The sequence below is a fragment of the Gavia stellata genome, chromosome 36 (assembly GCF_030936135.1).
Source record: "Gavia stellata isolate bGavSte3 chromosome 36, bGavSte3.hap2, whole genome shotgun sequence".
NCBI classification, from domain to species: Eukaryota; Metazoa; Chordata; class Aves; order Gaviiformes; family Gaviidae; genus Gavia; species Gavia stellata.
In genome coordinates, this window is record NC_082629.1 from 1730187 (window position 1) to 2157157 (window position 426971).

At 64.4% G+C, this 426971-nt stretch overlaps 40 protein-coding genes, 1 long non-coding RNA gene and 3 other non-coding genes across 51 annotated transcripts; 20 read left to right on the forward strand and 24 right to left on the reverse strand.

Annotated features, from left to right (window-relative positions):
* The first annotated feature begins 3376 nt into the window (after window positions 1-3376).
* On the forward strand, window positions 3377-4477 carry RPS26 (ribosomal protein S26). Its single transcript, XM_059832764.1, is given in 5 exon segments — window positions 3377-3433; window positions 3903-3956; window positions 3958-4081; window positions 4186-4313; window positions 4397-4477. Coding segments are annotated over 5 exon segments (390 nt in total). The 5' UTR covers window positions 3377-3430.
* Window positions 4478-5598: 1121 nt separating this feature from the next.
* ERBB3 (erb-b2 receptor tyrosine kinase 3) lies at window positions 5599-18619 on the forward strand. Its single transcript, XM_059832697.1, has 28 exons — window positions 5599-5633; window positions 8433-8584; window positions 8678-8864; window positions 9823-9948; window positions 10043-10108; window positions 10182-10300; window positions 10722-10863; window positions 10956-11069; window positions 11143-11263; window positions 11342-11415; window positions 11515-11605; window positions 12175-12374; window positions 12452-12584; window positions 12996-13086; window positions 13162-13316; window positions 13420-13473; window positions 14110-14251; window positions 14541-14660; window positions 14736-14834; window positions 14932-15117; window positions 15188-15343; window positions 15523-15598; window positions 15674-15820; window positions 16422-16519; window positions 16599-16760; window positions 17050-17121; window positions 17336-17600; window positions 18087-18619. The coding sequence occupies exons 2-28, from the start codon at window positions 8504-8506 to the stop codon at window positions 18617-18619; spliced, it is 3810 nt and encodes a 1269-aa protein (XP_059688680.1). The 5' UTR covers window positions 5599-5633; window positions 8433-8503.
* A 1405-nt stretch (window positions 18620-20024) lies between these two features.
* Window positions 20025-32661, forward strand: PA2G4 (proliferation-associated 2G4). Its single transcript, XM_059832708.1, has 13 exons — window positions 20025-20114; window positions 22979-23107; window positions 23741-23846; window positions 24070-24139; window positions 25242-25334; window positions 26106-26169; window positions 27772-27850; window positions 28896-28974; window positions 29299-29432; window positions 30071-30165; window positions 30658-30785; window positions 31232-31285; window positions 31568-32661. Exons 1-13 carry the CDS (start codon window positions 20027-20029, stop codon window positions 31631-31633), a joined length of 1185 nt encoding a protein of 394 aa, XP_059688691.1. The 5' UTR covers window positions 20025-20026; the 3' UTR covers window positions 31634-32661.
* Window positions 32662-33798: 1137 nt separating this feature from the next.
* On the forward strand, window positions 33799-34777 carry LOC132320415 (uncharacterized). Its single transcript, XR_009484560.1, has 3 exons — window positions 33799-33849; window positions 34409-34431; window positions 34563-34777. It is a non-coding gene; the product is annotated as an uncharacterized LOC132320415 (long non-coding RNA).
* A 972-nt stretch (window positions 34778-35749) lies between these two features.
* On the forward strand, window positions 35750-36949 carry ZC3H10 (zinc finger CCCH-type containing 10). The gene has a single exon (XM_059832717.1). The coding sequence runs from the start codon at window positions 35765-35767 to the stop codon at window positions 36947-36949; it is 1185 nt and encodes a 394-aa protein (XP_059688700.1). The 5' UTR covers window positions 35750-35764.
* Window positions 36950-37648: 699 nt separating this feature from the next.
* On the forward strand, window positions 37649-46669 carry ESYT1 (extended synaptotagmin 1). The gene is given in 33 exon segments (XM_059832765.1): window positions 37649-37918; window positions 38610-38651; window positions 39610-39744; window positions 39819-39892; window positions 40069-40141; window positions 40270-40359; window positions 40452-40507; window positions 40595-40718; window positions 40801-40977; window positions 41203-41285; window positions 41380-41428; window positions 41495-41584; window positions 41692-41784; window positions 41865-41936; window positions 42047-42133; window positions 42474-42623; window positions 42698-42829; window positions 43200-43376; window positions 43530-43612; window positions 43694-43742; window positions 43837-43926; window positions 44150-44245; window positions 44374-44445; window positions 44521-44607; window positions 45351-45461; window positions 45463-45498; window positions 45571-45588; window positions 45644-45714; window positions 45893-45991; window positions 46066-46197; window positions 46268-46373; window positions 46453-46502; window positions 46636-46669. Coding segments are annotated over 33 exon segments (3108 nt in total).
* A 1128-nt stretch (window positions 46670-47797) lies between these two features.
* MYL6 (myosin light chain 6) lies at window positions 47798-50308 on the forward strand. 2 transcript variants are annotated; one of them, XM_059832730.1, is made up of 7 exons: window positions 47798-47843; window positions 48041-48068; window positions 49030-49173; window positions 49247-49420; window positions 49658-49735; window positions 49832-49870; window positions 50269-50296. In XM_059832730.1, exons 1-6 carry the CDS (start codon window positions 47841-47843, stop codon window positions 49858-49860), a joined length of 456 nt encoding a protein of 151 aa, XP_059688713.1. In that variant the 5' UTR covers window positions 47798-47840; the 3' UTR covers window positions 49861-49870; window positions 50269-50296. The 2 variants fall into 2 exon arrangements, with proteins under 2 accessions (XP_059688713.1, XP_059688712.1); XM_059832729.1 differs by lacking the exon at window positions 49832-49870 and having other exon boundaries at window positions 50269-50308.
* A 389-nt stretch (window positions 50309-50697) lies between these two features.
* On the reverse strand, window positions 50698-59379 carry SMARCC2 (SWI/SNF related, matrix associated, actin dependent regulator of chromatin subfamily c member 2). The gene is given in 31 exon segments (XM_059832767.1): window positions 50698-50750; window positions 50824-50981; window positions 51193-51313; window positions 51316-51564; window positions 51655-51973; window positions 52050-52184; window positions 52259-52425; window positions 52516-52645; window positions 52736-52800; window positions 52881-53042; window positions 53589-53847; window positions 53920-53982; window positions 54051-54170; window positions 54403-54495; window positions 54626-54779; window positions 54875-54988; window positions 55078-55149; window positions 55247-55377; window positions 55671-55708; window positions 55805-55864; window positions 55975-56099; window positions 56198-56313; window positions 56429-56560; window positions 56649-56724; window positions 56829-56898; window positions 57056-57125; window positions 57222-57314; window positions 57398-57479; window positions 57810-57895; window positions 58990-59109; window positions 59263-59379. Coding segments are annotated over 31 exon segments (3744 nt in total). The 5' UTR covers window positions 59374-59379.
* A 504-nt stretch (window positions 59380-59883) lies between these two features.
* On the forward strand, window positions 59884-59965 carry TRNAS-CGA (transfer RNA serine (anticodon CGA)). The gene has a single exon. It is a non-coding gene; the product is annotated as a tRNA-Ser (tRNA).
* A 1129-nt stretch (window positions 59966-61094) lies between these two features.
* Window positions 61095-82376, reverse strand: RNF41 (ring finger protein 41). Of its 3 annotated transcripts, XM_059832710.1 has the most exons (7): window positions 82336-82376; window positions 79903-80083; window positions 67216-67328; window positions 64007-64278; window positions 63044-63179; window positions 62626-62729; window positions 61095-62073 (listed from the first exon to the last, which is right to left on the reverse strand). In XM_059832710.1, the coding sequence occupies exons 3-7, from the start codon at window positions 67303-67305 to the stop codon at window positions 61722-61724; spliced, it is 954 nt and encodes a 317-aa protein (XP_059688693.1). In that variant the 5' UTR covers window positions 67306-67328; window positions 79903-80083; window positions 82336-82376; the 3' UTR covers window positions 61095-61721. The 3 variants fall into 3 exon arrangements, with proteins under 3 accessions (XP_059688693.1, XP_059688694.1, XP_059688695.1); XM_059832711.1 differs by lacking the exons at window positions 79903-80083; window positions 82336-82376 and adding an exon at window positions 76948-76973; XM_059832712.1 differs by lacking the exons at window positions 79903-80083; window positions 82336-82376 and adding an exon at window positions 67968-67989.
* A 334-nt stretch (window positions 82377-82710) lies between these two features.
* Window positions 82711-84210, forward strand: NABP2 (nucleic acid binding protein 2). Its single transcript, XM_059832829.1, has 7 exons — window positions 82711-82721; window positions 83119-83212; window positions 83275-83413; window positions 83500-83571; window positions 83665-83746; window positions 83854-83920; window positions 84038-84210. Exons 2-7 carry the CDS (start codon window positions 83134-83136, stop codon window positions 84208-84210), a joined length of 612 nt encoding a protein of 203 aa, XP_059688812.1. The 5' UTR covers window positions 82711-82721; window positions 83119-83133.
* Window positions 84211-85742: 1532 nt separating this feature from the next.
* On the forward strand, window positions 85743-88739 carry SLC39A5 (solute carrier family 39 member 5). Its single transcript, XM_059832768.1, has 10 exons — window positions 85743-86101; window positions 86191-86371; window positions 86515-86689; window positions 87180-87349; window positions 87448-87585; window positions 87666-87726; window positions 87801-87989; window positions 88170-88250; window positions 88325-88515; window positions 88590-88739. The coding sequence occupies exons 1-10, from the start codon at window positions 85743-85745 to the stop codon at window positions 88737-88739; spliced, it is 1695 nt and encodes a 564-aa protein (XP_059688751.1).
* Window positions 88740-99172: 10433 nt separating this feature from the next.
* On the reverse strand, window positions 99173-120199 carry ANKRD52 (ankyrin repeat domain 52). The gene is made up of 28 exons (XM_059832736.1): window positions 120173-120199; window positions 116102-116185; window positions 113579-113657; window positions 112248-112318; window positions 110344-110544; window positions 110114-110201; window positions 109815-109957; window positions 109440-109652; window positions 109244-109322; window positions 108561-108675; window positions 108390-108472; window positions 108184-108301; window positions 107171-107239; window positions 106694-106834; window positions 106421-106498; window positions 105981-106092; window positions 105273-105344; window positions 104611-104812; window positions 104083-104170; window positions 103816-103933; window positions 103350-103569; window positions 102618-102705; window positions 101651-101734; window positions 101307-101452; window positions 101012-101094; window positions 100444-100526; window positions 100098-100189; window positions 99173-99440 (listed from the first exon to the last, which is right to left on the reverse strand). The coding sequence occupies exons 1-28, from the start codon at window positions 120197-120199 to the stop codon at window positions 99196-99198; spliced, it is 3222 nt and encodes a 1073-aa protein (XP_059688719.1). The 3' UTR covers window positions 99173-99195.
* A 1814-nt stretch (window positions 120200-122013) lies between these two features.
* Window positions 122014-125208, forward strand: COQ10A (coenzyme Q10A). The gene is made up of 5 exons (XM_059832800.1): window positions 122014-122093; window positions 124245-124388; window positions 124466-124658; window positions 124744-124845; window positions 124980-125208. Exons 1-5 carry the CDS (start codon window positions 122014-122016, stop codon window positions 125145-125147), a joined length of 687 nt encoding a protein of 228 aa, XP_059688783.1. The 3' UTR covers window positions 125148-125208.
* A 327-nt stretch (window positions 125209-125535) lies between these two features.
* Window positions 125536-132139, reverse strand: CS (citrate synthase). Its single transcript, XM_059832799.1, has 11 exons — window positions 132086-132139; window positions 129494-129541; window positions 129279-129386; window positions 129131-129196; window positions 128916-129047; window positions 128651-128839; window positions 128313-128512; window positions 127893-128022; window positions 127710-127811; window positions 127427-127636; window positions 125536-127313 (listed from the first exon to the last, which is right to left on the reverse strand). The coding sequence occupies exons 1-11, from the start codon at window positions 132137-132139 to the stop codon at window positions 127143-127145; spliced, it is 1410 nt and encodes a 469-aa protein (XP_059688782.1). The 3' UTR covers window positions 125536-127142.
* Window positions 132140-133197: 1058 nt separating this feature from the next.
* Window positions 133198-136015, reverse strand: CNPY2 (canopy FGF signaling regulator 2). The gene is made up of 5 exons (XM_059832769.1): window positions 135916-136015; window positions 135453-135568; window positions 134896-135093; window positions 134515-134611; window positions 133198-133623 (listed from the first exon to the last, which is right to left on the reverse strand). Exons 1-5 carry the CDS (start codon window positions 136013-136015, stop codon window positions 133580-133582), a joined length of 555 nt encoding a protein of 184 aa, XP_059688752.1. The 3' UTR covers window positions 133198-133579.
* A 1313-nt stretch (window positions 136016-137328) lies between these two features.
* On the reverse strand, window positions 137329-147700 carry PAN2 (poly(A) specific ribonuclease subunit PAN2). The gene is made up of 25 exons (XM_059832789.1): window positions 147419-147700; window positions 146727-146896; window positions 146405-146525; window positions 146235-146312; window positions 145809-146076; window positions 145226-145568; window positions 144595-144691; window positions 143900-144019; window positions 143585-143704; window positions 143383-143511; window positions 143006-143205; window positions 142442-142584; window positions 141991-142097; window positions 141401-141499; window positions 140832-140908; window positions 140174-140315; window positions 139768-139905; window positions 139029-139088; window positions 138848-138938; window positions 138612-138769; window positions 138361-138504; window positions 137975-138154; window positions 137740-137833; window positions 137439-137636; window positions 137329-137363 (listed from the first exon to the last, which is right to left on the reverse strand). Exons 1-25 carry the CDS (start codon window positions 147698-147700, stop codon window positions 137329-137331), a joined length of 3594 nt encoding a protein of 1197 aa, XP_059688772.1.
* Window positions 147701-150154: 2454 nt separating this feature from the next.
* Window positions 150155-151473, forward strand: IL23A (interleukin 23 subunit alpha). The gene is made up of 4 exons (XM_059832734.1): window positions 150155-150325; window positions 150490-150588; window positions 151075-151200; window positions 151327-151473. Exons 1-4 carry the CDS (start codon window positions 150155-150157, stop codon window positions 151471-151473), a joined length of 543 nt encoding a protein of 180 aa, XP_059688717.1.
* A 225-nt stretch (window positions 151474-151698) lies between these two features.
* Window positions 151699-157217, reverse strand: STAT2 (signal transducer and activator of transcription 2). Its single transcript, XM_059832698.1, has 24 exons — window positions 157207-157217; window positions 156962-157093; window positions 156732-156882; window positions 156563-156661; window positions 156397-156489; window positions 156249-156327; window positions 156076-156161; window positions 155848-155996; window positions 155621-155779; window positions 155400-155552; window positions 155294-155314; window positions 155108-155201; window positions 154935-154991; window positions 154778-154861; window positions 154608-154706; window positions 154108-154243; window positions 153959-154008; window positions 153772-153860; window positions 153570-153706; window positions 153290-153478; window positions 153156-153213; window positions 152806-153001; window positions 151905-152667; window positions 151699-151835 (listed from the first exon to the last, which is right to left on the reverse strand). Exons 2-24 carry the CDS (start codon window positions 157090-157092, stop codon window positions 151699-151701), a joined length of 3210 nt encoding a protein of 1069 aa, XP_059688681.1. The 5' UTR covers window position 157093; window positions 157207-157217.
* A 1176-nt stretch (window positions 157218-158393) lies between these two features.
* On the reverse strand, window positions 158394-159557 carry APOF (apolipoprotein F). Its single transcript, XM_059832770.1, has 3 exons — window positions 159553-159557; window positions 159459-159481; window positions 158394-159376 (listed from the first exon to the last, which is right to left on the reverse strand). The coding sequence occupies exons 1-3, from the start codon at window positions 159555-159557 to the stop codon at window positions 158394-158396; spliced, it is 1011 nt and encodes a 336-aa protein (XP_059688753.1).
* A 982-nt stretch (window positions 159558-160539) lies between these two features.
* Window positions 160540-166074, reverse strand: TIMELESS (timeless circadian regulator). The gene is made up of 27 exons (XM_059832772.1): window positions 165978-166074; window positions 165757-165910; window positions 165550-165664; window positions 165411-165473; window positions 165197-165298; window positions 164925-165080; window positions 164715-164848; window positions 164544-164631; window positions 164286-164462; window positions 163992-164209; window positions 163811-163914; window positions 163566-163735; window positions 163364-163489; window positions 163136-163287; window positions 162960-163057; window positions 162761-162878; window positions 162477-162678; window positions 162225-162376; window positions 162068-162153; window positions 161860-161983; window positions 161704-161786; window positions 161480-161622; window positions 161234-161396; window positions 161088-161156; window positions 160901-161019; window positions 160672-160816; window positions 160540-160583 (listed from the first exon to the last, which is right to left on the reverse strand). Exons 1-27 carry the CDS (start codon window positions 166072-166074, stop codon window positions 160540-160542), a joined length of 3402 nt encoding a protein of 1133 aa, XP_059688755.1.
* Window positions 166075-167206: 1132 nt separating this feature from the next.
* MIP (major intrinsic protein of lens fiber) lies at window positions 167207-168888 on the reverse strand. The gene is made up of 4 exons (XM_059832814.1): window positions 168529-168888; window positions 167932-168096; window positions 167724-167804; window positions 167207-167389 (listed from the first exon to the last, which is right to left on the reverse strand). The coding sequence occupies exons 1-4, from the start codon at window positions 168886-168888 to the stop codon at window positions 167207-167209; spliced, it is 789 nt and encodes a 262-aa protein (XP_059688797.1).
* A 1089-nt stretch (window positions 168889-169977) lies between these two features.
* On the reverse strand, window positions 169978-171953 carry LOC132320442 (aquaporin-2-like). Its single transcript, XM_059832773.1, has 5 exons — window positions 171939-171953; window positions 171073-171393; window positions 170850-171002; window positions 170693-170773; window positions 169978-170187 (listed from the first exon to the last, which is right to left on the reverse strand). The coding sequence occupies exons 1-5, from the start codon at window positions 171951-171953 to the stop codon at window positions 169978-169980; spliced, it is 780 nt and encodes a 259-aa protein (XP_059688756.1).
* Window positions 171954-174100: 2147 nt separating this feature from the next.
* On the forward strand, window positions 174101-178395 carry RBMS2 (RNA binding motif single stranded interacting protein 2). Its single transcript, XM_059832796.1, is given in 13 exon segments — window positions 174101-174166; window positions 175667-175815; window positions 175932-175990; window positions 176068-176159; window positions 176197-176420; window positions 176584-176663; window positions 176736-176845; window positions 176961-177007; window positions 177083-177188; window positions 177300-177347; window positions 177972-178079; window positions 178158-178235; window positions 178315-178395. Coding segments are annotated over 13 exon segments (1248 nt in total).
* Window positions 178396-182076: 3681 nt separating this feature from the next.
* On the reverse strand, window positions 182077-195749 carry BAZ2A (bromodomain adjacent to zinc finger domain 2A). Its single transcript, XM_059832794.1, has 29 exons — window positions 195737-195749; window positions 192186-192323; window positions 191046-191639; window positions 190403-190588; window positions 189599-189802; window positions 189000-189209; window positions 188861-188921; window positions 188674-188782; window positions 188399-188500; window positions 188111-188321; window positions 187935-187996; window positions 187754-187819; window positions 187481-187672; window positions 187137-187391; window positions 186489-186703; window positions 186260-186334; window positions 185824-185986; window positions 185650-185709; window positions 185432-185567; window positions 184773-185347; window positions 184223-184448; window positions 183978-184133; window positions 183740-183903; window positions 183365-183648; window positions 183157-183289; window positions 182896-183042; window positions 182587-182813; window positions 182362-182505; window positions 182077-182275 (listed from the first exon to the last, which is right to left on the reverse strand). Exons 2-29 carry the CDS (start codon window positions 192319-192321, stop codon window positions 182107-182109), a joined length of 5262 nt encoding a protein of 1753 aa, XP_059688777.1. The 5' UTR covers window positions 192322-192323; window positions 195737-195749; the 3' UTR covers window positions 182077-182106.
* Window positions 195750-197517: 1768 nt separating this feature from the next.
* On the reverse strand, window positions 197518-200962 carry ATP5F1B (ATP synthase F1 subunit beta). The gene is made up of 10 exons (XM_059832815.1): window positions 200821-200962; window positions 200231-200413; window positions 199723-199897; window positions 199379-199500; window positions 198921-199105; window positions 198662-198820; window positions 198405-198527; window positions 198112-198324; window positions 197820-198021; window positions 197518-197705 (listed from the first exon to the last, which is right to left on the reverse strand). The coding sequence occupies exons 1-10, from the start codon at window positions 200960-200962 to the stop codon at window positions 197608-197610; spliced, it is 1602 nt and encodes a 533-aa protein (XP_059688798.1). The 3' UTR covers window positions 197518-197607.
* Window positions 199178-199251, reverse strand: LOC132320492 (small nucleolar RNA SNORD59). The gene has a single exon (XR_009484561.1). It is a non-coding gene; the product is annotated as a small nucleolar RNA SNORD59 (small nucleolar RNA).
* On the reverse strand, window positions 200115-200189 carry LOC132320493 (small nucleolar RNA SNORD59). The gene has a single exon (XR_009484562.1). It is a non-coding gene; the product is annotated as a small nucleolar RNA SNORD59 (small nucleolar RNA).
* A 497-nt stretch (window positions 200963-201459) lies between the features above and the next one.
* On the reverse strand, window positions 201460-210253 carry PTGES3 (prostaglandin E synthase 3). The gene is made up of 8 exons (XM_059832803.1): window positions 210201-210253; window positions 204754-204867; window positions 204516-204585; window positions 204164-204262; window positions 203855-203944; window positions 203292-203354; window positions 202824-202848; window positions 201460-202278 (listed from the first exon to the last, which is right to left on the reverse strand). Coding segments are annotated over exons 1-8 (483 nt in total). The 5' UTR covers window positions 210203-210253; the 3' UTR covers window positions 201460-202258.
* A 2116-nt stretch (window positions 210254-212369) lies between these two features.
* Window positions 212370-223118, reverse strand: NACA (nascent polypeptide associated complex subunit alpha). 2 transcript variants are annotated; one of them, XM_059832801.1, is made up of 10 exons: window positions 223071-223118; window positions 222449-222520; window positions 219358-219414; window positions 216105-218690; window positions 214537-214622; window positions 214343-214420; window positions 213671-213817; window positions 213223-213351; window positions 212745-212867; window positions 212370-212500 (listed from the first exon to the last, which is right to left on the reverse strand). In XM_059832801.1, exons 2-10 carry the CDS (start codon window positions 222516-222518, stop codon window positions 212486-212488), a joined length of 3291 nt encoding a protein of 1096 aa, XP_059688784.1. In that variant the 5' UTR covers window positions 222519-222520; window positions 223071-223118; the 3' UTR covers window positions 212370-212485. The 2 variants fall into 2 exon arrangements, with proteins under 2 accessions (XP_059688784.1, XP_059688785.1); XM_059832802.1 differs by lacking the exons at window positions 216105-218690; window positions 219358-219414.
* A 654-nt stretch (window positions 223119-223772) lies between these two features.
* PRIM1 (DNA primase subunit 1) lies at window positions 223773-226445 on the reverse strand. Its single transcript, XM_059832820.1, has 13 exons — window positions 226343-226445; window positions 225932-226089; window positions 225730-225836; window positions 225561-225634; window positions 225173-225309; window positions 225048-225106; window positions 224861-224971; window positions 224651-224741; window positions 224423-224567; window positions 224269-224338; window positions 224105-224190; window positions 223922-224020; window positions 223773-223808 (listed from the first exon to the last, which is right to left on the reverse strand). The coding sequence occupies exons 1-13, from the start codon at window positions 226443-226445 to the stop codon at window positions 223789-223791; spliced, it is 1260 nt and encodes a 419-aa protein (XP_059688803.1). The 3' UTR covers window positions 223773-223788.
* Window positions 226446-226957: 512 nt separating this feature from the next.
* On the forward strand, window positions 226958-229116 carry LOC104262117 (retinol dehydrogenase 16-like). 2 transcript variants are annotated; one of them, XM_059832787.1, is made up of 4 exons: window positions 226958-227273; window positions 227424-227682; window positions 228413-228576; window positions 228745-229116. In XM_059832787.1, the coding sequence occupies exons 1-4, from the start codon at window positions 226958-226960 to the stop codon at window positions 228960-228962; spliced, it is 957 nt and encodes a 318-aa protein (XP_059688770.1). In that variant the 3' UTR covers window positions 228963-229116. The 2 variants fall into 2 exon arrangements, with proteins under 2 accessions (XP_059688770.1, XP_059688771.1); XM_059832788.1 differs by having other exon boundaries at window positions 228757-229116.
* A 91-nt stretch (window positions 229117-229207) lies between these two features.
* LOC132320443 (retinol dehydrogenase 16-like) lies at window positions 229208-231342 on the forward strand. Its single transcript, XM_059832774.1, has 4 exons — window positions 229208-229310; window positions 230148-230406; window positions 230858-231021; window positions 231113-231342. The coding sequence occupies exons 1-4, from the start codon at window positions 229208-229210 to the stop codon at window positions 231340-231342; spliced, it is 756 nt and encodes a 251-aa protein (XP_059688757.1).
* Window positions 231343-236019: 4677 nt separating this feature from the next.
* Window positions 236020-237114, forward strand: GPR182 (G protein-coupled receptor 182). The gene has a single exon (XM_059832842.1). It carries the CDS (start codon window positions 236020-236022, stop codon window positions 237112-237114), a length of 1095 nt encoding a protein of 364 aa, XP_059688825.1.
* Window positions 237115-244645: 7531 nt separating this feature from the next.
* Window positions 244646-246784, reverse strand: ZBTB39 (zinc finger and BTB domain containing 39). The gene has a single exon (XM_009807190.2). The coding sequence runs from the start codon at window positions 246782-246784 to the stop codon at window positions 244646-244648; it is 2139 nt and encodes a 712-aa protein (XP_009805492.2).
* Window positions 246785-249180: 2396 nt separating this feature from the next.
* Window positions 249181-249828, reverse strand: LOC132320444 (tachykinin-3-like). The gene is made up of 4 exons (XM_059832775.1): window positions 249724-249828; window positions 249542-249638; window positions 249417-249440; window positions 249181-249326 (listed from the first exon to the last, which is right to left on the reverse strand). Exons 1-4 carry the CDS (start codon window positions 249826-249828, stop codon window positions 249181-249183), a joined length of 372 nt encoding a protein of 123 aa, XP_059688758.1.
* Window positions 249829-253203: 3375 nt separating this feature from the next.
* On the reverse strand, window positions 253204-261552 carry MYO1A (myosin IA). Its single transcript, XM_059832841.1, has 29 exons — window positions 261529-261552; window positions 260135-260278; window positions 259886-260001; window positions 259591-259685; window positions 259387-259491; window positions 259251-259297; window positions 259018-259081; window positions 258849-258947; window positions 258660-258763; window positions 258401-258548; window positions 258196-258314; window positions 258006-258112; window positions 257851-257896; window positions 257626-257730; window positions 257247-257309; window positions 256882-257082; window positions 256435-256661; window positions 256157-256357; window positions 255969-256062; window positions 255585-255734; window positions 255406-255474; window positions 255085-255171; window positions 254765-254839; window positions 254529-254663; window positions 254306-254412; window positions 254097-254229; window positions 253875-254027; window positions 253677-253804; window positions 253204-253347 (listed from the first exon to the last, which is right to left on the reverse strand). Exons 2-29 carry the CDS (start codon window positions 260255-260257, stop codon window positions 253224-253226), a joined length of 3225 nt encoding a protein of 1074 aa, XP_059688824.1. The 5' UTR covers window positions 260258-260278; window positions 261529-261552; the 3' UTR covers window positions 253204-253223.
* A 675-nt stretch (window positions 261553-262227) lies between these two features.
* NEMP1 (nuclear envelope integral membrane protein 1) lies at window positions 262228-267983 on the reverse strand. Its single transcript, XM_059832805.1, has 10 exons — window positions 267872-267983; window positions 266523-266644; window positions 266218-266428; window positions 265820-265892; window positions 265558-265651; window positions 265228-265342; window positions 264751-264976; window positions 264228-264401; window positions 263768-263949; window positions 262228-263125 (listed from the first exon to the last, which is right to left on the reverse strand). Exons 1-9 carry the CDS (start codon window positions 267981-267983, stop codon window positions 263769-263771), a joined length of 1308 nt encoding a protein of 435 aa, XP_059688788.1. The 3' UTR covers window positions 262228-263125; window position 263768.
* Window positions 267984-270849: 2866 nt separating this feature from the next.
* NAB2 (NGFI-A binding protein 2) lies at window positions 270850-273539 on the forward strand. Its single transcript, XM_059832798.1, has 6 exons — window positions 270850-271650; window positions 271914-272047; window positions 272567-272618; window positions 272908-273040; window positions 273120-273314; window positions 273445-273539. Exons 1-6 carry the CDS (start codon window positions 270853-270855, stop codon window positions 273537-273539), a joined length of 1407 nt encoding a protein of 468 aa, XP_059688781.1. The 5' UTR covers window positions 270850-270852.
* A 1368-nt stretch (window positions 273540-274907) lies between these two features.
* STAT6 (signal transducer and activator of transcription 6) lies at window positions 274908-283565 on the reverse strand. Its single transcript, XM_059832795.1, has 21 exons — window positions 283432-283565; window positions 282157-282295; window positions 280156-280239; window positions 279952-280069; window positions 279741-279802; window positions 279398-279546; window positions 279105-279236; window positions 278804-278992; window positions 278637-278724; window positions 278353-278475; window positions 278083-278175; window positions 277694-277900; window positions 277523-277617; window positions 277269-277405; window positions 277003-277149; window positions 276710-276779; window positions 276264-276389; window positions 276026-276130; window positions 275839-275919; window positions 275419-275565; window positions 274908-275348 (listed from the first exon to the last, which is right to left on the reverse strand). The coding sequence occupies exons 1-21, from the start codon at window positions 283545-283547 to the stop codon at window positions 275153-275155; spliced, it is 2604 nt and encodes an 867-aa protein (XP_059688778.1). The 5' UTR covers window positions 283548-283565; the 3' UTR covers window positions 274908-275152.
* Window positions 283566-291898: 8333 nt separating this feature from the next.
* Window positions 291899-381440, forward strand: LRP1 (LDL receptor related protein 1). Its single transcript, XM_059832776.1, has 90 exons — window positions 291899-291971; window positions 310192-310314; window positions 317340-317477; window positions 320038-320157; window positions 321057-321185; window positions 321451-321714; window positions 335504-335666; window positions 336629-336851; window positions 337175-337364; window positions 338744-338887; window positions 339263-339499; window positions 340064-340244; window positions 340717-340939; window positions 341192-341381; window positions 341847-341972; window positions 342629-342769; window positions 343090-343215; window positions 343478-343594; window positions 343750-343830; window positions 344877-344927; window positions 345986-346153; window positions 346500-346682; window positions 346878-347078; window positions 347166-347411; window positions 347715-347912; window positions 348428-348632; window positions 348790-348954; window positions 349354-349598; window positions 349919-350050; window positions 350163-350390; window positions 350567-350741; window positions 351331-351425; window positions 351677-351826; window positions 352085-352225; window positions 352542-352670; window positions 354344-354475; window positions 354728-354862; window positions 354949-355078; window positions 355620-355746; window positions 356033-356184; window positions 356354-356478; window positions 356754-357125; window positions 358382-358571; window positions 358992-359196; window positions 359401-359593; window positions 360050-360175; window positions 360276-360404; window positions 360889-361008; window positions 361711-361824; window positions 362300-362449; window positions 362734-362868; window positions 363418-363534; window positions 363780-363908; window positions 364382-364504; window positions 364935-365075; window positions 365161-365348; window positions 365618-365801; window positions 366026-366111; window positions 366483-366602; window positions 367003-367190; window positions 367442-367647; window positions 367888-368076; window positions 368290-368438; window positions 368941-369034; window positions 369472-369588; window positions 369700-369819; window positions 370361-370483; window positions 370866-370991; window positions 371271-371387; window positions 373320-373426; window positions 373656-373788; window positions 374054-374173; window positions 374716-374838; window positions 375108-375251; window positions 375342-375476; window positions 375768-375887; window positions 376184-376455; window positions 376549-376727; window positions 377008-377114; window positions 377338-377454; window positions 377827-378003; window positions 378393-378533; window positions 378613-378786; window positions 378875-379036; window positions 379314-379488; window positions 379857-379961; window positions 380163-380227; window positions 380499-380586; window positions 380768-380912; window positions 381278-381440. The coding sequence occupies exons 1-90, from the start codon at window positions 291899-291901 to the stop codon at window positions 381416-381418; spliced, it is 13683 nt and encodes a 4560-aa protein (XP_059688759.1). The 3' UTR covers window positions 381419-381440.
* A 5109-nt stretch (window positions 381441-386549) lies between these two features.
* NXPH4 (neurexophilin 4) lies at window positions 386550-401169 on the forward strand. The gene is made up of 2 exons (XM_059832777.1): window positions 386550-386597; window positions 400402-401169. The coding sequence occupies exons 1-2, from the start codon at window positions 386550-386552 to the stop codon at window positions 401167-401169; spliced, it is 816 nt and encodes a 271-aa protein (XP_059688760.1).
* A 1235-nt stretch (window positions 401170-402404) lies between these two features.
* On the forward strand, window positions 402405-406965 carry SHMT2 (serine hydroxymethyltransferase 2). Its single transcript, XM_059832790.1, has 12 exons — window positions 402405-402428; window positions 403294-403491; window positions 403595-403674; window positions 403902-404102; window positions 404186-404267; window positions 404528-404650; window positions 404782-404921; window positions 405150-405315; window positions 405390-405489; window positions 405770-405925; window positions 406205-406312; window positions 406549-406965. Exons 1-12 carry the CDS (start codon window positions 402405-402407, stop codon window positions 406674-406676), a joined length of 1506 nt encoding a protein of 501 aa, XP_059688773.1. The 3' UTR covers window positions 406677-406965.
* Window positions 406966-407963: 998 nt separating this feature from the next.
* Window positions 407964-414641, reverse strand: NDUFA4L2 (NDUFA4 mitochondrial complex associated like 2). Of its 3 annotated transcripts, XM_059832824.1 has the most exons (5): window positions 414548-414641; window positions 410363-410451; window positions 409631-409696; window positions 408466-408526; window positions 407964-408213 (listed from the first exon to the last, which is right to left on the reverse strand). In XM_059832824.1, exons 1-5 carry the CDS (start codon window positions 414602-414604, stop codon window positions 408157-408159), a joined length of 330 nt encoding a protein of 109 aa, XP_059688807.1. In that variant the 5' UTR covers window positions 414605-414641; the 3' UTR covers window positions 407964-408156. The 3 variants fall into 3 exon arrangements, with proteins under 3 accessions (XP_059688807.1, XP_059688809.1, XP_059688808.1); XM_059832826.1 differs by lacking the exon at window positions 409631-409696; XM_059832825.1 differs by lacking the exon at window positions 409631-409696 and having other exon boundaries at window positions 410357-410451.
* Window positions 414642-426971: the final 12330 nt, after the last annotated feature.

The window sequence follows — 426971 nt, forward strand, 5'->3', positions numbered from 1 at the left end:
ATTTGCCTTTTTATAAATGGAGTTATTTAAATATTAATGGACTTTTTTGTGCTTTCCCCCCCCACCTCTCTCACCTCCCTCCGTTATTTATTAAGCTTCTTAGTTTCTCTTTTTATAACTCTTTTTGTTTTTTTTTTTCTCCCCCTAAAGTCTCACTTGAATTTTTGAGACTCCTTCTCCTCCCTCTCCCGCCCCGGTCCCGGTCGGCTCTCCGGCACGGCACTGGAGCTCCGAGCCCTTTCCTTGGTGCGAGCCCGGCATTGCCCGTCCCCGCTCTCGGGCGAAGCGAACCTCAGATTAGGTGCTAAAAACCCCCGGGACTCCCCGCTCCGTCAGCCACGAGCCCCCCCTGCCTGGCGGGGGGCCGCTGCGCCCCGAGCTTTAATGAGTTTAAATACACGGAGCGTAAAGCAGGGACCCCCCTGCCTCCCCGCGGGGCCGGTGGTGCCGGCGGCGGTGCCGGCAGGGCCAGGTCGGCGAAGCTGGGTTTTGCCCCGCTCCTCCTTCCCGCGGTGCTTGAAGCCCCCCGTACGCCTGGCCCCGGGCGGGGGGCGATGGGGGTCCCCAGCGCTCCGCTTAAATGAAGGAAACGTAAGCCAGGAAGATGGCGGGCGTCCGGGTGGCGGCTCCGCTCCGCTGCCTGGGATCTCCTCCTCTTCCTCGGCGCAGGCCAGTATCTCCAGCCCGCTCTGCTGCAGGGGTTCTCCCCGCACGCTGCCCGCCGGCGGTGGGGACGCCGGACCCCCGCCCTGGACCCCCCCTCGCTCCCTCTGCCCCCAAAGCCTTCGCGGGACAGTTGCTCCCTCTGGCATTCCCGGGGGATCGGCGGGCTCTCCCCGTGGTCCGGTGTCATTTCTGTTCCCGCTCTCGCTCGCACGGAGGAGTCGGGGCGGCGGCACCCTGAACCCCAGAGCTTTGCCCCCCCGGGCCCCCCTGTCTTCGGAGGGTCCGAAAGAGGGGTGGGAGGTTGGGGGTGTCACCCGCTGCATCCAGCAAGCGTCTGCTGAGCCCCTTTCCCCGGGGACGGGCTCCCAGCGGCTCCGGGGGCAGATTGCCGGGAGCCGGCCGGTTTTCACGGGCGACACGCCGAGGGAAGGGGCTCCCGGTCCCGTGGGGGGTCCGGAGCCGGGGACCCCCCGGGACGGGGGTTCCCCTGGCGAAAGGGATTTAGCGGGGCCGGGGAGGCAGCCGATATAACCAAAAATAAAGCGCGAGCCGGGCGCCGATCCCTGGCGGGGGCCGCGGCAGAGCCGGCCGCCTCCTCGGTGCTCGCGGCTCCCGCGGCAGCCGGGACCCCCGGCCGCAGCCCCCCGCCCGGGGGGGCCCCGCTTCCTACCCAGGCCCAGGATGCATAAAACGCCCCTCAGCAGCAGCCGCTCCCCGGGGCTCTCCTGAGGTTGAAACCAAAGGCTGTTCCTTTTTCTACGGACACAAACACAACCACCTCACGCGGCGGCAACTCCCGTTGCCCCTATTTCCCACTTTCTTTTATTATGATGATGATCTTTTTCTTTTTTTCCTCCTTTTTTGCTTTTCTGTTGACGGTGTCTGCGTGGCGAGAGGGGACGGCTGAGCCGGGGCTCGGTGTGGGACGCGGCTCGCCCCTTCCCGCCCGCTGACCCAAGCCAGAGCCCCCCGCACCCCCCCACAGCGCCGAAACAACCCCAAAAAGGGGTTTTTACAAACCGAAATGGAAGCTCTGCAGTTTCTGACCGCTCTTGGGTTTTTGCTTTTTTTTTTTTTTCCCTTTCCGTCTCTTTTCTTTTTCCTGTAAAAGAGTCTAAAACAAAAATGTAGGAATTTTGTAAAACTCCAGGTCGCTTTACTCGTGTAAATATCTATATTTTTTAATCAGATGTATGAAGAACAAACGATGATGTGCAATACCCCGGCCCCCCCGCCCCCGCCGGCTACGGCCCCTCCTTCCTTTCTAACGAGTTTTCATTTGTATATCGTTAATGGATTTGCTGTCGTCTTTGTTTTTCCCTTTTTTGTGAGGTTAGACTCGCTTTTGGACAAAAACACCCCCCCGCCCCCCCCCCCCGTGACCGCAGGAGCTTTTGTATCTGTAAGATATTGTAATTACCTATTTGTGTAACGAGATCTACTACTGTAAGTTTTGTACTGTACTGGCTGAAGGTCTGTTATAAATAAACCGGAGTAATTTAACGCCCCCCCCCCTCCCGCCTCCCTTCTGTGGGGTGGGGGGCTCGGGGGGGCAGGACCCCTGGGTTCCCATTGCAGGGGCTGGGCAGTGGGGGGTCCCCCCCAGAGCTGGGGGAGGCAGGATGCTGGGGACCCCCCCCGGGGCTGGGGGGACACTGGGGGTCCCCTCCAGGGGTTTGGGGGGGGGGGGATGGGACAGTTGGGCCCCCCCCATAAGGGGTGGAACACTCGGGGTCCCCCCCCCGTGAGCACTGGAGGGGCGGCAGGATGATGGTGGGGGGCCCCCCCCCAGAGTTGGGAGGGGGCTTGGGGGGGGGGGGCAGGACGCTGGGGGCCCCCCAGGGGTGGGGGGGGAGGACACTGGGGGTCCCCTCTGGGGGTTTTGGGGGGGGATGGGACACTTGGGCCCCCCCATAAGGGGTGGAAGAGTTGGGGTCCCCCCCGTGAGCACTGGAGGGGCGGCAGGATGATGGTGGGGGGGCCCCCCCCCCAGAGTTGGGGGGGGGGCAGGACGCTGGGGGCCCCCCAGGGGTGGGGGGGAGGACGCTGGGGGTCCCCTCCAGGGGTTTGGGGGGGGGACGGGACAGTTGGGCCCCCCCCATAAGGGGTGGAACACTCGGGGTCCCCCCCGTGAGCACTGGAGGGGCGGCAGGATGATGGGGGGGGGGCCCCCCCCCCAGAGTTGGGGGGGGGGCAGGACGCTGGGGGCCCCCCCGGGGTGGGGGGGGAGGACACTGGGGGCCCCCCTCTGGGGGTTTGGGGACGGACACACACTCAGGGACCCCCAAAAGTGGGTGGGACACCCCCCCGTGGTTCACGGGACGCGCGGGGCCCCGCCGTGAGCACGGGGACAGGGCAGGACCCCTGGGTCCCTCCCGGGGGGGCAGGGACACGCCCCCGAGCCCCCCCTTCCCCCGGACTACATCCCCCAGCGGCCCCCCGCGGCGCGTCGGGGGGGGGATGACGACACACGCAGCACGCGGCGCGCGGGGAGCCACCTCACACCGCGCGGACACCTCCGCCGCGGCGAGGAGAAGTAGTCCCCCCCCCCCCACCGGTACCAGCGGGCCCAGCGCCGCCCCCGCCCGCCCCCGCCCCCCCCCCCCGGACCCGCCGGCGGAGCCGCTGCGAGGCGGCCGGAGGGGCCCAGCGGGGCCGGGGAGGCCGCGGGGCGGCGGCGGGGGCGCTTCCGGGCGGAGGGGCGGGGTATATAAGGGCGGCGCGGCGCGGCGGCCGGGCCCTCTTTCGCCGCCCCGGTAGCGAGATGGTGAGGGCGGCGCGGCTGGGGGGGCCCCGGGGGGGCCCGGGGGGGGCGCGTGTGGGGCCCGGGTGGGGCCCGGGGGCCCGTGTGGGGCAGTGGGAGGCCGTGTGGGGCGGGACTGGGGGGCGCGGGGAGGCCATAGGGCCCGTATGGGGCAGGGGGATGCTGGGGGGGGGGGGGGGGCTTGGACAGGCCCCAGCGGCCTTGTGGAGCCCGGGGATGGCTGTGGGGCAGAGGGGGGGATGGCTGTGGGGAGAAGGGGGGGGGCTGTGGGGAAGGGGGGGTTGGGGGGGCTGTGGGGGCGGCGCTCGGGCGCGGGGGGGCCCCGTAGGCGCTGCCGGGGCCCGTGGACACCGGGGGGGGCAGCGGGGCCTCTGAGGGCGCGGGTCGGGGGGGCGGCCGGAGGTGCCATCCGCAGCGGTGTGCGGGGAGGGGCGGGGGGGTCCCGGGTTCATCCTCTCTCCCCCCCCCCCAGACGAAGAAGAGGAGGAACAACGGCCGCGCCAAGAAGGGCCGCGGCCATGTCCAGGCCCATCCGCTGCACCAACTGCGCCCGCTGCGTCCCCAAGGACAAGGCCATCAAGAAGTTTGTCATCAGGAACATCGTGGAGGCCGCGGCCGTCAGGGACATCTCGGAGGCCAGCGTCTTCGACTGTAAGGGGCGCGGGGGGCCCCCCGGCTGGGGGACGGGGAGGGGAGGCCTCTGCCCTCGGGGCGTTCCGGGGTGCCTGACCCCCCCCCTCGCCCCCCCCCTGCAGCCTACGTCCTGCCCAAGCTGTACGTGAAGCTGCATTACTGCGTCAGCTGCGCCATCCACAGCAAGGTGGTGCGGAACCGCTCGCGGGAGGCGCGCAAGGACCGGACCCCCCCGCCGCGCTTCAGACCGGTCCGTACGTATGGGGGGGGTGGGGGGGGCGGGGGGGGCCGCACCCCCCCCGGATCTGACTGACGCTCTCCTTCCCCCCGCAGGGTGCTGCCCCCCGGCCCCCCCCCCCAAGCCCATGTGAGGAGACTCCGTCCGGATGCGTCCCCCCAGCGCGGGCTGAATAAAGGACTCTGCACCGAGCCCGACTCCGCGCCTGTGGGGCTGGGGGGGGGGCTGCGTCGCTCTGGGGGGGTGGGGGTGGGGGGGTGTTTGGGGGTGACCAGGGGGGGCTCCCAGCCCCCTTCGTGTGAGGGGGGGACTGGAGTGTGGGGGGGCCCCCAGGCTCACCCCGGGGCAGCTGTGTGGAGGTGGGGGGGCTGCTGCCCACCCCATGGGGGGGGAGCCCTGTCCTGGGGGGGCTCTTTGCCCCCGGGTGCTGTCCAGGCGGGGGAGTGGGACGTGTTTTGGGGGGACGGATGGACACACACCTGGAGCGTGTCCCAGCTGGGGGGGGGGGCAGCACCCCCTGCCTACATGAGGCAGCTGGGGGAGGGGGCTGGCCCTGTGCCCCCCGACCCCCCCGAAGTCCTGGGGCTGCCCCTGGACCCCTCCCATGGCCCCCAGACCTGGCACTGCTGGGGGGCGGCTGCCCCGAATCCTCCCGGGGCCCGGACCTGCCCTGAGCTGGTGGGGGGCACCACTCTGACACACACACACACACACACCGGGGGGGCTGCTGCGGGGCCTGGCCTCTGCCCTGGGGGGGCTGGACAGAGCCGGGGGCTGCAGCGGGGCTGGGCTTCACCCTGGGGGGGCTGTCGTGGGGCCAGGCACACACTTGGCGTCGTCCTCCCCCCCCCCCCCCCCCCCGTGGCGGTTTTGGGGGGCTGTACCGGGGTCAGGCTTTGCCTGGGGGGGGCTGAACGGGGCTGGGGGGCCGCAGAGGGGTCAGACCTTCGCCCTGGGGGGCTGCGGTGGGGTCAGGCTTTGCCTCGGGGGGGGGGTCGCAGGGGCGAGGCCGCCCCTGGAGGGGTTTGGGGGGCGGCCCTTTGCCCGGGGCGGGGGGAGCGCTCCCGGTGCCACCGCCCCGGGGCGCGGCGGGCGGGTCCCGGGCCGGGCTGCCCGGGGGGGGCCCCGCCACCGCCCCGCCCCGGCCCCGTCCCGCCCCGGCGGCCCCGCGCCAGGTGCATTCCCCCCGCCGCGCCCGGGCACGCCGCAGCCGCCGGGCCCTGCGAGCCGCCCCGCGGAGGGGAGCCGCGATGGACCGGGACCGGCCCCGGCCCTGGGAGCTGCTGCTGCTGCTGCTGCTCCGCGCCCCGGCGCCGGGCTCCGCGCAGGCAGGTGAGCACCGGCACCGGCACCGGCGGGGACCGCGGCGGCACCGGCAGCGCGCGGGGCACCGGAGGCGCGCGGCCATCCCGGCGGGACCGGGGGAACCGGGGCTGCGCGGCGGGGACGGGCACCGGGGGCGCGCGGGGCTCGCGGGGGTCCCGGGACAGGCGGCGGGACCGGGAGCGCTCGGTGGTCCCGGTGGTCCCGGCGGTCCCGATCCCCCGGGGCGGGATCCCGACCTCGGCGGCTCCGGCGTCCCCTTCCCCCGGGGGGGCGTCCCGGGACCCCCCGCCCCGATCCGCAGCGCTGCGACCGGGGAGACCCCCACGGCCCCGGGGGGACCGGGACCGGCAAAGCCCCCCCCGGCTGCGGCTCGGCCGGTGCCGGCGGCGGGGCCGGGGCTCGGTTCCCCCCCTCCCGGGCTCGGTTCCCCCCTCCCGGGATCGGTTCCCCCCTCCCGGGCTTTGTTCCCCCCCTCCCGGGGCTTTGTTCCCCCCCTCCCGGGCTCGGTTCCCCCCTCCCGGGATCGGTTCCCCCTTCCCGGGCTCGGTTCCCCCTTCCCGGGATCGGTTCCCCCTTCCCGGGATCGGTTCCCCCCCTCCCGGGATCGGTTCCCCCCCGGTGGAGGCACCTGCGCCCCCGCAGCTGCCAGGGATAATTTTAGGCTGCGGGGCCGGGACCCACCGGTGCCGCCAGGATCCGGCCGGGGCAGGGGGGGACCCCCGGGGGACCCCTCCGAGGGGACCCCGTCCCCGCCCGCCCCGGGACCCCCCCGCGCCCCGGCCCGGGGGGAGCGGGGGGACGCTCCCGGAAGGGCCGCGTTCGCCCGGGAGTTGTTTTTCAGTCCCGAAAGGAAAACACCGAGGGCTGGACGCGAAGGTGGGGCCCGCGTCACCCGCCGCCGTGCCGGGGCACCCAGGTGTGGGGCCACGCCGACGGCACGCGGGGGGCGCGCCCGGCCCCTCGGCGCCTTCGCTGTGCCATGTGCTGCCGGCGACGCCCCGGGCTGCCGCGCGCGCGGGGGTCCGGCTCACACGGGTGTCCGGCCGGCTCCCACCCCGGCACCCGCAGGTGCCCGGTGCCGGCATCAGGGTGAGCGGGACCAGCTCCGCTGCCCCCCAAACCCCCGTCCCCGGCTCAGAGCCCCCTTTGTTTGGGGACGGGATCCCGCCCCGCGGCAGCGGCCGCCCCGCGCACACAGACCCCCTTTGTGCCGCCCGCGGGGCCAAGGGCAGGAGGTCGGGACTGCGTCCCCCCCCGGCTCCCCAGGCCCCCGCCCGCGTCCCCCGGTGCTATTCCTGGCGGCGGGGGCCGGGGGGCCGCGGTGGCACGCGGCAGATAGCGGGCGACGTGCCGGAGCTGCCAGCGGGGCCCCGCGCTGATAACGCCCGGCCGCGACGCCGCGATGGCGCCCAGGGGGGCCCGGCCCTCACCCCCCCCGCGGGCAGGTGCACCCCGAGGGCCGGACGCCCGCAGCCCCCCGTGCCTCGGTTTGCCGGGAGCCGGTGCCGAGGGGAGTCCTGGGGTCCCGTCGGGACCCTTTGAGCAGCCGTTAAGGATTCACCAGCATCGCTTTGGTCCGGGGGGGCCGGATCCTGCCCCCCAAGCAGGTTCCAGCTGCCCCCTGCACCCCCTGTTGTTTCTCGGGGGTCCCAGCCCCCCTCTCTTTGGGCCCCGCTGTGCCCATCCCCGGGGCGTCGGGGCTGGGGGCCGTGCCCCGGCGCAGCTGGGACCTTTTTATAGCCCCTTCCCTATTAAAATAGCTCCGGCCCAGGGCGGGGGGAGCGCAGGCTGTGGCTGCTGGAGGGGGGGGCGGTGCTGGCCCCTTCCCATGCGTGCACTGAGCTGCCCGTTCTCTGTGGCCGCCCCCGGGAGGGGGCTCGGGCCCTTCTCTGCCCCCGCAGCGGGGCTGGACAAAGCTGCCATTTACCCGCCCGCGGCCCCCCCCCGCGCCGGGGCCTGAGTCACGTCTGCGCTGGGCCGGGGGGGGCCGCACCCCGCTCTGCCCCCGGGGGTGCTGGCTCTCCCGCCGCTTTCGGGGGGCTCGGCCTCCCCCCGTCCCGCTCGCCACAATCGCCCCTTTGTGCGGCTGCGGGGAGGGGGCCGCATCCTGCCCCGCGCACAAAGGGGCCCTGTCCGCCCTGGCGCGGGGGGGCCGGGCAATCATTAACCCCGGGGCCCCCTTGGCGCCCACCGCCCCCCCCAGCTCTGGGGGTCCCAGGCGTCCGGGTCCCCCTGGCCCCCACCCGGGCGTCGAGGCGGGACGGGCCACGCCAGCGGCTGGGTCCGAAGTCCGGGCGTCGCGGGCGTGCCGTGCGGGGGCCATGCCCGCAGCACCCGCCTTGTGCAACCCTTGCCCGGCCGGTTCGGGCGCTGTGCAGGGGAGGGGAGGGGAGGGCGGGGGAGCACCCGTCACCCCCTCCCGGGCACCGCCACCCCCACAGCGGTGACAATGTGGGGGGCACCGCCATGGGGGGGGGCAGGGACACTATGGGGACACCACCGTGGCCAGCGTGGGGGGGACACACACCATGGGGGGGTCAGGGACACTGCAGAGGGCATGGGGGGACGTGGCCAGCACGGGAGGGACAGTGACAGGGCTGTCGAGGAGGGGACATGGCGATTGAGGAGGGGACATGGTCACCCTGGGGGGACATGGCCGTGGCCATGAAGAGGGGGACGTGGCCAATATGGGGGGCACAGGGACATGGCCACCGCAGAGGGACACGGTCACCGTGGGGAGGGGACACGGCTGCCGTGGGGAGCGGTGCCGTGGCCATGGTGGGGGACAGGGTGCTGTGCCCGCAGTGTGCGCGGGGACGCTGAACGGGCTGAGCGTGACGGGGGACGCGCAGCACCAGTACCAGACACTGCACAAGATGTACAACAACTGCGAGATTGTGATGGGCAACCTGGAGATCGTCCTCATCGACCACACGCAGGACCTCTCCTTCCTGCAGGTGCCTGGGGGGGACACGGGGGGACACGGGGGGACACGCAGGGGGACGCAGGGCTCCGTCCGCTCCGGGCTGACACCTGCCACTGCCCCGCAGACCATCCGGGAGGTGACGGGCTACATCCTGATCGCCATGAACGTCTTCGCCTCGCTGCCGCTGCAGAACCTGCGCGTCATCCGCGGGACCCAGTTCTACGAGGAGAAGTACGCGCTCTTCGTCCTGCTCAACTACAACCCCAACACCACCCACGCCCTGCGCCAGCTCGGCCTCAACCAGCTCACAGGTGGGACCCCCGGCTGCGGCACCGCTGAGGCGCCCCTGTGTCCCGGGACCCATCCCGGAGCGGTGCTGTCCCCCAGTGCATCCCGTGGTCCCCGTCCCAGAGCGGTGCCATCCCCCCTGGTCCCCACGCTGGAGCAGCACTGTCCCCTCCTACCTCCCCGTCCCCATCCAGGGTGGTGCCACCCCCCTGTGCATCCCAGGGTCCCCATCCCAGAGCGGTGCCATCCCCCCGTGGTCCCCATCCCGCAGCAGTACTGTCCCCATCATGTCCTGGTCCAAATCCCGGAGCAGCGCCATTCCCGTGGTCCCCATCCTGCAGCGGTAGTGTCCCCATCGTGTCCTGGTCCCCATCCCGGAGCATTGCCATCCCCCTGTGGTCCCCGTCCCGCAGCAGTACTGTCCCCATCGTGTCCTGGTCCCCATCCCGGAGCAGCGCCATTCCTGTGGTCCCCATCCCGCAGCAGTACTGTCCCCATCGTGTCCTGATCCCCATCCCGGAGCGGTGCCATCCCCCCGTGGTCCCCATCCCGCAGCGGTACTGTCCCCATCGTGTCCTGGTCCAAATCCCGGAGCAGCGCCATTCCCGTGGTCCCCATCCTGCAGCGGTAGTGTCCCCATCGTGTCCTGGTCCCCATCCCGGAGCATTGCCATCCCCCTGTGGTCCCCGTCCCGCAGCAGTACTGTCCCCATCGTGTCCTGGTCCCCATCCCGGAGCAGCGCCATTCCTGTGGTCCCCGTCCCGCAGCGGTACTGTCCCCATCGTGTCCTGATCCCCATCCCGGAGCATTGCCATCCCCCCGTGGTCCCCATCCCGCAGCGGTACTGTCCCCATCGTGTCCTGATCCCCATCCCGGAGCGGTGCCATCCCCCCGTCGATCCCCATCCCGGAGCAGTGCCGTCCCCTCCCCGCGGTCCCGGGGGGGCCGCAGCCCCCGTCACCCCCCGGCCGCCCCCCGCAGAGATTCTGGCCGGTGGCGTCTACATCGAGAAGAACGCGCAGCTCTGCCACGTGGAGACGGTGGAGTGGCGGGACATCATGCGGGACCCCCGCCTGGAGCCCGTCGTGGGGGACAACGGCAAGGCCTGTGCGTGGGGGGGTGCGGGGGGCCCCAGGCGGCGGTGGCTGGGGGGGGTGACACCCCCCAGCTTGGGGGGTGACCCCGCTGCACTTCTCCGCAGGCGCCCCGTGCCACGAGAGCTGCGGCGGGCACTGCTGGGGGCCCGGCCCCGAGGACTGCCAGAAACGTGGGTACTGGGGGGGCCCGGGGGGGGCCGGGGCCGGGTGTCCCCCCCCCGGCTCATCCCCACCTCCCTGCAGTGACGAAGACCATCTGTGCCCCCCAGTGCAACGGGCGCTGCTTCGGGCGGGCGCCCAATGAGTGCTGCCACGAGGAGTGCGCGGGGGGCTGCACCGGCCCCCTCCAGACACACTGCTTCGTACGTGTCCCCCCGCCCGCTGCCCCGGGGGGGCTCATCCCTGCACCCCCAGGGCGGGCGGGGGGCGAGGCTGAGCAGCGTTCCTGTGTCTGTCTGTCCGTGCGTCCCCCTGTCTGCCCACCCACCCGTGCATCCTCCATCCATCCCTGTGTCCGGGAGGGAGCTCGTCCGTGTCCCCCCAGGGCAGGCGTGGGGGGGTGCTGTCCCTGCGGGGTGCGGGAGGCGTCTGCCTGTCTGTGTGTCCGTCCATCCATCCACACGTCCATCCGCCTGCCCCCCGTGGGAGGGATCTCAACCCCGGGGTGGGTGCGATGCTCTCCGTGCAGGGCGAGAGGCATCTGTGCATCCCTGTGTCCGTCCGTCCATCCGTGTCGCCATGCCTCCCCCCACCCACCCGTCCGTCTGTCCGTCCGTCCCGCAGGCCTGCCGGCACTTCAACGACAGCGGGGCGTGCGTGCCGCTCTGCCCCCAGCCCCTCATCTACAACAAACTGACCTTCCAGCTGGAGCCCAACCCCGACACCAAGTACCAGTACGGGGGCATCTGCGTCCGGAGCTGCCCGCGTGAGCCGGGGCGCAGGGGGGCACGGGGCGGGGGCACGGGGGTCTGGGGGTGCCGGCGGCGCCGGGCTCTAACCGCGAGGGTCTCCCGGCAGACAACTTCGTGGTGGACCAGAGCTCCTGCGTCCGCGCCTGCCCCAACGACAAGATGGAGGTGGAGAAGAACGGGCTGAAGATGTGCGAGCCCTGCGCGGGGCTGTGCCCCAAGGGTAGGGGGCTGCGGGCGGGGGGCCGGGGGGGCCGGGGGCCGGGGGCCGAGCCCTCACCGTCCCCGTCCCGCAGCCTGCGAGGGCACCGGCGCCGGCAGCAAGTACCAGACTGTGGACTCCAGCAACATCGACACCTTTGTGAACTGCACCAAGATCTTGGGCAACCTGGACTTCCTCATCACCGGCCTGGAGGGGTGAGGGCTGGGGGGGCCGGGGGGTCTGCGGGTGGGGGCTGCACCCCTCCGCCCCGGCTGACGGCTCCGGCTCCGCAGGGATCCCTGGCGCAACATCTCGGCGCTGGACCCTGAGAAGCTGAATGTCTTCCGGACAGTGCGGGAGATCACGGGTGAGCAATGGGGCTGGGGGCTGCCAGGACCCCCTGGGACCCCCCGGGACCCCCCAGGGCCACCCTGACCCCGGCCCTGACACCCCCACCCCCCCGCAGGGTACCTGAACATCCAATCCTGGCCCAAGCACATGCACAACTTCAGCGTCTTCTCCAACCTCGTCACCATCGGGGGACGGAGCCTGTACAAGTGAGTTCCCGTCCCCGCAGCCCCCGAACCGGCACCTCATGGTCCCCTTCCGTGTGTCCTGCATCCCCGCATCGTCCCCCGTCCCTGCATCCCCCCATCGTCCCCTATCCCTGCATCATCCCCGCACCGTCCCCTATCCCTGCATCCCCCCATCGTCCCCTATCCTTGCATCCCCCCATCGTCCCCCGTCCCTGCATCCCCCCATCGTCCCCCGTCCCTGCATCCACTCATCGTCCCCTGTCCCTGCATCCCCCCATCATCCCCCGTATCATCCTGTCATCCCCTGTCCCTGCATCATTCCCCCATCGTCCCCTATCCCTGCATCCACTCATCGTCCCCTGTCCCTGCATCATCCCCCCATCGTCCCCCGTCCCTGCATCCACTCATCGTCCCCCGTATCATCCTGTCATCCCCTGTCCCTGCATCCCCCGACCCTGCACGTCCCTGCATCCCGCAGCCCCACGTTCCCATCCCTGCCCGTCCCCACGTCCCCTCGGGGTTGGCAGGTGCCTCCCGGCTCTCGGAGCAGCCGCCCCCCCGGGCCCCCCGCCCTGACGCCCTCCCCGCAGCCGGGGTTTCTCCCTGCTGATCATGAAGAACGAGAACGTGACGTCGCTGGGGCTGCGCTCGCTGCGGGAGGTGAGCGCGGGCAGGGTCTACATCACCGAGAACCGCCAGCTCTGCTACCTCCACACCGTCCAGTGGGCAGCCCTGAGCCGCCGCCGCGCCGACCTCGACATCCGCAACAACAAACCCCGCAGCAAGTGCCGTGAGTGGGGCCGGGGCTGGGGCCGGGGGGCTGGGGACCCCGGGACCCCCCCGCTGAGCCCCCCGCCCTCCCTGCAGAGCAAGAGGGGAAGGTGTGCGACCCGCTGTGCTCCGCCGAGGGCTGCTGGGGCCCCGGCCCCGCGCAGTGCCTGTCCTGCCGCCACTACAGCCGCCGCGGCGTCTGCGTGCCCACCTGCCGCTTCGCCCAGGGGTGAGGGGGTCTGGGGGTGTCGGGTCTGGGGGGGGCACCGGGGTGGGGTCGGCTCCATGGAGGGCACAGGGGTGGGCGTCGGGGTGGGGTGGACCCCGCGGAGGGCGTCGGGGTGGGCGTCGGGGTGGGGTCCTGGGTGGGCACTGGAGGGAGATCAGCTCCAGGGTGGGCACAGGGAGCAGGACTGACCCCGGGGCGGGCAGCGGGGTCAGCACCAGGGTGGGGTGGACCCTGGGGGGGACCAGTCCTGGGGTGGGATGGACGCTGGGGAGAGCATCAGGGTGGGGTGGACGCTGGGGTGGGACCGAGCCTGTGGTGGGTGGGCGCTGGGGTGGACCCCAGGGTGGGCGCTGGGGTGGGCTGGGACACCGGACGGCGGGGTGGGCGGGTGACCCTGTCTTGTCCCCGCAGGGAGACGCGGGAGTTCGCCCACGGGGGCGAGTGCTTCGAGTGCCACCCCGAGTGCGAGCGCATAGAGGGCAACGTCACCTGCAACGGCTCGGTACAGCCTGGCCGGGGACCCGCGGCGGCGGTGGTGACGTCCCCGCGGGTCCTCACGCACCCTCCCGCCCCGCAGGGCGCCGACACCTGCACCCGCTGCGCCCACTACCGCGACGGCCCCCACTGCGTGGAGAGCTGCCCCGAGGGCATCCTGGGCGAGCGCGGCCCCATCTACAAGTACCCCGACGCCAGCCGCGAGTGCCGGCCCTGCCACGAGAACTGCACCCGCGGGTGCGCCGGGGCGGGGGGGCAGGGGGCTCCGGGACCCGGCACCCGGCCGGAGGAGGGGGCCCCGTGCCCCGGCTCACCCCCGGCTCCGTCTCTGTCTCCGCAGGTGCCTGGGGCCGCTGCTGCGGGACTGCCTGGGGGAGGCTCTGCCCGTCTCCAGGTACCGCGGGGCGGGGGCTGCGGGGGCCCCAGGGCGCTGCCGTGCCGGGCTGTGCCATGCCATGCCATGCCCTGGTGCACTGTGCCATGCCACGTGCTGCTGCACGGTGCCGTGCCGTGCCCTGGTGTGCCGTGCCCGGGCGCACCGTGCTGTGCCATGTCATGCTGCATGGTGCCAAGCTGTGCCATGCTGCGCCGTGCCATGGCACGCCTCGGTGTGCCTCGCTGTGCCGTGCCCTGGTGCGCTGTGCCACGCTGTGCCATGCTTCGCCATGCCAGGCTGCACCGTGCTGTGCCATGCCCTGGTGTGCTGTGCCGTGCCGTGCCATGCTGTGCCGCACCATACTACGTTGCCCCGTGCCGTGCCGCACTGTGCCGTGCCGCCCTGCTCCAGGGCCTTTCCCTGCCCATGTGGGCGCGGGGGGACCCCCTGCCTGGGCTGTGCCACCCCCCTGCCATGTGCGCCCCGGGGTGCCGAGCCCTGCCCTGCCCGCGCCCCCCCGCCAGCCCCAGGGGTTGGGGCGCGTGCCGCCTCCGCGGCAGGCAGGGCCGTGGGAAGCGCGTGGGGAGCGGCGGTGGCAGCGGGCTGGGACCTGCCGGCACCGGGAGCTCAGCCCCAGCCTCCGCCCGCACGTAGGAAAACGCCGACGGTGATCGCGGTGATGGTGGTCGGGGGGCTCTTCCTCTCCTGCTCCTGCGTCCTCCTCGCCCTGCTCTACTGGCGGGGCAAGAAGATCCAGAAGAAGCGGGCGATGCGGCGCTACCTGGAGAGGGGGGAGGTGAGGCAGGGTGGCTGTGCCCGGGGGGTCCCGGTGCCGGGGGGAGCCAGGCTGGAGCAGGGGGGAGCGCCGTGGCCGCGGGGAGGGGGTTCGATAGGCAGGAGGGGTGTGGGACCTGTCCCTGTCCGTCCCCAGTCCCCATCCCTGCCTGTAGCCATCCCCATCCCTATCTGTCCCCATCCACCTCCGTCCCAGGACTCCATCCCCATCCCTGTCCCTCCCCTCCCTGCTCTGTCCCCGTCCCCGTCCCTGTCCGTCCCCGTCCCCATCTCCCTCTCGTGCCCGGCAGAGCCTGGAGCCGCTGGACCCCAGTGAAAAAGCCAACAAGGTGCTGGCCCGCATCTTCAAGGAGACGGAGCTGAAGCGGCTGAAGGTGCTGGGCTCCGGCGTCTTCGGGACCGTGCACAAGGTGAGCGGGGGGCTCGATGGGGGGGGCTCAGCCGGGGACGGGCACAGCGCTCACCGGGGTGTCCCGTCCCCCCAGGGCATCTGGATCCCCGACGGGGACTCCATCAAGATCCCGGTGAGCATCAAGGTGATCCAGGACTGGAGCGGGCAGCAGTCTTTCCACGCCGTCACCGACGTAAGTCCGGGGCGGGGGCGCGGGCCGGATCCTGCTCCCCGGGGGCCCCTGCGGGCGGCGGGGGGGGGCTCGGCCGCAGCTGACGCTGCCCCCGCAGCACATGCTGGCCATCGGCAGCCTGGACCATGCCTACATCGTGCGGCTGCTGGGCATCTGCCCCGGCCCCCAGCTGCAGCTGGTGACGCAGCTCCTGCCGCTGGGCTCCCTCCTCGACTACGTCCGCAAGAACCGCGACAGCATCAGCCCCCAGCTCCTGCTCAACTGGTGCGTCCAGGTGGCCAAGGTGAGTCCCCGGGGCGGGGGGGGTCCCCACGGCCCCCACGGCCCCGCTGACACCCCCGTGTCCCCCCCAGGGCATGTACTACCTGGAGGAGCACCGCATGGTGCACCGCAACCTGGCCGCCCGCAACGTGCTGCTCAAGTCGCCCAGCCAGGCTCAGGTGGCCGATTTCGGCATCGCCGACCTCCTCTACCCCGACGACAAGAAGTATTTCTACAACGAGGTCAAGGTGGGCACCCGGCGGGGACCCCCCTGTGCCATGGGGCGCCCCCTCCCTGCCCCCGGTACCCCCTGCGTCCCCTCCTCTCCGTGTCCCCAGTACCCCCAGCTCCCAGGGATGTCCCATCCCCTCCATGCCCCCCGCCCCATCCCCATATCCACCCATCCACACCCCACCTTTCCTCACAGACGCCCATCAAGTGGATGGCGCTGGAGAGCATCCACTTTGGGAAGTACACGCACCAGAGCGACGTCTGGAGCTACGGTGAGTGCCGGCCCCCGCCCCCCCTGCCCCCCCTGCCCCCCAGCCCCGCGGGGCTCACGGGGACTGTCCCCGCAGGCGTGACGCTCTGGGAGATGATGACCTTCGGGGCCGAGCCCTATGCCGGGATCCGGCTGGCCGAGGTGCCCGACCTGCTGGAGAAGGGCGAGCGGCTCTCGCAGCCCCAGATCTGCACCATCGACGTCTACATGGTGATGGTGAAGTGTGAGTGCCCCGACCCCGGGGAGGGTCCCGCTCCTGTCCCCAGCCCTGCAGCAGGGTCCTGCTCCTGTCGTCCCCAGCCCTGGGGCAAGGTCCTGGTCCTGTCCCCATCCTTGTCCCCATCCCTGGGCAGGGTCCTGGCCATGTCCCCATCCTTGTCCCCATCCCCAGGGCAGGGTCCTGGCTGTGTCCCCATCCCCGGGGCAAGGTCCTGGCCGGTCCCCATCCCTGGGCAGGGTCCTGGCCATGTCCCCATCCTTGTCCCCATCCCTGGGCAGGGTCCTGGCCGTGTCCCCATCCTTGTCCCCATCGCCGGGGCAGGGTCCTGGTCCTGTCCCCATCCCTGGGCAGGGTCCTGGCCATGTCCCCATCCTTGTCCCCAACCCTGGGGCAGGGTCCTGGCTGTGTCCCCATCCCCACGGCAAGGTCCTGGTCCCCTCCCCATCCCTGTCCCCATCCCTGGGCAGTGTCCTGGCCATGTCCCCATCCTTGTCCCCATCCCTGGGGCAAGGTCCTGGCCATGTCCCCATCCCTGGGCAGGGTTCTGGCCGTGTCCCCATCCCCGGGGCCAGGTCCCGGCTCTCAGCCCCCTCTGTCCCCCCAGGCTGGATGATCGATGAGAACATCCGTCCCACCTTCAAGGAGCTGGCAAACGAGTTCACCCGCATGGCCCGTGACCCCCCGCGCTACCTGGTGATCAAGGTGAGCACCAACCCTCACCCCACGGCTCCTGACCCCACGGCTCCTGACCCCACGGCTCCTGACGCGGCCGTCCCCACAGCAGGAGAGTGGGTCTGTGCCGCCCGCCGAGCCCCCCACCCTCAGCGACAAGGAGCTGGATGACATGGAGACGCTGGAGCTGGAGGAGGAGGAGGAGCTGGATGCTTCCTTCGGCCTCACCACCGGGCTCTACCCGCAGCGGCCGAGGGGCAGCTGCGCCCGGGTGAGACCCCTCTGCCCCGCTGGGTCTGGGGGCTGTGGGGCTGGGTCCTGGGACACGGCACAAAGCAGGGTGGGGGCGCGGGGTCCTGGGACCTGGCGCGGGGTCTCCCAGCCCCAAGCCCCCCCATGCATGTGGGACACGGGGCCAACCCATGGGACCCCCTTCCCCACTGCCCCACCATCGCCTCTGAGCCCCAGCGGGACCCACGCCCCGTTCCCGCAGTGGGGTGGGGGGGTCCCAGCCCCTGCGTCCCCCCTGATGGGTGTCAACCCTCCCTGTCCCCCCGCAGAGCCCCAGCCTGCTCAGCCCCCCGGCCGGCTACATCCCCATGAACCAGCCCGGCCTCGGCAGCGGCCGCCAGGTACCCGTGGGGCTGGGGGGGGCCAAGGGGTGCTGGGGTGGGGGGCCAAGGGGTGCTGGGGGGCTACGGGGGTTGACCATGGGGTGCCAGGGGGGCAAAGGGGTGGCCGTGGGATGCTGGGGCGGTGGGAGGCGAAGCGGTGGCCGTGGGGTGGCAGGGCAGGGGGCGGGGGTCCATAGGGGTGCCCCCCCCTCCTCAGCCCCGTGTCCCCCAGGCCGGGGGGTGCCGGCCACCGCGGCGCAGCCGCCAGGAGTCCCTGGGACGGACGGTGTCGGAGTCGTCGGAGGGCCGGGGCACGGCCTCGGAGCTGGACCTGGCTGAGGGGGGGTCGCTGTCGGGGAGCCTCTGCCGCAGCCTGCGCTCGCGGGGGGACAGCGCATACCTGTCCCAGCGGGAGAGCTTCCCCCCGCCGCCCCCCAGCACCGAGGGCAGCGAGGAGGACGCCAACGGCTACGTCACCCCCAACTGCGCCGGACGGGGTGAGGGGCGCAGCCTTGGGGGGGGGCCCCGTCCAGGCAGGGGCTGGGGGTCCCATCCTTAGTGGGTGGGGGTCCCATCCGTGCAGAGGGGGGGTCCCATGCTGTAGGACCGGATCTGGGGGCTCCCCCCGCCATGGGGTTGCAGGGAGCCCGTCCTCGGGGGGTGGTGGGTCCCGTCCCCACAGGGTTTGGGGTTAAGGCGGTGGGGGCGCATCCTTGTAGGGTTGGGGGGCTCCTGTGTCTGTGGGGCGGGGGCAGCCTGCCCCCAGGGGTGGTGGGGGCCCATCCCCAGCATTAGGGGTAGGGGGACCCGCTTGTTCAGCGTTGGGGTTCGGACTGGAGGGGGATCATCTTTTAGGGGGAGAGGGTTGTGGGGTGGCATGAACCCATCCGCGGCCCAGCTGGGACCCCCCCAAACTTGGGACAGAGAGGGGGACCCCGGGGGGGCCGGGGAGTGCCCGGCCAGCATCTCACCCCCACCCGCAGAGCCGGACCCCGCCGGGGGCTCGGTGCCGGAGCCGGAGGAGGAGTACGAGTACATGAACCGCCGGCCTGGGGGTCCCCCGGGAGCCCCCCCACCCCGGCCGGCCTCGCTGGAGGAGCTGGGCTACGAGTACATGGAGGTGGGCTCGGAGCTGGGGGCCCCCCCGGGAGCCCCCCAGGGCCGGGGGCAGGAGGAGGAGGACTATGAGTACATGAACAAGCAGCCGCGGCTGAGCCGCTCGCTGGGCAGCGTGGCCGGGGGGCCGGGACCCCGGCAGGAGGGCGGCCCCCCCCGGCACGACGGCTACACCGACATGCGCCCCGGGGAGGCCGCCCCGGCCCCCGAGGAGGAGCAGGGCTACGAGGAGATGGAGGCGGTGCTGGCCCCCCGCTGCCCTGGCTGCCGGGGCCCCCCCGGGCCCCCCACCCCCTGCATGAAGCCCCTGCGGAGTCTGGAGGCTTCGGACTGCGCCTTCGACAACCCCGACTACTGGCACAGCCGCCTCTTCGCCAAGGCGGACGCCCAGCGGACGTAGGGGACGCCCTGGTCCCCCCCCGGGCCCTGCCGGCACCCCGCGGCCTTCCCGGCCCCCCCGGGGCTGTTTACACTGGATATGAAGGATCCCCCCCCTCGGGGGCATGAGCCAAAGCTGCAAGGGGGACTGAAGCAGGGGGCTGAGGGGTCACAGCCTGGCCCGGGGGGGCCGCGGGCCCTCGGGGTGCACCCGCTCCCGCTGCCCTTTCCGAAGCCTTTCCCGGGGTGCGGGGCTGGCGGGGCTAATCCTGAGCACCCCGAGCTGGGGGGGGGCACAGCCCAGGCGCCCTGCGGAGGGGGGTGGGGGGGCTGCGGGCCCCTGGGTCCTCCTCCCACTGTGCCTGGCGGGTGCCCCCCAGCCGCTCCCCCCAGCCAAAGGGTGCGGGGACGCGGGGTCGGTCCCTGTCTGCGGCTGCCTTGGGGCGGCGTTTCTGGGCAGAAGGACCCCAGACTCCTTTTCAGGTTTGCCCATTCCCTGCGGGAACCGGAGTGAAGGTGTGGGGGTGCCCCCCCCCCGGGGCATTCGGTCGGGGCGGGGGCAGCGGTGCCCCTTACGGCGTGGGGGCCCTGAGCCGGGTGGCGGGGCTGGGGCGAGGGGGGGGTCTGTACAGCCGCCCCCCGCCCGGCCCGGGGGCGCGGACCCCGGAATCCCTTTTCTGTGGTGTTTTCACGGGGGTGCCGGGGGGGGGGGGGCCCAGCCCGGACCCCCAGCTCGGGGCGTCGCCCCACGCCCCCCCCGGCCTGGCGGGGCGCCTGGGCCGGGGTTGGAGATGCTGAATAAAGACAAAGGGAATTTGACCCGAAGTGATGGTGCTGCTGCCGGGGGGGGGGGGGGGGGGCACCGGGGCGGGGGGGGCCGTGACTGGGACCGGGGGCTGCGGTGGGGCTGGGGGCTGCTGTGGGGCTGGGGGCTGTGATGGGGCTGGGGCTGCGGTGGGGCTGGGTCTGCGGTGGGGCAGAGGCACCGACAGCCCCAGGGCGGTGACCGCCGCCCCCCACCGCGCCCCGGGGCCCCGGTGGCGGCGCGGGGCCGGTGCCCCCCCCCAGCCCTGAGCGGGCCCCTTCCTGGAGACTACACTTCCCAGCAGCCCCCGCGCGCCACTTCCGGCCGCGTATTCCCGCCCCCGCGCCGTCTCTCGCGAGAGCCGCAGCGCCCGCCGGGAGCTGTAGTCCGCGGTGGGCGCCGGGCCGGGCCTTGCGCGCGGCGCCGCGGGGGCTGCCGGGAGCTGTAGTCCGGGGGGCGGGGACTCGCCTTCCCAGTGTGCCCCGCGCGGAGCCCGCGCTCCTGCCCTGCTCGCGCTCTCTCGCTCGCGCTCCCCGGGGTCTCCTCAGCGCGGCGGCGGCGGCGGCGGCGGCGGGGGGGGGGGGCGGCGGCAGCGGCGGCGGCCGGGCGTAGGCGGCTCCGACCATGTCGGGCGAGGAGGAGGCGGCCGAGCTCACCATCGCCGAGGACCTGGTGGTGACCAAGTACAAGATGGGGGGGGACATCGCCAACCGTGAGTGCGGGCCGCGGCCGGGCGGGGGGCGGCGGGGAGGGGGCGCCGGGCCTGGGCTCGGGGCTGGGCCCGGGGGGGATGTCGGGGGTGCCCGGGGAGGCGGTGGGGGGAGGCGAGGGGCGCGGCGGGCGGCGGTGGGCCTGGGGCGGGCGGCGAGGCCTGGCCGCTCCCCCCCGCCGCCCCCCTCCGAGAGCCGTCTCCGGGGCGGGGTGGGGGCGGCCGTGCGTTCCCCCCGGGCGGCGGGGGCTCCCCGGTTCCCTCAGGCCCCGGCCCCGCACGGCGGCCGCTGCCCGCACGTGGCCTCCGCGCCCCACGTGCACCGGCGGCGCGGGGGGGGGCGGGTAGGGCCTGCTACCCCCGGCCGCCCCCCCCCCCCGCCCCGGCCGCCCGCCTTCCTGCGGGGGGAGCCGGGAGCGGGGCCCGGCCAGGCGGGGCCGGTCCCGAGCCGGGGCTGCCCACATCCTGCCCCGGGGCTGCCCCGCTCCGCTCTTTTGTTCGGGGCTTTAACCCCCCCGTCCCCGCCGGGCAGGGCAGCCGCACCCCCGGCTCCCGGGGGCCGAGCCCCGCGGCGCGGTGGGTGGCGGGGACGGGAGCGGGGCGAGCCCCCGGCCGGCCCGGGAGGAGAGGGGCGCCGGGCGCGGCCCTGGGAGCGCCTTTCCTCGGCGGGGAGCGGCGGCCGGCCCGGGGGAGGCTGTCCCGGGTGGGGGCTGCTGCCCGGCACGGGCTTGGGACGCGCGTTGTTCACCCTTAAAACTTTGTGTCCGTCCCCCCCCCCCCCCCCGTGTTATTTCCTTTTTGCTGTTGTTTTTTTCAAACGTTTATTTTTGCTGTATCATTAATGGTGGTTAGCTGCCCCTCGAGAGGGGTGACAGCTGTTTAAAGAGCTAACTGGACCGGTTCTATGAGGTCTTCCCGGCGTTATGAACAGCCTCGGTAGTGGTGTGTCCCACACTAATTCTTGCTGACTTCGACGCTTCTTTTTAAGTCATCGCTCCTGACGGTAACTCGGGATGCGGCTCAGGAGGGAGACGTGGGGCTCAGAGCCGCAATGATGTGGGTTCCCCTTTGGGAAGGGAGGTCGCCGCTTTGGCTTCTCTGTCTGCTGGGCAAACTGGATTTAATGGCGTGCCCTGAGCTTGGCTGCATGGAGGGGCCACCTCCCTTCCCACGGGGGAAAGGCAGCTCCATCACGGCATTTCTTCTCCCTCACGGGTGGTGTGAGCGTGTTTGGGAAGAGCAAACACAGAACTGTGGCAAAAAGTTCAGAATGCCTTGGGTTCTGGTCAGAGCAAGGTGCCTTTAATGATATAAAGTGCTTTTAATTCCCTAGACGAAGCACCGTGGAAGGCCAGAGTACAATTAGTAGGTGTTCCTTGGTCAGTGCTATCACGCTGTCTGCTTCTTGGTTTCATTTGAACGCTCTGATGAGCACAGCTTATCTTTGCACTGTGTTTGTTTTAACATTTCCTATTCTCGCCTCTCTCTGTCCTGCCGCCCACCGAATGTCTCTTTATCAGAGTTTTATCTGTCCTTAAAAATATTCCCAATTCGTCATTATTTCTGGCGCACGGAAAGGTGACTGAAGGGATTTGAGATTTAATTCATCACGCAGGTGAAAGACTTCAGGTTTTTACTCGGTGTCAAAGAAATTATGAAAACCCGCCTGCTTGTAAACATCCCCTTCAGCGCTTCCAAAATATTTATTGCTGTCGTACCTAGAACACACGCCATCGGTCACAGAAACTCCCACCCAACAGAGGCACTTCACAAAACAGCCTCTCGTAAAAACAGTGTGCTCACAGAGCGAGGAGAAACTGTGAGGATACCTTTTATCCCAGGATCAAAAAACGTTTCAGGGTAAGCTTTATGACTCCCTGTAAACTGTCCCAGCTGGAGAGAGGGGGAAATAGCGGCATAGAGGCCCACCGGTGACAGCCGGAGCACCTCAGCCCCCAGGCTGGTGGGGAGGCTGTTGAGATGTGGCTCTTCCTGCAGCCACCAGGCCCCTGCTCCTGTAACGCCATCGATATGTGTCTGTGAATGTCACTCTGCAGTGTTTCAACCAAAGCTGCCACTTTTACGCTCCTTTCCCCGCTTATCCTATAAAGCATGAGGCACTCCGTCATCTACGGCGGAGCCAAAACGCTGCTGGGACTCGCAGGCACTAGAATATGTCCAAAAGTGGGTGCGGGCAGCTAAATTTCCTCTGACCTGCAGCGTGGAGCAAGGCGTGTGGAGTTCCTTGTGTCAGGCAGTGCGCTGGCAGCTGCCTGCACTGCTGGGCCGGAGCAGGAGCACGTGGGTTACCTTTAAAACACGTTTCTGCAGAGTAAGGGACTAACGTAACTGGCTCTGCTGCGTCGGTCCTGCGCCACTGCCAGCTCTTGTGCCCGGCAAAGTCTTTCAACTGCTCCGTACCTCTGGTCCCACACGTCCGCAGCACTGGCCCCTGCTCTTTTGATGTGCTGCACGTCCCGTCTCCCGAGTAATTTTCAAACCTGTTTCTGTAGCTCTGACTTCTCCAGAAGGAATGTGGGAGAGCGGTGTTTCTGCTTGGCTGCTTTGTTTGACAGACCTCGGTCTGCACAGGCAGGTATCTGAAGCTGCAGCGCTTCACCTGCGCAAACCCCAGCGTAGGTTCGTTTCCTCACGCTCTCTGTGAAAATGTTCTCGAAAATGAAATAAAAATTAAAGTGGGATTTCTGCCTGTCTACAGTCCTTTTGGTGAAGAGCTGACTCTTGTTCCCTCTTAGAAAACAAACGGATCTTTCCTCCGCAGTGCCGTGTGATGAGGGTTGGTCGTAGATTTAAGGCTGTTTAATGTTAACGTGCTTCAACAGCTCCGTGTCTGTGTTTGAATCAAGGGGTCCTGCGTGCGGTGGTCGAAGCGGCAAACTCCGGAGCGTCAGTTCTCTGCCTGTGCGAGAAGGGAGATGCCATGATCATGGAAGAGACCGGCAAGATTTTCAAGAAGGAAAAAGAAATGAAAAAAGGTGAGCCCTGCTCCAAAGATTTTTTTTTTTTTCAGTGTGGCCGTGGTGTTTGGTCCCGTTGGGTGGCTGGTGTGAATGGGCAAGAGCACAGAAAGCGCTACTCTGTGCTAATTAGTTTAAGAAATAGTTTGCTCTTCCCAGAAAGCCAATTTTAACCCAAATCCTCCTGCCTGCCCTGGTGATAACCATCACTGATGAGCCTCAGCTTCCCGTTTTGATGCTCCCAATCATCCACATTGTTGTCCAAAGTAACTCTTGTTTCGGTGCCCTCCCTTCAGGAAGACCTGCAGTACGGTTATCACTGGTCTGTAGTTGCTGTGAAAATTGTGTGACGCTCGAGTGTGTCACCCAGAGCCCCCCATTTCTGTTCTGGAGACTTGAGGTCCCTTCTGCAGGTGTCTCACTGCCGTGGATGTATTTCTGTGTCAGTTGCCTGGGCAAAAGGAGAGCCGGTGTGGGAGCAGGCCATGTGCTGCGTTCCTCGTGGCTCTTTGGCTAGAGACTTGTGCAATGGGGCATTTTACAGCGCTTCAGAAACCAAAATCCTGAGTGACAGTCCACACTGGTGGGGCTGCTGCCTGTGCCAGGTGTAAGGCTGCACGATTTCATGGAATATTTTTTTTCCCTCTATAGGTATTGCCTTCCCAACAAGTATATCGGTAAATAACTGTGTCTGCCACTTCTCCCCCCTGAAGAGTGACCAAGACTACATCCTCAAAGACGGAGACTTGGTCAAAATGTAAGCGTCTTGGTTATACTTCTTGTGAGTTTACTGTTGGCACCTGGGCTTTGCTTTCTAATCCTGCTTGGGGTGCTAAATACTTCCTCGGCGTGGCTAATTAAAGAATCTAATAGTCAAGTGAAGCGCTTGAAACACGCTTGAGTCTTCTGATACTTCTAGAAGTCACCAAGTTTCCTGAGCTGTGATGCTCCACCTGTAATTAACTCTCTTTGTGTTGCAGTGACTTGGGAGTCCATGTCGACGGCTTCATAGCGAATGTAGCACACAGTTTTGTCATAGACGCCTCAAAGGTAGGTTTGTAATCGAGTGGTGTCTCTTGCTGCTGCTGTTTTACGTGCAGAGATTCAAAAGCTGACGTCTGGGTGCAGCTGGTGCCAAAGGCACCTCGGAGAGGCGTCCGCTTCGTTCGCGAAGGCGCCGCGGGGCTGGTGTCGCAGCAGGGACAGGCTGAAAACAGTCCCTTTCCTAAAAATTATTCGGTCCTCTGGAAAATGAGGGCTGACACACTGTTTCAACACGTACAATTTTGCAAGGTTACAAATAATTTCAGGCAAACCATGCGTGAGTGGCGCTGCAGTGAGTTATTTGCATGTGGAGTGTCTGGGGCTGTGGGGCGGACTGGGCAGACTGGTTTTGCTGCCCCCTCTACTGGCCGAGGCACAGGGAGCTGAGCGCCACACTGCTGGGAGTCGCTGCCTTCGTCTTGGCAAACTGAGCTCAGGGGTGACCCCAAAACTAGTCCCCACTGCCCGCTTCTCCTGCCTGAACACGCCAGCACGGACTTTTCTGACCCGGGGCCAACTGCAGCGTACAGCCCCGGCATGTGTTGGCGAGGACACTGCCGTGGCACGCGTGCTTCGGTCAGGCGTTTTGGCAGCGACGCTAAGCCACGCTTGTGTGGTGGGAATTAGTGTTGTGCGCGTAAAGTTGTCACACAACACGTTGAGCTGTAGTCTTGGGAGGAGGATGGCGGCATGGGTCTTGGGGATGGCTTTTCTCCCGTGGCTGTGTCTGAACAACTTGATGGGGAGAAGACAAAAAATAAAGTATCTTTTGATGTGTATTGAAATCTTTCTCTGTCTGTCGACACAAGAGTCTTTTTCTGTTTTCAGCCTTTGACAGTGATGCGCTTGTAGTAGGGTGTCTCTGTTGAAACTCATGAGAGCCAGTTTGGTTGTTGCCGATAGCCATCTGCTCTCTTAATGGAGGAGAGACTAACAATCGAGCTGTGGAGCCAGAAGCCCTTCCACCTCTGAGCTAGATTTCCCCATTCGCGCAGGGGGAGAGTGTCCATTTAGATGGAGAATCTCCATCTCTAGACAGAACGGCGTTCTTGCTAATGAGAGGGAAGGGAACATACCTTAAAAAGCCTTTATTTTTCTGTTCCTCCAGGAAAACCCTGTGTCAGGCCGTAAAGCCGATGTCATCAAGGCGGCTCATCTCTGTGCTGAAGCTGCACTGCGCTTGGTAAAGCCTGGAAACCAGGTGAGTGACTGGTGTGGGGGAAAGTATGTCCGGGCACGGGGCGAGGAACTCAAGTACAGACACTGCCTGTGCAACGCTTCGTGCGTAGAAATAAACCCGTGACCTTGCCTGGGAAGAATTGCCCAGCGATGTGGGGAATCTGGAAGCAGCTGCCTGCAGACAGCTGAGCCGCTGCTGGGGTGAGCACCGGCCCGCTGGGGTGGGTGGCAGTGACTCTTCTGTCAGCAGCTCTGGCTTCCCTGCGGGACCCGAGCTCTCACTTGTGCGATGGTGGCTTCGCAGAGAAGCCTTGGTGCTCCCACTCGCTGGTCCTTTCCTCGCTGAAGACAGCTAGGCACGCACGGCAACTCCGCTGAACTGTGCTCCCTTAAATCTCCCACTTGCACCTCTCCCTCGCCTGGTGCTCAGGCGCCTCAGCAGTCGTAGGCGACCTCCTTTGTCGCTGAGTTACTATTCCAACGGTACTCGTGTCGCTTTTAGTTCCTACTGTAATCCCCTAAAGAGGGATGGCTTGTGGGAAGGCACTGGGTGCAGCGCGGGAGGCTGAGCTGACCTCATGTTACGTGTTGTTTCTGTTGATACAGGATTAAAAATGGAAGCCTGACACTGTTTCTCCTATTTTTTTTTTTTGGAGGTGTTAGAGCACCAGTCAGTTAGAAAACCTGCTGGTTTTATGACAGAACACTGTCAAGTTAAAAAAAAAAAAAAAACTGTCAGGTTTGTGGCTTGAATTTTATATCCTTAATGTGTTTTCGTGTGTTCTTCATCCAGAACACACAAGTGACAGACGCGTGGAACAAAATAGCCCACTCGTTTCACTGCACGCCGATTGAAGGTAAGGACGGGGGTGAACAGCTGGTCGGAGGTAGCGACGTTTTAGCTGCACACTAAATCCTGAGCTGCCCTATTCAAATTCTGGGAAAAATTTAATGACTACGAGTCCTAGACACACCATCTTTAAATGAAGCAGCCTTTGCTAAAAAAGTCCCTTGAAAACTCTAGATTCTTCTTCTTCCTTTATTTTCTTTATTTTTAAAGATGCATTAATCTAGGAACAATAGACAGGGCCTTCCACGGCTGGTAGGTAGTGTCCTGGCTCGTGGACTTCCTGCTGACCTTGGGCAAATTGCGTGGCCCTTTGCTTTCATACTTGACCGCTCGTAGTTAAAAACCCCTTCAGTGAATACGTAACAGAGCTTGTTTGTAATGCAAGGGCCACTGCAGGAGAAGCCCATAGATGTGCAGGGTATGTAATTTCCTTCCTTACGGCTCTAAACTGATTCATGTTCTCTTTGCAGCGTTGATAACGGGCGAGTGGGAAGGGGCTGGGATAGCTTCTGGTAGAAATGACACCGCCGGCTTCTTGTCTGAAAGGTGGCGAGAGAGCTTAGCCTGACATTTGGCGCATGCAGATGCTTTTCTCCTAGTTGGTGACATCACTGTCAAATGGTTCTTTCAGCCACAATTAAATCGGTCCATTATTAGTTAAATTTCCTGAAATACTGTAAAGCTGGCTTGTTCGTTTCGCTCTCCTTAGCCCAGTCTCGGAACATCGGTTCCCTGTTCCTTGTGTGGGATGGCTTTGTGGGTCTCCTCAATGCTTTGCTCCTTTTCTCTGTGAAAAAACATGGCATCAGCTGCAGTGAGGAGGCGGCCGCTCGCACTGTCAAGGGAGTTTAAGCAGCCACTGTTTTGGAAACAGTCAAGTGGCGTAATTATCTAGGCACTGGCAGCAGCATAAGGCCCCAGTTGATGAAAACAAATGGAGCTGTTGGCTGCTGGGGCTGTGCTTTCCCTTCCCGCCAGCGGCAGCCGTCCTTCCTGAGTGGAGACGTGCAACTGTCCCTGCTGGCTGGTGGCTTGGGCAGCGGAGCAGGAATGGCCGCAAGTGCCTCTTCCTAGACTTCAATTTGAAGGTGAACCGTAGGACAGAAGGGAAAAGTGAAGCAAGCCCCCCCACAATAAATACCTTTGGAGTGCTGTACAGCCGAGGTACTGGGGAAAGGACTGAAAGCTTCCATTAATTTGACATTTGGCATCTTTAAAAACACCCGAGGGTGCGTCACACATGCCTGCGGATTCACCTCCGGTCCGTTACAGCCCACTGGTGTAGTGCACGTGCCTTATCGAGAAGCGGCAGTACTTGAAAGGGTTCAGCGGCTGGCTGTGCCTCTCACGGGAGCTTGCCACTCCTCCTCGCTGGTGAGGAAGTGTTGCTGAAGTCAGAGTGGGCTTTGGGGAGCTCCGTGTCTCTGCTAACGCACTTGACGGTCCACAACTGAGGGAAGCTGAGGAAGTGCTAACGCCGACGATGGTTTGCTTTACTGCTCGCTCTAGCTGAGGGCTGCAGTCCCGGGCCCTGGAGTGTTAATAATGCAAGTCACTGTGTCGCTGGTTTGCAGCTCAGAGGTGTTAATGGATTCTCTTATCGCGGCAGGGATGCTGTCGCACCAGCTGAAACAGCATGTGATCGATGGAGAGAAAACAATCATCCAGAACCCTACAGACCAGCAAAAGTGAGCATCACCTCTGGGGCTGCTGCTTCCAGCAGCATTTGGGAGGGGGGGTGACTAGGTCCAGAACGGTGACCCTGTTTCTCGCTACGGTATCAAGTGGGGGATGGAGCGGGTATGTTTGATTTAACTGGGGTATAGACTGCTCCCCATACGGCCTCTTTCTTGAAGTCTGGCCCAGTATGGCAAATTAATAGCTTGTTAGCCCCATATCTTCTTGTCCGTTCTGCGTGAACGTGGCTCTGTTTTAGGGTTGTTCTGAGAAAGAAAGGCTGGAAGTCGCTGACATGAGGCTCCTCGCTGGCACCTACAAGTGTTCTTGGTTTCTGTCCAGTTTTTTGAAGGAGTCTGCTGGAGGTTGCCAGCAAAATAACCAACTGTTGCTAGTTGTAGCGGTGGATGCTAATTCACCAGGAGCTGTGCCAAGACCTATCGTTTGTCTCGCAGAAGCTGCCAGGAGCCCACTGGATGGTGATCGCTGTCAATAGCATCTCAGGATGGTTTTGAACTAATCAGCTGGATATGTCATTCCGTTCTGTTACAGCAGCGCCTCTCCCTCAGGGATCCCTCGGGGTTGGGTCTCACGTTGAGTATTTAGAGCTCAGTGGCTTTAAATCCAGCACTTGGCCTGTACGTTCTCAGGCACGGTGATGTACCAGGCGTGGTGGGGCTCTTGGCCTGCCGAGGACGTGACCACGAGTTCAAAGAGCTGGTGCTGAATGTCTGAGAGACCTCCCACCCCTTACCGGGGATGGAGCTACTTGTCATGGGCAGGAGGAGCACTGGCTTGTCATGGTTTTTCTCTGCCAGCCTGTCACTGATCAGCTCTGCTGCCTGGCATGTTAATCTTCAACTTCTGCATCTTCTACGCCAGCTTTTGCTCTTCCAGTCAGGGAACTGGTTGCTGTAGCACAGTAGCACTGCTTTGTGCTTGTAGACCTTCTCTGGCTAAGCCCAGTGTGGTCTTGTTCGAGGTACTGTGACTGTGTAGGAGGTTTTGTCTTCTCTGTTTACCATTCTTTGACTCACCAAACTTTTTTTCATCCAGGAAGGACCACGAAAAAGCAGAATTTGAGGTCCACGAAGTTTACGCTGTTGATGTTCTCGTCAGCAGTGGGGAGGGAAAGGTGAGTCTGGTGCTTCTTGGCCTGCTCTTCCTCTGTGCACGTGGTCGAAGTGGCCATTTTTCGGGATAGTCATCACTATCACGTGGTGCTAACAGCCACATCCTTGTGGGTGCCAGTTCCAGCTGGGGAATGCTTGTTGCCTGGGTATCAGTGTGTCTTTTTAGGTGGAGCTTTCTCCATCCAAAAAGTTAAAGTGCACTTTTACAGTGTCGGAGTACGGACGGTGCTTGTCTGATGTCAACGTCCCAGGACGTGCAGGCAGTTGGCTAATGTGGCTGAGGAAGCGCTGCTTTCCTGGTCTCTCAGCTCTGTTTGCATTTTCAGGCAAAGGATGCTGGACAGAGAACTACAATTTACAAAAGGGACCCCTCTAAACAGTATGGCTTGAAGATGAAAACCTCCCGTGCCTTTTTCAGTGAGGTGGAGAGGCGCTTTGATACTATGCCATTTACTCTCAGGTATTTGCTCTTAGTCGTGGCCTCCCCATGTGTTCAGAGTCGGATGCTTTGCATGAGCTTACACACCATGCTGACAGCAAAACCGACTTGCTTTCACCGTCCTGTTACAGAGGAGGAGGCAGCCTTTGCTGTTTTATGTTGGGGTTTGCTGTATTTGAGCCTAGGAGTGGGTGGAGGAAGGATGTCACAGGCTTAAGCAGGAATCCCAGGCAGAGCCTGAGGATTTGAGAATCTCCTGTGCCTCGCGTGGCAGGTGGGGAGCTGGGAATCGCGTTTAAAATGAAACGGAGAGGGGTGAAAGCAGTGTCAGGGTGCAGCACGCAGAGGCGAGGCAGTTCCAATCAATTTTTGGTAAGTGATGTACTCTCAAACTAAGGAAATGAGCTTCACTTGGCAGGCTCTTGTCATCCTTAAATCCACTTGCCTTTTCCGCTCTCGGGAGGTAACAGTTCACCTGGCAGTTGCCTGCTCTGGCAGTCTGCTTTGTCACGGCACCCTGATGCTGCCAGGGCGAGGGGGACGCAAGTGAATAAAGTCTCCAGCCTGACCGGGGGGGGGGGCAATTCCGAAACCTGCGGGGTGGAATCTGGCTTCTAGGAAAAGGCCTCAGCTCAGGTGTGGCTCTGTCTCCTCCGCAGGGCATTTGAGGATGAGAAGAAGGCCAGGATGGGGGTGGTGGAATGCGCCAAACACGAGCTGCTCCAGCCTTTCAACGTCCTCTATGAAAAGGAAGGTGAGTGCTGGCGGTGGGAGGACTGGGAGCCGGGTGTGGACGGGCACTCAGCAGACAACTGTCGGTTGCTTCCGGAGTCTGGTGAGACCGGTGCTGACTCTGTCGCTGTATAAATACCAGAGATGCACTTCAAGGGCCCTGGGATTTATCCTCCAGGAAACTCGCTACCCGTTGGCTTCTGGATCTTGTTTTGGAGTTGTTCCACTGATGAGATGAATTTTTTTTTTGTGGAGTAATTTCCTGGGCAGGAGGAGAGATTGATGGCTGAGGCTCTCTGGTTTGCTTATAGAGCAGGCTTGGGGGGATGTGCTGAAGGAATTGCTTTGCCCTGGCCAGGGTAGGTTTAAGAAGTTCCTGCAAGATGGTTTTTAGCGGTGACAGTGTGGAAATGGCATAGGAATCGAAACATCTGGTTGGAAACATCTGCCGAGATACTGAGTGGATCGGATACACGGGGGCTGAGGCGTAGTAACACCCGTTTCTGTCTCACAGGAGAGTTTGTTGCACAGTTCAAATTCACAGTGCTTTTAATGCCCAACGGTCCTATGAGGATAACCAGTGGCCCCTTCGAACCGGAACTCTACAAGTCGGAGTTTGAGGTGCAAGATGGAGAACTGAAGGTTGGTTTAAAAATAATAATAAATAGATGTAGCACAACGCATGGGTTACCCTGTCTTTGCATCCCTCGGGGTGAAGGTGGGAAGTAAAATCCAGAGGACTCTGCAGGGGAGGGACTGAGGCGTGAGCTTAGAGAGGAAAAGGTTTACTTTAAGACCAGGTTGGGCCCCTGTTTCCTGCATCAAGCACCAGCTCTAGTAGCTTGATAACGACACCCAGCCCTTTCCTAGGAGTGGCTGAGGCGTCTCAACAGCTGGCTCCAAGGCCTCATACCTCGGCAGGGTGTGAGGCTGTGGCATTCCCCATCCGTCACTGTGCCCATTAGGACTTAACCACCATTCCTTCGGTGGCTGGCAGTGCTTGTTCTGCTTTCAAGGCGTTTCCCTTTATCTGCCATCAAAAAAAGGAGTCGGCTTTCTAGCTGCTTATGTTTCCTTCCTGTCTCCAGGCCCTTCTACAAAGTTCTGCAAGCCGGAAGACCCAGAAAAAGAAGAAAAAGAAGGTAATTTGGCCACGTTTTGTGGGGATTAGTGGCATGTTATCTCTTGCAACAGCCAGCGCCCAGATGCTACCCAGGTCCTGCGTGGTCGCGTTCCGGGCTCGCCTCCCAGTCCGCCTTAAAGAACACCCCGGTGTTCTCCTGGCTTGGGAAGCAGCCGTGTGGGAAGGGGCTTCCCCTGCTTCCCTCGGGTGGGCTGCGTCGTACCCGCTGCCAGCGCTGTGGCTGCGCGCGGTCCCCGAGCGAGCCCCGGTTCTGACCGCTGCCATGGGTTTGTTTCCGCAGGCCTCCAAGAACGCAGAGAACGCCACCACGGGAGAGACAGCGGAAGAGAACGAGACTGGCGACTGAGCAGCTCCCGCTCCCTCCATGTAGCACCCAATTCACACACACTCGCCCCTTTTCCCCCCAAAAAAACAGAAGCAAAATAATCTAGCACTGTTTGTCTCTTACGACCAAACGACAAGCAGTCTGGACTTCCCACTGACTACAACCAGCTCCTATTGACTTTGCCAATGAGGGAGGATTCTCTCAGCCACTTCAGACTACTTAAAGAAAGCAGAAAAATAAAATCAGGAGTAAAAGCTAGTCTATATCCACTCTTTCTAACCTTTTATACTACCCATACTTGTTGAAGAGGTGAGCAACCAAGCTGATCCCAGTGAGAGAGGGAGTGTAGAGAGCTGCCTCCTTTCTTCTTCCTCTCTCCCCCCCCCCCCTTTTTTTTAATTTCTCCCTTTACAGATTTTCTTGGATGAAAAAAACAAAACCAAACAAACAGCCGATTACGCCTGAGAAAAAGTGCCCTGTGTTTAGCGATATGGTACGCATGGACGGTGTAAGGTGATCTGCCTCGCTGCGCATCTCGGCTCCTCCCAGCCGCGTAGGCATTCCTCTCCGTTACCTTGGGGCAGATGATTTCTTGCTCTTCTCTTTTAGCCTCTAGATTGTACATTTGTAATTGGGAAAAAGATCAAATTTTCTGTCCCCCGTGAAACCGTAGACTGTTCTGTCTACTCTGTTCTGTCTCTGCCTTGATTTACTTATAAACGCTCTATTTTTTACTAAGCCGCTGTGGCGAGCTCGTTTTTAAATTGACTGTCCAACTTGCTCGGAAGCAGATGACATTGCCCACCTGACAGTGCTGCGGAGGGGCAGGAGGCAGGTGAGCTGCCCGCCGCCCGGCAGTGGTTTTTAATTCCCTGGTGTCCCGGGGAGTTTCACTCTTCCCCATGACCCTTTTCCACAGCCTGTGAGTACGCTCTGCTCTTTCACGTGCGCTGGCGGCTCTCAGAAGGGTCTCCTGTCGCATGCGCTCCTCTGGCGATAGGCAAGGGAAATGCTACAGTTGTTGACTCAGGCTAGAGTCCGGCCAGGGGTATCGCTCTTTTATAGTATGTCTTTTTTTTTTTAAAAAAAAAAAAAGGAAAAAAAAAAGAAAAAAGCCGACTGAATTACATGTAGTTGAATGTGAGGTTTTTTTCTTTGCCGATACCTGCTGACCGTCTCTCTGGTTATTCCCTTGCCGTAGCTGAATTTGGGAAAAACTCTCGCTTTTAAAAATGTTCCCGGGCATCTCCGCAGACACCGTGCTTCCTTGCCAAGATCTGGGTTTTCCACCCCAAACTCCACATGTGCAAATATTACCAAAGTCAATAAAAGAGAATAAACCATGCGCTATTTTTTTTTCTGAATTTTTCCATCTCTCTCTGCTCCTGTTCTCGAACTCCCCCAGCTCCGGCCTGGCCCCGGGGCCGCTGCGGGACGGACGTGGGGTCCTCACCCGGTGCTGGCCGGAGCAGGAGGGCTGGGACCGCTGGTGGTCCGGGCAGTTCCCATGTCTTAACCATGACCTTGAGCGAAAAAAGAAACCTCGTTCCCCGGGAGGAACGTTTTAGCATTTTTAAGCAATATTCTGCCCTCTGTGAAGAAGGGCAGAGCGAACCTTTCTCATAGTCCCCAATACAGATTTATAAACCATGGAGACTTGCTGGAGGTTTATTTAATTTTCTATTTTTACTTTAAAGGAAAAAAAAAATACTGTACCTCTTGATACGAGAAACAAAAATCCAGTTGTTAAAAACATTTTGAGAAGCGGAAACTCCCGAGAAGAACTCTGTAACTGACTCTTTTTTTTTTCCAAATAAACTTGACTAGTGGCATCTCTCTGGCCAGAGGAACGGCTCTGCTCTTTGGGGCTGGGGGGCGCGGGGGGGGCCCGGGGCGACCCCTTCCCTCCACCGGGCCCGGTGCTGTCCGGGCCTGCGGGGCGCGGGGCCTCCGCCCCGGGGCTGCGCAAAATGGCTGCCGGCGGGCGGACTACAGCTCCCGTGAGCACCCGGGGGCGGGGACTACAGCTCCCGTCGTGCCCCGCGCCGCAGTGGGCGGGGACATGAGCGCTACCCTATAAATAGGCCCCGGCGGGCGGCGAAGGCCTCTCTCGGCCGCTACTGCCGCCATCTTGTGGGCCGCCGCCGGCCGCCTCCATCCGTTTCCATCCGCCGCCCGCGCCGCCGCCCGCCCGCCGGGACTGAGCGCGGCGCCTCCGCACCGCCATGAGGGCCAAGGTGAGCGGCGGGGGGCGGCGCGGGGGCGGCCGATGGCGCATAACCGCTCCCGGGGGGTCCCGCAGCAACAACCGGGCCCGGCCGGGAGGGCGCGCTGTGGCCTGGAGAGCCCCGGGGGGTGGGGGGGGCGGCTCCGGGTGGGGTCTCCCTGGGGGCAGCGGGCGGGGGTCTCCGTTGCACCGGAATGCGGAGCGGGGCCGGGGCCTGTCGGTGCTGGGGGCGGGGGGCGTCGGTGCGCCGGGGGTTCCTCTGGGGGGACCCGGGGGTGTTGGGGTGGGGGCCGGAGCCTGTGGGTGCGTGGGGCCGGGGGGGGCCCCGCTGGGGGGGGTCTCAGTGCTGGCGGCGAGGCGGGGGGTCCCTATCGCGGGGGGGTCCGGGTGCCTTGGGGGAAGGCGGGGGGTCTGTTGGGGGCACCGGGACGGGGTCTGGGCCCCCGCGGCCGTGCGGGGTGGGGGGGGGGTCTGGGCCGGGCACACGGGGGGGTGGGGTGGGGGGGGGCAGTGGCCACAGCACTCCCGGTACCGGCACTAACGCAGCCCCTCTCCTCTCTCCCCCCCAGTGGCGCAAGAAGCGCATGCGCAGGTACGTGGGGCTCCCCCGGGGCCGCTGCCCGCCGGTCCTGCCCCGCCGGGGAGCGGGGGGGGGCCCCGGCCGCTGCCCTGTCCCGCTGTGCGGGGCCGGCCCCGGGGCCTGAGCGCCGCTCTCTCCCCTAGGCTGAAGCGCAAGAGGAGGAAGATGAGGCAGAGGTCCAAGTAGGCCCCGCCGCGGAGCCGAGCAGGGCCGGGGCGCGGGGCCGCCACCGCGGGGAAGACGTCCCGGTGCTCTGCGGGGGGGAGCCCGGTGCTGCGGGGTGGGCCCCGCTGCGCCGGGCCGGTTCTGTTCTCTGTGGCGGCCATGGTGCCGCGAATAAAGCTGGTGTTGTTTGGGACACGGTGTGGTTCCTCCGGGAGCGGCGGGTACCGCGGGCTGGGACCGGGGCGGGGGGGTTCCTCCGGTAACGGAGCAGTCGGGCGGGACCGGGGGCGTCCAGCGGGACCGGGGTCAGCGGGCGGTGCTGGGGCGGGACCGAGGGCCGCGGCCGGGCCCGCCCGGGGGTCCCGGCGCGGTCGAGGGAGCCCACGGGGAGCGCTGAGATGGCGGCGCACACGCATGACGTCACAGTGACGGGAGAGCGGAGCACGCCGGGAGGAAAAGCACGGCTCCTTCCGGGTCGCCCCGGAAGCACCATAGAGCACTTCCTGCCCGGCGCAGAGCGGCGGCCGGAAGGGGCCGCTCATTGTTGGCGCTGGAGGACCCGCGAGGAGGCCGCGAGCGGGTGAGTGCGGGGACGCGCCGCGTCGGGGGCGGGACGGGCCGCGCCGCGACCGGGAAAGGCCCCGCTCCGCCGCCCCGGGGCCCCCGCGGCGGCCGCCCCCGCCCCGCCCCGCGCCGAGCCGCCTCCAGGCCCGGCCGCCGGGCCTGCCCCGCGCCCGCGGGGCGGTTGCTATGGAGACCCGGCGGGGGGGCCGCGCCCCCTGCGTCCTCCCGGTGCGCCCCCGCGGGGCTGTTACGGGGCGGAGGTCCCTCAGGCCGGGACCCGGCAGCACCCGGGGCCCTCCAGCCGTCCCGGGCCGCTCCCGGTGACGCCGGCACCGGCAGCCCCGGGGAGCGGCCGTGAAGGGCTGCCCGCCCCCCCCCCCCCCCGCCCCGCGGCTCGGGGGGGCGCAGTCGCGCTGGCACCGGGCAGGGACACCCGCCGCTGCCTGGGGCCGCCGGGCCGTGCAGCCCCCGGGCCGACTCCCTGGTGGCTCCGGTGCCGGTGCCCTGGGGCAGGTGCTTCCCCCCGGCGCCCGGGGGCTGCTCCCGGTCCCCTCCCTCACCCCCCTCCCTCCCTTCCTCCCGCAGTGCGCGGAGCCCCGCGGCGGCGGCGGCAAAGATGCCCGACCGCGACAGCTACAACAACGGCAGCAGCGGCGATGAGGTGGGTGCCAACGCCGACGATATCTGCCGCGATTTCCTGCGCAACGTCTGCAAGCGAGGCAAGCGCTGCCGCTTCCGGCACCCCGACATCAGCGAGGTCACCAACCTGGGCGTGCGCAAGAACGAGTTCATCTTCTGCCACGACTTCCAGAACAAGGAGTGTGTCCGCCTCAACTGCCGCTTCATCCACGGCACCAAGGAGGATGAGGACTGCTACAAGAAGACGGGGGAGCTGCCCCCGCGCCTGCGGCAGAAGGTGGCCGCCGGGCTGGGCCTCTCGCCCGCCGACCTGCCCAACAGCAAGGAGGAGGTGCCCATCTGCAGGGACTTCTTGAAGGGCGACTGCCAGCGAGGCGCCAAGTGCAAGTTCCAGCACCTGCAGCGGGACTACGAGTACGAGGCACGAGGCATGGCCGCCCGCGAGCAGGGCATCGTCCCCGCCGTCCGCCGCTACGACCCCTACGACGCCATCTACGACCCCGACCGCTACGACGACCATGACCCCGTGCTGAAGCGGCGGCGGGTGGACGGGCTGCACTTTGAGACCTACGAGTACAGCTTCGCCAGCCCGCGGACGGTGGAGTACCGGCTGCTGGAGGAGGAGAACATCATGCTGCGCAAGCGCGTGGAGGATCTCAAGAAGCAGGTGAACAACCTGCTGGCCACCAACGAGGTGCTGCTGGAGCAGAACGCCCAGTTCCGCAACCAGGCCAAGGTGATGACGCTGAGCTCCACCGCCACCGCCACCGAGCAGACTCTGGCCCCCACCGTGGGCACCGTCACCAACTACAACCACAGCATCGCCCAGACCCACACCACGCTCAGCAGCCAGGCCCTCCAGCCCCGGCCCGTTTCCCAACAGGATTTGGTAGCTCCCGCCGGAGCCCAGGCGGCTCCCCCCGCCAACGCCGCTCCCCCCATGAACCCCGAAATCACCCCGCTTTCGGCCGCCTTGGCCCAGACCATCGCGCAGGGCATGGCCCCCCCTGTCTCCATGGCGCCGGTGGCCGTCTCGGTGGCGCCGGTGGCCGTCTCCATGGCGCAGCCGCTGGGGGGGATCACCATGAGCCACGCCACCACCCCCATGGTGACGTACCCCATCGCCTCCCAGAGCATGAGGATAACGGCCATGCCCCACTGACCCCCCCGCCATGGGGGCCGCGCCGCCGGCCCGGGGCAGCCGGGACCGCGACCCCCGGGGGCGACTGAGCCGCTGGGGGAAGCGGGAGGAGGAGGAGGAGGAGGAGGAGGAAGGACAGACCCCCCGCAGCCGGTGGACAGTGGGGACGGCTCTCGTGGGGGCTCTGTCCTGGCGGGGGGGTGGCGGTGCGGGGGGTGCGGTAACTCCCGCCCCTGCGGCTTCGCGCCTCGGTCCGGCACCCGCCGCCGCACGGGGGGTTGTCGGTAAAACCTCCCGGGGGGGTTGGGGCTGCCCCCCCCCCCGCGGAGCCCCGTGGACGGACACGGCCCCCCCCCACCCCCGTGCCGGGTGTGTGTCCCGGTGGGGGGGGGCGGCACCGGGGCCGCGGCTCCCCGGGGGCCTGTAACGTTTTCAACTATTAAAAAAAACCCAAAAAACCCAACGGCGATCGCTCTCCCGTGACTCTGCCCGGGGGGGGGCGGCGCGGGGCCGGGGCGGCGGGTCACGGGGGCCCTGGCCCCGCCCACACTCTCTCTCCGCCCCGCCCCTTCGCTTCGGCTCCGCCCACCGGCGCCTAGCGCAGAGCCGCGGGGCGGGGCCGGCGCTGCCCCGCCCAGTGGGGCGGGGCCGGCGCTGCCCCGCCCAGTGGGGCGGGGCGCGGAGCGGCGGCGGCGGAGCGGCGGCGGCGGCGGCGGCGGGATGGAGCGGCGGGGCGCGGGGCTGGCGGCGCTGGGCGCGCTGGGCCGGCGGCTGCTCTGGGCGCTGCCCGCCTACGCCGCGGGGCTGCTGGGGCTGGGCGCGGGCGCGCTGGTGCTGGCGCTGGCGCTCTACGCGGGCTGGCGGCGGCGGCGGCGCGCCCGGGAGCGCGGTTTGCGGTTGGCCGCCCGCCTGCAGCGCGACGAGGAGGCCGCCGTGCGCGCCGCCGCCGCCGCCGGGCTGGGCGCGGCCCGCGGGGAGCTGCCGGCATGGGTAAGCGGGTGCCCGCCCGCCGCGACGCGCCGTTAGCCCCGGCGGCGGCACCGGGACCGGACCCCCCCGCACCCCCCGCACCGGCTGCGCCGCATCTCCCCGGGCCCCGTTGCCGGGTCACCCCCCCCCCCGCCGCTGCACCGAGCCCCCCCGCTTGAGCTTCCCGCCGGGCCGGGCCCCCCCGCGCCGGCTGCACCGCATCCCCCGCCGCCCCCCCGCTCCGCCGCGGTCCCCCCGTCACCGCCAAACGCTGCATCGCCCCCCCGCTGCCCCCGAGTGGGGTCCCCCTGCTCGACCCCCCGCAACGGGGTGACCCCCCCCGGGTACCGCCCGGAGCCTTCCGGCAGCGCCGGGGCCGGGCCGTGACTCATCGGGCCCGGGGGGGCCGTTTCCTGCCCGGCCGCGGGCTGCGGGGGGGGCGAGAACCCCCTCCCCGGGGGGCCCGGGACCCCCTTTCTCGGCCCCCCCCACCCCCACCCCGGGAACGGCCACGACGGGGCCGGAGCTGCCGCCAGATGTTGGTCACTCCCGCGGGGGTCCCACCGGCCCGGGGGGGGACACCGAGGCACGGGGCTGGGGGGGGGCCGTGCCATCGCGCGGGAGCGAAACCCGCGGCCGGGCTTTTTCCCGGGACCCCCCCGGCCCCACGACACCCTCGGCCCCACGACACCCCCGGCCCGTCTGCCCGCAGGTGAGCTTCCCGGATGTGGAGAGGGCGGAATGGCTGAACAAGGTGAGGTGTCCCTCTGTCCCTCCATCCCTGCATCCCTCTGTCCATCCCTCTGTGCACCCCTGCATCCCTCCATCCCTCTGTCCCACCATCCCTGCATCCCTCTGTCCATCCCTCTGTGCACCCCTGCATCCCTCCATCCCTCTGTCCCACCATCCCTGCATCCCTCCATCCATCTCTGTCCCTCCATCCTGCCGTCCCTCTGTCCCTCCATCCCTGCATCCCTCTGTCCCACCATCCCTGCATCCCTCCATCCATCTCTGTCCCTCCATCCTGCCATCCCTCTGTCCCTCCATCCCTGCATCCCTCTGTCCCACCATCCCTGCATCCCTACATCCATCTCTGTCCCTCCATCCTGCTGTCCCTCCATCCCTGCATCCCTCTGTCCCTCCATCCCTGCATCCCTCTGTCCCACCATCCCTGCATCCCTCCATCCCTCTGTCCCACCATCCCTGCATCCCTCCATCCATCCATCCCTCTGTGCACCCCTGCATCCCTCCATCCATCTCTGTCCCTCCATCCTGCTGTCCCTCTGTCCCTCCATCCCTCCATCCCTGCATCCCACCATCCCTGCATCCCTCCATCCATCTCTGTCCCTCCATCCTGCCGTCCCTCTGTCCCTCTGCCCCTCCATCCCTCTGTCCCACCATCCCTGCATCCCTCCATCCATCTCTGTCCCTCCATCCATCCCTCCATCCCACCATCCCTCCATCCCACCATCCCTCCATCTATCTCTGCCTCCATCCTGCCATCCCACTGTCCCTCTGTCCCTCCATCCCTGCATCCCTCTGTCCATCCCTCCGTGCACCCCTGCATCCCTCCGTCCATCTCTGCCTCCATCCCTCTGTCCCTCCATCCCACCATCCCTCCATCCATCTCTGCTGCCGTCCCGCCGTCCCTCCATCCCGCTGTCCCTCTGCCCCGCCATCCATCCGTCCATCCATCCCTCCGGCTGCCGCAGGTCCTGGCCCAGGCCTGGCCCTTCTTCGGGCAGTACATGGAGAAGCTGCTGGTGGAGAACGTCGCCCCGTCCATCCGGGCCTCCAACAGCCACCTCCAGACCTTCGCCTTCACCAAGGTGGACATGGGCGAGAAGGTAGGGCTCCCCTCGGGCCGGGGGTGCCCCCATGGCCCCCCGTCCCCCCCCGCTCACCGCTGCCCCCCCCGCAGCCCCTCCGCGTCCTGGGGGTCAGGGCTCACCCCGGCGCCCACAAGAAGCAGATCCTGCTGGACCTCAACATCAGGTGAGCGGCCGGAGCCACCCATGTGGCGAAGGCGCCGGGTCTCAGTCCCCTGCGTGTCCCCCCACCCCTCGCTGGGGTCTCCCTCTGCACAGCAGCTGCTGGAACCCCCCCTCGCTGGGGGGGGCAGGGGGGTGTTGTGGCAAAGCCCCCCCCGTCCCTATGTCCCGACTCCGCAGTTACGTGGGTGACGTCCAGATCGACGTGGAGGTGAAGAAATTTTTCTGCAAGGCGGGGGTGAAGGGCATGCAGGTGAGGGGGGGTCTTCGCCCCGCCTGGGGGGCTTGGGGGGGGCAGTGGGGTTGGGGGCATGGGGAGCTGGCGGGGTGGGGGGGCTGTGGCCGCGGGGGGGGGGTCACATCTCAGAGCTGCCCCCCCAGCTCCACGGAATGCTGCGGATCATCCTGGAGCCCCTCCTCGGGGACGTGCCCATCGTGGGGGCCCTCACCATGTTCTTCATCCGGCGCCCGGTGAGTGCCCCCCCCGGGGGACCGGCAGCCGTGCCCCCCCCCCCCCGAGCCGGCTGGGGACCGCCCCCCCGTCTGACCCCGTTCCCCCCCAGACCTTGGACATCAACTGGACGGGGATGACCAACCTGCTCGACATCCCGGGGCTCAGGTGAGCCCAGTTCGGCCGCGGGGGCTTCCCGGCCCCCCGGGGCCGTGGCGTCCATGGCCCCCCCCCCGTGACCGTGCCCCCCCCCAGCTCCATGTCGGACACGATGATCATGGACGCCATCTCCTCCTACCTCGTCCTGCCCAACCGCCTCCTGGTCCCGCTGGTGCCCGACCTGCACGAGGCCGCCCAGCTCCGCTGCCCCCTGCCCCGGGTAAGGGTGGGCCGGGGGGGTCGCGGGGCGGTGGGGGGCACCCTGCGCCAGGCCCCCCCCCGCATTGAGCTCCGCTCCGCAGGGCGTGGTGCGGGTGCACCTCCGCGCCGCCCGGGACCTGCGCTCGAAGGATCGGTTCATGGGGGGGCTGGTGGAGGGTAAGTCGGACCCCTACGCCGTCCTGCGCGTCGGCACCCAGGTCGTCACCAGCCGCGTCATCGACAACAACCTCAACCCCACCTGGGACGAGGTGTACGAGGTGAGACCCCCCCGGGACCCCCGGACCCTCCTCGTAGCCCCCCCCAGACCAGCTGGGGGTTTGGGGGGGGGCACGGGGGCTCTCCAAGCATCCCCAGCCAGGCCGTGGGGGCGGGAGCCCCCCAATGCCGCCGGGCTGGACGCGGGGACCCCCGCGAGGTCCCCAGCCTGGCCGTGCCGGGCGAGGGGACCCCCTGCGCCCCCCCCCGCTGACCCTGTCCCCCAGTTCGTGGTGCACGAGGTACCGGGGCAGGAGATGGAGGTGGAGCTGTTCGACAAGGACCCCGACCAGGACGACCTCCTGGGCAGGTGCGGGGGGGGGCCCGGACCCCCGGGCTGGTGGCTGGGGGGGGGGCCGCTGCCCCCCAACCCCACAGCTCACGGCCTCTCCCCCCACCACCAGGATGAAGCTGGATTTCGGGGAGGTGCTGAAGGCTCGGGTGCTGGAGGAGGTGGGTGCTGGGGCGGGGGGGCCGGGGGGGCCGGGGGGGCCGTGCTGACCCCTCTGCCCCCCGCAGTGGTTCCCGCTGCAGGAGGGGGGCCGGGGGCGGCTCCACCTGCGCCTGGAGTGGCTCTCCCTCATGTCCGACGCCTCCAAACTGGACCAGGTGAGGGGGGGCACAGCCCAGAGATGAGTTTGCTGGGTCTCAGCCCAGCTGGGGGGGTCCGGGGGGGCATCTGCCCTGGCCGACCCCACCTCGAGCGCGTCCCCCAGGTTTTGGAGAGGAACCGGACAATCGTGGCCAAACCCGACCCCCCGTCAGCCGCCATCCTCGTTGTGTACCTGGACCGCGCCGAGGAGCTGCCCGTGAGTGGGGGGGCCAGTTCCCTGCCCCGGGGGGGGTCAGGGATGTGTGGGGCCCCCCCCGACCCCCCATTTCTGTGCAGATGAAGAAGCCGGGCAAGGAGCCCAACCCCATGGTGCAGGTCTCGGTGCAGGACGTCACGCGGGAGAGCAAGGTGGGCTGGGGGGGCCGGGGGGGCCCGGCCGTGCCGGCGCGGCCCCGCAGAGGTGGGGTTGGGGCGCAGGGGCCCGACCGGCCGGTGGGGTCTCACTCCGCTCCCCCCAGGTCATCTATAACACGTCTGCTCCCGTCTGGGAAGACGCTTTCCGCTTCTTCCTGCACGACCCCGTGAACCAGGACGTGGACATCCAGGCGAGACCCCAGACCCGGCCCCGCGTCCCCCCGCACCCCCCGACATCCCGCCAAATCCCCAGCCCCATTTCTCTCCAAAGCCCCCCACATTCCTGTCCCCCTTTCCCCCCCCCAAATCCGCCAGCTCCCATTTCTCCCCCAAGCCCCCCGTGCCCCCACTCCCTCCCGGATGCCCGTGACCCCCCGTGCCCCCACTCCCCCCCGGATGCCCGTGACCCCCCGTGCCCCCGCTCCCCCCCGGATGCCCGTGACCCCCCGTGCCCCCACTCCCCCCCGGATGCCCGTGACCCCCCGTGCCCCCACTCCCCCCCGGATGCCCGTGACCCCCCGTGCCCCCCAGGTGAAGGACGACCCCCGCCAGAGCAGCCTGGGCTCCCTCTCGCTGCCCCTCGCCCGCCTGCTCGACGCCCCGGAGCTGACGCTGGACCAGCCCTTCCAGCTCCAGCGCTCGGGGCCCGGCAGCCGCCTCTACATGAAGCTGGTCCTGCGGGTGAGGCGGGGTCGGGGGGGGCCGGGGGGGGGCCCTGCCCCTGCCCACCCCCCTGCTGACCCCCGGCCCTGCAGGTGCTCTTCTTCGACGCCCCTGAGAATGGGGGCCCCCCACCCACCCCGCCAGGGCAGCCGGACCCCCCGGCCAGCACCGGAGGCACCCACCGGCCCCCCCACGCCAGCCCTGACCCCCAGTTTGGCTCCGAGGTGGGAATGGGAGGGGGGGCCCGGGGGGGGCGTCACCGGGGGGGCTGGATGGGCCTCGGGGGTGGGGGGACCCGCAGAGGGGGGCTGGGGGGGCCGGAGGGGAGCTGGGAGGGGGCGGTGTGGGATGGGGTGGGGGGGTCCTGGGGGGCAGGATGGGGGTCCTGGAGGGCAGGAAGGGGCTCTGGGGGACCTGGAGAGCAGGACGGGGGGGTCCTGGGGGCAGGAGAGAGCTCAGGGGCTGGGGAGGTCCTGGGGGGCACAGAACGGGGGGTCCTGGGTGGGAAGGGGGGTCAGGGCCAGGGGGGAGCTTGGGGGCGGACGTGGCCGGCAGCCCCCCGTGCCAGCGCCCGGCGCGTCCCCGTGTCCCCAGCACGTGCTGCGGATCCATCTCCTGGAGGCCGAGAACCTGATCGCCAAAGACAACTTCTTCAAGGGGGTGGTGCGGGGCCGGTCGGACCCCTACGCCAAGGTGCGGGTGGCCGGGAGGGTCTTCCGCAGCCGCGTGGTCAAGGAGGACCTCAACCCCCGCTGGAACGAGGTCTACGAGGTACCGGGGGGGTCCCCGCGCCCTGTCCGCCCCGGGCATCGTCCCCGCGGGCACGGCTGTGCGGCATGGGGGGCTCCTGTTCCCCCCGCCCAGGAGGGGAAACTGAGGCAGAGGGGCTGGGAGGGGACGCGGGTGACGCCTCTCCCCGCGCAGGTGATCGTGGACAACGTGCCGGGGCAGGACGTGGAGTTCGACCTCTTCGACAAGGACATCGACAAGGACGACTTCCTGGGCCGGTGGGTGCTGGGGGGCACGGGGGGGGGCTGCGGGGCTGCGGGGTGGTCCCCCCCAGCCCTCACCAACCTCACCCACCCCAGGTGCAAGGTGCCGCTGAGGCGGGTGCTGAGCAGCCGCATCGTGGATGAGGTGAGAGTGGCCGAGGGGAGCTGCACCGGTGGGGGGGCTGCGCTGGTGGGGGGGCTGCGCCGGGGGGTCTCACCCGCCCTCCCTGTCCCGCCAGTGGCTGCCCCTGGAGGAGGTGAAGTCGGGGCGGCTGCACGTGCGGCTGGAGAACCTGACCCCCAGCCCCAGCGCCGCCCTCCTGGAGCAGGTAACGGCCCCGGCTCGGGGACGGGGGGGCACAGCTGGCCCCGAGCCTCGGCCCCCTCCCCGTCCCTCTGCACCCCCACGTCTCCCCATCCCCGACCTCATCCCTGTCCCCATTCCTATCCAGACCCATCCCTGTCCCCATCCCCGTCCCCGCGCATCCCCACCCCTCCCCGCGCGCCCCCACGCCGCGGTGGGACCCCCGGCCCACCCCCTGCCCCCCCCAGGTCCTGCACACCAACAGCCTCCTGCAGCCCGCCCGGGGCGAGGAGCTCTCGGCCGCTCTCCTCTCCGTCTTTGTGGACCGAGCCGCCGACCTCCCGGTGAGTGGCTGCCCCACGCCTGGGGTCCCCCTGGCCCTGCCCCGGGCCCCCCATCCAGCCCCGGCCCCCCCCATCCAGCCCCGGCCCCCCCCATCCATGCCCACCCTCCCCGACCCGCTGTCCCCCAGCTCCGGAAGGGCTCCAAGCCGCCCGCCGCCTTCGCCAGCCTGGCCGTGCGCGACGTCTCCGTCAAGACCAAGGTAAGAGGTGGTGGGGGCCAGGGAGGGGCTGGGGGGGGACGAGGGGGGGTCTCTCACCCGCTCTCCTGCCCGCAGACCTGCACCCCGACCGCCGAGCCCGTGTGGGACGAAGGCTTCTCCTTCCTCATCAAGCGGCCACACGTGGAGTCACTGGAGCTGCAGGTCTCTGCCCCGTCCCCGCGCTGGGGGTCCCATCCCCGTGGCGGGGGTCCTGTCCCCTGGCCGGGGGTCCCGTCCCTGCGCTGGGGGTCCCGTTCCCTTGCCAGGGGTCCCATCCCCGTGGCGGGGGTCCCGTCCCCTGGCCGGGGGTCCCGTTCCCTTGTTGGGGGTCCTGCTCCTGTGGTGGGGGTCCCATCCCCATGGTGGGGGTCCCATCCCCATGGCGGGGGTCCCGTTCCCTTGCCAGGGCTCCCGTCCCCGTGGCGGGGGTCCTGTCCCCTGGCCGGGGGTCCCGTCCCTGCGCTGGGGGTCCCATCCCCGTGGCGGGGGTCCCGTTCCCTTGCCAGGGGTCCCGTCCCCGTGGTGGGGGTCCTGCCCCTGTGCCGGGGGTCCTGTTCCCGTGGTGGGGGTCCTGCTCCTGTGGTGGGGGTCCCGTCCCCATCGCAGGGGTCCCGTCCCCTGGCCGGGGGTCCCGTCCCTGCGCTGGGGGTCCCGTCCCCTAGCCGGGGGTCCCATCCCCGCGCTGGGGGTCCCGTCCCCTGGCCGGGGGTCCTGTTCCCTTGCTGGGGGTCCTGCTCCTGTGGTGGGGGTCCCGTCCCCATGGCGGGGGTCCCGTTCCCTTGCCAGGGGTCCCGTCCCTGTGGTGGGGGTCCTGCCCCTGTGCCGGGGGTCCCGTCCCCATGGCGGGGGTCCCGTCCCCGTGGTGGGACCCCCGCCTGGGGGTGCTGAGCCGCCTGTGCCCGCAGGTGAAGGAGGAGGGGGGGCAGCCCCTGGGCGCCCTCAGCCTGCCCCTGCCCCAGCTCCTGGCCTCCGAGGGGCTGGCGCTGGACGGCTGGTTCCCGCTGGCCGGGGGGGGGCCCCGGCAGCCAGGTCCTGCTGCGGGCGCAGCTGGGGGTGAGTGCGGGGCCGGGGCGGGGGGGGGGGAGCCGGGCCGGGGCCCCCCCTCACCCCCTGCTCGCTCCCCAGGTCCTGGTGTCGCAGCAGGCGGAGGGGGGGGGCCAGCAGCCTGTCCCCGGCCGGGGGGGACGCTGCCCCCCAGCCCGCGGAGGCGCCGGGGGAGGAGGAGTGCGGGGCGGGGGGGCTGCGCCAGCGCCTGCTCCCGGCTGACAGGTAGGGCTGGGGGGCGCGAGCCCCCCCGGGGCAGCATCCAGCCCCCGGCCCCGTGTCCGCTCCGGCTGCAAACCCCCAGCCAGAGCGGGGTGTCCGGGCACGACCCCCCCGGGGAGCCCAGTGCTGAGCCCCCCCCGTGGCGGGGGCCCGGGGGGGCACTGACCCTCTGCCCCCGCAGCCCCCCGGAGCCGGCGGAGGGTCCCCGGGGACGGCTGCAGCTCACGCTCTGGTACCACGGGGACGAGCACAAGCTGGTGGCCATCGTCCACGCCTGCAGGTGAGGCCGCCCGTGGGGGGCCGGGTGGGGGGCTCGGGGCTGGGCCCCCCCCCGCTGAGCCCTGTCCCCCCCAGGAAGCTGAGGCCGGTGTCGAAGGAGCTGCCCGACCCCTACGTGTCCCTGGTGCTGCTGCCCGACCGCAGCCGCGGCACCAAGAGGAAGACCAGCGTGCAGAAGAAGACCCTCAACCCCGACTTCAACGAGAGGTGGGGGGCGACGGGGGGGGCGCCTGCCCGGCGCTGCCCAGTACGGCCCAGTACAGCCCAGTCTCCCCAGGTTCGAGTGGGACATGTCCCTCGAGGAAGCCTCGCGGCGCAAGCTGGAAGCTCACGTCAAGTCCACCCTGTCCTTCATGTCGCGGGAGAAGGAGGCGCTGGGGAAGGTGGGGGGGGTCTGGGGGGGTCGGGGGGGGGGGGCCGGGGGGGCCCGGGGAGCCCCTCTGAGCCTTTGCTCTCCCCCAGCTCCATCTGGACCTGGCGCAGGTGGATCTGTCCGAGGGGGGAACCCACTGGTGAGTGGGGCTGGGGGGCACTGTCCCGGGGGGGGCACTGTCCCAGGGGGGTGTCTCGGGGGGCTCCCAGGGGGTCTCTCTGGGGTGAAGGGCTGTCCCCCCCCCGTGCCCCCTCACCTCTCTCCCCCCACAGGTACGAGCTGCGGGATGAGCGGAGCAGCCCCTAGAGCTGGGCCCCCCCGGGCCCCCCAGTCCCGTGCCTGGGGCAGCGGGAAGGGGGGGGGGGGTCGGGCCCCCGGCTGCTCCTGCTGCCCCCCCCGCCCCCCGCCTCGCCACTGACCAAAGACGCACCGGGCGGGGCCCGGGCTGGGCCCCCCCCGCGCCCCCCCAGACTGTTACGTACCTCGTGCCTTCTGCCCACCGAGGAGCCTCCCGGCGCGGGGGGGCCCGGCCTGGGCTTGTGCCCCCGGCCCCCCCCGGGGAGACGCTTTCGTTAGAGCTGCCGCCACCGCCGCCACCATGCCACCGCCGTGCCACCACCGGGATGCCACCGCCGCCGCCGTGCCACCCCCGCGCCGACCCGCTCGCTGCCTTCCCGGGGCTGCGTCCCCCCCACGTCCCCCCCCACTAATAAAGGAGGGAGGAGAAGGCCGTCTGCTCCTGGGGGGTCCCGGGGGGGGGGGGCTTTGGGCGCTGCGGTGTCCCCCCGTGTGACGTACTCCCACGGCCTCCCCCGTGGGTGTCCCCATCCTCACGTCCCCGCTGGGATGCTGCCCGTGGGGCGTGGTCCGTGGGGTGTCCCCCACCGAGGTGTCCCCCCCATGGTGTCCCCCGTGGGCCACGGTCATTGGGATGTCCCCCCCCCAGCGGTGTCCCCGGGGGATGCCACCCACAGGGTGTGGTCACTGGGGGGGTGCTGTTCATGGGGTGTGGTCACTGGGGTGGGTCCCTCTGGGGATGCTGTCCGTGGGGTGTCCCCCCGTGGGGTGTCCCCATCACGGTGTCCCCATCACGGTGTCCCCCATGGGGTGCTCCCCGCTGGGGTGTCCCCCACGCGGTATGGGCGCTGGGGTGTCTCCCCGTGGGGTGCCCCCCCCGTGGGGTGCCCCATGGGATGCCGTCACTGGTGCCCGTGGGGATGTCACCCGTGGGGTGCCCCCCATGGCGGTGCCCCCCCGGCCCCGCTCGGTGCCCATCTATAGACAAAAAATCCCCCCCCGAGGAAGGGGCGTAGCCTCGCCTCTCCCCGCCCCCGCATGCATAATGCATCGCCTAATGAGCGCGCCGTGACGCAGCCGGCGCGCGGCCAATGGGCGGGCGGTGACGCCGGTCGGTAGAAAGGGCCCTCCCGCCGCCCGCGGCCCAGAGCGCGGAGCAGCGACGGGAGCGGCCGCCGCCATGGTGGGGCACCGGCACCGGCACCGGCACCGGCTGCGGGGGGGGGGGACCGGGGGGCAGCGGGGCGGGGGTCGCGCCGGGGGGCGGCGGAGGGGCGCGGGGGGGCACCGGGCGCGGCCGGTGGCGCCATCCCCGAGGGCGCGGCCGGGAGGTGCCGCCGCCGGTGCCGGTGCCCGCTGACCGCCGCGCTCTCCCCGCAGTGCGACTTCTCGGAGGAGCAGACTGCGGGTGAGTGACCGGCACCGGGACCGCCCCCCCCCCCGGCACCGGGACCGGACCCCCCCCCCGGCACCGGGACCGCCCCCCCCCCCCCGGCACCGGGACCGCCCCCCCCCCCCCGGCACCGGGACCGGACCCCCCCCCGGCACCGGGACCGGACCCCCCCCGGCACCGGGACCGGACCCCCCCCCCGGCACCGGGACCGCCCCCCCCCCCCCGGCACCGGGACCGGCCCCGCCGCCCGCAGCGCTTCCTGCGCGGGCGGGGCCTCTCCCGGGGCAAAGTCTCCCCCGGGCGGGGCCGTTCGTGGCGGGGGGGTGCGGGCCCGGGGGGGGTGCGGGCCCGGGGGGGGCGGGGCCCCTCTTGCGCCATTTGCCCTTATATGGGCACAGCGCGGGGCCGCGCCGCGCATTCCTGCGGGTGGGGCTGCCCGCACGGTTTGTCCCCCCCGGGGGGGCGGGAGCGGCCCGGGCGCCTGTGTCCGCTTGGGGCGGGGGGCGCCGGCAGCATCCCCGGGGGGGGCCGCGGCCTCCATCCCGGCCGGCGTCGGGTTCCACCGGGAAACCGGATCCCGGTCGGGAGCGGAACTCGACGCGGGGGTGGGGCGGGGTCCCGGGGGTGGGGGGGGGGTGCGGGGTCCCGGGGTCGGGGGGGGTCCCGGGGGTGCGGGGTCCCCGGGGTCGGGGGGGGTCCCGGGGGGTGCGGGGTCCCGGGGGTGGGGGAGGTCCTGGGGGGTCCGGGGGTCGGGGGTCCTGGGGGTGGGGGGGTGGGGTCCCGGGGGTCGGGGGGGGGTCCCGGGGGTGCGGGGTCCCGGGGGTGCGTGGTCCCCGGGGGGGTCCCGGGGGTGCGGGCTGCGGGGCGCCGTCAGCGTGGGGTCCGGGGGTGCAGCGTCCCCCGGGACGGGAGCCCTGGCGAGGGGCTCCGGGTGCGCCGGGGGTCCCGGGGCGCTGACGCGGGGGGGCCCCGGCAGAGTTCAAGGAGGCGTTCCAGCTCTTCGACCGCACGGGCGACGGGAAGATCCTGTACAGCCAGTGCGGGGACGTGATGCGGGCGCTGGGCCAGAACCCCACCAACGCCGAGGTCATGAAGGTGCTGGGCAACCCCAAGAGCGATGGTGAGTGGGGGACCCCCCCGGCCGCGACTCCCCAGGACCCCCCCGGCCCCCACCCACCGCCTCTCTCCCGCAGAGATGAACCTGAAGACGCTGAACTTCGAGCAGTTCCTGCCCATGATGCAGACCATCGCCAAGAACAAGGACCAGGGCTGCTTCGAGGACTACGTGGAGGGGCTGCGGGTCTTCGACAAGGAGGGCAACGGCACCGTCATGGGGGCCGAGATCCGCCACGTCCTCGTCACCCTGGGTGAGCATCGCCCCCCCGCCCCGGGTCCCCAAATCCGTCAGCCCTCAGGGACCCCGCGGCCATCCCTCAGGACCCCCAAAGCCCAGCCCGCCCCAGGCACCCCACGAGCTCCCGGCCGGTCCTGGGGTCCCTGCAAGCGCCCAGACACCTCCAGGGACCCCCCGAAGGCCCGCAAGCCCCGGGGACCCCCGGTGTGCCCCCCGCCACCACCCCGGGGTGACGCGGGCTGTCCCGCAGGCGAGAAGATGACGGAGGAGGAGGTGGAGCAGCTGGTGGCCGGGCACGAGGACAGCAACGGCTGCATCAACTACGAAGGTGAGGGCCGGGGGTCCCGGGGGGCTCGGGGTCCCGGGGGGCTCGGCCGCGGCCCCGCTCCCTCCCTGACCAACATGTCTCCTTCCTTCCTCCCAGCGTTTGTGAGACACATCTTGTCAGGGTGACGCCGCAGGGGTACGCCTCCCCCCGCTCCCCTCAGTTTACTTACAGTTTTTTTTTTCCTTCCTATTTTTTTCCGTGGTGTCTTTTTTTTTTTTAAAAAAAAGCAAAAAAAAAAAAAAAGGCCGCCTGGTTTGCGCTCTCGCCCTTGGTGCAGCCCCCCCGCATGCCTCTCTGCATGGAGCCCCCCTGCGTGCCGGGGCTGGGACGCGGGTGCTGGTGTGGGGGGGGCCGGTGGAGCCCCCCCCGGCAGCGAGTGCCGCGGCGTTGGGCCGGGGCTGCAGCGACGCCGGTTCTTCCCTGCGCTCTTCAGCCGTTTGACTTCTTTGGTTTTCCTGCCTCTCTCTGGGACGAGGGCTGGGGGGGGCACACCAGCCCCCCCCTCACCCCGCTCTCCCCCCTTCTCTCTGCAGAGCTGGTCCGGATGGTGCTGAGCGGCTGAAGACCCCTCGTGTCGTGTGTGTCCCCCCCTCCCCGACTCTGGGTTTTGTGCCTTTTCCCTCATTTTCCTGCCACCGCCACCACCCACCTCCCCCCCCCCACAGCCCCCCCCAGCCCCACCGGCTAAATTATTGCTCCACGGCATCAAATAAAGTGTCGAAAGGTGACGCTGAGTCTGTGAACCTCTGTCCCCCCCTCTGTCCGTCCCCCCCTCTGTCCGTCCCCCCCCCCAGGCATACCCTGCACCACGAGGCTGTTTCTTCCCGCCCCGGGGACTTGGAATTTTATTTTTGTTGGTTTTTTTAAAAAAAAAAAAAAAACAAAAGGGGGGGGAATGACAACTGAGAAGGAGCTCGGGGTGGGGGGGGAATGCCCATGTGCCAGGTGGGGTTGGAGCTGTCTCATAAATAGCCGGGGGGGAGCAGGGTCCCCGGCCCGCCCGGGGAGGCCAACGCTTAAATAAAATCCGGGACAATCATAAAAAAAATACCAAAGCTGGGGGGGGGTCGGGGCTTCCTCTGGGGCGCCTTGCGGGGGCGGGAGGGGCCGGTCTCCCCGGGCCGGTGGTGGGGTGGGGGGGCTGCGGCATCCTCGGGCCCGGCGGGGGCTCACTGCGTGGGGGGGACGGGGGTGGCCGTGCTGGGGCTGGGCGCGATGGGGTCCGTCTGCAGGGGGGGGCCTTGGTCTGCAGGGAGAGAAAAGAAAGGAGGGGGGGTCACATCTGGGGGGGCAAGGGGGTGCACGAGCCCCTCTTGCCCCACAGCTCCCGGGAAGGGTTGAGCCCCCCCCCCTACAGCCCCATGCCCGCGAGTGTGTCCCCCCCCTCCCTGAGCCACTCCCGGGGGGGTCCCCCCTCCCTGTCCCCGGTGGCCCCCCACGCCCCCCCCATGTCTCACCTGCGAGGAGGCCGGGGTTGGGAAGGAGGCTTCCCTGCACGGCGGCCACGATGGCGGGGCTGTGCGCGGCGGCCGAGCCCCCCGCGAGGTGCGGCAGGGCCAGGCCGGGTGGGTGGGTGGTGGGGGGCAGCCCCCCGGACGGCATGCTGCTGGCGAGGGCCCCATGCAGCGGGAGGGCGGGCGGGTTAGCGGGGAAGGTGGCGCCGAGGGGCTCGGCGGGGGGGTTAGCCATGCTAAATGGGATGGCGGATGGAGGCAATCCGAAGGGCAGGGCCGCGGGCGCATTACCGGGCACGGCGGGGTGGCCGCTGCCACCGAGGCTCCCAGCCAGGCTCTGGGATGGCGGCTGCTGCCCGGGGAATGGCGCCGGGGCTGCGGGGAGAGCCGGGGGGGGCGTCAGTGCCGAGCCTCCAGCGTTGAGGCCCCCCCACCCAGCCGCCCACCCTTGGCACCCCGACTCACCGTGCGGGACGGCCGGGGCGCCCGGCGGCGGTGGCGGCTGCGGCGGGGGAGCCCCGGGCAGCGGCTGCCCCACGGGCTCGGCGGGGGCCACCATGGCGGGGGCGGGCGGTGCACCCAGCGGGTGGGCGGCGGGGGCCAGGGGTGCTCCGGCGGCGGCGGGCAGGGGCTGGGCGCCCGGTGGCAGGGGGGGCGGCTGCTGCTGCTGCTGCTGCTGGAGGTGCTGGAAGTGCTGCTGGCGGGCGCGCATCTCCGCGTACTTCAGCTGCTCCATGTGGAAGGCCTGACGGTCCGCCAGCAGCTGCTGCCGCTGGTACTCCAGCTGGGGGGACACGGGGGGGTCAGCTGGAGTGGGGGCAAGCACCTGGCTCCCCCCCGTCGCCACCACCATCACTCACGGCCTCGCGCTCCCGGTCCATGATGGTCTCCAGCTCCTCGAAGTGCCGCAGCTTGATCTCCAGCTTCTTCATCTGCGTCTCCACCAGCAGCGCCACCAGCGACTTGATCTTACGCTCCTCCACTGCCGCCAAGTGCTGGGGGGGGGGACCGGGGGGGTCAGCACCCACACCCAGGCTGCACCCCTCCAGCCCTGACCCCAGCCCCTCACCTTGGCCTTCACGGCGGCGGCAGCCAGGGCGGCAGCGGCGGCGGTGGAGAGGTTTCCCTCGCCGATGTCCCGCTCCACCTTGGCCTTGCGCTCGGCCTCGGGCTCCGGTGGCTCCTTGGGCGCCTCGTCCGGCCCTTCCTTCGCCTCCTTCTCCTTCTCCGGCTCCCCTGCGGCAGGGCAGGGGCCGTGTCGGCGGGGCAGGACCATGGGGGGGTGGTCAGCGCCTCCCCCCGCCCCCAGCCGGGCCCCCCACTCACCTGCGCCATCGCCATCACCCTTGTCGGGCTCCTTCTCGCCCTCCGCCTCCTTCCCCTTCTCCTCCTCCTTCTTGGGTGCCTCCCCGGGCTTCTCCTTCGCCTCCTCCTCGGCGGCGCCGTCCCGGGGCTCCTGGGGAGGGACCAGCCCCGCGGCCGCTCGAGTCCCTGCACCAGCCGCCCTCCCCAGGCCCCCGCGCCCCCTCCCCGGGGCAGCCGCTACCTTCGCCTCCTTCTTCTCCTCTGCTGGCTGCGCCTCTGCCCGTGCCTCCTCCGCACCGCTCTCCTCTGGGGACGCAAGCGCAGGGTCAGGCCTCGCTGCTGCCCGCCCCAGGCCTGGCAAACTCATCACGCTGACCCCGCCTCACCTATCCGCTCCGGCTCGTCGGAGGTGGTGCCGGCGATGCCGCTGCTCTCCAGCCCGAATGCGGGGTCGGCCTTGCCCGTCACCTTGGCCGCCTCCTCCACCTTGCGGACGTGGGCCTCCACCAAGGCCGTGGGCACCTCCTCCTTCATCTTGGAGAACTCCTCTGTGGGGCAGCGCCGCGGGCCCTCAGCGGGGCCCCCCGCGCCCCTCGGAGCCAGCCCCGGTCCTCGGCATGGTGTATCCCTCGGGGGGGGCTGTCCCATCCCCTCTTAAGTCTCCCCACAGGACTTGTCCTGCTGCTCTATAGGATGCCCTATAGGACTCAGCCCGTCGCCTCACAAGAGTCTTCCCGTCTCGCTAGGGAAAGACTTATAGGACTCAATCGTCTCCCCTTAGGACTCATCCCATTTACCTATAGGACGCATCCCATCGCCCCGTAAGGCTCGTCCTATCTCCCCGTAGGAATCCCTATAGGACTCATTCCCATCTTCCTACAGGACTCGTCTCCCTATCGGACCTGTCCTGTCTCCCCATAAGATTTGTCCTGTCTCCCTGTAGCGCTCCCTATAGGATTCATCCCGTCCCCCTATAGGACTCCCCACAGGACTCATCCCTCTCCCCACAGGCCCTGTCCCCCCAGGACTCGGCCAGGCCCCCCCCAGGCTGGCCCCCCGCCCATGCCATGCCCTGCCAGGGTGGGCCGCGTTACCCAGAGCCGACTTGGCGGCGGCGGAGGCGACGCGGGGGTCGACGACGGAGGCCAGGAAGGCGACGGTGCTCATGACGGGGTTGCCGGACTGGCTGAAGGGGATGGGCTGGTAGGCCAGCGGCCCCAGGGACGCCTCCGAGTCCTCCAGGTAGGGGTCCTCGATGGGCAGCCGCAGGAAGTGCAGGATGCACTCGTCCTGCGTCCGGCTGCCCACGTGCTCCGACACCTTGTTCCAGTCGTCCTTGTACATCTCCAGGGCCTGTGGGAAGGAGGGGGGGGCATCAGCGGGGTCCGGCAGCCCCGTTCGCCCCCCCCATGGACCCTCGCTCACCTCCAGCAGCAGCAGCGTCTCCTGCTCTGTCCACTCCCGCGTGGCGCTGGCGGCGGCTTTGCTCTGTGGGGGGAGAGAGGCGTGAGCGGCGGCAGGCAACGGGACAGGGACGGGGACGGGGGGGTGCCCACCTTGGAGGGGACGTTCTTCTTGGTGTACATGTCGGTGCGGAGGCCGAAGTTCTGCATGTCAGCCGGCTTCTCCTTGCTCTTGTCGGGGAAGTTCAGCATCTGCTGCGAGGCCGAGGTCTGCTGCCGGGGGAGGAGAGAGGACGCTGGGGACACGGCCACAGGGGACAAGCCGCGAGGACGCCGGTTCCCCCTCCCAACCCATCCCAGAGAAGCCTTCGTGCCCCATCTCGTCACAGTGTCCCCCCCGCGTCCCTGCTCCCCGGGGCAGGGCGGCATGCGGGGCGCGAGGGGGAGGAGGGAAGGAGCCTTCCTCGGCCAGCGGCGGGGGGACGGACCCCAAGGAGCCGCCTACCAGCTCCGGCTTCCCCTTCACCGTCTCGGTGACGAGGTCTTCGATCTCTTTGCTCTTGCGGCCCGTCTTGGCGTCGCCGTCGCTCTGCCGGCCCTGAGGCACGGATCGAAGCTGTGCGATCCCCCCGCGCCCCCACCCCACCCCGCGCCCGGCCCCCGCGGGGACCGGGGGAAGGCAGAGGGGGGACGCGGCTGGGCGAGGAGCGGCCGCCCCGCGCACCCACCTGGGGCGTCTTGGGCTGCAGCGGCACCAGCCCCGAGGGCGTATCGGCCAGGACGTGGAAGTGGGAGGTCGGCGGGGGGCCCATGGGCGTGGGCCGGCTCTCGGCGTCCACCTGGTAGTTGATGAGGCCCCACTGCTCCAGGAAGGCGTGGACCCTGCGGAGAGCTGGGGCTCAGACCCCGCTGGTGCCTCTGCCAGCGCCAGGGTGCCAAACCGACCCCCTCCCTGGCGCCACCGGCGCTGGACCCACCGCATGATAGCACAGACATCCCCGGCCAGGTTGCGGCGGCACGCCGTGGAGGTCAGGTACTCCTGCGGGTTCAGCCGGTATGTGTCGATCATGAAGTTGCGGTAAGCCAGGTATCTGGGGGAGAGTGGCGAGGTGTCGGAGCCGGCTGCGGCCCCACCGGCACTGGTAGTGACGGGGAAGTGTTGGGGGGGCTTCAGCCTCACATTTCAGGGGTCTTGGATTTATTCTTGCCGTTGAAGAACTCGGGCAGGGCTCGGCGCTCGATGGCGTGGACACTGCAAGACGAGACGCTCGGGGAGGGCCCGGCCCGGCAGCCCCGCACCATCCAGCTGGTGCCCCGGGGCACCGTCCTCATCCTCGGCTGTCCTGTACCTGTTGTAGTCGAACCAGGCGGCGTAGCTGGGGATGATGATGTGGTGGGTCTGCTCCGTCACGTTGTCCTCGTGCAGGTCGGGGTTCTTGGCCTGCTCCCCCTTACTCCCAGTGCCGTTCTCTTCCTCGTCCTGCCAGAGACCAGCGCCACGTGGGCAAGGGGGTCCTGAGCCCCCCCCGGCCCTTTGCACCCTTCCTCATCCTCACCGAGAGCAGGATGAGGCCAGCGGCCCAGGGTAAAGCCGCCTGCAGCCCCAGGGGCAAGGGAAAGGGCAGAAAGGGGCCTTTTTGTACCCAAAAAGAGGGACAAGGAAAGAGGGACAAAGAGGCGACCGCCCAGCCATGGTGACCCCTGTGCTGGGGTGGGAACGTCTTCCCTGGAGGAGTGCTGGGCCGGGGCGGCGGGGACGGCCCCGGGCCTCACCTTGCCGGCCGTCTCCATGCTCTCGTCCTCCTGCTCATCTGGAAGAGAGGAGAGCAGGGGCGGTTCTGGGCACTGCCAGGTCTGTGGTGCCGGGGGACCTGCCGCGGCACTCGGCCCCGGCGGCTCGGACTCACCCAGGTCTGTCATGGTGCCCCCCTTGACAGGCGCAGACTCCGAGTCCTTCTTGGTGTTGACTGCAGCGGAGGGAAGCAACGCTGAGCACCCCGAGGACGGGTCCCTGTCCCAGCCCACGCTCGTGGTGGGGGGAACCCCGCGGGGGGGCCTGTCGGCCCCCCACCCTGACCTGTCTTGGGCAGGGTGACCTCCTCCACGTTGGGGACAGGCGAGGGCTCATCCATGTCCTTCGTCAGATCCTCCTGCTCCTCCTCGCGGTGCCCGCGCTTGGATTTGTTGTAGGGGGTGGAGGGTCTGCGAAGGGAGAGACCCCCGTGTCCCCGTCACCACCCCTCAGCCCCTGCCCCAGGGCTGGATCCGACCCTGCCGCCCCCCCCCGAGCCCGGGCTCACCCCTTCTTCGCGTTCTTCTTCTTGGCTTCTGGGGTGGGCGAGGGGGAGGGCGAGCGCTTTCTCTTCTTGTAGTTGCCCCCCTTCTTGTCCCGCCGGTCCGAGTCGGGGCTGTTCACCTGGGGGGGACAGGGGGGTCGCTGGGTGCAACCGAGAAGGATGGCCAAGCAGAGACCCCCCATCGTGCCCCCCCCCCCCCCCCCCCCCCCCCCAGCTTTGCTGTCCCGCTCTGACCTCGTCCGTCAGCGTCTTGGCTGAGATCTTCTTCCTGCGGGTGACAGGGTTCTTCTCGTCTGTCACCTCGTAGTCCTCCTCGTTCATCCACTCGTTGAAGGTGTCCGTGTCCAGGATCCACTTGGCATGGACCTGCCGGGCAGGGGTGCAGGCGTGTCAGGCAGCCAGCGGGCAGGGGAGGGGGCTGCAGCCGCCGTCCCAGCCTGGGGGACCCCATTACCTTCCGGGGCTTCTCCGGTGTCGGGGCATCCTCCACGGAGGCCTCGATCTCGCTGGCGGGGATCCAGGTGTCATAGCTGTGGGCGCAGAGGGACGGGGTGAGAGCAGCACCCACAGCAGTGTGGGTGCCCCGTGGGCAGGGGGGGCTCCGTCCCCGCAGCCCCCGCCCGGGACCCCTCACCTGTCGGGGTAGTAGCCCCAGTGCAGCAGGACCTGCTTGTCGCGCTTCATGACCGGCCGGACCCACTCCTCTGTGGGAGACATGGAGCGGGGCCGGCACTGAGCAGGGACCCGCCGTCCCACCGAGAGCCGCCCGTGATGCCGAGCACGGCTCTGGCCCCCAAACACCCCCCTCCGCCCCGGCATTTTGTGGTGAGCTCAGAGCAGGGAGCTCCCCTTTGCACCCACCTTCCTCCAGGTTCCCGGGGACAGGGCAGACGATGTGGGAGGCGTTGCTTTTGTCCTCGGTCACCGTGCCCTGCGAGGAGAGCAGGGGAGTGGGTCCAGGGCTGAGTGCCAGGACACGGCGTCGGATGGGCCCCCCTGTGCCCCCCGCCCCGGTGCTGCCACTGACCTGGTGCCTCTTGACGATGTCTTTCAGCTTGCTCAGCAGCTTGGGCTCGATCTCCTGGTGCAGGAAGATGTTGGGCCGGGCCAGACAGTTGTTCTGGGGAAGGAGAGCAGAGCGGTGAGCGGGTGGGGGACAGGGGGGGACCCAGGGGCGGGGGGGGCAGGGGCAGCGCCTCTTACCTGCACCAGGGATTTCTCAATAGTCATGAACATCTCCACGTTGCGGTCCATCCGCGAGGGATTCTGGAAATCGAAACGCCGCCTTATTGGAAGAAAAGAGCGACTCTCATGAAAGCCACAGCTCAGGTCTCCTCGTCAGCATCCAAAGCCTTGGGGGGGCCGGGGAGGGGGGGACACACGTGCGCCTGAACCCCATCAGGGGTCCATGGTGGGGGGACACATGCCCTGGCACCTGCTTGCTATGGAGGTGGGTGCCCTACAACCAGCCCACCCCCATGCAGCCCCCGGCCGAGGCCACCCCAGGGTGTTCCCATGGAGGGGACCCCCCCACCCCTGGCCCCGTGACTCCCACCCCAGCCCCCTCCCGCTCCCAGGACCCCCCCAGCCCCGACGGGCGCAGGCGGGTGCTCACCATCCTTGGTCGCTCTTGAATTTATAGGCCGCTGCCAGGATGTGGCACAGGGCTCCTCCCGCCTTGAAATCCAAGAAGCATTTTATCTGTAACGGGAGGAAAGGGGTCGGGGGGGCGGCCGCAAGGGGTGGGCTGTGTCCCCGGTGCGGCGCGGCGCTGGGCAGGGTGCCATCCCCTCGTCAGGGCGCCATCCCCTCGTCGGGGCGCCATTCCCTCGTTGGGGTGCCATCCCCACGTCGGGCTCTGTCCCTGCGTTGGGCTGCAGTCCCTGCGGTGTTGGGGCACTGTCCCCAGTTGGGGACCACTCCCTGTACCGGGACACTGTCCCCAGGTCCACGGGGCATTGTCCTGAGGTCCCCAGGGCAGTGTCCCCAGGTCCATAAGGTGTCGTCCCCGGGTCCTTGGGGCGCTGTCCGTGGTCAGGGCCCTCTCCCAGTGTCGGGGTGCTGTCCCTGGTGGGATGCTGTCCCTGGTGGGACACTGTCCCCTGGTCGTTGGGGCACAGACCCTGCTTGGGGGGGGCAGTTGCCAGCAGGACAGTGCCCAAGTGTGGCACCGTCCCCAGGACACTGGGGCACCGGGGCACCGTCCCTGACCTGCGCTGTCCCGCACTGGGGCACTGTCCCGGGTCACCGGGTGCTGTCCGTGGTCGGGTGCTGTCCCCAGGCTGGAGCGCTGTCCCTGGGTCACTGGGGCCTTGTCCCCAGGTCTTTGGGGCCTTGTCCCCGGGTCATTAAGGTGTTGTCCCCAGGTCTTTGGGGTGCTGTCCCTGCTCAGGGCCTTGTCCCTGGGTCATCAGGGCCTTATCCCCAGCTCACTGGGGCTCTGTCCCCGCGTCATCGGGGTGCTGTCCCCGCGTCTTTGGGCGCTGTCCTTGCTCAGGGCCCTGTCCCCAGGTCTCCGGGGCCTTTTCCCTGGGTCTTCAGGGCCCCGTCCCGGCTCAGCCTTGTCCCCAGGTCTTTGGGGCCCTGTCTCCGGGTCACCGGGGCCTTGTCCCCGGGTCATCGGGGCGCTGCACCCGCATCTTTGGGGCACTGTCCCTGCGCAGGGCCTTGTCCCCAGGTCCCCGGGTGTCACTGGGCCGCGTCCCCCGCCGGGGCGCAGCCCCCGGCCCACCGTGCCCCCGTCCGTGCCGCCGCCGGCTGCCCGCGCCCCGCTGCCCGCCGCGGCGGGGGCTCACCGGCAGCTTGGTGAGGGGCGCGTTGCTGACGTGCTTGCCGAAGACCTCCTCCTGGAACTGCAGCAGCTGCACCACCAGGCTCGACAGCGACTTGTTGGTGGGGGGCTCGGCCTGGATGTACTGCGGGGGGGGGGTCAGCGCCGCCGCCGGGGCCGGGCCCGCGGGGGGGGGGGGGGGGGGGGGGGCGGCGATGGCGGCGGCGGGGCCGTGACAGGCCGGGCCCGGCGGGGCGGGGGCCGGTGCCGGCGCCCCCCGCCCGCCGCCGCGGCCTACCTTCTTGTAGTTCTTGCCGAGCCAGAGGCGGACGTTGTCGAACTGGCTGACGGTGTCCGAGGCCTCGTAGTACTTGACGTTGGGGCCGCCGTCCTTCTTCCGCACCGCCATCTTCGAGCGGGCCGGGCCGCCTCCCGCCGCCTCCCGCCGCGCCGCGCCGCGCCCGCTCTACCGCCCCCTGCCGGCCCCGCCCCGCGCCGGGCGCGCTCTACCGCCCCCTGCCGGCCCCGCCTCGCCCCGCGCGCCCTCTACCGCCCCCTGCCGGCCCCGCCTCGCCCCGCGCGCCCTCTACCGCCCCCCGCCGGCCCCGGGGCGCGCCGCGTTCTCCCCCGCCCGCGCTGCGCGAGCGCTGCCCGCTCGGTACCGGCGCGGCCGGGCCGCGGCGGCCCCTGCCGGGTCGGGCGCTCGGCGACGCGCCCCCCCCCCCCCGTCGCCCCCCCGCGGGCGAGGCGGCCCGGTCCGGTGGCCCCGGGGCGGGGGCTGGTCCGGAGCGGCGGCGGGGCAGCGGGAGGGGCGGGGAGCCCCGGTGTGAGCCCGGGCGCACCGGGCGGGGCGGGGCGGGGCGGGGCGGGCGGCGGCCGGGCCCGCTCTAGGCGGAGCGCGGCGGAGGGTGGCGCGGGAGTCACGGTGGCCGAGTGGTTAAGGCGTTGGACTCGAAATCCAATGGGGTTTCCCCGCACAGGTTCGAATCCTGTCCGTGACGCCAGTCCCGTTTTTGCGGGGGCTCCCGGGGCCGCTTCGAACGGGGCTGCTGCGGGGCGGGGGTCACACGTGGGGGTTCTCCCACCCCGTACCCGCTCTTTTAACGGCGGGAGCAGCGGGGCTCTGACCGGGGGGGGGATAGCACTTTTGGGGAACCAGGCCCCGGGAGGGAGGCTGCAGAGACCCGTATCGGGGACAACCCCCCCCTGCAGCCGGAGCCCCCCGGGACCCTCAGCCGGTCCCCCGGGAGCCCCGTGGTGGGGGTCCGTCCCTCCCGCGGAGGGTCCCCGGCCCGAGGGAGCCGCAGCAGCAGCGCTCAGGAAAGGCCTCGATTGATCCGAGCGACACAAAGAGACGGGGAGGGAGGACCCCCCCGAACCACCCATTTTTCACGTGGGACGGACCCCCTTGGTCAAACACCCCCGCGTCCTCCCTGGCAGGGGATTTCGGGGAGCGGACGCGGACCCCCAACGCGCCGAGACGCCGATAAAGCAACCAGAACGCTGTTTATTGATCACTTAAATCCCTGCCTCCCGCCAGGCCAGCCGGGCACCGGACCGCGGCCGCTCCGAGCAGTACAGACACCGGCGGAGAAAGTACTGTAAAAAACAACAAAACAAATGCAAATAAATTAAGTTCCCAACAAGTAAACGTAACCAGGTTCTGAGGTGCCTGTCCACGGTACTTCAAAAATAAAATAAAGGGAGGGTGTGTGAAAAACAAGAAAAGGCCAAAAAAAGTACAAAAAAAAAACCAGGACCACAATCACAAGTGTCTGGAAAAGTAACACCAGCAACAGCAGAGGAAGCAGAGCCAAACACCGGCACACACAGGGCAGGACGGCGTCTTGGGGCAATGTGGGAGACACCCGGGGGGCTGCGAGGTGGTGGGGGGCGAGCGTGGGGATCCGTCCTCGCCCGGGGAGGAGAGGGGCTGGGGCATGCACGGAGAGAGGGGGGCCCGCGGGTTGCACGACGCCGTGCCGGGGGAAAGGCTGGTCCCCAACGCCGAGCCCCACCGCGCGGTGGAAGGCCCAAGCCCGTGCCGGGGTTTCGCCCGCGGCTGGTTTGGCTCCAGGCGGCTGCAGGGTCAAGCAGGGCTTGGGCAGGGCCCCGGGGGCGACGCTGATGTTCAGGGACCCCCCCGGCCAAGCCCCCTCCCCAGCCCGCAGGAGCGGGGAGCGCACCCCGCTGCTGCCGTACTGCGCGGTCGGAGGCAAGGCTTGGAGAGATGGCGGCAGAGAGACGCCGGAGAGCGAGGCGGAAGATCCAGAGAGGGAGAGAAAGGCCAGGGAGGATTCGGCCATGGGACAAGCGAGAGCTGCCAGCGGCCGCGGGGGTCAGTCCACAGCAAGAGCTGAGCTGGGCCTTTGCCTTTGGGCTGGACCCGGAGCCGGGCTCTGGCAGAGGCACCAGCACCCAAAACGCAGGCTGGGTCTGAGGAGTCTGGCGGTACGTGTGGAGCGGTGGCTCCTTCTCTCCTTGAAAGACATCGAACGGGGAAGCTGAGCTGCAAGGGGCGAACATGGAGGGGCTGCAGCGTGTGCTCACCGCTGGGCCAAGGGTTTGAGTAGTATTTACCAGAGGCATTTAATCATTTTAGCTAGGAAGCAAGAGGTGCGAGGGAACAGTGCCCTAAGAAAACCATGTCGGCGACTAGGGAACACCAGCAGTTTTGACCGGCTACCCCCGGTCTCCACCTCTGCACCTTCCCCCTCCTCTCCCTCGTCAGCACGAAGCGTTTCTCTTCGAAAGTCCTTAGATTTCCTCCACTCCGTGTGCAAATATCATCACCAGTCCCGGCTCTAGCACCATGTCCTCGCCCATGTGCTGGTTTTCGCAGGCCATCACCACCACGGCCTGCTTGCCGGGGATGCGCTTGGCCACATAGTTCTCGTAGTACCGCCGGTTCATCTGGCGGGTCTCCAGCGTGGCCAGGCCCTGCGGCCAGTTCCGCTCGTGGGCGTTCTCGATCAGCTCGTTGATGATGGACGTGGGGCAGCCGCTCTCCACCAGCGAGCGCTTGATGACGGCCTGCAGCACCGCGTCCGGCGTGGAGATCATTCCGCCCCACCGCGTCACCCGGGCTGGCTGCAGGGAGTTCACCCACCTGGTGACAGACACGGGGACGAGCGGTCAGTGCTGTGCATTTTCAGTGGCTCCCACCAAAACCGGGGAACTGCTCGGCCTCTGGTCTGCTCCACGCTCGGGAGCGAGGCCGGACAGGGAATGCCTCCATTTCCTCACCTACCCATCCCTTGTTTTCACCCCCAAATGGGACCCGGCTGCGGCATTCAGCTCTGCTACTCCCTCCCCAGAGGGAGGGGAAGAAAGGACGAGATAAGAAGCTGCTTCCTTCAGCCTTTCTCACAAGGAGGAAGGAATCTGGCAGCTTCCTGCTCATGGGCAGGATGCAGGTGGAAGAATAAAAATGGTCTGAACCCATTGTGCAAGCAGCTCATGTGCCGATCCCCGGCAAAAACACCCCACAACTGCCCCCTTGTTTTTGTGAAGCATTTTCTTCTCAAACCGCGCTTTTGCCTCGGAAGGCACTTCACCCCCTCTCAAATCCGTCAGCAAAGCTGGCAGACTCCCTGCTCCACTCGCGCCCCGACGCAGGGCTCCCCAGCTCCTCCCAACCGGCACGAGAACCAGCACTTACTCCAGGATTTCATTGTATTCGATGGTCTCCTCCAGGTTCTGCAGGTTGGGGTTGACGCTGCGGATGGCGCGCATGTAGGCCTTCAGCAACTGAATGTCCCGTTTCTACAACAGGCAGGACACAGCGGCATTTGCAAAAAGGAGTCAGCGCCGCAGCTACGCATCAGGAGCCCAGACCCCAGCGCAGCAGCAGGGAGTAACACGTCCCTGCCTGTTGGCTCAGCTACCGTCCCAGCGGCTGGACGAGAGAGGTGTGGAACAGCAGCAGAGCCCCGGCTGCGCTCAGCTTGGGCTGCTCTGCAGCCGCTTTCTTTGCCCACACAGCTTTTTTGGTGTTTTTTAGTGTCTGAGCAGGCGAATCTGACCCTTCCCATGAGAGACCCCGCTGCGAGACAGCCCCCTCGCACACACGGACCTACCTGCTCAGCCAGCTGATGCTTGTGCTCTGCTGAGGTCTTCTCCAGCTCAGCGATTCTCGTCTGCTGCTGCTGCACCACGGATCTTAAATGCTTGATGCAGTTGTGGTTTGGCAGCTCATCTTTGGGCATTTCCAAGCTGCAGAGTGTTACAAAAAAAGGTAGAGGCCCTACATTAGGGAAAGTTACACACCAGAGCACTTGGCATAAGCATACAGTCTCCAGAACAAATCCAGTCTTGGAGGACTTGACAAGAGGCGGAGGAAGCCCAGCGCCGTAACCTCCAATAGGCATAGGAAGGCCTGTTCCCTGCCGTGTCTCGGGGCCAAGCCAAATGGTCTGGGGAGAGCTATGGGAACAAACCACCACCGGGTCAGCAGGCGATGGGGATTTTCCTCCTCCAAAGTTCTCAGGGTTCGGAACCAGGTCCCACACTAGGCAGCCCACGGGCCTGATCCAGTCTCTGACTTCATCCGAGGAGATCTGATCGTCTCCAAGCCAACAGTCAGTCACCGTCCGACTGGATGCTTACAACACATGAGTGGGAAGGATATTGGCACCAAGAGCACAGGTGCCAAGGCCAGACCGGCCACCCACCGCTCCTGGCTTTTGGCGACACGTAGGAGGGAGCAGAGCTCACGCTGGAACTTGTCCCGGGCTGGAATGGCTCTGGGTGGATTCACAAAGGCCTCAGTACCCCATTTCCAGCAGCCAACCGACACCCAAGCTCCAGTAACAAACTGAAGAGCCAGGGGTTTTGAAGCAAATTCAAAAAGAAATGTGTTTGACTAAAAATCCTTCCCAACCCTTTCTGCAGCCCCATGGCCTTCAAAGCCCTGCTACCCCTGGAGCTTTGCACCCAGGGGGCAAAGGGGTGCCAGGCACCGAACCCCAGTTTCCCTCCCCGAGCCTGTGCTCCCCGCTCTGCCCACCCTCTGTGGCAGAGCCCCCCAAGGCCATCCTCACCCGCATCCCTGCTCGCAAGTGACCGGGCGCTTTGGATTGTGCTCGCAGTCATTGAGGTGAGACATCAGGTTGTCGAGTCGCACAACTGCTGTACAGCCGAAAACAGCGTTGTCACAAGTGATCTGCAGCTTCGAGAGCATATTACGCATGATCCGTGGGACGGGGCGGAGGTGGGCAACCGTCACGACGCTGCGGTCCACGGGGCACGTCTGCTGCTGGGAGAACCACTGGGTGATGCAGGCATTGCAGAAGGCGTGCTCGCAGTGAGGAGCCTGCGGAGGGGCAGAGAACAGCCAGGTGTTACTCAGACCCGGCAGGGAAGCGTTTGCTGGCTCGAGTGAGGAGGACAACCTTGACCAGAGAAAGGCTCTCAGTCTTTGAGGGGTGCACAGCAGCTACGTGCTGCCTTGGGGGAGGAAAGCAAAGGGAAGAGGCGCCCCCATTACACAAGCAGGCACGATGTCCACACAGCGGAATGAGACACCAAAAGCCAGACCTGCGAAGAGCAGAGCCACGCACAGTACCTTCCACTACAATGCAAGGGGCACTGCTGCAGAGCCCTCCTCCCTTCCCCTGGAAAAGCAGGTGCCCACCTTCATCCACCCCTGGTTTTAATTTGTGTGCCCAGCCCCACCAAGGTACTCTCTTGCCCCCAGACACGTGGTGTCTTGCAAGCAGATCAGCTCCCTGGGACAAGGCACGGACCCCTCAGAGCAGCGCTCCTGCTCTACTCCGTCCCAGGTAATGCTGCCTCCTGAAAGGGCAAGACAGATCGGGATGCTAAATTTAACCATTTTTCCAGGGCAGATTAGAACATTACCTCACTGTATTTACACAGCTGGGCTCTGCTCTTGCGCTCGAGCTGCAGTTGAAAGAGTATTAAGATTGGGGAGGGGGACAGACGTCAGCTCTTCGGACAACACTGAGCTTTCTTGAACAGAGCAGAAACCCAGAGCTACAGGAAGGTTAGAGGCATTCAGGGCTGTCTCATTTACAAGCTGTTCCCCCAGCACACAGTGCCTTGCAGGCTGCCTTGTACCAGCCGACAAAGGCAGATGATGATGGCAGGACGTATGCTGAACTGGGATTCACCCATTCAAGCTACAGGACCACCTTGGGAGTTTTAGTGCAGCCCCCGTGGCAGCGCAGCTCAAGCCAACCAGCCCAGCACAGCATCGCCGAGCCAGCGGGCAGCTGAGCCTGCGTCAGACGAGGCAGCACATGCCGGGCTCTGGCAGAGGGACAGCCACTCCTCTCCCTCACATTTTCCTGAAGTCCCACTCTCCGAGGCTTCGGCTTTCCGCTGTCCTCCACAAAGCCGGCCTCTCTGCTCCCCTTGCGGCGTTTCATCCTCTCAAGCCCACGCCCACTGAAGTTTAGCAGTCAGGGTGCCCCAGTGTCACCAAGTGCAGACTGGAGATGCAACAGATAAATCACACCATAACACAGGGACAAGCCCTGGGAAATCTCTATCCTTGGAGATACTGAAATCTTGGGGCTGGATACGGCCCTGAGCCCTCTGAGATATCACTGGAGGTGGCCCTGCTTTGACCAGGCAGAGGCACATCGCTGGAAGGGAGGAACAAGGAGAGTCCTCAGGAATTTGCTCCCTTCAAACCAAGGCTTGTGCCCAGCTACAAACTCAGCCTCATCACAGCCCCCGTTACTGCAGTGCTGGCGGGAGCAGGAGGGCTGGTATCCAACAGACAGGCTGTTAAACATGCTTGAGAAAAGCCTGGGAACAAGGGAGTTTGTGATATCACATTCTCAAAAGGAGATTTAAATAAACCTGCTTAAGAAAGCTGCGACTTTCCCTCGGTTTTATGTGATGGCCTGTGATCGCAGTCACATGTGGACAGACTTTTTAAAAATCAAAGCTTGTTTGACAAAGCACTTTCCCGCTACACTAATCTGTTAACACACGATTTTAACTACAATAGATTGCAGTTCCACACACCCCCAGCCCACTGGCACAGGGGGGGCTGCAGCACACAGCCCCAGCCTCTCTGGGATCCCCGTCAGGCAGCTTACCAGCACAGCACAAATCACAGCTTTTGTGATGCAGTTCATTACTAAGCGATGAAACTGCAATAATTACGCACACGTTTCAGATTAGCTCAGTTTTATTTTAATCCATTTTGTTTCAAATGAAGCTGGATTTACGCAGAGGGTACTGAGCTACCCAGGACATAGCCACAGCTCGGCCGGTGTAGGAACGCCTCCGGTGGCATACAGACCCTGAAGGGAAGGGTAGGGACCAGGGGGGACAGAGTCCCACGTAGAAGCCAGCTCTGCTCAGCCGTGGTCAGGGGTCTTTAAAAACCCCCACTAACCTCTCCCCAAGTAACAGGGCTTCGCGGGACCCTGTGACAAATACAGCCCTTCCAGCACCGAGAGGCACAGGAGGGCTGGAGACCACGCAGTGCTCCCAGCGCAGCGTCCCTCCGAAGAGCTCATAATAACAGAGCTCACAGGAAAACCCCGTCCAACAGCCCTTCTGCTTCGCAGGAAGCAGAGGGAGGAGAGGAAGCAGCAGCTCCCTGTGCGTGCCTTCCGAGCAGCTGCACAAGCTGCAGAGTGAGCCGGAGGATCCACCAAACCACCCGGCTGTGCCAGGCCTGGGCAGAGCCGTGTGCTGGTACCAGGGCTGCAGTCTGTCCATTCTCTGAGCTACGTTTGGTAGCAGGAGAGCCGAGCCAGGCTCCCAACAGTAAACCAGATCAGCTCTGCAGCATGGAGGAAGCATGTGTGCAGGGAAGCAGAGAGGGTCAATCAAGCATGAAGACATAAGCAAGGGACAGATTTAAGCATAGCTGCTGCTGTCTCTGCCTTGGGACACCATCACTGCTATGCTGCTGCATTGAGCTTTGGTAGAGTTAAGAAGGGAGTAAGGGAAGAGTAAGGGAAACCTGTCCCAACACAAGCTTATCCCTTCCTCCCACCTCCTTGCTGACCCCAGAACATCCCCCAAACCCAGAACTTTAGTTCATTTCCACCAAAACTCACACAACCACAGACTTTTATCCCTGGTGCTGCTTCCTTACCCATGCTGTTGCCTTAAACCATAAGTAGGAAAGTTAAGAATCCATTGAGCTCACCTAATGCACACGCTGTGTGCGGCGCCCATCATCTGATCAAGACATCTAGAAGCCTGGAGCTGCAATCGGAGGCTTTCAGTAGCCACAGTCAGTGCTCAGACGGAAACCTACCTGAACCGGCTCCTCCAGGACCCCGCTGCAGATGGGGCATATAAGGTCTTCATCAACATCCCCCTGAAAACGTGCTACATCATACCCCATTGCTCATCACCGATGCCAGAACCCTGTGGAGGGAAAAAGAAGAGTGGTTAGGAGCAGTTGAGCATCCCGTGATGTCTGTACAGAGCAGGTCCTAGCCCTCACAATGTCCTGGTTCCCAAATTTCTGCTCTCTCCTCCCAACATGGCCAGCTGGGGTAGCCCTGGGCGCAGCCGGAGCTCAGAGCCAAGCACCGTAGAGAGGAGCGTGCAGGGGGAAGCAGTCTCAGCCCCCTCTGTGTGTGCTGAACTGCTCCTCCGTTTTGACGTGCTGCTGGCATTGCTTCTCTCCCACATATGTTATTACTAATCCTGCTGCAATTTTTATACTTGCTGGTTGTCGGGGTTGTTTTTGCACAGTTCTCTTTAGTTTGTAGAGGACAGGACAGCACAGGGGCACCACTAACAAGTGCACCCAGTCCTGTGGGCTGAGGAGCGGGATGCATGCCAAGGACCGTTCCTGGGTGCAGCCAGACACCTGCCAGCCTTGCCACATCGGCTGCGGAGGAACCAGCTCCTTCCCTGGGGACAGCAGCCCCGCTGGCTCCCGGCAGCCCACCTGCCTGCTGCAGGTATTGGGAAAGCTGTTGGAGACGGCAGCAGAGGACACTCGGCCGAGCAGACGCAGAGTGAAAATGCCCAACACCCTCTGCAGCAGAGCGTGACCTCAGTTGGGTGCTCCAGCGCCTGGACAAGAAGTCCCCATGACTCGCCAGAGCTATCGGGGCTCCTGCTCCCAGCACAGAGGGTGTGCAGCCCCGAGAGCAGCCCCTCACGCACCAAGTCCCCATCCCTCCCCGCCTAGGACAGCATTCCCAGCTAACACCATTCACCAGCTTCTTACACTGTCTGCCAGAGGCCGACCTTGAGCTCTGCCCCGGCAGTTACCGGTTCCTCTGTGGCTTGTCCCTAAAGAGCCAGCTCCTCCCCTCCCATTCTCACCAACATCAAAGTCGGTGACAAACCGCCACAGCCATACAGATTCACGCTGCACTTGACTCCAGATAAAGCAGTCTCCACCCCAAACACAAGCAGGAGCCAAGAGGGGACAGGATGTGTGCGAGGGCATGCGGACACCGCATGAGGCTCTGAAGCCACCATCCAAGCAGTGAGGAGACTGCGGCATGGCAGCACTTCCAGATGTGGAAACACCAGGAGCATCTACCTGCTCTGGAGGGCAGGTAGGAACTCGCCCTGCTGCCACTCCGCAGCTAGATGTGGCCACCCAGCCACGGCCAGCAGCGCCGAGCTTCTGCACCTCGGCCGAGTTGCTTGCACAACACCACGGATCTCCCCAGCCAGCTCGTCACAGCTGAAAGAGCTTTGGCTCCAGACACAGCAAGCAGAGCTGGTTGTGGAAATCACCGCGTCTGCTCAGCTAGAGCAGCAAGGGAGGGGAGAAAGTGATGGATCGACAGAAAGGGAGGCTGTAGGTAATGCAGTCGCTTCATGGTCGGCCCTTGGGACCCTCCCCAAGTCAAAGGGCAGCAGGGAGGGACTTTAATCAACTCACTGGACACTGTGAAAGTCAGACAATAAATCAGCCCCACGCGCAGACAGATTCTTTGCTTCCACAGAGCAGGCACAGACAAAAGACTCCTCTGATGGAGGCTGGGGTGGGGAAAGTCCCTGTGTCAGTTTGCAATTCAGATAACAAGATTAACGGCTGCAGGGAGAACGGATCTCCAAGCAACTAGGATCAGTTGCTCTTAAACCTTCCCACGCCTTTGGACAGATGCTGCTCTCCCCCACTGGGAAGGAACCCAAATTCCTTCCCATCCCTTTATGAGCCACTCGCAATGCAAGTCTCAGCACCTCCAACACATTTACATTGGGTTCAAATCAACTGGAAGGGCAAACACAGATGTGGAAGACCCAGCACAACAGCTCCTGGCTGCCAGCCGAGCCACAGCACCCATGCGGCCTGCTAGCCCCCACCATAGTTGTGCTTCACTTTGCAGCTGGGACCACTCTGACCATCTCTGTTGCTCAGCGCTCAGGCACTGGTTCGTGCCCTGGTGTCTTAACATGTCTCTGAATCCACGAGCAGCTCCACGAACAGCCTGCCCTCTCCTTCTGCTCAGGAGACACAGCACCTGCTCCTGCACGGACACTCGGGTACCGAAGTGGAACCGCACCGGGCACCACTTCTTCAGAACTACACTCCACAGCAACTCGGCTTTCTTCCTCTTTTGCTTCCAAATTCCAACATCATCCTTCAACAAACAGCTGGGCAAGACACTAAATGTCTTCGCATCCACTCAGGAAAGAGCCAAGCAGAGGGCAAAACACGAGCACTGAAAGCCAGTCTTGCCACCTGCCAAACAGAAGCTACATCAAAACTTCCTCCAGAAAAATTTCAGCACCTGCACGAGTCTAAGCGCCTCTGAATTCTTCTCGCTCCTCGACCCAGCTGTTCCCCCTTCTGCCAGAGATCTTCCGTGGGGCTCTGCCAGCACGCTGAAGCCAGAAGCGCTCTGCTGCTATCGCGAAGCAGAAACAGGAGAGGTGAAAGCATCTGCAAATGCCTGAGTGAGATGGAGCTGGCAAGCCAATCTCCCTCCTCCTAGATCCAGAGGTGAATTAATGGCCTGGCCCTGCAGGATACTGGATACACTCATTCTTCCCTGGGCTCAGCAACCTGCAGGATGGCCCCAAAGAAGGTATCGTATACCTAATATGAGCAAGCCCTACTTGCGCAGTGCTTCTCAGCAAGAGCGATGATTCACAGGCTGCAGGGATCCATCATGTGCTGAACCGAAGCACAAATTGCTTAGAAAATACCTTTCCTGGAAGGGCTTGCAGAGGCACTCGACACCAGGGTGAAGTCGAGCCAAACCATCTGCAACACGGGCAAGACATGATACAGGGGAGCGAAGGCTGAGCAGGAACCCAGACAAACCCACTGTTACAGGAAATTGCTTCTGCAGTAAACAGCAACTGCCGCCTATGATTATACTTGATTTAAGCGAATGAGCTTCCCAATCCTGCCCTCTCCAAATATGCACGGCTTCTTGACCCCAGCACCATCAGCCTCCCTAGGGCTAGGCAGGGGGAGGGGATAGCTCGCACAGATCAGAGGCCAGTCACAGAACTGGACTTTAGCCCAAATTACAGAGAAAAGCTGGGATAAGTCACTTTTCACCCCCCTTCCCTTGGCTTCCCTTGTCACACGCTCCTGCCTTGTCTTTGTAGATTGTCATCTTCTTGGCCTGGGGACTTCGAGTGCCTGCACGCTGCTCAACACAGAAGAGATCTACATAGCAACAAGGGCTTGATGGTATCAGAGAGGATCAGTAATTAACAAGTCAAAAGCACTTTGACATTCCTACCCTTACCCAAAGCCTCCTCTGTATCCACCAACCCAGACAAAGGTTCCTAATAAGCCCTTGGGGAAGTAGAGGAGAGGAAAGAGGAAGCCAACAACTCACTCCCCAGCTGGTTAGAGCAGTGCTGCACCGAGGACAGCCCCAAGCCTGTCGCATCCCCACAGCAGGGAACCCCCAGCTCCCCGATTGCTACAGAGGGGCCAGTTTCTCATCTCAAGCCCTGACTTGTGCTGCTCTTCCATCCTCCCCACAAACCCGCCATTTAAATAGGCAAATATGACATCTAAAAGTTAAAGCCGTCAACTCCCCCTAGTCTAGTCACAGGACATTTAATCCTACATACCCAACACATTGCAGTTTTGCTCCAAATCTTGGGCAAAAGGGAGCTTCATTTGGTTGCCTGGCATGAGCTTACCTCTGCCCTTCAAATGGCAGCACAGGATCACAGCAAGCAAGGCTGGGGCTCCTCTGACCCAAAGCATATCTGCCCGTCTTTCATGTTAGCAGCAACCATACAAATAAGATTTCCGTGGCAATATTGTGCTGTCTTCCCACACGATAACTAACTGCTCCTGCCCTCAGAGGAAAATTCAGTTGCTGAGAATATTTTTTTCTGTTAAAAAAAGGAAAAATAATGGTTTAAAAAAGCTCTCCCTGCCTTGGAAAAAAAAAGTCTGCATGGGAGCCCGTGAATTTGTTCCACAGCCCCCAAAGCACATGTTCACATGTTCCCTCCTTTTTGCCACAATATGTTCGAGCCACTGGATCCCAGACACTCCGGCTGAGCCAAGCTTTCTGCTTGGTCGACTGCTCCAGGCCCAGCCTGTGGAGCAAGCCAGCATCTACCGGCTCCGGAGGAGCTCTCCACTCTGCCGGCACAGGGAGGCTGACTCATCTGGAACTCGCAGGGTTGTAGTTCCACGCTCCTGCTCACCCACACAACCAGCTCCCCTCGGTCAACAGCTGTTTCAGGCTACAAGCACACCTGGGCAAGGATCCAGAGCAACCTGGAAAGGGTCTGGCCCTAGACAGCTTTGCTGGGAAAGCAGCATCTTCCACGAGATCCTACTAGTGTGCTGTTGGCTTTGGGTCCTGGGGCAGGAGCAGACACCTCCACCTGCACCATACGAACAGCGTGCCAGGCTGTTGGGAGACACTGACTCACTCCCAGGAGCTGACGAGTACGAGCGTGAGCAACACGAGCTAGGACCAGCGCAGAGGCAGACAACAGCAGTGGCAGGGAAGCGAGTTTCACCCAGGTAAACGATGTGCTGGCTACAGAACTCCCCAGGACCCCGTAGCCTGAGAAGGCCAGTGTTTGAAAGAGGCACCGACCCACCTCGACCCGCACAGCTGGGCCAAGCAGAACAGGCAACAGGGATGACTCTGCACTCACACTAGAGCTCACCGAGATAAACGAACTTGGTCCAAGGCAAACGATAGATGACAACAGCAAGAACCATGTGCTCATGGGAGCCGAGCCAGCACCTACCTACTAAAACGTGGCAAAAAATATGCCTGGAAAAATCAGAGCACAATGGTCAGTAAAGCCAACAACTGGATGAGGAGCAGCGACCACCCCAGGGCCTTGTGTTCAAACACAGAGGTGTCCAGCTCCTCCCAGGAGACACCAGCCGCTGGCAGCATCTGCCAGCGTCGCTGCCTGCCCTCCGTTTAGCAGCAGATCCACACAGCCAGCCCCTCTTCTAAGCCAGTATCTGGTGCCAGTTCACTAAGGAAGCCCATCCCTTCTTTGGAAATACAGAAGACCAGACAGAATCCCTTAAAAAATTTAAAACCAAACAAACAAAACAAATCAAGCTTAATTAGCCTGTGCTAGAAGTCTCCAACATCAGGCTTTGCCTGGTTCTCAGGAAAAAAAGACACCATTTTCTCATTATTTCCAATGTAAGTGTTGCCAACAGATACCAGAGCCGCTTTGCAGCTGGGATAGCTCGGAAGAAACCTGTTCTGTGAGCAATGGTGTTTTTAATAATCTTTCCTAATTTCATCAACTTTGTGAGCCAAAAGAAATAGAATTAAAACCAGAAAGCAAGGGGGAGGGGAGGGAAGGAAGAGAAAACAACATATGGATGCAAGAGGGGCTGTTCTGTAGCAGTTAAAGCCCAGCATGGGAGCCAGGACACCAGCAATCTTCTCACTGGTTTGCACTGTGTGTGTTCTGGGGCACCACGCTTTGTTGCCTCTGTTTCCCTGCTGTGGGTAAACACGTAACATCCCGGGGGGGCTGCATGGTTTCTGAAGCAGTCTTGCTGCTGCTGGAAAGTTTCCAGGGGGAAAAAAGTGACCCAGAAGCTTCAAGAAGTCAAAGTTTTGCAGCAACTGGCTCCCAGCCCCCAGGATCTGCATCCATTTAAGATGGCCTCTGCTCCCAGGACTCCGGGTCACACCAAGGAAAGAGGCTGCTGGCACCGCCAGTGGGACAGCAGAAGACCAGGCACAGCCAGTCGCCAGGACAGAGCTACACAGCAGAAGCTGCCCCGTCGGTACCTGGGAGGGAACGCAGGGGCTCTGCAGAGGGGCTGATGTTTGGCTGAAGCACTTTACTGAAGGCATCTGCTGGGCTCCATCACCCAGCCCAGGTGAGGAGGCTGCTCGGATAGGATCAGGGCTGGCGCCAGGACACAGGCAAAAGGGCTCTGCTCAGCCGGATCTCTGGTCTGACAACCAGACTGAAGGCGGAAGAGTCATCAGTGTTGAAGCTGTGCCCATGTCTGTGCCTTGCAGCTTTAAAGCAGCTCCTGACCTGACACAATAGAAGTTTCACAGAAAACCCTCACGTCAGCAGCCAGCGCTGGCTCCGGTGACAGCAGCCTGTTCCTGCACAACGGGAGAGGATTCACCAGCCCAACGACAGTCAGCGTGCAGAGAGCCATGACGGTCTGCTGCTCTCCTGCAAGCGGCCCGGTTAGCGCAGCCCAGCTGGCCCGGGGCAGCATGCCAAGCCCGGGTGATTACTTGCCTGCTCTCCCGCCAGCACTGCTCACTGCGGCTCATGACGTCCCTCAGCATCTGAAGTCTGTGCATTTTAGAGCACAATGCAGTCAGCAGCTGCTATGAACTTGCTGGGCCCCTACAAGCCACATATTTGAGATGAGTGCCCAGCGCACGGCCACCCTGCTCCAGGTTAAAGCCACCCGGCAGTTGTGGGGTACTGGGGACCCATCAGCCAGTGCTAGCAACAGCCCCCAACCTCACACAAGAAAGGAAGAGCACTCTGAAACCGAAGATTAACAAAACCAATATTGAATCCGAACGTGCAGCATAATCTAAAGCTGGCTAAAAGTCCCTCCGCCTGACCTAGTTGCCCAGCGACCCAGTTTCTAAACCACGCAGTACAGCTGGACAGAAACAAGCCCAGTGCATGTCCTGCATTCCTGGCCAGAGCCGCTTCCCTGCACTGCCGGGCCTGGCACGGAACGAAGCGGGCGCTTGCTGGCACGCAGGCTGAGCACAGATGCAAACTTTGCCCTAATCTGGAACTACGAGCTCCCTGCTCAGATACAAGCCCCATTAGGATTTAACAGCAAGGAAGAGCTGGCTCAATGTACATCCCAGAGCTTCTTTGGAAATGAAACACCACAGCACTGCAGGTCCAGCTGCCGTATCCCCCATGGCTCCTCCGCCCGGGGCTGTGCACCCAGCACCCACAAGGATGGGAGTCGCACAGCTGTGCGTTACGGAAAAGTGAAGGCAGCAAGGAGAACATTTGGTTTCATGAGATAGAGGTTGGGGGCCAGCCACCTTCCCCACTGCGCTCTCCTCGCTGCACGGGGGCTTTGGCAGCTCTGTCGAGCCCCACAGACCTGGCCAGACTGTTCCAGGCAACTGCATTTACAGCCTTGACCTTCCTGGTCTTTCTGACCAGTACCTTGACTTTTCTGGTACAAAATTATACCCCACGCTCACCCGTGTTACATGCTGCTGGACAGACTGGATCTGATTTCAAAAGCCAGCACCAAAACCAAGTGGGGTCCAGAGTCCACCCCACACAGGCGATCCCCAGGCTCAGCCACATACTGTCTCACACTCAGCGCTACCGTCGAGGTCTGGAGAGGCAGCGCAGCGGCCACAGGATCAGATTCGTGGCATGGCTCTGCCTGTTCCTTTGCTTCTTCCCATTTTGTTGGCATCTGGCTTGCCTGCATGTGTGGAATGAGCCTGCATGGTTTAGTGGTTTTCCCCAGGAATTTCTGCATGCATTTCAGACATCTACAGGCCACGAGTTTAAAAACTGCTGGCACAGAGGAGAGTGGTGGTCTGCAGGCCAGGACAGTGGCTTCACCTGCCTGACTTTAGTTTCTCCATCAAGAGTAACTGGTGAAGAGCAGCAGATACAACAAACCAGTTCTGCCTGCACGCACACCACCAGTAACCACCAGATGCTTGGCATGTGCATAATTAACCACCCCACTAATGACACCACAGAGCAGCAGCACTCCCTCCCCACCAAAAAAATTGATCAGACACTCAAACAGCCTCAGCTGAAACGTGACTTGTTCACTCCTCTCCAGCTTTAATACACAGGGCCTCTAATTGCTGTTGCACATACCCAGGAAGCAGACAGCAATTTAAAGTAATTTACCCTCCACTCGCAGGAAAAGCCAGCGAAGCAATCTGCACAGCAACGCCAGTTTCAGGGAAGAGCCCGGCAAGCCTCCGTGCTCTGCGATACAGCAGCATTCAAGCAGCGCTGCTCTGCAGCACGACCTGTTAAACTCTGCATACAGACTGGTACCACAGCAGAGCTGCACTCCAGGCTCAAAGGGAACAGCTACACTAAGGAGTTGGGTTTGATAGATTTACTCGATGCTAACTAGTATCTTGATTTTTGCTTACTAATCCTTTGAATGGTTACCACCCGCTTCAACATAGTTGTTGAGCTAATGTGCTTGTTTTGGAACAGTGGTGACATGAGTTAATTCATTCCTTCCCCAAATGGTGTTTCCTTCATCAGGAACAAAACCCAATGGATTCAGCATGCTCACTGCAGTCCCTCCCACACCTGAAATAATCGATATCCCCCAAGCCTAAAACTTCTCTTGGCTGAAGGTGTTTCTTCAAAGTGTTTTAACCAGTTAGCAGAGACTTCAAGAATGGCTGACTGTAATCCACAAAGTTTTAGTACATATATTTTGATTCAAGAGGCCCCAGGCAAAACACAAAAATATTACTCATTATTTGCTAATTAAAAGCCAAAAGCATAGAGCATTGAGAGTACAAATCTCACAGCTCTTTCCATAAAGATTTTTCCTCCACTGCTGATCTTCTGTTTAACTTTTGCTCACATCCAGAGAGCAAAACTTCCCAAAAGAAAAAAAAAATAAATCCCTTTTTCTAAAAAGCCTTTCACAAGTCAAAGGAAGCTTTTGCCCAAGTACACAAAGGCAAACAAGATCAAAAGGAAAGCAGGGTTAAACAATCATTGTATAATAGGAGGAAAACACATCAACTGTGAGGCCCTACCCATGTTCAAGATCCCATTTCAGTAGCTAGTGGAAGGACAAACAATGTGTTGAAGAGCTCCTGTTGCTTAACCCCTGCAGAATCGGGCTAGAGGGCTTTGCGAGCCAGCAAGGCCCTTCCTTATTCTGGGAAGCTCTTCAGGATCACTAAAGCCCAGCTGATAGTCCTGGGAACACCTACAGGCCTCATGCCTAACACTGGCAGCGTCTCAAGATCCCACGACATGAAACAACGCTACCAATACCAAAACAGCACAGCCAGCCTGCAGCCTCTCCCAGCTGGGACCCAACAAACTCATCCTGTTTTCCGTACTTTTAATGCGTTGAAAGGATTTCAGTGAAGGAGGCTCGAGGCAGAATAGCTTGCCGGGGAAATGAGCCACCTCAAGAAAGGAAAGCAAAAAAAAAATCTTTGGGAAGTTCCTCAAGGCAGCTGCTGAAAGCAGAGCGGCTCTCAGCACACCAAGCTCACATCATGCCATGCAGACAGTGTCACCTCTGCACCTACAAAAGCAAAGTGTTATCTGACAGAGAGGTGGACATCCCTGTGTGCAGCCGTGAGGTAAGGGCGTTATCCCCTCGGACTGGGCAAGGCTCATCTGAAAAAGCAAGCCAAGCAGCCAATGTGAGACTCCGCGGTGCCCCATCCCTCCTGCCTCCAGCACAGGCTGCTCGCTGGTGCGCACTCGGCACAAGACAGCTTTTATCCATCTGGTCCCTAATTCCATGGCCAGAAAACTAAAACAGCAGCTCTCTTCCAGAGCTGTGGGATGAGCAGAAGCAACATCCCCAGACCAGATCAAACCCCTGTTCCGCTCCAGCCACCCTTACCTTCAGCCTGCGAGGAACATGACAAGATCTCCCGGGTTGCCAACTCCTTGGCACTGCATCAAGTCCTACAGCCTTATGAAATGCATAGTCAAGAATCGCAACTGACTGCGAGCCTCTGCTTTGCAGCTGAAAGCAGCTCAGGGAACGCAGTTTGTTGCTGCAGGTTGCTAAGCCATGGCAACGACTTCTGGGGGAAAAAAATAAAAATCACACATTGTTTCAGGAACAACAAGGTCCTGTTCTTGATTAAGACATTCTGACAGGGTGGCCTGACCTGGCGCTGCTGAGCTGCCCACCCAATTCCTGCCACTTCCCTTCTGTACTTTTTTCAGATCGAGCCCTTCTAAGCTCAGGAATTTGATCTACAGCACCATGAAGGGGCTTTGACACCTTAGACAGGACTGCCAAAGGGGCAGAAATAATACACCAAACCCCACAGATAAGCAACAACACAGGGACGACTGGAAGAGCACTCAAAGGTCAGCACCACTTTCTTGTCAGGGAAGGAAACCTTGTGGCAGATTTCCACAAGACAGCATTGTATTCCTCCAAAAAAATATTTCAACAGGAGGGGGATACGCTCCTTTACAGGGCTACACCCAACGCTTCGTCTCCTGCCCTGGCCGAGCACTCGCCTGCCTTGCAGAGGCTGCAGCGCCGGGGCGAGATCCTGCCCGTGACCCTCCCAGCGTACAGGGGCTGTCACCAATCATCCTCGGGAACGGGGGACACACTCGGTCCAGGTATCGCAAAGAGAACGTCAGCCTGCCAAGCCACAGGTTGCTATACCCCAGGTTTGTCAAAAGGGAAATGTTCAAGATCCAGGCAGAAACACACATTTCGGGTTTTGTTCTTTCTGCTACGGGCTTAGAATATTCTTCCCACTTGCTGCATTTCAACACTGCAAAGTCTCTTTATTTTGCTTGAGCTCTGTCTGCAACAGCTCCTGCCTACCAGGAACACAGGCAGGAACTAAACAAGTCTTGTGACTTGGGGTACAAGCTCCCATTAAAACCTGCTCAAGCCACCAGCTGCCGTGGCACTGGCTGCCCTCCCCGGCTGTTGCCTGAGCTCTGACACATCCCACAAACCCCAGAGGTCACGGAGGAATGCGGCACAGCACGCTGCCGCAGCCTGCGGCCTCTCTACAGACAGATGCAGCAAGACCAGAGGACGACATTGTCACTGACAGCCCAGAGGCAGGATCCCGGCCCCAGCCTCATGTTCCGCATCCGCGATGGCAAAGACACCGGCAGGCTCTGACTGGGATGAGGCCTCATGCGCATGCCAGGCCCTGCACCCAGAAGTGGTTTGTCTGGAGAGCGTTCATGGCTACAGACAAGGCAGAGAGGGATGCGAAGGTCTGCGAGGCGGGTTTCCTTCGTTAGATAAGTGGAACAAGCCACTTGCTAACAGCTGGGGCCACGCTGGAGTTACACAGCGCAGCGTTACCCTGCTCTGCCAAGCCTTTTATTTGCTGGTCCGTTTCTTATGATGTCAAACCACCAAGAAAACGCAAAGCCTATATCTGAAGTTAAACTACTTTATGTTTGGGTCTTCCCCCCTCCCACCAGAAACAGCAGATGTAAATCACAGCCAGCAAAATGTCTGAATACACACACTCAGTTATAAAAAGCACCCCGCATCGCTGCTCCATCAGCAGCCTGTCCCCTCCCAACTCTAACTGTTCCGCCAGAAGTGGAAGCGATGCTTTGTCCCAAAGGAAACCAGGGCAGGCAGTTTGTTTAAAAGAGGGCTGAGGTGCTGCTCCGGTACCTGCCATGGAAAGGCAGACCTGGCAGGCAGGAGGATGCCCGGGAGCCGCTGCCTCCACCAGCTGCACCCCAAGAAGTCCCAGCTCCTCAAACAGGAGGAGAGGATTCCCAGGAGCCCAGGGCAGAATCTGGGCCCCTCGCCGAGACAGCTCAGCAGCCCAGAGCAGCTGCCACAGAGAAATCGTAAGGTGAGAAGACTAAAGAGCTTTTTGCCTTCAGTCTAAAGCATTTGGATGCGAGGGATCTCTTTAGACTTGGTGAATAATCCCATCCTTGCAGCAGAACAGCACGGATCCTATTCAGTAAGGAGTGTTTCCTGTTTTCTGCTGCGAGGAGCCCACACAAGCTGCGAAGCCCCAGCAGTTGGCCAGACACCAAGCTGACTGATCAGCGAGCTAACACAGGCAGAGACCACTGAGCAGCGCAACTCAGGGCTCACTTTTACCTTCAGCTCTGTTTGAAGTTGGCTTTGCATTGCCTCCAGCTGTCTCTGCAGCCTTTTGGAATGCCTTTCCAGAACTCCAGTGGGTTTCGTTAACGAAGCACTTTCCCTGCAAGTCACAGGGAACCTCGCTCTTTCGAGAGCCCTCTGGGAATTCCAGTGTCTGCCCTTCTTCTAGAGCACCAAGTGAAATAAGAGATACAGAAATCAGGCAGGGGCAGTTTTTAAGCCAGTTTGGCAGGACTTATTTTAAACCTCTGAGATTTAAGGAAGATCTTGCTATTTCCCTGTAGACATTAATTTACAACAAAGGTTCTTTAACAGCTTTAGAGCAAGAGCTGAGTCCTTCACCGTGAACCTGCACAGACCCATGAACAGCAGGCTGTGATCCCTAAACGGTGACACAGGTAACTCTGCCAGGGCAGAGATCAGGCAGCCACAAGCTGCGAGAACAGCTGTACATGTTGCACTGTCAGCTGCAACGGGGCGGACTGTCAAGACATACAGAGGTCAGTCTTGTTAAGAGAGCAAAACCAAAGTTTTCAGGTAAATATGACTTCAAAGTTATCGGCAGCAGCCAACCGACAGCCCTGAAAGAGTATATAAAGCAACACCCCGTAAAACTGCTGATGTAACTCTAACCGTTCACGTTTCCGAGGCTCCATGTGTGTGGAGGAAGGCCTTAAAACTCATCCCCCGTGCACAGATGGAGAAAGTTTTGAGAGGTACTTGATTTACCTTCCGTGGCAGAATTCCTCCCTAAGTAGCAAAGAGGCAGGGCTGGGCTGGGTTTACTCTTTTCAGGGAGACGCTCCCAATGGCCCATCTTTTCCCCTTCCTCTTCTACAGTTTAAAATGTCGTTCTTCGAGGGCCAAGAGCCGCTGCCACGCAGGAGTCATAAGGTCAGACAGGACAGGTCTAGTCACAGGGGAAAAAAAAAGGAAGTAAAGATAAGCACGGTAAAAACAGAGATGACGGCTGCGCCCGGCCCTTCACCCCCTCTCAGGGCCCAGATGAAGACACCTCTCTTCCTCCACACACGAACCCAGGCCTTCAGCCCCACAGAAGAGAAACCTGCATTTCCCAAAGAGCCCTTGCGACTCTCCTAAGAGGCTGAACAGCCTGCGCAGAAACCATCGAGCACCTGCAACACTAGTCCCACACGCCTTCGACACGGATACATGTTCCCTGGGGACGAGGGTCCGAGATCAATCGTGAGAACAGAGAACCACCACCGCATCTCAGACCGCTTCTTACTTTCTCTTCCAACCACATAAAAATTACTCTGCCTTGCCTTTTTTTTTTTTTTTTTAATTTAAATGGCAATAAAAAGGGTCTCTCCAGAGCCCCCAGCCAGTCTTAGAGAGCTCTCATGCATCCCAGCCTCCCTGATAGGCCAAACACGACCGAGCCGGTGATCTAAACATCAGTTGCCTGCCCGTGGCACTTCGCTTTGGAAATTCCAGCCCTCGGCCAGAACTCCGCTCGCCTCAAAGCCCCACCTCACTCGGCCAGGAGAAAAGCCGGGACAAGAAGCATTTCCAGCAGGATCGCTGCACTGCAGGCGCGTACAGTGTGCAGGGAAAGAAACATTTGCCCAGTAGGTAAAGTCTCAGCTTTTAAGTTACGCAATCCTGCTAAAAATAGCTTCCCCAAATGCCACCTTAAGATCTTCTGACACAAATCCAAGTTTTTCTTGCAACTCCTCTGCTCGCTCTAGCACTGCAAAAATTGACAGAAGGGAAGCCTGAATCGGAAAAACTGCTTTGGTTTTCTCTGCTGGTCTCGGCAACAAGGATAAAACCAGCTCAGAAACGCCCCTGGATGTTACCACTGCGCTGAACCAGGCACGACGACACCCGGCCCCCAAAGCAGCTTGATTATTATTATAACAAAAAAGTTTATCGATGCTGTTGCGTTTTTGGACATTTTTACATTTATCACTTAAAACTGTATTAAAAAAGACTACGGCCCTTCCTGTAAGATGAGATACCGACACGCTCAGGTGCTTACAGTCGAGACGAGCAGCAGTACATAGCCTGCTTTGTGAAACCTCGTTGCAAATAAAGCCTTATCCCATTTAATTACCAGCTTCCCTCTACCTCCTACCCTCCCCAAATAGACAGGCTTTGTGCTGTGCTCTGAAGGTCAGGCCGCCAAGACCAGGGAAGCTGCGTGCGTTCCCCACGTTCCTTTGTGGTGAGCGACGGGCGCTCTCCTTCCAGGGCTGAGGTGCAGGGGATTCCCCGCTCCCCACCCAGGAGCACCCCGGCCCCGCTGGGGACCGGGACGGCCCGAATCCTCGCTGCACTACAGCAGCACCCAGAGGCTGCAAATAATTTGTCATCAGAGCAACTTTCAGCCCAATTAAAGTCTTTCCTTCAAAAGCTACTAGAAGAGGAATTGCCGGGGGAGTCCACGGGTATTCTCGACGCTGCATCGTCAGGTGGAACCAGCAACTTCGCAGCCCACGGTGGCTTCTTTCCCATCCACCTTTTTGGCCACCATCGAGCACCGAGCAGGCCCTGCAAGCCGAGCCCACCCGGGCTCCAGCAGCCACGGACCCGCGGAGGGCAGGACCCGGCCCCGGAGCCCCCAGCCCGGGACTCTCCTCTAGGCCGAGGCTGGGCCGGGCTGCCCCAGACGGGCTCCAACGCCGCCCGCCCGCCCGCACAAAGAGCCCGCAGCGCCGGGGGCCGCACCCCGCTCTCGGGGCTCCTTCCTCCCCATCGCTTCCCCCCACGGCCTCGGTGGGGTCTCACGCCCACCCCCAGCAGCCCCCCCCGGCCCCCGCAGCCCCCCCCGGCCGGGCCCGGCCTCCACCCGCGCAGACCCCGGGCGCGCCGGGCTCCCGCCAGCTCGGACGCCGCTCCAGGAGCCGCCCGCAGCGGCCCTCAAGGCCCCTCCCCGGGCCCCGGCCCCCCCCGAGCGCTCCCCACGGCAGCCACCTCCCCGCTCCCACCCCACCGCTCCCGGTGCTGCCGGGGCCGCACCGCACCCCCCCCGGAGAGCCCCTAACGCCGCCCCCGGGCGGCTGCGGCCCCACAGGGCCTCCCCCCGCCGGCACCATCCCGCTCCCCCCGCAGAGCTCCCCCGGCCGCCCCTCGCCGCCACGGCCCCACCGTCCCCCCCACCCCGCGGCCCCCCAGCGCGGCCCCGGCCTCACCTACCGCCTGCCGCCCGGGCCGGCTGCGGGACGCCGCGGGGCTCAGGGGCGGCCGCGGCCTCCACCGCCTCCCCCCGCCCGGCCCCGCCGCGCTGCTACGCAACCCCCGCCCCGCCGGAAGCTCCCGCCCCGCCGCGGGCCGGAAGCGGCGCTCTGGCCAGCGAGAGGCGCCGCGGGGGCCAGGACTCGCTGGTCGGGGCGGGCTCTATGACCCGCGCGGGGCGGGGCGGGGGCGGGGCTTACTACTTATGTCGCCGCCTGAGGCCCGCCTCCTCTGCACTGCCATTGGCAGGCGGCGCGGGACGTCTTCCGCTCTCCGCGCGCTGATTGGCTACCCGGAGTGGCGGCCGGCGACTTCCGGGAGTGCCCGCGGCGGCGGCGCTCCAGCAGGTCAGCGCGCGCAGCGGAGGGGGACAGCGCCGGCGGCGGTGAGGGGGGAGGTGCGAGCGCCCCCTGGTGGAGGGGCAGGAGGGCGGGGCGTCGAGCGGGCCCGGGATCGGGCCCGGCCCCGGCCTAGTGCTGGCCCCGGCCCCACGCTCCCGTGCCCGGTGGCCCCGCTGCCCGGTTGGCCCCGGAGCCCCGTCCCCGGAGGTGCTGTCCCGTCCCCGGTGTCCCCACGGCCCAGCAGTCCCGTCCCCACCAGAGCTGCCCCCCCCCCCCAGCCGGTTGCGCCCCATCCCCGTGGGCCCGTCCCGGGGGTGCCGTGGCCGGTGTGCCCCCCCCATCCCCGGTCCCCCCCATCCCCGGTCCCCCCGTGCTGGGCCGGGGGTGACGGCTGCGTCCGCAGGGCCCCGCCGACGCCATGAGCACTGAGACGCTGGTGAAGGACGTCAAACCGGGGCTGAAGAACCTCAACCTCATCTTCATCGTGCTGGAGACGGGTGGGTGCAGCGGCGGGGGGGGCCGGGGTCCCTGTGCCCCCCTGACCCCCTCCCGCCCCCAGGCCGGGTGACGAAGACGAAGGACGGGCACGAGGTGCGGACGTGCAAGGTGGCCGACAAGACGGGCAGCATCAACATCTCGGTGTGGGACGATGTGGGGAACCTCATCCAGCCCGGGGACATCATCCGCCTCACCAAGGGGTAGGCGGGGGGCCGGGGGGGGCACCCCGGGACCCCCGTCCCCTCGGGGCTCCCCCCGGCCTGACGCGCCGTCCCTCCCCGTCCAGGTACGCGTCCGTCTTCAAGGGCTGCCTGACCCTCTACACGGGGCGCGGAGGCGACCTGCAGAAGATCGGCGAGTAAGGCGGGGGCCGGGGGGCCCGCCGGAGCCGGGGGGCGGGGGGGGGGCCGGGGCGCAGCGGGGGGACCCCATCGCCCCCCTCTGCCGGCAGGTTCTGCATGGTCTACTCCGAGGTGCCCAACTTCAGCGAGCCCAACCCCGAGTACGTGGCGCAGCAGTCGCAGAGCAAAGGGGTGAGTTGGGGGGGGCCGGGGGGGGGCCAGGCTGGGACGCCGGGGCCCCCCCTGAGCGTGGCCGCCCCGGCTCTCCGGCACACGGGGTGTCTCCATCTCCTCCGCAGGCCCAGAACGAGAGCGCGAGTCCGGCCGCTTCGCAGACCAGCCAGGGCCCCCCCGCGGCGTCCCCAGGTAGGGTGCGCAGCCCCCTCCCCACCGCGGGGGCGCGGGACCCCCCGGCACCGCCTCCCCCCGGCTCAGGGGTGCCTCCAGCCTCCCCTTCCTCTCGGTGCTCTGCTCTGCTTCCAGCCCCCGACAGCCAGAACGGGAACGGGCTGAGCCCGGGGGGCCCCGCGCACCCCCCCAGTGCCCCCGCGCACCCCCCCAGCGGCCGCATCACCCGCAGCCAGCCCGGCCACCCCGGCCCCGCCGCCGGCCCCGTCAGCAACGGCAAGGAGACACGGAGGAGCAGCAAGAGATAACGGGCCGGGACCCCCCCGCGGCCCCTCTCCTGCCGGCCCCCGGTACGGTCTGGGGGGGCTGTCCCCGGCCCCCCAGCTCCTGCCCCTGGGACGAGGAGGGGGCCGGCCGGGCCCCGCTGCCCCCGCTCAGGTGCCGCTGGGGAGGGCGGGGGTGGCCCAGGCCCCCCGTCTTGGGCCGGCCGGGCTCGGGGGTCCCGGGCCGGACAGGGCTGAGCCGCGCGGCCGCTGCCCCACTGCCCCCGCGGCCGGGGGGGCCGCAGCCCCCAGCCCGTGACCCCGCACCCAGCCACCGCCTGCCCTCGTCCGTGCCAAGGCAGGCGGCCAGGACCTGTCGGGGCGGGTGTTAATAAATGTTGACCTCCTGCCTGCGCCTTGCCTGCTCCCTGCCTGCGGCCCTGGCCCTGTCGCGGGGGGCCCGGACCCCCCTCGCTCTTTAAGGCCCTCCCCGCGCGGCCCCTCCCGGCACCGGGGCTGGCTGGGAGCAGCGCCTGGGTGACCCTTGGCCCCCCCAGTTCGGGCGCAGCAGACGGCGCGGCCGCGGCACGGGGACGGGGGCCAGTCAGTGGCGTGTCCCCCGGCCCCCGCGATCGGCACAGCGCGGCCCCAGGTGAGCCCCTGGGGGGGGCACAGGAGGGGTCCTGGGGGGGCACGGGCTGTGCCGGCACTGCACCCGGCAGGATGGCGCCCCACGAATGGGATGAGGCCGGGGACCGCGAGACCCACCTCGTCGGGAGGGGGTCAGCTCTGGCCAAGGTGGGGCACCCGCGGGACCTCACACCGTGGTGGGGATGACAGTGGGGCGCCAGCTCCCGGAGTCATGGGATTTTCCCAGCCCCACAGCATCGGCAAGTCCCACGTGGAGGGGGAGGACAGGCCCCACGGCCATCCCGCCATCCCACCCGCGTTTTGGTGTTTCCCATCACCGTGCAGGGCTGTTCCTGCATCCCTGGCAGCGGGGTGGGAGCTGGTGTGGGGGGCCACGGCGGTGCCAGGCAGGGGTGCGGGCGGGTGGGGTGGGGGTGCGAGCGGCCTGCCGGGGGGTGCTGCTGGCGTTATCTCTCCGCCCGGTGAAACATTAACTCCAACACAAAAGCTGCCCCAGTTGCAAAACCTCCCCTCAAGGACAAGTGTCACCGTGTCCCCCGAGCGTTGTCCCCCCCGTCCCCCCCCATTGCCCACCCTAGGGAGCCCAGCCCCGTGGGGGGCACAGGGACAGCAGCGGGCCCTGCCCGGCCCCCCAGCCCCGCTCCCCGGTGGGTGTCCCTGAGCCCCGGTGCAGGGACACGTGTCCCTGGGCCGTGACCCTGATGCCGCCTGTGGCTTTCCAGCCGTCCCTGTGGACGGACGGACGGGCGGCAGGAGGGTGCGTACCCGGGGCTGCTGGGAGGGACCCACGGGCACCGGGGTCTGTGCCCCACGGGGCCGGGGCGGGGGGCCAGGGACACCGCAGCTCCCGCCGCCCTCGCGCCAGCATCCCCCTCTCCCCCAGCTCCGCCGGGGACCCCCCTCCGCCGCCTGCGGGATCCGGCCCCATGGGCCCCCGGGGGCTCCTCCTGGGCGTCCTGGGGCTGCTGGCTCTGGGGGCCGGGGGGCAGCCGGGGCCGCTGCCCGAGGACGCGGCGCAGGAGCACGGCTACTACCTGCAGCAGCTCTTCGGGCAGTACGGGGCCAACGGGACGCTGCCCTTCGAGGGGCTGGCGCGGCTGCTGGGCAGCCTGGGGCTGGGCCGGGTGCAGGTGGTGCAGATCCAGCACGAGGAGCTGGGCCACGGCCACGTCAGCCACCTCGACCTGCTGGAGGTGCAGGAGGAGAAGCACCGGCACCGGCACCCTGTCTGGGAGCACGGCGGGGACCCGGCACCCAGCGCCCCGCCACCCACCCGCCCGCCCAGGTACCCGGCTGCCCCCTCGCCCGCTGCCGGGGGGCTGCCCCCCAACACTGGCACGATGGTGGGGGCTCACCCGCGCTCGCCTCCCCCAGCCCCCGGCCCTCCCGGACAAAAAGCTGGACGAAGCCGGCGCCCGCCGAGCCCCCGGGTGCTGGGGCCACCCCCGGGAGCCACGGGGCCCCCCCGCCGCCGCGGCGGGACCAGCCCGGCCTGAGCCTGCTGGGGAGGGTGCTGGGCTTGGAGCACTCCAGCGCCGACCACCCGCACGACGATGTGAGCGGGGCCGGGGGGGTTCGCGCCGTCCCGCTCCGCTCTCACACGCTGGGAGCCCCCGGGGAGCCCCGGCTGCTCCTCGTCCCCCGGCGGGACCCGGGAGCCCCGGTCCCCCCACGCCGCTCACCGCCGCCCCCCCACAGTGCCTCAATGTCACCCAGCTGCTGGTGAATTTTGGGCTGGACTCGGTGTCCCAGCTGACGCCGGAGCAGTTCACCCTCCTCTGCCCGGCCCTGCTCTACCAGATCGACAGCCGCGTCTGCATCCAGCACAGCGATGAGGTGACGCTGCCTCCCCCGGGGGGGGCCCTGTGGCCAGGTAACCCCAACCTGGGGCACCTCCCTGGCTCCCAGCCCCAGGTCATCTGTCCCTGGGTCCCCTGTCCCTGCAGCCCCATCCCCAGGTCCCCATCAGCTGGTCCCCAGGTCTCACATGGCTGCGTCCCCAGGTACCCCAGCGTCTGCTCCCCATGGCCACTCTCGCTGCACCCTGAGCCCCGGGTCCCCCATCAGCTGGTCCCTGTGGACCCTGTCCCGGCATCCTCATCCCTGGCTCCTCCGTCATCAGATCCTCAGGTCCCCTGTCCCTTCATCGCCATCGCTGGATTCCTGCAGCGTCTGGTCCCCATTCCCCGCCGCCCATCCCTGCATTGCCCATTCCTGCATCCCTGAGTGCCCCCCTCCCACATCCCCCATCCCCAGGTTCCCATCACCCCACAGTCCCGGTCCCACGGTCCCCATCCCTGCTTCCCCATCCCTGGGTCCTGCACCCTCCTGCCCCGGCCGTGCCCGTCTCACCCGCCCCGCAGCGCTGGGCTGGGGGCTCCTGGCCGTCACCTTCGTCAGCCTGCCTTCCGCCCTGGCCGTCGTCCTCATCCCGCTGCTGAGCCGCGGTTTCTTCCGCTCGCTGCTGGCCTTCTTGGTGGCACTGGCTGTGGGGACGCTCTGCGGGGACGCCCTGCTCCACCTCTGGCCCCACGTAGGTACCCCCACCCCGGCGGGCTGGAGGTGGCAGAAGGCACCCGGGGGGGACCGGGGGGACCGGGTCCTCTGAGCCACCGGGTCACCCATGTCCAGGCCCAGGGGAGGCACCAGGAGACACCGGCGGAGCCGGGGGCCGCGGTGCTGCAGGGGCTGGCGGTGCTGGGGGGCATCTACCTGCTCTTCCTGGTGGAGCTGCTCCTGGGGATGCTGCGGCGGAGCCGGGAGGCCACGGTGAGAGCTGCGGGCACCGGGGAGGGTGCGGGGCTGCCACCAGGTCCAGCTTTGCACCCAATGCCTCTGTGTCTTCCCAGGGACGCCCCCCCGGAGAGACCCCCGATGTGGCCGCGGGGGTCCTGGCACCGTCACGAGGAGGTAAGACCCCCTTGCACCCTGCAGTGCTCGCGGTCCCTGGCCCTGGCACCCATCCTGCATCTCTGCCACTGCAGGGGCTGAGCTGCGACACCTGACGGCACCGGAGCCAGAGCTGGAGCTTAAGCCCCACGGACACCCCCACGGACACTCCCACGGACACTCCCACGGCCCCGCGCTGCCCCCCAGCCCCGGGGCCACTGACATTGTCTGGATGGTGGTGCTGGGGGACGGGATCCACAACCTGACAGACGGGCTGGCCATCGGTGCGGGGATGGGGAGATGGAGACGGGGAAAAAGGGGTGCACAGGGGCAGGGGCTGCATGGTACATTGGGGCACGGGGGCAGGGGGTGCACAGGGACGGGGGTGAACGGGGACGGGGGTGCACGGTGCATCGGGGCACAGGGTCCGTGCAGGTCCGGGGCGAGGGACCCTCTTCCCGCAGGTGCCGCCTTCTCCCACAGCCTCTCCAGCGGCCTCAGCACGGCGCTGGCCGTGCTCTGCCATGAGCTGCCCCATGAGCTGGGTAGGTGCCCGTCCCCCCGCCCCAGCCATGCTGCCCCCCGCAGCCCCCCGCCACCCACCCTCCTCTTGCCGCAGGCGACCTGGCGGTGCTGCTGCGGGCGGGCACGGCCCCCCGCACCATCCTGCTCCTCAACCTGCTCTCGGCACTGCTCTCCTGCCTGGGGGCGGCGGCGGGGGCGGCCGTGGGGCAGAGCGCGTCCCACCTCACCCCCTGGATCCTCACCGCCACCGCCGGCGTCTTCCTCTACGTGGCCCTGGCCGACATGGTAAGGGGGTGGCCGGGGGGGGCCTGGGGCTGGGTCTCACCCCAGCCCTGCTGAGCCCCCTCGCTCTGCCCCAGCTCCCCGAGGCGCTGCGGGGCGCAGAGGGCCCCGGTGAGGGCACCTGGGGCCGCTTCCTCCTGCAGAACGTGGGGTTCCTGCTGGGCAGCGCCATCATGTTGGGCATCGCCCTCGCCGAGGGGCACGTCCGCGCCTGGCTGCAGCCCTGAGCGGCCCCAGGGCTCGGCCCTGCTCGCCCCTGCCGCTGACCGGAGCGGGGAACCGCGGCCGGAGCCAGCGGCGGCCGAGCTGGAAGGATGGCAGGACGGCGGGAGCCCCAAATGTGCCCCCAGGACTGGACTTTCTCCCGGCCTCGCAAGACCCCCAGGGGCATCCGCCGTCCCCGGGAGTCTCCGTGGCTCAGCTCTGCGCAGCCCCTCCGTCCCTGTGGGGAGGGGACGTGGGGTCCCCTCGCTGCCCCATGTCCTCTCCCGGGGGATCGGGGCACCCAGCACTCCCTGGGGCGGGACGGCAGCGGGGTGCTCGCAGACCCAGCTCTGGGGGCGAGGTTGAGCATGTTTCCCCTTCCTGCTCCGCCTGGACCACCCGTTAGCGGAAGAAGGACGACCGGACATAGAAGCAATAGCATTTTAATAAACATAATTGATTCAAAGCCACAATATGAATAACAGGACTTGGTCGCAGCTTACATTGTATAAAATAGATCAAGTCTGAATGCTTTTTTCTTTTTTTTTTTTCCTTTTTATTTTTTTAATTTCTTTTTAGTTCCTTTTCCCCCCTCCCTCCCCAAAGGTGATGCAGGATTTCTGAAAATACATATATGGAACATCCGAGACAAAAGTAACCGCTCACTAGGCTCAGGCAGGGGTAAGGAGGAGGCCGACAGGATAGCGTCTGCGCTGCGGGGACGGATGGCTTGTTGGGCTGATTTCCTTCTTCTCCTACTTATCGCCTCGTATTCGCTCCCTAGAACCGCGAGGGGCTTGAACGGCTTTGTGCCTCCCTTGCACGACACGAAGGGATGTTGCTCGCTCCAATTTCCTCTACCCAGAGACAAGTGCTTCGCTGGTCAGGACTGATTTCGGGGCTCTCTGGGGCGCCTGCTCTCAGGAGAAGGGCGAGAAACCAGCAAGCTCAGGGGGACATGGCTCAGTTTGCCCACCAAGGCACCCGGCACCTCGAGGCCGCCGCGACGGCCCCAGGGGGATTTCATACACTTTTTTTTTTCTTTTACTCTATTTTTAAATTGCACATCAAAACTCTACCCTACTTGCGGCGGGTCTCCGTGGGGCAGGCGTGCGGGGGGCGAGGGGCCGGGAGCCCCTGCAACCCCGGGAGCGGAGCCCTCCTCGCCCCACCAGGCCCCGCGCTTGTGCTTTGAACCAGTGGTTGAAGGAAGAAGCACCTACAGAGGGGAAGGAGATGCCTGAACCGCCGACACGGCGGCACCGGATTTTGCACTGCGGGCGCCGCGGGACGGAGCGCAGACCCTGCCTCTGCCGGGTCTCGGACGGGGACGGTGCCGATGGCGCTCGCTGCGGAGACGCTCGGCACCGACCCCTCGAGCTGACGCGCTCACCTCTCTCTCCCTGCCCGAGTACAAAGGCATCCATGCTAAAGGTCCCCAGCAAGAACGACTGCCAATTAAGGCCCTGCCGCTGACGAACAACAGCATGGCCGCACGCTGGTTTTTGCTCAGCAGGTTCCACATTTCAGTGCACTGGAGGGGAACGAAGCCGGGGAGTTAAAGTAAAAATACCTTCAGAGGAGACGAAGCAGCTGCTACACACGGACACGCGCGCAGACGCCGAGCGCGCGGCGCCGGCACGTAAGGGGCTCGCTCGGGGCCGCTCTCCCCCTCGACCCACCCCTTGCGGGGAGAGGGGCGCTTGCCCATTGCAGGCAGATCCGGGCAGAGCCCGGCCGGTCTGCCCTCGCTACGCGCGCCGCCGCCTTGGTCCGGCGCTGAGGCTGCGGGTCCGAGAGGCGCGAAAGCGTTTCCCCAGGTCTGCGCCCCAGCTGGGTTATTGCCAGAGGTAGGTGTGAACAGTGCAGAGAAGACACAAATTAAAGCAGCTCTTGGTTATCTAACCACCCCAAACACAAGCCTACGGAGACTCGCCCATCCCGCGCTGGCTCTTCCCATGGCGTGGAAAGCTCCTGCCCCGGCGCAGCCGGCCCAGCCCGCCACGGGGCAAACGGGGGGATCAGGGCACCCCGTGCCCGGGCTGGTCTTGCACCGGGGCACCCCTGAAGCGTGGCGGCTCAGAGTGCCCGGAGCAGATGGAGCTGGGAAAGGAACCGGCTCAGGCCCTTTCCCCAGGGAATGTCGCTCTCCGCTCCCTGCAAAGGTCTGAAAACAGCCAAAAAACCACTGCCAGGGACTGGGGCGTCTGAGTCCCCGGGGGTGTCCAAGGCTCCGGGGTCCGGCCAGCCCCGGGGCAGCCGAGGGGACGGTCACGCCGCAGGCAGGCGAATGTCCCTGCAGCGGCCCCGGCCCCAGCCCTGCGGGGAGCGAGGGTGGGCTTCAGTCCCCGCGAGGGGGGCCGGGTGCCGATTGCTTTGGGGACACCCAGGGAACGGCTCTGCCGAGCCCCAGCACCTGCTGCCCCGTGTCTGGCACATCTGAGCCGGACAAGGAGACGCCTGAGACAGTCCCACTGACGTCCCCTGCGCCAGACACCCGCAAAGGGACGAGTGACGGGCACAGGAGCCACCACTGCCTCCCGGGACAGCGCCGGTGTGGCAGGAGAGCAGCGAAATACAGTCCGAGAGACGTTAACAGATGTCCAACCCGGACCGGCCGGCGGGATGGTCTGAAAGGCTGCGGGTTGCCCAGGATGAGACCCGGCTGCAGCGGGGAGGGGGGCTGAGCCCTTCATTACCAACCTGTGCCTCCCTGAGGCAGGACAGGTGAGAAATGAAGGAAATCTCCGTAAACTCCCTTCCAAGTGTATCGAGGAGGAAAAGAGAAGGGAAGAACCTACTGAATTACTTTAAAAGGGCTTTGAAAGGGCTCTTAGAGGACTTGGAAATCTTTAAAGCTAAAGAGAGCGCCTGCTGAGACAGAGCACGTGCGTACCCGCAGACATACAGACCTGCACGCCTAACATCCACGCTCCCAACCCCAGAGAGGGCGAGGAACGCCAGGCACTGCGAGCCGGGAGGTCTCCAACCATCAGCACTGCATCCTCCCTGCAGACAGACACTATTTAACGCCCAGTCCTGCCCAAACACCAGCTCGCAGCTTGCTGCTCCGAGCTCACACTAAATCCCAGTCCGTGACAGAATGCAGCCCGACGCCTGCAGCGTTTAACAAGATTTCCTGGACACCAACAGGTTTGGAAAGAGCAGGGAAACATCGCGAAGCCCAGCCATACCCTCTGCCACGGATCTGGCAGCTCCCTGCCCAGTCTCTGCTCTGCCACGCTGGGATGGAGTTGGAGATCCGCAGGGAGAGTCTCCGGCCTGAAGCCGGCTCTCGTGGCTCTCGCTGCTGGGGACGGGAGCCTCGGCGGGTTTGGGATGTGCAGGAGAGGGAACAAACACAGGCTGACGGGAAAAACTGAGGGATCAAAAGAAATTCAGATCTTTTGGAGGAGGAGGAGGAACTGGCACGTAACGATTTCAGTGCAATTTTCAAGCCCACGCTGCTGAACGTGGCAGCTGTAGCAGGTCGCTTCAGGACACGTGTGTCCACAGCTGTGGGGCACCGGCTGCGGCGACAGAGAAGGATGTGACCCTGGGCAAGGACCTGCCTGCTGGAGGGGTGAAATTCAGGCTCAATCCTCTTGCAAAACCCGCTGGGCTGCAGGTTTTGCTCTCAGCCTTCCTCTGCCCACCCACCTCTCGTCCCCGCAGCCGGAGCCGGACGCCAGTAGGGCAAAACGGCATGTGGCAGGGGACACGAGAGCTTTTTGGGGCACAGAAGGACAAGGACCGGCTCCAAGCACCGTTCCCCTGACAGCCGCAGCCAGCCCCTGCACAGCACCCCCCCCACCTCGGCACGCGGGGGGGACGTTGAAGAAAGCAGCCGTTTTGGTTAGTACCTTCAAGTAGGAAAAACGTTCTCAAGTCCAGCGCTCAGGACAAGGCTCTGGGTTTGTCTTAATGCCCTCCGAGCTCCCCGCACCGCAGCTCCCAGCGCCTCAGGACCCCTCACCCACAACCTGCCTACGTCATCTTTGATTTTCCTTTCGGTCAAACCCCCCAATCTCTCGCAGGCAGGAGCCGGGCAGCGCACCCCCTCCACACACAACCCCAAACTGGCCACGTTTCACATAGTGCAAAATTCAGGAACGGAACAACGCTGCCGACATTGAGGCGCCCGAACGCTGCCCGAACGCTGGGAGCCCTCGTCCCATCCTGCAGCGGGGCTGGGACCCCCCGGGGGGGGCCGGGACCCCTCACGCCTCCGGCCCCTCTCCCTGTCCTCTCCTCCCAGGGCAGGCAGCCACCGTGTTTTATCCGACTCAGACCAACTTTACCGGCGACTCCGTCCATGTCCTTCGCCGGAGGCAGAGCTCGGAAGGGCTCACTCCCGGGGCGAGGAAGCTGGCAACCGGTCTGCGGACAGACGGGCAGCGCCAGCCGCGGCAGGCAGAGCAGCACGGCCGGGACACGCAGCACGCCGGGGCTCCGATGACGAGCCCTGGAAACTAAGTGCAGAGCACCAAAGAAACGGCAGTTTTGGTCAAGCCATGAGGAAATCACTCCCTACGGCCTCAGGAAAAAAAGAAAAAGAAAGGACAGGAGGAAGGACCAGGCGCACGAGGCAGAAGCCGCCCACCCTCCGCAGCTAAAGAAAAACCCCGGCGGGACCGACAGCTTCGGGATGCACAGCACGAGACACTCAGCACCCTGGATCTCCGAAACATCACACCCACGGTCACACACCGTGGCTCAGCTAGAGGTTTCCATGCATTTACTTTATTATTTTCAAGTTGACGAACAATATCGATACGACTGGGTCGAGTAAGGCTATTTTCCTCTTTTTTCCCTCCTTCCCTGCACGGGAAGCTCAGACAACGCCCAGACACACGGACCCGCACACGAACCGCTTGCACGCACACGCACGCCAGAACACCGAGACACAGAAGAGGAAGAGTCGTTTATACCTGACTGGTGATGAGGTCTGTCCTATCTTATTCAAAGAAATGTTTATGTGCATAATATACAGAGGTGCAGCATTTACACATAGGATATTGTAAAGACACAGAGCTTGCTACAGATGCCTTCGAGTCCTTAGAGACGCATCCCCCTTCCCCGCGCCCCTCGGGGGCTCAGACCCCATCCCATTCCAGCCTCGCGCCGTGACTCCGAGGATTTTAGTTTAACTAAAGAGCCGCGATGCAGAGAGCCACTGCTCCCCCTCCGCGAGCTCCCGGCAGGTCCCTCGCCTCGTGCATACGTTACCCTCCGCCTCCCAGCTCCGAAGCTCCCGCCGATGCTTCGGCCGAGTCTCGGCTTTGTTGGGTTTTTTCTCCTTTCAAACGCACCCAGCACTGCTGAGCCCAGAAAAATTCAGCCAGGAGAAGAGGTTTGAACAGCTCCTCGCGTCCTTGGAGAAAAACAAAGAAACAAAGAAAAGGAGGAAAAAAAGGAAAGAAAAAAAGGAAACCCGAACCAAAGAACCCGCGTGTCCGTGCCAGTATCTTGAATGGAAGGGGTTGGTTTTTCCTTTGGTTTCTTACTGAAGGCAAAGGTGAGCGTGGGCTGACAGTCTGCATGGGTCCGACCCCGTCATTCACGCCTGGGGGGACCCCGAGGTCCCCCCGGCTGTGGTCCCTGTGGCAGGCGGTGGGACGCGGGGACCCTCGGGGTGGAGCTGGGAGGGAGCAGGGGCAGCTCCCCGGGCCCGTCCCCCCACCCCACCAAAGAACAGAATAAAGTCAAAGAAAAAGATTGTTTCTTGGGTCTTTGCGGTTTGTTCTTTGTTTTGGTTTTTCACTTGTTTCTCACTAACACCTCACCCCGCAGCTGGGGGACCCGGCGGGGCCGCGGTATCTGCAGAATCACTACCACACTCAGTGTTCAAAACAAACAAACAGGAAAAAAAAACACCTTGTTCCATTTTTGGGGAGTTTTTGCTTTGTTTTTAGTGCTACTTCTATATCTGCCGGATTCCAGCCCCGGGATGCGGTCGACGGGGCTGGTGACTACTCATCTGCATCTCGCTTTTGGTCGAGGGAGCTCCTCGCTCCGTCCGGGGCTGGGATGGGGCGGAGGGGGAGAGGGGACGGGAAGGGGGTGGTGGAGGGGGAGAAACATTTTCCTAAAGAAAGAACAGTTTCAAATTGCCTGCAGCTCGGGAACAGCAACAACAAAGAAACACCAACCAGATTCTCATCATCGTTAGGTTATTTTTGAATTTCATTGAAGTGCCCGTCGAGAATAAAGCCAATCCCAGCCTCCCTGGGCTGCCCTCTGCAAGGACGTTACATTCAGTGTTTGTCAGCAGTTTATATGGCTCAGCGGGGCCGCAGGGCTGGCAGCCCCTTTCTCTAGCAATGGCAGTGCAAATACACCTTTCGAGTTGAAATGTATTTGTGCTGTTTTTTTTTTTCTCTCTCTCAAAACACAACTTCCCTTTGTTCATTCATTCCCTAGAAACAAACTTTTTTTTTAAAAAATTAAAAATGAAAAAATAAAACCAAAGACACTCTCTTATCCCTTCCGCTCTTGCTGCTCTCTATCCCGTGGGATGCTAAAGGGAATCCAGACTCATGCTTTAACAAAAGTGCTTATTACTTGAAGCAAGTGCTTTGGACCAAGGGGGCGGAGAGAAACTTCCTTTTTTTCGGAGGTGGGGGCAGCGGAGGGGAGGGGTGATCTGGTGCCTGCGTATTCGAAATCAAGAGATTGGAGTAGCGTTGAGGGGGGAAGCCGAAAAAGTCGCTGCTTGGTGAGAGCTACACCAAACGGATGCCGGGCGCCGGCAGAACGCTAAGCAGGAATGGTCCAACTTTGGCTTAAAGGTCCGTGGGAAGGAAGATTCGGGGGAGCCCCCATCCGCCGCCCCATGAGGGGCTGGGGGGGGAGCGGGCAGGGCAGCGGAAGTTTCCCTCCATCCCTCTTTACAATGCACTAGGGAAACCATCACAAATCTCGTTTAGCAAAATAATGCATTATTACCAAACACTTTGATTATTACTTAAATTGTCAAGCTGTGCTGTCAAATGTATACAATACAGCGTTAAAGGAGAACAAGACTGGTACCCGCAAGGAAACTGGCCGCACGTCCCCCTTCCCACCCCACCCCATCTTTCCTCCCATGTGCTCCCAGACCACGGATGTGCTGCTGAAACCTCATTTCCCTCCATCATTATTATTATTATTATTATTTTTAATAAGACACAAGGGGAGGGGAGAAAAAGATCCTCGCTAAGAGCAAAGAACACACCTATATATATAAAGCATGGTGCTGCAGAGAAGAAATGGAGAAGCCCTTACAGAGATCACATTGATTGTCTCGTCATAGTTTTAGTCGTCATGTTGAGTGGAAGGTAACACGTCGTAGCACAGAAACAAGGCCAAAAGAGAGATCGGTTTTCTTCTCTGAACAAACTGAAAACCACAATAATACTCCAAAAAATAAGGGGGGGTGAAGGAAAAGCAGCATTCTCTGTGTGCTCTAAGGAACGCTCTCACCCTGGCTACAGGAAAAAGCTGTGTTCAAGTGAAATGGTGCTGGAGTCCTGTCCTCTGTCAGCGACGCTAAAGCCACACGGCATCGAGGACCAGGGCACGAGGGGCACGGCCACGTCCCTCCCGCGGCGGGGGCACGGGACGGCCCGGCTTTGCTGGTGCCTCCGGGCTTCCCTCAACTGACTTGGGGAGAGCCGGAGCACCGCTCAAGAGGACGGAGCCATCATGGCCCCAAGAACTGCCCCGCTCCGAACCTATCTCCGTCCCTGGGAATCGCTGCCCACGCCGGGGACGGGAGCCAAGGCCAGGGGCGGCTCGGCCCTCCGTGAGCCTGAAAAAGTACTTTAGCCCTTGAAGACGACTGCTCAGGACTTTGGACCCATTTTCCTGCCCCATGGGGAGGGCGAGGGCCAGCAGCGAGAAGAAAAAGAGATAAAGTGATGCCTAAATTCCTCCCAGAAAGGGAAAGAGCTGCAAGAGGCAAGTGCGGACTCGACAGCAATGTAAACAAGTCTCTTTTTCCAGTTCTCCTCTGTAGAATACTGAAAAGGATCTTCAAAAAGGATCTTTTTATTCAAGTTTTGTGAGTTTATTCTGGTTCCGAACTGAGGTATTCGGTGCAGAAAGGTTAACACTTTCTTTCAAGCTAGAGGGTTGGGAGGGAGCAGGGAGGGGGAGACGCGATCGGCCGGGGACACGATCCTACGCCGGCACCGAAGGAGGGGACCCACCGGCCCATCAAGCCGCTGCCGCCGCGCCGAGAGCGGGGTGGAGGGGGCTCGCGGTCCGAAAAGGGAAGATCCCTCCGGAGCAGCCAGAGGAGCACTGCCCGTCAGAAGCACCCGGCCCCCACCGCCCAGGGACCGGAGCCCTCCGGGGATCAGGCTGACCACTGCTCCTGCTCCGAGATCGCGCCAAGGGCAAATTTCTCGAGTGCTTCGCTGAATGAAGTGCGGGTTGGTAACGGGACGGGGAGACCGAGCTCTGCCTGCGAGCTGGTGCCGAGCAAGAGCAACGGCAGGTTCCCAACCCTGCTCCCCTCCGGGAAAAACTCCTACGTGAAACATGAAGAAAATGTGCTTATCACCCAAAGGCCAAGACTGAAACTTCATATTTGGTTCTAAGAGTTTGGCTTTGGTAAAAGAAAGAAACAGTGCGAGGGGACCCTCCCCGCGGGCTGCCAGCAGCACCCTCGCCCGCCGGGAGCCTCCCCCGGGAACGGCCGGCTCCAAAGCCCACTCCACACCACAACCTAAACCCGACAAACACCACCCTAACAGGAGCCACCTTCATTTAGAAACTATTTTAAAAGAAGAAGAAATAAGACGTAATACCTTATTTTGGTTACAGAAATGCTTTTTCTCTCTGAAACGCTGGGCAGAAGAGCCGCAGCGCAAGGCTGGCGCCGTCCCGTCGCAGTCTTACCGGCAAAGAGGAGGCGAGCAGCCACCAAGGACTCGGTGGGAGAGAGGGATCCTTTAACGGCATCTTCTCCCCGCTCCCATCCTGGAGGGATCACACTGGGACACCCCCAGGGCGGCCACGGGCAGGAGCCTCGGCCCCAGCCCCACGCTCCCCACTTTCGGCAAGGCTGCGGAGGGAAAGGAGGTCGGGGGAGAAGATGGTTCCCGAAATGCTTGTTGCCCTGTCAGCCCGTTCTCGTTCTCTGCATCCCAGTCTTTGGCTTTGAACAAACTCGTGATATGGAGAAAGAGTATTGTTTTTTGCACATGATACTGTTACAGTAATTCAGAAGGAAAAAAAAAAAACAAAACCAACGGAAAAAAACAGTGCAACATTCTTGAATGCTTCAAACCTGCATTATAAATATGATTTCTAAAATTAAAAAAAGAAAACCCAAAACAAAAAACAATGATCCCACATACACGCACGCTAATAAACCTGCCAAGATGCTGCATTAGAAAAATAAACACAGACTTACTTAGGATTGTGAATAAGGACTTTGAAGTGCATTTTTTTCCTTATTAAAAGGCTAAAACTTTCAGATTTTTTTTATGGTTTTTGTTGTTTTTTTAAAGGTAAATGCTCGTTTCTTTATAAATAACTTTTTTCTTTTTTAAAAAAAAAAGCAACACTGACTCTTGCATGGAAACGGCCACGCAAAACAGAGAACGAAAATTCCAAAAAGAATCGTTTCTTAGGATCTGACATTTTGCCAAGAAAAAAAAAAAAACAACCAACCAACAGAATCCCTAAAGTGCCTGGTGTGGGGAGGGAGGCTCCAGCAGCGCATCCGCAGCCAGCCGACCGCGGGGTTGGGCAGCAGCACCCGTTTTTGCATATAAATGACAGCTGCCAAAAGGATATTTTAGCGTCCCAGGTACAGTAGATCTTGATTCAAGTGTTTGTATTGGAATCGAAGGATGAGCGTGAGAAAAAAAGTGATTGCGAGAGAGGAGCAGTTACAGTGGCACTTGGCCAGGAGCTAACACCCACCCCAGCGCTTGCAAGACCAGCCAATTCCCAAAGACTCCCACCCCCCCCATCCCACCAAGAGTTCAGGCTTCCCCATCCCGGCCGGAGGGCGCGAGGGCTCGGGGCAGCCCCAGGGGCGTCCCGGAGGCGAGGCAGGGCGGGAGGCTGGCGTGGGGCACTGGGAAACACCAGAACTGATTTCAACCCACCCCAAAAGCTGGGGGACAAACGCCCTTCCCGTCTGCGGGCCAGCGGATGTGGCACCTGCCTCGTCTCGGCTGGACGAAGCCCTAATCCCGCAGCATCCATCTCCGGCCCTGCCGTCGCAGGGGTGCGAGCACACCCTGATGGGCAGAGGATTGAGAAAGGGCCCAGGATGGGAACGGCACTGCCAGCTGCTCGTTAAACCAATGAACAGCTTTGGCACCGTGCTGGCAATCCAGCGAGAAGAGGAAGCTCTGAACTCTTGTCCTATCCGGCCACGCCAGAAGGCCTGCCCAGTCTTGTTCTCCTTTAAAGTGCCCTATATTTATAGAATTTCTAAATAAATATAATAAGATATTAGGTCACCCATAGTTTAAGCTACTCCGAGTAACAGCCGTCCAAGCCGATGGCGTTGTGCCGGTCCTTGCTGTATGGGCAGGTGCTGCCGTTGGGCAGGGCCCCGCAGGCGGCGGTTTTGGCTGCAATGCCGCAGTTCTTGAGGAGGTTGAAGCTGAAAGAGCTGATGGCGTCTTTAGGTGGGAAAGGCTTCATGGTGGAGAGGATAAGTGCCAGGCAGTCGGCAACGTCCTTGTTGGGGGCGCATGCCAAGGCTGGGGTATGACCTAGAACAAAGCCGGGGGTGAAGAACTGCCCCAGACAGGTGCCCTCCCCGGAGAACGCGTCGACTGGGGCAGTTTTCCCCCCTGCGTTTTGGGGGCAGGACATCTATTTGTCTTTATCTCAAAAGACCCTGCTTCTGGGCACCAGCAATCCCTGCGATTGCAGCAATCGCTTTGAAGTGTGCCAGGATCAGCAGGAGACGAATAAAAAGCCTCAGAAGCCCTGGCAGCACGGCAGACGCAATGATATTTTTCACAACTTAAAGCTACTCCAGCAGAGCAAGATCTCTGCTGGGAGAAAAAGCTTCTGGCCACAACCAGTTTCTGCCAACTTGCAAGTGAGTCAACAGCTTATTGCTGGCTCAAGCTGGGCTGGTTTTGTGCCTGGCAGGAGAGCCAGACAGCCGCCAGAAGATGCATGGGGGGTAAAAGACATATTTCAAACACCTGTGGGACCTGGAAATGCTTTTACAGGGGATCACAGGGTGCTGATGTCCTCACCCAGGCTGTTCCTGCGATGCCATGGGCTGAGAATGTGCTGCTCAGCCACGGAAAGGATGCGGAAATCCTTTCGATCCTGGCTGAGTGCTTCCCCAGGCAGCCCCCGTCCCCCAGGGACACCACGCTGAACCCCCCCGGGCACCCACGAGGAACACGCACCTTCTTCATCCACAGCCAGCACAGTGGCACCTCTGCTGAGCAGGGCCTGGACGACGGAGGCCAGCCCGTTCCGAGCTGCGATGTGGAGCGGCCTGGGGGGAGAGGGAAAGGCAGCGTTAACCCGGCAGCGGAGCCACCTGCCCTTAACACCTCGTGCTAAAACCAGGAGCCCCTGCGAGCGGCTTTGAGGGCAGACGCTTGGCTGCCCCTGAGCTTACCTGCTTGCACGCTCGCTGCGCACAACAAGCAGGAGCAGAGCTCCCGCCACCGCCCTTTCGCCGATGCATCACCCCCACCCAGCAAAGCCCTGTTTTTCCCCACTGGCGCCAGCTGTCCAAATACTCACATTTGCAGAGCACTGTTACTTGCATTGATAAGGCCAAGGTCTTGGGTTTCCCCCAGGATCAACAAGGCACACTTTTCATGACCCTGGAAAGGAGACCAGACTGTTTATATTGCACGAGCAGGAAGGCAGGGGCAGTGGAGGGGACCTGGTGCTGTCCGAGGGGAACGTGATTCCCTGGGATACGGAAACGTTCCCTAAACCCGACCTTCTACAACAGTTCACCACTTTGGCTGCTGTCCCCTCCATCTCCTCTGCAGCATCTCCTTCTTTGCATGGACGTGCTGATCACAAGCCTCCTGCTCCCACCACACCCCAGGAAGCACACCGAGCTCAGAGAGGGGGTCCCCAGGAAAAATACAGTCGGGTCTGTGCTACAACCTAAGCTGCTCAAAACTGAATCAGGAGCGTCTGTACAGGTCAAGACAGGTAAGCAGGCAGGCAGAGCAAGCCCAGGGTCCTCGACTCTGCTCTGGTGGGGCAGGAGTAGGCGGACAACCCCCCCCATTAAGGTGGCAAGGCTGAAGGTGACGGTGACTACAATCACGGCTGTGAGCGGCCATCTCCCTACCTTGCTGCAGGCCAGGTGAAGAGCTGTGTTCTTGTTGACATCCAGCACAGTTATATTTGCTTTTGCTTGGTACAGCAGGAACTCTGAAATGGGAGGGACAGCTGCTGTTGAGAAGCAGCAGCACAGAGCCCGCCAATGTGGGGCAGTGGCCACGTGCTGAGGGGGCAGGAGTGGGGCAGCTGTCCCAGCGTGCCTACGAGGAGAGGGACTGCCCGGCTCCCATGGGACCCGGTGACGGAGGACGCACAGGGAGGTTCGCACCCCATCCTGGGGAAAGCGGCTGCCAGTCACGTACCGACTGCTGCAGTGTGCCCGTTCTCAGAAGCCATCATGAGGGGAGTCCTCCCCAGCTTGTCAGTCATGTCCACCTCGGCTTGGTGGCGCAGAAGCAGCTGTAAACCATGGATGTTGTCTGCAAAGGCAGCAGCGTGAAGGGGTGTCCTGGGGAGACAAGAGAGCGGGTAAAGAGGAGGGCACAGCATCCACCCCAGCAAGACTGCCCAGGCCTACAGACATCTTTGGGGATGTCAGAGTCCCTCTGTGCCATGGGAAGTCATGTGGAAATCACTGCGGGAGTCACAGCCACCACCCAGCAGCACCAGGGAGTGGGTGACAAGAGAGGGGCAGGTCTGCGCTCACCTTCCTTTGGCATCTCTGCTATTAACAATCTTGGCACCTAATGCTTCCACCAGCATTTCAGCAGTGCCGTCCTGGTTGTTAATTCTGCGGTGGGGACGAGAAAGAAAGTTAGAACAAAACTAAACAGCATTAGCACATCTGCAGTGGGAGTGAGCAGCGCATTCCTGGGGCTCGGATGCAAACAGCAGCTGGTCTGGAGTTGTTTAGGATAAAACACCCCTTTACCCTCCTCGGTATTATTCAAGGAAACCCAGCACCATGCCAGACCACAGCCTTGCCCATCCCTTTGCTGCTACGGGTCCCAAGGATGCACCAGGCCCACCCCAGGCAGAACGTGGCAATGCCTCCACCTTCCTCATCCCTCCACAGCAGCCCAGGACAGCACACTCCTTCCTCGGCCAGCTGCAGAGCCCAGGAATCACCATCAGCCCCAAAGCCCTCTGAGACCAGTGGGACCCCAGGGATCATGCTCACACTGCCCCAGACACCTCTGAGGAAGGCGGCTTGGGACAATGTGGAGCCCTTCTCCCACCCGAGCTCATCTCCAGAGCCTCAGGGGAAGCCTGGAGATTTCCTGAGATGCTCCATAAGTAAAGAGCAGAGATGAGCCATCCGAGAGGGCCGGCAAGGGCTGAACCACCAGCCCTTGGCAGCTCTGTTAGCTCCCTCGTGCTGAAAGCCTGCTGGCATGGGAGTCTGGTACAAGACAGCCCTGGCTGCACTGCGCGCAGCCCGTGAGACTGCTGCTTTACAGCTCCCTGAGAACCTCCAGCAGTCCAGCAACCGCCTCCCTGCCACAAGGGAGCTGGGATGAGCAGGTGGTACCACCCTGAGGGGCTGCTGCTGCCCAGGAAAGAGCCCTTGGCAAGAAGGGCAGGGTTTGGAGCTCCTCCACTCAGACTGCATATCCCCTCTCCCACATCAACCGGCTGGGAAGAACCCAGGGCAGGTCCCAGTCGCCACTTACACTGCACAGTGCAATGGAGTAAAGGGGTTTCCTTCTAAGTATGCAAACGGATTGTGTTCAAGTAACAATTCAAGACAATCTTCATGCCCTGTGAGGAGAGAGGGACAGAAATACATCAGTACCCAGACTGCGGTTCCTCACCTGTTACAGAGCAAGAAGGGACTGAAGGCCTCTCTGGCTCTCCCCACATCCAAAGAGCCGGAGGCCCCAGAGGCTGCACAGGACCAGCGACACCAAAGTGCCCAAACCAACCCGCTCCCTAGCACAGAGGCAGAGGTTTTGTTTCCTCGCTGGCAGCAAAGCTGCAGCACTTCAGGAGGTTTCTAATTCCACACCATCTCCTGAAGGACTTTACAGCCACATTGCTAGCTTCCCTTTGAAACGCTGAGCCATCCCTTCCTGTTGCCGTATCAGTCCCATCACTCCCTGCAGGCAGGGTGATGGCCAAGTAATCCTATAAATCCAGCAGTCCTGGAGGAAGCAGCCTCAGCTGTTCTATAATAGCTGTTTCCATATTTCATTCCTTTTTTAAGGAGCTTGGCAGGGAGAGAAAAACTCCCTGCCTCCCTCCCAGATCTGTGCCGTCCTTTCCAGCAGGCTGAACTCACTGCTGGGCTGACGGCTCCCAAAGCAGTGCGGGACAGAGGGATAACCTGGCTCTTCCTGGCTCCCTTCTCCCCACCAATAGCCAGAGCAGAGCAGAGGTGGGCAGGGGCCAGCCCAGGTCCTTACCACTGTATGAAGCCCAGTGCATCGGTGAGTAACCGCTGTAGTCCACCACAGAGTCCAGAGGGTCAGTAGAGAGGGCTGCCTGCAGCAGGGTCCTCAGGATTTCTAAGTGCCCGCACGCCGACGCAAAGTGGATCGGGGTCCGGCCTTTGAAATCCCGACACAGAACGAAGGCATCGTGGTCCAGCAGAGCAGCCAGGCAGTCCTCACAGCCCGTCACAGCCTGTGGCCAGGGAAGAGGACCAGGAGGTCAGATTTCACCCTTCAATCATTTAACAACAGAACTACCCCCTTCTTCCACAGCTTCCTTTTCAAATGCTGCACCTCAGGAAGGGAAAATGGGCTCTTTCAACGGAGGACTCTTGCAACCAAAGAAACCACCCGCTTGTTCTCCAAGCAGCCTCGGCTCAGGAGGACGAGCGGAAGCTGCAGGGCTCCAGGCCCGCCCCGGTCCCAGGGATGCACTCACCCCTCGGTGCAGGGCGGTCCTTCCCCTCTTGTCCGCTGCGTCGGCTGTGGATCCCTTCTCCAGCAGGAGGTGGACACAGTCGACGTGGCCATTCATGATCGCCAGCATCAGGGGGGTTCTGCAGGGGGGCAGAGGCAGCGGGGAGGAGAGTGGGCTTGGAAATCAGCTGCGTTCCAGCACTGCCCTCTCTCCCCTGTCCCAGCCACCCGGCAAGGGGCCTGACCCTGTGCCACACAGATCCCAAGAGAAACATCCAGACAAACTCACTGGCCGTGGATGTCCATGACGTCGGTGATGTCTGCCCGCTCGCCGCTGTCTATCAGGAGGTGCAGGGAATCAGTGTTCCCGTTGGCAGCTGGAGACAACGCAGGAGGAAAGGAGGAGTCACACACATGTACAGACGGGTCCCCTCCTTCCAGCCACTGCCGCAAACCAAAGGAAGGTGCTCGTGCCCAGCAGCCAGGCACACGTGGCTGAGTAAATTCGTTATGTGGTTGCTAGGCTACAGGATTGATTAGCACGTGCACAGGCTGAGCTGAAGACACGTGTCTGCAGAAGCTGCTGGCGTCTTCTCTCCTACCCGCTGCTGAGCCACTTGGACCCTCAGCTTCTGCTGGCACATCACAGCTGCACTGGCCCCATCCTGCCTCTAAGCATCATCCTAAACCACAGCCCCTTCCCTCTCTCTGAACAGCAGCCGGGTGAATGGGCTTCCTCGGCAGCAGTGGCACCAATGGCTGGAAGGGCTCTGGACAGGCTCCCCCACCACCCCCAGCCCCGTCTGCCCTCCGCCACCTGCAGCGTGGAGAGGGGTCCACTTCCTCTTCCTCTCCTTCACCAGAGCGGACGCGCCGTGGCTGGTGAGCACCTCCACGCACTCCGTGGAGCCTCTCTCCGTGGCGAGGTACAGCGCTGTCCGCCCCTTGTGGTCCCGCACGTCGAGGTTCACGAGGGTTTCGGCAAGTGTCTTTAGGGCTTCACAGTGACCATTATAGGCCTGAGGACAAAGCAGACCACGTTAAAGTGGTGCCTGGGGAGGCTGCACCCAGAAGTACCCCCCCAGCATACCAATTCCTGCTCCCTGGGTCCCTCCAGCTGGATGAGCTCCTGCCTGGCCGTTGCCTCCCATTTGCACCCCGGTCCCATGCAAAGCCCTTGCCCATTCCCACCCCTGACCACGCTTAGACGAGGGAGCTGGCTCCGAACAGCAGCAACCAGAAAGCCCTGGGGAGAGCAAGGGGTTTAACACACAAATCAAAGGGACTTTGACCGACGGCCTATAGGGAAAGCTGCTCCCCAGCCACCGGCACCTTTCCTCCTTTGCCCCGCTCAGCACCGACAGCTGCAGGGACCCAGCCTGTGCTGCCCGGGAACGGGCACCTCTCCAGGACTCAGCATGAACCCCGCACGGAGCCAAGTGCCCTCCACAACCCTGGGGCTGGGCCAGCCGTACTTACAGCTAAGTGCAAAGGGCTGACTGGAATGGTGCTTTCCACATCCTCCAGGCAGTTAAAAGACATTTCCAGGAGCTGCAACAGGAACAACACAAAACCATAACTGATCCTGGACTCACGGAGGCTTTGACAGACACCCTGTCCACCAGCAGGCTGTAGAGGGGTTAGAAAACCTGCCCATCTGCTTCAGAATGATCTGAATTTCAGCAAGGGACCTTCCTTAACCTGGCTTTGGGCCCTGCATAGACACTACTCATAGGATTCCCTATACCCACATGGCTGCAAGCTTACCCTGTGACAACGCAGGCATTTCAGACAGTTACAAGGCATTTTCTGTGCTGTAAGAGCTCTTCCTTGGCACAGGTCTCCAGGCTTTCTTTTACAAGCCCAACCTTGCTCTATTGCCAGGGGTTTAAGCAAGACATCCATACATCAGCCTGTGTTGGGTAACAAAGCTCCTTTCTCTCAGGCATCTCACTCAGGCCCAGGTCTTTCCTCCGTGTTATTTCCCAGCACGACAGCTCCCCAAGAGCCCCTGTGCTTTTTAATCAAACCCATCTCCCCTCCTCCTGGGCACACCCTGACACCATAGTGCCTACAACACACACAGTCCTTTAGCCACACCTGGACACCATAGGGCTTGACACGTTCCTTAGCGGGAACTTCCCCCCCTCTCCTGGCAGCACAGAGGGTCTTCTCCGGCTCACTCACCAGTTCGAGGTTCTGCCTGTTGCCGTACGCAGCTGCATAGTGGACAGCAGTATATCCCTGCTTGTCCCGGAGGGATGGGTCAGCACCATTATCCAGCAAGAACTCTAAACAACTGCAATGAGCAAGAGAAAGGGGAGATCAAGAAAAAGGGGAGATTGGAGAGGCAGAGCTTTGCAGCAACCCCCCCTGCTTTGATCCCATGGCAGATGCTGTACTAATCCCCTCAAGACACAGAGTGCATGCAAAGCCCACTGGAAGTGAGGACCAAGAAGCGATGGCCGGGTTTGCCTCGAGAATCAAATCAGCAGATGTTTCCTCCAAGGCATCACTGCTCACTGCAGCGTAAGCAGAAGCAAGGTATTTCTAGCGACTGCATGCAGGGGTCCGGGGAAGGGGTAAACAACAAACAGCTGCCAGATGGGGCTGCGGTGTGGACTCACAAGAATGCCTCCTTCAGCCTGGACTCCTTCAGTGGCTCCTCATCAGTGTCATGGCTGTTTCCTGAATGAGTCTCTGCTCTGGAAGGTCAGAGACCTGCATCAGTTTGCTGATTACCCCCTCCTACCCACGCTCCTCAAAGCACTCCCCTCTTCACAAACCACTGAGCACCAGCTGCAGGGAGGTGGCCAGGGAACAGCAGAGCGTCACTGCCCAGCAGCGTGCCATCGTCTCCAGCCCCGGCAGCGAGGAGCGCGCGCCCCCGAGACACTCACCTCCTGTACGTGTCCGAAGCAGCAGCATAGTGTAAGGGGGTACAGCCTTTACAGTCAGCCTCGTTAATACTGGCTCCTGCCGTGACCAGTGTCACCGTACACTGATAGCTGCCGTTGGCAGCTGCGTAGTGCAGTGGAGTCCTGGGAAGGGGGAAAAGAAGAAGGGGGCTTAGCAGCACGGCCTGGCACACAGATGGAGAAACTCGCCTGGCAGCAAGGCAGGATCCAGGGAGCCAGCCACCCCCCTGCTGCTGAGCTGCGCCCTGCTCTGGCTCAAGGGTTTGGGTCAGCAGCTCCTTCTGAAGAGCCAGAGCTGGACCCCCTGGGGTGCGAGGGGGTGAAGGAAGGCGCTTTAGACACCAAACGCAGCAAAAGTCTTAGGAATGTCCCAACCCAAACCCAGGCTCAGTGCGCTCCAGCTGTTCTAGGGCTGGAGGAATCACCCTTGCTCCCTTGCAAGGCCCACAGCACACTTACCTTCCAAATTTATCTCTCCTCCTCAAGTCAGCACCGCTGCTCAACAGCAAATTAAGACATTCAACGTTCCTACAGGAGGTAGGGACGTGAGTTAGACACAGATCACAAGGGACCACAGCAGAAATGCAAACTCCTCCTAGTTGCAGACAAGACAGCTACACTTCTCACCCGCACGGCCCGGACGTGCCAAAGCTCAATTCAGTTTGTCATCTTTGGGTAGCATAAGAGCGGCAGCCGTGGCTGGATGCTGCACACGCAAAGCTCTTCCCTGCTCTCCAGTGAAATAACCCTTCATGCTTCCTGCCTCACCAGCGCTATCCTGCACTGCATGGAACTCTCAAACAACCAGGCAATTATAGAGAGACATTAGCCATGGCATTAGTGCAGCTGACGCACTGGATTTTATGCTACAAAAAAGATCTAGGATTTCTGGCTTCTGCGTCAGTGCTTTGTTCCCGCCGCTCAGGCAGGGCAACAGCGCTGCGATGCCGAAGGACGGCTCCGTGTCTGGCTCTCAAGTATTGAACAGACATAACAGAAACGAGGTCCTCAACGGGATTCTACACCTCTATCGCTGCAGCCGCATTCGCTCTCGACACACCGCGTGAAATCAAACTCCCTGGCAAACAATACAAGGCATTTACACAGCCAGCTAAATCCCTGCTGCTTTTCAGGTATCAGCTTGTGAGCCCTTTACGAACCCGCAGCCAAGGAAGCATTTTAGCCCCATTTTAAAGAAGGCTAAACAGCCACGGAGGGGAGCGACCAGGATGAGTCAGTCAGCGGCAGAGCAGGGCCAAAAGGTTTCCATTTTCATTCCTGCTCTAAATACAGGTCTCCGCTCTCTCTCAGAGCCGGAAACAGCACCCAGGGGTCCGACTCCCAACCCCAGCACTGCACTGGGCTACCCGTGCTGTAGCTCACAGGCGGAGAGGAGGGTAATGGTTTGGGCTGGGGGCAGCCAGAGACCTTCCTGCACGCAGTGTGGGACCAGCGCCCCATGCACAGCTCACCCTCCAGAAGCAGCAGCGTGGAGGCAAGTCCTCCCGAGGTTGTCAGGCGTGTTGATATCGAAGCCTGCAGACAGCACGTGCTCATTGCTCAGCGAGGAGACGATACTGTACAACTGACCTGGATGGCAGGAGGGGCAGGGAGTCAGGGGGAAGCTCAAGGGTCCCCTGGGTGCCCCCACCGCAGGAGGGGCGTCCGAGCCACTCACCTGAGGAAAGTAGCTTACGACAACAGTCTGAAAATCCAAAGAGAACAGCTAAGTGCAGAGGGAACATGTCGTGGATCCCACGCCTGCCAGGAGAGAAGAAGGGAGTCAGGATGGATCATTTCTGCATCCTCCAGCCCAGGACAGGGAAAGGGAGGAAGAGTCCTTCCTTACCTTGCAGTGTCAGCACCATTCGTCATCAAAGTACTAATTAGCAGCTCGTGGCCATATCTAGCAGCAACGTGGAGGGGGGTATTGCCGTATTTGTCAGCACAGTCAATCTCACTGCCTAGAAAGGAAAAGCCAAGTGCTTGGCCAGTGAGCCTCTGTGTCCTAGTCCCGAGAAGCCCAGGCTGTTCCGACGGCCGCGTCCCCATCTCAGGGACACAGCTAATAACTCGAGTCCATTCAGCATTGTGCAGAAGGAGAACTATAAACTGCTCTCTGAGCTGAGAGCCCACTTGTATCCTACAAAGCCAGGGCATTAGATCTCTGCCCCTTGCCCCAGGAGGGGATGCGTTCAGCCCCGGAGGTGAACCCCTGGGGTGTCTGCCAAGCCTGCAGCCCTCTTACAAGAATATTGTCTTTCAGGTTGGACGTGGCAGTGGGAATGTTCTTTGGCCGCAGCAGCTCTGACCTGGCTGGAATTTCAGTTCCCTGGTCTGCACTTTGCTGCCCTTGAGAGCATGCATGCTCCCTGCTACCCCCGAGCAGCACACCGGCAACAGCCCCAAGAGCACAGAGTGAATTTGAGTGATAATTGTAAAGCTCCTAAACCCTCTGAGCAAACAGGCAGGGAAGTCCTGGAGGCAGGTGCTGAGAAGCACAAGAAAAGGCCGGAGGAAGAAGCCACTCACCGTTCTGAATGAGGATCTGCGAACGCGTGAACCGTCCGTGAATGGCAGCCATGTGCAAAGGGCTCTTCCCTTCCTTACTCTGTGGAGAGCAGAAGCGACATTGCATCAGGCTTCCCACCACCCTCCCCGAGCCCTCCCCTTGGGCAGCGGGTCCCGGCTCCCCCCATCCCCAAGCTCAACCCCTCAGGTGTCAGACCTGAAAGTTGACATCGGCCCCGTTGTTCACAAGGAGCTCTAGGCACAGGGCCCCATTTGTGGAGACGGCAGCAAAGTGCAGAGGGGTGAAGCCCTTCTCGTTAGGCTGATTGACGTTGGCGCCGTAATTGACCAGCTCGTTGGCCACGGCATCTTGGCCCATGTAACAGGCAATGTGAAGTGCAGTGTTACCGAAGGAATTTGGTTCATCGATCTGTGGAAGCAACAAACCCCAGAAGATTTGGGGATTCAGGAAGAAAAAAAGGCAGCTGAGAACCAGCCAGGGCTCCTGCTACCACCCAGCACCCTCTCCTACTCCTGTCTCCAGACTGGCCTGCACCCGAGCCCACCCTGCTCGCAGCTGCGGGGGTCTTACCTCGACTCCCAGCCTAAGCAGGTGACGCACAACTTCAATCTGGCCGCTGGCTGCCGCAGTGTGCAGCAGGGTGTAGCCCTTCTTGTCCTTACACATCACATCAGCTCCCCGGGCCACCAGCAGCTTCAGAACTTCCAAATGCCCTGTCCGGGAGACAGCGGTAAGAGCCAGGGGACCCCGGAAAACAGAGACCTGCGCACAGAGGCCTCTGGGGAGCCCCACCACCCTGAAAGGGGAATCCATAGGCAGCAAGCAACATGGGAGAAGAAACAGGACTGATGCCCATGGGGAAAACCTACCTAGGAAAGCTGCCCAGTGGATGGGCTGGCGGTCCTTCTTGTCGCAAGTACTCAGGCTGGCCCCTTTGTTCAACAGCAGGTTCACCATCTAAATGGGGAGAAGCAGTGAGAGGTAAGGCTGCCGTTCCTCCCCGCTTGTGCAGGCAGAGGTGCCTTCGCCACCTGCAAAGCCCAGACCCAGGAAGGGGGATATGCGCGGGCCCCCCTGCGCCCAAACCCGCCTCGCCTACCTCAAGGTGGCCGCTGTGCACGGCGTGGTGCAGCGCCGTGCGGCCCGTGCGGTCTGCGACATTGACAGTGCTCAGCAGGGGGATGATGGCCTCCACACACTTGGTGGCCCGGTTGGCAGCGGCGACGTGCAGAGGCGTTTGCCAGTACTTGTCGCGGGCATTGACGTCTGCCGAGTGCTTCAGGAGGAGGTGAAGTGCCTTCTAGCAGGAGCAGAGGAAAGCAGAGCTCTAACCCAACCTGCTGGAGCCCACAGAATCCCTCCAGCCAGGTGGGGGAAGCTGCAGCTCGGACTACCTCATGCTTTCAACACACATAGGGCTGCCCAGATCCACACCAGCCTACAGCCCCGAGAGCCAGACCTGCCCTTGTGGGGCTCAGCTGAAACTCAGGATGGCTTCTCCCTACTCTGCAAAGGAAAGGACTTGTTTTCTTTCGTGTCGCCTATGACATTTTGAAGCCCACGTATGGCTGCATTTCAGGATGTTATCACAGAGGAAGGGTGAGAGAGGTAAGGACAACGTGAAAGAGGTTCCAAGAATGAGCAGGGAGAAGGAATCTTCCCTACACGACTCCTCCAGCCCTCACCTGGGCTGCTCCAGCTCCTCCCAGGCTGGAGTTCGGTGTGTGGGACCTGACTGAGCCGGGCGCATCCCACCTGAGTGCAGCCGCAAAGGGGTGCCGGTATGGGAGAAATACCTCCGAGCCACTCAATTTAACTGTGAGTGTTCATCCATGACTCATGAGGTGCAAAGTGCCCGGGGGATGACAAATGTGACCCACTGACCTACATTTGATAATTATTTCCCCCTTCTGCTGGTAGAGGCTGTTTGCTGCAACCCCACACTTTCCTTGCTATGGTTTACAGGCTGCCCACTTCCACGCAGCGCTGGGGCAGTGCTTCCCACGATCCCAGCCCCACGGCTCACTGCTCTGCTCTTTTCTCCCAGGGCTAGCTGATACCGCTCCCGGCTGGGAGAAGCACATGAAACGGTCGGGCAGCACCTCAGCCCAGCAATCCCAGAGAGCAGGCTCTAGGCTGGAAAAGCCGTGAAGCACACAGGCACTTCGGGAAGGCTCCTCTCAGGAGCTGGGTGTGCACAGCACTGGCAGAGCCCTGTGCCAAGCACCCTGGGGAAGGACAGAGCAAGGGAGGTGGCTCTCGAGCACATCCGAGCCGAGGCAGAGAAGCAAATGAGTGTGCTCAAATTCACAGACAGGCAGCACTTCAGACCTGACAGCAAAACAGTCTCGGCTTGCTGAGCTCCCGTATTTTAGCGACCCACAGTAACTGTCCACACACGTTCACAGCAAATGCCTTCAGTAGAGGTTTATGCTAATGTGTTTCATCCTGTGTCTGCTGCCGATTAAGAGAATTCATGCAACCAGTTGATGTGTGGTAACTTGCCCTGCATGTCAGAGTCAGGGCTTCGGATCCCCTGGCTCCAACCAACATGACCACAGAGTTTCTTGCTCTCCAGTAACTCAAAACAGGACAAAGTTAAGTGGGATGAAGGTAAGCCCACAAAAGCTAAACGTCGGGAAATCTTTCCAACAAGATCCGTTGGAATCAGATCCCGAGAGAAAGGGTAAGAGCCCCATCATCCCTCAAAGAAATGTAAAGCTGGATTAGACAAAGCCCTGGGGAAAGGCGGGGAGGAGGATGTTGTGGGGAAAACCCACGTGCTAACTCCTGAAGGATGGAGGGAAGGGAACCAAGGAGATTTTTTTCCAGCTCTCATTTTCAGCCTCTGAATTATGCGTTTGTCCGTCTCCACTCTAATGAGAACACCCATCTCAGCCAAAACCGGGCAAGGTGGAAAAGGGAAGGAGAAGCATGGTCCCCCCCTCCCATCAGTGCCCACCATGCCCATGCAAGGAACGGACAGAGCCAGAGGGAACCTACCTCGTTACGAGAAGCCGCAGCGCGGTGTAACGGAGTGAGCCAAACAGTATCCTTTGCGTTAACATTAGCACCTGAGGAAGAACAAAAGAAGGGGTCAGGGGACAGAGAGGTGACCGGCTGCCCTCGCTCCAGAGTCCCAGGGCAGGTCTGCAGACACCTCTGAGGCACGGGAGGGCAAGAGGGCCAGTTCTGCTACAAGAGGGGACCTTGCACTGAGCTTGAGGTGAGGACAGACTCTGAACCGCAAGAAGAACAAGCTACACCCCTTGGGAGACCGTGCCGGTGCACTGCAAAGGACACAGCAAGGCAGAGACCGAAGAGACTACACCTCCCAGAGTGCCAGCTTCCCCACTGAGCCAAAAAACCACAACAGAGACCCAGCAAGCAGTTCTGCTCCTTAGTTTAAAACAAGGCCACCTGAGTCAAAAAACAGCATTTCATGTTGTGAGCTGTGGTCGCTGTGAGCTGCATCTCCCTATTAGAAAGGAAAGATGACAGATTACTGCCATCCCAGCTCCAGATCTGTGCTAGGCACTTAGGCCCCATGACCCCTGAAGCCCCTGCCTTTCTTTGCTGCTGAGAACTCAACACACAGGCATGAAAAATCAACATGGGGCACGTAAGGGCATCCCGTGCTCTGCAGACAGAGCTGAACATCCCCAATCCTGTTTAACAAGCCCTCAGCAAAGGATTTCCCCAAGTCTCTCCATGTCAGGGTCACGTAGGATCATGCCAGCCTCGGGGTTCCCCCATACCACCAGCAAGCAGCTGCGAAGCCCACAGTGCCCCGAGGCGCTGCGCTGGTGCACAGCGGACAAGGAGATTCCCCTGTCTACACCACATGGGCACAGGACCCAAGCACAGGGCTGAGTGTCTCTGGAGGGAAACGAAGGGCAGCTTTACGCCAGGTAACACAAGCCAAAACTGAGCAAAATCCCCTGTTTTTTAGCTGACCCCTCCTCATGAGCAAGTGAAACTCTGCTCCCCTGAGCATCCTGCCATTCAAGGAGTCTCCGAGGCGTGCATTCCCACTGCACCCTCCTCCAGTACTTCCTTCTAACACCTTGCACACATCCCCCTCCTGGCTTGGTTTCCATCTCTGCTATTTCAGTTCCAAGACGCTTCTCTGTCTGAACAAACCTCTTAGGATTATGGCAACATTTCCTAATCTTCCCCTGGCTGCAACCCCACTGGCTTAAGTATGAGCACACGGTTGCTTGGAGGGTGACCAAAAACTATTGCTCTGCACCCCTAAGGCCAGAGGAGATCAGAAAGACACCTTAAAAGCAGCGCCAGCACTCGAGCCAAGTGCCCTGAGTCTTGGCCCTTACCTGACAGTATTAGGAGCTCGAGGATTGCAACATCTCCTATGTAGGCAGCAGCATGCAGCGGTGTTCGTCTTTCTTGGTCCTGAGCACGAATGTAAGAAACAAAAACCATCCGTGAGCTTTGAGCGCAGGGAGATCCCCCCTCCACTCCAGTCTGCCCCAACACCCCATAAATGTGTGCAGCATCGCGAGACATGGGACAGGGAGAAAACTGCTTAAACCCAGGACCATCCTGCGGCACTGCAGGGGTGCGCAGTCCTTCCGGAGCTCCATGGGTGCTGGGGTGTAGCTGGTGGCCAGAGGAAAGGGTACCTGGGCCATAAGCCCAGCACGAAACAGGGACACCGTGAGATCCCCGGCCACTCATTTCATCCCCCTGCTAACTCCCTGGAGACTGACCCGACCTGGCTCCGGTGCTACTGGACTTAATGAACGTCTGCAAAGCACACTGCGATCCGAGATGAAAGCCTGGCCGCGCTCTGACAGTGCACAGGCTGTCCCATTCTGTACACTTTTATCCTCTCGACCACCAACAAAAACCACTCAGAATTACAGACAGCTCTGAAACCAGACTCAGACCTGCTGGCTGCTGAAGGCCAAGAAGGTGCAGAAGCCCCTCTCTGATCTTAGATTGGATTAGCCGAAGAAAAAATACCTTTCCCTTCTGTTTACTCAGGGCCGGGCCCTGGGTAACCTCTGCCTCCAGGCGTTTGGTGCAGCTTTCCTCAGGGAACATGCCACGTACTAAAGCCAGGAAGCAAACAAGTAGAAAGCGAGAGGAGCACAACTCGTTTCAAGCCCCAGATTTTGTGTTTGGGGGGAAAAAAATGTAATTGCTTTTCAGCAGGTTAAAAACTGTTTGGAAAATGGTGGTGTTTTTATTTTTTTGGTAACAACTTGTGCTGGCACAACCAGGCAGGAGGATGTGAAAGTGAAACCCAGCTGGCAGGTCACTGAACAAGCAACAACATTTCTAAACCTGCACACAAAAAGGAAATTAAGTGTTAACAATTGTGGTTTTATTCCTTCAGCAGCTGCGCAAGAGCTCAGCAAAACAATCCCAACCCTCTCTCCTGACAAGAGAGGACGAAGAGCTGCTTGGGTCACCAACTGAACCAGTCATGGAAAAAAATCCCCACGCTATCTCTGTCTAATAAGCTAAGATACGATCGAATCGTTAGTCCTGCTGGCACACGGGCACCAGTGCCAGGCCGCCCTCACCTTCCCGGGACGCCGGCCAGCGTCCGCAGCACCCGCCCTTGACTTCAGGGTTTAACACCACGAGGATCGGGTGTGCACCGGCCCCGGCTCCGCAGGCTGGGTCGGGCGACCGCCCTGACCAAGTGCTCAGCGAAACAAACAGGAGCGTGCCAAAAAGCCGGCAGCTGCCTGCAGCACAGCTGGGAGCGGCACAGACCGGAGCCCCAGTTAATGCCACAGCTCAGAGGAGAGCAAGACAGTGAACCAGACGGGCTGCTCTTGCCTAGAGCTCACAACTTAGCCCAGCTTTTGGGCTGAGAGCACAGTAACTGCTGACCCGGCACCAGTCCAACTGTGCCACCATGTCAGGCGGACCTGGGCCGGTGCAGTCAGTGCCGGCCAACCTGCCAGCCTGCGTCGCAGCAGGCTGCGTCTCTTATCTGCACATCTGCCGCTGATTTGTTAGCGGGAAGCTCATAAACCAGATCAAGGGAAGGCATGCTGACAAGTCAGACGGGAACCCTCGCAGGCAGGTTTCACGCCTTTTCCTCGCCGGAGCCCGGTGCCCACGCTCCACGTGAGGACAGACCACACTCGTCACCACCAGACTGGGGCTACCAAGGGCTGCTCCACCAGGAGCCAGCCTGGCCACTCGCGGGACCCGGAGGGATGCGTCCAAACGGCGGCCGCCTCTCCTGGCCTTCCCGCTTGCTCTGGAACAAGCATCAAAACCCTCCACCCATCAGGCTTTAGACGAGCGCAGTGCAAACCCCTCCTAACACTTGTAAGGGGAACCCGGCTTTGCTGAGCAGCTCAAATCCTCCTTCCCCCCCGGGGAACAAGCTCATCACAAGGCAGACCTGCTGCGTTCACACCAAACTATTTTGGGTCACCATCCCAAAGGAGAAAAAGGTAAACTGGCAAGGCAGCAAAGCTGAGCTTCCGTGAAAAGCCCTCCCACACACCGCAAAGCCTCTCAGCAATGCTCTGCACAGCCAAGAGCTTTATGGGGCTCTTGCTGTCTCCTGGGGAGGGGTGGGAGTCCTGGTCTTCCATGCGCCCCATTTTACAGACGGCAAGATCGAGGCAACGGGACAAAGCTGAGCAGCAAATGGCAGCCGAGCCGGGAGCAGAATCCAGAAATCTTTGTTTCAAAACCCCAACTCTGACCATCCTCGTTGAAAAGAGCCCCCCCTTGACGGCACCCACATCTCACCCACTGAGCCTCTGCCCTCTCCTCTGCTAAAGAACCACACTGCAGGGAAGGAAACGGGGGAGAGCTGGGTGAAGGAAGGGGGGGAGCGAGCACGGCCGGGCAGCACTCACCAATACATTAATGTTCTCCTTCTGATTCAGCAATGACCGCACCTCCTCTATATCACGGTTGAAGATGGCTTGGACCAGAGGAGGCTACAAAAGAAAAGAGAAGCAAGTCGTGAAGGTGGCACCACGTGGAGGACGTGAGAGGGAGGAGAACCGGCAGCGTCACAGCATGTCCGAGACTTTACACCAGCCTGATTTAGGCGGGACCTCGCTCCACGAATGAGCCCCCCCATGCCTGCTGCTGCCAGAGCCTGGCCCACCGGCAGCACCTGACAGCTTCCTCGCGTCCGTGGCTCAGCCAGCACCAGGGACCAATTTTCAAGCCAGCAAAGGTACTTTTCTTGGTTGTTCATTGGTGAACAGACCAAGGAATCATCGGAAAAGCCTCCCCACTTCCCGAGTCCAAGGAGCAGTGCTGATCACAGCCCCGGCAGACCACCTGCAGAGCCTCCAGAAGTGCGCCCATGGCATGGCTTGGCTCGCCACGCGCAGCACCTGAGCACGGGAAGGCAGGCCCAGCTCCCGCTATCCAAAGCTTTAGCCACAGCCAGAAAATCCTCCCTCCGAGCTGGCTGAAGCCTCCTGGTACAAGACAGGTCTTTGCAGACGGTGAATCAGGCTTCCCAAGGCACAACTAGGTGACGCCTCATGCTCTCCTGCAGAAGACCTTGTACTTACTGCTGCTCTCCCGTCTTTGAGAAACACCTACGACGCTACGCCGGCTCTGATGGTGCAAAGAGCCTGGCAAAGCCCAGCCTGGAGCTCCTCCTGTTTCCTGCTGCCCACATCTCAAAGAAGTTGCCTAGTAGACCCCGGTAAAAACCAGGAGCAGAGCCCTAGCCCAGGTCACAGAGCCAGCCGGTGCCATGGGCTGCAGAACCAGCGGCCTGAGCTGCCAGAGCCATTCGTGCAGCACGGCAGGTCGGTGGGTTAGGTGCTGCCCAACCTCCAGGCACCGCCGGAGAACCTGCACCCCATTTCTTGTTTCACAGGCCTAAAACCGCCATTTTCATGCAGCAGGTTCTTCGGGGCAGAGGCTGTGGTGCTCTGGGTCCATTCAGCACTTGCACCCCGCGGTCGCTTCCAAACCTGACGCTTCCCTGCTCCGGCCGGCTGAGCCGCTGTTGCTTTTTGCACGGCAAGTCCAGGATGCTACGACCCCGAGCGAGCCGCGGCAGCCCCAGCACACCCCCTCCAGCTCTGCCCACACGCCTAAGGCTGGATCTAACGGTCAAAACCGGCGAGCCCCGCTTATCTTGACCTCTCGGAGGAACAGCAGAGCTTCATTTTCAAGGCAATCCTCTCTCGTCCCTACTGCCCAACCAACCTCACGCTCATCTGCTCACCCCACCATCAAAGTAAAAGCAGTTAAACATGGGGAACACATCCCGGGTCAGAGGGAACGCGTGAGTCATTCCCCTGGAATGCAGCAGACTCAGCATCACTCGTTAGACATTAAAAAAAAGGTTTAAAAAAAAAAGGGGAATGGGGGGAAGAATCGCAGACGATAATTATGCCCTGAGCAGTCTTCAGTGGCGCGCGGTTTGCAGCAGTGCTGGGTCTGACACACCCACCCACCATTCACAGGGAAAGCTAAATGTTTTGGTTACCAAAAAAAAAAAAGTTCTATTTAAATCACAGATCAATCCCTCGTCCTCACCCCTCCCCTCCTTCATCCACCCTGCCAGGCTTTAAACACTCGCTATATTAACGATGCCACAGGAGCGGGGGACGAGAGGCAGGTGTAAATATTTGGTTTCGAGGGGCCAGCAGCCCCTCGAATCGAGGTGGATAAAGGCGGTTTATGTAAAACGTGTGGGGAAGAGCGGAGGTCCAAGCCGAGGCGACGCCGGGGGTCACCGCTCTGGTGACGGGGGTACGGACGTGGAGCCCAAGGAAGCAGGGCCACGAGCGGCAGCGTCCGTGCCGCGGCAGGAGCTCCCAGCCGGGGGAAGGTGGTGGGGCTGCTCAGGGAAAGGGGGTCCCAGGTGAGACCCCACGACAGGCAGGCCAGGAGCTGGGTGAGGGCTGCCCTGAAACCCAGTATGGGGGACACCCTGCACCCCAAGGCCTCCCCAAAACAGCGCTGGGGACACCCTGCACCCCAGGAGAGTCCCCAAAACCCGCTGGGGACACCCTGCACCCCAGGAGCGTCCCCAAAACAGCACTGGGGACACCCTGCACCCCAGGAGAGTCCCCAAAACCTGCTGGGGACACCCTGCACCCCAGGAGCGTCCCCAAAACAGCACTGGGGACACCCTGCACCCCAGGAGAGTCCCCAAAACCTGCTGGGGACACCCTGCACCCCAGGAGCGTCCCCAAAACAGCACTGGGGACACCCTATACCCCAGGAGAGTCCCCAAAACCCGCTGGGGACACCCTGCACCCCAGGGCCCTCCCCAAAACAGCACTGGGGACACCCTGCACCCCAGGAGAGTCCCCAAAACAGCGCTGGGGACACCCTGCACCCCAGGAGAGTCCCCAAAACAGCGCTGGGGACACCCTGCACCCCAGGAGCGTCCCCAAAACAGCACTGGGGACACACTGCACCCCAGGAGCATCCCCAAAACAGCGCTGGGGACACCCTGCACCCCAGGAGAGTCCCCAAAACCCGCTGGGGACACCCTGCACCCCAGGGTCCCCCCCCAAAACCCGCTGGGGAGACCCTGCACCCCAGGAGAGTCCCCCAAAACAGCGCTGGGGACACCCTGCACCCCAGGAACGTCCCCAAAACAGCGCTGGGGACACCCTGCACCCCAAGGCCCCCCCAAAACAGCGCTGGGGACACGCTGCACCCCAGGAGCGTCCCCAAAACAGCGCTGGGGACACCCTGCACCCCAGGAGAGTCCCCAAAACAGCACTGGGGACACTCTGCACCCCAGGCCCCCCCCAAAACCCGCTGGGGACACCCTGCACCCCAGGAACGTCCCCAAAACAGCGCTGGGGACACCCTGCACCCCAGGCCCCCCCCAAAACCCGCTGGGGACACGCTGCACCCCAGGAACGTCCCCAAAACAGCGCTGGGGACACCCTGCACCCCAGGAGAGTCCCCAAAACAGCGCTGGGGACACCCTGCACCCCAGGAACGTCCCCAAAACAGCGCTGGGGACACCCTGCACCCCAGGAGAGTCCCCAAAACAGCGCTGGGGACACCCTGCACCCCAGGAGAGTCCCCAAAACAGCGCTGGGGACACCCTGCACCCCAGGAGAGTCCCCAAAACCCGCTGGGGACACCCTGCACCCCAGGAACGTCCCCAAAACAGCGCTGGGGACACCCTGCACCCCAGGAGAGTCCCCAAAACAGCGCTGGGGACACCCTGCACCCCAGGAGAGTCCCCAAAACCCGCTGGGGACACCCTGCACCCCAGGAGAGTCCCCAAAACAGCGCTGGGGACACCCTGCACCCCAGGAGAGTCCCCAAAACCCGCTGGGGACACCCTGCACCCCAGGAACGTCCCCAAAACAGCGCTGGGGACACCCTGCACCCCAGGAACGTCCCCAAAACCCGCTGGGGACACCCTGCACCCCAGGAACGTCCCCAAAACAGCGCTGGGGACACCCTATACCCCAGGGCCCCCCCAAAACCCGCTGGGGACACGACAGGGGCAGCAGCGGGAGGCGCAGCCACCCCGGGGCGGGCCGGGGTCCCGTCCCGGGGCGAGGATTCCCTCTCGGGGGTCCGCGCTCCCCGGGGCGGGGTTCCCGTCCCCGGGGTCCGGCCCTTACCGGGCCGGGGGTCCCGCCCGCGCCGGGCCCAGCGGCCGAGCCCGGCTCCCGGCGGCCGCGGGCGGAGCGGGGCGGAGCGGAGCGGAGCGGAGCGCGGCGAGCCCCGCGCCGGGCCGGGCTGCGGCGGGGCGGCGCGGGAGGCCCGGCGGGCCCGAGCGGCAGGTGGGAGCGGGCCGGGCGGCCCCGCGCGGCGGCGGGCCGGGGGCCGCGGCCTGGGGCGGCGGCCGGGCCGGGCCCGGCGGCGGGCGGGAGGCGGCGGCGGCGCGCACTAGGCCGCGCATCCCCGGGCCGGCGTGGCGGCGCGGCCGGGCGCGGCGCGGGGGCGGCGGGCGGGCGCGGCGGCCGTACCTGGTCCGTGATGCTGAGAATCCCCATCTCGGGGCCGCCCTCAGCGCCCAGCTCCCGGCATCGGGCTCCGGCCGCGGCGGCTCCGCTCGGGCGGCTGGCGGGGCGGGGAGCGGCTGGGCCCGCCCACCGCCCGGGGAGCGGCCGCCGCCGCCGCCGGGCCGCAGCGCCGCCGCCGGCCGCCATCGCCGGGGCCCGCGGAGCCGCGGGGCGGGGCCCGGGCCACCGGGAGCCCCTGCGGGAGCGCGGCCCGGGGCCCCTAGTCCTCAGGGAGGGCAGCCGGGCCCCCGCGGGAGCCCCTCGCCCGGGCCCGGGGGACCCCCGGGGGACCCCCGGGGGACCCCCGGGTCTCCCCGCCTCCACCGGGCCACCCCGAGGAGCAGCTTCCCCGTGGACGCTGCCGCTTCCCCTGGCCAAAATCCAGCCCGCGGCCTCCAGGCCAGGCGGGAGGGAGGCTGGGGCGGCGGGCGAGCATCCCATCACGCCGCCACGGTGCGGGGGCAAGTCACCGCCGAGGGAAGCCTGGCAGGAGCCGTGCCGGCTCTGCCCCGGTCTGTGGGGTCTGGCCGGCTGGAACCGTCCCGCCAGGAGCGGTAGCTGGTACTGGGGCGTCAATCGCACCGACGTGCGCAGGCATTGCCCTGCAACCCCTTCCCTCCGCCGTGCCGACTGCTGAGCCATGCTGCTGCTCCGGGCTGGCAGGGCGGCTCGGTATCGGGGCAGGAGCTGTGCCGGGCCAGGCCGGAGCGGGGGGCAGCTCTGCCCACTCGCTGCCCCGCTGCCTGCTCCCCCAGCAGTGCTGCCTGCGTCCCTGCCACTGCCACGTCCGTGCCGGCTCTCACAAGCACCCGGGATGCGGTAAAGTGCTTTCCGCTCGCTGGGCTGTTTGCGGGATTGAGCCATCACTTCACCCGCTCCCCGATTGCTTCTGGCCCCACAGTCCCCTCCAGCCCCCTGCTGCGAGCGGGCAAGCTCAAAGCATTGCCTGCCCGGCCGCATCCATCCCGCTTGGAAATAGCGTTAAATCAGGGAACCCGGGGTGCCTCCTGCGGCACTGGGCTGCGCGGTTCCTGCAGGCAGGGGGAATTCCTGGTTTATTGCCTCCTCTGCTCTGCCCGGAGCGGAGTAGGTGACGGGGCGTGGCTCCCCGTCCCTCGAAATACCGACCGGGGACGCACGTGGGCTGGGGGGCCGGGTCGCGTGGCTGGCGTGGCAGCGTGCTCCGGCCCGGCCGAGCCGCGGTCAGAGGAGGAGGCGCTGGGGACGGCGCTGCCGGGGCTATTTTTGATCCTCTGTTCGTCCTTAGCTGGCTGTTACCTAACCGGGAAACCGAGGTGGAACGACGGAACCCGCGAGCAGCTGCTGACATTCCTGCCCAGGAGAAGGGGGCCGCGGCACCGGGTGCTGCTTGGAGAGGCAGGCGGCCAGCGGGGCCGCGGGCCGGTGCGCCCCACCGGGGCCGGTCTGCCTGCCGGGGCCCCGGGCCCCTCCGGGCACCGCTGGGCCTTGCGCCCGAGTCCAGCCCCCGGCTGCCCCTGGCCGGGAGGGACGCGGGGACCCCCGGGCCCGGCCCGGAGGGACGCGGGGGTCCCGGTCCGGAGGGACGGGGGGACCCGCGGCGGCCGCAGGGCCGCAGGCCGGGCCGGGACTACACTTCCCGTCGTCCTCCGCGCGGTCCGGACTACAGCTCCCGTCGTGCCCCGCGCGGGGGGCGTTGCCTCGCCCCGCCCCCGGGCCGTGACGCGAGCGGGCTCTATGGCGACGCGGTGACGTCGCGGGCGGGGTGAGAGGTCACGGCGGTGGCGCCGGTGCGAGGGCAGCGGAGCCGCGTCCCGGCCCCGGTCATGGCGGCCCGGCGGCTCCGCGGCGCCCTCCAGCTCGGGGCGCGGCAGCGGCTGCGGGCCGCGACGGCCCCGCCCGGCAGGTGAGCGCCCGCGCCCCGACGGGGCGGCCCGGGCGGCGGCACCGGGCGGCGGCACCGGGCAGGGCCGCGGGGCCCGGGCGGGGGGCGGAGGGGCCGGGCCGGGCCGGGGCGGAGCGGGGCCGAGGCCCGGAGCCCGAGGGGCTGGAGGTCATACAGGGCCCGGGGGCACCGGCGAGGGCCGCGGGGCAGGGACGGGGCGTCCGCCGGCACGGGGCGGGCCCCGGGGCACGATCGGGGCCGGGGGCGCCGGGTAGGCCTGGGGGAGACCCCCCGCGGGGCGAGCGGCCCGCGGTCCGGGGGGTGGCCCGGGGGAGGACCCTGGGGACACCGAGGGGACGCGGACGGGAAGGGGGGCCCGGGGCCACGGGGGGGGCGGTCAGTGGCCCCGGCAGAGCCCCCGGCCCGGGGGCGGCCCGCAAAGGGCCCTGGGCGGGAGGGGGGTCCCGCTGCCTGCGGGGGAGCCCGGGGCGTCGGCTGGGGCCTGACCTTGGGGCGAACTGTGTGTGGGGCGAGTGCCCCCCCCCGGGTGGGGCCGGCGGGGGCCGTGTCCCGGGACCGGGGCCGTGTCCTGGGAACAGGCGCGAGGGCCGCGCAGGTGCCAACACCTTCTTCTTGGGTCAGGAGCGACGCCAGTCACATCGGTGGGTCGGGCGCTGGCGTCACGGTTTGCTCGGGCGAGCGGAGAGTCCAGGAGACCTCAGGCCACCCCGCCGTGTCCCCCGCCGGCACTGACCTCTGCGCCCGGCCGCGCTGGGCGTGGGCAGAGCTGGTGGCCGTGCTGCCAGCGCCGCTGTGACTCTTGCCAGCTCGGGGCCGGCACCAGGCGCTCGGGGACAGGGTGGCTCTTGCGAGCCCCAGGCAGCCAGCTTCGCCGCCAGCCAGGTCAGCGGCGCAGGAGTGGCCGCAGCGTCGTGCCGTGGCGTTGGTTTAGGAGCCGGCTCTGCTGAGCCCTGTCACAGTGCACATGTGGCACGGAGCGCTGCCGGGCAGAGCTGCGGTGTGAGTGAGGAGGGGAGCGCTCGCCTCGGGGGGCCGGCGGCACGGCTGCAGGGTCCCCGCTCTCCTGGGGACCCCCTGGCTCTGCACAGCCAAGGGCCACAACCGGGGCTCGCACAGCTCGACCACACCGGCCTGTCCCCCGGGCTGCCGGCTATTCTGGGAGCTCGGGGGCTGCCAAGCGCCCCGGGTGACTCCTCTTGGCACAGGAACGTCCCGTGGCTCCTGGGAGAAGCAGGACCTTTCTCCTTCGGCCACCAGTCCTGGAGGAGAGCCGGTGTGACCTGCGTGTAGGCACATCTAAAAATACCCGCCCTGTGCCGCAGGCACCGAGTGCTGCCAGTTACGGCTGTTGCGGGAGGGAGCCCGCTGGGGCCAGCCCTAACCCGGAGCCCCGCCGGCCCCAGGGTGGTCAGGGTTACAGCCCGCCACCGCGATGCTTAAGCCATCACCTTCCCGGGGCTTGGCCAGGCGGAACGAAGCCGAAGTAGCCAATGGCAGCACCATGGGAAGACCCTGCTGCCATGCCCACAGCTCCGGGGCTGGGTGACATGCCACCTGGGACCCTGCTGTGCCTTTGGGACTCAGCCGCTCCTCGAGGAGGTGGCAGGCGTTGTCCCTTCCCAGCGGCAGCAACGGCACTGTCTGTGCCACACCTGAGGGATGACACAGGGCCGGGGTGGGACGTGGAGGAGGGAGAAGGTCTGGTCGAGCAGGGCTCTCTGCTACCGCTGCAGCCCAGCGCGGGGCTGGAGTAGAGCTGGGGAGGGGCAGTGGGGGGGTAACAGGCAGTTGTCCCCACTCTGCTGGTCTGGATTAGGTGTCCCCAAGGTCAGGTTTCCCTGGCCTTCCTCCTCTTGCACAACAGCAGTGCTGGCAGCAGCCCTGGGACGAGCGCTCGGACTTCCCTGGCCTCTCCTCACCACCTGCGGCCCCAGGCAGGAAGGCTGAGGCTGGCCAGGGGTGCCTGCTTCATCCCTGAACCCCCCAACATCCTGGGGCCGGTTCCCATCCCGGGAGGGACGTGGGCAGGTCTGGAAGGAGCCCAACATCGTGGCTGTCATTGGGGGGCAGGGGGGGCTGCCCCACTCAGCCCAGCGGCTTCCCAGCGGCTCCGCTGCCCAGTTCCTCCGTTAACGCCTGTCTCCCGCCCAGGCACACGGCCCTGTGTGGCCTCCGGCTCAGCCGGCTCAGCCGGCCGGCGAGCGGCGCCGAGTGGGATCTCCAAACCCAGCCCAGCCGGTCCTTCCTCAACCTCACCAACAAGCGGAAGGAGTACTCGGAGCGGCGCATCATCGGGTAGGTGCGGCGGCTTCCCCACCGGCCAGGCAGTGAGGGCCCCGCGGCCCCGGCTGCAACGCCCGCTCTGTCCCCAGGTACTCCATGCAGGAGATGTACGACGTGGTCTCCAACGTGGAGGACTACAAGAACTTCGTGCCCTGGTGCAAGAAGTCGGTGGTGGTCTCCAAGCGGACGGGCCACGTCAAGGCCCAGCTGGAGGTGGGCTTCCCGCCCGTGGTGGAGCGCTACACCTCCATCGTCACCCTCGTCCGCCCCCACCTCGTCAAGGTGAGCGTGGCCCCGGCGCGGCGGGCGGCCGGACCGTCCTGGCCAGCTCCTCGGGCCCCCCCGACCGGCTGCTCCCCCTCCCCAGGCCGTCTGCACCGACGGGCGCCTCTTCAACCACCTGGAGACGAACTGGCGCTTCAGCCCCGGCATCCCCGGCTACCCCCGTACCAGCACCGTGGATTTCTCGGTAAGACCCTGCTCCGGGCGGGTCCCGGGCGCAAAGCCCCTGGGGAGCACGGGAGAGACGGTTCCTGTTTCGGAGACCTGCCCGCCCACCGCCGTTCCCGCCGGGGGCTCACGCCACCCCCCTCTCCTCCCCAGATCTCCTTTGAGTTCCGCTCCCTGCTGCACTCCCAGCTGGCCACCGTCTTCTTCGACGAGGTGGTCAAGCAGATGGTAGCAGCCTTTGAGCGCCGGGCAGCCAAGAACTTCGGTCCCGAAACCCGCATCCCCAGGGAGCTCATGTTCCACGAGGTCCACCAGACGTGAGGGCGGCCTGGCCACCGCGGACTGTGCCAGGGCCCCGGGGCTGCCTGCCCTGCGCCCACCCTCCTAAATATTTATTTGAGTGCACCTCTGCTGCCGTTGCCTCAACTTCCCTCCCGGCCCCGGGGGGCGAGAGGTGACGCTCCTGCAAGCGCGGGGGCTGCTGTGAGCCCCCGGCCCCACTGCAATGCCGTGGGAGCTGCGTCCCAGCGCTGGACTCCCTGGTTTTGTAGCTGATTTTGGTTTTAAGTTTTGTTTTAGTTCTCGGGAGTTTGGTTTTGGTTTTTTCCCCCTTTTGTTCCATTTTAACTCCTCGGCAAGGCCAGAGGCTCCTGGCGGCGGGGCAGCTCCTGGACCGGCCGTACCTGGGCCCTGCCGCCTCGCTCCGGGAGAGCGGGAGGAAGGTGAGTGTTCGCTGGCAGGGGAGCCTGCCCGGATCCTGCTGGGGAACACAAGAGGGGGAGAGGCAACAAATGGCCAGGGAAGGATGGGGCTCCGGCTGCCGGGGCCCCCTCCTCCCCTGGCTCTGTCCAGGAACAGAAGGAAGGAGAACGGCGCAGGGAGGAAACCCTGGCAGGAGCAGAGCTGCCACCTGGCCCGCAACCGGGCACCAGAGCCGAGGGACCCCCGGCAGCGCCCGCTCCGCCGCCAGACCCGACGTCGCACAGTTTGCACAAGTCACACGCACAGGGCAGGGGACGGGGCAGCTCGTGCCCCCCCCTCGCCACCCCCAGCCCCCGCTACAGGCCAAGGCGCTGGCACCGCAGGGACCGGGACGGCCCCGGCCCACGGCAACCCCCCCACCGCCCCCATCGTTCCTTGGGTTCCAGCTCGCCCTGCCTTACTTTGGCGGGGGAACGTGGGGGTCTCCGGCCCCCCCAGGCCAAAACGCCCACCTGGGGGAGCAGGGGGTCCCTGAACCACCAGTCCCCCCAGACCCCCCAGCTCCCCCTGCCCGGCCCACCCCGTTCCATCCCTGTCACCGAGGGCACCGTGGCCTTGCTGCCCGAGGAAGGGCAATAAAGAGCGTTTTCCAAGGGTGAGCAGCCTCCTGGTCCTCATTCGGCAGCCACGGGAGAGGGCAGCTGGGGCGGGGGCTGCGCGCTGAGACCCCCCCAGACCCCAAACAGACAGGTACCTGCAGACATCACCGAGCCTGGCACTGCCGGCTTGCCGAGTGCCGCCACGCCGGCAACAGCAGGGACAAACCGGGGCCTCTGGGCAGCTCCCCGGGGTGGGGGCACAATCCCCTGACCCCCCCTTAAATCCTACAGGGGCACAGCAGAGCCCAGGGGCTGGGGGTCCCGCCCCGTGGGGACCCTGTGCCCAGAGGGAGGGAGGGAGGCTCTGGGTTTGTTAATAAAAACATTTATTTTGCATTTTGTCGTTGTTTGTACAGAAATGCCCAATACCTGCGAGGGGCCGGGGCTGGGGCGCAGGGGGGGCCCAGCTCCGGCGGCCGGGGGCATCGGACACGGGGATTCACACAAACACGGGGGCGTGGGCCGGGGAGGAGTGTATCGAGTCCCTGCTTGGGGGGGGCTGAGACATTCGTTCTTCACCTGCTGCCCTGTGGGGGGGCCTGGACACGAGTCTGGACTGAACCCCTCTCGGGGAGGGGGGGCCTGCGGCCGGTGCGCCCCATGGCCTCGCCGGTGCCGCCGCCCCCAGCCCAGCAGCAGGGGAGCCGGGGGGCTCCCAGTGTGCGCAGTGCAGCTGGGGTGGGGTGGGGGCACAGGAGCCCCCCACCTGGCCGGGGCAGAGCCGGGGAGGGGGCTCCAGGGTGGGGACAGGGATCGGGGGGCCCCAGGGCTGCCTCTGACCCCTCCCGGGGCAGAGGGAGGGGAGAGGAGCGGCGGGGGGGGGCTCCGCTCGCGCCACAGGAGACCCACGGCCGGTGCCCGAGGGGGGTTCAGTGCCGAGTCCGTCCGGGGCCCGGCACGGCAGCGCAGCGTTCCCTGGGGAGCAGCGAGCCACGGCCCTGTCCCCGTCCCTTCTTCACCCAGATTTGTAGCCCACGAGCTGCATGAGGCCCTTCGTGCTCATGGACTTGGGTCTCTCCAGGGGGAAGCCCAGCGCCCGGCTCCAGATGAGCTGCGAGAGGACGCCCAGGGCCCGGGAGACCCCGAAGAGCACCGTGTAGTAGTTCATCTCCTTCATCCCGTAATACTGCGGGGGGAGAGGGGCGTTAGGGCAGGGCAGCCCCGCGGGAGGGGGCAGCCAGGAGCCCTCCGCCCCCCCGGGGAGCGGTTCTGGGGCAGGGCCGGGACCCCCGGGCTCACCTGCAGCAGCACCCCGCTGTGGGCGTCCACGTTGGGCCAGGGGTTCTTGGCCTTGCCCTGCTCCAGCAGCACGTTGGGGACGATCTTGTAGAGCTGAGCCACCAGCTTGAACATGGGGTCCTTGGGCAGGTGCTTGAGGGCGAACTCCCGCTGGCAGGTGTAGCGGGGGTCCGTCTTCCGCAGCACTGCGTGCCCGTACCCCGGCACCACCTGCAAGGACAGAGGGTCAGAGCCCGGCCCCGGCACGGTCCCGGCCCCTCGCCGCGGGCAGAGCCGGACTCACCCTGCCCGAGTTGAGAGTGTTCCAGATGAAATCCCGCAGCTTCTCGTCTGACACCTCCTGGCCCAGCTCCTTCTGCAGGTTGGTCAGCCAGAGCAGCACCTCCTGCGGGCACGGCAAGCGGAAGAGGGGGTGAGAACAGCGGTTTATGGACAGACAGACAGACGGACGCAGGGAGGTGCCCACCTGGTTGGCGAGACCGTGCAGGGGCCCAGCCAGCCCGTTCATGGCGGCGGCGAAGGCGAGGTACGGGTCGGAGAGGGCGCTGCCGACCAGGTGGCTGGTGTGGGCGCTCACGTTTCCCCCCTCGTGGTCGCTGCAGGGGCGAAGGGGCGCGTCAGGTCTCCCCCATCCCGACCGAGGGCCCCCACAGCCACAGGGACACCCCCACGGCATTTTGGGGGGCCATGGTGTTCCCAGCCTGGTGGGGCCATGGTGTTCCCAGCCTGGTATGGCCCTGCCCGTGGCCCCACGCCGTGTGCCCGGTGACGCCCCTGGAGCAGCCTGGGCACGTCCCAGGACCCTGCCCCGTCCCTGGCCCCAGGGCTGGGAGCGGGGCCGAGTCCCCGCCTGCTCCGGCGCCAGCTGCTCCTGCCGTCCCCGTACCTGTGGATGGTGAGGTAGAGCCGCATCAGCTCGATGAACTGGGGGTCGGTGTAGCCCAGCATGTTGGTGAAGTTGTGGGACCAGTCGAGGTTGGGGTCGATGGCCCCGATGCTGCTGCCCTCGCGGTACAGGTTGCGGTAGATCTTTGCGGCGACGCAAGGCAGCTTGGCGATCAGGTCCATGGCGTCCTCGTAGACAAACTGGGACAGACAGGGTAAGACAGAGCGGCTGCCCTCCCTGGGGGGCACCCCAACCTGCGCCCACGCCCCAGCCCAAGCTCAGAGCTGGGGTGGCTGAGCCCCCCCGTGCCACACCGGGGCACCTGGCCCCCCCCGTACCTCCCAGTACTTGACGCGGTGGATGCCCTCAGCATAGGCGCGAGCGAACTTGCTCTCGCTGTTGAGGGCGGTGATGGCGGCGCTCAGCTGGGACATGGGGTGCAGGTTGGTGGGGAAGTTGTCCAGCATGGTCACCACGTGGGAGGGCAGTGCGGCACGCCGGGCCCACTCACGGGACAGCCAGCTCACCTGCGGAGGGGCACCGGGGGCTGAGCCGTGGGGCAGGGGGCCGGCAGCCCCCCCCGCCAGACCCCCTGCACGTTACCTGCTCCTGGGTGGGCACCTCTCCTGTCACCAGCAGCCAGAAGAGTCCCTCGGGCAGTGGCTCCTCACCCCCCGCGGCTTTAGGCAGCAGCTTCTGGCACTCGGGGATGCTGTACCCGCGGAAGCGGATGCCCTAAAGAGCCCGGCAAAAGCGTCAGCCGCTGCGGCGCTGCCCACGTGAGGTGGGTGCCCGAGCAGGGCAGGATCAGGCCCTACCTCATCAGGATCCAGCACGGAAGTCTCATATATCAGCCCTTTCATGCCTCTCATCCCGCCGTACACCTGGAGAAGGGTGGAAAGAGGCGGTTACCGGCTGCGGCACAGCCCGTCGGCCCGGGCGCAGCCGTGGCAGCCCCCCACTCACCATGTCCACCGTGATCTGCCCGATGGCCGTGTTGCCATGCTGCTGCCTGAAGCTCTTGATTTTCGCCTGCTCCTTGGGGATCATGCTGGCGAGGACATCTTTCAGGTTCTGGGAAGAGGGGAGGGGGCCGTGAGCCCTGGCACCCGCGGGGGGGCCGAGCACACGCTCCCCCCACCAGCACCGAGAGGGGTGACAGCAGCAGGGGCTCCTCTTACCGTGGCGGCACTGGCGTGACGGGCAGCGAAGAGGACGCACGGGGCGTTCTGCGGAAGAGCAGACACAGGGACTCGCGGTTACCCAGGGAGAGCCCCGCCACGCACCCTGGCTACCCCATTTTGGGGGAGTGCAGCCATACAAGCGGCCCCCAGCCCCAGAGTACATCCCGGCCCCAGAGCATCCCCGGCCCCTCGGCGCACAGCACAGCCCCCCAGCGCATCCCCGGGCCCCCGGCACACAGCACAGCCCCCCAGCGCATCCCCGGGCCCCCGGCGCAGCCCCCCAGCGCATCCCTGGACCCCAGCGCACGGCACAGCCCCCCGGCACATCCCCAGCCCCCCGGCGCACGGCACAGCTCCTGCAGCAGGAGCCGCCCGGTGACTCTGGCGAGATCCCATCTCACAAGGACGCTGTGCCCGGCAGCTGCGGTAGCTTCCCTCGCCCACGCGTGCCGGAGATCAGAGCCAGGCAGGTTCAGCCGGGCTGGGCGACGCAGGAAGGCGGCACAGGGTCGCCCCGCGCTGCATCGTGCTCATTCACACAACACACGACGCCGGCCACGGCTGGACCCAGACCTGCTGCAGAGCCGAACGCTGCACCGAGCGAACGCGGCAGTGGCAAACGCGGCCACATTTCGCTTCCTGCTCTGCAGAGCACGGAAGCGGCCGGCACGAGTGAGCCGGTGCCACTGGTAGAGCCCTGCCAGGCCGGCACCACTGCGGTTTTCCTGCACGGGGGCTCGGCAGGCGCTGGGGAAACCAATCTTTGTTCCTTGCCCACGCGTGGCAGCCGTGGGGACTCCCGCCGGTGGGAACACCCTGACGCAGCCGGGAAGCCTGGCCCTGGCAGCACCCCTCGTCCCTGCCCGTGGAGGGGACACGGGGCTCAGCCGTGCCCGAACCCACTCACAAACACCCGGGTGGGCAGCGGGGGGAGCAGAGGGGGCCGGGAGACGCCTGCGCAGCAACGGGGCCACCGCCGTGCCGGGAGGCCCCATCCACACCCGGCACCCTGCGCCTTCCCCCAGCAGAGACCCCGGGGCCGGAGCCACCCCCCCGGCACGGAGCTGCGGCAGCGCCTGCGGCGCAGGCAGAACATGACTCGCTTTTTCCACTGGCTGCCAGGTGACGCGGGGGGAGCAGCGCCGCAGCGAGCACCCAGCCCTGCACCCAGCCGGCCAGCACCCCCTGAGCCCCCAGCCCAGCTGGGGGGACCCCGACACCCCAAGCGCGGCTGGAGCCGGCCGCTCGCTCCGGGCGACTGCGCCGTGTCCCCCGCAACAGGCGGCACCCGAGAAGGGAAAATGCCGGCGGGAACAATGGAGGCGGCAGCAGGAAGCCCAAGGTCAAGGCGGCCGCTGCTGCCGCCATCGCCGCAGGGCCCCCGCCGCACCCCGTGTCGCCCCATTTCGCCGAGCGCCCGCACGGCTCAACCCGGCTGGGCCCGGGTGTCACGGAGGCTCAAGGTCACACGTGTTGGCGGTGACACCGAGCGCCGGCTGTCGGGGCCGGGGCAGACCCAGCCGCTGCGGGACCCTCCCGGGTGCCCTCACCGCAGTCTGGGGGTGCGGGAGCCCCCCCGGCAGCGCCGGCTGAGGGTCAGCGGAGCAGCGGCCGCAGCGCATCAGCTCAGGCCGCAGGGAGGAGGAGGAGGAGGAGGAGGAGGAGGAGGAGGAGGAGGGTGGCGGCAGGTGGGGATTAGGGCGCAGTCGGCGGGGTGGCCCTGGCTGCGGGGGCAGCGGCCCCCCCCGGGCGAGTGGGGCCAAGTGGGGCACCACAACACGCCGGGCCGGGCCCGGGCTCCCAAAATAACGCCCGGTCAATAGAAACGCCGCAGCAGCCGTTACGAAACGCCGGGGCCGCGGCCAAGGCAAACGGGCCGGGGGGGGCCGGGGCCGCCCCAGCCCTGCACCGCTGCTCGGCCCCCCCGGACCCTCCAGCACCGCCGGGCCGGGCGGGGGCTCCCCCCCGCTGTGACCCCGTTGCCCTCCACAGCAGCAGGCCGCCGGGGAAGGGCGGGGGTGGGGGGGCGGCGGAGGGGACCCCCCCCCCCGCCCCCCATCCCTCACTGCCGGTGCCGCCAGGCGGGAGCCCCCGGGGCTGGCGTGGGGCCCCCCCCCGGGCCCAGCGCTGCAGCACAGCCCCGCAACGGGGGGGCAGCGGGGCGGGGAGCCCCCCACGGGGGGCTGTGAGAGGGCGGGGACCCCCAGACCGGGGCTGCGGCCCCGGCAGAGCCCCCCGGGGCGCAGGCGGGCACGGACCCCCCCGGTGTCCCAACGGGGCGGGGGCACCCCGGCTCCGAGAGAGCAGCGGCGGGGACGCGCCCCGCCCCGCCGCTCGTTACGGGCGCTCCCGGCGGAGGCGGAGGCGGCGCCGGCGCCCGCGCCCACCACGTGCTGCCGCTGCGGCGCGCGCGCGCGACCGCGCGCCCCCCCCAACCCCCGCCCCCCCGCGCGGCCCCTTCAAGGCAGCGCCCCCCCCCCCCCCCCCCCCCGCGTCGCCCCTTTAAGAACCGGTGTCGTGTCCCCCCCCCCCCCCCTGCGGCGGCGTCGCCCCTTTAAGGCGCGGCGGGGCCGGGGCGGGCGCCCTCACCTTGGGCCCGCGGAGGCGCGCGGCCGCCCGGCTGCCGGCGGCGAGGAGCGTCATGGCGGCACCGGGGACGGGACGGAGCGGGGCCGGGCGGGAGCGGGGCCGGGGCCGGGCGGGAGCGGGCGCGGGGCCGGAGCGAGCGGCGGCGGCGGCGGCCGGGGGTCCTCAGCGCGGCGGGCGGGGCGGGGCGCGGCGCCGCGCTGGTTATTAGCATAGCACCGCCCCCACCCGCCCTCTCGGGGACGAGCTGCTCGCCATTGGCCGCGCCGCGCCCCGCGGGGCGGGGATAGGCAAATTAAGCGGCGGGGGGGGGGGGGGCGGGCTATAGGTGGCCGCCGCGTTCGCCTGATCATGGCTTGGGGTGGAGTGAGGCGGCGCCCCGCCCCCTCTGGTGACGTCACCGGCCGCAGTGCGTGACGTCACGCCGCTCCGTCAGCCGCCCGGGCGCGCCGGTGCCTCGGTGTCACCCGGCTGTGGTGCAGGCAAACCCTGTGACGTCAGCAGGCACACGGCCATGTGCTATGAGGTCACCGGGGCCCATGATGTCATCCCACACTCAGCCGCAGCTGCTCGAGGTCACCCTGTGACTTTGCCCTGGCTCTGGGGTGACGTCACGGGCCTGGGACAGGGGGCGGGGCATGGCCGCGGGTGACCGTCCCCGCTGACCCGAGGGCATTGCCCCGCTGGCCCCGGGGCGGCGGCGCCGGGGGACCGGTGACGGCCCCGGCACACGGGCTGCGCGGCACCCGAGGGGACGGGACCCCCACGCGACAGGGCCGCCAGCGGATCGGGAGCTGCGGGGACGCGTCCCCGTCCCAAGGCCGAGCCGCGGCCGGTGGACGCCGGACACGAGGGCGCTGGGGTCACTGGAGGCACCACGGGGACGCGTGGGGACGCACGAGGCTGCCGCCAGCGTCCCCAGCCCTGCCTGGGGTCCCGCCCCCCCTTCCCCACGCTCGGCCCCACGCGCACAGGAGCGAGACCGGCCCTCAGGTGGGCCCGCGGCACGGCCGCCGCGTGGCCCCTTTATTGCCTGCAGCAGGGAGGGGGGGTCCCAAAACCGGCCCTGGACGTCCAACCACCCCGCCCCGGCGGGGGCAGCCGAGTCCCTGCGCACCCCACCGCATCCCCCGGCAGCGGCGGAGGAAGGTCCCTGGATGGCTGCCTGCTGAAACGTCCCGGCAGGAGCAAGGACGCAGCCCTGGCCCCCACAGCTGCCCCGTGGGGAAGCAAGGCCAGCGTCCCGGTTGCACCGCGGCTGCAGTGGATGGACCGTGAATAAATAGGACAAGAGCACCAGACTGGGTGAGACGGCGTCTGCACCAGCTCCAGAGCCGCGTCTTCCCCAGTACGTCTGCCCGTCCCGGCGGGGTCAGCGGGGACGAGGTGAACCAAGAGGTAGGGGATGTCCGGACAAGAGCCCGGCGCCGTCCTGGTCCCGTGAGGCTGCCGGGACAGGTTGGCATCGTCCTCCGGAGGCAGCCGGGGCCGTCTGCGTCACAGCTCGTCGTGCGGGATGTGGAGCGCGTGGTCACACAGGTCTGCAGTGACAAAGGTGGGCGCTCTCAGGACACGGCAGAGCCCCGTGGGACCCCTCCCCGGCAACCGCCTGCCCACAGCGCAGGAACAAGCCGTGCATGGAGCACCTGGGCTGGGTGCAGCCGTGACCCGCACCAGGGGACACCTGTGCTTCCCCTTCACTTTGTTCTGTGGTTAATGAGAAACGCAGCTGTTTGGACAGAGCTGCCGGCCCGGCATTTCCCCGCGTCCGGCACCTGCAGCCACCCGGCACACCCACACCAGTCCGGGACAGGCGGGGTGCAGGCAGCGGGTGCCCAGCCGGGGCCTGGCTGAGCCACAGGAGCCGCCGGCAGCACCGCGAGACCCCGGGACCTCCCTGGGGAAGGAGTGTTTCCCCAACACGTGTGCCAGGTACAGAAGGGACCCGCCCTGGCCTGGCCCTGCGGCACAGGTAACAAACACGGGCCACGTTCATTAATAGGGAAGCACAAAGGTCGCGGCATGCCCTGACCCCGGTGTTTGCGAGCTGGAAATAGCCCTGCGGGAAGGGAGATGCCACGGGGCGGGCGCCCGGCCATTGGCTGCACGAGGAGCCCTGCGCCAGAGCAGCCAATGGAGCCGGCACGGCAGCTGCCCTGGCTCAGCCCCAGGCAGCGCGCGCCTGGCCAGGCAGAGCATCCAAAAAAAGCTGCAGGCAGCTCCAGCAGGCAGCGGGGTCCAGGCACTGGGCTGCCAGAGAGGGGCTGCTCCACAGGGCTAAGGGATGTTGGGATTTTGGGGAGCGCCTGCGGCTCCTCTGTGTCCTCCCTGCTCTGAGCCAGCAGCTCCTCCCATCTCAGCGCTGTCTGAGCAGCTACAACTCCCCGGGCAGCAGGAGAGACCCATCCACGCGACAGCCCAGCCCAGCTCACCCGTCCGCTTGCTGCAGAGCCGGTCCTTGACGTTGTCAGCCTCGTGGGAGAGGAATTCGATGAGTTCGTCCTCATACTCCTCGGCGATGCTCTCACACTGCAACGGGAGCCGCCCGTGGGTCAGCCGGCGACTGCATGGAGCCAGATGATGCCGACAGCACCCGGTGGAGCCCAGAGCTGGGCCACGTGCCCACCCACCCCAGCCCAGGAGCAGCCTCCTGCCCTCCAGCCCCAGTAAGGACCAAGGAAAGCAGCCGGGAGCTGCCAGTGGGACCAGCTCAGCCCTAGAAGGGCCGCAGCTGCCCAACACAGTGAGTCCCAACACCCAAAACCTCCACGGAGCCCCGACACCCATCACAAGGACCCAGTCCCTGCACACACCGCGAACTTCAGGCTAGAAGCCACGTCTCCATCAATTTTGACCCCGGAGAGGTCCATCTTGGTCCCGTCATGGGAGATCACCCGGATGTAACTCTTACGGTGTGTGGACGGATCCACTTTTTCACCGTATTCCTTCATCTTCTCGCACACCCGCTCCAGCAGCTCTGTCAGATGTGCCTCTGAGCGGGCGTAGGGCACCTGCGGCATGAGTGAGAGATCAGTGGGGTCAGGCCTTGGAGCGTGACAGCGGAATGGGAATGCCACACCAGCGCCTTTCCCTGGGAACTGGGGAGCGCTGAGAAAGGGTCAGATGTCTCCACAGATGCCGGGGGAATGCTGTGGAGCTGCGCTGGCAATAGGCAGCAGAGGAAGCTAAGGAATGGGAGAGGGTGCTTACCCAGCACACGCAGAGCACCCAACGCGGGTCTGAACCCTCCCTCGTCTCCCCCAGTCTTCGACATGCGGCTGCTGGCCCCGGTCAGGCCGGCCCCGCTGTGCCGCAGCCTCCACCCGACCTCCCGGTGCCGCAGGCAGGTCCCTGCAGGGAATCGGCTCACCTCCACGACCGACTGGCTGCCGTCGGGGTTGATCCGGAAGGAGCCCATCTGGATGGTTTTCCTGGGGTCGACCTGGGCGATCTCCCACTCCAGCTCATCCACCAGTGCCCGACAGGCTGCAGGGGACGCAGGTGTCAACGACCCGGAGCTATCGGCATTGCCTGACCCCACACCTCAGCCCCTTGGCACTGACAGACCTGCGGCTGCCCAGAGCCGCTGGGAGGAACTGGTGTAACTGGTGCTGTGGGCAGATGAGGATGGCAGGTCTGCGGGGAGCAGGTCCCCGAGGCGCCCTGTGGCCCTTCAGGAACGTTCGCCTGTCCCCGAGCAGTGTGAGCGTGGACGGGCGGCAGTGGCCACAGGGCAAGCGGGTCCCAACAGCCACTGCAGCCCTGCACCACCATCCCGTGCTGTCCCGTCCCGTCCCTCCCCGGCCCCGCCGTCCTGTCCCATCCCGCCACACCTCCGCAGTGCAGGTCCTGGCTCCGGCGGGCGCAGGCCGCGGGCAGCAGCGCAGCCAGGGCCACGGCCAGGCAGAGCGCGGGCGGGATCCGGCCCCTCATCCTCACGGCTCCGCTGCAGGGCGACCTGCGGGCACGGGCAGCTCTGGCGCTGGCAGCCCCTGTGTCCCCGCACCCCGTCCCCCCCGGGGCCCCCCGTCCCCTACAGACCCCGCTGTCTGTAGGGCTTCGTCCACGGCCTTCCCCCCCCGTCCCCACCGAACCCCAACATCCCCTGCAGGGCCCGTCCGTGCCCCTGGACACCTCAGGGTCCCCTCCCCGACAAGGCCGAGTCCAGTGGCCCCTATGGCGCCCCCTCCCCTACAGGGTCGAGCCCAGAGGCCCCTATAGAGCCCCTCCCCTGCAGGACCACGTCCACAGCCCCCTACGGAGCCCCCTGCCCTGCCGGGCCTTGCCCAGAGCCCCCTCCCCTAGAGGGCAGCGCTCACAGCCCCCGCGGAGCCCCCTGCCCTGCCGGGCCGAGCCCCGAGCCCCGCACCGGGCCGGCCCGGCCGAGCCCCCAGTACCGCGCCGCTCTCCCGTCCCGCTCCGCCGCCCCGGCCGGCTGCCCCGGGGCTGCCCGCGGCGCCGCCTGGCCCGGCGCGCCTCTCCGCACCACCCGCCGCGGGGGAAGGCCCCCTCGAAGAGGGCGGCGGCCGAGCCGGTCGGAGCGACGGAGCCGGTCGGACCGGCCGGGGCGGCTCCTCGGGCCCCGGCGGGGCCGTCCCGTGCGCAGGCAGCGCCGCGGGCAGCCCGGCGCGAGCGACGAGGTCCCCGGCGCTGCCAGGGCCCGGGCCGCGTGGCGCTCGGCCCCCGCGGAGGCGGGGCCTGCGGTGACCCCGCCCCCACGACCGCCCCGGCCCCGCCCTCCGTCCGCGCCGTGTCCCCGTTCCCGGTCTCGCAGCGGGTCCTTCCCGCCGTGTCCCCGCTCCCGGCCCCGGTCGGGGCCCGGGTCCTTCCCGCCGCGCCCCTGGTCCTGGTCCCGCACCGGGTCCTTCCCGCCGTGTCCCCGCTCCCGCCCGGGCTCCTCCGCGCTGTGGCCCCGGTGCCAGCCCCGGTCGGGGCCCGGGTCCCTCCTGCCGCGCCCCCGGTGCCGGTCCCTAACCCCGCGGCCCCGGAGCCAAGGAGGAGACGGCGGCGCGGGTGTCCGAGGCTGCTTTATGAGGGCGCCCGGGCCGGCGGGCGAGTGGTGTGGGGGCGGCGATTCCCGGTACCGGCAGGGAGAGGGAGTCCCGGGGCGCCGGGCCCCGGGGGAGGCCCGGGGGGCCGGGCAGGGTCGGGGTCAGCCCCGTCCCCGCTGCTGGTTCCAGTTCCACGTGTGTCCGCCTCCCTCGGGGGGTCCCGGGGCTGCTCCTGGCTGGGGGACGCGGGGCCGGTCACAGGGCCAGCACCGGGGGGTACACGGCCCCATCTGCCAGAGACAAAGCGGGGTCAGGGGGCGGCGGCGGGCGCCGGGGGGGCGCGGGGGGCTGCGGCGGAGCCTTACGCTTGGGGCTGCTCTGGCTGTCGGGCTCGGGCACCTTCCAGTCCATCTTGCGTCCCTTCTCGTAGAGGCCCTTGAGCACCTTGCGGAAGTCCTCGGGCTCGGCGCCCTGCGGGCTCAGCTCCAGGTACTTGCGGTAGAGCTGCAGCGCCGTGCGCGCGTCCTCGATGCTGTCGTGGGTCTCCCCCTGGATCTTCAGGTCTGGGGGGAGAGCCCCGGTCAGGGAGGGGGCTGGTGGAGACCCCCCCGGGGGGAATCTGCCCCCACTCCTGGCCCGCCTGGATCCCAGGGTTCGGTCACTGACCCAGGAAGTACCAGGCGAGGAAGCGCAGGGAAATCATCCTCTTCCTCGGGATGTGGAACAAGTAGACGGTGTCGATCACCTGGTCCTTGGGCACCTGGAAAGAGAGAGGGTCCTGCTGCTGCCAGGGCAGGGGGGCTGCCGCGGTGGGGGTGAGCCCCAGCGCTGCCACCAGCCTCCCAGCCCCACCCCGAGACCCCCGTGCCCAGGCTGAGGGAGGGGGGCTTGGCCCTGTCACCATCAGGTTGATGACACGGAAGTCCTTCTGCAGCCCGTGGCCCACGAACTTGACTCCCACGTCGATGAGGAAGCGCAGCTTCAGGTAGGTGGATTTGAGAGTGGTGAGGTGCTTGGAGGAGATCTTGGCGTCCAGGTCTCCCGGCTTGATCCCTGAGTACTGGGTCAGGTAATCCACCACCTGCGGAGACCAGGGCCCGTGGAGGTGGGCTGGGAGGGCCGAGGGGCAGCCATGGGGATCTGCCCCCTCCCCAAGTCCCCTGCCAGCATCCCGGGGAGGGTGCAGTCATTATTACGTGTGCCCCTCCATGGAGCGGGAGGCAGAGTGGGTCTGTGTTCTCCCTGCGGGGCTGGGGAGCTGCGTGAGGTCGGGCAGAGACCCCGTACCTGCTCTTGGGTGGAGATATAGTCGTCAATGAAGGGGACGCCCTCGTTAGGGCCCTGCCCACGCACGCACGTGATCCTGGCCACCGACATCTGGCTGGGCTTGATGGTGGACTTGGTCCCATCGCTGCGCAGCTCGGCCTCCTCCTGCAACGGGCGAGAGGAGAGCTCGGTGCCCGACAGCTCCTGCAGTCCCCAGGGACCGGGCGCACCCAGAGGGGCTGCCCCTGCACCCCCGTCCCTTGAGGCCTGACCTCATTCAGCGTGACAAATTCGGCGTCCAGCCCCACCAGGTCACCCGCCTGCGGCATTTCGCTCAACATGAGGGGGATGAAGGTGGCGTGGCACTTGCGCTGCTTGCGAGCCAGGGAGGCCTCCGCCAGCAGCACGCTGGCTTCGATGGGGTTCTTGACTGCAGGAAAAGGGGAAGGGAGATGAGCCGCGAGCCGGCGTCACTGGCCACATGGCCACTTCCACCCCAGACACTCACTGACGAGGTTGTACTTGGCATTGAGGTTCCTCCGGGCGTAGTACAGGATAGCCGGCACCTTCCAGCTCATGTCGAACTGCACCGCCTCACACTGCAGGGGAGGGGGGGACGGAGTAGGGGCGGCCCGGCAGCCACGGTCTGGCCTCGACACACAGCCGGCGGCAGTGCCCCGAGCACTCACCTTATCCACGGGCTCGATGAGGAAGTCGTTGAAGAGGTACCACTGCTGGTGTGTGACTCCCTGGGGGGAGAGGCACAGGCACTGCCTTAGGGGCCCCCCCAGGCAAGTTCAATGACTCCTCTACCCAGTTACCAGGGAAAGAGGGGTGTGACGATGCCATGTGGGAACTCCCGCCCTTCCTGGGACACAGTGGGGAAATCCCTGCTGGCCTGGGTGGTGATGATGCATACGTGAAGCACTCGGGCTGGACAGGCACGGTCTCTGCCCGACTCCTAACCAAAACTCCACGGAGATGCAACAGATAAGAGAGAAGGATGCAGCTTTGACACACTCTGGGAACTCCTGGCTTGGGCATCTCTATGAGACAACCAGACTGCCCAGACCAGCCCCCTTTCCTCAGGAAGGGAGATGACGTCCCAGCCCTTACCTGGAAGCATAAGGACAAGCTGGCAACGTGCCTGTGACCCAAGAGGAACCAGCCTGAGTAAGTGTGGGAAGAGTGCTTCTTCAGCCCTTCCCTCCCTGTAAGGTGCCCAAGCAGCACTTGGCTGTTCAGCCAAACACTCAACACTTGACTACGAGACCCAGGAACTGGTCTGTTAAACGACCCGACCCCAGAGCAAGCCGTGGGCAAGAACCCCTCGGCAAGGCAGGACTCCCGGGGAGCAGGGCTGCTCTCGGCAGCCTGTGGGTATGGCAGCTGTGGGCAGGAGAGCACCTGTCCCGCAGGGTTTCTCACCTCCTTCCTTTGGTGGTAGGTCTCTCCCACTTTGATGTGCCCCACCAGGCTGCCCCCCGTGCGGGAATCCAGGATGTGGACGACGGTGGCCATTAGGTCGTAGACATAGACGGACTCCGGGTCGTCAGTCGGGCCCAGCTGCAAGAGGTAACAGCCCCCAGGGAAATGCCTGAGCCCCGCCTGTCTGCCAGGAAGCTCCCAGGCCTCCAACCCAAACCCCAGAGCTCGGACATACGATCTCACCACCAGCCCAGAGGTTTCCATGCTCACCTGAGGCATCTCCGAGACAGCCTCGTTATCTCTTGCCCACACACACTCAGCAGAAAGAGGTTCTGAAGCAGTTCTGTTCCCACAGCCCCACGTGCACAGAACCACGTAGCCCCAGAGGGTTCTCATCAGCCTTTACCTCATCGGTCTCACTCCAGTTGCAGACATCTAGCTCCTTGCTCTTGGTCAGCCTCATCTTGATGGCGTGAGGGATCCAAATGTTCTTCAGTTCCTCCACGGAAGGATATGAATGCCCCGTGTCAGGGTTCCCCAGCTCCTTCCTGCATGGAGAATCACAGAAGGCAAAGTCAGAGGGAGTCACGAGATTTTGTCCAGGCCAACTTCTCCGGGGCAGGATCCCCGCCGCCTCACCCACCAACCTATTCCTAAACCTTCCACAGGACAGACAGGGAATCCAGAGCTGCACCATTTCCCTGCAGCTGCCTAGAGCAGGACCCTGGGAAAGGTGGTCAGCTAACGTCAGCCAGAAAGGGCCAACACACGGTCCTGGGTCTTGTGTCAGTCTGAAAAGCGAAGGGGAATGAGGGCTGGGGGCTCAAAAGTGGATCACAGGGTGGATCACAAGGGTGTCTGAAGGGGATGCTGCGCAGAGCGCCCATACAGGCTCACGAGCAGCAATGAGACTGTTCCAGTTCAGAGACCAAGAGGAGCTACAGACAGGTAGATTATTAAATTATCATTATCAGATGAGAAATGGCCCCGAGCTCCCCAAGGCCCAGAGAACAACCCAGAAGGTGTCACTGCTCAGAGTCGCCAACCCAGGAATGGTCACCTACCACTCTCCAAGAGAGATTTCTTTGCCTTTGGTGATCTCAAAGCCTCCTCTCTTCATCATGGCTCTCTGAAAGGCATACTGGCAACGAAACACAGGCAAGCGTCAGCGCAGAGTGACAGGCTGGGCTTGGGAACACGTGGGTGACAGCCAGGCCAGAAGTGGGGAAAAGACAGGGACTTTAAAGTCGGTGACAGGGAAAAAGACAGCAAGGGAAACCCAACTGTCCGCCTGCTCTCTGCTGGGCTTGTGCTCTGGAAAGCAGGCACTGCCTTGCTGCTTCTAGGTCTTGGGGGCCTGGGGGAATGAAAGAGTGACTCTACTGCAGTCCCGTCAGCTTTGTCACGGCAGGAGATCTTGTCTTTTCCAACTCCAAACGCACGGCTCATGCTACAAGCATGACCAAATACCAACATGTCCTCTGCAAACAAAGTTGGGTGACGCTCGGGTGGAGAGCAAGAGACTTAGAGACAGCGAGATCAGAGTGAAAACACCTCCGCAGAACTGGACACGCAGCAAACCCCGTGCGCCAGGGAGAACAAGCCTGCTTCTGCCCCAAAGTGTCTCCCCCACCTCAGCCTGTGTCTTCCAGAAATCTGCCTCCTTGGAGCTGTTCACCTCACAGTTAATGACCAGGACGTCCGGCAGGCAGCGGATGTTCCGGGTCTGGACCTGCGGAGAGAGCAGAAGATGGAAGCCGGGCAGCACCAAGAGCCCTGGAGAGGCTCAAAACTGGATTTGGCACATGCTACCCTCCTCCAATGCCTTTGCCTGCAGATCTTCCCCACTGCCTCGCGAGGCTCCTGGTAGCTGGGGGTACTGCAAGAGCAACTGAGGCAGGGAGAAGGCTGCTGCCTTAGAGCGGGTGTGCTTGCCTCATGGGGGGGCCTACCTCTGCCCCTACACCGGGGGGGATTCAGCTGGGATCCGCGTGATGTGCGAGACGCATTCCAGCGCTCGCACAGCCCAGGAAATACCCCAAGCCATGCCGGCCTGCCATCCAGGCCAGGAACCGAATCTCCAGCATCCGCCCAGGAGGTTCCCCACTGACTAATGGAGAAACTGCCCCCGCTCAGCCGGCGGCACGGGGCGCTCACACCCTTCTCCCACATCCCTCGTAGCCCGTGAAGTGTGACATGCTCACACCGCACTCCTGGGCTCACCGTGGGCTGGTACTTCTCACAGTTCTCGCACCAGGCTTGTGTGTTCTGCTCCAAGCAGATGCTTCGCTTTAAAATTTGGGCAAACTCATAATCTTTGACCGGCTTTTCTGAAGGGAGAAAGGAGAATAACGTCACCTTCCAACACACAAATCTTTACCAATTTAGCTCAGCCAAACCTCTGGGGTTTTCCTCACAACCACCAGCGAGAAGGTCAACCCCCAAATCTGCCTTTCTGTAGCCAAAAGCTCGGCTGGTTGGAAACCCACCACTAGACCTCGGCTGCCGGGTCTGCCGCAGCCGGGGCCAGACCACTGCAGAAGCTCCTTACTGCAGGTGCCTATCACCTGGAAAAGTCACGACTCATCCCTACGGATAACAAACCCTGCCCGGCCATGGAAATGCAGCAGCGTTAAACGTGCCAGGCCCTGCCCTGCCCGCCCCTGCCCGTTACCAGTGCTCTCGGGGTAGGAGAGGGTGAAGAGCAGCGTGGAGGACACGCGGACCGTTTCCTTGCCGCAGCGACACATGCTGCAGTTCTCCATCTCGCAGCTGAACAGCTGCCCGATAACCGAGTCCCCTGAGGACCCAAAGCTGCTGGAGAAAAAGAGCACCAGGGTTAGCAGGATCCCAGCAATCCCTGCGGAGCGGGGCTGGCTGGTACGGTGGGCTGAGCACTGGGGACCCACACATCTCGGGCTGTACAAGGGCCATTTGAGGCCAGCACCCAGATTCCAGCAGCTCTTGGGGAACCAGACATTGGGCTTCCAGAGCCGGTGCCCTCTGCGCAGCCCCAACCCACCAAGCGGGGGGCTAGACCTAGGAGGGACAGAGGTTCGGCACAGGGTTCGAACCCGGCTGTAGGAGCAGCCTGCAGCTTCGCATGTTCCCTTGCAGCCCTCAGGGCAGATGTGGGTGGCAAGGAAGCTCCTTCCTGAGGGACAGATGGGGCCTCTGGGAGCCAGACACCCTCCCTGGTTCGGTTACTCCCTGTCCTGTCCCCAGGCTGGGGATTTACCTGCTGCCAGCCCCCCGATATGCCTGTGGTCCCTCCTGCTCCTGGGTTTCCTGGTGCAGCTGAGTAAGGATGAAACGGTTCCAGCTCTGAATCAGCCGCCCCAGGTTCACCTTTCCTGTGGCTTCGTCCGAGTCAGCCAGGATCAGCCCCAGTGCCGAAGCCTCTGGGATTGTGCGGAAAGCCCGCAAAAAGTTGCTTCCCTGGGGATGGGGCAAGAGCGGCATGTCACCAAGGTCAAGTGATAGGAGTTTCCACACTGTCTGATGCCATCACCCAAGGACCCGGCACCACCCAGCTCCTGCTCCTCTGCGATCTCTCTGACCCTCCCAAGCAGCCCAGCCCGCTGGCCTCACGTCACGCCTGGGCTCACCACGGACCTGGCAGGGGTCTCCTCGGGACAGGTCCAGCATGTGGAAGAGCAAGCCCAGCTCACAGCCCAGGCAGAACTCCTTCTGGCACAGGTGGTTCTGGACCAGGCAGCGGACCGGCTCCAAGAAATACAGCACCTGGCAGAGACAGGGCAGTCAGGGGAGGTCCTGGGGGCCATGGTGGCCTGCGCAGGGCTGGGGCGTCTCCCACCTGGATCATGCAGTTGCAGTAGGCGTTCGGGATATGGGGCTCCAGGCCCGCAAACAGTGTCTTGTTGTAATGCTTGAAGTCAAAGTCTTCCAGCCCCAGCTTGGAGTATTTGATCGTGACCTGAGCAGAGATGCAACGTGTTAAACAGACGCCTTCCCACATCACGGGACACTGGTGCCAACGCCTACGTGCTCCCCACAGAGACGTGGGCAGGTGCTTGGGCCCAGGCGGGTCCTTCGCCCCAGACAAGCCCAGCCTGGGGCCTCCCAGCCAGCCCCCCCGCCATGCCCCAGAGCGGCATCAGAAGGCCACTACCTTCCTGTACTTCTTGGCCACCATGTAGAGGTGTGGCTCCTCTTCCCGCCCAATCGGGGACTCGGGGACTTGGCTGAAGCTGTCAAACTCATTGTCCGTCTCTTTTAATCGATAGGGAATCTGCGAGGGGGAAGAGAAGGGAAGAGCGGCTAACCCTGACACGGGGCAAAGCACCACGTAATGAAACAAGTAACTCCTGGGCTTTCCTGCCTCCCCAAATTAGCAAAGGAATAAACCAGAAAGGAGCGGGGCCCTCCCTTAACCTGCACGAGGCCTCCACACCTTCCTTCTTACAAGGGACTTATCACTGTGGGAAACTACAGCGGCGCTGCGGGCGAGGGCGAAACACAGCAGTGTTTTCCCAAGGGCGAGGGACGTGCCATAAACCTCCAAACCGGAGAGCTCAAACCTTTCCTACCACAGAGCGAGTTATCGATAGAACTGGGATTCTGACCCAAGGGGGAGGCTCACCCGCTGACACTGCTCAAGAAAAGCTGTCGCCTCCAAACTATACACCTGCCTCCTGTAACACCCCAAGCCAGAGAATTTCATCTCTCACCCCTGTCCCGAGCCCTGCAGAAAGCTCTGAGATCGTTCAGCATGCAGCGAGAGCTCCATCCTTCCCCGAACTGCAGACCTCCGCTGCTGGCAGAAATACCCCACGCCCCACACAATCCCCTCCTGAGAGCAGGTACCTGGTTGCGGAGTTTGGTCCTTGGGTTTGGGGCGTAGCCAATGAACCCCACTTTCTTCATGGTGCGCAAAATCTCGGGATCTACCGGAGGGGCTCGCCTGCAAAACACACCACGACTCAGAGGCTGCTCTCTTTGGCAGCATCATTTAACCAAGGGCCTCGTCTGGGTGTGCTCAGGGACCCACCAGCGGGTCACGAGGGTTGCCCCCATTCAGTCCTTCCCCCAGATTCATTTTGTGTCACAACAAAACACCCGAGTTACACCAGAACACGGCAGCAGCGCTGAGCGCAGGTGTGTTTGGGACAGGGCTCAGGCAGAGGAAAAACAAGAGTTTCCACACAGGCAGAACACAGCCAGGATCCCACTGGGATCTCCCCATCGGGAAGACAGAGGTTTGACCATACCCTACTGTCTTCAGACCTGCCCAGTCACTGCACCTCAGCAGTTAAGCTCCGCCACAGGGAACTTATCTTGCATTTCACAGGGCACGTGAGGAGGAAGGGCAGTGCCAGCCACGAGATGAGGGAGCAACAGAGCTGCTCTGTGGATTCCAAGACCAGGGGAAAGAGAGGATCCCTGTCGGAGCCAGCTTTGCCGTGCTGGTTTTCGCTGGGAGAGACTGGCAAATTACCGGGGTGCTGGGGCAGAGTTGGCAGCGGGCCAGTCAGAGAGCAGGGTGTCGCTGGTCAGCGGCACGGGGATGAGCGAGAGTGGCACGAGGTCCTGGTTCCAGTCCAAGTGGGGCAGCGTGTCCACGATGCAGGGCAAGGCAAAGTCGGTCTCCCTGGAGTAGGCGTTGAAGGTGACCTCCGGGGAGTCGGCCCAGAGGTGGACGCACCCCTCTGAGTCGCCGAAGGCCAGGGCCTGCTTGCTGGCCGAGACATCGAAGGTCATGATCAGGGGCCCGACGGTATTCACGTGGAAGATGTCAGCAGGGTTGGCAAGGCCGGTGGGCTCGCAGAACTGGCACTGACCTGCGCGAGAGGGAAGCGCAGAGTACATGGCACCAGGGAGCACGCAGGCAGCCAGCACACGGTAACCCAGCACGCCTCTCGCTTATGGCGCCATTTGAACTGGCTGGACACAGGTCCAGAGTGTTCGGCCAACTCTATCCCACTGGGATTTGACCGTGAGCCTGGGGGATGCCGGGACCGTCGCCCCGCTCTCGCCAGGGGAGCAGAGCCTGGCCGGGCAGGGGATGCAGCTTCACCCACCTGTCTGGGAGATGATGGCCAGGCGGGAGGTGTAGGTGGGGATGAAGCGGAGGAAGAAGGGGTCGATGTGGACCTGCAGCGGGGTGGTGGCCCGCATCATGCGCAGGTCGTACACCTTCAGGAAGCGGTCGCAGGCAAGGCCATTCATTCGGCTGGAGAAGCCGCAGGTCACCAGCAGGTTCCCATGGACATCAAAATCAGACAAGCTGCCCGAGTATGCGTCAAATTCATGCTCCACCACAAATGTGCGCAGATCACGCAGGGAGACCTGGGAGGGTAAGGCGGGGGCGCTGGGTGCCGTGCAGGCAGCTGCTGGCTGCTCAGGAGCCCCGTGAGCTCTGGGAAAAGCTGGACACCAACTCCAGGGTATCCCAGAGGGAAGCCGAGCATCAGCAGGACTGGCAGGTAGGATGGGGCTGGTGTTACCTTCCCTGAGGTGTGCCCACAGAAAAAGAAGCGGTTTGATTGCCTCATGATGGTGATGCCGGGAACCTCCACAGTGTACTGGGAAGGAGGCAGAAGAGGGGGGTGAGCGGGGCTCAGCCCCAGAAGAAAGCACCTCCCTGCAGCAGGGAGCAGCCCCCAGCCCAGTGTACCTTCTGCGTCTCCTGGACTGTGTTGAGGTCTATCTCAATGACGTGGTTCTGCAGCCCGCCAACGAGCAGCGTGCTGCTGTCCGTCAGCAGGAGACTGTGCATGTCCTCAGACTCGTCCATGCTGCGGGAGAGGGGAGAGGACAGCCCTCACGCTCCTGCCCAGCTCAGGGAGGCAGCGGGGAAGGGGGCGGAGGATCTGCCCTCGCCGTCTCCCAGATCCATCTTTTACGCTGCCGGCAGAGGAGCTGGGACCATCTCCCCCGGCACAGGGGCAGCTCATGAGGCCAGCACGGCTCGCCTGCTGCCAGGGGAAGGCACTCACAGGTAGTCAAAAATGATGAGGCCCCCTCGTGACATGTACTTCAGGTTGGTTTTGGTCAGGAAAAGGACACCATTCTCCAGGCTCTGGATCTGGCGGATGTCGTCACTGCTGTTCACTTGGAAGGAGGAGTATCGCTCCAGCGTCGGGCCAAAGAAAGAGGTGGCGTGGCCCTAAAACCAGCCGGACACAGGCTCGTCAAGTCCCGCCCCAGCTTCACTTGGATGCGACGCAGAGAAATGCCACTTTGCCCTGTGCCAGCTCCCGGGTGGAGCAGGCTATCGGCTGCCTTACGGCCTCAGCAGCCTACAGGGGGGCTTCCTGCCCCCCGTGCGTCCCGAACCGTGCACGACTGCTCAGACTTTTCCCTTTCAGGCAGATACATGCAGACACAAGTAAAGGACCAAAAGCTCCAACAGCCCCACGCATCAGGGCAATAAAGTTACTTGGGAAACACCAAGAGGCTCACGCTCCGACACGCATCAACCACCGCCGGGCAGAAGCTCTGCACCGGTGCAGCACAGCCCCGGTTTGAGCAGGACTCTCCGTCTCGGCCCCGCGCTGAACCGCTCTCCACCCACAGCCAGCTTGCCCTCAGCTGGTCGCAGCAGGCAGGCGTCGGGCAGCGAGAACGGCACAGACAGCCTGGCTGGGGCAGCGACCCTCCCTGCCCCGCTGCCGGAGCGGGCACCTACCCCGTGGTTCCCAACCCACAGCATCTCTTCGTGCAGGTCGAAATGGGAGACAGAGACGGGCACCCCCACTTCGGAGACGGCGGTGTGCAGCTCGCTGTACATGCCCTCCATGAGGTGCACCGACTCCGGCACCGCGATACCCTCTAACGGTACCCCCTCGGGATCCAGCTCCACGTTCTGCAGCAAGCTGGGGTTGAGGTGGGGGTCCAGGACGGGGTCCAGCGCGGGGTGGAGGGGGGGAGCATACTCGGCAAGGGAGGGGTCAAGACCTTCAAAATTCATGGTGAAAACCAGCGTCTCCCTTTGAAACAGAAAAGGAACTAAGTTGGTCAGTCAGAAACACCAGGGCCCTCCGATTCTTAGAATCATCGGCAGAGGCCCGGTGACTCCGAGGGATGGAAAAGGCGGCTGGAATCTCCAGTGAGTGTAAGGTGCAGCGCTCCTGCCGGGGACACCGGCAGCACCGAGCCCACGCAGGCAGTGGGGCCTGTGAAGTCCCTTCCCCGGGACACACTCAGTGCCCCGCCACGGCCGCGAGCCGCCGGGGGAAGGAGCCCGCAGCAGCCCCGGTGCACCGGGCAGCCTCCTCAGGGAGCCGGACCCCCCCCCCCGGGGCCGGCCACTCTCGGGGCACCGGCCGGGCTCCCGCTGACCCCCTCCGAGCCCCGCCGCCCCGGGAGGCGCCGGGCCAACTCCGCCCCCGCCTCCTTTATCTCCGCAGGCCGACACCGAACCCACCGGCGGTATCGGCTGCCGCAGACCCGCAGCCGTTGGTGGCGGGGCCGGGCGGGGCGGGGCAGGGCAGGGCACGGGGGGCCCAGGCCCGGCCCGAGCCGGAGGCGCTGCGGGGCCCCCGCTCTCAGCGCCGCGCTCCGAGCCCGGGGCCGCTACCCACAATCCCCCGCGCTCCGGCCAAGCATCCCACAGTGCCCCGCGCCCCGGGGCGACGGCGGCCGTTACCCACAGCGCCCCGCGCCCGCCGTTACCGAGCAGCCGCGGGCAGAGCCCCGCCAGGGCCGCACTCCCGGGCTCGTCCCGCTGCGCCGCCCCGGCCGGGCCGGGGCCGCCACCGCCCCTCCCGCCGTCGCTATGGCAACCGCGCCCCCCGCGCGCCCGCCCGGCAGCCCGCCCCCGGAGCCGACGGACCAATGGCAGCGCGGAGTCGCGGGCGCCGGCCAATCAGCGCCCGAGCGAGGCGGGACTAAGCGGCGCAGGGGGGTGGCGTGCCGGACGGCGCGGCGGAGGGGACAGAAAAGCTGAAATCGGCCGGTTCGGGGCGGGGGCGCGGCTCCCGGGGGGAGGCCGGGAGAGCCCGGGGGGGACCCCCCGGCCCCGCCGCGCCCCAGCACCGCACAGAGCCCCGGGCGCTGCCGGCCGGCTGCGGCACCCGCGGCCCCGCGCCGTCCCGGCGCCTCCCGCTGCGTCCCAGCGGGCCCACGGGTGTCACGCAGCGTCCCCTGGCACCCTGCGGGATCCCGCCGTGCCCACGGCGCCCCCGGCATCCCGCGGGGGCCCCCCGTGTCCTCTGGCATCCCGCGGGGTCGCGGAGTGCCCCACAGGGCCTACGGGCTCTCGCCGTGCCCGCTGCTGTCACAGCGCATCCCGCCGCATCCCGCCGTGCCCGAGGGCGCCACGCGTGGGAGCCCAGCATGTCCCACGGGGTCCCACCGTGTCCGACAGGGCCTCTCGGCGCCCACTGGTGTCACGCGGCGCCCCCCCCGTGGGCTCCCAAAGCGTCCCCAAGCGCCCCACGCTGTCCCACGCTGTCCCCGGGCATCCCACCGCGTCCCACGGTACCCACGGGGTCCCTCAGTGTCCCGCGGGGTCCCCAGGGCAGCACACGCACAGGACCGTGGTGCTGCGCCCCACCGGCCTCGGCCTCTCCCGGGACCCCCGCCCCGGCCGCCCCCTCCCAAACCCACCGGGGACACGAGGCCACGGGCAGGGAGGGAGCGGGGGGAGGGCGGCCGCCCTCGCCCCCCCGGGGCGGGCTCGGCCCCGGGCCGCTGTCCGAGGCGCGGCCGGTGCGCGCCCGCGGGCCCGGGGAAGGCCGGGGGCAGCCCCGCCGGGCGGGAGCGGGAAGCGCCGGAGCCGCCTCGCCGGGGCCGCCGCGATTGCGGCGCCGCGGGCAGCACGGCCCGGCCCGGCGGGGACCGGGGCTGCCGGGGCCGGCGGGGGTGCCGGGGGCGCGGGCAGGGGAAGCCCCGCAGGGGCACCGCGGCCCCGGGAGCCGCCAGCCGCCGCGCCGGGGCCGCCCCGGCCGGTTTCCCGGTGCGGCCGCGGGGCAGCGGGGGGCACACCGAGGAGACACCGAGGGGGCACCGGGGGGGGGCACCGCCGGGCGCCGGGGGTCCCGCCCCGCCCGGGCTCCCGGTGCGCTCGGCGGGGCGGGCGGGCGGGGCGGCTCAGGTGCGCCGGGCGGCGACCCCCGGGGCGGCCGCGGTGTCCCGGTCCCGCCCGTGCCGCTGCCGCCGCGGTGCCCCCGGGCGTGGAGCCGCCAGGAACTGCCCCGGGTTTTCCTGCCCGTCCCGTCCCGTCCCGTCCCGTCCCGGCGCGGCGCGGGGCTAGGCGCGGCGGGGCGCAGCCCGGGGACCCCGGCCCGGTATCGGTTCTGCTTTCGAGGGAGGCGGCGATTTCGCAGTAACGGGGGGCGGGTGCCACCTGCCCCGGGGATTCCCCACCTGCCACGGCCCCATAAGAGCCCGGTGGCGGCGCCGGTGGCGGCACCGACCGGCCATGGCCCCGCTCCTCCGCCTCTGCCTCTGCCTCTGCCTCCCGCTGCTGCTGCCGCCGCCCGCGGCCCCGGCCCCGGCCCCGGCCCCCCGCACCGACTGGGCCGCCTGCAAGAGCCTCTCCCGGGAGCTGTCGCGGCTGGTGGCGACCCTCAAGGAGCCGCACCGGGTCCTGGTGAGCGCGGGGGGCTCGGCCGGGGGGAGCCGGGAGGGCGCGGGCGTCTGCGGGTGCCAGAAGGTGCGGGGCATCCCGGCAGGATGGGTGCCCCGAGAGCGCGGGGTGCCGGGAGGGGCGGGTGTGCGGGGGACGTGGGGACCCCACTGACCCCCCGCTGCCAGGAGGAGATGGACCTGAGCGAGGAGGACCCCAATAACTGGCCCCCCCGGATCCGCTGCAGCGACGCCTGCGACCCCTCCACGCTGGACACCAACAACACGGTACCGGGGAACACGGGGTGGTCGGGGGCCGCGGCGGGGCGGCCAGGGAGCCTGAGGGTGCCCGGGGGGGGGCGTGAGCCCGGGGGTGCTCTGGGGGATGTGCCTGGGGGTCCCAGGAGGCGCCGGGGGGCCCAGGGATGCGGAGGGATGCATCTGGGGTTCCCAGGGGTGCCTGGTGGTCCCAAGGGATGCTGAGGGATGTGCCTGCTGGTCCCAGGGGTGCGGGAGGTACCCAGGGGTATCCAGGGGTCCCAGGGGTATCCAGGGTTCCCAGGGGTGCTGAGGGATGTGCCCGGTGGTCTCAGGGGTGCAGGGGGTACCCAGGGGTATCCAGGGTTCCCAGGTGTACTGGGGGTTCCCAGGGGTGCCTGGTGGTCCCAAGGGATGCTGAGGGATGTGCCTGGGGTTCCTCAGGGGTGCCGGGGGCACTCAGGGGTGCCGGGGAATGTGCCCGGGGGTCCCCAGCTCACACCCCGCTCCCCGCAGCGCTGCCTGCAGCGCATCCTCCAGGGGCTGCAGCACTACCGGGACCTGCTGGGCTCCGACATCTTCACCGCCCGCCGCCTGCCGCGGCTGGAGGCTGCACTGGACCAGCTGCTGGGCCTCGTCCAGGTGAGGGGCCGGGGGGGCTGGGGGGCCGGAGGGGGTGGCAGCCCCAGGCCTGTTCCCCCCATGGCCGGGGAAGCAGGCGCCCATCAGCCGCGGCCTCAGGACCCCCTAACCCCGCTCTCCCCGCAGCAGGAGCACGGCCGCCCCCCCCGGCACCCCATGGCCCCCAGCAAGGCCTGGGCCCACCCGCTACTGCAGCGCCTGGCGCTCCAGCGTCTCCAGTCCTTCACCACCATCATGAGCCGCGTCTTCACCCACAGTGCCAGCCCCCGCTGAGGCTGGCCCGGCCGTGGCTCTCCCCACTATTTATTCCCCTCCGCCCCGAGGGGCTATTTATGTGCAATGCTCCCTATTTATCTCGGGTATTTATGGGTTTCTAATAAAGGTCTGGAGATGAGCGGCTCCACGTGTACGGCGCAACCCAGGTCTGCCCGCAGGCAGCACAGGCAGCACAGGCAGCTGGGGCGGGAAGAGGTTTATTTACAGGGGGGACGGGGAGGGTCACTGGAAGTCGTTGGCGTCGATGTGGAGCAGGGGGAAGTCAGCGGCGGCGGCAAAGAGGGAGCTGGCGGCGGGCAGGGCTGCATCCTCGGGCTGCGGCAGGAACGGGTCGCTGGCGTCCAGGAGAGCGGCGCTGCCTGCGGGACGGGGAGAGGTCAGTGCCGAGGAGACCCCCTTGTCCCCCCCACCCCGGCCCTGACACTCACCCGCCAGCTCAGGGCCCAGCCCCTCGTCCGTGGCCTCCAGCGCGTCAGGCATCAGCTCCGCTGGCTCCAGCCCCTCCAGCATCCCCGAGCCCGGCTCCAGCTCCTCCACCAGCGACTGCAGGAGGTCCCGCATGTCTGCGCTCCCAGGCAGCGGCTCCAGGCCCCTCAGCTCTGGTGGCAGCGTCTCCTGCCCCTCGGGGACCAGCAGCGGCTCCACAGTCTCCAGCACCAGCGGCAGCAGCCCCGCGTCCCCAGCTCCCACTTGCTGCAGGATCCCTGTGTCCCCGGCCACCGGCTGCAGCGTCCCCAGTCCCCCAGGCAGCACCTGCAGTGTCCCCGAGCCCCCAGGTCCCACCTGCAGCGTCCCCTGGCCCTCAGGCACCAGCTGCAACACCAGCTGCGGCTCCACGGCCCCAGGTCCCGCTTGCTGTGTCCCCTGGTCCTCAGGTCCCACTTGCTGCAGCACCCCCAGCCCCCCAGGCAGCACCTGCAGCGTCCCCACACCCCCCGGTCCCACCTGCAGCGTCCCCTGGCCCTCGGGGACCAGCTGCAGCACCAGCTGTGGCTCCAGGTCCCCAATCCCTGACTGCAGCATCTCTGAGACCCCCGATCCCACCTGCAGCGGCCGTGGTGGCTCCAGGCCTTGGGGCCCTGGCTGCAGCATCCCCGGGCTTGTGACCATCACCTGCAGCATCCCTGGGCTTGAGGGCTGCAGCACCGCTGGGCTCCCGGGCTGCAGCGTCCCCGGGCTCCTGGCCATCACCTGCAGCACCTCCAGGTTCCCAGAGGTGACCTGCAGTGTCCCTGAGCCCGTGGGCTGCAGCATCTCCGGGCTCACAGCCGTCACCTGCACTGTCCCTTGGTTCAAGGGCTGCAGCGTCCCCAGGTTCCCAGATGTGACCTGCAGCGTCCCTGGGCCCCTGGGCTGCAGCGTCCCTGAGCTCCCGGGCGGCAGCGGTGACGGACCACCGGGCTGCTGTGTCCCCAGGCCACCGGGCTGCAGTGTCCCCAGGCCACCGGGCTGCAGCTGCAGCGTCTCCAGGTTTTCCGTAGCAGCCACCAATTCCTCTTCTGTCTGCCAGGACTCATTAGCCTGCCTGCAGAGAGAGACGGCAGGTCAGGATCAGGATCAGGGTCAGGATCAGGGTCAGGGTCAGGGTCAGGGTCAGGGTATGGGGACGCGAGGCTGCGGGCGAGAGGGTCCCCCTTCCCATGGGGCCACGGAGGGACCGAGGCGTTCCCCTGCCTCACCTGGACGACACGCGGATGAGGCGCTGGTTCAGGTATTTCTTCTGCTCTGTCAGGTTCCCTGAGGACAGACAGAAGAGGTCGGAGGGAGGGGTGGGCGCTCCCCCGACACCGCGCCGCACCGCGCCATGCCGTACCCTCCTGCCGATGGCTGTAGTAGGGCCCAAAGGCCTCGTCGCGAGCGGTGTCGGGGTACAGGAACAGGAGGGGATTCTCGGGGATGTTCTCCTCCACCAGCAGCTGGTAGTCGCGGATGATGTCGGGCAGCGCCAGGGACGCCAGCTCGGCCGCGGTGTAGGGAACCACCGCCCGGAAAGCGGGGGGCCCTGCGGGGCAGGGGGCAGCTGGAGTCAGCGCCCAGGGCAGGCCTGAGGCCAGGGTGAGGGGCTGGACTCCTGGGGGCAGGCGTGCACCCACCGCTCTCGGGGTGCTCCACCCAGGTGCAGGTGACACCCCCGAGGATGCTCTCACTGAACCGGATCAGGAACGTCCCCGTCCGCTTCCCCTTCAGCAACTTCTTCTCTTGCTTCCGGCTCACGAAGCCCAGGATGAGCCTGGGGGAGGCACCATCAGCCCCTGCGGCCCCCAGCCCCCCCTGGACCCTCGGCCCCGCTCCTACCCGTCCTTCCAGAGCTGCTTGAGGTGCTCCTGGAGCAGCCCCAGGATCGCGTCCAGCCAGGCCCAGAAGGAGAAGCCGGAGGCACCGTCCTGCGGGAGAGGGTGGGTGAGTGGGGATGGGGGCGACGGGGCCATGGGGGGGCGGGGGGACAGCGGTACAGGGCCACCGGGGGACGGGCACCGCTCACCTTGGAGAACTTAGACCAGGCCAGGGTGCTCTCCAGAGACGGCTTCGAGCCTCGGAGGCAAGAGCAGGGTGAGGGGGCAGCACGGCCCCCGTCCTGGCCCCGGGGGGCTCAGGGGGGAGCAGGGCCCTGGGGCTGGCGCCCGGCCTTACCGAAAAGCTTCTCGGCCAGCATGAGGAGGTGCTCCTTGCTCAGGCCCCGCTCGGCCACGCTCTCGAACTGCCAGCTCAGCACCTCGGCCAGCCGGGGCCAGGGCGCCGGGGGCGGCACAGAGAAGAAGTGCTGGTCCTGCGGGAGATGGGGTGAGCGGGGCCGGGGGTGCGCGGCAGGGGCTGGGGACGTGCACCGGGGCAGGGGACGGCGATGGGACAGGGACCTGGGGTCAGGGATCTGCACTGGGGCAGGGGATGGGACAGGGATGGAGCAGGGACCAGGATGGGGCAGGGACTGGGGACAGGAGAAGGGGCAAGGCATGGGGGAGGACCAGGGACAGGGACCAGGAACCTGGGACAGGAGCTTGGACTTGGACAGAGACCAGGTGAGGAGCAGGAATGTGGACGGGACACCAGGACCAGGACCAGGGCAGGGGGAGATGGGGCGGGGGCAGCAGGGTGGGGGGCGGCACAGGGCTGGGGAGGGGGGTCCCACTTGCCTTAGGGTCGCCGCTGAGCATGTTGAACCAGAGGATGGAGGCCCAGGCACTGGAGAACTGGTTGTTGTTGGAGATGATGACGAAGGGCAGAGTGGAGGTCTGTGGGGGAAGCGAGGGTCAGGCTGGCAGCCCCCCCGGCCTCCCCCAGCCCCCCAGCCTCCAGTGCTCACCTCCAGCTCCAGCTCCAGCCCGCAGTAGGCGTACGCCAGCGTGAAGGTGATGAGGTGCAGCTCCTCCGTCACGACCAGGGGACCCTGCACAGAGGAGGCACCGTGGGGCACCATGGGGCTGCCCCCTGCACCCTGTGCCCCCCAGCCCCGCACCCACCTCGCCGGCGCCTTTGCTGCCCTTGCCCGACCTGCTGTCCTTCTGCTCCTTCAGCGTCTGCAGGGCAGGAGAGAGTCAGCCCGGGCTGGGGGCTGGGGGACAGGGCTGGGCCAAGTCCTCAGCCCGCTCCCCCGCCCCGCAGAGGACCCGGGGGTCTGGGCAGGGGCCCCTACGAGGTACTGGAAGTCGCAGACCAGCCCGTCCTGGGGACTGTCCCCTGCCAGAAGGGTTTTGCTGCTCGATGTCAGGATGTTGAACTTGCGAAACCTGCGGGGCAAGGAGAGGATGCGGGTGGGGGGCCAGGACCCCTGGGGGGGCACAGCCCTGCCCGCCGCAGCCGGCGCTCGCTTGGCTCTCACCCTTTTATCTTGGGGGGGTCCCTACAAGAGACAACAGGGTGTCAGTGGGAGTGGGGTGCCAGGACCCCCGTGGCCGGGCAGGGGGGCCCACCCCGGGGGTCCCGACCTGTCGATGTGGATCTTGGCCTCCATGCGGTGGTTGCGGTCGTGGAGGCGGACGAGCAGGCGGGCGCGGGCCGAGAACTTGCTGGCCGTGCGCAGCACCAGCGGACGCTTGCAGGTGTTGGGCATGCTGGGCTGCTGCTCCACCACGAAGGCCCTGGGGGCACCGGGAGGGTCAGGGCTGCCCCAGACCCGGCCCCCCCGGCCCCCCCGCCCCACCCTCACCTCTGCAGCAGGTAGCTGAGCAGCTCCCGCAGCCGCTGCTCCAGGAGGGGGGTCTCTGCCTTCAGCGGGTCCCTCTCGTAGGTCACCTTCTGCCGCAGGTCCCCCAACGCCCGCAGCAGCTGCAGCAGCTGGAAAAGCCCCTGGCCAAGCTCCGTGAACCTGCGGGCGCCACGGGGCTCAGTGGGAGCCGGCTGCAGCCCCCCATCTGCCCCCGGTCCCGGCCCTACCAGGTCTCCAGCAGGCACAGGCGCGTGTCGGCGGGGGCCCCCAGGCAGGCGCGCTGCTGCCGCTCCTGCCAGGCCCCCAGCTCCTGCTGCAGGAAGTCCCGCAGGGTCTCGCTGCGCCCCAGAAGCTGCTGCATCTGAGCCAGCACCTCCTGAGGGGAGACACGTGCCTGAGCGGGGGGCGTGGGGCGGCCACGGCCCCCCCCCAGCCCAGCCCTAGCACCCTCTCACCCGCCGCTGCCGGTCCAGGATCTGCAGCTTGGCCTGGAGGGCTTGGATCTGCTGGGTGTACTGGGGGTCGCTGGCCCTGTCCTCGCCTGCGGGCAGGGGGTGAGGGGGTTCGGGGGGGCGCAGGGCAGCGCCGCCCCGCGTCTACCCCCGGCGCAGGCAGGACTGGGCCTTACCCGGCAGGTAGTGCACCTTGAAGCAGAAGTCAAAGGTGTCCTGCAGGTCCTCCAGGTGCCGGAAGGTGCGTTCGGCCTCCTGGGGGCAGAGGGCGGTGAGGGGCCGGGCAGCCCCCAGGGGCCCGGGGGGGGCCGGGGGGGCCTTTACCTGCAGGGCCGCGTGGAACTCGGCCAGGCGTCGCTGGATCTGCTGCTCCCGGTCGCTCCCCGGGGGTGCGCTGGGCGCCGGGGCGGCCCCACCCTGCAGAGACACACGGGGTGTCGGGCGATGGCCGGCAGGGTCCCGCGGGGCCGGGGGGGGGGTCCTGCCCTACCTGCCCCCCCGCCTGCCCCAGGCGCAGGATCCGCCGCTCCTCCTGCAGCAGGTTGGCCACCAGGTTGGCAAACTTCTCTGGGCACTCCTCGAACTCGGCCTGCGCAGGGGCCGGGGGGTCAGCGGGGTGCGGAGACCCCCGGCCCCCCCGCCCCGGCCCCGCTGCCCACCTGGAGGTCGCGGCGGGCCTTGCGCAGGTTGTGCTTCAGCATGAAGTCCTCGTCGCCCAGCCCTGGGCTGCCCAGGCGCTCACCCAGCAGCGCCAGCAAGGAGTGGAAGAGCATCCGGGCATGGGAAGAGAGCGGCTCGGCCGCCTGGCGCCTGCGGCACGGCGGGCTCAGCACCGGCCCGGCACACACAGGCCAGCACGGCCCCCAGCCCCAGCCCCCCGCCCCGTTACCAGTTCTGGTCTTCAATCCAGGCGGCCAGGCACTGCCGCACCGCCATGGGCAGCGCCGCCCCTGCGTACAGCTGGTGGACCTGCTCCAGGTAGGCGTTGGCCAAGCTCTGCACCTCCTGCCACTGCGCCATGCTGGGGGGCGTGGGGCGTCAGGGCGGCCCCACCGACCCCCGGGTCACGGCGTGGCTGGAGGATCCGAAGCCAGCGCCCGCGCGTCCCGCTGGGCACCCCTGCGCCCCACGTACCTGCCTGCAGCACGGTGGTCCCGCGGTGCCTCCGCTCCGGCTCGGGCTGGGCGGCGGGAGCACCACGGGCTGGCAGCCCCGTCCTGGGGCGGGAGGAAGGGGTGAGCGGCCGCAGCGGTTCCCGCCGGGGGCCGAGCTGTCCTGAGCTGCAGGGGCCCGGGGCGCAGGCACCCCCCCCGCCCCGAGGGGCCCCTGCACCCCCTGCGCAGCACCCCAGGCACCCTCCCCAGAGGCACCCCTGCACTGGTCCCCCCTTGCACCCCCGCGGGCACCCCCCAGATAAGTTTCCTGCACCTCAAGCGCCCCCCTGTATGGATCCCGGGGGGGGTGTGCGCCTAAGCGCCCCCCGCCCCAGGGGGACACCCCCATGGGACCCCCCGAGGCAGATCCCTCCGTGCCCCAACCGGGACCCTCTATCCGCGCCGCCCCCCGGCCCCGGCAGGGCTCCCCGCCCCCGGAGCGGCGCCGTGCAGAGGGGACCCCGGGCCCCCCGGGCCCCCCGGACCCCCCGGGACCCCCGGGACCGCCGGGACCCCCGGGACCCCCCGCAGCACCCCGCTCCGCGCTCCCACCTCGGCGCCCTCAGCGGCTGCCGGGGCAGGAAGGCGCGGAGGCCACGCCCCCTGGCGCTGTGCGCGGCGATTGGCGGAGTGCGGCGGCGAGGCCACGCCTCCCCAGGCGGGGGACAGGGCTTCCAGCGGGGTTGCCCGCTTCCCCGAAATGACGTCAGGGTGGAGAGCAGAAGGGGCGGGGCCAGCGAGGGACCCGGCGGGAGGAAAGGGCAGCGCCGGTCCGGGACGGGCCGCGGGGACGGGGAGAGGCCGCGGGGACGGGGAGAGGCCGCGGGGACGGGCTGTGCGGCCGCTGGGGTGAGGACAGGGCGTAGGGACAGGGCCGGGGCCGTAGGGCCGGGGCCGTAGGGCCGGGCAGGCCTTGGGTACGGGGACAGAGCCACGGGGACCGGGACAGGCCGTGGGGACAGGGCCGGGGCCACGGGTACGGGCCGGGGCCACGTAGGGGCAGGCGGGGCTGGGCACGCCGGGTGGGACCGGGCCCAGGCGAGGCCTCCCCGCGGGGCCAAGGTCCCCGTGCCCCAGGGCGGGGCGGCCCCGCATCGATCGACGCCAGCCCCGGCGACGAGGGGGACACGGCGCCAACTGCCGCCAACTGCCGCGAGGGGCCTTTATTCAGATGATGAGGACGGGGCCGCTGTGGGCTGTGGGCGCTGGCGGGGGGTCCCCGTCCGAGGTGAAGTAGCTGATGAGCGCCCGAACCCCGGCCTTGAGTCCTGGCTGCAGGCCCAGCTGCAGCCCCAGGGCCACGGGGCCGCCGGCGGCGGCGGTGAGGGCGGCCAGGCCGGCGTAGCCCAGGTCCTCGGCGACCTCCAGGGCCCGCGTGGAGGCCAGGGCCTCGCAGCCCTGGAAGGCGTAGTAGAGGCTGGTGCCCAGGTTGTAGAAGGTGCTGACGCCCGGCACCCACTCCAGCACGCTGTGGGCCTCCCACTCCCCCGGCGGGTTGCAGGCGTCCTCGTTCTCCCGCCGGCGCCGGGACTGGTGCCGGGCGGCATGGCGGCACACACGCAGCCAGGCATGGGCCCTGGCCCCTGGGAGCACCCGGACCCCCTCGCCCAAGGGCCCCTTGACTGGCACCCTGGGCGGGGTGGGGTGGGTGCCGGCCACAGGGCCCTGGAGCCGGGTGGGTGCCGCGCAGGGCCATGCCAAGGAAGACCCCCCCGGCTGCACCAGGCTGAGGAGGAGAGGCAGGGCCTCGGGGGCCGGGGAGCCCTGCAGACGCACCAGCCCCCACAGCAGCGCCGCAGCCATGGGGGGACCCAGCTCCCGGGACAGCCCCAGCACCTCCGCCTCGGCCTGGGGCCCGCAGGCAACCCCACTCAGCGCCAGGGCCATGGCGGCACGGGCCAGGGCACGGGGCAGCAGCGGGAGCTGGGCGAAGCCGGGCAGGGCCTCAGGGCGCAGGTCCTGGCATGAGACCCCGCGCACCGGCAGGGCTTGCGGCGGGATGTGCTCTGCCAGCTGCGCCAGCAGTGCCTGCGCCACAGCCTGGTCATCGTCACCCGGCCCGGGGGGGACGGCAGCGAGGGCGCTGCCCCCCAGGCCGAGGAGCAGGAGGAAGAGCAGAGCCTGGGCCATGGCGGCAGCTCCAGGAGGGCCTGTGGAGGCAGAAGGGGCAGAGCCCCGTCAGCCCCCCGTGGCCACAGCCCCCCCGCAGCCCCCCGCAGCCCCCCAGCTCACCCGCGTGGCGACACCGGCGTCCCCTTCCCAGTCCAGCCGCTGGTGCTACCGCCACTGCGGCCCCTTTATAGCCGCCGTTATCAGGAGGTGTTGCGACATGCGGGGCTTGGCCCTGTCCCCCAGCACGGGGACAGGGTACCTCCCTGGGGACAGGGCAGCTCGCAGCCCCAGGGACCCGGCCCACCCTGGCCCCCCAGACCCACACGCCAGGCAAGGCCGAGAGCTGCGGTTTTTTATTTGGTCTCTTTCCAGATTTAAAAGGTGTTAGGAAAAAAAACCAGCCGAGGTTAAAAGAGGGAGTTTGGGGTAAAACAGGGAAAGGGAGATACCAGAACAAGACACCAGGGAAGGGGACAGGGCAGAGAGCCACCGCCTGCTTTTGCAGCACCCTTAAAAACAGCTTTAAAACCTGAAGAAAACCCGGAAAAGAGCCCAGGGCCCAGGCGCGGGCAGGGCAGGGGGAGCCCCTCAATCCTCCTCCTCTTCCTCCACGCAGCGGACACGCTTCCGCCTCCCCCGGGGCTGCGGGTCCTCGTCCTCGTCCTCCTGGGATCGGGGGGCTGCAGGGGCCGGCTCTGCGCCTGCGGGTGGAGGGAGCAGGGAGGAGGCTGAGCCCCCCAGCCAGGGGGGGTGGGGGGTACACCCCTGCCCCCCCCCCTCTCCCCAGCACCAGGGATGTGGCAAAGGGTCTGGGGACAGGTCGACTAGGAGCCAGCAGCGTCCCGTGTCCAGCTCCCAGTGACACCCAAAGCACCACAGGGGAAGAGACCCCCGCAGCCCCCCAGGAGAGGCTGGAGGAGATGGGGCTGGAGGGGCTGAACCCACCTGAGCTCCCGTTATCCTCATCGTCGCTGTCGAGCTCCCGTTGCCTCTTGGTGCCCAGCTGCACTGGGCTGGGGACAGGGACGGGGACAGGGATGGGGCCAGGCTCCTCGCTGCAGCAGTGGGGACAAGGGTTGGCACCACTCAGTCCCGCATTGGGAGAACCCAGGGGTCCGGATCCCGCCCCCAGTCGGGGAGAGGACCCCCCCCAGAGTCAGGGAGAGGACCCAGCTGGGGGCCGGTGCACAGGAGCCCATCCTCACCTCTCCGAGTCCGATCCCAGCCCTGCCGGCAGCTGCTCTGCTGATGGGCACAAGAAGAGGGGTTCAGGGCTGGCCCCATGGCTGGGGGACCCCAGCCCAGCTCCCGCACCCCCAGCCCAGCCCCTCACCTGGATTGGGGTCCTGGGGGCACCTGGGTGGCTCCAGCAGCCCCTGGGGGGACCCCGGGGGGTCGGGGCTGTAATGGGCGATGGAGGCGGCCGCACGGCGGAGCTGCTGTGGGCTGAGGGCAGCCGGAATGCGCCAGAAGGATTCCTGGGCAGAGAAGGGAAAGGCTGCAGGGCCACGCCGGGAGTGAGGGGACAGGGAGGGGGACAGGGAGGGGGACAGGGACCTCACCTGCTCGCTGGCGGGAGGCCGGAGCCCCAGCTGCCGCAGCAGGGCCTGGAAGCGACGGTCCTCCATGGCGTCCTCATTCTCCTCCGAGAGCGGCACCAGCGGCACTGGGTGGGACACGCCTGGGCCAAGAGCACCATCAGCCCAGCCCCGGCCCCCCGCCCCAGCCACCGGCCCCCCGCCCGCTCACCATCCTCCTCGCGGTCCCCGGCCGTCCTCCTCAGGCAGTTCTCCAGCCACCGCAGGGGCCCGGCCAGGCCTGGGGACAGGGGAGGGTGAGACAGGATATGGCCCCGGAGCCAAGCCCGACCGGGGGGCTCAGAGCCCCTTGCCCACCTTCCTGATGCAGACGATGTGCCAGGCCCTGCCCAGCCCCTTCCTCGGGCTCCCAGTGTTCCTCCATGGGACCTTCCTCCACTTCATCCTCCTCCTCTTCCTCACTGTCCCCATCCTCTGCCGAGCTGTCCTGAGCCGGCACTGCGGGGGCACCCGCCGCACCCTGCAGGGACCAGCAGTGTGTGGGTGCCCGTGGTGGGGCAGCACCCACTGGGCACAGCCCAGGCCCCCCTCAGCCCCCTGTACCGGCCCGGGGCCATGGCCCTTCCTCCGGCGCTTTTTGTACAGCTCCTTGCGCTCCGTCACCAGCCCCAGCCCCAGCAGCTTGTCCACCACACGAGCCCGCGACCGCCGCGCCGTCAGGTGCTTCATGATGTTCCCCAGGACGTCTGTGGGAAAGGGGGTCAGGGTGGGGGGCTTCGGGGGGCTACAGGGGGCTGCCCCCCCCAGCCAACCCCGGCCTCACTCACCCTCCGAGCCCCGGAACTCCTCGAAGAGCCGCGTCAGCTCCTCCTCCTGCTCCTGCGTCCACAGCACGAGGCAGGTGCCCTTCCTGGGGGGGGCATGGCCGTTGGACCCTGCCCCAGGGCGAGGCGGCTGCCCCGGCCCGGGGGTCCCCAACCCACCTCTCCCGCGGGAAGTCCTTGGCGCTGCCGGCCAGCCCCAGCCGCACCAGCTGCTTCACCACCTGCCTCCGCGTCCGCCCCGGCGCCGGGAGATGGGCCAGGATGGCAGCGATGACGTCCTCGCCTGCAGAAGCAGGAGGCTGCAGGGAGGGAGCCCCCGCCGCCCCCCGGGGGTCCCGCTGCCCCCCGCCCTGGGGAGCCCCAGTACCTTCCACCTCCTTGTACTTCCAGTACAGGTCCCGCAGCTCCTGCTCCTCCTGGGGGGTCCAGGGGGGGACCCGGCTCCTGCCAGCCCTGGGCAGAGGTGGAGGGGAGGTGAGGGGAGGCAAGGGGAGGGCGGCAGCCCCCTCCCCGGCCCCACTCACCCCTCTCCCTCCCGCAGGGAGCCGTAGCCCTCGGTCATCTCGCGGACAGCCGCCGGGCTCTTCCAGAAGAGCAGCTCCACGAAGGCCTTCTTGTTGGTGGCCGCCAGCGCAAAGAACTTGCCCAGGATGAACTTGGCCAACGCCACCAGTTCCTGCGGGCAGAGGGAGAGCGGGGCTGGGAAACAGCGGGGCTGGGAGACACCGGGGGGGACCCCTCCCTGGGGGCTCGGGGGGAGCCAGGCCCCGGCTCACCTGGTGTGCGCCGGCGGCAGGGTCGCTGAGGAGGCGGTGGAAGAGGGCGAAGAGGGAGAGCTGGAAGAGCAGGGCCTCCATGTGTAGGTCGCGGGCCAGGCGGTGCAGCAGGCGAGCGGCACAGTGGTTGGTGCGGGGGCTGTTGCGGGCGTACCCCCGCAGCAGCAGCACGAGCGCCCGGACCACGGGGGCGCAGGCGAACCTGCCCCGGCAGCCCCGGTGAGTGGGACCGCCCCGGCAAGCGGTGCCACCCTGGACCCTGGGGCTCCCCCATCCCCTCTCACCGTTTCAGGTAGTCGAGGAAGTTGAACTCCTTCTCTGACACCTGCACGGTCTCTTCCTCCTCTTCCTCTTCCTCATCCTCCTCTTCCTCTGGCTCCTCGGCCTCGGGGGGCGCGTGCCCTGAGGTGGGACAGTGCTGAGGGCCTGGAGCTCCACAGCCCAGAGCCCACCACTCCCAGTGCCGCCGGCTGGGGAACTCACGGGGCAGGGGAGCGAAGAGGATCTCCCGCAGCAGCTGGGTCTCCTCGGGCGGCCCCGCGTCAGGGGGTCCGAACACATCCCCTTCAGGCCAGACATCCCTGGGGAGAGGGGGACAGGCTGGCACCGTATCCCCGCACCCCTGCCCGGCTGCAGGATGGGAATTGCGGTGCCGGTACCTGGCAGAGCGGAGCAGCCGCAGGGCCTGGGGGGCCTGGGCGTCCCGCAGGCACCCCTGGATCCGTAGCAGAGCCTCTGCGCGCTGCTCCTCCACCGGCGTCTCCGAGGCGGCATCAAAGGGCACCACATCCTCGGGGAGGGGCACCTCGCCCTGAGGCAGGACACAGTCACCCTGCGCCCCACCAAGACACCCGGTGCCCCCCGTGGAGCCGGATCCTTCCCCCTACCTGCAGGCAGGCCTGGAGCTGCGGGGCCAATCCTGCCCACAGCTCCTCCAGCTCCATGGCGCTGGGTGGCTGCGGGGCGAGGGCTGCAGCTGCCCGCGGCTTCTTCCTCCTCCGCACGCGCTTGTTCTGGGGGGCAAGGACGGGGTCAGGAGGGGCTGCCTGACTCTCCAGGGACCTCCCCGGTGGGGCAGCCGCATCCCACCTGCACCACAAGGCCGGCGCGGCCCCGGCAGAAGCGCTCCAGCATGCGGAGAAAGAGATGGGCCGTCTCCACCAGGTCCTGCAAGAAGCTGCGCGGCTGCTTGGTCTCATCAAACTTGCGGAAGAGGGCGAGGAAGAGCTCCCGGTACTCCATCAGGTAGAAGATGTTGCCTGGGGAGGAGGGGGTCAGCTGAGGGGGCCAGGGTGGGCCCCCCCAGAAATGGGCAGAAGGACAGACGGACTCACTCTTGATGACCTGGCTGCTGTCCCGCACTGCCTGCTCAGGGGACCGGTCCATCTCCTGCACCGTCCGCAGCAGCTCCTGGTACGCCTTCAGGGCCAGGTGCATCCTGGGGATGGGCAGCGTCAGTGCAGGGCCCCACAGCCGGGGGGGCCCCGGGCACCCGGGGGGGTCCCAGGCACCCACCTGCGGGCCCAGGTCGCTGCGTCCTTCTTGTCCATCAGTGCCATCTCGTAGTAGGTGGTGAGGTTCTGCTCGATAAAGTGGAAGGCGCGGACACCCACCGTCTCCGACACCAGCTCGGGGCGGAAGCCCCGGCAGCGGTTGAAGGCCATGAAGAAGGCGGTGGCCCACAGGTAGTAGGTCTCATCGTGCTGCTGAGCCTTCTCCCGCACCAGCTGGTCCTGGGGGTGGCGGGGGGGGGGCTCAGTGGCAGTCCCGCAGCGCGGGGAGGGGATCACAGCCCCCCCGGCCCCTCACCTTGACCAGCAGCATCAGGCGGTTGTAGCAGCCCTCCAGGAAATCCTGGCAGAAGCGGCACAGGAAGAGCCGGACGTTGCGGGCAGAGCGGCGGGGGGGCTCGGCCTCCGGGGCAGCCTGGCGCCGCCGCGGCACCCGCCGCGTCTCCTTGCCCAGGTCATGGCTGTAGCTCTTCAGCTGCGGGGGACAAGCATGGAGCAGCAGGACTTACATCCATGTCATTGTCCCCATGCCCCCCCGCCATGTCCCCGCGCTCACGTTGTGCAGCCCCTTGTGAAACACGACGTCCCGGTCCCCGATCGCCTTCAGACCCTGCAGGACGTAGGAGCCACCGAAGCGGGAGTGCCTGGAGCAGGAGGACATGGGCTGAGCGGTGTCGGTCCTGCCACAGCGGTCCCAGCCCTGCCACGGGGGTCCCCCTCCCCTCACCTGGATGGGCGCTGCAGTGCTCGGGCTCTCCTCTCCGCCAGCTCGCGCTGCCGCAGGGCCTCCAGCTCCCGCGTGTCCTCCCCGTGCTCGGCGGCCGACTGCCCCTGCCCCAGCACTGCCAGCTCCTCCGGGCTCTGCGGGCAGCGCCGTCAGCGCTGCGGGGGTGCTGCAGGGGCGTCCCCTGCCCCATCACCCCCTGCCCCAGCTCACCTGGTCACGGAACATGAGGGAGATGATCTCCAGGACATGCAGGGCCCATTGCTGCTCCGCCTGGGCGCTGGCCAGGAACTTGAGCAGGTCATCCATCCCGGTGATGTGCAGCGCCCACAGCACCCGGTCATGCACACTGGCATCGCCGTCCACGCCCTGGGGGGGGGGGGACATGGGGTGGGGGGCTCAGCGGGCAGAATGTTGGGGGTCCCTGGGGAGCCACCATGGCCCCAGACCTGCCAGGTACCTGGGGAAGGGCCCCATCCCGGTACCTGCTCCTCCGTGGGGTCCGGGGGGACGTGCAGCACATTGCGCACCAGCAGCAAGATCCTCTCGATTAGCAGCGTGTCCTCCTCCTGCCGCTGCTCCCAGTCCTGGGGCGATGGAGCTGTGAGGACTCCCCGCGGCACCCATGGGGACCCCGGCCCCGCTTGGCAGGGCGGGACCTCGCAGTCCCCGGGAGCCACGCAGGGACACGGGCCTCACCAGCTGCAGCAGGTCGTAGAGCTTCTCACTGAGCACCCCAAAAACTTTCTCACTGGCGAAAGCCTGCAGAAACCCCTGTGTGAGTCTGGGGGGGCCCAGGCAGAGCACCCCACCCAGGGCCCCCTCCCCGGGCACTCACCTCTTTGTAGGCCTGGAGGTAGGACAGCACCTGGAGAAAGTGGTGCCGGGAGGTGGCATCCGGCGGCACTTTGCCGAAGCAGAGCAGAGCCGGCTGCGTCAGGTTCACCATCAGCCTGCGAGAGGGCGGGGGGGGCGCGTGTGGGACCGCCGCTCCGCGGGGAGCCCCCGGGGGGCCACCCCGGCCCCCCACCCTGCCCCCCGGTACCTGACGACGGCATCGAAGAGCACCTTATCCTGCGGGTACTGGACCAGGATGGGCAGGAGGTCGTTCTGCAGGATCTGGGCCGCCCCCAGCTGCTGCCGGACGTCCCGGGTCTCGTCCTCGTGGCGCAGGTACCGGATCAGGTCCTTGACGCTCTCTGGGGGGGCCGGGGCCGTGAGCCCCCGCCGCCCGCCGCCCCCGCCGCCCGCCGCCGCCCCACCTACCCAGGCAGTCGGGCTCCCGGTGGTAGACGTCCCCTTCCAGGTAGCCCAGGGCGCTGCAGGTGGCCAGCAGCTCGCAGTTCATCATGTACCAGTCCATGCAGCGCGCCGGGGCGCTGCGCACCGGGCACCGGGGGCCTTCTGCGAGACGGCCGTCAGCAGCGCCGCCGAGTGCCCCCCCCCCGTTCGGGGTGTCCCCGGGCCCCCCAGCGCCGGTACCGGGGCACCAGCCGGCCCCGGTGCCGCGGTTCCCGAGATCGGGGCACCAGCGGGGATCCCGCTTCCCGTGGCACCAGCCGGCCCCGGCCCGCGCCCGATACCGGAGCGTCGGCCGGTCCCGGCCCCGGTCCCGGCCCCGGCGCCGCCCCCCGCTCCCTGGGCACCAGCCCGTCCCGGTCTCCCCCGATACCGGAGCACCCGCCGGCCCCGGTCCCCGGTCCCCGGCCCCCCGCGCTCACCGCCGGCCCCGCCTCCGCCGCCCTCGCGGCCGAGCGCACCGGGAACCGGCGCGGGGGCGGCGTTACACAACCGCCCCAGTTCCCGCGGCGGGAGGCCCCGCCCCGCCCCGCCCGCCGACTTCAAGCGGTAACTCCCTCCCGAGAGGATCCGGTGGGGCCTTGTCCCCCCTCCCGTCACCCGCCACGGGCGTGGACCGGCGGCGCGGGGCCCCGCAGCCCCCTTCCCTCCGGCACCGCACCGGCGTCGCCCCGCTCCGCCCGCCGTGGAGCTGCGGGGACTGCCCCCGCCAGGCGTCCTGCGGGGAGGCGGTGCGCATGCGCGCCATTGCCCTTTTAACTGCGGCCCTGTTCGGGGCGCAGCCCCTCCCCCGGGGCGGGGCGGGGCCTCCCCTGCCTGCGCGGGAACGGGCGGCTGCGGCGGGCGCCTCCCGTCAGCCCCCGCGCGGTTGCCGGGGCGACACGGGCCCGGCGCGGCCTCGGGGCCCCGGTACCGCCCCCCCCGCCCGGTCCCGCCCGGTCCCCCGGCGCCGGGCACGGCCGCGACCGGTTACCAAAATAAAAGAGCAGGTTTAATTCACCGAACACAGAACTCCCGCCGCGTCGGGGCGGGGCGGCCCCGGCCCGGTACGGGCGGCCCCGGCCCGGCTGGGTCCCGGCAGCGGGGCCCCGCCGCCGCCCGCCGCGCCGCGCCGCGCCGCACACACACGCACCACACGCCCCGCGGCGGCCCCGTCACAGCAAAGCAGCGGGCGGGCGCGGGGGGCCGGGCCCGGCCTACAGGCCCTGCATCTTCAGCTCCAGCGGCTCGGCCGGCGGCTCGGGCGGCGCCTCGGCGGCGGGGGGCTCTCCCTTGAGCGCGGCCAGGCGCTCGGCCAGGCTGCGCGGCCGCGGGCACAGCGCGAACTCGTACAGCACCGCGCCCACCGCCGCGCCCAGCAGCGGGCCCGCCCAGTACACCTGCGGGGGGGCGGCGTGGGCACCGGCACCGGCGCCCCCCCGCCCCCCGGGGGACAGCACCCCCCACCCCCATCCCTGGTGCCGTGGGGCACCCACCCCCCAGTGCAGCGGGGCAGCGGGAGCGAGGGGCGGCCACGTCCCCCCAGATATTGGGGGGGGGCAGCAGGGCTGGGGGGGCTCCTTGCCCCCTGTCTGCACAGCCCCCAGCACCCTGGGGTGCCGCTGTCACCGGGGGGGCTCCGGCCGCCCTTGGCAGGGACACGGCGGCTGGGGCAGGACTGGGACAAGCGGGAAGGGCCCGGGGCGGCGTGGGGGGTCCCCGCGCCCCACTTACCCAGTGGTTGGTGAAGTTGCGGGTGATGACGGCGGGGGCGAAGCAGCGTGCGGGGTTCATGCCGGCGCCCGTGTAGTGGATCTGCAGGGAGGACGGGGCGGTGGAGGGGGACACGGGGCAGTGGGGTGCCGGCCGGCTGCCCCCCTGGCCCCAGGCCCCATCCCAGCCCCTGGGGTCACGCCAGGAGGGGCCCCGTGGCTGCCCTTACCCCGAAGAGGTGGCCGAGGGCAAGGGAGAAGCCGACGGGCAGCGCGGCCGAGCCCGGGCGCCCGTCGTAGCGGTTGTCGAAGCTGGCCAAGACGCAGAGGACGAACTGGGCCGTCAGGAGCAGCTCCACCACCGTGCCCTGGCCCAGGCCCACGCTGGGGTGCAGCTGCACGGGGAGAGGCCTCAGCACCCCGCCTGCGCTCAGCCAGCACCCCACGGAGCTGGTCCTCCATTCCCCCAGCACCCCAAACGCCCGCTGCCCTGGCCATCGCCGCCCCTTGCTCCCCAGCCCCAATTCCCTGTTGACCCCCTTGTCTTCCCCAGCCCCACCGTACCCCAAACCCCTGCTCACCCCCAAATGCCTCCCAGACACCCAGCCCCCATTACTGCCCCCAAAGACTCAAGCACCTCCTGGACACCCTAATCCTCCGTTAGCTCCCCCATCCCCTCAGTACCCCAACCCCCCCCCGCAATCCCCCCTCACAGCAAACCCCAAAACACCTCCTGGAGAGCCCCACTCCCCCCTCCCCGCCCCACAGTACCCCAACCCCTCAAGCACGCCCACTCCCCCAAGCACCCCCAGCCCCCCCCCGCTCACCGCGCTGACGCCGAGGGTGCCGCGGACGGGGGCCGGCGTCACCCCGTAGAGCACGCCGGCCCCGGCCAGGGCGCCCAGCAGCTGGGCCAGGAGGTAGCCCAGGGCGCGGAGCACGGAGAGCTGCGAGGCCAGCAGGAAGGCCAGGGTGATGGCCGGGTTGACGTGGCCCCCGCTGACATGGCCCAGCATCTGCACCAGGGTGGCCTGGGCCAGCCCGAAGGCCAGGGCGGCCCCCAGCACGCTGGGGGGGCCCGGGGCCCAGCGCAGGGAGGCCCCCAGCCCCAGCAAAGCATAGAGGAAGCTGCCCAGGAACTCGGCCAGGATGGCCCTCCAGAAGGAGGACGAGCGCAGCTCCCGCATGGCCTGGCCCCGCTGCCCTCCGTGGCCCCGCTCCCCTCCCCGGGGCCACCCGTGCCCACCTTTATAAGGCCCCCCCGGCCGGCCCCGGGGGTGGGATCCCACCACCGCCACCGCCCGTTAACTGCTTCGCTGCCCGGGGCGGGGTACGGGTGACGTGTGGCAAGGGACCCCCCCACCCCCCCCCCGGACTCCCCCGGGGCAGCCCTGCACCCCCAGGATGGTGGGGACACCCCAGACCTGCACACCCCCCCCCCTCCCTGGGGCTGCCTTGCCGGGGGGGGGGCTCTGACCCATAGGTGCACTCTGTGGGGTTTGCGGGACATCACCATGCTCAGGGGCTGGGGGCAGTGCTGAGAGCCCCCCCTCATGTTTTCGGGGACACTTTGGGGCGACCTTGCTGGGAGCCAGCCTCTCCCAGCCCCACACAGAGGGGGCCCTGGGTGCCCCCCCCCGGGCCAGCCCCGCTGGGGGCCACGGGGGCTCTCCCCACCCCGGCCCTGTTGTCTGCGGGAGGGTTATTCAGCCCGGCTTAGCGGGCGCTAATTCCCCGGCTGGGGGGATTAGGGCCGGGCCCGGCCATTGGCGCCCGCAGAAATCTGCCGGGGCTGCAGAGGCCGCGACAAAGCGCTTTGCTGCGCTCAGCGCCCCGGCACGGGACGGGGGGTCCTGGCCCTCACCCTCGCCACGGGGCCCCAGAGAGGGGGCACCCGCCTGGGGGAGCCGGGGAGGGGGCACGGCCCTGAGGGGGGCACAGGGGAGGACCCCGGTGTCGGGGTGCCCCTGCACCCCAAGGGCACAGGTCCGGGGGCTCGCAGCCACCAAGACCCCCAATCCCCCACAGCAACACTCTGCACCCACGTCCGACCCAAAGCCATCTTTAATCCCCCCGAGGGGAGAGCGCGGCTGGAGGGAGAGGGGGGGCTGGAGCCACCTGTGCATGGCCCCTCCAGCTCCCCCCATCCTGCCGGAGGGGCACCGTGCCCTGGGTGCCCCATGGAGGGTGCTGGGCTGGGGGGCTGGCAGGGACCCCGTCTTGGGGCCCGCATGCCACCTCCCGCGGGCTGGGTCAGAGCAGGGGGCCGGGGGCGCTCAGTCCGTGCCCTGGCCCTGCTCGGCCGGGGGGGCCGGGGGGCCGCGGGCAGAGGGCGAGGAGGGGGACGGGCTGGTGGTCTCCACCAGCGCCACGTCCCGGCAGGCGAGGCAGGCGCCCAGCTTCTCCCGGGAGGCACCGGGGGCGAAGACGAACTCGTAGGAGAGCCCAGCCAGCACCGCGCCCAACACCGGCCCCAGCCAGTACACCTGGGGGGGATGCGTGTCAGGTGTGCCCCGGGGGGAGACACACAAGGTCAGGGATGCCCTCGGGGGGGACATGTCAGGGGTGCCCCGGGGACAGGCGATGTGGGGTCAGGGGCTGCTGGGGGAATGCTGAGCACTGCCCCAGGGATGGGGGGACTGGGGACCCCACACCAGTGATGGGGACTAACTAGAGGAACCTGCTCCAGGCATGAAGAGCCGCGGGGGGGGATCACATGTTTGGGGTGGGGGCACCAGGAGGAGCCCATGCCGAGGATGGGGACTGGGGGGATCCGTGCTGTGATGGAGGGACCAGGAGGACCCAAACTGGGGATGCAGCCAAGGGTTACCTGTCCCGGGGGGACTGGGGGGATCTGTCCAAATGAAGGGAAGAGCCAGGGACCCCTGTCCTGAGGTGGGGATGGGACCTGGGGGGTCACACACTGCAGCTGGGGGCACCCATCCCCACATTGGGGTCTCTAGGGGGGACCTGGGGGTGCTGCCAACTCACCCAGTGGTCGTCCCAGATGCCGGTGACGATGGCCGGCCCCAGCGAGCGTGCCGGGTTCATGCTGCCCCCCGAGAACGGCCCCTGCAGGAGATGGGGTTCAGGGCTGGCCAAGGCGGCAGCCATCAGCCCCGGGGTGGGGGCGAGCGGGGGTCCTTACCGCGGCCAGGGCGCCGGCAGCCACGGCACTGCCGAGGGCCAGCCCGCCCTGGGGAGCCGCCTGGTCGATGGTGGCAAAGGTGGCCAGTGTTAGCTGGAAGGTGGCAAAGGTCTCCCAGGCCAGGGCCTGCCCCGCCGTCCCTGCTGTGCTCACCTGCAGCGACAGGCCAGCTTCAGCGCCCCGCCGCCGGGACAGGGACAGGGACGGGGACGGGGACACTCACCCGGGTGACGAGGCCGATGTCGCCCGGCAGCGCCAGACGAGCAGCAGCGGAGGCCAGCACGGCCCCGGCACACTGGGCCAGGAGCCCGGCGGCCCCACGCAGGGCACCCAGCTTGCGGGTGCAGAGTAGGGCCAGGGTGAGTGCTGGGTTGGCCTGGGGCCCCCCGAGGGTGCAGGCCAAGGCCCCGGCCACCAGCCCCCCGGCCAGCGCTGGTGCCAGGGGCCCGGGGGCTGCCGAGGCGCCCAGCACCACCCCCACGAAGATGAGTGTCGCCAGCGCCTCCACCAGCACCCTCCGCCAGAAGCACCCGCTCCGCAGCTCCTGGGGGCACAGGGCGGCCGGGTGTCATCCTGGCAGGCACCGTGGAAACTGGGTGCCGCGGGGATGGGGTGCCATGGCAACAGAGCGCCTTGGTGATGGGGTGTAGTGGCAATGGGGGATCTCAGTGATGGGGCGCCATGGCAACAGGATGCCTCAGCGACCGGGTACCATGGTGATGGGGGTGTCTTGGCAATGGGGCACCTTGGCAACAGGGTCACCATGGCAACAGGAGCACCCCGGCAATGGGGCCACCATGGCAACAGAGAGGGGTGCCATGGCTTACAGGGGTTATGGTCACAGAGGTGGGAGCAGGAGCCGTAGCAGGGCTGGGGGCCACAGTGGGGGGCACACAGGGACTCCTGTGCCGGGGCTATGGGCTGGGGTGCTGGGGTTGGGTGCTGAGATGACAGACTGGGAGGGTCCTCATGAGTCGGGGGCTCCCCACCCACCCCCCTGGCAGGGAGGGACCCCAGGGCCATGGCTCTGGGGGCGAGTGGGGGGCTGAGGGGGAAGGGGCCAGGGCAGCGCAGCTCGCAGGGCCTTACCTCCCCGATGGCCATGGCGCAGCTGCGGGGCCAAGGCAAGTGCGGAGGATGCCCAGGGAGGGGGTACCTCCCACCCCCCCGGCCCTGCCACCCCCGCGGCACTGCCAACCCCCGGCACGGGGAGGGAAGGCCCCACGCTTGGCACAAGGCACTCCTGGGGTGCAGGAGGGGGCTGAGGATGGGGCAGGGCCCTGGGGGGCTGCAGGGGTCCTGGGATTGGGTTCAGAGCATCTCTGGGTGCCATGGCAACAAGCTGGGACACTTTGGGGTGTTGCCACGACGACCAGCACTCCCTCCCCGGGTGAGAGATGAAAGGCAGGGATGAAAGGCTGGGGGGGGAACGGAGGGGGGAAGGTGCCTGCCCGCGGGGGGGGGGCACCCCGGTAGCCAGCCCTGCTCGCACACCAGTGAGGAGAGACGGGGGCCAGGGCCGTCCCTGCTGTGCTGGTCCCCAGGGGGGCAGCGGGAGCGGGCAGGGGGTGCCTCTCTGCCCCTGCCCGCACGGAGCAGGGCACCGGCATCCCTGCCAGCTCAGCAGCCCAGCCTCGCACGTGGCGTGAGTCAGCGCGGTGGGTGCCGAAGGGCCTGGCTCAGCACGGGGCACGCGGGGGCCCCAGCCCTGCTGACGCCCTGCAAAGAGCCAGAACAATCCGCGCCAAGGGCTGCCACAAAGGGGCCAGGCCGGCGCTGCGGGGACACGCGGACGGACGCACGGACACCGAGCGGGGCCACGTGGTCCCTGTGCCCTGGCAGACGGGGCCGGCTGGGGGGTAGGACGTGGGGGCAAAGTGGGGCAGCGGCAGCCCCCCCAGCCCCTTCGCTCCCCGCACCATCCCGGCGCCCCGGCTGAGCTCATGCCAGGCCAGGCACTGCTAGGCCGGGACCCCGGGTCCTGTCCCCAGACGGGCTGGGGGGGGACCCCTGTCCTGCCACACAAACCCCTGTGGGACCCTGCGTCCTGCCCCTGACAGAACACCCCGGGGATGCTAGATCCCCCCCACAGACCCTGCGGGGACCCCCAGGTCTGCCCCTGCCCCACAGGGCCCTCATCCTGCCCCACAGACTCCGCCAGGAGCCCCCAGGATCCCCCATTCTGCCCCACACCCCCCCCAGGTGCCCCCAGGCCCCCTAGGATCCCCCATTCTGCCCCACAGACCCCCTCAGGAGGCCCAGGTGCCCTGCAGGTCCCCCTTTCCTGAGCCCCCCGCCCCGTCCTGCTCCCCTTTCACATCACCCCACCGTGTGTGTGAGGGGGGGGGAACGCGAGGCGCCAAGATGGCGGCCCCCTGCCCGCCTTCAGCCGCGGGGCGGAGACAGCCGGAGTCACGCGGCGGGGGAGGGAGGTGCCAAGATGGCGGCCCCGCCCGACGGGCAGGCGGCGGCGGGTGGGTGGGCACGTGACCGGCTGCTCCAAAATGGCCGCGCCCATGGTGCGGGCGGCGCGGGGCGGGGCGGTCGCCCCGCCGAGGGGTAATGGCGGCGGGGGCGGGGCTTCGCGGCCTTAAAGGAGCCGCGCGCCACGGGCCCGCGCTTAAAGAGGCCGCGCGTTACGGCCCGGGGCGCTCCGGCCGCCGCGGTGCTGAGCCGTCCCGTCCCGTCCCGTCCCGTCCCGTCCCGTCCCGTCCCGTCCCCGGGCGGGCAGTGACACCCCCGTGGCGGGGGCCCCTGCGCGGCTCCCAGCCCCCGGTGTGCAGCCCCCGCGGCGCCATCGCTGTCCCGGGCGCTCGAGGCCGAGCGAACCCGCGGTTGAGGCCGGGTGCGGCGGGGGCGCAGGCCCCGGCACGGCGGACGGGCCCGGCGGGAGCCAGGGGCAGGAGGGTCCCCCGGTGCCACCCCCCCCCCCACGGCCGGGGCGCTAGCGTCCAGCGGGGACCGGGGCCACGGGGCGGGGGGGTGTCCCTCCCTGCAGCGGGGCGAGGGGCAGCGCCGGGGGGGGGCCCACCCGCGGGTGCGGGGCGCGCCGCGCCCCCCCGTGCCCGGGGAGCCGCCGGCCCCACGGCCAGGCCCCTCGCGGGGCGCCCCACGGGGCGCTCGGGGCCGCCCCCGGCGTTAGGGCCCGGCCCGCGCGGTGCCAGCCCAGATTCCAGGCTGGCTCCCGGGCGTGACGTCAGGCGCGGGCCCGCCTGGCTCCCGGCCCGCCCCGGCCCCTCGCGCTCGGGAAAATGCTGCTCTCGGTGCCGCCGCGCTCCGGCCTCCCCGCCTTCGCCTACAACAAGAGCAGCAAGAAGGTAGGGGGGCCCCCGCCCGCCCCCCGGGCCCCCCCCGGGCCGCCCGCCCGCCCCCCGGGCCCCCCCCGGGCCGCCCGCCCGCCGCCGGGCCCGGCCCTTGGCTGCGGCGGGGCCGCGGGCAGCGGGACCCCCGGCCCGGGGCGCTCCCCCCCCCCCCGTCCCCGGTACCCGCCGCGGCGGGGGCCGCGCCACGGGGCGAGCGCTGGCGGGGGCGGGGGGGGCCCCGCCGTGGCGGCCGCCGAGCGCTCCCCGGGGTCGGGGGGGGCACAGGCATGGCGGGGCCGTGCTCCCCCCCCCGGGTGGGGGCAGGCCCGGAGCTGGGGGGGGGCTGGCGCAGAGACGGGGGGAGAGCAGGGCGGGGGGGGACGGGGGCCTCAGCAGGCCTGGGGGGTGGGGGGGGGGGCCGCGGGACACCTGGGGGCAGCCCCCGCCGGGGCGGGGGTCGGGGAGGGACGCCCCGGTGAGCCACGGCCCCCCCCGCCCTGGCCTGGGGGGGGGCCGCCTGCGCACCCACCCCGTGCCTCAGTTTCCCTCCCTGGGGGGGCTGCAGTCGCCCCACGCGTTGGCCACAGACACAGCAGAGAGCCCGGGGCGGGGGGGTCGGCCCAGCCGGGGGCTACGTGGCCCCACCCGGGGCGGGACGGCCCCCACAGACACCTGTCCACGCTTGCACACGCGTGTGCAAGACGCACACGCCTGCCCTGCACCAGCAGGGACCGTGCCCCCGCCACGGGGTGAGAGCCCCGCAGGGCCTGGGCAGCCTTTCACACGTGTGCTCCCTCCGCACACACGCATCAGCCCCGGGACACGCTTGCACACGCATGGGGGGCACCGCGCACACACGTGAACCGTGCCCGCTTGTGTGCAGACCCACACGCGTGTGCGTTTACATGCGTGTGCACCCCCACACACATGTGCACCTACATGCGTGTGCACGGCCGTGCTCACTTGTGCTGGGGGGTCCCCAGGGGTGTCTGTGGGTCCCGCCCCGAGGACCCCATGCAGACCCCCAGCCCCGTCCCTGGGGTGCGGGGGGGTGTTGGGGTCACCCCCGTCCCCAGCACCCCCTGGCCGGGACCCAGGGGTGGACACCAGAGCCTGGACCTGCGGGGCCACGGGGCTGGGGAGCCGGGGGGACGTGGGGCCGCCCTGGGGACGGGGGGACCCGAGGAGGGGGACAGGGACCTGGGGGGGCTGGGGCACGGGGGCGGCCGCGGGCGATTCATTTTTTCACGTTGACATCAGGCCCGGAGGTTTCCCAGCCGGCGCCGCCTCCGGCCACCGGCCAGGGGGCCCCGGGGATGGGCGCTGGCCCCGGGGCCGTGTCGGGCCGGGGGGGTCCCGTGGCCGGGGGTCCCCCCGGGACGGGCAGGATCCGGCTCTGGGTCCTGCCGGGGGCTTCGGCTGCCCTCGCTGCACCCGCAGGCGGGTCCCCTGGGGGACCGGGATCTGGGGGGGCTGCAGCAAAAGCCGCGGTGGGCGCTGACCCCTGCCCCCCAGCAGCCCTATGTGCCGCCGGCGCAGCCGCTGGGCCCCCCCAGCCCCAGCCCTGCCGGGGGGGGCACGGACCAGCTCAGCAAGACCAACCTCTACATCCGGGGGCTGCACCCCGGCACCACGGACCAGGACCTCGTCAAGCTCTGCCAGCCGTGAGTGGGGCCGGGACCCCCCCGGGGGCTGGGGTCCCCGCTGCCCCCAGCCCAGGGCCCCCCCGCGGTGGGTGCTGGGGGCCCTGCCGGGCACTGACCCCCTCTCTTCCCCCCAGGTACGGGAAGATCGTCTCCACCAAAGCCATCCTGGACAAGACGACCAACAAGTGCAAAGGTTGGGGGGCGGCTGCGGGGCCGGGTGGGGGGGCCGGGGACTCTGGGGGCCCCTCTCACCGCTGCCCACCCCCCCAGGCTACGGCTTCGTTGACTTCGACAGCCCCACAGCGGCCCAGAAGGCCGTGACAGCGCTCAAGGCCAGCGGGGTGCAGGCGCAGATGGCCAAGGTACGACACGGCCCCTCGGGGCCCCCCCGACACCCAGAGCCCCCCCCCCCCGACCCCCGCCGGGTGCCGCAGGGCCCATCCGGCCCCCTGACCCCCCCCACAGCAACAGGAGCAGGACCCCACCAACCTCTACATCTCGAACCTGCCGCTGGGGGTGGACGAGCAGGAGCTGGAGGCGCTGCTGAAGCCCTTCGGGCAGGTGGTCTCCACCCGCATCCTGCGGGACCCCCACGGGGCCAGCCGCGGCGTGGGCTTCGCACGGTACGGGGGGGCGGGGGGCAACGCATGGGGCTGGGGGGGGGCCCAGGAGGACAGGGGGGTGCTTGGAGCTGCACAGAGCTGGGGGGGGGGGGGGGCTGCATGGGGCTGGGGCCGGCCGGGAGGGGCCCGTGCGTGGCCCCCGCCCCAGCCCTGCTCCCCCCAGGATGGAGTCCACGGAGAAGTGCGAGGCCGTCATCACCCACTTCAACGGGAAGTACATCAAGATGCCCCCGGGGGTGCCAGGTGGGCTGGGGGGGCCGGAGGGGCTGGGGGGGCCGGGGCACGGCTGACAGCACTGACGGCCCCTCTCTGCAGCCCCCCCAGACCCGCTGCTCTGCAAGTTTGCGGACGGGGGGCAGAAGAAGCGGCAGAGCCAGAGCAAGTTCGTGCCCAACGGGAGAGCCTGGGCCCGGGACAGCGATGCGGTGAGAGGGGGCCGGGGGGGCGGAGGGGGGGCATGGGGAGGGGGTCCTGCTGGGGGGGCAGACCCCACAGCTGCTGGGGGGCCACGGGGCCGCGCTGACCCTTTTGTCCCCCCAGGGCACTGTGACCTTGGCCTACGACCCTGCGACAGCGCTGCAGAACGGGTGGGTGCCCCGGGGCCCCCCAGGCCCTGCCAGGGCGGGGGCTGCCGGCGGTGGCGTCCCCCCGCCCCTGACCCCCCCACCCCACAGGTTCTACCCGGCGCCCTACGGGCTGGCCCCCAGCCGGATGATCGCCCCCACGGCCCTGGCCCCCTACCTGCCCTCCCCCGTCTCCTCCTACCAGGTATGGGGGTGTGGGGCTGGGGGGTCCCGGGGGCGGGGGGGGGGGGTCCCCGTGGGGTGGGGGCGGTGCTCGGGGGAGCCCCCACCCGTGCCCACCCGTCCGCTGCCGCAGGTCCACGGCCCCGCCTGGATGCACCAGTCCTACCTCGTGCAGCCCACGGTGAGCAGCGGCGGAGGGGGTGCGGGAGCCCCACCCACTGCCCCGCCCACACCTGCCACGCCCTGACAGCATCCCTGGCCCCACCCCACCCTCCTTAGCCATGCTGCGCCCACTCTGGGCATGCCCCGCCCATTGTTGCCATGGCCCCACCCGATTTTGGCATGCCCCGCCCACTGTGGCCACAGCCCCTCCCACTTTGGGCGTGCTCTGCCCGCTGTGGCCATGGCTCCACCTCTTTCAGGCATGACCCGCCCATTGTGGCCACAGCCCCGCCCATTGTGGCCACAGCCCCGCCCATTGTGGCCACAGCCCCGCCCCATGGCCCCACCCTGCCCCACCCCCTGGGTCTCCCTGGGCCCTGACCCACGACCCCACCCCACGGCCCCACAGCCCCGTGGCCCCAGTGCCCCGTGCCCTGCATGTCCCCCCTGTCCCCCCCTGCCACGGAGCCCTTGTCCCTGCGTGTCCCCTCCGCCCCCCCCAGACCTGGGTCCCCACAGCCCTGGGGGCCCAGTGTCCCCGTGTGTCCCCATGTGTCCCCTGTCCCCCCCTGTCCCGGCCCCCTGTTCCCCCCATCCCTGTGCGTCCCCACATCCCCGTCCCCGGGCTGACGGAGCCACGCAGGGCGCGGTGCTGGCCCCCGCTGTGGACCACGCCGTCCCCCTCCAGCCCTCCGTGGTGGCTCCCCTGGCCCAGCAGCTCGGCCACCTCTCGCTGGGCAGCGCCGGCACGGTAAGACCCCCCCCCGCCCCTCTCCCGGCACCCCCTGACACCTTCCACCCCCCCCACTGATGCCACCGCTCTCCCCAGTACGTGCCCGCTGCCACCGCTGTCCCCGGAGCCTTCATCCCGCCGTACCCGCCGGTGCCACCCGCCCTCCCGCTGGAGGTGAGTGCTGGGGGCCGGGGGGGTGCAGGGGGGGTGCAGGGGGTTTGGGGGCCCAGGCTCCGCTAACGCCTCCCCGCAGGACGGCAGCGCCGCCCCGAGCCACGGCCCCATCGAGTCGCCGTCCGAGCCCGGCGCCTTCCCCTACCCCTACCCCAAGTAGCGGCGGGGGGGGCCGGCCCGAGGGACCCTGCACCCGCCGGCTGCCGGGAGGGGCTGGGCCGGGACCCCCGCCCGGCGCTGCCCCCCAGCCCTGCTGCTGCCGCCACCTCGGGAAGGACCTGCGCCCCGGCTGGGGGTCCCGGAGCCCGGGGGGGACCAGTGCTGGGGGTCCCGCTGCTCCCGCGGCCTCTCACTGCCCCCCGGCCGGGCAGCCCCCCCTCGGAGGGCTTTTCTTCCTCCCGCATTTTCTAAAAAACTAAAAGAAAAAAAAAAAAAAGGAAAAGACAACGAACGCCGCCCCGGGGGGGCCGGGGGTCCCCAGCTGCCCCCTCGTGCTTCCAGGGCCCGCGGCCCCGCCAGCCCCCCCCAGCCGCGGTGCCCCCCGTGCCTTCTGCTGCCCGGTCCGGCCGGTGGCCCCGGCTCAGGGACCGGGGTGGGGGGTGATGGTGGACACCCCCCCCCCCCCGCAATGGGGTCCAGTCTCTGGGCACCAGCCCCCCCGCAGGGCCGGGGGTGCTGCCCCCCCCCCCACCGCAGCCATTCCTGCCCCCGTGGGCACGGGCCGGGGCTCTGCATGCTGCCCCCGCCCCAGCCCGGGGGGGCAGGACAAGTGCAATAACCCCCCCACCCCGCTTCCACGGGCGACGGGCGCCCCGAGGGTCAACCAGGCACTTTAGAGTCCCCGCACCCGGGGGTGCCGCGGCCCCCCCCTGCGCTGCCCCCCCCGCGCAGCGACAATCAGGGGGTCCCGCGGGGGCGGCTCTTGCAACCAAAGATTGAGGGAGTTGCAGGGGGGGCTGAGCTGCCCCGGCCCCCCCCCCCCCCCCCCCCCGGCTTCGCAACCCCACGCCGTGGGTCTGTCCGTCCATCCTTCTGTCCCTCCCCGCGGAGGGGGGGGGCAGTCTCCCCACTTGCTTCCAGCTCTGGGGCCGGCCATGGCCCCCCCACGCCAGCTCTGCCCAGGGCCTCCCGGTTCTTCCAGCCCCCCCAGCACAGCGGAGTCCCCAGCCCCCCCGGGGCAGCGGGGCCCCTCGGTTTCCCCACAGGGCCGAGGGCCCCCCCCGGGGCAGCGGGGACCCCCTGCCACACATCTACCTCACCCCACAGCTCGGTGCGTGCTCAGCCCAGGCCTGGGGGGGGGCAGGGGGCTGCGGCCCTTCGCCCCCCCCGCCTGGGGTGACGCCACCCCCCAGGTTTCCAGCCATCACCCACCTGTCCCGTTGCTGCTACTGCCCGGCCCCCCCCCCGGGCACAGCCCCTTTGGTCGGGGGGCATGGGCCCCCCCCAAGGAAGGAACCAAAGAGGGAGACCCGCAGACAGCCCCCGCGGGGGCTGGGGGGTGCTGGGACCCCCACACCAAGCCCCTGCCCCACTGCTGGGGGGGGGCTGGGTGTTGGGGTCCCGCCAACCCTGGGGGGCCTGAGCTGCAGAGGAGAAGCCGAGGCCCCCCCGGCCCCCTCCTGCCCCCCCTTTAATTTATACGTAGCGCATTTTGTACAGGTTTTTAAGTTGCTTTTTTTTAAAATCTCGAGAGGTTTCTAGTTTTGTATTTCTTCCTCCTGCTTCCGCGCTCGGCCCCCCCCGACAGCTCCCCCCTTCGAGGTTTTTTTGGTTTTGTTTTTAAATAAAAAGGCAAGAAAAGCAAATGCCTCTGTCGTGTGGGGGAGAGGGAGGGTGGGGGGATCCTCACAGCCCCCCCGCAGCTCAGGGGCCCCCGGAGCATCCCCCCTCAGCTCAGGGGCCCCTGCAGCCCCCCATCGCCTGGGCGCCCCCGCAGCCCCCCCACAGCCCCCCGCTCCCACAGAGCGCTCAGACCAACGTGTGTCTATCAAACGTGAGTTGTTTATTCTCGAACGCGACACGCGGGGTCCTACAGCTCGTGGGGACATCAACAGGCAACGGAGAGGAGGGCCAGAGGCTGCCTTTCCTCCTTTAAACCTTATTAAAAATGAGATTGGTCCTAAAAATATAGAAAGAAATAAATTTAAATTCACAAAACCTGTACATTATCAAAAAGTCACTAAAACGACACGGCTGGTTATAGAAAAGGCGGCCGGCGGGCTGGAAGGAGCCGCAGCCGGGGGGGACTCAATGCTCCCGGCGACGCCGCAGCCCCCAGCCGGGGGGCACTGAGGCTGGGGGGGGCCAAAGAGAAACAGGCCCGGACCCCCCCGCCCCGGACCCGGCGGGGGCTGCGGGGGGCGGGCGCCGGCCGTGGTGGTGGGGGGGGCGTTTGGGGGTGCAGGGGTAGAGGGGTGTCAAACCAGGGGGGGCTGGGGGGGAAACTTCAACTGAACGAACACGAGAACGATACGGAGACTCCCGAAAACTTTCCCACGACGGAAAAAAACCTGACGGATCTGAAACATTACTAAAAAACAAACCACAAAAAAAGTTTGTTACAGCGCAGTTATTTAGATAAAATATAAATATTTATGCGTAATATAAAGTCAGTTCAAATAGACTTCAAATCCACCTCTTATTTCAAAGCAAAAAAATAAAATAAAATAAAAAGTTTCTGAGGTTATCTGATAGAAAAAAGGCTACTTTGAGAGACGGGGGGGGCGGGGGGCGCGGCCGGGGCCCCTCCTGCCCAGGTAGGTGAGTTGTTTTCAGTGCTCTGTGGGACCGGGGGGGGACGCGCCCGGGCCCCCCCACAGCCCCGCCGGCCGCCGAACCCCCAGAGCGAGTACCCGTAATATCCTGGCCGGGGGGGCTGGGGGGGCCCTGGCCCCCTCCGCGGCCACCCACTGCGTGGGGGAGACCCAGGGGCGGGGGGGGACCCCCGCCCCAGCTCGGGCCCCGCCGGCTGGAGGGGCCCCCTCCCCACCCAGTGCAACCCCCCCCACCCCTGCAGGGGTCTTGGGGGGCAAACACCCGCCCGAGGCTTCAAGTCCATGTTGGGGGGGCGGCGGGGGGCCGGGCCCCCCCCGGGCCTGCAATAGCATCCCTGAGGGATCCCAGTCGGGGGCGTGGGGGCGGCCGGGACCCCGAACCGGCCCCGGGGGTCCTCGTGCCGGGGAGGGGGGGCGGACTCTTCCTGAGACATGGAGGCAGGGAAAGGGGCGCCGGGGCCCCCCCGCCCTCCCCAGTTTGGTCCCTGGAGCCAGGTGGGGAGGGGCCGGCGCCCACCCCGGCCGTGGGCAGGGGGTCCGAGGGCAGCGGGGGCTGCACCGGGGGCCCCCCATCCCCGTAAAGTGTCTGCGCGGGCGGGGGGTCCCGGCCGGGGCGGGGGGGGCTAAGTCCACTTTACTGGCCGTTAATGCATGTAGACGCTGCACAGGAGTGCTCGGACACATTCACTACGAACTATTGCTATTATTAAATATTCCCAGCGGGGAGGATTCGCTTCCCTCGTTTGTCGGGGGGGGCGGGGGGGAGGTGGTCGGGGGGGCTGCTTCTGTTCTTAATCAGAAAATAAAATTAAAAGAAAGAAAGAAAAAAACACCTCTTTTTTTTTTCTTTTTGGCTTACACAGTCTGTGAGTTTGTGGTGCTGAGGGGGGGGGAAAGGGCGGTCGGGGCAGGGGGGGTGTCCGGGCAGCGGGAAGGGGCCGCGGGCACCCGCCGTGGGGCGGGAGCCCGTTCGCGCCGGCCGGGGGGGCCCCCCGCGCGGGATCAGCAGGCAGCGAGATCAGCTCCAGAGGAGTCAGTTCTTGGGGGGCGCGGGGGGGGACCCCAGCCCCGGCCGGGCGTGCACCGGCCCGCCCCGCTCACGGGTTAGTAGCGTGTTTTCCCTGATAAAACTCCTCCCACCGGCTCTCGAAGAACTTGCGCATGGCGTGCCCGGCCTTGCCCACGTCCGAGTCGTCCTCGTTGAAGGTCTGGCAGTTGTCGAACACCAGCATGGCGTCGGCCGCAAACTCCTCCGAGCTCGAGTACCTGCGGGCAGGAGGGGGGGTCGGTGCTGACCGGGGACCCCCGTCCCCAGGAGGAACCCCCCCATCCCGACCGGGACGCCCGCTCACCCGCCCTGCAGCAGCCGCGTGCGCATGGTGGCGAAGTCCATAGGGTTCTTGATGATCTTGCGGTAGCCGGGGACCAGGCGGGGGTTGACGGGCTCCAGGAAGGGCCAGGCGTCCTCGTGCGACTCCATCTCCATCAGGATTATCCTGGGGGGGAGCAGCGGGGTCAAGGGGAGCCCCTGGGGATGCAGCCCCGGCCCCCCCACTACGTCCCCCGGCTCCACTCACTCGCAGAACGTCAGGTCGCTGGGCTGGCCCCGCAGCGTTGCGCCCCTCCGCTTGGCGGGGGACAGCCCCTCGCCTGCGTAGCGGGGCATGGGCAGCCCCTCGCGGCGGCGCGAGGCCGGCCGGCGCCGCGGGCTCTCCTCCTCCTCCGTGAGGTTCCCCCCGAAGAGACGCCCCCTTTTCCGCTTCTTGCCTCGCCGGGGTGAGACGGGATCCCGGTACTCCCCTGCCTGCAGGGAGGGGATGGGGGTCACTGCCGGAGCCCAGGGTCAGCACCGGCCCCGGTGGGTGGGGGGCTGCCCCACGACCTACCCGGGAGACGCAGACAGAGCAGAACCAGTCGCCCTCAGGCACCTCCGTCATCTTGGGCCGGTGGCAGTAGAGGTGGCAGCCGCGGTCGCAGCCGTCACACAGCAGCAGGTGCTCGTCGTCATCCCCGCGCCGGCACACCAGGCAGGTCTGTGGGGAGGGGGGCTCAGCTGCGCCGGCGTGGGGACCCCCACCACCCCAGGGTGCCCGGCCCTGGCAGGCGGCTCTGGCCCTCCCACCCAGCGGCGCGGCGCGGGCTCTCACCACTCTGTTGACCGACTTCTCCCAGGCGATGGACTTCTCCAGCTGGTAGATGCAGAGGGAGACCTGGGCTGCGCTGCGGCACCGCTCCAGCGTCTGCCGCCACGTCCGGACCCGGGGCGTGATCTCGTAGGCTCTGCGGCAGGGAGATAGTGCTCAGCTGGCGCCGCTCGCGTCCCGGCGGCGCAGCCAGGGGGGGCGGGGGGCTCACATCTCGGTGGGGCCCAGGCTCAGCTCCTCGGGGCTGCTCAGCACGGCCTTCTCCACCACCACCTCGTGCAGGGGCCAGAGCGGCTCCTTCAGGTAGCGCCGCTCCACGTTCTGCTCCAGCGCCGCCAGCCGCAGCACCGCCAGGTCCAGGGGGTTGGTGCGCTCCCGGCACAGCGGCAGCCCGTCCCGCCGGCTCCGGACGGTGATGTCTTCCAGGGGCTCCACCTTGTGCTCACAGTACTGCAGGTCGTCCCGCGTGGAGTCGGGGCTGGGGCACGTCCAGCCCTGCGGGAGAGATGGGCTCAGGGCGGGCACCCCCAGCTGAAGCCACAGCACCGCAGCGCCCGGCCACCACAGCGCTTGGCCCAGCACCTACCCGGATCTGCAGGTCTGCCATCAGCACACGCTGCTCCAGCTCCTCCACCCACTGCAGGACGGAGAGGTCGGTCTCGTAGGCTCTCTCCATCACCGACCACTGGGCCAGGGCTTCCTGAGAGATGGCGGCGCCGGCTGCCTCGGGACGCAGGTGGAAGATGGGGTCTGAGGGTGGAAAGCGGGCTCAGCGGGGGAACGGGCAGCAGCCCCCCACCCCGGCACACGCGAGCAGCCCTCACCCGTGGTGGCGCGCAGGCAGACCTCCCGCAGGAACTCCTTGTGCTTGGTGAGGTGCTTGTGCAGCGCCTTCTCTCGGATGCCCCGCGGGTGCAGCGCTCGAGCCACCGCCTCCAGCTCCTCGGGGTCCTGCAGCCACCACCAGCCGCTCTGCATCTCTGCAAGGCAGCACCGCCGTGCTCAGCACCCTGCCGGGGGCACCGGCACCCCCTGCCCCAGGGGTCCCGGGGCTGGGCTGGGCTCTCACCAGCGGGAACAGGTTGCTCCGTCAGCTGGGTCAAGTACTTCTGTTCAATCTGCTTGAAGAATTTGGTAGGGGGCCGTCCTCGGCGCTTGGGCTGCCCCGGCAGGTCCTGGAGCTTCTCCAGGCTGCCCCGGTTCCTGGGGCAGGCGCCGTGGGCCCTGGCGCCGGCGTGCACCGGCGTGGAAGCGAGCAGGGGAGCTGTGGGGTCGTCCACGGGGAGGCCGTTCAGCTAGTGGGGAGGGAGTGCGTCAGGAGGGCCAGGCCTGCACCTACTCCTTGGCCTCCGACCCTCGGGCCCCCGATCCCGCAGCCCTGTGGCTGTTTCGCTTCTCACGGGCTCAGCCTGGAGGGCTGGGGGCAGCAGAACCGAGCTCCCGGCATGCTGCCACGAGGACAGCATCCCCCAGCCCTGGGGTGGCCAGTGCCCCGGCAGAGGGTCCCACCCCGCTCCCCCCAGCCGCCCAGGTAGGTTTCCCCCCCCAGGTCCCTGCAGGCTGGGGTAGAAGTGTTACACGTAGGCCCCCGCCACTCCAGCCAGGCCCCGAGCACCTACCTGCCTGGCCGAGCCCTTGGGCAGCTCGCCGCGGGGCTGGCCACGGGGCTGCGCGGTGGCTCGCAGCGAGGGCTCGGCGGAGGAGGTAGCGAGGGGGGCTCGGTCGTCGCAGGGCATCCGGGGCAGCAGGTTGAACCAGGGCCCCCGTTTTTCCGCAGCCTCTGGGGCACTCTCCTCCTCTTGCTCCTCCTCTTCTTCCTCCATGAGGTCCGATGGGGCCTCGAGCGGCGGAAGCCCCGTGTCCCCCTTGCCGGGGCTGCTGTCCGGGGTGAGAACGGAGTCCTTGAGCAGGGACGACTGCGTCTGGCTCAGCCAGGAGAGGAAGGCGGACTGGCTGAGGTCATGCTGGCTCTGCCCCAGGGGCACCGACTCCTCCAGAACCCCATTGACAGGGGGGGGTCTGGGCCCACAGTGCTGTGTCAGCTCCTCTTTGCTCTTCCGGGGCCGGCCACGGGAGCGTGAGGCCGTGCAGGTTGTCCGGCTGGGAATGGGCACATCCACCGGCTCCTCCTTCACTGGGGAGATGTGGGGGGATGCCTTCTGCTCCGGAGACTCCTGGGGTGCCGGCTCAGACACTGCAAGCGCACGAGGAGGTGAGACTCAGGGTCCTCTCCCTACCAGGAGATTTCCGCCCCCCCAGGAGCCCCTTCCCAGCTCACCCTCTGCGCCCTCCACGAAGATGCCGCCCAGGTGGGGCAGGACCCAGTACCGCCGCCGGTACCGGTCCTGGCCCAGAGAAGCCGCCCGCAGCGTCTGCGAGGAATGAAGCAGCTTCTTGCGGAAGAACATCTGCCTCTATGGGGAGAACGCAGGGCGGTGACGGGCTCTGCAGACTTGCAGTGTGGGCTGAGCCCTCAGCTCTCCACCGCCAGCTCACCTTGGCCAGTTTCTCGATCTGCCTCTCGAGCTCAGGGACGCTGGACGCAGACGTGTCGGCCTGGGAAAGGGATGGGATCTGTCAGGGAAGTGCAGGCGGGTGGGGAAGAGACCCCCGAGGGTGGCGTCCCCACCTCTGCCCCCCCTCGAGCGGCAGACCCCGCGGCCACCCCACCTCCTCCTCCCTGCGGGATTTCCGTCCGCGGCTCTCCTCCTCCTCCTCCATCTCCAGGCCCGTCTCCTCCGTCAGGCGGGAGCTGCGCCGGCGCCGGCCGTCCTCCAGGCCCGTGATCTCCGACTCCGGACGGCCCGTCTTCTTGGCCAGGGCGACCTTCAACCTGCCGAGACACAGCAGAGACGTCCGCTGCCTGCCCCACTGCCTGCCCCCACGCGCACCCTGGCTCCCCGGCAGGCCAAGGCATGCGGTTGCACCGCAGCACCGGAAAAGTCACCCCGAGACCCCCCAGCCCCGAGGCGCAGAGGGGAAGGACGCCAGAAGCGGGACCCAGCTGCGTCTGGCGGGGCAGCCCCCTCCCAGCCATCAGGCACGCGGTGCTGCCTGCCAAGCGGGCGCAGGCAGCGGGAGCCGCAGGCAGCCCCCACCCACCCACCTGCGCAGCCGACCCTCGATGATCCACTTGTTCTTCCTGTAGTTGGACATGTTCTCCAGGGTCTTGTCGATCTCGCTGCAAGGAGACGGGGGCTGGCTGCGGCGGGCGGCTCCGCACAGCTCTCCCGGGAAGGAGAGGGGCCCACGCTGGGTGCCAACATGCCCACGCTGTGCCCGCAGGCGGGAGGGGCCGGGATCAGAGGACGCACTTGCCCCCCACCCACGCTCACTTGATGATGAGGGCGCTGCTGTTCAGCTCGTTCACCAGGAAGGCCAGGATGGCGGCTTTCTTCTCCGGCGGCAGTGCCTGGAAGGGCTTGGTCCGCAGCCCGTCGCACAGGTCCTCACCCGCCCCGTACGCCATCAGGAAGCAGCGCAGGATCTCGGAGACGGTGTCACGGTTCAGGCTGATCTCCGACACCTTTTCCCCCAGGATCTTCAGGGACTGGACAGAGGAGAGCAGAGGTTGGGGGGACCCCTCCTGCCCCACGGGGGTTTGCCAGGAGGGGAAAAAACAAGAAGGGGAGAATGCCAGCACCCCACAGATGGAAAAACCAGGACCAGGAACTTGAGGCCGAGTGGGTCTCAAGCTCAGGGGCAGCTGGGCAGAGCCAGGCAGGGCCAGGCAGGGCTGCCTGCCCACTGCGCTCCAGGCTCCCGCAGCGGGACAGATGCGGGGGCACCCCAAGGGCTGCCAGGGGCCGGGAGCCAGCTGGGCGCAGGGAGAGGGTGCAGGAGGCTGCAGCAAGAGCAGCGGCTCCCAATTCTGGGCTCCCCTGTCCCGAGCCTGCAGCAGCCAGGGCCTCGCGGGCACTGACACCCCCAACCCGGCTGGGAAAGGGGCCGGGGCAGGAGAAGGGGCCGGGGCGCAGGCTCACCTGGCAGTAGGGTGGCAGTCCGGGGTCATAGAGCGCAGCCTGCAGCAGCCGCACCAGCAGGTCCTGCACCTCGCCCGCGCTGTCGCCCACCCCCAGCAGCCCCTCCTGCAGCGCGCACAGGCTGGGCACGTCCTTGGCCGGGTCGAAGCCCAAGACCTTGCCGTAGCTCTGGAGGAACTCCACGACCGTCAGGCAGTTGGAGAAGGCGCGGCTGGGCAGGATGAGGCCCGGGATGCGGGAGAATGCTGGCAGGGGCTGCGGGGGAGGAGAAGGGGTGGTGAGGCACCGGGCAGGCCGCCAGCTCACCGGCTCAGCCCAGCCGAGTCCCCCGTGCCCCAGCCTACCTGGTGGTCCCCCAGACACATGTCCTCCGTGGGCTTCTTCATCTCCTCCAGGATGAGCTGCTGCCGCCGCCGCTCCTCCAGGCGTCGCTGGGCCAACAGGCCCTTGTCTGCTTTCCGAGCCCCCTTGCCCTTCTTCTCCTTGGGCCGCGCTTTGTCCTTGCCCTTCTCCGGTTTGCCCTTCTTCTCCTTGGCCTGAGGACAGACGCCGGGACGCGTGGGGAGAGCGGCTCCATCTCCTCCCTCTTCTCGGCCCCTTCGTACCTGCGGACTCACCTTGGACTTCTTCTTGGCCTCCTTTGCTCTAGGGGCTTTGGCCTCCTGCTTCTGCTTGCTCTTGGCCTGGAAGGGACAAGACCAGCTCAAGGACTCGGTGGCTTTCCCGCACCAGGGAAGCCCCTACCCCAGACCCAGAGGGGCCCCGGAGCCATCCCGAGCTCCACGCAGCCGCTCGTACCTTCCGCCTCATTTTCTTCTTGATCTTGCTCATTTTCAGCTTGTCCTCATCGCTGAGCACCTCTGCGAGAGCAGAGAGGGAGGATGGCGAAAGGCCGGCCGTTGGGGTCCCACCCGAGCCAGGCTGCGAGGGGCTGCACCAGCCACCCTGAGCTGGTGGGGCTGGGGAGGGGGTACCTTGGGCTTCCAGCCTCTTCAGCAGCCGTGCGTCCGTCTTGCTCAGCAAGTCGACCATCTTGACCTTGGGAGGCCGGCCCCGGCCACGCTTCGCAGCCGGCGGCTCCTTGGGCTTGGCCTTCTCGGCGTTGCGTGGTCGCCCGCGCTTGCCCGTGATGGCCTGGATGCGCGAGGGGATCTCCTCGGGGCTCAGCTTCACCCACTGCAGACCCTGCAGCACAAATCCACGTCACCTCCCGCAGCACAGCATGGTGGGGGACAGGGCGGCTCTGCTGCCCCCAGACCCACCTCCGGTGTGTCCCGCTCCTCATAGAAGTCTCCCACCGGCATGCGGGGGCTGAAGCTGAAGTGCTCGCGCCGGACGTCCTGCACCACGTTCCTGCTCAGGTACTGGGGGGAGGAGGAGCAGGAGGAGGAAGGCCGTGAGGGGGGCTCAGCGCTCTGGGCCCCGTAGCTCCCAGCAGCGTCTGTCTGCTGCAGTCGGGGGCTCTGGCAGAGCTGGGGGGCCTGCGGCGGACCAGGACCCCGGGTCATCCCCCACCCGCTCTCCCCGGGGACCATACCTTTATCACCTCTGGGAACTGCTTCATCCTCTTCCCGCAGGGCCCGTAGTACCAGGTCTCGCCCTGCCAGCGGTGGTTCCCCTTCTTGATCCGCACCTCCCGCCTCCACCTGGGCACAAGGAGCTTCAGCCCAGTGCCGTGGGGCAGCTGTGGGGCAGGACGGAGGGAGGGGGAAGGCGCCACATACCCGTGCTGCAGCGGAAAGCGCACCTCCTCCTGTGTGGCGATGCGCCGGCGGGGGACATCACCTGCGAGAGAGGGGAGGGGACGCTGGGCTTGGGGCGCGCTGGCCGGAGAGGGGCACCCGCGGGGGCTCTCAGCCTTACCTGCTGCCGAGGCGCTCAGCGGGGCGGCTTCCTCGCTCTCTCCTTCTGGCACGGCCGAAGTCTCCGGACAGCTGTCGGCAGCCACCGCCTCCTCCTCCTCCTCCTCCGCGGATGGGGCTGGGGACTCAGGCTCCAGCGGAGGGTTGAGCTCCAGGGACCCCGACTCCTCAGGCCCCTCGTGGCTGCTGCTGTTCAGGTCGACGCTGCCGTCTGCAGAGCCAAGGTCAGGGACGTCACCACCGAGCGCAGCCGCCCTCCTGCTCCGCCCATGACACCAGACAGCCCCCGCCTGTCCCGGGGGGGGACGTGGCTGCGCATCCCCTCCCCGAGCTGGCCAGGGGCACCCGCAGCATGGAGGAGCCCCCCCGCAGGGGCTCATGGCCAGAGGCAGGCGCCCGCACCGGCGCACCGTTCATCCCCCGTGGGGTCCCCGCCAGCACCCCACAGGCACGGGGTCACTGCTGTGCCTGGACACAAAGGTGCTGCGGCAGCTGCGGAGGCAGAAGGAGGGCGGCCGCCCCCCGCCAGCCGGGGGGCCAGCTGGCGGAGGGGCAAGCGGCCAGCCGGGGGGCTCCGGCTCGTCCTGGCGTGGCACATACCGTGCAGGGCAGGCGGCGAGCCGGGGCCGGCGAGCAGCGGTGCGGGCGGGGGGCCGGCGGGCAGCAGGCTGAAGGGGCCGGCGGCGTGGAGCGGGGGGCTGGTGGCACAGCGCAGGCCGGGCAGGTCGGGGGGCTCCTCCAGGGGGGACTTGTCGCTCACCAGCTGCGAGTCGTCCATCGCGTAGAGGTCCCCGGTGCCGGGGTCTGGGGGGGGGGTGAGCACCAGGACCTGGGCTGGGGGCACGCAGACCCACATCTCCTCTCCCAAGGGGCGGCCGAGCACGGTGGGTACGGGGGGGGCAGCCGGGTCCCCCCCGGCCGAAAAGGAGCCGGCAGGAGAGGGGTTAAGGGGTTTCAGCGCCCCCAGCCACGCCCCCTCCTCTGGGAAGCGGAGGAGCCCAAAATGGCCGTGGCGGTGATGTTCACCAGCGCGGAAGTTCAGGCGCTGAGTAACAGCCTCGTCACGGAGCTGGGAAGGAAGGGAGCGCGGAGGAGGCTGGCGCGGGAGGGACGCGGCAGGGACGCGGGCCCGCCCCTGCCCGCCAGTGCCTGCCCAGGGCTGCCTGCCCGCCGAGGCAGCCGGAGAAGGCCTCCACCACCACCATCACCACCGCCAGCGCCAGCGCCACCGCCCGCTGCCCGGAGGGGACCGAGAGGGGCTGGCGCTACGTCCCCGGGCACCGGCAGCAGCCAGGCCAGGGCAGCGTAGGGGATGGCCATGCCAACAGGGTGCAGGCAGCTGCCCATCCTGCCTGCCGTGGCCCCGATGCCCCCCCCAGCCCAGCGGGACAGCAGTCTCCCTACCTCTGGCCAGGGACTCGAAGGGCTCCAGGGGGTCTTCGCTGAGGATGTGAGCGTCCTCCAGCCGAGGGGCGATGGGCGACGCGTCCCCCAGGCAGCCGCTGCCTGTGCCGGGGGCCAGGATAGGCCCCTCCTGCCCGAGCGGCACCGCGCCGGGGGCAGACCCGTTGTAGCTGCAGATCTTCAGCTCTAAAGGGAACAACCGACCGAAAACAGACTCTGTGGCAGCGGGACGTGATGGTGGCCCGGCTACCCCCGCCCCGGGTATCACCCGGCATGAGCCGCCGCCATTCCCCGCACCGGCGTGGTTGGCTGCTGGGCCTCTCCACGGCACCCAGTCCTCCACCCCAACCAACCACCACCCCAGGGCTCGCGCACATGCCCACACGGGGCACCACTCTGCCGGCGGTCACGCCGTGGGCTGCGCCCGGCCCGGTTTAACGAGATCCCAACAACCAACTCCAAGTTGCAACAGGCCAAACCCCGACCGGGACACGGGGCAGGCGGGTCAGAGGGACCGGGCCTCCCCGGGGAGCACAACGCCCAACTACACCATCCCGGCTCGGGATCCAGCACCTGCCTGCCAGGGCCACGGTGCCGCAGTCCGGAGTTCTGCCCACCTGCACCAGCAGCGCCGGGATCCTACCTGGCTGCGCCTCCTCCAGCTCCATGCTGCCCACCAGCCCGCCCCCATTCTCCACGATGGTGGGGGGGATCTCTTTGGCTGTGGCGTCGGCATCTGCCTCGCCGATGCCCGGCTCCTCTGGCGGGCCCGGTGGTAGCGAGAACGGCTCTGTGCCGGAGCCCAGCATGGGGGAGGGCTGGGCGGACGTGTAGAAGCCGGCCGGCCCGTTCTGCATCAGCTCGAAGCTCTGGTCGTGGAAGGAGTCGTACAGCTCCTGCGAGTCGAAGTTCAGCCCCATGGAGCTGGGGGTGCCATTGCCCCAGAACTCCTGCCCGGCCCCCCGCAGGTTAGTGCCGTGCCCCGGGGACGCCGGCCGGGACCCCCCGGCGACACCGTTGAGCGGGAACTGTCCGAGGCCAGAGAGCTGGGGGGCGGCGGGGCTGCCGTCCTTGAGGCCACCGGCGCCAGCGGGTGGGTACGGCGTGTAGTCCCAGAGGCAGTCGTAGGCGCGGAGGGGCGGTGTGCCGGCGGGCGGCGAGCTGGGGGCGAAGGTCCCTGAAGTACTGGGGTGAGATACAGTAGAGAAGCCATTGACATTCATGCCCCCGTTCAGACCTGCGAGGGAGCCAGAGGAGAGACAGCCGGGTCAGCGGCGCTGCGGGGGCATTTCTCGACACCCTCCCTCGCGCGGAGCCAGCCAGGCCCCGCCAGCAGCAGACGAGAGGGTTTGAGGACAGAGGGACAACCTGCCCCAGCAGTCGTTGAGCCCCCTGCCCCGCCGGTGCCTGCCCACCCCAGTGCGACTGCTGCATGAGCCTGGGCAGAGCTGGGTGGTTGCAGCCCTGAGACCCCCCCGGCGCAGCTCCCCGCTCAGGGAAACCGGCCCCGCCACAGGGCTTTGCCGGTGTCGGGCTGAGCGCCGCAGGATGCCGGGGATTAGCCGAGCGCTTGGCAGGGCTGCGCTGGATCAGCTGACCGGCCAAATCCACGCAGAGACCCTGTTCCGGCATGGCCGCTTTTCTAGGCCAAGGCGATGGCGGGCATGCGACAGACCCCTGGCCCCAGCCCCACGTGTGGGGAGCTGCTGCCGGCCGTGCCGCCACGTCCCCTCTGTCCCCACGACCCCGGGCTGGGCTGTGCCGGCCTCGCGGGGGGACTTACTTTTCCCTTGAGGGGGGAAGCTGAGCGGAGAGCCGTGGGCGAAGGGGCTGTCCCCTGAGGCAGGCGTGGGTTTCGGTCCTGAGGCAGCGGGTGCGGAGGAAAGGCCAGTGAAGTTAAAATGGTTGTTTGTTTCCATTTCTGCAGAGGAGAGAAGAGGCACCAGGGTCAACGGCCGGCGGGGACTGGGGCTGCCAGCGTGGTAAGAGCCCGGCCCCGCCACCCGCCACCGGGGCCCGCAGGGAGGGTGGGGACCCACCGCTCCCACGCCGGGGCAGAGCTGCTGCCTGCGACAGGGAGCCTGGGGAAGCGCCGGGTCCCCAGGGCACGGTGAGCTCCCGACCCAGAGCTCAAGAGAAACGTGGCGGGGCTGGGGAGGGCGAGGAGCGATGGCGAAAGCCCCCCGGGACCACAGTGCCCCTCGCTGGGCCCCCAGCGCAGCAGAGACGCCGCTGCCTCTGCCGCGAGCCAGCCCAGGCCCAGCAGCCCCAGCAGGACAAGCCGCCACCTGCATGAGCACAGCTCATCACCGCGCTCCGGCATCCCCAGGGACGGCCGTCACCGAGAAACCCCACTTGCCGCACGCCCGCGCTTCTTCCCGCATTAAACTCAAGCACTCGGCTCCCTGGTGCCGCCATCCCAGGGCCTCAGCACGCTGCGAGACCGCGGGAGCTCCGGCAGGCTCCCAGCCAGCAGAGCCGTAGGGGCCGCTTCCCAGTGAAGCACTGGCCCCCCAGAGCAGCTCTGTGACCCCGCAGGGCCCCGGCACAGCCCGGCACTCCCTGGGGAACGCTGCGCTCCCGGCACAGAAACGCCTCTGCCGCGACAGCCGGTGCCCCCGCCGCAGCCGCGATCCACCCCAGCCAGAGGGGACCTGAGCAACCCCCCCCGCCAGGCACAGCTCCAGGGACGCCTCCGCGGCAGCCACCCGAGGCAGGATCCGGGCCGGCCTCGTGTCACAGCCAGGAACGAGCAGGAGCCGGAGCCGCGGAGCTGGCTCAGCACGGCCTGGGGATGGCAAGGAGCCGGCGGTGACCTTCACTGCCCAGGAGGAGCAGACGCTCCCTCCAAACCAGAGAGCCGCGAGAAGGGCTCCCAGTGGGGACTAGCCGCAGGACAGGACCCCACTGTGCCGCCGGCATGGCCGGCATCCACCCGGGGGGGTCCCGGCGCGTGGGGCGGGGGAGCAGACGGTGTGGGGGAGCCGAGGCCCTGCAAGCCCAGCAGACGAGATGGGAACCCCGGTGCTGGCAGGGACCCGCAGGGACACCCCATGGGTCTGCCGTAGCCAGCATCTCCCTGTCCTGCCATGCACGCTGAACCTGCCATCGGCAGAGGTGGCACCGGCTTCACCGACCTCTCTGGAAGGGCCAATGCCACCACACACTCAGTAGACGCAGCACTTCAGCAGCAGCTTGTGGCACAGCCCGTGTCGAAACCCAGGCGAGGATTTCATCACACCCTTGCCCATGTCAGCCCGTGCCACGGTGAGGGCCGGAGGGGCCAGGGCTGCCGAGCACTCTCCCGGCTGGCCGGGGACACTGGTGATTCATCCGCCAGAGAAACCCGTATGGGCAGTGACGCAGCTGCCACATGCACGTCGCTCCTGGACATCCCGGGGTGGCCCCGTAGCCACCCCCACCCCCAACCCGTGTGCCAGGGGCTGGTGCAGCCTGGCCCCTGCCCCGACCACAGCCGGGAGCTCCCGGACGGCACGGGAAACCGGCCGCAGGGTGACTGAAAAAAAGAAAAAGCCTTTCCGGTCCCACCCCGCGTGTGATGCGCTGGCCAGGAACGCCGCTGCCGGCTTTTGGAGGTCAGAGCAGGCGGCAAAGGGACGTGCCAGAACCGGACAGGTGGCGGCCGCAGGTCAGCGCCGCAGACTGGGATGGACTGGGCACGCGCCAGGTGCGGGGAGGGGGCCGGAGCAGAGGCGGCCATGGGGAGCGGGGCCGGGAGAGGAGCACCGCGACCGAGAGGGGAAAATAAAAACCGGGAAGGTGGGAATTAACTACAGCAAGGGCAGAGGGGCTGGGAGAGGGGAGACCAGCCGGGCGGGAGCGGCTCAACCACAGGGCCAGGCTCCGGCTGCGGCAGCACCGTCCGTGCGGCTGCAGGGAGCGGCTGCCCCAGGACAGGGACCGGGGCTGCGGCAGTGCCACACATGCCAGCTCCCCCTTGCTCTGGGGACAAACGGGGCCCAGCCCTGGTGTGGGGACACCCTGAGCCCTGCGGGTGCCGGAGCCGCCCTGGCATTGCCGGGAGCCCAGCCAGCACTGGGTGCGGTGCGGGCAGAGGCCGTCGCCTCCTGCCCAGGGCTGGGGCTCCTGCCCGTCGCGGCCCCGCTCCCCCCGCCAGGCAGCACGTGACCAAGCGCGGAGCCGCAAACTGGGCCACGGCACGTAACCGGAGCCAGCCGCGAGCGGGCGAGGCGAGGCGGGCGAGGGCCAGGGCCCCGGCCAGCCCTGGGGATGCACCGGCGGTGGGACGGGAGCCTCGGGCCTGGTGGCACCGCCGGGGTCTCACCGGCAGCGCGAAGGCGGGTGCACGGGAGCTGCTCCCCAGGGCTGATCCCCAGGCTCCCACGGGAGTGGGCAGAGCCGACGTGGCAGCGCCCGCTCGCCCCGGCGTTAAAGCCCGAACTCGGCGGTGGCAGCAGCACCCACCGGCACCCGGCCCGGCCTCACCGCACGCCCGACGGCTGCGGGTGCCAGGCGGGGACACGGGGCGCTCACAGCGGGGACTGTCCCCCGGCACCGGGGGGGGCCCGGAGCTGCGGCCCGGGGGGGGCCGTCGGTGACGTTGAGCCGGTGCCGTTCCCCGGGCAGGGAGCTGGGCCCCCCCCGGCCCGGCAGCACCGGGAGGCCCCGGGAGCGAGACGCGACCTGATTAAAAAGGACGTTTCAAAAACAACGAGACGCAACAACCGGCTGCCATTTCCCGGCCACTTCCTGCGGGGGGATGGACACGGACACGGACACGGAGGGACGCGGCCCCGGGACCGGCCCCCCGCGCCGCACCCGGCGGGGACCCCCCCGGCCCCTGCGGCAAGGACACCCCCCCCCCGCCCGCGCAGCCCCCCCCGCCGGGTCCCGCGGGGATGGGGGGGCGCCCCGCCCCCACCCGCCGCCGCAGGGGGGTCCCGGGCCGGGAAGGGGCGGGGGGACCCGAACGGGGGGGGGGGGGGGGGACCGGCCCGTGCGGGGGGCGGGCTCCGTGCTGCGTCCGGGACGGGAAAGCGGGGGGAAGCGCACCGGCCACCGGGGACGGGGGCCCGGGCTCCCCGCGGCTCCAGGCCGGGGCGGGCCCGCACGCCTCACCGGGAGGGGAGCGGGGGTCTCGCCGGGGGCCGGTAAGGGGCGGGGGGGGGCGGTGTTGCACCGGGATGCGCTGGGGGGGGGGGGGGGGGTGGGCGCCTCACCGAGGCCGGGAAAGGGGGGGAGGTCTCGCCGGGGCCGCCCCCGTCCCCCGCGCCGGGCCCCAACCGCCGCCCCCCCCCGGCCGTTAACGGCCGCCGCGGACCGCTTCCCCCGCCCCCCGCCCCGACCCCGCACCTGGCAGGCGGCGGCGCGGGCCCGGCGGGCGCCCTGGGCCCGGCTCAGGCGGCGCGGGGCGGGACGCGGCTCCGCATGGCGCGGCCCCTCCGCGCGGACCGGACCGGGCCGGGCCGGGCCGGGCCGCAGCGCACCGGGCCCGCCGCGCCGAGCGGAGCCGAGCCAGCGGCGCAGGGCAGGAAGCGCCTCGCGCCGCCGGGCGGTCCCAGCCCCGCCCCCCCGCGCGCACGTCACCGCGCCGCGGTGGCGTCACCGGGAGCGGCGCCGCGCGTCACCGGGGGCGGGCCGCGCGCCCACGTGGGAGGGGATCCCCGCCCCCGGCGGGGTCAGGGCGGGGGGAATCCCCACGCGGGGCCGCCCCCCCCCCCCCCCCCCCGCCCCGGGTCCCCCCGCTCCCCCCGGCACCGCCCCCCCGCTCCCCCTCGGCCCCCGCAGCCCCGTCCGACCCCGGAGAACGGCGGCGGCGGCGGCGCGCGCGGTAGGGGAGGCCGCGGGCCGGGACCCCGCCGGACCCGGGCGCTCCCGGTGCTCAGCGCGGCCACCGGCGCGCTCCCCCGCGGCCCCACGGGCTGCCGCGACCCCCGGCATCCCCGGTGACGTCACGCGGCAGCGGCCCGGCCGCGCTGCGCAGGGGCCGGGGGCGCCCGCGGGTACCCGGGCGAGAGGGGCTCCCGCTGCGGGGGGGCCTGTCCCGGTGCGGCCCCGGGGGAGGGGGGGGATCCCCGCCCGGTGCGGGGGCAGGGGCGGCCGGTCCGGGGCTTCCCTGCCCGGTGGAGGCTCCCGGTCCGGTGGGCAGTCCCGGTGCGGAGCCAGGGCTCCCGGTGCAGCCGGCCCGGCCCCGCGGGGGTCCCGCTGCGGCTCGCGGGGAAGGGGGGGGGATGTCCCTGTCCCCGGGGCCCGTCCCGGGCGGTGCGTACCTGGGGGCGGCGGCGGTGCCAGCCCCGGTGCCCGCCCGGCCCGGTGCGGTGCGGCGCCGGTGGCGGAGCCGGAGCCGGGCGGCGGCGGCGCAGGTGCTCCCGGCCCCGCGTGATGTCAGCGGCCGCCACCGCCCCCTCCGCCGCGCGGGACGCGCCGCCATTTAAAGGGACCGCGGCCCTTCGCGGCGGGGGGGGGGGGGGGGGGGAGGCGCCGGGGGCACCCCTGCACCGGGGCCGCGCCACGGCCCCCGCGGCTGCAGCCCTTGCGGGGACCCCCGCTATCTCCGCCCTCCCCCCGGTGGAAGGGCCCGGCCCGGCCCCACGGGTGTGTGCGGGGGTCTCGGTGCCCCCGGGGCGGGGCACGGCCGGGGCCGGTGCTGGAGCCCCGCGCGGGGAGGGCCGGGCTTGCGCGGCCCCCCGGGACCCGGCGGACAAAGCCGCAGCCGGCGGGGCCGGGGCGGCTCTTTGTGCCGCAAGATGGTGGAGCCGTAACCGGGGGGAGATGGACGGCGCACGGACTCGGGGCCGGGGCCGGACAACGGGAGCCGCCCCTGCCACCACCCCCCAGCAGCCTCCGGCACCGGCCCCTGCCCCACGGCCCCACGCGAGGGGGGGAACCTCTCCCAGCTCCTGGGGACCCCCCAGGGCCGAGGGTCCCTGCGCTGCTGGCGGCGCCCGAGCCCAGGCTCCAGCACAGCCCACTGCCCTGCCCGTCCTGCTGCCCCCCCCCCAGCGGCAGGGAGCCCTGCAGGGGGGCCAGGGGAGCCCCCCAGGGCCAGCCCGGCCTCGCTGTGCCACGGGCGGGGGGCTCCCAGGGCCACTGTCCCCTCAGGACCGGGAGCTGCAGCACGCAGGGCCCCGGGCTGTTTTCACCGATGTTTTATTGGAAACGTTAAATACTGGGGGTCTGGCCCCAGGCGGAGCCGGGGGGGACGGGGGGAGCAGTGACCCTCCTCACGCGTGCTCTTCGGCCAGCTTCTCTGCCTTGGCCACCGCCTCCTCGATGGGCCCCACCATGTAGAAGGCCTGCTCCGGGAGGTGGTCGTATTCACCTGGGGGGAGATGCCACGTCAGCGAGGCGAGCAGGGTGCCGAGCCCAGCCAGGGCCCCCCTGGGCCCCCAGCTCCCCCCTGCCCAGCCCGGAGCCCCCCCCGGGGCCATCTCACCTGCCAGGATCTGCTTGAAGCCCTTGATGGTCTCCTTCAGCGGCACCAGCTTGCCCATGTGTCCGGTGAAGACCTCGGCCACCTGGAAAGGCTGTGACAAGAAGCGCTGGATCTTGCGAGCCCGGGCCACCGTCAGCTTGTCCTCTTCAGAGAGCTCGTCCATGCCCAGGATGGCGATGATGTCCTGCAGGGACTTGTAGTCCTGGGGGCAGAGGGGGGGTGAGCGGCCAGTGCTGACCTTCGCACCCCCCGCCTCCAGCACCCCGTGGGGGGGTGGCCCCGGCCCCCTCACCTGTAGGATCTTCTGCACCCCACGGGCCACGTCGTAGTGCTCGGGGCCCACGATGTTGGGGTCCATGATGCGGGAGGTGGAGTCCAGCGGGTCCACGGCCGGGTAGATGCCGAGCTCGGCAATGGCGCGGGACAGCACCGTGGTGGCATCCAAGTGGGCGAAGGTGGTGGCGGGAGCAGGGTCGGTCAAGTCATCGGCCGGCACGTAGATGGCCTGGGGAGGCGGGAGGGGACGGTGGGCCCAAGGCAGGCGCTGCGGCTTCCCCGGTGCGGCAGGGCCGGGCCTGCCCTCACCTGCACTGAAGTGATGGAGCCCTTGCGGGTGGTGGTGATCCTCTCCTGCATGGTGCCCATGTCAGTGGCCAGCGTGGGCTGGTAGCCCACGGCGGAGGGGATTCTCCCCAGTAGGGCTGACACCTAGGAGGGAACAGAGCCCGTGAGAGGTCCACACAAGATGGGGGGACCGGGCGTCCCCTGCAGAGCACAGCCCAGCCACCACCACGCTCAGTGCCAGGAGCCAGCACACCGATGGCCCTGCGCCCAGCACAGACCTCTGAGCCAGCCTGGGTGAAGCGGAAGATGTTGTCGATGAAGAGCAGCACGTCCTGTCCCTCCTGGTCCCTGAAGTATTCTGCCACCGTCAGCCCTGTCAGAGCCACTCTGGCGCGAGCGCCCGGGGGCTCGTTCATCTGCCCATAGACCAGGGCGACCTGCGGACAGGACCCAGATGTCGGCACGGCACCGCTCTGCCGCCAACGCACCCAGCGCTGCCGGGACCCCACCCGGCCCCCTCAGGAGACCCACACACACCTTGGAAGTGGCATCTTTCAGGTTGATGACCCCAGACTCAATCATCTCATGGTACAAGTCGTTACCCTCGCGGGTTCGCTCCCCCACGCCAGCGAACACCGAATAACCGCCATGGGCTTTCGCCACGTTGTTGATCAGCTCCATGATCAGCACTGTCTTGCCAACGCCAGCACCTCCAAACAAACCTGGGAGAGAACAGAAATCCTGCTCAACCCCAAGGTGATCCAGCTGCCCCCAGTGTCTCCCTTCACTCCTTTCCTCCTCAGATCAGTAAGCGTTGCTTCAGCAAGCTCAGAAGAACGAAAGTCAAATGGTTACTCATCAGCGAAGGAAACTACTGCAGAGGGATCAGTCCTGAGCCTTGGTGGGGTACAGTGTGAGCCCGCAGAAACTGCTCAGTGGGGCTGGCAGGGTGCCCCCCTCCCCAGACACCCCCCGTTCCTCTGAGGGCAACGTACCGATCTTGCCGCCTTTGGCATAGGGAGCCAGCAGGTCCACCACCTTGATCCCTGTCACCAGGATCTCCTGTTCAACGCTCATCTCCACGAACTCGGGGGCTTCGGCGTGGATAGCAGCAAACCTGCAGCAAGAGATGGAGAGGAGCTGAGCAGCCGAACCAAGCCCCTTGGCCCGGGTGCTGGCAGGAGACCGTGCGAGCGCAGTCCCTGCTCACGACCCAGAACACCAGTGCAGCAGGGATGTATCGCATCCCTGTTCACACATGTGTCTGCTACTCCAGAACCTGCGCCCCCACCTCCAAACCCCGCACAACGCTTGTCTCCCGGCTCGAGGCACCACTCACTGTTTCGTCGTGATGGGGCCCCTCTCGTCGATGGGTTCCCCAATGACATTCATGATCCTGCCCAGGGTCTCGGGGCCGACAGGGATGCGGATGGGTGCACCGGAGTCCAGCACCTTCTGTCCTCTCACCAGGCCTTCTGTCCCGTCCATGGCGATTGTGCGCACAGTGTTCTCCCCTGCCGAGGCCGAAGGACAGTGTCACAGCAGCGCCCTCGAGCTGACCCTGGGGACAGCTGCCCATGGCTTCCCCAGGCCCTGCCAAGGCAACAGTCTGCTGGGAGGAGGACCAAGAGGCACAAGACCCAGGAACAAAATATCACAGAGGAAAACCAAGCCCAGACCACACTCAAACTGCAGCCCTGCAGGCCAGAGCCTTCCGGCAGCCATTTTCCTCCTCCTCAGATTGAAATCCGTGGCTTCAGCAAGCTCAGGAGAACGAAAGTCATCAAGACACATCATCACAGGAGGACACCCCCCCCCCCCGCAGTCCTTCTGTGGCAGATGCTCACCCAAGTGCTGAGCCACCTCCAGCACCAGCCGGGTCTCCCTGCCCTGCACCTCAAGGGCGTTGAGGATGGGGGGCAGCCCCTCGTCGAACTGCACATCCACCACGGCCCCGATGACGGCCACGATGCGTCCGGTGGTCGAGCCGGCCTTGGCGGCGGGGGCCGGCTGGGCTGCATAGTCTCGTCCTGGGGGGAAGGAGAGGGACGAATCAAGGTCGGCTGGGGAAAGGACAGCTCCAGGTTCCCACGTGCCTCGGGGGTGCGGAGCCAGGGTTCCCCTGCACCCTCCTCGGTGCACCCAGGGGCCCCAGCACCCTCCTAGGTGCACCTAGGGCCCCCTGCACCCCCCTCGATGCACCCAGGGTCCCCTGCAGTCCTCGATACGCCCAGGGCCCCCTGCAGCCCTCGAACCGCCCAGGGCCCATGCACCTCCTCTTCGGCGCAACCCGGGATCCCCGGCTCCTCCGCGATGCCCCTAAGAACCGCTGCTCCCCGCCCGCCCCAGTGGCACAGCCCGTCCCACCCCGATAACGGCCCCCGCGCCCCCCACCCACACAGGCCCCAAGGTGACCCCGCGGCCGCCCCGCACTCACGCGCCCCGGCGGCGGCGGCTGGGCCGGCCCCGCGGCTGAGGAGCAGCGGCAGGAGGTCGCGGCCCGGCCCGGCCCGGCGGCGCAGCAGCGGCCGGGCGGCGGCGGCGGCGGCGGCCGAGCAACGACCCGCAAGCCCCAACATGGCGGCGCCGACTGAGCCCCGCGCCCCGCCCGCTCCACACGGCCCCCACGGGGCGGGCCCGCAGTGCGCGTCACCAGCCGTCGCGCGCGCCCATTGGGCGCCGCGCTGAGCCGCACCGTCCGCACTCGCTCTCCCATTGGCCGGACCTGCCTCGGCGCTCGCTTTCCGCCTCCTCGCGATTGGGCCGCAGCTCTATCCGTTAAGGAACGCCACGAACGGATAGGGCAGGTTTGGCTGGAAGGGGCGGGCCCCGGCCGAAGGGCGCCGGAAGCAGCGGCGCACGTGCCCCGCGCTTGTCCTTGAGGCGGGCGCCGTGACCGCGGGCCCAGGCCGCGCCCTCCCCCCTCGGTGCCCGAGCGCGGCCCCGGGCCCACAGCACCGCTCCCAGGGGCCGCCCCCCACCCCCCGCGGCCACAGCTGCCGCCCCCGCGCTAGGAGCCCCCCCAGCCGCGCGGAGGAAGGCACGGGGCCCAGGCGGAAGGAGAGCCAGGGAGTCTTCAACAGTTTATTAGAAAGAATGTAGACATTAAAAAAATCCCCGCTGCTCTGAACATAAATTGAGGTTTTTCAGCCCGGTTCGAAGCCGCCCCACGGTCTGTCACTCGCTTCCATACCCACAGTGCAAATACGATTTGGTCTAAACGTACAGATCAACAAGCAACAATGTACAGCCACGCGCACCCCGGGGGAGATGTCAAGCTTTAGGGGCGAAGGGGACAGGCTCCTGCCACCCGCGACTCGCGATTAAACACCAAAGGAGGAGAAATTTGTTTCCTTTTCAATACAAACTTTAGTGGAACAGACCTGAAGACACCACAGAGGTATTTGCGCATCGCCTGCTGAATTTCGTGAGCCAATGACAACATTCTTGTTTCAGCCAGTTTTGTTCCCTGATACAAATGTACAATTTCAGGCCGCAGAGAGGGGAAAAAAAAAAATGCTCATTTACCACTTGGTGTAAATTCAGGATTCTCCCATTGTAATTACATCTGCTACGAGGCAAGGAGGCTCTGTAAACTTTATTGCAACTGTTCTGTATCGATTGCCTACACCTCAATTGGGTTTTTTTGGAAGTCTGGAAAACGGTTCATGCATAACGTTATTGCCTCTCGTGGCTTAAGACCGCCCCGTACAATGGTACACACCTACCATCAGTGAAGCCATTTAAAAATGGACTGAAAATGGGTTAAAGGATGCAGGATCTCCCTTTAGGGCTATCAACTCAGGAATTCTTATCTCAATTATGAAATGTTGTGATGAAGTTCTTTCCCCAAACCCTGAAGACAACAGTTTTCCTTACTCCAGATCTGGCATTTCTAGAGAGAAAAAGAACAGCATTAGTGGGTGGGTTTTGTCATTTGTTTAAAGAAAAAAAAAGCTACCAGGAGCCCCATTATCTCACAAGGGACACAAGCAAGATCTGGCCCTCAACCAAGAAGGGCACAGGGCAGTTTAAGGTCTCTGAGCACACCCCTGAAGCACAGAGCTGGTTCTTCACAAGGAAGATCCACGCACAGCCACTGCTGCAAACACAGACATTACTCGAGTAGGGCCAGCACCACACACACTGACAGCCTGTGCACGTGCCTGCTGCTCTTAGAAGCCAAAGCCTCCCCAGGACTACAGCTGGCTGGGAAGGTCAAACTGGTATTTCATGCTTGTGTGGAAAGGCTTTCACTAGATTATATCATCTCGCACTGCTCAGGCAAGGCACTGGTATTAGCTCGCAGCCAGGACTTAGCAAGACTGACAGGACAGAACATCTGCTGGCTCTACTCAAGGCTCTTGCTCAACCAGAAGCACTCAGCAAGCACTCACACTGCCGCACAGCGTGCAGAAACAAATGAGAATGTCAACTTACTTTCATCATCACTGTCTGGTGAGTCCTGGAAAGAAGAAGAAACATTAACTGGAACAGACTGCTCTTGAAGGCACTCTTCCCCCTACCACCACTAACCCAGCAAACCACCTGCAGTTCCCAAAAATCTAGTGGCAAGTGTGCTTTCTGTCAGAGCCCGTTATGTTGAGGAACTCCAGGTTCCACAGGACATGCTCAGTTTGGCCTCACTGGCCAGAGCCTACAGACCTGCAATAACCAGCGGTCACTGCAGAGGCAGCTGACACCATGCTGTCTGGGCACTGCTAGCATTGACACCGCCACCCTCAGCACCGCTGCTGCAGGGGAGGAAGGTAACTTTCATCAGATGGTATCATTTGTCCAGACAAGGTTTGGTGCAGAGGGAATGCAAGTCTGACATCAGCAAGCAGCAATGAATGTGCAGGGCGCTGTGCCAACCCTGCACGTATTTACTGCAAACAAAGTACTTACATCATCTGCTCCATCTACTTCTGGCAAGTCTACGTCATCGTCTCCACCCATGTTGTTCATCATCTGTTCCAGAGAGATAATAGCCATGTTACAGGGTGAAGCCAACTGCGCTCTCTACGTGAACTAGGGGAGCACTGTAAAAATCTAAAAAAAAAGCTTAAAACTGTTATAACCAACAGCCACCAGTTGTTTTGACAAATCAGCTGCACCTATGCAGAAACTACAAGGTGAGTACGCAAAAAAAATTTGAGTTAATTACCTCACAAACCAACCAGTGCGCTGAGTTACTGCCGGCATCTACAACGGGACATATGCTCATTTCATATTGATAGCAAGCACAAACCAGTCATTTCACTGCCGTGCCAACAGCCCGCAGCACGGGTTAAAGCTGGCAGCGGCCATGCCTCAGCAAACCAGCGGAGCCTGCACCAAGACCACCGGCCAAGAAAGCACCAGGAAGAGGAATGCCAAGGAAGACGACTCTTCCTACAGCTGTCAGTGCCTGCTTGCCTACACATGGCCCAGAAGGAAACCCAAACCTTCAGGTACTCATCTTCCCATACCTCAGAAAAGCGATCAAAATTGGACATGTCTTCATCTGAATCATCTTCCCAGTCTTTCCAGTTGTTGAAGTCCACACTGAGCCAGTTGAGCTGCACATCAACACAAGAAGTTATTTAAGGACAAGTGAGTAACAAGCTGCTACTGTTCAGAAAAGGAAGGTTAATAAGAACCGTCGTTCTGATCAGAAGCACGCTAAGTGACCCATTAACTGCTACATAATTTAAACATGACCCAAATATTAAACAAAATTAAAATCCAGGGGAGGCAACAGGTACTACTACCCTGGCCATCAAGGAGCCCAAACCCACCTTTGCCCTCTCTTTTGTTAACCTTGGCCATGCCTGACCAGATTCTCCTTTTCGTAAACAACACAAGATAGATCTGTCTGTTCTTTTATGCTTTGATTCCTGAAAAAGAAAAGAGCAAGTATCTGTTAGTATAATCATCAGGAACTGCTTATATTAGACTCATTTATCTTAAGCTATCAACTTAATTCTTTGTCCCAAAAAATCCAGAGATGCTTTCGTGGATCTGAGTTTAAGCACGCTCTTACAGTCTAAGGAAGAATTTGCCCACAATACTGGAAGCAGCTTAAAGAACGGATAGTATTTTTCAGGATGCAGCACTAAGAACACAGAGGAGAGTCAAGAGGATACTTACATTTGGATCAATATTATTAAAAAGGTCAATTTCATTTAAATGTTTAAAGTTATCACTTCCTCCAAGACAACTGTTAAGAGAAAAAAATGCTTGTGTTTAGCACAAAACATCTTATAGAGCAAATACACTTCATTAACAGAACTTGCTACTTTAAGAAAAATGTCATCTAATCAGGATCAGCATAGCCTTTAGGTTTTCCCCCATGCTTTCCAGCTCTGTCAAGGCCCAAGGTACTCACCTGAATGTAAGTTTGGATTTTTCAAAATTTACATTAACATCTTTACTGTCTTCAACGCAAAATTCAATAAAGACATAGTCCCTTCGGTCGTACCACTTCGCAGAAGCAGGCTGCCTGTGAACAGACCATTTAAGAGAAGTTCAGATCAAGTTTCGTATCTTAATTTTTTTGATATTGATAACTCATCCTTCCATGCTGCCAGTAAACTTAACACTGCCTTTCCTTATGCTTCTCCTGATACATAACTTGAGGAATTTGATTATTTTATTGCATTTAGAGAAGTTCAACTAAGACACTTCTTCCTGTTCTTAAAAGCTGCATTACTAGATTATTAATAATCTTTAAAAGGCGCTTAAGGGCAAAAAAAAGATGCGAAGAATAAAAAAAGAGATACAGCACATTTGGTGCATAACGCCCCAAAAACGCTCATGCTGATGCGCCGTGAAAAAGCTATCAAAACCTATGAGACTGAAATAAATGTTAGAGCAAATAAAAATTATGACAAACTTTTCAAGACGAGCTACTATGGATGATGGCAAAATTTCAGTCACCTCTAACAGCTACATAGGCAAACTTAATTATGCCTTTTGTCACCCAAAGAGTTAAAACCCCAAAGCACAACCACTGAAAAGCCCAATTTTTTGGACATAGATACTATTAAAAAATAGACTGTTCAACAAATTTGCTGTGAGATCCAGCTGAAGTCAGTACAGTAAGAGAGCTGAAGAATCACTGTTCTGACTTCTTGCTACAACCTTCTCCGTACACAGGCTTTAGCTCCCATACTCTTTGGTATCCTTCTGGTTTTCCACAAACACCACAACAAGCAACAGCCTGTCCAGGGCACCAGAAAACGCTGCGGGACTATTGTGCATTTGCAATTCTGCAGTGAGAACTCACCTGCAACGCTCAAGTGCAGCCATACTCTATGGGCTGGCAAAAGCGACCCCAGCTCGGCACACCTCGGCCGTGGACTCCCCACTGCTTTCGGTTATTCTCCTGGCAACTCACACCAAGCCCACAACTGCAAGTCTGCATTCCAGGAGAAAGCAAACAGCCACCCAGTGCGAGCTGCTGTTGCTAAGGCAGAGAAGACCACGGCTATCTGCCAGAGGCACACTTCAGCTACCTGCCAGAGGTGCAAGATCAAAGCTGGGATTTCGTAGCTCATGCCCCTGCAGAGAAGAGCTGAAAGACCTACCTGCAAGTCAGACTGAAGTTAAACGCTCTGAGCTGAATGGTCACTTACCCTGGTATTTACTGCAACTACACTGACTACAGGAAGCTAAAGCACAAGAGGGCACAAAGAAAGCCAATGTTCCTATCTGTACATGACAAGAGTGGCTTCTGCTTCACACTCCGAGGAGCGGAGGTTTGGTCTCTGTATTGCACTCTAAGCATTACAGCACAATAACCTGACAAGAGAGTAATTAACTTTACAGAACATTTATTAAGGTGACCATTGCTAAAATTTCAGAACAGATTTTCACTCACCTGAACATCAATTCTTGACATGGAACAGTGACACATTTAGTAAAATTACTTACCGAGCGCTGCACCACTTCCCAAAAGAAACCCTGGTCCCTCGCCCCACAGCTTGTTCCTATCCTGCTCCCAGCACAACTGTCTGCGTATGTGGGGGCTGAACTGAATCAGGACCCAGCCCGGACCTGGTTGAAACCCAGAGCAGCTAGCTTTGAGCTCCATCAGTGCTACAAGTACTTTACAATTCAGCTGCACAAACACTGCTGCCAGCTCAAGGAAAGGCCGGTACAGCGGCAGAAGTGGCCACGACTGCCTCTTTCAGCATGAACACCCATCATAAGTGCAGAAAACGCCTGATCAGAGGCCAGTAACAGAGCATTTAACTTTTGAGATCATAAAAACCAAGTGGTTTCTGAATGCAACCTTCAGTTTCAAGCAAGATACTGTCCCACTGAGTGAAAACCTAACGCTTTCCCTTTTAGCAGCATTTTTAGGAAATGCTATCTACTTATTCAGGTAAAGTACAACAATAGCAGCGTAGCAATTTTCTTACTATGGTGTTTTAAATTCCTTATTGGACACAAGTTTCCTCTTCTAATAGGGATTAAAGACTGCCAGAGGAAAAAAGAGGATGAGAAACAACCTGCTCTATTCCCTCTGCGTTTGGGCACTGCGCAGCAGCCATTTCTCATGCTACTGGAGGACAAAATCCCACTGCGTGGAACTTGGTACATCACTCAAACGCACTGTTATCAGAACAGAAATCTCAGTGTCCCTGCTCACAATGATGCAGGGGCTCCTGCTGAATAGCATTAACACTTCGCAAACGTTTTCAATGTCAATGGAGATATCTCCGGCTTTCCCAGGGAGCTGCACACATTCCTCAGTCTTGTAGCTTTGGTTTGGCCATGACCTCAGTATCTTTGCCAAGATCAGGCGTTTGAGGCACCAATAGCCTGTTCACACACTTCCAAATATCTTACTGAACTGTCCTAGAGCTGAAGGAAATCTCGCATGTGACCAAGCTACAGAGGAATTAAAGAAACCGAAGAAAATTTACTGAACACAATTAATGTTTCTAACACTAAACATATGCTGCCTCCCCAGATATTTAGTACTCGCCACCCTGAATGTGCCTACTGTAATTAAAGCTATGCTGGAGTTGCCTCTCATGCTTTTTATCTGTTTTTCAAATCTCTTCTCCTCCCCCAGGGAGAACGGAAACCTTCCTTTTGCCATCTGTGAAGTGCTTTAGTCAGGACTTACCATTCAAACCAGTAACGCAGGATACGTTAGAACTGCTAACCAAAGTCACAGATGAGACGGAAGTTGCAGCTAATTTGCGTTGCCTGCCCACATGGAGATTCCTAGGAGGCAACTACACACACGGAAGCCAATGGTGAAGCATGCACGTGCTCAGAGCCCTTCAGAGAGATGGCTCCCCTACACCCACAGAAAGTCTTCTATTTTCTTACAGGCAATGAGAAACACTGTCAGGACTTCTAAGCATAGTCACTTGTTACACGGAGAACCTAACGTTTCCTCCTTCTTGCTCAACCAAACTAATCCCAGGGGACCTCAGTCTTATGCCAACAGTGTCAACCTGAGTATGTGCTTTGGTTATGTATCATCCCCACATCCTCATGGGATTTAGATTTCTTTGAAACAGAGAAGTTAAACATGCTATATCCCATGTAGAAACCAACTATAGCAGACTTAGAGCAGGGAACAAGTCACCCGTGTTCCACATTCAGCAAGGATTTCTTCTGTCAAATCTGTGTTTGCTGCCACCCACGTGTTTTGATGACTTCCTAAACAGGCACGGCCACCACGCATCTGCGTCTGACTGTCTCTTCTAGTCATCACATTCAGAAGACAACCGTGACAACAGTATCGTAAAACAGGTTCTAGAAGCTTCACAGCAGCAGTTTCCCACTGATGGGCGACGTGCAGGCCCAGCTTCACCCAAAAGACCTCACTGCTCCATCTAACTGGCGGGGGCTCTGCAGTTGGTTGCCCACAACACCAGGAGCCGCAGCTCTGATGCGGATGCCCCAGTCTCCTGCTTAACCACAGGCGCAGAAGCAGCTTCTTACACGCTGTACTCACAAGCTGAATCTCAAGCCTTATTGTTGGTAGCTCAGTGCGATTCAAGAAGTTTCCAAACCTGTCCTCATGCTTTCTTGTCCACTCCGTAGATTGCACCTACTGGAAGCCCATCTTTGTTTCCTGGGAAGTATCCTGACAATTCCTGCAGTTTGAGGACACTGCAAAAGTCGTCTACTGAAAAAGATTTTTCACCCCCAGACAGCAGTAAGGAATCTGTTTTACATTACTAGTTTTGCTTTCATTTATATGCCCCCTGAAAGGCTTTTTTTAATTAAGAAAAACTAGTTTCAGACTATAGACAGTTTTAAGTGGGATGTAGTAGCACTGTAGTTTCAAGATGATGTATTCTATTAAACAAAAAACTCCCCAACTTTATTACATCCTTCTCACTTTCAGTCACATCAAGATGAAGCAGCTCCACAATTCAGAGTTTCAGAACAGCAGCGCTGAAGTAAATGCCTCACAGAGGACAAGGGGGCAAAAAGCAACTCGTCACATTGGCTGTTTCATCGGGTGGTAACGCTTTCCTCAGTCCCTGTGGCACACCAACCTTCCTAACAAAAACCTCAGAAAAGTGCTACCACCTTCAGTCATTTAAGCCAAACACATGGAAATCCAGACCGTCAGTGGGTAATGCTGCAATCAGCTTCAGGGGCAGCACACCTCTTCCTTAACAGCCAGATTTCACTCTTAAAAGCATCACACTGCACACACTGCGAAGTTCGGCTCCTCTTCGTTTGCATTGCTAGAGAACATTCACGTTGACCGGAGCTCTGTTACGAACAGAATATGCTGGTTTTGGGTCACTGAAGCAGCCTCAATAGAATTACAATGAAGCCAGCTAATTAGGACTCCCCAGCATAACACGAGTGCTCCCGTAGCATCAAGGCACTTTGGAGCGCGGGTTTCCGCTCAGGATACGCAGGAGGCCATGCGAGCCATGCTCGGAGAAGAAATCCAGCCGCTGGGCTCCTCTCCCCTTCCCACAGCGGCTCACCTCCACGGGGCAGCGCGGCCGAGGGCAGGGTCAGCACCCGGCTCTGCCCGATCCCCCCCAGCAGCCCGAGGTCGGCGGCAGCAGGGAAGTTCTCCAGACAGGCTCCTGCGCCTGCACGTGCTTCAAAGAGGCGCCTTTTCACTATTATGCGTTTTTTATGTGGAGAGGTGAAAGCTTAGAAACAGATGAATAAATCACTGCCACGTCCGCTCGTTACGGGCGGTAGAATGCATTACTTACCGGGAATTCTTCGCAATTTTAGCCACTACCGTTCAGTGGATGTCAGCGCCGTGCAAACCACCGAGCCACGCTCAACACCCCCGCTGCGGGCGCCCCCCACACCGGTCGCAAGCTCGGCCCTACCCGCCGAGGGAAGGGCCCCCGGCAGGGCCGCTCCGCCTCAGCCCCATTCATTTCACATACCCGCGACCCACGGCCCGGAGCGGGGGCGGGGATCGAAGCCCGGTTTGCGTTGGACCGGGGCAGAAACGGGAGAACGCGGCGCGACTTCACCCGCCGAGCTGGGGCGCTCCGCGGCCGCCCGGCCCGCCGCGAGCGCTGCCCCCGCCCGAGCCAACGGGCGGGCCGCAAGCGGGCCGGGCCCGGCCGAGAACGCCCGAACGTGCGAAGTTACCCCGGGCCGCGGCCCCGCGGGGACACGCCGGGCCGCCGCGGCGGGGCCGGCCAAGGTCACCACGCGGGCCGGCCCCGCTTCGCGTTCCCTCGGCCCGCCTCCCGCCGCCGAGCGCGGGCTCCCGGCCGGGCCGCGGGACAGCGTCCTCCGGCGGCCGGGGCCCAGCGGGGCCGGGCCGGGCCGCGCCGCGCACCCCCGCCGCTCCCCACTCCCGGGCCTCACATGGCGAATGGCGGCGGCTCCGGCTGGCGCTCCTGGGGGGGCCCGGCTCCGGGTCCGGCTCTGGGCGGCGGCGCGAGCGGGCGGTGGCGCAGGCGCGGGCGGGCAGGGCCGTGGCTCCGGCGGCGGCGCTGCGGCGGGCTCGGGGCTCGGCGCGGCCTCGCTCCCACAATGCCCCGCGCGCTCGGGAGCGGCGGCGCCCAGCGCTGGTGACGCAGCAAAATACCCGCCGCGCCGCCTCCCGCCGCCGCCGCTGCGCATGCGCGCCCTCCCCGTGCGGCCTCTGGCGCGCGGAGCCGCCCGCCCCGCCCGCGCAGGCGCCGCCCGCGCCCCGCCCCCCCGCGCGCGCGCCCGCTCCCTCCTCCCTTCTAGCAGCTTCTCGCCGCGCAGGCGCGCTGCAACCGCCCGCCCCGGGGCGTGGCCGGCGGTTGCCGTGGCGACGGGGCAGCCCAGCGCCGGTGGGGCGGGCCCGGGCTTCGGCCGGGCACGGTCCCCCGCGGGGCGGGCAGCGGGCGGCTCCTCGCCGGCACGGCCGGAGCGCAGCCCCTCGGGCTCCCGCGGCCCCGGGCGGGCCCGTCCCGGGGCCTTGTCCTCGCACGGACCCCATCCCCGGGCCTGTTCCCAGCTGGGCCTCATCGCCGGGCCTGGCCCGGGCCCGCGGGCCGCAGGGCCCTGGCTGCACCCCCCGACTCTGGGCCCGGCAGAGCCCACCTCCGACCCGCCCCGGGACCGTTTTTACCCTCTCGGGCTCGCCCAGAGCTGCCTGCACCGGGGGGAGGTTTCGGGCCCACACCCCACCGCACCTGGCAGGGCAGAGCCCGGCCGGGGCCATGGCGGCCTTCATCCAGCGGCTGCTGCAGAGCCTGCGCTGTGCCGCCATACCGGCCCCGAGCCCCCGGCACTGCCGCAGAGCGGGACGCTGGTGCTGGGCCTTCCCTGGAGCACGCGTCTCACCAAAAAAAGAGGTGGCTTCGCCTGGGAGACGCAGCGTGATTCACACCAAAGGCATCTCAGCTCATCGCCCTGGGCCGAATCAAAGGTTAAGTCCTGCTCGTGCGGGCAGTCAGGAAACGGCACGGAGGAATCGAGCACGGTACTGATGAAAACTCCACACCAAGCAGATGGGGACTCTCCGGGCCTCGCTCCCGCCTGCAGCCTCTCAGTTCGACCTCTCGGAGCTGGAACTGCTCTGAAATCCCATTGCTGCTCCCTGGGCCAGCAGCTCTCCCATTTCTTAATTAAAACTATCAGATGCCACTGCGCAAGCCTCCCACTCAATCCCCCCAACTTGGGCTTGGCCGCGGCCCCCTTCCTGGCAGGCGGGAGCTCTGCCTGCCGACGCTGGCACAGGCAGGCGGCAGGGTAACCAGGGGCTCCCAGCCGGCATCGTCCGCTTATTTCCTCTTCGGCTTCTCACTGGCTGCTTGCGCTGCCGTGTCGCTGATCAGCTTTAACGAGCTGTTCCAAAACCCAGCTTTTATGGCATAGGGGAGAAAAAATGCTGCTGAACGGCAGCAAGGTGCCCATTTTCACAGCTGCAGCCTCTGCATTTCGTGACACTCGGGGCTGTGGGTGGGTAGATGCCAGCTCGCTCCCCTGTGCATGGGGGCAGACCCCCTCCGTGCGCAAACAGCAGCTTTCCGGGTAAGCACAGGCTTTCTGCAGGCCCGACTAAGCGCAGACCCTTCTGCTGCTCGGCCCTGCCGCGCCGCATGAATCCAGCAACGCAGCAGGTTGAAGAGGCAGGACTGGACCCGGATGAGGTTCAGCCTCCCTTCGGATCAGGCTGGATGGGGCATGATGCCCTGATCCATCCCTGTCCTACAGCTGCAGGGAAGCAAGGGAGAAACCCAGTCACGGAAGGGAACCCTCCGGGGGGATGAAGGAGGTGACAGTCCGCAACGGACTCCTTGCCTCCCTTCTGGGATCTCTGGCCACCTATGGAGGGAGACGGCCTAGGCTGAGCCCAGCGTCCCAGGCACAGTGACGACTCTGGAGCTCGTGGCCAGACGACCTTCAGGACAGGAAGGAAATGAGGGAACGGGCAGGTGTTCTTCCGCTGGGGCGGGACGGGACAGGGTATCAGGGCTGAGATCTTCCCAGGAGGAAGGCTCCACCCTGGGACCTCGGCTTCCAGGGAGGGGAGGGCAGCAAAGCCAACACAGCAGAAAGTGTTTCACCAACAATAAGCCACAACTTTTATTAATTGATAGAAATAGTACAAATTTTAAATTTAGTTGCATTTTACTCTTCTCTGAAACACCAAAAAAGGCTCCTCCCTCTGGCAGCTACATCGTCAACTCCTGCAGAGAAGAAAGATGCGTTAGGAGCCAGCCTTGCCGGCGGCACGGAGCCCCACTGCCCGGCCTCCGATCCACGGAGGGATCCAGTACCACGGCTGCAAGCAGGAGGAACGTCCCACCGCTCGCGGCCCCGAGCTCACACCCTGCTAGCAGCAGCGGGGAAGCACGCGCTGCACATCTGCCCCCCAGGGACATCCCACCGCAAACCGTTCCCTCTCCTCCCCAGCGCCAGGCAGACACTCACCATTATAGCATTTACAATATCGTTACTGTTGTTCTTCAGGGCACGGACTGCCTTCGCTCGGGACACGTTCGCCTGGGACATCACCAGCTCAATGTCTTTCACCTCGACGCCGGTTTCGTCAACCTAAAGGAGACAGAGCCCGGGATTCATGCCAGCCCGACGCACAGTTTGCTCCGTTTGTGGCGGCTCCCACTCAGGCCACACAGATGGAAGCTGAGAGGCAAGACTGGGCACTGCCCAGCCCTGGGGACAGTCCCCTGGCAGTGCCCAGGACCAGATCCTCCAGGAGAAGGACCCTGCACTCTCCCTTTGCCATCATGGCAAAGACATGGATGAGGGAAAGAAAAACATGGGTCTTAATACAAAATCTGGACACTTCACAGGACGCAGGTTAACGCAGTGGGCCTGCAGCCCAACAGCTGGCTCAGGTCTGCAGTGAAGCGCCCAGGCCCGCAGAGACAGGCCAGGGAAGGCGTACCTCTTCTTCCTCACTCTCCTCCTGCACGGTGGGGGTCTGTGTGTTTTCTTGGATGTTTGAAACAGCTTCTCCTTGAACTTTGAACTTTTCGGCAGCTGCCAGCTGGGCCTGCTGGGACAGGTCTTCGATCTGGAGGAGGGAAGAAGTGTAAGTGACGCCAGCCCTGTGCAGCGCGGGACGTCAGCACACAGGCTCAGAGAGCCACAGCTGTGCTCCTCGTGTTGCAGCAGTGCCAGCACATTGAACGGCTCTGCTGCACAACCCAGCCGTCAAGCCAGCCCTTGGCGTGGACCCCGGGCCTGCCCACATCCCTCAGGGAGGCACATGGCAGTGCCGGCGGCAGCTACGGCACACAGGTGGCAAGGAGCAACCCCAGCTAAGTGGCCTGCCACCCTACTGCTGCGAGCACGGATTAACGCGTCTGCCAGACACTATGCAGTCAGCTCACCTTTGCTTCGCCAAAGACTATGTAGGTGTCTGACGCTGGGCTCTTATACACGTCTGGCTTTGTGATGACGAAGAGGATGTTCTTAGATTTCCGGATGGTGACTCTGGTTACTCCTGTCACCTGGCGAAGGCCCAGTTTAGACATTGCCTGAAAAGCATGAGAAAGGTAAGTGAGGGAAAGAAGAGTTACTGAGACAGCCCAGCCCGTGAAAAGTTGCATCCACTCATCTGCTCTCCAGAGACCCAGGTCCAATGATCGGTGCACTCACGCAAATGAAAATGCGCATTTTACTGCTGCAGAGAAGCATTCCCGGGCTTTTCGCCTGATACTGTGCTGGGAGCCTGGGAGGGAACTCTCTAGTCCCAGGACTGGTGGGATCCATAGCACGACCTCAAGCCCCTCCAGACACAAGGATTTTGCCCGTGAAGGGGACATCCCCCTGTCTGGGGGCCTAACGAGGGCAGAAAGTCACACAAATCTCTCTCAGCTCCCGAACGACTGGCTGCTACCGTACAGGGGCGGGAGGTGGGGAGCTGCAGACCTGAACAGGGTTCATGGGGCAAAGACCTCAGCACTTGGGGATATCATGCCAGACCCTGAGGCAAAGCTCAGCTGTCCACGGGCAGGCTGTTGGCTGCACACAGGTCTGGTCCATCCACCATCCCACCTCACCTTCCGTGCTTTCTTTTCGCTCCGGCTCTGTTTTGCTTTGCTAACGGGTTCTTCATCTATTTCAGCTGCTGCTGCAAGCTGCAAGGAGAGAAAACAAGAGGAACACATGACAATCCTGAGGCGGTGGTGGACAGCACCAGCAGGGATCCTGCTCCGCTGCTGCTGGGCACGCTGGTGCACGCCGCCTACCCTACCTGTGCCTGCTGTGTTGTGGCCTGTGTGGAGTCTTGCTCTTCAAGCTCTGGTACGGATTCATCACTGTCAGACTCTGTTCCGGACCCTACAGAAACAAACGCACGTCACTCTTTTTCAGCTCAGGTAGGTCCAGGGGACACAGCAAGATCAAAGAACCACACTGCTTCGGTGAGGCCTTTGCTGCCAGGGGCTTTGGGTGCTGATACAGTTTCCAGTCAGCGTGGTTAAGCAGTATCTGGTGGAAGGAGCTCTTCTTGCAACCTCCAACGCCATCAGCAGCGGGTGGCACAAGAGCCTCTTCCGAGCAGCCTCACCATAGTGAAAGCTCCCCTATGGCAGCAGGGAGAACCTGCACCAGGAGCTGGTCCGGGCTGGGCCAGAACATCGCAGGTGCCTCCCCAAGAGGCAGCCCAGGCCTGAGCTGCTCCCCCAGCGTGAGGAACGGCGCTGGCCAGTGTGGCAGCCCAGCTCGAGGAGCGCAGGGCGGCACTCCCTAGACGGTGAGTCAGCAGCAGCCTGGCACTGACAGGGACTCCCTCCGTTCCCCTCGAACCTGTTCAGGCAGCAGTGAAGCTGAGGTTGCAGGAGCTCAGACACACAGCACGGAAACGAGACCCTATTCACCGAGTCCTCGCGGCTGCTGCACCTTCCGTGACTTCACTACAGGGGATGATTTGCATTACCTTGAAAACCCCCACCAGGGAATGGCATCTTTGGCACCTCAGGTTGGCCTCTGCGCCAGGTCCTGAAAGCTGCTGGAGCCGGGGAGGCTCAGAGGGCTGCCAGCTCCTGCGCCACTGCTGCAGTGCCATGATTAGCTTGCGAACCGTGGCACAGCTGTGTCTGACCATGCGGGAGTGAACGAAGCAGAGCCAGGCGTCTCCAGCCTTTGAGGAGGCCCGAGGGTGACCACGATGCCCTCTCACGCAGCCATTACCTGAACTCAGTCCTGTTTCCTTGTGCCCACGGCTACACAGCACACAGGAGCCATCGGCAAAGCTCTCTGCAGGCTGCTGGTGCACACCCAGGGAACCCAACAGTTCAGGCAGGCAAGGGAGTTTCCCCACAGTGCAGGACAGGCCTGTTTTGGCACCAGCACTGCCCGCAGCTCCCCTCCACTGACAGACGGAGACGGAGAAAACCATGGTGGACGCCAGACACACACAACAGGGTACAGGCACGTGGCACCTCTTCCCAGAGCCTCAGTGTGAAGCCAGGTCAGGCAACAGTCGCAGCACCCACGCCACAAGCCACACCGTGCTCCGTGCCCGAGAACACGCGTTAGTGACACCGACCTGCCAGCACTGGACCATGCTGAGCCCTGACCTGCCCGATCCCGTGGCTGCGGGGCGTCTCCCCTCCCCGTTCCCTGGCTCACCGGCTGCTCGGGCAGGTTCAGCTCAGTCTGGCATGGTTCAGGCCTGCCTCCGCCGTGGCACTTCCACAGACTACTTGTCTACACCAACACACCAAGCGACGTAGGGGCGCCCAGGCCACGTCTACAGGTTAGTATCCAGTGGGCAGCCAGTGACACTCCATGCACACGGCAAACCGAGGCGGCAAATACCCTTGTCATTCTTCAGGACAGGCTGCTTAGCTGGAGGAGCAGGGGCCTCAGCGGGGGCCACGGCTGCTCGGGGAGAGAGGTCCACCAGGATGGGCTGCACCGGCGGCTCGGCAGCGGGCAGCTCTGGGGGGATCAGAGGTGGCAAGTCGTCGTCGTCGATGGTGGCGCTGACGAGGGCCGGAGCCTTCGAGGTGGGTTTGGATGGGGGTGGGCGCGGGGCCAGTTTGGAGACCTTACTGGGAGGGGTCTGCTTCTTCGCGGGGGGAACGCTTGGCGCAGAAGAGGCAGGCGGGGGGAGGTTACCCGCCAGGGCAGAGCCAGGAAGGCTGGCTTCTGGTTTCTGGGGAGCAGGGGTGGCACGATTGGCCAACGGCTTCAGGGGGGCACCAGGAACCCCCGCGGCTGGGGCAGCCGTGCCTGGAGCGGGAGCTGGCATGCCAGGTGCTGGGGCTGCCGGGGGGGCAGCTGGAGCTGGCAGAGCTGCAGGAGCTGGTGTGGCTGCAACAGGGCTCTTGGGAGGTGCTTTGGCTGCAGGAGGAACGGCTGGAGCTGGCGGAGCTGCCGGCACTGGAGCAGCAGGGGCAGCCGGAGCAGACGGGGCAGCGACAGGGCTGCTCTTCGGAGGCTTTTTGGCTGCAGTGGGGGCAACTGGAGCTGGTGTGGCTGGGGCAGAGGGAGCAGCAACAGGGCTCTTGGGAGCCGCTTTGGCTGCAGGAGGGGCAGCCGGAGCTGCTATTGCTGGCACGGCAGGGGCAGAGGGAGCAGATGGGGCAGTGACCAGGCTCACGGGAGCTGCTTTGGCCACAGGAGGGGTGGCTGGAGCTGCCAAAGCTGCCATCGCTGGTGTGACAGGCAGGGAGCTGGCGGGGGCAGAGGGGGCAATGACGGGACTCACGGGAGGCGATTTGGCTGCAGGAGGGGCAGCTGGAGCTGGCGGAGCTGCAGGAGCTGATGTGGCAGGGGCAGAGGCAGCAGATGGGGCAGCGCTCAGGCTCACGGGAGCCACTTTGGCCGCAGGAGGGGCAGCCAGAGCCGCCACTGCTGGTGTGACAGGCGGGGAGCTGCCAGGGGCCGAGGGGGCAGAGATGGAGCTCACAGGAGCCACTTTGGCTGCAGGAGGGGCAGCTGGAGCTGGTGGAGCTGCAGGAGCTGGTGTGGCAGAGGGAGAAGTTGGGGCAGTGACTGGGCTCACAGGTGCCGCTTTGGCAGCAGGAGGGGCAGCTGGAGCTGCCACCGCTGATGTGACAGGCGGGGAGCTGGCAAGGGCTGTTTGGGCAGCAGGCACAGGAGCTGCCGGTGGGGGGACGGGGCTCACTGGAGCTGTTTTGGCCACAGCAGCCATGGCCACTGCTGGTGCAGCACTGGGAGCTTCTGCTGTCGGTGGTCCTTGGGGAGACGGGGCAGCTCCCGGAGAGGGTTTGGACAGGGCAGGAGTGATGGGAGCTGCCACAGCGGCAGGCACTGCCCGAGGGTTGGGGCTCCTGGGAGGTGTCTTGGCCATGGAGGGAGGGACAGGGTCTCCCACAGCTGGAGCCACAGGGGTAGCAGCCGGGGCTATCGGGGCAGGGCCTATGGGACAGGTCCTCGGAACAGAAGGAGCAACTGGAACCAGTGGAGAGACTGGAGCACCAGGGGCTGGGCCCTGTGGGGCAGCAGCAGGACTCCCAGGAGACATCCCAGCTGGCACCAGAGAGGCAGGGGGTGACAACGGGGCCAGGGCCATGGGGGCAGTCAGGAAGACAGAGGGAGAGATGGCACTGGCCAGGGCTGGGCATTGGGGAGGAGCAAGGGGGGGCAGGGGAGAGTCAGGGGCTGGGGCTCTGGCAGAGGCTGAAGCAGAAGCCAGTGGGGCAGAGGCAGGGCTACCAGGAGATACCGGTACTGCTGGGGCAGCCGCTTCTGGTGCCATGGCAGGACAGAGAGGGGCTGCCGCTGGAAGAGGGGGAGAGCCTGGGCTCTGGGGACAAGCTGTGGCCTTGGGAAGTGCAGTGGGAGCAGGCAGTAGAGTGGGGACCACCGGTGGGGGAGATGCCACAAGGGGAAAGGAAGGGGTCAGTGGGAGAGCAGCTGGGGCTGCCCCAGGGCTGTGGGAAGCAGGGGCTGCTGAGGCTGCCACGGAGGCAGGGAAGGGGGCCTGGGCTGCAGCTCCCGCAGGGCTCAAAGGGGCGGCAGAGGGGGCAGCTTTCACAGGAGAGGTGAGAGCTGCGGGGGGAGAACCAGGGCTCACAGTGGGGGAGAGGGGGGCCACTGTCACTGCAGCAGGAGCAGCAGCCAGAGCAGGAGACACTGGGGGCGGGAGTCCCAGAGACACCGGGCTAACTGGGGCAGGCCCTGGAGATCCTGGGGCTGCAAAACCCATTGGGGACTGCGGAGCTGGAGGAGGCGAAGTGGTAACTGGGACCTGCAGGGCTGGGGCAGGGAGCTGGGGGGGAACAGAAAACACGGGGATTGCTGCAGCTGGGACCACAGGGGGGGAAACAGGGGCCGGGGGGCCAGCAGGGGCAGGCAGAGCCACGGCAGGGCTGGGTGGCTCTGCTGGGCCTAGAGATGGAGTCAGAGGTGGGGAATGAGCAGCATGAAGAACAGCTAAAGGAGAGAAACAGAGTGAATCGATGAGAGAAGGGAGAGAGGGAGGGGAGGCCAGGACAAGGCACCCTGCCCAGCACAGCCGGCCCCATCCTGGCCCTGGCCTTCCCCTTCCCCCCCAGCCCTCGTGCCCAGGAACCCAACAGGGCCAGCGCAGGAGCCAGGCTTTGCCACCAGCTCTGCACCCGGCTCTTCCCTACAAAGGGGTTGCCAAAACCTTCATGGAGCTCTGGAGGCCTGGCAGGACCCCCAGCGCTGCTCTCAGGCCTGGGAAATCACATCCCAGGCTGGTGGGAGCAGGGGGGTGACGAGGACCCACCCGAGAATAGGAAGGAAAAGTCTAATTTAACACATTGGCATGCGTGACTGTTCCAGGAGCGCTCTGGCAGTCGTGCTCTGGCAGAGGGCAGCCCCCTCCCTCCAGCCCCAGTGTGACACAGGCAGACCCTCCCGGCAGGCAGGCGCCCTTCAGGGACGAGGACACCGAGGCATGGGTGGTGATGTGGCTCACTCACACCGAGGGGACAGGACCCCGAGTCCTGGCTCCCATGCAGTGTCCTGTGCTCCCCTGTGCAAGCTGTTAGGGTTAATGTAACTGCAACCATCCAGAACAGCAAACTCTGGTTAATGTGGCACACGAGGTGTTAACGAGGAGGGTCCGGAGTACCTGGCACTGGGACAGGAGGAGCAGTAACAGGGGCTGCGGGAGGAAGGGCAGCTGGAGCTGAACGGGTGAGAACAACAGTTTATTAAGACAAGTCCCGCTGACCTAGAGCACTTGCCATCCAGCTCCCCCGGTGCACTCCTGCCTCCAGCCAGCACCGAGAGAGCCCAGCTATTCCGAACGCCATTCTGAACGTCAACTGGCAATCAAAGGGAAGCGCTCAGGGAAGAGACTGTGAGAGCCAGGGAGGGCAGCGCTGGTCTGACTGGTATAACCGGCACCGCTGCCGGTTGGGAGAGCAGAACCAGCCCAGCCACACACCCGACCCTTGGCAGCTCCAGCCCCATGCATGGGATCAGCCCTGAACCCAGAGGCAGCACGTCCCAGCACGTCTGCCGGGAGGGACAGTGAGGGGAGCGCAGTCAGGCCGGCTACTGAGGAGAAACCACCGACAGCCCGGTTTGCAGAGACCCCATCACGTCAAGGGAGCAACAGATCTCCTTCCACTTCTGCACAGGGCTCTGGCTCTCACCACTGCAGCCACATCCAGTTCTGCACAGGTCACTCACTGACCCACGACAGGGTTGGCCCTGCCTGCGTGTCCCTCCCCAACCTCTCCCACACTGCGGTCAGGGCTAGGTCACAGGCTCAAGTCCTCGCCACGCTACCGTTCACAGCAGTAACACGTGTGTGGAACTCACAGCAGCCTCCTCTGTGGGTGACGTCCCTTTCTCTGCCCCAAGAACAGTGGCCCAGAAGATTCTTCTAACACCGCATTTCCCCAACCTACCCCAAAATGCAGGGTGGTGGGAGGAGACAGACACCAGCCTGGAGCTGAGCAGCCGCTCAACAGGCACCGGTCATCAGTGCCTTGTGCCAACGGGCCAGCACATGCCAGGACACTTCCTGCTCCAAGGAACCTACTGGCACCTCAAGCAGGAGCAACAACCCCTGCCAAGAGCTGAGCTTGTCCCGAGCCCTTCACAGAACAGGCTGCACAGACAACAGCCTTCTCTGGAAGGCTCGTTTACCCCTGCCAGCTCTCCCTGTTCCTTCTCATCTCCACCAACACCTCACCAGCACCATTTGAGGACATTCCTGCGATAAGCACGGTATTTCCAATTCACCACTTCTCCACTGACAGCCCTGCCTCTCCTGCGGCCGCCTCTGCAAACGAAGGCAAGGTGCAGGACTCTCGAAGAGCACATATAATTTTTAAGGGATGCTTAAACCAACTGGGCCGCAGAGCCTCCTGCGGCCTGGCTGCACACACCTGAAAGCTGAAGCCCTGTCCTGCTGGGTTAGTGTCCACTCTGCCCAACCTCACAAGCTTTCCATGGACCAGCCAACCTCTGAAGAATAAGACGAACGTCAAAGGAAACCGCCTGACAACTCCCACCCACCGGGCGATTGCTAACCCTGCACCAGCACCCCCAGCTCCTCTTGTGCTGCCGGATCTCAGAACAGCCGGCTCAGCAGAGAGGGGATAAACATGACAGCCCTCACTGGCACACACCCTTCGCCTCCACCCTCTCCTGCAGACCCACCTGACAGCTCCCGCAACTGCTCTGGCCTCTGCAGCTGCCCATGTCGCTCCCTTGGGAGCCCCCCGTGCTCCCCAGAGCCAGGGGAGCAGGTACTGTAACAGCATTTGCTGCTCAGCACACGCTGCCCGGGGTCAACTTCTACTGACCTACATGTGCTCCACGAAGTCATTAGAGACTGAAGAGCAGCAGAGCTCTGGAGGAGAAAAGGCATGAGACCAAGAGAAAAGCCATGCTGGGAAGAGGGGGGGATGCTGGGAAGAGGCCCCACTGCAGGAATCCCAGCTATGCCTGGAGAGAGACCAAAAGTACAGCAGCTCCCCGGGACCTGACAGCACAGCTGTCGCACCAACAGCCGTCACTCAGTTCCACCAGGCATGGGGGTCACTTCCTCCTCAGGGAAGCCTTCTGCCAGCACCTCCCGACCGTCAGGAAGCCCCAACTTCCCTTGTGGTCCCCAAACCCAACGCGCCCTTCAGAGAGACCCCCATTCACTGCCGTGCACCTCATGGCTCCCCCAGGCCAGGTGACAACACCTGATCATGTATTCCTGCAGCGCGTCCCTGCGCCTCAGGGCAGGGACGCAGCAAACCCGGGCAGAGCATTTGCCAACTGGACTGCAGCACCTGGGACACCTTCAAAGGAATCAGGCAGCGCAACAGGCAGCGCAACAGGCAGCAGGTCCCAGCGCAGGCTGGAGACCGGCCCCTGCCCCACGGTGGGCAAAGGAGCCCACACTCGCTTGCCTGGGCCTTTTTGAGCTGCCCCAAGTCCCGGTGCTCGCCCCCTTGGATGGCGTGAGGCTGGTGCAGCAAAGCTCCCTGGCCCCACTGGGACTTTCTGACACAGAGCCACGCGCCGTCTTCCCAAACCCAACCAGTTCCAGAGTGCAAAGGGATTACTAATGCTTGTACGTGTCCCTGACCATTCCAGTCGCCACATGGCCGTACCCCGACCTGGCTACAGCCATTTTCCTCCCACTCCTGCTGCTCCAATGCCCAAATCCATAACGGCAATGTACAAAAAAGGTACAGAGTTTGGCTGACACAATGCTCTCCCCAATAGTTTTGGACACAAGAAGCTACAAACCACATGACTTTAGTCACATTTCCTACAGAGATAACTGCTACGTTCTCGGGTGGGAAACTACAAAACAAATACAGATTTCTTTCAGCCACAGCGAACAGCACAACGACACAGAGGCAGAGGAGAAGGGTGCTCGTGCCACGGAGCAGACACCCCACGTGCCCCCAGGGTGAGATCAGGCTGGTGTCATGAAACAGCCACCGCCATCGGGTCTTTGCCCACCGAGTGACCCCAGCGCCCCGCGGGGCAGCGGCGCTCCCCTCTCCCGGCCCTGGCACCACCGCTCCCGTTTCACCCGCCTGAACTCACCCGTTGGGCAGGTGAAACGGGGTCCTTCACCAACATCCAACCTTCCCCCTTGAAAACGACCGAGCGCCCAGAGGCAGCGGGGACGGGCACGTTCCCCCCCGCCGGCCCGGTCTCCCCACGCCAGCCCCCAAAGCCGCGACCCCCCCCGGCCTCACCTGTCTCAGCCTGCGGCTGCGGCAGCTCCTGCTCCGTGGCCGGAACGGTTTCTGTAGCTTCACCGGGCATTTCTGCGGAAAGGGAGAAGCCAACAGGCCCGGGCTCGCCGGGGCTCCGGACGGCCCGAGGGCGGCCACCGAGCGCCGGTAACTCGCCCTTCCCAAAGCCACCCGCGAGTCCACTGCCCACAGACACCGACCGCCGCCCGGTACCGACCGGTCTGCGAAGACAGCTCAGCCACCCGGTCGGTACCGGACAGCCCGGGTCCAGCGGGCCCCGAGAGCCGCACGGCACGGCCCGATCCCCGTCCCTCCCCGTGCTGCCAACGAGACTCCCCGCGCCGGGCTGCGGACCTGGCTTCCGCCGGCGGCCCAGACCGGGGCCTCAGCCGCCTCTCCCCCCTCGGAGCGCGCGGCACCTTCCCGGTGCGGGGGGCCGTCCTCGCCGGCCTTCCCGGCCCTGCCTGGCGCCCCCACGGCCCCAGCGGCGGCTTCGGCTGGGCCGCCGCCCTCCCGCCCTCCCTCCCGGCCCAGCCACAGCCCGCGAGCGGCGGGCAGCCCCCGCGGCGGCCCCGAGCCCCCGCGGCGGCGGATGGCGGCGGATGGCGGCGGCGGGACTCACTGTGCGGGGAGCAGGGCCCAAGATGGCGGCGGAAAGAGACCGAGCGGCTGGAGGCGCGACTTCCGGGAAGACGAGCACTTCCGGGGCAGGGGGCAGCGCCCCGCGGCCCGCCCCGCCCGCCCGCCGCAACGGCCGCGCTCCGCCGTTCCGGGCCCCGTCCGGCCCGGGCACAGGGACCCGGGCGGCGCCGGGACCCCCCGTGGGCGTGGGGCCGGGACCCCAAGGTGTGGGGCAGGGACCTCCGTGAAAACGGAGCTAGCGCCCCTTGGGGTGTGGGGCTGAGATGCCACCAATGTGGGGCCTGGCCCCGGCTGTGGGGCAGGGACCCCCCCCGGGTGCCAGCGGGGACCCCGCGGACAGCGGTATGGGGTACGGCAGGACCCCCGGCTCCTCCCGGCGGGGACGGGACGCAGACTCGGCCCTGGCCCCCTCCCGCCTCGGCACGTCCCAGGGCGCGGGCACGCGGGTGACCAGAGACATTTAATGGTCTTTGTGTAGAAAAGGTACAAAATGCGGGAAGGGCCCGTGGGGAGCGGGGCAGGGAGCCGGCGCGGTTCGGCCGCCAGCCGTCGGGCTCCCTGCCCCGAGGCACCAAGACCTCCCTGGCCGGCAGAGGCGGCCAAGGTGACGTTGGCGGAGGCGGCGATGGCAGAGTCGGTCCCTCGGCGACCCCGCGGTGAGGAGCGGGGCTGCTGCTGCAGCCTCTGGCAGTGAGGCCTCAGAAGTCTCCTTGCAGGTCTGCAAAGGGGAGAAATGGGAAGTTTTACAGAAAAAGAAGAGCAGTTTCTCAGAGCCAGAGGGTCCCCCCCTTCGCTGTCCCCCAGCCGGCTGCATCCCCGCCCAGCTCTTACCGCTTCTCCGGAGCAGCTCTCCCCTCCGGGTGCGCTCCATCTCCTCCACGAACTGCTCAAAGACCCGCACGTAGGGTGCCAGGCTTGTCTTCTTGTAGTCTGGAGGATTCGGGGAGCTGAGCAGGAGAGGGAGCAAGTGGTGGGGGCCCCCCATGCCCCGGCCCCAGCCCCAGCCCCACTCACCCCGTGCACGGCGCTTTGGCTCCACCTCCCCACTGTCCTCCTGCTCCCCGTCATCCCCGGCGGCATCCAGCTCGTGGCACAGGGAGCTGCAGGAGATGGTGGGACGTTGTGGGGGGCTGCCGGCACAGCCGGGACCCCCTGTGCCGCCAGCCCCGCTCACATACCTGATGGTGGGGACAGCAAATGGGTCAAACTGGTCCAGCCTCTGCAGATCCAGCGGCACTGAAATGCGACCTGCAAGAGAGGGGAGTCACTGCCAGGGATGCCCAGGCCCCGGGGTCCCCATGGGGTGCCGCCCCCACAGGCCGCCAGACCCACCTGTTTTGGGGTGGACGCTGAAGGGGCTCTTCAGCAGGTGCCCAACGCCTTTGCTGACGTTGATGTCGAGGCGGGGGAAGCAGTACTGCAGCATGATCTCCCAGTCCGCGTAGCATGGCGCGCTCTTCCCGGTTCCTGCCGCCCGCTGCGGGGACAGGCGGGTCAGAAGGCAGCAGGGTGGGCGGCAGCCCCTGGCCCCCTGCCCGGGGCAGCTCCACGGCCACTCACCCGTGTCCGCTCCATCCTGCCCTTCAGCAGCTCCCAGCGCTGCACTGAGTCCCGCTTCTTGGGGAACTCGCCCTGCAACGGCTCACGGTGCTGTGGCTGGCGGTCAAGGCTGATCGCAGACACTGCCGACCCCACTCCCCACCACGTGGACCCTCCCTCCGGACCTGGCACAGTGCCGAGCGGCACGGTGGGACCGCTCCAGCAAGGATATCCTCCGGGACGAGGGCCAGCACCTTGTCCCAGCTCTCCGGGCCGCCCAGGATGTCCTGGCCCACCAGCGCGTATGCCTCAAAGTACTTCTCCACCACGCTGACCGACCGCCTGCGGAGCAGCGGGGAGAAGCTCAGCGCCCTGCAGCCAGCGGCTGCAGGGGCCGGGCAGGGGTGTCCCCACCGACCTGATGAAGGGGTGTATGGGCTCGGAGAGGTTCACCTTCTTCACTGTCTCCGCTCCGCCCTGGGGGGACAGCAGCAGTCAGCCTGGGGGGGTGAGCAGGGGGTGCCCAGCGCCCCGTGCACCCACCTTCACCAGGGTGAGGTACTCCACCGTGGCCGCCCGCAGCGCTGGGGACCACTTCCGCACCGCGTCATCGCACACCCAGCAGTGGACACCCCTCCGGCCCGAGTACACCCACAGGCGATGCCTCATGCCCAGGTCCTCTGTGGGGAGAACAGCTGGGCTGCAGGAGCGCGTTGGGACAGGCTGTGGCGCCTGCCCAAGCCTGGCAGCGCTGCAAACCTGCTGGGCAAACTCTGCTGGGCACCAGCGCATCCTGTGCTCCCCCCCAGCCCATGAGAGCGCTGCCCCAGCCACCCTTTTGGGGCCTGGGCATTGCTGCAGGGCACAGCGTGGTCTGGACACGTCCCCAGTGCACGAAAACAGGGGCCGCGTGGGTTCCCAAGACCCTCACCCACGAGTGCGCGGTCGATGATGCGGACGGCGATGGTCATCAGGGTCCAGCACTTGGAGCAGATCTCGGCTGAGCTGGAGGCAGAGCACGGCAGGTCAGGCTGCTGCCCCATGCCCCCGCATCCCCCTCCCAGCCCTCGCCAGCTATTCGGGCTTGTGCCCCCGGGAACCTGCAGCACGTCCGGACGTCGTCGTAGTCTGTCATGTCGATGTCGAAGACCAGCTCCTTCTCCTGCGGCTGGAAGGCCCCCAGGTGCACCGTGTTGTGCTGGTTGGGCTGTGGGACAGGATGGGCTCAGCCCGGGCCCGGGACGCCGTGAGCCAGGGGCCGCATCGCCCCGGCTGGGGTGCCCGGGTGGGAGCAGGACTCACCCGGTGGGAGTAGACGGCCCCGATGTCGATCTTGTAGGGGTTGGTCCTCTGCAGCTCCCGCTCCAGCTCCTGGGGGCTGCCGAAGGACTGGAACCGCACGTAGATGTCGTCCCGGAGCGTGAAGGAGAACTCCCGCAGCTGGAAGTAGTTCTTCACCACTGCGGGGGCGCGGGCGGGTTGGGGGGTGCGGACCGGGGGCAGCCCCGACACCGCCCCGAGGGCCCGGACCCCTCCCGCCCGTTTCCCCCAGGCCCCCTCGCTGCACTCCTGAGCCCCCCCATCACAGCCGCCCCCCGGACTCCCCGGTCCCCCGGTCAGCGCGGGCACCCACCCCCGCCCCAGCGCCCCCGGGCCCCCCACGTGCCCCGGCGCGCGCTCCCGGCCCCCGCCGGTGCCCCCCGTCCCGCTCACCGCCGCCGTAGCCGAGCCAGCGGCCGTAGGCACCGTGCGGGAAGAGCCGCCGGTAGAAGACCGGGAGCAGCTCGGGCAGCGCCGCGGGCTCGAACCGCGCCATGGCGGGCGGGAGGCGGCGGGAAGCGGCGCGGACGGCGCCCGGGGGCCGCCGGGAGCTGTAGTCCGGCCCCGGGGCGCGGTGGGGGGGAGCGGGGTGGGGGCAGCGCGCCGTTCGGGACACGCGGGGCGGGGGGGAGCGAGGGGCGGGGAGGGTCCGGGGTGCCCGGGGCGGCAGCGCAGGGGTGCGGGAACCCCCGGGCGGGTTAACGATTCCCCGGCGGCCGCATGGCCGCGACCGGACCCGACGCGGCCGCTGCCGGAGCGGAGCCCGCAGCCCCGCAGCCGGACGCCCGGCGGGGGGAGGCGGCAGCACCGCGGCGGCCCCGGGGGGGCGGCCCCGGGGGGGCGGGCGGCCCCGCGGCCCCTCCACGGTGGTTGCGCCGGCGCTGGTCCCGAGCCCGCGCTAATTAATCATTGACAGCGGCCGCAGCCGCTCCGCCGCCGCGCCCGCAGCGGCCCCGGTACCGCCCCCGGGCCCCGTCCCGCTCCCGGTGCCGGTGCCGGTGCCCGAGGATGTGGCTGTACCTGGCGGCAGTGCTGGCGGGGCTGTACCTGCTGCGGCGCTGGTACCGGGAGCGGCAGACGGTGCCGAGGCTCTCGGAGAAGTACGTGCTGATCACGGGCTGCGACAGCGGCTTCGGGAACCTGCTGGCACGGCAGCTGGACACGCGGGGCCTGCGGGTGCTGGCCGCCTGCCTGAGCGACAGAGGGGCCGCGCAGCTGCGGGCGGCCGCCTCGCCACGGCTGCAGACCGTCCTGCTGGACGTCACCTCCAGCCGGAGCATCGCCGCCGCCGCCGCCTGGGTCCGGGAGCGCGTGGGTGACCGAGGTAGGACGGGGCAGCCGCCCCCATCGTCGTCCCCATCATCGCCCCCGCCAGCCCTCCCACCACTCCGCCGACCTGTGCCGGCACAGCCGGTGCCAGAGCGGGGCCACGGGCAGGGGAACAGCCCCAGCTCACCCCGTCCCACTTCCCCAGGTCTCTGGGGGCTGGTGAACAATGCGGGGACCGCTGTCCCCACCGCCCCTAACGAGTGGCTGACCAAGGATGACTTCGTCAAGGTGCTGGACGTCAACCTGGTCGGCCTCATTGAGGTGACGTTGAGCCTCCTGCCCCTGGTGAAGCGGGCGCGGGGCCGGGTGGTCAACGTGGCCAGCGTGATGGGCCGCGTCTCCTTTTTCGGTGGGGGGTACTGCATCTCCAAGTTTGGTGTGGAGGCCTTCTCCGACAGTCTCCGGTAAGTCCGGCGTGGCAGACACCACCCCTGTTTTCCCAGTTTGCTTTTCTGGGCTTTGGCAGGCAGACCCTCCGTCTGTCAAACCCCTTCCTCATGCAACTGTGAGCGAGTGCAGGCAAGTTCAGTTTAGCTGCCACCGAAGCGCGAGAGAAGGGGCTGTGGGGGTGCTTAACGTGTGGACCAGACGTCAGGACACCTTGTGCCACAGCTGCGGGACTTGAATCCCACAGGAGCGATCTCCTGCCTGGGGGGAGCCTTGCCTGCCACTGGCAGTCTCCGCTCCACTGTCAGCCAAGCTCAGGCACAGGCAGCCTGGGGGAAGCGAAGGCAAAAGGCTTGGCAGAGCTTTGATTTCATTCCCCTGCCTGATGACTTCCCAGCGGCAGGGAGGCTGTGGCCACGCTGGCTGGTACTGCCTGCCCCAGCACTGAGCCTCCCCCATCGGACCTCGCCCCCATGCCGGATCCTGCGGGCAATGGCCCTGTGGTCCCGAGGTTTGCTTTGGCCCCATTCCAGCCAGACTCGGCAGATGTTTGCTCACACGTCGCCTCAGACATGTGCCTGGGCTGGCACGGGGTCTGCTGGTGTGGTCAGGCTCCCTACCGTACCTCCAGCATGAGGCTGCTGTGCATCCCGCACCAGAGCCAGCGCCCACGCGCAGCCCGCGCCGGTGGGTGGCGGACGCGCTCGCGTGCTGCTCCTGCGTCCCATGGGGCTCAATGCCTTCTAGGCTTGAGATGCGCAACTTCGGGGTGAAGGTCAGCGTGATCGAGCCAGGCTACTTCAAGACGATGATCACCAACGCCGAGAACCTGGAGAAGAATTTTCTTTCCATCTGGGAGAAGCTCCCGGAGGAAACCAAAGCGAGTTACGGGGAGAGTTACGTGAAGCAGTGTAAGTACCTCACCTAAAGGTTAAGCAATGCTGTTTCTCTCCTGACACAAGGCACGTCCCTGGGGCCACGGGGTGTCCCACCGCCCTGTCATCCCACCAAGCCATTCGGCTGTGTTCGAATTGAGGGTCTAAGCCCGGCAGCCTGACTGGCGCTTTTTGCCTCTGCAGTTTTGGTAACAGTCAGGAAGATGCAGCAGAAATGCAACTCCAACACGACACTGGTCACAGACTGCATGGCGCATGCGCTGACCAGCTGCTTCCCACGCACCCGCTACTCTGCGGGCTGGGATGCCAAGCTGTTCTACATCCCCCTCAGCTACCTGCCGTCAGCCCTCACGGATGTCCTATTCACCTGGTCCTACCCCAAACCTGCCCAGAAAGCCTAAGGCAGGGATCTGGCGTAGGCAGCCGACAGGCAGCAGCAGCCAGGGCCCAGCAGCGCAGGATGGGATACAGCATCGCCCCCACCCAAGGCCATGACCATAGGTTCCTGAATTTCTAACTTGATGTACGTCTCACAACCCCCTGTGCCCTGCTAGCAGACCGGTTTGCTTCTGAATAAAGACAACTCCTCCTCCCTGCCTGGCAAGGCTTGGTTTTCAGCCTCAGATGGGGCTGCGGCACCGAGGCCATGTCCCTGCTCCTCCAACAGCACCAGCACTGCCCCAGCCACGCCGTGCAGCGGGAGCTCTTGGTGTCTCTGGCCATTCCCCCGAGCGCCTGCTCCGTGCAGAGTCCAGACCCTGCCGGGGTGCGAGAGCTGCACTCACCTGAGCCGGCTCTCCAGGAGTTAACACACGTGGATAAAAACCAGACCCCTACAAACCTGGGCAGATTTCCCTCTGGGCACAGGGATGGGCAGCCTCTGGTCAAGTCCTCGGGGCCCCTCGAGCATCCGGAGCAGCACCTGCTTCTCTGCACGGCTCTGCAGACCCACAGCGCCTGGTCAGTGACGGCTGCCCCACTCCAGCAAACCATGCGCGGGCATCACTGTGGCTGGGGACACCCCTTTGCCTGTGTCCAGGCTCGCCCCAGCAGCTTTGCTGCCTCCTCGTGCGCGGCCCATCCTGGGGTGAGGGGACAAAGCCGCCTTTCCCCACTGGACCAAAGCCGGGTGAGCGCAGCGCGGCTGGTGAGAGAGAGGAGTCTGGAGCCGGGTGCTGCTGACCATGTCTGGAGAGTTCAGCCAAATCCGGGTCCATGGGGCGGCTGGGTCCACCCTGCCAGCACAAACAGCCATTAAAGGCCAAAGCAGAGCTCTAGGCACACGGATCTGTGGGAGACGAGGCCGTGAATTGCAATCGAGAGATGCAAAACTCTCCAGGTGCTGCTGCAATCCTGCCTGCCCTCCAGCGTGTCCCAGAGCAACCCCCCAGCACCTGGCTCTCCCACTAGTGTTGCCTAGTGCACGGGCTGGGGCTGGTCCTCCATGCAGCCGCCCCCATCGTCGTCCCCATCATCACCCCCGCCAGTCCTCCCACCACTCCGCCGACCTGTGCCGGCACAGCCGGTGCCAGAGCGGGGCCATGGGCAGGGGAACAGCCCCAGCTCACCCCATCCCACTTCCCCAGGTCTCTGGGGGCTGGTGAACAATGCGGGGACCGCTGTCCCCAGCGCCCCTAACGAGTGGCTGACCAAGGATGACTTCGTCAAGGTGCTGGACGTCAACCTGGTCGGCCTCATTGAGGTGACGTTGAGCCTCCTGCCCCTGGTGAAGCGGGCGCGGGGCCGGGTGGTCAACGTGGCCAGTGTGATGGGCCAACTCGCCTCCTTCAGTGGGGGGTACTGCATCTCCAAGCACAACGTGGACGCTTTCTCCGACACCCTCAGGTACTGCAGTGGTGGCCACCGGCGGCCCCCGATGCTCCCCTGTGCTGGGGCTTGTCCGGCAGCTGGGCATGCTTTGGCGGGTGCAGGCATGCCGGGTGGCTCTGCCCCACTTTCCTCACGCAGGGTTTTACGTTGCACCCAGTTACATCCTTCCCCATAGAGGAGAGCAGCAGCAAGCCAAGGCAAGGCAGGGTCTTGTGCAATACTGGCACTGCTTCCCACTGGTTGGGAAACGATGGCACGGCTGGAGCAGCAGCTGTTCAACCAGAGGAAGGGTTTCGTGAAACCCTTGAGCAAAGAGAGGGCTACCCTGCACCCACCCAGGGGACGACGGGGTGCCCAGGGAGGGTCACGGGCTCCCCCTCGCCCTGCGTTGCTCAGTCCCCCCCAGACCCTGCTCAGCTTGGGACAGCGGCTCCGTCCACAGGACTGACAGGTCCTCCCCAGCCAGGCGTGAGATGCGCTCCTTCGGGGTGCAGGTCTCCATCATGGAACCTGGTGGCTTCCAGACGGGCATGACCAACCCCGCAATGGTGGTGAAGGGCTTCAAGTACGTCTGGGAGCGGCTCCCGGCAGAGACCCAGGCAGCCTATGGCCACCATTACCTAGAGACCTGTGAGTACGTCCCTGTGTGGCCCCGGCACTCCCCGGTGACACCACCACCACCAGCGTGCCGGGCCAGGCTGACACCCCTCTGCCCACCCAGACGCCAAGAGCACTGTCCTGCTGCACCGCCTGAGCAGTTCCCACCTGTCCCACATCACCGGCGTCATGGCGCATGCGCTGCTTGCCCGCTTCCCCCGCAGCCGCTACACGGCCGGTTGGGATGCCCGGCTCACCTTCCTGCCACTCAGCTACTGCCCAGCATGGCTCATTGATGCCACCATCGGGCTCTTCCTGCCCGTCCCAGCCGGAGGGACACCCACACACCCCTGAAGACGGCCGCCGGACCGGGGATGCGGACACAGTGCCCACAGGCACCCGCTCACCTCGGGCCCCTGTTAACACGCTCAATAAAGCTGGTGCAAAGCGAGGGGTTGCCCGCGGTGAACCCCAGCCTTGGTGGTGTCCAAGAGTCACCTGGCCACGGTGACCTGCTCCGCCAGGGCGGCTGTGACCCTGGCAGGCTCCCTGCCAGCCCGCATCAGGACCCTGGCTGCCACCTGTGCCCAGAGCAACCGCATGCCTGGGGACGTCCGAGCTGCGGCACAGGATCGTCTCTGCCTCCGCAGCCCTTTGAGGTGCCGGTGGCCACGCCGGGGGGGTCCAGCTCATCCTCGTGGTCAGAGGCAGGGGCCAATCCACACCTACCAGCATGGCCAATTGTGGCTGCGGGGCCATCGCAGGCGCTGGCAGTGCTCTGGCTCCCCGTCACTGCCTCGTGCTGGAGGGACGTTGCTGCCCCAGGACCTGGTTAAAGATGTTTTTCCCTTCAACCCTGCTGCTTTCTGCAGCATCAGCATTTGGGCCCTCCGGGTTCACAGCTCCCTCTCCAAGGAAAGGTGGGAGCAATCGCGCTTTGCAAAGATCCCCAAAGCTGGTTGTGCTTCGCTCCAGCTCTGCCAGGAGCTGCCGGGACCCCGACTCTGCCCCATCCCGGCTCTTCCCCACGTTTGTCCAGCTCAGGCTGCAGGGGCTTTGCTCCTCCACTCCCCATCTCCTCCCTCGCTGCCGCACAGGTAAGCCCAAGAGCCGGCTGGAAATGGCTCCGTTCTCCCTTGCCGCTCGAGGGTCCTTCAGCGCCAGTGCAGCCTCCCTTCCCCTGCAGCCTCCCAGCTCCTCCATGGGTGACCGCGGGCTCAGCGCTGGCAGCCGGCGTTCCCTTCCTGGTACAACGCCGGCAATCACGCAGCCTATTGTCTGCAGTCTCCTCTGGCAGCGGGTGGTCAGGTCCGGCACAGAGAAAGCCGTAGCTGGTGGGGACGAGCTCTTGGCGTGGCCGGGGCAGGCTTGGCTCTCAGCTCTGCTGCCACAGGATGGGCTGGAAAAGGCGCCATCGTTAACCAGCCCATGATATTGCTGGCACAGGGAGCAGGGCATGTGGGCAGCTACTCATGCATCGTTCATACCTCTAATTAAGGGCTGATTAGTGATGACTAGCTGGGGGTTAGGTCCCTGAAGTCGTGCACTTGCCTGCAGGACAAGAGCAGCATTAGCAGCAGCCCTGCTCCCACCAGTGCCGTACCGCTCCCCTGCGGGCAGGGGCTGAGCCCACGCGAGACCACGACACCCCCCGGGCAGCGATGGAGCTCGGGGGGACGAGGAGCTACAGCAGGATGGGAGGCAGCACGTAGGGCCCTTGTGCAAGCTGCATTCCAGCTCACTGAGCTGTTTCCCCAGCCAAGAAAGCTTTCCTAAACACCTTACTCGGCTTAGCAAACCAGTAAGACGTCCCCAGCAGCCCCCACGCATCACGTTTCAGGCCCGCGTGAACCCGAGGGGCCGGGCTGCGTCATGCTGAGCTGCCGAGAGGCAACACTGCGGCCTCGGCTGCACCTGCCCGGGGACCCCTGCGCCCGCATCCCTCCAGCAGCATCCCGGGCTGCCGCCAGCTTCCTGGGGAGGGGAGGGCAGGAGAATGGCAGATCCCTGGCGCTGCTGTCGCCTGGAGCCCACCTCATCTCGGGTCTGTGCTGCTCCCCGCTTCGTGGGGCCGGGCTGGAGGCGGCTGGGAGGGACCCAGCACCCGTATTTCGCCCCAGAGCGAAGCGCTGGCAGGTGGAGGACGGGCTGGCCAGTCCCGCAGGGTGCCATTATCAGCCTCTCCTCCTCGCCTTCCTGCGCACCGTCCATCCGACCCCTCATCCATTGGGCTCCAAAGGACCTGCTCAGATCGCAGTGGCCGCTTTCTGGAGAGGAAACGGCCTTTTCCCACTTATCTCCAGACAAAGGGGAGAACTGGACCCTTAGGGAGGCTGGGGGCTCCTGGGTACACATTTGGGTGCCAACCGCCTCGGGGCACCCTGAGCGTGGTGGCAGGGACAGGGAGAAGGGGCTGAGCCGCCTGCCCCACTTCCCACGGCTCAGCCAGCTTGGAAATACAACCGACTGCCAGACCTCACTGTCCCCGCCGGGATCGGCAGCCCCCGCGCAAACCCCGACGGCAAAGGTTTGCAACACCCAGGTTGTTCTGAGAGTTCGGTGTGGAAATTTCCTGACCTGTTAAATGGAAACAGAATGGCATCCCTGCCTCCGAGGGGAGGCAAAGCCCCCGCAGCCATCGGGCAGCAAAGCAGCCCTTCACGACGCCCCGCAACCCCCGTCCCACGGCTGAGCCGAAACGCGCCCTGTCACACTGGGGGTAAGCACAAAGCCGCCGAGTTCCTGTTTGCAACCCGGGGCCTTGGTCCCGCTGGGGCTGGGTACCTGTGCGGGGTCACCGGCGCCGGGCTTGTTGTTGTGAGACCCGACTTATCAGTGCCCTCGTGCTTCCCCGCTCCGGCCGTGCCTTCCTTCCGAGCCGATTGTTGATCACGAAGTCTTGTCTGCACTCGAAAAGGAGATTTCCTGCAATTGTTTTGCAGGACTTGCAGCTTGATGCAAAATTTTCTGCCTATCAGCCCCCTCCCCAGTGCCAGGGCAAGGCTCAAGCCCCCTCCCTTCCCCTGCAAAACCACCAGGCAATCACGGCTCAATGATTAATTGCGGTCCGGCCAGAGGTGTTTCTGCGGCAATAGCCATCTGCCATCAACTCCTGCGACAGCTCAGAGCGACGGGCAGCGCTGACCTGGCAGAGACGTTCAGCTTTCGGCCCTTTTTCCCCCAAAGGAAACCCTGACCTCGCCCGACATCGCGTGAGCATCAGGGACAGTCGATGGCACGTTCGCCTTAGCCCACCCTAACCCCATGGGACTCCCAGCGCCAAGGGAGGACCTGGCTCAGCTGGCTCCATCCCAAAGGATACATTTTCCCCTCCTACCCACAGTTGCAGTGGGTCCTGGGCAGGATCCAGCCCCTGAGACCAGTGGGACTGCCGCAGCCCGGTCCTGTGGGGGTGACAGTGGAGGGGACCTGCCTGGGGGAGCCTTGGGGAGCCCCACTCCATTCCCAGGCACTTGCGGCTTCCACATAAACACCTGCCCAGGGCCTCCCTGCGCCCGTGCCCAGCCCTGCGGCAAAATCAAACGGGAGCCGAGCCGCGGGGCTGGAAATTGAGTCAAATGTCACCCGCGCTGGGCTGTCTCAGGATGTCGGACCACGACGGTCATTTCCTGCTGGGAAGCAGCCAACAAGCCCACCCTGAGCTCCGCGCCACTGCGGCTCTGCTCTCCCAGAGGCGCGCGAGCCACCGAGCCGAGAGGATCGCCGCGCTCCCCGAGCAGCCCCTCCACACAGCCTTCAGCTCTGCCGCTGGTGAGCCAACGCCTCTCCCTCCCTGCTCGCGTCCGTCTGTCCCCTCTCCCACTGCCCTCTCTGGGGACCTGCAGCTTGGGGAGGGCAGGAGGTTGAGGAGCCTCAAGGATGGGGGGGCTCCAGCCCCGGGGGCTCACTCTCCTCTCCCCCATGGTTTCGGGAGCAGGCGGGTGACAGCCGTTTGCTGCAGGGCTGATGCTCTTGCGGGGGATGCCCGGCTGCGGTGCTCCCCGGTTCGCTGGGCTCCGAGTGCCACGGAAATGCCCCAGCAGCACTGCCCGCTCCTCTGGCTTTCCCAGGGGAACGGATGGTCTTGTGAGCTCTTCCAGTGGCACGAGGCTGAACAGGGTCCGCGGCGCCTTCGCCGTGCGGATGCAGCTGTGCTGGGATCGGAGCTTTCACACTTGGGGCAATAAAAGGATGTTAAGGTCAACTGCATTTCCCTTAAGCTTATAATTTTGTCACCTACCTGGAAGTCTCGACAGCTCCCAGCAATGGAGCTGAGGGACGGGCAGAGCAAGGGCAGGCAGGCGGCCAGCCGGGTTTATGAGGTGGCCGTGCACCAAGGGCTCGGGTGGGGAACGGAGGCTTTCCTGCTGGCGCAGAGTTGAGCAGACACGGTCGCTGGTACATTTAACGGTCTGGGTGCCTGCCCGCGCCCCAGATGCCTCACAGCCCTTTGCTGCATGCAAGAGCAGAGTGGCAGAGCTGGGGGTCGGGATTCCCACAGGCTCCGTGGCAGCAGGACCTCAGCTCCAGAGCTGTCGGGGGGACAACACAAGCCTCGTCGGGGGGGGGGGGCTCCTGGGTTGTGAGCTCCGTTTCTGCAGTGACTGATGTTGCTGAGCCTTGGGGCTTGCGGGCACTCTCACCTGTCCTTCGTCCCTCCCCTCCATCGGTCCCCAGCACTGCTTGTCCCCAGTCCCCGGCCCCGGCTGACCAGGCTGTGGGATGGGACAGCCACCGCCTGGGAGCACATGTGGTGAACAGGCAGCTGGTGTTTGTGGCTTGCATTTTGCCTGGGACGTGAGGTTATCATCCGATGTAGATACAGCATCTTCTGAGGGCTGATGTAGGAATTCACCATAGGAATAAAAACCGGAGTAAAAAAAAAAAAATACAGATGGGTACTTCCAGAGCCCTGCGAGGACTGAGCTCTGACAGGAGAGATTGGCTGTTTCTCTGGATTTTCAAGCTGTCCAGCTCAGTGCAGCTGCTGAGCCACAACTCAGTGCTTTCCCTTTCCTTGCAGCTACCAGGATGGCTGAGGTGACCACTGCCCCCACTGAGACGCACACTCTCCTGAATGAGTACGGGGACTACCACAACTGGTCCGAGCTGTTCCACCTCCTGAACTACACCTACACCTTCTGCGAGTTCAGCCTGGATGAGAACGTCAAGCGGGTGATCCTTTTCATCCTTTACCTGGTCATCTTCGTGGTGGGCTTGGTGGAGAACCTTCTTGTCATCTGGGTCAACTGGCAGACACGGGGCAACAAGAGCTTGGTCAACCTCTACATCATCAACATGGCCATTGCTGACCTTGGAGTGCTGCTCTCGTTGCCCATCTGGATGCTGGAGGTGATGCTGGATTACACCTGGCTCTGGGGCAGCTTCCTCTGCCGCTTCACACACTACTTCTACTTTGCCAACATGTACGCCAGCATCTTCTTCCTCACCTGCCTGAGTGTGGATCGCTATGTGTCCCTGACCAGCTCCTCTCTCTTCTGGCGTAAGCACCAGCACCGTGCACGCCACATCATCTGCGCCTGCAGTTGGGTCTTGGCAGCAGCGATTCCATTCCTGGAGGTTGCTCACATGCAGCTGGTCAATACCGGAGAGCCCATCTGCATCTTCATGGCCCCCTTTGAGACCTATGACGAGTGGGCGCTGGCGGTCAGCTTGGCCACCACCACCATTGGGTTCCTCATCCCCTTCCCCATCATCACCGTTTTCAACATCCTGACGGCCAGGTTCATCAAGCGCACCAAGCCGGAGAGCAGGAAGCACTGTCTGCTCATCTACGCCTATATCGTCGTGTTCCTCATCAGCTGGCTGCCCTTCCACATCATGCTCACGCTGCTCACCCTCGACGGCAACCACATCATCCTCCACTGCACCTTCGCCCACTTCCTCTACTTCTTCTACGACATCATAGACTGCTTCACCCTGCTCCACTGCGTGATTAACCCAATCCTCTACAACTTCCTCAGCAAAAACTTCCGCAGCAAGCTCATCTCCGCCGTGGTTAAGTACATCCCCAAAGACCAAGGCAGCCAGAAGGGTGCAGACAATTCCTCCTCCACCACGCAGCACTCCATAGTCATCACAAAGGACAACAACCCTCCCAATTAAGGGGGATCGGACTCTCCCACTCATCACTGGCAAGTGGTTGTGGGGAGGGGCAGCTCCTTGCACTCACTGAGGTCAGTAAGATTGTTTTTCCTGGTGATAAGCAGACACTTTGCTTTTAAACGACACTTCTTGGCCGGCCACCTCCTGTGTTCTGAAGGCAGGGCAGGGTGCCAAATGTGAAATGAGATGGTGTGGGGAGCTACAGACATCTTGCCTCTGATGTGCTGCTGTATCAAATCTATTTAGCTAAAGAAAGAATACAAGAAAGAGATATTTCCTGTTTTCCAAACGAAACACTTGCAGTAATAAAGTCCATTACTCCACCTGCTCGGAAGTCTGAACACAAATCCGACCCCTGGCACCCGACCCCCATACTCTCCCCGAGCCGCAGGGCTGGGGGCACACGATCCTTTCCCTTCAGCACGAGTTCTTCTGCAGCCCCCAACTTTAACTTAGACACGTGCTCCGGATACATCGCGCTGCAGAGGCGTCCGGAGAATTCTGCCCCTCTGCCGTGATGCCATCCCGAGCAGGAGAGAGGAAATTCATTCCTTTGAAACACAAACCTCTCCTCCCCATGCCCGGCAAATGGCTGAAAGCCTGATTTTACAGAAATGAAGGCGACGCGACCCTGAGGGGCTGAGCACGACACAGACCTGAGCTTTAACGAGGGGAGGAACAATTCTAGATCAGCAACTCTTTGAGAGCAATTTTGCAAACCCAGCAGTAAATTAGCGCTGGTTAAAACTGGGTTTGACTCGGCACAGCTGCTTTCAAACGTGACCGGTGGCAGCAGAGGTGGGGTTCCCGGTTTGTGTTTTGCAGCGGGAGACCCATCCCATTATACCCAGCCTCCGTTAGAGCATCTCCTGGCAGGTTTCTAAGGCGTTTCTGGGCGCGTTTCTAAACACTGGCAGACACCAGCAGCCCTTCACACGTGCTCCCTTTCAGAGTCACACTGGAGCACACCCGGTGGGAATGCATACGCATGCAGAAACCCTCGGAGCTGGAGCATGGGCTGGGCTTTGGCTGTGTAAGAAACTGGAGCATCCGGAGAAAGTTCATCATTATCCAGATTCTGCTAAGTCACGTGCTGCGGGTCAAGCCCTCGGCAGGGGAAGGTGAAAGAGCGACAGTCACTGGAAGGGAGTTCATAAATCTACCAAAGGCCTTGAGCTGCTCAAGAAACACATTTTAAAAAAGCAAAGCATAAGCAAATCTAGGGACAGGATGCTCGCACACAGAGCGGTGGGTGGGGAGCAGGATGTCCCGGGCTGCAGGAGAAGCCCACGACCAGGGGTTAACACGGATGCTCGGTTGTCACGGGACTGGCTGGGAATGGCTCTGCTATTTACAGGGGTCCTGTGACAGAGTAAATCTCTAAATACTTCAGGACTCCTTGTGCACAGAGATGTTCCTTCTTACTACCGGGGATACTAGCGTTGACAGAAAAAGCCAAATCTGTCTCTTACACAGAAGAAGTCAGTCCCCTCAGACACAACAGCACCCTGTTGAGCGAAGCAGCTCACTGCCATTCCTCTTCCTTAATTACGTTACTTACACACAGTTTCACAACTTCAGAGTGTAGAGCCACTTAGACTGTAAGCCCTCCGGGGCAGAGGCTGTCCTTCGGGATCCGCGCTGACACAGGACATCGCTGCCTTTGTCCCCGTGACCCTCCTGGGCACCATGTGCACAGCAAAGCCGAGCAGCCCCAAAACTGGCTGGTGGATGTGAAGGCAGCTTCACACTGACACAACCCACAGCTCTGATCCTGAATCTTCCCTAAGGCTTCCTTTTGCTAATATCCTGCCATTTTCAATGAAGACGTGGAAGATCAAGTACAGAATAACAAGACACTCGAGGTGTGACAACCAGGACAGCAACATACGCAATTTTAAGTTACTTAAACATGTAAAACTTGGTATTTGACCTATTAAACTTGTGGTTTTTTAACTCTCCTAATGCATCTGCAACTTTGTTCATAGATCTCAGGGCCAGAGTGGCCTCAAATACACCCTCATACAACCCCACGCAGTGATCGGGGCTTGAAACCCAGCCCGTCCTCTAGCCGGGTGCCTCAGTCTCCCTTTAAAGCCTTCGCCACCCCTTAGGGGGAACAGGCCCAGCCACAGGCTCCTTTAGCAATTAGTGGCTATATATACCCGGACCACCCTCCCAGCTTGAATTTCCAGTGCCCACTGCGGGTCACCAGGTTGGTAATGGGGAACTGGTCCTGTCCCACCAGGTAAGCTCTCCCCAGAGCCGCTCTGCCCGAGCGGCTTCAGTGGCGACTGAGACCGGCAGCCCCGGCTGACGGCAGTGCCCAGCAGGCAGGTCACCCAACCCCGCACGGAGAAGGAAGCCTTGCTGCTGGAGAAAAGCTAAAGCAGCTCTTGAAAACGGCAGCAGCGTTTTCCCGCTGGTCCGCCTAGCCAGGCAACAGCTCTGAGCCTGCGAAGGTCCAGGTCTCAGTGAAACACAGCGCTGGCAGCACAGAAAGGGCTTATCAAGGAACACAAACCCTGAGAATTTCCTAAATGGTTTCTAACGAGGGCTCTGCTCCCAACCTGCTGCGGAAACAGCCTGCAGAAACACCAGTCCATTCGCCTTGCGCTGCTCCGGGTGCCGAAGGAGGCGACGAGGAAGAGGCCCCGGCTGCCTGGACCCGTGCCACAAATCCTGCAGAGCACAGCACAGGAGCAGGATACCAGGAACGGCTCACGTGCTTTCCCAGGCACCCCTGAAGAGACAGAAATGCCAATCTGCACATTTAAAGAAAGAAGTTTTATAAAGAAGCGAGGTACAAGAGGTCAACATTTTCCATTTTATTATTCTAAATAAAAACCACACTTTGTGCTGAACAATGGAGTATAAAAGAACCCGATGTACAACGATTTTAGACATCTACTATTTGGGGGGAAAGTTTACAAAATATACAAAACTTTACAGCAAATAGATAGTAAACACTTAAATATCAGGAGGTCAGTACCTACTATTAACTTAACAAAAAGGTTAGACAGCAATTCAACTCTTTTTCTTCTGCTTAATTATTCTGTTAAGAGACCTGGATCCTTTGAGAAAGGGGAGAACAAAACTCAACTTTGCGGTTTAGAAGTCAGAGTAAGACCAGTCTCGAAGCACTGCCTTTTGGAGGGGGATTTTGTGTCAGCGTTTCCCGCAAGGACCCGCGACCCGGCTGCTCTCTGCAAACGCTGCCGGCACAGCTCACGGCGAAGCATTTCCCCTCCGCATTCCCCTCCTGCACCCCAAGGATCCCAAAGCACTTTGCAAACAGGAGTTAAACCTCACAGCCGCCCCAGGCGAGGTAGGTAAGTGTCTCCCCCATGTTCACGGGGGGAAGCGAGGCCAGGAGACGAGCAGGCGTGCTGAAGGCCACACCACGAGTCAGCGGTGGAGTGAGGAATGGACCCAGGTGCAGGGTTCCCAGCCCGGCTCCCCCACCACTGCGAACGGCGCTTGGGCTCTGACGTGGAGCCGTGCACGGCTGCACCGCGGGCACACACACAGCCCCACGCCGCTGGCTGGGAGCCCCTGCCATCACCAAGTGCCTCCACCGCAACGCAGCCAGGTTGGAGCTATGGCTCCTCCGGGCAACGCAGCCTGTGGGGGACTCGGGATGACCCTCATTGCTCCATCCACCCAGCTTTCGGGAGGAAGGCTGGCGCTCCCAGTCAGCTCACACTGCTGAGGGGACGGGGACGACAGAGCTCTGACGCTGGCCACAAGCTTGGAGGGGCACAGGACCCTGCCAGGGGAAGGAGAGCGCAGGTCTCTGACCCCTCTTGGGACAATCCCTCCGAGGCCGGCCCAGCGCGGGAGCGCTGCAGGTCCAGAGATGTCCCTGCATCCCCTCTGCAGACGAGACTCGCTGCTGATCTCAGGATGTTTCATGTGGGAGTAATTCTTTGTAACACAGGAAAGAATCCAAGACACAGAAACGCCAGGGGCCCAACTGCTCCCACACACACCCCAAAACGACCAGCAGAAAATGAGGTGGGCTTTTGCTTTCCCGTCCCTGTGCTCAGAAGGGTGGGCTTGCTTTGCCCATTAGTGTTTCAGTGTAAAAGCTTCTCTTTTTGGTTTATGTGCACAAAAGGCTTTTGCTTCACAGCTTAGCTAGATATGGGGCTGCAGACACTACCGCGTGGCAGCACCCCAACCCATCCTAAAGCTCATCACAGCTTCTGGGACATTTTAGGAGGGTCTCGAGGCTTTAAGGACTCAGCTCTCTCAAGCCTCGTCTGCCTCCCTCACATCCTTCATAGCAATCTCCAGAGCAGAGCAGGTCGCATCCGTTCCTGTCTACCAGCCCATCTTGCCACCACCAGGACAACGAAGAAACCCCGTAACTCAAAGAGCTCCTCAGAGGAGCCTCCAGCGAACCACCGTCAACTCCCGCGCTTTCCTAGAGCACCATGCGTTCTCAAAATTTATTTATTTATTTTTTAAACTTAACAACACTCGGCTAAACATGGCTCCGCAGACCAGCTAGAGATCACAGACCAGGGCCTAGCACCTGACCGGCACCGTGAGACTGGAGTTTGGAAACCACAGCTAGTGCCAGATGCGGCACAGGCTGCACAGCCCCAGGGTCAGCAATCGCTTCGGTACCTCTCCTCCTCTGAAAACAGACTCCAGGCACCAAAACCAGGACAAATCCAGTTTAACACTCCCCAGGGCGATGCCAGCTGGCCCCAAACCCAGCCAATATTACCGGGATTGGGGAAAGGACACAAACTTCCAACAGCCTCATCCTCAGCCTTGTCCTCTCGTTCCGCCTCAGCAAGGTCCATTCCTCCCACCCCGCCTCCGTACAGCAGGATCGGACTCGGGTACTGCAGGTCCACGGGGTGACTGAGGACGACCCACGCTCAGGATGAAGGAGCTGCCTGGGAAGAGCCATTAGGTCCAGCCAAGGCTCACCACTGCTGGCGGAGACACTGCTCAACACCGACTCTTGCCTCTTTACCCATCACAGCGAAGCTGGACCTGGAGCTGCCGCGGGGGAAACGGAGCTTTACAGGCAAACCACAGGGATCGAAGGATGGATGGAGCTGGAGGGCAGGGGCTTCCACCAGCTGCACACCTCTGCACCCTCCAACCCCTCTCTCCCCATGATGCAAACTCCTCCCACTCCCAACAGCAATGCGCCCAGTCGATGGGGAGATGTGCTCCGCAAACCCCAGGGGACATAACAGCGCTGCCACCCCTCAGCACACACACTGCCGCTTCCCCCAGCCCCTCCGCAGACACAGCGGCACTGAGCCGTCCCCCACCTCTTATATTGCTACAGAGCTTGTTTCACAGGACTGCAACAGGGACAGGGCTAAAGGGAAGTCTGCTTTCGACAGGGAAGGCTGTAACAAGAGTAAATAAACCGACCCGGCCAGGTCCAGGAACTGGTACAGAACAGGAAAGGATGGAGGCTGCCATTTCCCTAGGACGCTACACATCAATACTCAATAAGCGTTTTGCATCTCCCACACGCTTTGCAGGTACGAGCCAGCAATCTTCACCGCACTCCCAGGAGGTAGGTAGGTACCACAAGTGTTACCACCCTCATTTTACAGATGAGGAAACTGAGGCAAAGAGGTGAAGTGACTTGCCCAAGGCCACAGCGGAGCGGGGGGAGCGAACCCCAGGAATTTGTAGCTCACCAACCATGCATCCAGCCCACGCTGCTCCTCTGCTGTGGGTTGTCCCTTCAAGAGGAGGGGAAAGCGGGATGAGTTTACAGGGTTTGCAAATCACTAGTTTTGTTTTGTAACAGCATATCTTTACAGAAGCGCAGGAGCCAATTTACTACAACTGTGGCTTGAAAGCCCTGAGCGCTTCCTGTTTGTGAGGTAGAATGAGTTACCTAAGGGCAGTCATAACTCATGCTGCGGCATCGGAAATATTTGTTTCTCTCCACCTCTGCCCCACAGCAGGATAACATGGGAAAAAGCCGATCCCACCCTTCCTGATGTAAACACTGCCGGCACAGGGCTGACCTCGCCAGCGCAGCCGGGAGAGCCCACCGTGCTGAGGAGTCCCGCGCCCGCGCCCGACGCGCGTCCAGGAGAGGCTGAGCCGAGGTTCACATCAGCTGCTATTGCTGCCGGCTCCCGGAGCTGCTCTGCTGCAGCCCCCAGCCGGCACCTGCTGAAGTTACAGCACGATTCGACAAAAGATGAACAAACTCACATCGCACCAACAACATCCTGCAACACACATTTGCCACGAGACACGTCTGGGATGCGGTGATCCATGGCGGCAGCCACGGGAGGGGGCTATCCCTTCAGCAGAGAGAAGAGTCCTCAAAGGTACCTTCCTGGGAGTTAAGGCAACAGCTTCATCACGTCTTGTCTGCTGGGATCCGCGCAGCCACAGCGATGCCGCTCTCCGGCATCCAGCACTTCCTGCAACCGGTAGCCCTGGGACACACCGTGCCGGCAGAGCATGGCTGCCGTCAGCAGAGGAGAGCCGAGGAGATGTCAGCATGCTCTCGATGGCCAGCTGCAGGCCAGCAGAAGTTAGGCGTGATCATGCCCTCACAAAATATCTCCCGAGGAGCAGTCGACCCCACGACACGAACCTGCTTCCTCTGCCCTCTCCAGTCCAGCGACTCCTCCGAGAGCTCCCTCTGCTCGTGCATCTGCCTCTTTCCTTCCATGCAGCCGCCCCGCTGCTCGGGCTCTTCAGAGAGGTGGTGTCACTCCTTCATCTCCTCCTTCAGAGACGGGGTCTCGGGGCACGAGCAAGCGGCGTGTCAGGGGCACAGCAGAGAAACTGCCAGCCACGCTCCCTGCTCGGGCAGGGCTCCCGGAGACCAGCGGCACTGCCTGGGAACTGCCCTTGTGAGCAACAATCACCTTCCTACTCATTTACCGCCAGGTATCCCTCCTCATTTGCATGTGCACACTCACACGCTGCTTGCTCACCTCCCCTGCAACGGAGCAACGACTTCAAGGCTGATTCTGTGACACAGACTTTGCTTATCTCCTCACAATAGCAGCAGAACCCCAGTGATGCCCAGAACGAGTCTTTTTTTCCTTTTTTCTTTCTTTTTTTTTTTTCCTTTTCTTCGAGTCCAGCACCATCCTGCTCTGGCTCTGTCCCTTTCTACTGAGGTCAGGTGTGAAAAATCTTAGCAGCATCAGTTTGTGGACAAGCTCAAACTGAGGGTTAGCCTAGTCAAGTGGGCTAAAAGGTTAAAAAAAAAAAATCTAGATTCAAAACCTAGTGAGAAATGCTAAAAACACAGAACTCGATGGCGTCTAACAGGACCAGAGGTAAGTAAACACGACAGACTTCTTGGAAACAGTGATGTAGCTTACGTGCTGTTAATTTGTACAATGCCACCAATCTAAAAAGCCCTAGCAAGGCCAAAAAAAATTAAAAAACAAAATAGAAAAGGACGATTCCATCCATGATGCCTGACCATTAAATAAAATAAACGACATTTTTTCCACAGCTTCTGTAATTAGCATTTCCTCCTTTGCTGGCCCTGCCCTGCCTCACCCCATCAGCTGTCCGTGTTTTTCTCAGCATCTTTGGAATGGATGATATACATGAAAGTCTGTTCGATGGTGAAGTCCGGGGGGAGGCTGCCTTTGTGCACGCCTATGTGCTTGCTCATGAGGTTGAGCGTGGAGCTGTAATGCCCGCACACAGTACAGCGGTACATGAGGGCTCCCGAGTGCGTCCGCAGGTGGCACTTGATGGTGGAGCGGCCGCGGAAGAACTTGTGGCACACCTTGCACTGGTAGGGCTTTTCCCCGGTGTGGATCCTCCGGTGGTAGTTGAATTCACTGGTGTGGGCAAACCTCTTCCCGCAGACCTTGCAGCTGTACTTGCTGTTGCCTGGCTGGTTCTGCAGCGCCAAGTCTTCGCTCAGGAACTCCTCCGGCAGCTTCCTCTTCTGCAGGCCCTGCTGCTGGAGACGGTCTCCAAAGCTGGGTCGGATGTCCAGGCTGCCCCCGCACTTGTGCTGGCTGATGTGGTAACGATACGCTGCTTCCAGCTTGAAGCTCTGGCCACAGAAGTGGCACCGGAAAAGAGCCTCCTCCACGTTCTGGTGAACAGCCAAGTGCTTCTCCAGGAGGTGCCGATCCACGAAGCTGTTGGCACAAACAGAGCAGGAGAAGACCGAGATCCCCAAGTGAGACAGGGTGTGCCACATCAGGCTGCAGAGATTGAGGTGCCTCTGGTAACACACGCCGCACGTCTGGCTTTTCAAGTTCACGTGGTCCAGGATGTGGTTGCGGACAGTGTGGAAATCTTTGGCCAAAGGCTTCCCGCAGACAGTGCAGGCCAGCTCTGAGCCAGGCCCTCCCCCAAACATGGTGATCTTCCCTGGCAGCGTGTCGCTGGGATGGACGATGATGTTGTTGTCGAAGACCCCTTCTCGTCGGTGGAGGGTCAGCTGCCACTGGGTGAAGAATTTGGTCTCGCACATGTCACAGGAGAAGAGAAAGATGCCGATGTGGGACAAAACATGAGTGACCCTGGAGTTCCGGTCCTGGAAGTGGGTTTCACAGACCTTGCAGTTTCCGGTGAGCAGATCAACGTGATCTCTTGCGTGCTGGCGGATCAGCTGGATGTTGGGCTCCAGGACCTTCTTGCACACCTGGCAGGGCATGGCCTTGCTATCCCGGCTGTCGTTCTCAAAGGCCAGCTCTTCTTCACTGTCGTCACTCAGCTCAATAACTTCTTCCGATGGGCCCAGCTCTTCACTGGCATCTTCGAAATGCAGTTCGTCCTCGCCCAAATCCTCCAGCTGAAGCTCATCCATCTGCCCAAAACCTTGCTCTTTGGAGTGGTCACTGTTGCTGGGACAGGAGTTGCTCCCCGTGGAGATGTCCAGGGAAGGATCAGTGGTAAAGAAGCCGCCCTTGCCGTAGTCGCCATTGCTCTGGACCTTATACTGCTGGCAGGAGCTTGTAGTGGTTTGAACAACGATATTCACACTGCCCAGGCTGGGCTGGGTTGCCATACTCACGGCAGGAACAAACTGCCCCTGATCCGATTCCTGTTCTGTCTTGGGAGGCTGCTGCGGATGCATCAGGGGAAGAGTCTGGCTGGCTTCACTCACGGTATTCCTGTCGTCCTCTTTGTAGCTGCCTACCACCTCCCCGTGCAAGATGTAATTCCGTTCAGGGCCAAAATGTTCCCCGCCGCTCCGGATTTCACCCAAAGAATGGCTCTGCTCTGAGGAGGTGCTGCTCAGAGGACCTGACCGGCCTTCGCTCATGGCCAGGGAGGGTTGCTTCGTGATGGCTGAGCTCTCCAAGTCAGGGAAGGTCGAATGGCAGGCCTTCAGCAGATCTTCCATGCCCAGCCGCTCTGCCACCTCGTAAATGACACCCACGTTGATTAGGTCTGTGAAGAGCTCCGAGGTGTACACAAAGCTGAGGATCTTCTCAAAGTTTGCTGGCGTGATGAAGTCCACTACGTAGGTCCTAGCAGCATCCAGCCCCGTGTTCAGAAAGAGGTTCTGGAAGTAGCCTGCGGCACAGGCCAGAACAGCCTTATGTGCAGCAAAGGAGCGGGTGCCCACCAAAATGGTGACGTCGCACATTGTCTCAGAGAGCCTGCACTTGTTGAGTTCCTTCAGCAGGTTGTTGGGGTGATTGGTGCTGTGCAGCTTGATCCTCATGCCCATCTTAGCAGCTGCTTAAGAGTCCCTCTCCTGGTCAGCTGCTTCTTCACGCATTCATCAGCTGCGCGAGCAGGAGGTGCTTGGCATCCAGAAAATGGCAGGGCAAGGGGCTCTAGTGAGAGAAAGATACAAAAAATGTTAATACCTTAACAACCAAAGAGACATCGCTCTCGCCATACCTCAAATTTTCCACCTTCCTGACAAGCAACTGAGAAGCAGCAGCACAGCTGCTTAGATGGAGATTGACTAAAACCTATCTTGTACCTGCAAAGGCTGACTCTGGGAAGCGAAGGGAAAGGTGCAAACAGACAAAATAAAAAGCCGTTTACTCTGCCAGTGACAGCCTGAAGTTCCCGCTTCTATTTGGGCCCTCTGCCTGGCAGCTCCGCTCAGTTCTGAACCTGAGCCCCAAACGGTGCCTGCTACACAGATGTCCCCCCTCTCCCCAAGCCAGGGATAACGCTCCTGCCTGGAGGGCTGAGATTCAGGCTCTACACACCAGTCGGCTTCGCCTCCGGGTCTCCTCCAGCCACCACTGCTTCATACCTTCGCTTCAGATTTCTCCCGTGCCCACACGGTAACTTTTGGTTTCCAGGTGGGATCTCATTTCGGATTCTCCCTGGCACGCCAGCTTCTCTGGTTCCCCTGGGATTTCTCCTCTGCTACACCGGTACTTACAGCAACTTTCAGCGCTCTTTTAACCAGGCAGTTTTTACAGTATTCCCAGGCTGCCACTAGACACCTGGCCCATGGCACCGGCAATTCCCACCTGAGCTCATCCTTCCAGCTTGTCCCACTGCCTTTGTCACCCTGTCCCATCGAGGAGTGCTCCGGCAGCTCGAGCGAACTTACCCTGGGAGCTCTACCCCCATCCCCTACCTTCTTCTCCCCGTCATAGAGAGCAACAACCCGAGAAGGCAGCAGAGAGAGCGGGAGTTGGCAGGAGACGGAAGGGGACTGGGCTGCCTCCTGCCCCAGCTCCAGGGAAGGGCAAAAAAGGAGCTGAGGACAGGCCATCCTCCCCCAGGACGCCGAGGGATGGAGGCAGGGATGGCCCCTGCCCGAGGAGGCAGCGGGGAAGCACCGCTCACAGCTGGGGAGGACGAGGAGGATGAGGATGGCGGGAGAAGGCTCTGGAGGGGAAACGCTCACCAGCACACAGAAAACGCTCGGCCCTGGGCAATTCCTGCAGCGTGGGGATCCCTGGGGGGGGGCGGCCAGGGGCCGGGGGGGCGGGGGGCAGGAGGAGGCCCCGGAGGGCGGGGGGGCGGGCAGGCCCCGCTGCCGGCGGGCGGGCGGGGGTCCCCTCCCTGCGGGGGGACGGGGAACCCCGAGGCTGCCCCAGGAGAAAAGGGAGCAACGGGGGGGGGGGGGGGGGGCGGCAGGGACCCCCGGGGCGGCGCAGGAGCCACGCGGGGCAGCGGGCGGCTGGGGAGGCCCACGGGCGGGGGGGGCGCAACGAGGGGCCCACGGGGTCGCGGTGAGCGGAGCCACGGGGGGGCTCTGGGGAGAGCCGCGGCGGGGTGCAGGAGGGGCCCCCGGGGGGCCACGGGGGACGGCGCGAGGGCCCGGGGGGCTCCGCGGGGGCAGCGGGAGGCCCGGGGGGGGCCGCGTGGGGCCCATGGCGGGGGGCTCCGCGGGGCCCCCGGGGCTCCGAGCGGGGCCCCGCGGGGGGCAGCCAGAGGCCGGGGGGGGCTGCGGGCCGGCGGCGCTCCTTACCCGCCCGGCGCCCCGCACCATCCCGGCTCGGCTCACACAAAGGCGCCGACCCGCCCTCCGTCCGCCCCGGCCGCCGCCGGAGCCGCCTTCCGCCCGCCCGCCCGCGCGGCGCCGCCACAGCGCCCCCCGCGGCCCGGAGGGCAGCTGCGTGGGGGGCACGCGGGCACCGGCACCGGCACCGGCACCGCTTCGTTAGCGGGGCACGGGCGGGTCGCCGCAGCCCAAGAGCACACGGGCCCCCGCCCCAGCCCCGCCGTCCCCGCGGACCCATCCCCGTGGGCCGTCCCAGCGCGGCGCAGCCAAGACACAGAGACGGGCCGGGCGCGTGTCCCGCACAGGCACGGGTGGATGTATACAGGTGTGCACACGGGTACAGGTGTATGTACACGGGGGTACGGACAGGCACAGCTGTCGGTGCGGGTGTGGGGCGCGTGCAGGGACACGCGTGCCTGGGCCGGTGCAGCTGCCAGCACGGTAGCGCGGCTCCAGCCCCGGCGGGTCCCACGACGGCTCCGCGGTCCGTGGGCAGCGGCGCGGCCGGGACGCCCCCGCAGCCGGTACCGCCGCCGCAGCGCGGTGCCGGTGCCTCGTCCCGGGGCACAGGGCACGGCCCGGGCCGGCCCCCGCGGGTGGGGGCCGCGGGGTGCGCTCCGTCCAGCCCCGCCGGCCCGGTCCGCGGCTCACAGCGCCCGCAGCGGGGCCCCGCCGGCCGCGGGGGGGCCCGGGGAGCACCGAGGGGACGGGCCGCCGCTCCCCCGCCCCGCCGGCCGCCCGGACTCCGCCGCCCGCTTCCCCATGAGCCCCACGAAGAAGTCGTGCATGTCCCCTGCGGAGACACCCGTGGTCAGCGCCGCGGGGCCCGGCTGCGGGACCGGGACCGGGACCGGGAGCGGGAGCGGGACCGGGCGGGACTTACGCTTCTGCGGAGCCGCGGGGGGACCTGGAAGAGAGCGAAGCGGGTGAGCGGCGCCGGCGGGGCGGGGGCCGGACCGACCGACCCTCCGCAGCCCCCCCCTGCCCTCGCCCACCCGCGGCCCTCACCGGCGTCCTCCCCCCGCAGCAGCTGCAGCAGCGCGGCGTAGGCGGCCCCGGGGCTGCCGCGGGCTCTCCAGGGCAGCGGCTCCGGGACGGGCATCCCCTGCGGGAAGCGAAGCGGGTGAGCGGCGGGGGGGGGGGCGGGGTCCGCCCGCCGCTCCCCCCCGGCGGCGCCCCGACGGCCCTACCTGTGCGGGGGGCGCGGGGCCCGGCGGGGCGGCGCGGGGGCGGCGGGCGAGGGCGAGCGGCAGCGCCAGGACGAGCAGCGCAGCCAGCGCCGGGCGGCTCCTCATCCTCGGGGGGGGCCTGGGGGCGGCGGTCAGCGGCGGAGTGGCGGGGCCCGGGGCCGCCCCGAGCCGGCGACCCGTCCGCGGGGCGGCCCGGGGCGAGCCCGGGACCGGGCCAAGCGCTGGGGGGGGAAAGCAGCGACACGGGAGACGGGGGGGCCGGGGGCGGCGGGACCCCCACCCGTGTCTGCGGCTGGAGGAGCCGCGCCGCTTCCCGGGGGCGGCAGGGAATTGGGGGGGGGGCAGTAAATACCTCCCCCCCCCCCCCGAGCTGCGGGTGGCAGCACCCTGCCAGCGTCCTGGTGAGGGGGCTGCACCGGGGGCTGCAGCCCAGGGGCTGCCTTACAGGGGTGCAGGGGGGAGCACGTTATGGGGGACGCATTGCAGAGGTGCAGGGGGGTGCAGGTGGACATGGCTCCACTGCGGACCCGGGGGTCCTGTGCCACTGCTCAGGCCCGTGGTGCTGCGCTTGTGCAGTCACGCACCAGCCGGACTGTGCAAACACGCACACGAGACCAAGCGCTGGCACACAGCGGTCACAAACGCTGGCTCAGGCTCAGTCCTGCACGTTGACCTGTGTTAGCACACACACGTGTCCCCTGACATACGCACCGGCGCGCACACGTGTTCCCCTGACACACACACGCTTGCTGACAGCCCGCTCCCAGCCCCAGCCTTGCTTGCAGAGCCCCCCCCAGCCCTCCCTGAGTTTAAGCGGCATCTTCGCCCCATCTCTCCTCCAGGCCCATGCCCTCCCCAGCGCTTTCACCGACTTCCCCCTCCTCCCTTCCTCCTTCCCCCAGCCCGAGCCGGGCAAGGACAGGATGCAGCAGCCCCCCAGGAAGCCCCCAGGGCCGGGTGCTGCAGGGACACAGACCTGCTGAGCCCTCAGGTGTTGCCTGGCGTGGAGCTGGGGGCAGAGCGTCCCTCACCACTGGTGGCTGCGGAGCGGGAGACGTGGCCAGGCGAGGTGAGCAGCGGCCGCAGGCTGTGCTGATGGCTCTCCCAGCGCGGGCTCAGTCGGGAGGCGAAGTACCGGGGTGCTGGCTGCTGTGCGGAGTTAAATAAGGGGCTCTGCCCATGGCACGGTGTGGGTGGGCGAGAGGAGAGCCGCCAATGGGGGCCGGGGGGGGTGGTACCCCCACCCTGCAGCTTCACGCCCACGCAGGCACCATGTCACCGACAGACACCCGTTACACACGCAGAGTCACACCACGACACAAGCGCGCCCACGCAGGCACGCCAGTTCCCCACCGCACTGCAGCGCCCCGTAGTAGTGGGCCACCACACGGGTGCTGTGCCCACACAGCCCCCGGCCCCTCCTCGCGCCGTAGGCATGGGGGGGACACATGCACCCGAGCACGATGCAGCCGGCTGCACGTGCGGGCACACGCGCGGTGGGAGCGGTCCTGTCCCTGCTGCGCTGGCGCAGCTGCCGGTGGTTGCTCTGCAGCCGGGCTTTGGGAGGTCTCACACCATAGCGGGGATCAGCCGGGCTCCCACCACACACATGATGCACACGCATGCACACGTGCGTTCGTCTGCATGCACATACGATGACTCAACTGCATATACAAGCACACGCATGCATATACATACACACACTCTCTCTCTGTACTGCACACCGGGCCCGTCTCCCCCAGCCCTGCTCCGGGGCTCCTGGCCTCTCCGGTCCCGTGCTGCCCGTGGGGAGCACTCCCGGTTCTGACGGGCCCCAGCAGCCCCAGGTCCGGCCACACATGGGGCTGCCTTTCCCCAGACCCCTCTGTGACCCAGAGAGTGCCAGCATCACCAGCACCAGGACCCCTCTGCCCATCTCGGCCTCCTGGGAGCCCGGGCTTGATCCTGCATCCTGAGCCCTCCATCCCCAGCCAGCCCGAGTGCCCCCACACACTCACCCCGGCCAGGGGGCTGGGGTGTGCGGAGATGGAAGATGGGGAGGAAAAGTCAGGGGGAACCGGAGGGACGCGAGGGAAGGGGGGACAAGGCCAACAAGTGAGAGCCACCGACTTCAGCCCGAGCAACAGGCGGCTGCGCCAGCCCCACGGGAAGGCGGCCCGGCAGCGGTCGCTCACGTGGCAGCGCAGCCCCGGGTAGGGCAGCATCTGCAGTGCCGGGGACGTTAATTAAATCGGAGCCTGGCCAGAGACGGCCTAATTAATTAATAACACCTACTTGTGTGGTGCCAAGTGCAACGCAGCCGCGAAGAGCCGTGGTGCCCGGGGCTGCGGCAGGCTTGTTTATGGCTTTCGCCCCTTGCCGCGCACGGGCAGGAAGGTCCCTGTGCTGGGACGTGACACAGCCCGCAGCGGGAAGGCGGGGGGAGCCCTTGGAGCCAGGGCATGTCTGTGCCATCAAGTGCCCCCGCGCACACACACGTGCCCCCGCCACGTGTACATGCTGCCCAAGTGCCCTGGCATGCATGCCTGCACATGCCCCCCGTGCATGACAAACCGCATGGATGCTCCAGGGCCCACCTGGGAACTGGTGCTGATGCTGACGTGACAGGGAGTTGTCAGCTCCCGAAGGTGATGGTGACGTGTGGGGACAGGAAAAAAACCCTCTCCAAGAGGTTGATGAGCACAAGAGAGAAAAGGCAGCGGGGAGGGGGGGGTGCTGCTATGAGCGCTGTGCGGGAACCCCAGCTCCTGGGGGCTGCAGGACTGGCAGAGGTTCCACGGGACGTGGGCTGCAGTGGTGGCACCGGGGACGTGTGGTGGCTCCTCTCTGTCTCCCTACTCCGCTCTGGGTCGCAGCCCCAGTCCCCGAATGCAGCTCCAGCACCACCCCGGGAGGTGCGGGTACCAGCCCGGGGATGGCTGCTGGCGTGGGGGCGCAGCTGGGCGAGGGGCGGCGCAGCGGGGAGCACCCTGCACAGGGCGTCCTGCAGTAGGGTGGGGGACCCTGGGCAGGGGGAGATGGGGACAGGCAGCAAAGGCAGGCGGGTGCCAAGGACCTCACGTGCCAGCCACCTGCGGCCGCCCAGAAATTGCCTCTGCAGCAGAGCGAGCTGCTTTCCCACTTAATGGGAAAAGTGGCCGCAATTTGGGGCCTTTCCAATCACTGCGGAGCCGAGCGCTGGCCGCAATCAGGCAGCAGAAAGTCGGGGGGGACGGGGTGGGGGGCTCCATCCCCAGGGCTGGGATCTGCCCTCTCCCAGCTCCAGCGCCGCAGTGCTGTGTCCTGGGGCTCGGGCACGACTGGGTCCCCCTGCCCCACCCGTAACAGGGGCACCCACTGCGACACCGCCCAGGTACCGACACCGGAGCATCTGTTTAATGGGTTGGCAGCAATTCCTGGGTGGTGCAAGGACCCGTTGGGACAGGGGGACAACACGAGGGGGGTGGGCGGGGGTGCTGGTGCTGGTGGGTGAGGGTCCTGGCGGTGGGGTGGGGGTCCCGTCAGTGGACCAGGACCTCCATCTTGTGGCTGCCCCGCTTCTTGCAGATGGGGACGTCGCTGCCTGCCTTGGCCGACTCCACCACGGTGACGGCCATGTCGCCCTTCTGGAAGCGGGTGGAGAACCTGGGGGGGGCCAGGGCGGAGGGGTGGGAGGGGGACAGGCCCAGCCCCGCCCCACCTCCTGCCCAATGAGCTGCCTTCCTTACACCCACCTCTCAGGGGCTGTCTGACGCAGCCAATCAGGACCCTCCAGCTGATGCACCACCCTGTGAACCCCACCTTTGCAAGCTCCGCCCCCACAAGCCTCACCCCGCCCTACCCCGCCCTTGTGAGCTCCGCCCCAGACACCGCCCTGCCCTGCAAGCTCCACCCCCCAAGTCTCACCCCACCCTTGGTGGCCCCGCCCTTGGTGGCCCCGCCCTTGGTGGCCCCGCCCGCCACCCCACTCGTACTGGTCGGTGATGTGCAGGGGCAGGGCCTGGGCGGTGGCGTCCATGAGGGTCTGGTGCAGGCGGGTGATGAGCTCGATGAGGTGGTCGCTGACGAGCAAGAAGTCGCCTTTGGCCCCCCCCGTGGAGGTCTGCAGGGAGACGGGGGGGTCAGCCCTGCTGGGGATCACCCAAGCCCCCCGGGACCCCCTCCCCGGGTACCTCCTTGAGGTGCAGGGCCAGGAAGCCATCGGAGAAGCGGGTGACGGAGACGCTGCGGATGTCGCCCAGGCTGAGCACAGTCTTGGGCTGGGCAGCCTTGGGGTCGGCCAGGACCAGGTGCTCGGTGGTGAGCAGCAGCAGGCGCGGGACCGTCTGCGGGCGGGGGGTGTCAGCACAGCCCCGCACCCCTCCTGGCGCAGCGGGGACGGGGATGGGGCTCACCTTGCCGCTGGCTCTGTTCACCTTCCTCACGGTGTCGGCCATCACCAGCTTGTCCTTGGCCACGGCGTGGAGCTTCTGGTACTTGGGGTTCTGCGTCAGCCCCAGGTACTCGCCCTGGAAGGGCTGCTGCAGGCTGGGGATGGGAGATGGGGCCATCAGCCAGCGCCACCTCGCGTGCCCCCCCCCCCCCCAGCCCCCAGCCCCGGCACCTTTTGGAGTAGAGCGTCTTCTTGTCTTTGAAGAGCTCGCTGGCACAGAGCTTGGCCTGCAGCAGGGCCCTGCGCTGCGGCGTCAGCTGCTCCCGGTACTTCTTGCACTGCCAAGGGATGGGGCGATTCGGTGCCGCCAAAGACCCCTGGCAGGGGCTGGCATGGAGGGACGCAAGGTTCCAAGCGGAGCCGCCCCGCCTCCCCGTCCCCCCCCTGCTCCCACCTTCCAGCGGTAGAAGATGCCTCTCAGCTCCTGGTTGGCATCGGCCAGGAACTTGTATGGCGCGGGGGTCCAGGTCCGGTCCATCACCGACAGTGGCGGGAGGTTCCTCTTCAGCCCCACCAGGAACTTCTGCACCTGGGGGCAGCGCGGCAGGGGGTCGGGAAGGTCCCCGGTCCAGCCCCAGGGGCAGGGGGCTGGGAAGGTGTCGTGCCGCCTCTCCCCCCGGCCCCACTCACCAGCCGCCGGTAGATGAAGTTGGCCAGGCGGGCACTGGCCTCGGAGCGGAAATACCTCCTGTATGCCCTGCGGACCTGCCAGCGATGGCCATCAGCAGCGGTGGGGACGCGGGACCTCGCCGCCCTCCCGCTGCCAGTTCCCGTGGGACATGGGTGTCCCTCCCCCCGTCCCTGTTCGGCCCCAGCGGAGAGGACAGCCCGACAGGGTGGGCAGGAGCCAGGGTGGGCAGACAGACAGACAGCCCTGGACACAGCGGCACGGACAGGAGGACAGAGGCAGCGGGCAGCGGGCAGCCCCGCAGCAGGGCTGGCCCCGTTACCTGGTACCCTCTCCAGTAAGCGGCGATGGTGGCGGCGGCTGCGCAACGGTGGCGCTGGCACTTCAGCTCCCGGAGGAGCCGGCGAGACTGCGGGGGGTGAGAGCCCGGGGAGCCCAAGGCGGGGAGACACCGACACAGATAGTGAGCGAGAAGGAGAGAGGCAGGAGAGAAGGACGGAAGATGGGGAGAGGAGATGAGTCCGGTCCTACCATGGGGCAAGCGAAACCCTCGGCCCCTCCCTGCTGCGCGCCCCCCACCCCGCTGCCTGCGCTGGGAGCCCTGTGGGCCCCAGCCAGCGGCCCTGGGGTGCCCAGCCCTCACCTTCCAGCCCCGCGCATACGCCTGGATGATCAGCGCCGACCGCTTCATCTGCTTGTACTTGTTCTTTTGCTGCAGCGGAGAGAGGCGGGCTGAGCCCAGGGGCTTGAGAGAGCTGGGGGGGCCCTGCCCAGGGGGTGAGGGATGGGCAGGGGAAGCGTGGCCGGGACCCCCCTCCTCACCGCGTGGCCCCGGAACCAGGCGGAGATGATGATCTGGCTCTTGCGCATGAGCTGGTACTGGGTCCGGCACCGCCAGCCCCGAAACATCTTCTGGATGAGGGTGGCGAGCTCGGCCACGCGCTCCTGGCGCCGCCTCTCCAGGTCGAAGAGCTGGGGACAGCCAGGGCAAGCGCTGGGGTGCCGAGCGGGGACAGGGACCCCCAGCCGGGAGCCGCCTCCGGAGGCTGCCGCATCACCCAGGCGACCCCGGGACAGACTCGGGTCCGCCAGCGGGGCGAGGGGACCTGTGGGGCTGGCACCCACTCTGGGTCAGGCCCTGCCCCCCCCCAGCAGCCCGACTGCCCCATAGCGGGGTGCCCCCGGCTCCCCCATCCCTGGACTCACGGTACGTGGCGAGCGGATGAAGATCTTGGTGTGGCCGAACGCCAGCTCCTCGGGGGGGAACGCCAGGTCTGCCAGCAGCACCTCGGCTCCCTCCCTGTGCCGCCGTGGGGGACAGGGCTGGTCAGAACCCCGCAGCCCCCAGGCCAGGGGACCGCCAGAAGCACTCGCGGTCTGGCCCAAGCCCGTACCTGTCTCTGCCGGCCCAGCGGGGCCAAGTCCGGGGGCTGAGCATCTTGTAGCGCTCCAGGAAGGGGCCGTAGAGCTGGCGGAAGGCGTAGCCTGCCCGCCGCACCCGCACGTTCTCCATCAGCCCCAGGTACCGGATCTGCGCCAGCACCAGCTCCGGCGTGAAGAGCATTGCTGTTTTGGTCTCGTTGGGCTTGATGCACCTGGGGAGGGCAGCGGTGGGCTGGGGGGGTCCTGCTGGCGCCAGGGCTGGGGTTGGGGCTCCCCCCGGGGCCGGTACCTGATGTAGTTGGGGTTCTTGGAGTAGAGATTCTTCATCAGCGTTGCTACTGAGCCCTTGAACTGGAAGCCTGCAGTGGGGGGCAGCTTGAGGGAGACCTTCTGGGGGTCTCCCTCGGGGAAGAGGGAGCGTAGCAGCGCATGCTGGGTGGCCCACATGGCCTGCGAGAGGTCGCGGAAGAGCAGGTCGTTGTTCTTCTCGATGAAGCCCGTCACATTGTAGGTCACCTGGGCGCAGGAGCAGGGTCAGCGCTCAGCAGGGTGTATGGGGGGCCGTGCTCGGGGAGGGAGGAGGGCACGAGCGGGTTATGGTTCAGTGTCTCTGTGCCCATTCCCAGTCCAGCCCCACAGCTCCCATGCAAAACTGGGAAAAGGACCCAGGGGTCCCACTGCCCCTGGCAGGGTCGGGACTGTGGGTGCCGGTGGGTGCCCATGGCTGCTGGCAGACCTTGCCGGCATAGTGGTGGATGCGGAAGCATTGCGGCTGCAGGCTGGCATCCATGACATGCCGGGCGTTCTGGGTCTCCTTGCTCTCATAGTGCTTGTGGGTGGCGAAGAGCTGGTTCAGCTTGGTGAGGAAGGTGTCCTCATTGACTACTCCGGGCCGGAGGCACTCCTCATCCAGCATGGCCAGGATCCCACACTTGCTCTGCGCCGTGATGGACAGCGTCACCCCAAACCGGCCTCAGCCCCGAGCAGCGGCTCCATTGAACCGGGACTGCTCCAGACTCTGCTCAGCCCAAACTCATGCCGGGTGCAATGGGGGGAAACTGGGACCCCAACCCAGGACCCCAGCACTGGGGGCCAACTCACATTCTCGATCAAGTTGCAGATGATGCTGTTGTCGAAAAACTCCACCGGGGTCCACTGGATGCCCTGGGAGCAGATGGGGGTCAGACGCACGGACCCCCGGACACGTGGCGCATGGACCACCCGGACCCTGCCCCACAGACATCCCCCAGCTGATGTGAGGCAGGAACCGGACGTCCGGCCATAGGGATGGGGATCCCGAATCCCTCCCTGCCTTCCTGTTATTGAATCTGCTCCCGGCAGGGAGCGGGGCGAGGGAGGGACGGCCCGCGGAGCCGTCTCCGGCACTTCCCTGTCCCCAAGGGGCCAAGGCTGCTTGGGGCGATGCTCCGGCACAGGCAGAGGGGCCGCATCCAGCCCAACCAGCACAGGCTGGGGGTACCTCTCGGACGTATTCCTCCTGCTCCTCCTTCAGAGTCATCAGGATGAAGATCTGCTGCAGCTTCTCATTGCAATAGTTGATGATGAACTGCTCAAAGCTGTTGTCCTGCGAGAGAAGGGTCCTGCATGTCAGCTCGTGCTGAGCCCCTGGCCCTGCCCCATGTCCCATTCACCATCCCCGGCGCCGCCCAGCAGCAGGATGGGGCTGGGTGGACCCTACACTCACCTGGAAGATCTCAAAGCCGTAGATGTCCAGGACGCCCATCACCTTCCTCTGCTTGCCCGGCTTCACCTGAGGAGACAGCGGGGTGCTGAGCTGTGTCCTGGCCCCGTGTGGGGTGGGGGTCCAGGGCCCCGTCCAGGATGGGGAGGGGCTGGTACCTGTTTCCCCGAGCGCTCACCTGGATGCTGGTGTTGATGCGGTTCACCAGCCAGTCGAAGAGGCGGCTGTAGATGTTCTTAGCCAGCGCATCCCGGCCATAGTAGCCCTGGGGAGAGGGGCGAGGGGCTCATGCCGGCTCCCCGGGAGCTGCCGGGCAACACCCCCGCAGCAGGGGATGGTCCTGCTCACCTGGGGGACGCTGAGGGCGGTGAGCACCGTCTCGTCCCGTGCCTTCACGGTGCGGGAGCACAGCGCCCGCTCCAGCGTGCCGGGGTCCAGCCCGATCAGCTTGCAGATCTCCTGCAGCTCTGCGCGGGGAGGCAGCGGTGCCGGGGCCAAGCAGGGGACTAAGGGGGGCCCCCCCTGCCCGCCCCCGGCCCAGCCCTGTCCCTACCCTGTGGCTCAGCGATGCTGCAGGCCTCCATCCCGCTGGCCTGGTAGCTGCTGCTCAGCTGCACGTTGCCCAGCTTGAGCACCACGGCCGTCACCTCCAGCAGCGCTGTCACCTCGGCGGGCGAGAAGCCGATGACCCTCATGGCATCCTGGGGATGGACGCAGGCAGCTCAGGAGGACGGGGACAGCCCCAGGGTGGTTTTTTGGGGGGGTGGGGGGTGTCACAGCTTCCCAGCCTCCCAGGCTCTGGCCTGCGGTACCTGCATGGCACGGAAGTTGGCTGCGTCATCCACGCCGGACAGAGCAGAGCTCTCCCGGTTCAGGTAGCTGTAGTGTCGGCAGTCCTGGCGGAGCTTCAGCTGCTCTGGAGGGGGGAAGGCAGCTCAGCCATGCCCCCCCGCAAGCGTCCAGACCCCCCCAACCCCTCATGCTGGGGGGCCTGGACCTACGGAGCAGTTGCGCCGAGCCCCCGGCCAAGAGCTGGTAAAAAATGTGGAAGTTCCTCTCGCCCTTCACGTGCCGGACGACGCGGGATTTCTCCAGCAGGTCTGCGGGCAGGGGTCAGTGTCACCAGGGCATACGGGGTGGGATCCCCCAGGACGGGCGATCGGTACTCACAGTTGCTAATGACCCCTCCCAGGGGCTCCCCCTTGAAGTCGAACTCCACGTCCATGTACTTGCCCTGAGGGACGGGGCTGGGGTCAGGGCAGGGGGACCCCGTGAAGGGCAGCAGCTCCGCTCCCCATGTCCACATCCCCATCCCCTGCCGTGCCTCCAGCCCCATCAGGGTCTGCGTGGCCCTGGCAGGGTCCGGCCCCACAGGATGCGGCTCCAGCGCCCCAGTCACTCACAAATCTGGAGGAGTTGTCGTTGCGGACAGTCTTGGCGTTTCCAAAGGCTGTGAGGGGAGGACGGGGTTACAGCGCGGTCTGCGGGGGCTGTGCTGAGCCCTGGGACTGGTGAAGGGCTCCAGGCGCAGGCTCTTACCCTCCAGCACGGGGTTGGACTGCAGGAGCTGCTCCTTCACCCTGTCCACCTCCTCCCCTTTGCTGCACACGGCCGCCACGTAGGACATCACCAGCTTGCTGGCCTCTGTGAGCGAGGGGCTGTGGGTGCCGGGGCTGCCCGCGCGCGCCTGCCCCACAAGCGTCTTGCAGCCCTGTGAGCACCCGGCAGCAGCCCTGGCTCTACCTGTCTTGCCGGCCCCGCTCTCGCCAGTGATGAGGATGCACTGGTCCCTGTCCCGGTCCCGCAGCGAGCGGTAGGCATCGTCAGCGATAGCATAGCTGGGGGCAAGGAGGGATTAGAAAGGGGCTGGAGGGGTCTGGGGGCTTCAGGACACACCAAGAGCCCCCGTTGTGGCTGTGAGGCCGCCCTGAGTGGGCTCCCCAGACCCCGAAGCCTCAGGCTTGCCCGTGGGTGAAGCCCTTAGCAGGATCCAGGGGGACCGAGGGCACCCCGGGGCTGCTGGGCTCCCCATGCTCACATGTGGGGCTTCACAGCGAAGAAGTTGCAGTTGTGGTACTCCTGCATCTTCTCGGGGGTGTAGATTGGCAGGGACCGGTAGGGGTTCACCGAGATCACCACGTTCCCGATGTACGTCTACGGGCAAGCACGACGGTGTGGGTGCAGGGCCGGGAGGACCCAGCCCAGATCCTGTGCTCTCCCCTGCTCCCCATCCCAGACTCTGTGCCCCCCCTGCTCCCCATCCCAACCCCCCCGGCCCAGTGCCCACGTAGATGTCGCTGCGGCGGAAGCGCTCCTGCAGGGTGTGGAGCAGCGACTCCTCGGTGAGCGGATCCAGCAGCACCAGGTCCCCAACCGCTGCGGCATCCAGCAGCGAGGTGGTGGCTTCCATGGCCAGGCAGCTCTGGGGTAGCTGGGGCAGAGTGGAGGGGGGGGGGGGGGCTGCAGTCCGCAGACATGCAGCCCCTTCCCCAAAACACCCCCCCTGGTCCTCAGCAGCCCCTGCATCCCCAAGGCCCCAGCTGTCCCCCGCCCTTAGAGGCTCAGAAGGGCCCCAGGGAGAGCAGGGTGCCCCAGCACCCAGGGGGCACGGACCCACTGAGATGCACGGCAAGCCTCGAAGCACCGGCTGAGCCCGTCGTGGGGTAGGGCAGGATGCGGCCCTTGGCCAGCAGGATGCAGCTGGGACCTCGGGTGCTCCCTGCCCCTGCCATGCCCAGCTCCCCCAGGCACCGTGCTGGGGCTGGCAGCCCCTGGGTACAGGGGACAAGGCAGCCACACACCCACGCTGGCACAGAGGGCTCCTTCCTGGCGCATACTGATGCCCAGGACCCCGTGGTGGGGATGGGGGCTCGGGGGGGGGCTGGTGGGCAGGATGGCTCCTGTCCACTGCTGTGGGGGAAGTGGGGCCTGGCCAGGAAACATGGACACCTGGATCCTATTCTTGGGGCAGGGACAAATTCAGCCTCCGCTTCCTCCCTCCTTCCTGGCAGGGGGAAGCCGGGGCGGGGAAAGGACAGGCTCAGGGCCAGGGGCCCAGGCCCCCCCAACAGCCCTGCAGCCAGCAGCACCCAAGGGCTCCCACAACAGAGAGTGGTGCTTTCCCCCCATGCTCCACCCATCCCTCACCTGTCTGTTATGGAGCGGCCGTGTTCCCCGGGGTGACCTTCACCCGCGCTTTACAGCCCGAGCACAGGCTGGGCACGCAGGGCTGTAAACCCAGCCCCACTTATCGGTGCCCGGGGAAAGTTCATGAGCGAGGAGGTGGGGAAGGATAGGGCGAACGGGGTGATGGAGATGGCTCCATCAGGAGCTGCCCCACTGGCAGCAGCCTCTGGAGAGGATGGCAGAGCCTCCCACAGGTCCCTGCAGCCTTCCCCTGCGCAGGGCACCGGCACTGAGACCCCCATGCTGCTGGGTGTGGGACCCCAGGGTAAGCATGGGTGGGAACCAGAGCAAGAGCCCCCCATGCAGCTCCAGGGCAGCCCTGGGCTTGCCCCAGTCTTCCCCACAGTGCCGGGTCTCAGAGCTCCCCAGACCCTGTGGGGTGGAGGTCCCCCGGGGTGGGGGCTGTGGGGACAGGGTACCCCCAGCCAGCCCTGGGGTGTTGGGGGCTCAAGTGCTTCAGGCTGGTGGCTGGGAGCTGAGGGGTCCGCAACTCACCTCCCAGTCGCAGAGCAGCGGCTCCTGGAGCGGCTTCAGCTGGGGCTGCCTGGGAGATGGCGGGGCTCAGCCCAGCCCAGCACCCGATGCTGGCCCAGTCCGGCCCACGGAGGGGCGGGGGGCAGGACGGACCTCCCTCAGAGCACCGCGCCCACTCGCAGACAGGGAAACTGAGGCACGAAGCACACCAGCCAGCTGGGAAGCAACGCCGTCTGCCCACCAGCTCCCAGCCCTGTGGGGTCCCAGCCTGTCTGGGCTGCGGCTGCCCCGCTCCCCTCCCCGCCTCAGCAGCTCGTAGCAGGAACAGGCAGAGAAAGTCACTTGCAGCCAAGCAAACAAAGGGAGCTTCCTCCCAGTGCTGTGGGAACCGGGGCAAGGTACAGGGGCTGGCAGAGCCCAGGGCTGCTCCCGGGAGAAGATATGGCCACAACACAGCCGGGGGGAGAGACCTGTGGCCATAGTCAGTCCCGCCTTTGCTCTGTTCCCTGCCTTTCTGCAGGGAACCCATCACCCAGGGGCCTGTTCTTTGTCCCCCAAGCACCATGCAGCATCCTTGGCAGAGCAAGCTCCCATGGGTGGATGAGCCAGAGCCAAGGACAGGCCAGAGCCGAGGACGAGCGCTGGGGTCATTGCGGGATGGATAAACGAGGCTCGTTACCTACAAAATACATCTTTATTAAAAATATAATCAGTCATTAACCACGCAGAGGGGATGGGGACAAACAGTAGCAGAGGCTGCTCACACCAGAGCAGGGAAGAAAGCGCAGCAAGGCCAGGGGAGTAAACCTGGGACAGAAACAAACCAAACGGCAAAAGCTCTGGCAGTGGCACGGGCGAGGTATGGCCAGGCTGCGGGAGCCCAGGCCCCAGGCAGCAGAGGAGCCGCAGGGCAGTAAGGCTGCCAGAGGGCAGCTTTATTGCTTAGGAAGTTGCATAGATTGGGGCGTCCCCTCCAGCTTTGTGCTTCAGCAAGGCCGAGGACCGGCAGCGCTGAGCTGGCTGTCAGGGAGCAGAGCCCCCTCCCCAGCACGGGGAGTGGGAACACAGGGAGGGCCACCCCCAGCCCCTGCCCGCACCAGCCAGGAGAGGAGCACAGGTTAAGGGCGGAGGGCTTCAGGAGGACAGGGAGCTGCCAGCACCTAACTGCCAGCGAGGCAGGGAGGAGGAAGCACATCCACACTCATCCTCAGCCCACGGACCACCTGGCAGACAGAGGCGTGGGGAGAAGGAGGCTGAGCACGGCCTCCTCCACATCACAGCAGCCGGGGGGAGCGGAGCGAGCGCGTGGGGCACCGAGCAGACTTTAAGGCTGCCTTCTCCCGAGCTCTGCGACATGCACGCAGAGGGGCCGGCCAAGCTGTGTCTCAGCCAGGGAGGCCCTGGGGTTTTTGGTATCCACGCGGGATTTAAGCCAAGGCAGAGGCACAGCCCAACCAGCTGGAGCCCTCTGGCATCTTTGGTAACAGCAGGAGGAGGAGCGGATCACCCACTGCCCGCTCCCTCCCCACAGCAGCCTGGCAGCAGGCAGATGCTGAGCACGCAGGTACCAGTGGGACAGGTCCAAAGTTCCTCTCATGCACGTCACCCTCACAGGCACCTGCACGCAAGACAGACCTTTTGCTCCATCTCCACCCTGGCAGGCAGAGCGCTCCCAGCAGAGCCAGGGTGCCGGGCAGCCCAGAGGCAGCAGGGAGGGGAAGAGGGGCTCCTGTCTGCCAGCCACAGCAGCAGTGCTGAGGGATGGGGCTCAGGGTGCTTGCAGAAGCCAGATCAGCACCCAGGCCTGGGGGGGAGGTCCCTGTCCCTACAGTTCATGCACTGGGAGCTCACAAGCACCCACACCAAGACTCAGGGTGGCTCCAGTCCACCCTCAGACAGGACCAGCATCCCACATTTTGTCAGCAGTGCAGACCTTGCCTGCCCTGCAGTTCCCAGCTGGGACCAACTCCCTGCATCTTCCCTGCCAACACCCAGGGCTATGCTGACAAAAGCTTTCGTGCCTTAGCCTGACAGGAGCTGCCTGGGGAAGATGAGGGCATCAGCCCACCTTGTCCTCCCATCAGGTTCTGCTGCAGAGCTCACAGCAGCCCAGCTCAGGGTGGGATCAGGGGTGGTGGGATCAGGGGTGCTGGGAGCAGATGTGCCAGCTCTCCCTGGCAAACAGGGCTTTGTGCTCCACAGGTGTCGGGGCAGCAGGGAAGCAGCAGCAGTTCTGCCCCATGGGTCCAGAGCAGCTGACCTCAATCAGCATCCAGGTGGTTGTGGGAGTAACTTGTGTGATTCCCATTAAAGAAGTCATCATCCTCTTCCTCCTCGAAGAGCTGGTCCTCAAGGAAGACACCACCCAGGCCGTACTCCTGCTCATGGACAGAGACCTCGTTGGGGGTGACGTGACAGGAGCCACCCACAAAGTCAGCAAACCTGGAAAGAAGCCACGAAGAAGCGTGTTGTGCACACGTGCCTGGCAGCCTCCTGTGAGGCCCTGGCACACAAGGAGCCGGGTGAAGTGTTCCGGTGCCGGAACTGGGCGTTATCTGTTTTTCCCCCATGGCACGCCCTGCTTCCACACACCACAGACCTTCTGTGCCTCCATCTCCCTATCTCTAAAGCAGAGGTGACAGCACAGAGTGATCCCAGGCTTTCAGAAGCACATGGAGACATAGGTTGGCCGTGCTGAGCACACTACCAGGGAACATTACCTCTTGGGAGACTGGATACGGGAGACCACAGTCCAGGCAGAGAAATCTGGGCTTCTGCAGTAGCTTCGAAGCTCCTCAAGGGCGTTGCGCGTCTCCACCTCGCCCTGGACCCGGTACTCCTCCTCCGTCAGCAGACGAGGGGGGCTCGGCCCGAGCCTGGCACTCTGCACTCTCCTGCAGCAGAGCAGCACCAGTTACAGCCCGCCCAGCCCGGGCAGGACCCCCAGCACAAGCCCAGCTCCCAGGGCAGCTGGGTCGGAGCTGGTGGTGGAAGGAACGGAACATGTCCCTCTGGCCTCCGCTCCTTGCTCCGAAGAGAGGCTCCCAGCCACGAGGAGAAGCAGGGCACTCTCCCACACCAACCTCAGGGGAGAAGGGACACAACCCTCCGACTATACTCACCCCAGCCCCAAAACCCAGTGAAAACGTCCTGGTTCTGTGACACAGGCTCCCATCTAGCAGCTCACCCAGGCCTGGCAATGGATCGGAATCAGGAGCAAGCCAAGGTGCTTGCAGCCCTCACCTGTAGGCAGCGAAGGCCCACTGCATGGGGTAGTCCAGGTTCTTGGTGCAGATGGCGATGACCACCAAGGCCAAGGCGATGGGATGGATCTGGATGCCTGAGTACATCAGCAACAGGCCCAGGAGCTGCAGGGCCCAGGAGAGGAGGTTGATGCTGCGCTCATTCTCCAGCGGGCCATACCTGTAGCACACGCCGAAGCTCACGAAGCCCACGAGCAGCAGGTAGCCTGCGGAGAGCAGAGGGATCGGGCAGGCATGAACCGGAGGACTCAACCTGGCTGACAGAAGCTGGTTGAACAGCATCTGCCAGGGCTGCAGTTAAACCTGACGCCAGAGCCTGCCTCTCTCAGGAGCATGAGGGCAGCGTCTGCAGCAACAAGGCGGGCATGAAGCCTCAGCATTTTCCACAAGCACGTTACAGCTCCAGTAGGAGACACGCAGACTGGTGAACTGGTGAGTCCAAAGGGCTCACACCTACCCAGGAGGTACTGCCAGTAGGACTTGCAGATCTCCCGTAGATTCTTGAAGATCAGCTGAAGCAGGTACAGGGAAAAGGACCAGCCTCCTACCAGCAGGAAGTAAACAGGACTTTTCTAGGAGAGGAGATGGGAAATTCAAGACAGGCAGTGGGGCAGCAGGCAGCCGTGGCTACCTCCCAGCAGCTGCCGAGCCTTGCTCGATGCAAAGCAAGACCCACAACCCAGCACCCCAAGGCCACGTACTCCAGCACTCTCACCAGAAGAACCGTACAGGTGTAGAAAGGGCTACTGCTGCGAGGTGTCTTGCCCCCAGACAGCCTGGCACTCACCTTGGGCATGACCTTGGACATCATGTAGACAAGGATGAGCAGTGAGGCCAGCAAGCCAAAACTAATCCCAGCCGAGTAGTAGAAGAGTTGGCTCCTGCAGAGATCATACACATGCACAAGGCGTTTTACAGCTCATGGATGCCTGTGCACAAACACACCTGCTGGGAGCAACCCCCTGAGAGCCTGCAGGCTGCAGAGCCAACCAGACACTGCCCACCCAATCATCCTCGTCCCCACCTCAAGGGGAAAGGAGGTGACTCACCTGCTCAGCATGTCCCCACAGAAAAACAACAACAGGCCCAGGAAGAAAACCAGGAACAGTTTAGGGTCAAAGCCTGGGAAGAGAGTGAGTCCAGGCTGAGAAGATACCCTTGCACGGTGCCCTCTGGGTAGAGCTCCAGCCTGCCACGTGGTCACGAGGACAGTGAAGGGGCACCATCCCAGGCGAACCTCCAAGTGCCATAAATTCCCCCACTTGAATATCCCATGGACGAAGACACACTTCCCTCTGCAGGCCCATTTTCCTTCCCAAGGAAGGACAAGCCCTGCTGCCCCTCAGACCATGAGCTCGTCTGGAAAGTCCTCGTTGCCCCCTCGAGAGCGCCGGTGTAGCCAGACCCACCTCCCACCCCAGGAGCTCCCGCCACAGAGCAGACGTACGTCGGAAGAGGATGACGCAGTACGTGGTGTCAGCCTCCAGCAGCTCAACCTTCAGGCAGGTTTTGTTGCTGTAGAGATCCACATCGATGCTGGTGTCGTTCAGCTTCTCCTTCAGGAAGGAGAAAATGACGTTCCACACGTTGAACTCCTCCAGCTCCTCCTCGCTGCCCACCTGGGTGACTCGGATCATCTGGCTGCTGTTGACCCGGATCTGCGCAGCGGAGGGAGGCAAACAGGGGCATGGCCGCAGCTGCCAGAGGGGCTTGGCCCAGCCAGACCCGGCAGGACCCGCCTTCTCCTCTCACCTGCATCCTGGTCCATATGTCGTGCCATTGCGGGACGCGTGTGTTGGTGTAGCAGAAGTGGTGAGAAGCTGAGCGATGGTACGCGTGGCCCTCGTGGAGTGGGATTACCGACTCCCTGGTATCTGTGCAACACAGAGCAGAGGAAAGGGATTCAGCAATGCAGACCAAAAGCAAGGCCCCTGTTCCCGTCTGCTTCACCAACCAACACACGGGGCCACTTTTCCTTCCCAGAGTTCCCCCAGTTAAGCATACTCCGGGCGGATAAAGATAAAAGTCCTTCCTCTGTTTTCCTCAGAATATGCTGTCTGGTTCTTTTCTGGGATAACCTCATTCCTGAGACTGTCAGAAACAGCACAGACTCATCCCCTGCTCCCCTTTCCAGCTTGACTCCTCGTTCTAGACCCATCCCCATCTCAGGGAAAACTAAACTTGAGTGCACCTCCTGCACGATCTTGCTCCCCCCGCCCCGAGGTGAAGGAGGCTCCCGAATCCCAACGAGGTCCCAGCTGCACCGGCAGATCCAGGCAGCAAGACGCCGAAAGCCCAGTCCTCCAGCAGCCTCTGCAAAAGCACTGGGCCGAGGCTGGAGGCCCTGGGGAGCGCTCTGCGAGCAGGTGGGCCATGCTCTGGGGCTCCGCAGGGGCACAGCGTGCTCCCCCAGGCCGACGGGCAGGCTGTGGTGGGTGTTGAGAAACGTGCTGTGGCTGCTCGCCCCCAGCACCGGCTGGCAGAGAAACGTCACGAAGCAGAAGGGGCACCAGGGCGGCTTCCCGAGAAGAGCCGGGCAGGGGACTGGGGGCTGCGCTCGCCTCGGCCCCTCCTGCTCCGCTCAGAGCCGGGGCTGCGCGGGGCAGGGGGGGCCCTCGGCAGGCACAGGGCAGCGAGCCCTGCGCGACCCCCTGCTCCCCGCAGCACAGCCGGGGCCCGGCCGCGGCAGAGCGCGCTTCGCCCTGCCCGGAAGCAGCTGCCTGCGCCGGAGGGCCCGACCCCCGGAGGGGCCGACGGAGCCGGGAGGGACGGAAGCGGCAGCAGGGCTCGGCCCCCTCCAGCCACTGCCCGAGGCCGGGCGGGGTCGGTGCCGCCGCTTGCAGCCCGCTGTCCCGCTCCGCCCACGGCCGCCAGCCCGCCCTCCGCTCCGGGCCGACCGGATGCAGCCGCGGGGCCGCCGGCACCTCCTCGGTCTGCGGGAGCTGCTCCGCTCGCGACCGGAGCTGGCCCTCCACCGACCCGGGAACGGCGCGGGCAGCGGCAGCGACCCCGGGCTGGAGGCCCCCGCTCCGGCCGTCGCGTGACCCCTGATGCTCCCGCCCCGCTCCCCCGGGGGCCGCCACCGCCCCCGTCCCGCGCACCTGCGCCCCGCAGCGGCGGCGGTAAGAGCAGCAGCAGCGGCGGCGGTAGGAGCAGGAGCAGCAGCACCAGCGCCCCCAGGAAGCGCCGCCGCCGCCCCGGAGCCGGTTTCATCCCTCCCGCCGCGGCCGCGCCGCCGACTTCCGCTTCCGCCGCCGCCCGCCTGGCAACGGCCACTGAGGGGCAGGCGGCAGCCAACGAGAGCGGGGGGCTCGCGTGGCGTCATCGCCGAGTGACGGCTGAGCCGACCTATCGGAAGGCCGCTGCGGCCTCCCTCGCACCCCCTCCACTACCTGTCGCCCTGACTGATACAGCCTATCAGCGTAGCCCAGGCAGGAACCAACCATGGTCCCGGCCTCGGTTACCACGGTGACCGCCATTCAATCCAGAGGCACGCCCAGCCCGTAGCAACGGCGAGCCCCGCCTTAGTAATGCCTCTGACAGGCACGCCCCTCAGCCTATCAGAGCACAGGCCCGTCCCGTCCCGCCCTCCCGCCCCCGCGAATCCCGCCTGATTGACAAGCGCCTCCTCCTATCAGGAAGCGGTCTCACGTTGTTTTGCGAGGGCTTCACGCGTGAGGGAGCTGCAGGTCCCGCCCCTCAGCGGCTGCCCCGGTCCCGCTCCCTCGGCCCCGTCGCGCCGCGCCCGGGCTCCGGGGTGGGCTGGGCCGTGGGCCCGGGAGAAGGAGCCTTTCTCCGGCCGGGCCGCGGAGCCCCGCCTGCCCCCGCTGGGGACGGGCGGGCCCCGGGGGGAAGCGGGGCTCCCGGGGGGGGCCGGGGCGACCCCGGCGACCCCGGCGGCGGGGGGGGTCCTGCGTCCCACGGGTGAAGGCTCGGCTCGGTCGGGGGGCTCCGTGCCCCCCCGGCGCGGCGTGCGTCCCTTCGCCCGGCGCGGGGGCAGCGGGGAGGTGCGGGGCTCCCCCCGCCCCGGGAAGGGGGGGCCCCCCGCCGCGTGGGCCCCTCCCCGTGGGGCGCCAGGACGCCGGGGGCGCTGGCCGCCCGCGGGCGGGGAGCGGGCTCGGGCGCCCCCCCCCGCCCAGGCCGTGGGCGGCGGAGCCGGGAAGCGGCGGGGCCGTGGGCGGAGGATGTGCGTCAGCCGGGGGCAGCGCCGGGCCTGGGAACGGCCCCGCCGCCCCGGGGGCCTGGTCGCGCGGGGCGTGGGAGGGGGGCGGCCGGCCGGAGGGGGGGGGGGAAACGGGGAGGGCTCGGGCAGGACCCCCGCGCCGAGGACTGAGCCCCTGGGGGAGCCCTGGCTGCCCCCCGCCAGCCCCGGGGACGTGCCCCGGGCCGCGCCGCCGCCCCCCCGGGCAGGAGCGCGCGGGGGCGGCTGGACCCCCGCCAGGCGCCCAGCCGCGGTATAAATAGCGCCGAGCCACGCAGGGCCGGAGACGGGGTGGGGGCCGTGACCCTCCCGCGGGGCCCCCCCTCCCTGCAGGCGGGGGGCTTCGGCGTGCCCCCACCCGAGAAACCACCTCCCTCCGCTCCCTGGGCGAGGAGCAAGGCCAGGCCTGCGCCGTCGGGGTGTTCACCCTGAAGCCTATCGATGGCAGCCTGTGTCTGCCGGTGACCGGAGGGCTGAGACACACGGTGCCAGCCCTCGCAGGGGGCTCTGGCACCCCGGCACCCGGGGGGGCCGGGAGAACGCCGGGGTAACGGGGCCGGCGGCGCCCTGCAGCACCGTCGCGCCTGCCGCGTTGCTACAGGAACCGGAGATGCTGCGAGCGCAGCCTCCCCTCGCTGCCGCCCGCGGGACCCCGGCCGGGGCGGGGAGGGGGGTGGTGAAGGTCTCTGCACCCGCTGGGGACCGCGAGGGTCCCGCGGACACGGCCCCGGGTGCTACCGCCCCGGGGTGCTGGGTGCCCCCGTGAGCACTGCCCCTCGGGGACCTGTGGGTCCAGCCCGGGGCGCGGCCCCCCCCCGTCCCCTCCGCCCGGCGCCGCCTCCGGAGGGTCCTGCCTCCCCCCACGGACCCCCGGCGCCTCGCGTGTCCGCCCCGGTCTCCCGCCCGGGACACCGGCCCGGCTCCCCGCTGCTCCCCGCGGCAGAGGCTGCCCGGGCTGCGGGACCCCCGGTGCCGCCGTGCAGGGCGCCCGTTCCCCGGTCGCCTCCCGCCGGGGGAGCCAGTGCCGCCGCCCCCGCCCGCTGCCCCCCCCACCGCGGCCGCCCGCGCTGCGCTCGGCGGGGGCGGCAGCCGCGGGATCCGCCCCCGGGGCCTCCCACGCCGCGGCGCAGCCGGGGCCGCTGCTATTTCACGGTACCGCCCGTGTGGGCGGCGCGCAGAAGCGGCGCGGCGCGGCGGAGCGAGCGTGCCCGGCCCGGCCGCGGGACCCCCGAACCCCGGGACCCCCCGGACCCCCAGCCCCAGCGCCCGGCCCGCCGCGGAGCGCCTGCCCGGAGCCCCCGCCGCCCCCCCGGGGCGCACGGCGGCGGCGCACGGGGCGGACGTAGCGGCCGGCGGCGGCTCCAGCCGGCGGTGAGCGACCGGGGGGCGGCGGGAGGGGACGGGGGCCCGGGGTGGCCGCGGCGGGGAGCCGGGTGGGTCCGGGGCGCTGGGGGGGCGCAGAGCAGGGCGGGGGACCCGGGGGCGGGTGGCCCCGGCGGGACCGGGCACCGGCACATCACCGGCCCCGCGCCGTCGGGGGTGGGGAGGGCTGGGGCAGCCCCGGGCGCGGGGGCCCTGGGGGGCGGGGGCCGGGCACGGCCCGGAGAGGGGAGGGGGAAGGGAGGGGGGCCCCACTTGCGTCGGTGCCGCGTGCGGGGGAGCTGCGGCCGTGGGCTCCGTCCCAGGCTGGGGAGCACGGGTGGGCCTGGGCGCCCTGTGGGGCTGAGGACCCTGAAACACCCCATGTCGCCCCGTCCCCCTGGGGTGCTCCCCCCCACCCTGTACCCCTGGGTGCCCGGGCCAAAGGGTGGGGAGGGGGCTTCTCCTGCGTGTCCGTCTGTCCGTCCCCCGTTGTGACGCCGTCCGTCCCGCAGGCTCGCCATGGCCCTGCCCCGCACGCTGGGGGAGCTGCAGCTGTACCGGGTGCTGCAGCGCGCCAACCTGCTGGGCTACTACGAGACCTTCATCCAGCAAGGGGGGGACGACGTGCAGCAGCTCTGCGAGGCGGGCGAGGAGGAGTTCCTGGAGATCATGGCGCTGGTGGGCATGGCCACCAAGCCCCTGCACGTCCGCCGCCTCCAGAAGGCCCTGCGCGAGTGGGCCTCCAACCCGGGGCTCTTCAGCCAGCCCGTTTCTGCTGTCCCCGTCAGCAGCATCCCCCTCTTCAAGCTCTCCGAGGCCGGCGGGCGCAAGGCGCTCAGCAATGGGCACGCCAGCCCCGGCGAGGCTGCGGGCAAGGGGGGTGGCAGCGCTGGGACACCCCCAGCCCGCAGCCCCACGGAGCCAGGCGAGAAGCTGTCGCCGTCGGCGGCCCCGCCGTGGCCGGGGAGGAGCACCCCTGAGTCGGAGGGTGGCGGGGATGAGGAGCCGGGGGGTCCCCCCTTCTCCCCGGGTGGGAGTGGCGGCGAGCAGCCGGTGGGCGCGGAGGCGCTGGAGCCGGAGCTGGCACGGACGGTGGCGGAGAGCGTGGAGCGGCTGCTGCAGAGCTGCCCCCGGGGCGGCGAGGCCGAGCTGCGGGCGCTGATGAAGCTCAACAAGAAGCTGGCCAAGGCCGTGGGGCACATCTTCCAGCTGGAGGATGGCAACCGGCACAAGGAGGAGGAGATCCGCCGGCACAGCGCAATCTATGGCCGTGGCGAGGCCCGGCGCCGTGAGGGCAAACAGCTCACCCTGCACGAGGTGGGTGGCGCGGCAGGGTCCACTCTCAAAGCTCCTGGGGATGCTCTGGCTTGGGGCAGGGGCTGGGGTGGCTGAGGAGGTGGAGGGGGGGGGAACGGGCTCTTGCTTGGGGAGGAGGTTGGGGGGGGCTCCAGCACAGAGCAGGTGGGAGCCGGGGTCCGCTCCCGCTCAGGCAGCATCTACCTGCCTGGAGCAGACGCTGCGTTTGCCGTGGGGTCCCGTGGGTGCTGCTGTCCCCGCTCACGCATCGTCTCTGCTCCCAGCTCATTATCAACGAGGCGGCCGCCCAGTTCTGCCTGCGGGACAACTCGCTGCTGCTGCGGCGCGTCGAGCTCTTCTCACTCTCGCGGCAGGTTGCGCGGGAGAGCACCTACCTGTCCTCGCTCAAGGTCACCAGGTGAGCCCAGACCTGGCAAACCCCCTCCTCACAGACTGGCGGGGCCCGGCCGTCACCCCCTCTGTGCCCCCGGGAGCTGCACCACAACCCAGCGCTTCTGGACGGGGATGGGACCCTGTGGCCCCAAGTTCCCCTTTCCTTCACGTGGGCTGTTTTCTGCCTGACCTCGGAGGTGCGGGAGGTGGAGAGGATGGCTGGGATGCCAGGCACTGCTGCTGGGGATGCCCCATCCCTTGCCCCCTTCCCCCGGAGCCCCTGCCCGCCAGGGGCCGTGGCCAGGCTGCCTTTTCCCTCCGCTCTCTAGCTGCTCCTGCCTTTTGCCACCCCCGGCTCCATCTGCGCCAAAGCCCCGATCCGTGCCGTCCTGCGGCACCGCCCTGCTCGGGCGGCCGCCCACACCTGCCGCCGTGGCTGGCGCTGCCCACAGCGTGGCAGGAGGCCGGGCGGGCATGCCTGTCGTGAGGCCTCTGCGCAGCTGCCCCCGCGCCTGACGCAGCCCCTTCTCCTCCCCCCGCGCAGGGCACATGCTGAGGACAGTGGAGCCACCGCGGCCAAGCGGCTGAAGCAGGAGGTGGGTACGCACCCAGGGGTGCGGGGGGGTGCACACCCGCATGCACGGGGGTGCAGGTGTGCACACCTGTGAGCACGGGCAGGCAGTTGCTCACACGTGGGCGGGACGGCGCAGCGTGCCCAGAGCTGCCCACGCTGGCTCGGGCAGGCAGCGAGGGGCTCCGGGGCGGTGGCCGTGGGGCTGGCACTGTGCATGCGGCCGTGGGCATCCTGGGGCGGGCAGCGCAGAGCCCCCCAGCAGGACAGGGCCCGTCCGTGGTGCCCTGAGCTCACCTGCACGCTCCTAGCAGGCAGGAGAGCAGAGCCGCCCCGAGCTGCTGCCACTGCCGGTGGGGCCGGAGCCCCCCGGGGCTGCGTACCGAGCCAGCCTAGAGGAGGATGCAGCCAGCCTCTCTGGGGAGAGCCTCGACGGCCACTTGCAGGGTGAGTGGGAGCCCCTGCCCTTCCCCAGTGGCCAGCCCCCCCAGCCCCTTGGCACTGACTGTCACCCTTCCCTCTGCAGTGGCCTGTCCCCGACTGACGCCCCCGCCGGGTGCAGCCCCCGACGTGCCCCTCGGCCTCCCCCCCCACGGGCTCTGGAGTCGCCACATTCTCCAGCAGACGCTGATGGATGAGGGGCTGCGCCTGGCCCGGCTGGTCTCGCATGAGCGCGTGGGGCGGCTCAGCCCCTGCCTGCCGGGGAAGCCCCCGGGACCAGGTGAGCCCCCGTGGGGCTGGCGGGGGGTGGGGGGGGGGGAATTGCCGTGGACAGGGGGGGTCCAGATGGCACAACTGCCTTCTCCCTATGGAAGTGGTGCCCTGATGCCATCTCCCCCCTCTCCCCACAGAGTTTGAGGACGGGCTGGCAGAACGGGGTCCTCCAGCCCCCCCGGAACCCCCCCGCGGCACCATCAAGGTGGAGCAGGAGACCAGCCGGCAGTGAGGCTCCTGCAGCCCCCCCCCCCCCCATTAATGAAGCAATAACGTGCTGGGGGATGGGTGCTGGCGGCGTGGCGGCGGTGCTTGGGGCGCAGGGAGCCGGTGAGGGCTTGGCCACAGCCCCCCCCAGGGCCCCGTCCCCTCCCGCACCAACGCTCTGGTTACCTCAGCCGCGCGGGATGTGCCTCCCCGCAGCAGCAATACCCTCATCCCCGCCAAGCTCTGGGCCCCTGCCACCCCCGGGGCTGGGAAGCCCTCGATGGACTCGATCCCGCTGTACAGACCCTCCTGCCCGCATCGGGCTGCCCGGCCTCCCCTCCCGTCAGCTCACCCCTCATGCTGACCACCCCCCCGGGCCGCTTCGGGCAGGTGAGCCGTGTCCCCCAGCCCCGTCGCCGTGCGGGGACAGGCGCTTCACCACCGGCACATGAGCCGCGTGCAGCACCGCGTGCTCCCACGTCAGCGCCGCCACCCACGCCGGGCACACGGTACGGGTGCACACAGCCCCGCGCACGCCCCCACAGCGCCCACGCTCCAGCCGCCAGCCCCCCCCTCCCCACAGCACGCACGTGCGAGCGCATCGTGCACACGCATTGCAAACCCCCCCCCCCAGCACCGTGCTGTCCATGTGCAGCATTTCTGCTGTAAATACCCCCCGCACGCACCCCGCAGCTTCACGCACACCCGCACCACCCCGCCTGCACACTGCCCCCCCGATTACCTGCGTGCACTGCCATGCATGGTCCCTGTGCCAGGGGGTGTCACACATGCCGGGGGGTGTCACGTCTGTACACCCCCTCCCAGCACGAAGCAGGCGGCGTTAGATGGGCACTGGGGCAGTGCTGCCCCCCCCCGCCTCCTCGGGGTCCCTCCTGCCCCCCGTTTCCACGAGCCATGCCCAGCCCCGGGGTCCCCCACCCCCTTAGGACTGTGTGGTGTCTTTTTAGAGCATTAGCGACTCTTCCTTTGTAACGTGTACAGTAGATTATTTATTTTGTTATTTTGGAATAAAACTTTATTTTATGGCTTATCTTCCAGCCCCCAGGCTCCCTCTCCCTGCCGCAGCCCTGCTCCAGGCTGGGGGGGGGGGGGGGGGGGGCAGCTCTCAAACCCCAAAGCAAGCGCCGACTGCGGGTGCGCGAGGGGTCCGCGGCCCCCAGACCACTGCCGGGGCTCCCAGCGGCCCCCAGCCCGGGGGAGGCCCCGTCACGCACCGGGCTGGCACGACAGCCCCGGCGTGTTTCCCGCTGCCGCCTCCCGCCCCCGCAGCTGACTCATCCCGGCCCCCGCGGGGCCGAGCCCGGCAGCGTGGGCTGGGGGCACTGCGCTCGGCTGCGGGCCCCCCCACGCAGGTCGGGGCCCCGGCGCCTGCCCCCCCTCACCCACCGCCTCCTGGGACTGCGGACCCCAGCAGCAGCGTGGGCAGGCAGTGGCTCTGTACTCCAAAGTGCAGCGTATACACAAGGGGGGGGCAGGGTGTTACCCAAAGTGCTACCCCCCCTGGAAAATCCCCCCCTCCCCTGCCAGAGTTTCCACCCCAGCACGAGTCATATCAAGTCCAGGAACCCAGACAAGGCTGTGGGGGTTCACAGTCCGACGTCCCCCCCAGCAGCCTCCTCACGTGTGCCCTGGCCGGATGCTGTCATCCCACCGAGACTCCCCCAGCCCCCAGCAAGAGGCGTTGGGGCTGGGGTACCCGCTGCGCTGCAGGGGCGGCGTGAAGGGGGGGCACAGCGCGGGACCCTCCAGGGACATGTCCTGCAGGAACTGGTCGAAGTCCGAGCCGGGCGGCAGCTCCATGCTGGGCGGCATCCTGGGGAGAGAGGCAGCGGGGTGACTTGGGGCAGCCCCCCCCAGCCCCCCTGCTGACCCCCCACACTTACCACCTCGGGGAGCTCTGCAGCGGCGGGTCCACCATCGACGTGAATGGGGCCAGTTCGGGCATCTCCTCGTCCTGTGGCTCTGGCGAGGGGCCCCCGGACACCAGCTGCGAGGCCTCCCCTGCCATGTACTGGTTGGGCATGAAGGGCCTGGGGGACAAAGAATGGGGGGGCTGACTTAGGCCATGGGGTACCTCCCTGCCCGCAGGGTGCTTGCTAGCCCCAAGACATAAGGGGGAAGCGCTTGGTTTGGGGGTGCTGGGGTGGGTCTCCTTGTAGGGAGCACCAGTAGTGCAGAGCACTGGGAGCACTGGTCAGCTGGGGAAGGTCCCTCCAGGTCTGCCCACCCTGGGGCCGCGGGGCAGTGGGGAGAAGGGGGGGGCAGGGCAGGGTGCCCCTCTCCAGCTGCGTGTCGCATCTTACAAGGGGTTCCTGAAGGCAAGGTCTTGGCAGCGGGGCAGCGCGGGGTCCATGACCAGGGATGGTGAGAGCATCGGTGACGTGCTGCAGGGAGGAGGAACGGGAACACTCAGCGACGGTGAAAACACCACCTGGTCATGCCTGGGGGTGGTGGGGGGCCCACCCTGCCCTGCACCAGCACCACTCAAACCTGGGGAAGGAGGACCCGAGGTTGTCCGAGACCATCATGTTGATGTTGCTCTCTCCTGCAGGGTAGCCCGTCGGGACGGGCTGGGGGCAGAAGGGAGCAGGGGGGCTGTAAGCACAGACACGGAGGGGTTAGCATCCGAGGGTGTTCTCCACCACAGCCCCCTCCACCCCAGCACATGCCCAGCAGAGCAGGTCTGCCTCTGCCCAGGGCATGGCCGGACACCAAGCTGGGCACTCACCAGATAGGGCTGAGCACGGACTGCAGGCTCTCCGGGTGCAGCTCGGGCTGCAGCATGGGCAGGCTGAACATCTGACCCTGGGAGGCCTCGGGGGGGCCCCCTGCAGCGCTCTGGGGCTGCTGGTCCCTGCAAAAGTGCATCATCCCCATCAGCACAGGCAGGACTCGCGTACTGCAAGGTCCAGCCTCCAAAGAGACGCATGTGCAAGTCAGCCCTTGCTCATGGAGAGAGCGGTGTGCTTGCAGACATGCTCCATGGCAGCGGCAGCTCGGGATACCCGCGGGGGATTCCTCGGTCACAAGCACATCCCCATTTTGCCCAGTCAGAAATCCCCCCACCCAGCAGCAATGCACCAGCTGGCCCGGTGAGGTCTGTGCAAGCCCTGGCCCAGTGCAGCGCCTGTGTGCATGCGTCCAGCACGGCCACAGCCTCGCACGCACACCCACCTTTCACTTTCTACTGTCATCTTGATGGCAGTGGAGACATAGCCCCGGCCGTCCTTGCCAGTCTGCTCTTCTGCTCGGAGAGGAGAAGCATCCATGAACCACCACCCCAGCACAGGGCCATGCCGTGCCAACCCTCTTTGCCGGCACTGGCCACCCCTGCAAACTCTGGGGCCAGCAGGACCTGGGCGGGACCCAAACCCCTCTTCCCTCCAAAAGCCCCCTGCTTCTCGCTGCAGGATTGCTGGGGAGGCAGATGTGAAGCCCAGGGCCCGTCTCTGCTCCCACCCACTCACTGTTGTAGTGACTCCCGAACGCCTGGTCCTTGGGGGTGTTGGGGTAGAGGTTGCGGAGCTGCCCCAGGTCGCGGATGCGGTCACCAAGGGACCGGATGGACAGGTCCTTGGCAGAGAAGGGCTGGATGTTCTCCACCTGGCTGGAGCCTGCGGGGAGACACAGCATGGGGCTCCATCACCTGGTCCCTGTAACACCTGACATCCCCAGGCCACGATGTCACACCCCCTTCACAGCACTGAGAGCAGCCACTGTCCCCCCATCTCACCGTCCTTGCCCCGGATGACGTGAGCGATAGTGACACCCCCAATCTCCGAGTCACTGAAGCGGAGCAGGAAGGTCCCGTCAGGCTCCGTGCTCAGGAGCTTGCAGACATACTGCTTGCTGATGAAGCCAATGATGAGCCTAGACGGATGGACAGATGGAGAGCCGGACAGCGCCGGGGCGGAGGGGTGGGACCAGGGCTCCCCAGCTCAGGGTCCAGAGCAGCTGTGAAAACCTGCTTGGCCCCTGGGCACCCACCTGTCTGACCAGTAACTTTTGAGGCATCTCTTGGTGAGGTCAAGGACTCCATCAAACCACTGCCAGAAGGTGAATCCCCGACCAGGTAGGATCTCCTGGGGCAGAGAGAGGGTGTGAGGCTCTCCAGGGCCACGCAGGCCCCTGCCCACCCTGGCCAGCCCTCCCAGTAACCTTGTTGAACTGGGCCCAGGAGACGCTGCGGCTCTGGAAGTCCTCGAGGCTGGCGCTGTGGTCGTTAAAGACCTTCTGGGCCAGGAAGAAGTAGTGCTCCTTGAGAAGCCCCTTGGTAGTCTGTACCTCCGCCATGAACTTCAGGTTCAGCGTATCGCACATCTTCTCCCAGGGCACCCGCTCGGCCACCACAAAGGGCACCCGATCCTGCAGCAGGGCCGAACAGCATCAGCACAGCGGCTCGCTCGCTGCCCTGTCCCGGCCCACTGCATCCCACCCGTGTGCTGGGGTTCCTGCTCCAGTCTGCTGGCTGTTCCCATCCCAACCCCGGCGTCCCAGCAGCTCCTGTCCTCGCCCTGCAGCCCTTCCCTCCAGCTTGTGGCACTCACAATCTCGGAGAAGGCGTTATCCCACAGCACGGTTGCTTTGGCGTTATTGTCCTGGTTCCCATGGACGATGACCACGATGGGCAAAGACAGGACCTGGGGGCAGAGAGCAGCCCTCCCTCAAGTCCCAAGGCCACCCCAAGTGAGGTGGGGCCACCCGCCCTGGGACCGTCTGAGGGGCTCTGCACTGAGCTGTCCGCAACAGGGCCTGGGCATCCCGCGGGGGAAGGCTCAGCGCTGCCCAGCCCCATCCCATGGGAGAGGGGCTGGTACCTGGAGGTGGACAGAGAGGTTGCTGGGGGTCAGGGCCACGGTAGTGCTGAATAGAACGGCACACTTCTCCTCTGTCACTGACTCGGACCCCTTCCGCTCACAGCGCTTGATCTTCTTCAGCAGCTAGGGAGGGGAGAGCTGAGCGTCACCCCTGGGCAAGCACTGGCCTTGGGGGTCCCAGCCCACCCCCCCAAGACAGCCATCCCCCAGGGCCTCCCAGCACCCCAGCAGAGCCCCCAGCCCATCCCGCAGCCCCTGTATGGCCCCTCACTGGTGGCACTCACCACGTTCTTGAAGTTGGCACAGCAGGTCCCACTGGTGGGGTTGGTCTCCAGGGCCACCACATTATGCATGATCTCCCCTGTGCTCTCGCTGGGCAGAGGAGGGGGTCAGGGGGGGCGCAGTGGCGTGGCAGCCCCCTCGCTCCCACGCTGGCCAGCCAGCCACTCACCTGAGGGTGCTGCTGTAGGCGCTGAGTGCCAGCTCCCGCGCCTGCTTCTCCGTCACCATGTCGGCCCGCACCATGTAGGGCTTGGCTGATGCCTTCAGCAGCTGGGGGCCCAGCAGGAACCGGACACTCGCCTGGAACTTGGTCTGGGTCTTCAGCACCTGCGGGGGCTGCTTCTCCACCAGGAAGGAGCTGGGGGACAAGGGGAGACAATGGTGCCCAGCACAACACCCCCACCAGCTCTGCCACCAACCTCTGCAGACCCACCTCGCCCCTCTGCCACCACGGCCCCTCGGCCCGTTACCTCTTGACCAGGCTGGATAACACCTCGTTGAATCGCTCCAGGAGCCGGGGCAGCAGCTCAGCCCCCAGCTCCGTGCTCGCCGCCATCACCTGCTGGTGCAGCTGGAAGTACACCTCGACCAGGCTCTCGCACCTGCCGAGGGAACCACGGGGAAAGGGGCACCCTCAGCCAAAGCAGAGCCGGACCACCACTCTCCCAGAGGCCCTTGAGGCAGTGGGCTCCCGGCTCCCAGGGGAGTGGAGAGGGCAGGCAGGTTGCTCTGGGTCCCCCGTCTCTGCCCCGTGCCACCTCACCTCTTCTGCAGCGGAGCTAGGTTCTCCTCAAAGAGGGCCCCATTCCCTGCCAGCTGCTGCTGCCTCTTCCAGATTTGGATCCTCTTCAGTACCTGCTGTTTGGCTGCCTCCAGCTCTTTCACAGCCTCCAGGATCAGGGTGGGCAGCTCCTGGGGGGCAGCACCAGCCATGGGGCTCTGCATTGCACTGTCCCCCCAGCAGACACCTGCAGCCCTACACCATCCCTCCCAGGGCACCGAGACCCATGGCCCCACACTGCCTCACCGCCCCAGAGCTGGTTTGCACCTTCCCTAGCAGGCAGGGCTGCTGGCTTTCCGCCTGGTGCCCCAGACCCCCAACTCACGCTCTCCGGGTGTTTCGCTTCCGTCTTCAGCTGCGGGTCCCGCACGTTCAGCTGCGGAGAGGCTGCAGAGGAAGGATGGGGGTGGTCCCGTTAGTGCAGGGAGCCAGCGTCTGCATTGCACTGCTCAGCGCCCCGGGGGGGCACGCCACCTTCACTGCACCCCACAGCAGACCCACACCGAGCAGGGACCTGTCCTGCCTCGGCCCCTCACCTGCGGGGCTGTCCCGCAGTGCCTGGATCTCCCGAACACGGTGCTGCAGCCGCTGCAGGCCCAGGTTGAACTTCAGCTCCTCCTGCCGCCGGTGGAAGCTGAGGGGTAGGTGGCGGTCCTGGGGCAGAGCAGAGCGGGGTGAGCGGGGTCCGGAGCCGGCCCTGCGCCTCGGGGCGCCCCGGGAGGGGGGCAGGGACCACGCACCCTCTTGAGCACGGCAGCCTTCTCACCCTCCAGGATCGCTTTCAGGACGGCCACCAGCCGCAGCGGGTCCCGCCGGTAAGCGTTCTGCAGGGGAGCCAAGCCCAGGGCATTAGTGGGGCAGGACACATGCACCCCAGCCTGAGCCCTCTCCCACCCCATTCATGCGTTTCAGGCCCCCTTCCCACAACAAATGGTGCTAAGTCAGACTCTGGGGTTTCATGACCCGAAACACAGGATAGACCACAACTTGCCGCTGTTCTGACAGAGCTAATTTCCAGCTTTAAAACCACTATAAACTGTGCATTAAAAGAAATAAAAATCAACTTCAAATTAAAAAAAAAAATTAAAACAAAGCAAATTCTCTATTTCTGCAAGCACCTCCTCGAGACCTGCCAGCCTGACACCTGGTGAAGCTTCTACCAGCTGCCCCGGCCCGGGTGGATCAACACTTTCCACCGAAAACAGAGAGAGGAATTTCCCTGCTGGCTCCGGCTCCCTGTGCCCCATGCCAGCTCCTCCAGCCTCTGTGCATTTCCCAAATTAGCTACTTCCCAAAACAGCAGCAGAGTGCAACAGCGAACTGACTGCGTGTTCGGCAGCTTCCCGTGCTGGCCAGGAGGCAGCTCCGCGACCGACCCCCCTGGACTCCCTGCATCTGTCCCACATCCTGACACAGCACTGGCAGCACCGGGCCAGCACCGGGGCAAACCCTGCCAGCCCTGGGGTTCGGGGCACAAAAGGCCCAGGTTTGGTCTCCCACCAGCCAGTTTCCCACCCCACTCTCCCCAGCCGCTTCCCTGGCCCTGCGTTTACCCATCTCATGGGAGAGCACCCAACTCCCACTGCCCTCATGGCAGCACCCACAGCCAGCGCTTCCGCTGCCCTCCCCAGAGAACAGCCCCTGCCTCCCGGCCAGGCTCAGAAATGACATGGACCTCGGGAGAAATAAGGGTTGGCTGTTACGGGATGAGGAACGGTGGGAGGAAGGAGCATGGGAGGGTAGCTCTTCTTGAGCATTTTAAATAAAAAAACCTAAGCTGAAACATCTGCACGTTTTCCTACAACAATTTCAAAAAGCAAGCAATAGTCCTGTTTTGGAAAGTTACCCTGTTGCCCAGAAGTTATGACTAAAGCTGACCCCTTCCCAAATGTTGTATATTAAAAATGTCTGTTACCAAAAAAGCAGGGCTTTCAACCAGAACGGGGCTCTGGGAGCGAGCACCACTCAGCCCTTACGCTAAGAGCTTCGCTGGCAGGAGAGAGAGTACAGGGGTTAAATCTGCAATCACAGAAGGTGGAAGAGAGACAGAGAGCAATTCAGACAGACCTCGATAAAGAGAAACAGCCTAGAAAAAGAAACGCAGCACGCACATGCACACATAGCAGGAGGAAATGCAGCACAACACACAGCACGGAGGAAGAAGAAATCAAACACTCAAGCAGAAAATGGGGAACATCTGGCGAGGCGGCTGCCGGGGTGCTGGCAGCCGGGAGTGAGCAGAGCCATGGGGGGCCAACGCACTCAGGAGGCTCCCCAGGGGTCCAGGGTCCAGCACGGGGCCCAAGAGGACGTGGCCATGGGGGGCAGCTCCTCGGGGGCCACCAGGCATTGAAGGGGCTGCAGAACTGCAGCAGCAAGGGGAAGCTGGAAAGCCTGGTGGGTGGGAGGGGTCAGGGAGCCGAGGGGAACCGCGATCGCGGCTGCGACAGCTCAAGCGCTGAGGCAAGCTGGGGGTCAGCCCCAGGAAGCAAAAAAAACCCCTCCATCAACCTGAAGTGCCCCGAAAACCCCAGTCGCTGAGTCCGCACGAGCTCATTGCTCACAGACGGTGCTGGCCTTGAAACAGGTGTCGAGGGGGGATCAGCTCATGGCATTGGCCCCTTCGAGCGGTGCTTGAACCAGCAAATTCGAAGCATAAAATAATCAAATCTTCCTTGACAGCCAGCCACGATCCCAGCACAACACAGCCCCAAGGGTCCCTGCGCCCGGCCCCTGCGCACCTCAATGCCGCTGACTTGCTGGAGAATCTGGCACTGCTGCCCATCGCTGCTGGCAGCGCTGCGGAGCTTCTCCAGCATGGCTGAGAGCATCCCGCCGGCCATGCTGGTGCAGAAGGCGTCCGAGCCATTGATGAACTCCCTGGAGAGAGGAAAGGGTTGGGTGGACAGGAACGAATCCTCCACCCTCACCTGTACAACCCCAAACCCCATGCTCACTTCGGGGAGGAAGGGGATACCCGCCTTCCTGGTGTCCTGGTGCGTTACCCAGCGCTGGCTGGATTTCTAGAGGAAATCTGCTGCGTGAACAAGGGCAAACTGTGCTCTGAGCAGGATGAGGCAGTTCCCCAGAGAGGACGTGACCTCCCGAAAACTCTCCTACATGTACACACGTGCTGCACACCTGCCTGCACACCTCCACCATGCCTAATCCCTGAAGCGTGACCCCCACCGCTCTGCCTCAGCCCGAGCAGTGTGCTGTGGGTCCCAGAGCCACGTGCCAGGGACCAGCCCCCTCGCCTACCGCCGCAACGTGGCCTTGTGCACTGCTCCTCTGGCCAGAGAGCCACGGCACCCAGCACGGCCGCAGCCCCGCGAGGCACGAGAAAGTGCCAGGGGGACTTTCCTGCCTGCCTGCATCCTAGTCATTGCACTGTGCAAAGGAGAAGCTCCTTGGTAAGCCTGGGTGAGGCCGTAACCTGGATAATCAATCACTGCTGCTGTTACTATTTTGTAGGCACAAAAAGACGACTCTGGCCAGGCTGCGCCCATGGTTGCTGCCACTGCAAACACAGAGTCGCAGCAGTGCAGACCCCATGGGCATTAATAGACCCTGACCAGCTTCACGTGGACAGCTGCACCCTCTGCTCACGGGTCCAGGAGCTCCATCCCCATCCAGTTCGGGGCCCTCAGGCCTTCCTAGGCAATGCTGCAAATGTGTTTGCCTCTGCCCCTGGCCCTGCCTGCAGCCCGGTCTCCTGAATAGGCCCCTCGGACCAACGCTGTGGTCCTACCTCCAGCCCCGTCTCCTTTTGCCCCTGACCCGTGCAGACCCTGGCCTCCTCACCCACCTCAGCTGGGGCCGTGGACGGGACTGTCACCAGCACCCGCCTCTGCTCACATGTTCAGACCTGACGGTCAGGTGCTGCCGGGGCTGGACCCCCCCAGCTCAGCTCAGCCCCCCGGGGCAGCCGGCCCCGGGCACTGCCCACTCTGGCCATGGGTGCGTGGGGAGCTGCGCTGGGGCAGGACGGAGCCCGTGGGCACCAGGGGACTCACCAGGGCTGGTTCTCCAGCCAGTCGGCCAGGAGGCAGCGCAGGCTGCGGGGGAACTCTGCAAAGAGGCCGCTGAACTCCTCCGGTGGCATGTGGGAGATGATGCTCCAGAGGGACATCTTGGGAACAGTCACCTGTGGAGAAGTAGAAGAGGGGACATGAGCAGGGAGCAGGGCAGTCTGGGCACCGTGGGCAGCTGCAGTGCCCAGAGCCCCCAGCCCTCTGCCCAGCTCTGGCGGGGGGATGAGCGCTGATGGCTTCTCCAGAAGGGTGGGCGAGAGCTGCCACCTGTCCCTCCGCCGTCTGAACCTGCTGCTCAGGAGGAGGAGGAAGAGCAGGAAGCCCAATCCAGGATCAGCCTCTTGGGCAATCCTGGGCAGGCAGGCAGCCCGCCCGCCCACTCGTGCCTCAGTTTCCCGCATCTCCGGGGAATCCCTGCGCCTCCTGCCATTGGTGACGCACAAGAACATGTGGAGGGACTGGCAAGTGCTGCCGGTCTTGGTGCAGAAGAGATGGGAGAGCTGCCGGGAGCAGGAAGAGCGTGAAACCCCAGAGCTTGGTGAGACTGCTCTACTGGGGTGGTGTCAGTGAGGCAGTCTGGCTGCTCCCGAAAACCTCCCCAGCCACCCCTCAAGGAAGGCGCCTTCCTCAGGTATGCCCCAGCCACCCCCCAGAAATGGTGGGCTCTAGAGCTCGTGGAAAGCAGGAGGACTGGAATGAGGCACTAGATGGGAAACTCCACAGGGAAGGCCTGGGCTGGGGGGTCAAGGCCCAGCCCAGACCGTGGGTTCCCTGCCACCCCCCGAGCCAGGCGTTGCAAGCCCGACAGTCCCTTTCCCTGCCCAGCCCCGGCCCCCCAGCAGTGCCTGCAGCCTGCCTGCTCTGTCCTGCCCACACCATGCCCCTTCCCGACAGCTCATTCCCTTCCTCCCCGCTGCCCGCCACACTTGCGCACTCCAGCCCCTGCCAGGAGCCTGCTCCCCTCTGGCTGGCCCTCGGGGCCGGCAGGCGAGGGGGGTCACTGCACCCCCCAGCCCAGACACACCTCGCTGCCAGTTGCCCCAGACCTAGCCGGGACAGAGGCCGGATCCTGCGGCGGGGCACAAGGCACCAGCAGCTCGCCGCCCAGACGTGGGGCCAGGGCGCCTCCGGGACCTCGGCCAGCCCGTCCGCTCAAGGCTGTCTTCCCGTCCCCGAAAGCAAACAGCCGAGCAGGGAGTCACGTCACGTGAACTCGCGGGCAGCGCGTTCCTCGCGGGTCTTGGCCGCGCTGCAAGAGCCAAGGCGCAGGGCGGAGGTGGAGCTGACGGAGACTTTGAGAAACCATGCGAGGGGAAGGAAGCCAGCGTCACTAGGGCAACATCGCAGAGAGTGCAAAACAACTGCGGCGTGGCCTGCACCCGGCTGGCCGCCAGCATGGCTCCAGCACACCCCAGGGCTGGCAGCGGCAGCACAGTCCCTGGGGTGCTCCACTTCCCACAGGAGCTAGGCGAAGTGGCGGGACCAGCCCTCCGGGCCAGCCCCAGCAGAGGCCCACATGCCACCCTGGGGAGGAACTGCAGCGGATGGAGGCCCGACCCCAGGGCATGCCAAGCCCGGCACTTCCAGGAGCGCGTTTGCTTTTGACTCTGCTCGGCTGGCCAGAGCAAACAGATCCCAATGATTTACTGCAGCGCAAAGCCCAAGGGCTGAGTTTACTCTGGGGGGGTCAATGCACAGTGGGAAACGCACCCAGCGACAGCCGGGAGCTCTCCCCCCGGCCCCTGCGAGATCGTAGCTGCTGGCATGCAGGGAACCAAGACAGGAGTGAAAAACAGCCTCTCATTTTGGGATCCTCAAGATGTAACCCCCATCCTCCTCCCCCCATTAAAACCTGTATTTCTGCTTGGTCCTGGGAGGCAGCTGCTGGCTGGTAAGTGGCAACCTGAAACGTAAGCTGGGCATGCCTGAATTTGCTAAGAGTCTGCAGGAGGTGCTGCGCTCCTCCTCCCTGGCTCCCAGCTCCCGGCCAGCCCAGGGGACAACGGCTCGGAGGAGCTCAGAGGCGGGGACAGGGCCGTCCCCTCCTGGCATCATCACAGCAGCACCTTCATCCCAGCCATGCCCTGTTCCCTTCCCATCCTAATTTCCATGTTTTCCTCCTCTGCTCCTTCTGCAGAACAGCTTTTCCCTGCCAAGACCCAGCTCTCATAAGAGTACCCCAGCTGGGGCCACGCTGCATGGAGGCTTCCTTGAGAGAAGCCTGCGTGCCCAGTCCCAGCTTCCCGCACCATTGCGGGATCAGGCCATGCAGGGTTTGCTCCATCAGCACCCCTGCAGCGCTAGGGAGAAGGATGCTGGGCAGCAGGTGGGGACAGAGACCCAGGCTGGGTGATGGGGCTGCCAGTCCTGCGGGGACCCTCTCCCCAGGGCTGCCTGGCAAAAACAGCCACCATGGCAGCTTCCAGCCCCGCAGCTCCCGGCTCCGCACCACCCAGCACAACGCACCTACGCCAACCACGGATGCATCCACTGCAGGTGCACCCCAAGTCTCCCACTGGCCCAGCCGCTGCGGGGCTCATACTCCCAAGGAGGCACCCCAGAGTGGAGTCTCCCATGGCAGCAAGTGCTGTGCTCCCCCCACCGAGCAAGGGGCCAGGCCTGCCCGGTGCAGGGGACGGCAGCAGGGAGGCGAGACACGGCCGGGGAAGCCGGGGTTGAAGCCCTGAGCAGCAGCAGGGACCCTGCAGGGCAGGGCTGCCTCACGCTCAGGCCGGGAGCTGCTGTCTGGGAAAACCCTGTGGCTGCGAGGCGGCTCCGGCTTGATGGCGGGGCAGGATATGGCACCCGGGGAGGGGGAGCAGGTGCCCGGGGTGTGTCCCGCACCCCATTCCCAAGCCCCCTCGGCGCAGCCACTTTCACTTCCTCCTCCACCCGAGGGGCTGCTTCGCCTCCTCGGTGGGGCTGGGGGTGCCCCAGGCTGGGAGGTCGGGCAGGAGGAGCCTGGGTGCAGGAGGGGCTCGGTGACCCCTGCACTCCCAGCAAGGGCTCTCTGCTTACTCATCGGGCAATGGGAAACCAAGTCCACATCCCAGAAGCGAGAGCTGCTGTACATCTCACGGCTGTTACTCATTAACCACCAGCACTTCCTGGCAGCAGACTGCAGCCCCCCCCCCCCCTTGGGGCCACCTCTCCCCCTGTGCCCGTGGGACCGGGACCACACGGGACCCCACTCCTGGCTGGCTCTCCTCTACCCTTGGCGATCTCCCAGCCCAGTGCCAGAGGCTGGTGGGAGAAGGAGCTGGGGCTGGCAGCTTGTGGGCACACACGTCCGCCTACCCTGCACACCCTTCTCATCCTCCTGGGTGCTGAGCAGAGATTTTCCCAGGGTTTTCTCAGAGACAGATGCTCAGAGGTTTTCCAGTGCTTGACTCTCAGAACACCTGGGCTCTGCTTTAGCTTTGCCCCCATGGGGACGCAGCCTGCGAGACCTCGCTGCCCCTCAACATGCCTCGTTTTTCCCGGGGTGCCGGGGAAGCCACTGCTGTCACCGCTCCCTAGCCAAGGTGAGGGCACGGGACGAGCAACCCACCGGGGCTGGCCACAGCCAGCTGCTCTCCGGCAGTGAAAGCTCTTCTGATTCAGAGGAAGAGGAGCAGGGCCTTCCCCAGCTGACCCAGCCCCAGCGTGACTCACGGCACGGGGAGTCCGGGCTGGATCCAGCACCCACCCCAGGAACTAGCTGCTACAGGGTTACATCTGCAGGGACCGGGGGGGTCTGGCACTCTCCCCCACCGAGCACTTTCGCTTTGCCCTGCGCACCCTGCACCCCAAGACAGCAGGGTGCCAGCAGCCGCATCCACTTGGCAGCCGGGTGCTTTGGACTTCGGGCCTGGCAGCCCCCCGGGCCAGGCTGCGCCTCCACCTGCGCGGCCAACGGGAGCCCCGACGCCCGCCAGCGGCGCGGGCAGCAGCCCCGGCTCCAGCCGCTCACGCCGGAGGCTCTGCAGGCTCCAGAGCCCCCTCGCCGTCCCCCCCCACAAGCGAGGGCGCGTCCCGGCCAGCCCCGGGGCCGGGCGGCTGCCGCGCTCCCCTCCAGAGGCCGCAGCCCATCTGCGGGGGACTCGCCACGCTGCCTGGACGCGGCCGGAGTCCCGGCAGCTGCAGGGAGGAGCCCGCCGGGCAGCCCCCGCCCCGAGCAGCCCCCCTGCCCGGCGGGCAACGCGCCGCGCCATCCCGCTGCCGGGCCCGGCGGGGCCGCGGCGCGGGGGAGTCCCGCTGCCCCCCGGCACCGGCCGCGGCACGGGGGAGTCCCGCTGCCCCCCGGCACCGGCCCGGCCGCAGCCCCGGCCCCCGCAGCCCCCCCGGCCGCAGCTGCCCCCTCCCGGGGCTGCCCCCGCGGTCCCCCGGCCCGGCCCGTGACCGGCTCCCGAGCCCCTTCCCCGCGGGCGGGCGGGCGGCAGCGGGGCCGTGAGCGCGCCCCGGGGGCTGTCGCGGCCGGGCCCCCGCGGACCCCCCGCGCCAGCGGCCGCTCCGCGCCCCCGGGCCCGGCCGCCACCCTCCGGCGAGAGGCGCCGGCTCCCCCGGCCGCGGGGCCCAGCCCGGCGCGCCGGCCGAAGCCCCGGGCCGGGGCGGGAGGTGCCAGGCGGCGGAAGGGGCCCGCTGCGGGGCCAGCAGCGGGCCCGGGCCCCCGCTCCGGAAGCCGCCCCGGCCCCGCCGCCCGCCCCCGGTACCGGCCCCACGCCCCCGCCCCACCCACGGCGCCGTTACCTGCCGGGAGCCGCCCGGCCGGACCGGGCCGGGCCGCGCGGCCCCTCACTCCATGGCGGCGGCAGCGGGCGCGGCCGGGCCGGCTCCCGCTCCGGCGGAAAGCGCCGAGCGCCAGGAAGGGGGAGGAGACGCGCGGGCGGCGGGTGCGCGCGGGGGGGGGTGCCGGCAGCGGACCGGCCGCGGCCCCGCAGCACTCCGGCCCACCGCTGGCTGCGGCACCCCCGGGGCTCCCCAGCCCCCCGTCTGACACCCACCCAGGGCGCCACACGCGCCCCTTACCGGCCGCCACCCACTCACGGCCCCGTACCACCGCCCACCCGCTCCCCACCCCGCACCTGCCCCGTATCGGCCTCCACCCGTGCACGCTCCCCGCCCGCCCCGCGGCCCTGCTCCTGCCCTATACCGGGGACCCCCACGCTGCCTCACGGCTGAGCCCCCCTGCCACGCGCGCTTCCCAGCCTACCGCCCGTCCCTAAGGACCGCTGCAGGAGCGCCCGCGGGCCGGGCCAGCCCCCGCCGTGCCCACGCCAGCCCCGTGGCCATGTCGTGGCCATGTCGCGGGAGGAGCGCGTGCCAGGCCCCCCGGACCCCACGTAGCACAGCGGGGCCGGTGGTCCTGCTCTGCAGCCGTCCCCCACGGCTCGAGCCCCTGTCCCGGGACGCGCCCCCTCCCGCCTGCGCCCGCCGGTGCCGGCCCGGCCCGAGGACGTGAGCGGGGCCCCGGGCGGGGGGCGCATGTCGCGTTAGGGGGTGCTCGCTGCACGGCGGGGGGCAGGTTGCATGGAGATGCTGGCTGCATGGGAGGCTCGTTGCGCGGGGGGTACCCACGCGGGAGCTGGACGGGCCCGTTGCCCGCCCCGGGGTGCGCCTGAGGCTGCTCCGACACCCCTCGCCGGAGCGGAGGGGGGGGGCCCGCACCGCGCAGCGCCACGCCGGAGCCGCCAGGGGGCGCTGCCGCACCGCCGGTGCCACCGGTGTGGCGGATGCGGGGGCCGGTCCCGGGGCAGGGCCGCCGCCGGAGCCCACGGGTGCGCAGCCCCGGGGTCGGGACCCCGCGTTCCCCCATGGCTCCTCACGCCGCAGCGCCTGCGAACGCGCCGCGCTCGTGGCCGTTACGAGCACCGGACGCGCCCGGGGCCGCGGGCCTTCCCCCGTGAGCGCGGCCCCCGCGCCTCCCCCGCCTCGCTTGCGCCGGGCACCGTATCCGCTGTCCCCGCTTCGCACCGGGGTCCTCCGGGAGGCCGGCCCCCGCCGTGGTGTGGGGCGCAGCCAGCCCCGGGCAGCCCTGTCACGGCGCGGGGCAGGGCGCGGGGCTGACCGGCACCCACGGAGGAGCGCGGCCCCCCCGGGCCCGGGGCTGGGAAGGGGCTCCCTCGCCCCGCTCAGCCCCCCCCAGATGCCGGTCCAGGGCAGCACCCGGGTGCCCCCACCGCGGGCGTCCCTCCAGCTGTGGCTGCGGGGGCCGCAGCGGGGTGAGCTCCGGCAGCGCTCCCCCGGAGGGGCTTTGCAGCGGGACCTCAGCGATTGCCCGGTGCCGGGGAGGGGCGGCCTCGGGGCACCCGACGTTGGCGTCGCCCCCCCCCCGCCGCCCGGGTCTGCAGCGAGAGCCCTGCCGGGCGCCGGGGGCGGCCGTGGCCTTCGTCCCGCCAGCCTCGGGGGGCGAGGGGGTGCACGGCCCGGGGGGGGGCAGCGGAGCGCGGCAGGGGCTGCGTGGGGACGGGGCTGCGCGTGGGGAGGGGCTGCGCGGAGCCACGCGGGCGGGTGCTGGCCAGGGGCCACGCGTGGGAGGAATCCTGGCGAGCGCGCGGCCGCAGCCATCCTGGCCATCTCCGCTCCGCAGGGCTTGCGCAACCTCCGGGGCCGCTGGCGCAGTGGTGGGGGGCACAGAGCAGCCCTTCGGACCCCCCCCGTGCCCCCCAGGGCACCCCCTGCCTGTGCCCCCACTGGCCCTTCTGCAGGGGCGGCTTCCCAGGAACATCTGGATCTTCCTCCCAAACATCTGGCGCAGCAGCAGCCTGAACAAGCTCCCCCCCCCCCCCCGCGCCAGCCACCTCTGGGCTGCTTCCCCCCCCCCCCCCTTTCGAGCACTGCTGCCTCACCAGGGTGGGGTAGGGGCCGGCGTGTGACATCATTGTTTTAACAGGTGACATCACTCGGGGGGGTTGCAGGCAGCTGCCTGATGATGCGTGCCTGCACCGCTCCCCATCTCCCCCCCTCGGCACCCAGCCTCAGCCCCTTGCAGGCAGTGGCGTGGCAGGGTGCTGCGGCAGATGAATGACATCACAGCTCTGGCTCTGATGTCAGGGCTCTGGCTCTGCGATCACAGCCACAGCTGTGGTGGCAGGGGAGTGACGAGGGACTCTCCTGGGGCCTGGGGTGGCAGAAGGGAGCCGGCCCCATGGGGACCCGCAGCTGGAAAAGGGACAGGGCGGTCTGGGGCAGGCTGGCAGTCAGCTCGGCCCGGGGAGGGGTCCGGACTGCCAGACCCCTGCCTGGCCGGCAGCCCCCCCGCAGCTTCGGTCGTGTCTGGGGCCCTGGAGCCAGCTGGATCCTGGGGCCTTTTAAAATGTTGCAGTTATTGGCAGCGTGGCCCCAGCCGCAACCAGCCAAAAACGCAGATTATGGTGAGGGAGACTCATTACCAAACATCCGAGGCAGGATGAGATGTTCCTTGCAGAGAAAAGGATGTTTTGGTGAGACAAGAGCTGAGGTCGTTTTTTGGGGATGGAGCTGCTGGCCCCGGCTGGCAGGGCTCTGCCGAAACCCCGCGGGGGGCTCCGGCCCCTCGGTGGGTGCCGGTGGTGAGCGTGGGTGACCCGCTCCGCCCCACTTGAGAGGGCAAGCGAAACCCTGCGGCTGAGCCCTGCCGACAAGGGGACCCCGCTCACAGGGGGTCTGCTCCCCCGGCCTGAGCTCTGCTCCCTCCCACAGCGATGTCCGGGGGACGGCGACGGTCCTGCTTCTCTGCGACCCGGCCGGGCCCCTTCCTCTGCGGAAGGCCCACGGGTGCTGCCCGGGCATTCGCCCAGGGGGTCGGTCCCGCGCACCACGGGGTCTCGGGGGAACCGTCGGGTCCAGGCGCAACGGGGCGGCTGGCTCGGCCCCGGCCCTCGCCCAGCAGCCCGCGGGTCCCGTCTGTGGCCAAGCCCCCCCGCCCCGCCTTCGATCCCCAGCGGCGCCTCCGCCCCGGCAGAGGGGAGCAGGGCCGCCCCCGGCAGCCCCGAGCCGGGGGGGGCCCGGAGGGGCATGGCGGGGACCCGCAGGCCGCAGGCAGACCCCGCCACGGCCGCCCCGGGCCTGCCCCCGCCCGGCCACGCCTGCACCGCACCGCGCCCCCGCCTGCACCCGGGCCCGGCCGGGGGGGCGCAGCCGCCGCACGCGCGCCGCGCAGGACCCCCCCCCCCCGCCCCTCCGCGCGCGCGCGCGCGCGCTCGCGGCGGCGGCCGCTCGAGCCCGGTGACGTCAGGCGGGCGGTGGCGCGCGCTCCATCCATCCCTCCGCGGCGGCGGCGGCGCGCGCAGCCCCCCGCCCCCGCCCCGCCGCCCTCGGCGCCGCCGCCGCCGCCGCCCAGCCCGGAGGGTCCGCCCGCCCCGTCCCGTCCCGTCCCTCCCCCGCCCGCGCCCCCTCCCTCCGCGGATGTCGGTGCGCGGGCCCGGGACGCGCCGCCCCGCGGGCAGCACGGCGTGAGGAGCCGCCGCCGAGCCGCCGCCGAGCCGCCGGCATGGGGCCGCTGCTGCCCCTCGCCGGGTGCCTGCTGGCCCTGCTGGCCGCGCCCGCCGCCCGCGCCCTCGAAGGTGAGTCCGGGGCCCGCGGGCGGCGGGGGCCGGTCCCGCCGCGGGGAGCGGCGCGGGGTGGGCGGCGGGGACGCCCGGCGCGGGGAGCGCTGCGGCTGCGCGGCCCCGCGGCCGCTGTCGGGGGCGCGGGGCCGGGAGCCGCCGGGCGCCGGCGGGGCCGCAGCGCTCGGCCGGGCCGGGCCGGGCAGGGGGCGGGAGGCGCCGCGCGTCCCCCGCCGCGGCGGGCAGCGCCGCCGTGACAAAGCAGAGCGGGCGCAGCCCGGCCCCGCCGCGCCGCGGGAGGGACGGGGGAGACCGGGGGCACCGGCAGCGGGCTCGGGCGGCGCGTCCGCCCTTCCCCGCGCCCCTCCGCCGCGCCGCAGTGCGAGGATGCGCCCCCCCCGCAGCCGCGGGTGGCCGCTCGCTCGCTCTCCCTGTCCTCTCCCTCTTCGCCAGTTTCTGGGGACTCTCAGCCCGCCCGCCATCCCGCTTCCCTCTGGAATCCCAAGTTCTCCCCGCAGCCGAGCAGGAAAGTTGGAAGGCGGCGCCGCTGCGGGAGCCCGGGCCGGGGTCCCCCCGCTCCCCGGGGACAGCCGTGACAGCCCGGCCTCACCCCGCGCTCCCGCTCTTGCATAACTGGGGCTGCTTTTCCTGGAGCCGCGACAGCCCTGCCGCGGAGTTTGGTCGTGGCCGGTCTGGTGGCACTGGGAAAATGTTTACCCAGCGCTGGGGCTGTCTGTCTGTCCGTCCAGCCTCCCCTGCCAGCTGCTTTTTTCCAAGCTGCGCACGTCTTGTTCCCTGCTCTTATTGATCTATTCAGTAAATACTTTAGCGAGCTCGTCAGCTCAATGGCTGGGCTTTTGAATGTACAAGGGGCTGCTCTTGGCAGCGCCAGCGCGTTTAGGAGCTGGCAGCTGAACGAGCCAGGAACCGGTGGTGGAGAAGTTCCTCGCAATGCCTGAATGCACGGGGCAGGAGGCTGGTTTTCCCTTTAAAAGCAGGGAGATGGGGGTTCTGAGTTGGCTCTCGCAGCTTTCCTCTTATGGGTTCCCTCTGTCCAGACGGGAACGGCCTGGCGAAGGCGAGAGACTGGAGCAACTGATTGGGAAGGTTTTTCCATCCCCTTTCTTCACCCAGCTCGCAGCGAACCAGGCGAAGCCGCTGGCATTTGGTGTCGTGGCAGCGCCTGACCCTTCGCCAGGTCAGAGGGATGGAGGAGGTTCGGGCAAAAGCCAGATCCCTGCTCCAGATTAGTGTCTGGGGCTGCGGGAGGCTGGAGCCTGCGGTTTCCATCCCTCCGGCCCCTCCTTGCCCCGCTGCAGGTCCGAGTGCTTAATTAGCCTCCCTTGAAGGGAGGTGGCAGGAGCAGAGCAGCTAGTGGCACCCCGCAGCCACCCCTGCTCAGCTGACACCTGCGTGGTCGTTAGCACGGGGTTGATCAACCCCGCTGGCACCGACGCGGTGGGCTCGGCAGTGGAGGTGATTGTTAACAGCTGAGCCCGACGGGGTCGCCTGCTCCCGGGGACCCCAGGTCTCAGAGGCGTCGTCCCCACTCAAGGGTGGCTTGGAGCAGCTAGCGGATCCAGAAGTTCGTGGGGGCGGGAGGGACAGGCATCACTCATTGCATAAGCTGCGTTGCCTTTGGAAACGAGGCTGCAAACGATGATGTGCTGGAGGGAAGTTCCTCCATCCTCTTCTCCGCCCCATGAGCTGGAGGGGGGCAAAAGCCAGTGCAGAGATGCCCCCTCCTTCCGGCAGCACGCTCCCATCCCGAGGGGCTCCCCTTGGCTGTGACATTGGGGGTGAGGTGCCATTCCGGCCCCGTGGAGCCTTGGGCAGCCCAGCAAGGCGAGGGGTCCTCTGGAGAGCTGGGGAAGGAGCTCTGCGAGTCTGTGGGTGGGAGGACGCAGAGGGGGCTCTCAAAGCCCTCTGCTCCGGCAGGGATGCGGCTGGGCTGGCTGGGAAGCAGAAGGCGGCACCTTGGTGGCACCTGAGCTGGAGCCTTGGCCCCAGAGGTCCTGGCCAGACTCCGGTTTCCCTGGCTGCAGGTCTCCCGCTGCGGGCAGGGGTGAGCTCAGCACAGTGGGACTCTGGGGGAGCCGTGGTGGAGCGGGTGCTGCCCGGGTGCCGCTGGGAGTGGGGTGCAGGGTCCCTGTCCAGAGACCCAACTCCCCATACCTGCTGACTCGGTTTGCACCCCCAAACCGCTGCCTCAGTTTGCAGCGCTGGAAGCTGTTCATTTGTTCTGGCTTTGGTTGCAGGAGAAGGGGGAGGCAAAGTCCAGCTGGTGGGGCGGGGAGGGGGGGAAGCAGCTCTTCCAGGGGGACAAAGGACACCAGTGTGCCACTCCTGTCTGCCGGAGCTCCTCTGCTGCTTGCTGGGGCAGCATGGAGCTTCCCTGTGTCCTGCTGCCCCGGCGGGCAGAGCTGGGCAGCCTTCGGGAGAGAAGTGAGGGCAGGCAGGGATTGCCCCGCTTCTGTTTTGGAAATACCTGTGGTTAAGGGTGGCTGCGGTGTTTCGGTGCAGCGCTTCCCTCTCGCCGCCTTGGTGGTCTGGCACGTCTCGTGCGCGCGAGGGGAGCGCGTGTGCCCACGTGTGCGCGCCGTTTCCCTGGGCATGCGTGGACATGCCTAGAGCTGCGCTGGGTTCAGCAGAGGTGAAGAGAGGAGTATTTGGGGGCTCCTGGGAGGAGAAGGCAGGAGCTGTCGGAGGGGCTGCCACCGGGGACCGGCTGGGGGCTCTTCCATGCAGCGGCGGGGAGGGGAGGGGAGGGTGTCCAGCATCCCCGCGTGGAGCGTCCCAGTGAGACCCTCTGCTCTGCAGAGCTTGGGGTTCTTGGGAGCCCCATGGGGCTCTGCCCCTGCACAAGAGGTGCTGTGCCATGGGATGCCAGCATGCCCTTGTGCCGCTGCGGTGTCCGGAGGAACGGACTGGGCTCTGGCCCCTGTTCCACGTGCTCCCTGTCCGGTGACGTGCACTGATGTCTAGAGGATGGGGCAGTGGTGGAGCATCCCCGGCAAAGCCTGGCAGCGCTGCCTGTTTTGGGGTGAAACTGAGACATCGCCTTCCCACTGCTTCCAAAGCTGTTTCGAGGCACTGTGGGTGGTGCGGAGGTGGGAACAGCTGTGGCATCCCCCTCGTCTTTGGTGCCTCAGCCCCACCACTCGCCCCTTGTCTTCTCTCCGTGCCGTTTCCATGTGCTCCGCCGGAGCCTGCGAACCAGGGAGGAGCAGGGGCTGCTCACGCCCTCCAGCTGGTGATGCTTTTCCTTCCGTGCCGTGTCGAGTACCAGTCGGGCTGATGGGGCACAAAACCGCCCTGGTCCTCCCTGTTCCTCAAAGGCCCTGGCCCCCAGAGTCTCGTCTTCTGGAGGAGCTGACTCCACTTTGGTGTTCATCGGTTCGTCTTCGCCACCAGCCTGTACTTGATCCATGGCTGCCTGGTGCGGCTGGCTCCCCGGCAGGGCAGGGCTGGTTGCCTGCCCGGTGCGCTATCCGGCGTGGGCTCCACTCTGCTGCACACGACATCCCTGCCTCCTCGCAGAAACAGCAGGACCGGAGAGGAAAAGCAGAGACAAGTTAAGGGAAAAGCTGCGTAAAACAGCTGCTACGTGGGGGCCCCAGAAACACAGCCCTCGAGTCCGCTGTGGGGTGACAGGGTGGTGACATGAGCAGCTTTGAGGCAGGAGGGTTGGCCCCAAAAACTGTCCTCCTGCTGTCTGGGATGAGGGTGTTTGGGAAAGGACCACGTGCGGGTTGAGCTCAGCCCCTCTCCTTCCCCCTCTGGGAGGGCGCGGGGGGGCCCGCCTGCCACTCGAGGGCTGTGGTAGCGTCTCGGTTATCTCCTGGTGTTTGCTGCGGTTGTGGGCTGAGATTGGGGAGGGTGATTGAGGATGGGGCAGGGTGAGGAGCCCTTTGGGCAGAAACCAGGAGCATTGTTACCGTTAGTAGAGGTGGCCGTGGTGGCTGAGCGGGCATGTTGGGCACGTGGGGGTCTGCGGAGCCGCGCTCACCTGCACCACGGACTGCCTGGTGCCACGCTTCTGCCAGCGGGTTACTGCGTGGCTCGTTCCTGTGCAGCGGTAGCTCGAGCAGCCGGTGGCGGAGAGGAGGGAGCTGCTCTTTCTGTCAGGTGGATCCTGCCGGCGAGGTCTCGCCACCATCTCGCGAGTGCTGGGGAAGCTCTGCGGGGAGCGGGGCTGCCTGCGTTCTCCCACTGCCCACACTCCAGATGCCTTCCCCTGGGGACGGTGCCTGCAGCTGGGGGTTTTGCTGCCCCGTGCGGCCCCGATGCCCTGGGAGGCAGGAGGAGCTGAGCCCCTGTCTGTGACCACCCATGGCGCTCTGGGATTTTGTCTGTGCCTTTGGGATGACTCCCCGTGCTCCCTGTGGATGGCCTTTCAGTGAGACTCTGGCCAGCTTGGGCCCTGAATTGCCTCTCCAAAACGGCGCAGGGAGCACGTGCCTCTGCAAGTGCCCTTTGCCCTGGGAAGGGTGTGCAAGGGGGTGCTTCCCAAAACTGCGGGACAGCCCGGGGCATTGCGGTCAGGAGCTGTTGAGCGCCCAGGGTGGGACAGTCTGTGCTGCAGTCCTGCTGACTCGGTACGATTAGCACAGTGGTAACCAGCGGGTGAGACCACAGCTTTGTCATGGAGCAGGAGGTTCCTCTTCTAGGCGTTGAAATGATTTCAGTTCCCAGATCCACGTCAAGCACCTTCTTTGTGCTAGCCCTGCAGATAAAATCATAGAATTACAGAATCACTAAGGTTGGAAAAGACCTGTAAGATCATCAAGTCCAACCATTAGATCCTTGCTCTGTGCCCCTGAGACCCCCTGGTCGACCCACAGCCCTACTCAGGGGCTGTGCCTCGCCGAGAGCCGCCCGCCTGCGGTGCCTCGGGCAGTGCCTTGGCCAAGCACAAAGTTGTTCTGCTCCCAGCTCATCCCAACAAGTTGCGGGGCTCCGCTTGAATTACCCGGATTAATCCAGCGCTCCCAGGGTTGGGAAATGGGCTCCTCGGAGCTGGGGCTGGCTCCCGGTCGTGGCGGCGCGCGGCTGACTCAGCTGCCGAGCGGTGGATGTGTCTGCCCATTTCCTTCCTGTGGTCCCTGCTTTGCCAGGCAGACAAGACTCTCCTTGTGCTTGGACTGAATTTTATCTCCGTCACCTCCCAGAGAGCGCGTCTGGCCGCGTTCCCGTGGACATCTCTCTCCGTGCCGGGAGGCTCGGCCCTCAACTGGGAGCCATGGGCTGGGGTCCCTGCGGCGGCGTGTCCCCCTCTGCCATTGCTGTGGGCGTGCGGCTCCCCAGGATCCTGCTGGGCCCCCTAAGTGACGCAGCTGCCGTTCCCCGCGGGGGGGGCGGTGCATTTCTGGGCCCCGTTTGCATTGCGGCCGTGCAGAGGAGAGCCAGTGGAGGCCACGGAGCCCTGTTTTGCGCTGGGGGGAGCAGCCGGCACTGTTGGTGCTGGACCGAGTGCTGTGTGTGTGTGGGGGTGGTCCCATCTCGGGGGGCGCAGAGCATGCCTGCTGCGCCCTGCGCGGGACCCTGTGGGCGGCTGGGGTGGCCAGCAGCACCCGGCTGGAGCTGCGCGTGCCAGGGCCTCGCCGAGCGCCTGGGGAGGTTTTGCGTCCAGCGCCGTCTTCCACTGGCTCTCCCAAACGGACCATCGGCTCCATCCGCGCCGCAGCTTGTTGTCGAGGGCATGCATTTTCCTCTCCTTCGGATTTTGCAAGCCAGTGCAAGACCGACTCAAGCTATTTACAGACGAGGTTTTGCTGTTGACTTAACTTTTCAGTCACTTCCATTTAATGTACCTTGGCAGGCTGACCTGCCAGCGGCAAGCAGCAGCAAATATTTTCAGCATTTTCTAATTAGGCTCAAACTTCTTGTTTTCTTCGCTCTGTGCCTTTTATTTTAAGAAGGAAAAGTACTGGGTGGGCCGTGAGGACTGTTTTGCTGGATGTTATTCTGTTGTGCGAGGTTGCTTTCCCCAACGTAGTCCAGCCATTTCTAGGGCTAAATATAGACTCACAATGTCCTTTCTTAGCCAGGGGAACGGGGCAGACTAGAGCTGCAGTCATGCAGATGCTTTGCAGGATCAGAGATGGTCCCAGCACTGCTTGAAGCGAAGGGCTTGTTCGGTTGGCAACTGAAATGCTGGATAATGACCTTGCTGGCAGCTTGGAGCTTCTCCGGCGGGACCATGCTCAAGGTGCTGCTGAGGGGAGGGACAGGAAGAGCAGCCTCCGCTCTGGGGGGTGTCAGCCTGCCGGGAAGGTGAGAGGAGGTCTGTAATGTCCAAAACGGGTGGACTGAGGCATCAGTGGGAATTGTGGATGGCTGGGAGGGAGTCTAATTGAGTTGGAAGTTGCATCTTTAATTGAGTGGACTAATTAGCCTCTTGCAAGATGCCGTTTCTCCAAATGAGACCGCGGCAAGGACGGGAGGGCGTTGACGGTCGCATCCTGGTGCGCGAGCTGGTGACGGGCAGGTGAAGGGCGAGGTGAACCGTGAGCGTGCGGTTTGCTTGGTAAATAATGGGGGCTGCAGGCATGGGGGGGTGAGGGAAGTAATCGCTGCTTTTAGACTTGCTGCTGGACTCGGGGCTCTGGTGTCCATCCCTTGGCGACCAAACTGAGGAGGGGGATTTCAGCTGGGGGGGACGAAGGCTTTCCGAGCCATTGCGGTGCTGCTTCTCTGCCCTGGCCTTGCTGGGGGTGGCTGGGTTTTGTTTGCTGTGGGCTGCCAGGCAAATTGTTATTTTAATCTGCCGAGAGCTTTGAAACGCATCAATCTAGTCCATTTACTTAATATGGTGCAGCTCTTTGTTTGCAGGCGCCGCTGCAGCCGTCTGAGTGCAGGGACCGAGCGCTTGCTGGGTCCCGGATTCACACAGCGGTTCATTGTAGCTGATGAACAGTCGAGCGTCCCTGCCGCTCGTGCCGCTGGTGAGACAGGCTGCGCCGGGGTGCCCGTACCTTGTGCCGCTGCGTCAGGCTGTTTGGGGCTGAGTCCCTCCTGGCGTCCCCTCCCTCTGCTTTGCTGCACGCCGAGGGGCAGAGCCCCTCGATGCCGCAGCGGCATGTGCCGGCAGTCCGCGGATGTGCCCGGTGATTTTCTGTTCAGGTTGTGCTCAGAATTTGAATATCGTGGCCTAAAGGATTGCACGTGGATGCAAACGCTCGTGCCATGAGTGCTGCTGCGGCTCCTGGGAGCAGCAGTATGCTCCGCTGCCCGTCCCGCCTGCCCTGCCCCTCTCTGCTCTGCAGGTGCCAGACCGGCTTGCTGATGGCGGGGGTGCCGGTGGGTGCCCACCCGCCTCTGCGTGTCCACCCGCAGCTGCTTGGAGCAGCCTTGTCTGGGGACAAGCGCGTTGCCCGTCCCCAGCTGCTGGCGGCGATGCCCCTCGGCTGTACCCAGCTGGGTTTGCGGCTGGGAGAGCGGCTCCAGCTGATGCATGACACTCGAGGGCTGCTCTGATCCGGGGGGCAGCGGCATCCCAAAGCACACGGCGCTTGCAGCGGCCCAGTCCTCCCTCTGGCACGCGTGCCGGCCCGGTGCCGGACCTCGTCCCTCTGGACAGCTGGCGTGGGGAGGGGAGCTGGGAGACGGCTGCGAAGAGTTTCTTCCTGGCGCTCGGCGCCGAGGGTGTTGTGGTGCCTTTTTATTGTTTGGAAAAGGAAGCACTTGGGTTTAATACTTCCCGCGGCGGTTGCCTTCCCAGCAGTCCAGGCGGATGCTGCGGGGCGCCGGGGCAAATGCTGCATGGAAGGTTGGGCTGTGCCTGCGCCTCCGCCGCAGGGCCGGCCGCTGCCTTTGCCCCGGAGTGGGGACCTGCGATTCACAGGTTATTTCCAAGGATGGAAATTTCCTCCCCCAGTCCTGAAAACATCAGCTGAAATGTCTGCGGGGCCCCTGGCCTCGTCTGTGCTGTGGGACACGTCCCCTGCCTGCTTCCGGGGGCTGCTCCCGGCAGGGCCAGCGGCCCCAACTGGCTCAGCATCCCTGGGTTGGTGCCTGAACTGCAGCCCTGCTTCCCGTTGCAGCCCCCGGCTGCCGCTGGCCCTTCCAGGTGGAGATGCTCAGCGTCCCCTCTCGTGGCCCGGAGCTTTGCAGCCTAGCGCCACGCTTACCAGCTTGGTCTTCTCTGCAGCTGCTCCGATGCCATTGCCCCTCGAAACCCGCCCGGCCCAGCCCCGCACCCTTTTGGCTGCATAAAATTTTAAAAGCTTCTTTTTCTGCAACTTGCAGAAGGTAAAACCAGGCAAACCAGGATCCCTGACCTGCAGGAACCACCTTGGAGCATCCAAGCTGCAGCAGGCAAGCGCTTCATTGCTGGCGTAGCTGAGCCACGCTGGTGGAGATGCCAAGGGGTGGGGTAGCGTCTGGGACACAGCATCGGAGCACACATAACTGTACCGGATTCCTCTTCATTCATTTGTACCAGTTATAAACAGATGGGACATTTCACCATGCCAAGGATTTTTTTCCCCTTTACCTCTTAAAATACTGCCGAGCGGGTGTCTGTGAGTGGAGCACCGGCAAGAAAACCTGCCCCGGTCCCTTGGCCTGGTGTGCACAGGGATGTGACGGGGTCGGTCTGCGATTTGCACAGCTGATCCGAGCAGCAGCAGCGACAAGCCTGGGCGATGTGCGGCGGCCCCACACGCAGCTTTAGGGTTCACTCTGTTGTTGTTGGATTTCCCCTCCTGCTCTGGTTTGGAGCTCGCTGTTTGGGTGGTGGCTGCGCCTCGTGGGCACTGCCGCGCTCTGCAGAGCTCTTGGCACGGGTGCTTGGTCGTCTGCCCAACGCCAGTGTCTGGGGCTGGAGCTGCGGCGGGAGGGACAGTGCCGAGCCGGTGTGGTGGCTGGGGGAGCAGAGCAGGGATGAGCTCCAGCGTGGACCCCCTCGAGCCGCGGGGCTGTGCAGCCCTCCAAGGATGCTGCGATGCTGCGGGCTGCAGCTCTGCAAAGACACCTCGAAGCCACTGCAGGACATGCATTCTCGGGGAGAGCTGTTGAGGAAACCCCAAACCTTCCCCTGTCCTGTGCTGCTGCCTCGCTGGCAAGCACGCACTTGCTGCGGAAGCTGCTGCGTGGCCTGTGCCTGGAAAGCGATGGCACAGGTGTGGCGTCCGCGGGCAGGAGGGCTCTTCCCCACCCCGCCTGCGAGGCAGTGGTTTGTGGGGGCTGTGTCCTTGCCGGCCGATCAGGTTTGCTTTTTGGGACCGGTGGCAACGGGAGCAGGGCTGAAAGCCCTGTGTGAGCAGGGAGCTCTGGCAGGAGCGGGCAAGGGCCACGGTGCTGCCGTGGGTTGTTTTCTCCTGGGGAGACCTTGAAATAGCAGATCGCGTTGTGCGTCGGGTGGCACGGTGGCTCCGTGACCTTGTCCTCCCCAGAGCCGGGAGATGCTCCCCAGGGTGTATGGGTCCCCAGAGGACTTCAGAAGGGGATCTGGTGGCTGGAGATGGAGCTGGGTCTCCAGGTCCTCCCCAACCTGCACTGCTCTCCAGTCTCCTGGAGCCCTCCGTGTCTCCTGGGGGGCAGGACAGGCAAGCAAGGAGGACGACTTCTCTCTGCTTCGGCTGAGGTGGGACCCCGCCATGTGCACCCGGGTTGGGACCCCCAGGGGTGGCCACCCCAAGGTGGCCAGTGGGTCCCCACATCCCCGGTCCCCACGAGCCGGGGCTGGCCGGGTCGTCCCTGGCGCGGGGGCTGCGTTCACACGGGCAGGTGGACCAGAACCCAAAGCAACTCCCTGCATGGACGTGCTGCTCAGGAATAAAAGTCCCTTTATGCCGGAATAATTAGTGTACTCAGAGCACGCTAATTATTCTGGGATAAAAATGACTTTTATTCCAGCAGAGTGTCCTCTCAAAGGGCCCTTTCTGCCCGCTCCCAGGCCACAATAGCTGCTCTGCTCCGTTTCCCCATCTCAGACAAAGTCCTTATTTGCGAAGCCAGCGAAATTGAGTTGACTAATGAATTAAGGCCAATGGTTTTGGCCTGGCTCCAGCGCTTTGAAAGCCTTGGCGAGCTGATGCCCGTCCTGGGCAGGAGGAAGCGCAGCACCCTCCTGCCCCAGCAAAGCCCCCACGGGCTGCGTTCGGCCCCAGGCTCTGCTGCTGAGCTCCAGCAGCGTCCTGCCCCCTGATTCAGCTGTCCAGATGAAATGCCTATTAATCTATAATGTGCAATTGCTTTATTGCACAATGCAGGCAGGTCTCTGGAGGAAGCGTTATCAGCTTTAGCCACAAGCCATAAATAACTGCCTCCAGTGCAGAACACTATATTCTGTTTGGGTTCCCAACTGCCGAGGGTATAAACATCCCGCTTCTTATTGCTAGAATAAATAAAGGGAATAAAACCTGAGCAGGTAGAGGAGGTGGGGGGGCCTTCGCACCAGCCCCCTGACTGGCAGGGTCTCCTGCCTGCAGCCACTGCCCCCTCCCCATCCTTGCCTGGGGCAGGAGAAGGGCCAGCCCTGGCAGAGGGTGAGGGGGGAGTGGGGCATGCCCCCCGGCAGGGATGGCCGCTGGCCAGGGATGGCTGCAGCCCGTCCAACTGTACCAGGAGGACTTAAGCCCCTTTCTCTTGGCTGCAAATGCTTTTTTCTTTTTCCTTTTTTTTTTCTTTTTTTTTCATTTAAATTGCAGATAAGCTGCAAAAGGAGAAAGAAATCAAAAAAGCATGATTCTTCATTGAAACACCCTCCGCTGCGTGGCTGGAGCCTGCCCCTTCTGCCCCTCCCCACCACGTTTTGTATGATCAAGCTCTTTTTTTTTTCCAGTTCTGAAAATGCCGTGGATTCGTTTCATCTGGTTCCATCTCCTGCCATTTTTCAGCTCATTCTTCTGCAGACCTCTCCATGGGGCCGGAGACAGGAGGGGGACAAGGGGGATCGCACTCCAGCGCAGATCTCCCAGCTTCTGAATTTGGTTTAAAATGCAAATCTTTTTTTTTTTCCTTTTTTTTTTTTTTAATGCATTTCATCTGAAGGCGGCGGAGCTGCTGGAGGGAGCCCAGGGAGCGGGAGGGGAAGGGGCTGGGCGGGCGGGGGGAGTGCATTCCTCCCAGCGCGTCCAGATTTCCTGATGCGTGTTCGCATTTAAATCGTCTCCCCCTGGATCTGTTTGAAGTCAGGTGACGGCGGTGCTGTTGGGGATGAGAGCAGCCCTTGGGAGCCACAATATGATTTTATTCCCCTTCCCCTCCCCGCTGGGGACGGATGCTCTTGGGCAGCCTCCACCTTCCGTCCTCCCCCAGGGGCACGTTCTCGCCCCCCTGCCCATCCCTCGTCCTTCTCCCCCCTGGTTTTCCCTCTGCTTTCCTCCTTTGTCTGTGAGTTTGGGAGGCAGCGATGGATGGCAGGTCCTGCAGCCGGTGGCAGTCCTGGGGCATGTGGTGGAGGTGTCGGGGGGCTCTGGGGCGGGCACTGGGGACAGACCCCGGGTTGCTGGGGCTCTTTGGGGCGGCACGTGCCAAGGGCTCTACCGGGGCTTCTCCCTTGCGCCCGGGGGCTGTGTCGCCTCTCCCTGCCCCGGCCATGGGGATGCTGCTGCCCGGAGGGAGCTGGGGTTGTCCTCGGAGCGGAGGGGGACATTGGGGTCCCGGGCTCCCCCTCCCAGGCACACCCCAGGGTACCCGGTGCAGGAGCCCAGTTGTTCCCAGTCTTTGCCCCGGGGCGGCGTGTGCCCGTGGGCAGTGATGGGTGTCCGTCTCCACGGGCAGCGCCCGGGCGGGCGATGGGAGGGTGCGCAGAGCGCGCTCCCCGCACAGCTGACGCAGGCAGGGGCCGTCTGGGCGCTTCATCCCCTCTGGGGACAGCTGGGTCGAGGGCCAGGCTGTCCCCGTCGGGGCGACGGGCTCCTCGCCGAGTGCTTAGACGCTCAGCGTGGCCTCGGGGGGGGCTGCCTGCGCATCTGGCAGCTCTGGGGCAGCAGATGGAACCCATCCCGCCTGTCCCTCCTGGCAGTGGATCTGAGGCCTGGGGTGACGGCCCCAGCCGTGCCCTGGATGGGGCTGGGGGCAGACGGGACCGGAGCTTCCAGCTGGTTCTCAAGAGCATCCCCCTATCAGGTTGGGGGAGACGAGCAGAATCCAGAGACGAAAACCGCGGGAAGGCGCTGGCATGCTGCGGGGTGCGCCGGATCAGCGCCCAAAGCGATGGCCGGGGCTCTGCCGGCGCTTTGCTTTGGTTGGATTTTTGTTGTTGTTTTCAGCTTGCCTCCTCGGTGTCTCTGAAAATCAGGCGAGTTGCAGCAAACCCGCTCGGAGTCCTTCCGACCGCCCTTGTCCTCGGCCAGGGCGCGCTTTTCCAGCTGGAGCCTTTCCTATGAATGGCGTTTTGCTGCTGTTCAGGCGTCTCTCTGGCAAAGCGGAGGCAGGCTTTTCTTTTCAAAATTGTCTTTTTTTTTAAAGAAGGTTAATGCCTCATGATTTAGATGCAATAGGCAGACTTGAAAGGAAAAGGGGGAAAAAGAATAAATGTATTTTAAAGTCAATATTTACTTAGCAATTGGATGGGCCCCTCCCCCCCCCCGCCCAGCCGCACATACCTGCGGCTTCTCCGGCGGGAATGGCCGGGAGCGCACAGCAACGTCATTCATGGAAGCAGCGGCTGGGATGGAGCAGCGGATCTGGTTTGAATCTTCCAGTTCGAGGGGGCCGGATGGAAGAATTGCAAAAATGCATTTGAACTGTTTAGAGATCTTGTATTTAAACGCAAAACAAACAAATAAGCCTTCCTTTCCCTTTCCCCTTGTAAAAATGTGCCTACAAACTTCAGGTTTTGTTATTTTAAATGTCTCTATTGCCCTGTCTAGCGTTTTGGAGCCAGAGGACCGGCAAATTTACATTAGTTGTCAGCTTGCAAATTCTGCACAAACTTCTGCACTGCACTGCGGGGATTTGAGGTTTTAGCACCAGCCTCATGGCTTCTGTACCAAGCCCCAGACCCTAGACCAAGGGAGCACGAGAGAGCCGAGGGGTGCGTGTGCCTCCGGGCTTTATCCTTTCCCGGTGTCTGTTCCATGGCTACAGAGAAACTCTGGGAAAGCTGAAGAGTCCTGAAAGCGCAGAAAAGGAACAAATCACATCTTTTCTGAAATTCGAGGACAAAGGATGGACTATGTGGGGGAGAAAAATGAAGATGAAAGTATAAGGTGACTCTCATTTTTGCGTTTGGTTAATCGGGTGACTTGGACGATCTTCCAGTTTGGTGCCATGGGACTGCGTGCCAGCGCTTTGGGGGCGTCCCACCGGGGACACGGGCTCGGCTGTCATTGGGGAGAGCGGCCTTGGAGTTGTGGTGTGCTCCGGCCAAGTGATGTCTTGAGAGCTGAGTCAACGGAGGGGGATGGTGAAGAGGAGGGACAGTGGGACGAAGACGTGATATTTAGCTGGTTGACGGGACAGACTTTCCCTCGAGAAAGGCAATCATCCAAGAGTGGCCAAAATTGGCCAAAATGGTAACTGAGAGCAGAGCAGATCGTAGCAGCGGCTTCCTCTGTGCCTTGGCCTGTGTTAAGCCTTCTTGGTGTGCGCCGGCACACCCGTCGTGCTGACATGCTGGGGATGGTGGTGACCTTGACAGGGCTGGAGCTTGGGGGATGCCACCTTTGTTCGCTGTCCCCCCTGCTCCAGGGTCCAGTGGTTTTCTGTCTGGCTTTTGCTCTCCAGAACAACCTGGCAGATTTTTGTTTTGCCGAGGCGAAGCGCGCACGTGCGGTGTTGGGAGCTGGGAGCGTCTGGCCAGGTGTACCGCGCCCGTTGCTCCGGCTGGCCGGGGGGTGCGGGGTGCCTGGCCGGGGCTCTGCCGACCACTGGCTCCCTGCTGCCCCTTGGACCCGGCTGCCGTGTCCTTCCTGGCCGGCGCAGGGTGAGCTGCCGCCCGCTGCTGGGGCTGAGCCCGTGTGCCGGGCGGGTTTGCGGACTCCCTGCATGGCCCGGCACTGGGTGCAGGGCGAGCCCGGCTCTGTTTGTGCAGCGCAGGAGGTGTGTGCTTTGGCAGGCTCCTCGCTGCACGAGATGGGGTGCGTGAGCGTGGATGGGAGGGGGTAGCTGGGGACGGAGACCTGGGAGGAATGTGGAGTGCATTTATTTTTCTCCCTCTCGAGCTTTCTTCCCCCCCCAGAACATCTGTTTTGCAAATCACGCTCATTCCAGTCCGTATTTATGGCCAGAGCTGTTTCCTTTGCAAAGTAGCGTCCAGCCACCTCCTCCCGAGGAGGGGAGGAGAAGTTGGGCTGAGGAGGAAAGTGCAGCTTGCTCAGGGAAGGAGTTCTTTAGTATTTTTGTGGTTTGCTTCCAGTCTGTCTAGGTTTTTATGCCGTACTCATCTGTGCACTGAAGGTAGTTTGGCTTCTGCTCAAGGTGAAGACCTCCTGCTTACCTGCTTCCTAAAATAGTCCATTTAAATGGAAGTGTCGCTTTCTTGCTTTAGGCAAAAATGGAATGTGTTCTGTTGTGTTTCTTTAACAGCCCTTTTCCCCAATCTGCTGCACTTTAACGCAAAGGTGCGAAGGCTGTCTGTCCCCGTCCTGCCTTCATGAAGGCTCTTGGTCCCCGTCCCGCCTGGGAAGACCCTGCTGCCGCTCCGCGCCCCCACTGGGGGTCTGCTCCCACCCTGTACCAGAGAAGAAGGATCCCCTTTCTTGCACCCAAATAGCCTTTTTTTGCCATCTTTTTTAGCACAATTTTTTCCCCTCTGTCCCCCTTGAATTACTTTTAAGCAGGGATCTCTCCTCCGACTGCCAAAGAGGGACGTGTTTTCCCCGGACGGCTCTCGCAGCTGTCCTGGCCCCGCTCTGAGCTGGCCATTGTGTGCTGCATGAAGGCGCCTTTATTCTCTGACCCGGAGCTGGATCGCCGCTCTCCACTGCCATTGCCGCTTCTGCTGGTGCGGCCGCCTGGCTTTTGGGAAGAAATTTGGCTCCGTGTGAAGGATGCATTAACAGACACCTTCTCTAATTGTCCACCTGGCACCGAGGCATCTCGACACTTACTCTGGGGCCATTTAACTCGCTGGGAACATGCTGTGCAAGAACAGAAAGTGCGTGGAGTTGCCGAGGAGCCTGGAGAGCTGGCTGCCGAGAGGGGAAGCGATCTCCTTCCCTCCCCTTGCGCAGAGCCACAGCGGCCGTCGTGCGAAAGCCGCTCTGGAAGCAGCGAGGCCTCGCGCTGCCGATGCCGTCCTCGTGTTTGGGAGTGGCGAAGCGGGGACAGCCGGTGGTTTGAGCTGGGTTCGGGTGCAGCTTTACGGTGGGTTAATGTGCCCTGCAGCGGCAAGGAGTGGCAGGACTGCTCCGTGGGGTCTGCCTGCGCTGAGGGAAGGACTGAGCTCTGAGAAGGATGAGTGTGAGCAGGGTATGTGTCCTTGGGGGTGGCTTTCCTTAAGGAAAGCCATGACACGTGTGCAGCCTGACAAAGCATGTGCAAGCAATGTTTCAGTGCTTGGAAGAAGTCCCACGTGTTCCGCTCCTGTGCGGGGGAGCTGCTGCCGGTGGCAGGAGAACCCGCTCTGCTCCAGTCGGAGCACAGCCAGCCCTGGAGGCACAGCCGCTCCGCACGGTGTAGGTACTAGTGCTTAGGGGTGACATCTCTGAGCGAGGAGCCAATCTTCTGTGCTGCTGGTGAGCACCTCCGCTCCAGGACCAGTGTCTCCAGTGCAAAACAAGATCCTCTCCTGGCTCTGGTTTCTCCTCCCGTGTAGGCTCAGCCCCGCAGGGTTGAGCGCGGCTGGGATGGGGCCGCAGGCTGGGAACCACTTGCCAGGGGTTTGCCCTCCTCCCTGCCCGCTCACCTCGGCGGGCAGGAGGCAGGTAAGAGGCCGGGAGCTGAGCTTGACCGGGGGGAGACAGCGGCCGCTGTTGGCCCAGCGGGTTCCTGGGTGCCGGCTGCGGTCAGCTGGGCGGTTGTGGCAGCCGTAGGTCACTTTGTGGCTGCTGGAGACCTGGGAGGATGAGGGAGAGCAGGAAATCCAAGGGAGTGTCGGTTCTTTGCTGTGGTTTTCTTAATGAATCTTGCATTTGGTACGCTTGTGGCTGGGAGATGGAGGCGGAAGATGAGCTCCTCCAGGAAGAGGGGGCGGCGGAGCCGGCTTTGGAGGAGCGCTGGTTGCAGAGGCGCCTGTCCCCGAGCTCCCAGCACTGCGGTGCCGCGTCCTGCAGGAGGAAGGGGACAGGCTTGGTCTGCAAGTCATCTCTTGCCCAAAGAAGCTGGGGGGGGGTGGAGGGGGAGGCATCTGCTCATAACCAGGGATGTTTCATCCATTTTGATACGTCCAGTCTCCATCTTGATTGCACTGAGCTCCCTGCCGTGGTGTCGAGCCTTTCCCTCTAAGCAACAGCTCCAACGCTACTGATGCTGATGCTTTAAAGACAGAAGGGAAGCAAGGTTTGTAGGAGGTGGTACTCTTCAATCAAACCAAACGTCATCAAACAAAGCCCTTTTGCAGGTCTGAGGAATAATTAGCGTCGTGACACGGTGGGGAGAGTTTCCTGCCACCCTTCAGGAGCCAGGATTTGGACTGGGGACTAGACCTTCCCCATCCTCTTCCCTCACAGCATCCCTGCTGCAGACCCGACAGAAGCTGCCTGGACCTGGCTGTGGCATTTCCTTCACATGGCAGGAGCTGGGGAGAAATCATGGCACCTTCCCTGCCTGTCAGGAGCCTGAGGGCGAGCTGGGTCATGAAACGAGTGAAATGAGCCGTAGCAGCACCGGCAGCGGCTCCTGCCCGTGGTGCTGCCTCGCACGGCTGCAGCAAGGCAGATGCAGAGACCCTCCTTCCGTGGGCTGAACAAAAAGTTAAGCAGAAGCGGATCCTTGGAGCAGGGAATTTAGCAAAAGACTAGGGATGACACAAGATAAATGTTTAGGCAATTGCATGTGTTTGACTGCCTTTGCTTTTAAGAAATATTCACAGTTGCGTTTCACTGGGTTTTCAAGATTGCCTGCCTTCCCAAGGGCTTGGGCTCGCTGTTCAGAGCAAAAGCTGCAATCGGCGTGGAAGCGTTCACTGCAGAGAGCTGGATCTCTGGGAAGAAAGCGAAATGCTGAAAGACCGGCAAGAAGATAGTCCGAGCTGGCAGGGCTGCAGGTGCCAGGCTGCAGGTGCCAGGCTCCGCTGCATGCCGGGCTCTGCCGCATGCTGGGGCAATTGTCCCCAGCACGGCCGGTCGGGTTCGAAGCCGGCACGGCTTCACTACATTTTGACCCTTTCTGACTGCTGCTCTTACCTGAACTTCTGCTGCCGGCCCTGCCTTGGCATCGCTTCTGAGCCGACTGGCTCTGTTACCCGCCCTGTGTGTCTTACGTGTACAGCTACATACGCATTTTTGTCGTTTGGCGCTGCCCCCGCCGCTGTGGGTTGGCCAAAAGGACCTCGGTGCAGCGCCTGCTGACTGGCAAGCGCAGCCCGGCATTGCCAGGGACGGGCGAGGGTCTCTGCCTTCCCTTCTAACCGCGACCCTTTGGCAAAGGGGGAGCCTCGCAGCCTGCGCTCGGGGGGGTGCGGTGACCCCCCATTGCAGCCAGCCTCCTCGAGGTGCCAGTTTTGGCAAGGGGAGAGCGCGCCCCAGTCTGGAGCCGCCTGGGGGAGAGGGCGCCGGGGTTCTTCCCAGCCCTGCTCCCCGCCCCAGGGTTCAGGCTGGTTCTGCGCTCTGTGCTTTAGGTTTTCCTGCTGGTTTTGTTATGGCTTTGTTTTATTTCTGCATGTCCCGGGAGGGTGGTGCCGGGGTTGCCGACTGTCCCATGGGAGCACCCTCCCGGCTGTGCGTGTGTGTGTTTCCTGGGTGCAGGATGGATGGAGGACCCATCCTGCTGCTGCTGCTGGTGCTGTCTTTGTGATTTAAAAATGTTACTTTTTAATTTGTTCTCATTTGGGTTTTCTTATTTTTTTCGCTGTCTTTTTTACTGTCTAGCATAGAAAATAAACCGCCTTTGGCTCCCAGGAGCTAATTCATCCAAGTTAAATGATCTTTAAAATCTGTTAGCGCATCATGGATCTCGGTTGCTGTTTTCTCGCAGTGTAATTAATGCCTCAGTTTAAATTTTCTCCTTTCCTTAGGGGCAGGGTTGATGGATCTGATGCCAGGCTAAAACTTTTGCTGAGCCATTAGAAAGAAATCAAACTAAAAGCAATCTAGTCCTTAATTTAAATTTTATTTTTTTTAAATAACTTGTCTTTGGGAAGAAACTGATCTTGTTTATTATCATTATTTCTTTTCTCATCCAGCACCGAAGACATGTAGCCCTAAACAGTTTGCATGCAAAGATCAGATTACGTGCATATCTAAGGGCTGGCGCTGTGACGGGGAAAAGGATTGTCCGGATGGCTCGGATGAATCACCCGATATATGTATGTATGCCTTTCCTTCCTAATGATGTTCTTTTCATTTTGTTTCATCCATTCTCTCATTGCACAGTCGTTCCAGGGTCCCAAACAGGCGGCATCTCACAACTGCTCTACCTCAGCTCCTGTTTCTCCTGTAGTACCGGGAGTCCGCAGCACCTTGGGGGGGGTGGGTACCACTCGGGTCAGGAGTCCAAGCCGTCCATCTGTCCGTCCTCCCTTTATCTCCCTAGCCGCTGTTCCCGGGGCCTCTGGCTCTGGTGTCGTGATCCATTGTAACAAATCAGCCTCCTGGGAATGGGATATCACTGATTTATTTTTTGTTTCCATCAAAATTGATTTACACGAGGAAGGCAGAGTCCTGGAGGCGAGGACGCAGCAAGCCGCGGTGCTGGGCAGGGGCCGTGCCGGCACAGGGTCAGCTCTGACGCAGCTGTATCCCTTCCTCAAGCGGCTGTACCTCCGGTGCCTGGCATTTAACGGGCGCTTGGAGCGAAGGCTGGGCTGAAGGGAGGAAGGGAGATCCCTGGGAATCCTGGGGAACAGACGGAAAAGCCACACAGCTTTCCCCAGATGTGTTTGGATTAGGATGCTGTGTTGGTTTTACTGGTTTTATCCTGGGCTGTTGGAGCCACTCTGCCACAGCGGTGCCGGCAGCCCCGGCACTGGGGACGCTCCCGCCTCAGATGGGGCAGTCGGGTCTCGGTCCGGAAGCAAACGGGGAAGTGGGCTGGATTAGACCGGGTGCGAGGGCTGGGGCTGGGGGCTGTGTGTCTCCACAGGGGAGCGAGCCAGAGCCGTTCTGGCACCCAGGGCTCTGCAGGGACGGCGGGTGTGCCGGCCCCGCTGCACTGCGCTGTACCGAGGGCTCTGCCTCGGCTAGGCTGGAGCAAGGAGCCACCTCTCACCGTGTCCCGGATTCTCCCTCCGTCTGACAAGGGAGGCTGTGCTGCACAGGAACGGCCTCATTAGGTTGTTTCCCTGTGTTGGGAAAGCAGCCTTGAGATGCCGGCTGGCAGGGCAGCCACAGCTGGGTTCATCCCTGCCACTGCTCACCAGCAACCAGCAAAATCCTCTCATCCTCTGGCCTGGAGATCCTTCCCAGACTCCTGCTTCCTGCTGCACTTGGCATAAAGGTCTCCTCCAAAGCAGTCTCTGGTTCGGCACCGGGGTTATTTATTTCTTAAGGCAAAATGATGCAACTGTCCCCGCCGTGGGAGGGATGAGGGGGCTGGGATGGGCTGTCTGGCTCCAGTCGATCAGCAGCCCTGGAAAATTACTGCAGGAGGACTCGGAGGCCCTTCCCTGGCTGGAAGAAATCTGTCCTGATTGACATATTCCGCTTACTGCACGTGCCTGTGCCCGCTTCACCGCTCCCCCCATCCATACGGAGAGGTGAACGGAAAACGGACCCCTCGGATGCTGTTCCCCCATTCCTTTCTTCCTTTTTTTTCCCTGCGAAGGCACTACTGGTGGGGGCTGGCAGAGTCTCCCCCCGGATGGGGAAGGCAGAGCTGCACCTGCCTGCTCCGGCTGCTGCCGCCCTGGCAGGAACCAGAAAGCATCGGTGTTCTCCACAGCGGGGCTGTGAGCATCCCCCACCGCTGACGGTGCCCCTCCCCTCCCCAACCCCTGCTCCAGGCGCCGACAGCCCTCGGATCTCATGTCTGTCTGTGTGGCAGTCGTGGCCTCAGGGAGTGAGGTAGGAAGATGCTCTCAGGTTTGCTCAGAGCCCCGAGGGAGGCTTGTTCCCTGGGGGGCACGGGACCCCTCCTAACCTCGTGCCCCTCGGTACGTGCTCGGCACTTCCAGGACAGGCAAGTGGCAGCCTCTTGCAAGGCATAGACCAAAGCCCAGCATTTCCTCTCTCCTCGCCCTGCCACCGCCTGTGGGACAGAATCCGCGAGTTTCCGTCACCACCACAGACCCTAAACTTTGGAAATGCTCTTTTCCTGGAGAGTGGTTCCCTCCCCAGCTTCAGAAGCGACGCTGACATTTGGGGACCTGGAGGGTCTTGACCTTTCTGAGGGACTCTGCTCACCTTCCCCAAGTTCCCGCTTTAAGCCCCAAGACCGCGTTAGCCTGGGGTACACCAGGAGGGAGCCAGAAGGACACTGCGTGCTTCGGGATGTGGAGGTTGGGGTCAGCGGCCATTGCTGCTGGCTCCTTTGCACTGGTGGCCGGGCAGCACTCGGTGCGGTGCTGGTGCACGTCTGGCATGGCGCTCGCCTGCACCCATCCGTGCCTCTCCCATGGGCCGGGGGTATGAATGGAGGTTGCTGCCTGCCTGCTCCTGCCCGGGCTCGCGCGAGTGGAGTCTGACCTGTCGGCGCACGCAGGGCGCGGAGCCCAGTATCTCCAGGATTGCCAGGCAAGCTTTTCTCACGCCACTTCGGCACCGGGGCTTCCAACAGACTCTCATCCTCCTTATCTTTTTGGCAGGGAGAGAATGACTTTTATTACTATTATTTAATCTCTCTTTTAAGCCCAGGCTGCAAACGCAGCTCTTGCACGCTGCTTGGCGCACCCTTTCGCACCCTGGCAGCACGGCAGGGTTATTTACATTGCACTAATGTACTCATGTCAGAGTCTCTTGAAATGCCGTCTATTATGTGCGAGGTTTTCCTCCCTGGGGAATCCTTTTAAGTATTTGCTGGCTTTGCTCACGTGTTAGCTGAGCATAGGAAGAGTTCCCTTTCCAAGCTCAGTGCTGTGTTCGTGTCTGTGTGAGTGGCTTGTACCCAGTTTTTGCCCAGTCAGTTGGTTTTTCATTCCATAGAGCTTTCCTGGGGGAAAAAAACTTGGACAAGAGCCTCCATCCTGTTGAAAATGAAAGGAGATGAGGAGCTCTGAGAAATGAATTTGCTGTGGCTGAGCTATGGCCATCATCTGGCCGCTGCATCCTGGCTGGCCTCAAGCCTGGAGCTCTCCCAGCTCAGCTGGGTGCCGTGGCCAGGCTGGGGGTTTGCCTGTGCACGCGACAGCCGAGCTGCCGGTGCGTGTTTCTCCAGCCACGCGACAGCGGCACCGTTTGCTTCACTGCAGACGAATCTGCTGCTCCGCGGCCTTCAGTTGCCTGAATGTTTGCGAGGATTCAGCATCAAACGGTTTATTGGTCCAAGGGTTCAGGAGGTCTCAAATCCCTCGTCTTGCTACGCTGGCCCGGTGCTGGATCTGTCGATGGCATGGCCCTGCTTGGGTTCGGACGCGTTTCGAGCGAGCCCGTCATCTGCAGAGCCTTTACTGTCTTTTTCTTGCAGCGCTGGCGCCGGGCGCAGCTGGGAGGCAACAACAGGACCTTCCCCACCCGATCTCAGCTGGTGCTCGGCTGCTGGTGCTGCCGTCCGTCCCGGCGGGGTGAGCGGGTCTGTCCTACTCCCGGCTTCTCCTGCCTGTTCCCTTGTCCCATTCCCCCATGTCTGTGTCTCTTTGGGCTGTTGCCAGATCAACTACAGGCTGCATTTACAGGAGGAAGAATTGCTTTTCTTCTTTCCTTCTTTTTCTTTTCCAAGTGGTTCTTAGAGGTTAAAAATTCCTGTCTAATTCAGCTCCTTGGGGTGTACCACAAGCTTGTCACATGTAATAAATTGGCTCATTTATTAGTGCACCAACACAGTCAAAAGCAAACAAAGTGGCTTGTAGATTAATCCTGCCCTGTTTGTGATAAGTAGTTTGATCCAGGCTCTTTGCAGGGGAATAATGGACACGGCAGATCAGTTTTGACTGATGAACTGTGCACTTTATTTCAGTGCCTTCATTCTTTTGGCCTGTATATTGATACTACTTAATTAACCCTTAATTTGCAATTACTCGGTGCCCAGATAGCACTGTTGTTCAGCCCCCTGTGAAAAACAAAAGTCGTAAAGCAGCATCTGGTGAGAAATTCTCCTGGGAATTGTCTGCTGGGTACCCTGGATTGGGACTGGGAAAGAGGAGAAACCCACTTCCCCGATGGCTGCAATGGAGCTTGGGAGTCCTGAGCTCCGTATCCCCCATCCTGGAGAAGCTCACCGCCCCAGTGCCAAGCCAGTTGGCTAACTGGAAACGTACTGGAATGTGTTTGACATGCAGCCTGTGTGCAGGGGAGCAATCTGGCGTCTGCAGCCCGTTAGATTTCCGTTCTTCGGGCACCTCTTGTGCAAGAAGGGTCACACGTGTGTCAGCAGCCCAGAGTTAGTCACTTTGCAGAAAACGGACAGACGAAAGGGGACGAGGTTTTCACTGTGGCCGGTTGGGGAGCCTTTCTGCAAGGCACGGTGGTTGTGTGCTCTTAGCAGGGGCTTTCGTGGGCTGCTCCTGCCGTGGGAACCTCTCTGTGGGAGCAGCAGTGTGCCGGGCTGTGGGGTGGCTCGTTGAAGATTTCCTGCTGGACTTCAGTTCTGCAAAGACCTTGGTGCCTTTGGGAAGGGCAGAGGAGAAACCCAGCCTGCTCCGTCTGCTCCTAGAGTAGCAATTTGCTGTTTCATAGTCTGGAGCACGGAGGGATGGGTGTGCAAAGGCATCTGCCTGGGATGTGCTAAGGGGTCTTGTGCAGGGTCAGGAGAACCACGGAGCTGGAGCCAGCAGGACCCGTCCATCCCTCGGCCAAACTCCCCTCGGCCCAGCAGAGCGAGATGGGCTCCTCCTCCCTCGCCCTCCTTGCTGCCAGCTGAGCGCTGGGACGTGCAGGCAGCGCAAGCCCTGCCTGTCATGGGGCAGTGCCGCTGCAGCTGCCTCTGGCAGAAGGGGCTCAGGCTAACCTGGAGAAGGCTCCGTCTGAGAGGAGCCACCCCCAGGCTTTAACCTTGGTCTCCTGTTAGTTATGCCAGCTGCGTGCTGCAAACAGGGGCTGGGGCGCAGGGACGGCAGTGGGATGGTGGGAGATGAGGCTGGGGGAGAAGCGGGGTGGGGTTGAGCTGCCAGGCTGGAGGCAAGAGCCAGGGCTAGCCCCTGCCTGCCTGCGGTGTTTGCATCCCGGCGTTCCTCCCCTGGGGTTTTCAGTGCCCCTTCCACAGCCACTCGTGCTGCTGAGAGCCTTTAGCCCCCGCTGCAGCAGCACCTGCTGGGAGCCTGAGCACTAAGGTTAAAAGCACGTTTAAGCGTAGCTTGGTAGTGACGGCTCGCAGGGAGCGAAACCGAGCCCTCACTGGCCAGGAGTGTGTTGGCAGGGCAGGAACCGTACCGGATGGGGATGTGCTGGCACACGGAGCGCTGGGCTGGACCCTGCAAGCTGCGCGTGATGTAACGCTCCTCTCCAGGGAGAGTTTAAGCTTATTTAGGACAAACTCTACCAGTGGAGTCTTAGATGAAGGTGACTGCTGGTCTCAATAGCTGTCTAAAACGGGACCGTGCCTGGACAAAGCGCTCGGCACATGATGTGCTGCAGGTGCCCTTCTCGGTGCTCACCTGGTGCTTTGCCTGCTGCGAAGGACGGGGTGGTCCGCGGGGAGCTCGGGGAGCTATTTCTGCCACCGTCCTTGCTGCCAGCGGGGCTGATGTGCCGCCTGCCCTGCTGATGTGAGGGCAAGGCATGAACAGCCGCTGCCTCCCCATAGAATGGGATTTTTGTATTTCGCTTGCGTGCTGCCGTTGACTCAGCAGAGGTGTGTTGGTGGCTCCAGCAAAGGCTGGTGAAACGCTCCGTGTTCAGCCCTAAAGCCAAACTTAGGTTTGGGGCCAGGGAGGAGAGGAGAGCCTGCAGAGGGGAGTCGAGCTATGCAGAGCTCTCTGGTCCACATGCCGTGCTGGTGGGCCGCTGACACCGAGCCCGCGCTGCGCTAGCACTGTGCCGGGGCTTGCTGTCGGTGCGTCACCCTCAGGCAGCTGCCTTCCAGCCGGGGGTGAAGCAGTGTTGGAGCCAGGATGTTGGTGGAGCTTTTAATGGGGTTTCAGGATGTTAATCGATTTATGGTGTATTTTGTTGTTTGTCTCAATGCTATGCTTCTTTTCAGAGAAGCTTAAAAATAAAGCCTTACTTTTCTAATTTTTCTAGTTAATAATGGAGATTAAGTCTCCTTGTGTGCGTAGCCCCGGTTCTTAATGACCCCCCGCAAGTCTGCCTGCCCAGCAGCCTCTTAACAAAGAGCGTGTTGGCACCTGAAGGCGTGTTTGGGGCGGCTGCGCTCAGGGTGCGTGGCACGGCCTGACCCCGCGTGCCCCCAGCCCTCCGAGCAGTGAGGGACACCCAGAGCCGTGTGTCCAGGCAGCGCAGAGTGGACGTGACCCGTGGGAGCTTGAAACAGGGAGTCTGGAGCTGCTGAGGTCTGGGGTCACCATCCTCCTGGGACCTCAGTCCATCAACCTGCCTTGTTCCCGAGGGTGGGCACATGGTCTCTGGGGCTGAGGGTCCCCATCTGCCCTGGCAGCTCCAGGTCTCCTTCCTTTTTGCACGATGCTCCTGCTCGGGCTGCGTGCTGCAGAGGCGATGAAAGGGAAACTTCACTCCAGACGGGTCACGCTTTTCCTCCCTGGAGAGCAGCGCCCGCAGTGGTCCCGGCTGGTTTGAAAGGGAAATCCAGTGTCTGTTAATGAGCTGCCTCCAGGGAGAGCAGGGGATGTTGGAGGGGGCAGAGCCTGGTTTGAGCCTTTTCTGGTGGCCTTTTCTGGCCTCGAGCTGCCGTGGAAGCCGAGAGGATTTGGGACTGGTCTTTGCTAGATGGGTGCTGCTTTTGCTCGGGGCCACGTGCCGGGCAGGGGAAGCCAAACCAAGGAGGATTTAACATGTGTCTGGGCAGAGGGAATCAAAGCGCATTCACACCCTTGCTACCGATGTGGCGTTTGCTTGCCGTTGGCTACTGCAAAAATGTTCCCACAAATGTCCCGGGGAATGCGAGGTTCCCTGAATCCCTGTGTCTGCCTGAAGAGCTTTTACCCAAAGCCTCACTGCGTGAGGCTGTGTCCAGCAAGTGATGGTCACTGCTGAAGAGCCACGGCAGAGCAACGTGGGGGGGCCAAGAGTTCCCTCGAGGTTTTGGGTGTTTCCTCCAGGCGATGGGGTGCAGAGCAGTCATACTCTCCCTTCGGTGACAGTTCTGCCTTTTGCTGTCTTGCAGGTCCTCAGAGCAAGGTGTCCCGATGCCAGCCCAACGAGCACAACTGCCTGGGCACAGAGCTGTGCATTCACATGAGCAAACTTTGCAACGGGCTCCACGACTGCTTCGACGGCTCCGACGAGGGGCCACACTGTCGGGGTAGGTGTCTGGGGGGGATGGCAGGCAAAGAGGGGCTGCGAGTAGGAGGGCTGCCCTGTGAGATACTGCCCTTTGCTTCTTTCCTCCCCCACCGTGCTGAGAGTCACAAGGTCCCTGCTCGTCCCCAGTTTCTGGCTGTACTATGTGAGCCCCACGTATGTGTTTTGTTTAATGGCTTCGCACCAGTGCCACTGTGCTCCATGCTCCTGTCTCCTGGCCGAGCACAGCCGGCGCGGGGCAGCTCAGAGATTAGCCAGAGCCGCTTGCAAGTGAAATGCCCGTCATTCCTGAGCCTGCAGGCCATTAAATAGCTGCATTGTCTCCTGGGTTTAAAAGCTTGGAGGGCTGGGGTTGTGCTTCAGATAAGAGATACCGGTATGTTTTTTTCCTAATTTCCAGGAGCTTTGTCCGCCCTCCTGGCCTGTCCCCGGTTGCTAATCCTGCTGGAAAACTCTCCCTAAATCAGTGTGCGCTGGCTTGCTGGTGCGCAGATTAGTTGCTCAGAAACGTGTGTCCTGGGCTGACCCCTGGAGCTGGGTCTCTGCAGACTCAGGGCAAGCAGCGAGCATGCTTTTCTCCCCAGCCCTTCCGCTGCCTGGGGCGGAGGGCTCCTGCCCTGCTCAGCCTGAACCAGGTGTGGGACACCCTGCCCCGAAGGGCTCCCTCCCACCTGGCCCCGGAGCTGGGACAGCGGAGCACAGGGTGGCTTCTGCAGCTGTGCCCAAGCTGACAATTAATATTTCACTAATAGTTCTCATTACCTAAATGGCATCTGATTTTTCACAGCTGACCCGCACGTGGCCCGGCGCACAAGGCAAGGGCTGGGTATGTGCAGGCCCCGTGTCAGGACAGTTGCAGGTTTGGGCACGTTGGGGACGTAAGCCCTCGCTAGTGCTCGTGTCGGATGTTGAGGTCCCCCCTGCCCGCCGGCCTCTGGGAAGGGCTCGTGGTGCCGCCCTGGGGAAGCATTTCCTCGCAGCTGGTCGCAAGGTCCACACCCAGCATACCTCTGCCCCAGGCTTGGGGAGACGAGCTGTCACCCTTGTTTGTTCTCTGGCTGGCCGCTGGAGCATCACACCGCCACGTCCCGCTCCCCTTGCTGCCCTTTGCACTGGGACTCTGCCTGGGGCCGCTCGCTCCCTCTGCAGCGGGCAGGAGGTCTGTCCCGCAGAGCTGCTCCTGCAGAGATAACATCTTCAGGGAGCCAGGGATCCTCCGCTGCCCTTGCAGACATCCACCGGGGTGGAAATGCCATGGGAGTCTCCATGCTGAAACTCCCTCCATTGTCCCCCTCCTGCAGACCCGGCATTCTTGGGGGTTTTTCTTCTTTTTTGGATGCATGCAGTGCTTTAGCTGAGAGATAAGAATCTGAAATGAATAGCTGGGCCTGCCAAAGCTGATAAACCTTGTAAACAACTCTGCTGGGCCCTGCCTGGCTTATTAAACGGTTCCACATGTGAGGTGCAGGATTTTCGCAGTGCCTGGGTGCTGCTGTCCCATCCAGCCCTGGCTGCGAAAGGGGACCTGGAAAGGGCTGGATGGTTTCGGTTTGGAGAGGTTCGTAGCTGGGCAGCTGCTGTTTCCCCTCCACCGGCAGATTTGCTGGGACCCAGTTCAACGCGCTCTGAGCACCCAAGTGACTGGGTCGGGCAGGGCGAGGAGAGGAGGGAAGAAAATAAAACCCAATAGAAACCAACCCCCCAACAAAGGGCTGACAGCACGTCCCTCACAGCAGGCTAAGGAGACCCGTTGCTAAATGACTTTGATGATGTTGGAGGCTGCTGCTGTTTACGGAGTGAGGCGGGCAGCCCTGGCCTCCCCCTGCCCGTTGGCAGCGCTGGGCAGGTGGGGGCTTTATCGGTATTTATTATGACCGCTATGGAAATGAAGCCGCAGGAGGTGGAGAGCCGGGCGGGCGGCTGCATCTCTTCGCCCTGGGGCTGCCCGACCCTGACCCTGGCCCTGACCCTGACGCTGGGGTGGTGCTGCCTCTGCAGGGGTTACGGGTGGCTGCAAGCTCTGGGCTCTCCGGTGCGTCTGGCAGCTGCCTGCACCGCGGCTTCTCTGGCACGGAGTGGTCCCTAGGCTCCCTGCAGCCCTGGTTAGAGGGAGGTTGCTGTGGAGAGGACGTGGCGGATAAGCTTGCCCTGAAGTCTCTCTGGGATCCATGTCCCCCGGGACACCCCAGAGCCGAGTCCCACCCCACTCTCCTGTGCGAGGAGCGCCAGGTCTTGGCTGGCCGCGGCCACAACGAGCTCCCGGCGGGAAGTGGCATCGAGTCAGCGGCTTTGGGGGATGGTTGGGGCTGCTCAGACCCCCCTCTCGTAGAGCAGCTGCGTATCTGTTACGGCCTCCCCTCCCTCTGCTGAGGGTCTCAGTCCTTCCCTCCCCGCTGGGGAGCAGGGGGACAGTGTGGAGGCCCCCAGCAAAGCCTGGAGGGGTGCCTGGGGGTCCCCTTGACCCAGCGCTGAGGCCCGGGCATCCATCCTGTCCCTCACCTGAGCATCCCTGCTCACACATCGGTGACATCCTCTCTCCTCTGTCTTCCCTGTCTCCTCAGAACAATTAGCAAACTGCACGGCCCTGGCCTGCCAGCACCGCTGCGTGCCGACGCTGAGCGGACCAGCCTGCTACTGCAACAACTCCTTCCAGCTGGCCGAGGACAGAAAGAGCTGCAAAGGTCGGTACGGGATGGGCAGAGCTGTCGCCCCCAGCACGGTGCGCTGTGGCCGATGCCGCCATCTCAGCAGCAGTGCTGGGGCTTGGCCTTGTGGGCAAAGGGACCTGGGGCTCCGCAGACCCCGACCTTCAGGGGGGAACACAGGGGGCTGCCGGGAGGGGACTCTGCCTCCCTGCCGCTGTGGGGCTGTTTTGTGGATGCAGCTCCTGAAAGCCCGAGTGAGAAATACTGGGAGGGAGTATGGAAGAGGCTTTGCCTTTGTGTACGGAGTCAGGGGCCATTGCTGCGCTTGTACGTGCTCCCAGTGTCCATGCCTCAGAGGATGCTGGAAAATAGGAGAGGGTCAGCAAGGAGTGATCAGATCAATGCGATGCCTGGAAACAAGTCTGGAAGTGAGAGATTGCAGCGGCTCCATCTCTTTCATTTATCTGAGCAGAGGTGAAAGGGTCCTTTATCAGCTCCTGCACGCACCTCTGGGGGCAAGAGCTCTCCGCTGGAGGCAGCTCTTTCATCTAGCAGAAGAAAGAGCAGCGTGCAAGCCCGGGGTTTGGAAGCTGAAGATTAGAGAAATTCAGACTGGAAATTTAGGTGCAGATTTTGCAGAGTGGGGGGGAGGGGCAGTGGATAATTAGGCCTTGGGAAGGCTCAGCTGTGAGGCAGAGATTGTCCTTTTGCTGCCTGGTTGTTGATGCTGGAGCAGAAAGCGGGGGGCTGCCTGCAGGTGTTGCGAGGCAACGTTGGCCGGGTATTCTGCTGGAGGCCATTGTGACAGTCCCTTCGGCTTGGGGATCCCCTGCAGCTCTGCCTTGGAGAAAAGGGCGAGCCTTCGTTCCCTCTTAAGGCAGCTAAGGAGAGATGTTTGCTAGTCCAAACCCTGGGGTTTTTGCCTTCTTTTCCAGACTTCGATGAATGCACCATCTACGGGACCTGCAGCCAGACATGCACCAACACGGAGGGCTCCTACACATGCAGCTGCGTTGAAGGATACCTCTTGCAGCCTGATAACAGATCCTGCAAAGCCAAGAATGGTGAGATCCTTGACAGGAGAAGCATGCTGCTTCTGGGCAGCTCTGCAAACTGTGGCCTCCTGCCATGTGTGTACCTCTGCCCCCCGTTCTTCACTTCAGGATGCTCTTCCCTGAGGACTGTCCTGTGCTACCACCTTGCATATCTTGGGCTGCATGTCATGGTCTTGTTTTCACTGGAGCAGGAGGGCCAGGCTGATACGGCATTGCAGCTGTGAGCTCTGGGGGCTCTGCCATGACCACCCTTCTCCCCTCCTTTCCCTGCCAGAGCCCGTGGACCGTCCTCCTGTGCTGCTCATCGCCAACTCCCAGAACATCCTGGCCACCTACCTGAGCGGAGCCCCTGTGCCCAACATCACCCCCACCAGTGCCAAGCAGACCACAGCCATGGACTTCAACTACATTGAAGACACGGTGTGCTGGGTTCACGTGGGCGACAGTGCCTCGCAGACCATCCTCAAGTGTGCCAAGATTCCCAACCTGAAGGGCTTTGTGGAAGAGCGCTCCATCAACATCTCCCTCAGCCTACATCGTGAGTGCCTGCTCCCCTTTGGATCTTGCTCCCAGTCCTTGCTCCCCCAGTCCCCATCTCCTTTCGACAGCCTGAGCATCCTCAGCCAGCGGTGGGTGAAGCAGGGGTGTATTTTGGTAGGAGGAAGCTTTCCACAAAGCCAGGCACCAGGGTTTCAGCACAAATGTAGCTTTTGGCTTTCCTTTTCCTTCCCTCTTATTATTTCTAGCAAGTTTTGTGGTTTCTTTGTGTGAGTATATGAGGAAAAATGATACAGCGAGGAGTGGAGATGGTACCTGTGTAGTGAGTTTGGGGACGGCAGTTCTCGTTGCTTCCTCTTTTGGTTTTCGCCCCGTGTTCCCCTGGCCAAACCAGGCATTGGTCCCCACCCCAAGTAGTGACTGAGAACAAAATCCCGACCAAAAAGTGCCTCCCATCGGGCAGCCGCGTGAGTCATCGGCATGAGTGGCAGGTGGTGGTTTCATTCTGCTTGTCTCCCCGCTGTAATGAGTGTGGTTACAGCTCCGTCTCCTGTTTGGGCTTGCCGGTCCCAGTTCAACAGTCAGAACGGGAAGGAGAGTTACTTGCTGGGATTCCGGTGCTCTTAGACTCAGGTCCACGCCCATTCTCCCGAGAGCCTCTGCCCGGTGAGGGTCCCAGCAGAAGCCGTGGGCTTCGAGGAGCCTTTCACGTGTGCTCTCGCATGTGCAGGTGCAGAGCAGTGGGGTTGGTGGGGTCCCCCCAGGAGGGGAGGTGGGTAGGTGCCATAGCCGTACAGCCAGGATGTTGTACTGTCACTGATTTTATCCTGTGAAACCACAGACCAAGTCAGGCAGGATGGGATTTGGGGTATCTGGGATTTGCAGTACATCTCCGTCAGGTTTTGCAGCCCTCAGCTTCCCTGGTGTCATCCTCCCGCTGCCTTTTGCCTCCTGAAATTAGGGGTGCTTCCAGGGGGAGACTGTGTGGTGCCTGATGCAAGAGGGATCCCCTTCTTCCGCAGAGGCGCGGGTGTTGTTATGAGATGAGCAATAGCTAACCTAGCAAATTAGATGAACATGTATGAACTGATCTTTGCAAATGAGTAAAGGTCTCGGGTGGATCTCGGAGCCGAGGGTGTTTCTCTGCCGAGGGCAGTGTCGCGGTGCTCCGGCTGCCGAGGGGGAACCGGCCAAAGCCCTGGCTGAAGCGTGGGGCGCGAGCCGGGAGGCTGACGGGGACCCGCTGGCCCCTGCCGCCCCTCAGGCTGCGTTGGGGCTGGGGCTCAGCAGGCTCCGTCCGCTGCGCCCTGCCGAGGGTGTGTACAGCACGGTTAATTTAAGCTTGCACTATGTATTTTTAGGGCAGTGTGTATTTTTAGGGAGAGGCCTCACCCTTTGCTCTTGCAGGCGATAGTCTGAAATTAGGCAGGAGAGGGCTCGGCTCGGCTCTCCGCTCCCCCCCCATGGTTTAAGGAGGTCTCTGCTCTTACATGCTCCTTCTGGCTCCTCTCTTCAGGCTTCCTCAGTCTGAGTTTGGTCTTCCCGTAGTTCACTGGAGGGGCAGACAGCAGCATCATATAAAGCTCTGGCTGTGCACCACTTCTTCCCATCAAGCTCGGTTTTAACGTTGTAATTTCCTGCAGCTGGGAGTTGCAGCAAAGGCTGTGGTTCGTGGATGGCACGTGAGCCATGAGCTGTGGGTTGGCCCAGGGGAAGGGGAACCGCTGGGATTTGGTGGGAGGTCTCGGGGTGTTCCTGAAGTCAGCCCGGGTGCCTTTCCACAGCCCGGTCCCCGTGCTGGGAGGGTCCCGAGCTTTCTGGGGTGCCTTCACCTGGCTGTGGGCTGCGTGAGGCTGAGGGTGCAGCAGCAGCAGGGATTGGTGACCCGGCTCCTGAATCAAGGTGGCTGCAGGAGGAGCAACCACCCTGACCACGGTGGTGAGGTGTCAGTGCAGGATCAGGACCTGCAGCACCGACTGCTTCCCTGCTGCCCCTCCGCCATACCCGGATGAGATTGTTGGCCTGGCAGGCTTTTGGGGCGGTTTGGGTTGCTCCAGCTCCAGGAAGTTAATCTGAGACACGACCTTTTAATTGTGGTCGGGAGGGGAAGGGAGCTCGTAGTAAGAGTGTGTTCAAGTCCAAACAAGAAAAGGTGCCTTGCTTTGCTTGGCCTCCTGATCGGTTGCGATAGCTCAGGGTGGGAAGAGGAGAATTCAACTGACCTGGATGGGAAAGCACCTGCCCTTGCCCCAGGATGAAGGGAGCGTTCCCATCCGCAGGGAAGGGAGGACCAGCAGCTCCTGCACCTGGTCCCTGCTGCTGTTGGGTGGTCGCTGCTTGCAGAGGAGCTGTGAAGGCGTCCCTCCTCCGGTGTGGAACGACCTTGGGTTTGGGCTGTGGAGCACAACCACACACTTGATTTTCAGCCCCGACACGTGGGCTTGTGGTGTGGTCATGCCATTAGCCTCCTTGCCTGCATACTGCGCTCTGGTGGGTACGTGCTGCCTGGACAGATGCGTGCCGTCTGGAAACACTGCATTAGCAATAACAATCCAATGCACCTCCGAAGGAGTGAGAACGCAGCTCCTGTGCATCTCCTGACTGGGGAGGGCGTGATGAAAGGCCTCCATTAACCAGCTCTGAGCTGCCGCCTGTGCCCTCCCTTGGGGATGGTGGCAGAGACCTGTGGTAGGGACACGTCTTGATGGGTGCTGTGGGTGCCATTCGTGGCAGGCTGGGGTGCAGAGGGGGTGGGAGTGGGGCTGTCCCAAGCTGCTCCTTGGCTACGTGGCACCGGTTGCTTTTTATTCCTGTTTCCCAAGGGAACAGTCCTTACACAGTTTTGCCGTGTGCTCCTGGCAGGCTGTGCGGCTCTGCGCTTTATTCGGCAGGGTGCTGCTGGTGCGGGGCAGTGTTCGTGCCCGCGCGGCCTCGCCTGGGTCGTTGTGGGTTGGAGTTGTGCAGAGAAACGTCCTTGTGGGGCAGGGTTTGTTCATGAGCACAAAGAAGTTGGAGAAATTAGTTTTTCCCAGCCCTGGGTCTGATGTTGGGGGTTGTGATGAGGAGATAATGTCACTCCCCCGCTTCTCTCTGTCAGGACACTGGAGAGACCTGTGAATCCAATTAGTGGTTTCCCTCTTTATTTGCTTCTTTATGGCATTATCTGCTAACAGCAGGAGTCAGGCTTCCCTGGTGCCTGCTGCTAATGGGGCTTGAGTTGGCATCTGATGGGGGAAGACTGATGCTGAAGGGCTGGAAATTAGCAGCCCCCAGCTGTCAGGGGTAGGTCTGGGCTGGTGAGATGTCACAGCCCAGCTCTGATAGCAGCCGTGCTTCCCTGCCTTTCTGTCCCTGCTCCCTTCCTGCAGAGAGATTAGTGTCACTTGTTTTGTGGGAGATGTGTTAAACGAATGCTATTAACAGGGCTTGGCAAGACCCACTGTACTCTGAAGCTTTGCTTTTCCCCTGGTCCTTGCACTGCTAACCCCTTTTTTCTATCCGCAGTCTTGAGTACCGATGCACTTTTTCATGGTGACTGTCCCTTGGTTCCCAAATACACGCTGCCCATGGACATTTTTCACAGGCAGTGATTTTCTCAGTTGATCTGAGTTGGCTGGTTCCCTACCCCCAGGTCTTTTTCCAGAGACACACTGAAAATCAGAGGCTGGTGAAGTCTTCCATCTATTTCTCTTACAAAAAACCCCAAAAACCAGCTCATGTTGGAATTGAATTATTTCTCTCTGCTGTCAGTCGGAGTCAGAGCTGGGAAGCCCTGGGCACCTCTCCGGCATGGAGGTGATGGGGAAGAAGCATGGGGCTTGGTGCCAGTGGCCACGCTGCGCGGCCAAGGCAGCCCCTGGCTAGTGCTGCAGAGCAGCCGAACCCACCGCAGGCAGGCGTTGTGATGGCGTGGTGCCTCACCGGGCAGGGGTCCAGCCGGTCCCCATCCCTGCGGGGACCTCGGAGGCGGCACCTTCCTGCCCAGCCCCTGGAGCTCGGCTTCCCTTGGGGCTGCTCCCTGGCTGCTGAGAGCCCGCCGGAGCACCCTCCGGGCTCAGCCTCGTGAGAAGGATGGGGCACGAGCACACGTGCGATGGCACGGGAGCGGTGCAGGGGAGGGCTCGTCCTTCCTGCCAGTGCTGAATTGCAACAAGGGAAACTTGTCTCGTTCTTCCTCCCTTTCTGCTCTCCCTCTCTCTCCCTCTCCTCTGCTCTGTGTGAAAATCCAGCGCTGTTTCTGACTGGGGAGGATCCTGGCAGGCGTTGCACGTCCGCTCGCACTCAAGGACAGAAAGGGGCGTGCGCGCAGGGGGAGAGCTGCTCTCCAGAGCGCGCGGAGGCTTTTCTCCACTGGCACCCGGCATCTGCTCGGATCAGTTGAGCATTGCCGCTGCAAGCAGGGCGGCATGGGGCAGGTTCCCCATGACCCCCCTGGACCCCTCCCTCCAGACCCAGCCTTGCCGCCTGCGTGGGGCTGGGGAAGGCTGGTGACGAGGGCGGGTTTTGCTCTGAAGTGACAGCACTCACATCCAGGCGCGAAGGCGAGGAACCGCCCCTGCCCTGCCTGTGCCTGGCAGGGGTCTGCTGCCGGTCGCTGTGGACCCACCTTGCTCGGCAGCTAATCCCTGACCTCCGGGGACTTTCTGATCCCGTGGGTTTTCTCAACCAGATTCCAGCCTTCACGTGTTTCCCGAGACAATGTCCTCATTTGTTTGGAGTTGGGCTTCCAAAGAATTTCAAAACAAAACAATACACCAAAAAAAAATAAAAATCTGCTTCCAGGCCGTTGTGCTGCTCAGCCCTCCTGGCCGGGCGGCCCCAGGTCGGTGCTGCTTCCCCCTGGCAGGCGCTGCTCAAGCTCCTTGGGCACGGGGTGGAGGCGAGGGTACGGTGCAGGTCCTGCCCAGGGCTGGGATGGGGCCCGGTGGCTCCTGCCTGGACACGGGTCAGTCCATGGCCTCGCTGTGTGCCGGGGAAGCAGGGGATCCTGGCTGGAGAGGCGGTGGTTGCCTTGGTTATAATTTTCCTGTCGCCATTTCTGCCAAGATGAATGTGTGCAGAAAGCTTGCTGCATCCCGTGGCCAAGTCGGAGACCTCTGCTCCCTCAGCTCTCCTTGCTGCCCAGTTGAACCCCCCGCCCATGCTGTCCTCATCCCGGGGCCGGACGCTGGGGAGTGCGTGCCCCAGCTGCAGCTTCTTGGGCAAGTCCCTGAGCTCTGCCGGAGACCCGGGGGCTGGGACAGAGAGGGGCGAGGGAAGCAACGCTCCGGTCTGCAGTCGGATTTGAGCGACCTTAAATTGGATTTGTGCTCCCGTTCTCCACAGATGACACGAGAAGGTGGTAGCACCTCCCCGGAGCATGCACAGCGGGCTCTGGGGGCGAGAGTGGGTCGGGGCACGCAGCCCTGCGAGGAGCCCTCCTTAAGAGGACACTGTTAACTGGCAGCAGCTTGACCCCGCGCCGGCCGCCTCTCGGCCTTCACGGCATTTGTGTGAGCGCTGCGATGGCGGCGTTAAAGCCTCAGCTCCAGCGCGGTGTGATTGAGTGATACTTGGCTTTCAGGAAAAGGCAGGAGTTCTTTGCTTTTACTATGGAAAAATACTAGAGGACGTGTTAGGAGACTGAAACCTGGGTTTCTCAGTGGGTCTCCTGGCGGCTCCCCTTCCCCTGCTCTTGCTCTTTCTTTTTACCCTTTCTCAGCCGACTCGTGACTTTTTGCACGGTCGGAACCGGCAGCTCTGCGGTGCCAGGGTTTGTTTTGCTGAATGCATTTATTGTGCTGGAGGGTCGCTGGTGCCAGTACCGCCAATTCACAGCCCCGGAAGCCCAGGTGTCCGGAGCTTTGGTTCTCTCCCAGTGCAGGGCGATGGCTGCAGGTTTGCCAACGTTCCACAGTAACGGAGCTGGAGCTGTGCTGGCCTTGCCCTGGGGCTGCCGGCATGGGGATTGCGGCCGGCTCCCAGGCGGAGAGGGCAGGAATGTTGGCTGCTCGGCAAGATGTGTCCAGGGCTGCTGGGAAAGGGCTGTGGAGGTTCCTTGATTTATTATTTCTTGTTTTAAGGTTTTTTGTTTTCTTTTTCTTTTATAAAACAAGCCCCCAGGAAGGGGTTTGAAATATCAGGACATTTGATCCCGAGTGCATTATAAACCGTAAATGATAGCAATCTGGCCGTTACTAAAATACCTTCCTGGGCAGCATCTATCTAAACAAGCATGTCTAGGAGGTTGTTTTCATTGACTCCATTTCAGCCCTGTTACTCGTAATGACCTGTCCTGTTGCCAATAAGCAGAAGAGCTGTAGGGTTTAGGATGAATTGATTTCAGGGAGATGTTGCTCTGCAGAGGAATCCAAGTACATTTCTTTCCCCACTTTGCATGGAAAGCTATTTTTCTTCCTTGCTGCCTCATCCTAGCCAAGAAAGAGGCTCCAACGTGAACTTACTTGGCAAGAAAGCAGGATGATTGGTAATTTCATCTGCTGATCCCTTTCTTTTTTTTTTCTTTAACTGTTTATGACTGTTCTTGTAGCAGCGACGCATGAGAGCAAGGGATGGGTGCAGTGTCTGGGGCCAGTGTGCTCACACCAGCGCATCAGCTCTTCATGTTGGAGGGGAAGACGGCCGTGATGATTTTAATAAGTCTGTTAACTAAGTGCCTGCCGGTCTCTGTTCAGCCTGGAGGCAGATCTGCCATGGAGACACTCGGGACTGTTCTGCTGCTCTGCCCGGCACCTCTGGCTTTAATTACCCCTTGGCGTTTCCCCACGTGTAGGGTGGGGATAAAGTCCCTGACGGGACCGAGTCCCCCTGGAGTGAGGTGAGCCGGACTGGGGTGGTATCTGTTCCTCTCCGAGGTTTGCTGAATGGTCCAAGGGCGGCAGCATCCCCGTGCTGGGAGGGGACGGCTCCGTGGTGCTTGGGCTTGGCCAGTTCTGCTGCCTGAGCTGCCGTCTCCCTTCCTTGTGGCCACCCTGATCCCCCGGGCTGTGGTGGCAGAGCGGGGAAGGGTCTTCTCTGCCTCCCCTTCCTGGGACGGAGAAGCTCCGTGCAGTCCCACCCCTGGTGATTGCCGCTCCCCCCACGCTGCTCCCCTTCGTCTCCCTCCGGCCAGCCTGAGGCATCGAGCGTGCGGTGAGCTGCATTCCCACGTTGCTGAAGAAAATAGGGTGAAATTAAAGTCCTGAGTAATTGGGATCCTCTTGTGCACAGGGATGGGTTTGATTTCAAATGGACAGGAGTGCGTTTATCCCTACACACATCTGTCTGTCTGTCCCACGCCGCTGCCTGCCATACTCGTGCCAGGTTCACCGTGCTGTGGCCAAGCGCTGCTGCCATCATCTCTGCCCAGAATGGCCCCATTTTCGCTTTCTTGTTCCCCCACCCCCCAAAATCATCGCCATGACAGTTCCCCGGGTTCCTGTCAAGCCTCTGTCTCTCTCCTCTCACCCAGAAGGAAGCCAAGCGCCCTGTCCCTCTGTCAGCCTCTTTTGAATATTTTTGCCCGTGGAACGGCCTCATTAAGGCAGAGTAATTAGCGGTCCCTTGGCTGCCCTCCATGCAGCTGAGATGCAGCTTGCTCCATCTCTGTTCCTGCTCTTCCCACCTCCGGTGCTGCAGCCGGGCTTGCGCAAGGATGCTGCGAGGCTGAGCCCGGCCGTGGGGAGTGGGGCAGGTTTGGGACCGGGGAGGAGGCACAAGCTGTCTGGCAGCTGAGTAACAAAATGCTGCCTGGGGTGTCCCCGCCCCAGGATGCTGGAGGCTGTGCCAGCCTGGGGCTGTGCCCGGAGCTAGAGAGGTGCTGGTAGCCCCGGACCGTTTCCCTTAGGACACGGCTGCGATGCTGCACTGGCTGGGGCAGGGTCTGAGGTGTGGAGACCACGTGAGCCGGGGATCTGGACAGCCCAGGGCTCCGTGGGGAAGGGCGATACTCTGGCATCTTCCATTAACTGGCAGTCACTCCGCCTGTCCCCAGGGATGGACGGGCTGGGGCTTTCCTCCCGCAGTGCCCCAGCGGCTGGGGGCGTTGCACAACCCCGGGGGGGCAGCTTTACCTCCCGGGGAGAGTTTGGCTTGTGCAGGCGTGGGTGTGCGTGTGCCACAAGGATCCTTCTGAGCGCCGAGTCAGACGTCCTGGACGTGGGCCACTGGCTTCCACACAGCGGTTCCTCCTCTGAGCTAAATGGCTTAACAGGAGGGGTTTTAAATGTATTTATTTTTTAGCTTGGTTTTCTAAGGCTGACGTGATGGCGGTGGCTCTCCGTGCCGGTGTCTGTCCTGTCCGCAGTCCCCTCCTCCCCATCTCGGAGCTGGCAGCAAGGCTCGAGGTGGCGGCTCCTCGCACAAGGAGGTGTCTGTTCCTGGGAGCCGGTGCGGGGGGGCTGTGCTGGACCCTCAAGGGGCGCGGGGTGCCTGTCTGTCCCGTGGCCAGTGCCCTTCAGGGCTGGAGTTTGTCTTCGTGCCTGTCCCGTTAACATACTTCTAATTACGGAAAATTGTCCCCAGGAGCAGTGTTTATCCATGGAGCATGTTGCCATTACAGAGACGGTCTTGTTCTCTGGGGGAGAGGATGTCTGTGGAGGGAAGAGACAGAAATTCCTCCAGATTATGGTATTATGTAAATGTATCAAACGGATCATTCCCTATAAAAAGGAAAGTAGGAAACCAATGTATTTGAGAAGCCCTGGGGACTGCATTCCTGACGAGCCTCCATTCGTCTTCTGGAGGCGTTTTTGAACCGAAACATTCGGCAACTTTTCCAAGCTTTTTTCCACAGGAGCCGCATGTCGTTGGCTCTCCCGGTACCCGGTGCTGCGGGACGTGCAGTGCGGCTGCCCACCTGGGCTTCTCGCTGGGTGGCAAGTCGGACATGGCCCCTTCTCACCCCTTGGGCACTGGCTCGCGTGGGTTTTGCTGGGAGCAGGAGGACGCAGCACCGACTGCCCCAGGAGGCTGCTCTCCAGGCGGCTTCTCTGCTTCCGATATGATGCGGACAAACAGTTTTGGTGTGGTGTCTGCTCGGGCCTTGGGCTGCACGGTTATCCGTGTGCGTTTCTCTGCAGCCGGTCACCGCAGCCCAAATGCCTTAGGTGCTTGTTTTCTGCTGGGGCTTGTGCTAGGTCTGATCCACTGTGGCTGAAGCAAAAAACATGGGCTGTTCTTAGTAGATGTACTTGGACATAAATATTCTTTATTTAAAAACAACATGCAAATGTCAGCAGCAGAGCTCAGTCCAGCTCTTTTATCCATCCCATGTGCTGGGGCAAGGGTGAAAATGCACCTCAGCAGACGGGGAGCAAGGACCTTTGGTGACAGACCTCTGAGCCTGGTGTTGGAAAGCGGTGATGTTTTCAGCTGCTTCAAAGGGGAGTTTTGCCAGGAGGGTTTCCAGCAGAGCTTGGACCTCTCCTGACCAGTGTCCCTGTCCTGCCCTGCTCCAGACACTCCATGGAGAGTGCTGCCTTTAGGAGTAATTGAGAAGTGGGATTTCTTCCGGACCGCTGCAGCGCAGAGTGCTTCTTTCCAAGCTCTTTGCACCTTCACCACTATAGGTGGTTTCTCTTCTTCCACACTTAACTGTGCAAGAGTCAGGACGAGCCGCTGAGTTGCACGTGTCTTAACTGCAGCTGTTTCAGAACTGTGTCGAAATCCATGTTTTAGTCTGAGAGAAGATTGCGTGTTTCCTTCCTCCTTGTGTCAGGCCACAACTGATGTATTTGCAGACTGCACAACAACTGATTCATGCAGAGGAGTTATGTGCTGGGTCAGCAAAGCTTGTTCCCCAAAAAACCCACAGCCCTGTGGTGCTTGACTGGTCGTGGGGTAAATCAGATGCTCTGTGGCTTGGGTTAAGGGAGAGAGAACCTCTGGCAGGAGCTCCTGTGGACAGCCGTTGAGCTGATGACCCACTTGTGTCAAGGACGTCTTTGAGCAGGACAAGATGCTCCCAGCCCCATCGAGCACGGGATGAAGTTGGAATTGGGGAGGGGGAAGGTTATTGCTGAGAGTGCCTGGAAAGACTTGTAAGAGTTGACGGGGCCAAGAACTTCTTGGGTGGAGGCTAGATGCTTCTGCTGCCTCTTGGGGCAGTTGCTCTCCCCGAGTGTGCCCTGGTAGTGCCGTGACAGGTCTCAGCCCGGTGTCAGAGGAGTCTGGGCTGGAAGGGACACGTGGGAGCCTTCTCCTCCGGCCAGCTGGTCCCAGCAGTGGCTCCTCAGGGCCTGTCGGCTTCAGAGGCTGCTTCAGCTTCTTCCACTGGTGGCCCTGAGTAGGAAAGGGGAAAACCCAAGCACAGTGTGACATAGATTATTTTGTGGCAGGGACTTCAGCAAAAGCTTGGTCAGGATCACTCGGTTCATGTTGAGCGTGAAACCAGGAAACATCTGTGCAGGGTGGGTTTCGGAGTTTGCTGAAGTTGCCAGCCCGCCCTTGTTGAGCAATGTGCCACTTGTGCACTGATGAACTTCTTGGTGCTCCCTCTCCCCTCTGCCCTCTCCCCACAAGGATGGCAACGGTCAAAGCGCACTTCAACCAGTGGCATTCCTGGCCAGTGCCTCTGAGCAGGGCCGGCTGGCACGGACCGCGGCTCGCTGGCCTGACGAGGTTGGTTAGCTTCTTCCAGGAAGAGCCTTTAAAGTTGACATTCTCTGTTCTCTGCCCCCACAAGCTCATTTTCAAATACTAGCAAATAAATAAATCTTGGGAAATGAGTTTTGCATGTTGCAATTGCTTGCAACGCCCAGCGCTGGTTGAGCAAGGAGGAAGACTTGACTCTGGGATGGGAATTGGTGGGAAGGATGCACTCGGCAGCCAGCCCCCCTCTGCTGCTGGGAGCTGCGGGCAGGAGGAGAGGGGTGGTCGCTGCCACCCGGCTTCTTCCTTCTGTGAAAGTTGTTCACAGGACCCCTCCTGTGCCCAGGGACAGGCTGGTCCCTGCGGGTGCCCCTGAGCACCAGGGTCCTTGCACACGTCTTGCCGGTCATGGGTGGCCGTGGCACACCTTCCCCGGGTACCCGCTCTCGTGCTGGGGGGGACGCACGGTGCCTGCGGGGGAAGAGGCCGCGTCCCTCACTCCTCCCCTCTCCCGAAGCCAAGTGGTGAGTGGGGGGAGAGTGCTCTGCGGGCTAACACGAGGGGTTAAAAATAGACATTTGCTAAATTAGCTTGCACTGAAAGTTCAAGAGGAAATCCAGGTTTAGCTGAGGCTAAAAGAAAGAGCTGAAAATAATAATAATAATAATAAAAACTGATTCCTGCGAAGGAGGGGGGAGGACGGCGAGCAGGGAGAGAAGGAGCAAGCTGAAAAACAAAAGCCTTTGAGGAGGGTAATGCTTTCCAGCTGCAAAAATACAGCCTGGGAGAAGAGCAAGTGCTTGCGTCACCCTCAGCTCCCCAGCCCAGCGCTGCCCTGCTTGGAGCTGGGGCCCGGCCGGGAGACCCCCAGGAGGACCAGGACCCTCTCCTCTGACAGGGAGAGGCGACTGTCGCAGAAACAGCGTGAGGGAAGCTGCGAGCCCCAGGAAGCGAGCAGCTGGAAACCTATAGCTTGCTTTGGCCATTTTCCCTTCTGATTCTTGTTTAGCCTTCGAGTGTCGTGTGGGTGAACTTCCTCCTCGTTGGATGGGCTGGACGTGGCTCCGGCTCAGCAGGCCATGGCCGGTGAGGTGGCAGCGGCCCCGTGATGCCGGGGGCTTTGGGGGAGAGCGACGGGAAAGGAGGACTGAGGTGCGGGCGAGTGCTGATGATGGGGCGCGATGGCCAGGCCCCTCCTGGAGGAAGGCAACGAGGAAAAGCCAAAGCCTGTGGCCAGGGGGGGTCCGCGCCCCTGTGTGGGGGGCGAGGGCCTCTGCATCGTCCCACCGGGCGCTCCCCGTCCACCCCTGCTTGGATCACTCCCCCAGTCCTGTGACTCTGACTCAGCCGCGCAGGCGCCAGCCAAGACCTGCTTTTTTTGGGGAATTCTTGCACATCCCTTTGCTGAAGCGTTTCTCACCCAAGCAGGGCTGCGCACGTGTGCGTGGCTCTGCCGCCCCCTCCCCTTGTCAGAGGGGTGAATCAGAGCTGGGGGGTGCGGGGCGGAGGGAGGGCGGGCGCAGGTCCAGGCAGTGTGACTCAGGCAGGCCTGTCTCGGAGGCAGAGCGTGACCCTCGCCTGCCCCACGCCAGCCCCCTGCCACCCCCCGTGCATCTTTTTAGGTGGTTTTCACTCAGCATGAAAGCCTCTATCGCTGGCAGGTGTGCGGGTGCCCAGGAGATGGTTTGGAGGATGCAGGGGCCCTGGCTGGGCCAGGAGTCCCGACTTTGCCCTGGCCTCACCGATGGCTCTGGCACATTGGACAGTGTGGCAGTAGCCCCGTGCAGGCCTTTGGCTCAGCTGGTTTGATGGTAATTCCTTGGCTCTGGCTGTTTCCACTTGTTTGTATGAGATGCATCACGCTGGGTGGTGACTGCGGGTGCCACGGCTTCACCCTTCCGGAGGGGAGGGCGGTTGGTCACCAGCCGGCCATCGCTGCCGGCAGGACATCCCCGGGGCCATGGCCTTGACACAAAGTGCTCAGTGGAGGCATGTGAGCGAGCCACCTGGCCTGGATAACTCGGGGACTCGGAGTTTGGGTTTGTGCTCGGACAAGGCACCCCCAAACCACTGGGTGCTCAGTAGCTGGGTCTCATCAAAACCCAGGCAGCACTTTGTGGTGCTACAGCAGGGAAGGGCTTGATATCATCACGCCGAATCCTGCGAGCAGGGGGTGTGCGGGGCGTTGCAAAATGTCCTAGCTTGATTCATGTTTTCCCTCCCTCTGCACTCCGAAGCTTCTGAGCTGGTTAATAATTCAGCAGTGTCTGGCCCTGCTCCTCCGGGGCTGTCTGGGTCCCGATGTCCTCGGGGTGGTCGGGCTGTGGGGCTGCTGCTCTCGTCCCGTCCCTCCTCTGCCTTGCCCATGCTGGGTGTGAAGCCGAGCTGCGGTGCCGGCACTGCAGTGCTGCTGTGGGGGTGGCGTGGGGTCTCGGGGGGCCCTAACCGAAAGGATAGGCCTCCAAAGCACTTGGCATCTCCCAGAGCCTCTGAGAGCTGCAGCCCCTCACCCTGGCCTTTGGCCTGGGGCCGGCAGGCGGGCATGGGGGGCAGAGCAATGCCGAGCGCTGACCTGGTTGCAAGGAAGGAATTTGGGTACGTTGGGTTTATCCGATTTAACAGGCTTTCACTGGTTTAATTAAATATTTGTGCTGCATGCCAGATGCCGTCTCTCACCTGCTTCAGGGCTCGGGGCATCCCTGTGGCTCTGGATTAGTGCTGCCCGCTCTGCCCGTGCGTCGCCTGAGCGGAGCTCTGCCTGCAGCCCCCAGCTGCTGTGGTCCCTCCCTGCACTGCCAGAGCGTGGGCTCAGCAGACCTTTTCTGTCCTGATGCTATGGTTTGAGCCTCTTCCCCTTCCGTGCTACGTGGCTCTCCAGGAACCAGCTTTGCCTCCTCCTTCCTCCAGTGCCCACCTTGCAGAGCCTTCCCCCTGCTCAGGCCAGTGTTCCCGTGGGATGCTTTCCTGGCTCTGTGTGATGTCTCCAACAGCACAGCCACTTGCAGCTGGACTGCCTGTGGGGTGGCAGGTCCCGTCTCCCTCGGGAGGAGAGGATGGGTTGCTGTGTCAATCCACGCGGGGTGACCGGGGCCAGGTCCCTGGTGCAGTGCAGATCACAGCTCCTTCGTGGCTCACACAGCCTCAGCCCTCAGCTCCATTTGTGCTTGAGATGTCTGGGTGGCTGGGAAGTGGTCAGAGAAGGTCCTGGCTCCCTCCCTCCATCCTTAACCTGCCCTCTCCCCCCTTCTCCCATGGCCTAGATGTGGAGCAGATGGCTATTGACTGGCTCACGGGCAACTTCTATTTCGTGGATGACATTGATGACAGGATCTTTGTCTGCAACAAGAATGGAGTCACCTGCGTCACACTGCTGGACCTGGAGCTGTACAACCCGAAGGGGATAGCACTGGACCCAGCTATGGGGTAAGCTTGGGGGTGGGAGGGCTCAGCGTTGCTGCCTGGACCTGCACCATCGATGTGGGGAGGTGGAGCGAGCCAGGAGCTGTGGATGGGGAAGCTAGGATGCTGAATCATCTGGGCGGCTCAGGGCGTGTGTGGCAGCTGCTGGACCCCAGGAGCAGGGAGCCAGTGTGGCCGAGGCCGTGGTGGGCGGAGCAGAGCGGCATGCTAGATCCCACCAAGCATTTTCTGCGAGCGCATTGTGGCCGCAGGGCATTTGTGCAGGGGAAATCCCGCTGCTGGGCAAGGAAGTCTGTCAGCGTGCGAGTGCGGTCTGCCTAACCCAATGACACGCTCCATCCTAGGGTGCTCACTCTGGCCCCGAACAGGGAAAGTGCAGACAGGCCCCATGGATGACTGGGTTAAAGTCTCTTGGGCTCTGCAGCAGAGACCCAGCATGGCCTGGGCGCTCAGGGCGGCGGTGCCGAGCCCTGGCTCTGGGCTGTGCTTTGTCTGGGAAGCGGTGTGCCAGGAGCTGCCGCCGCAGGCAGGATGGCTCTCAGGTGCACAGCACACGGGCAGATACGTCAGGTTGTGTTTTAACACGTCAGCTGGTGGAGGGCCCTGGACCCCTCTTCCTGGTGACACCAGCAAATCCGGGTTCAAGCTTTTGTCTGTCTGTCTCAGCATCTCTGCCCGGGTTGCTGCAGTTCCTCTGAGCTCCCCTTGCTGCTGCGCCTGGCATCAGGTGCAGGCAGGTGCTGCCAGCCCTTGGCACAGCTGGGCCGCACAGGCAGCGAGACGCTCCCCTGGGCCGGCCCCGGCGGGGAGATGCCGTGGTGGACCCCAGCCACCCCCGTGCCCGTGGGGGCAAGCCTGTGTCTGCAGGCGTGAGCGTGCGCTGTCTGTATGTCTGCATCCTCCCTCTCTCTGGGTCGAACGTGACAGCCAGGCTCTGAGCTCCCGCGTTTGCTCTTCTCACGCAGCAAAGTGTTCTTCACGGACTACGGACAGATCCCCAAGGTGGAGCGTTGCGACATGGACGGGCAGAACCGCACCAAGCTGGTGGACAGCAAAATTGTCTTCCCCCACGGCATCACCTTGGACTTGGTGAACCGTCTGGTTTACTGGGCTGATGCCTACCTGGACTATATTGAGGTGGTGGACTACGAAGGCAAGAACAGACATACCATCATCCAGGGCATCCTGGTGAGTGAGGCCAGAGGGAGGATCGGTGTCAGGGGGGCCTTATGGCAGAGTGTGATAGAGGCATGTCTGAGCTTAGCTTGCTGGCGGGCACTGGTCCACAGGCTTGGCTTTGCTGGTCCAGCAAAGAAAAGACGCAAGCTGCTGAACACCAACCGGTCCTGCAGCACCTGACTGCCAAGCCTGGTCTCGTGCCCTAAATGAGGCGGTGGCAAGAGCCATAGGGTGGGATCAGGGGCAGGGATTGGGGGCTTTGCATGCCTCGGAGCTGGGGTTCTCATGTCTCCTCCTAAATTCCTCGTGGATGCCTGCGCGGTGCCTTCCAGATTGAACACCTCTACGGGCTAACCGTCTTTGAGAACTACCTCTACGCCACCAACTCTGACAATGCCAACGCCCAGCAGAAAACCAGCGTCATCCGGGTCAACCGCTTCAACAGCACCGAGTACCAGGTGGTGACACGGGTAGACAAGGGAGGAGCGCTGCACATCTACCACCAACGGCGCCAGCCCACAGGTGGGACCCTGGCCTGGGAAAAGCAGCTTCTTGGACCCCAAAGGCTGGGTGGTGATGGGAACAGGCTGCACCTTCTGAATTCCCTCTCCTAATGGGGCCAGACACCCAGGATGGGTTCACTTGCCCAGGAGCCTCCATCGATAGCACCCTGCAGCCCCAAGGAGCTGTGCTCAGCCAAAAGGCCTCCAGCTCCCCCCTCCCTGCGAGCTCCGTGTGCCTGGGCAAGCAGCTGGCAGTGGGACCCTCGCTGCGGCAGCAGAGCACAGGGTGCTGCTGGAGCCTGCCCGGGGGTGCCGAGTGCTGGGTGGGCCAAAATGCATTGGCCCAGGGACAGGGATGGAGGAGCCAGCTGCCCGGCTGTGGTCTGCAGGGACTCCTGGAGCTGCTGTCCCGCTGCCAGTACTCCTCGTCCAGGGGCTTGCATGAGATTCACGTTCCCCAGGCAGCCACGGGGCCGGCCTCTCTCTAGGCTGCCGCACACCCTGGGGTGCCCGCGGCCCCCGCAATCTCTCTGTCTCCTCCTGCAAGAGACATGGCAGCTGTACCCGTGCGCTGGGCAGCTGCGCCACGTGGTTGATCGATCACATCTCGCTGGAGAGCTCAGGGCACTGGAGCAGATGCGGCACCTTGAAATATTAATGGCTCCCTTTTGCAGTGCCACACATTCTTGGTCCCCGCTGCTGGCATGTTTGCCCTTTGAATGGGGCCGTGCGCTCCCATGCACCAAGGGATTTCAAGGGAGTTGAAAGGCTTCGGAGCTGCAGGCGCTGTCCCCTCCCTGCATCCATCCCTGTCTGCCTGCTCCACCCCCAGCACCTTCCTGCAGTTAATCAATTTACTCGTTTAAAATCCTCTTAGCGTCTGCAGCCTGCTTGGCATTTTCCAGAATATAAAAATAATCAGGAGATTTCTGAGTGGTGCAGGAGTGTGATTAAGAGGGCTCTCTGGGCCAGTGCTAGCTGTCCCTGTGCCGGGGCTCATCCTGCCAGTGCTGTTCGCAGAGTGGCCAGGCAGCCCCACTCTCACCATGGCCCGTGAGGGATGGCGTGGCAAGATGGAGGCAGTGTGGCGCAGTGGCTGTGGCAGTGTCCTGGGACATGCCGTGCCTGTTTCTGCTCTGCAGTGACCCTGCATCTTGGGCAGGTCCTCTCCCATCTCTGCTTTGTCTGTCCTGTGCAATGCTCAGGCCCTGGCTGACCGGCTGGGAGCCACGGTCAGGCCAGCAGCACCCATGAGACCGTCTCCGCATCTCTGTGGTTGCAGACTGGTGTCCTCTGCCTGCCCATGCTTCCTGGCTGGCATGGGCCTGTGGCTGGGCAGGACATCTCTGCGCTGCTCTGGTTGCCTCCAGCCGCTGGAGCCCATGCTCTGTGTTGCAGTGAGGAGCCATGCCTGTGAGCCGGATCAGTTCGGCAAGCCGGGGGGCTGCTCGGATATCTGCCTCCTTGGGAACAGCCACAAGACCCGAACCTGCCGGTGCCGCTCCGGGTTCAGCCTGGGCAGCGATGGGAAGTCCTGCAAAAGTGAGTCCTGGCCCTCCCCGGAGAGCTGCGGGGGGGCGAGGGGGGCCAGTGGCCGCCCCTCTCTGCGAGGGACTCGGGTGAGCTTGTGCCAGACGATTGGGAGCACATGGGCCCAGGGGCAAGCAGAGCTTTTCAGTTCCTTCCCTCCCAGTTGCAAACACCCTTTCTTTCCTTCCTGGCCTAAGCTGTGGGCTGCCTGCTGGGCTCTGTGCTCCCTGCAGACCTGCTGCGTGCAGGGGCAGGTTGCTGCCTCCTCTTGGCCTCTCTGTCGTAGCTCCAACCTGCAAAAGCCCCGGTGCCACATGCATTGGGCTGCCCACCCCCAGTGCTGCCCTGGCTTGGCCAGTGGCGATGGCTCTCCCCATCTCTCTGCAGAGCCCGAGCACGAGCTGTTCCTGGTGTATGGGAAGGGGCGTCCAGGCATCATCCGCGGCATGGACATGGGAGCCAAGGTGCCAGACGAGCACATGATCCCCATTGAGAACCTCATGAACCCTCGAGCGCTGGACTTCCATGCTGAGACTGGCTTCATCTACTTCGCTGACACCACCAGCTACCTCATTGGGCGCCAGAAGATCGACGGCACGGAGCGAGAGACCATCCTGAAGGACGGTGCGTGGCCAAGGGGCCCAGCCTGGTCCCTCCCCAGTGCGATCAGCCCCCGGGAGCCGGCAGCAGCGGCCATCAGCGTATTTCCTCGTGTAATGGCAGCACTTCTGTCCTCTCACTTGCATCTTTGACCCTTAAAACTAAGCTTTGAAGCTGCTATTTGGGTTTATCCGTAGACTGCTACTGAGACACAGGTACAGAGCACATGCCCCAGCAGAGGCAGGTGAGGGACCCCTGTCCCTGGATGTCCCCCTCCTGCCCAAGGAGGCCCACCCCGCTCAATCAGAGTCCCTGGGGCTCAGCGCTGTGGCCGATCCATCCCCATGCTGCCAGCTGAGGACGTTTGCATTGCCGCAGGCAAAGAATTAGTTTTTCTCCAGCCCAGGCTCTCTGTGGCTGCGGTACCTCTGGGGGAGCTGCCTGCACTGGGACAGGTTCCCTGTCGGGTTGAGCTGGGATTGGGTGGTGCCAAAAACACCATGAATCGTACGGGGCTGTCGCCTCCACTTATCTTTCCGCTGCCACGCAGCCCTGGTGATGAGCGCCCGCTCCTGCTTTTCCCCAAAGGTATCCACAATGTGGAAGGGATCGCTGTGGACTGGATGGGGAACAACCTGTACTGGACTGATGACGGCCCCAAAAAGACCATCAGCGTGGCTCGGCTGGAGAAGGCTGCCCAGACGCGGAAGACACTGATTGAGGGGAAGATGACCCACCCCCGAGCGATCGTGGTGGACCCCCTGAACGGGTGCGGGTGCCTGGGCGGGCAGGGCTGGCTTGTGGGAGGGCATGGCTGCTCCTGCCTGCAGTGGGGACCGGAAGAGCTGGTGTTTGGATCCCCAGCTCCGTATGGCTTGTGGGTGCCGCGCTGTGTCTCCAAGCATTCGCGGTGGCTCCCGAGCTGTGACAGCGGGGCCAGGCGGGGCAGCAGCTCTGGCTGTGGTGATGGCAGCGGCTCTGTGCTGCACGGCAGCTTCATCCTGGGCTCGGCAGCACTGGCGTGGCTGGGAGGGCTGTCGGGCCATTGCGTTGGCCTGGGAGCTGGCTGTAGGCACAGGGCAGTGGGATCTCGCCACTGCTTTGTGTCAGCTGCTCTGTGAGCAGCCGGAGAGTTCACACCTGGTTCAGTGGAGGCAGAGCCAGTCACTCTTCAGATCAGCGGTGGGGTGGGCTCCGAGCCCAGCTTATCTGCCTCCGTAACAGCTTAGTGTCTGTGGCAGGTGGATGTACTGGACAGACTGGGAGGAGGATCCCAAGGATAGCAAGAGGGGCAAGATTGAGAGAGCCTGGATGGATGGTTCCAACCGCAACATCTTCATCACCTCCAAGACTGTCCTGTGGCCCAACGGGCTCAGCCTGGACATCCCGGCCAAGATCCTCTACTGGGTGGATGCTTTCTATGACCGCATCGAGATGGTCTACCTGAATGGCACTGAGCGGAAGGCAAGTGGAAGCCCCACGGTCTCTCGGACGCTGATCACCCCTGAGCTGGGGCCATGGGCAGCTGAGCCATTGCCTTGGCTGTCTGCGTCCGCTGTGGGTCTGCTCAGTGGGTGGCCGTCCATGTTCAGCCACACTCCCCTGCCGCCTGTCCCCTCCTCTCCCCTTTTCTCTGTCCCTTGTCCTGTCCCGCTGCCCATCCCTGGGCACCCGTCCCAGCTAACGACGAGCCTCTCTGCCTCCCTGTGCCTGCAGATCGTGTATGAGGGACCTGAGCTGAATCACGCCTTTGGGCTGTGCCACTACAGCAGCTTCCTTTTCTGGACTGAGTACCGCAGCGGCAGCATCTACCGGCTGGACCAGGCCTCCAAGGTGGTGAGCCTGCTTCGGAACGAGCGCCCGCCGATCTTCGAGATCCGGATGTACGATGCGCAGCAGCAGCAAGGTGCTGGGGCCACCTCTGCCTGGCACCATGGGGACCCGCCATGCACGAGGGAATGGGGGGGCTGGAAGAGGGATGGGATTGGTGACTGGGGGCCAAGGCAGTGCCCCACCTAAGCAGCCGCCCACCTCTTTTTGCTTCCTTTTGGTCATATCCCTGCCTGTCTCTCCATCCCCTTGCACCCTGTCTTTCTCTCCATAAACGCTGCTATCACTCATCCCCTGCCCTTCCAGCCTTTTCTCTCTTTTTCCCCCTCCCTCCCTGCCAGGCTTCCTGGCTAGTTCAGCTAGGCTTTGCGTCCCCTGAGGGGTCCCCACTGCCTTGCATGGTCTGATAAACTGGGGTCTCCAGCTGGGTTCCAACTGTGGAGCCTGTTGAGGGAGTCCAGTGGGCTGGGGGCACCCAGCAGCCCCCCTTGGGTCAGCAGGTTCCCTGAGCACTGAAGTCCCCTTCTCCTCACCCCTGCAGTGGGCTCCAACAAGTGCCGCGTAAACAACGGTGGCTGCAGCAGCTTGTGCCTGGCCACCCCCCGAGGCCGTCAGTGTGCCTGTGCTGAGGACCAGATCCTGGGACCAGACTCTGTCACCTGCCAGGGTAGGCTACCTTGGGGTCTGGCCCCTGGTGGGGACCCCTTTTCTCCAAGGGATGGCTGGGGACACGGGATCTACGGCTCCGCTCTGGCACATCAGCAGTGATGCCTCACGTGGTGGGGGGCTGGACCGCGGCTTGGGGAGGTGGGTGCTCCTTGCACCGTGGGAGCCTGCAGACCACGTTTCCTCTCCGATTCCTCCTCTTGCACGACAGCAGCAGGACAGCCGCCTGCCCGGGAAAGTGGTTGGAAATCCCTGATGGGGATTGCTGCGCTGAAGCTGTGCAGCCGTGTCTGATGCTGCCCGCACAGTTGGGGTGGGTTTGCTCCGCTGCCAGTGTAGGGGAGAGCCAGGTTCAGGCTTGGGAACCTGGGTAGTACTGTGCTTCGCCGGCTTAAATGAGAGGGGTGAAGCTCTGCTGGCGTAGCCTGTGCATGCAGGCTGAGGCATGGTCTCTCCCTCTCAATCATGGGCTGCACCTTCTTGTTTCATGCTCAGGAGCTGGTGCACGTGGGCACAAGTGCCTGCATAGGCTCTCAGGGCTGCTGGGCAGTTGTATAGACATCTTGCCAGCCTGGGGACACAGGACTGTCCTCGCTGCTGCCCTGCACTTGGTCACTTTGTTAAAACCATCCCCTCCCTTTGCTTTTCCCTTGCCAGCCAACCCGTCCTACATCCCCCCTCCGCAGTGCCAGCCTGGGGAGTTCGCCTGCAAGAACAACCGCTGCATCCAGGAGCGCTGGAAATGCGATGGGGACAATGATTGCCTGGACAACAGTGATGAAGCCCCCGAGCTCTGCCGTGCGTAGCCACCTCCTGCGCAGCAGGATAGCGGTTTACACACTCCTGGGGCGGCAGGATTCAGGCTCAGCTTCCCCCAGATGTGGGGCCAGTGGCTGGAATGGGCTTGGGCAGCCAGGACCCCTGCATCGTCTCCCCAGCTCTAGGAGGGGAGCGGGCTTGAGCAGTTGAGGGGGGAAATGGTGATCAGGATCCTGGATCCCCAGTTTGTCTGAGGCTCCCTGCCCTTTTCTCTCTCAGTTTTTCTGTCCACCAGACATGGAGGAGGAACGGGGGTGGGATGGAGAAGGGCAGGTCCTGAGCGTGTGTCTCCCCTGCAGACCAGCACACCTGCCCCTCGGACCGTTTCAAGTGCAAGAACAATCGCTGCATCCCCAACCGCTGGCTCTGCGATGGGGACAACGACTGCGGGAACAATGAGGATGAGTCCAACTCCACCTGCTCGGGTGAGGAGCCTGCCTCATCCTTGAGGAACAGAGGGAGAGCTCGCATTGCTGTGCTGAGCCGCAGCCTTTGCTGTTCCCTGTGTGCTGCAGGGCTGAGGCTGAGGTTTCAGGGCCTCGTGCGTCCCTGCTGCGCACCTTGCAGCCAGTTTGGCTTCTGCGCCTGTGCCTCACAGGAGCCCTGGAGGGTTTGTTCCCTGCCTTTCCCCCAGCAAAGCAAGGCACCGCCGGCTACTAAAGCTCTGTCTGTCTCTCCCTGGGTCAGCTCGGACCTGCTCCCCCAACCAGTTCTCCTGTGCCAGTGGGCGCTGCATCCCCATCTCCTGGACGTGCGACCTGGACGATGACTGCGGGGACCGCTCCGACGAGTCTGCCTCATGTGGTGAGCTGGGGCGGGGAGCAGTGGGAGCACAGGGCCCTTTGGGGGAGCGCTGTTCCTCACCCCACCGTGGGGCAGAGGCACGGGTGAGTCCAGGCGTGAGGATTGGGGCACAGGATGTCTCCCCCACACTGATCGCGCCTCTGCCTCCTCTGCAGCCTACCCGACCTGCTTCCCCTTGACACAGTTCACCTGCAACAATGGGCGCTGCATAAACATCAACTGGCGGTGTGACAACGGTAAGGACCGTGGCTCCGCAGCTGCCAAGGGGGGTGCAGCCGGGGACAGCGAGATCAGACGCAGGGGTGCCAGCCTGGCAGGGGGCCCTGTTCCTGCAAGGGCCACTTCTCAGCCTTGTACTAAACAGCAGAGCCCAGGCCCTGAATGGAGGAGGCATATGCTGAAGCTGTAAGTGCATCCTGCAACACCAAGACCCACATTTTCCTTGGCTGCCCTTGGGGGAGCGTGTATTACAGGAACACCGTGGCAGGGATCGTTTCAGCAGACCTTGGCATTCTTTGCAAGGTGGCCAAAACTCTGCCCCAACACTTGAGACGAGTGTTGAGTGGCCTGTGCTGCTGACAGGGCTGAGCCATGTCCCGTAGCCCTAGGGAAGGCAGGAGAGGTCTCCCGGTGAGCTCCGGTCTGGCCTCGGATCTGTTTCCAGGGCCAGGCCTGGGGGAGGGGGTTTGCCCCGAGGCTGCTTTCCTTCCCCACAGGTTTATTTCAGTCTTCCTAGCAGCTCTGCATCGTTAGGTTTAATTAGTGGCTTCAGAGCAGGCAAGGCACATTCAGAACTGCAGAGTGCCGGTGCAGGGCGTTAGTGGGGAGCCACGGGTGCAGGTCTGTCCCTGGGGTCTTCCTGAGCAAATAGCCTCTTCCTCCTGGGGCAGCCACACCTCTGAGCCGTCCCTACCAAGGAACGGTCTCTTTTCCTGGGGATCCACCAGTTTTGGCAGCCAGGCGCTCACAAAAGCACGATGGCCTTGGCATGGAGCACCTCTGTGCAGCCGAGAGCCTTGCCAGGCACCCACAGGGCAGGAGCTGCAGCGACGAGGGGCTCCCAGCCCAGCTGCCCCAGGCTCCCCCAGCACCCTCCGCTGCTTCTGGTCTCGCCTCCCAGGCCGCTCGGTGTGCCTGCGCAGCCTCTGTGTGTCCCTCTCCATGTCGATGTTCGCGTCGCAGCGTCAGCGTGTTTTTGTGCTGCTCTCTGTGCGTGTGCCATGTTGTGTTGTTTTGTTTGTCATTGTGCCCACTCTCCTGTCTGGTTGGTTCTGTGTTTCAGAAAAAGATTGTGGGGATGGCTCTGACGAAAAGAACTGTCCAAAGCCTACCGGTTAGTGCATAGATCAACATGCACCAGACCCCCAACCTAGCCCCACACAACCCCCAAACCTGCCCCCTCCAGAGTGCTGGGAGCCTTGTGGGCTGCTTCTGCAGACACTGGCAATGCCCCCCGCACTCTCTGGCAATGTCCCCTGCACTCCAGAAGTGGGAGGGATGTGCCAGGTGCTGGGGAGCAAAGCAGCCATCCCTCCCGGCTCAACGAGTTCCTTTGGAAGCTCCTGTTGGTGGGAGCCCGGAGAGGTCGGGGTCTGCAGCTGCAGGAGCTGGGCTGCTGGTAAAGCTACGTGGCAGCTGTCAGTGCCATTGTCCCCGTGCCTGTCATGAGTTCCCCTGTGTCAGGGGAGACAGAGGCACAGGGAGGCAAAGGTCCTTTACCAAGCTCAGGCGGGGCGTCTGCAGCGGAGCAGAGCCCTGTGGTGGTTCTAGCAAGCCAGGCCAGCCCCGTGCCCCGTTCTGGCGCCAGAAGGACAGGTAGAGGGGCTGCATTGCCAGTGTTGCAGCACCGTCAGACTAAAGCTCCCCCTGCCCGTCAGTGGGCAATGGGGTTTTCTCCAGGCAAGCTGACACCCTCCCAATTGGCTGTACCAGCCCATCTCCCCATGGATGTGCCCCGTAAAGGAGTGCACCATCCCCACGGCTCCGCTCCCCTTCTGGAGCGGAGCGGCCCCCTTGGTGCTGGGCCCCCTCCCAGCCTCCCCAGGTACATGGCTGATCTATGCAGTTTCTGTGTTTCATTTTCTTTGTGCGCTGCTGGTGCTGTAGCCACGCCTGGTGAGCGTGTCGGGGGGCGGGAGGGCCGGGGGCCAGGGGCTCTCCATTCAGCTCGGCCTCTCTTGCGGGGGTCCTGCCGCCAGTGCTGAGGGGCTGCCTGTTGCCCCGTGTCCTGTCTGCTGGCGTGGTCCATCCGGTCCCTGTTGTTCCCCGCTTCCCCTGGCCGCCTCCTCTGGCGGGGGGTCTCTGCCTTCCTCCCTCCTGCTGTGCCTCCACCAGCCCTCCTGGCTGGTTGGGCGCTCTCTGAGCCCCTTCCTGCTCCCCTTCCCCCTCCAGACAACGACTGCGGGGACAACAGCGACGAGGCGGGCTGCAGCCACTCCTGCTCCAGCAACCAGTTCAAGTGCAACAGTGGGCGCTGCATCCCTGTGCACTGGACCTGCGACGGGGACAATGACTGCGGGGACTACAGTGATGAGACTCATGCCAACTGCACCAACCAGGGTGAGCCCCAGGTCGCGGCGGGGCCAGGTCCTGCCCAGGAGGGAGCGAGCGGGCAATGGGGGAGGTGAGCGCAGCAGATGGACTCTCCCGGGCATCAGCGCTGCTGCCGTCCTGTCTGGAGAGCCAAAAGCCCCTCTGAACAGAGCCCCCACCTTCCAGGCAGGGAATCCTGCAGCCTCCTCTGCCCACCCTGGGTGCCCAGATACCTCCCTCCTGCACTTCTGGGTGCCCCCGGCCCTTTCCCTCCTGGGCTGAGTGCCCAGTCCTCCTCCCGCCCCCTGAGCCCACCCAGTTCCCAGCTTGTCGGGACAAAGGCAGTGACTGGGCACACATGCCCTCCTACCAGCCACGCGCCCACCCGGGGGATGCCACACCGACGAGTTCCAGTGCCGATTGGATGGGCTGTGCATCCCCATGCGCTGGCGCTGTGATGGTGACACGGACTGCATGGACTCTAGTGATGAGAAGAACTGCGAGGGGGTCACCCATGTCTGCGACCCCAACGTCAAATTTGGCTGCAAGGACTCAGGTGAGAGCAGGGGAGGGGGGAACCGCTGCCCTCTGCCCCTCTGACCTCGGAAGGGCCTGGGACCCGCCTTGGCTCTGTGGGGATGGGGACAGGGGAGGTGGTGGAGGGACACCAGCTCCGGGGCAGCCGGGACCCCGAGTGCCTGAAATAACATCTCTGCATCTGATCTGTCCCCTCCTTGCTCCCCCTTGGCAGCCCGCTGCATCAGCAAGGCCTGGGTCTGTGACGGGGACAGCGACTGTGAGGACAACTCGGATGAGGAGAACTGCGAGTCGCTGGTGTGCAAACCTCCTTCACACACCTGCGCCAACAACACCTCCATCTGTCTCCCCCCCGAGAAGCTCTGCGATGGCTCTGATGACTGCGGGGATGGCTCCGACGAGGGCGAGCTTTGCGGTGAGTGCAGAGCTGGGCGCCAGGACACGGGGTCTCCCTCGGCCAGGAGCGGGATGAGGAGCTGATGAGCGCGTCCTCTCTCCGCAGACCAGTGCTCCCTGAACAATGGTGGCTGCAGCCACAACTGCACCGTGGCCCCCGGTGAGGGCATCGTCTGCTCCTGTCCCTTGGGGATGGAGTTGGGCTCGGACAACAAGACCTGCCAGATCCAGAGCTACTGTGCCAAGCACCTCAAGTGCAGCCAGAAGTGCGAGCAGGACAAGTACAACGTCAAGTGCTCCTGCTATGAGGGCTGGATGCTGGAGCCTGACGGCGAGAGCTGCCGCAGCCTAGGTGCGTGTGGGTGGGCTACAGGGGCTGGCAGCATCGCCCCAGCTGCCTGTGATGGGGCTTGTCCTGCCCCCGCTCTTGGAGGCAGCAGCAGCAGAGCTGAGGACCGTGCTGACAGGCACAGCCAGGTCCTGGGGGGATCTGCCTGCTGACAGTGGACCCCTCGCTCTCCCCACCTGGGACAAGCAGCCCTTTACAGTGCAGGGGTGTGGGTGGTCCTGTAGCTGGGGCTGGGGCCAGGAGCCAGGGACACCTTCCCCCTGCCTTGTCTATGTACCCCTTCTGATGCTGCCCTCCTTTCCCCAGACCCCTTCAAACCATTCATCATATTCTCCAACCGCCACGAGATCCGCCGCATTGACCTGCACCGGGGTGACTACAGCGTCCTGGTCCCTGGGCTGCGCAACACCATCGCCTTGGACTTCCACCTCAACCAGAGCTCGCTGTACTGGACCGATGTGGTGGAGGACAAAATCTACAGGGGAAAGCTGCTTGAGAATGGGGGTGCGTAGCCCTGTGGGTGTGCAGCAAGCTGGCGGGGGCCGGACAGGTGGGAAAGCAGGGGTGTGGTTCTGGGATAGGGCGCCGGCAATGACTCCTTGGCACCCTGCAGTGGTGCAGCCGCTGGAGGCCACAGGCCTTGTATCTATCCTGTTCTGCTCTCCAAGGTTGCTCATTATGTAGAAGTTAATTAGCATTCCCAGCATTTCCCTAATGGTAATTGCAGCCCAGCAGCTGGGAGCACAAAGCTGGGCCCCCTCCCCATCAGTGCTGCAGAGCCACAGGAGGGGGCACCTGCGGGAGGGGGCACCCGCAGGGGGACAGCGAGAGCCTAGCACCGGGACCACGGACATGGGGCTGAGCCCTTTGAGGTTCAGGCACTGTATGGGGAAGAAGTGTCCCCCCCACCATCGACCCGAGTCAGGCCGGGTGGAGCTGTTCAGGACTGGGGCGTGATGGTGGCAGGTGGGCCGGGAAAGAGGCACCAGCTTGAGCCCTCCTGGCACTGTGCTCTGCAGCTCTGACCAGCTTTGAGGTGGTGATACAGTATGGGCTGGCCACCCCCGAGGGGCTGGCCGTGGACTGGATCGCTGGCAACATCTACTGGGTGGAGAGCAACCTGGACCAGATTGAGGTGGCCAAGCTGGATGGCACCATGCGAACCACGCTGCTGGCTGGGGATATCGAGCATCCCCGCGCCATTGCCCTGGACCCCCGCTATGGGTAAGGCAGGAGGGGACATCGGTCATCAGGACACAGTGGCACCCTTGGGATCATGCAGAGGGACCAGGCTCCTGTCTGGGCACACACCCCACTGCTGATTCATGAGGCACAGCTTGGTGTCCCTGTGCTGACCGTCCCCGCCTGCTGTCCCTTGCAGGATCCTCTTCTGGACAGACTGGGATGCCAGCCTGCCCCGCATCGAGGCCGCCTCCATGAGCGGCGCAGGCCGGCGCACCATCCACAAGGAGACAGGCTCGGGGGGCTGGCCCAACGGGCTGACCGTTGACTACCTGGAGAAGCGCATCCTCTGGATCGACGCCAGGTAGGACCAGGATACCCGTCTCTGCCCCACGCCTCCCCCTCCCCGTCCCCTGTGGACTCCTGCCCTCCCTGTCCCTCCCAGCTCTGGCACCTTCCTCCTCGCTCCCGTGTTCTGCCATTTGACTGCTGGGCTGGGAGCGAAAGCCTTCGCTCTGTGGGGTCTGTTTGTGTCTGCAGTACATTCCAGCCTTTGCTCTGGGTTTTCTCCTCTGGGGGGGGCTCTGATCCCTGGTGTAAACCAGCAGTTGTCCTCCTCCACAGCATTAAGCAGAGCAGAGGTGGCGGCTGCTTAGACCCTGTGGGTTGTTGCTGTTGGGTTAAAGACCTGGCCTTTGCCTGTGCCTGGTACCGCTTGCCCAGCCATCTGCCCGCTCTCACCCCTTGTCTCTGCTGGGCACAGGTCAGATGCCATCTACTCAGCCCTGTACGATGGGACGGGGCACATCGAGGTGCTTCGGGGACACGAGTACCTGTCGCATCCCTTCGCTGTTACCCTGTATGGGGGTGAGGTCTACTGGACCGACTGGCGCACCAACACGCTGGCCAAGGCCAACAAGTGGACAGGGCACAACGTGACAGTGGTGCAGAGGACCAACACGCAGCCTTTCGACCTGCAGGTGTATCACCCCTCCCGGCAGCCCCTGGGTGAGGCCTGGGGAAGCGAAGGCGGTGGGATGGGGCGGGGGGAGTGCAGTGGGGAGGTGGCACTGGCACTCGGTGTGCGCCCACACCCACTCGGAGCATTGCGTGGGAGACGCTCCCACCCCCGTGGCTGCCACTTCTCACCCTCTGCTGAGCCGGAGGTCTCTCCTGGCCACCCAGCAAAGTGTCCTGGGATGATGAGGCTGATGGGTCAGAGCTCCTCGATGGGGGAGGCAGGGTCTGGGAGATCTGCAGCTCTCTGGGGCCTCCTGGGTAGGTGTCCCCTGGAACAGGGACATTGCTGAGTCTTATCCCCTTTGCAGCTCCTAATCCCTGCGAAGCCAACGGGGGCAAAGGGCCGTGTTCTCACCTCTGCCTCATCAACTACAACCGCACATTGTCCTGTGCCTGCCCGCACCTCATGAAGTTGGACAAGGACAACACGACCTGCTATGGTAGGGGTCTGCCCAGGCCACCCTGGGGCGGGGAGGATGGGCAGGTGCTTTGGAGCCAGTTCTGCAGACCAGGCTGAGGTCCCACGCCTGCGCCTCTCGTCCTTCTCCCCAGAGTTTAAGAAGTTCCTGCTGTATGCGCGGCAGATGGAGATCCGGGGTGTGGACATTGACAACCCCTACTACAACTACATCATCTCCTTCACGGTGCCCGACATTGACAATGTCACGGTGGTGGACTATGATGCCCTGGAGCAGCGCATTTACTGGTCTGATGTCCGCACCCAGACCATCAAGAGAGCCTTCATCAACGGCACCGGTGTGGAGACAGTTGTGTCTGCAGGTGGGTGTGGAGGAGCATCGCCCTGGATGGCTGCTCCCGTCAGGTCCCGGAGCCGAGCAGAGCTGCCAGCCCTCCAGAGGCTTCGGCTCCATGAGATCAGCCCTTCCTCTTCATCTGAATATCATCCCAGCCCCGTTCTCACAACTAACAAGTCTCCCTTCTCTGTTCCCTTTCAGACCTGCCCAACGCTCACGGCCTCTCTGTGGATTGGGTTTCCAGAAACCTGTTTTGGACCAGCTATGACGCCAACAAGAAGCAGATCAATGTAGCCCGGCTGGATGGCTCCTTCAAGAACGCGGTGATCCAGGGGCTGGACAAGCCTCACTGCCTGGTGGTTCACCCCCTCCGGGGGTAAGTCTGTGGCGGGGCATGGTGCCAGCGGGCTTGGGGTCAGGCCAGGAACATCAAAGGAGGAGGTGTACATGCAGGCACACGTGTGTGTGCGCATGACAGTGCACGTGCACAGTGGAGGGGAGAACAGGTTGCTCTCCCTATGTGTCAGCAGGTGTAGGAGGTGTGTGAGGGAAGAGAGGGCCACAGCTCGGGAGGTGTGTGTCAGCATGTGCGAAGGAGCGGGCTGTATTTCCGTACACGCACGTGCGTGCGTGAAGGAGAACAGGCTGCGGATAAGTGTGCATCCACGAGCGTGTGCCAGTCTGGGTGTGCACGGGGCTTTGCTGGATAGGGCTGCGCGAGTGCTTGGAAACACCAAACCACCTCTTGGGTCCCGGCACCGGAGGCTAGAAAGCCGTTGGGCTGCCCGGGCTGTGGAGTGAGAGGGGAGAGGGCCCAGCACAGGGCTGGCATCAGCCTGGAGAGCAGGCTGGGGTGGCAGGGGCTGGCGGAGCCTGGGTGGGCTGGGAGGGCGGCAGAACTGCGTGTGGGCCATCTCTGTGGGGCTGTTGGAGCCGCCGTGCTCAGTGTCCCCTCACCGGTGCAGGAAGCTCTACTGGACAGATGGGGACAACATCAGCGTGGCCAACATGGATGGCAGCAACCGCACTCTCCTCTTCACCAACCAGAAAGGGCCTGTTGGTACGGATCCCCCTCCCACCCCCCCAGTACCACCTTGCCTTGCAGCACCCTTCCTGGCCCTAAAAGCCTCAAGCCCCCACTCTGGCAGCCCTGGCTCCCCGGGGGACTGGCAGCTGGTTTGTGCTGGGTTGCCCTGACCTCACGTGCCCATTCTCTCCATCACCCCGTCCACTCTGCCAGTCCCATCCCACCTCCCAGACAGTGACGGTCCCTGCCTGCTGCCTGGACACTGACAGTCACTTGCTTTCCAGGCCTGGCCATTGACTACCCAGAGAGCAAGCTGTACTGGATCAGCTCTGGCAATGGCACCATCAACAGATGCAACCTGGATGGCAGCAACCTGGAGGTGATCGAGTCTGTGAAGAGTCAGCTGAGCAAGGCGACCGCCCTGGCCATCATGGGTGAGAGCTGGCAGGGTGATGGGGATGGTTTGTGAAGGCCTTTCCCTTTCTCCTGGCCCTGCCCAAACACAGGCTGCTTGTTGCCATGTTGCCACCTGTAGCAGCTGGGGTGGGGGGGGATGCTTATCCACCAAAGGCTGAGCTCAGACCCCTTTTTCCAGGCCATCGCATGTAAATCTGTGCAGAGCCACCGCTCTTTGCTGCCGGGGTGGGAGAGGATGGGGAAAGCTGCTGCATGTTCCTGCTTTCTCCTCCCAGGCAACAAGCTGTGGTGGGCTGACCAGGCCTCCGAGAGGATGGGCACCTGCAACAAGAAGGACGGGTCGGAGGTGACAGTGCTGCGCAACAGCACCACACTGGTGATGCACATGAAGGTGTATGATGAAAGCATCCAGCAAGGTGAGCGCATGGTCCCAGGGCAGAGACCCTCCAGGGCTGGGCAGTGGCTCCTCCGCTCCACCCGGGTGTCAGCGGGGCTGGACTCTGGCCCACAGTGGCCAGGCCGCCAGCTGAACCCACCCCTTCTTGCTGGCCCAAGTTTGGGCCTTGCCCTTGTGCCAGGTCCCTGCCGGCTGGCGCAGAGCACCCGTGTCTCGTGTGGCTGCCCTGAGCGGTGCTGGTCCCGGCTGCCCCAGCCTCTCCCCAGGCGCCCGCAGCGCTGGTGGGTGTGCCCTGGCCACTGGCTGCCACTCACCCCCCCTTCGCTCCCTGGCAGCTGGAACCAACCCCTGCAGCCTAAACAACGGCGACTGCTCACAGCTCTGTCTCCCCACTTCCGAGACCTCCCGGTCCTGTATGTGCACTGCGGGCTACAGCCTGAAGAGCGGGCAGCAGTCCTGCGAAGGTGAGTGTGCCTGTCCCCATGCCCTCATCTGAACTACCCCCTTGGAGCAGAGAGACCCCGCGGCCTCCCCCAGCCATGCCCGCTGCTTACTGTAGCTCCACCTGTGCCACGTGGTGCTGTGCGGCCGAGCGAGGCGTGTGTGCTGTCATGGTTCGCAGGGGGCTGGTAACCACTCGCTCTGGCTGTGTGCGGGCTCCTCCCAACTGCCCCGCACCTCCCTGCACCCAGCAGCGCTGCGGAGGGATGCTGGGGGCCGGAGGGATGCCAGGGGGGCTTGGGAGGGGCTGCGGGCTCCGGCCACAGTGATACCCTCGCATGGACTGTCCTTGTGAGGGGCTGGCAGTGATGAGTGTGGGCAGCACCAGGGCACTGCCCGGGCACCAAGGGCTCTGGGTTTAGCAGGAGGAGGGGACCAGGACTGCACGGTGGGAGCACTCAAAGGAGAGGTGAAACCTTTGCTGTCAGCAGCGGGTTTGGGTCACTGACTCGCCGCAATCACCGGGAAGAGGGCTTGGCAGCCGGCACAGCATTTGCCTTGCAGATCCTCATCCCTGCCTGGTTTGTCACCGTCTCCCTTGGGAGGGAAGAGCCCCCCCACCCCCTGGTCACTGCCAAGGCCTCTCAAAGGCTGTTTGTGTGCAGAAGGTTCTTGGTGTGTTTGGAGGGGGCTGGCAGAGCTGCTGCACCATCTGGGTCAGGGCAGGGACTGAATAACAAGCGCTGCCCTGACCCAGATGCGGCACAGAGCCTTTGCCATTGCTCGGGGGTGGAGGCAGCTCTGGAAAGAGACCTCGCTCCTGCGTCCCCTGTGTCCTGGCGTGGGTCAGGACCCCTTGAACAGGCTACTCTGGGGCTTGCAGCCTCCAGGGAGGTCTCGGCAGGGCCTGCCAGAATGCAGCCCCTTCGAGCGACGCAGGGAAGGGCTTTGTGGCTGTTCCCCGGTTTCCTGCCCCAAGCCATCAGAAACCTCGTCCCTGACTATGTCCGTGCTTGGTTTAGAGTGAGTTGTTCCCTGCCCTCTTTCCACAAGGTTTGCCATTCCTTCCCCTGCCCGGTGTGGTGGTGAAAACCATCCCATCCTGATCACGGAGGAGTTTTCTCCTTACGTTCATCCTGGTTAGTCCCCTCTCATGCGGGGATCCAAGTGAAGCAGAGGCATCCCTCCCTCCATGAGAGACCATAGTGCTGCAAAGCTTTTGAAGTATGCCACGCGCATGCTGCCCCTGTAAACACGTCACCCCTCAACCACAGCACTGTGGGCAGGATCAGGCACTTGGTGTCCAGCAGGACTGCCTCCCCCGCCACCTCCCCAGCTGCCTGCGGAGTTGCCACTTGCGCTTCCAGCCCACGTCTCACATGCGTCAGCCTCGGAGTCAGCCGAGAGGTGGGCGTAGGGGCTGTCTGTGCGGGGATGCTTCAGGCAGTCACACAGCCTGCCAGCAGGTCCACCCAGCGTGGTTAACCCTGTCCCTCTGCTGTCCTAGGCCATCTGCCCGGGCCGGGGACTCGTGGTGCTGCTGTCATGGCAGGGTCGAGCCCTCCTGCCAGCCCTACCACGCTTGTGCTCCTCCACGGAGCTGCTGTCACAGTTTTCCATGAGTTGCGGCTGTCTGTTTAAGGGACAGCGTGTGGTTTGTGGGATGCGTCTTACTGTCCCCACATCTTTGTCACAGGTGTTGGCTCCTTCCTCCTGTATTCAGTCCACGAGGGGATCCGCGGCATTCCCCTGGACCCCAATGACAAGTCGGATGCTCTCGTGCCTGTGTCAGGGACCTCCCTGGCCGTAGGGATCGACTTCCATGCAGGTGACGTGGGGGCTGGGAGTAGGACAACAGAGCTTGAGAGGTCGGGGAGGGGGAGCACAAGGGGGACTGTCACCAGACACTCCTTTCGCAGAGCTCTGGCCTAGAACATCTCCCTTTGGCAGCTCCGGGCGAGGGAGAGTTTCAGGTCCTCACGCCGGGGCCTTGCGGTGTGTCTCAGCCCGCATCTGTGCCACCCTTGGGGTGACCCAGAGGTGATCACTGACACCCACTCTCTTGCCTGGCCCCTCTCAGAGAACGACACCATTTACTGGGTGGACATGGGTCTGAGCACCATTAGCCGGGCCAAGCGGGACCAGACGTGGCGGGAGGACGTGGTCACCAATGGCATTGGCCGTGTGGAGGGCATCGCCGTGGACTGGATTGCCGGTGAGATGCTGCTTCAGAGCAGGGAGGAGCAGGTGGGCAGTTGGGGAGTGGGGCTCACGCGGGTGTTCACTGTCCCCTCTCTGCAGGAAACATCTACTGGACGGACCAGGGCTTCGACGTCATCGAGGTGGCCAGGCTGAACGGGTCCTTCCGCTACGTGGTCATCTCACAGGGGCTGGACAAGCCGCGGGCCATCACGGTCCATCCAGAGAAGGGGTGAGATGCTGCACAAAGCCACACAGAGAGGGCCATCAGCTGGGGGGTGGGCATGTAGCAGAGACCCCCGGCACCCTTCTGGCAGAGCCATGCAGTTTGCACACAGTGGAGACAGCGGTTTAAACGCCCTTTCACTGATGGACTGAGCTTCCTGGGAGCTCCCTGTGACTTCGTGGGTGCCAGCACCTCAGAAAATCCAAGTGGAGCCTCCCCAGACTGGCTTCAGCTTTGGACAGAGTCACAGGGAGTGGAGAGTTGTTTGGATCCACGGAAGGATGGAGAACAGCACCTTACATGCCTGGCACATGGGCTGGTTTCTGGGCTGCATCCAGCTGCAGTGCAGCACTCCTTTCCCCAGCTGCAGCGTGGTCTGCAAGCATGCGGCAGCCAGGAGGCTGGCAGATCACCAGGGGTCTGGACTGAGGCCCCGGTGTGGAGGGATGAGGAGAAGGGGTGTTCGTCCTCTGCTCCAATGGCGAAATGGCCCATGGATGCTGCTTCTGGACGGCCCCGTGGTCACATCCCTGCTTGTCCCCTGCAGGTATCTGTTCTGGACAGAGTGGGGGCAGTACCCCCGCATCGAACGGTCACGCCTGGACGGGACCGAGCGGATGGTGCTGGTGAACGTCAGCATCAGTTGGCCCAACGGGATATCTGTCGACTACGAGGTACAGCTGCTGGCTGGGAGGGCGGCGCTGCCCTGGGGTCTGGCAGGGAGTGTGCAGGTCCCAAGGGTCCCTGCAGCCGTGGCCCTGCTGGTGGGGCCGCTGGAGACACGGCTGTCCTCCCCGGGGCCCTGGAGTCTCCTCTTCAGTGCAGGGAGGGTTGTCCAGGGTGGTCATCTTCTGAACCCTGGGACCTTCTGCCAGACGCGGTGGGAGGTGTGGAGGGTGCCTTAGTGCCACCCTGGTGCACTGCTCCATTGCTGACTGGGATGCTTTCTCATCGCCTCAGGACGGGAAGCTTTACTGGTGCGATGCCCGGACAGACAAGATTGAACGAATTGACCTGGAGACAGGCGAAAACCGAGAGGTCGTCCTGTCCAGCAACAACATGGACATGTTCTCAGTGTCGGTCTTCGAGGAGTACATTTACTGGAGTGATAGGTACAGTGCCCAAGGGTTCCAGCAGTGCTGGGTGTCCCCTGGCACCTGCTGTGCAGGAGGGTGGGAAGCTGGTGGGTGCTATGGGGAAGGTGGCAGAGCTGGGTCCCGCCACATGGTGCTGCTGGCGTGGGCCCCACGTTGGTTGCTCAGTGACCCTGTCCTTTCTTAGGACTCATGCAAATGGCTCCATCAAAAGAGGCAACAAGGACAACGCCACCGAGTCAGTGTCCCTGCGGACAGGGATTGGCGTGCAGCTCAAGGACATCAAAGTCTTCAACCGGGCCAGGCAGAAAGGTGCATCCCGGAGCAGGGTGTCAGCCCCTCGTGCAGTGCTGCTGAGCGCTGACGGCCACCCAGGCTGGGCTCCCACGGCAGGCAGATGCAGGGAGGGGGCTGGAAACAAATGGGCCACTGTGTCCTTGTCAAAGAACCATGTTGTGCCATGGGCTGAGCCCATTTCTTCACCCACTTCCTCTGGGAGCAGGGAGAGGTGAAAAGCGGTCGAGCGGGAGCATCCTCCTACACAGAGCCTGCCTAGTCCCTTGAACAATCCCCCCTTTCCTCCCCAGGCACCAACATCTGTGCCCAGAGCAACGGGGGCTGCCAGCAGCTCTGCCTGTTCCGGGGCAGTGGGCAGAGGACATGCGCCTGTGCCCACGGTATGCTGTCTGAGGACGGGGTGAGCTGCCGGGACTATGACGGCTACCTGCTGTATTCGGAGCGCACCATCCTCAAGAGCATCCACCTGTCGGACGAGAACAACCTCAATGCGCCCATCAAGCCCTTTGAGGACGCAGAGCACATGAAGAACGTCATTGCCCTGGCCTTTGACTACCGCTACGGCTCTAAGGGCAGCAACCGCATATTCTACAGCGACATCCACTTTGGCAACATCCAGCAGATCAATGACGATGGCACAGGGCGCAAGACCATTGTGGAGAGTGAGTGTCACAGGGCTCCCTCCATGTGCATCTGCTCTCAGACCCCTCTTCTGTTCTCCCCACCTCTTTCTGAACTCCCTCCTTCCTCGCCCAAGGCCTTTTTTTTCCTTTTCTCTGTTAACGTTTTTTGGTGTTTTTGAGCGGCGTTTTGAGCGGCGGCTGTTAAGGGTTCAGCTGTGAGCTTTCTAGTGGAGCCTCTGGAAGAGGCAGCAGCGTGTGGTAGAGGACGCAAGTGTCAGGAGCAGTCTGCAGAGCTTGTTCTGGCAAGGAGAGTGTATCACGAGGCTCAGGCATGCACGTGGGTATGCATTGCATTGCTCTAGAAACAAGGCACTGCAGCAAACTTGGGATCTGCTCTGTGTTTGCATTTGACTTCCAAGACAGACCCATTGAGCCTGAGCAAACCTTTCCATGCCTGGCCCTGTCTTCACCTCCAGCCCTCGGTTTGCACTTGGTTGGTTTTAATGGCTCCTACAGCAGTTGAAAAGACCACGTCTGTTGCTCTGTGTCACTAGGGAGCACCTCCAGCAAGGGTTATAGATGTGCTTGCTAATAAGTGTATTTACATTTGGCACTTGGGATAGCTGTTATCACTGAGATCAGGAGAGCAGGGCCCATCTCTCATAGCCAGTTCATTAAACCTTTCGATGATCATTAACGAGGGAGGAAGGATGGGTGTACAGTTCAAGTTCCTGGCCTGGGAGATGGAGGGAAGGTCTCCCTGGTCAGCCATGAGCTCTCATCGCTCTGTGCCTCTGGGCCTCAGCTCTCCCCTGGCAGAGAGAGACCCTTCCCTTCCCAGTGCCACTGCTGTGGGGACAGGGGGACCCGGAGCAAGGCCTGGCCAGCGCAGGGGAGAGCATCAGAGCACAAGCTTGAAAGCCAAGTTCAGGTCCTCGTTTCGTCGTAGGTGAACATCAGTCAGTCTTCCTGCAAGGAAGTGTCGTTACCTGGTTGGTAGCAGAGGTCTGCCCAGGAGGCCCCTAAAGTCTCCTGGGGTCTCAGCTCACCCGTTAGCACAGACACGAGCCCAGCCCTGCTGAGTCCCCTCAGGCGCTGCCGCATTGGCACCATGTTAGCAAGCAGCCAGAGCCTCTAAGGGATTTTTTTGGGGGTGTAATTAAAAGCAATAACTTCAGGCTGCCAAAGAAGCTGCGTCCAAGTGTCACAGTCAGCACTGTCTGTGCGGAGTGAGCCGGGCAGCCTTGCAGAAGCATGGGCTGGACGCAACCCTTGCCTGTCCTCCCCTCCTGCAGACGTGGGCTCGGTGGAGGGGCTGGCATACCACCGCGGCTGGGACACGCTGTACTGGACAAGCTACACCACCTCCACCATCACCCGCCACACCGTGGACCAGAGCCGCCTGGGGGCTTTCGAGAGGGAGACGGTGATCACCATGTCAGGGGACGATCACCCTCGGGCCTTTGTGCTGGACGAGTGCCAGAAGTGAGTGGCCATCGGTGGTCCAGCCAGCCTGCCCATGGGTCCACGTGGTCCCAGGGCCAGCATCCAGGTGGACACCCCTCCACTGCGGAGGAAGCACTGGTTCCCAGCACAGAGAGTATTGGACCCCAGGGAGGAAAGGCCCTGTCCCCCGCCTTCCCACATGTCCTTCAGCACCCCAAAGCAAAGACAGAAACCCCATCCCATCCCCTTCTCTGGCCAGCTGGTGCCATGGAGTACCACATTTCCCAGCTGGCTGTAGTGGCCTCATTCATCCCACTCTCACCCTTTTTATGCAAGGACGATGTCCTATCCATCCCAAAGTCCCTGGAAGCCCCACAGCAGCAGAGGGGTGGGCTGAGCCGACATGTACGTGGCAGAGAGCTGGGGTTGCAAAGGCATTGTGTGTCTCTTCCCTTCCAGCCTGATGTTCTGGACCAACTGGAATGAGCAGCACCCCAGCATCATGCGCGCCACCCTCTCTGGTGCCAATGTCCTCATCATCATTGACCAGGACATACGGACACCCAATGGGCTGGCCATTGACCACAAGGCGGAGAAGATCTACTTCTCTGATGCCACGCTGGACAAAATCGAACGCTGTGAATACGATGGCTCCCACCGCCATGTGAGTCAAGACCTGGCCCCAGCAGCAGAGATGGGGCAGGAGAGCAGCAAGTGTTGAAACCGGGGCTGGCGCATTGTCAGAGGAAAACAGAGCTGTTCCTGGGACACAGGGGGAGTCGGGCCTTCCCCTGGGTCAGACAGATGGGAACGGGCTGCGTCCCACAGCCAGGTTCCCTCAAGCTCACGGTTTGTCAATGTCTGGCAGGTGATCCTGAAATCGGAGCCTGTGCACCCCTTTGGCCTGGCTGTCTACGGCGATTACATCTTCTGGACGGACTGGGTGCGCAGGGCTGTGCAACGAGCCAACAAGTATGTGGGCACTGACATGAAGCTTCTGCGTGTTGACATCCCACAGCAGCCCATGGGCATTATTGCCGTGGCGAACGACACTGACAGCTGTAAGGATGCCCCGCGCCCCACCTATCACCCACAGCCTCACCACCATGGGCCCCTGCTCCCCTGCCTCTGCCAGACCTCTGCCCCCTCTCTCGGGCGGCTCAGCCCCCTACCAGACAGCGCTGCTCTTCCACCCCGTCTGCAGGCCAGGGGAAGGGGGAACCCCTCCCACCATCCTTCCTGGCCTGTCATTGCCCCTTTGGGACCTTCACGCCAAGGGATGTCCATCTCCAAACCCTGCACAGGCTGAAGAGAGAGAGAGAATTTGCCCTATGTGTGCTCTTCCCGGGGCATCCTCCTTGCAAGATCTGGGGAGACTGGGTGCCCCTAACCCCATGCATCCCCCATAGCCCCATCTGAAGAGTGTGGTGCAGAACCCCTACTTTTCCCAGCAGGGAGGACAAGGGGAAGGGACTGCTGAGACTGTCCCTGGTGTGACTGCTCTCTGTCTCTCCTAGGTGAGCTGTCCCCATGCAGGGTGAACAACGGCGGCTGTCAGGATCTCTGCCTGCTCACGCCCAAAGGACACGTCAACTGCTCCTGCCGCGGCGAGCGCGTCCTGCAGGAGGATTTCACCTGCAAAGGTGGAGGGGAGGTGGACGTGGGAGCTGATGGGGATGGGAAGGGGAGGAGGAGAGGCCAGTCTCAGCCTGGCAGAGCTAACGTTCCCCGCGCCCCCCCCAGCCCTGAATTCCACCTGCAACATGCACGACGAGTTCGAGTGTGGGAACGGCGACTGCATTGACTTCAGCCGGACCTGCGATGGTGTGGTCCACTGCAAGGACAAGTCGGACGAGAAGCAGTCCTACTGCAGTAAGGTTCCTCCTCTTGCTGCTTTGCTCAAACACACGCACCCCTCGGCACGCGCAGGCACTCTGCTTGAGCTGTCAGCTCTGTTCGGCAAAGGGAGCCAGGACTCCTGGGTGTCTTCTCATGTCCCTCAAGTGCTCGCAGTCCCTCTTGCCCTCCCAGAGATGGGCCCAGCCAAGCCAGGCTTTAAGGGCTCCAAACCTTTTCCAGTTTTGGGGGGCAGGCTGGAGAGTGGGACACCTTGAGCCAACCCAGTGGGGGCTGCAGCACCCTCCCTCTAACACCAAGCCTCGATCCTCAGCCGGGAGGGGTCTCTACTGGGCAAGGGCCAAGCTTAACCTTGCGACGTTGACAGCACAGCATGAGGGAGCCTGTTTTCTAATCCTGCCTGTGTAGTTTCTTCCCCTGCAGAAGGGTCCCTGAGGAGCTGAGACACCCGGGGGTGCCAGCCCTCCCCTCGTGCTCACTTCCTCCTCCTCCCTCACAGGCAGCCGCAAGTGCAAGAAGGGTTACCTGCACTGCATGAACGGGCGCTGCATCGCCAGCCGCTACTGGTGCAATGGCGTGGATGACTGCGGGGACAACTCGGACGAAGTGCCGTGTAACAGTAAGCAGGCTGGCTGGCTCCCAGCCAGCCCTTGCCAGGGCTCAGTCAGCTGTCTGGGACAGGGACAGAGGCTTCGGGAAGGAGTTACCTTCAGCTTGACAGGATCAGAGCGGAGCCAGGGCTTAACGGAGAGTCAAGGTCTAAATCCTAGTCATGCTGCTTGTGCCACAGTCCACTTTGTAAAGCTCGCTCCCTGGCAGCTTGAAGGAAGAACTCCCGAGCACGGCCCTGCAGCACCCAGAGCCTCCCGAGAACAGTGGTTCGACACCCAGGAGGAACACAAGGCGATGGCGAGGTGCAGAGTCGCTGCTCCTCGTGGCTCCTGTGCTCCTGAGAAACGGGCACCCAAGCATCCCTAAGGGCAGCATCCCTTCAGAGCTGCAGGAGCCTGTCTGCTTGGTTCAGAACCAACAGGGAAGGTCAGGAGCTTCCCCGAGCCCACCCAGGCCTGCTATAGCAACAGGCCAGCTCGGGAGACGAGCTGAGGCTGCCAGGCAGATTGTGTGAACCAGGGAGACACCAGGTCTCAGCCGGGAGGGGACCAGAGCTGGGTGTACAGGATGAGGTGGTCCATACCTGTGCTGGGCAGCGGGTGTATGTCTGTGCATGCACATCCACAACGTGAGTGGGGGCGGTGGGGTGGCTGTACATGCTGGGTCCCCCAGCCCAGCCTCATCTGCTGCGGGGGCTTCCCCCTTGCAGAAACCAGCTGCGCTGCTACTGAGTTTCGCTGCCGAGATGGGAGCTGCATTGGGAATTCGAGCCGCTGTAACCAGTTCATCGATTGCGAGGATGCTTCAGATGAAATGAACTGCAGTGAGTGCCCCAGCTGCTGTCCCATGTTCCCTGCTGCCTCCCCAGCTCTGCCCTGCTGTAGCTCTGGAGACGCTCCTGCCCTCTGCGCCTGTGGGCAGGGGCCTGGGTCCCTGCACCTCATTTCAGTCTTTGGGACTTACGCTGAATCAGGGAGGGAAAAGGGCCCTGGCTCCCATCCCATCAGCAGAGGCCAGCCCAGGTTAGCCCGCTGGCTGGAAGCAGCCCCAGCCCATCACTGCAGCCCCCCACACCATGCTTGGCACCTCGCCACCCGACAGCCCGTCAAAAGTGCTTAACATGGTCCCAGCAGCTTGGGGCACATGTGGGGCAGAGTCAGCCCGGTGCTGCTCTGGGGAGGGAAGGGCTGTCAGCAGGAGGGTGAGGGCTCATGCTGTGCGGTGGGAGTTGGACGGAAGGGCTGTGCCGCCGGCGAGCAGCACCCGTCACCCAGGGGTCCTGGTGTGGTTCCTTGCAGCTGCCACCGACTGCAGCAGCTATTTCAAGCTGGGGGTGAAGGGTACCACGTTCCAGAAGTGCGAACACACCTCTCTGTGCTATGCTCCGAGCTGGGTGTGCGACGGGGCGAATGATTGCGGAGACTACTCAGATGAGCGGAACTGCCCAGGTGAGAGTGGGGAGAGGAAAGGGGGCTCAGGCCTAGGAGAGTGGGGGCATCATGCCGACCCTCTGGCCGGGTGCTCCTCTTTGGGGTCTCTTTGGGCGGTGGATGCTTTGTTTGCACACCGGGAGCATCATCTATTGCCTGCGCAGCACCTGCATGGAGGGAGCTGCAGCACGCTGATCGATGCGGGATCACCGAGGGCTTTTGGAGAGCAATCCTTCAGTCAAACTGTTCTGGGTTGGGCGCATCCGTGCCACCACCTTACTGATGTTTACTTCACAAACCAGGCGGGAGGAAACCCAAGTGTCCAGCCAATTACTTTGCCTGCCCAAGCGGGAGGTGCATCCCCATGACTTGGACCTGCGACAAAGAGGACGACTGCGAGAACGGAGAAGACGAGACTCACTGCAGTGAGCGGCAGGGTGGGGAGAGCAAGGGACTCCAGGGTGATAGCATGGGGTGGCGAGCGCAAGCATGCTGGAGGGGAGGCAGGATCCTCTCCTCTCTCTCACATCCCTTTGCCAAGGATCAGACTCCAGATTTTTCCCCCTCTGGGGGGGGGGGTCTTATTCCACAAGCTTGGGCTTTTAACTATGACCAATGCAAACATCCTGTACATTTGTTTGGTCAGCACATGCATGAGTGTCCATGCTCGTTTTGAGGATGGCCAGTTACGGCTCACTTGAGTTACATTTTTAGTTCCAACCTCCCTGGACAAACCCCAAACCATGCTCAGGAACTGGGGAAGCTCCCCAGCTCCAGAGCAGGGAATCCCACGCCAGTCCTACCGCTGCAGTGCCCATCAGCACGGCATGCGGACACTGCCAGGTCTGGGTGAGCAGGAGCCCCAGCACCACCATGGGCTCCAGCCCCGGAGCCCGGCTGGCCCAGCCTGGCTGTGCTCTGCTGCCATGTCCTTCCCCCCGCATCGCCCCAGCTCTGACCCCTCCTCTCTTCTTCTCCTCTCCCAGACAAGTTCTGCTACCCTGTGCAGTTTGAGTGCAACAACCACCGCTGCATCTCCAAGCTCTGGGTGTGTGATGGGGCAGACGACTGTGGGGATGGCTCTGATGAGGACAGCCGCTGCCGTGAGTCTGCTCCAGCCCCTGCTTTGATGTCTCTCAGTCCCTGCCTGCACTGCTGCTCCATCTCTGTGTATTCCTGCCTCTGCCCATCCCTTCTCCCACCCTTGCTTTCCTGTGCCATGGTCCTCACTGCTTTCCTGGGTTCTGTATCTTGGGGTGCCCCTGAGACGTGGGGGCACATAGCCCAGGAGTGCCGGTTCTCCAGCGGTGGGGATGACTGGTCTCCTTCTTGCTTCTCCCTTCCCCAGGGCTGACCACCTGCAGCACAGGATCCTTCCAGTGCCCAGGCACCTATGTGTGTGTGCCGGAGCGCTGGCTCTGTGACGGAGACAAGGACTGTGCAGACGGAGCTGATGAGACCCTCGCTGCCGGCTGCTGTGAGTCCTCAGGGCTGGGTGCATGGCGGTGCCAGGGGCTGGAGAGGAGCTGAGTGTAGTACAGACAGAGTTGCCTAGGGGGTCTAGCCCCACTCTCCAGGGTCCCTGTCAGTAGCAGACAGGATGCCTCGTCCTGGCCACTTCCCCTCCAGGCTTGCAAGAGGAAACTGCAGTGCTGTGGTCCAGCAGACCTGGATGTGGGGACGTTTGGGTGCCTTTCCCTGGCTGTGAGGAGAGGAGGAGCATCGTCCCGTGGAGCAATAGCCAAAGGCACCACGGTGCCTGGGTGCTGTTCACAGCCATGGGACGAGGGCCCAGGCCTGGGCTCAGGCTGGGGGCTAAGGAGTGGGAGTCCTTGCCCCGACTGGACTGTGCCTCAGCTCTTGTCCCCAGCACCCCAAGACGAAGGGCTCGGGGGGCAGGCAGGAGAGCATGTGGTATGGCGGGGGGCTGACAGTGGTGCCTTGTTGCAGTGTACAACAACACCTGCGATGAACGGGAGTTCATGTGCGGAAACCGCCAGTGCATTCCCAAGCACTTCGTCTGTGACCATGATGACGACTGTGGTGACGGCTCAGACGAGTCCCCGGAGTGTGGTGGGTGTCTGAGGGGTGGGGGAGGACAGCAAGGGCCGTATCTCCTGTAGCACTGGCCCTGGCAGCTGCGCTGCGTCTCCTGGGCTTTGAGATGGTATCCTGGTGGAGTCTTTGTCATTTAGAGGGGGTTTGACATGAGAGCACGGTGAGGGGGAACCAGGAGAGGGAGTGGGAGGGGTTCAGTGCTGGAGAGCTGCAGGAGAGCTGTTCCCCTCCAGCCCCGCAGCAGGGTGTCCACCCTGGCACAGAGCAGTTTTGGAGAGATCCAAAACCACCACGTTTGCCGCCTCCTTGGTCCCGAGGAGGGCTGCAGGGAGGTTTGGGCACCCATACCATGGCTCCACACAGCCCAGCCACCGCAGTGCCCCTGTTCCTCCCGTCCGGCTCAGGGAGGTGGGCTGTGCCATCTGAGCCCGCCACCCTCCCACAGAGTACCCCACCTGTGGCCCCCATGAGTTCCGCTGCGCCAACGGCCGCTGCCTCAGCAACAGGCAGTGGGAGTGCGATGGCGAGTTCGACTGCCACGACCACTCGGATGAGGCGCCCAAGAACCCGCGCTGCACCAGCCCAGGTACCTGTGGGGGCTGCGGCCGGGGAGCAGGGTCGCCTGGCTGCCTCGCGCTGACCGCTGCCACCTCCTCTCTGCCCCACTGCAGAGAACAAGTGCAACGACTCCTTCTTCCTCTGCAAGAACCGGAAGTGCATCCCAGAGGCGCTGCTTTGCGACAACAACAATGACTGCGCAGACGGCTCAGATGAGCTCAACTGCTTCATCAATGAGTGTCTCAACAAGAAACTGAGCGGCTGTTCCCAGGAGTGCGAGGACCTCAAGATTGGTTACAAGGTAGGGGCCCATAGGCTGGGAGGGTCGACTGGAGGGATGCTCTCCCGCTCCCTTCTCCTCCACAGACACTCTTAGCGTGAGTGTGCTTCTGTCCTGCACCAGCTGGGCTGGGGATGCACACACGGGCACTTCTGGCCTGTGCTTCTGCGTGCTGCTCTTGTGTCTGTGAGCTGGCTGTGCCTGAGCCCACTTGTCCCATGGTGACAGCCTGTCATGTCCCACTGTGTGGGCCCTGAATATGTCTAACAGCTCTGGGTTGCCCCCTGCAGTGTAGATGCCATCCCGGGTTCCGGCTGAAGGATGACGGGAAGACGTGCATTGACATCGACGAGTGCTCCACCACCTACCCCTGCAGCCAGAAGTGCATCAACACTCTGGGGAGCTACAAGTGCCTGTGCATAGAGGGCTACAAGCTCAAACCTGACAACCCCACCAGCTGTAAAGCTGTCACAGGTGAGAGCCAAGAGCGGGCTTTGGAGGCAGGGATGCTCTTCTGGTGACTGTGGGATGCTGCTGGTGTTGGAGTTGGTCATGGTGCTCTGCAAGGCAAAGGAGCTGCACCTGACTCATGAAGGAGAGCGGGGAAGCAGCGGGGCAGGGAGGGCGGCAGGTCCGCAGGGGATCTGCCCACATCCCAGCAGCACTTCCCTGACACGTCCCATGGTTTCCCTGTGCAGATGAAGAGCCCTTCCTCATCTTTGCCAACCGATACTACCTGAGGAAGCTCAACCTGGATGGCTCCAACTACACGCTGCTCAAGCAGGTGCGGGGGCAGCTGGGAGCAGGAGGGAGCACCAGCCCCACGTGGCGGGGGGTTCAGAGTTGGAGAGGGGCCCTGCAGGGCAGGAGACCTGCCAGCCTGGGAGTTTGGGCTCTTGGCTTCCCAGGCAGATGGTAGATCCTGTATAAACAACAGCTCTTGCTATGAGAATGCAGGAGGTCCTGTGTAAACAGTAGCTCTTTGGTAGCAGAGCTTTATAAGGCAGGGTCTGCACAACAGTTGTCTATAGGTGCTTTTAACTTCTCTGCTGCAGGGACCGGGAGTTGAGGCTGGCGGCTCACTGGTCTTTGTAATGCCCTCGTGACCGTGTGCTAGCAGGTGAGACTGTTTCAACACTTCTACCTTCCTCCCAGGGGCTGAACAACGCAGTGGCTTTGGATTTCGACTACCGGGAGCAGATGATCTACTGGACAGATGTCACCACACAGGGCAGCATGATCCGCCGCATGCACATCAACGGGAGCAACGTTCAGGTGTGGGAACGAGGCAGCCCCTCGAGCACCCCTGGTCTGGGCAGCTGGTCCTCACCCACCTCCTGCACAGAGGGGCTGCCTGGAGGGGCCCAGACTGGCACGAGGGCCACCGGGGAAGAGGGCACAAGCCCTGCTGTGGGGTCATCATTAGGCTAAGGGCATCAGCCCAGGTTGCTACGGGGATGTTTTGCAGCACCATCCTGATCAGAGGTGGGCTCCACGCTGCCCCAAAGCAGCGGGCAAGGAGGGTTGGGGGAAGAGAAGAGTGAGGAAAGGGAGCTGGGCAGGACCGTGTGCAGGGGCAGCGCGCTGAGGAAGGGGGATGTTGTCATCCCTGAGGGACCAGGGCAGGATCTGGTTCTCCCTGTCCAGCCCCAACATCTTTGTTCTCTCCCAACAGGTTCTTCACCGCACTGGCCTCAGCAACCCTGACGGGCTGGCTGTGGACTGGGTGGGAGGCAACCTGTATTGGTGCGACAAAGGTCGGGACACCATCGAAGTGTCAAAGCTCAACGGCGCCTACCGCACTGTGCTGGTGAACTCAGGCTTGCGTGAACCCCGGGCACTGGTGGTGGATGTCCAGAATGGGTGAGAGCCTGCGGCACCTGGACCTATGCGGAGAGGGGGCTGGTGGGCCCCCTACCATCTTGCCATAGTCCTGGAGGCTGCGAGATGGGACGGGGCCTTCCCTCCTCACCTCCGGGACACCTGGCTGCTTCTCCCTGCCCTGCACCCGTGTCCCCACGCGCCTCAGTTCAGCCACGCAACGGGCAGAGTGCGGCCACTGCTGTGGCTTGGGCTGGACTCAGTCTCCCTCTGCTCTTCTGTTTCATCTGCAGTTACCTATACTGGACGGACTGGGGGGACCACTCCCTGATCGGGAAGATCGGCATGGATGGCACCAACCGCAGCGTAATCGTTGACACCAAGATAACTTGGCCCAATGGCCTTACCCTTGACTACATCAACAGCCGGATCTATTGGGCCGATGCACGGGAGGACTACATCGAGTTTGCCAGCCTGGACGGCTCCAACCGGCACACGGGTGAGAGCACCAGGGCTTCTGGGTCACTGCCAGGCCTTTGTGGGGTGTGGGCTTTGGATCAGTCGTGGGAGCAGGAGCCAGGGCTGCTGGGTACGGTCCCCAGCTTCGGCAGCTCCTCTGTGCCTCTGACCAGGGGAAGAGGTTTGTTCCCTGGCTGAGCTGTCCCTGGAGAAGGGCTGCGCGCTGTGGGAGGGGTGGCGTGGGGCAGCCCCTTGCTGAGCCACCTGCTCCCCGTTGCAGTGCTGAGCCAGGACATCCCGCACATCTTTGCCCTCACCCTCTTTGAGGATTTCATTTACTGGACCGACTGGGAGACCAAGTCCATCAACCGAGCCCATAAGACTACGGGAGCCAACAAGACCCTGCTGATCAGCACGCTGCACCGCCCCATGGACATCCACATCTACCACCCCTACCGCCAGCCTGACGGTGAGCCACGGGGCCAGGGCTGAGGGGCTGGGGTGGCCCTGGTGCCGCGGAGCAGCCCTGGGCAGGAGGCTGGGGCTGGGCACGACGTGCAAAGGGACACCAGGTTGAGCGGGGTGTGTGCAGCGAGAAGGATCTTGCAACGGGGAGTTCATGTGCCACCCTGAGTGTCCCCCGCCTTGGTCTGACTTGTGGTTGTCTCCCTGCTCTCCCCAGTTCCCAACCATCCCTGCAAGACCAACAACGCTGGCTGCAGCAACCTCTGCCTCCTCTCACCGGGCGGGGGGCACAAGTGTGCTTGTCCCACCAACTTCTACTTGGGCAGCGATGGCAAAACATGTGTCTCCAACTGCACAGCCAGCCAGGTAACAGCCTGCCTGCCCCTGCCTGCCCTGGCCTGCGTGGACTTCCTCCCTGTGGCGAGTGAGCATGTGCCTGTGCTCCTGTGTGTGTCCCTTCTGCCATGGTTTCACCAGGTCCCAGCTCCTCTGCTCGTGCTGGTGCCTGTGCTGTGCATCTGGGTGCTGGTGTGCTCACACCTTCTCCAGCCGTGGGCAACACCTCCCTCCTGTGGCATTTCCCAGCACATACAGACTGCAGTCGTTTGGGGGTGCCCAGGGGACCCAGAGACCCTCTGGCTCTGGAATGACTTTCTGCCTGCCCCCCTCCCTCAAACCCCAGAGACTGTGTGGGGTGGGCTCAGGGTTAAGGCTTTGCTCTAGGTCAGGACACAGAGTGTCCTGGGGGTGCCTGGGAAGGGACAGCACCGAGATCAGTGCTCTTGGCAGAGTTCCCTGGGGATGAAGCCTTCTGGGGTCCTCCCTCCCTATTCCGAGCCGCCCTCACAAGTTCATCTCTCCATGGCAGTTTGTCTGCAAGAATGACAAGTGCATCCCTTTCTGGTGGAAATGCGACACCGAGGACGACTGCGGGGACCGTTCGGACGAGCCGGAGGACTGCCGTGAGTGTCGAGTGGGGCTGACCACAGCCCACAGTGTCCCAGCACCCCGGCCGCGCTGCCTGGCTCTTGCCAGCCCTACAGCAGCTGTGTGCTGTCTGGAGCAGCCTGGCACTGCTTGTGCAGCTGGTCCCCAAAAGCCCTGCTGCTGCTCTGGCTTTGGGACAGCACTACTGCTCCCTGCTTAGCTCCGGCGCAGAGGTGGATTACCCATTAGCAGTGGGCTAACGCTGTCCCTGCGTGGGGTATTGCCCCATGGAGGACAACAGCCAACTGCTGCTTTCAGAGCAGAGCTGCCCCTTCACTGCGCCAGAACCCAGGGATGGGCACTGATTGCTCAGTCCTTGCTGAGAACCCCAGAGGGGAAAGCGGGACATTAAGGTTTGCCCTGAAAACATTCCCCAGAGCAAATGTTTCACCCTGTCTTACTTGCCCCACAGCTGAATTTAAATGCAGGCCAGGGCAGTTCCAGTGCTCCACTGGGATCTGCACCAACCCAGCCTTCATCTGTGATGGAGACAACGACTGCCAGGACAACTCAGATGAAGCCAACTGTGGTAGGTTCTCCACGTCCCCTCATGATGCTCAAACCCCAGCAGGGCTGAAGCATCCCAGTAGGGCAGAGATGCAGCGTGTCAGCTTTTTGACTGTGCTGCTTCCCTCCCCAGATATCCACGTCTGTCTGCCCAGCCAGTTCAAATGCACCAACACCAACCGCTGCATCCCTGGCATTTTCCGCTGCAATGGTCAGGATAACTGCGGTGACGGCGAGGATGAGAAGGACTGCCGTAAGTGGGGAGCTGTTAAGCGTGTTAGGGATGAGGAGCGTGCACGGTTAGGGGTGAGCAGTTCCGTGCTGCATCAGATCCGTGTCTTTGGGTATTGGCTTCTCTGCAGGCTGGCTTCTGGGTGGTCCTGCCCCTGGGCATGGGGCTTTCTCCTTACCTCTCCTCTTTGTAGAGCCTCTGTACACCTTCACCCTGCTGCCCCTACAGACACTTCTGTTTCCTAGTGGAAACAAAATCCTTAAATTCCTCAGAGTGGCAAGTTCAATATTTGCCGCGGATTTGCACTGAGCCTGTTGCAACAGTTGAGGGATCTTGTGGCTTCTGCCCTGTCTCCCTGCAGCTGGTCAACTCTTCTGGAGCCACTACAGGGCTCCGCTCCCCTCCCGTCTCACGCACGTGGTCGTCAAGCATGGCCAGATAGTTGGGATGCCCAGAGCATCTGCATGCCTCTCTGCTCTGTGGGGCGGTTTTTGTGGGGTGGTGGCTGGCAGGCCCCTGCCTGCCCCGCTGCCTTTCCTGACTCTGCTTCTCCCTCCTGCAGCGGAGGTGACTTGTGCCCCCAACCAGTTCCAGTGTGCGATCACCAAGCGCTGCATCCCCCGTGTCTGGGTGTGTGACCGGGACAACGACTGTGTGGATGGCTCAGATGAACCTGCCAACTGCAGTAAGAAGCCTGCATGGGGAGGGGGGGTAGTGGGTCGGGCCACACTGAAACTGGGAGCTCCCCCAGAGCCAGTCATGTCTTTGCCTGTGGGATGGGGGGTCCCTACTCAGTCCCTGCAGGTGCTGTGGGCAGTGGATGGTGGTGGTGGTGGTGGCTTTGCCTGGATCTATCCCACCGAGATACTCCTCTCCATGACTTCTCCCTGGAGAACTGCTTGAAAGGGGGGGATCTTGCCCACCCTGTTCCAAGCAGGGGTGCTGCAGTCAGCTCCAGGCTGCTGGCACAAGGTGTTCATCAGCCCTGCGGAGAAAGCAATGTGCCCAGCCAATGCTAACCCCTCCTCCTCTCCTCATATCCATGTCATCTTGTTTCTCCCTGCAAGCACAAATGACGTGTGGTGTGGACGAGTTCCGGTGCAAGGACTCGGGCAGGTGCATCCCAGCGCGCTGGAAGTGCGACGGGGAGGATGACTGCGGGGACGGGTCCGATGAGCCCAAGGAGGAATGCGGTGAGCAGGGACTCGGCCTGGGGAAACAAGCACAGAGAGCATCTTGTGCCTCCCCTTCCCCGAGGGTCAGGCTGCCCTGGCGCTGTCTGTCTCCTCCACCTCCACAGTGTGCCCGGGGCTGGGGGAGGTTTTAGCTGCTCCTTTTCCAAACCGCGTGGGCAAGGCTGGGTCAGAGGGAGGCTGGCTGAAAGCAGCACTGCCCTCCCTGCTAGCTGGCATGCCCATCCCTCCCCTTGTGTGGGGACAATGCTGATGCTGTCCCTGTCTTGTCCCTCCCAGACGAACGCACCTGTGAGCCCTACCAGTTCCGCTGCAAGAACAACCGCTGCGTGCCGGGTCGCTGGCAGTGTGACTACGACAACGACTGCGGGGATAACTCGGATGAGGAGAGCTGCAGTACGTGCCACCTTTGAGCCTTTGCTATCCTGGGAGCCAGCTGTGCAGTGGAGAGGGGAGCGGTTCAGGTCCCCCCAGCCACTCTGCCTGCCAACGCCCCCAGCTACGGAGGGGGAGCATCGGGCTGGCTGGGGCTGATGGCCGGGGAGCCTGGGGAGTGGCCTTCTCCCCCTGGACAGAACGCGCCTGACTGCAGGCTGTCTAGCCTGGTCCTGCAGCCAGGGCTTGGCTGCTGGCTGTTCTGAGGAGAGGTCCCAAGTGGGTCCCAAAAGGGAGAATGTTACCCCAACGCCCTCCCCGGCAGGCAGTGCACGGGCCCTGCACGGCCGTGCTCACTCACGGGGCTCACAGGTGCCTTGTCCCACTCGTGGTGGAGCAGCTTTGCTTTAGACCATCGCCCCATGCTTTGGCCCCAGCCTGGCAGGCAGCACCCTTTGAAATGGTTTGGCCTGGGAAGGCAGTGGGGACACTCTGAACCTTTGGGAGGGGAGCTGTGGAACCGGCTGAACCCAGGTCACAAACCTGGACGTGGACCAGCCATGTGGGAAGGCATCTGGTCCCCAGAAGTTGTGGCAGACGATCAAGTTGCTGCCCCTTAATGAGTTACTGCTTGTTAGCGGAACTGTGCCAGCACCCACCCCACTGAGCAGCAGAGGACCATGACTGTCCGTATGGACAAGACAGTTCTTGGGGCTCTGCTGCGGGCAGGAGCCTGGTCCCGTCCCTCTGGAGGGACCCAAGCTGCCCATGGGACGGCACCAGGGTCTGCTGCCAGCTGCAGGGGCCTGGGTAGAGCCAAACCCTCTTCCCACGATGCAGCAGCTGCCCCAGGTCCCTCTGTCTCCCTGCAGCTCTCTAGGGTGCAACTTTTTTTTCTTTTCCGTTGATTTCACGTCGTGTTTTTGAGTTTGTGCCATTTCACTTCATCTTATGTTTTTCTCCATTTTCACACTGTCGTTATGGGGCGCTCAGAGGTAGGTTCCTGCCAAAATCTTTTAATTCCATGTAGTCTCTCTAAAATAAATGAAGACAATAAATTCCAGGTGAGGGCAGAGGGGTCGGGACTGGACAACCCAGGTGAATTTACTGAGCATCAGCACCAGCATCTCCCTCCGCTGGAGCCGCAGTCAGGGAGGGTCCGACCCTGTTGCCTCCACTGCCGGGGCCCGTGCATGGCTCATACTTAGCTCCAAAATCTGTCCCCACCCAACCCTTCCTGCTCCAGCTGGACACCCCCTGCCCCCCTCTTCCCCTACAGTCCTGTCGGCTTCTGCACTGCGGCCGGAGGGGCCGCCTGCCCCGACACGTCCTGCACATGGGGTCTCCCCAGGGCAATGCAGAGGGGAAGGGTCCCGAGAACCATCCTAGGCAGGAGGCCACGTCACGTGCTGTCCTTCTGCAGAGGGATTTGGCACTGACTGTGCCGGTGCCAGCCCAGCAGGTGCGTTGAGTTGTGAGGGGGAGTCTGTCCCCTTGCAAAGGGGGTGCAGGAGTGCCGGCTCTGCCAGACCTGGCCAGGGCGCTGCTGCCTTTCCCCCTGCCCGCAGCTGCCGGTGGGGCAGCAGACGTGGGCAGCAGGGAGCTCTGGGGCTAGTGCTGCCTTCAGTGGAGAATGATTTGGGGGACACATGCAGCCGGGAAGCTGCCAGAAGTGAGTCTGTATGGCCATAGTATCCCCCAAAAACCGCATTTCCCTTCAGGGAGCTGGGAACCCTGGACTGGGATGGGAAGGGGACTGGGAAGTGGTATCAGCCATGCCTCTCTGTAGCAGTTCCCCCGGCTCTGCTTGCACCCCACCCTGTCCCCAGTGCCACTGGACGTGTGTCTGTGTCAGCCTGTGCCCCCCAAGCTGTTGGCCAGGGAGACCTTCTGTCCTCACAGCCCTGCCTGCAGCTCCCACTCAGGGACACACTCTGTGTTCTCTGTCCCCAGCACCCCGGCCCTGCTCGGAGAGCGAGTTCTCATGTGCCAATGGCCGCTGCATCGCTGGAAGGTGGAAGTGCGATGGGGACCACGACTGTGCGGATGGCTCTGACGAGGTATGGTACCAAGGACAGGGGCTCCCTGCCAGCACCTTCGCCCTGCCCACGTGTGGGAGTGGGAATATGTGTGGGAGTGGGAACACGTCCCACCTAGACTGCCTCTGCTTGTCGTCACCCACCACCAAGGCGGGGCTGAGAGCCTGGTCCTGGGTGCAGTCACGGGATGGAAGGCTGCCACAGCCAGGGCTGTCCCTGCTGACCTCTGTCCCTCACCCTTCCCCTGCAGAAAGACTGCACGCCGCGCTGTGAGTTTGACCAGTTCCAGTGCAAGAATGGACACTGCATCCCCATGCGCTGGCGCTGCGACGCTGATGCAGACTGCATGGACGGCACCGACGAGGAGAACTGCGGCACTGGGGGTAATGGCAGCGCTACGTGGCTCCCTCGGGGCTGGTCGTCTTCCCCCCATGCCCTCATGTCTCCTGTGTCCCCGCTGTGGGTGGGAGTGCTCCCGGGTGCATGTGTCTGCACCGCTCTGCCCGCCCCCAGGGCATGCACGGACACATATGTGAGCCCTGGAGAGCCCCCAGCTATGCTGGAAATAGAAGTTGTGGCCCCAGACTGGCGTTTTGGCAGCCAGGCAGCACTGGCTGACGTGTTGCCTCCTGCCCTGTGCTGTCGCAGTTCGTACATGCCCCCTGGATGAGTTCCAGTGCAACAACACGCTGTGCAAGCCCCTGGCCTGGAAGTGCGATGGGGAGGATGACTGCGGGGATAACTCAGATGAAAACCCCGAGGAGTGCTGTGAGTGACACTGCGTTGCCTCTCCCCACTCCTGGCAAGGCCCCTGCCTGACACACATCTGCCCGCAGGGGCAGCAGCCCACCCCGAGCACCTGCACGCTGGGAAGGGGTGGCAGTCCCAGAGCTTGGGCACTGCTGCGGGTAGCCAGGGGGACTGTGGGTACCTCTGGCAGCTCCACACATCCCCTCTAGATGAGTCCCCTCAAGGGCAGCCGGTGGGGCAAGGGGGCAGGAGGTAGGTCTGGTTGAGAGAGCTGAGTTGCAGAGGTGCTGAGCCGGGTGTGGGGCTGGCAGTGGGGAGCGGGGGCTGAGAGGGCAGGGAGCTGGGTGAGAAGAGGGCTGACCCTCCTGCAGCTGGGCTGGCAACCGGGCAATTGTCTTTGCTTCAGTCTTTTTGCTTTAGTCTCCGGAGCCCGCTCGCCCTCGTGGGACAGGCCTCCCCGGAGAGCGGGCAGAGGCTGAGCAGCGGCTTGTGACAAGTGTGACAGCCTGGCTATGGCGTCTCCTTTCACCGTCACCGTTTGTTTCTGTTTGCTGGTGCAGTGAAATTCCAGTGTCCCCCCAACAGACCGTTCCGCTGCAAGAACGACCGGGTATGTCTGTGGATCGGTCGACAGTGCGACGGCATTGACAACTGTGGAGACAACACGGATGAGAAGGACTGTGGTGAGTGGGGCTGCATGTGGGCACCGCTCTGCACCTGGCGTAGATGGGGCAGTGGGTCAACGCTGCCCTCAGGCTGCTCCTCGCAGAGCCCTGCGTTTAGCCCAGGTGTTGGGGTTTGCTTTGCCCACTCCTTCCCAAAACCGGGAGGCAGGCACAGGCATCCTGGGTCCCTGCCTGGTCTCTTCCCATGCCATTCATACCCTGCGGCTCCCACGGGGCTGGGTGCCCAGGCACGCAGAGCGTCACAGCTGCTGCCTATGCTCCTGCAGAGTCACCCACGGCCAAGCCCAAGAGCTGCAGCCAGGACAAGAACGAGTTCCTGTGCGAGAACAAGAAGTGCATCAGTGCCAACCTCCGCTGCAACTTCTTTGACGACTGTGGAGATGGCTCCGATGAGGAGTCCTGCTCCCACGGTGGGTGCAGAGCTGGGGTGTTGGGGGGGGAGAGGGTGGACAGTGGGGAAGCCTCGAAGGCACCAGTGCTGACGGCGCATCCCACCCTAGACCACAAGTCGTACGACTGCGTGACCAACACCACCATGTGTGGAGACGAGGCCCAGTGCATTCAGTCGCAGTCCACCACGTACTGCACGTGCCGCAGAGGCTTCCAGAAAGTGCCAGAAAAGAATTCCTGCCAAGGTACTTCCCGCCACTGCAGGCTGAGGGGCTGAGACCACTGACCACTGAGAGGGCTCAGGGTCGGGCTGTCAGGTTTACAGTTGGTTTTTGCCAGTAAGATGTGTCTTCACACCTGTGGAGTGGCTGGGGCATCAGAAATGGTGTCCTTGGGGTATGAACATGGGGAATAGGGCGAGACGGTGTCTCTGAGCCATGGGTAGCACAGACCAGGCCCGAGAGGGGCCAAGCCTGGCTGTGTGCATGGGGGCACCCTCCTGGTGTCCCCCCTGACTCCTGTCTCCCACTGCCCAGACGTCAACGAGTGCCTGCGCTTTGGGACCTGCTCCCAGCTCTGCAACAACACCAAGGGCTCCCACATCTGCAGCTGCGCCAAGAACTTCATGAAGACGGACAACATGTGCAAGGCTGAAGGTCAGGAGGGAACAGGGACGTGCACAGATCCTGTGCATGCCCATGGCGCCCTGCAGGACCCAGACACTCCTCCCTCCCTGCTCCTACTCCTCCCCCTGCATCTCTGCCCACCCTTCCTTCTGGCACTGCTGAGGGCAGGTGCTGGGCTCTGCGGGCGCCATCAGTCTGTCCTTCCCTGGCAGAGCAAGCCCCAAGGGGGTGCCAAGCTCCCAGCGACCCTGTCCCCTGCCCCACCATGGAGCTGGGCTGACTCCCTGCTCCTGGCCCAGCCCGCGCCAACAGCTCTTCCTCTGCAGGCTCCGAGCACCAAATCCTCTACATTGCGGACGATAACAAGATCCGGAGCATGTACCCCTTCAACCCCAACTCGGCTTATGAGCCGGCCTTCCAGGGTGATGAGAATGTGCGCATTGACGCCATGGATATCTACGTCAAGGGCAACAAGATCTACTGGACCAACTGGCACACTGGCAGGATCTCATACCGGGAGCTGCCTGCCTCTTCTGCTGCCTCCACCGCCTCCAACCGCAACCGGCGCCAGATTGATGGCGGCGTCACCCACCTGAATGTGAGCTCTGTCGGGGGGGCACGGTGGGAGGCACTGAGGCTGGGCTGCCAGCGTCCTCTGCCCTCACCTCTCCCCCCTTTCTGCCTTTCCCAGATCTCAGGGCTGAAGATGCCACGGGGAATTGCCATTGACTGGGTTGCTGGGAACATCTACTGGACAGACTCAGGGCGGGATGTCATTGAGGTGGCACAGATGAAAGGCGAGAATCGCAAGACGCTGATCTCGGGCATGATCGATGAGCCCCATGCCATCGTAGTCGACCCACTTAGGGGGTGAGAGCCCTTTCTCCCTTCCCTCTGCCCAGCCCTCACCCCAGCTCCTTTCACCATCAAGCCCATCCATGGTGGAAGCTCCCTGTGCCCCAGCATCACTCTCCGTGTCAGCTTGAGTTGCTGTGCCTCAGAGTCAGCTGGCCTATTGGGGTCACGTCAGTGACTCTAGGATGCTGTGGGAAGAACGCAGGAGGGTTTCTCCGCCAATGGGGTGTCAGACTGTCCTGCTCTTCCCTTCCTTGCTCCCCTGCCGGGAATGACCTGACCGTGTCCTTCACAGCACTATGTACTGGTCAGACTGGGGCAATCACCCCAAGATCGAGACGGCCGCTATGGACGGGACACTGCGCGAGACCCTGGTGCAGGACAACATCCAATGGCCAACAGGTGAACAAAGACGGGTGCCAGGATGGGCATGAGGGGTGGCGAAAGCCTTGACAGGAGGGACATACAACCCACTCGCATTGGGGAGGCTCGGCCTGGGAGCTCTGAGCCCCATGGCAGGAGTGCGTAGGGGCAGGGGGGCGGCTGCTCTGCTGGCCACGTGGTCAGGAGGTGCTCGGGGTGGGCTGGGGGCCCATACTTCACCAGGGGGTGTGTGCCTTCTCAGGCCTGGCCGTGGACTACCACAACGAACGGCTGTACTGGGCTGACGCCAAGCTCTCCGTCATCGGCAGCATCCGGCTCAACGGCACTGACCCCGTCGTGGCCATTGACAACAAGAAGGGTGAGCAGCACCCGTGACCCGCCAGAGTGGCAGGGAGGAGAGGGACATGCCTGGGGGCAATGTCCCCAGGGTGGGGTCCTGGCACAGCCCAGCTCCCCAGGGCCCCTGGCCTGGGTTGTGCTGCAGGGCAGACCCCAGCGCTGAGCCAGGGATGCTCAGCAGACAGCAGTGAAGGCAGGTTTTCCTCGCTAAATGCTCCACAGCAGAACCGGAGCCTGCTGGCACTGCTGTCCCCCCAACACTGTCCCTCTCGAACAGGGTGGGAAAGCCCAGCCTCAAATCTATCCAAAATCCCTTTTCAGCCCTGCCCAAGGCAGTGAGCAGCCAGCCGTGCCACCTCTGCCTGCACATGTCCCCTCTTTGCTTCCCCAGGGCTGAGCCATCCCTTCAGCATTGACATCTTTGAGGACTACATCTATGGTGTCACCTATATCAATAACCGCATCTTCAAGATCCACAAGTTTGGACACAAGGCTGTCACCAATCTCACGTCTGGCCTCAACCATGCCACCGACGTCGTGCTCTACCACCAGTACAAGCAACCAGAGGGTGCGTGCCGGGCCTGGGACCCCCACCCTGCTCCTGGGCTGGGAGGGAGGTGCCCGGGGTCTGATCTCTGACACAGGGTGCCAGAGGGCAAGGGGAACACTAGCAGAGCTTGGGGCAAGAGGGGACTCAGCCACCCTGCCTAAAGTGGTGGGCATCTGGATGGGCAGAGCAGGGGGGGTTAGTGGGGAGGAGGGTGGACTGGGGGGAGGCCAGCTGCAATGGCGAGCTGTCAGCTGGCGACCCCAGGGCATCAGAGGACGGGCACAGGGCTTGGGCAGCTGTAGGGCCATGGGGGATGTCCTAAAGCTGTTGGAGAGTAATCGTTTGCCAGGAGGGCTGTGGGTCACTCCGCTGTCCTCACCCTGCATCGTCCCCTCCCCTCTCTGCAGTGACCAACCCTTGCGACCGCAAGAAGTGCGAGTGGCTCTGCCTGCTCAGCCCCAGCGGCCCCGTCTGCACCTGCCCCAACGGCAAGCGCCTGGACAATGGCACCTGCGTGGTCATTCCCTCGCCCACCGTCTCCCCTGTCGGTAGGTGGTCCGGAGGAGGAGGAGGAGGAGGGGGGTCCTGCCTGGCACAGTCCTGCTCACCTCCATCCCTCCCTCCCAGTGCCCACCACCGACACCTGCGACCTGGTCTGCCTGAATGGCGGCAGCTGCTTCCTCAATGCCCGCAAGCAGGCCAAGTGCCGCTGTCAGCCACGCTACAACGGGGAGAAGTGCCAGATTGACCAGTGCTGGGACTACTGCCAGAACGGGGGCACGTGCGCCGCCTCCCCGTCGGGTGAGGCTGCTGGGGGCGAGCCTGGGGGTTGGGGCTGGTCCTGGGCAGACGGACAGATGGGGAGCACGCTAATGGCTCTTGTTCTCAGGCATGCCGACCTGCCGCTGCCCCACCGGCTTCACTGGGCCCCGGTGCAACCAGCAAGTGTGCACCGACTACTGCCTGCACAATGGCAGCTGCACCGTCAACCAGGGCAACCAGCCCAACTGCCGCTGCCTGCCCACCTTCATCGGGGACCGCTGCCAGTACCGTGAGTGCTGCCTGCCCGTGGCGAGGGATGCTGGGGACAGTACCTGGGAGGTCAGACTGCTGGGCCCCCTCTTCTGGGAGATGCTCTTTGGGGACCTCTGGGGACAGCACCTGAGAGTTTGGACTCCCAGGTCCCCCTCTTTAGGGGGATGCTCTCTGGGGACCCGGGGTGGTGTGATGCTCGTGGGGGACTGGGGCCGCGAGCAGCCCTCCAGAGGGGCCAGTGGTCTGAGGTGCCAGCGTGGGGCTGCCCACCCTGACCCCACTGTCCCCTGCAGGGCAGTGCTTCGACTACTGTGAGAATGAGGGTGTCTGCCAGATGACAGCCAGCGGTGCCAAGCAGTGTCGCTGCCCTCCGCAATTTGAGGGCACCCAGTGCCAGGACAACAAGTGCTCCCGGTGCCAGGAGGGCAAGTGCAGCATCAACAAGCAGAGTGGAGAAGTCTCCTGCATGTAGGTGCCAGGGACATCAAACTTGAGGGAGGAAGAGGGGATGGTGGGCACAAGGACCCAAGAAAAAAAACTGTGTCCCTGTGGCTGGATCGTTGGGGATCAGCCACAGCTGAGAGATGCTCGGTCAGTAATGCAGAGCAGCTAAGAAATCTGGGAGGCCCTGGGGCCCCGGGAGGAGGTGATGGAGACGTCTCTCCCCCAAGCCCATCCTGACGTCCCAGCAGCCGTCAGTGTGGCACAGCCATGAGCTGTGCCAGAGGGATGAGCTAACAGCCTCCGGCAAGCAGAGTCCCAGGTGCTGGGCGGGGGGGCACGGGGCACGGGGCAGGCCGGGGGTACACATGTGCCTGATCCTCTCTGCCCCACAGCTGCCCAGACGGCAAGATAGCACCCAGCTGCCTGACCTGTGACAATTACTGCCTGCACGGCGGTACCTGCTCCATCAGTGACAAGACGCAGCTGCCCGAGTGCCTGTAAGCAGAGCTGGGGGCTGAGGGGACAGTGGGGGGGGCTACAGGAGGGCTACTTGCCCCTCCAAGCAGAGGGAGCACATGACTGACAGACATCGATCTGTGTGTTGCCCCCCGACCCCCAGGTCTGTGCCCCACCTCTCCCTCCCCCTCCCCGCATGCTGTCCTGCCCCGCTAACCCCAGTGCTCTCCCTGCGCTCTCAGGTGCCCAGCAGGGATGACAGGGACACGCTGTGAGGACTTCATCGTCAGCGAGCAGCAGAGCAACCGTACGTATAGGGCAGTCCTGCCCCGGGGAGCACCACAAGGCCCGACACCGCACTGGAGGGGTTGGGGGCACATCTTTGCCTGTGAAGCCAGGGTCGCCTGGTGCCCCCGTGCAACTCCTGAACCCTATTCTCGGGTGGAGAGGGGGCAGGTCCTTTCCTGTAGGGCAGGGCCAGCCCAGGCTGCTGGACCCGCTGCTGCTCAGGGCTTGGGGCGTGCAGGCGCCAGCCCCCCACACGCGCTCTAACTGTGCCTGCACCTCTCATCTCACAGGAACGGCTTCCATTGTCATCCCCATCCTACTGCTGCTCATCCTCCTCACCGTGGTGGCTTTTGTCTGGTACAAGTGGAGGATTAAAGGGTGAGACTGGGCTGTTGGGGGCTGGGAGGGAGCGTTACCCAGCCAGGATGGAAACCCTCCTTGCAGGGCTTGAAAGCCTCGATTGTGCGGGACAAACAAGCAGGACCGCTGGTGGGGTGGGGGCCCCGTTTGCTGCACTCTGTGTTGCTGACACTGACCCCCTGTCTCACACCCTTTCCAGTGCCAAGGGTTTCCAGCACCAGCGGATGACAAATGGTGCCATGAACGTGGAGATCGGGAACCCAACGTACAAAATGTATGAGGGGGAGCCCGATGATGATGTGGGGGAGCTGCTGGACGCGGACTTTGCCCTGGACCCTGACAAGGTGAGGAGCAGGGCCACTGTGGCGCGGAGGGGCCATCGGCTGCACCGGGGTCCAGCCCGAAGGAGGGGATGCAGAGGGGGCATGTGCCAAGGTGGGGGGCACGTTGCTGTGGCAGTATCGGCGCTCCCTGGGGCTGCTCCCTGTGCAGAGGAGGCTGGGGGGCTCCGAGGGCTCACAAAGGCTTCGGGGGTGGAGGCTGTGGGGACAGACAGCAGCAGCCACAGGGTCAGGGGTGGTGTACTGGGAGGTGGTGCCTGGTGCAGGCTCTTGCCAAGGCACCCCGGGGTAAGGGACGCCTCTGGGCACTGCTGTGCTGGGGAGGGAGGTGTCCATACCCCCTCCCACCTGCTCCCCCCTCTCCGCAGCCCACCAACTTCACCAACCCCGTCTATGCCACGCTGTACATGGGCGCCCACAACAGCCGCAACTCGCTGGCTAGCACGGATGAGAAGCGGGAGCTGCTGTCACGGGGCGCGGACGACGATCTGGCGGACCCCCTGGCATAGGGGCAGGACAGGGGCAAAGGGCTGCCAGGCCACGGCGCCCGGGCCTGGCACAGATACCCATTGCAGGAGGCGGGCGGGGGCCGGGGGGGAGGCAAGAGCCACTGTATAAATGTACAAATGAAGGATTATTACTTTTCTATGTGAGCAGTATTATTACCTGTATATTCCCCGGTACCAGGCCTCAGCGCCTCTCATTGCCAGATCCGGCTTTGGTTTATTTTAAATCTCTTTACATTGGGCCCCCCCTCCCTCCTCCTCCCATCCGCGGGACAAGCCAGCGTTTCGGAGCAGGGATGGCACCACAGTCAGTGTGCCAGGAAGAATTTGCAGGGGCTGCTGCAGCCGGAGCTGACAGGAGACACAGGGTTACCGCTCCGTGGGGCGCAGGCAGCAATGCGCAGGCAGGAGGGAGGCAGTGCAGGGGCCGCACGCTCCCCAGCTCTCGGCTCCATCCCCCCTGGCCCCTGCAGCTCCCCTCTTCGGGGGCCCTGTTTCCTTCCCCCCTCAAATCTGCTGCTCCCCAGGTCCCCCCTTCTCCTGCAGCTTGGCCTCTGCAAACCTCCCTTGGCCCCGGTTCCCCTCCCTCCCTCCATCCCTCCCTTTTTCTCCACCGATCCCCTCCCTCCCTCCCCGCCATTCTCGGCTCTGCCCGACTGTTACAGGGGACAGGCACCAAGGCCCCTGCCGCTGCCCCCAGCAGCCTTGTTGCGGTGCGGAGGGTCCCCGTCCCCGGCGGGCCCGGCCCCTCACTCCGGCTTGTCGCCTGCACCTCGCCCGCTCTCCAACATGCACATTTTTTAACAGGAAAAAGAAAAAAAAAAACAAAAACATGGAAATGACCTAGCTTTTATAGTAGAAATAAATAAACGCATGTGGGGGGAGGGCGGGAGGCGACCCCATCCTTTTATTGGGGGGAAATGTTTTAATAATTTTTGCTGGATTACTTTGCAACTAAACAAAACAGATATTGTTATAAATAAAATTTTTAAAAACTGAAGAGCAGGCTGCTGGTTGGTGAGAAGGGACGTGCTGGGGAGGCGGCAGGGAGGGGAGCCCAGGCACCAGTGCCAGCTGGGCCCCAGGTCGCCAAGTGCCATGGCCCTGACACCCTCGAAGTCCAGCGGCACCAGTCGTGGCCCGGGGAGCGGCGAGGAGGGGTGTCACGGACGGGTGGCAGAAGGCAGAGGATCCCTCCAGGGCCTCTTGCTCCATTGCCTTGCCCTGGGTGTGCATGGGAGTGGCACAGGGTTTTCCGGGCAGGACCCTGGGCAGGGAGCATGGATGGAAGGGAGAGCTGGGCGAGCCTGAGCGTGCTTGTGCGTGTCACGCTACCTGGGTGCTCTCTGGGGTGCAGTGCCCGTGCTGGCGCGCGTGCCGCTCGGGGTGACGTGTGTGTGCGCACGCGTTTGTGCGACTGCTCCCCGCTGCTGGCGGCACCTCCCGGGGCACCCTGCTGAGCACCCCGGGGCCCCGAGCTGCTGCGGCCGCGACGCCGGCTCCTTCCCCTGCGCTGCGGGGAGCAGAGACACCCCAAGGCGTCCGGCACTGAGCACCGAGCACCGAGCACCGAGCACCGGCCCCGCGCACGGGCGGCGCGCGCGGTCCCGGAAGCCGCCACCAGGTGGCGCCGCCGCCCTCGAGAACTGAGCGGGGGGGGCTGCACGCGCACCCGCGCGCCCCCCGTGCGCCCCCCGCGTCCCACCCCGTCCCACCCCGTGCCCCCCCGCGTGCCCCGCCCGTGCGGCCCCCGTACCCCCCGCGTGCCCCCCCCCGTGCGCCCCCCGTGTGCACACACCGCTTCGCGTGCCCCCCCCCGCGTGCGGCCCCGGGGCCGGCAGCGGCACGGGCGCAGGGCCCCGTCCTGCACAGCGTCCCGCGGGGGGAGCGCTGGGGCCGCGCACCGGCTGAGCGAGGGCTGGGGGTGGCAGAGGGGCGGGGGGGCGGCCGGGGGGTCGCTTGCCCGACGTCTGCCCCCTCCCCAGCGACCGCTCCGGTGCCCGTGCTCCGCCGCTCCTCGCCCTGGCCACTCTCCCCGCATGCAGCCTCCGGCACCGGGCGCTGGGCCACGGCCGGCGGGGATGGCCGGGGCAGCAGCGGGTGCTGAGGGCGGGGGGCTCTGGGGGGACCGCCCGCACCCCTCGGACGGCGGCGGGGGCGCAAGGGCAGGGCTGGCCGGCCAGGGGCATGCGTCCGCCCCGGTGGGCTCGGCTTGAGTGGGGCGGGGGCTCGGGCTCGGGGCGTTGGGCCCTCTGGCCGGCGGCCGCACGCTGCCCCGGCCGTGCTCGGCCCCCCCCGTGCGCCCGGGCCGCGGCAGCGGAGCCGGGGGTGCGGCGCGAGGGGAGCGAAGGGCCGTGGCGGGGCTCTGTGGCACCCCCGGCCCGCGGCTCGGCAGAGCGGGTCGACCCTCTGCACCCTCCTTGCCAGCATCCGCCTGGCACCGGCCCCCCCGGCCTCCCGCAGATGCTGAGCCGAGGACGCGGCTGCTGCCTTTGAAAAGCCCCAAACCGCTCTGCAAAGGGATCCGGTACGGCCCGAGTGCGGCGCGGCCCTCAGATCTATTTCAATACCAGCTCTTTGTTCACTTATCGGTTTCTTATATCTCCTCTAGAGGTTTTTTTCTCCCCTTCCCCTCTCCTCCCCCCCGCCTTTTTCTCTTCTTTTCCTTCAATCTTCTCTATTTTTTTAAACCTTCACTTGTTTCGCCTCACCATGCCTCTGCCCTCCCAGATCTTAGGCCAGTGGGCTGTTAATTGTATGGGAGGGGTCTTCCCAGAGCCCCCTGGACCTCTCGTAGACCCTGGGGTACCTTTGCTCCCTGGTGAGACTGTCAAGACACCAGAACCCCCCTGGTAGTTTGCTCCAGCAATGTGGGGCGAGGCCCCAGCTGCGCAGGGGTAGAGGGTCTGGAGGGCCCAGGGGCCGTGCCGGCGAGGTTGGCCCCGCACAGCCCCTGGCCGGGGTTCAGCTGCTCCATCCCTTCTGCGGCCCTGGGGCAGATGGGGTAAATGCAGCATTGGGGGGGGAGCCAGCACTTGGGTGCCTGGGGGGATTGTTGCGGGATCCCGGCTGGGAAGGGAGAGGGGCACAGAGGCTCCTGCCAGCATGGGAAGCGGGGAGCTGAGGAGGAGCAGGGAGCACGGGCCGTGGGGCTGGCAATGGCTCTCACGCCAGCCAGTAGCACTGGCACCCCAGCAGCAGCAAGAGACGGGCTGAAGGGACCTTCCTTGGAGGGAGGATTCCCCTGCGCCCTGGCTGCAGACCCTGAGCGTGAGGTGCCACGTCCCCCTGCCAGGATGGTGCTGTGGCTGGGTGCCCGCACAGGCGGGCACCGCACTGCCCAGGGCTGCTGTGGGGCTGATGTGAGGATTGTATGGGGCTGGCATGGGGCTGGCATGGGGCTGGCTGGGGTCCCACAACCCTGTGGTGCCAGGACTCCTTGATCCCCCTGCTCCGCGTCAGCGCTGCCCTCTCCTTTCCCTTTCCTTTCTCTCACGTTTCCCTTCATTTCTCTCCCTTTCTGTTGCTTATTTCTCCTTTAGCTTTTATTCATTCTGTCTCCACACGTACGCGCGGTTCTGCAATGCTCCCCCCATCCTGTGCTTGCCCCCAGCCCTGCTGATACCTAAGACCCTGCTGGCAGCTGCCCGGGGAAGGCGAGTAGATAATAATAGTAATAACAGTAACAATAATAGTAATAATAATAAAGTGATAGTGTTGGGGAGGGATCCCTGTTGAGCTGGGGGGGATATGAGAACACCTTGGCAGACCGCTCTGAGAGGGGCCTGGCACCGGGCTGGAGGGATGAGCACACGTGTGTGCATGTGTGTGTACACATGTGTGCATGCAGGCAATGCAGGTTGCATGTCCAGCCCGAGATGCGGTGTGTGTGCTGTGGGTGGGGGTGTTTGCACGCTCCAGGGTGTGCAAGGCAGGGGTGCCTGTGTGCGGGCAGCCTTGGTGTGTGCGCAGGGCCTGGGGGCTGCCCCGCAAAGACCCTCCTGTAGGGTGGTCTCCCTTCTCTGTTGGAGTCTGAAGGGGGGCCCAGCAGCAGAGGACCTTCTCCCCTCCCCAGGTGCTGCTAGGCAGGAGGGAGATGAGCAGGACTGTCCCTCCAGGTGCTAGCACATCCCCCCCGGACAGAAGCAGAATGGGGGCATCCCAGGGTGCTGGGGTCTCCCAGGAGAGGAGGGCAGGACCGGGGGCATCCTCAGGTGCTGGGGTCTCTTGGGAGAGGAGGGCAGGACCAGGGGCATCCCAGGATGCTGGGGTCTCCGTGTAGAGGGGGGGCAGAACTGGCAGTATCCCAGGGTGCTGGGGTCTCCCGGGAGAGGGGGGCAGGACCGGGGGCATCCCGGGGTGCTGGGGTCTCCCGGGGGAGTTGGGGCAGAACCGGGGGCATCCCCAGGTGCTGGGGTCTTCCGGGGGAGTTGGGGCAGAACCGGGGGCATCCCCAGGTGCTGGGGTCTCCCGGGGGAGTTGGGGCAGGACCGGGGGCATCCCTAGGTGCTGGGGTCTCCCGGGGGAGTTGGGGCAGAACCGGGGGCATCCCGGGGTGCTGGGGTCTCCCGGGAGAGGGGGGCAGGACCGGGGGCATCCCGGGGTGCTGGGGTCTCCCGGGGGAGTTGGGGCAGAACCGGGGGCATCCCCAGGTGCTGGGGTCTCCCGGGGGAGTTGGGGCAGAACCGGGGGCATCCCCAGGTGCTGGGGTCTCCCGGGGGAGTTGGGGCAGGACCGGGGGCATCCCTAGGTGCTGGGGTCTCCCGGGAGAGGGGGGCAGGACCGGGGGCATCCCGGGGTGCTGGGGTCTCCCGGCAGAGGGGGGCAGCCCCGGCTCTGGCCCCTCCCCGAGCGCGGGGCTGGCACGGAGACGCCCCGGGGTGCGGGCGGGGGCTGGGTGCACGGTCCCCGGGGCGCCCCCCGGAGCCGCCCCCTCCCGCTGCCCGGTGCCTGCCGCGCGCTGCCCGGTGCCCCCCCCGCGGGGGCGGCGGGCCGGGATTGGCGGGGCGCCGCGGAGGCGCCGCCCGGCCCCAGCAAGTCTCCAACTTTCTTCCTGCCTCCCCTCGCCACCGCCTCCCTCCTCCGCCCGCCCTGCCGCGCTCCCTCCATCCCGGGAGCCCCGCGGAGCCCCGCGATGCTCCGCTGCCGCCTGCCCCTGCTCGGGCCCTGGCTGCTGCTGCAGGTACGGGGGGGCCGGGGGCGATCGGCCGCACCCGCCCGCGGGCGGCAAAGTTGCTGCTGCCGCCGGGGGGATGCGCGGTTCCTGGGGGGTCGTGCAATTACCGGGGAGGGTGGTACAATTCCGGAGGGGGTCCGTGCCATTCCGCGGGGGGGACGTGCAGTTCTGGCGGAGGGGGTCGTGCAGTGGGGGGGGACGTGGAGTTCGGGGGGGGTGGTGGTCACGCTGTCGCGCGGGGGCTCAGGCAGTCACGGAGGTAGCGGACAACTGGGGGGGGGCTTGTGCAATCCTGAGGAGGGGGTCGTGCAATCACGGGCGTTCGCAGGCAGGTGAATGGGAGAGTTGTATGGCGGGGGGGCACGGGGCAGGGATTGCACAGCGGCGGGGGTCCTGCTTGCCCCAAGTTGGAGAGGGCTCGGGGCTGTCCCGGACTCTGCGCGGGGGGTGCGGGACACCGCGCTCGGACATCGGGCGGAGTTGGGGGCCGGGGGGCCCGCGGGGCGGGGGGAGCAGCGGTGGGTCCCGCCGTCGGTGCAGCCCCCGTACACACCCTGGTTGCGAGCCGCCCCCCCCGCTGCAGAGCGCTGAAGGCGCCGTCTGGCAGGTGCGGGGGGGGGGGGGCAGCGAGACGCGCAAGACGGAGCCGCGCGTGAGCGTGGGGGCGGCCGCGCGTGGGCGGGTCGGGCCCTCTGCCGGGGGGGGGGCTCTGCGGGGGGGGCTTGGGGCCCCTGTGCACCGTGGGGTGCACTTGTCCCGCACCTGCATCACACCTGCGGGTGGGAGCAGCAGGCACGGGCCTGCAGCGGGGGGGGCAGGGTGAGTCCCCCCCACCGGCCAGCTGTGCTGGGGAGTCGGGGGGGGGGCCCTGCTGCACCCCGAGCAGAGCTGGGGCGACAGAGGTTTCCCTGACTCCACCAACGGTGTGAGCACTGAAACCACCTGCAGAGGTGATGCCTCATTTCTGTCCTGACTTGGTGCGGGCTCAGCTCCAGCACCAGCGTGGCCTTCACCTCTGCCGAGGGGGGCATCTCCCCGTCAGCCCCACCCCCCTATCTTGCCAGGGTGCCCCCTCAGCCTGGCGCATTTACCCCAGGGACGGGCTGGCCTTGCCGAGCCAGGCGGGGGGCTTTGCCTGTTCCTGCCCCTTTGACGGTCTGGATGTTGAGGAGAGGCTGCAGATGCAGAGACACCCTCCCCACCCGCAGAGCCCTCCCTGTGATGTCCCCCGGTCCCAGATACTAGATGCTTCCCAAGGCCACTCACCCGTGCGTGTCCCCCCTCTGCCACATCCTCTTGGAACCCAGTGATGCTCCCCTCCCCAGCGGGAGCCGCCGGGTTTGGGGGTTACAGCTGCATCTGGTGGCAGCGTCTGTGGTGGTCGTGAATGGGGGGATTTGTGCCCCCCCCGGCCCTGCCGGGGGGGCCGGGCTCATCACCCAGCAGATGTGATTTCCTGACACTCCATTTTTACTTTCTGTGTTTCATGAATAAAATCAAACGAGTCAATTCCCTGTCGGGAATTGGATGCACATCAGGGGGACACCCCCCCTCCGCACAACCCTACCCCCCAGGCGAAGGCTCTTGCAACTTGTCTCTCTCTGGCATGCTCGTCTGTATGTATCTAGATGGATAGATGTGTGTGTGCGTGTGTCTCTGTGTGTGGGGGTGGCTCTGCGTGACCCCCCCCCTCCCCGTGTCCATCTAACGCAGAGCATCTGTCGGTGCTGGAGCTGCTTCAAGACAAATGGTTTTGTTTTGATGAAATCAGGAGCAGGGCGCTGCCCCTGTCCCCCTCCCTGCCTGCACAGGCAGCAGCGGGGGGGGGGTGAGGTGGGGGCTGGTGGGCCGGGGGGAGCGGGCCTGTCCCAGGGCATGGGGTGGGCACACGGGTGCAGGAGCCTCCTGCCGCGTGCGTGGGGAATAACCCCGGGAGATGCTGAAGGGGCAGCGAGCCCCAACCCCTCTGCGGTGCGGGGCTGGGACCGGCCAGCGGTCTGCGGGCTTCCTGGCGTGGGGTCAGGGTGCCGGAGGGGCCGGGCCCGCACAGCTGCGTGCCCAGCCGGGTCCGAGGGAAGGGAGATGGAGCGGTTCCTGACCCCTCACTCCTCTGTTGGGGAGAAACTTTCCCGGCCCCGCTCGGGGGACAGGAGGCAGTCGGAAGGGCGGGGGGCCCCGCCGGCTGCCCCCGGCCCCAGTTGCTGCACTGGACCTGAGCTGCCTGCCGCATCCCCCAGGGCCAGGGTCGCGGTGGGAGCGACGGGCGAAGCGCAGATGTGGCTGCCTCCCCGGGGCCATCACCTGGCGCAGTGGGGGCCTTCGCCCCCGCGGTGTGTGTCTGTGGGAGCGTTCCTGCTGCGGGAAGGACAGACCCCCGGGATGTCTCCCCGCCACGCTGTGTCTTTGCTGATTGTCCCTGCTGGGTGTGTGTTTTGCCTGCATGCGGGTGTTCATCTCCCTGCTGGGATGGACAAGCTCTCCCGGCCCAGCGGGTGCCCATCTCCGCTGTGTGTGTGCAGATCACCTCCCCCCGGCCCCCCGCCCTCCATGGCTGCTGCTGCCCAGGACTGGCCTTCTCCTTCACAGCGCCTGGGCTCGGGATGGCAGCGCTTGGGCAGGAGGGAGAGATGCTGCCCAGGGCTCCCCGCAGGTGATCTCCCTGCCTCAGCCTTCCTCAGGCTGCTGGTTTATGTTTATGCATTAGAGTTTTTCTGTGCGTTGAGCATTAAATCTTGGGGGTCCCTTAGAGTAGGGCTGACCTGGCTTCCCGATGGTTTGGGTCCCATCCAGCCCCCCCAGGTGCACCCAGGAGCAATGGGAGAGACCCCCGGGGCAGGCTGGGCATAGCTCCTGGGCGCTTCCTACAGCTGTCCTTGGGCTCAACGAGACGGCTATAATTCCTCTCTGGAAGGGCAATTCCTGGCCCGCAATCTCCTGGCCTTCGCGGGAGGTGGATGCCAGCCTTAGCCCCGTGGTCCCAGATGCCCAGGTGACTGCATGATCCACACCAGGTGCTGAACAAGAACCAGCAGCAGAGAGGGGTGGCATGCCACGGGCCCCAGAGCGGGCAGGAGCAGACGGATGCAACCAGGGTGCAGCCGGGCTGCCTGGGAGGAGAGCAGGGTGTGGTCGCTCCGCACAGCAGCAGGGCTGGAGCTGGGACACCGGGTGTCTTTCCTCACCCCTGCTCTGGCCCCACTGCCTGCCTGTGCCTTTGCAGGAACGTGCCTCCCCGGCACCATGCCTCGGTTTCCCTCCTTCCTGGCAGGCGGGAAGGTGAGATAGCAGGTGTCTTTGAAGCACCTGGAGTGTTGCTGGCAGGTTCTCCTTCCTGGATTAACCCTTCCCAGGAAAATTCTGCCTTGCAGTGCCAGTGGCCATGCCAGCAGGAGGCTGGTGGCATGGGACACCAGCCTCTGGGAAAGAAACTCACCCTGCTTGGTCCCCTTTCCCTTGCTGTCACCCAAGAGCTGTCACACATCTACTGGGTTGTTGGCTGACAGATGGCTTTGCTCTTAAGCAGATGCTGCCAGCCCTTTTGGTGCAAGGACACCCCTATTCACCACCACCCCCCAGCTCCCATTAATGGGGAGAATTTAACCCTTTCATGGCTCCAGAGACTTAGACCTCATTTGGGGCCAGGGGAGGGCAAATGGCATTTGGGTGGTGGCACAGACCTGCAAGCACCTGTCTGGCCAGGGGTCCCTCTGGGCACAGAGCTGCAGGGACTCGCTCCGGCAGGACAGTGCCCAGATGGTACCTGCTGGGGCCCGGAGAGCAGCTCTGTTGTGTCCCCCCTCTCCCGGTTCCTGCAGATCTCCAGAGCTGACCATCGTTGCAGCGGGTGCTGTGTGCTCAGCATGGCTGAGCTAATCTATTGCCAAACAAACACACACTGTTATTCCGAAAGAAGGTTTCCAAGCGACTCATTTCCCTTTTTTTAATAACTCTTCCCTGTGGTGCCCTTTGCACCCTGAGCTGGGAGATTCAATAAGGCTGGAGCCTGGAGCGTGGCGCAGCTCAGCCTCCCGCCAAGCGGGGGGAGCAGCGGCTGGGGAGGGGGGGCACCCAGGGGTGCCCCCCGGCCAGACCCACTCCTGCTCTTCCACTGTGTTGTTCTGGCTGAAATTGGGGCCTGCTTTATTGCTTTCCCCCCCCGCCTCTTGTTTTTAATAGCCAGTTTTCTGTCGGGCACTGACAGGGGGGCTGGGAGGGGGTGGCCCAAGCTGGGACAGTGAGGCAGCCGGCAAAGCAGGTGCTTCCCTCTGCAACAGCAGCCCTAAACTGAGCGCCTGTCAGCCCCACTGCTGATCACACCCATGCCAATTAACACTCCCAGATTAATTACTTTTGCCCCCCTCCCTGTAGCCACAGCTCCTCCTCCCGGGGAGCCAAAGTCCCAGCAGCTGGTGGCCCAACAGTGGCTCGATGCCGTCCTGAGACCCCGGCAGCCAAGACCTCCCCCCCCCCCCGCCCTGGCCAAGCTCCAGCATCTCTGAAGAGCTGCCTGGCTCAGCCTTCGCGCTCGGGCGCTGAAGGTAAATGGCCCAGGAAAGATGAAGCTTCCTCTCCAGCCGCTTGGATTGCTACTAAAGAAATAATCACATCCCTGTGCTCGTGTTCCCCCCTCCCTGCCTTTTTTCCTGATCGCTGTTGCAAAAGGAAAGTCATTGTGGAAATGAGCGCCCAGCCTGCAGAAATGATCAGCTGCAAAGAGCCTGCAGGGCCTTGCGCTCGCAGTGGGATTAATTTTCCCCTCCCCAAATAAATCCCCATCAGACCCTGTTGCTCACACAGGGGCTGACTGCTGTACACCCAGGGCACGGCAGGTTGCTCAGCCCAGTGCTGCCAGCGGCACAGACCCCATCCGACCCCTGTGGCTGTCCCGGCAGCTGGCTGGCCTCAGCGGGTGTCACGGTGGGCAAAGACCCTGTCATTCTTCCTCCTGTCCCCCCAGCACTGGGCAGCGGAGCCTCTGTCCTCAGCTCCTTGGCGAGCAGAGCGATGCTTTACACTGTGTTGCCTGGCGCCTGCTTGGGACCGGGAGCCTCGGCAGGGTGGTGCGTGCAACGCGGGGCTGAATCCAGCCCCCGGGGATCACGAGGGTGCTCCCAAAGGACGGTGGGCTGCAGGGGACCCATCGTCCCCTACGCCTGGTGGGAGCCAGTGCCCACAGTGCCCAGCTGCGGCAGGGCACAGCCCCTGTGACCTCAGGACGGTGCAGCCCGAGGGGACCTGTGGCCCCAGCGATGCCCTTGAGAGTCCCCTGCACCCCTGGGTCTCGGAGGGTTTTCATCAGCCTCTGCTGCCGGGGGGGATGCGGGGGACAGCCATGTCCCTGCCGCTGCTCCTCCCTTCCTTCTCTTCCTGGGGAGAATAAATCCCAGCTGGCGCTGGGAATGTGCGGGGGGGGGGAGATGGGGGCGGGGGGGGCTGGGGGTGGCACAGGTATGGGGTCCCCCCTGAGGGTACAGCCCCGCATTTGCCCCTCTCAGCGGTGACCTTCGCACCGGCCCTGCCTCATGGGGGGGAGGAGGGCATGTGGTGCAAGGGGGAGGGGGGGCTGGAAATGCAATTTATGATCCCGCCTGATACGATCTTATAAAATTTCCCGGGCACACTCGAAATTACATTTCCATAGCTCAGGAGAAGCGATCTCCTCGCACGCCGATACCTGCCACTTTTATGGCTACATTTATTGCAATAATAAAGTGAAATGGTGAGGCAAGGGGGTGGGGGCGGGCTGGGGGGGAGGAGAGGCAGCTGGGCAGAAGGTGGGGGCTGCGTCCCTGAGGGCCTGGGGTCCCTCTGGTTTGGGGGGGCCTCGGGGAAGCTGCCACCTCTCTGCACCCCCCAGAAAGACCTCACCCTCCAAAGAGCCGCGGCAGCTCTGGAGGGGTTGAGGGAGCCCCACAGCCTGCTCCACTGCAGGGAAACTGAGGCAGAGCTGCAGGGCCTGAGGAGGGGGAACGCAGGCATCCCGGCTGGGCATCCCTGGCTGCTAGGGATGTGGGAGCGACCTGGGACTAGTCCCTGCCAGCTCTGCTTCTGTTTCCCCACACGCCATCCATGTGAGCAGCCCATGTCTGCACACTCCTGCCCATGCCGAGCCCCGGTCCATCCCGTGCTGTGGCAGCACAAGGGGCTCAGTTGAGGGAGCCGCGGCCCCGGCACCATGGCTCGTTCTGGGCGTGCAGCCACGTGCTGGCCAGGGAGTAGCCCCTCTCCCCAGTGACCCCAGCCCCTTCTGCTGCATCCCTGCACAGCGCCCGGTCCCAAGCCGGGCGTTGCAGGCAGTCTGGGCTCCGGCTGGCTCCGGGCAATGCTGGCAACATGCTGCCCGGGCGATCAGGATTCAATTTCCTCTGCGCCCATCAGCCTGCGTGTCCCCATCCCTCCCGCCGCCCCCATGCCCTCTCGCCGCTGGCTTGTGCACACCCGCCTGCACACCCCTCTCCCCCTTCCCGCTCCGTTTATCTCCTCATTTTCTCATTCATTCTCCTTTCTTCCTTGAGTCCAATGAGTCACACAAGCCCTGAATCCTTTGCCTGGTGCTGTCTCCTCCCTTCTATTATATTTTTTCCTTTGCTCTTAACAGCACTTTTCTTTTTCACCCGTGGGGGGAGAGACTGGGGATGTACATTTTTCCCTGCTCCCCCCCAGCCACCTACCAGCTCCTGTCTCACCATGAAGCCCTTAAAAGTAATAAATAAATAAAACAACGGCTGAGAAAAGAAAAGGCAGGAAACGAGTGACAGGGAAAAGGAACCAAAACGAAAGAAAGAAGAAGGAGGAAAAAAAAAGTCCTACTCGGGCTATGAAATATTTATTAGCCAGCGTGTGCCGAGCGCGTTAATAAAGCTGCAGCATTTGCATATTTTTTCCGTCTGCAAGGAGTGAGGTGTCTGTTTAGGGGGTGAAGGCAAACGCGTCTGTGGGAAGCCGATTTCTCCCGGCCCTGCACAGGTCGTGCTCCCACACAAGGCGACACCAGCCCTTGGTCGAGCGTCGCTTCGGGCAGGGGTGTCACTGGGAGCAGGACCTCAGTGCAGCTCCCATGGGTCCTGCCATGGGCTGCGCATGCAGGGTGGGTGCCGGCAGCTCCAGCAGCCCTGCAGCGCTGTAATGACCCAATGGTGGATTTGTCTTCGGTGAGCTTGTCCGGGCTCTCCCCCCCGCCCAGTGGACGTGCTGGCACTGGGTTCGCCCATCCTGGTGCTGGGGTTTCTGCAGCCGCCTGCCCGCTGAGCTGTGTTCGGGTGTGTGCAAACTGCTGGCAGTTGCAGCGGCGGTACGGAAGAAGCAGAGGAAAAGACTGAGGAGACCTTTGGGAGGTCACGCTGAGCTCACCTCCAGGGCAGGATTTGTCCGGCTGTCACCGCGACTCTGCGTGCATGTGTGGCAGGGTGGCTGTGCATGAGTGCATCCGGACTTGTCCCTGTCTGTCACCTGCTCAACCCCTCGGTGCCTGGGATTGGGGCAGGTTCAAGCATCCCCCGGAGCATGACGCCCTTTCGCCCCACCACATCCATCCTGCCCATTGTGCTGGCGGGGCACCCGGTGCTGCTGCCTGTGGCTGGGTGGGGGTCCTGGCTGTGAGCACGGGGTGGCGGGAGGAGGGGGCTGAGTGACACCAGGGGACTGCAAGGTGAGAAGGGGATGGGCCATGTGCAGGCAGTGGGGGGGGTCCGGCTGTGGGGCAAGCCGCTGTCTGCACAGATGTGGGGTGGTGTGCCCTGCGTGGCAGGGCCGGTGCTGGCTGTGCCAGTGAGGGTGGCAGGGGGCACTGAACAGAGCCAGCCCCCCCTGGGTGCCCTGGCCCTGGAGCTGCTGGCCAGGGATGAGCTTTCAAGTGTCTTTGAGGTGGAAGTCAGTGGGACATGCGGGTCGCTGCTGGGGATAGCCGACTGGGTTTCTTCTCTTGCCCTTGGGAGTCTGAGAGGGGGGCTCTGCCCTTCCTTCCAAGACTGTCCTGCACCCCATTCCTGCACGCCCTGCCCATGACACCCCACGCCTGCCTGGCAGCCTGCAGCCCTCCCCCATAACCCCTGCTGGGCTGCGCTCCACTGCCATCCCCAGGGCCCCCTCACCTGCCCCACTCCCCGTCCTGCAGCCCTGTCCTTTTGCCCTTGAGTCCTTGCCGCCGGAGGAGCAGCATCCTCGGTCACAGCCTCCCCAGCAAGGGACGGGCAGCCAGGCTGGGTCTCGCTTTGTGCTTCTGGTCTGCGGCCCCCGGGCTCCTCCCAGCTCTGCCAGCACCCTGGTCCCAGCCCAGGTGTCCCTAACAGCAGGTTAATTCGTTGCCCTGGCACCAAGGAGCCATCACCGCAGATTTGCCTCACGGGGACCTTCATTAGCAGCCTGCCACTCACCAGCCCCATCTGCACTTGCCGAGGCGGAGCGGCAGGCAGAGGCAGAGGAGGCAGAGGCAGAGGAGGCAGAGGCAGAGGCGTGGCTGTACCCCCCGACACGTACTGGGGCAGATGCGCAAGAGGCACAGGAACGCGTTCATCCCAGGGTGCTCAAACACTGAGGAGCAGAGGCTCCCCTACAAAGGCACACATGCACACCTTGCTTCATGTGTGCGTGTGTAACCGTGCATGCATGCACACAGATGTGCTCACAGGGACGTGCAGGACACGTGAAGGCATTTGTGCACCTTCAGCTGCACACAGAGCGGCACATGCGTACACGAGCAACCGCAGGCATTTGTTGCATTCACCTGCATGCTGCAGGTGCACACTTGGCCGGGTAGGCACTGGGCACCCTTGGTGCACACCTGCTGGCACCCATGAGCATGCACACTCGCACACAGACAGGGGAGCACACACATTCAGAGCTCACTGTGCGCTCTCGCCCACAGACAGTTGTTCAGATGTGTGTTGCACGCCTCAGCACGCTCAAGCGCGTGCTTGGGTCCCTCCCCGCAGCCCAGCAGAGCCCACCGCTGCACCGCGTCACCCTGCCACCGCATTAGCACCCGCACGGCGCCAGCGAGATAAATGGGAGCTGTCAGAGGCACCTTGTTTGCTGCTAACCTTTGGAAATGCCACACCGCCCCGGGCTGCGCTGTGCCGGGGGGAGCGGGCCCACGGGGATTGTTGCTCACCACCTCCAATTAATCTCCTTGCACTAACGAAGGCAACGGGGGTGACAGGGGAGAGACCGGCTTGACCCTGCGCCCATGGGGAGAGCTGGAGACCCCGATCCGTAGATCGGCGCCTGCTCTGTCACCAACCCCCACCAAGGCAGGGGGACGGCTTGGAGCCAGGTACGGAGGACAGGCTGGCTGTAGGGACAGAGCCTTTGGTGGGGCTTGTAGTGGGTGCTCTGCTTCTGGCGCAGGCAGGGGCTGTTTTGCCTTGAGATGGTACCCCCTCAGTCATGGCCCTGTTCTCAGGGTGCTGGAAGCTCAAGACAGCCCGCACTGGGGCACCCCGCCCCTCCCCACGCTGATCCGCTCCCCTCCACCAAGGTGACCGTGGGTCTCAGGGGAACAGCTGACGGCGCTTGGCCCTGCCAGCAAATGGGATGTGAGTGGTGATCACTGCTGGTCCTGACAAGCCAAATTGATGCCGGCACCAAGAGCCTTCCCAGTCCCTCCGCAGCCAGCCCCAGCCCTTCCTGAATCCTTGCCTGGCTGTTTGTGCACACGCGGAGTGTGACACACGGGTGCCTGCAGATGCATGGCAGCCCTGCACAGCCACACACACAGAGAAAAGTGCACAGGGGGCTTGAGAGCAGCAAAACCCTATATTGTTGTCTTGGGGTAATGCATGGATGCAGCAGCACATGCATGTGTAACAGTAAAAAACAAGCATACCAGACAAACACACATGAATGGTGCATTGCAGCTGGAGCCCAGCACACAGCGGAACCAGGCATGGCCCTCCTCTGGCACAAGGGGACAGATCCTGGCATGGCCAGGGAGGGAGGGGGCTCTGCACACATCCATGCAGGGCAGCAGGCACTGGGATCCCCATGTATACCTGTGAAGCGTGTCTGAGAGGTGCACGTGTGTGCATGCTGCACCCCAACCACTCACAAGCAGAAACATTAATATTTAACGCGAGGTGTGAGTGGGACCTGCCCTGAATGCCGACAGTGCTGGCAGGGTGCAGGGGGGGTGACCTTGGCTCCTCTCAGCACTGTCACGGAAGAGGCTTGCCATGGCCCCTCTCTATGACGCTTCTTGCCCGCAGGCTCCGAGACCCCTGGCTGGCCGGGGGGAGCTGTCCTCCTGGGGCTGCACCAGGGGCTGCGGGTAGTGAGGGTCTCCCCCATGCCCCCATGCTGCCCACGGCCCCGGACTGCGCTCTTGCTGTGATCGATAGCCCCGGCTGCATTGCCAGCAGCTGCCCTGCTCTGCAATTCCCTTTCATCCCTCAGTCCCCCAGCAGCTCCTGTGGAGGGACCTGGGGGTGGGTGGGAGGCTTGCCAGCCTGGCCCCTCGCCCTGAGGGGCTGGGGGGCACCTCTGTCCCTGCAGGGATGGGGCCCTTTTCCCCCGGGAGTGCCATTCCCTGTCCTGCCCATGCCCAGTCTGTGCCCCACAGGCCCTGGCCCCACCCTGCCCCATCCTCCTGCACAAGCCTGGCCTGGGGACTAGCAGCACTCAGTAATGCAAGGAGCTGGTGCCAGCGCCTCCTTCCCCAGTACGTGCCTGTCCCCACTGTTTCCCACTGCGTCCCCTCCCCACTGCCTGCCTGTCCCTGTCACTTCCCTGTCCCTACTGCATCTCTGTCTCCATCAATTCCCCATCACAGCCCCGTTCCCATCGCATCCCCATCCCCATTGCATCCCCGCCTCATGCGTTCCCATCGCATCCCCATCCCCATTGCATCCCCCTCACCACTAGCAGGGGATCATGGAAGGGAGGTGAACTGGAAAGGGAAACTGAGGCAGAGGGAGGGGGGCTGCGGTGGCTCACGTAGCACTGCTGGGGGGAATCAGCCATCCTGGCTCTCAGCCCTAGCTGAGATGGAAAGCCAGCACAGAGCTGAGAAACCTCCAGAAATCTTTCCCGGGCTGGTGGGGGCTTGGCCGGCGTATGCCTGTGTGCGCATGTTCCTCCACAGGCTGCAGTCTCCGCGCTGCTCCCTGTCCCCTCTCTGTGGGTGCAGGTGGGTTTTGGGGGCTCCCCTTCTAGCTGCAGGGTTACCGGTGCCCCTCGCTTGCCTGTGCTTATATCGTGGTGAGGGAGGCCCACGGCCTCCCCACGGTGGGATGCAGGGGGCTCCCGGGCTGACGAATAGGTACCAGTGGGATTAACGATGGAGCGTAGCTGGGGCAGAGGGGAGCAGCGGGCTTGCCGGGGCCACTGTCCGGTGTGTGTCCCCCCGGCAAAACGCTGCTCTGCTGTCTGGAGGGGGGGTGCTGGGGGCTGCCCTTCTCCCCCTCCCCCATTTCTCTCTCCATCTCGTGGTCCTGCCGCGCTCGCTCCCTCTCTCTTTGGCAGGGGAAGGCACCCAGCTTTGAAGCTGCGTTGAAATATAGATAAGGGCGAAGGCAGCAGCCGCGCTCAAAGAGATACTGGGGAGGGAGCCGGGGGATGGCCAGACCGGGGCAGGGGGCTGCGGGGATGCTCAGCCGCAGCTTCACACTGCACAGCCCCCTGTCCGCCCCCTCCCTGGGCTGGGCTGAGACCCCACAAATCCTCCTCCCCTGCCCACAGATCCCAGGGCCAGGCAGCCCCTGCCTGGACCGCCTGGTTCCCGGGGCAGATGCAGAGCCCTGGGGCAGAGTGGCCGGTGGCGGCAGCAGCAGCCCGGGCTGCCTCCTCTGCCAGTGTGGCACGGGCGAGAGTGAGCACATGCCAGGGCAGATTTACAGACTCAGCCTGACACACACAGCATTAGGGGGATGAGGCAGTAGATCCCGGAGAGAGCAGTCCGCAGCCTGGCTGGAGACTCCAGCTCGGCAGCTGGAGAGGAACGGGGCAAGTGCGGGGGCCTGTGGCCAGGGCAGCCCCCCTTGGTGCTGATCCATCCCTGGTGGGTGCCCAGCAAAGACCAGTCCCAGCACACAGACCTGCCTGGCCACGGAGGAGGGGGCCCAGGGAGCTCACCCCTCTCTGATGTGGGGCATGGGAAGAGCGCACTGCGCTCTGATGGGGAAACAGCGTTGAGCCATTCTGACCATGCTGCAGGGTGGCTGGTGCCAGGATGAGACCCCAGCAACAGCAGGCAGGAGCCATGCCCAGCGCCTCCTGCCCTCCCTCTAGCCTCAGTGACTCGGATTCAGTGCTGACGCATGCCTCAGTTTCCTATGGGGGCACAGCTCCCCCATGCTCCCCCCAGGCCCTTCCAGCTGGTGCCTCTGCTCGCTGCCCTCCTTCTCCTCTCCCCTCCTCCCCACATCCCTCTCGGGAAACAGGTTGTCCAGAGCAAAAACTGCCAGAGCAGCCCGAGCACCTGCCAGCTCGCGGGCGACAGTGATTGACGAGGCTGGGGCTGACGGAGCAGCATCCTGTGCACCGGGAGCAGCTGGCAGGGCAGGCAGGGGCACGCCGGGCACCTGGGTGCAGAGCCAGGAGCAGGCTGAGGGATGTGGAAGTGGGGGGGCAGGCAGGCTCAGGCAAGGGAGGGACATGGGACACATCAGAGACGGGGTCCCAGGGCTGAAGAGGTGCCAGCTGGCTCTGCTTACTGCTGCTGAGCCGCACCATGTTGGTCCTGGCAGGCAGACAGGCAGAGCGATAGCCGTGGAGAACCTCAGGAAGGGGACACTGCAGTCCCATCCTGGCTGACACCTGGTGAGAGGCAGGTCCCAGCCCCCTCGGTGCACGGAGTCCCTTTCTCGACCAGTGTGGCTGGGAGCGTTGCGTGACACCCCAACGCTGGCTGCATGTCCTGATGTGGCAGTGCCCTTCAGCACCTCCTTAACCAGGTTTGCAGCTTGCCCAGGTTGGAGAGACCAGGCAGCTGGTCCCCATCATGGCTCCCTGCCTCGATTTACCCCACCAGGAGAGGAGCTGCCTCTCCCCACCCTGTGAGAGCCCTTGCCAAGAGCTCCTGGCTCTGTGTTGGATGAAGGGGTGTCCCCATGCTGGTGCAGGGACCTTGCAGCTGTCTGGCGTTTTCCTCCCCTCCACTGCCCATCTTTTCTGCTTTTGCTGCAAATTCCCTCCCTCGCCAGAATGCAGTAAGTGACCCCAGGCCCCCCTGGCCCTGGCAGAGCGAGGGGCACCCGCTCATTCCTCTGTGCCCCCCTCTGCACATAAAGCACCCTACTCTTCAGCTGTGTCTGCCCAGTGTAATTATCCTGGGGGGCGGAGCGGCTGCCATGCAGCCTGGCAGGGGTCTCTGTAATTTCAGCTGCGGATCAGAGGGACTGGGTAATGCAATTAGGCTTCCCTGGCAGGCAGTGCAGGGCTCTGATGCCTGCCCCTCTCTGTACACGCTGCTGCCCCCCCACCCCCCTGCATTTTAATAGGCCTCATCTGTGGTGGGGCAGACAGTCATGAATTGTCCGGAGTCTTGCTTCTTCCCGTCACAGGGACATGGGTGATGCTGGAGAAGCAGCCCTGGCTCCTGGGGTGTGTCTGGGACAGGCCTGTGCGGAGCCAAGCAGGGGTTGGGGGTGGCATGGGCAGGGTGCAGCCACACTTGGCTCTGGGCACACCAGGGGTATGGTGGATGGGGGGCATGGTGCCAAAGGGGCGCATGGTGCTGGAGGGTTGCATGGCCACAGAAGGGGTGCAGGGGTGGAGAAGGGGTACACCGACACAGAGGGGTGCATGGGGACAGGCAGGAGGATACGTGAGGGGGTGGCAGGCACAGCTCATGCAGTCTCTGCCCTCTTTCCCCCAGACGGTGTGTGCTGGGGGCCACATCGCCAAGACCCTGGGGTACCTGGAGCTGAGCACCTCTGGCCTCCTCAAGGATGTCCCCTATGGAACCCTGAAGCCCCCAGTGCTCGACCCCAGGCGGCTGATTCCGGCCGAGCCCCCCCGGGGCGTGGAGACACCCTTGGGCGCCGCACGGAGCCCTTGGGACTGGCAGAAGAACCAGACGGTCGGGGAGCTGCCAAGCCCCCGTGCCCGGCGCAAGCCCTCGCTCAAGTCTGGGCGCACCAAGAAGATCTTTGGCTGGGGTGACTTCTACTTCAACATCAAGACGCTGAAGTTCAGCCTGCTGGTGACAGGGAAGATTGTCGACCACATCAACGGGACCTTCAGTGTCTACTTCCGCCACAACTCCTCCAGCCTGGGCAACGTCTCGGTCAGCATTGTGCCCCCCTCCAAGGCGGTGGGCTTCGAGGTGCTGGTGCCAGCCCCCCCGCCGCTCTCCCGCCCGCCCCCCCAGCAGAGCACCCTGCCCGAGGGGCGTCCGGCCAAGGCCCTCAACTGCCACGTGGAGTACGAGAAGACCAACCGGGCGCGGAAGAACAAGCCCTGCCTGTACGACCCCTCCAAGGTGTGCTTCACGGAGCACACGCAGAGCCACGCCGCCTGGCTCTGTGCCAAGCCCTTCAAGGTCATCTGCATCTTCATCTCCTTCCTCAGCATCGACTACAAGCTGGTCCAGAAGGTCTGCCCCGACTACAACTTCCAGCACGACAACCCCTACTTTGGCTGACGGCCGCGGGAAGGGGCAGCGGGTGCCGGGTCTGGAGGCGGATCGGGGGCCGGGGGCTCCTGCACCCCGTGCCAGCTGCACGGTGCCCCCCATCACCCCCGCACCGGCCCTTTCTTCATCACTGCAGCACCTACCCGGGGCGCGGGAGCGGGGCCAGGGGCAGCCTCTCCGGGGCACAGCCGGCACAGGGGGTCCCGGCCCCCCTGCCCACCACACTCCCATCCCTGCGGCTGGGCGGGGGGGTGCAGGTGTGGAGCGTGGCCCTGCCACCCCCGCCGCCGGGGGCTGGGCTGAGGTCCCTGGGAGCGTGTGGGTGACTCGGGGGGTACCACCCCACGGCATCGCCCGGGCATGTGTCACCCCCGGGGCGGGCGTGGGCAGCGGTGTAGCAGGGGGGTTTGCAGCGTGCTGGCGTGTCAGGGCGCTCGGGGGAGCTCAGGCTTCACCCCCTGCGCTGGGAGGGGGGGGTCGTCTTTCTGCAGGTGGGAGGTGGGTGCGCGTCTGCACGGGCACCTGTCCGGGCGTTTTGAGCCTTCCCGCCGCATTGGCCCCTCCAGGATGCGGCAGCGTTGGGGCCCCAAACCGAGCCCCCGGTGCCCCGTGGAGCCCCGTCCCCCCCCGCCGGGAGGACCCTGCCCAGCGCCGCCCCTCACCCGGATCTGCAGCCCCCCGGCTGCTGCCCGCCGCCCCCCCCCCGCGCCGTCAAGAAGTGCCGCGCCGGGGGCAGGGACGGGGGTCCCCCTCCCCGAGCCGGCAGGGCCCTTGCTGGGGGCTTCCGCCACCCTGGCTCTGGGCAGGGGCTTCTTCATATTTTTTTAAGAAAATTTAAATGGAAAAAAAGTGGAAAATAAAGGAAAAACACTGGAAAAACAGGAAAAGCGGTGGAGTGTGCTGATCCCATACCCCCACGGCGGAGCGCACCGCCCACCCACTGCCCCCGGGATGGAGGGGGACGGGGGAGCAAGGAGGGGGGGACGGGGGCAGGGGTGGGGGCGCGGGGGGAAGAGGAAGGAGGGACAGGGGTGCGGGCGGCGCCGGGATCGGGGTGCCCTCGGCTGGGGGGAGGGCTGGACCTCCAGTTTCCCGTCGGGCCCCGCGACGGCGGCAGCCCCTTGGCCCCGCCCCGCCCCGGCAGCGCTCGCGCGGCGGGGCCGGGCCGGGGCGGGGCCGGGCAAGGATCGGGACCGGCGCCGGGACCGGGACCCGGCCGGCACCCGCCTGGAGCGTGGACCGCGATGTGGCCGCTCCGCCTGGGCAGGGTGAGTCTCGGAGCTGGGAGGGGGTGTCCCAGCGCCCGGGGGGTCCCGGTGCCCGCGGAGTGCCGCTGCCTGGGGAGTCCCGGTGGCCGGGAAGTGCCGGTGCTCGCAGGGGGCCCCGGTACCGGGGGGGGTCCCGGTGCCCGGGAGGTCGCTGCCTGCGTGCCCGCTTCTCCCGGCCTCCCGCCCGCCCCAGCGCCCCTTTGCAGCCGAGGGGCGCAGCTCTTGTCCGGCGCGTTTCGGGACGGCGGCGCCTGGTCCCGGCGCTCCCCGGGTTGGGCAGCGGCACCCCCGGCCCGGCCCGGCCCCCGCCCCCGCGGACTTTGCGTCCGTCCCAAAGTCCCCGGGTAGGGGCAGCCACCGCCGCCGGCCTTGGCCCCTGCCCGGCGACCGCGGCCCCGCGGGTGATGCAATGGGGCGGCGGTGGTTACATCACCCGGGACCGAGCACCGGGCACCGGCGGCAGCGTGAAGGGGGGGGCACAGTTCTCCTTCCGTGCCCGCCGGGACCCCGGGTTGAGGGGAGTAGTGGGGCCCCCCCGTTGTGCACGGTGCTCCGTGGGGGTGTGCACAGCGGGGGGGCCCCCGCGGCGTGGCTGCACACATGCACCAGCTCTCAGCGGAGGCAAGATGCTCCTGCCCCAGCCGTAGGCCCGGGAGACCTTGTGGGGGGTCCCCATGTGCCTTGTGGGGACCTTGGGGGTTCCCATCTGCCCATCCTGGGGGGTGGCACCGCTGGCTGGAGACAGAACACCGGGGTCTTGCTCCTGGCACTGTCACCTGCTGTTCCAGGGGCACCTTGGGGGTAAGGGGGCCTGGCACCTGCCTGTGTGGGATCGCAGCCTGTCTGCCCCCCCTCTCCTGTGCAGGCCCTGCAGCGATGTGGTGGCCAGGTGTCCATCGGCAGCCAGCGGGCACAGCGCAGCACCGCCACGGCGGCTGCCACCGGGCACGTGGCCGGCTGGACGGGGCAGGAGAGTCTGGCCGAGAGCGACCCTGAGATGTGGACCCTGGTCCAGAAGGAGAAGGATCGGCAGTGCCGGGGGCTGGAGCTCATCGCCTCTGAGGTGGGGTACAGGGTGCTTGGGGCAGGGGGTGGTGATGGTTCTGGGGGACCTGTGCTCAGGTGAGAGCTCTGCTGCCCCATCTCTGACCCCCCTTTTCCCCCAGAATTTCTGCAGCCGGGCAGCACTGGAAGCCCTGGGCTCCTGCCTCAACAACAAGTACTCGGAGGGGTACCCTGGCAAGAGGTAAAGAGGGGTAGCAGGTTCTGGGGGGCAGGAGGGCACCAGTGGCATCAGGGGTCCTCCCGCAGCCAGCATTCGGCTGCAGGAAAGGTTAAGGGAAGCCCTGGGGCAGGAGTGGGTGCTTCTGAGGGGAGGCTGTCCTCTCCACTGAGGTCTCCTGTGGGGCAGGGTAGGAGGCTGTGGGGCTGGCAGGGGGAAGGCCCCCTGCAACCATCTGCCTTCTTCTTCAGGTATTACGGGGGAGCCGAGGTGGTGGACCAGATTGAGCTGCTGTGCGAGCAGCGGGCTCTGGAGGCATTCGACCTGGATCCTGCCCGCTGGGGCGTCAATGTTCAGCCCTACTCGGGGTCTCCAGCCAACTTCGCAGCCTACACAGCCCTGCTGCAGCCCCACGACCGCCTGATGGGGCTGGACCTGCCCGATGGGGGCCAGTACGTAGCAGGGTGGGGCAGCCTGGAACCTGCTGCCTCATGAGGGGCCCAGCCTGATCCTGTGCCTCTGCATTCCCCTGCAGCCTCACACACGGGTACATGTCGGACATCAAGAGAATCTCAGCAACATCCATCTTCTTCGAGTCAATGCCTTACAAACTTGATGTGAGCCAAAGGGGACAGGTTCCTGGGGGAATGGGGGATCTGCTGGCCAAGCTGTTGATCCCGGCAGTGCACCTGGGGTGCCCAAGCTGCTCTGCCATCCCCTGCCTAAGCTGCTCTACTCTCCCCGTGTCCCAACTGCATCCCGGTGCTGTGGGGTGCTTGGGAGCTGCTTGTGGTTCAGCCAAATGTGCTGTGCTCAGAGCTGGAGGCAGGGAAGTGCATGTGCCTCGGTAAGCTGTCTGTCTGTCCATCCCTCGCAGCCAGCCACTGGGCTGATTGACTATGACCAGATGGAGGTGACAGCGCGGCTCTTCCGTCCTCGTCTCATCATCGCCGGCACCAGCGCGTATGCCCGCCTCATCGACTACGCTCGCATGAAGAAGGTACGGGGTGGCAGGCTCCATCCCAGGTGACGGGAGCTCTTGTGCCTGCAGTGGCTCGAGGGCAGTCACAGCCTACTTGCAGCCGCAGGCACAGGGACAGCCCCATGACTCCCCGTGTCCCACATCCCCAGGTGTGCGAGGAAGTGAAGGCATACCTGCTGGCAGACATGGCACACATCAGCGGGCTGGTGGCAGCCAAGGCTATCCCGTCGCCCTTTGAGCACGCAGACCTGGTCACAAGCACCACGCACAAGACCCTGCGTGGTGCCAGGTGAGGGCTGCGTCCTACCACCCCCTCTCTGGGGAGGATGCCTGCCCATGGCAGGGGACCGCAAAGCAGTAGTTGCGTGTCATGCCGGGGCCAGAGCTGAGCAGGAGAGACCCACAGGAGGGTGGTAGTGGTGTCGGCACTGCCCCATGGTGCAGAGGCGCTGAGCCCCTGCCATGGGGCAGCGGCAGGCAGGTGGGAGGAGCGGTGCCATCTCTCTCTTGCTGCCAGGTCAGGACTGATCTTCTACCGCAAGGGTGTGCGCTCGGTGGATAAGAAGACGGGCAAGGAGACGCTCTACGACCTGGAGGACAGGGTCAACTTTGCTGTGTTCCCCTCCCTGCAAGGGGGGCCCCACAACCATGCCATCGCTGCCGTGGCCGTGGCCCTCAAACAGGTCTGTGCTGGGGCAGTGGGCTCAGGGCTGGGGGCAACCCGGGCCCTGTGCTGACATGGTCTCCACCCGGCCAGGCCAGCTCGCCAGCTTTCCGCCAGTACTGCCAGCAGGTGCTGAAGAATGCCAAAGCCATGGCGCAGGCCCTGCTCCAGCGCGGGTACACCCTGGTGTCAGGTAATGCCTCCTTCCCCGTGCTTTTGGGGACAAGGAGGGACAAGGCTGCAGTAGGTCGCAAATGGCACCGCTCGGTCTCAGTGCCCCTAGGCAGCAGTGGGGAGCGTGGGTGGGTTGGGGGACAGAGAAGGGGGTGCAAGGCAGAACAGGGCTTGGGAGGCGGCACGGGGGCAGCGCTGCAGAGCAAGGAAGGAGCTAGGATTTGGCGATCAGGAGAGGGGGTGGCTGAGGGTGCTCGGGGCTGGCTGTCATTCCTCACCCCTTTTCCCTTGCTCCCCAGGTGGCACCGACAACCACCTGGTGCTGGTGGACCTGAGGCCCAAGGGCATTGATGGTGCACGGGCTGAGCGGGTGCTGGAGCTCGTCTCCATAACTGCCAACAAGAACACGTGCCCGGGGGACAAGAGCGCACTCACGCCAGGAGGGCTGCGCCTGGGTGAGGGATGGGCCCTCCTCGGGGTGGGGTGGTCTTCCTCCCTCCATCTAGCCCCTTCTCTGGGGGGGGGAGGTCCACAGGCTTTCACCCCGGGGCATCCTCCCTCTGTTTCACCCCTCTCTGCGGACTCCACGTGGGAAATTCTCCAAGCCAGAAACTGGCTCCAGAGGCGTGGGACCCCATGGGGGTCAGGACTTGGGGAGCCGCTTGGTGGGACTGGCTTCTGCGGATGGTGCCCCCAAGCAGCTCCCAGCCCTGATGATGGGCTCCGTCCCCCAGGTGCCCCTGCGCTGACCTCCCGCCACTTCCACGAGGAGGATTTCCAGAAAGTTGTGGCTTTCATTGATGAGGGCATCGCGCTGGCCCTGGACGTCAAGAGCAAAACCAGTGAGTGAGCGGGGGGCCTCTGTCTCCCTTCTCCCTGGGTGCCAGTTGGCACCTCTCTGTTTGGGGTGCAGGGACTGCACCCTGAGCTGGTGCCAGCCTCTCCCCTTGCCTGGACAGGGAAGGGACTGCTGTAATGTCGTGTGTCCCGTCCCCCATGTCCCCCCCATGTCCGTGTGTCGTCTGGTCCCCGTCCAGTCCCCCCCGCCCCTTCTCACCGGCTCCCCCTCTGCCCCCAGGCAAGCTCCAGGAGTTCAAGACCTTCTTGCTGCAGGACGCAGAGACACAGCGCCGCTTGGCTGACCTGCGCCAGCGTGTGGAGACCTTTGCTCGTGCCTTCCCTATGCCTGGCTTTAGTGACCACTGAGCGGGGGCTTCTGCCAGGCCAGGACTACCTGGGGGCAAGGGGAGGCTTAAAACCACCCTCTTCATTCCCCCTTCCTCTTTGTCCCCCAGCAGCACCTTTGGCATCGGGCGCTCGCTCCCCGGGCTGGGGGGTGGCCTACCTGCATTCTGCTCTCAGTGTTAGGGTACAGAGACCCCCCCCCAGACCCTGAGGCGGGGAGAGACCAGTCCTTGCTCCAGCCTCATCCCCTCTGTCCAAGCAAGTCTTGCACTTTCGGGGGGGGGTGCTAATAAAAGTGGGGCAGAGCTTGCCTGTGCAGAGGTGTGTGGGTGCTGAGCCGGGGAGGGAGAGGTCTGTGAGAAGGCATTGTGGGGGACGGTGTCCCCGGGGCCCCTCAGCACCATGCCAGGGTAGTGAGGGTGGATGTGGGGCCCAGACCCCCGGGTCCTACTGCCCATCGTGTTGCCTTAATGTCCCCACCCCTTCTGTCCTGCTCTGGTGCTTCGCCCAGCAGGCTCTGAGGGGGGGGGGGCTACACTGAGCCCCAGAGCGAGACAGGTAGGGTGGGGGGCGGTGGCTCAAACTGCCGTCCCTGCTGTCCTGCTGCTGTGGCGTGCAGAGCCATCAGTGAGACCCTTTTGCCCCCTCGCTCCCCGCAGCACTGTCTGGCGGGAGGGAGCCCAGCCCCTGGAAGGCCAGGCAGCTGCCTGCTCCCCTGCACGTCCCGCTCTCCTGGGTCATCTGTTCCGTATTTACTGGCTATGAGTTTTCCCACATGGCCTTAGCCAAACCAAACAGCACCAGGCAGGACTCCCCTGCCTCTGGCAAAGGCCAGGCCCCTGCCCCATGGCACATAGCCTGGAGGGAGCAGGGGCTGCCCATGCATGCAGGACACGCATGTGCATCTGCATGCATCTGTGTGCGTGACCCCCCCCCCGTCCACCCCACCCAGCTCTTTTCCTCTCTGGAGGGGCTGGATCAGGACCGGGGTGCTCCCTGGGCAGCCCCTGGGGCCCTGGAGCGTGGGAAGAGAGGAAACGCAGCACCCAGGGGCCATGAACCGCCACTTCCAGCAGGATGTGAGCCCCCACCCCAGCCTTCGTAGGGGTGTTGAATGTCTCCTATGTTTATGGGCCTGGGAAACAGCATACATAATCCATTTTGCTGCCCTGCCCTCCCCCCCCCCCCCCCCCCGCCATCCCCAAATAATTTATTACTGTCCTACACATTCAATGCAGGTGAGATGTGATGGCAAGCAGCGTGCCAGGCAGGGTGGGAGGGTGCAGGGGCACTGCCAATGGTGGTCACATCGCTCCCAGAGTAATGTAGTTTATTGTGGGGGGTGCAGCCCCATGATTTGGGGGTGCTGAGGAAGCAGTCAGGCTTGTGTGCGCAGTGACCGGTCATGGAGCCAGGAGGGCTGGGGAGGGTTGCAGCCGTGCTGCCAGGGGGTGGGCATGCTCTTCCCTGCCCCAGCACAGCAGTGCATCCCTGGGGCAACTCAGAAACTGGGACGGTCCTTCTTGAGGCTCTTGTAGTCAGTGGAAACTGCCAGAAACTGGAGAAGGGAGGGATGTGAGAGGGGGTTGTGTATCCCGTGGCCGTCACTGCAGCCTGGCCTTGGCTGCGGAGTAGGGGGACAGTGCTCCCCTCCCCAAATCTGAGCACAAGGAGCGGGAGAGCTCATGCACATCTGCTCCAGGGCTGATGCCGCCTCTTCCCCTTCCCCGAGGAAAATGCGATGCCTTGCCCTAAACATGGCCATTCCCCCGCCCCAGAGTGCCAGGCCCCCAGTTCACCCAGTGCTCACTTTATACTGGTCCGTGGGGCTCAGCTTATTCCAGGGCTCAGGATTATTTTTTCGATCCCAGCTGCGAGGGGTGATGGGGCCATCAGCACCTGTAAGGAGGGTGGGGGAGACAGGCCCCCCCCAGCCCCAATCCCACAGACACCCCCCTCCCATTTTACCCCCACTAGTGCCCCCAGCCCTGGTTTTCAGCAGAAATAATCCCAGATGCCATCATAGCCTCACGCCCCAGTTCTGCTGTGGTTGGCAAGGTGGGGGGCTTTGACCAGGTCCCTCCAGCCCCTGGGGTGAGGAGCTGGCTGGATGGACAGCCCTGCTGCGGGGCTGCTCCCAGAGCACCCCTGCCCAGGCTTGTGCCACAGCCACGGTCTGACTCACCCAAACCGCAGCCTGGCTGCCGCCCCAGCACAGAGCTGGCCCACGAGCCACTGCACCGGCTGTACGTGCAGGGGTGCACATCTGCCTGCCCCCCCGCCCCCAGCCGGCACCTCTGCAGGCACTGTCCTGCTGCCCCCCTTCCTGGGGCGGAGGCTGCCTTCTGGCTTCCCCAAAAGCCTCCCCACCCCGCCATGAGCCCCCAGCCTTCACTCCCTGTTTGGTGGGGGCACGAGCAGGGAAGCTGCTGCCTGCCCTGTTGTGCATGCCTGCTGTGAGCAAGCAGGGACACAGCAGCCGTGTGCAGCACTTGTGAGTGTGCAACGCTTGTGAGCATGCAAGCCAACTGCACAGCGTAGCTGCTGTTGGTCAGATGAAGCCTTCCCAGAGAGGACATGTCCTGTCCTGTCCCAGGAGGGGTTGTGGAAGGCCAGCGAAGCCGTGGGATGGGTCCCTGGAGAGAGCAGCTCACGTCTCCCCCTCTCCCGTCCCCCTGCAATCCACTGGTGTTGTCCAAGAGCAGAATTTTCCATCTGGGAAGATGCACACACGTGCATATGTGTGCGTGCGTGTTGGGGGATGGAGGGAGGGCTGTGCTGCAAATGCAGACCCCTGGAGCTGTTTAATAGCATTAATGTGCTGTGGGGGTGCTGCTGTTGTTTTATCCCCCGCTCACACACACACGTGCACACCCCTGCACTTCCACCATCAAAGACAAGGTGCCTGGATCTGCTAATTGCTGAGCTAAGTACCCTGGGCAGCTGGCGTCAAATTAAATCAATGAGCGTTTCACCGGGAGCAAACAAATATTAGATAGGCATTAGACAGCGTGGGGCTGCAGGGCCTGTGGGCCACTGAGCTACAAGGGAAAAAAAACCCACCAGCCTCGTGTGCCACAGCATGCCTCTCTGTCCTGTGCCAATCCATCCACCCTCTATTCCTCATCAGTCCATCCTCACATGTTGTCTCCCTCTCCCTTCTCTCCCTCTCCATTCATTCTTCCACACTGTTTTTATGCCTGTCCATCCCTTCCTCTCTCTCTCCCCATTCCTTCTGCAAACATCTATCCCACTGGTTTCCCATTCCTCTGTCAATCCATCCCTCCCCACACTGTCTTTCCCCCTCTCCATCACATACTGCTTTTATCTGCCTCGTCATTCACCCATCCATCCCGCTCCCTCTGCCGTCCCCGTCACCTCTGCATCTCTCTCCCGCCCGCCCCCAGTTTCACAGCAGCTGGTGCAGCGCCCAGAGCAGCAGGTTGAAGGGGCCCTTGTCCCTCCCACCCCCAAGCAAGGAGAGGGCAGATGGTGCCGCAGCTTCCCTCACCCTCTCTGGGCACCTCTGCACCTGGGTTTGGCTATCCCCCCCGCCCGTCACACTGCTCACCATGAAGGTGTCAGAGTGCATCCAGGTGCCTTGTGCACCCCAGCACCCGCCCGCCGCACCCGCCCATCAGCCCCCCTCAGCTCCAGGGGCGCAGGGCGAGTGCCCGCGGGGTACCCAGGCGCACCCTGACCTGTACCTGACGTCCGGGCTGTACAGGGCCAGCCTCAGCAAGTACAGGACAGCGCTGCCCAGGCCGACACTGATGAAGCCAATGAGGGGAATGAGCTGCAGAGAGAGAGAGAGAAAAATGAAAAATACCCCAATAAAATGAATATTTATCAGGCCGACTGGAGAGTGAAAGGGAGAGCTGACACACCGGGAGATTTACAGGGGAAATATGGCAGAGCAATCCTGTAGCTGGGCTGCGATACACAGTGTAGCTGTCAGCTTGAGTGACTGAATTAAAAGAGGGAGAGAAAAATCGGCTCGTGTTGGAGAGGAATTGGATTTGGAATGAGAAATCACTTCCCCTCCACCTGCTGCTGCCCAGCGCTGGCGTGGCTGGCGCAGCCGCAGGTGAGGGCCCGGGGGCCCCGTCCCCGACATGCATGGTGCCCCGGGTCACGGCCTGAGCCTTGGCTAGCGATTCCTCCCTGCAGGGCTTGGTCGCTGCCCAGCGCAGGGCTGCAGCCTGGGCAGGGTTTGGCCCCGAGCCACGCCGCCCACCTTGGGCAGGCTCTCCGTAACCCCGCAGCTGCTGCCCCCCCTGCGCCCCTTCCGCACCATCTCCCAGTGAAGCATGAGATGAGGCGGGTTCGGTTTGTCTTCCCCTGTGCCTACAGCAGGGATGGACTGGGACACGCTGGGGCCAGGCATCATGCCGGTGGCCAGTGGCCGAGCAGCTGGGTCCAGAGCAGTTCTCAGGGACGCGGTGACAGCACAGCATGGGAGGGGGCACTCAGCAACCCTCCCGGGAGCTGGCCCAGCCCCGCAGCAGGCATCCCTGTGAGCAGGAGGTCCCTTCGCCCCCACTTCGTGCGCACAGGGCCTTTCATCGTGCCTTTGCAGGGCAACCAGCTCCATCTTCTCATCTCAGCTCCCCCCCCCCCGCCCCCCCCCCCGCTCACACTGCCAATCCCCCAGTGCCCGGGGGGATGCGGCCTCAATCCGAGCCGAGACGAGGCTGCTTTGACCTCCCCCAAATTACCGCGGCCCCCACGCTGGGGAAGACGGTGTGAGCATAATGAACCTCCCGCCAACCCATGCCCCTGGGAAGGCAAACACGGCCGGCGCCTCGCAGTGCCCATTAGCAGGGAGCGCAGAGCGGGGGCCGGCAGCGCCGTGAGAGCCGTGCACGCCATGCAGTTCGCATTGCCAACACCTGAGTGCCTGGGTTATATTTGCAGTTTTGCTTGGCAGCTTGAGCTCTTAGCAAGTGCCTCCGACCCCCCACCCACCCACCCACCGCAGTGACTCAGTTTCCCCACTTGGATGAGCCTGGGGGGGGACAACTCTAAAACATGAAGAAAAGGGTCTGTCCAAACCCCTCTGTTCTCTGCCAAGCACCTCAATGACCTGCACGGGGGGGGGGGGGGGGGGGGGGGGGGGGGGGGGGGGGGCGCGGGTCTTGTGGGGAAGACACCCAGGCAGTCAGATGTGTCCCCCACCCCAAGCGCTGCCTGCCCAGACTTCAGTCCCCGGCTGGACCCCGCCATCCTCTCTCAGTGCCCCCAGCACAGCCCAGCTCCTGCTCGGCAGTGCCCATGCCCAAGCCAAGCAGTGCTCCGCACTTGCGCCAGCTGATCGAGCGCCTGGCAGATGCCAGCGCCAATTCAGGAGGTTAGAGGCATCAGCAGATAATGGTCTTTTGCGCCGCGTGCGGCTGCGTGCCAAGAGGATCTGGCAGTAGCCGCTACCCAACCGCGCCGGCTAATCAAGACGAACTCCACAGCGCCGGGAACTGCAGTGTCTGTTGGAGGAGATTTGGGGCGACGAGTTCGTCTCACCATCTGCTGCTGACACCTTCTGGGTAATTAATGCCTGGGAAGAATTAAGGGTAGGGGGAGCTGGGGGAACCACTCATGCAGCAGGTGAGGGGCTCCAGAGCTGCAGGTGCAGGCAGTGGGGCCTGATCCCCCCCCAAGACACGCACAAAAATAAACAAGACCTATCGATAGCTTGACCTTAAGTGTATGGAGAGTTAAAATGCTGCGTGAAGCATTTGCCCTTTAACCCCGATTATGGGGACCTGTTGGGAGCGAGGCAGGCGCCACCGTGCTCCCCGGGACCCCAACTCTGCTGGCAGCGGGGCCAAGCCCCCCGGCCAGGCATGACCTGTCCCCGCCACAGGCTAGCTGCAGCCCTAGCCACCACCCAGCACTTGCAAGTGACCTGTCTTGCGAGCTGGTGCCAGCTCTGCCGAAGTGGGGATCTGGCCCCGTTCCTACTGCTCCAGCTACAAAAACAGCAGGAAGGAGAGAACAAATGCGTGAAGGTGCTGCGTGAGGCGAGGTCCCTGTGCCTGGATGAGCGCCTCATGCCAGGGTGCGGACGAGCATCCCCTCCCATGGCAGGACCATGCGCTGAGGTGAGTAGACAGGGGGACACAGTGCCAGGCTCTGCCCAGTGCCCAAAAGGCGCTCACTGAGCTGTGCAGCCCCCGGACCGCCACGCCGGGCAGGTTTTTATCCTGCCAAAGCTCCCGTGCTTCACTGCCACGGTGCTCCACTGGCATGCCGGGGACATTAATCACTGCCAGGCAAGCGGGCAGCTGGGTGTGCTGTGGTGGGAGAGTCTATTGCTAGGTGAAAGTGCTGATGTACCTGCCTGGCACGAGCTGCAGCTGATCACGTGTAATGGATGACATGTCAAAAATTGCCCCAGCAACCTCTGCCAGCAATAATCCTGCTTAACGGCGCCGGGCACATGCCAGGCACTTCACGTACAGGCACCAGGACCGCTCCCCCTTTACACGTACTGTTTGGGGGTCTCTCTCTGTCCACACAGTCCTCTGTTTGACAGCTGGGGAAACCGTGGCAAGCCACGGAACAGAAAAGCCCCAAATCCCCCCTGTTCTGCACACAGAAACACGCAGCAGTGCCACAAAGAGAGCACAGGGGCCCTGGCTCGTGCTGTCCATCCGTCCGCTCTCACCGAGGGCGTGAAAAGCACCCAGCCACCCTGGCTGCCTGTGCCCTCGGTGCTGGCAGCATGCAGGCACCCACCTTTCCCTGGAAGAGCCCAGCCCCAGGGTGCCTCCTGCTCCAGCCCTGGACTGCCCTCCCCTGCCCGAGCCTGCCGGCGAGCCAGGCGTCGGGATGCTCAGCCATGGCTCATCATCCTTTCCAGCCTGGCTGCTCTACCCGCCCCCAAACCCAACTGCCAAAGGCTTACGTGACTTTCAGCCCGGCGCTTGCAGCTCATTAACCCTCCCCAGGCCACCAGCCCCTGCCAGGTCCCCAGGGAGGGCACTGGGCAGTGGGGACAGGCAAGGGGGGGGGCTGGGGACCCTCCGACAAGGGCCAGGTCCCTGCTGCGGAGCAGATCCAGCCTGGCAGCAAAAGAGGCCCGTGCTGGCAGGACACTCACCCAGCCGCCACCGTCTTGGAGGTTTTGTAGTTTATGAGGGTTTAAGCATCTTTGTACACAAACCCCTCAGCTTGAAACTTTGATGGCAGGGGACAGGGATAGATCTGAGCTGAAAGGATGGGAGATGGAGCTTCAAACCTGGGGCTGCCGGGGCGAGTGGAGAGGGGGCTTGATTTCCATTCCCACACCCCCCCGCAAGGATGCCCCCGGAGCAGGGTGTAGCAGGGAGGAGGACATGGAGCAGCACCCTTCACCCAAGCAGCTGCTGGCAGGCACGTCTGTCGGGGTAAGTAAGCCTGGGTGTGCCTAAGAGTCGACATGCCCGAAGCCCAGCTCAGCTCAGCAAAGGAGCCCTGGCTCCTCGGCAGCGGGTGGTCTCACTTCTCCTCACTAAAGGAGGGCTGGGGACCACCAGGACCACCCGGCTTACCTGGAGGATGTTACGAGAGCCAGGAGGACAGTGTGAACGGGAAGCTGGCAAGCAGGGACAGCCTGGGAAGGCACAGGGAGGGCAGAGGAGCTGGACCGGGAGGCTGAGAAGGGGTTTGGGGAGTGGGAGGAAGAGGGGTCTGGCAAAGGGCAGAAAGGGCAGAGGAGGGCAGGAGGAATGGGAAAGTGGGAAGGAGGGAGAACGGTGTGGGGAAGCGCAGGGTCCCTGAGGCATGTGGCGAGAGAAGGGCAACTACAAGCCCGGAGGGACGGGGGCTGCGGAGGGCTCCCTGGGAGGAGGAGAGGGCAGAGGGTTGGGGAAGAACTGGGGGTCCCTGCAGGGAGAGGGTGTGGGGTGACTCACTCCGGGGTGCCGCTTGACATGCCGGGAGAACATGCCTCCGAGGAGGGGGCCCTTCATGGCGAGGGTATGGGGAAGGTCCGGCTGCGATGGCAGGTTCCCGAGTGCTGTCCAAGGATAGAGGGTGGGCAGGAGATGCGAAGGAGGCGTCTGCAGCAGGGATGGGAGGGACGGGGCGGGACGGGATGGGATGGGGATCCCGGCCCAGGGACACCGCAAGCTGGAAGGGGAGAGGGAGGCTGAGGATCAGGTCCTGAGCCCCAGCTGCACCCTGCCCCTTCCAGCCGTGATGACTGGGTTAACAACGGGTTTGGATGCCTGAGGTCCCCGCATGCTGTTGCACCCCAGACCACATTCATGCCTCAGTTTCCCTCTCTGTACAAGGGGCCAGCCCCTTCCTCTACATGCAAATCCTTCACAGGTTGTTCCGCACCTTCCTGCCAGGGCGAATGATGAGTCGTGTGATTTGTTATGACAACTTTGCCGATGTTTGCTGCCTCCCCTCAGCGCCCCCCTCCACCCTCCCGTTTATGATAAATGACATAACACCCAATTTACATTTAGCAATGCAAATCTCCCTGGCAGTAACAGATGCTGCTGTGCATATGGAAACCAGCTATTTGTATCCACTGGCTCTTAACAAAGACTGGGGAAATGGACGGAGTGGGCAGCCAAAAGCAGCAGGCTGGCACTGAGCAGGGACCTGCCCCCCCCCCCCCCGCCCTGCAACGGGGGGCGGGGGGCTGGTCATGCCTTGGCAGTGGCAAGAGCCAGTGCAGCCTGTGTCGGGGGGGCAGCGGGGGGCACAGCATGGCAAGGTGGCGTAGGATGGTGGCAGCATCACACACCTGATGGGCACAGGCCAGTCCCTGTCACACACATCCCTTCCACTGAGGGCTCATGGCCAAAAGCCATTGCCCTCCAGTAGACCAGTCATTGCTCATGCAGATGCATACATGTATGCACACGCGCATGCACAGGTAGACAACATACATGCTGGCATGGCGGCAGGCACTTGCACATGAACACCCCTACACATACGTGCATGCACATATGCACACAAGAGCTCTGGCAATTCTTTTTATCACTGACTTGTAAGCCCCCGATTTTGCAGTTGTGGCTTGGAGCACCCCAGGGAGTCTCCGCTCTCCCACAGATGCCCAGAGCCCTGCTGCTGCCCGCCAGCCCAACAGTCCATCCTCCCTCCCCACCTCAGCAACCTCTGCCTGCACAGCACAGCCCCGTCGGTGCCACTCCATCCTAACCTCATTTCTTTCAGCAAAGTATAAAAGGACAAAGGGGAGAAACTTCTCTGGAGTGTGTAGAAATAAATAAACAAGGCCTGAATTGCAGCCAGCAGTGCCGTGTTGAGGCCTTTGTTGATATAATTAGAGTTTTGAAATGGGATTGATTAAGTGCCACTCCCCAAGACAGAGTGCATCTTGCCCGCAGCACAGGCACGCGCCTGTCCTTTGCAGCGTTCCTCTGCCAACGGCTGCTGCAGCACAGGGACAGTAGTGTGGTGTACGGGGAGGGGCGTATGCATAAGGTCACAGCAGAGGTGTGCAGCAGGGTTTCACAGGGTATGTGCCGATGCACATGTGTGTAAGTGGTGGGACTCACGTGCAGTGCCATAACCCCTTTAGAGCACAGCACTGAAGCACTGATCAGGGATCCTAAGAGGGTGTCCGGCAGCATGAGGAGCCCAGGACGTCTGGGGGATCCCAGTCCCATCACAGCCATGTCTGCTTTGAAGCAACCTGCACCTCTGCACCCTGGCCCAATGCAAGCTCCCAACTCCCTGCAGACGATCCCAGGACTTCTCCTAGAGATGCAGCGGGATTTCCTGCCCACAAAGCCCAGCTGCCTCCATGCTCATTAATGATTGTAATTAAGAGACAGTTTAATTCTGTGGCATGCTTCCCTCTTCTGCGGTGATTACAGCGCGTGCCCTGCTGCTCAGGAGCCCTCCTGGGTACGCTGCCCGCAGCCCCACGGGAGTGGCCATCATGGGGGGCTCAGCCCTGCAGAGTGCTGGGGAGGGCTCCAGTGTGCTCCCCCCGCCCGCCCCCTGAGGGAGACACAATAAACCCCAGCAAATAGACGCTGCTGGAGCTTCTCTTTCATGGCTGCCCCTGCCTGGCAACATGCAAATCTGATGGGTCAGCGGTTTTGGGGAAGAACAAGCCAGCCCACAAATACTTCCTAGAGAAAAGAATTCCAGCAGCTGACCTCAGGAAGCATGCATGTACGTGGACACACACCTGCAAACGCAGAGCTACACGTACGCGTGCATCTAGGCAGGTCTGCACTCACACACACACGCATGCACGGAGACACACCCCTGCCTGCACAGCTACACATACATGCACACCCATACATGTGCATGGACACCTGCGCAGGCACATGTGTCCCAACGGATGCGCATGGACATATGCATGCCTTTATAAGCAGACATAGGCTTGCACATGCACATGCACATACACAGAAACATGGATGCCTAGGTGCATACTCACACATATGCCAGTGCAGTCCCTGGCCCCATACAAGGGCTATGGGGAGCTGCCCCCACAGGGTGGGGAGCTGAAAAGACAAAGCTGGGGGGGCTGGAGAGAGCCACTGGGCCTTGGTGTCTCCACTCGCAGCTGCTGTGGCGGGTTATTTTACAACCACTCCAAAAATATTATTCAAGATGAAGGAGAATCACGGCTGCTGCGAGCGAGCGCAGGGCCGTCGCGGGGAATTTATCATTCCGAATTGGGTGCCCCCCCCGCAACGCCGTGGTGATGAAGTGCTTCATTAATGGGAGATGCTGCGGCTTGGGGCTGAACGTGCCTGCACCTGAGCATGCCGTTTCCTCTGGCTCCCAGCCTTGGCACTCAGTGCCCCCCCCCCCCAGAGCCACCCCCCAGCCACCCAGCCAGCCTCCTGGCTCCATGCAACCCCCATTGCATGGGCCACTGCCCCACAGTTCACAGCCTCCCCACAGCCACCCTTGGCCCCACAGCTGGCAACCACTGGTTGCACCCCCTGCCAGCCCTGGGAGGAGCCACTCCTAAACCCTCCTCTGATGGTGACACGGAGTCATCCCTTAGTGCTTACGGGGGACCTTTACCTCGTTAAGGCTCTGCTCATGCCCAAGCTGTAAATCTCACTGGCTTTTGGCGGGGCGCAATGGAAACCGTCATAAAAAATTCATACCAACTAAAGCAAACAAACAATAAACAAACAGCCAATAATTAAATGGTGAATTAACGGGATGTATTTCATAGCCCCACAGAGCCGCGCTGCGGGGCGAGCCCCAGCATGGGGAGAAGGGGCTGGATCCTGGGGGCACCCAGCTCCTCCTGGGGAGAGAAGGGCGTTCCTGGTCCCGCAGGGCTGCTGCCCGGGACCCCTCGCCCAGGCCCCAGCACAGCCACACTGGCGGGGGGCACGAGTGGCCCCGCAGGGGCTGGGGAGGCTGGGCAGCACTAGCAGCTCCATGAAGGCCATCACATGCCAGCACTTTTGTGACATGTCGTGATGACTTGCACAGCCAGATAATGGTGGAGCAACCACAGCCCTCCCTCCCTGCCCAACCACCATGTGCACAAAGTGCCGGGATTGTCTCTCACATACCCTCGCTTTTAGCTAGCGTGTGATGTCATGCCCACCCTGTGATGTCACTGATCTCTATGACATCACAGTCTCCTCCTGGCTCCTGCCCTGGCTGTAATGTGCCTCTGAGCACGCCTGCCTATCGGCACCCAGGGGCTGACCCTGGCACCATCCATCATGCAGCACAGGCACGCATCATTTGTAACTGGCACCTTCATTTAAAGGACTATTATCGTCCTATTTCCCCCCATTAATCATGGGGCACTGTGTGATGAGCATCAGGAGAGCCCATCTCTGACCCACAACCGCTGCAGGATGGGGTGGGGGGGCACCAGCCTAATACCCTGAGACTGTGACACCACACCCCCCACACCCCCCCACCCCACCCCCCCACCCCGGTAATGCTGCAAAAGGCGGAAGAGATGACCCTTGTCCCTGCCAGCTCAGGGAGCCAGCACCCCAGTGCAAGGAAGGAGCTGCTCTCCCTTGGCCTTTTCTGGTCCCAGAGCCGCCAGCCCGGGCAGTGTGCCAGGTCCTGAGAAAGGACGGATGTCTCCTACTACAGCCCCATGACCGCAGAGGGCTGGGGCTGCAGAGCAGGAGCCCTGGCTGGGGGTTTTGGGGAGATGGAGGGAGGTCAGCTCTTCCATGGCTGCTGTCGCACCAGGAGGCGTTTCCTGGAACCGACCCTGCAATTAACCACAGACTTGGCCCCGTCCCGCAATATTGATTTTTTTTTCCGTAATTCTCTGAAGAAAAGCCCAAGCCCAGAGCTGCGATTTCCAAAGCCTGTTTTATAAATAAGCGGGGTCACCGGCTGCCAATTGCTGTAATGCTGCCTTGATACAATTTAATAAACATAATAGCCTCTTCCTTCATTGTGACAAAGATACTGGCGGGGACAGAGCTGCGCAGAGCAGAGGAACACATGGCTGAAACACACGTGCACATGGCTGAGACACACACACACAGCTGAGACATGCACGCACGTGGCTCAGACATGCATGCACACGGCAGAGACAAGCATGCGCGCGGCTGAGACATGCATGCACATGGCTGAGTTGTGTACACGGTTGAGAATGCAAGCACCCGTCTGATACACATGAGCACATGGCTGAGATGTAAGCACATGGCTGACATGCGCACACATGGCTGAGACACGCATGCACATGGCTGAGACATGCACACACGTCTGAGACATGCAAGCACGTCTGAGACGCACACACGGCTGAGACACGCATGCACACGGCGGAGACGCGTGCACGGGGGGAGGCAGGGACACGTCCCTCCGGGGGACACGGAGGGGCCGGGCCCGTCACCACCGACACACACGCGCTGTCCCCGCGCCGGCAGCGCGTGCGAAGGTGCATGCTCGTGGACGGGCTGCCCCCCCACGCCAGGCACACTTGTGCACGCGCGCGCACGTGCCCGCGCGGCCGCCGTCTCGCGTGGGGCCGCCCCGGGGCCTCCGGGCGTCCTGTGGCGCCCTCTCGTGGCCGCGGCGCGGGTCGGGCCGGCGGGGACGGGCGCGGGGAGCGGTGCGGGGTCCGGGCTGTCCCCGCTGCTGGGGCCGGTCCCGGCAGCCGCCGTGCGCCGCGGAACAGGCCGGCAGTGTGAGCGCCAGCGGCGCTGCGACGCGGGCGGAGGGACAGGCGGTGTCCGCCGCCGTGCCCCCCGCCCGCTGCTGCTGCCGCTGGTGCGGGGCCCTGGGAGAGGGCCGGGGGACACGAGCCTCCTGCGGGCACAGCCCTGGTGGGACTGCCCGCAGAGCCACTGTGTCCCACTCAGCGAGGTCCAGGGAGCCAGCCCAGTACCAGGGCCAAGGACCCCAGCCCCGAAGGGACCTCGACCCCAGCTCCCCAGGGAGGCACTCGAGAGCCTGGGCGCCCTGCCAGAGCCCCGTGGCTCCAGACACGGAGTGGGGGCTCTGGGCCAGGGAGCACCCTCTGCACCACAAGCAGGTCCCGGTCCTGTCTCCCACATCCTGGGGGGGCTCACGCCCAGCCCCCAGCAGCTGTCCACTCTCCAGCTCCCCATCTCCCACCCCCAGACCTGCTGACTGATGCCAGAGACTCCAAAATCAATTCCCATTCCCGCCAGGACACGGCGAGAAGGCGACAAATCACGACTGCTGCTCCGCAGCCCCAGCGCCTCATTTTTCTTGCTGAACTCCATAATAAGAAATCAATGGCAGACGCTGCACTCCTGATGCATCTCCCCTGGGACAGGCGGCAGCAGGTCCTCGCTCTCCCTCCCAACTCTCAGGTCGCCTTGCCAAACCCCAGCTCTGGCAGGGCCCACCAGTGCACGGCAGCTCCCTTCTCGCTTGCAAACTCTGCCCCTTCCCTGGCTCCCCAAAGGCTCCCCACTTCCATGCACCCTGGCCGCTGGGTACGTTCAGCCCCACACTGTCGCATGGGGCCAGGCTGATTCCCCCCATGGCGCAGAGCCCTGAGTGCCCCAGCCAGCGGCTCTGGCAGGTCCACCCCATCCTGCTGTAACCTCCAAGGTGACTGTGGGGACTGGGGAGCCCAAACGGGTCCCTGCAATGGCCGGGGGCAGGGGGGTGCAAATTCACCCTGGAGCGTAGCGTAGCAGGAAGGCACCTGGCAGGCTCTTTGCCCAGACCTGCAGCACCAGAAGGATGGGGCAGGTGGGTGGGAAGGACCCAGGCATCCTGCGGGCACAGATTTGGGGGGGGGGGGGGGGGGGGGGGGGGGGCGGGGGGGGCATGGAGCCTCTGTCACGCGGCAGCTCCAGCAGCTGCAGAAGGACCTGGGCTGGGGAGAGCCGCTCCAATTAGCTGTAATCGCGCTTCCCCGCGGTGCCTGACACCGAAAAACCTACATAATTACCAGCAGCGACAAGGAAGGCAGGACCAGGCACTCGTGCTTAATTGAGTGTTTACAGGCCTGGGCAGGGGGGGCAATAGCAGCTCTACAGAAAAGCAACAACACCCCCCCACACCCCCCCCCCAGCCAGACAAGACACGAGGGCGGGGAGAGTACAGCCCCATCCCTTTGCAGCAGGGTTTGCTCTGTCCTCGCACCCCTCCCCACCTCCCCGGGGAGTCCCCGTCCCTATCCCCAGGTAGACAGGACAGGTAGCCCCTGTCACGGCCACCATCAGCAGCCCTTGAGCTCGTGGTTGACTTGCAAATGCAGCTGGAGGTCTCGCTCCTGTCAGCCAGCCTGAAATCCCTGCGGCCAGCTGGCGGGGGGTGGGGTGGTGGTGTCACCATGTCCAGACGTGCCCCAGAGGTGGTGATGGGGCATGGGGACACACCTGCCCAAGGTCTGGGTCCTCTTGCCGGGGGGGGGTGGTGGGGGGGGGGTGGGGCGGAATGACAGGATCCCAGAGGGATGGCCAGGTTTTGGGGCTGGAAGCGTCACACCAAGGAGGGGTGACCTGTGAAGAACTGACAGGCACCAGACCCCATCCTGCGGCCAACACCAACCTGCCCACACTGTGCCACCCCAGCCCTGGTGGACAAAGCTCCTGCCCAGCTGTTTTCTCCTTGTCAATTTTGCATGAGCATGATGATAATTCTGCTCACCGTGTTGCCACGGACCCCATAACAATGAGCCACGGTGCTACCCCCGGGCCAGGCAGCACCAGTGTCTGGAGACAGCCGGGGCCAGAGGTCTCCAAAGGGGGCACAGCCAGGGCTCTCCCCGCTGCGCCGTTCCCTCGTGGGCCCCTGCCTCCAGAATGAGAATGTGCTCCTGCATATGCTCCTGCGTAGCGTGCATGGGGGCCACATACATGGGATATGCACACAGGCACACAGATGTCTACATGCATGGAAGGATGCACAGGAATATGCTTGCAGGGACACACAGAAACGTGTGGAAATACAGGCACTGCGGTAAGTGCATGGAGGCACACAAATGTAAGTGCATGTGTGTGCACATGACACACAGATCATCTCCCCCGCCCAGCAACCTGTCAGCCTGGAGGCCTCGCAGTATCTCCCACCCTGGAGGTGCTGGAGCTGGCATCTTTTTTCCCCTTTGCTCTCTTCCTACCATGCCCAGAAACAACCTGTGGGATGGGGCAACTGAGTCAGGAAAGTGCTCTTTTCCATACCCCGCAACTAGGGACACCTGGGAGGTGGGGTGGGGGGAGTGGGGTGCACTGACATCCCCCTGCCACCCAGGAAGGGTGCTTGGGCAGAACCCAGGCGTCCGAGCCCAGTCCCTGGGGATCCTCCCCAGCAGCCCCACGGCTGTATGGCACTGCTGTGCCATGGAGTGCTAGCAGGCGGTGCTGAGCAAGGGGCCCCAAAGTAGTGCTTGGGAGGCAGAGGAGCGGGGCAGACAGCTTTCTGCCATACCAAGTGCTGCCTGCCCGGATGTCTGCCACTTTCTGATGTGCCCAACTAGAATCACTAATTCCAATAAACCCAGGCTAGATTAATTTTCATTTCCCCATGCAAATCAGTGCTAATTAGGATGGATTTAGTTCACATCACAGGGGCTGTGGGGACAGACGTTGCACGCGGTCGTCGCTCCCCAGCCAGGCTTTGGGGTGTTTCATCCTCAGTTAATGATTTGGGAGGGCGGACCCCACAGTCTGGAGGTCAGGAGCCGGTGGGGAGGCAGCAGGTAGAGCAGGGATTATTACTCTGAAACGCCTGGTCCCTCTGACCACACTCAGCCCCCACACAGTATCCCTGCGCTGGCCAGCATCCCTCCCCTGCCCCTCACCAGGACATCCCCCACGCTGGAGCCAAATCTGCCCCTCCCAGACCTCCGCCCCCCCCCCCCCCCCCCCCCGCAAGAGCTTATCGCTGCCCCTGATTAATGCCCATGTGGGATACTACTGGACCACAGAGGTAATCAGCAAAGCTGATGAGGCAAACACCGGTGCCAGGGAGCGGGGCGGGGGGGGGTGTGTGTGGAATCTCGCCACCCAGGGACTCGGGCCCGTAGGGTGCCGGGGCTGGAGCGAGGAGCGGCTGGTTTGCACGGCTGAGAGCGAGGCAGCGACAGGAGGTGGCGGGGGGTGGGGGGGTGGTCCCTGGGGGCCCCTCTTCACCAGCAGCCTTTTAAATGCAGATGGAGGTCTGGTCTGGAGGCTGGGCTGCCTTGCGCTGGGGAGCCGGCAATGGTCCCAGCGCTGGCCCGGCTGGGAGAGGCCAGCAGCACCCAGCAGGTTGCGACCATCCCCGGATGCCTGGGGTCTGCCCTGCTCTGCAGTGGGGCAGGTGACAGCACAGCCCCCCACAGCTCTTTCAGATTCTGCCTGTGCCTCCTCCCTTGCCAAATATTTAACTAATTAATGCTGCCCACAGGCTCCTGTTTACGCAGCTTCTTGTTGAGCCAAGAAGGACTCCTGGCTGCCTCAGAGTAAAGACAGTGCAAACTGTAAACGGGACCCCCAGGCACAAAGCTCAACCCCCCAAAAGGGCTGGGGCATCTGGGCTGTCCCCACTGCTGCCTGCGATACACAGCTGAGCCCCCACCCAGCACTGGCACCCTGTGCACAGCCCTGCACGCCCCCCCCCCCCATACCCAGCACTGCAGAGCCCACGGCTGAGACCAGCCCTGTCCCACCGAGCACCACGCAGCCCCCCAGGACCTGGGCCACATGCATGCTGCACAGCCGGTGCCTTGCCCCTGGGAGAGCTCCCCCTCTGCCTCTGTGGGTAGGACGGACACCAGCACTGTCCCCCTGGGCCACGTGCCCACACCCTGGCTGCAGCCCCCTTTGCCCCTGGTTCTGCTGCCCCTGCAATCTGGCTTTCCTGGTGCTTCTCGCCCCCACCCCACAGCCCAAGGGCCCCCAAACTCCTCTGCACCCCCAAGCATCCCTGCGCAACACTATCCCTCCTTTGTAGCACCAGAGGGGCTGGGGCAGCAGCCTGGAGCAGAGGCAGGAGGGGGGAGCACTGCCCAGCTGCACTCTACACCCTCGTCTTTACCCCATTAGCTGAGTGAGTGGGGTGTTCACAGCACTGGAAGGTCAGGAGCCCTTATGCCGATCCCAGGGTAGGGGAAGGCAATGCCAACAGTTCCGGTGTGGTTCCCTGTCTCCAAGGGGTGCTGCTTTGAACATGGGGACAGCCCCAGAAGCAGGGTGCTGGTCCCGGCGGGCATGAATGCCAGAGCGAGAGCTTGCACTCCCAGACCCCGAGCTGTGCCTAGGGGCAGAGAGAAGCAGGGGGCTGAGCTGGGGGACTGTGGAAGGCACCGTGCTGTGCCATGCCATGGGGGACCACGCAGCACAGCTCGGGGTCTAGGCAGGCTCTGAGGCCAGAGACGGTGTGACAAACAGCCAGAGGCAATGCCTGCCTCCTGCCCTCATTAAATCCCCCCTTAACGAGCTCAGCACAGAGCCCTGGGGCCCAGCTGGACTCAGAGCTGATCATTACTGCTGTGACAAGGACCTGCCAAAGTGGGAGATGTGGCGTGTGTGTTCTCCCCCCCCCCGCCCGTGCACAGCACAGCCAGTGGGGGCACACGGGGGGGGCACCACAGAGCTAGGGACACCTACCCCCCAAATCTTGCCAGCTCCCCTCAGGCCCTTCCCTCCAAGCCAAGCGGGAAGACAAGTGTGCCCCCCACGCATGTGCCGGTGCAGGACAGGCCCCATCTCTTTGCCCGTGCTGCTGCTTGCGGATGGGGTGAGACTCAAGGTGCAGGGAGCTGTGTGGGGACTCTGGGGCTCCCTCGGCAGCACCGCTGGGGCCAAAGGGAGACTGGGGAAGGAAGGAAGGATGGGGCACAAGGAGAGCATGCAGGCAGCCCCGAGGAGAGAGGCAGTGGGCCAGGGGGGAGGCAATGACAGCAGAGCACTGATCCAGGGTGGAAGGGAGCTCTGGACAGGAGGGCAGGGCTGTGGGACAGGACTGCTGCTGAGTCCTGGATTTCCCCCTCCAAGCTCCTCTCCCAGGACCTGCCTGGAGCCGGAGAGATGGAGGAGGATGACGAGAACAGACACCCCCCCCTCCCCCCCCTCCCCCGAATCCCTGAGCAGGGCTGCTCCTTCCCAGGAGCACCCTGGCACAGATAAGGAGCCCCAGTGATCCCCAGGGCACGTTTAATCTGGGACAGGACAGTTATTGGATAAATACCATGAATATGTAAATTGCATTTATGCTGATTTATGGCTGGGGGGGCAGGTGGGGAGGGGAGATGGTTTAGTTTAGTTTAATACATTTATTTCCCTGCCTCAAGATGGAGAACAATCTCTGAGCACTGCATCTGCCAGGCCAGAGGAGATGATTCAGACAGAGCCATGCAGATGGGAGCACCCCGGGGCCAGGCTGGATGTGAGGGGCCTCACCTGTGGGGGACAAGAGGTGGGCAGGCTGTGGGGTGCAGCATCCAGACACCTCCACCTCCCGCTGCACTCCCTGGGGCTCACTGTCCTTGCATGCACCCCAGAAGGGGTGTGCAGGAGGCAGGTGCCCCCATCCCCTCCATGCCAGTACTGCTCTCCTGGGATGATGTATGGATCAGGCACAAGACCAGTGGTATTTCAATTAATTTCTGGGCCTTGCAAAGACTCCTGACCTTTCACGAGATCCAGAGAGAAATTGAGGTGATTAATCTGGCAGGTCAGGGTGGCTCCTCTGCTCTGACATTCCCTGTGTGTTACATGGGGTGGGGTGGGTGGCAGGTCCCTTGGCATAAACCAGCTGCAGAGGATTTAGCAGTGAGATGCTGAGCACCCCATGCTTGCAGAGTCACAGCCCCTCTCTGCAAACAGCTGGGTCAACCAGGCTGTGGGCACCAGGAACGGGAAAAACATGAGCAAGACCGAACCCTAAACTTCTGCTTGGCAGCCGTACACCTGGTGGGTACACACCACAGTGCCTTTGGAGCACATGTTCCCCTGAGCACACGCACCCGTGCCCGCAGCAGGAGAATGTGCAGCAAGCAGCCTTTGTGGCTGCACAGAAGCAGACACAGCCACCCAGCACCACCCATCCTCCCCCACGCAGGAAGGCTGTGGCACTCTCAACCCATTGCCCATCAGGTGCAAATGAGTCTCCCCACCTCTGCTTGCCCCTCACATCTCACTTGCCATACAGCTGCACCCCTCTGGGGAAGGAGGAGGGCAGCAGGGGACTGAGGTGCACCCAGACAGAAAGGCTGCGAGGAGCACTCGGGCAGCCAGGATGCACATGGTGGAGCTAGGAGGGGGGGAAGGGATTCACCTCTTAATTTCCTATTAACTGCTGATCAATCCAATTAGATCCTGCATGTAATGAAGGCCATCTGCTTGGTAGGGCTGGGCCCTAGCACTCCCTCCCCATCCCAAAGCATGTGCTATCCTGTGCAGCCATCGGAGAAGTCCATGAGCGCTGGCAGGGAAGGGGTCTGGGGATGGGAGGCTGATGAAAGGGGTTTTACCCAATTTTGCAGATGACTCTAATTAAGTTGTTCTCTTCAGCTGTTAAATTAGCTGGAGCCCTCCCCCCTTCCCTGGGTGGTTCCCCCCTTCCGCTCCCTACTTCTCAGATGCAGCAAATCAGCTTCCAGCCCTCTCTCCCCTCTCCCCCGCCCCCCCCCCCCCCCCCGCAGGGCTCTGCAAATAAATAAATAGACAGTCCCAGTAAAATTAACCATACGAGGAGCTGCAAATGAGGTGGAAAATTTTAATGGTTCAGCATTTAAAAGCTGTCTGACAGGAGGTAGGGATGTGAGAGAGCAGGGAGGAAACAGTCCTGGGCGCTGTGTATTGCTCCCCCCCTGCCCCCACCCCCAAGCCCCCCACCCCCCGATTTCCATTATCCTCTGCTGCCCCGGAGCAGCACATCTCCCAGCTGGTGCTTGAGATGCTGGGACCAGGGGAGGACCCCCAGTGTGCAGACCAG

Coding starts and splice junctions, on each gene's coding strand:
- ERBB3 (XM_059832697.1), top strand. CDS start 8,504: ATGTACAACAACTGCGAGATTGTGATGGGCAACCTGGAGATCGTCCTC. Junction 8,585..8,677: donor AGGACCTCTCCTTCCTGCAG/GTGCCTGGGGGG, acceptor ACTGCCCCGCAG/ACCATCCGGGAGGTGACGGG. Junction 14,252..14,540: donor GCTACCTGGAGAGGGGGGAG/GTGAGGCAGGGT, acceptor CGTGCCCGGCAG/AGCCTGGAGCCGCTGGACCC.
- PA2G4 (XM_059832708.1), top strand. CDS start 20,027: ATGTCGGGCGAGGAGGAGGCGGCCGAGCTCACCATCGCCGAGGACCTG. Junction 24,140..25,241: donor TTGTCATAGACGCCTCAAAG/GTAGGTTTGTAA, acceptor CTGTTCCTCCAG/GAAAACCCTGTGTCAGGCCG. Junction 25,335..26,105: donor TGGTAAAGCCTGGAAACCAG/GTGAGTGACTGG, acceptor TTCTTCATCCAG/AACACACAAGTGACAGACGC.
- ZC3H10 (XM_059832717.1), top strand. CDS start 35,765: ATGCCCGACCGCGACAGCTACAACAACGGCAGCAGCGGCGATGAGGTG.
- MYL6 (XM_059832729.1), top strand. Junction 48,069..49,029: donor CTCGGAGGAGCAGACTGCGG/GTGAGTGACCGG, acceptor GGGCCCCGGCAG/AGTTCAAGGAGGCGTTCCAG. Junction 49,421..49,657: donor CCACGTCCTCGTCACCCTGG/GTGAGCATCGCC, acceptor GCTGTCCCGCAG/GCGAGAAGATGACGGAGGAG.
- RNF41 (XM_059832710.1), bottom strand. CDS start 67,305: ATGGGGTATGATGTAGCACGTTTTCAGGGGGATGTTGATGAAGACCTT. Junction 63,180..64,006: donor ACTTGCGAGCAGGGATGCGG/GTGAGGATGGCC, acceptor AACACTCTGCAG/CTTGGAAATGCCCAAAGATG. Junction 62,074..62,625: donor GAATACAATGAAATCCTGGA/GTAAGTGCTGGT, acceptor GTCTGTCACCAG/GTGGGTGAACTCCCTGCAGC.
- NABP2 (XM_059832829.1), top strand. CDS start 83,134: ATGAGCACTGAGACGCTGGTGAAGGACGTCAAACCGGGGCTGAAGAAC. Junction 83,747..83,853: donor AGCAGTCGCAGAGCAAAGGG/GTGAGTTGGGGG, acceptor TCTCCTCCGCAG/GCCCAGAACGAGAGCGCGAG. Junction 83,921..84,037: donor CCCCCCCGCGGCGTCCCCAG/GTAGGGTGCGCA, acceptor CTCTGCTTCCAG/CCCCCGACAGCCAGAACGGG.
- SLC39A5 (XM_059832768.1), top strand. CDS start 85,743: ATGGGCCCCCGGGGGCTCCTCCTGGGCGTCCTGGGGCTGCTGGCTCTG. Junction 86,102..86,190: donor CCACCCACCCGCCCGCCCAG/GTACCCGGCTGC, acceptor CGCCTCCCCCAG/CCCCCGGCCCTCCCGGACAA. Junction 86,690..87,179: donor GGGGGGGGCCCTGTGGCCAG/GTAACCCCAACC, acceptor CCCGCCCCGCAG/CGCTGGGCTGGGGGCTCCTG.
- ANKRD52 (XM_059832736.1), bottom strand. CDS start 120,199: ATGGGGATTCTCAGCATCACGGACCAG. Junction 110,545..112,247: donor CTGCGGCTTCTCGTAACGAG/GTAGGTTCCCTC, acceptor TGCTCCTGCTAG/AAGGCACTTCACCTCCTCCT. Junction 106,835..107,170: donor AGGAGAGATAAATTTGGAAG/GTAAGTGTGCTG, acceptor CCCCCTTCCCAG/GACTCCACTGCACTACGCAG.
- COQ10A (XM_059832800.1), top strand. CDS start 122,014: ATGGCGGCCCGGCGGCTCCGCGGCGCCCTCCAGCTCGGGGCGCGGCAG. Junction 124,659..124,743: donor TCCGCCCCCACCTCGTCAAG/GTGAGCGTGGCC, acceptor CCCCCTCCCCAG/GCCGTCTGCACCGACGGGCG. Junction 124,846..124,979: donor CCAGCACCGTGGATTTCTCG/GTAAGACCCTGC, acceptor TCTCCTCCCCAG/ATCTCCTTTGAGTTCCGCTC.
- CS (XM_059832799.1), bottom strand. CDS start 132,139: ATGACGCTCCTCGCCGCCGGCAGCCGGGCGGCCGCGCGCCTCCGCGGG. Junction 129,542..132,085: donor CGCGCCTCCGCGGGCCCAAG/GTGAGGGCGCCC, acceptor GCTCTTCCGCAG/AACGCCCCGTGCGTCCTCTT. Junction 127,812..127,892: donor TGCACGGTCTCGCCAACCAG/GTGGGCACCTCC, acceptor CCGTGCCCGCAG/GAGGTGCTGCTCTGGCTGAC.
- CNPY2 (XM_059832769.1), bottom strand. CDS start 136,015: ATGAGGGGCCGGATCCCGCCCGCGCTCTGCCTGGCCGTGGCCCTGGCT. Junction 135,569..135,915: donor CCAGGACCTGCACTGCGGAG/GTGTGGCGGGAT, acceptor CGTCCCCTGCAG/CCTGTCGGGCACTGGTGGAT. Junction 133,624..134,514: donor GCTCTGCAGCAAGCGGACGG/GTGAGCTGGGCT, acceptor TTGTCACTGCAG/ACCTGTGTGACCACGCGCTC.
- PAN2 (XM_059832789.1), bottom strand. CDS start 147,700: ATGAATTTTGAAGGTCTTGACCCCTCCCTTGCCGAGTATGCTCCCCCC. Junction 146,313..146,404: donor CAGTCCAGGAGACGCAGAAG/GTACACTGGGCT, acceptor CCTCCTTCCCAG/TACACTGTGGAGGTTCCCGG. Junction 144,692..145,225: donor AACTCTGCCCCAGCACCCCG/GTAATTTGCCAG, acceptor TGTGTTTTGCAG/GCGAGCCCCTCCGGTAGATC.
- IL23A (XM_059832734.1), top strand. CDS start 150,155: ATGGCCCCGCTCCTCCGCCTCTGCCTCTGCCTCTGCCTCCCGCTGCTG. Junction 150,326..150,489: donor AGGAGCCGCACCGGGTCCTG/GTGAGCGCGGGG, acceptor CCCCGCTGCCAG/GAGGAGATGGACCTGAGCGA. Junction 151,201..151,326: donor AGCTGCTGGGCCTCGTCCAG/GTGAGGGGCCGG, acceptor CTCTCCCCGCAG/CAGGAGCACGGCCGCCCCCC.
- STAT2 (XM_059832698.1), bottom strand. CDS start 157,092: ATGGCGCAGTGGCAGGAGGTGCAGAGCTTGGCCAACGCCTACCTGGAG. Junction 153,214..153,289: donor CTACAGCCATCGGCAGGAGG/GTACGGCATGGC, acceptor GTCTGTCCTCAG/GGAACCTGACAGAGCAGAAG. Junction 152,668..152,805: donor GGGGCCCAGGGACGCTGCAG/GTCACATCTGGG, acceptor GAGGTGCTGCAG/GTGATGGCCAGGAGCCCGGG.
- APOF (XM_059832770.1), bottom strand. Junction 159,377..159,458: donor ACGCCGGTGTCGCCACGCGG/GTGAGCTGGGGG, acceptor CTGCCTCCACAG/GCCCTCCTGGAGCTGCCGCC.
- TIMELESS (XM_059832772.1), bottom strand. CDS start 166,074: ATGGACTGGTACATGATGAACTGCGAGCTGCTGGCCACCTGCAGCGCC. Junction 162,377..162,476: donor CTGCCGCCGGCGCACACCAG/GTGAGCCGGGGC, acceptor CTCTGCCCGCAG/GAACTGGTGGCGTTGGCCAA. Junction 160,584..160,671: donor CCCCCAGGACCCCAATCCAG/GTGAGGGGCTGG, acceptor TGTGCCCATCAG/CAGAGCAGCTGCCGGCAGGG.
- MIP (XM_059832814.1), bottom strand. CDS start 168,888: ATGCGGGAGCTGCGCTCGTCCTCCTTCTGGAGGGCCATCCTGGCCGAG. Junction 167,805..167,931: donor CCCTCGGCCACCTCTTCGGG/GTAAGGGCAGCC, acceptor TCCTCCCTGCAG/ATCCACTACACGGGCGCCGG. Junction 167,390..167,723: donor GCAACTTCACCAACCACTGG/GTAAGTGGGGCG, acceptor GCCCCCCCGCAG/GTGTACTGGGCGGGCCCGCT.
- LOC132320442 (XM_059832773.1), bottom strand. Junction 170,774..170,849: donor CTGCCGGCGCCCTGGCCGCG/GTAAGGACCCCC, acceptor CATCTCCTGCAG/GGGCCGTTCTCGGGGGGCAG. Junction 170,188..170,692: donor GCATCTGGGACGACCACTGG/GTGAGTTGGCAG, acceptor CATCCCCCCCAG/GTGTACTGGCTGGGGCCGGT.
- BAZ2A (XM_059832794.1), bottom strand. CDS start 192,321: ATGGAAACAAACAACCATTTTAACTTCACTGGCCTTTCCTCCGCACCC. Junction 188,501..188,673: donor AGTTCCCAGAGGTGATAAAG/GTATGGTCCCCG, acceptor TCCTCCCCCCAG/TACCTGAGCAGGAACGTGGT. Junction 187,673..187,753: donor AGGCCAAGAAGAAGTCCAAG/GTGAGTCCGCAG, acceptor GTCTGTCCTCAG/GCCAAGGAGAAGAAGGGCAA.
- ATP5F1B (XM_059832815.1), bottom strand. CDS start 200,962: ATGTTGGGGCTTGCGGGTCGTTGCTCGGCCGCCGCCGCCGCCGCCGCC. Junction 199,106..199,378: donor TGCCAAAGGCGGCAAGATCG/GTACGTTGCCCT, acceptor GTTCTCTCCCAG/GTTTGTTTGGAGGTGCTGGC. Junction 197,706..197,819: donor CTTCAAGCAGATCCTGGCAG/GTGAGATGGCCC, acceptor ATCTCCCCCCAG/GTGAATACGACCACCTCCCG.
- PTGES3 (XM_059832803.1), bottom strand. Junction 204,586..204,753: donor AAATCCAAACTTACATTCAG/GTGAGTACCTTG, acceptor TTCTCTTAACAG/TTGTCTTGGAGGAAGTGATA. Junction 203,945..204,163: donor TAACAAAAGAGAGGGCAAAG/GTGGGTTTGGGC, acceptor GTTGATGTGCAG/CTCAACTGGCTCAGTGTGGA.
- NACA (XM_059832801.1), bottom strand. CDS start 222,518: ATGCCCGGTGAAGCTACAGAAACCGTTCCGGCCACGGAGCAGGAGCTG. Junction 213,818..214,342: donor GCGAAAAGAAAGCACGGAAG/GTGAGGTGGGAT, acceptor CATGCTTTTCAG/GCAATGTCTAAACTGGGCCT. Junction 212,868..213,222: donor AGGAGAGTGAGGAAGAAGAG/GTACGCCTTCCC, acceptor TGTCTCCTTTAG/GTTGACGAAACCGGCGTCGA.
- PRIM1 (XM_059832820.1), bottom strand. CDS start 226,445: ATGGCGCGGTTCGAGCCCGCGGCGCTGCCCGAGCTGCTCCCGGTCTTC. Junction 225,837..225,931: donor GGGCCGTCTACTCCCACCGG/GTGAGTCCTGCT, acceptor CCTGTCCCACAG/CCCAACCAGCACAACACGGT. Junction 225,310..225,560: donor CATCGACCGCGCACTCGTGG/GTGAGGGTCTTG, acceptor TTCTCCCCACAG/AGGACCTGGGCATGAGGCAT.
- LOC104262117 (XM_059832787.1), top strand. CDS start 226,958: ATGTGGCTGTACCTGGCGGCAGTGCTGGCGGGGCTGTACCTGCTGCGG. Junction 227,274..227,423: donor GGAGCGCGTGGGTGACCGAG/GTAGGACGGGGC, acceptor CCACTTCCCCAG/GTCTCTGGGGGCTGGTGAAC. Junction 228,577..228,744: donor GGAGAGTTACGTGAAGCAGT/GTAAGTACCTCA, acceptor TTGCCTCTGCAG/TTTTGGTAACAGTCAGGAAG.
- LOC132320443 (XM_059832774.1), top strand. CDS start 229,208: ATGTCCCTGCTCCTCCAACAGCACCAGCACTGCCCCAGCCACGCCGTG. Junction 229,311..230,147: donor GAGCGCCTGCTCCGTGCAGA/GTCCAGACCCTG, acceptor CCACTTCCCCAG/GTCTCTGGGGGCTGGTGAAC. Junction 231,022..231,112: donor CCACCATTACCTAGAGACCT/GTGAGTACGTCC, acceptor CTGCCCACCCAG/ACGCCAAGAGCACTGTCCTG.
- GPR182 (XM_059832842.1), top strand. CDS start 236,020: ATGGCTGAGGTGACCACTGCCCCCACTGAGACGCACACTCTCCTGAAT.
- ZBTB39 (XM_009807190.2), bottom strand. CDS start 246,784: ATGGGCATGAGGATCAAGCTGCACAGCACCAATCACCCCAACAACCTG.
- LOC132320444 (XM_059832775.1), bottom strand. CDS start 249,828: ATGAGGAGCCGCCCGGCGCTGGCTGCGCTGCTCGTCCTGGCGCTGCCG. Junction 249,441..249,541: donor GCTGCGGGGGGAGGACGCCG/GTGAGGGCCGCG, acceptor GCTCTCTTCCAG/GTCCCCCCGCGGCTCCGCAG. Junction 249,327..249,416: donor CCCCGCGGCTCCGCAGAAGC/GTAAGTCCCGCC, acceptor GTGTCTCCGCAG/GGGACATGCACGACTTCTTC.
- MYO1A (XM_059832841.1), bottom strand. CDS start 260,257: ATGGAAGCCACCACCTCGCTGCTGGATGCCGCAGCGGTTGGGGACCTG. Junction 257,731..257,850: donor ACGGCTTTGAGATCTTCCAG/GTGAGTGTAGGG, acceptor CTTCTCTCGCAG/GACAACAGCTTTGAGCAGTT. Junction 254,028..254,096: donor TGAACAGAGCCAGCGGCAAG/GTGAGCCCCATC, acceptor CCCCGCCCGCAG/ACGGTCCCGCGCCTGCTGCT.
- NEMP1 (XM_059832805.1), bottom strand. CDS start 267,983: ATGAAACCGGCTCCGGGGCGGCGGCGGCGCTTCCTGGGGGCGCTGGTG. Junction 266,429..266,522: donor ACATATGGACCAGGATGCAG/GTGAGAGGAGAA, acceptor TCCGCTGCGCAG/ATCCGGGTCAACAGCAGCCA. Junction 265,652..265,819: donor TGTGGGGACATGCTGAGCAG/GTGAGTCACCTC, acceptor TGATCTCTGCAG/GAGCCAACTCTTCTACTACT.
- NAB2 (XM_059832798.1), top strand. CDS start 270,853: ATGGCCCTGCCCCGCACGCTGGGGGAGCTGCAGCTGTACCGGGTGCTG. Junction 271,651..271,913: donor AACAGCTCACCCTGCACGAG/GTGGGTGGCGCG, acceptor CTCTGCTCCCAG/CTCATTATCAACGAGGCGGC. Junction 273,315..273,444: donor GGGGAAGCCCCCGGGACCAG/GTGAGCCCCCGT, acceptor CTCTCCCCACAG/AGTTTGAGGACGGGCTGGCA.
- STAT6 (XM_059832795.1), bottom strand. CDS start 283,547: ATGTCCCTCTGGAGCATCATCTCCCACATGCCACCGGAGGAGTTCAGC. Junction 279,237..279,397: donor CTAGCTCCGCTGCAGAAGAG/GTGAGGTGGCAC, acceptor TTCCCTCGGCAG/GTGCGAGAGCCTGGTCGAGG. Junction 278,993..279,104: donor TTATCCAGCCTGGTCAAGAG/GTAACGGGCCGA, acceptor CTTGTCCCCCAG/CTCCTTCCTGGTGGAGAAGC.
- LRP1 (XM_059832776.1), top strand. CDS start 291,899: ATGGGGCCGCTGCTGCCCCTCGCCGGGTGCCTGCTGGCCCTGCTGGCC. Junction 310,315..317,339: donor GGATGAATCACCCGATATAT/GTATGTATGCCT, acceptor GCTGTCTTGCAG/GTCCTCAGAGCAAGGTGTCC. Junction 358,572..358,991: donor GTGCTGGACGAGTGCCAGAA/GTGAGTGGCCAT, acceptor CTTCCCTTCCAG/CCTGATGTTCTGGACCAACT.
- NXPH4 (XM_059832777.1), top strand. CDS start 386,550: ATGCTCCGCTGCCGCCTGCCCCTGCTCGGGCCCTGGCTGCTGCTGCAG. Junction 386,598..400,401: donor GGCCCTGGCTGCTGCTGCAG/GTACGGGGGGGC, acceptor TCTTTCCCCCAG/ACGGTGTGTGCTGGGGGCCA.
- SHMT2 (XM_059832790.1), top strand. CDS start 402,405: ATGTGGCCGCTCCGCCTGGGCAGG. Junction 404,651..404,781: donor ACTACGCTCGCATGAAGAAG/GTACGGGGTGGC, acceptor CCACATCCCCAG/GTGTGCGAGGAAGTGAAGGC. Junction 404,922..405,149: donor AAGACCCTGCGTGGTGCCAG/GTGAGGGCTGCG, acceptor TCTTGCTGCCAG/GTCAGGACTGATCTTCTACC.
- NDUFA4L2 (XM_059832824.1), bottom strand. CDS start 414,604: ATGAAGGGCCCCCTCCTCGGAGGCATGTTCTCCCGGCATGTCAAGCGG. Junction 410,452..414,547: donor ATGTCAAGCGGCACCCCGGA/GTGAGTCACCCC, acceptor CTCTCTCTGCAG/CTCATTCCCCTCATTGGCTT. Junction 408,527..409,630: donor CTAATATTTGTTTGCTCCCG/GTGAAACGCTCA, acceptor CACCCCTCGCAG/CTGGGATCGAAAAAATAATC.